Below are 445,809 nucleotides of genomic sequence, written 5' to 3'. Positions count from 1 at the left end.
TCCTTTCTAGGGGATAGCTTATCTTTATGTATATTACTATGGTAGTATGTAATAGATCCCCATGATCTAATATTCTGAATATATGGCTTTTCCTTATGAAATACCTCATAAGGTGTTTTGAATGCTAAGGCACTATGGGGGGTTCTATTATATAGATAGGCACTAGCTAGTAGTGCCTCACCCCATAGATATTTGGGAGCATTTGCCATTATTAGAAGGGATCTTACTTTACTAAGTAAAGTTAAGTTTATCCTTTCTATTAGGCCATTAGGCTCTTTGGTATAGATAGGGGTAGTATTATGAATAATACCATAGTCATTTAATGCCTTTTGAAAGCATTTATTAGTATATTCATGCCCATTATCTGAAAAGAATTCTCTTATTCTTTTCTTATTATTATTATTCTCTGCCTTTTTAGCATAATTTAGAAAGGTCTGAAAAGCCTCATTTTTATGCCTTAGCAGGAATAACCATAGATACCTAGATTTCTTATCTAGGAAGGTTATATAGTACCTATAATTATTATAGGTAGGTGATAAGGGGCCTCCTATATCACTATGGATCCTTTCTAGGATATCATATTCCTTTTTATTAAAGGATTCTTTATTAATATACCTTTTATCCTTAGCAAGGATGCAGGTAGGGCATTTATTTCTTTTATATTCTTCTAGTTCATGACTAGATATAGCTATTCCCATAGTGCTAAGTAGCATTCCTAGGGGTATAGCATTTATATGTCCTAGTCTCATATGCCATTTGCGAAATTCAGATAGTTCTGAGTTATTTAGGCAGGCATTGATATGTTCCTTAGGGTAAAGGATAGTAAATAGAATATGATAGAGGCTATTATTTTTATATCCAGCTATAATAGACTGGTTATTTTTATATAGGGATACTTTATCTTTAGTAAAGATAGTAGTTGTCCCTAGTGCCTCAGATATTCTATCCACACTAATAAGATTAATCCCTAATTCAGGGATATAATAGACATCCTTTATTATATCTATATACCCTGAAGGGTATTTTATAAGGATATCACCCTGATATTTAGCTATTAGGCTTTTAGCCTTGCCCCATGAAATTATTTTGTTTATTTCTTTATATCTAAAGAAATAGTCCATTCTATGGATGGTATTTATAGTGGCAGCACTATCAATAACAAAATCCACTTTTAATCCTTCTTGAGGTAATAAGTGATCATTAGTGACTAGATGATCTAGTTCACTATTATTGATATTAGTGACTGCCCTAGTATTAGGGGTTATAAGAGGTAGGCATACCTCATTCCCAGCTATATCAAATAGCTGGTCATCAGGGATATCATTTATATTTAGCAATGGATCAGGGTCCATAGCCTGAAGGGTATATATTTCAGGATTCTTAGTCATATCTTGATCTAAATGATCATATTCATGACTATTAGATGAATCATGATTCGAATTGGTGTTCGATTGAGGATTTGAATGAAGATTCATATTTGAGGAATCATATAAGACATCAGGATCTAGACTAGATAGGACTGCTGCTAGAGCATCCTTATCCTTTAGTCTAGTCTGATTCTTTTGGTTCTTTTGAACCTTTATATCCTTTTGATTCATCTTATCATTCTTATTCCCCTTTTTCCACCCTTTAGGTGCCTTATTAGGGAATAAGAAATAGCAGTTACTAGTATCATGACTAGTAAGCTTGCAATGTTGGCAGTATCTGCCTAAGGCCTGCCTTTTATAGGATTTACCCTTAGCCTTAATATATAGTAGCCTATGGCTATTATTATGACCATTTTCCCTTCCTCGTGCCTCGTCTGCAAGGCTAGAAAATAGGGATTCAATGGTATAGGCTTTAGGGTCATTCCTAAGGGCCTGGGTTATATTAGATATAAACCCTTCATATTCATTGCCTAGGCTATTTAGCACCCAGGCTATAATAACCTGGTTAGGCAGAATGATATCTTTTCCTTTTAGGTCATCTACTAATGCCTTAACCTTATTAAGGTATTCCTCCATCGATTGGAAATCATCCAATGTGGTATTAAAGAAATCCTTTAAGGTAAGATATTCAGTAGTAAACCCCTTAGGATTATAAAGATCTTGAAGCCTTATCCAGGCCTCTTTAGCCCCAGCTATATCCTTTATATGAAGAAGGGGTCCATCTTCACATAGAAGTTTAATAATAGCTAGTGCCTTATCATTTTTCTTGCCAGAGATATCTTCCTCTATAGTAGAGGATAGATCTTCCTTTATAAGGGTAGCCTTAGTCCTAATAGACCAGGTTATATAGTTATCTGAGCCTCGTAGCTTTGGTAGGCTTATCTTATCCATAGATGCCATATTAAATATGACTTCTATAGGCTCAGAATATCGATTGATAATCAATCGATGCTAGGCATGAGCCTAGTATATGGATATGAAAGGATATCGATCAATAAATGATCAATAGTATAGATGCCTAGGCTAGGCCTAGGTATAATGAATTGCCTTTGAGCAAGGCCGGGCTCATAACCTGTGAATAAAAATGAACAGTATATACTAAATAGTATATAAATGACAAAGGAAATTTCATGAATATAGAGGGGAATAGATGGCTTGCCTAGGTATAAAGGAAGAATAGGAGGAATGGTAGTAGAATAGAATAGAATAGTAGAAGGAAAAATAGCTAAGGATATCTTAGCTTAATGTCTTAATTCCTTAATTAATTATGACTAGCTATAGGGTGATTTTAAGGGTGTATTTATAGATGATTCCTTCTAGCATAGGCCATTCGAATATTGAATGATCTCATAGCTGGGTGATCTCATAGATTAGATCACCATTTGCTAATGGTTGAAATCGATGATGATCAATGATGATCCATGACCATAAGGTTAGAACCATAGATATGATCAACGATCAACCATAGCGGATCAACCCATGGATATGGTCAACAATCAACTATAGCATGGTTTTCACCAACACTGCTGTTCCATTCTTAATGGATGGTTTAGATGAATATCATACTCTTTAACTAACTATCTGAATAATGATGGGATTCAGCCCCTAAATTTCTTTGTGGGCATTGCTTTTTCTATCCACGGGGACTTAAACTATACCAAATCTGGGGGATGGAACATGCCTCACCACACCTGCAAATCATTCATTTTAATACTGAAAATTAGCTGCATAACTCAGGACTAGCAGATTAGTAAACTGGCTAAATTTAAACTGCCTACGACTGCATCTGCAGCCATGGGGTGTTTATGGGTAGTGCTATTCTAATCTATACTATTCTGCGGGAATGAACCACATCAAAATTTGGCACATGAACCACACCCTTACCACATCCGCAAATCATCAAATTCCCCATTGAAATTTGGTCAGATCATGCTGAATTGGCTACCCAGTAAGCTGTCTAAATTTGAAATGCACACAACTCTATCTGGTGCCACGACCCTACCTCCCAATTCAAAAGTCGGACCCTTCTCTGCCAAGCCAGCCACCATCCTGCTTCAGGCCAAACCCTAACTCGGACTCTACTAGGGTCCTCCACCCCCTGTGGGATAGAGAAGAGTGATTTGTAGGTGCATACTGGCAAGCACTTCCGTAGAGAGTACAGGTGAAGAAAACTGTTTTCGCAGAAACTGTATAGGACTTAAGTAATAGTGATATCCAAATGCTTGGCATATGGATTTAATGTTACAATCACAATGGATGAGTCTCTACTGTAAGCTTATTAGAGCCAGCATAAAGCTGAGATTGTGTAATACCTGCAGCTTATTTACTTGTCAGATGACAGACTACATTATGGGTTGGGCATCATATCGTTTAGGTTATAACGTCTTTATTTAGGGCATCATTGTTAAAGTGTCACCTACATCTTAGGGCCCGCCTAGAAAAATAGCAACCATTAGTAAATCTACAGCACCTGTTGATCTCAGTCGAGGTACAGCATGCAAAAAGTCCGGATGCCTTTCTTCATTGTATGTTTGCCAGGATCATACACAACTTTGATTTCTACCTCAGCATTCCCTGGCTGATGTGATAAGGACACGACACCACCAGGACCCACCATGTCAGGCTCGCCCGCAGACTGCAACGAGTGGGCTATCGTCACGGACGGGTTGTCCTGCACGGACCTAGCCTCAGAAGCCGGCATCTCCCTCGAGCAGTTCCTGGCATGAAACCCGGCGGTCTCGTCAGACTGCAAGACCAACTACTGGGTCGACGAAGCCTACTGCGTCGGTATCTCGGGCGACGATGGCGACGACGGCAGCGCAACCACAACAAGCACCGCCAGTCCCACAACCTCAAAACCAACACCGCCCGGCCCAACCATGACCGGCTCGCCCGCCGACTGCAACAAATGGTCGCTCGTCACCGACGGCCTCTCTTGCACAGACCTAGCCACCCAAGCCGGCATCTCCCTCACGCAATTCCTGGCGTGGAACCCGGCTGTTAGCTCCGACTGTTCTACCAACTACTGGCTAGGTGAGGCGTACTGTGTTGGTGTTGCTGGCGGGTCTACCCCGACGACGACTAAACCCACGACGACGGCCAAGCCTACGTCGACGAAACCTACGCCTCCTGGGCCTACCATGTCCGGCTCGCCAGCTAACTGCAACAAGTGGTCCCTTGTGACTGACGGTCTGACCTGCACAGCATTGGCGAGCCAGGCGGGGATTATGCTGAAGCAGTTTTTGGCGTGGAATCCGGCGGTGAGTAGCGATTGTGTGACAAATTATTGGTTAGGGGAGGCGTATTGTGTTGGTGTTAGTGCCTAGTACAGGGAAGGGGGTGAGTAATGCTGCTGATTACTAGCGAGGTAGTAACAAGTTTGACCATACAGGGGGAGTATATGGACAAGAATCAATTGAAGAAGTTGGCTGTGTCTTCTTTTCTGCTTGTTAGTAGCAGTGAGCGCGATTATCAGCCCTTCGTTGATTGAATTTGAGATTCGAGTGTGGTCTACCGGCCAGGATTGTTGATTCTGTACATTAATCTGATGAGAATCAGATATAGTCCTCTGGATCCTGCTCCCTCTCTTCCACAAACTCAAACGCGTTCCACTCCATGTTCCCCCCGTCTCCGCCCACAAGATCCTCAAACGCCTTGATGACTCCGTCCTCCGGCCTCCAGTCCTCATCGACCTGCCAGGTCACTTTTCCTTTCCCATCTCCTCCAACGGCAGGCGCCTCGTATCTCACCCCCCATCGGAACATAACCGTCTCCTCCTCATACGAAGTTGGAGGCACGTCATCACTCCCTTCATACTCCTTCGCCCTCTCCTTGGAGGGCCGCCGCGTAAGCCACGTAAACAGCTCAGCGTCTCGAAGGGCGGGCATCTTTTGCAGTTGCAGAGACAAGGCAAACGCCAAGAGCAAAGGGTTGATGCGTTCCGCGATGGGGCGCAGACGGAACATGTCGGGGTTGCGGAGGTCGTATATGTCCGGTGCGTCGCCCTGGTACTCTTCCTCCTCATCGGACATCAACTCGTGCGTCTCGTCGTCGTCTTCCTGGCCGGGCGGGTAGTGCTCCTCTCTCGTGATGGCGAACCCTGTCGCGTGGGGATCTTCCCCTCGCGGGCCGGAAAAGTACCAGCTGCCGTCGGGCGCGCACGGGTGGAATTCCACATTGAGGTGCCGCATGTGTGGCCATGACAAACCGTCGCCACCGGAAGGGAAAAGATCGGGGGTGATGAGCGCGCAGACGTCTAGTTCCTCCAGGCGACTTCCCAGGTCCCGCAGGCCAAGAGACACAGGGTCCATGCCTTCAAACTCGTTGGTCGAGGACGACGACGACGCGCCAACAAGGTCGGGCATCTGCGCCGCTTGGTCCACCTCGTCCCAATGGGAGCTGGGCCTCCAGAACCAGAGACGGACCTTGGTGAGGGAGGATGGCAACAAGGGCATGGCATGACGCACAGCCCGCGCGAACTCGGCGCGGTCATCGCGCCAAGGACCTGCCCAGACGCGGGAAATTATGCGCAGTGCCTTGGATGTGAAGGCAATGGGAAGGCGCTCCCACAGCCAGGGGCAGTCCAGCTCGCGGAGTTGAGGGAGGCGGGTGGCGAGTTCGAGGGGCGTGCGTAAGGAGACGGGCCGCATGTTGATTGGGTCAAAGGTGGAATCCCGGTCGGGGAGGATGCGCAGTTGAGTGACGCGGTTGAGGAGGGGCAGGCTGTCCGGGTTCTGGACGGTGAGGCGGCGAGTGTGGAAGGCGCGGTGCAAGCAGTCTAGGTGGGGTTCGAAGGACTGGTTGGAAACGCATATGACGGGCCGAAGGCATTCGTCTGGGCGGCAGAGGTCCAGGTCGTCCGAGGACGGTTTGTCTGCCATGTCCTCAAGGTCGTGCAGTGCGTTGAAGAAAGCGTGCATTTGGGCTGAAAAGTGGGCGTTGACGGTCTCGAACTCGGCGGGCGGCTCCCTACACGGGAGGGGCGCGCCAGGCCGGTTGAGAAGCAGCGGCATTTCCGCCTCGAGTTCGCACGCGCCAAAGACGATATTGTCGCGTCCGGGCGGTAGGCGCGCATTGCAGGCGCGGACATTTTCAACAAGGGATTCGAGGATGGCGTCTTTGGAGGGCGGCGTGGCTACCTGAATGTGTTGGGACGCCATCGTGGAGGTATCTTGGAGTGGTACTCGGTACCATCGGGATGGCTGATTGGTGTTGTGTGAGCCTGTGATTCATGTAAAGGGAAGAATCCAAGAAAGAGCCCCGGGTGAGATCAAGCTTTGTACGCCATTTGGAAGTGATCTAAGTGGGGCTCCGGTCCGTTTTCTTGCCTAATTGCCGCCAAAAGTCCCTCTTCCAAGGTAATTCAATTACCTAGGTATTGAAGTGGTCGATATATCATCATATGTCCCGGTTGGAAATGGTCGAAAGATCCTTCTTTAGCGCCTAGGTTTCTCCAGGATTGGGAGAGTCGGAAACATTAGTAACGAGCATGCCTAGGAATGGCACTTAGCAATCAGGGGAAGTACGTGGAGGCTCCGAGGCAGAGACGATGCATTGAGAGACGCTGGCTTAGAGTCAGAAGATAAACGGAATCCCCGTCGATACCAGCCTGAATGTATAAAGTCACTTTTCTACGCACCAGAGTTTATCGGCTGCTTTCAGGATCGGGATATATATCAAGACTCAAGAATGTATGGATCTAGTTTTAAAAGCAACTTACAGCTATAGACCTTGCGCAGAATATCACAAAAGGTTATCCATAAATGAACACGTGGCGGAATAACCCCATCTTAACCATACCTAGGTACGAAGATGCACTTATTACGGGCAATAGGTTGCAGATGGATCCTCAAAAGCAGGTACTGTTCTCTCCCTGAGTTTGGCAATGTCTCCCTACCCAACGTAATACCACCAGTCTCGTACTGTACTCTGTACATAGGTTAGGTAGCCACAACCAGCAGAGCTCTCCGAGGCAAAACCGCTGAACATCCAGAGTTGAGTATCCACCTTCAGAAATGTGTTTGTCAGTGCGTTTGTGGTTCAGGCCGGCGCCTAAGCAGATTTCACCAAGGTTGATTCCACGGACTTGTCCCTTCTGACAAGAGAAATAAGCCGTTTCAAAGTCTCTGGCGTTGCTTGGCACGACTCGTATCAGTGAACTCCTTGGTTACATGTATCATGCTCTTGCCCGTGATTTCCCGTGCCAACTATTCCATGGTCAGGTAGGCGACCTCTCCGTCCCTTCCGCCCCGTGCGACAATCTAGGAGGCGCTCAACGTTCCAAAACTCCTCACCAATCACAGCATAAGGTAAGCCGGCCCGTATGGCGCTGGTTCCATTTTGTAGGTATTCTGCTGGACTGGTGTCAACGATGTCCCCTGAGAGGCTTGCTCCTCCGGATGTACTGCTCATAATGACATGCGACAAGAAAGATCATGGCACCACTGGCGGCTGCCGTAAGTCAATCTCCTTTGTGTACCCCCCCCTTTTTGGCTGCTTCAGGAGTCATCGGGAGTCGTTTTGCTCCCGAGACAGCGCGCTTGCTCCCGGACTGCTCCCGAACTGCTCTCAAAAACACCCACAAGAAGAAGAATGGACCCACTGCCAAGGCTTTAGCGTGGATCATCTATTGGGCTGGACGCATCGAGTTGAGGGCCCCATGTTTTGAATGTCACTGGTTTTGAACGTCACTGTACAAGCTTGGGGGGAACACACCAGACCGCAACTTAATGGGGTGGGCCCAATAGATGATCCGCGCTAAAGGCTTGGCAGCGGGGCCGAGAAAGATAGTCATAGTGTGTACCGGTCAAGGCAATTTCGAGAATGACTGTATATCACCATTATACTGCTGAAACTTTTATGTCTGTCGCACTGAAGTCATCAGTATGACTGCTCTATTCATCGCCGGCCCTTCTTTCATAAGGATTGTCTTGAAGTAACCCAGACTTTAAAACACCAGCTGTAATACAGGGATGGCTTCTGTTCTGGGGGTCTGTCAGTACCACAAAATAGGAGTTTTACTCCGTATGGCTGTATTAATGCTAGTCCAGTACCTTAGAGCACACTGTAACGTGGTTGCAGATGACAAAGCCTCGTTTTTTCGGTCGCGTGTCAAGTTCCTGCTGATTAATGGTCCTGGCAATCATGTGATTGCCACGTAAACAGAAACCACCCTTGGTAAAAGTTTCGATCCACGTCACTAATTTCGACTTCTTTACAACTGCACCTACCATGGCTGCCCTCTCGACCAATGTAAGTTTTTATTGTTTAAAAATCGATAAACAAGTGATTAAAATGCAGAATCTAATTGGTCGATGCAGAAGTGGTACAACTGCTACCTGAGTGAGGTGGCTAATGGACGTGAATGCTGCAAGGATATAAATAAGTGTGACCACTTTATTCTTGAATGTGGTAATATTCACCCAGACCCTGCAGGTAAAGGCAAGGCAAGGCACCCATGAGGTCCCCCCAAACATCTGTATAAGCGGTAAATCGGTCAATAATCGCTTGTAAATCAGATTACAAGCACTTTAGTTGAAATGAATTTGATATAGCTTGTTTTGAAGGAAAAACTAAAAAGAAAAATAAAACAGTTAATGAGTGGTTAGTAAATGATGAATTGTAACAGATTTTTGACTTTTCTTTTCTTCAAAAATCTGATCAATACGTATATATATGTCTTAACTGAACAGGATCAAGCAGGAATTGGTAGGAATCGGAAGGAATTAAGCATCTAATGTCACGGGCTAGAAGCCGGTTCAACCTATAACCTAGGTTTGGACGGTAAGAAATCGCTGAAGAGTTCTAGCTAGGACTGCAATAGCCGAATATAATAAGGGGTGCGCGAATGGCGGTGAGGTCACATGACTACTGGTGTCCTCTCTGGATGGGAGTTCGTTGGTGCCTGAGGCAGATCGCGAGGGCTTGATGAGCATGAGCACTCGGCGGGCCCTGCCCGCTACAAAAAAGTTTATTGTAGATACTGAAGATGGTATAGACAGTAATATCCTTAGTCTTTAAGAGGGTGGTTATGAATGTAAAGAATGGCTAAGTGATTATAAGAAGATAATTAATCTGCTGCCATTCTGTTACAACACCAACACAGCCGCACTAGCCCAAAGGGCGGATGTGACAGGCAGAATCATGAGAAGCAAACATCCAATCGTTGAAGATGATTGGACACATCATGAGACAAGGGCTGATTGGTTAGTCAGACCTACCACGTGATGTGGTATATTGGTATATGACATAAATGGTATACAGGTAACACAAACACCTACCAATATACCAATATACCATCTACTATGCCTACCAGCGGAGGCTGGAGTTATATAAGGACACTCATTACCATTGTATCTAGCACTCTTAGTTTAGTTCCTCACATTCAATATCAATAACTTACTTGAGTACAAGTTCACTAGTCTGATTCATTAGTTACTCTCCTACTATTAAGGATACGTCCTTAATGGGCCCTGCTTCTATCTTTACTGTTCATTGTTCTTGTGTACCTTTGGATTGACCTTGATCCTGCTCGGATCATTGTATCATTGTGTCAGACATATACCTGGTCAGTATATCATTAGGCTACCTGGTCAGTAGGCCTCAGGCAAGTATTGGATATAGTCCAGGGACTATATCACCCCATTCCCAAAGTAGTTGACTAGCAGAAGAACAGCAGAGACGGATCCCAGGGTGTGACACATTCCTCCTAGCTTAGCTATAGATTATGGTGACTGTACTACGCGCAGAACCTATTAAACATAGATTATAGCTATTTAGCGCACTGGAGCATTAGATATGTTGAATTCCAGCAGGTCCTAACATCCTGCATTAGTATAAGCTTTGGTTCTGTTATCTGAAGGTTCTGTAAGGCCTCTTAGTATTAGGGGCTCTTGTTAATATAGACCACAAGCTACTGAACCTAATATATTATAAGTATGAACTAAGGTAATATTAAAGAGGGTAGTGTCACACCCTGGGATCCATCTCTACTGTTCTTCTGCTAGTCAACTACTTTGGGAACGGGGTGATATAGTCCCTGGACTATATCCGATACTTGCCTGAGGCCTACCGACCAGGTAGCCTAACGATATACCGACCAGGTATATGTCTGACACAAGAATACAATGATCCAAACAGGATCAAGGACAATCCAAAGGTAATACAAGAACAATAAACAGTAGAGATAGAAGCAAGGCCTATTAAGGACGTGTCCTTAATAGTAAGAGAGTAGCTGACGAATCAGACTAGTGAACTTGTACTCAAGTGAGTTATTTGTATTGAACACAAGGAACTAAACTAAGATCTCTAGATACAGTGGGAATGAGTGTCCTTATATAGTTCCTTCCTCATCTACCATTTTGTCTACCATTTCATGGTAGTTGCCGTTGGTAGTCCTCTACCATTCCATCTACCATTTCACGGTAGCCGCCGGTGGTAGTTGTCTACCATCTACCTTTGCCAAGCATTGGTATATGGTAGTCCCTCAGGTATTCCATAATCGTCCTGATTGGTTGGGGGTGTTGTTTATGTCATTTGAATTGCAGTCTTTGCTGGTGGTGAATGATTGGTGGTGGTTGCTCCGTAGTTCTGCCTGCTTTTTCCGCTTTACGTGATTGCTGCTGTAGTTGGTGTTTGGTGCCGTAACAGGTAGCTTACCTTATTAAGAGTATATATAATTTCTTAATTCTCTTACTGAGCCCTGTTCTCTTCCTTAGTCTATTCCATCTCTTCTCTCTTATTCCTGGGGTTCACTTCCATCCTACTAAGAAGCTCTTTTAAACCAAGTTAAATAACATATGCTATATATGATATATGAATGATTAGTGTCTGGTTTAGTAGCTTAAGTGACTGAAGAGAGTCCTAGATGCTCTCTACTAACATAGAGTTATTAGACATATTATCAGTGGTAATAGTTAAGACCTGGTCCTCAATCCCATGCTTTTAAAGTAGGTTAAGGAGAACTAAGCTCAGATTAACTCCTGTGTATGTACCATAAAGTAGTTCAAAAGTAGTTCAAAGCTAAGCAAGATCTCATAATAGTTCCAATCCTCATTAATAAAGTAGCCTGTGACAGCTATAAAAGCCTAGTGAAAGGGTGAGGTCCAGTAATCTAATATAATAGAGAGCTTAGCACCTGTAGGAAGCTTGTAAAGAAGATTCTGCTGTTATTCTTTAACCATCTCTTAAAGGTGATGTCAGACCATATATACAGAAGGGATTTTGGGTAAGGATGGTGCAAGCCAGGCCATCTTAATAAGGGCACTAAACTAATGGTGCTTAATGAGTTGAAATGGCAGTTATAAGGTAGTAATAAATGTAATTACCCTCTCCATCCAGGCTTGTGGAGTAAAGGTAGGTTTTTAAGAGGCTAGATGTGCCTAAGATAACTAGAACTTAGTAGAGATAAAATGAATCTGTAGGGATGAATATATTAATATACCCCTTCTTGTATAAGCCTTCTAATATCTTATGAATAAGGTGCTACCCTCTGACAGTTAACCCCTTGCAAGTATTTATTCATAGAGGATGTTCCATAATGGCTGTCTGCTGGATAATTAAGGATTTAGCTGCATATTTTACATATAACCTTCAGAGACCCATCTTAGATAGAGGTAACCTGGTGAAAATGCTTCTAACACTCTGCCTAATACTTATTCTTAAAGATATTCCTTTTTAACTAACTTCCAAACTTAGTCTTCAACCACCACATAATAAATTCATCATTCACCATCTGTGTCCAGAGAAGATAGTTCTTCTTCTTCTTCTCTAGGCCAACGCGTTCAAGAGTGTTAGGGATGGAGGGTGGTACCAGAGGCTAGGTGAATTCAGTATCAGGTATAGAAGTAGGCATCTGCTGGCTATATGAGGCGTCAGGGAAGAATGGCTGTGGACCATCAGATGGAAGGAAGGAAGAGCTATCTAGAGGGGTATCCTCATAGATAGATGAGGGATAATTATTAGAGAACTGAGAGATTTGACTGTGTAATATAGTAAATAATGTCACGGGCTAGAAGCCCTAGAAACCTATGACCTAGGTTTGGACGGTAAGAAATCGCTAAGGGAGAAATCTAGCTAGGGCCGCGGCGGCCGAACATAAAAGGAGTGTGCGAATGGTTCTCGCGGTCACGTGACCGGGCAGATTGCTACATTGATTAGTACGAGGTCACATGGCCAGCAGCTGGTGTCCAGTTTGGATATGACTTCGCAAGGGCCGTATGATTCGATTGAACAGCCCGAGCACCCAGCGGGCCCTGCCTGCTACACAATAGGCTAGAAGAAATTTAGGAGATTATGCCAGGAGAAGGATGTCATTCCATTTTAGCCAACGCATCTCAAATAAGCCTATCTATCTGTCAGCCAGCTAGGCTACCAAATCTAGTAAAGGATTTACGGAACTCTCCAGAATTCGGGTTTGACCAATTAGATCATGAGAAATAGATCATATTGCGATTCAACTCGCCGATTTGATTCCAATTCGCTGGCATCTATCTTTCCTGTCTATAAATTCTAGTATGATATCATAGATTAGAAGAATCAGACCTTCTTCCCTTGATATTGCGCGTGTATGCATTTACCATACAAACATTATTATCTTGGACTGGTTGACAGTTATGAGCCCGGATTGTTCACCTGCTATCGGATTTCCATTGCCCTGACGCTCACCCTTAGTATAAGAAGTTAGATCACGTCTGGGCTAGGCCTCAGCGATTAGGCCGTAGCTCTCGATTGGCTTCTCTATTTGGAAGGCGTGAAGCTATTCGCAAGGGAATCTCAGCACCCATGAGCCAACATGACGGAATATCAAGCGAATCTAATTGATTCCACGTCCACAAAGGTCCCAATCATACTAGATAAGCCCGATGATTGGTGGACATGGATTGGATACATCGAATCGATCGCGAAGAAATGGAATATATGGAAATATCTCGATCCGGAAGATGAGATGAATCAAGATGACGAGCCGAAGGAGCCAGTTAAACCGGTCCCTGCAAAGCAATATGGATCTATGAATCTAATGGAGCAATTTGATTGGACCCAGACGCGGAAAGACTATAAAGACGCCCGACATCTCTATGAGAAGAAATCGGCCGGAATGATGAATATCTGGAATACCATCCAATCAACGGTCAGCCTGAAGCATTGGCATATCTTGAAAGACAAGAAACTATCCGAACGGAAGTGCCTAGTCAAGCTAAAGAAGAAGCTTAAACCATCGCAGCAATCGCGTATTGCAAGCCTCAAGCTCTGATTCACTCACTTAGGCGCGAAGAAGCCGAATGAGAATATAGATAGATGGCTTGAAGAATGGGAGAGTACAATAGGCGAATGTGAAGAGATTGGATTGGCCTAATTGACTAGATATGTTGCCACTTCCGCCTTCCTAGACGCCATTGAACTAATTCTGCCTCACTATGCCGCGATTAGGCAGGAGAAGCTGGAAGAAGATAATAATCTGAATATATATGATGAGATTAACGCCTTCCGGAAGAGGTGGGAGAAGAAATCACACCGAGATAGGCAATTAAACACTTCATTTACAACCTTCCAGGGACAATCAGATCGCCCAAATCAATCATCCACACAATCGTCTAGCCAATCAGGACGCTCAAGGCCTCGGAGATGCCTCTGCGGAGAGGTTCCTTACTTTGATATTCCGCGTGTATGCATTTACCATACAAACGTTATTATCTCGGACTGGTTGACACTAGCTTAGTAGATTATGGGAACTGCGCTAATTTGAGCTTTGTTGGAGACATATCACCCTTCGTCCCCGTGAGTCAGGCTCAAGTTCAGCAAGTCAATGTGGCAAAGCTGTGACTGGAAAGGAGATTGATCACTCTCAACTCCCTTCACCGATGCCACACCCCAGCCCCATTTCGAACCGCGAGGATACTACTCAGTCTCATCCGACTGTCGCCGGCCCGTCCGTGATGTCGCCCTTACCGCAGCGACCCCGACAATCCAGCGAAAACCCGACTTATCGACAACAATCGACGCAAGACCTGGGCCAGCACCAGAAAGCCGGAGGTACAGCATCACATGGGATTTTTCCTCAACCAGATCCCATGACCACAGACGAGCTTATAACGATCTATGTACAGTTGATGAGGGTGGAGAGCAAGTGCAAGGAAATCCGTGAGGCCGAGTCTGACTCCCGTGCGCCCTTCGACAACAAGAAGTGGCAGGGCCTAGTCAACCTTCACCAAATCCTCGTCCAAGAGCATCACGAATTCTTCAGGGCGTCCCAGCACCTTACCACCAGCCACGTGCTGCGACGGCTGCCGGAGATTCACGCCACGCCCATGCGCCTGTGGCGGTACAGCATTCACTCGTTCCTAGAGCTCCTCCGACATCGTCTGCCTGACTCCTGTGAGCATATGCTAAGTTATATCAATTTTGCCTATTTCATGATGACTCTACTTCGGGAGACCGTCCCGAGGTATCAAAGTACGTGGGCGGAGGCGCTGGGGAATTTATCTGAATATTGCATGAAGCTCGAGATATTCGATGTGGAAGAGCGAGAAGTTTGGACTAAGGCTGCGAGGTCTTGGTACACCAACGCTGCGGATATGAATCCGGATGTCGGCCGAATCCAATACCACCTGGCCATCCTTGCCTGACCTCATCTTTTGCAGCAGCTGTTCTATTACACGAAGTCTCTTGTTAGTGTGCGATCGTTTGCTGGAACACGCCAGCGCATTCAGGATCTGTTCCATTCACTGTCGGATAACCGAAGTCCGGATCCTGAGCTCTTACGAGCATTTGTAGCGGCTCATGGCGCTCTCTTCAACCGAAACGCAGACTCTTTTCTTTCATTAAGCGTCAAATTCTTGTCTCTTCTAGACAAGTATATCATGCGAATTGGCCCGCCGTTTCGAATGCAAGGAGTTTATATTGCCTCATGCAATTTTGCCGCCGTGCTGGAATACAACAGTGCCAACGCCCTCCTGAGAAGTGAATGCCATAAAGAATATACACGACCACAGGATTGGACCAGCAATACTCGGGGGATTGTCTTAAATTTTGTTGCTCTTGGCGACTCTCAAGATTCGTCGCGCTTTGTTTTCTACGGATCTTTCTTCGCGTTCCAAACTATGTCGGTATTCCTTGATCAGATTCACGACAAGCACGTAGTCCCCGGAGTGAACGTCTGCTTGTCATTTCTGTGGTATCTGTCGCAAACGGCCACTGGCATGAAGTACGCCGAGGTCGTCGTACCTTGGGGGAAGCTTGTCAGATATTTGAACGGGATTGCTCAATTTCCGTTTGAAGATAAGCTTGTTGAAGGAGACCAGATGCCTTGGTCCAACGATATAGGATGGACACCCGAGGACATTCTGATTCGTGGACAAATCTGGATTCAATCGTTTTATCCGCCTGGTTTCTTCGGAGATTGCCCAACGGAAGAAGATGAATGCAACATACCTCCGGCGACTTTCGAGAAATCCAGAAGACACAGATGTCTCTGGCGAGGAGTGAGACTTTCAAGTGTACGTCCTCCATACAACGTAAACGCTGTGTCTAACACTGTTCACAGTTGGAACGATGGATTGAGTACGACAGAGACTCGCACAAATTCTCAATCACGCCGTTTGCCGAGGAAATAGAAAACGAAGCCGAAGCCGAGCTTCACAGCCCATTTGCTGACTATGGAGAGCATGAGGAGTCTGAGTGAGATATCCGCCGATCTTACTTTGGCACTCTAGCGCCTGCTTGCCCTGGCGTCCGATGAATATCGGTATAGAGACGGCATTATGTCCGAAATGCGAAAGGTGAAGGAGGGAGAGGTTGGACCCGTTTGGATTGATGGCGGGACGTGCGGCTATTTCCTATAATGTTTTCAGCGAGAGGTCATCAGTTCCTTGTACGCCGTCATGCATCCCATACCTTCATTTCTGCGGTCTGGCTGATGTCTCGAACAGCCTTTCCTGTCAGGGTTCCTCGGGGTTCCTTCTTGTTCGGTTCGGCTGTCGGATCAATGTCTTCTCCACATGACACGCCCGAGTTCCTTTTCCTGGAGTAGATCGTGTGAATACACCTCTTGGCCCATACCTGTCCCTCGTATCCTCGACCTCGGCCAATCAACACAGAGCTCAATAATCCCAGACCTGAACCATTTATGGGACAGTCATGAAGGCCCTTCTTCGCGGCTCCTAGATGACCATGTTCCCACGGCCCCTGGTGATGGCTACGTGATCCACCTTGGAAAGGAACCGGAAGGGATGGCCTCACGTGAAGGACATTACTCAGCTAACCCATCTAGTTAACTACCTATAACCATTCGACCAAGCCTTCCGGCTGATTAATAGGATGCAGTTGCCCGAACGGGGTTGGGAGTTGTATGCAGAGAGCAATGCGGGGAAGAATCTGGTTCAACCTCGGTATTCTCTGATGGTCACTAACTGGTACGACGGGATTCAAGGTTGGATCCGTCTCGCTGCACTATCTTTGCTTCAGGTATGTGATGATGGCTCCAAATACAGAAGCCAATGGCTCCCAGGTGTCAGCACATCTTGCGACTCCTGATGGAGATCCAAGAAGCCCTTCACACGATCGATTTGACCTTTCCTCTCCAATATGGGCTGTCGGGGACAGATGGTGGCACTGTTCAAAGTCAGGGAATTCCAACATATATAAGCTCGAGCATACTAAACTATCTCTAGTTATACTGGCGCCTTCCTCTTTAATACGGCTGCATTTATCCTTCCCGCGCTCTACAGCACGCTCGTCAAGATTTGGATCGCGAATATTGATTCCTCCCTGGTCGTGACGACCGATGTCTATACATACATCAACACCGTCGCGGAAGTGATAAACGAGGGGCTCCCGCGTGCAGTCTGGGTCACGATTGCAGATACAGAGGCTCGGTCGTTGAAGGCCCGTTTGGGCCTGGCGCACAGCCTAATAGCCTTCCAAGCACTCCTTGGACTGCTGATGAGTGTCATCTTTGTTGCTGCAGCTCACAGTTCGCATCGGCATTCGTACCTCGTGATGTTCGCGCAGCAAGTATAACCTATATCCGCGTCAGCGCCTTCTCGGCCTTAAGCTCTGCCATTGAAGTCGCTGTATCGAATGCCACGCGAGCCCTGGATAAACCGGACATCCCACTTCTTATCAGTTCTGTCAAAGTCGCAATAAATATTGCCCTTGACCTCTTGATCATATCTACGTTTCATGTCGGCAACTGGAACCCGGACATCAACATCCAGGCTGGCATCCGCCTAACCTGCGACATGGCTGCGGCGATTTCCGGTTTGTTATATTTCATGTTTACCGTCAGTTTCAGGCGAAGTGCCGAGGCCCCGACGCTGCAAGGGTTCATCGTCCTACTCAAGCCGGGATCGATCACATTTATCGAGTCTGCACTGCGGAATGCGCTCTATCTCTGGCTAGTCAGCGGTGTTGTGTCTATGTCAGCGGACTATGCCACGGCGTGGGGCGTGTTTAGCACGATCCGGTGGGGTTTAATAATGGTACCCGTTCAGGCAGCGGAGGCTACGGCGCTCACGTTTGTGGGACATGCCTGGGGCCAGCTCAAGCACGGGGCCGATCCCTCAAGGCGGTCGTGGTCGAGTCTGTACGGTATGACCTGTTTTCCTTCTACATAGCTCTGGGGTGCTCACGTCTGCAGGGACTGTACGACCCGCTCTTCTCTCTGCCGGTATAGTTCTCGCGATCGAGATCCCCTTGCTGATATTCATGTCTTTATACGGATGCGAGTCTTTCGCGTTGTGGCTTAGCAACTCTCCGCATGTCTCGAACATTGTCGGTCACATGTGGCGCACTATAGATTGGTGCGTCTGTCTTCTTTTTTTCACTTACTGGTTGTTAAACCCCCTGACATTGTTGAGTAGGTGCTATATACTTTACGGTATATCAATTCAATTTGCTGCAATCCTTCTCGCAACCCGCATATCATGGTACCTCGCGCAGTCCTTGATCTCCAACATGTTCTATGTGCTTCCGTGGGCAATTGTGTGCCAGGTCATTGATCTCAATCTGGATAACGCGTGGACATATCATGGTCTAGTGTTTGGGGGTAGTCTGGTGTTCTCCTTTGTCGAGGTCTTGGTCGTCGTTGTGATTTGGGCGTGGGGAGTGCTGAACGGGAAGTTGAGATTCGATGCGCTTTGACTCTCCATCTGGGAACAGGGAGGAGCGAATTAAGAGAGGGGGCCGGCTATATTCTGCCAGCTTACTTGATAAGGACAGAGGAATAAGCCTGTCAGTATTATGTGCGGGTTGTAGAATGTAGGTTGTTGGCTATTCTGCAGGATCTCACTCATGAAAAGCTTTCTTCGTTTGTGGTTGTGCTGAATATAGGGTGGGCTCCTGGGTGCGAAATTGACTAGCTCATGAACATCGGGACTCTTGGGATTTATCAGACCATTCTCAAGGAGTGATATCCTCGATCCTAGGAACACAATGGCTGTTCGAGGAAACACCAATGCCCCTGGAACCTTGGCGGTAGTTCTCAGGAGCAATAGGCCTATACTCGTTAACTCTGCTTCTGCAATCCTCTATGAGCTGCCATTTAGTTCGAGGTGGATAGAAGTCATGGTATACAAGCTGTGAGGTTAAGAGCATCAAACCCACTCTATTAAGTGACCGGCCGAATGAGACATACGGAGGCTTCGCATCTCAAGAGGGCAAGTCCAACCAATCATAGCCTCTACCACGGTTCAACAACTATTGGATGAAAACTACTATTTTAGACTAGAAGACGGCAAATGAGCTGCCCAAAACAGCCGCACTCAACACTATTTTTAGCTGTCATTCTATGCGTGTTACAGCTTTGAGTATTCTCCATCGTTCTGGTAATATCATCTACTAAAGATAGAGCTCCTATAATTCTATACCATTAGTTAAGTATTTGGTTGCAACATTGCTCAATCATCTTTGGTATTGCATGGAACATGTACAAAATCAAGCTATCAAACAAAATGAAATAACCGGTCATTTCCCTGCGATGGATTGATTGTTCTTGTTAGGGAACTGCACAAGAAGTTCAAGACTAATAACCAGCAAGAGACTGTCTAAAGCTGATCGTGCGAAATGCCAGTCATGTCCTCACAACCAACAGAGAGGTATTTTGCTTTCCCAGTCTGCTCCACAGGGCCGGCTAATCCGTCATTTCATTCCTTTGGTTTTTGTCAGATGATTTAAGCATGTTAAAGTGATGTGTTCATGATTGAAAAAAGGTCGTGAAAAATGCATGGTTGTACGTCAGAGGCTTTGGTTGATTGTTGGGCCTTGGCCGTCATGGTAAAGGATGGAACGTCCCTAGGAGGAAGTGGAAGCCTCGTCCTTTTTCACAGGTGTAGAGTCGATCGTAATATGGGCGGACTCAGGACTGTAGCTGGAGTGCATAATGACAATATCTTTATCTTTTGCAAAGAGCTGTAAAGTCTCAATATATTCCTGTAACAGACTATCACCAGTCTGCGCTGACTGTTGGATCTCCGCCTTTCTGTTGATATCATAGATGAACAGGGTGGGGTCCATATTGAAGGACTGGAAGGTAGAGAGGGAAAGGAATGGGGTTATCGGAACAATAGTCAGGAGATAATTAACTGAGAAGATATGGAGTGGGATGTAACTAGATCAACTGATGATATTTAGGATTGATTTTGTTGATGAAAGGGATGAAGTCTGAACGAACCTTTATAAGACCATCTGACGGTCACGTGAAAAAATGAGAAACGGGGTCGGTTTTGGGCTGAAGCATTGTAGTGAATTATTCTCTTGAATGATATTTAATACTGTCTGCCTAAGTCGATGCCTGACAATGCCACCTGCAGCTGCCTAAAATGTGGATGATATGCCGAAAATACTAGCGGGTGAAAACAGTGTAGACAGGCAGAGAAGACATATTACACTTCAGCATTGATGTGTGATCTGCTATCCTAACTGCTAAGCATGGAGAACTAAAGGAGAGTCTAGATGCATGCTAAATATTGAATGCCTTTACAAAGCCTGTCTACTGGCAAATATATTCACTGGTGACACGATAGTATATCACTCATACCCATAGATCACCAATACATTTGAGAATTTAGCCAGACACACAGGCAGATCGATTGACAACTCAATTGTAGCGAACGACGGTAGTTAGCTAACATAGAAAATAATAATATCAATAATGGTAATGCGTGGTAACGAGGTTGTACGAGGCCAGATTCCAAAATCCACCAAGACTAAGGACACAATGACCTTTATATCCTTGCCTTGTAAAGTTCCACAAAACGCTAAAAACTGGTCTTCTGTTGAAAGAGACCCCTATAGCCTGGCTAATCACTCCTCAACGAGCCTACTTTTTTGATTAACAAGAATATGAACAGAGCTGGATACTCATTTACTAACCTTAAGCAGTCACATCAAATTCGTCGTGTCCCTCAACTGCCCTTGGCACATCGACAGTTTGTTTTGCATTCGAAAACCTTACTCCACTCTCCGCCTTGTCGGCATCTCTTAGTCTGTTCATTGAATGTACAGGTGCCCCCGCCATTTCTGCAGGAGCTAGCGTTGCAGTCTTTGCCGTTTTTGCTAGTGATGTAACAGCTGGCGCTGACCTCATTTGCCTCCGTCTGGACCGGAGTCGACAGGACTGGGGTCAACAGTGAAGCAAGCAGCATCAGAGCTGTAACTGGAGCGGATAACAGCTTCATCTTTCTTGCCAAAGTGTTGATATATTCTTGTAAAAGACTTTGGGTTCCGATTTGAGCTGATTGCGAGATCCCTAACTTTTATTGATATCACAGATGGAGCATGGAATGGAATTGACAGAGAAGGAGAGGTTGGATTCTTGCTTGGTTCTGTACCGAAATATTCAAGGAGATCAGGGGGGTATTTATATCTTTCTTCTTTGGTTCTACTTGTAGAATTCTACCGCTAGAGGGTCAAAACAATCTGCTGACTATACAACCAGGTATTCAATGATCATGTTGGTGTAGTGGATACTTCTGTTGACGCCCTACTGTGTTACATAGTCCGTAGGTAAGGCCCCCAAGCCCGTAACTCGATACCGAACTGGGCTGGGCTGATAGAAGTCTCATCAATCATGTCGATCTTCTAACTTAGAATACAAAGATGAGTACTAGAGAAAACTCACTGCGATAAAAGCCTTAATTCTCTAGATTAAACTATTTAAATTAATACTGTTTACCAATATCTTAATAATTTCTATTCTATTCATCCTACTCCCTATTATTATACTTTAGGTTGTCGAGAAATCAGGGAGTATGATCTACCAAGCAGCCGCATGCAAAGAAACACAGCAGATTGCTTGTACAACACAAACCTCTGGGAAGCTGACGCGATCCTATCCTCCCATACTAAAATCCCGCATAGGATTTGGAATCAAGCAGCTCCTCCCATCTCACGTCAGCTTGGGGCTGCATGTTCTGTAAGGGATGAAATATCAGTTTTAATCCAATTAGGACTTGTCCTTAGTAGGCCCTGCTTCAATCCTTGTTGTGTTTAGTTGTTCGATTGTTACCCTACCCCCCGACCTATGCTGAGGTCAACACACCATACCGTCGCATCGAGTAGGCAGAGGGCCAACCATTAGGATAAGCGAAGGGCTTATCGTTCGAAAGGTTCAATCACCAATACTAGCACGCAGACGGCTTTGAGAGCACCCCGGGAATTGACAGGTGGGCGATATCCAGAAGCATGCATCCTAGACTTCCTCCGCAAAGCCCTTCTGTGGCTAATCCGAGGTTGTTTTATATCTATACTCCTGTGGATTCCCCTGGAAGCAAGGCGGGTATGTCTTTACACCCGCGTCTTCTATCAACTCACCAGCAAGTCATCCGCTCACCTCTCTGGGACCTGGCGATGACCTAAGTAAAGACATAAGCATGGGACGCCTATGAAGTCGTAACTAAAACCATCTCATAATCGGCCATAATTTGCCTTTCTACCTGGATGCCCCAGGGGTCATGCCAGGCGGATATGTTATTAAAAGGATAAGACCGGCCGACAAGGTAGTCTGACGATCAACCCAGATGGACTTAGCCGGGGTAACCTCCTTATGACCAACGCGACCAACTCCATCTACACGGAGCGCTTTGAAGATTCCCCAAGGAAAATTGTTGAGGGTAGAATGTTCTTGACCCTAGTTTACAACTGATGGATTGTATACGAACATAGATAGAATGACCATTTGGAGCAGAGCCACTGTGATCTGTTTTGGAGTTTTGGACTCTAACATACCTGGGTAGGACCCTTGGTCCTTCCTGGATATTGGTCCGAAAACCGCTTCGTGACATCTGATAAAGGTAGCTCTCGGGGCCTTCTCAACTCCAGAAAAAAGATGCTCCTCGTCTGGTCAGGGTTATATAGATCTTGTTGGGGCGGCAGGCAGGCGGGTAAAAGCGGCGAGACGGGAGGGCAAGTCCAACGCAAAAAAGAGCCTTTCTGGTGCCCCGCTTGCCGTCTGTCAGAATACTCCTTTCTCCGCATAGGAGTAGCAAAAGAGGTTCCAGATGGATTGAGACATTCAGCTATTCAATCACCGCTTTAAACCATGTAGATAGTCATCGGATTTTATCATATCATCAGACTCGGGCCCATGTTTCATCCCTCTGAATCACATAGCTGTCTCCGGGTCCTGGCGGCTGTGCTGAGTATTATGTGATTGTGGAATGTCCTCGGTTGTTCTCCGAATGGGCGTAGGATAATAGTTTTCCTGTAGGGGATTAGTGTCTACATTGCCCACTCGAAGGAAATCCTACCAATTGTGACTCGAAGGAGGACCAAAACCCACTCTGATCAGCTAAGAACGTGTACACCCAACCAGAACCCCTCAATCAGATGCCTAGACAAACATCCGCGTCGCATAACTTGCTATACTCATAGGCCTTTTTAATGATGCCTTCCCTTCGTCGTTCTCTCATTTGCCGGAATGCCTTTTTCAAAGGGACTCCCTTTTTCTTATTCTCCTGGAGAGGGGTCTCTAAGGTCATATCGAAGAAATTATTAGGAGATACAGCAAGATCATATAGAGAATCACAAGTATTTCTTCGTTTGTGTTATCATCTATAGCAGGGTCTATTTGAGAATGGGCCAGATATATGAGTTAGGAGAGCCATGGTTTTTGGATCATACCAAAATCGTGGTGTTCAGCAGAGAGACAATCTATGGGAGTTCAACACCATCAACTATCTGAGGACCTCAGGCTTTGCCCACCCCTTGTCGTTCACCCCACGTTGACCAGCAATTAGGTGAATGGGTTTTCCTGGTCAACTCGCGAAGAGGATGCCCGGTGATCAACAAATGGAATAGCCTGGTTACGTCACACACCAATAGACCTTGTTGACGACCACATAACCTGCTAGGCAACAGGCTCACGGGAACCACCAATAAAAGCGCCCCACATAACAAGCTACGGATGAAAGGTTAGAATTGAACGGTCAAAGGATAAGAAGCGATGCCCTCATCCAGTTAATGACCTGGGCAAATGTCCACGCATATGGGGTTCGTTGTCAAGCGCCCCCATTTGGAGCACGCCAAAGTCCTAGATTCTTTTTCCTGGCTGCATTCTGGGCTTCGGGTCCCTGGCCGTGTAGTTCTAATGTCTCCAGTCATGGAGATAAGGCACCAGAGTGAATCCCAAGGCGGGCTTGAGAGTGAATTGGAGAGTTAAACTATTTATTTTGGGCGCCGCCCTACCTCGGTCCACACAACCGCTCCCACGGGTATGGCCGGGCAGCTGATTTCGGCTGGTTGGAGCTAAGCCGACTGTGTTGCTTGGGCATGGGGCTGCTACACTGCTACACGCGAGCATAGGGCTTGTCAAGAAAGAGCTTCTGCGCAATAATACACCCAACGACATATCATAATAAACTGATGTTGTTTACCGTTGAGCCGTCCTCAGTAAACTTGTGTCCAACATCCTTAGGATGCTGGAGCGCTTCGTGCCGCTTAACCCAGGCCCCGTGACGTCCTTGGCAGCCGTCGGCGGCTTCCATACTGCCTCGACACACCCCGACTATTAATGATGCCTGGTAGATCCTAAGTCAAAGTGTTCAACTTTCTGTGCTTGAGGTTCCCCGACCCGTGAACTACTGATGTGTTCTCAGTCAAGAGGGGAGAATTCAGACGGACAAGGGGAGGGAATGGTTAATGGACTTGAACTGCCTTTTTTTTTGACCGTCGCCCGACACCACGACCCCAGCTTTCGCCCCCAGGGACTTTCCCATCGATATCGGCTGATTAACCGGTCCTGTCCTCTTGATTATTCACCTGGGCAAACACGCATATTGGCTGATGGAGAGGTCATCGAAAACCCGCCGGCCATTGTCCCTTTTACCGGGCATGTCATAGGGCTATGCGAGCCTAGACCAGCGGTCGCCCATTGGGAAAGAGCTTCTGTCGTACGTCATTCTTTTGATAAGCGGAGGGGCTTGAACATCGCTCCGTGGTCGAGACCCATGGTGAATCTTTGTCCACGATTATTGGCTTAGCTTTCTCCTTTCTCCACCTTGGAGTACTGTCTCTAAAACGACTCTATGGAAACCCCTGGAAGATCACGACACTCCATTATAAACCAACCGCGGCGGTACCATGGTAGAGCTGTCCTGTCAGGAACCATGGAGGCAGCAATTCACGCCCTAACAAGCCAAATATTCGACGAGATATTCGCGCTTTTCGGGGTTAAGAAGAGTGAGCGAATAGACCCACTCATCACCGAGCTGTCCGGTATAGGTGAGTAGGTGGCTTGCATTTACAGTGCGGTCTCTAGCTAATATGCATTCTTGTCCATGAAACTCTACTTGAGGCCGGAATAAATGAAAAAGAAACATCCTTCTCGCGTATCATCGGTTCTCTCTCCCAAGAACTTCCTTCTACGTCTCATGGAATTCAAGGATCTTACCGGCTCCTAGATGGCGCAAAGAGGACTTTGCCAGATGTGAAGGGTCTATGCGTACCCACTCGGAAGAAGAGAAGGCACAAAGCGACTTTGAATGGTACGAACATCCACGGTTGGTGAATGAAATCCCAAAGATGCGCGGTTAGGGAGCTTGATCAAACTAACAACTTCATTCATTAGGCGACGGCACCAACGGCAAAAGACGAATATCGGACGAAGCAGCTGGGACAAAGGGCAATCTTGGGAATCGCTTACAAGAGGATGAGGAGGCTGCGGAAGCCAACGAAGAATACAATAATCGGGCGATTACTGCTACGTCCGATAATCTACCCGCAAACGAAGTTACTGTCTCAGCATCATCCCAGGTCGAGGCAGAATCCCAACTGTTATCTGAAAACCCTTTAGCTGTGAGTTCTCTTCCATCGATTGGATGTTGTTCCGGGGAACCATATCACTTTCTAAATGCCATTTCATATAGACATCGGCAAACGTGAAGGGCCCGGGCGATCCTTCTTCAGAGGTGGCTCTCGTTAGCCGCCTTCCGCCATGGTTGGATTCTGGCTATGCATCAAAGGTAGTGGCAACAGTATTAGTGAACTGCGTCAGGCTGAATTCTACGATTGGGCTACACGGCCATCAGACATGGAAGGGCTTGTTAAGCACGGATCCTTCCTGGCTCCAGAACTATGCCGAGTCCATATCTACGCTTGAGTATTGCAAAGCGGTCCGGGCAATAAAAAGAGATAATGCGGTCGCGATAGGCTGGAATCTCCAGTCTCGATTCAACGAAACAGTATATTGGGATATAATTTTAAAGGGCGCAAAACGCATAGATGTGGCTACGTTGCCAAGAGCGAGAGGACCGGATGATGGGTTTACCTCCGCTGAGAAAGCTGCAACCAAGAGACTGATGGAAGATCTCGGGTATGGGCTAAGTCCCGAAAGTCAGCGACAGCACTGCAAGTTGTGGAAAGGTCTATTCGACATGCGACAGGCGGGTATCAACAAATTCCTCATTTATTGCACGCAAGAATTCGACAGTTACTGTAAGACCTATCCTCAGAGCTCGGAAACCTCTCTGATTGATACAGTCGCGAAGTGGGAAAAGGCATATGGATCATATATTGAGCAACTAGAATATCTAGTCTCACACTACATGAAGGGTGACGTTGCGCGCAAATCATATGTGCGATTTCCTCCCGTGGCTGCAAGACTCACCGTCCCAGGACAATCGTGGAATGATGCCGGCAATGCATGGTTCTCCGCTGATGAAGAATCGAGCTTCACGCCGGAGAACGGAGCTATAGCGGTCCCGCCCGACAACCTTGGTGTTGCATTCGGCGGTAGGTCACTTTTCCAAGACGAGAGAGACAAGTCTATCTTCATGCTTCTTGCACCCAGAGATGATGATCAACTCCTTTCTGTGCGCTCTCTCATTCCAGTGTATGAAGGTGACTTTCTTGGGGTGTTTTTGGGGACAATCCGGAGTAAACCGGATTTTGGGCCGAAGTGGGGAGTCCCGGGTCCTCAAGAAAATCTCTGGCTGGATTATTCTCAGGTCACTGGGACCCTAAACCAGATGCGAGATTCGCGAATAGGTGGCCTCGCTAACGTTCGACTTCACTGGGAGCTGTTCAGCGACCAGGATGTATCGCAGCCACGCTTGTTGTGGAGGGTTTCAGTTAAGGCACTGAAGGCCATTGGGCCCATGGAAGAGCTTATCAGAGAAGCCCCTCACGAGGACCAATATCTTCTGCATCAGTCAGCAGATTATGCACAGTGGTGGTTCATTAATAGAGCGCTATAGAATTATACTATTGTTGTGCTGTAAGCAAGTCCTGCGTAGTGTTCGGCAACATGCAAGGCTAGCATATGCTAAATAGAGGGAATTATCCAATAGAATGAGCGGCCTTATATTTTTCCTACTCCTCCTATTGGTCTGATGGTGTAAAAAGATAGATATATGCGCCACTACAGGATGCCATCTACCCAATTGCTCTCACGTCTACAACAAGAACTAGACTCTTCAGAGCATAGCGGTAATATAACCCTTACGGACCAAGGTCTCATTACCTCTTCATCAAGCCTCGTGATCTCCATTTAACCTCTATCCCTGCGCTTGTCCCCACTCTTTACACGACAGTGCAAGTATGAAGTTGGGCAACACACGAACCCGGGTATTTTGATACAACCCGTCAGACTTGCCGTCTACATTATCGTGGTAGTGAGCGTAGCTGTGGTACTACTCGTAGTCGTGATATTGAATATACTTTTAGGACACTCCTGGACGCACTGGAAGTCAACAGGGAGAGCGTAACCATTAGCCGGCTATAATGGATAGGGGTGTCAGGGATCCCATACCATCTGCAAAGGCCAGACTGTAGCCATACTAGTAGGACTGGTATGTGCAGAGGTTAATGAACGCGAGGGAGGCTCGCGGCAGGGTAAAGAGGATGGTAAATTTCACCACCGTGTTAAAGAACGACATCCTCGATGGTGCTTTTTCTCGGCAAACTTGCGGGTTGTCAAGGTGTTGAAGAGCTATTTTCCTTCCTAGGTACGGCGTCCAACCGGTTCCCAAGATTTATAGGCGGTATTGGTCCAAATACCTGAATGTCAATTAAGAGTTCTCTTGACTTCTAGCAGGGTCATACATGAGGGCCATCTTGGTGGACAGCGTTACGGGCTTTGTTCTCACAACGTGTAGAAGATGCTGAGGTAGCTGTAAGGGTAGACTGCATTTCTGATCTTTAATGTGGTTGTCCGTCTTGATAAGCCCATGTGATGGCTTCATTAGCATGATCTGGTTATCAGCTGTAAAGCCCCATCGCGACGTTCGTAGTGTTAGGACATTGGTGGTTGAGATTATAGTGAGGGTGTGGGGTGAAGGATCTTCATGTCACGTACGACGCTGGTCGAAGGACGTAACTCATCTCTGGAACCAGACACCAGGATAAAATAATTCACTTTGATCGGGTCTGGCGTATTAAAAAAAATAAAAGGATTGGGAAGGGCTGGCTGCTCTGAAGCGAAACTCTAGCCAAAGACCAACTCTGCCAGTGCATCTCATCCCAAATTGGGGTAGAAGGCAGCGACACCTCATCAGTCCGAACTTAAAGAAGTTCGTGCCAGATAAAATTTCAGAAAGATTGAAAGCCACAGCCTGCAGAAGTGTTATAGAAATTGACGAGATTGTGATGTCGAGGGGACCAGGAGACGAGTGCATGGGGCCATTCAGCTGAAGAGGGGGAGTTGCGAGCCTCATGAAGCCTTGATTAGCTCTGGGAGAAGACTGCACTATTTACCCTGCATGAGCTGATACGTTGCAAAATAGTAGTAGCTTATTATATCTAGTAAGTACCGGCTTGCCCTCTCAGGTCCTTCCTGCACGTCCCAAGGTGGCTGCAAGGCTGACACTAATTACTGCCTACATGAAAGTCCACCGAGTCATCTTCATAACAGTCAAAGGGTCTCCACCATGTAGATGAAGTGACAGCCGTGTAAATTAGATATATCTGATATATTCTTCAAAATTAGGAATAAGTAAACTTGTGCTATTATCTAAATGGCCCTGCTCTTGGTGGTTTAAAAATCAGTAGTTACATTCTCAACCACCGTCTTATCTGGCGCGTTCCTCTTTACCTCTCCTCACTTAAACGCATGATTATAGTCTTAAGCTGCGTTCATAAAATCCCTTCACTAGAGCCTTCCCTAGAGATAGGGCCCGGTAGGCTGAGTGGCTGACCTACTCTATAGATTACTCAGTATTTTGATCCTCTCCTGGCTGGGCCTCGGAAATAGAGGGATCTGTCTACTGGGCGTATCGATCAGTTCAGACCTCTTCTTCCCTGGCGACTCTTAATACACGCCGTATATATCTTCCAGGGATGTCTATATCGGGTCTGCCGGATCGTGGTAAGCATCAATCGGACCCTCGAATTTCGGGCTGTATTATAATAGAACAAGTCATCTGAGCGGAAGGAATTAAATGCCTGTGGTGTTTTCAAGACTAGATAAGCTTTCAATAAGGTAATTATATTTAACGCACGAGTCAGTTGTCTCTAGGAAGCTAGCCAATGTCTAGTCGATTTGCATCGAGGAATCCTATCGGAACATCCGGAGATATTGACGAGGGCCGAATTAAAACGTCCTGTACGCCCTCGGGAGGGGTTATCCAAATAGTATAGGAGGCTGGAATTTTATTGATATTGTTCCCTTTATTCACCTGCATTGATATACAAGTAGTCTCTTCAGTGCTTCAACATCCCATAGATCCAGGTACTGCTTCACGAAAAGCACAGGCAGCAAAAGTTTAGAATGAGCGTCGACTAATGAAAGACTCGCACCGGAATTCCTTGCTCCTGTGATAACCTCAAGGAAAAGAGTAAATCTTATTCGTAGGTACGATACGGAATTCTAAGCTAGAGAAGGAAAGGATCCAGGGACGGCGCAGGCGCCGTCCAACCTAATATTTACATGGGCGAGTTGTGGAGCAAACAGTGCAAACACATCATGTGAGACATGAGCTGCACTGGGGCGTCACAGCTCCCGGCTCTGCGGCGTACAGAGAACTTGGCTTGATAAAGTTCCTGGTGTCAAAGCTATAAGCTAGTTGTACAAGGACTGTGTGACCCGATTCGAATCGAATCCATAGAATCGGCGAAAGATATCGAACTTTCTGCCAAGCGTGGCAGTGCTGAGTAGAATCGAATACATCCAAATAGGGAAAGCGGTATAGTAATTCAACACACCCCCCCAGCTAAGCCGATAGGCGAAGAGGAAAAGGCTCTCGGATAACCGATCACTGGTGCTGTGATCACCTACACAGGTTTACAGGGGTTGGCAATGGCGGACGCGATGGAAGGGGAATCGACAACAACAACAATGCGTGCAGGACGCGTGATAACACCCTCAACAAGGGCCTGAGAGGCCTTGGGCAGCGACAATACCAGCGCTGTTAGAACGTCCAAGAAATCAATGACCCTGTTAGAGATACTCGTTCGCCTACGCTGCCCGTTTGGGCTTAGCGTCGCACACAGCTCGTCACTTTGCTCATGTAGATAGCTTCGTTCTAGCTAGATATTCATCCATGGCGAATATCAGTCTATTCGTTCGTTCTCACACTTGCCTTTACGGCCCATTTTAGTTGTTGATATCCTAGGGAAGTAATGGATATGTACGCGTTTCGTAGTTTTCTGCCAGCAGAATAGTAGGCGGTAAGGCAGGGGTGGTCGAATACTTTCTGCACCCCACTGTACAACTGCCAAGAGATGGGGCATAAGGCCTTCTCCTGCAAGAAGACCCAGACATGCGCTAAATATGCAGATAAAGGACACCATCACAGCACTTGCCAAGCAGTAGTCTTAAAGTGCATTCCTTATGAAGGACCCCATGAGTTATTTAGCAAAAACTGTTAAGTGTGCCTCATGCAATCTCATACATAAATCACTTCGCGTACTACAACTTAATGTAGGCAAAAGGGACATGACACAACAAAGCTTGATGAATAATAACAAAATTAGAGATTACAGAGTGATAGCAATATCCAAGCCATACACGCGGATGATTGAGAACATGATTGTGACAAGCCCGATGGGACACAGCTACTGGACAAAGATGATACCTACAGAAAGACAAGATGGAAGATGGCCAATCCAGAGCATGCTATGGGTTCAGAGCAACACCAAGGCAGAACAGATCCCAGTGGTGTCACCAGATCTGACAGCCGCGATACTACAACTGCCAGGCCGGGCAGTGTTAGTGGTCTCAGTCTACATGGAGGGGAATAACGAGGAAGCACTGATATCTACGATTAGGCTATTGCATGGCCTAGTAGTAGATATACAGGGAAGAGACGGAATGCGGACAGATGTTTTAATTATGGGGACTTCAACCAGCATGATCAACTCTGGGGCGGAAATCAAATATCTTCTGTGAGACAGGGGGAGGCGGATGCTTTAGTTGACTACATGACTAAGCACTCTCTCCACAGTCTTCTACTGAGAGGCATAAAGACATGGCAATCAGGGGGTATGGAAACAACAATCAACTTGGTATTAGCATCAACAGAACTAGCAGAAGAGATGGTTAGAAGTGGTATACACTATACAAACCATGGATCAGATCATCAAGCAATTGAAACAGAGTTTGATATTTCAGTTCCAGATCGACCTGCTGGTGAGAGGCTGCTCTGGAAGAACACGCCATGGGCTGAAATCAGAGCTAGAGTCACTACAAGCTTGCAAGTAGTCCCTTTGGGGGGCTTGGTCCAGCTGCAGATGGATCGCCTTATGATAGTGGTCACAGAAGCAGTCTTAAAACTTACACCAAAGGCAAAGCCTTCACTATATGCTAAATAATAGTGGACAACAGATCTGACGCAGCTTCGCCGTACATACACTTACTAGAGAAATCAGGCCAGGTCACAGCATAGAGCAGGACATGCAGTCCCTGAGCTCAAATAATGAGCACAAGAAGCAGCAAAGGAGTATCATGACATAATCCAAAAACAGAAGAAAGCTCACTGGGAGGACTTCCTTGCTGATGATACTAATATATGGCAAGCCACGAAATATCTAAAACCAGGGGGCAGCTCATTCAGCGACAAGATACCGCCATTAATAAAGTCAGATGGCTCTTCTACCAAAGATAAAATGGAACAGGCTGAGGAGCTGCTTGCCATGTTCTTCCCACCTCTACTAGCAACAATTAAAGATGAGGGAATCAAGCTACAAAGGGAACCAGTACACATGCCTGAGCTAACTATGGAGGAGATTAAATGGAAAGTCTTTGAAGCCAAGCTATGGAAAGCACCCGGAGAAGATGGCCTTCCAGCAATGGTGTGGAGGCAGCTCTGGCTGGTGGTTAAAGAAAGAGTATTCCTTATCTTTCAGATATCACTTCAAGATAGTGACCTCCCTTCCCAATGGAGGAATGCTAAGATTATACCACTTAAGAAGCCAGCAAAAGATAACTACTCACTAGCCAAAGCATGGAGACCTATATCATTACTCTCCACACTAGGCAAAATACTAGAAGCGGTCATTATAGAAAGAATATCATACACTATTAAAGAGTTTGGCCTACTGCTTACTAACCACTTTGGAGCAAGGAAGAGGCACTTAGCAGAACAAGCACTTCTACTACTTCAGGAAGAAATCTACAAAGCTTAGAGAAATAGAAAGGTTCTTAGCTTGGTCAGCTTTGATATCAAAGGGGCATATAATAGAGTCTTTAAAGAGAGATTGCTACAGAGGCTTAAGGCAAGAGGGATACCTGATATTATGGTATAATAGATTAATGCCTTCTATTCCAAGCGCACAGCAACCATTATAGTTAATGGGTTCATAAGTGAGCAGCAGGAATTACCACAAGCAGGGTTACTGCAAGGGTCACAACTATCCCTAATACTGTTTCTCTTCTTCAATGCGGATCTAGTTCAACACAAGATAAGCACAGCAGGGGGATTAATTGCATTTATGGATGACTACACAGCCTAGGTAACAGGTCATTCAGCTGAAGCAAACCGGGCTGGTATTGAAGCAGTGATCAACAGAGCCCTAAATTGGGGGAAGCATAGTGGAGCTATATTTAAAGGGGAAAAGACAGCTATTATGCACTTCACCCGGAACACAGATTGATTGAGCAGCACGCCATTCATAATCAAAGGAGAAAGAGTCGAGCTAAAGGACAGTGCAAAGATCCTAGGGGTAGTAATGGACTCCCAACTACACTTCAGAGAACACATTGTTAATGCTACCACCAAAGGACTCACAGCAGCGATGGCGCTGAGAAGGCTAAAAATAATATCCCCATGGACGGCAAGATAATTATTCATGGCAACAGTTGCACTAGTGGCAGATTATGCCTCTAATATCTGGATGCATGCCTGTGGAGTAAAAGGAACACAGCTTTTAAACAGAATGCAGAAACAAGGGGCTATTGCAGTTACAGGAGCCTTTTAGATAGTTATAACTGCAGTGGCTGAAGCAGAAGCAGGCATTTAACATTTCCACAACTATTATTCAGAAAAGGCTACAAAGCTATGGATTGACATCCTGACTCTTCCTAAAGCAAACCCACTGGTCAAATTAAGGACAACCATGACCTAAAGATTCAAATCTCCACTACAGAGGATGTCTTGAGCTCTAGAAGCAACAGCAATAACAACTAAGCAGATAGAAACTATCCAAGCATTCACAACACCACCATGGACAGCACAGATCCAAACAATATGCAGAAAAGATAGGGAAAAAGCTAGTGAACTCACCAGCAAGGCAGTAGGCATCCTAATTACCATAAGCACATCTGCCAGATCAGGAATCATGGGTATGGGAGGCTGTATAAGAGACACCTAAACAGACAATAGCGGAAACAACATGTCTAGCTACTCTACCACACTAGGCAAAAGGACAGAGCAGAATCCATACACAGTGGAATTACAAGTGATTATAACTGCCCTGGAACATATCCCATCTGAGACAAACCATAGGTGGATATCTATCCTTAGTAGTAATAGATCCACACTAGCAGCAATCAGTCAACCCTGCCAATAATCTGGCCAAGCAACCATCCAGCAGATATACTTACTTGTTCAGCGCTTACAGCAACAAGAAAATGCAGTTAATGTAATCTAGGTCCCAGCATAAATAGATATGGACTAGAAATAAAGAGCAAAAATAGAAGCATAGAGATCAACAAGGATAGGATGTCAACCAGAAAAGCAGCTGTTCTAAGCCAAAGCAACAGCTATTAGACTTGCCATGGATACAACACATCAGGACTAGACTCTCCCAGAGAGCATAGGAAAATACTCAAAAGCTATTGACATGGCACTCCCAGGAAAGCATGTTAAAGACCTATATGACAGATTAAATCAGAAAGAAGCAAAAACCCTAGCCCAACTTCAGACAGGAATGTCAAGGCTCAACAGCTATCTAAATAAGATAGGAGTAGTAGACTCTGACCTGTGTGCCTGCGGCCAAGCAAGCAAGACAGTGGAACACTTTTTATTTCACTGCACGCAATGGACAGCGATGAGAGAAGGCATGAACCTATGCACAGAGTCAAGATGAGGAAATCTTTCCTTCTTTCTTAGTGGAAAATCACGTTCAGATTCCAATCAATGGCAACCAGATATGAAGGCTGTCCAGGCAGTAATCAAGTACGCAATGGCAACAGGAAGATTGGACCCTGAATCCAAATCCAAATCCGAACCGCCATTGACACAGTGAAAAATGAAGAAATCCACCCCTTTTTTCCCTTCTCAGGTAGATCTTGCTGCGGCCGCCGAAGATAGGACACCGCACACTTGGAGAAGATAACCTTTAAGATCATCTACTAGCCAACACACAGGGAACCCCTAAAAACACCATCCAAAGAACCCTAACACCAAGCAGACACATTACAAGAACAAAATATGGGCTATCGCGAGTTCAGGTCAGATCTGAGAGAAATTGATTATGTAATAAATGCATTAGTGCCCTATAGGGTTAGTTCCTCCGGGCGTAATAAACATCATTCATTCATTCATTCACTGTGTGACCCCAAGTATGCCTGAATAATCCCAGAAGGAGCCATGCTTGATGGTCACTGAGAATAAAATTTTGACCCCACTCTGGAATCCGTGACAACTGGCTTTAATAAATACAAGTTGTGTTGGTGGCGGCTGTGAGGCCGCCGACATGCACGTGGAGCCAGTTAATAAACTTGAATATTCTTACTACATGGTGTATCTAACTACCTATTCTGCAGTATAATGCGCCAGCTGTTTTTGTGTGCGACGGGGGCGCAGGTCCGCAGGTTGGTCCTGGAGCAGTGGGCTGGACTGCTTGGAGACCATGATGTGTGAAGTCCTTTCATAGGGAGTGACGGTACCCATATCAGTGTCCCTATCTCTTTCATCGTCGCCTGGTAGCGCTGATTCACTTGGTAGGGATGTAGCACTGGTTGCAGTCAGCAGCTGGCGGTCTATATCATCCTGATTGTCCTGCAAGCGGCGAGGCCTTTTCGATGCTGTACATTGCTCTACACTAACACTGCTACCAACACCCGGCACGTCGGCCTAATCTGTCATGTACTGGCCGTTTGGTACCGGTTGCAGATTGAGGTGTCTGTGGGGTGGCCGGCATTGATGGTGGACCACCTGGGACTAGACCTCGTAAGGAGTCGCGACTCGTCAGGTTTGATTTGACTTGGAACCGCCAAGACTCAGGTTCAGGTTCTAAGATCTGGAGCCGCGATCCGACTCTAGCATTCTTAGAGTCAAACCTAACAGGTTTGACTCAAACCTTAGGTTCCACAAACAGTGCAAATATAGGAAATCTCATGATATGCATATTTTGTGTAGTTTTTGTCTGTATTTTTAAGTATTTAGATTACAGTTTAGGTGAAAAGGTCAGATTAAAATGATTTTACTATAGGATCAGATGGGAGCTTTCATATTTTACATTCTACTATATTTATGGCTTCTGATATATAAATTAATCTTCATCTTGCTTTGAATGCTTTGGAACCTGCCCTGATGTTTGCCTCTGAGTATTACTTTCGCCATGCAGGTCACTGTTGTTAGGTAGAGGGATTTCATCCTGATAATCCTCATTATCTAGTTTAACCAGTGGCCCCTGGTGCTCTGTGGCTTCAGTCCTTAGTCTTTTACTAAGCACACACTTACTAGGCAGTTATATTAGTGGAGATATAGCTGCTGGGGTATCTTCTTTATTATCACTAATTAGATTAAATTCATCCACTGCCTTGTGAGCATCTTATTCTTCTCTTGCTACTTGAATCTCCTAGGCTATGAGATATTTATTAATAAAGATTAGCTGCTCTGATTTAATGTCAAATCTTGATGTACACATAGACATCATAAGATCCTTAATTATGTTAGACTTCAGAGAGCCTTAACAGTAGTAATATATGTCATAAGCTGAGTTGAATAGTCATTTAACACCAGAACCAGTAACAGGAGTTGTAAGAACATCTTATGCTAGGCTTATAAGGATAGGATATTCATGCTGTTAGTCCTTCCAGAAAAGCCATGGATTAATCAGATAAGTGCCTAGAAATATGATAAGTAAAAGAGACATGAGAGATTAGAGAGGGTAGCATACTGCTTCTAAGATACTGTGTAAGCTCACTGTGGGCATTTGTCTGTGGCTGAAAGGATGTAGCTGATGTAATAAGCATATTAATATCAGAGATCTGATCTGCTGAAGAGTGGCCATTGGATATGGGCTGTGTGTCCGAATATCGCTATTGGTAGGGCATAAGGTAATCCTTAAGACTCTTATGGTATCGTACGCGCCAGCATGGCTCCCATTCCTTAGTAGAAAAGAAGTGAAGCTTATTTTGTGGCGCTAGGATTGTACTAATTGCATATAGATCATCATGGATATCATTAGTCATGCTATAATACTCTAATAGCTTTAACTTAGCTTGCTTTAGGGCAGATAGCATTACTGCCTTCTAGTTAACCTTCTTTTATGCAAGCTGCGCCATAGATCTTTCTAAATGACTGAAAAGTTTGTTATAGATACCAAAGATAGTATAGATAGTAATATCCTTAGTCTTTGAGAGGGTGATTATGAATATAAAGAATGGCTGAGTAATTATAAGAAGATAATTAATCTGCCACCATTCCTCCTAGCTTAGCTGTAGATCATGGTGACTGTACTGTGCACAGAACCTATTAAAAATAGATTATAGCTATTTAGTGCGCTAGAGCATTAGATATGTTGAATTCTAGCAGGTCCTAATATCCTGCATTAGTACAAGCTTTGGTTCTGTTATCTAAAGGTTCTGGAAGGCCTCTCAGTGTTAGGGGCTCTTATTAATATAGACCATGAGCTACCAAACCTAATATATTATGAGTATAAACTGAGGTAATATTAAAGAGGGTAGCTTACCTTATTAAGAGTATATATAATTTCTTAATTCTCTCACTAAGCCCTGTTCTCTTCCTTAGTCTATTCCATCTCTTCTCTCTTATTCCTGGGGTTTGCTTCCATCCTACCAAGAAGCTCTTTCAAACTAAGTTGAATAACATATGCTATACATGGTATATAAATGATTAATGTCTGATTTAGTAGCTTAAGTAACTAAAGAGAGTCCTAGATGCTCTCTACTAATATAGAGTTATTAGATGCATTATTAGTGGTAATAGTTAAGACCTAGTCCTTAATCCTATGATTTTAAAGTAGGTCAAGGAGAACTAAGCTTAGATTAACTCCTGTATGTGTGCCATGAAGTGGTTTAAAGCTAAGCAAGATCTCATGATAGTTCTAATCCTCATTAATAAAGTAGCCTATGACAGCCATAAAAGCCTGGCAAAAGGGCAAGGTCTAGTAATCTAATATAATAGAGAGCTTAGCACCTGTAGGAAGCTTGTAAAGAAGATTCTGCTATTATTCTTTAACCATCTCTTGAAGGTGATGTCAGACCATATATATAGAAGGGATTTTAGGTAAGGATGGCGCAAGCCAGGCCATCTTAATAAGGGCACTAAACTAAGAGTGCTCAACAAGTTGAAATGGCAGTCATAAGGTAGTAATAAATGCAATTACCCTCTCCATCCAGGCTTGTGTTACTGTAAGTTCCTTCACTTCCATTGCACACTAATTAGTTTCTAGATATTTATTATCCATAGGGCTCTCTGCCTTAAGCTCCTATTTAATTTCTTCATTACTTAAGCTAGTACATTCTTTGTATAGCTTCCTGAGTCATTTATTACTTCTTATCATGCTCAACCTGTTGGTTCTCTTGTGTGGTTTGATAATTCTAGTGGTGTTATAAGCTCCTCTATCTATCATAGCACTGAGCTTCTTTGTTATATGTAACTACTTCTTATTTTTACCGTTTTTAAGAGGCCAGATGTGCCTAAGATAACTAGAACTTAGTAGAGATAAAATAAATCTATAGGGATGAATATATTAATATACCCCTTCTTATATAAGCCTTCTGATATCTTATGAATGAGGTGCTACCCTCCAATAGTTAACCCCTTGCAAGTGTTTATTCATAGAGGATATTCTATAATGGCTGTCTACTGGATGATTAAGGATTTAGCTGCATATTTTACACATAACCTTCAGAGACCCATCTTAGATAGAGGTAACCTAGTGAAAATGCTTCCAATACTCTGCCTAGTGCTTATTCTCAAAGATATTCCTTTTCAACCAACTTCTAAACTTAGTCTTCAACCACCACGCAATAAATTCATCATTCACCATCTGTGTCCAGAGAAGATGGTTCTTCTTCTTCTTCTCTGGGCTAACACATTCAAGAGTGTTAGGGATGGAGGGTGGTACTAGAGGCTGGGTGAATTCAGTGTTAGGTATAGAAGTAGGTGTCTGCTGGCTGTATGAGGTGTCAGGGAAGAATGGCTGTGGACCATCAGATAGAAGGAAGGAAGAGCTATCTAGAGGGGTATCCTCATAGATAGATAAGGGATAATTATCAGAGAACTAAGAGATTTGACTGTGTGACATGGTAAATAATAGAGTTAGGATGATAGAGAAGGACTGGAAGAGCCATACTAGAGGTTAAGTGAGCTAGAACTAAGGGAAATAGGAAAAACTATGAGAATTAGCTGCTAATGTGAGCTGAATAAAGGTGTTGATACATCTATTTTAATATAGACTAGGCTATCTACCTGCGTGTGTGATAATTAGTTAGTGAGGTGGCTGAGGCCCCCTATAGACAGGTTCTGTCAGGTTCGAACCTGGGTTGAACCTGATGGAACCGCGACCCGACTCAGGTTCCAAAATATGGAACCTGAGAACCTCAGGTTCAGGTTCGAGGTTCCGACCTTTGGAACCTGAGTCGGACCATTTCGAGGCCTACCCCTCACATATTTGGTAAGCTAATCTACTCTATTCAGCCTCTGGTGAACAGCTCAACAACACAATGAGTTGACACGCAGCAAAGATTCACAGCTTAAGGATGAAGGATAGGTGAAACAAACACAGAGATACAGCCCATTCTCTTTTTTTCCTTTTTTTCCCTAGTGGTTAGGGGAGGGTGAAAGAACCGCCGCGCAGGGCTGACTTCTGGTAACCAAGTCAGTGTGGATGCACCAGGAAGTGCAAGTACACCATGAAGTGTGAGTGCACTAGGGAGTGCAGGTACACCAAGAAGTATAAGTGCATTAGGACGTGCGGGTGCACCAGCATATGTGAGTGCACCAAGAAGTGTAAGGCACTAGGAAGTGTGGGACCAGTCCATCAAACTAACAATAACTAAACAAGGGAGCTAAGCCACATGGCCACGCAGGCCACACCGGATTTCTATCACGTGACTGAGATCCAATTTTGACCTGCCAACCTTGGCAGGTGGCTGGCAGCCAACGTCTCCAAGCTGTCTCATCAGTTAAGAGGCTTGACCCACTTCTAGCTGATCAAACGGAAATTCCAAGGGAAGCCGATAGGGCCACACGACCTTTCGATCCTATCAGAACCTATCCGACTCCTCCTGGGTACCCAGAGAAAGGTCTGTCTGTACACGCTCAGCTGCCTTTAGCTGTAGGATCTCCATAGCAATGAGTGTAGGTACCCAGGGTGACGGGAGCCTGTGTGATGCTCCATTATCAGATGAAGTTGAGGGTGGTACGAAGAGGGCAACTATAAATTTTCGACAGCTCATTCGTAAATGTTTAGTTCTACCTTCTCCAAAGTAAATGTTTATTTAACAGAGGAAATAGGCTAATAAGGCTATCTAGGCAGTAGATGCAGAATAACACCCTTAATGGGCACCCCCATGCTGCAGTGACTGCCATATTATAGGCCATAAGTGATTGCAATATCCGCAGCATAAGAATAACTAGATTTAGTAATATAATCATATTTTAGGGGTTCAAAATAGCCTCTAATTTCGGCCGCGGCCAAAAGGTCTATGGTATGGTGGCCGCTCGGTTACAATGGCCGCTCGCTTACCTACCGATTACATTAACGGAGACTTCCGGTTGGATTCTGGGTTTCTTTCCATCCCGCACTGAGCTGACCTCCCGTCCTCCCCATAACTCGCAAGTGGATTCCGCCTGCCTTAACTATTTTTGAGGTGCGGAAGGGTGCTAGATTCAAATGGCGTCTATCCTGCGAGCTTTAACGAACAACATTCGGCGAACGCGACTGTCTTCCAGACAACGCTCTACCGTTGCGCATATCATTCCTACGGAAACCCCGATCGAGGAAGAATCCTTACCAGATTACAACGCAGCGCATTACTATCCGGTAAGAATTGGCGATGTGTATCACGCCAGATACGAAGTTGCGGGAAAGCTTGGGTAGGGGGCATATTCAACCAGCTGGGTCTGCCGGGATCTTCAGTGCGCCACTCCCAGTTCGATCGATCCTAGAAGGGCTCTGACGAGTTATGAATTAAGAGCCAATAACTACACAGTATTGAAGGTGTCGACCTCTTTGCCAGATTATCCCACTGCAACAGATCGCGAATTGAGAGTTTATGAACACCTTGCAAAAGTTGACTCTTCGCATCCGGGTCAGTCATTGATCCGCGAGCTCTATGATTCATTCGACCTTCAGGGTCCTGGAGGCACGCATCGGTGCCTTGTGCTGCAGCCGATGAATATGACACTCCTCGAAATGATGAGAATGAATCCGCGGCCGTTTGATCTTCCACTACTCAAAATGACTGTCAAGCGACTTCTATTGGCGCTTGATTTCTTGCACGCGGAGGCCGACGTTATTCATACTGGTAGAGACCGACGCTCTGTATATGTTGTATTTGGAACTGATTTCGATTTCTGCTAGATCTGAAGACCAATAATCTGATGCTCAGCCTAGAGGATAGCTCCATGCTGGCGGATTTTGCGGCAGCAGAATCCGAGAATCCAAGTCCTCAGAAAATAATTGACCAGTCGCGTATTATTTATTGCAGTCGAAAGTTTCGGAGACCTACCGGCGGCAGAAACTACGGTCTTCCAGTCCTATGCGACTTTGGCGAGGCAAGAATTGGCGGGACACAGGAATCAGGACCTTTCGTCCAACCACACATATACCGAGCGCCGGAGATCATTTTTGAAATGCCTTGGGGATGCGCTGTTGATATCTGGAATCTTGCTGGTCTTGTAAGTCAGGTGCCAGTACCGTTTCGTGTTACTGCCCTGCTTTGCTGATGATCGTTTAGATTTGGGATCTGTTGGAAGGACAGCGTCTGTTTGGCGATATATTCGACTCCAGAGGTGGCCATGATCCCTTCAAGCATCTAGCGCTTATGGTAGCCTTGGTTGGACCACCGCCGACTGCATTTGTACGGCGTAGTGAGGCAACGGAGCAGTGCTTTGACTTGAACGGTTAGTACCTGTTTTCCATTGCACACCCTTTCTTATTGACTCCGAGTTTGACACAGTTGAAGGTGACTGGATTGCTCATCACGAAGCGCCTGTGCCCTCTGTTTCACTTGAAACCCTAGAAACGCGGCTTACTGGCGAGGAGAAAGAGCTATTTTTGGCATTCATTAGGTCGATGCTGGAATGGATGCCAGAGGAACGCAAGACAGCCAAACAGCTGCTTGAACACCCATTCTTGCTCTAGCCGCCAGTTATTTTCTTTCCTAACTACGTCTAATATCGAATCAAATCCGATTGACGGGCGTTTTAGCCGCCACATTCTTCCAGGTGAGGACATCCCGCACAAATCGTATACTGCGAATAGCATCAGGGGCATCTTCCCGGCTCTAAGACATCATCGGGAAGACATCTTCCTTATTCGCCAGCGCAAAGTAGGGACGGCGCTTACAGTCAAAGTAGGCTATTTGAACACGATCATGTCACGCACCATAGCATACAGGACTCTCACTCCTCCCAGATCTCCTTGTCATTATTATTTGTGGCCTATTCTAATTATCATCTTTCTGCTCTTAACCTATCTTTGGTCCTTGCCAGCATGTCTATAGTTATCTACTGTTTTATCTCTTATGTTAGAAAGTGCTCACTAAGCAAGTCTAAAAACCCAACCCACGCAACCCTTGCTGACACCTATTGTAACAACCAAGAGAAATAAGTAGGTCTCCAGCATCTACCTCTGATTCTCACACTAATTATTCCAGGACCCTCGCATCAAATATGCCAGCATTGAAGGAACAGAGTTCCATCAATCTCACAAAGACCAGACCGATCCTAAGCAGGTGCTCTCCATCAAATTCTTGGATGAGGGAAGAAAGAGAGTTAGAGTGGGATATCTACACAAAGATGGAACCTCCAAATTCCGCTATAAGTAGAAGGCTCCAGCTGAGTCACAGGACGGTGGATTTAAGAAGTCTTAATCTGGCCCTTGTACAAAGTGGCTTAGTATTATCAGAAGGAGCCCTGGAAGTTCCCTCCATGTCGGTGTTATTATACGTCGCTGGTTTCACTGTAAGCCCTTGCTGCGGGTTCATCGTTGAATGTTCGTAGCAGAGAAGCTTGTAGCAGCAGGCTACATTGGAAAAGAAGAATTTCAGCCAGAGTAACAGGAACAGACTAATCACCCATATATAGGCACTTCCAATTTGCCAACAGCTCCAAGAATTAGTTAAGGTGATATTACTACAGAATGTCAAAACTAACAAGGTCACATCTAGCTCCACTATCCAAATCAACATGGTTTAGAACTAAGCTGTTAATGATAGCTGGGACATAGACTCAGTAAATTGTTCCTACAGTTGGCCATGAAGTTAGAGAGATAGGGGTCATTCTGACTCATTCTCTTTTTCCTGTCTTTCTCGCCTTTAATTCCACACTTTGAGCTGCGCTGGAGAAAGACTAGGATCTTTTGACAGTAAGGAAGAATTTGTCTTTGGCTTTTCTTCAAGACATTTAGGCGCATAATGACATTCGTTGTGACGGATATTGCAGTTGTTCTGTTTGCCATCCGGCCCCATAGGGTTAAGACGGGGTTTTGAATCCTTTTCTGATCTCGTGTCATATTTGGTGGGATTAGATCTGTTTTGAGATCTTCCTTTGCCTTTTCGTTGACGAGATTCCTCGGGTTCTTCGTCATCAAGAAAGTTTCGCTTTCTATCATCACGATTCGGCGCTTTATCTTCCAGAAGTGGAGTGCCATTTGCACCATGCTCTCTCGAAAAACTGGAACAATTGGTGAATGAGTGGAGATTTGTCGTGGTGATCGATATGTAGTTAAATAACTCTCTAATATTGCCAATTTGCGGTTGGTATCAATGGGACTCTGTTTCCCCTTTCGAAACCTGGCAACAAGCTGGTTTCCAGTATCTCATTTCCTTTGTTGAGTGTTGAAAATAAGAGCTAGGGTCCATTCTTGGAAGATAGACCAAGTGGAATCGGCCATGTTTCGCTCTTCAATCGTAGACTAATTGTCAACATGTCGAGCCCAATCTTGTCTGCAAGTATTGTTCGTCTCCATAACCACTGCGAGGATCTTTCGCTTGTCATTATAGAACTTGTTGGGTGCCGCTTCAGAGAGATATTTCATATTCTTCAGCCACTCATCTCAGTCTTAGATAGTAAACGCGCGGCTAGAGATTCGAATAGTAGCATCGCTCTAAAATCATGACCTTTATCGTGTTCGGATCCCCATAAGGGCGTGCGGTTTGGTGGCGTCTACCAGCTGAGCCTGAGGGACTTAATCTGGTCTCTGAGTTGCTGCTGATATTCAAGCTGCTTAATCCTCTCTCTCATCGCTTGCAGTTCTGCGCTAAAAGGCGCAGGAGGGACTTGGACGTTTACATGATATTTCGTCGATGATTCGGGTTTGGATCCTAGGTAAAACTCTACTGACTGGCTCAGCAAGCAGAGAAACAGAGCTAAGTTCAATCTCAGAGGTGGTTGGATGGTCGTTCGACCGAGTAGCCCTTCTGCTAACCATCGTTTCAAGGTGGCTAAGAGAATGAGATCCAGGAACTGTGATGTATAAGCTACTGGGGTTGGTCAGGTCAAGAAGATTGTAAACAAAAGAGTAAGATAATGGTGGTGAAGCAGGAGGAAGGCAATTGTAGTATACATGGATGTCAAGACCAAACCTGGAGATTCAGGATAGGACTCCATTTCAAACCCCTTGATCTTCAAGCTCCCTCCTATCAAGTTTCATGACTTCCTTGTCAGTGGATAAACCTTCCATGACGTGCTAGCAAAGCTTTCCGGTCCACCCCAGAATCGGGGGGTTGTCGTCGGGGTCGGATGGATTCCTGTAATGGACCACCTGATTGTCTCCCTCCCTATGTCTTTCACAATGGGTATCCTTATATATATGTTTTCCTACTCCTTGATATACTCCGTGGGCATATTTAGGAGTAGATATATGCGCCATAGAGGTAGCGAGCTATCCTACTAGGTTGTAGGCAATCATCCGCAATACTGTTATGAGGTTTCTGCCATGAAGCTATTTCCAAATGTGGATGCCATATGGTCTTACAGGGGCCCAGCATTTCAGCGGTGAGCCGTCAACCTTCCAGTGGCGTAGCTGAAGCGCCACCCTGCATGGGGACCTCGTCAACAGGTTACACAGCATCGTATGCACTATATGTTCTCATCATCTGGTCCTTGCACCTTCTTCCCGTTTCACTGAGGACTGTATATAAGATTACACATTACATTATGAAGCTACATCGGTACAGTACTAGTAGGTCAAAGTGGATTTTATATCAAGTTTTATTCCAATACAACCATCATTACAATGCAGGTTAACTTGAGAAAGCGCTATGCGGACCACCGAATCTGGCAGTAAGTAGTGCTACTTTTAGTGGTCGCAATAGTGAGGGGTAGAGCCTGCCAAGGACTCTGGGAAATTACACTTGAACTTGACAAAAACAGGGTGAGTCAATCACTGAAGCAAGAGAAAGTACAACAACTTCCATGGCAACTGGCAAGTCTCAGGCTGGGGCGACTCTCTCATCAAGATAAGCGCAGCCTCCGTCTGTCTTCGGGTCTTTCAGATAGCTTAGGATCAAACTACAATCGAGTCCCTCCTTACTGAGCAAACTCGAGGCTAGTATCTGACAGGGGTGCTGGATAAATAGAAAATAGGCTAAATACTAGTATACCACCATGTCTAGCTTATATGCGTAGGTATGTACCCGGACTTTTCGGAGGCTGTGTAACCCCCTGGACTAAGGATATGGTACAAAGCTACCAATCCGCGTGTAAGCATTGTAAGGGGGCCCCTAGTACTTGCTTATTAGCGTAAGTAGAGGTGAGCATGCAATCCCAGCTCGTGACCCTACTTATTTCACAGGAAATTGGCCCATTGTTAGGGGAGTATTTATGTTCGTAGTTGGCTGTCCGGCGTCTTCGGAAACCTCGCCTTTTTATAAGTTACCAGACTTCAAACCCACTGGTTCATCACAACCGTTTTTCACAACGCTTGCTACCACAATAATCTCCAGAACAGCATGATGGAGGTTGCATCGGAGACTGCGCATCCCGCTGGGATAACCACGGACGTAACAGACGCAACTGAAGAGCAGCCTGCAACTGGATATATGCATGGATGGGCTCTTGCTTCGTTGACCCTGGCTTTTATGTCTATTTGCCTCGTGCTTGCCATTGATAATACCATTCTAGGTTCGTGCTTTTCATAATCTGGCGGACGGAGCGTCAGACCTAATTCTCATACTAAGCGACGGCGATACCCAATATCACCAGCGACTTCAAAAGCCTTAACGATATCGGCTGGTATGGCTCTTCTTACTTGATCGCGCAGATGGCACTGCTACCCACCTGCGGCCGCCTCTACGCATTCTATAATATCAAATGGGTGTACTGCATCTCGCTGGCTGTCTTCGAAATCGGCTCCATCATCGCGGCAGTGGCTCCAAATTCGATGACGCTTATCATAGGGCGAGCAATCTCTGGCCTCGGCGCTGCTGGTTTGGTGAGCGGGACGACGACTATCCTGTCATATTGCGTGTCTCTGAAAAAGCAGGCGATGCTGTCGCCTATCGTCCTGGGCATGTACAACATTGGATCTGCCATTGGACCACTCGTGGGCGGTTCGATAACCGATAACAAGGTGCTGACTTGGCGGTTTATTTTCTGGATCAATCTCCGTAAGTCTCTTTCGACGAAGAAGCCCATTTCCCTCTCCCATAACCATTAGCTAAAAATTTCAAGCTTTCGGAGCTGTTGGGCTGGTTCTGGTCTGGTTCACCTTAAAGAAACCTCCACCCGCAGTAAAAGGGGACCTACCCTGGAACCAGAAGCTACGTCAACTTGACCTTCCTGGGGCTACTCTGCTGCTCGGTGCAACCGTGTGTTTGAACTTGGCATTACAGTGGGGTGGCATCGTCTACCCATGGTCTGATGCCGAGGTGTTCGGCTGCCTGATCGGATTCAGTCTACTCCTGATTACCTTCTTGGGCTTGCAATTCCGAGGCAAAGAAAAGTTGGTTTCTTCTCTTTCGATTTAGCCCCTACTCACATAGGGGATACTTACCAAGCATGCTTGCTAACATCAATCCAAGCGCGAATATCCCTCTTCGCATCTTTCGAAGTCGTACCGTATCGGCATCATGCAGCTTCATGATGCTCGTTCAGGTGGCATAGTCGTGCAATCATACTTTTGGCCCATCTACTTCCAGTCGGTCAGGGGCACCAATGCCAGAGACTCCGGGATCAATCTGCTCCCATTGATCGTGTCGAACAGCCTCGGCACGCTCTGCGCGGGCTCTCTAGCGTCGAGATTCGGGCACTATGTGCCGTTCATGTGGGTCGGACCTCTCGTCTTGGCTACCGGAGGGGGTATATATCAACTAGTCCGTGTCGACAGTCCGCTCGGACAGTGGGTAGGGTTCCAAATCCTGTCAGGGCTTGGTTATGGCATCTGTAGCCAGATGCCGATCCTGGCTGTGCAGGTTGTCCTCCACAAGCCAGATATACCAACGGGCCTTGTCATGATCATGTTTTTCCAGATGCTTGGGGGTGCGCTGGCTCCTAGCGTTGGGCAGAACCTCTTCACTGATGCGCTTCTGAAAAATCTCAGCAAGGTGCAGGGAATTGATGGTGCAGCCGTAGTGGCGGCCGGCGCAAGTGGATTCAGGGAGATAGTTCCTCCCGAGCTGATGAATGCCGTCGTGGATGCGTTTAATTCTGCTTTAAGGAATGTGTTCTGGGTGGCGCTTGCTACGCCAGCCCTTGCTTGGATAACAAGCTGGGCAATGGAGTGGCGGCGATTGCATGACTCTAAGAGACAGGTTACCCGAACTCCAGCCGAGGATGCCGGGGAGAAATAGCTTGATAGCAATGAAGAATGGTGTGCCATGAGCCCGGCTTCGACAGTAAATATGCCCGGCTCGTCGCATCGTAATAAATAAAGTACAAATCCAAGCAAGACACAGCCGGCGATCCATCGGGAAAGAAAACGTGAAGCGCCCCAGACCTACGCCAACACTTAACGGGAAACCCGCAATGGGTGCTTGGGCAGATTTGGATGGAGGCGGCACTCTACGCCACGGCGGGCTGGCGCTTATGCCGGCGACCAGAATCGGATGATAGGTAGAGCTTCCGATTCGCTGCTGTGCGCTGACTGTGCATAGCGCTTTGGGCTATCAGGACTTCATATCCGGTGGGTTGTTAAAACCACCTACATAGCACTCGCATTGGGGCCTCCATTGGTTCATACGATGCCCATTCGCAAGTACTCTACAAGCCACTACATCATCGTTTGTAGATAGTGGTAAGGTAGGATGACATTGGTTGGCTCATCTGGCCGAGGTGTTACGGTGCACGCATAGTTAGGTAAGTTGGTATTATGTAACTAGAATAGGACGTCTATCAATCGGACTGTGAGCCAAGCGTCTGGTTTGGACCGTCGGTGGTAGGTTGAAGAGTATGCAGTACCTTCAGAAGTTCCGGATGCGTACCTACTGCCGAATCTACCACCACTTCGGCCTTATTTCATACCCTGTTTAGTTATACGGCTCATTCTTGCTAAAGTATAATTATTATCAACAACGTTGGCCTGAACAGAAGAGGGTGACAATGCAGAATGAGATATAGTTGCATATTTCTATATCTTGCCAACAACACTGAGACCCAACCACATCTTCTATACTCAGGCATGATGACTCAAGGCATGATTAACGTCCTAATTCTCAATATCCTTAGTGTCCGTTGTCCTAGTCAACCGATTGTCGTTGTTCATGGTCATCTAGACGTATACGTCCACGATGGGGCCAATACAATCCATGAGCAGAAACGCCCACACTTGCCGACCACAATAGGGGCACCGTTTGAGAAATTATCGGTATGTTGAAAGATGTCCGTTCCATCCAAGGCTATCCAAGCCATGTATGCGTAGCTGTTGATGAATGGGTGTGAGATAGAGTGACGATGTGTATGCAGCACGGGTGGGTGGGCTACTCACGTGATCCATGGCGCTGTGTACAACATTTGAGGCCAAGCCCAAACATATGCGAACGCCCGGATAGGGTGAGCGAGGCGCTCAACCATCTTGGTCGTTGTATATGGGTGTCTCCTAGAGGTAGAGAGCCAATTAAGCAAACCGGACAGCCCCGTGACGAAGCTCGTCACCGAGACGGGGGACTTCCTGCATCAATTTTCTGTAGCCAGGGAATACGAAGATGTACCCGAGAAACGTGCGAAAGTTTTCCCGGTCCTAACGAAGCTCTTGCCACACAAACCTGTAGTCCCAAGGAATGTTGGTGGTAACTTCGGCTTCGGGATATTCTGGATCGACACCTTCCATCCGCGGTCGAATACCAACCCCGTCAAAACGACATCGTCAGCGGTGTTCACGATCCTGCGTCCAATGACCTCCTGCGTGTATGCATCGGCAAAGCTCTGGTCCTGGAAGGGAGAAGGACGGATGAAGAGTGTCTGTGCCGACAGGCACCAGCAGCCTCCATCCGCAGCGCAGTGCACCTCCCGAGAGCCTTTTCACTGGTTCAAGTCAAACGTCGCAGTTGCTTCCCAGGGAGTAATGACTCGTGCATTTTGGTGATCGGGCGGGACCTCAGCGCTGATAGAAATGTGAGTCAGTCTTATGTTGTACCCAGGGTAGGCATTGAATCTGGCGCCTTTGACCTTTGTATACTGGCAACCGCGCCGACCTCGGCATCCTCAAACGGAGCCAAGAGGTAGGGGACAATGGTGCCGACGCGCCAGTGAACATCTTCATCCACGAAAGCGAAGATTTTCCCCCTTGCCGCTTTGACTTCTCAGACCCCTTTCGACACAAACTTTGACACGTAACCGCTTCCCTGTCAAATTCCCAGATCCGTCAGTGCCATCGTTAAGGCCGGCGCCGACAGTGTATTGACTACTGAAACACTTGGTTCAGGAAGAGCGGGGGGCACAAATTTTGGCCATTCTAAAGTGATGGTCCAGAGGAGGATGGTGATTGGCTACTAACCACGGCTATGTTATTCAACATCTCGTATTCATCACATGCGATAAGGGGCATGAGAGGTATAATCTGTCCCCACCAGCAAGTATAAGAAGTACCACAAACCCACGTCCGCGGGATTCAGACTTCGACACTCCCCTATTCACAAAAATGACCATTCATCTTCCTCTAGAAATCCATACCCAGATCTTCAAGATTTTGCTTGATGACCTGTATGATCCTAAACATCCTCAAGAGGCATTCAAGCTTCGCTTGATTTGCAAGTCAATACAAGGAATCCTTGACCCTGTCTTGTATAGAAACATTAAATCACCATCATACAATGGACTGCATATTCTTTGCCGCACGATAATACCACGGCCCCGACTTGCGGCATGCGTTGAGGAGATTCACCTGGAAGAAGACGAAGAGTCAGAATCTGACGAAGACGAGGAGGATGAAGAGGAAGAAGAAGAGGAGGAAGAGAATACGGATGCAGAATCTGATTCTGGTTCAGAATCGAGTGAATATTCAGACTCAAAGGTTCAACAAGCGCGTATGAGAGAAGAATCAAAGCTCCTAGCCGGAGCAGCAGACCATCTCAAATCCAGATTCACTGCTGATCCTTCACACGCTCTCGCCCTTGAGAAAAACGACCTCTCCTGGCTCGCGCGATCAACCCGGAACACCAGGAAATGGCTTCTGCTCTTCCAGCTCTCCAACCTCAAGTCTCTCACATTAGAGACCCACACCGACACATTCACCAATATGGCCATGTTTCTTCGTCTTCCCCGCCTAGAGGAGCTAAACTTTGCCGTGCTAGCCCCTGGCCCTGATGGCCCATCGTGCCACAACTATGCTCCACCCGAGGACATCCTAGAGAGCTTAATCCGCCACACTGACCAGCTGAAATCTCTCAGGTTCGAAGACATGAGCGGAACGGTCTTCTCCCCTGTTCAGCATGACGCACCTAAACTAAAGCGGATTCTTGAGCAGCACGCCGCGGACACACTTACATACCTCTCCGTCTGCCTCTGCAATAACGACGAGAAGGACTGGCGACAGGAGCAGGAGTTCAGCTACATTAGGGGACATTTCGGATCCATGAAGAAGTTCACGAGGTTGAAAGGGCTCATAATGCAGCTGGAGGTCTTGCTGGGCAAGCCCAATGAGAATGGTGGGCTGAGACTCAAGGACGTACTACCCTTAGAATTGGAGTATTTCACTGGATTAAATCTTCCCGATTACCATGGAGCGGATGATTCGGATAGAATATGGGACGAAGAGCAGTACATACCGCAATTTGAGGATCTGGCTGAAGTTATGATGCGAGATTGTCGAGCATTTCCCTTATTGGGATCCGTCAAGATGCATCTAGATCGGAAGGATTACTTTAGTTCTCATGGGGAATGTCTTATGAAAGGGCAGTATAATGACGGATTGCTGGGTGACTCGCAGATCTACTTTGGTTTCGTGCGTGGTCCGTATGCTTATGACGGGCCTGGACCGGATTAAGTTACTGAAGTTGGAAAGAGGTTTAGATTTGGAACCTTGCATAGACTATAATCCCTCATCTGGGATCAACAGGAGGGGATCACTGGTCTTTTGAACATGCGCACTCCCAACAGAGGGGTTTCTGTTGTAAATTAACACCGATTTTCATCACTGAGGAAAGATCAGCTGTGCACGTAGCCTAAAGACGACTGGACAGTGCCTCTTCTGAAAGTTTTGCCATTGAAAGGAAAATTGTGGTCCTCCACGCCAATATAATGCAGCTTTCGTCTTCTGCGCCAACATAGAATTTGTGCATTTACTACTTATTAAGTTATGAGCCGCTTGTTATTGATTCAAATACACGGCAAAAGCGAGGAACCTTGCTTAATACTAAGACGGGCAAAGTTTGAAAACTGTTCCAGTCTAGCAAGATATGCAGCGCTGATGTTTGTTCGGGTATATGCATAAGGCACACTGGTCAAGAATACACCTTTTCTGCTAATACTTTGCGATTTTGGCCATTTATCAGATCTAATTAGCATACTCCTGTGATAGGCATATACGTCCAAAGGCTAATTTGTTTAGGACTACTATTATCCACCCCCAAGTCAGGTTACTGGCAAGCGGAGACTTACTTTAAAGGATTGAGTTTGCTTGCTTTTTCTGTTCCTTATTTTAGTAAACTTTATCCTATAAGTTTAGAGTGAAGTGCAACCTAGGTTTATGTAAAGCAAAGCCAGAAACCGAAGAGAAAAGCTGAGTGATGGGGTAGATCTTCCGGGTGCTAATACCCTGCCACCACTTACATTATCCCTGGCGGAATTGAAATCATCAACATGAGAAGGAGAGTGGTCAATAGGGGAGCCGTAGGGGATATGTCCATAACAGAGCTTTTTTTACGTCTTTTGGATGGATGGATTCGTCCTTGGAATTGAACATACTTCAGGTAACCGTAGAAGATAAGTATAGGCCATGGCAAGTGCTGCAGCGTTTCATCAACTGCGCCCTTCAACGGTGGTCTGTGGCACAGCATGGGAGTTGCCTCATTGTCTGCTATTGTATAAAGCTCATTTACTAAGCGAATTTCTCATTGCTCGGCTGAATATTCACTGGATATCAATACAACTGTACTTCAAATTACCCGATTGACTCAAAGAACCGAACTCAACAATTCTGGCCGCCGGTCAAAGGCATTCCCCGAGGCCCAAAGTCCTGAAGTCCAGAGTCGACACTGTTGTCTGGGAAAATACCAATAGAGGCATACCCAAACGTAGCATGGTTGGCTTGATCATACATCTGGACGGACAGCACATTACCCTCATTCCACTGTGTGCCTGCAAAACACTCAACTTGCCTTTCAATTTGGCCAAATGCGTCGGCCCCATTGAAGGAAATGTCACCCGGATCGGCACCGGAGGCTTCCGAATCAAACCGACCCTCCATCAGGTGCTCACTAAGCCGCTCATGTTTGTAAAACTCATCACGCTTCGCCTGAGTCGCGTGGTGGGTGGGATGACCTGCATACGAGATGGTAAAGTGCACACCACTTTCACCCGTATCACGAGAAGTGAGCTCCATGGGACCATACTTGGGGTGGTTGAAGCGGAACATTGGCGCAAAGGGATGGACGCTCGAGCCACGACGGGCCAACTTGTGAGAATCAGGCGCGTACCCTACAAAGTCCACATTATCTGTTGACAAGCTGCGCAAAGCGTTGTGAACGAAGTGGTTGTGGGCTTTTTGTGAAGTCATATGCATTGCAGGCAGACTGTCCAGGTCCCGTGCGAATTCGTGCAGGTCAATCCGTTCGAGACCAGACTGCATCCAGGCGTTCGCGGCAACCCCCAAATATCCTTTGGACTGAGCGAACTTCTTGGCTGCGGACACCTCGCCGCCCACGCCAATAATGGTGCTGAGAAGTCCGGTGACGCAATAGAAGATATTATCAGGCTGACCCTCGTTTTGTGCGCAGGTCTTAATTGTACTTGCCAGGCCAGCACCTGTGAGAACAAGGTTGAAGGTATGCCATGCTAGCCCAATGGCCCAAGGGGCCACCAAAACAGTGGCCCCATCCGCCGTTGTCCTCACATCGACACTGGTGGTCACTGCTAGCTCGCGCAAGTGTGCCGCAGTGCCATTGTGGTTCAGATAGAGGCCCTTCCAGTGTTCCCGTGGGCCTGTGTCTAGGGCACTCCAGTTGAAGCTCTTCGGGGTCCATTTATCAACAACGGCAACGGCGCTAGTTGCAAGAGCAAGGGCAAGTATGGGAGACAGAGGCGTCCCAAAAAGACTGAGTCTGACCATTCTGTCAGGGGTTGTGAGACTGCGATAGATGAAAAGAGCTGTGATTTTTCTGATACTTGGGAAAATCCTTCCTCGAGGGAGGATGCCCAATTTATGTCTCGAGCCTGGATTCAACTGCCACTCTGATGACCCACGGCGAAGTCCTCTCTGCTTGCATTCTCAGGCGAAAACAGGAACTGAGCCCAGCGTGCGATTTCGCAGCCTTCAAAATGGCCAAACTGGGATATGCAGCCCGATGTAACGCTCGCGGGGCATAACTGCTTCTTGTCACAATAGCTCATCCGGTCAGGAAGACAGGCCCTGCGTCGACTGTTCTGAAGCCAATGGTATATCATGACGACCTGGAACGAAGTTCTCCAACTCCCCTGTTACTTCCGAACCTGGCGTGTAGACAGGAGTATGCCCGTATATTCTATCATAAGCGTCGGAACTGTTATGATCCATTTTGTTCTAATCACCGCCCCACATGAGCGACAATGTCAACCTGCCATGATCCTTGTGATGGAACCTTTCACATAAAACATGACCTCACAGATGACGATGCGAGTGTTGGGATCGGCGAGGCTGAAAGGAAAAGCAAAGATCATCAATTTAAAGCTGGAAGACATGATAATGGTCAACCTACTAGCGCATACAGTAAATGCATACTGAATAGATGGTGTGAATCAGGATATTTTCTTGGGCGCCTGCATGTAGTGTCTTTCCCAATGTACTGCGTTAGAAATGCAGTGTCCTGGCAATCGGAAGAGGAATACCCGCGCTTGTGGAGTCGGTATACCTTCCTTTACTGGCCCGCAGGCCAATATGGACTCTTTTTTTTGCTTGGTATAGCGGACTCAGTGCGAGCTATCTCCGGCATGAACTCTGTTTAGTCTGAGTGATCTTCGTGTAAATATGTACAATATCATGAGCCTCAACCAGCATACTGTAAAGATTAGATATGGCACCAGAGGTTATGAGATCTAACTGTGATGCCACCCATCACCAGAATCCCTTACTACGCGCTGTTTTGTTTTTCCCCCACTTGTCGATGGAGCAATGTCTCCGAATGTCTGCATAAATTAGCATCATGTATGTAACAGGTAGTGATCCATGCATGTTCAACACGTCTACACGGCTGACAAGATGATTGTTCAAGTGGGCCACTCGGCGCGAGCGACGAGATAGTTATATAACAGCTAGAACGCTTCGCAGCATCACCTTAGGCGTTGTTCAATTACTTAATACATCTACTTGACCAAACAGCTAAGGCCTAAGGCGGTTAGTATAGACGACCCACTCGCACAAGTTGGCAGTGTACTCCACAGAGACTTGAGCTGTTTGATAGACTAGGGCTGAATGATATAATGATATGGTCTCGGAATCGGAACTCGCCTATCCAGTGGAACCGGTAAGCCATGAGCACTGACACATTTCATAAAACTGAACGCCAAAGCGTGGATCAGTTGCGCCGTAGCTGATTAGGCTAGTATGTGATAGAAAGGTGGGTGGCACCAAGCTTGATAGTCGAGATCAGCAAACGTGGGCTGCGGTATTGGACAATAATACTCAGTCTTGATCTCCATTCAAATAGCCTTGTAAGGATGAACCGGCGAGACCTGTAGTTGAATGCATCCTAAAGAGACAGATGTCGTCATAGTACTCTAGTAGCCAGCAGGGCTCATTTACGTGAGCTGTGATAGGCTGATCTCATTGTACTAGAGTCCTGTGGGGAAATGAAATACCAATTTGATGCAACAAAACTGATGGGACATTATCAACCTTGGTTGCGGAGCCTTGTCTTGGGAAATCATTCACACCTTCAAACCCTGCTCTTCTTCCTAGCGACCATAACACAGAGGAATCATGGTGGAAAGGGAGAAACTTGTGGTCGAGGAATCCTCTGAGGCCACGCCATTGCTGCGAAAGGCGGCACCCATCATATCTGCGCAGGAATGCCGGCAACATAAACAACTGCTCCGATGTTTCTGGAGCTTGAAGCAGACGGTCTCAAAAGTGGAAGGTCTATTCAAGGCCGAATATGTCCACGAAATTAAAACTGAATCAGACCCGATAGCCCGACACTCCATGGTGGAGGAACGTCGATGGTCAATCTATGTCTCACGGGCTATCCATCGCTTTTCCGTCTGGTGGGCTCATTTACCAGCCCTGGGCCCGCCAGGGCTTGAATCAAGTCAAGTATCGGAAAAGCCGTACAGGCAGCATGGCGGATGGGCATGGACAAGGGATCAGATGCCTCCATTAGGTAGGCGATTTGCAACTTGCGATCGAAAGAAACTGACTGACTTGTTCGGCACAGATGTTCTGATGGTCCTCCATGCATTGATGCTACATCATAAAACCTTCGGGGAGGATTGTTTTCGACATCAAAAGACGGCACTATGGAACGAAGGATTCCCCCTTCAGCTGGCCTCACGATGTATCGATCAGGATAGCCTCACTTATTCGTGTCCCGAGACCTGCAGGTTACACTTCGAGAATGTGACAAAGCTGGCATGGGACAACCTTGGTGACTCAGAGGATCTTTCTATCGAATGCTTCCGATGTCAAGCACAAACCGTTGTGCCGTGGACGACACGGCGCGGAAAAGGCCTCGCAGATAATGGGTTTGTACAATTGTGCCAATCTTGCAAGTTTATCCTACGAAGAGATGCTCTTCTTGTTCAGAAGCTCCGTCGGGATCTTCACCTACTGTTGGAGAAAAATATTCCACTGCCCGGGACGTGCTGGAGTGTCAAGGACGGTGATGGCAACTTGATTCCCAACAATGCGGCAAATGAGCTCGTGAAACAGTTTTTAGGAAAATTGTTACTCGAGGAGACCCGCCCGACCAATCTTTTCCCAAGTATGACTCAGATAATCGAAGCCAGTATCGAGGCAGTTGGGAGTCAATCTCTACCCATGCTTCACGATATCTTTGAGCACTATCAATATGTGGGAAATTCTTCCTGTGATCTATATGCCGCTGTAATGAGGGTGTCAAAGGCGGCATCAACCATGCAGAATGTGGATTGGTCAGAGTCTCAATTAGACTTGTCATGGATCGAGACTCGATACGTTGATTTCCTGCGAGGACAAAGCAAGGGACTATCATCGCGGCGTCCTGCTGTCGCCAAAACGGATTTCATAGATCCTCCCATATTGCTGTGGAGCACGCATTTGCTGGCGCCGCGTTCTTACTGTGAATTTTTCCAGCGCTTTGGCAATGGCGTGCCAGTGAATTGGGAGCCTCCACACGGTCCTGCGACGTGCAACTTATGCCACACGATGTATCCTCCTTCATTCGCCCGTCGGTTTATTCGAGGCCTTGCTTCTCTATCAGAGTGGAAGGAATGGCTATCCACCGTGTAGGAAGTCCTAACTATCTCCGCTTGCAGTTGGCAGCCACTCTTCCAGGCAGTCATGTAGATAATTGAGCATCTACCATGAATGGCTTTAATCACAATCACTCATATATTAACATCACGCTAGCTAGGCGAGAAAGTTAGACGACTCGAATTAAATGTGGAGAGAATAAATGTCTCTGCATACCGAGGAACTATATATAATGCTCGATCGCGTATACCTATCTATGCTCTATAATTTGCATAGTTAGACATAAATTAATAAGACGAATAGAATAATACTTAGATTATATCTCTTAGATAACTTAGGAGTACTACCCTTGCTAGATGTTATTACTAGATGGGAGGTTGCTGGTAGGGGGCCGCTCTCTCAGGATAAACATGCAGCAGTCACATTCAACCCATGATCTTCCTGAAAGAAGAGAGAGAAACAAGCCAAGTCAATTGTTGCCATGCAGCCATGTCACCTCAGAACAGGCAGCTCTGAGCTGGGCACTGCAACCGACTCCTCGTCTGGATCTCTCAGCTACTTAAAGACAAGAAGCTGACGTCCCTAGAGAGCGGCATAAAGTTAGATCACTCGTTCTCTTTGCCTCTTTAGTCATTGGACGCAGCCATACCTAAGAAATAGTATGTTTGAAGGAAACCTCTGCACTCTCAGTGTGGCTGTAACAACAATCTTCGAGCGGCCGGATATTAGTCGCCCCCAGATACAAACCCTCATTACTCTTCCCTGTGACTAAATTAAACAGGTCCACAGAAGTGTAAGCATAGCTTTATGTAGGGTTCAGGATTTTCCTTCCGGTGGATCATCACCAAACAGGATGGATGAAGCGTTAATGACAGCGTCACTCTATTCCAGTCAGTCTCCCAGCGAACCCAGAGATGCTTCGCGTCGCTCTCCAACCTCTTGCTAGGCTGGATAAAATGAAATGCAATGGCACTCGAGGAAACATGTTATTTATTAATCCACCTTTACGGCTGGTTTTATTATTCCTTTTCGTCCAGAGAAAACCTATAAGACACCTTACCACTATAAAAGGAGATGCAGTGCAGGCAAACCCTACCTGTGGAGAATTAGGTATCTCAAATGACAGAACGAGTTATGAAGTAATAACGCTTAAGGATTCAGATGCTACTTGATCGGAAACTAACTATTCCTTACAGCTTCAAGTGGTCAGGAGCAGTTAGTTTAAAAGTAGGCACGAAACTATTTCTGCACCTATAGTACCTTTTAGACCCAGCTATTCTCTGACTGAGATCTACTGTGCCGACAGGAATATAGTCATCAATATGACACGCAATAGGCGCTTAGGGGTCGGACAGCGTAGCGAATATCACTCTTTCGGGGCAGGCATACTCCTTAACGCCGTCTTAATCTGTTATAGATGTCTTCAATCTCATTGCCCATCTGTTGTTCCACACGCTCATGTGCAAGTCCGTCATTGATCTGATCTCTTTTTGCTGAGTCCCCGCTAGTCCGCGCCAACTCTTCGGTAGCTAGTTCAACTGGGTTTGGTTAGGAATCACATGTCTGCAATCCATGTTTAGAATTCAGTCTCACCATGACAAAACACAGCCGCTGTCTTTCCGCTGGACATTGCGTGGGGAACGTTGGTGCTGTTGTCACTGTTGGCATCGCCAATGCCCCACACTCCTTTAACATTTGTACGCAGACCTCGAGCCGTCGTGTTCATTTTGTTTCCCAGGAAGTTTACACCCAACTGGCGCGGCAGCTCAGACGCCTGTGAGGTTGCGTAGTTTGTAATGAAAGCACCCCGTTCCTCGAAGGTTTCATCCGTGAAATAGACTCGGAACTTGTCGAACTCTTTACGAATAGCCTCATCCTGGACAATACTCCCGTTCTGCACGCGTGTGATATTCAGGATGGGCTTGTTGATGATGGTGATATTGTATGCCTTAAACACTCCTTCCCAGTTTTGATCCTTGCTGGCGATGCGTGTCAGTTGGGCTGTGTTGTTGGTACCGTTAGAATAGACTCGTATGTCCTTGTTGAGCGTCGGATACAGTTCTTTGACGCTATCGTAGGCATCCGATAGGTTACCGAGGACGCCAATTGGCTGGTCACGGTGCTCGAAGCCATCACACCACGGGCACCAGAAAATACCCTTGCCAAAGGCGTCACGGAGCCCGGGGACATTGGGAAGGTCATCCTTCAGTCCGCTCCCCAAGATAACCTTGCGCGCTGTAAAGGTTGTACCATTGGCCACGGTAGCACTGAAGCTGTTGTTGGTAAGCTGCATCTTTGTAACCTTTTGATCTACAAAGGTTGTCACGTTGTAAAAGGATATTTGCTTCCTTGCTGCAGCTCGGAAGGCGGCAGGCACAACATCTGAATAAGTGTGAACCACGGTTGTAGGCAAGCAGGATGTGGTAAGAAAGATACATACGGTCGTTTCCAATGACATCGTGCATATGCCTTGTGGGATTGTTTCGGTACTCTCCGGAATCGAACAATATGACTTTTCTCAGGACACGCGACAGTCCACTGGCTGCACTGAGGCCAGAAGGTCCACCCCCAATTACAATCACATCATACTGCGTCTGATTGGCCTGCCCTAAGCAGACAGTCAAGAAGGTAAATATGGCGAAAAGCACCCTGCAACCAAAGACAAACATTGTCATAGGCCGTGCATCAACCAGACACTGGTGGTTCCGGACAGTATCGAAGAGGAGCGAAAGCAAAAATGATGACAAAGAGAAGCAAGAAAAGACTGAGAAACGGAACAGATATGCCATACATATATTTTAGGAGTACCCTGTTTTGACGTCATTTACTTATCTTCAAACCAACAGTGGTGGAGCAGTATGCAACGAACGTTGCACTGCGAGGTTACAAATCGTAAAATGCAATGCAATTGAAAAATAGTAGCAAGCATATCTTGGCTGCGATTATTATAGTCATCCTAGCATAGGTGTGGCGGCAGAACCAAATCACAACGTCATAGACAGTTGGTGATGAGCTCTACGGACCAGCGTCACCAGCTGCAGTTCAAGTGGAGATACCCAGCTTGAAGGGCTTATGCGAGCCATCTCGCACCACTTCGCAGAGCAGGCATCTAATATCTCTGGGAGTCATTTACCCAGGGCCCAAAGCACTAAAGGCTATGAAAGGCACCTACCTCACTGGAGGATCGGCTTGCCACGGAAGGTTTCCAAGTTCTGCGGGGATTCCCGAATGGTTCACCAATCAAATGCCTATAAAGAAGCCACGGATGCTTCGCCTAAGCTTGTTTTACAATGGTTATATTTTTATTATAGTAACAGCTCTTATCCAGCGTAATTTAACGAGGCATATCAGTACTTGTTTAAAAAAAGCATATTGTGGTAATTTACAGGAAGTTTGGTTGTTAAAAATTCGGAATATCTAGAAGCCTTTTGATATAGTTCTGTGAATGCTAACCTGGCGCTGCAGAAGGTCTCTAAATCTGATATCAGTAAGGCAGGAAAAGAAAACAGTAGGATATAAATAAACAATGGATAGTGTATGGACTATATGGAGCAAGTTATAATGGTGGCTGGGTAAGGCCAATTGTCTTCGAATGGAACCAAGAGACTTGTGAGCATGAGTGGGACGGGCAAAAAGGTGACATATTCCTAGCCGAAGGGCCGAGTGAAGATTGTCAACTGGCAAGAAAAGAACAACGGAAGCTCTCGCAGACAACCGGACATAGGGTGTGATACGTGGTCCCAGGCCCACTTATGATACTCAGGTCAATGGGAGGATTGCATATGCCACTAAAGGCACAATGGATGACTCTTGGCTGCCCCTCCAGTTTGAGGAGAGTCCAGGGATTACTTACCAGGCGATGCCTGCACCTTCATAAAGGGGTGATTGGATATCTTTAAAATTGCCTAATATTCTAAATGGTTACTGTTTCTAGTTGTGCGTATGTTAAATACTGCTATATTTGAAGGAAGGTTATGGTCCATGCAGGGCTCAAACTTGATCTAGATTGCTAGTAATATTGGGTGATATGAGTTCGTCTAGTCCTATTACTTTCTTTTGCACCCAGAAAGGGCAAACCACTTATCAGCTAGATCTCTGCCCGGTCTCATCCTCAAAGGGTGATGCTATGATCTCTAGGTCTTATTAACTTTCCCGGAAAGGGCTGTAGTTAGTAATCCTGCTTCTTATTATAGTCCTAGCACTCTTCTAAGATATATTGCAATCGCAGTGGAATGTGTATATTCGAGTAATAAAGGTTTATTTACTAAGATGGTTTAGCCTCTACCATTAGAACTCGAGAGGGGTCTGCACGACCCTAGCCAACCATCCCACTATACCCCTAACTAACCTTTAGGGATACAGTTCAATCTGCACAGTGCTATCGATTTTGCCAGGACTCAGGCAAAGCCAGTGCTGATCACCCAGCTCACATCGTTGTTGAACGAGGAGGTGGCGTCGAACGTGTGAACACCGCCGTTGCTCGCGGCATAGAGAACGTTGTTGTAGTGGCGGAAATAGCGGGTGGGATAGTTCCAGGACCGAACCGAATTGCCCTGGCCGTTGAGGCCGGCTTGCGGACAGAACGTGGCATCTTCGTGGAACTGTTTCGTGCCGTCGTTGGTGCTGAGTTGGAGCACAAAGTCGTAGTGCCGTAGGAAGCTGCCGGGGGTGTCTTTGGACTCAAACGAGAAGCAGTCGCTATTGGCAAGGCCGGTGCGAACCGTCCAGCTGGCCTGCTGCTTGAGGGTGGTGGAGCTGGATGATGAGACGACCTGGGTGTTGACGGTAGAGCCGGAGTGTGCAATGTAGCGCGTTGTGTAGCCAGGTGTGGTGGCCCGCAGGGAGATCGAGGAACCGACAGTGAGCTCGGGGCCGCTGGTCAGCGATGCGGTGGCGTATTTGGCTGCTACAATGTTGGCCTGCACCGAGTTCTCGGTGGCGTCGGACGGATAGCCGGAGGTCATCACACCCTCATAGAATGTGCCCTGGGCGCCGTTGCTGTTGTCGCCGCCGATGCCAAGAATGATGGCACCTTCTTTGCTCATTGGATTGTAGCCAGACACGCTTGGGCGCGCACCATTGTAGAATGTCGATAGCGAGCCGGACGCAGCGTTGGCGCCGCGGATAGCCCACTGGTTTTCCTTCCCCTTGACAACAGCAGTGAGGAAGCGGTAGGAGATCGACGGGTCGCCAGAGTTGTTGTCAGGGCTGGAGCCAGAGAACAGGCCGTTCTCGAGATCGGCCATGATCCAAGGGCCGCTGCCGGAGCCAGTGCCCCAGATAGTGTTGTCACCAAAGTAGATGGCCTCCATGTGGCCATTGCCTGTATCGAGACTGCTGGTCTCAGCATTGCCATAGTCGAAGCAGCAGGCATCATTGTAATGAGTCCCATCAAGGACCGCGTACATGCCCTCAGGTGCGTCGCCTGTAGCTGTGCCGCTGACGGCGTTGTTGCGGTAGCCGGTGCCGGGCGAGATGAAGACACCATACGCCTTCTGACCGTTCAGCGTGACCGGTGCGCCAGTCGCGCTAGCCAGGTTGTCGTAGCCATTGGATTCCGGGCCACTGAAGCCACCGGGCGGAGCCTGGGTGAGGTGATTACCGCGGCCGGACTGGTCATAAATGATGGTGATGAGGCAGGTAGTGCCATCACAGAAGGAGTCTTGTGCGGCGGCATTCGCGACACCGCCGGCAGAACGAGGCGCAATGTCAGCTGTGGCACCATCGGAGCCGCGCTTTACCTGGTAGAGTGGGCCACTGTAGCTGCTATACAGGGCACGAGTGGTGCTGTGGGCGGCGACGCAGGGCGTGCCACCAGAGGAGTAGATGTCACATGGCCCAGCAACGACAAGTGAGCCTGTGGCAACCAAGCCAAGAGCAAACACGCTGGCACGTTCAATGCTTAGTTGTGGGAACATGTTTGGTCACTTTCAGTGGGGACAGCGGGATAAGCACGCCTGTGTGTCTTGGAAGCAGCAGTGAGGTGCTGAAACAGCCACTGAAGTAGAACAGGTATGTTGTAGGGTTGTAAGGCATGCAGTCTGTCTTTTATAATCTTCATCCAATCCAACAGGCCGTCCATTTCTTAGATTAAGAGACACATGCAGTAGTAGTGTGGCGTGAAATTTCCTCCAATAGTTATAGCTAGACTATACATTATGTACGTGATAGTATAACCTAGTGAATTTAGGTCTTCAGAGCTCGGTTAATATCAGAAGCAGATTTAGCATCAAATTAAGCGACAGTATTTCTAGATTGTATAATACTTCAAGGCAATTCTTATAGACAATCTCGGTCTAACTGATCTGGTATGAGAAGAAGCCTTCTGCTGAATAATGGCGGATTACGGAGTAGTGCAACGATCTTGCCGAAGCTTCTACCGAGTTTTCTTGCAAAGAGGATTATTGTAAGACAGACAGGTCACAGGTTACGGATCAAGTGGAACCAAAGACGGCTTGGAATTATCATTTTTGGTGTCTTCATAAAGCTTCGTAAAGCTTCAAATATCGTGTATGTGGGATGCGCAGAGGAATCTGCCGGCACTAGCCAAGGGGGTCAATTCTAGTTGCGGGGAAATTGATAATCAGACTTTTGGGCCCATGATGATTTAGCTAGATGGAATGTTTTGTTCCACCTCTGGCGCTCGCCAGAAGCAGCCTAATGCGTGTCACGAGGCCCTAATGGCTCCATTTCGACATGTTTATCTGGCCGTGTTGATTGTACCCCGCATAATGGTATGTGGCATTTGTAGGTATAATTCCATATATTATGCGGCTAGGACTAACCATGCAGTTTGTGCCACCGGGATTTTCCCAATTTTCCTCGACAGGAGAAATTAACCGAAGCTACTAACATAGTTGAACATTACGGACTACCCTTTTTTTGGACTGGAAGCTAGCCAGCACAGGAGGGCGTGTCTTGTCCATTTGCTTGGGGATGCGGGGCCCCGGATGAGAGGCAATCAGCCACCAAATTGCGATCTCCATTAGGTTATTTCAACAACGCATAGTGCCACCAATGAGAAATCGAAATTAGACTGAGCAAGAGAAGGGTATCTATGAGTTATCCGCACTATTAAACTTCAATTTTTATCGATCCGTAATCGGAGGATCTGTATCTCTTTCTGTTGTCTCATATCCGTATTCTGCAAGATTTGTTGCCCAGCTTTAATCTCTCGGATCTTTGGATAGGCTTTAGATATATATTCTGGTGGTGTTACTAAGGTGGGTGACCGTTTGGAGATTGTTGGTTAACAACCAGATCATCTGGCTTGTGATCCAAGGATTCTTATTATCTAACATAGTAGAATCCATCTGTAACTGCCTTGGCTTATGTTCATGACTCCTCGACCAGTCCTATGGGCTAATGCGAGCGTTGGTTGGAGGATTTTCAGGTCTAGGGTTGTTGTTAAACTTATGATCCCTTGCGGCTGGGCAACCGGGCCGTGTTTAGCTTCCGCGCGGGACACAACCAGAACCACAATTCAAATGATGAATGATATCAGTTTCCAACCCTTGGAGGTCTACGCAAATTGCTCAACAAAGTTGAAGCTCAGCATGGACCTACTGATCCATACACTGGTAATGGTCTATACGCAGACATAGGCACATGTACGAGGTATTTGATGTTATATCTAGAATTGTCTTGTATAATGAATAACATACAATCAAACCGGAACCATGAGTCATTATCCGGCTCAATATCGATGACCCTGAGAATCGGAATCTAGGGATGGACCTATGGGCTCGGCCAACTCCAAGCTAAGCCGGCATTGCCGATCTCATTCTTTAATTGGATCCGAATATAGTGCCATATAATGGTCACATTATTAAAGAGCCAGTGGTCAGCACTATGAAAACAAAATCACTAATGCCGTACTGGTTAGTGAGATGTGAGCATAATGTAGTTACTGGACTTGAGATATCCGTTTAAGAAGAATGCTATTCTTGTAGCTGTAATCTTGACCATACAATATGAGTCGGTACATAGTCAGACGCGAAGTCAATATGTCAAAACTCGCGTTCGATGTGCAGTAACAGCATATCTGTGTTTTGAGATGCTCCCCTACCTTTTAAGCTCCGAAGTCTGGACTTGAGTATCTGGACACTGTATTACACCTAGACTTTTAAATAGTGCAAAATACTACAGGTGCCGCAAGGATGACATTCGTAACGGGAGAGAATCGTCTGACCTAAAACTACTCGGTGTACCTCACCCAATAGAAAATCTCATTTTATTATTAATTGACAATCAGTTGGAAGCAGGGCAAAGGATGCGCAACCTAATATGAAACCTGTACTTATATACAAGCAGGTTAGCAATGTCTGGATGACCAAAGTCTATTATTCTTCAGAGGGAAATGTGTACTGCACACAGAGAAGCATCACCCAGTATCAGTAGACGAGCGAAGGGTATACAAGACAGATTCCAGAGAGTAATATAATCCTCTGCGCATATTACTCTCGTATTTTGAAAATAAAAACAGGTACAGACAGACAGTCCGGCTTAGAAACACCTGCGCACTCCAGTAGCTAGATGCTACTCTGCATTGACTATTGAGAGGCTGATATCATCCATGCGGTATACTACGCATAAGCTTACTATATATTTTTCTATTCTCCTGCATCTAGCACATACGACCATAGGGTGTGGAAAACAGGGCTTCCCGTCCGCTCAGCCGTACTTAAACCACACGCCGGCCGGTTAGTAGTTGGGTGGGTGACCACCAGTGAATCCTGGCTGTTGTATGTTTTTTTGATTTAACTAGACTTATTTCTCCTAGATGGACTAAATGAATGATTTATGCTGTATGATAAATCACCTATTGCATGGTCCCCTGTTATAAGGATTTTCTAACAGCACCTGGTTGTCCAATCTGCCTGCTGTAGTAACTTGGGCTGTATGTCAGTGGGGCGATGCGCCTCCTTTTTAATTTCTACTGCGACACATCTATACAGACATCTTACTCCCTATCAGGCTGGCAAGCAAGCGAGGAAGAATGGGCGGGAGAGGATCCTCTTCCACCACCGGTTGGATCTACGTGTGACGTTTTCCAGGGAGTGAAGCACAAAACCCTCACATTTTTATCACGACCTTACCCGTATGTCTGGCGGCATACAGATGATCAAAAGCAGCCTGTGAGTCTTTAAAAGAGAAAATCGCCTCGTCTAGAATAGGCTTCAACACAACTTGCTTTTCTGATAGGAAGTTGCACAGGTTTTGTTGATTGATCTTTGAGCCTACAGCAATCCCTCTGAACAGAATAGCAACGGTTAGCATTTGCAGCACAATGTGGACCGAGTATTGAAGGAGGGGGGTACCTTATGGTGGCACTTTTGAGCAGCACGGGGCCCATCATATCAAGGAAGCGATCCACGTTGAATCCTCCTAAGAACCCGACGAGGGAAACCGTACCTCTCCGAGCGAGGGACGAAAGACTCTGGGCTATGGTTATGGGCCCACATTTTCAACCACGACATCGACACCCCGTCCTTGATTGATTCCAGCAGATCGGCGTGCATCCGTTCCCGTTGCCGTCCCGTTCCGTGGCTCCACAGGAAATCTAATAACGAAGTACCGGCCATCGCCCACCCCAGTCGGCCTGCAACTACTTCCTCCAAGAGACTACTTCGCTTGTTCGGCTCTTGGGAACGTCAGGGAGAAGTACATAGTGCCAATCATCTTTAAAATAAAATGGTAAACGATGAGACCTACAGCCTGGAGGAGAAAAAGAAGACACCAAAAACATGAAGTGACGCTGTGAAGAACGCTATCTATAACAGCACCGCTAGCTTCCTGGAATCAGCTCCTGCACTGGCAACCGATTATTCTCAATATCATCTGCATTCAGAAAGTCGGTGCTCGAGATCCGATGCTTAGCTGCCGCGACATCAGGGACGATTCCCGAGGCGACATGGCGCTTCACGAGCCTGTCCCGAGCGATCTCCCGGTCCACTTCAACAAACCAGCATTCGTCCATGAGGGCAGCAGCCGAGCTCCACGGCTCGCGGTTGAGGTTGACGTAAAGACCCTCGAATATCACGACTTTGGATTCCGGCGCGATGCGAATGTCATCCGCCACGGGATCTTTCACCGCATGATCGAAACTGGGCGCGTACACGGTCGGCGAGTTCGCCGTCAGCGGCTCTCGCAGGCGCTGCACAAGCCGATAAAATCCTTCCGCGTCGAACGTGAAGGCGGCTCCCCGGCGATGGATGGCGGTGGCAGCGTCCGGCATCGCTGCGAGCTGCGCTCGGGACAGGTGATACCCATCCATCGGGATGCAGACAGCGAACTTGAACTCGCCGTCGGAGTTCGAGTTCTCCAATTCGTTCACTCGCTTGGCCACAGCCGCCGCAAGTGTGGTTTTCCCTGATCCGGGAATGCCGGACACCCCGATCAGAATTCGGTCGCTCGCATCTCTGCTTCGGCACAGCGCTGGGGGAATGGTTAGCACACGTCTGACTCTTCATTCTTGCTGTCTGCTCGCTCCATTCCCCCCCCTCCCCTCACCTTGAACCTTTCGCGCTAGACGCTCAACGTGTTCTGGGACTGCGGATGTTTGAACGGTCATCGTACCTATCCTTTTTCCCTTCTTTTTTCTTCGGAAGAATGCAGAGATAGTCAAGTATGTTCGTTTCAACGCGGATGTGTACTCCAAGAGGGTAAATATCTCTCCTTCGGCCTTTGCTCCAGCCACGGCATAGTAAGTCCCCGGAATTGGGCCGACAGGGTGGCTTACATGGGTGGCCTGGGGAAACAAGAAAGCTGGGCCATGTAGAACTCTACACCACCGACTACCCGGCGGCTTGACGGCCCGACGTCTTCCACATTCGTCTCGCGGGTGCCAATCTGTCTGTGTCAGAGAGAAAACAAAAATTGAATAGTTTAATACCAAAGACTCTTTCCACCGGAAAGCGGTCCGCAGTCCGACTGCGACTGCTCCAACCCTCCATCGCGCTGGAAACTTGAAGGTTCACTGGTAAAGCCTTCCAACCTTGGCAAATCCGGAGAGAATCCGGGGAACCTCTTTCATGGCGAAGCTCTGACAGGGCTCTCCGACTGGGTCTCGGGAGGTTGAGAACGATTATGAGATTCCACATCTCTCGTCCTCATCTTCTCGCCGTCCAGCAAGCCTTTCGTCCTTTTCTCTCTGGTAGGTAGACTAGCAGGTAATTAGCATCATCGTCATTAGAGTCTTTTCTTTCCCTTTTCTCTTTTTCGTTTTCTTCCCGTCCCTGAGCTTCACACAACCAGGTCGAGTTCTGGGGAAGTGGCTTGCGACGGAGTAAGCTTGGTACGGAGTTCCCAGTTCTATCCAATTCCAAACCTAGGGGGTTCCCCACGATTTCAGTATATAGGAGGAACAGCGGGAAAAGCTCTTCTTATTGGCCGGTCAAGATGGGTAGGCGCCAAATGGTCAAGCGGCAGACGGCCCGCCGTAGCCTTGCCACCAGACCACAGCGGGCCGCCGTCCCGATGAGAACTTTCTGGGGAAATGTAAAAAGTTTACCCCAGAATCCATCTGAGCAAGTCTCCCCACTCGGCCGATGTCCATGCATGCATACGTCTTAAACATTCCCTGTGTATTTGAATGGGCTGTGCCCTCCTTGGGCAGCGTCTATCATCTCATATTCACTGTGAATCAAAGTTCTTTCACTCCAAAATGGCAGACGTTGGCAAAGCGCGAAGCAATCGTCAAGATGATGGGGTTGATTATCAAGTACCCCACGTCTCGGTCTGGAAGGCTCGTCACCTGTGGAAGGCCAGCTTTTGTGTTGTCGGGTTGACGCTGTTCTGTATGTCCAAACCCTTTGCCATCTATCTCATGGACTGCGAACACTGACCTCAACGGCTTAACCTCGATAGCATCTGCCAATGGTTACGACGGCTCGTTACTCAACGGCCTTCAGGCTTTGGACACGTGGCAGTCGTTCATGAACTATCCTACCGGGGCATGGTTGGGCTTCATCAATGCGATCTACTGGGTCGGAACCTTTATCGGCAGCCTGGTCGCTGCCTGGGTATCCAACAAATTCGGTCGCCGCGGAGGAATCTGGTTGGGCATTGGCCTCCTGTCCGTCGGGACTGCGGTGCAAGCTGCGGCTCCGACGGACAGTGCTTTCATCGTTGCGCGGCTGATCGTGGGCATGAGCAGCGGCTTCCTGAACAATGCCGCTCCCTTGCTGTTGAATGAACTGGCTTACCCCACCCATCGGCCGGTGGCCAACGCGCTTTTCATGTGTGGCTACTACCTGGGCGCGTTGATCGCCGCATGGGTGACCTTCGGCACTCGCGTGTTGGACTCCTCGTGGGCCTGGCGCATTCCATCCATCGCCCAACTCGTGTGCCCCGTGCTGGCCCTTCCCGCCCTGTTTCTCGTCCCGGAGAGCCCTCGCTGGCTTGTGTCGGCGAACCGACTCCCCGAGGCCCGCGCCGCCCTGGCGGATCTGCATGCCTCCGGCGATACCAACTCGCCGGTGGTCAACCACCAAATGATCGACATTCAAAATACCCTGGCGATGGAAGAGGAGCACGCCCAAGCGACTGGATACGCGGAGATGATCGCGACCCCCGGGAACCGCCATCGTCTCTTCATCACCATCTCCGTGGGCTTTTACGCGCAGTGGGTCGGCAACGTGGTGGTGTCCTACTATCTCGCTCTGGTGTTGAAGGGGGTCGGGATCACCGAGACCCGCGACCAACTTCTCATCTCGGGCTGTCTTCAGATTTGGAACTTGATTTTCGCCACCATCGGTGCCACCCTCGTCGAGAAAGCCGGTCGTCGGGTCTTGTTCTTACTCTCGGGTGCCATCATGCTCGTCAGCTATGTCACCATTGCCGGTCTTTCCGGAGGATTCTACACCACCCATACCAAGGCGATTGGCACCGCGGTGGTCCCGTTTCTCTTCATTTACTTCGCGGGCTATGATATTGCCCTGTGAGTTGTTACCAACACTCTTTTTATACCCTTCCCGACTTGTGGCTAACAAATTCCCAAAACCACAGGACACCGCTGCTGACGGCCTATCCCTGCGAGGTGTGGCCGTTCCGTCTCCGCTCCCGCGGTCTGAGCGTTGCCTGGGTGTCGGTGGTTTTCGGCAACATGTTCAACACCTTTGTGAACCCCATTGCTCTGGACGCGATTGGGTGGAAGTATTACTTTGTGTTCGTGGCCGTTCTCGTTGCCTACGAGTTCACCGTGTACTTCTACTACCCGGAGACCCGTGGATACTCACTGGAAGAGATGGCGGTCATCTTCGACAAAGAGGCCGCCGAGGCTCACGGGTCCATGCGTGACAGGGATGAGAAGAACGGGAGTACGGAGCTGGTGGAGCGTGTTTGACGGAATGACTGGATCTGGATCAGAGTGAAGATTCATGTGCTGTTGTTGATGTGATGTAGATGGGAAATATTCAACCTTTATACGACGTTCAATGCCAGGATTTCTTTCCTCTCCGAAAGGAACGCTTGTCTTTATTTTACTATGGTAGGTATCACCTCGCAATAAGCGATATACAGGTAGAGTATACGTATCAATTGCGGAAAACGAACTTAGGGCCTCGTCACCCAGTGTCCTCAACATCAAGAGTTTTCGTCTTACTTGTTTCCTGCTCCCGATATCCAGCTCGTGGAAAGTCCTTACTTCTTCCCCACTTGATTGAACACTTGAGCCCACAACGCAATTGTAAAAGGGGTAACAATGGAAAACTTGTCCATGGCCGGGAGGGAAGCATTTCATTCCTGATTTTATACATGTTCAACTAAATGGTATATATAGTCTTTTTCAGAGTCTGTAAGGGGTACTGTTGCACGCATGTTGCTTTTAACAATAATACGTTAGATCCGGGATAACCAACTGGCAGATGTCTAGAGTCTGAACCCAATATCACCACGAGCAGTGTCCGCCATCCACGCGCAAGTCGGCACCCGTCATGAAGCTGCTTCCGTCGCCCAGCATGTACAGCACCGGAGCCCGGAACTCGTCCACGGTGCTCAGTCGGAACAGCATGTTGTCGCCGACCCATTGGCTCTCCATGCCCGGCTTCTGGAGGGCCTCTGCCGTGGCGGCCGTGCGGATATAACCCGGCGAGAGCGTGTTGACCCGAATCAGGGGCATTCCCTTTCGGGACCCCCATTCCGCGGCCAACGAGCGAGCAAGTTGGTGGACGGCCGCCTTGGACGCGTTGTAACCAGCTGTGTCGACACCCTAGAATAGTATAGAATATGTTAGTTATAATAATCAATTAGTCTAATACAATACAGATGAGATGAGGCTCAATCAATCACGTAAATGCATAATTGCATACCTTGTTCGACACGTATCCACTCATGCTCGCAACCAACACCATGCTGCCAGCCGTATTGGTTCTCGCCATCTCGTTCGCCGTCGCCTGTGCGATCAGGAACGTGCCGGTGACGTTGATGTCCAACACGCGCCGGAAGCTCGAAGCCGGGAACTCGGTGGCCGGTCCGTTGCGAGACAATCCGGCGCACGCAACCAGGCCCTTGACCGGATACCGCAGCGTCGGGCAAAAGGTGGCAAAGGTCTCTCGCACGGCGTTTTCGTCGGTGACGTCTAGAGAGTAGTATGAGAGCCGGCCGTGGTACTTGCGGGCGGCGTTTTCGACGTCGCCTATTTTGCTTGCCAAGTCAGTCAGCATCCTGCTCGAATGTCGATATGGATAGGTAGGTAAGGGGAGAACAGAACTAACTGACCCCAGTTCGAGGCGGTGGGGGTGGCAGCGAGGTCCAGGCAAACAACATCACCGCCGCTCTCGAGAACGGCGATGGCGAGGGTGGTTCCCAAAAACCCAGTGGCACCGGTGACTGCATGAGCTCATTTGTCAATTATGATATGATTTCAGTGGCTGCGAAGGAGGTTGGGTGAGGCAATTTTACTTATGACGGTGCGGTTGTCGAGACGAAAGAGGTCGGACACGGGGCGGGACGCATCGCCTTGCGACGGCTTCGCCTCCCGAAACTCGAGGGCATGAACGTTGCAGTCGCTCTTGGAGCTCATGGTGTACGCTATAGGTATATGTGGTCACGGTCTCGGTCTCAGTCTCAGTCTCGGTCTCGTGAGGAAGAAAGAATGTGACAAGCGATGAAGAATAAGCCTCCCATATATACACAAATCGATCCCACCGCGGAGATTGCCACGCACATTGGCTCTTGTCAAGCCGCATGCATAGGTTCCCGTAGACCTGGCGGCAAGGCGGCCCGCTCATACAAACATTGCATCCTGGGCAAATGGAGATATGTGGGGAAACTCGCGTCTGGACTCGGTTCCCGGGAGTGGACCAGGGCCCGAGACATGGTAAACACGGCCCGCCTGGTCTATGTATGCCAAGATGAGGCAAAATCAATGGGCAGGTGTTGTTGAACTCTCTCGACCACTCGACCAAAAGGAAATCTCCAGTTTGGTCACCCCGGATCTCACAGATGTCAAAGTGTCCCAGGGGAGAGTGAACAGAGTATCAGCTCCAAGTGCGAAAGAACTGGTCTATTTTTTTTTCTTCTTTCTTAGAATCATTTCAATTTGTTATGAAATAGATTTGATTTGATTTAATTTCAATTTTTCCTTTTCCCCGTTCTTCTTTTCTGGATACCTATTACCTACATCATAAAACCTGCGCAAACGCACGTCTAATAGGAGACAAGACAGTAGCCCCCTCGTAGAAAGAGACCGTCGCGACCGCGCGCTTCGCCACACCCTCCGGCGTGAGTTCGAACATCCGGAAGAGCTCCTCGGCAGGCCCCGAAGCACCGAACCGGTTGATGCCGAATTGCTGGTGCGCGTACCGGTCCCAGCCCATGGTGGATGCGGCCTCGACCGAGAGGATCGGGACTCCATCCGGCAACACCTGGAGTCGGTACGATTCCTCCTGCGCATCAAAGGCTTCGAAGCACGGGATCGACACGACGCGGGCCGCAAGGCTTTTTTGCTGCTTCTCCAGCTCCGCGGCGGCTTGGAGGCACAGACTGACCTCCGATCCCGTCGAAACGAGCGTGATAACCGCCTGTGAGTTTTCCAGCACCACGTATCCTCCCTTCAGAGCCTTCGCGATCGACGATCCCGGCAGCTGAGGCAGGTTTTGCCGCGTGAGAGCGAGAATACTCGGCGTCTCCTTGCACCCCAGCGCTGCCAGGTAAGCAGCACTGGTCTCGTTGCCGTCGGCGGGGCGCCAGACCATGCAGTTGGGGAGAGCTCGGAAATGGGCGAGCGCTTCGATCGGCTGGTGCGTCGGCCCATCCTGGCCAAGCGCGATCGAGTCATGGGTGGCAATGTGAATCACGCGGAGGCGGCTCAATGCAGCCAGGCGGATGGCGCCGGCAGCGTACGAGGTGAAGTTGAGGAACCCGCCGCCGAGAGGGATGATCAAGCCATATGCCGCGAGGCCGTTCATGATCGCGGCCATGGCGTGCTCGCGAACGCCGTAGCGGAGATACCGACCAGACCAGTCGCCAATCCCATACTCGGGAGGCTGGAAATCAACCGCATCCTTCCAGCGCGTGTTGTTGGAACTCGTCAGGTCGGCCGAACCAGACAGCAACTCAGGCACGAGCTTGTGGATTTTCTCAAGGACGGTCTCGGACAGTTTTCGTGACGCGATGGCACCGTCCTCGACCGTATACGAAGGGAGGCCATTCTCCCATCCTTCGGCAAGCTTGCCTTCCATTCGGCGAGTCAGCTCGGCGTGTTCCGCCGGATATGCTTCGGCGTATCTCGCGAGTGTCGCGTTCCATTCCTGCTCTCGGGCCACACCCTCGTCCGCATGTTGACGATAGAGGTCGTAAACCTGCTGCGGGATCACGAATTTCTGGGCAGGATCAAAGCCGAATCGCTTCTTGACCTGTTCCACGTCATCCTTCGTGAGGGGATTCCCGTGAACGCCAGCTGTGCCTTGAAGCTTCGAGCCAAACCCAATGGTGGTCGCCACCTTGATCACCGAGGGCTTATCCGTGACGTCGAGACACTTCTGGATCGCTGCTTCGATTGCATCCAGATTGGTATCACCGTCCGGCACGACTTCCACGTGCCAGCCATAGGATTCGAACCGCTTCCGAACGTCTTCGGTGAAGGTACACTTGATATCTCCATCTGTCGGAGGGAGATTAGCCAATAGTCAATGGCCACCAAAACGGTTCCGTGACAAGATAGACGGTGTATGTACTTACCGATGGAGATTTTATTGTCATCGTAAAGGCAGACCAGGTTGCCAAGCTTCAAGTGGCCTGCAAGCGAAGCTGCTTCACTGGCGATACCTTCCATGGCACAGCCATCGCCGAAGAAGCAGAATGTGCGATTGTTGATCAGGTTATATCCAGGCTTGTTGAAGACGCCGGCAAGGTGAGCTTGCGCAATCGCGAGACCCACGGCGTTCGCAAAGCCTTGGCCCAAAGGGCCCGTCGTCACTTCGATGCCGGGAGTTTCATGAGACTCCGGGTGGCCAGGGGTGATGCTGTGTAGTTGCTGGGTGGAGAAGTTATTTTGTCAGCATCATTTTTTTCATGGCTTAGTTTCCCCGGGGAAGAAGACTATACCCTGAAGTTCCTCAAATCGGCCATGCTCAGGTTATACCCAAACAAATGGAGGAGAGCGTATTGAAGCATGCATGCATGGCCGTTACTGAACATGTGATGTGATGTCAATCAGAACCATTCCGTTACACAGCAGAGGGGAATAGATGAACCTACGAGAGAACAAAGCGATCACGGTTCACCCAGTGCGGATTTTTGGGGTTGAAGGACATGAACCGGTTGAAGAGAACGTGGGCCGCAGGTGCCATGCCCATTGGGGCTCCCGGGTGACCTGACTTGGCATGAAAGGTCGCATCGACCTACAGAAAGTGTAAGGGGCAATTCTGACGACATAACATTGGAGATGAAGGAGAGAGGATATCAGTGTCGATATACGTACCGCTAGGGTGCGGATCGTGTTGATCGCGAGCCAGTCCTTCTCGGAATAACCCATATTGGAATGCTGATGAGGGCTGATGAAATCCTGACAAGTGGGCAAGGTCTGCAAGTCGGTCGCGGTTTTGTTTATATCGTCAAGTTGGTGCAAATTTTAACATTCTATTCGGGGATTGATGATCTGGCAACCTTTCTCGTCAGCTGTGGATAACTCCGTCCAAACACACCGGGACGCAGTCGAATCGAGCTTCCCGAAAAGGATAAAAGTTGATGGCGGCGGACGCGGCCCGACTCGATCGGGATTCGAGATGACGGGCGGAGATGACGGGCGGAGATAACCCCGGGCGGAACCCCAGTGGGCACGGCGGACGTTTCACGCAAGGCTTCACTTGTGGCGGGCCGCTTTCCGCTTGGTGCCCCGCATAGACCCCAGCGGAGAGCTCAACATGTCACTACAGTCCATTGTCATCCTCCCTCTTTCTCTTTTCGCAATAGAACAGACCGAGGGGCCCATTCGTGGCCAGGGTTTCAAGGGATCCGAAGGCTGGACGCAAACAATGATATAAAGGGGCGAAGTCAAGCAAGATGCATTGTCGATTCTTACCTGCTTCTCTATCTTTCGTGAAATTTGACTCCCCTCCAACATGACGAATGCTCCGCTGAGACCCCTCGAGGGTAAACTGGCCATTGTCACTGGCGCCTCCCGCGGTGAGTAGCCCAGATATCTCTCCGTTTCAATTGAAAACATCGCTAACAGCTTTTCGGCGGAAACACAGGGATCGGTGCCTCGATTGCCCGCCATCTCGGTGCCAAGGGAGCCTCCATCATCGCCGTGTACACCTCCAACTCCTCGACCAAACTTGCCGAGGACTTGTGCTCGGAACTTGCCTCCCAACACGGTGTCAAGGCCATCCCCGTCCAGGCCGACTTGAGCAAACCCGAGACCGCCACATCGGCAGTCATTCAGGCTGCCAAGGACCACTTCAGCACGGACGGCCAGCCGACGATCAACATTCTCATCAACAACGCCGGCGTGGGAGGCGACTACCCGCTCGAGACGGTCCCGGTCGACGAATTCCACCGCATCTATAGCGTGAACGTGCTGGCCCCCATCCTGATCACCCAGGCCGTTCTTCCGTACTTGCCCCACGACCGTTCCGGCCGGATCATCAACATCTCATCCGTTGCCTCTTCCATGGGCTTCGCCACCCACACGCTTTACGGCGGTACCAAGGCCGCCCTGGAGGCGATGACCCGCACCTGGGCTCGCGAACTGGCTGAGCGCGCGACTGTCAATGCGGTCAACCCGGGCCCCGTCGAGGGAGACATGTACTTCGCTGCCGGTGAGAAGTTCTGGAAGCAGATGGAGCCCTTCCAGCTAAACTGCCCCCTGTCCGCCGTCCGGGAGGGCGTGGACAGCCCTTCGCTGGTCAAGCTTGCCCAGGAGAAAATGGGTGGCCGCCGACCCGCGTACTGGTCCGAGGTCGCAGGCGTCGTCGGGATGCTGTGCACCGAGGACTCGGCCTGGTGCACGGGCAGCGTGGTCTGCGCCAACGGTGGTTTCCGGTTCACGACTTGAATCGGTGATAGCAGGTTAATATTTACGGAGCCAGCGTAGCGAGTGTAGCAAATGTATATAGGTCGAAGTTGGTATAAAAGCCTCGCTCATTGGCCGATTGGCTGGAATCACTCCTCACGTGACGGCCTAACCCTTTACGTTTACGTTGCTGAACAGGGTTAGGTCTTGGTAACTCACACGTATTGTAATTTACTGATGCTCTTACTGATGCTCCACCTTTTGCTCCCATCTCCAGTGATTGATTCTCCACATTCCTTGCCTCCTGATCAACATCAAGTAGTCGCTTATTAAGCTTTAATCCAGATCAGCTACCCTTACGTTGGCGGGGACGTCAGTAACGGACTCGCACCAGGCGTTTTTCGACTTGTAGCCTTGCAGGATACGCATGTCGGGTGACACTGACCAACGCACGACTCGCCAGCGGGCGACAGTCGCGTGCAGCTTCTGCCGTCAACGGTAAACTCCTTCGAATCCTTCCGGCCGATTGCCCCGTAGTGATCTCCGCGTCTCCGACTAACTTCCATTCGGTTCAGAAAACGGCGTTGCAACGGGCAGAGACCTGTGTGCTCCAACTGCGCGGCAGCCCATGTGGAATGTCACTATATCGAAGTGGAACAACGCAGGTAGTTGCTCCCTGCCCCCTCTTCCCCCAGCGACGAGGCTCACGTGCTTCACCAGGTTTGATGTTGAAACCTCATTGTCGGCTATCGGGGAGCGCTTGGATCGGCTCGAGACGACCCTCAGAGAGCATGCCGATGCGCTGAACCAGCTCAGTTCGAGGTCGGCTGCGGTGTCGACGCCAGTCTCGCATGTCTCGCAGCCCGCCAATGCCTCATCCGTCGATCCCCCAAGAGGATCACCCCACGGGTCTGGGTTCTCATATACGGCGACTCCCAACGGAAGGTCAAATGTGGCAACGGACACCAGCCCCGATGTTGCTCTCCCTCCGATGACCATTCCACTATGGCATTCCACGACCACGGGGTCCCTCTTATCCTGCCCACAGGTGAAATCGCTACTCGGCGATTACCCCAGTGATGTCTTTCTGCGCATTGAAGAGCGACGAACCCTCCCCCCTGGTTTAAAATTACCATGCTTGCCCGGGACCCGCCCCGAAATGCCGACGCTGGATCGCACCGTCACCGATGCCTTGATGGAATATTATTTCCAATCGGTGAATATGCAACATCCAATCCTCGACTACGATGACATTCTGCCGCAATATCACGCCATGGCCGCGGACGCTTTACAGCCGTCGCTGGAATCGGCTTTGATCCTGCTGATGCTGGCTTTGGCGGAGGCGGCGCGAACAGAACCCTCCGAAAGACTCGAGGCGGACTGGTCACCGGGAGGGGCCTACTTCCTTCCAGCTCTGGGTATCTCCCTGGACGCGTACCTGAACACCCCAAACACCGCCACCCACCTTCCGCAATGTCTCTACCTTGCCGCACTGTACTATAGTTATCTTGCGCGGCCGCTGGATTCCTGGAAACTTGTACATCTTGCATCAACCAGCTTCCAGCGTCAGTGGATAAGGTGAGTTTCGGGCCCCGAGGTTCGAGTGAATCGAGTCCGGTTTACTGACCATGAGGACCACTAGATCCAAACCATGGCTGGAGATGAATGAAGTGCATTATCAATCATTGATCCGATTATGCTGGGCTATTTTCGCCTTGGAATGGTAAAATGTGCACCTTGTTACTTCTTTCCAGAGAGTACTGACAGGCTGTAGCGACCTTATCGCGGAGCATCACTTGCCACGGAGTGGCGTGGAAACCATCGTCGACAGTCTCCCGCTCCCGCTCTGTGGAGATCCGCCGGACTCGTCCCTGCTCGCATGGCTCGCTGAACTGTCGTCCCGCCGGTTATTGAACCGTGTCCACCACGTCATGTATGCAGGTGACCAGGAGTCTTTGTGGCAAGCAAACTATATCAGCAGTCAAACGGGCGTCAACGACGAAGATGCCGTCAAACGGCTTTTGCATTCCACCTTGACGATATCGGTGGAGCTGGACGGACAACTGAACAATTGGTACAACTTGATTCCGCAAACCATCAAGCCCGACTTGGCCCAGGTCCCTACTGAGGTCCAGGACGCTGTGATGGTTCTTCGATACCATTCGGCGAAAGACATCATCTTTCGTCCGTTCGTGCTATTTGCCTGCAGCCTTCCCGCCACGTTACGACCCCCACCGTTTCTGATGGACATATGCCAGACCGCAATCTATAGCTGTCGGCAATATATCCTGGCCGCGGCAATGCGGCTGCACCAGCCATCGGCATCGACCGAGATTGTGATTCACTCGTAAGCATACTCCCTCCCGTCCTCCCCTTTCCTGGACCCATTCCATTCGTTCACCTCGAGGACGGACTTACCATCATGGAAATAGTATTTTTGCATCCACGGTTATTGTCACCATCGCCGCTCTCAATCCGTGGCTGAGCCAGTATGTGTCAGATCTGGACGCTCTCCAAACACTTGCCATCTCGACAATCCAGCGTTGGGCATTCGATGGTTCATGCATGCAAGCCATGGCAATGATGCTCGGTGCTATTCAAGGCAAGACGAAGATGTTACGGGTAGGCCTTGACCAATTGCATCAATGACCTTGAATACACCAAAACCGAGTCCGCTGTCTCCCATGAGGAAGAGAGAGATATCATATATACACATATACAACATACATATTGGGAATATTGGGGATAGACGAGGATGGGCCAGATATTATTTTGACACTCCAGTTGACCCAATTCTGGCGCTGATATTGGCCTTGATTGTTTTGGAGCAAATATCAATGACGATGTGATCGGGTATTCCCGTGGGATCTTGGGGCCTTTGCCGAGCTTCCACCGGCCTCCCACTCACATCTGCTTTAATGTCTCTATTTGGACTATGTCATAATCATAGCATAGTTACTAGTCATGCCGTCCCGGTGGGATGCCGGTGGGAGACCAGCGGGAGGCCGGCCCGCTGTACGCCGTGGTTCATGTTCGCTTTCCTCATGATTATTTCATCGCGTCGTCCTTAGGTCATGCGCTATACTGAAATCCTAGCTTCCAATTGGCCATATGATTCTAAGTCAGCACCTTGATTTATATCCCCAAAAAGGAACAACGCAGCGGTCTCACTTATGTCTTTGTAAATTCTCTCTTGCAAAGCAACAAATTTCGCTTAACTGGGTTGCACCGGCTTCAGGCAGCTCTCGTGATGTTCCCAGAAGTGGGCAGTGACATAGACCGGTTGTTCCTGTAGTGTTGTGTATGTGTCCTAAATGGCAGCACTTAGTAAAAGTTGGATTAAAAGGCTCAGGTCGCCTCTGAACATACAGCAAATCATACAGTGATTTTCTGGACTACACATAATTGTCTTCCATTCTTTGCCCCTGGGCAATTGACTTGAACCGCCCCTGCCTGTGGGGCCGTGGACTGAGTTTTCGTCTATCCTCCCTGATCTCTACTGGAGTTTCGTTCCGCACGGGTCAAGTGATTCAGCTCCATTCGGACACTGTTCAATAGTCCTGATAGTCCTGGAAGGCCATCTCACTTGCACAGTTTGACGACTTGCAGCGGGACAAGCTAACCATAGGAGACGACCTTGATCTCAAACTGGTAACGCATCTATTCACTATACTGATACTCGTGTGTGCTAGTCCTACATAGATTTAGCCACGCGGGACTGAGTCCCTTTCACTTCTTGGTGTATCATTCATTGAAATTAGAATATACTGGCATAATATTAGACGCCGGTTGATGCTTAATAATGTGCGCGCGAAAATTGCCTAGGCTTAATAGTATCCAATATGATTTGAATTGGAACACCATTTCAGTTTCTTCAGTTTCTATCTATGCAGAATGACCCTCCTCTGCACTAGGCGGCTCGCATGTCGAGAGGACCTCATTCATATGCGTCCACCAAAAACCTGTCAGGAAATCAGGTAAGACTAGAGACTGCTCTTTGTACTTTGCGAGAAACTTTTCAAATAATTGCTGCAACAGCCGTATTAAATCCTTCTCCCCATCTTAAATCTCTGCGATCTCGTCGGGCTCGTATGCTCAGTACCTTTCATGGCTGCATGTGTGAGATATTCCCAGGCTTCAAGAGGTGATGAAGCGTAAGACACAAGAGACAGCTTTGCCCGTGATGTATTCCCAAGTATGGAACTCCTCTGGATCGTAAAGTGTCTCCAACATCGTCACAAGTCTCTGTACGAGTTCATCTATGCTTTCGTCTGATCTTGTTGGGAAAAGACCGCCCAAGAGTCCCGTGAACCCAGAGCATCCACTCAAAGAATAGGGGCAGCAGCAATTGTCTCGAATGTGATCGCAAATTATTCTGCGCAATAACCTCTTGCGGTCTTCGCTCATTTGACTCAACTGCGAAGCGAACTCCTCGGTATCCTTTACGGAATAAATAGCCTCGCCCACAGTGTGTCCCAGGATGTGCAACGCGGAAGAGCCAGATATCTTGTGATTGTTGTCGGCGCCTTTGCTGATGAGCCAGTTCGCTTTTCTCAAAAGCCCGTAAATCTCCGTACCAATATACTCCTTTCTATCCTTGTAAGGCAAGCCTGCCAATTTTGTATACTTCGTCAACATCTCGGAAGCCGGCATCCCGAGGTCGATCTGATAGCTCAAGATTATCTCCGGTCGAATCGTAGACTGACCACCATCCACATTGATAATCTCCATGAAACTCGTCAACATTAAAAGAGCTCCGCCTTTGGAGCCTCGTAGGTTCTAAAGGCATCAAATCCCAACAGAGTATCAGGTGTGAGACTCAGCGCATGGCGCAATTCGTCTGACAGGAAGGTCTCTGCTACGACCTTTAGTCGCTTTCTGCGGTCTATGAATCTTTGGACCACTTGTTCCCTGATTCCTGAAGATGATGTCTAGCAGCCACCAGTGTTCGTTGGGCCCGAGGTAGCAGCTTGTGGACCTGATCAATATCTGACGCTGTCCTCGCAGTCCGCTTCACATGCTGCTCTAAGAGTACCAGGACCAGTTGTGTAACCAGATAGAAGGAGTAAAGCAAGACCTGCTGGCCAGTGAGTATAAGAGTCAACCCAGCGCTGTAACCAGAGGCCCTTTCTAGATAGTGCCTGAAGATGTTCTTCTGACCTATTTACCAGAGGAAGAAGCTCTTCTGGGAGGCCGATGTCTAATGGTAATTAGCTTCCACTATCCCAAGACACTTGGGTGAAAACCTCTACCTTCAATTTTTTCTCTTTCAACAAGCCGCCAAACAAGTCGAATACTGTAATCTTAATCTTCAAATAGATGATCATGCCAAGACCCATAATACAAATGATAGTAAGTGTTCGGATGATGCCTCCAGTCAAGGGCCATGTGCGCCAATAGTCTCCCGAGCTCAGAATATCAGAACAGATATCGAGAGTGGCCTGTTGCTGGCCAGGATCTCTTCGCCTTCCATAGATATCGAACTTTAGTAACATTTGGTCGGCAGGAGTTTCCCCACAGTCGTTAGCATGATGTGGTAACAAACCATTCTGTAAGAGGTCTTTGATCAAAGCACACCAGGCTAGCCATGAGGAGGCATCCCACTGATAAGTGTACTGTTGCCAGCCAGTTATCAACTTCTGAAAGAGTTAGACGAATTCCAGGTGTCACGCGTTCATGTAGATATAAGTCCCCTCGCGAGCTAGGGCATAGCTTTCGATTTGGCATGGATAATCCACTCACGTACATGTAATATAGTATCACCATTCGGTACAGTGTCAGAATATGATGCTTTGCCTTCCCAAAATAGCTGGAGCAGCTTTTTGTGGGTACTTCCAATGACAAAATCTGCCTTTGCTAATCCCAAGCCTTTCTCGGCGTCCTCGAGAAGGCTAATACTGGCGAATCTAGTGGTACAACTGATCAGAACGCACGGAGGGGAATAATCACTAGGGAAGCTTCTCAGTCGAAGTTCTACTCCTACCAGTTGCCTTAGATGCTGTTCAGTCGTATCTAATTTTTCATGAAGACCAAGACTGCCTTGGTCCAAACGATCCGCCGCTGCAAGAACCAGCTCTATATTCGACCTGCTAGATGATGAGCTGCTGAGTACCAAATCCATCTGCCTTTTGGTTGACAGTCATCATACAACTATATCCCCGTCTGCGAGAGGCTCATAGTACTCGTTTAGTTGACCCTTACATGTTCAGTATTTGCAAAGACGTACTGAGGTTAGATTGCAACCAGTTCATCGTTTCCATGAGAGTCACCAGCGTGTCACGTCTAAAGGTTTACAACATCCGATTGATTCGAATATTGGATCCCAGTAGGTTGCTGGCTGGTTTCCTGCTTTGACATTTCTTAAGCATCTTCATTAGCCTTTGCAGTCCACTGTGGCAACGTATATGGAATCGATAGCAACAGCTGTAGATTGAGCTGTAGGGGAGTTGGACAATACACGTGCATTAATGAGCACCCTTTGCAGAGCGTTCAAGATTCCGTCTAGGGATGATACTCGAGAGGCGACCTCATCGATCTGCGCATAAAATATTTTGAATGGCCCATAGTAAGCAAGAAGACCTTGACAAACAGTCAGACCTAGAGAAATGACTACTACAGCGCCGCCAGCCGCGGAAAAGGGGTCAGCCATGACAGAAGTCTCATAAAAGTAATAGTGGGTGATAGAGAATTCAAGAAGGCCATACATATCGATATGACAGGTTTTTGAACAGGAAAAACTGATGGGGCTGGGGTGTGCTGCGCTGGATCCTAGCCGCCCAAGGCTGCGCTCCATGTTTGACACAAGCAACCAATGAACTGATTGCTGTATCTTAGCATACCTGAGGAAATTAGTGCAGCAGTTTGCATTATGGAACTTGACCTCAGCCTTAGTAATCATCTCAGTCGACATTTGTTTGTCTCACTAGCCTTGACAATGAACCACGAGTCACAACACCACATAGCCGTGCATTGGGAGGGCCAGTGCACGAGGCTGGTACCATTCTCAATAGCAAATAGAGCGAGGTCATTAAGCCAACATTGGCATTGGGTGTGCACCGGCAGGAAGTGGCATCCAGTTGTTTGGTTTTAAGTCGAAAGTATGCCTTGCTGGGGTAGGTTAGTTAGGAATGTCTATTGCCCAAGTCAGTCTATTGCCTATTATATTCGATGGCTTATCGTTCCACTGACTTTGCTAGAGACCCTTTGTGCTGGTTATAGGTTGGAGTCACTGAGTCAAGTTTGAGCTAAATGGCGTAGGTTTTAACTCCTTTGAAAGGTACAAGGCCTGTTATGACTTAGGTGGCAAAGGCTCGACAGGCCATTCATAGCCTCTAGTGAAGGTCGTCTCGAAGACCCAAGCCCCTTGACCAATAGTCTCCCTCTTCTCCCCATCTCCATCAGGAAGAATAACATCGCAGGTCGTACTATATGGAACCGACACCTCCAACCTCAACCTCTCAGATCCGTTCCCAGTCTTCTCCGTTCTCCATGAACACGACAGCAACCCGAACGGCGTGACATGCTTAGCAGCAGCACTCGAGAGCTCCGCTCCAATTCCTGGAGCAACGCAGGACCTTTTCCAACCAGGCTCAACCCGTTGCAGCCCAGCAACCCGTTCATACATGAACTTCGCAATCGCGCCAAAGGCATAGTGATTAAACGAGGTCATTTCACCAGGGTTAACCGATCCATCAGCAAGCATACTATCCCACCGTTCCCAGACTGTAGTCGCACCCATGGTAACCGGGTATAACCAGGACGGACATTTCTCCTCAAGGAGCATGGCATACGCGACCTGGATATTCCCAGTCAAGGCCAGTGCTTCACAGATGTACGGGGTTCCAGCAAAGCCAGTCCCGATTCTAAACTCGTTCTTCCGAACTAGATATGCTAGTCGGCCGCCAGCGTGATTTCTTTGACTGGGATTCAACAAGTCAAAGCAGATGGCCAAGGCGTATGCAGTCTGGGAGTCGGAGACGATGCGTCCGTTCGCAGTGACGTATTCGTCTTGGAATTCTTCCCGCGCGGACCCGGACCAGCGTACGAAGCGCGATGTATCAGTATCTTGTCCAAGAATGTGGGAGATTTTGCACATCAAGTCCAGGCTATGGATAAGGAAGGCGTTTGCGACCATTTTCGCGTCCGTGGTGCCCTTCCAGGGGGCGTTGGGTGGTGCAGCAGGATCCAGCCAGTCCTACCATATTAGCTTCATATATCACCAGAATTGGGGAAAACTTACTCCAAGGTTGAAAACACTCGTGTCCCACAAGTGCGTAGCTCCAGTGCTATTCAGGGGCACCTTCCGCATCCAAGTCAACATACTGTTATACTGCTGCGCGAGAATACTTCCATCCCCCGTCTCCTCATATAACGCCCAAGGCGCAAGAATTGTAACATCATGCCAGATGGCACAAGGGACGCGTCGACACCAGACTGGGTCGGGAAGCGTTGCATTAGGCGTGACCATCGCCGGCACTCCACCCAGAACACCCTGGTCATATTCTACATCGATCAGCCAGTTCTTTAAGAAGCTGAAACAGTCGTAGATGAGCACCGCCGTAGGGGCAAATAATGCCAGATCACCCGACCAACCGAGTCGTTCATCACGCTGGGGACAGTCCGTGGGCACGGAGAAGAAATTCCCGCGCATGCCCCAGACTATATTCTGGTACAGCTGGTTGAGTAGCGAATATGAACAGGAGAATCCGCCCACGGGCTTCATATCTGTGTGGCAAACGATTGCTTCGGCGGATGCCTCCAGCTGCCCCCCAGGCCAGTTGTCTATCTGCGCGTAGCGGAATCCGTGAAAGGTAAATCTCGGGGCATACTCCTCGCCTTGATCATCGCCCCTGAGCGTGTACTCATCGATAGCCTTGCAAATTCGAAGCGGTCTAGTACAGAGCTCCTCATTTTCGAGCACCTCGGCATGAGATAGAATTACCTTGTGCCCAGTGGGACCCTTGATCTTGGATAGCTTGACGTAACCCACTAAGTTCTGGCCAAAGTCGAGAATGACCTTTCCAGATGGGCTAACCATTTTTGACACTGGCTTCAGTGCTTCAATCCGCCGGACAGGCTCTCCAAACCCGGCCGTGAGCTTGACAGAGTCGGGTAAACGTGGCGTGACAAGAACGGTAGACCAGCCAGAAGCATCTTGAGAGATCCCAGCTGAGGACCAAGCGGGAATTTCCTTAGTAGCATCATACTTTTCCCCATCATAGAGCTCCGCCAGCCGGATAGGCCCTCGCGTGACGCTCCAAGAGCCGTCTGATGTAATAGTCTGCAACCCTCCATCCTTCAATGTCACTTCCATCTGGACCAACAGCGCCGTATGGGAGCCCCAGATATTGCGATGCCCACCTTCAAAGCCAATGCGACCAGAAAACCATCCCTCTGCCAGACGAACACCGATACAGTTGTCCCCAGTCGAGAGATAATCCGTGATGTCGTAGGTTTGGTACTGCAGTCTCCCATCGTATGTTGTCCACCCGGGAGCGAGGAATTGGTCGCCCACGCGGCGACCGTTGACCTCCGCTTCGTATACGCCTTGGGCCGTGATATAAAGACGGGCTTTGACAATGGAATCCACGAGCCTGAATTCCCTGCGATACAACTGCTCCGTGTCAGGCTCGGAGGTACCTGGCCCCCATGGAGCCGCGATGCGCTCGCACTGCCAATCACTCCGATCGAGCAGGCCAACTTCTAGAGACGCGGGCTCACTCCATTCCGTGCCATGGCCATCTGGATCCCAGGCTCTGACCCGGATAGACACCTTCTGGCGGGAGATTAAGGGCCGAGAATGTGGCCAGGGGACGAGATACGATGAGGGCGATGACTGCCTGGTAGAGGAAAGAACAGTGACCTGCGAATTCCAAGCCACTTCTGAGACCTCAATTTCGTATTCATCCTGTTGGAAATGAGATGGGTAATCCTCGAACTGCCAGGATATGCGTGGACATGTCTCCTCCACCCCGATGGTGTTAGGGGGGTGATAGTGCTCAAACTGCACGTTGGTAATGCGCGTCATGATTGAGAGCCAGAGCTTAGCAAGGACCGTCTTTCAGTGGGTCGGCTGCTTATTTCTAGGATTTCGGGACCATTTAACACGAGACCCATGCATAATGTCTCAGAATCGGGGTAAGATGGAAGGAGAATGGTGTATGGTCGGCGCATCTTTATCCCAAGGATCGTTCGGCAATTGATTCTGGGTATGGGTTCCGGGTCTATATGTCCATACATTCGCGACACTTTCAGACTGAGCACAACTTCCAAGTCCAAGACACGATGACCGACAAAATGAACGTCAACATGTTCAAAGCAGAGGATCCCAACTGTCAACCGTCTGCCTCGCCGGAACCCCCCTACGATCCCCTCCCACCCATTGAAGATCTCCCCCTCCCATCAAGTTTCAAATGGGGAACAGCAACAGCAGCCTACCAAATCGAAGGCGCTCCCTCGGTAGACGGAAAGGGCCCGTCAATCTGGGACACCTTCACCCATCTCGTTCCATCGCGGACAAATGGTGAGAACGGTGACATAGCCTGCGACCACTATAACCGCATGCTCGAGGACGTAAACCTCATGTGCTCATACGGCGTCGATGTGTATCGATTCTCCATCGCCTGGACACGAATCATACCCCTCGGTGGACGTGATGATCCTATTAACGAGGCAGGCATAGCCTTCTACAACCGACTCATCGACGCTCTTTTAGCACGCAACATCGAACCGGTGGTAACGCTCTATCACTGGGATGCTCCGCAGAGACTCAGCGACCGATACGGCGCCTTCTTAAACACAGCCGAATTCGTGTCTGATTTCGCACACTTTGCGCGCCTTTGTTTCGCCCGGTTCGGGGATAGGGTCAAGAGATGGATTACGTTTAACGAGCCTTATATCATCGCGATCTTTGGACATCATAGTGGTGTTCTTGCGCCGGGACGGAGCACTGCCACTGGGGGTGATTCCCGTACGGAGCCGTGGAGAGTCGGGCATAGCCTGATCCTCGCTCATGCCGCTGCTGTACAGATCTACTCTGAGGAGTTTCAGTCGCAGGATGGGAGCATCTCAATCGTGCTGAATGGGCACTATTACGAGCCCTGGGACTCGTCTAGCCAGAACGATCAGGAGGCCGCGCAGCGCCGCCTCGAGTTTTACATTGGGTGGTTTGGTGACCCCATCTTCCTAGGGCGGGATTATCCACCGGCCATGCGAAAGCAATTGGGCGATCGATTGCCGTCCTTTACTCCCAGGGAGCTGGACCAGCTAAAGAATCTCGCCCCGCTCAACGCCTTCTACGGAATGAACCACTACTCCACCAAATTCGCCAGGGCTCTCCCCGACCCCCCGGCGGACGACGACTGCACAGGAAACGTGGAAGAACTCACCACAAACTCGAAAGGCAGAGCCATTGGCCCCGTCTCAGGGATGTCCTGGCTGCGGGTTGCGCCTGAGGGGTTCAGGAAACTCTTGAACTGGGTGTGGAATCGGTACAAGCTGCCTATCATTGTTACAGAGAATGGATGTCCCTGTCCGAGGGAGAACCAGATGTCCTTGGAGGAGGCAGTGAATGATGAGTTCCGGATCACATATTTTGGACTGTATCTCGATGCGATTTCGCGAGCCATCTATGAGGATGGGGTCCCGGTTGAGGGGTACTATGCGTGGAGTTTGATGGATAACTTTGGTATGTTCTCGCCTCCACTTACTGATTGCCTCGTCTGACAATTCGTTATCCAGAATGGTCTGCCGGCTATGGCCCTCGCTATGGCATCACGCATGTGGATTATAAGACCTTAGTGCGGACTCCCAAGCGCTCTGCATTGTATTTGATGGAAACATTCCGGGAACGTAGAAAACATGCGCGATAGACTTCTTTTCTGTAGGTAGAGTTAGAGAGTACCAATGGTATCCTGTTCGATTCGCAGCTTTACATCCGACATCAATCTTCGTATCTTTTACCAGGTAAAGCACGCCATTGGCCTGTCGTAATCCAGCCCGTGAGGAGACAGTTTTCGCCCTTCCATAAGAGGGACGCTAAATGCAGCCACGTCGAGTTTCTTCCCCTTTCCGGTATAGTTTTCGAAGTACGACAGCGACTAGTCACAACGGTCACCCTTGGGGACTTTCGGCGTGTCGGTTTATGATTTCAGATCTGGTCTTGTGGACTCCAGTACGTCTCCAGATCCATCCCCAGAACTGCCCCCGCACTGTAGCAACCTGGGGAGGAGAGTCGGCCTCTGATGGCACGAGAATCCGGTTGTCCCGAGTTAGTGCATATTGCTCTGGCTTAGGAAAGTATAGAAGACAAGTCTATAGAATTGTGAGGCACTCACAAGATCGAGCCACTCGGGGGTAATTATGCCATGAGAGGCAAAACAGCATGTTTAAAGAGCCTGATCTCGGCCTCATGACAAAGTAACACCAGACCTTCATGCAAGTTACCTTACTGTCCCGGTGGATTGCCTGTCATTGAGTCATGGAGTCCGCACGCGTCACGGAAAAAACCCCAGCCGTTGAGCATGTCGAAACAAGCGATGACGCGCCCGTCAAGGGGGACGCAGCAGTGGATGCAGCAACGAGAGGGCAGGCCATGACAGGATACGAGCATCTGAGTGTCATGGAAACAATCAAGACATTCAAACTGGCCAGCCTCATATGCGTGGCTATGGCCTTCAGTGCCGCTACCGACGGATATCAAATTGGGTCCGTATCACCCCTGGCTGCAGGAAGCGACACGTTAACATGATACAGTATCAACGCCAGCGTCATCGCCAACAAGGGCTTTGTAGCTCGCTTCGCCACGGAGAAATCGCACAATGGATCTCCCGCACTCGCCTCCTCGATCCTCAGCGCCTGGAGTTCGATCATGTCCTGCGGTCAGATCGTAGGCATGACAAGCTTGCCATTCTTGTCCAGTCGATACGGAAGAAAAATCGCCATGTACACCTACTGGTTTGTCTTGGTCGGTAGCGTGATTGCCGAGTGCACTACACGGTCGTGGCAGGGCTGGTTGGTGGCCAAACTCCTGGCAGGAATCGGAGTGGGATGCGTGCAATCCACCGTGCCAGCATACATATCAGAAGTGGCCCCCACACGCATCCGTGGGGCATTGTTGATGGCATATAGTTTCTGGTGGACTCTGGGCTCCTTCTTCGCCCAGGTTGCGCTGCAGCATCTCTCACGGAGTGACCCGACGGATTACCTCACCCCGGTCTACACCCAGTGGGCTCAGCTCGGCGTCATGTTGCTCATCTATCTCCTGGTTCCGGAGACGCCCGCATGGTGTGTCAGCGCCGGCAAGCTTGACAGAGCCAAAAAGGAGCTGTTGAAGCTCCATCGAGGAGTCAAAGACTACGACGCCGACCATCAGCTACAGGTCCTGGTCCTGGCGATAGAACACGAGCGTGCCGTGGCAATTGAGCAACGCCGCGAGAAGTGGTACGCCATCTTCCGGGGAACCGACGGATTACGAACGGTCATTTCGCTCTGGACGAATCTCTCGCAGCAATTCATTGGTCTCACCCTGTTTGGGTCTTTTGGCACGTATTTCTTCCAGCAGGCCGGGATTGATGACCCGTTCAGAGTCAAGGTCATTACCTCGTCCATTCAGATCGGCACGGTGTTGATACTGGTGGCCGTCGTGGACTTTGTGGGAAGGAGGTATCTCGCATGTGGTGGGACAACCCTCTCGTGGCTGTCCTGCGTCGCCATCGGCATCATAGGGGTCACACCGCGGGTGAAGGCCTCTACATATATCTTCGTCACGTTTGCCTGTTTCTGGAGTAAGTAGCCCCTTTCGATGACACTTTGCAGTAACCAACGGTATCAGATGTCGGTCTGGCCGCAAATGGGGCCACAGGATGGGGATATATCGGCGAGATCTCCTCCCAGCGACTGCGCCCGTATACCGCCGGCTTCGGTGCCGCAACAACCTGCGTGGTGGGAGTTTTGATGAACGTCCTAGTGCCTTACATGACTAATGCCAACGAATGGAATTGGGGCCTCAAGACGGGCTGGTTCTATGCCGGCGTCGGGTTCCCCTTTGCCCTGGGAATGTGGTTTTTGATTCCTGAAACTGCTGGGTATGTTTTCCACCTTCGAGTATTGAAGACACTAGCTGATAAGGCTACCCTAGGCGTTCCTCCGCGGAACTGGATGAGTTGTTTGAGAGAAGAATCAAGCCGTGGAGATTCCATAAGACGCAGACAGCGACTCAGCGCCTTGTTCAGGAGAATAAGGACGAGGAACACTAGGTCGAGAACTGTCAGTTCCAACCGGCACAAGCAGCTTGGGGGACGGTCCATGCGAAGGAGCGCGGAGGAGGATGTCCTTGTATCTAGTAATGGTGGTCAATATAGTGGAGGGGGATTCTCTTTGATACACAGTAGTTTACGGAATATGCCCTACATTAAAGAGGCGCCTTGCTTCACCGTCCACTCCTTTGCCAGTATATTCCTATTGAAGCATAGAGTTCCCGCAGGAGTAGTATGTCGGTGATAATCACAAGACAAGGAGTATCTCACTACTAACCCTTGTTATGTTGTCATGGAGAGGTCACGAGGGCAGTGTATGCTGCACAGTAGTGTTTTCCAAGGCTGCTAATTCCCCATTGATTGGACTTTAAGGGAGAAAAGGAGTAGGAACAGAATATATTGACTTCATTACGTTGGTACATTGATTAGGTTGAGCAGGTCTTTATCCGCCCCTGGTAAATGATCCCTAGCAAGCTTAAGCAAAAGCTCCCCCCAGCCTTCTAGCCACCAATGCCCCGAGAGTATCTGTAAGGAGCACCCGTAAAACGCAAGGGTGAGGAGCGCTATCCGCTCTTTCCGGAGCAGACAGTCAAAATAGGACAGGTCGACCACGACTGGCCAGGCCATGATGGCCCTCGAGTCTCCGCTTTGCAGGTAAAGTTGAAGTAGATTTAAGAGGTTCTTAATCGAGCCGTTCAGGGCCGGGGTAAAAGGCTCCGAGTTCAATGATGGCCCCGCTTGCGGCAGATTGTGGTCCAGTGACTGCAGCTGCTCGTACAGAGCCAGAGCATACCGTTCCGCCGCTGTTGCTATCGGCTTTTGACACTGACCAACCCGCAGCAAGGGCTGCAAGGGTCCTTGTTCGATCCACGATCTGGCCTGGTTCACGACAGAGGCGGCCCCACGAACTAATCTGAACGCTTCGACCACTGCGACCAGACTCTGGATCCTCGGGTTCTTTCTTGGATTCCAGGACGCGAATACAAAGACTGGAACCAGACAAGACAGCGCAAATAGGGCGTGGCAGTTTTGGCGGGTAATGTTCTTGAACAAAGGGGTACACAATGCCAGAGACCGGCTATGATGCATCGTGGCGGCCTGAGCGTACATCTGGCTATGGCTCATGGGTGAACTGTGCGCCCGGTGAAGGGCTGAAACTGCCAGAACGCTGTGCATTAGGAAAGGGTTCGCCAACCCCTCCTGTGGCATGGCGGTGCGTATGAGATCCTGCAGCGGCTTAGCATCCGCTAGGTAGTTCCCTGTCACCGTATGCCAGTGATGCAACAGCTCCAAGTCCAGCAGTGGGAGCACAGAACTGTCCGGGCGCTCTAGAATGACATCGGCAATTGACGGATGCGGGGAGGTCTGGGGCGCAAAGCTCTGAAAATTACATGGGAGCTGTTTCCTGCAGCAGGAACCACAGACCGGACGGGCTTCATCACATTTGATCTGGCGCCGCTTGCACTGCGTGCAGCCGTGATGAGATTTGGAGTGGGATCGACGCGACGGCATTGGTTTCTCACGGGGGGTTGTGGATGAAGGTTGACTCGAATCCGGGGTATGGGGATATTAAACCTGGCCAGGGATTGTGGGGTCCGTATATCTTGCTCCATCAGGCTAAGAATACGATATATGATCTAGTGGGTCCACTGCTAGTGCAAGATTAGCTTGTAAATCGTAATATCCCGGAACATGGAGTCAGGCACTGTCATTATCCCGATGTCAGGGAGTCGTATTTGCTGAGGACCGCATCCAAGTCATGCCTTCGGGCTAATAATATGGCCGATCGACTCTTTATTGTCGAGTCTCGGGGCAAAATGATGAGCGACCTTTATTTCCTCCCCTTGAACCACGCTGCCAGGCAGCGACCTAGTCTCTCAGCGGCATGGTTTACGAGCATCCATCGGGATGCAGGTGAAACAGAGAATACAGTTGTGTCTATAGCCGACCAGACGCCGGTTATGGCAAATGGTACGAACCACCTATATACCGTATAAAGTGCCCGTTCCACAGTGATATGCCCCCTCAGACATGATAGCGAAGCCAAGTTGCGGAAACAACGATGGCTATTCTTTCTTTCCTCATTCTAACCGGCCTCTGCCTGTCCACAGCCTCAGGGCAAGCGCCTCCGCAGCCTGAACCCTTCACAGTCGTCGAACTTCCCCTCCCTCCCGTCGTGTCGAGCAACGCTGTTGGGGCCTGCACCACTGACGTGAATCCACGTCGGACGGGCTGTATTGGTCAGGTATCAGAGGAATTTCAGGCGGGTGATTTCACACCAGACGGAAAGCATGTCATTGTCAATGTGGAGTTCGTAGGCGCTCCAGCTGCTCCTGATCCCGCCGGTATATATACCGGTGAACAGCTTATCCTCGTCAAAGCGGATGGCACCAAGTTTACCAACGGTGACCCATGGAAGTGCCTTAGCTGCGGTGTTCCCGCTGCAAATGCCCGGTCACTAGACCCCCAGAGAGACTATCCGCATGTTGCTCGCAGTGGGAAAAGGGCGCTCTGGGGCCACAACATCGTGGAATGCGGCGGTCTGCTTTTGACCAGCGAGGAATGCACTCGGAATAAGACCTTTATCTACCCCATTTACTGGCCTGTGAACGCAGATGGGTCGGGGCCAGGTGGAGCTCCCCGTGAGATGCGTATGCATCCAGACGATGAGCACATGGGATGGAGCTCATTCACGTCGAATGGAGGGCAGTTTGCTTACTTTGGCCGACTGACATTCAACAAGAACCCATCGACTGGCGACGTCCGAGCCCCTCGCTATGACCTGGTCGACGTCAACGTGCTGATTCAACCCAACGGGCCGGCTGCTATTATGGCAAACGGGGATGAACTAGAGTTACACGATGAGGCCATCACAGTCGGAGAGCTGCGCGGCTTCAGCGGCTCCGGGGATGAGATTCTTTACATTGGCTCCCCTCGGGAGGCAAATAATATCGATGTGTTTGCTGTCCACCTTGTCACTGGCGCCGTTCGCCGTCTAACGAGTCACCCTGAATATACAGACCCTGTCGCGTTCTCTCAGGATAATAAGTGGTTCGTCGCAATGGACACCCGGGGCTCTGATCGCCAGATGTGGATGTCTGGCATGCGCATGGTCCCTCCCCTAATTGACCTTGTCACTGTCACAGCCGCATCTTCAACCCGCAACAATGGCCCGCGTCGCTTCTTTCAACCTATCTTGATCGACCGCTATGGTGACCGTGGTGACTACTTTGGCCAGCAAGTCAATGCCGAAGGCGATGGCAGCAATGGGAGCATAAATGACCCTAACTGGAATGGCCGCGCAGATCCAGCCTTTTCCCCAGATACCACTCTGATTGTCTTCTGGCAAGCCTTGGTGACGTCTCCTGCCTGTGGAGGCGTGAACCCACTGGTATGCCCTAACTCGACGGCGGACGGGGGACGCCGCTACCGTCTCATGGTGGCTCACGGTACCAGTCGCCAACCCACGAAACCTGCCCCTGTTTTCAAAGTCCCTGCCGCGATTCCCTGGGCGACGCCATTTCCCCCTGGCGCTACGATCCCAGAGCAATACAGACTCCCAGCAGGGAACTACACCCTTAAAGGGCGGATTAGCGGCATTGCAGAGGTAGCCATCGTGGCCAACCCAACAACAGGCGGGTATCAGACCATCTCCGTGGAGTACAACAATTACTCCGATGATGGCAAACATATAATAAACGGCCACGAGTCCGTGACTACCAATCCTGATCCCTCCAACCCATGGATGAACCGGCTGAACTGGTTGTCGGATCTTCAACAGAGCGGCATAGTCAATGCGACGAAGAAGACGGGTCCTGGGGGGTTCCAGCTATCTATCGATGCCGTGACGAACATCTTTGAAGCGAATGGGACGCTGACTACAACTATTGACGGGGTCGTGTATCGACAGCCCGCTAATGGGACTTGAGTCGCCGGATGCATCGGGGTTGTCAGAGGTGGTTGAGATCTGGATCTGTATGAAGTGTGAGATCGGCAGATGGAATAAAGGGAGGGTCATTGTATACCGTATAGCGGTCACCTCGGTCGAATGCATTGCGTATAATGATTACATTAGTCAAAGCCGTGAGGTAGAGGTGAACTGGTAGACAATTCGGATTGTCAACATTTCTTGGTACATACCAGTGACACTTTCCCAACTCATGGCAGAAGAGCTCAGCCAGGGTGATGGTCACGGATTCAAATCCTGCCCTTTCAATTAATTACTCTGTTTAATCAAGATTTCACAAACGTCAGTTGCTGGTTCACAACATACCGCACCATCTGGTCACACAGCACCATCGCAATCCCAGCCCAGCTTGTGCTTTGGTACTGTCGTTGAGAAGAACTCTTCCTCGACGTCAGGTGCGAGCTTTGCTCCGGGCTCCGGATAGCATCACTGAACGACATCCACCACCTCTTTCCAGGTACCGCCCTTCCCCGTGAGCAGATACTTCGACCCGTCCGGGATGGCTGGATCCAAGGCCTTCAGGTGTCCTTCGACCGCATCGTCGATATGAACACCGGGAATTTGCGAATCCAACTGCCGACACTCGTCCCACGGCTTCTTCCGCTGATCGATGGTGGCCGCAATGGTATCCTTATAGGTTGGGATGGCCTGAGTGCCTGTGTTGTAGACCCTGGTGAAATCATTGTACCCTGCTGTTTGATCTTTCAAGTACTGCGTGTAAGTTGTCAAACACAGTTTGTACCGTTCCTCCGAGCGTTAACATCGGTGTGACGGCAGAACAGCACAGACAAAAGGACGCGAGAGGGACAAAGTTGGTTGTGTTGCCGAAGAAGTAGAGCCCTCGAGCCAGTCGTGGCAGATAGGTCCCCGCTTGACGGTGCAAGCCGTCCCATTTTGCAGAATCGTCAGCTTTATCCCGGCCAGCTGTGAGCCCGTAGATTCAAGCCAGGACATTCTTAGCCCGCTGAAAGTCACTGTCGAGGCAGTGGACTTTGACTACCTGCATCATCAGCTGGAGGGTGAGCGAGTAACAGACTATCGGCCGCAAGCGTCGCCTGGATATTGTCCATTGGCTGGATCGTCACGGTAGCCTTTTTCCATCCTGGCCAGGGACAACCTGGCCATCCTGGCCGTGCGATCCCTCAGGGCCATCGGGATAGTTGCCGTCAGACAAACTGAACCTCAACCAAGCGCTGTCGCGGATCCACTCATAGGAGGAGATTCGGCTGTTCGTAGCAGGCACACCAGCATCATCCATGAATTTGCTCCTACGCTTGTCCTGGGATTACGCATATCCAGGTCTGATCGCAGTAGTCTACCACTGGGGAAACCTGGAAGACAGGGGGAAGTACATAAGCTAGTGCAACTCCTACAGCGCCAGATTAATCCTGCGGCCCCGGAAAGCCTGCCACACCACAGCAATTGCATGTTACACGGGTAGAGTGGTTGTCGATTGAAGAGTTCGCAGCTCGCACCAGTCACAAAGTGAGAGTCTTATCACTGAAGTGGAATACTTCTTATGTACCTAGAAGGATGTGGGGTGCAGGCATTTCGACTTTCTACCATTGCAATATTCTACATCACCTCCTGGCCTTTCGCGGCTTTCCAGATTCCAAGTGGGTCTGAGGGATCATAGACTGCTACAGCCCTAGAAGTATGTTTTGAACGTCAAGGCTCCACAGCATTTTATCAGCCTAGCTCGAGACTACATGACAGATGGTGTTGGAAAGATCAAGCCCTGAGCGAGATCTTGAAATGAAAAGGGTCATGCCCAGAATGTATCACGGAGGAGGGCATATTGAGTCCTCGTGCAGGGTAACAGCATGATCACGACCAGTTCCATCCATGACCAATCTAACACTGTTCCAAAACCTACTCTTTCTTTTCAATGTGAATAGTGGCCATATCCTTGTCGTCCGATGCTATTATACCCTGCTCCTTCAAATCTGCAGCAGCAACTTGACCGACATCAACAGCGTCCTCGCCGTCGAAATATTTGGCAATTTCCTCCATAGGCGTGTATCGGGTTTCAATGAGGAAAGAGTAAATCACGAACACTTCGAATCCCAGGAACACACAGTACACAATGTAGTACTTCCAAGCCAAGGCATCAAGGGCGATGGCATTAATGTACTGATTGAAGAAGAGAGCAGCAGTGACGCAGAAGTTGAGCCACGTGAAGCCTTTGGCTCGAAGTCCGTAGGGGAGGATCTCCGTTGTATAGTTCGCCATGAGGCCGGACCTATCCATTCGTTAATGAAAGTGCAGAGCATGGCAGGAGGGTACTCACTTGATATCGTAGAAGACTCCGTACAGGAACGTGAGGAACACAAACGCATAGCCGAGCGCTTTGTTTGGTGCAATCTCATACCGCGCTGATACAATGGTCCAGGCGTTGAAAACGACGAATGTACCAATAGTCGAGGTCAGATAGACAGGCCGTCGTCCGAGAATGTCAATGAAAAAGGCAAAGACAAAGTTGACAACCAAGCCCTCAGTCTTCATGCCTGCATTAATACCGAGCTGAGTCTGCGCGTCCTTGATACCGACGCTATCCATGACATATTTGAGGTAGTAGGAGATAAGACCATTCCCACTCCATTGGCTGAAGAGACCGAGAGCCGTGATCAATGCAATCCGCTTGCGATTTCCCTTGGACCTCAAAAAGTCTGCCCAGCCAGTGTGGCCGATTTCTTTGTCGAGGGCGATAGCTGCTTTGATTTCAGAGTACTCAAGCTGAACAAACTCGTCATTGTGATCACCCTCGGCATGATACTTCACCAGGATCTCCAGAGCCTCTTCGTGCCGTCCTTTGTTTATCAGCCAACGTGGGCTCTCGGGCATCCACCAGACGCCGGCAATAATGACTACGGTGCAGATGGCTTGTAGTAAGCTCGGCAATCGCCATGACCAGTCGCTCTATGACAATACCAGCATTAGCATCACATCCTACCAAAAAAAAAAACAATTCCGGAAACTTACCGAGATCTGGAGAGTACCAAGAGTGACCCAGCTGGCTATGAATGCTCCGGAATGATACGATGCTCCGCTGAGGGTGACGAGGATAGCCCGATCTTGCGGATGAGCGATCTCAGCAATCAAGAGAGGCGCACTTCCCAGAACGATACAGTCTCCAAAACCGAGGATAATCCGGGCCGCAAAAAACATGCCGAAATTCCTGGCACCGGACTGCAGACCGACGGCGAGCAGCATAATCACACTCCCGATGACCAACCCAATTTTTCGCCCTGCCCAGTCGATCAGGTATGGGACGATGAAGAGACCTATCAAAGACCCGAGACTCATAGAGGCATTGAAGAGACCGAGGATGGAGCCGCGGGGATGATTGAAGTAATTCTGCCAATAGGACAGGGTCTGGAGTCCGTTCATCATCGAGCCATCGAAGCCGTTTGCCGTATTGGTGAGAATCAGGATGACGATGAAAATGTAGAGGGTGCGCATGTTTCGTCGCTTCCACCAGGGAAGACGAGCGAACTCCCTGCCCGCAAAGAAGAAGTGTCCTTTCGGAGGCTTCACGGGGAGTACCCTTTGGCTCTGCTTTGGAGGTCGAAGTCGGAAGCCCATCTTGGAGGATTGAGATGGCAAACTAGTTCAAGTTCAGATGGCAGACACAGTTAAACAGTATGGAAGAAGAGTAGCCAGACTCAAGAAGCCTGGGAATGGCCTCTTGTATAGCATCAGGAGCATCATAACAACTCTGTGGAGAATCCCATCAAGTGACCGGTTATACAGGTACATTCAGCCGGGATCAACCCCGCATTTTGGAGATCATGCCACGGGGAAATAAACAGCAATCTAGATCAATTATTTATCAGAGAAAGATCCACAGGATTCTGTTGACAATACGAGTAGCTGCTGGGGTCTCCACCGGAAGAATACTCCGTCCAGCTTGGATGGGAGAGAGTCGGCAAGTGGCAAGGGCTCCTTGAGCCGATGCCCAGACCCTAAGGATCTCCAAGAGACGCCAATACTACAAACCTCCATAAAGGATCACAGGTGGACATGTAACAAGACCGCCCAACCAACCAGCGATGCCCTGAGAATAGGCTGAATTCGTATTGTCTCAGTTTGATCCTTGCAATTGTTGGCAAGCCAGTGCCATTCTCCTGAGCGCAAAAGTAACGGAGACAGGTGAACGTGTCTTTGGGCGTTGCAAGGGCTAAATTGATGCATTCAGTTTATAGGCTAATTGAGGTCTCGAGATACAGACGCCATATCTTTTAGCAAATAGTGAGGTTCTTAAACTGCACTGCAGTATCTGTTGACTCTGCCACCGCAAAGACGCCAATGACCGGGCCTGTAAAATCGGGGCCAGTCAGATCCAGAGTGTCAATCGTCGATGCCCACGTCCAATCCGACTGAGAGGCATCTCCAACGTTGTAGAATAGCTGATACTCCTGTTCCGTATATTGCATTCGAAAAGCTATTGACCTGGGTGGGCTCTCGAGTGTCTGCCGCTCCTGTCGACAAATCTTCTTGGGCCTGTTGATTGCCTCAATAACAATAGCAAGCTTTGTAGCGTCATAATATATTCGGAGAAAGCGATGCTCGTCCTTGTAGCAGGCCATTCCAGCCCGCAGCTTCGCCGGCCTCCAAGTCGCCTCCACAACGTCCAGCTCGACACCACTCCACCCGTCTAAGTGGCGCTGCCTCTTGCCGATAAAACTAGGACTGAGCTCAGGATGCGACAGATCAGCGCTTGAAGCAGTCAGAGTCAGACCGTCACTGGTACTGCTGAGTAGGGTGTAATTGCTCAGAATGATATCACGTATGTAGACGTAGTCGAGGCCGGCGTTGGCAATGAGTTTCTTCCCTTCACCGCAGGCTAGAAGACCACTGGGCATCAGTTTAACCTGGTCCAGGGAGAGCCATTCTCCGTCCCAGCTCCCTTGCGTCAGAAACGTCTCCCGGCCCATAACATAGCGGCCATTCTTATCCTTCCGCACGCCGAGGCAGGTACACCACCATTGGTCCCTGTCGTCCTGGAAGACATCGCAGTGCCCGGTGTACTGGATGTACTCGTCGGTGTCTCGCGCAGTGAGTATGGGATTGTCAGGACACCCTTCGTATGGACCCCAGATGTCCGTTGATCGCGCCATCGTCACCATATGCCCTTCATGAGTGCCACCCTCTGCGATGATCACATAGTAATAGCCTTTCCGCTTATACAAGTGTGGACCCTCGGGATATATACCACCGGTACCGCGCCATATCGTTCTCTCCTCTGAGAGCTTTCTGCCGGAGTTGGGATCGATCTCGAACATATTTATCGTGGTGAAAGGTCCAGGTGCTGCTGATCCCTGAATGTATGTCTTGCCGTCGTCGTCAAAGAAGAGGCTCGGGTCGATACCATTGAACTCGAAATAGACTGGATCGCTCCAGCTGTCGGCCCAGATATCCTTGGTTGAGATGATGAAGTTCTGGCTGGAGTCGCCGGTGACTGTACGAACCACATTGGTGCATACGACATAAAAGGTGCCGGCATGGTATCGGATCGTGGGCGCATATAAGCCTCCGGTGGCCACCAGAACTTCACCCGTGGGCAACGGGTGTAGTTCCGTTTTCGATTTGGACAGACTCAGTTGAGATTGGCGATTAATAGCATTTCCTGTGTTGCATTAGTTTTGCACTCGTATTTTATGCCTGTCAGGACGCAAACCTATATGTTGCCACGAAATGAGGCCCTGCGAAGCATAGATGGGCAGACCAGGAAACAGATGGAAGCTGGAGTTGATGAGGAAAAACCATCCGCCTACTTTGACGACGGAAGGATCCGGTGCGAAACCCGGTATGATGGGATTAATTGACGACATGACGCTATAAAACAGTCCTTGGGAGAAGGTAAGACATGTATAGCAGAAACCAAAGGGATGGGTAACAGGACATTATTATTACCCAGGCGGGGTCCGGCTAAAGTCCTTCACGTCGCCCCGCTGGATGAATTTCGGCTTACAGCCATAATGACATAGAATGAGTCTCATGCAAGTCATTCTCATCTGTTTTTACTTCAACCAGGCTTTCTCCTGCCGCTTCCACATCGCTATCTTTCATATCGACCAGCATGTCACTCGATGTGTGCATGCATCTCCCGTGCGGTGTTTGACACATAACATCCTTCAGTCCTTCTATTGCCTTGTACGCGCGGAAAGTAGTAAACAAGAGTAAAAGGCAATAATATAACCGCCAATGGATTTCAATTGATATCTTCGTTTTTCTGGATTTAATGAGGATAGCCCTAATCCAACCCATAGATAAATAATCTAAGGTAACGGATATCGATAACCTATTAGGTGCAAGTAAGTGTAACCTAGGGCGACCTTAAACGAATAAGCTTATCTGCTTATGATGCTTTCTAATTTTATCTAGGGCTAGATATGGCAATAATCATATATATATCGATAGAAAATAGTCCTATCTGTCTATATAAAATAAATTATTAGAGTTATGGTAGATTTTAGATTTTAAATGATGATGATTAGGATGCTATTGGTGACATATATATCTCTGCATTACTTTTTATGCTAATCTTGGGATCACCGCATACCCCTCTATATAAGGCTATTTTAGCCTCGATAAGTGGTAATATATGATGTGCATATAATTACCTATCGGATTATTATATAAATATATAGATATGCTAGTAGTGTGGCTAGAATACTAGGAAAGTAGGTGGTAATTTAATACTAAGGTCACTTGACTAGATAGTATGGATATTTTTATTAACTGTACGGAGGTGAGATACCTTAGCTGGTGGATCAACCCATACTCCGCACAGGTTGGACCGAAGATGGTGTGGATCAATCATATCCAATGATTCCAATCCACGACCAGTCTGAGATGACACTAACCCGATTAGCATTAGATAAATGATTGTACTGCTAGGCAACAATAAGCACAGTCAATGTCAAGCTGACGATCCAAGATTTGGCAAGGTCGGCTGCTGAGAACGAACTTTTTGAAACCACCCACCATCTCAGTGTATAGCAGATCCTCGGGATCTTTCAGCATGACTTCTGAAATTGTCAACTCCGCATGGAAAGTGATTCCCATGTTCGAGTCCCGTTCGATTCCTCTCACAGTCGACTTTTACACCAAGACGCTGGGATTTGAGCTTGGGAGCGTCAAACCCGAGGACAATGAATCTGAGCTATATTTCTGCTCTCTGGCCATTGGCAAGAAGGCGGATGCAAACTTCTATTTCTCGAAAGTGACCCCTGAAACATTCAAGTCATCACACGCGATGATCGGTCTGGGGACTCGCCAGCTCGACGATTACTACGTCTATTTGAAAGGTAAAATTGAAGTGGAATTTTCCGAGGACATCGAAGACAAGCCTTGGGGCTTCCGACAATTTACGATCAAGGACACCGATGGAAATTCGCTCACGTTTTTCAAATTTCTGGAAGGGGGAAACCCAGGCGATGAATAGGAGGGGTAGGCTACGTATGTATTTCCCTCTATTGATGGACTTGCCAGGTTCTAAATATGAGACAGGAAGATACCACTGCGAGTATACGCTGGTGGTATCTGATAGTGTTGGCCCCGCTGAAATGTAGACACTTGCACTGGGGTCAACCTAGTGGCGACAAACCACTATTATATGGTCACCTATTGATTTCGCATGAGAGTTATTGTGGTCTGTTTCTTTTATTCCTAGAAATAACAATAAACAACTATCTGCAGTGACTCCATCCCTGTTTCTGGAAAATCATAATGGGCATTTATCTTACGACTTAGACAAGGGAGAAGCTTGAGAAGAGACTCACGTTATTCATATCAGAAGAGAGGGAAGCCGATGATGCTCTCCAGAAGCAATTAGGACGATCGCGCTCTCCAACAGACAGACGCCATAAATCAAAGTTGTGTCAAGACCCTCCGTCCGTTTCAACAAGCTGTCACGATAATATGATATTGGACGTGTCAGCCAGCTTGGCTGCCGAATCTAGTAAAGGATTTACGGAACTCTCTGGAATTCTGATTCGACCAATCAGATCACGAGAAATAGATCATATTGCGATTCAACTCGCCCATTCAATTTCAATTCGCTGGAATCTATCTTTCCTGTCTATAAATTCTAGTATTAGATCGTAGATTAGAAGAATCAGACCTTCTTCCCTTGATATTCCGTGTATATGCGTTCACCATACAAACGTTATTATCTCGGATTGGCTAACAGGACGCTTCCCACCCTTCGCCTATTTGGTTTAGTTCCACCGTACTTTTACAAATGTATTCCATGCCACCAGCATGGTCGGAAGATATCACTACTAGCTATTGCTTAAGAAGCAACATCATAGTAATGTCTCCACCACAAGCAGCAACGCGGAACGGATGGATTGAGTCCTCACTACCGCCAAGCAGAATTTGATAGGGGACTTGGTGCCAAGTAAGCTCACAGAAGCTCAGTTCCTTCACATGGTATATATCATCTTCTCTAGACCTAGTGGGTTTAACGACTGACAGCCAGCGACTACGACGCGCCTCATGGAATGCACGACGTAGTCTAGGGTGGTGGACTGGTGCCATGAGCTGCAGTAGGAAACTTTTGATCTAGATGACCTTTTACTGAATTGGGTATATCACTTTACCTTCCAATCCCGACTATATAGGTTTCTGTCTCTTACCAGCCTACCTAGCCTGGTTACCCCTATTCTATCTAGACATCGCGAGGCTCACTCACCACTACTATCTGGGTGCCTCATCCTGCAGTCTAAGATCTAGCTGGAGACAATGGCTTAAGAAGATTGATATCTCCACTGCATTGTCATTTGTATGTAAATACTAGCGATTCTAAAGACACATATGCTTCAGCTTTCTAACAAACCATCCGAAAGAGAGCAGTAGAAGTCTGCCGTTATATTGCACCAGTGCCTTAACCTTGTCTCCGACGACGGGCCAAGCAAAAATCCACACAGACGGCCACTGATAGGATGAGCCTTATACCGCTTCTGACGGTCAGCATGCAATGCAATTCGGAGAAAAGACTGAGGAGTCTACCTACAGGCAGGCACAACCGATCCAGACTACGTTCCCTAACCACTCATTTGCCTCATCCACTGCAGGAGGGTGCTTATAACCCCCAGGTGGAGGACTGGACGAGACCCAATTAAGAACCGCAGCTGGGATCAGAAGCAAAAGGTCAATGAGATCCAGGGTTAGCTGTCCTCCGCCAGACAATCGTGGAATAGAGCGGCTCTTGTTAAGCAGTACCACAACTTCTGGCACATCAGCGCAGAGTGCCCAGCCAGCCTAGCGAAGGTGGTTAGTTTCGTGCTTGTGGTAGGGGTAGGAAGGATGAAACAGACGGCCGTATAAGCTACTGGGTATGTTTCACGGTAAATCTCTGTCAAACGAGCAAGAAAGATGAGGAAGACAATATTGATGAGAATGCCTGCTGTGCGCAATACTATGTGCACGATGGCTGATGGAGAAGGATATCTTGGTCGTCGCGGCATTTCTTGGGTATTTGGTGTGTCTTGCTGGACATCCACTTTTCGACTCAGGGTATCAGGCAGATATACATGAGAAACAGGCAGATACTAAGATATATTACAGGGGAATAAATGACATTACTCCCTTGGCATCCTTGGCGTTCGTGGCAGAAGGGCGACCCTGGTCTACTCAAATAAGCGATGTAACCGAGGCTTGGTTATAGCTTCTTTCCAACAGTTAGCTTCGAGACTAGGACTTTCAATTGGAGATGGCATCAAATTGATTGCTTAAGTGGCATGGATTGGATGCAGGGGCTAGTTACAATCTCTGTCTCCTCCAAGATGTCAGTCAGAGGGATACTGAATCGCACTCGATACCTAGCTAAACACAGTTGGTCAAAAAGGTATAACTACAGCGCTTTGCTGTTGGAATGAAGAGCAGTTCTCTAATCAATTCACTCTCTTATTGTCATTCACTCTTTTATCACTATATCTGTTCAATTCTCCTATTAACTCACTGTCTTTAACGTTATGCGTGTTGAAAAGTCCTGGGCCATCACCCTATTGGCCTGGGGACTCCTGATATTCAAGTGCTTGCACAACATGGACATTGACATGGTTCCCATATTCATCTCCATAGGCAACACATGATTAACTCTATAGGCACAGACTGAGCCATGGATGCTCCTCCCAATGCCATTGCAAAAGCCAGGGCACTTGTCAAGGACGCTATTGCGAAAGCAGCAGTGCATAATAAGCCCGCCTTGGAAATCCCTCACGCAACCAATACAAGTTTAAACCAGGAACAAAACTCCGGAATCATCGTGACCAGCCACCTGACATGCAGCCGGCCCCGCCCCTGTTCAACATAACTGAAGAAACCGCTGATGCAGCGGCGCTCCTTGTGGAGTATGATGCAGTGGCTGAATTGAATGCTACAGGGCTGTGAAGCGCGACTATTCCCACATTGATGTCCATCACGGGCGTCAGCAGAAGCAAAAGCGTGCAGGAACCTGGTAGATTGGAAATAAAGAGCACTATAGATCCTGGCCGTGGGGAAAGTACAGTAGCACTAGGTCGTTCGCGGCGTCACTGATGGTAAATGGGCTACGGATGGCGCTGCTAAGTGTGAGCCTAATGGTTTAGTGGTTTGTAAAACTTCCCTGACCTGTTGTGCCCTACTCATTGCATGCCTAGGACTGCACGAAGGCCATCAACAACACCATGAAAGCTGGGGATTGATGTGGTGACAAATGCAACGGTTCCATGACAAAGCAGGCTATTCTTTACTTTCCCTGGATGAGAGTCCTAGTCTGAGTTGCAAGCCGCATGAGGATAATTAGCTAATGTGTAGTGGTTATCCATTGGTAACTGGTTCTCTATGCGTTGTACAGTGGCAGTATATGCAGTTGTTGTGACTACCTTAACTGGGTTCTTATTGAGTAGTTTCATTGTGCTGTGTTTCAGTGCTTGATGTTGCTAGCTTTTCCTTGCTGTATGCTGTCCATCATGGAGCGACAACAATACGACTTTTGTATCACGGCATCTGGCTGAGACTTTGGGTCTAGCTGTTGCTCTGTACGTGCTATTGGGCTTTGTTTTGGACATGTGCGAAAAGCCCATGTCTTCCCGTGGGCTTCCCTCCCAATGTGGAACAGTCTAACAGCACAGTGAGGAGCTAAGCTGCTATGATACATCATACAGCCTTGCGTTGTCTCTCGCAATAAGCGTAGAAAGTGTTGGAGTGTTCCTCACAATGTCCATCCCTCCATGGCCAACTTTAGTTCCAGTAGTGCACACTATTTTTGAGGTACATCAGCAGGTGTATTGAACTCCTTGTTAAGTTCCTATTAAAGCATTTATTTGCGTAGTCAGTGTTCCTGTCGATAATGAAAGCAAGAGGATGTCTCGGAATCTTATGTTATATTCTCCTCCATCCTTTCTTCGACCTCTCTCTGGGTTGCAATGGGCCCAGAACAACGTCCTCATCTTCACGCGCAGGCTCCTGGACGTCAGAGCAGGAATGGTATTCCTGGAATACATGGGCGTGAAGGTTATCATTCATATAAAACCGAATTGTAGTGCTGGTATTCTTTGGTCTGGGCAGTATTGGATTCCTGGCAGTTGCAATATAGTACTGCTGTTAGGTAACTGTTTTTGATCGCGGCACAGCCCAGATGGGCTGACATCATTTATTACTGTACAGAGTAAGCATGTTAGTGCGTTCCCAATCGTCCTCCTCTTGCACACTCTCAGCGTTTACGGGAGTCTGTCACGGTGTCACCTGAAAATTACTGGCTTAGGGATCCCAGACAAAGAAGCGCTGGCAATAAATATCATCCCAGAGGGGTTGCGTCTGGTGTGCGCTAGCAATTGTGTTGAATTTTTTTTGCGGGGCCGCCCTCCGCCTTTCTTAATCGGTTGATGGATTGGTATGTTGCTTAATCCAGGCAAGAGATGTAGTGATATATGAGCAATCCATACATCTGAAGCTGTTGTGCAACTGAAGTCCAGGCAATGGAGGCCCTTCACACATTCGCACGTTGAAGAAAATGCCAGGACCAGGGAAGGTAAGACTTCCCTCCAGCGGATTGACTAGGGAAAGCCTCCTAGCTGACTCTCTAAGGTAGACAACGCGGCTCGATTCTCGAATCCAGAAGGTTCATTGGTGCTTGAGATAGCTAGTAACGCGAGCCAGTGGGATCGCATACGCACACGGCTTGCAGATAACAACTCGATATCCATTAATATATTCGAATTGGTTCATTCTCGAAGGTCAAGCTTTGGGCCCGTAGTGGAGGACAGGGTATGCAGGGTAGGGAGGTGTTGAATAGAAAGTGTTGAATAGAAAGATTAAAATACTGGCTACAAATGTCATCTACTGCCGTGAATCGCGCAATGCATCTCCATAGCCTATTTTGCTTTTCTTGTTGCTGGGGGTCTTCTTGAGCAGGTATCAGGCTGCTGGCAAAGTCTACGATCTGATATTGTTATATTTCTTTCCATTAGTGAGGTCTTCTATAACAGGAGGCGAATAACGAGTTTTGGGCAGGCAGCAGGCAATTCAACTCCTACGTCAACATGAATATGACTTTGCGTTGCTTCTCCTTTTGGTCATGCGGCGCACAGCCCCCTAGATTCCCTATCTAGTGCTTATCCCACAATACTACCTGAGAGTCATTCTTCAAGAAGCGGGAGCAATACATCAGTACCCGTCTCACCCACTGATTTTCCATCAGGGTATAAATGGCTACATATCAGCTGAAAATCAAATAATTCCACTTATTGCGACAGGTCTGTCTTTGACATTAACAAAACAATCTTCAGTCCTTATCTGTTATGCTACTTCTCGGCGTCCTCTCGTTGCTCGCCTTAGCGACCCTTTTCTCAAAAGCAACGGCAGCAAATTCGACTTTATCTGATAATGGGAGACTTGCGCCGCTGAAAAGAGCAATAACTGCTGTCCCTAGCTCACTCATCGTGCAGTATTACGAAGCCGGGCCCTCTAGCGGCGAGACTGTGCTTCTAGTTCACGGATTCCCTTATTCAATCGATGCTTTCGTTTCAGTCATACCACTGCTTGTCAACCAAGGCTATCGAGTCATTGTGCCTTACCTCCGCGGCTTTGGTGGAACCAAGTTTCTCTATCCCCATACCCCACGCAGTGCCGAACAGACTGCTTTGGGGTACGACAGTATGGTGATTTCTAAGGTAATGCGTCCACTTGGAATCCCTCCAAGGTACCAACAGCAACCCATTGTGGTCCTCGCGTGAAACTACACATTCCGGGCTAAGACGTCCAAAGCTTTGACTTCCAGTAACTGGCTATAACCGCAATGGTTCATCAGCTTGCCAGCACAGTCCAATCAATGTGAGAGTGATAGTAAGGCCAATGCAGTAGACATCGGCAAATGTTGCCTTAATAAGGCATGCCGAGCAGCATACTAGCTGAGATGATACAGCCTTAATACATGATTTTCCAGGTCAGTGAGTGTATTATGTACCACTAGCGGATCAGCCGAATTCTGACCGGTAACTTGAATGACAACAACGGCGTAAGATGCGGTGAAACCCGAATTAGTCATGCGAGACAACATCGCTTATCCTGTCTGCAGGTTGTTTGCCACCCAGTAAGAGCTATCGCTTATGAGTTCTGTCAAGAAGATACATTGTCAGTGAGCTGCAGGGCAATAATCGATGTGACTGGCGTCAATTCACCTCGGACCATATCTCGAAGATGCACTTGTTCAGGTGCCCGGATGGGTGGCTTTCTTCATGTCTTAATGCGAACCCAGGGACATTATTTAAAATAAATCACCAAGGTGTCTATGTTCATCGCATTAACCATACCTAGAATAGTTACTGGATAAGCTGATGTCAGCTCCCTTAATATGTAATTCCGGCGCTCATTGTTTCCGAGCTGTGTATATCCATTCGCACGTAGAAATGCAGGTGCGGACTATTCCGCATCTGATGCAGCCAATAACAGCATAATAATCAGTCTGCATCAGATGACACTCACTCACTCGGTCATAACCTGCAGCAGCCAGGAAAACTTATGCAGCGTTCCCAAAGATTAGCAAGCATATCTCCTGAAAGAAGCATCGTCGTTGGTGGATTAAAATCAGCAACCGCGGCAGAGTAGATTTCGGGTTTCTGAGAGCATATAAAGGTGATCAATCCCCTCTGCGCATGTCATGACCGTTTTGCATTGACCCTTTCCAATTGATAGTTAACATTTCTATCTTAATAACAGTTTTCCATGATGAATCCCAAGGCTGCGAACGTAAGTCTTCCGCAGCAAAACCTACTTACACCAAGGAGGACCTGACAATTCTAGGCTGCTCTCCTCGCTCTGTGTGTTATGTCGGTTTCCGCGACCCTCTTTGTTAATTTTACCAATTATGCAGCCGAAGACTGTGTTATTCGCTACGGTTCGTCTACGCTTGTCCCGACTTATTGTGTCAATATCGAGGACTTTCCCATCAAGAGTTACGGGGCGTCGGTGAGCTCTGGAGAGTGTGACGATTCTTCCACGTCTCCGGTCCTGAACGTGTTCACGGAGGCTGGGTGCAATGCTGGACTTTTCAACACTGTTGCCTTGAGTACGGAGCCGATATGCATCAATAATGAGACGACTGTGCTGAGCGTCAGTGTGGCTTGCATCTAAGTCTAAAGCTTTCGGGTGCCAAGCTACAGAGCTCCTTTGGGACTGCAGTATTTCTTCAGGGCCCATGTCTACCAGTTTTCAAATACCATGATGCTGCTCTCTATTAAAACGTTTAAACGATATCGGAAGGGGTTACAGTCCCGTAGCTACCGATCTGGATATGGATGCTGAATTTTAACAAAGGTTGTGATCAATAATATCGCTGCCGCATTCTACCAAATGATGGATATTTAAGCGCCGAAAGGTTCGTCCCATGTCGCAAGGTGCCATGGGCTTTGGAGCCCCACTGAAAATGTTTTAGGAAGTAAAAGGTGACTGATAAGCGGTTGGTTTTAATCCTCTTGTCCACAGAGAGGCATACACAGGGTTTCCTATGTTTGTAGTATGCCCGCTGGGTTCGTTGCGACGGAAGGGCGATCAATAGCCTGTCTCTAGGGCGAATTTCCCAAGTATGTGCCGCCTAAGCCGGAACTCTATAACTGCTGTCTGCCGTGCTTGTATTGACAGAAATATCAGATGATTTCACGACAGTGGCATTTCCAGCATTTTAGAATATATCGGTTTGGGCCCCTTTGGGACAGCAAGCTTGTCAGTAACGTATATGAATCTTTGCTTGTTTGGCTGTGCATACCATGTGAAACCATGTCTGTAGAGTAAGTTGGGGGTCCGTTTCCCGGCAAGGCCGCAATGTTGTTGCCCTCAGCTTGGAAAAAAGCAATGAGCTGCTTAGGTTCTTGAACCCCAGGACCTGGGGGAAGAGAAGGAACCTTCGGTTTCTGACCACCATTGGGGTTGATAATCTTGCACTTATGTGGTGTCTGATCCATGTTTCCCTGTCCGTAGCAACGTCCAGAATAGAATAATTTGCCAAAAGCTCAAATGGTGTATTTGGAGCGATAGAAACAACCACAAAGTCTTCCATGGCAACTTCCCAAATAGAACTCTTATAGGCGGCTGCAAGAGCTGTACCAGCAGCAGTGGACTTGTTGGCACAGTGTAGATTCGGCTTGGCTAGTCCATGAGATGAAGTTACGAGCCCGGCCGCAATCACAGCGGGATTCGTCACCGAGTAAGTGGTCGGGTAAGCATCTTCTGGTACGCAGCTGCCGTAGAAGCCAGTAAATTCTGTCTGGTTGTCCAGCCAGCGGAGACAACAGAGTTCGCCGTGATATTCCAAATGCCAGTTGGTTCAGCGAGCCAGCAGTTTTCCCTTTGGATAGAAACCTGTGAGAACAAGACATAAGTAATCTGTATGATAAATCATCCGTACCTATCATATTTACCAGTCGTCGCCTGACAGTTGATAGAGAGGATCAAATATGTGAAGATTCGGATCGGTGGCGTTTGTGAGGGCTCCCTGATAGGAGCCCTTGCAGATAGTTAGTCAGATTTTTGAAAGTTTATATCCTTGCAATTACCTCTGGACAATATATCCCCTCGGTAAATGCAGCAAGATGCGCAGAAGTTAAAGGAATGGGCAGAAGAACAAAAGTCAATGGCTCGCAGCCCATTTTGAAGAGACTTGACAGAATCGGGCTAAATTTTGATAAAGTGTGTCTGATGGTAAACGGGGAAGGCCGAGAGTCACAAAAGGAAAGTATGACTGCCCAGGGTGTGAGTTAGGCAAAATCATTAACTTTACGTTTCACTCTATTCCGGAGCTTCAGGGGCATGTTAGTTGTAAACATCTTACAGCATGGGGTCCAATCATCTGGATTCCCATGTTCGAGAACCTCGTGGATTTTCAACGGCCCAGGTATTTTTCGGTTTAAGTTCGACGGCCTGGTCTCGGTGTTTCACAATTCGTAAACACTGAACAATGCCAGGACTTTTAGGGCGGTTAGAGAGGGAGTGGATGTTTGCTATTAGTTTAGAAGTAGAAGGACAGCTAGTATGCTTGAAATTCGCCATGACCAGCGGCGTAGCTATAACTGGCCGTACGGTAAACAGAGTCAGCCAAAACGAAAGAGCATTTTGAAGCTTGGCACTTAGGGAGTTCTTGCCTAGAAGACGCCCTTTGAAAGTGACATTTTTACAGTTAAAGTCCTTCTTATCCAGTTCGACCGTAGGTGCTGCATCCGTAAGCGGGAGAGACAGGGGACTGGCAAAATTTGAACTGTAGTCCGAATTGCATCTCATCAGCAACCCTCGATAGCATATCTTCCTCCTGTCGAAAGCATAGCTAAACCCCAGGTATGTAACAATCAGCGGAATTTGCCCCTCCAAGTTCCTATTCTTAATTTCCTAATTTCCGACTATCATGGGATGTCACACCGGGATACGACAGCATGGCCACCTTGTAGAGAGGAATCATTTCATGCCTATCTCCCATGTATGTGTGTGGCTTTTGTTGTATGCAATCTTTGTCTTATTAAGTCTAATTAAGATTGCGGTAACTCTTCATGGCGCCATGGAACGGCAATTGCACGGAATTAGGTTACGCACCAGGGGTAGCCAGACCTTACAAAACTATTCCACGTGAAGTTTTATATTGATAGTGGTCTGGAACGTTGAGCAGATATAGTGGATGGATTGGAAAGCATAGACTGACTTTTATTGGAAGACGTTCCCGCCCCTTGACTGATTTTAGCTCCATCAGTGGTGGTATCGCGTCCGTCGTTACACTTGATTTCCCCGCTTTATAGGCTTAATCTTACGGACTGAGCGAAAGATCTGACAGACTACTACCGTACTACGTATGTGTTGCAAATTGGTTAGGGCAAGCACACTCCAGCTTCCGCTACCACGCCGCAATGTCCAATTCCCGCTCTATAAAATTGCAGGGTATCAACGCTACCGGACGCCACGCTCATTGAACACAGTATCGAATCCTACTTTCCTCAACGGACGACTTGTAAAATCGTGTTCGTCTCAAACTGATGAATCCAACTCTATACGCCAATTGATGGGACATGGTTGATCGTGCTGCGAATCATCCGCCTTGAGTTTTCGGAGTATTCCTATATCGGGCAATTGCCAACCCCTCTGAGAAACGGGACTATGAAACCATGCATTTGTGACAACCAGATGACTAAATGGGGCGTAGGTTTGTACCACACCGGGGACCCGGCCCATAAATGGCTATGTCTCCGTACTCATCATTCACGATCCTGGACCTGAGAATTTGGCCGCCAACATGCCCTAGAACAGCTTCCTGTGACTCTCGTATGCGATCAATTTGGAGACATGCATCACTTGAGTGGGCTTTAATTATTTTTTGCCCCGTTAATGAGAATGCATCTCAAGACTTCACCTTTACGTGTTCATCGGGCATGGCCTGAATACTTTATGCAGCGGCTGCCGGAGAAAGAACCACCAATAAATGTGTCTGACTCTATCGAGCAATTATGAGCTTATGCGAGTCCTAGGCCTCGAATATAGTATCCGAAGCGTGCGCATGTCACCTGTTTGTGGGTGTCAACGGACAAGATACCTGTCAGCGAGGCAGTTGTCGTAGTGGTGTACTAAACAAGTAGTTCTGCGGTACCAATAATTCTCTATGGACTACAATCGCTCCGGTTACAATGCTTCAACGCCACAGCTAAACCTAAACGTTCTTCCCTTGAATGTGGGAATCTAGGACTCCTCGAATTGGACCGGCAGAGACAGGTGAAATAGTATGGTTTTCTGCTCTCTCAAGGCACAGATAGAAAATTTCTCCGCTGCATTACCAGATTAGGAAATTGGTGTCCAAGGAGGTTTCGCGAACAGCAATACTGGAACGAAGCCACGGTTGACAAGACGGATCTCCAATTCACCATGAAACAGATGAGTCAACTAGTACTCCTTTAGAGTGATAATCTACGATCCACTAATTCAAGTAGCTCAATACCGAGCATGAATTGCGAGGTTGCTGCCAATGATCAACTAACCTTAAGCTACCAACCAATGGAAGTAAAGCTTCTAAGTAGTACCTCCGTAGTGACTTAGAAAAGTAAGAGCCACCCGAACTTTTTAGCGTTTGCGCTAAGCATATTTATCAACTTACTACTCCTCCATATGCTCGCGCACAGAGATTCAGTCCTTGCTTGCCCTAGTCTGATAAAACGATGTAACAGCATGAATGGGTCTTAGCTGCTCCTGAATTTTACTAATTCACTGTCACGATACAAGCTTGCGCATGATAGGGACGAGGAGATGGAACGCAGAGATGTTACTTTTCCTCGGCCTACCCGATAGGTAGCAATGTCGTGTTCCAGTCACCATCCAGAGAGTCCAAGGCCTTTTGAGTTCTATATAAACAGCTGCCAGTGTTGCCGGTCTCCTTTGAAGGGTCCCATCTCTTGTATATTCCTCATAAAGAGTACTTATCCTGACTCCTCCATAATTCCTCTGAGATTCTCTATATACTATCCTTAGCCCACGTATTATATACCATCTGCTTCTGTCTTGTACCTCGACCATTCCTTACAAATGTGCTGCCGCTATGCTTCCCTCCTCCCCGTTCTGGCTTCTCTGGCCTTAGCCTGGGCTCCTCCCTCATACTCAGGGTACACGCTGCAGTGGAGTGACAGCTTTGCTGGCTCATCAGCAACGCTCCCTAACTCTAATAACTGGAACATCATCGCCGGGAACCTAGGGGTGAATGGTGAGCTAGAGACATATACTAGTTCAACCGCGAACGTCCAGCTGAGTGGTGGTGGCACGCTGCAGTTGGTGCCTTTGAAGGACAGCTCTGTATCAGGTGGGTGGACTTCAGGCCGTATTGAGAGCAAGTACACCTTCACACCGAGCGCGGGGAAGGTAACACTTGCTGAGGCCAATATCCGGTTTGGCAGCAACCCTACCTCAAACAAACAGGGGATCTGGCCAGCATTCTGGATCCTGGGGAACTCCATCCGATCAGGGACTGGGTGGCCTGGGTGTGGAGAGCTTGACATCCTTGAAAACGTTAATGGCCAGCTGGTGGGCTACGGCACCGCCCACTGTGATGTTAACCCAGGCGGCATCTGCAATGAGCCTAACGGCCTGGGGGGAAGCATCAACATTCCAGATCAGTCATGGCACACATGGCGTGTGGCTTGGGATCGTACCCCATCTAACTGGCAATCTGAGACAATCACTTGGTATATGGACGGCCAGCAGTTCCACCAGCTCACCGGGTCCCAGATCGGCAACTCGGGTGTGTGGGCCACGCTGTGTCACAACCCGCTGTACTTTATCCTCAATGTTGCTGTCGGCGGCTATTGGGTAAGTCCAGAGACTCTTTTGATTTTGCACCTTTCCCAAATGTTCATAAGATGCGAGTGTGCTGACGTGACATGTTTTTTAATATTGAAGCCCGGCTATCCTAACTCGAACACCCTCGGCGGCTATGGCAGCATGATGGAGATCGGTTATGTCGCCGTCTACGTGTCTTAAAGCTCTGTCTGTGGTACCAGTATACTGGTTGCCAATATTGCTTTCGAACCAGCCCGTACATACTCGCTTTTATATAGCCACCCAGTCGTTTCATCATATATTCACTCTTTCTATCATCATATTGGACTTTGGGACGTAAAAGATAACGAGTAAGTGCTGAGCCGTAGGACGCAATCGGGATATATGGCTAGCATGCAAAGGCATACAGTATGATTGGCCGTTCTAATAATCGCGCTGTTCCGCTCGCTACCAAACTACGTTAAGTACAAACTTGACTGGGATTTATTAGTTTTGACTCGGAATGGTTCCTATCGAAAAGACTGTAAGATGAGTCCCCTCCTCAGCAGTCATAGGCTTGGCTCTCCCTGAAAATTGTCGCAATATCCATATGACTGTGCAAGTGGTCGGTTTATGGAAGCAGAGACTAGTTTTGGTCCTTTAGGCTACCGTCCCCTTCGTGCCCCGTCGAAAAAGATGAGACGGCTATGCGAAAAATAGTGGCTCGCCTACAACTGGCCAAATGGATGTGGTCAATACTTCTCTAATCATTGTATTTTCACACTAACTAGGAGCAAAGACGGATGCGAACCCTTTCTTTGTTAACGCTGGTACTGTGAAGGTGGCCACGCAACATCAAGCTTCAAAGGTCCTGATCCCTAGGGAATTATCTCCACGAATCAGCGATGGTTATTGCGGTCTCAGCACACCCGCTGGGCAAAGTATAGGATCGATTAGGGCCGCTTTCCCATATAACACTTCCATCCTGCCCCTTCCTGATGAATTTGTACTGGAAATAGGTACCAGCATACAAGTCCAGCTTCACACTCCACACTGGGTTCGAAGACGTGTATCCGCTAGCAGACAGTGCAACGGCTCTAGAAGTGTCCCAGTTCCCAAGCTGGTCGATTGAACCGGAAATGAAGATATTTTCCCCATACGAGGTGGCCACCCGCTCATTAAAAACAACAGGAAGCGCCGTGGAGGGAGCGCAGGTGCCAGTAGAGGTAGAAGACACTGTCGGGGTGGCCAGGCTAGAGGTGGATGAACCGCCGCATAGTCCGCTTCCAGATACCCAAGGGGATGGAACGAGCACACGAGGGAGGCCAGACGACATTGGGACGGGTAGGTTGCCGTTTGAGTCGACTTGAACGGAAGAGCACGTGTACAATTCAGTCAATCTCGAGCCGGACGAATCCCATGGCTGTCCAAGTTGAGAGTGTACGAGCCGGCGTTGGAGCCGGAATTGGTCAGGACCGTGATGACGTTGGAGCCTCCGGAGCCCTTTTTCATCGCGATAGTGTGGCTATCTGTGTAGAAGGGATTGTTCTTTGAGATTTAGTATGGGGGTTACAATGATAGGCTGCCCGACTTACCTTTGCCGGGAGATAGTTCAGATCCTTTGAGATGGCAAGCCTGCGGATCTTGTTTGTCGTGGCGATGAACTTGTAAAGCTCCGAGTTGGTGGAATATCCAGAAAGCCACAGAGCTTCACGGTTGTATGGATCCGCGCCACCGGAATAATGTTGCTCTTGGCCCGAGTAAATGATAGGAATACCGTCAGTGAGGAATATATAGGCAATCCCGCTCTTGGCTTGGGATATGTCGCTGGTATAACTGTAGTCATTAGCATAAGCATCATAGTGCCCTGGGGCGTAGCTTACCTTGGAAATCGGGGATTGTCATGGTTCTCGATGAAATTTCCAAGGAGAGTTGGATCCTTGCAGGTAGAAGCGACAGAGCTGATCATATATTTGCGAAACTGCTGATGCTACCGCTCGAGGACTTGAAAGCGTTGACGAGTTGGTAGTATCTATGGCGTCAGATGAGGGTGTGCGAGACGGCGGGCAAACTTACATGGGATAGTTCATGACACCGTCCATGTAACCTTGGCAACGACAGGTATATGCAGGGTCTCCATGGAGAATTTCACCAACAGAATAGACTCCAGCAGCCTGCGTGTAGCCACTCCAAAAGTCCTTCTCGACATGCTTGGCGGTGTCGATGCGAAGTCCGTCGACTGTTCTTCTCAGATATTGGCATGACAAACGACGGAACGACAAGACTTACCATGTGGTTGGCCACAACGTCCATCATCAAGTACATTCCCCGGTCATGAAGAGCCTTGGACAATGCCCGAATATCATCGGCGGTTCCGAAATGAGAATTGACATTATATCTACGGAGTATGGGATCAATATTGACCTTGGTCACCTGCAGCCCCGAGGACCTACATATTCCGAGGCCAGTACCCGTGGAACCCTGTTCCCTCAGGTGTTGTCTGCGGGATCTGCTCGACAATTGGCGTGATCCAGATGGCGGTAAATCCCATGCCTTGGATATAGTCAAGCTATTTTGGTCAGAGCTTTCATGGATAAATTGCAGGCTGTTGACCTACGTGATCAATGATGCCTTTCCAAGTTCCGCCGCAATAGCCCTGTCATCGTTAATACCGGACCAAAAACTATGGACGTCAACATACACGTTGTCCAACATCGCAAGGAGTAGTGGTGGAGCCATCTGTCCGGGCAAATCGGTCCGTCATGAGAAAGTAAATCGATTGATTGCGCCATTCGGCTGCATTCAATGCCAGTACACCTTCCCACAGCAGGGGAATTGTCAATGCAATAGTAAGGAGATTCATGTTGATAAAGCCGCAAGAGCCAAAACTGATCAATCTTAATGCTTGCTCGCTGATTAAAGAGAATGTTTGCGACATCTGAGCCCTTTTATCTGCCTAGTTCGGATTTTATATCTGGATTGAGGGACAAGGCCCATCCTGCGGAGATTCGACTTCAGTCTCGGAAAGACAACGGACGGCACTTGATTCTCGTTTGACGGACTTTTCAACCTATCACAAATAACTTTTTCATGGTAAGTGCTCCGTGACGAAGTCAGACATAGATGTGTGTCCTTCCGTGTGCGTATAGGATTCCCTGGCATGAGGGTGCAATAGTTTTCTTCGGATGGTGTCTGTTTAGGATATTCTCCCGGTCATACATGTGCTGATCATCTTCTGCAATAATATGCCTATGCCGAACTTGCAGCAATCCACGCGTGAAAGGGTGCCCTTGGCATTAGACAACGCATTTGAAGGACCCATTGCCAAATCCCCGGCTCCGGAGAGAAGACGCCACTTCGGAACACATACGACATCAAATAATCATTAGAACTGCACTAGCTGCAATGGTTTTAGAAGGATCGATCTCGGACCGAGCACTTCAGAAGAACAGAAAGGTGTCATGCATTGGCCAATTGCGGGGCTTCATTTCTCGTGGAGAACAATGAGGAAACGGGGGTTTCATCCTGCATCATTGTCTCAAATCTTGGCGATTCCAAGTGGCCGGGTATGAAATATCAAAATTATACGAGGACAGCGGCATCGTCAGGGTGGCAGGAAAAGAACGGGACGGAGATTAAAGCGGGTTGGAGGCAAATGGCAGTCCTCTGGCAAAATGATAGTCAGAAGCTGTTGAAGAGTCTTGATCTGAAATTGGAATACTATAAAAGGAGACTGTTAAACAAGACAGAGGAAGGCAACGCTCTTTTGGCTATAATGGGTGAGAGTTTTTCGGGAATAGCCATTCACTTCTGGACTACTGCATTATCTGAAAACAACCAGTACTGATGTACGCTCTTACTTGAAGCACTGATAAAGAAGGTGTTCATCAATAAGGTTGCTCATTGAAAAGGCTCTAAATAACAGTTCTCAAGTTAGTTGTACTAGTCCATTCCTCATATTGAGATCTACTGCCCCAACGATGACTATCCACAGCCACTACGACAGATCAAGACACCATATAGGGAGGACATAATAGTTAGTATGTTAAACTATCGACAGTTGAGCAGCGTCATCTTGTACACCAAATCATTGCAGAAGCTTGAGTCTAGGTTACGTAGATCAAAGGTCAACTTGATAGGGTGAGCGTTTGGCTGATACAGCCAAGAATAGTTCTTGGATGAAATCCTTGATTGCATTAGCTGTTCTGTACACAACGGCCTGGCAGGGTTAATGGTGTAGTTGGTTAACTGACATAACTGTGTCCCTCTTGTTACGTAAACAATAATTATTAGCTCTTTGTCAAAGGCCAAGGTGCAATCTTTCAGGTCTTCTAAGTACTGAAGCTAGAAAGTTTTCTTGACTTCATCTCCATGATGACTTGTCCGTGACTGTCAACCAGGTCGCCACTAGGCGATGAATGCAATAAGCAGCTCGCCGCAGACTATTGACATATCATTTGACCTTTCCTCATCGCGAGTTAGGGCGGAGCGAGCGACATATCGCTGCAATGCGCACTTTGGACGCCGTTACTCAGGGAATCCGCTCTGATAATTTGTTGTACATGAACGACCAAGGAAAGACGTGAGTTTGTGTACCACTCGGTCCGACATGAGAGCTTAACAAGATCATTGGAGAAGATCTCGTTACTCACCGGGTTCAAGATCCTGCCACCATTCTCCTATGGTGGTGATTGGGTCCGGCTGAGCCGAATACGAAGCGCCATATGGGCTTAGCATATTCCCTGACTCAAGAAAAAACTGCCATTAGACCCTGCTGCATGTCTGGAGAAAAACCTCAGTGGATGAGCGATTCATTCAGCGAGGAGGCCTTGGAACCTTGAGAATTAGTAACCGGCCGCACGAGGATAGACTTGGAGGGGAAATTGTAAGCTGTTGAAGCCCAGACTTTCCTGTATCAGCCATCCCGGTACACGAGTCCCAGTTCCCAAATCCAGTGTCAGAACGGGCATTGGGCGGAGAATTGGCGGACACTGTATCCATTTAGCAGCTACACATGTTCTATATTGCGGACAAGGAGGGCTCACGCATCAACTCCAGGTTACCTGCCCGGTCCATCCACATGGTCCCGACGTCGCACGTTGAGGAGGTATAAGGCTGCCGGCTGCTCCAGTCGAAAACAAAACCACAACCATCTCAGAAGATCTAGTTCCAACTGCTCAGGATGGTCGGTCTCTCCAAGCATATGTGCAGCCTCTGGCTGGTTACTGTTGCTCATTGCTTGACCCTTCCTACTGCGACCAAGACCTCCGCGAGTTCTCAGTACGCCATTCCCTCTTCGGCCTCCAACGGCCAGAACGTGCTTGCCAACATTGAGGATCCCGAAGCTGTTGATGCGCAAGGGGTCTGCCCGGGCTACAAGGCGTCGGGTGTCCGCCAAACCAGGTCCGGTCTAACTGCCACTCTCGAGCTGGCTGGGAAGGCATGCAACGTTTACGGAACAGACTTGGATCGTTTGAATTTCACGGTTGAGTACCAGGCGGTCGATCGCGTCAACGTTCAAATTATGCCGGCTAATATTGATACCTCCAACTCCTCTTGGTATATTCTTCCGGAAAGCCTGGTTCCCAAGCCCAAAGCTGCGGGAGGTATGTCACTGGGCAGCAGTGACCTAGAGATTGCCTGGTCTAATGAGCCCACTTTCAATTTTAAAGTGACTCGGATGGCAACCGGTGACGTGCTCTTTAACACTGAGGGCAGCGTCCTGGTGTTTGAGGATCAATTCCTGGAGTTCAAGTCCTCCCTACCGGATGACTACAACCTCTACGGTCTGGGCGAGCACATTACCAGTTTTAGACTGCACAACAACCTGACCTTGACCACCTACGCGGTGGATATTGGTGACCCCTTTAGTACGTGAGTTACCAACGCAGTTAAACGGGCATTTACTGATTGACAAGAAGGAACCTGTATGGCGCCCATCCCTTCTACCTTGAGACTCGATACTATGAAGTTGGCTCGGGTAACCGGACGTATACCCCAGTCTCAAGCAGCACTACCGATCGCTCCAAAAAGTACACTTCATTCTCACACGGAGTGTACCTGTGGAACGCACATGGGCAGGAGGTGAAGCTACAGCCAGACAGCCTGACTTGGCGCGCCATCGGTGGCAGTATTGATCTCTACTTCTATGCCAATCCTTCTCAGGCTGCTGTAACCCAGAATTATCAGGTCAGCACCATTGGATTACCTGCCATGCAACAATACCCCACTCTTGGCTATCATCAGTCTCGCTGGGGATATCGTAATTGGGCGGAGCTCGAAGAAGTTGTGGACAATTTCGAGAAGTTCAAGATTCCGTTGGAGACTATCTGGTATGCTTTTTCCGGCTGCTGTTTCCAGACTGTACTGACGCAATAGCAAGGGCTGATATCGACTATATGAACCAGTACCGCAACTTTGAAAACGACCAGAACACTTTCGGGTACAAAGAGGGTAGGAAATTCTTGAACAAACTGCACAAGAGCGGCCGCCACTATGTGCCTATTCTCGATACCGGTATCTACGTGCCAAACTCTGAGAATGCTTCCGATGCGTGAGTGTGGCGCTATTGTTCAAATTCGAGTATCGCTAACGACGCGTAGTTATGATACCTATATCAGGGGTACAGCGGATGATGTCTGGCTCAAGAACCCGGACAGCAGTCTGTATATCGGCTCTGTGTGGCCTGGATACACCGTTTTCACGGATTTCCTTCATCCCAAAGCGGTGGACTTTTGGGCTAACGAACTGGTCAAATACCATGAGAGGGTAGCCTTTGACGGCGTCTGGATGGATATGAACGAGGCTTCTTCATTCTGCGTGGGCAGCTGCGGGTCTAACCTCAGTACTCACAATCCTGCCCATCCCCCTTTCAAGCTACCCGGTGATCCCGGATATCTTCTGTTCGACTATCCTGAAGGATTCAACATCACAAACGCTACGGAAGCCGCCTCAGCATCGGCAGCTGCTTCAAGCCAGGACGCGGCCAATTCTGCTACTCAAGGCCCTGCCACGTCCACGGCGATCACCTATCTACGTACAACTCCTACTCCTGGTGTCCGCAATATCAACTACCCGCCTTACGCGATAAATAACGTCCAATCCGGCCACGACCTGGCAGCCCATGCCATCTCCCCCAACGCCAGCCACGTCGATGGAACTCTCGAATACGACGTCCACAACCTGTACGGGCACCAAGTCATCAACGCGACTTACCAAGGGCTCCTAGCCATCAGTCCAAACAAACGCCCCTTCATTATCGGCCGCTCAACTTTCGCAGGCTCCGGCCAATGGGCTGGCCACTGGGGCGGCGACAACTACGCCAAATGGGCATATATGTACTCATCCATCCCCCACGCCCTCTCCTTCTCGTTGTACGGAATTCATGTTCGGCGTCGATACATGCGGCTTCGACGGAAACACCGACGAGGAACTCTGCAACCGGTGGATGCAGCTCTCCGCTTTTTTCCCGTTCTACCGCAACCACAACCGGCTGGCTGCTATCCCGCAAGAACCATACCGCTGGGCCTCGGTCATCAAGGCCTCGCAAGACGCAATGAAGATCCGTTATTCTATTCTCCCGTATATGTACACGTTGATGTATCAGGCTCACGCCACGGGTTCGACGGTCATGCGCGCTCTGGCATGGGAGTTCCCAGATGATCCGTCTCTGTCGGCCGTGGAGACGCAGTTCCTGCTCGGTCCGGCCTTAATGATTATTCCCGTTTTAGTGCCACAAGCGAATGCAGTTAAGGGAGTCTTCCCTGGTCTGGCGCACGGCGAGAAGTGGTATGACTGGTACACGCAGCGTGAGGTGCTTTATGCCCAGCCGGGGAAGAACACGACCATCCCGGCGCCGCTGGGGCATATCCCGGTATTTGTTCGGGGCGGGCATGTCATTCCAATGCAGAAGCCGGCGCTGACAACACGCGAGGCGAGGAATACGCCATGGTCTTTGCTGGTTGCGCTGGATGACAAGGGGGATGCGGCAGGCCAGCTTTACCTGGATGATGGGGAGAGTATTAGTCCGGAGGAAACTCTTACTGTCAATTTAGCTGCCTCGTCCGGTACGAAGCTGGTTGCATCTGTCGCTGGTTGTTGGAAAGAACGGAATAATATGGACAAGGTGACAGTTTTGGGCGTCAAGAAGGCGCCATCGCAGATCAGGTTCAATGGCCAGAAGGTCAAATCTGCTGTGTACAATGCCACTTCTCAAGTCCTCTCAATTCACGGTCTGCATGAGATGACCAGGAAGGGAGCATGGGAGAAGGGATGGGTGTTGGCATGGTGATCTGTTGTATTCCAAGCCTGTGTCAATCCTTGTGCTAAATAACTTCTCTCACGGCGCATGTAATTGTAGCCTCATATGCTCTGTCAACTGGTCTCCAAAGCATACCTCGGACTGTCTCTAGGAGAGGCGCTTACGCAAATCTCAAGCTTCAGATTTTCTGTTTCTATGAAGCCTTGGATTGAAGTACTGAAGGTGACGGGTACAGTGCTATCACCTCTTTCGCCCTGTGGGATCAACCTTACGCCTATTCCCATACAGGACTTAAGCATGACTCCCCTGAATATTGTGAAGCATCCTGACTCCTGTAAAGAGACATTCACGAGAAGATTAGCATGGCAGACACTCCTAATTCTCACATAGATGCCCAAGGCGCAGTAGTGACTTTCTCACAATGATTACTAGAATCGCAAGATCATAGTAGAGCCTTTATTTTATCACTGGCTTGTGCGAATGAACAGCAGATATAATGAGGAGGTGGCTTACCTATACGGATGGTCCTTGTTTTGCTTTCTTCCATACTCCAGAGTATATTCCCGACTACCATGGCAGAATGCGAAACCACGTTTCGATTCCCTTCGAAGCAGTCGCTCACTGACCACGTCTGTCTTCGGCATTCTCAGCTCCCTTTCCCTCTGCTCAGGAGGCATGGCACCAGCCAGGCCTACAACGACCGTGCACCATGTTTGTCCGGTTATCATATTGTTCCATCGCCGCACCGGCAGCGGACGATGATCAGTCTCAGTCTCCAGACTATGAAAACTCTATCGCCGTATCGAAGAATTCCTTCGAGTCTGGCCCACGGTGCAGGTAAACATCCAATTCTCATTCGACAGAGGTCCAATAAGATTCCATCTGCAGATCCCGGACAGGATATCGCCCTCTTGGCAGGAAGAATTGCTAGCCTCGCAATAGGGTACCCATTCGAGACGGCCAGTTAGATGCACCGTAAAAAGCCAACTGCTATCTAGCAAGACTTCGTATAGTGTGAGGTGGATCTGCATCTTCGGAAAGGTCTACTTCAGGCTGAACAAGGTCTGTGGCATTGCTGTCTGGCATTGCTGCGGTGTAGTCCCAAAGGGGCTGCGTCTGCTGTCGTCACCGAAGAGGAGTTTCGAATTCGGAATATTCATTGCGACTGCATCATTAAATCAACCCGCATGAAAGACTCGAGAAGCAGGCTGTTTTGGGGTGTTGCAGTTAGAAGACCCTAGCACGCGTTTGCTGAGCCTGTACCAGGAGATAACGAAGTCGTGGCCGAGGAATGAGCGGCGAGTCAACCACGAGAACGCAAACTAACCAATACGGTGCGGCTAGGAAGTCGATAAGGCTGCTTCTCAGTTAGTAGAGGCTGTAGCGACGCTCGTCGCTCGCATTGTGACGTTGGAATTCGGCACTGCGTGGTGACGGTGCGGCCGAGAAGGGTATTCGCACTTTATGCATATCTTTTCATCCATCAGAGTCATAGTGCTCGTCATTCTCTGTAAGCCATTGATTTACCACCTGCGAGAACCACTGGCGGAAAACATCACATCCCATTAAGGCTAGCACTTGGAGAGTATTTACCTGATACGGTTTTGGTCCGCTGGGATACTACCATATCTTACTATCATGGTGATTCCTGAAATAAGTATTATCAGAATATCGAGTGCTAGGAGATCCTCAATTCCACATGGTGCGTCCAAGTGGCACCATCCCCGTTTGCCGTCAAATTAACACCATAAAGGCCTTTCATCAGAGAATACTATGGCGTTATCTAACTACCTTGCTCGGAGCATCGTCAAGCTGCCAACGCCAAAGCCCATTCTAGACGCTTATATTCTAACCGATCCACTCAAATAATTTCCCCTTAAGAGGGTTGTTTCTTGCTCAGACCTAAACCTAAAAAAGGTTACATTATACACCTGCTTTTGGACTCGGATGATATATAAAACTGGAGTATTTAGAGATGAATCGTACATCTGCATGGAATTGCATGGATATACACGAAGTAGGCATCAGAAGGGCAGGAACACGCGGGTCCCTCGTGATATCTGTTCCTAGGTGGAGAGCCCACGGTATCAACAGCCAGCGCGACACTGTATCTAGTCCTTGTTCAAAACCATGCTTCCCAACTTCCTGGCCCGTCCATTCGCCATATTAGTAATTCTCTTATTTGACATGCCGATCCTCCACGCCCCTAGTACAGAGAAGTCGCCATGTACACTGTGATACGTGCCGACTAGTCGGCATCGCTGCACCTTCATTTCCTCATCTAAAAACATCTCTGTTTCTGCCTGATCGATCACTGGCTGTATAACATAAAGTACTCTACTGGGGCTGAGGTCTGCTTCCTGTAAGTCGGCAAGGATCGCCTCCCACTCAGAAACCGCCAGATCTTCCCCATGCTTTACTCCTCCCACTACCTGAGCGGATTGGTTTGATAAAGTATTTTGCATTCCGTCCAATTGGCTTGCCGTACTCGTCAACTATCCCGTTGGGAGTACAGGCTCATCAGCACATTCGACTTGAATAACCTGGTGCTTGATTTCTCCATCGCAACCCGTAATCACAAGCGCGCTTAACCGATGGCCGTATAAACACGCTGAATCCAGTCCGATGGTATACCTTCCCAGTTGCAAACGACGCTTTGCATCGTGTCCGAATATCACAGTAGTCTTGGATGCTAGCTTATCTTGCCATCGGTCCCATTCCATAGCCCAGCCTTCTTCCCCGAAGGTTTCAGCAGGTTTGAATTCGCTCTCCTCACCAGATGTGCGGACGAGGGATCGCATATGCATGATAGCGTGTGGATCCTGCGCTTCAAGTGGGATACCAGGAACGAGGCCCGCATGTACAACAATTAAAGTATCGCCGAAGGAGGATGTCAAGTTAGGAGGTAGCTTGATGCGCAAGATCAACGGCAAAGCGGCAAGCCAGTCGAGCTGACGGGTCGAAAGTGCCGATGCTGTAGTATACGTTGCTGCGCTATGTTTCCTACTTGCCCCGGTGGTAGCTGATGCGTCTTTGTCAGGGACCTCGGGATCTTGGACAGTATTCCCGAGCACATCAGCTTCGGGGGTTTCTGGTAGGGCCGGACTACCCGTCAAGCCTCCAGATTGTAGTAGACTATCCTTTGTGGCTCTGATCTCCGCGGCCGCATTAATAACAGCATTGTCATGGTTGCCTCTCACTGCGGTGGCGCCTAACTTCATAGCCAGATCAACAACACCAGGGCTATCGGGCCCTTTACTGACTAGGTCGCCAGCTAGTATTAGATGATCTCCGTTGCGTTTCTCGAAACCAACTTTGTCTAGGAGTGCCTCCAAGGATTTTCGCATCCCATGCACATCGCCTACAATGACCAAGCGCCGGCTGACAGGGCCATTTTCGGAAGATGATGGGAGGGACTGCGGAACGAAACTGGTCGGTAGCTCCGAAATAAACGTTGTGATTGGAAATATCTCATCGGAAACTTTTGTAGGAGTCATTTTATCAGCTGGTCCTATGGTTCAGGGCCGGGCTCGAGCGATATGTCCCAACATGCTCAGACTGCTCACTCAACAGTTTTCATAGCTCTGGAGGAGGCGGTGAGCAGATGACATGAACAAGCACAACGGAGTCATGGGCTACGGCTAAAAGGAACTTTTGGTTTTCTATAATGATTACATCTCACCACACTCCTTAGTAGTATAATGATCTAATATTAATATTAAATACCATCTAGTATCGATATTGAATGCCAAGTAGCATCAAACCGAATGCCAACCAGTATCGATATTAAGATATCAAATGCCATCTAGTATTGATTCAAATACCATCTAGTATTAATATTGAATGCCATCTAGTATTAATATTAAATATTATCTAGTGCAGCCATAGCAATATTTAAGATTTATGGAGGTAGTGATATTAGGTAATACATGTGGTGAACAGTAAAAGCATCCAAAAGTTCCTTTTGTACAAATAGTCTGCCGTAACGGCGGACTATAGCTACAATGTGGACTTTTGAAGCTTTTGACTTTTTGCCGTATGTACTATCTATAGCCACTACTTCCGCAAAGACGCAATCATAAAATCAATCCTTAATCGTCTCCCGTCCAGTGTTGGACACATAATGGCCTTCAACTCGTCAGGGCTCGAGATGTCTGCATCGGTCTGCACGTACACTTGCTTGAAGTTTCTCTCTTTTAGCAGGCTGACCAGACTTTGCCTGGCATATTCTCCGTTTCCTGACATCCTATGATCACAATCCTTTGCGACGCGATACACACTCCTCCACTTGGTCAAGATTGCTTGTGGCGATCAGAAACACATGGTCCAATTGCAGCGGTCCGGACAACGTCGCAGCCACCAAAGGTGAGTCTCGTATCCCGATGGTAGCAGGCGGGAATTGGCTAACTCTTCGCCCCGGCCAACAAGGCTCGGAGCACCATGTACATATGTATGTATCATGCTTTGGTTGGTGAGGTAGATGGGGTGTCAGATCCGCATGGGCATCGATCAACAGGGCTGCCATCTCCTGGCCGTACATGGACGAGCATCGTGGCCGAGAGTGCCATAGTTGCGAATCAGGTGGTTGCCGTTGTCCTCTGAACCGTCTGTGCTTATGCCACTTTGTCGAGGACGTATACTGATATAGCGAATGTCCTTCGCACAAATTTTTGGATCATCCACGGGGAGCGGGAAAGAGATTGAGAGCCGTGGTAAATCTTGTCATTATCTCCAGAGCCTTCCCATTGAGGTAATGCAGTAGAAGGAGTGGGCTGCTCATTTTTCAAGACTCGTGGGATTGATTCATAACGCCAACCCATGCACCTTCGCTGCCTCTTCTTCGGTTTTACCCCTGTCGTCAATTAGTAAATGTTTCTGGTGACAGCAACAGCGGGAGATGGCACGAACATCAGAAGTTTGCGGACAGGATACGTCTCCGCACAACGGCCAAACGGCCTTCCCCTCTCTCGGCCTCGAGGTCGGATGGTAGGAGTCCAAGCTTGTGGCCAATTGGTCAGCTGCAGTAATGGAGACCTAATGATCCCATACCGAGCCCTATCCAACACGGCAAGCCAGGATCCCATCCTGCTATCAGTCGCAAAACCGCCTCTAGAGGCTCCAAGATGGAACTCTCCGTCTTCAGTCCAACTGCACTGAAACACACTTGGCAAACTGGGTCTTCCTTCCCTGATCAGCTTTGAGCACCACTGTCCGGTAGACAGCGGTCAGCGGCAGGTAGAAATTCCTCTTCGTTGCTGTTGTGGGAGCTCGACCTAATGAGCTCATGAAGAGCCCCAAGAGGTCCGGAAGGGCCCAGTATTCCACTCCATCGTACGTCGACTTTGTAAGGCGAAATCGCGCCAGGGCCGAGGGCCACTTGGGATGACGCTTACGGTCGATGTTCTGGGGTGGAGGTGGGACGAGGTAGCCGGGGCCATCGGGGCGGCTTTCTTCGAAGTTAGCTATATTTGCATATGCGTTCCTGACTAGCAGCTTACCGGAGGCGGGTGATATCTGCATGTATTAATCGCAGGTTGGCGACATTCTGAGGGAGGACTCCGTATGCACCAGGGTTGCTGGCGATATCCGCTAACAGCGCGACACTATCGCTCCAGCTCAAGGTGTACGCCTGCCGAAAATCACCACGGCCGTTCAGCCACAAAAAGCAACTGTTCAGCCATAGTGAATTACTCCAGAATGATGCCGCCTACGATCATCTACAAGGCTACGTTGGACAACAAAGGCTGTGAACTATTTGGATTTGCTCTACTTCTCCAAAGTGGAAGGAACGGACGGGCCTTGCCCTTCAACCATCATTTCCTCCTCCTCCCAGGGCTCCTCATCGACAACCACGGGCCGGAGCACCTTCATCCTCAATTCCCTCTCCCCCTTCGTGGCAAGAGCGCGCAGAATCTCCGGCCAGGTCCTGGACTTGGTGATCTCAAAGATGTGATCAATCATCAGATCACCCCGGAAAAAGCGGCCACCCGACGTGATTATATATGCCATATCCCCAGTATCAGGGCTAGTCATCAACAGAGGTTTAGGGTCATTTATCCCATGGCGTCGGGCCAAGTGGGCCTCTGCAGAGTCATAGTCGAAAAACCCTTCGAAGAGCGCGGGGTCGTTAGTCCAGCCATTTGGGATGGCTTCAGCCTAGACACGATTAGACTCGACGTTGTAGTAACTGGGTTGTGGATTATGATTTACTGGTGTTCCCATGATAAAATTGAAAGAGTTCTTGAAGGGACTGATGCAGTCGTTGAGAAATTAACTCTTGTCTCTAGATACCTAAGGTTAGCACGGGTGTTATCATACGAATAACTTTCTCGAAGGCTTCTTTGAAGTAATTTCGGTTATTGTGTAGTTGTATGGATGAAATGAAGAGAGAGAGAAGTTTGTTATCTGAGTCTGGTTGGGGTCAATCTGGTTGGGTCAGTAATAGGTAATGGGTGAATTACAGCGGACTGTAGCTACATTGTGGGTTTTTGAAGTTTTTTACCGTCCGCCGCATGTATTACCTATTGCCACTACTACCACAGATATTAAATCATCATCTAGTAATGATATCAAATCCATATCGAATCCATAGTATTCAATATCAAATCACCATATAGTAGAGAATCGAATTGCCGTATAGTAGGGATTGGAATCGCTATATAGTAGGGATATAAATCACCATATGGCAATTCGAACCCCTACTATATGATGATTCAAATCCCTACTACATGGCGAAGTGAAAAACAGATTGAGAGCCGTAGTAAATCTTTTCGTCATCTCCAGAGCCTTTGCATTGAGATAATGCAGTGGAAGGAGTGGGCTGCTCATTTTTCAAGACTCAAGAGGCTTCTTGTCGCAAGATGAATGGGAACGTGGAAGGCATGACATCTTGTATTTTTTATAATGGTCGACGAGGAGATGATTCATTTCCAATTATATTTCCATTGTCTTTGATCATCGACGTGAAATACGAGCCGGCGTCGAGAAACGGATATCGCAAAGTCATCTACTGGTAGGTGGAAGCATATCTTTTATATCTAATTATATCAAATATGGTTTCGTCACGATGCAAAGTGGCCGTTCATTCCAACCACCGTCTGGACGGTTTGTTTGATTAGCTGCTTGAACTGCTCGAGGGCCCCTTCGTTTTCTTAGCTATCCAGGAACTAAAATCTTGTATATACTCGCACCAGAAGACGGCATCACACGCAGAAGCGGCGAGGCAACCGTAGTTTGTCAGTCATGGAAGGTTAGACTGTATTCAACCGGATGATGAGCGCGCAATGGATCATCTCGATTTAGGGTAAGCGCCGCCAATCCGAATTTAAAGTAAAATTGCTCAATGGTGACTCAATCCTCAGCCATCAATTGTATACCCCGGAGGGTGAATCGTATCTCTACTGGAGGAGTTACTCTTGATAAATTGGCGGACTACATGTACGAAGCACAGTTATCGTACTCCGTAGACCATGACAACATACACAATCCCGTCTCCATCGTAGAGCCGACAAACAGTCCCGTCCCGACATTTAGGAAGTAACGAACAGATGAGACAGGCCGAGATGCCGTTGACTTGTCGAGAGCAGCCACGACTTTGTTTTTAGGTTTGGAAAAGGGGTCCAATCCCTTAGCTTTCGAGGAATGCAGACCAATGCCGCGTGTCTACTCGCGCCGCTGATTGGTTTAATTTAAAGGAAAGCCTCGTATTCCTCGTGCTGTTCTCCGCAAAGCTAAGTTAGTCTTCATGCTTCCACGGTTGATGCAAATGTCAAAGTTTCCGCCTAGTCGTCTTCCGGTGGCAACTGAAACTTTGAGATGCGGTTATAGGGGATGCCGAGATGGAGGTTACGATATCATCCCAACCCTTGCACCTTTCTTCAGTTATGCGTCCATGGCCTCCTCTTTACGCAGTAGAGGTCAAGATCTCGTTGCAGTGGGATCTTCTCTCTTCTCCTTTACATTTACGATCTAATCTGATTTGGGAAGAACGGAGGTGTAAATCTTCTACCAACACCTAGTCGGTGTTGCATAGTAGCCACACGGAGTCGCTCCAGGGCCCAGGTCACTTAATACGCCAGAGGATGGACCAGCATCGTCCGAGTGGGCAGGGCCGAGCAGCTATGGGCTTAGACTACGTTATTCTTGAAGCCTGGAGCCAAGGGTTTCTTGTCGGAGGACTGATCATACTGATTATGATTACCTTGGCAAACATTCGAAAAGGTGTGCTTTTGCACAAGTTGATCCTATTAGAGGTATGTGCACTGTCTACTACTTGACTAAGTTGCTCAGAGTTGATTGTTTTAGCTCCTCTTTTCTCTAGGCCATGGGACCTTTGTCTTTTTCCCCGATCCAGCATACGGCTGGTGAGTCCCCCGGAGAACTGCTGAATCTGAAAGAAGTCTCGGCTAATCTTTAGATCAGGTATCTCAGCTCTACAGCTTCCTTGCTGTACGTATCTTACGCTATTCACAATGTAGTCTCTTGGATGAAGATAAAGCCGTTCTTATCGCAACTGGGTAGCACCTTGTTCATCGGTACTGTAATACTGGTAACTCCATACTGGGTTGCTGAAATGTACTTGAACTTCGAATACTTTAACGGACTCGGCAATGACTCCTTCACGTTTACTCGTCCCTGGGAAGTTGTTGTAAGGTACGAGTCCTTTGTCCAGAAAAACTATTTTCTTTGCCCACCTTGCACGCATTCTGATAAGCTCCCACAGAGATGGCTGGTGGATTTTCACAGCATGCTGGTTGACTTACAGTATCAAAACGGGCTATAATGTCACTTTGGTAGAGCTGGTCAAAATCAGTTCCAGGTTCGGAATACTGCTCTTATGCATGATTCTCTCGATTGTGTTTATGTTTGTGGATGTTGCTGTGACTGTGGGCCATCTATTCAAAAGTAAAGGAGTTAATCCCTTCTGGAAGGTATGATCTGTTTATATGATATAGAACTTAGCTAACCAATGAGCAGCCGTACATCATATTTAAATGCGCCGCGGATGTGGTTTTTCTTGATGATTTCAAACATGTTATTGATAGGCTTGTTATGCATACAGTTGCCATGAACACTTTCCCTGATGGCGGCGAAATTGGGCTAAGACAGTCAGTGCAGACAGCTCCCATCCGCGACATTGATCTTGAACCTTCACATCAGGCATCGTCATGACCAGCAAGGGCATGGTCCCGGCAGTAGGGGACCTCCGATGCTCTTGGTGCCCACTTCTGCCCCGAGGCGCTTCTGGCGCAGTCGTTTTGTCTCCGCCTCATCCCCCCTCTTTCTTCTTTCTATCATGTGGTGTGGCATTCGGGGTTGGGCGACTATAGCTTGCCATGATGACCTCAGTGAAGCTAGCATATAGTCCTTTGAGACTTCTTGAACAGAAAATTGCTTTTTTTCGCCTCAGACATTAGGCTTGAACCCTCATAAATCGAGAATACCAGCAACAAACGTGGCGAAATCAGTGGCAAGTATGTGCATGAACGTGCTGAAGAAGTATCTGAAGCCAGCAATAAATTTCATGACGTATAGAGGTACAAACATTATACCATGGTCCATTAATTTACATCCGTCTAGTTCAAGTTCCCAGATACAAGACATCTGGTAGAGACACTGACTAGTTCAGCCCTTTGAGAATCTCCGGGAAAAGAAGCTCATCGTACTGCCACAACGTGGTCTGGAAATTGACCGAGAAAGCGCCGCCGGTCCACCAGGTCGACCGTCCTCCCTGCAGCGCGTATAGCTTCTGGTAAAAGCCGTCTTTCAAGTCTGCAACCGACACGCGGGCATGCATGGGCCCATGTGCAGAGAAGTCGACCCAGCTCACCTGCTCCCCTTCCTTAGCATCCAACAGGCGACCGGCTTTGCGGAGAGTATCAAAGTCCCTTTGCACCAGTTGTCTGGCGCCGGCAGAGTCGAGTGCCTCGTCACCGACGATCGTCACTCTGAACACGTTATCGCCGCCGAGGTAGTCAATGCGAGCCGTGAATGAGGGATTCGGCAGAGCAAGATAGTTGTCGGGCGCGGCAGAGGCAGGGAGGTTGAAATAGGAGTGGTTTGTTACGAATGCAGAATTGTTCACCAGACCGGTGTATTCGTTAGTGTAAGTAAACTTGGAGAAGACCGTACGCTCGTTATAGTCCAGGTCAAAGGGCGCCATGTTGTCCTTGGTCGGCTCGATGGCGAGGAGAAGCCTGCGGGCCGTGATCAGGGTGACCTGGCCTGTTTTGCTGTTCTTCACTGTCAGGAAGACGCCATATGGGGTACGCCAGCTGTCAACAACTGTGCTCGAATATAGGACGTCGTCTCCGAGATGATCGGCTACAGCGTCATACAGGTCCTGGTTGCGACCGGATGCAGGGACAAACATTCCTTGCTTGCCCAGCATCGCTCGAGCCATGGAGGGACCGAACGACTGTAGAACAAACAGGGTGGTTTCCCGCGTCATGTTCCCGAGGCCAAGACCGGTACTTTCGTAGATCAGAGGGACGGCAGCTTCGATACCATGCTTGGTGACAAAATCACCAAACGTGATCAGAAGATCTTCAGGAATGGCATTTGGCTGGGGAAATTCGTAGTAGCCAGGCTGCATCAGGTGCTCCCACGGCTCCACCACCTCGAGGAATTTCGCAATGGCCGCAAACTGGTCGGGAAAAGGTGGCAGCTGCATGTTGACCACATCTCCGGTTCGGAAGTCAATGTACTCCGTTGTGACCGTGGGGTTGGACGAGTTGCCCCTGGCGATGCCAAAGCGATCAAAGAAGCCCGTCGCATTGCCGGCGTCGATGAAAATCTTGACGCCGTAGTCAAGAGGGGCGCCGGTCTTGGGGTCGACGTAAGAGTCGACCATACCACCCTGTCGGGGTCAAGAACTGTCCATTTACCGGAGGCAGGGATAAACTTACAAGGATGCTCTGCTTCTCGATGAGAGCAACACTTTTGCCAAAATCATCGCGAAGTCGCACCGCGGCGTAGGCACCAGAAGCACCGCCACCGACAACAACAATGTCCTTAAATAGGGTATTTGGCAACAGATTAGCCGTGGCCAGAGACGCGGCTGCGGCCAGGCCGAGGATAGGAGATACGAGAGAGAGCATCTTGGGAGGTTTATATGAATGATATCTTCAGGAGTAGATTATACCTTTTGGCATCAGGGGCCGCACTTGGTTTATAAATCTGCAGCTGACCCGGTGGGCTTCTATTCTTCGGCATGATATTAAGGGAGTATCAACCTCATCCAATCACTTTGACCACACCATGACTTGACGACCACGGCTATTTCGGCAGTAACCCTACATTGAGCGATTTTGTTGACCTGGACGAAATTGATTGGCCGATAGCACAAATTGAAGTGATAGCTATGTCAGCTATGCCGTGTTTTAGCCTTTATAATCCTTGCGCATGAAATGCCAAGTCCGTGCTAGAGTCGGACGAGAACCGGATACGGAATTCATGTCCTTCTCTGCAGCTAAAGGGTTGTACTCATTCGCCGAGTTTTACACTGGCCAGCGAGTTCACCTTCGAAGGAACAGTGAGTCAGTGACTTCGGGGCACTAAAGTGTGCTAGGTGACATTCTGATGAATCTTGGCAATCGGGAGATGTCAGCTAAACCTGGGCCCGTCTCTGTGCCTGTGTAGAAATTCTGAGAGTGTCTTGCAGTGACTGCATATGCACTAAAAACATCGAGGGGTGGGCTAATTTATCCGATAATCCTGTAGCATTGCTCATGTCGCTAACAATGCATTGTCACAAAGTCAGCCTGCTAACCGTATTCGGCTGAGACGACAGTATTAGCCTCTATTGAGTAAGCAGACACCAGGGTAGTGATGCTTTTGTCGCGTGATTGGAGGATTAATGTTTATATACTCTGACATATGAAGCTATGGTTCGCTGATTTTCATCATATAGAGGTACGCGCATATATACTTGCACAAAGATTGTGTGTATCATAGTACATAAATAATCCTTAGAGCCGAGAAGAATTAGGGACCTAGATAATAAACTATGGTGGTTACAATAAGGCGACAGTAGCATTCCCATCTCCATGGACATCGCAGTCGAAGTGATAGCCATAGATTTCATGTACTGCCGATCATACTCTATCAGAGAGAAATCAGAAAATCAGTTTATAGAGTTGTATAGTAGCAATGAAATACATGTCCCTGTTCTTGTATGCTATTGTTTTGCTTTTGGTCATGGAAAGAGTCTGGAACGTGTAATTGCCGCAGGAGCATCGGGAATATATTCCCAGATGCAACAACTTGAACTGCCGTCACCTTGGGAGTCCAAACTTCCCCAGAGCAGAAGTTTAGAGTGGCAAACCCTGTCCGTGCACATGTCTTATACCAACCCCGCCGGCTTCTGGCAGCATGGAGGGCATAACCCGTCAACAGGCGACACTGATTGATTCTCCACCGATTGTCCCGTAAGCTTATCTGTAGGTAGAACCAGTGGAACCAATCACAACACCTTACCCATCTCGGCGATCCGCATGTAGTCACGTGCCATGGGCACCTATTCTTGGCTCTTTCGTTGATCGGGGTCCAGTGTTGTCTGGAACCTCGAATTGCTTGGATTTCATCTAGAAAGAATTGAGCAGTCAATTGTGAGCTGGAATAAGCGGGGAACAGTTGTACCCCTATTAGATGAAGTAATTTCCGCCGTCTCGGATCCGACCTGCATACAAAATGAGGACGATCCATGGATGGTCTCTTCATGCGCATGTTACGCCTGCAACTTCCACCCAATCGGACTGCATTGATTGAGGCCGTGACCCACTTATTGCCACAAGCCAGCCGAGGCCATCAAAGCGGCCAATCAAACCACTGCACTTAACACGGCGACACAGCACAAATGCACAACTGCCGAACCAGTGTCGACGCTGAAAATGGCCCTTTGATGCTGATCACCGAGGTTTCTCACTTTCGGCCGGCCACTCGCTTCTCGCTTTGTGTTCGGATCCGACCAAATGGGATTATATTTACAGTCTCGGGCTGAAATGTTCAGCATTTCTTCCCAAGCCCATCGCATCATGCCGCGCCGCATCCTGATTGTGGGTGGTGGAATCGCCGGTCTCACGGCCAGCATCGCTCTGGCGAAAGAGCTCACACAAGTCGAATCAGATCTGGACATCACCATCTATGACAGTCGAAATGAACATGAGATGGGAGATGGAGGAGCCATCAGTCTCACCCCGGTCGCTCAGCACCACCTGGATCAGCTGGGCGTCCTGCCTGAACTCTCTCGGATGGGAGAGGACACGGGAATTGAAGTGGATGAAATCAACCTCTACTCTCTCCGCTCCGGGCGATCGTTGGGTCCCTTGCGATTTACCGACGAGACCGGACGCGGTTACGGAGGCTATAAGAGCCGCCGAGTGCTGCGGAGTGCCCTGTTTCGCGCCATGCTGGCTGTGGCGCGCCGGTACGCACAGATTTCGGTGGAGTTTGACAAGAAATTGTCCAGCACCAGCACGACTGGAAAGGTAGTGACTCTCGAGTTCGACGATGGAACGACGACCACGGGGGATCTACTGCTGGGATGCGATGGCGTCCACTCGGCGGTCCGCACGCAACTAGTGGATCCCGGGAACCAATCCGAATATACCGGCATCGCCTTTATTCAGAGTCTGGCTCCGGCCGAGCGGGTATCGCTACCATCTCATTTCGACAAATCGGCCATTCACCTTACAAAGCAAGGATCGCTGCTGGCCAGCTACTGCGACCCCAATCATCAGACCATGTTTGTTGCCGCGATCATGCGTGTGAACGAACACATTATCGAGCGGTACCGCGCGCTGGCCTACACAGACGCCAATATCGCGGCACTCACGTCCGCACAGATGGCCCTTCGCTACCAGGTGCGCAGTAAATTTGGCACGTCGGCCTTCCCGTGGATCCGGGAGTGGATTGACGAGACGCGTGATTGGGAGCTGTATCCCATCTATCAGGTTCGCCAGCGGGGGAAGTGGCATGTTGACCGCGCTCTCCTGCTCGGGGATGCCGCACACGCAGTAAGTCCGAAGGTCTTTTCGCAGGGAGGATAGCAGCGCTAAATGACAACTGCAGATGCCACCACGCGAGGAATCAGCCGCGTACGCCATCGAAGACGCGGTGATATTCGCGCGGATCTTCGCTCGGAGGCGTGATCGTTCTCTACACCATATATTCGTAGAATACGAGAACGCGCGGCGAGGGCTGGTCGATAAAGCGTTTGATGCCACCCGCCGGTTATGGCAAAGCGACCTGGACAAAGGACTTTTTCCTGGGAACTTCCGAGACTGCATGTCGTCAACCCAGCTGCCACCAAATCGTGCAGTAAAGGAAAAAGCCGACGTCCCGCTAAGAGAACCAATCTTCCCGCCACCGACGCATGAAAGCATGTCCGATCTGTCTGTGTATACATTGACAAGCGAATTGGAGGCGGCTCTTGATGCCGATGAGGGGAGGACAAAAGTCCCGTTGTCATTATGAAGCTTCTATGAATGTTACAGCATGGAGCAAGGCGTTTGACGACTCTTGACGACTCATGATTTGATTGTGGTTTGGGTCCGGTTACGGCAAAGGTAACATTAAATATGCATGGTCTCCAATAGACGCGGAATACCTTATGACTTATGAATTAGTGCAATCCACACAAAGTTTACTGTTCAAATGCCCTTGACAGGCTTCAGGGATGAGTGTCTCGCTTTCAATAGCCGCTATGCGTTCAGCAGGAGACTGATCCGGGCCGGGAGCAACTTCGGCAGCCACCGAGAGTGAATAGAGGAATCGGATAGAGGTCTGTACCTCGGCGGACAGTCATCAAAGCAGACCTTATCACATAATTGCAGAATCACTTAAACAGTTCAGTGAATCATTGATTATCCGAATGACATCAGATGTCTGCCCGGTCTTGTCGGGGGCATGACAAGTCTCTGCAAGGGCTGTCATCTTCAGACTCATCATCGACTATCTGTGGGCGATATATCGTAGCAGCTTTCACACATAATAGAACAGGTCTGTGTCAAACGAGACTTTCAGGCCCCAAGGAGAGATGGATACTTCTAGTAGCTCACAGCACCAATGACGACAGACAAATAGAGACATTCAATGGTTATCTGACAGCCCAGGTTCGACAGGTCCTATGTCATATTTTGAACAATTCATCATTACCCTTCCCATAGCCGGCTATTGGTTCATTCTGTCCAACTGCGTCCTGGAACTACAGCCGTCGTACGCACCGGAGCTCAGCATCGCCGGGTCCCTATTGATGACGGCTGCACGACGAAAACCGTCTGACAGGACTGACGGATCCGAGAGCTATACTTGGTTTGGGTACCAATGTGATCCAAATCCTGCTAGCCTTGTTGTCGGCACTAGTTGGAACGGTAGTTGGATAATTTATAGTATCATGGTATAGATTTGCCTGTCAAGAAACAGCCTATTCGGACGAGTAACAGTTCAATCACGCCCGCGAAGCCACCTCAACGTGAACATTCTGCGCCTTCTCATCATGCCCCTGATCAAGCTGCTTGTGAACAGCTGCAGCCACTTCATTTGCCTTTTCTTTGCCCTCGAACACTGTATACGTTAGTTTTGTCTAGCAACCCCAGAGGTGAAACTTACTGAAAGATAACTCCTCGAGAGTTCTGCCGGACGTCTCGGGAAAGAGCAAATAGATAAACGCCACCTCGAAAGCCAACCAGCAGCAATACACCAGCAGCCACTTCCAGCCGATATTCTTCAAGCCGACGGGGTTCACATAGGTTGCAAAGAAGGTGGCGCCTCGTCCGTAGAACTGGAACCACGAGAGACCTCTGGAGCGACCAAAGTAGGGGAAGATTTCAACCAGGTAGGCTGACCAGTCAGTCACTATTTATCATCTTGAAAAGGGGAAGACTTACTATATGTCAACGCGTTGTAGCCGAGGTTATAAGCCGGCGAATAGCAGAAAATGAAGAAAATGGTCAGGATGGCGGCGGCTTTGGCGTGGGTAGCCAGGAAGCGTTCCATGGAGATGGTCCAGGCGACATACACGCAGAGCAACGAACAGGCACAGGTTAGGTACATTGTCCGTCGTTTGAATCGAGGAGCAGTTAGCGCCAGCGTCGTGCCGCAGACGAGACCCCAGCACGCAATGCCGATGTTGATCTTTGACTTGACTACTCCGTCGGTGATGTTGACCATTTCCAGGAGGTCACTCAGGTAGTATCTGACATCATTAGCAAACATATCAAGAAGGCAAAAGCGGTACGTACGAGATCAAGGTATTGCCCGACCACTGGGTGAACAATCCCAAAAACGCCGAAATGAGCAACCGACGACGCATACCAGCGGTGCGGAACATATCCCACCACGTCTGCTTGGCCTCTTCGAGCTCGAGCTTGATGGTGCGTTGGATCTGCGCGATTTCGGCTCGCACGATGACCGAGCTGCGGTCACCCTCGGCATGGTATTTGGTCAGGATGTCAAAGGCCTCCTCGTGGCGATCCTTACTAATTAAATACCGGGGGCTTTCAGGAAGGAGACTGCACACTGTCAGTTCTGTCAGGCACAGTAAGATACAAACTTACAAGACGAAGACAATCTGCACCATCGCCGGTGCAATCTGAAGGAGGGACGGAATTCTCCACGCCCAGTCGGTTTTGATGGTCACCGTCCCCAAGCCGACGGAAGCAGCAATGATCTGGCCGATAAAGTACGAAGAATTGAACAGCGAGGTCAAAATGGGTCGTTCCTTGGGATATCCCAGTTCACCCAGAAGGGAAGACCCGGCAACGATGCAAAAGGGAATGCCGAATCCAAGGACCATCCGCGCGACGACATACATGCCGACTACAGAATTAGCATGTGGATTAGACCCCAGGTGGGTAGCATACCTCCGTTGGCAAAGCCCTGCAGAAGAGCACCCACCAGACTGATGCAGGAACCAAACACGATCGTCCATCGTCGTCCGAATCGCTGGTTTACCCAGGGGACAAACGGGAGGGAGATGATGGCTCCGAGGGAATATGCGGCTCCAAGGAAACCTTTGAGATTTGCTTCGATCTCATACTTGGGTTTGCCGTCGACAACAGCTCCGGTTGGGTGACCGAAATCTAGACATGTCAGCAGTGTCCGATTATAGTATAACGTGTGATGAGGAATACATTTGTTCCACGTGTAGACGATCTGCACAGTATTGATGATTTGCGAGTCGAATCCCGAGGTGATCTCGATTCCCATGCATGCAGGAAACAGAATAAGATACAAGTATCTCAAATTGGGCTTCTTGTACCAAGGAGTGTGATCGTCGGCCAGCAAGTTGGCCAGGACGGGCTCCGCGACATCTTCCTCACGGTGCTTTGGCACTACAACCATGATGATCGGTGTAGTATAATCGATGGTGCTGATGGCTTGATACTGTCAGGAGGAGACGGCCTTCTCTGGCTATATGTAGAATCCCTTCATGGGATGTCTTACGCCAGGGCAACTGGTTTTCAGCCGCGACGACCCTGTTGATAGCTCTGACCGGGGTCTTCGTCCAAGATGCTCCCTGATGGAAAAGGCATCCTGCAACCCCCACGCCCAAAAGACGGGAACTCTGGTTATATCCCCCACCAATGGGGTCTTAATGTGAGCATGGTTGAATGCTGTCAGCATACCTGCCAAGAGCGGCCCAACGCCTCATGCGGGGGGTGGGTGAGACAATCCAACGAGCTCACGGAGGATTTGGGTTACAGTTGGGTTAAACAGTGAAAAGATCATCACATGCCCCATGTTTACCCCAGATTGAGCACGGTAAAGGCCCTAATCGGTAATGGAAGTGGCTCGATTCAGTAATTGATTGACCCCCCACACTGCCCAGCCTGCACCTTGGATAAATGCACGTCTTTACCCGGTGCCAAGCTCGTGAGATTCAAGTGCAGACTAAAAGATGGGACACGGTTGCTACGCTGCTGTCTATACACCACGCCAGTATCTTGTCTGCTCCACCCTAAACTCTCCTCGAGACACAATCTCCTGACTCGAAGTCCCAATGAGCACCTGATAGACGCCCTCTTCGCTCTTCCACATATCCTCGATCTCATCCCAGAAGCTGGTCGCGTATTTGTCGATGTGGATAGCGACTGTTCTCTCTTCTCCAGGCTGTAGGAACACTTTGGTGAATCCGTGCAGCTCCTTGACAGGGCGTGGAGTTGCTGAATTGGGCGCGGCAATATACAGCTGTAGGATCTGCGCTCCTGCTACTGGACCGGTATTCTTGACTAGAACTCTGGCAGTGGGTGGACTGTCCGACGAGAAGACACTCGGAGAGACAGTCGCCTCAGGAGAGACACTGAAGGTCGTGTATGATAAACCATGTCTGCCGGGGTCAGCATGCGTTTAGTGAGCAAGACGATCAACCTACCCAAATGGAAACAAGACCTCGCGGCCGACCTTCTCGTAGAATCGATATCCCATATACACATCCTCGCCATAGAGCATTCTACCCCCCACGCTCATATTGTTCAAATACGCTGGGTTATGCTTCACATCCACTGGCCAGGAAAGAGGCAATTTTCCACACGGGTTGACATCTCCAAACAGGACATCGGCAATGCCATGACCGGTTTCATTGCCCCCATACCATGCCTGAACAACCCCTCTGGCTCGATCCGCCCACGGCAAAGTAACAGGAGTTCCGGATTGGTTAACGATGACAGTCCTGTCAGCCGCCAGGTCAAGCACAGACGAAATCAGGGCGTCGATGCCCGGGGGAAGATCCATATCCGGACGGTCGAATCCTTCCGACTCCCAGTCTCTGTTGAGCCCTGTGCACACGATCGTATAATCCGCCTCTGCAGCGACTTTAACCGCATTGGCAACCATCTGCTCTGGATCCATGTGTAGACATGCACCGAGATGTGCGGCGCCACCACCAAAGTGGACGACACCGATAGCTTTCATAGGACTGGTGTTGGCAGACCCGAACTCGATTCGAATCTTATAGGTTTGTCCAGCAGTGAGCTGCTTCTGCCCAACCTCCTGCACCGTTCCCTTGCCGAAAAATGCCGTTCCGCGGGTTTGGCGGGTGGTGTTATCAATGACCATCTCATCGTCGACGAAAAGCGTGGCAGTTCCGAATACGGTGAGACCAAAGTCCCACAGCCCAGAGACATCTGGTGTAAACTCTCCGATTAGAGTAGCCCAGAACAAGCCTCTGTTGAGACCGGGAGCGTTGTAGTCCATCAACTGGAACGCAGTGTTAACGACCGGTTCTGTCGCCAGTAGCGTGCGTTCCTTTTCGGGCGGTTCATTGTAGAAGTGGATGACAGCATTGCTAAGCATTCGATCAATGACAGGAAGCATCTTGTGAGCATACGCGCCCGCTTCATAGAGAATCTTGGCATCAGGAAGGGCTTCGACCACAGCATCGTATAAAGAGACTGCATAGTATGGTTCAAGAGAAGCACTACCGCCGCCTGAAATAGCCGGAGTCTTCACATGAGACCCGATCAGCGCGATCTTCTTAACTGTCTTGGGAATTGGCAGCAGATTGCCATCATTCTTCAGCAGAACGATACTGTTCGCACACAGGGTCCGGTTCAACGCCCGGTCTTCTGGGAAGTCACGGCCAGTCTCATCGGCCGACACAGGAGCGCGGCTCGCGCGTTGGACAAACTCTAGCACCTTCCGGGCACGCTTGTTGATCGTCGACTGTTTGATCAGTCGCGCCTGCATGGCTGATTCGATGTACTTTCCGCGATAGCGCGTCGGACCCGGCATCTCAAGATCTAGGCCCGCATTCATCGAGTCGATGGTGGTGTATGTTCCTAACCAATCGCTCATGATCAAAGGATCCCAGTTCCAGTCTTTGCGGACAATATCCAGCATGGCAGGATTCTCAACGACATGCTTGCCGTTGATTTTGTTGTACGAAGTCATCAAGGCCCCCGGATGGGCGTCCCGAGCAACAATCTGAAAGGGACGGAGATAGATCTCCCGAAGTGCTCGCGGAGTGACCAGCACATCGACAGCGCGGCGCTCATGTTCCTGGTCATTTCCTACGTAGTGCTTGACCGTTGAGATAACCCCTGTACTCTCGCAGCCCAGGATGATCGACTTGGCCATGATTCCCGAGAGATGTGGATCTTCCGCGAACGATTCAAACCCCCGTCCTCCCAAGGGCGACCGCTGCATGTTGATCGTAGGACCCAACCAGCAATGTGCCCCCTTGGCGAGACATTCTTTGCCAAGCAGGACACCGGCTTGATGCAGCAGATCACGATCCCAGGTGGCGCCTAGGGCCGTGCCACATGGGAGACACGCAGCGGGCACCCCGGCAAAGAATTTGGTGCCACGGATACCATTGGGGCCATCAGTGGTACGAATCGGAGGCACGTTGAATTTGGGGATTGCATGTGTGTGCCAAAAGTCACTCCCTATTAGACTTTAGCAAGTGTTATAGGTAGTGGTTGGGTTAACAATAGGTACCGGAGAGAAGAGCGATCTTGTCGTCCTCGGTGATATTGGCTAAAACATAGTCGACGTCGAATTTGGCCGTCATCTTCAGTTGGTTGTTATTGATGGTTATTTTGTCATGGTCTCAGACCAGCACAGCTACAGTGATCATAAAAGTATGGTGTGGTTAAACAAGACGACGATCTTCACGGCCCTCGAGCCGAATTCCCGACTCTGTGCGGGACTAAATCCGTCGACAGTATCCTGATGGACTTGGCAACCCCCACGCGATGTGGGTTTATCAGATTGGAGCAAAGACTGGTGTCTCAGAAATGAAATGACTGGTTGTATCGGTTAAATTAACTCATCCTGACAGTTGCAGACTCCTCTAAGTTGATATTCTGCTAAGCTCTATTGCTGACATGAGATTTTAGCCTGGTCACTCAAGAACAGTGCTTACTGACTCATTTCACTGCTGTCATCATTACTCAAGTAAAGAATAAGGGTACATTGAAATAGCCATGGTGATCAAGCGCTGTAGCTAATTCCGTACCAGGCATGAGTGTCATATATATATCCCGTTGACGCGGGTGGCGGCAATCACGACCTTGGCAAGAATATGACGCTGTAAAACTACGCTAGGGCTTAATACCTCTGTCCTTAGGGAGAGCATTCCTACGCGTGCGGTGTATGGCAGCCGAATCTTCTCTGTTCAAGCCATACTGCTAGCAATCGGTCTCTTGCGGGCATTGTTGCTGGGTACGTCGAGCTCCATTGCCTATCCAGCAGCGGAGAAAGCGGAAACGAGTTAGGCGACTGAGCTGTGCACCTCATGATAAATATAACCAAGGGATCATATCCATGCGGATGTCGAGAAAAATGTGGTCTCGCAGTCGACAAACGATCCTGATCGAGAGCACCAGATGCCTCAATCCGTCAGCACAACACCATGACAGCTACCACTACTAGGACAATCACTGCAACCGGTGCTTAGTGACAGAGGCAGAGAAACAAACACAGTGTGACGAATATGAACAACAATATGACTCCTCGTCGTCACCCTAATTAAATTAACTTCCCTGGACACTCAAATAATCAGTCACCGCCAAGAGTTTGCACCCGTCGCAGGGCCGGCGCCAACATTGTCTGTATACTGCTTTGCGTTTCAATGTTGTCACGACGATAACGACCAACCTGCGCTGGCTTGGAGATCACCACAAAGCGAGAGACCTTTATCCACTATAACGAGCGCCACTGCCATCCTTGCCACGAGGAACAGACCGATCAGAGAAAGTTCAAGGCGGATGGATTTAATCTCGGTGCGCAGATAAACCAGGAGCATCCTGCGCTAAGAATAGCGTAAGTGGTACGCTCTGAGTGCCATTGAATAAACCTTCTCCCAAACTCTCCCCAGCTCGGTGTTGCACCGCAACTGGGTAGTTCCGTAGGTGTTTGTGTTGGGACTTGCGAACTTGGGGACGATGGGAGATCCCCCGCTTTTTGATCATCAGATTCATCACGTGTCGCCTGACGCATTTGACCCAATCGCAGCTGACTGGGGTACTGTGGGGCCAAAGCCTGTTGTGATTGGTTGGTAGTATTGGCTTAGTGGGTGCTTGTACCTTAAATGTGTTCGCTGTCAATCGGTCAAAGGGTACGTTCTACCACATACTTTGGTCTAGACACGCAAATGCGGACCATGCGGTATATCTGCATGGTTTCTTTGATTCTAGGCCCCAGCTATGATGCCGGACATTTATTTGATCCCATCGAGGACAGCGACTAGTCATTTCCAGGGAATACATTGGTGATAGCCAGCGCTTAGCGAAGTTTGTTGAAAGCGGCTAACTGGGGCTACATGCTCAACCCTGCAGGGTCTGCCAGTCATTGCTTCTTGTTTAGCGACATGTGTTCTAGCTGTATGTTTGCGCCTCAGCCATGCGGCCTATTTAATATGTATGACCCCTGAGTGGACATTTTATGCCAGTTCTCTCCATTTTTCTGCTCGGCCTGTCTCTCGTTTCAAGATACCCGACAATGCCTTGATTGCACCGTCAAATCCTGAGAAAAGACACCATGCCGGGGGTTGGCCCAGCTGTGGCAGCGACTCGCACTGCGACCGCGGACACTACAACCTCCACAACGACAATTGTGACCACCACGGTTCCTATGGTGTCTGTCTATACACCACCTGCATCCTGTTCGTCGCGTTGGACTTATGAGGCCTCCACTTACAATGGCATCACCAGCGGAATCCTGCTCCAGAATGCCTTTTCCGTCGATACCGACTGCTTTCCTCCTGGTTTCCAGCAGAATGGTCGGATTCTTGCCAGTCAGGTCTTCAGCCCTGGCGCATGTCCCGGCCGGTATTCTACTCAGCAGTTTGTCGTCAGCAATGCAATTACCACTGCCACATGCTGTTTGAGGTGGGCATCTGCAGTCAGTCCTTTGTCCTTCCGGCCGCTGACCATAATTCCAGTGACTTTTCTCTATACGCCGATTCCGGTTATGTTGGATGCGTCAGTACTTTCACCGGCGCTACGGAAGTGGCTGCGCGCGCGGGCGGGATTATATTCAACACAAGGGACTACACCACCAGCACCAGCATCTCCGGCACATATACCATGTGGGGGATGCCCATCGTGATTGAGGTCGAATCGACCGATCGGAGCCTGTACACTACTGCCCTCTCGACATCCGCAACAACCACCGCCTCTGCGACCGCTACGCCCTCTGCGTCCTCTACCTCTACCTCTTCATCCCAAATCGCGAGCCAGACCGCCATCTCCTCCTCGTCCAACGGGTTATCAAGTGGTACAAAAGCCGGCATTGGTGTCGGAGTCGGTGTCGGCGTCGCCGCCCTGGCCATCATAGGTTTCCTGGGCTTCTGGCTGCGACAACGGCGGAAATCCCCAGCCCCAGCCCCGTCAGGATTCATACCACAGCACTCTCACGAAGTTCAAGGATTTTCAGTCTCCGAGCTACATGCGGACTCTCGCAAGTCTCGATTTCCAATAACTGAACTGCCATCCTGATCCTCTGCCTCACATATCGACCTTGTAGTTCTGCTTTCCATCACTAGGGCTTGTCGAGCGCAGCTCTGAATCCAGTGAGATGGGATTATTCATGTACTTATGACTGATGATCTTAATGCTTGTACTTCAATCCAATTAAATACCATCGACCGTTATTACTGATGACTACTACTGGGTGTAGGATATTCCACAGGATCTGCACTCCAACTGGACATGTATCAACCCGTGAGGTGTATGCCGCCCTTTTTGGAAAGATTCTAGTCCTGTTGAGCCAATCAAACATGACCTCCTGCTGGAACATCTACAGATGCCTGATACTTAAGGTACCTACGCATAAAGCTCAGCTACGGCTGAATATTAGTTAGTTAACTACTCACAGTTGTCTTACGTCTGTTGTTCTGCAGTGTGCACAATCACGATTAATTGTTTGTGAATTGCTAGAACTTAGTGTGGGTCTCGATCGACTCAGCTTCAGATTGGCGTCAATAGTTCACTTAGTGTTCAATAGTCCAGCTGAGATTGACAAATGACAGCTCATGAATACTTGAGCGCATCCACAGAGATGCATCTGCGGCCCGAAGGAAGGAAGGTTGTTCCCTAATCATAGGACCATTCCCCTAGTCGCATTTTTGGAGTCCATGTCAAATAGTCAATCGCATTCCTGAAGGCTGTTCGTGGTAAGATCAGCCGAATGAACCCCGACGATCTTCATGCAAGGTGATAGACTGCAGCACGCAGGATACACCTGGAGGAAGATAAATAGCAACATGTTCGCTCGAATTTATTCTCCCCAACATTACACGGCGCATCTCCACAATGATCTTCACCAACGCCATCCTGGTGTTTAGCACCTTGCTCCCTGCTACTGTCCTCTCCTTCCAAAACATAGAGGTAAAAGTGAACATTCCACCATTCAATTCTTTAACTAACCATTCAGGACTCTCTCTTCCCCGCCAGATGTTGGCCCGACCCCTGCGCCGGGATCACCTTCCAAAACGACACCTACGTCTGCGGAGACCCTCGCCTCGGGCCCGTCGTCCCACCCCGGAAATTCCCACTCCGTAACGAGCTACGCACCTACGCGCGATTCGGCGCCCTCTGCCCGGCCGAGTTCCTCGACAAATGGGCCTCCGACGTCGCTCCAAACGGGACATACATCTACCCACCCGCCAACGGATTCGTCGTCGACACAGGGAAGCACCCCATCCTGGGCAACGCGACCTTACCGGTTGGCATGAAGCTCGACCGTTTCGGATCAGAATACGGCAGCTTCCTGGCGCCGCTGGGAGCACCGTACATCGAGCGCTCGCTGCCGCCGAGTAATCTCAACACGTTTGACGGGATGTACCCGTACAATTATCACGTGTACCAGGTGATCAAGGAGTTTGTGGTCGGACTGGGGCCCATTGCGCCTTGGTTTGAGCAGCCTGGGATGGGGACGCAGTTCGTGACGTATACCAATGTGCTGGGATTGATCAATGAGGGTTACTTGAGACGGTTGAATGAGAGCGAGTATGATGAGAAGGTGGAATACTCGAATCCGTATACTCCGGGGCCGAATCAGTAGTGGATGCGCTTACGAGAATTATGGATCTTGTATTTAGAATATCTTAATATTGTTAATACATCCGTAGGAATTACGCCTCAGGTCTGACAGATTCGCAACACGCCAAGGTGGTGTCATAGGACGTTGGGAATACCGCGGTGTCTTCCATTCTGCCACGACAGACCACGATGTCCTTGGGGAGGAACAAGAGTGCCACGGAGCTGTCAGTCTAGCCAGTGATTCTATCGTGGTCCCAATAGCAAGAGTCTGCTTTGGGTTGAAGGGATCAGTTTTCGATGATTTCCGGTATTTTGTGCGATGGCCATAAGGGCGGTTGAGGGTGTCCTAGGGCTTTCCAAGAACCACGTAGCTGCATAGCCGCATATCTTTAATGCGTATGTGTTAAGCAGCTACCCAGTTGCTACTGCCTCATTCTTGTTCTGTATCGACATATTTACACGTAAATACGTTTCTCCTTCTCTCACTAGGGCACAAAGATCTGCCAATATCTGTCCGACTCGAGTACACATTCCCCAGCTGAGCCATGTCCTGCTCTTGACTGGCGATAAAGGATTATCTGATACGACAACGTTTGGAGAAGCTCACATGACTGGAAGTTGGACACCCCACGTCAGACCAAGGCTTCTCCGTGACGAGTGGTTAGATGCCGGAACCCTAACTGTGACCTATGTGCAAGTGTAAAGCTTCTCCATTTGGCGTGTTCCTCTTCCTTACAGTACATTCCTTCAAGGCACTCATCAAGGTTCCACTCATGCACCCTATCTCCATCGAGCAACAGCCTGAGGACTCCCACGCGCTCGTAGATCTTCCGGCCATCACGATAGAACAGAAGCAATTGCAAGAGCTCATGAAGAACACAAACCAGATAGTCTGGATGCATCTTATAGTCGACCCCCGTCTCCTTTATCAAGCTGAGTAGTCTACCAATCTCGGGTGGCCTCGGGCGTTGCGTCCTGGGTAGCACAAACGTGCGGTCTTCGGTAGTGATATTCGGTGGACCAAGCAGGTTCCCTGGGATACCTGTCCGAGTACGGACATCCAACTCGAGCGTCTCGATCAGAATATGCGCGTCTGCAGGCACATTGGTTGCGTCAGGAGGCCCGCATTGGAGGAAGCGCTGTAGAACCCCGTAGAAGTCCCAGCAGTCCGTTAGAGCGCCCCCGCTTACTGAGCGATATCTAAAGTACCAGGACTCAATGGGGCGCGTCCCGTCGTCTTTTAGAACATAAAACTTCGCGCGCGCACGCTTGAATCGGGTGGGGAACTGTTGGGTTGGCATGAAGAGAACCAGGCGCTGTGTCTGGAAGAACACAATGTCCGCCTCATATCTGGAAGCAGCGAGTCTGTTCAATACTTCCCAACCTTCAGCTCGAAATTGGTGGTTGACTAGCAAAAGTGGATAGTGCAGTAAACGTTGCCCTTTGGACGCATACTTGGTTCCCTTAAACCGCTTTTCCCGCGGCGGGGACGGGGTGGGGTAATTTGGTAGTTCGATACTAACTGGATCCCGATCTAGGAAGCTGTATTCTATGATAATGTCCCGGAGCTCTCGTGGAAGAGATAGGATAGTTGGTTTTCCAAACGCAGCTGGATTGGAAATCATAATTGATGCGTTGAGAGATGTATGTCAAAGAATAAATCAACATCAAGAGAAGAACCTACTCTATCATGTGATGCTGCTTGGCCCTCTAGCCCTCTCTGGTTGGCGCTGCAAGTGTATAGCAACATGACTTTATATCACCAGAGAAAAGCCAGAGGTAGATTTTTGGAGTTGCAAACTGTTGGAGAACTCCAGCGTATATATATAATGCTCACCCATAAGCTACGCGGCGTCAAGAAATGTCCCTGTTGTTGTTGTTTGGAAGGCGTGTGTTTACTTCCCTGTTTGGACCCCGCTATCGATAAGCCCGCAGTATAAGAGTTACTTGTACCCCTCATCCTCTTCCTCATTCTTCCTTCGTCCATCGTCAATCTTCAGATCTTCTTCATCTTCTACATAGCAAAATGTCAAAACTCTCCGACTACCGTCTGTTGTGCTTCGATGTTTATGGGACCCTAGTCGATTGGGAATCCGGGATCGTGAACGCCTTCCAACCGATCCTCGACAGGAACAATTCGTCTATTTCACGCGAGCACCTCCTGACTGTTTACCATGAGCTGGAGCATGAGCAACAAGCTCTGACACCTGATATGCCATACTCCGAACTGCTAGCCGAGATTCATCCGAAACTTGCCCAGCGCCTCTCGCTCGCCCCGCCGACCGAGGAAGAGAGTATCGCATTTGGCGAATCAGTCGGCACATGGCCCGCCTTCCCCGACACTGTCAATGCTCTCAAGCGTTTATCAAAGCACTACAAGCTGGTGGTCCTGTCAAACGTCGACCGGGAATCATTCGCCAAGACGAACGCGGGGAGTCTGCAGGGCGTCAAGTTCGATCGCATCATCACCGCGCAAGACGTGGGCTCGTACAAGCCTGACCTGCGCAATTTCGATTACATGTTGAAAACTGTACAGGCCGAGCTGGGGATTGACAAGAGTCAGGTCCTGCAGACTGCTCAGAGTCAATTCCATGATCACCAGCCTGCCTCCAAAGTTGGGATCAAGTCGGTGTGGATTGTAAGGCCAGGAGCTATTATGGGCAACACCAAGCATACTATCTACGACTGGAAGTTTGACACTCTGGGGGATATGGCCCATGCTGTAGAAAGCGGCCAATGAATGATAGAAATAAACTCCGTAATGAAAATGTTTCAAGAAGGAATAGATCGAGCGCTTTATATATTTGTCTGGTCGATCATGACTCCATAGCTAGATTTGTCTCTGAAGCCCTAGTCCCGATTTCAGTACTAAAAAGTAATGATGTATGAGTGGGTAATAGGCATGGCCTTAGGCGGTTAGGTCATGCATAGGACAATTCCTTTAGTGCATTCCGCGTCCACCAACAGTATTTCTCCCATCTCTTTTCCCCTTGCTCCACCACCCGCTTTTCCCTCAATTTCCGTCCCCATCATCGTCCAATCAACGAATCAGCTGTGTCACTTCTCATGTCAGATTTACTTTCCGGGGCCTCTGTTATGGAGACCGCGGCGGAGGTAAATCTGCGACCTGTCCCTCCCCTCACCCAGATAAATGGTACGCGTTATGTCTCCGACTCATCTGAGGTTATCTCGTTACGGTTTTTCCATGAATGGAAGACCTTTAAACAGGATGTTCTCGAAGCATCTGCTTCTTTAGATCTTAGCCATCCCGTTCCTTACACGGATGATGTGTCAGAAAGCTACGTTGTTGGAAGCACACTTGGTTTGAACGGAAGGTTCTCCAAGAATGTCTGTGACCCAGTTTCGAAAGTGTTTGCCACTACTTGCCTCTCCTACTTGAAGTTCGGTGATTATCAGTCCTCTGCAGGGCCAACGGACACGAGTCAAGTACCTGATATCACTATGTTCAACACAACGGGACCACCTCGCCCAGCGGCTGTCGGAGAACTCAAGTCTTTCTGGACAGTTGAACTTGAGGACTATTCCATTCGTGAAGGCTACCAACGGTTAATCGGCATCCAGCATCACATTGGTAAGTCCAGTTGAACCTTATTTATGGCCCTGTTAACGGTTCCTCAGCCCAACTCGTCAAGCACATGCGGTCGAGTAAGCTTAAGTTTGGATTTTTGTCGACATACGAGTGGACGGTCTTCATTCGCAGAACGGCTTCTTACCATTTTGACATGTCGTTACCTATTGCAAGAGACGCATTGAACCCCAGTCTCCGGCAGTGCTTGTTGGCGCTAGGTGTACTGGCTTCCAAAGATTGGGAATTCATTGAACCTCCTGACTTCAACATCGCCCAGGTAAGTTTTCCAGTTAATAATAGCGGCAATCTCCTAACATCAGTCCCTAGCTCCGCATTCCGACGGGCCCTTCACACCAAGCGTCCGTCCGTCCGTCCGCTTTCCGGAACCAAGTCGGCACCAAGGAGGAGATATCGGACATGCTTGGCTCGTCGTCAATCCTCTACGGGGCCGATGACGGTCTTGCAACGACGTTCGTAAATTGCAAGAGGATTATCCAGCAATCCTCCGCCAAAGCGATTTATGAAGTCACATGGGATGGAAAACCGGCCATCGCGAAATGCTGGTCCCCATCTCAAATCGAACGGTCTGCTGCTGTGTCCTTGTAGCATAGTATCTCAATCGCTAATCCTTTTGTTCTGTAGGTTTGCTGACGAAGCGAGGACGTATGAGAGCATCCATGCGCAACGTCCAGCCGGTTTCGATTTCTTCCCCTCACTACTAAGTATCGGCAAGATCTGTTGCTCTTCGATCTTTCCGCAGGGTTATATCATTGTGATAACAAAGGTTAATGGGGAACGGCTCGACAAACAATGGGACCAACTTTCTGGAAGCGTCAAGGAGCACATACGTTCAGAGATTTACAAGGCTATCAAGGTCCTCAGGCGAGCCTCAACCATTGTTGTCGATTCCGGGAAACATAATGTCTTGTATGACCCGGAAACCAATGCTGTAACAATGTTGGATTTTGAGTTGATGCAAGCATGTGAGGAGGACACCATGAGTCCTGACGAACCAGAGATGTTTTCCATATTCGGGCATTACCCTTCGCGCGCACGGATTCGTCACGAGGGTGGTTAGACGCCAATCATCGACAATTGCACTCCGGAGTTATCGGAGGAAATTTCCTGCTCTCGAAGCATTTTCATTTGCCACGGTTGGGTTTCTGGTCGGAGAGAGTCTGACGAGGATATTGCTGCTGCTGTCGCTGAAAGAAAGGTTCCTACGCTTTTCAAATGTTCTGTATGTCTTATACCCCTGGTCGACAAACGACTTCATAGCTTCATGGGAAATGTTCAATTGCAGTCATCGTTTCTCACTCAGTCTATCTCGTATAAAGATTGAATTCTAGATAGATCCACCGGACTTGAAGCTCATCGGACATACCTCGGCAGAAAAGCATGTCAAGTCTCCCGATTATTGAATTCAGGCTAAATACACTCCATTTATCCTGCTTTAGGCGCATCCTTACTCCATATACTTGGCTGCTTGGATTCGTCACAGATTCACCGGCAATATCTCTTTCTTTGTCCGTAAGGCTAGATATCCACCAAGACAAAGTGTCCAGTTGCTGCGTAGTGAAGACATCGACACACTCAAGATAGTGGAAAAGAACTTTTACTGGGAACGAGGTATACAAGACTACTGAGAGTATATCCAAGCATACTGGTGTTGTTGAAGTCACAATGGATGATGCCAATGTAGCGGGAGGATTGACAGGGTAGGATGGTATGATTAACATCTGACAATGTCGAATGTTCGTGGACTATTTTCTATTATATTCCAGTGAGCAGAGCATCTTAGCACCCGTTCTACTATAGTATTGTGTAGGTGCAGCCACAATTTCAAGCCAAGGTCGAAACATCAACGTATGATGCTTCTGCTAGAGTAATACAACCACTATGAGCTGGCAGTCTTGGGTATCTCAGTTCGCTCGTGATGATCCATGTGCTCGAGCTTCTCGGACGTCTTCTCGCTCGAGTCGGGGTCGTCGCCCAATAAAGCCAGTAAGCCGATCTCCCGCTCGATGCGACGCTTCAGAGCCTCGTCCTCGACGGCCATGCTTCCAGATCCGAATAACTCGTCCATCTCTTCCAGTGTGCGGCCCTTGGTCTCCGGGACGAGGAACCACACATACAGGACGCCGATGGTGGTCACCAGGCCGAAGAAGATGAAGGTACCGTAATCAGAGGCTTCGATGAAGGGGGAGGTTGACAGGCCGACCGCGAAATTGTTAAGCTAGCATTCTGTCAGAAATGTGTATATGTCGCAAGGGAGTGCACATACCCAGTTGCTACTGCCACCGATACTAACACCTTTGGCGCGCATACTCAAAGGGAAGACTTCAGACACCACAATCCACGCGACGGGGCCTGCACCTGTTAGTCTGTGATATTATATTCCAAGAGAGAAATTGCACTTACCCCATGCGTATGCAAAGTTGATAATGAAGATCCAGACAAAGACCACAGCAGCCCAGCCAGCTCCCTTGTGATTCTCGAACTCGCCCGAGTACGTTCCGATGATGCCGGCAACGATAAAATGGCAGACAGCCATACCGATTCCTCCGGCAATCAGAATCTTCTTACGGCCGATGTTGTCAACCCAAAGAACGGCAGGAATGGTAAAGACAAATTCGAAAATACCGGCGACACCAGTTGCGAGGAGGGAGGTAGTGTTGCCACCTAGTTGGAGACCTTTGAAAATCTGCGGACTTTTTCAAGTCAACACGGTGAATTAACTTCACATGTAATACACTTACGCATAGTAGTTGATACTGTGACTTGTTAGCAAGATCCGTGTAGAACAAAGGTATCTATTGACTTACGCATTGATTCCGTTCCATTGCTGGAAGACCATGATCATACACTGCGGAGTCAGTAATTGCAGCGGACGATGGCAGAATACTTACAGCTACAGTGGTTCGTTTGAATAGGGACTTGTCGGTGATTAGGGAAAGATAGTCATTGAGCCCAATCATGAATCGGCTCTTGAGCGAGCCATCCTGGTACTGAGGATACCTCTTCCGAGCGGCTTCGTCCTCGAACATGCGTAGAGCCTTGATTTCGAGAAACTCGATCCGGACCGAAATGTCATCAACGGAGGTATCACGAAGTCTAGCCAGAGTCTGTAAGCATTCCTCCTCCCGTCCTTGGTTCATTAAGTGTCGCGGGGACTGCGGCATGAACAGGAGCATTCCAGCTGCCAGAACTAGGGCTGGAAGGATCTGGATGCAAACGGGGATCTCCCAGGCAGCAATGGATTGCCCTTCGCCAGTTCCTCCAATGTAGTTTGTCCCGTAACCAATCTAAAACATCAGCATTTCATCGTTCTACAGTTGACCATATACTTACCCAGAAGCTGACCATGATGCCAAAAGTAATGGATAACTGCTGCACAGCGACCAGAGAGCCACGGATTTCCGGCGGTGCCTAACGTGGTCAGACAGAATCGTCATATAAATCCTTTGAACATACCAGTTCCGCATTATACAGAGGCACAATCATACTCAGGTTACCCACGCCCAGACCCGTAACGAACCGCCCAGCGTAGATGTAGTCCGGGCTCTTGGTGCATGCCTGGACAATGACGCCGACACAAAACACAACCACCGCAATGACAACCGTGATGCGACGACCGGTAGCATCGGCCAAATATCCGTTGATGAGGGTTCCGAGCCATGCACCGAGTTCCAGAATCGCGGTCAACATTCCTTGTTTCACTCCAGTGGTCTCTGCATATCCTTGGGTCTAGAAATGTGAGTGACGATCGACGTTAAGTCATCAAGAATCACGTACTGCTTCTATAAATGAGTGCATGGTCAAAATCTGCGCGAACATTCCTTGGTTGTCTGGATACGTCAGACTCTGAAGCATTCCTTATGGAGAGCAGAGTAAAGAAGACGATCATACATCCATAAACTAAGCCACCCAGAGACGCAAACAAGGCAATCCCAAAGGTCTTTTTGCTGCTGAGCAAGCCACGCCAACCGACCTTTCCTCCAGTCAACTCGGCTCTTTTGGCCGAGATGCCTTCGGAAGTCATGCCCCCGGCCATTCTGACTGGTTTGGTGTAGAGAAGTGGATGAACAAGAGTGAAAGACAGAAAATCAAAGCCGTGCTAGCGAGAGACCAGAAAACAAAAGACAGGTTCAGGTGGTCATCAAATATATAGTTGAAACACAGTTGCAATTCGGAACAATCGGCAGCCAAGGCAGTCTTGCGCGAGCTTCTACTGCCAACAAATGCTTGATCTCAACCCGATAGCCGACCAGAACCGGCGCAAGCATCTCCATCAGCCCATGCATTTATCCCCTCCTGCGTACGATACGATTTTCGGCAATGATCGGTATGGATTTATCCTGAACCAATGGCGGTGATAGACTGAATGGGGAGTGATCCACTTTTCCCCGGCCTTTATCCCCGTGGGGCCACAGTTGCCTGGAGTATGTCCGTGTCCTTGTCATGATCGTTCAGAATAGTGTGAATTGTTATTCAGACTATGGGTAAATCTAACTACGCGCAAAAAATGGCGTTGTAACTTGGAAATGTATGTCCTCAATATCTCCAATATTGTTAAGCTTCGTGGCTGCCGGTACGAAACGCCATGCCGGCTACCGGCTCGGCATCGCAATCCTTTCCATGCATTGCCGGTTAGTCGTGAAGCTAAGCAGGGAAACAGTGATGGAGCGGCGCCAGTGTTTTTAGCGCTAGAAGAGAGACTCCAACCTACCAATCATAAACACAAGGAAATTCATTCTGTCTCAATCCGGGGGTGGAACCGACTCAGGTCGTCGGAAGAATCCTCATGAGGGGAATTTCTCGCCTTTCGAATCGAGTGGAGCTGGAACAACCCAACGCTGATTTTAGCCGGAATTCTCCCCCTGTGGACGAACTGTATCATGTTTGATTGGATGTTCTCATCATCCTACCTTTAGCAATCCATGCATTGCAACACGTCATAGCCGTCTGTGCAGCATAAGGACGGCATAATGCGTGGCCTGATTCCCCTGGTTCGACGTATGTCGCTATGTAAACCCAGCACATGGATACTGAAGGGATTGATTCTGTCGAGATATTTGAATGAGAAGGCACAAAATGCTGTGGGATACTCTCAGCTAATAAGATGCCAATAAGTACCGCGCGCTCTTGGTTCGAGTCTGATTTCCATTTCCAGGAAGAAACATTCCGGATAAAAGAAGCGCTTTTCGGTGTCATATGTCCGGTTCTAGAATATGACCTAGAATAATTGATTACGTCTGTGGCCATGCTAGATAGAGGCCTTTGATAGTGGGCTTCAGACATGTACAAGAACGAGAACTGAATCCTAGGGTAGTTTACGGCAAGCCTTTGAACAAAGCCGAAATAAAAACTTTAGGAGTTTAAGTATGTAGACTGCTCTGAGTTCCGCCTAACTAGAATTACATTTTCATACCATTTGGTATTCTTACCATATAGGGATATTGAATGATTCAATTCGTCATATAGTGGGGATTTGAATCGCCATGTAGTAAGGATTTGAATGACCATATAGTACCTGTGGCTGATTGTTTGTAGTAAGCACACAAACTACTCCTTATGACATGGTGGCGCAGAGTGAAAATGGCACACTGAAAGCTGACAATAACCCCTAAAATAGGAAAGAAGCATGAGAGCGCTATTCCATAATCTGTTCCGGTAAGGAGGTCCTTGAGAGTAAGGGCAAATAGACAGACATGATGTGGATAGCTTTGCGAATCATTAGTTAAGCATGGTATTTTCGGTCTTTCTGTTCCTAAACTTTGTCTCCTGCGCGGTTCCCTTTACTTTGGATGTTGTGAAGAAATCTGATAGCCTCCTAAGTTACTCACATAACATATCCAGCCGTGACCATAAGCAATTAAGACAGCACTTCCAGTCAGCAGTAGGCAGATGGATTAGCTCATCATGGAGTAGCACTAATGACGATAAACAGATTGCATACTAATAGTAGATGACTTGGCGGATTAGCCAAGGTGCTGTAAGAAGATAGGTTCCTACTAAGGTTGTTGGTTGACCTGCTGAGCAAGCCTACTTACTAAGCTGATGAATGCAAACCATAGAGATACTAGGTCAAATTGGTTAGGAGACATCGCTTAGGTACTGATGTTTAATGCTCATGCCCTGTGTGTTGACAGGACCTGGGCGTGTGGGCCTAGATCTAGAGAATACTTGGATTAGTATGGGTATATCTTAGCACTACTTAGGCATCCTATTATCCTAGGCACATAAGTTTATAGCTAGCTAATCTATAAGCCACCTTCATATCTCATGTATATGTTTAGGCCCCATATACTCTAGGAAGTAATAGTAAACTTCCTAAGTACTTCTCTTTAGCTGCTCTAATGCATCTCACTCTCTTATGTACCTTATGGATTTGCAAATCATCCCAGAGGGAGCAGGGAATATAGAAGTAACTCTAAAGACATGTGTCTAAGCGGGTAGATGCCTGGGTTTTGCCCTGGAGATTGGGAGCTTAATGGTTCCCTTCCAATATTACCAACTTCAATCATCAATTTGGTCATGGCTGGCAGAAATTGCAAGCTTCACGGGAAGGATCACTGAAACAGGCACACTGTTTGGTCTGATAGATATCATACATGATCAAACACACCCGAGGCGCTGAGAAACAGGACACTGGCGACGTGACTCCGGCGGGTCCAAGTAGAAAACTGCGTTCGGCATCGTGAACTTTTCCCCGAACAGCACGTGATGAAGCTGGCCGGAGGGTAAACGCCGTTGGAACTGAACAATATCTTACTGAAAGCTCCAATGAACCATCCATTTCTGACTGTGTCTGCATCTACTGCCCCGATTCATGCTTGAATTATAGGATTTCTGATAGCGCGCCCCCTATGTCTCCTAGTGATATGTCTTTCCTCCAGGAGCCCAACCTATGGCAGGGCCATGGAGACGCCGAATTCGATCTCAGGAGTAGGTAACACGGGCGCTTCTCCAGGCAAATAACAGGGTTGACAGATACAGGTGACACGATCACAAAGCCCACCCTACAAATGCTAGAAGCTATTGCCAAATGCACTTTATCCGACGACGTCTTCCAGGAGGATAAGACCACCAACTCCCTACAAGAGTACATTGCCCAGCGGACAGGGCATGAAGCCGGCCTACTTGTGATGTCTGGAACCATGGGAAACCAAGTTGCCATCCGATCGCATCTCTCCGACCCACCCTATTCCGTGCTCTGTGATCATCGAGCGCACATCCTTCAATCAGAAGCCGGTGGAGTAAGTGCCTGGACTGGTGCTACAGTAAATGGTATCATGCCCAAGAATGGACAGTACATCACCTTGGAAGAAATACAAAAACACGTTGTACTTGGGAACAACATCCATCGATGCCCCACGAAGCTAATTAGTCTGGAGAACACACTGTACGGGATGGTGATGCCTCTAGCGGAAACGAAACGCATCGTAAATTGGGCTCATGCTCAGGGAATAAAAGTCCATTTGGATGGCGCACGACTGTGGGATGCGGTGGTAACAGGAGCAGGCGGTCTATCTGAGTATGCCAGTTTGTTTGACAGCGTCAGCCTATGCTTTTCGAAAGGACTCGGCGCCCCCATTGGTAGTATTATCGTGGGATCTCAGGAGTTCATTGACAAGGCTCGTTGGTTCCGCAAATCCATTGGAGGCGGTATTCGACAGGCTGGCATCATTTCTGCCGCAGCGAGGTTTGCTGTGGATGAAGTTTTTGGATTGGATGCATGTGGGACGAGCGGAAAGCTGAAAGAAGTCCATACGAAAGCAAGTAGGGTTGCGACTATGTGGACCAAACGTGGAGGAAGGTTACTATATCCTGTTCAGACGAATATGGTATGGATCGATATAGACAGCGCTGGGCTTCAGCCGTCGGATCTTGCGAGGATTGGAAAGCGAAAAGGACTGCGTTTGGGCGAAAAGCGGATCGTGATGCATTATCGTAAGTATTCTCCCAAACACGGTTTCAATATACTCATTATTTGCAGAGACATCAGATGAAACCCTGTGCCGATTGGAGGAGGTGTTCCAAGAGGCCTTGAAGAAGACATGCTCGAGATTATAAAGCTTGACCAACGCCTATCAATTCCCAATCAGACCCACTGAGCTGACAACTGTTATGGAAGTTTTTGGTCATCTTCAGTCAACACCGTGGTGATGGATAGTAATTTAGCATCCCATGGCGGAAGTATAGTAGTCCCATGCATCCCAAGTGTCATAGTACTGTTTTGTGCTGAAAGCAATCAAAGCACTTCTTCCAGTTTTCAGATCCCCGCCTACTTGGCATCAAAATCTCCTGAAGTTGCTGAAGGACTTCCGTTTACCCTCTACAGTAGAACTTCAAATTCCGCAACTAAAGTATCTTAATCACTGCATTTTGATTTCCCTCAGAGAGTTTCAGTCTATCATTGTCGGCACCTGCTTCATAGCCTTCCTTGTCCCCGGAACCGCCGTGAGACAGGCTATATGATGATTCGAATCCCTACTATAGGGTGATTTGAATCATTCAATACACTAAGGGAAGAGAAATTGAAATCTATAATCAGTCAGGTGCTTATTCCTGGCAGAAAACCAATTTATTTCGGTTTTGTCCCAATGGCTCGCCGTAGTCGTTAAGCAGCTGCAGGCAGTCTTAGTAAAAATGATTAGTAAGTGGGTCACAGGAAGACAAACAAACACAAGTCTGGAGTCTCTGGACCTCTTGTCAGTGCTACGCACTTTTCTCTTCCAACTACCCCAGTTAAGTGGACACCTGCCTAGATCTGGACGTTGTTGTCTTTTCCAGTCAATGGTGCCCAACATGGGAATACAAGGACATATACGACACTCTTCGTGCAGCGTCTGCAGATGATGGTGATCCTGCATGCCGTGGACCTACATCATCATCGGAAATCGACGCGAGGATATCAGCTCATCCACAATGGTTAAGATCCGTCTTTGAAACTCTATGCCTGACCAACGAGAATTCAGTCAAACTTGGTCCTACAAATAGCATCGGACTTGTTTGCGGGCTCGATGCAAGTTGCTGACAGCCAAGACTTTCCGCCAGCAGCGAACCCCAGTATTTCCGCCCGCTATTCCATACTGGGACTTTGGTTCACCAGTACCATCCGGCATTGTTGGCCAAGATCAAGTGAAAAAGCAGCATAGCCACTTTATCATTGATGATAAAGCACAGTCTCCGGTTTTTGACTTCATCATCGGTGGGAATCCGTCATCTTTGCTGGCATTAACGCCTTGTCTCCGAGGCATCCGTCAGCTGCTGGGCGGAGTGTAATCGGCAGCCGGTGGCTGTGCATACACCATGTCATGGCCCCGGCCAATGAGCCAGGCCACTCACGATGTCGAATCTCCTGTTCGATTGGATTCTTTTGAGATGACGAGTCCTTATCTTGGCTTTCCCAGTACATCGATTTGACATTGGGAACCACAAAGTATCTTCGATTTATTTGGATGCCTAGCGGAGGCCACAGTGACATGCCCTATCTGCATTATTGTATGCTTCTCTAGCTTGTTCCTATTGAAGTGGCGTGCAATACATATATGGGAATGAGGTTTATCGAGAAGATGTCGTCTGGTTCCTTTCGTGAGAGGCTTCCAGGGAGGTAGCCATGAAGATTCTCAAACTCGTCAGTTTCATTGGTCTGATCGCTGCTGTGAAACGAAATGTTGCAGGTAAGGCGTGAGCACTCTGCCATGCACTATACATACTAACGTTCTTAGCACATTCGGTACAAACCTCCGCCTGGGATAGTGAAACCCGACTCGAGAATATCATTATCCATACCGCGTCTCATGGAGTTGACGCCTACTCACACTTTGATCTGTCCTTTGACCTTCCCGGGCAAGGAGCGCTGAGGCTGAACCTGGAGCCGAACCATGATATCCTCGCACAAGATTCCCGTGTCCATTACATCGGTACGGACGGCATAGTTCGCAGGACGGAAGCCGTGAATAAAGCCCAACACAAGGTGTTCAAAGGAGTCGTGTCTGCTCCGCACGTTGGTTCAGACGCAACTTGGAATCAGGTTGGCTGGGCGCGGATATATATACACCGAGATGGGGATGATCCCTTGTTTGACGGCATTTTCGGCGTGGCCGGTAAGCAGTACCAGGTGACGATAACATCAGGATCCGGGAATACCAGCGAACCGCAGATGGTTGTTCACTATCACTCTTCATATCACACATGGGACCAATTGGCACCTCGGTCGCCGCAGTCCTCGGGGAATCCCTTCATCACAGACGACGATTTACCATGCCCTAGCACCAGAAGAGTCGCCTTGGTAGGTATCGCGACTGATTGCACATACTCGGCCTCGTTCACATCCAGCGATGAGCTCCGGCGAAACATTATCAACATGGTGAATACGGCTTCAGAAGTCTACGAGCGGACCTTCAACATCTCCCTCGCGCTCCACGACCTGACCATTAGCGATCGAGATTGCCCGAGCAGTCCGTCCAGTTCAACGTCGTGGAATGCCGACTGCTCGGCAGGAGATCTAAACTGGAGACTGAGTCGATTCACCTCCTGGCGCGGTTCCCTCAACGATGACAATGCGTACTGGACGTTGATGACCGGGTGTCCGTCGGGTCAGGAGGTCGGTGTCTCTTGGCTCGGTCAATTGTGTACTGCCAACCGGGGCCGGCAAAGCGCAAGTGGTGCGAATGTGGTGGCACGCACTCGCAGTGAATGGCAGGTTTTTGCGTAAGTCTCCTTGCCTTGCACAAGCAATGCTTCAGTTGACTAAACTGCGAGTTTTGTAGCCACGAGTCAGGCCACACCTTTGGAGCCGTCCATGATTGTGATTCAACGCAGTGTGCTTCCGCCCAGAGTCAGTGCTGCCCATTGTCCTCCTCCACCTGCGACGCAAATGGCCAATACATCATGAACCCGGTCTCCTCGGCCTCGCAGACAGCATTCTCTCCATGCAGCATCCGGAATATCTGCTCGCAACTCAGTTCTGGGCGTGTCAGTACCCGCTGCCTGGTCAGCAACAGCAATATAACCACCATTACAGACGGGCAGTGCGGGAATGGCATTGTGGAAGTTGGCGAGGAATGCGACTGCGGCGCCACCTGCGATCAGAACAGTTGCTGTGATGGATCGACCTGCCGGTTGCGAGCGGGGGCTCTCTGCGACGATGCCGCGAGTCCGTGCTGTACCAACTGCCAGTTTGCTTCGGCGGATACAGTTTGTCGTCCGAGCACCGGTCCATGCGATGTTGAGGAGATGTGTACCGGCAATTCGACCATATGTCCCGCGGATCAGGTTTTGTCGGGTGGACAACGCTGCGGGGATGATGAGGGGGGATCCCGTACCCCGTCATGTTCCAACGGACAATGCAGAGGAAATGAGACCTCATGGGTGGACAGTCATCGATCACTCATCATTGGTCTCGCTGCTGGGATTGGCGGTGCGCTGGTCCTTGCCATCTTGGGTTGCATGATCTGCAGCTGTTGTCGCCGGCCGTCGAAGAAGGCATCGCCAGCTGTGCCAGTGGTATCGCAGGTCTACCCTCCGCCGCCTCCCTATCGTTACAGTTAGAATGATTTTGACGAGCTCAAGTTTTGAATGGTAGTAGATGATCTTTCTGCAGCATAGCAATCAACGAGCACAGCTACTTGGTGCTACACCCATGTCCCTTTCTCACTAGCTTTATATTGTACAGAAATTGCAAAGTCCACGAGCTCGAGTACGGCAGATCTTGATTATGCCGTTAAGATACTGTCCTGTCGTAGGTATTAATGCAGTAGTAATTGACTCGCGTCTATTTATGCATTGATAACTGGCAGATTGCGAGTCAGATATCCTCGCCACTCGGGAAGGGTACGTTTCCAAGGAGTATTCGTGGCCTTCTGCAGGTCTTCGATGGCGCTGGCGTATTTGATCAGAGTTGATTCAGCAAAGGCAGTCTGTAATATTGCGAGTCCGTACGGCATCCCTGATTCTTCATTGACACCAGCCGGGATTGTAACGACAGGATACCCCGCCTGTGCTGCAATCTGAATACTTTGGGCCACATCCGGCGGTACCAACAAGCCATCCAGAGTGCGGTTTCCGTGCTTCAACGCCGCATCGATTCCCTCTTCGCGTGTAGTACGTCTGCAGAATTCCAATGCTTGCCAGTAAGTTTCGTTCATGTCCCCTTTCGTAGCCAAAGATGCCTCAAACCCGTCTTGCCCTGAACCGAATGCCGGATGGACACCGGGGTAGCCGCCTTCCGCCCCAAAATTGGCTTTATTGTACTCGACAAAGTCTTCCAGAGATCGCATATTGGTGTTGTTCAGTTCCGAGAGATACGATTTGATGTTGTTGTAAAAGTCGACTTTGACGTAGGTGTACTCAGATTCGTTGGGATATCCACGTCTACTCCCATAGTCCCAGTCCCATCCATCCGGTGACACAATTTGACGGTAATGCGGGAACTCGGTGCCATTGATGATGGTGGCACCGGCATCCTTAATCAGATCCAAGAGCTCCATCAACTGAGATACTTGGTCTGGATCCCCTAAGCGCCACACGGATTCCCATGGAAGGCCGAACACGGCACCCTTGAGAGATGACCGATCGCTCAGGTACTGAGTATACCCGCCAAGGGGTGTCCGGCCACTCTGGGCCAAGGTATAGTTATCGCGCGTATCAACACCATGTATGGCGTCCAGGATATATGTTGCATCGCGCACCGTTTTCCCGAACACTCCCACCGTATCTTGATGCAGCGATTCAGGGATTACGCCGTCGCGTGACGTGAGGCCGACTGTAGGCTTTATACCAACAACAGCATTTCTCTGCGCTGGATTGATCACTATCCGTGATTGTCAGGAATGTTCCGAAGTAGGGAGCTCCATACGAGAAACGCACCACTGCCATCCGTCTCCGTACCGAGAGCAAAAGGCACAAGGTTGGCTCCCACAGCCACGCCTGAGCCAGAACTGCTGCCCCCAGGATTGACTGTGAGGTTATATGCACTGCGACACTGACCTCCCCGAGCAGAATAGCCTTCAGAGTAGTTGTTAGATCGCATGTCAGCCCATTCGCTCAGGGCGGCCTTCCCCAGCAACAGCGCCCCTGCTTCCCGCAACCGCCGGACAACAAACGCGTCGCGTGGCACCACGGACCCCAAGAGAGCCCAACTGCCAGCGGTGGTCTCCATGCGGTCCTTGGTCGCGATATTATCTTTGACAATGAATGGAATACCATGTAGCGGGCCACGCATTTTACCCTGAGCGCGTTCAACATCCAGGGCCTCCGCGATAGCGAACGCGTCGGGATTGTGCTGGAGGATGGCACTGTGCTTGATTCAGCAATATGAACTGTGGTCGACGCCAGACGGTAGAACAGATACTCACTTGAGGTAACTATCCGTTTGGGAGATGCGATCCAGGTAGCAATGAAGCAGTTGAAGGGTTGTCAATTTCACGGAGAATAGGTACTCCTGCAAGTCGTCGATGGTCGCTTCTTCCAACTGTATTCCATGACAAGGTCGCATTGGAAATAAAGAGGAGCCACTGGTACCAAGCAATGGAAAGTCATAGACGGATGGATTCCAATATGTCTGGATCTCCAGGAGATGGTCTTCTGCCGGCCGTGCATTCACCGGTAGAAATAAGGACAGCAAGAGGAGATGGTGGATCATGAAGGCGAATGCTTGTTACAGTATAGGTGATTTGGTCCTGGTTCAATGTTCGGACAACTAATGCTGCCCCAAGTATCTTTGTAATGCTTTTGCAGACCTGGAGCCAATCTGTATGGTGTTAAAGAGATGAAGTGGCTGCAGTGGAGAAGATTGCACAGACTAGGACCGTGTGCTAATAAATCCCTGCCCCTCATCCTGAACCTTTATCCTACAAATGCAGTCTACACTGTATTCATACCGTGTCTGAATGAATGATAATATCCGTAATCATTTAGGGGCTATATACTTGCTTAGTCGTCTACATAGGTAGCTGGTTCCAACTGTAGGTTGTTGCCCGAGTCGCCTAGAAGTTGAAAATCTCTGTCATTATAAAGCGGGCCTTTGAATGCTATTATGCAACTGCTTCTAGATGGGTACTCTCCCCGACCTACAAGCTCCATCCTTTCTGCGAAAGCCTGCTACTTGCCATCACATGGTATTGTAGCAGCCCTCCCTCCGTTGGAGCAGCGGCTCTGCTGGAAGTGCGTAGATTCAGGGGCTCTTTCCGTCTGGAAGCCCCTCATAGCAATACCATCTAGAACGGAAACAGCAACTCAGCATGCTCAGATTGTAGAAAACCTCGCAAAGAGTCATGGTGCTCGTTTCTTATCGCAGCACTGTATCTGGGCAAACTTTCTGACCACGTTGTGGAGCATTCATACTCTTTAAATACCTTGCGAGGTCCGTCACAATAGGAAATGGATTGTCCATGTCCTCTCTTGTGTTTGCTTTAATCATCGAAGCTGAATCAAAAATACATCCGGTCAGCCCTACAGTTTACAGGCTACCTCCTGTTCTGCACCCGTCTAAAGGCTGTTAGCTGACCGTTCTTACAGCCGGAGAAGGCTAAGCTGCAGGTTACACATTCTGGTGTAACCACTCAGCGTAGATTCTTCATTATTTTTGTCGTCTGCGAATTAGGATACGGACTCGGACGGATCACAGAGAGGTTTTATCGATTCAAACTCACATTATGTGCCGGATTGGGACGTTTACACCTTAGCGAGCACCCTGATATCCTGGCCACGGTGATGGGGAATGTATGTGGCCAATCACTGGTGATTCTTAATCTCCAAGTAAGCTTTACCGTCACCATGCACGTCCTCTGCAGACACTGATTGAATACACAAGATTGCCGGCGCCATCGAGGCGCTGTTGTTGGAGACGCAAATCCTCCAGCCTGAACAGGTCGAGGACCCTAAAGACGGAGAATTGCCTGATCCAACCAAGAAAGCCCGCTTTGCGAGATTGCTTGTCGAGAGCCTTGTTTGGTATTTTGTTTGGTCTTTTCTTCCTCCTACTATCTAGAAATTGGTTGGCCCCATTGCAGTCTTCGAGAATTGCCCTCGTCACAGTTTATTGGATAGTCAGCAAGTGGATCTCAAATATAGGAGACCGTGTCGCTGGTGCCACGATTGAATCACTGTTTTCAGCATGATACCAAGAAGGATTTGCTAGTTTGCTCTAACCTTTGTTCTATAATAGTTTGGCTTGACCATAAGATATGAAAGCTCATCATTGTCGCATCTAAGGTTTACCAAGAACTGTGATAATGGCCTGATATGATAATAGGTTCAATTCGCCTGGCACTATATCAACTGTTTGCTTTACTTTCTTCGTAATAGAAATTCAGGCAGTACAACTAACATGGATTAAAAGTTCATTTCTTTTCCCCTCTTCTTCTATTCTAAACAGAACTATATGGCCGATTAGTACTCTGTATACTCTTGCTCATCCCTGAATTACAGATGTTCCTCTTCCGCAGAAGTAGCCTTCAGTAATCTGCTGAGCAGCTGCGCCGGCTTTCCCCACCTCTGTAACAGCCCAATTTGGATAGTTTCAGGCCAGACTGTTAAGGCAAATGAGCCGGATTATCCGAAACGCTGGCCCCCTTACTGAACATGATAGGTGGAGACGATTTTCGTAGTGGTCCATCATGAGACTGCCTGAGTTGTCGCGTTCTTCAACCCTGTCTTCCGATTGACCGGAATATCCTCAGCACGAACCTTTTTAATCTATCTCGGATCCTGCAGGTTCCCCAGGTTGATGGCGTTTCCTTGGCACGGGGTAATTTCTGCAGCAATCATGCTTGGTGCTTTTATTCCTTTCGTGTCTGCAACTCCGGTATATGAACAGAAAATGGCTCCTCTTTCTTTTCAACTTTCGCAGATCATACCGTCAATATGAAGCTGTCTGCACCTCTTCTCGTCAGTTTAGCAGCTTTCTCACAAGCTGTCACGGCGCTGGTCGCATTTCCTGGCGCTGAAGGTTTTGGCGCCGATGCGATCGGCGGCCGCAAAGGCCAAGTCTATGTCGTTACCAACCTGAATGATTCCGGAACAGGTTCGCTACGAGATGCTGTTTCTGCGACTGATCGCATCGTTGTCTTTGCAGTCGGAGGCGTGATTAAGATCTCCGAGCGAATCGTGGTTTCGAAGCGTGTGACCATACTGGGGCAGACCGCGCCTGGAGACGGCATCACAGTCTATGGAAATGGCTGGTCTTTTTCTAATGCGGATGATGCCATTGTGCGATATATTCGGATGTATGTCTACCCTTTCTCCGCCGACCATTTACTTACTGACATGTTCTAGTCGCATGGGTAAGGGCGGCTCCTCAGGCAAGGACGCCATGGGCATCGCCGAAGGAAATAGGATGATCTTCGACCACGTTTCAGTGTCGTGGGGACGCGACGAGACATTCTCCATCAATGGAGATGCTAGCAACATCACGGTGCAAAACAGCATCATTGCACAAGGTCTGGAGACCCATTCCTGCGGAGGATTGATTCAGACCGACGGTGGTGTGTCGTTGTTCCGCAACCTGTACATCGATAACAAGACGCGCAATCCCAAGGTCAAGGGCGTGAACGAGTTTACGAACAATGTCGTGTACAACTGGGGCGGTGGCGGTGGATACATCGCTGGAGATTCTGATGGTCAATCTTGTATGTCCCTCTGCCTTCTGTGTTGGCATCAGCTAATTGGTAGACGCCAATATCATTGGCAATTACTTTATCAGTGGCCCTTCGACATCGGTGACGGCGTTTACTCGTGGCAATGCAAACTTCCACGGATACGTCGACAACAACTACTATGACCCTGATAAGGATGGGCAACTGGACGGCTCTGAACTCGGCGTGTCGTCGTCGAACTACGGCGGCATGGCAATTGTGTCGTCTAAATACAACTATCCAGCGGTGGCCTACACCATGAGCCCAGCTGAGGCCGTGACCTACGTGACCAAATGTGAGTTTCTCCTCGTCCAAGGGAGCATCAGCTAACTGAACTCGACAGATGCCGGAGCATCCAAGGTTAGGGATAGTGTCGACACGCAGCTGATCGCGCAAGTACAGTCCTGGGGCACAAAGGGTGCTCTGATCTCCGATGAAGCGACTATGGGAGGGCCAGGTACTCTGAATGGAGGCACTCCTGCGAAGGATACTGATGGGGATGGAATCCCTGATGAAGCGGAGAAGCAGCTGGGAACAGATCCCAACACCAACGATTCTATGAAACTGCATAGTAGTGGCTATACCTATCTGGAGGTGTGGGCCAACTCGTTGGTTCCGTCCACCTACCATTGACCTGTCATTACTGAAGTCCGTGCATTCTGAGTATATATGCTAAATTTGCCCTTTTTCCACGATCCTTGCAAAATACGATCACAAGATTATGTAGATCATCAATGTAACATAGATATTAGCCTAATCATGTCGGTACTGAAACCTTGTATAGGCTCATCGGCTGAGCGGAAGAATGCCTCTCGAGCATATAAACCGCAGGATAACTGAGGTTATCGAGAAGGTCACCAGCACAGCACGACAACAATGATGCTCCTTTACCCTGTCCTGCTTTCCCTCATCTCCAGTGGAGGTAAGTCACCTTTCTTTCTTTGGTTGCTGTACTGACCATCCAGCCCTGGCTGCCACCTGCCCGAGTCTCCCTTCATCACCCCAGCTCCAGTCCATCACCACACTCCCTGACCCCTTCTCTTGGTATCCACTGCAGCAGACCGGTCGTGTCACCACTCTCTCCGACTGGCAATGCCGCCAGAGCCACATTAGCACCCTCCTCCAGCAGCTCGAACTCGGCACCAAGCCTCCTGCCCCCTCCAGCGCAACCTCCACCTTCAGCCAAAACAAACTCACCATCACCGCCTCCAATGCCGGAAAAACCATCTCCTTCACAGCAACCATCACCTACCCCTCCTCAGGAGAAGGACCCTACCCCGCGATGATCGCCTACGGAGGGTTGAGCATCCCTCTCCCACCGGGAGTCGCAACCATCACCTTCGACAACAGCCAGATCGCGCAGCAAAACGACCAAAGCAGCCGCGGCAAGGGCCTCTTCTACACTCTGTACGGCGCTAACCACCCCGCCGGCGCAATGATGGCCTGGGCTTGGGCCACATCACTCATCATCGACTGTCTCGAAGCCACCCCCGCCGCGAGAATTAACACCTCCCGAATCGGCGTGACGGGATGCTCACGGAACGGCAAGGGCGCACTAGTCGCTGGCGCCTTCGATTCGCGGATTGCACTCACCGTCCCGCAGGAGTCCGGCACGGGGGGGTCAGGATGCTGGCGGCTGGCGGCGGCGTCTGAAGGCGCGCCGCAGAATGTCCAGACGGCGGGGGAGATTGTGCAGGAGAATGTCTGGTTCTCGACTGCGTTCAATGCCTACGCGAATAATGTGGACCGTCTCCCGTTCGACCATCATATGCTGGCTGGGTTGATTGCTCCGCGCGGTCTGCTGTCCATCGACAATGCGGGGTATCAGTGGCTAGGCCCGTGGTCGTCGCTGGGGTGTATGGCGACGGCGAGGCTGGTCTGGCAGGCGATGGGGGTGCCGGATCGTATGGGGTACTCGATGTCGACGAACCATCCGCACTGCTCGTTTCCGGATCAGCAGCGGGGGGATTTGTTTGCGTTTATTAATCGGTTTCTGCTGGGGATGGAGGTCAATACCACGGTGCAGAAGAATTATGCGGGGATTGCGTTTGATAGCAAGCCGTGGGTGAACTGGCAAGTTCCCACTTTGACTTGATTGTTCAACGATTCAGTCTCTGTTCCTTGTTTTGGTTCCTTTCTATGCGAACGTGCTTTAAGTTATCAGTTGTCTATAGCTCGACTATCATGTTTTTCTAGCTAATGATTCTTGTGTTCGGTTGCCCTGGCCGGAACTCAGACATCTTAGGTTTCCTATGACCCCCAGGCCTGAGGACAGGCCCTAGTTAAGGGGAAGGTGGTGTTATAGGGCCCGTGAGAGGCTGGACGTACTGTATAGTATAGTGTAGAAATACATAGATACTAAATAGCTAGAGTTATCAATGGACTATAGTAGCTAGCTTTATAGTATAGCTAGAGTAATAACAGTCTTACTTCAGGAAGAAGGGATATGGATCCACCTGCGCAGATAAATCTATATTATTATCCGCCCTGAGCTCCTTACAGAAGACCCCTTGGGCTGCTCCCACCTCGGGATGGATGTTGATAAAGACGGCGACGTTTATAAGCTATCCAGCTCTGAGTCCAGGAGAAATCGCAGAAGCGTTGAATATTTTTCCTGCTGGATGCGGGAAAAGCTTGAGAAGAAATTAGAGGGAATTGACACGAGGAATGTTGCAGATATAGAGCAACTTATGCGTCCTGGGGAAGATCTTATGCCGAAATTCGAAGATCTAGACATCCATCACCACGTTCACTGACGCAATAAACGCAGGGCTAGCTATCAAGCAATCAGATCGTTCGATCATCGATTAAAGATCAGATATGCATCATCGGATCGGTTCCTGTTTGTAGGTGCAGATGAACGCATCAAGAAATCTACTCCTTACGTCACCATTGCCTCGGCCTGGTCGGCCGAATTTGTCAACAGTCTAGACGCCGTGTATAAGATAAGCCAGAGTCAAGGATGACATCCAATCTCTCACGAGCGCTGAATACTATAAAATGCATCGAGGACTGAGTTTGCTTCGGCGACAATTTGGTATTATTCGCGCAACTCACTCTGGCCTAAACCCAGTGCCCATTCCATCTAGCATCTACTGCAAGAAGTACCCTCACCAAGGCTTCCACCACAGCGTCGGAAAAATGTCCAATTTTGACAAATTCAACGGCAATACGGCTGATAAGCCACCCAAGAACGGAATGGTCTATCTTCCTGGTGTGATGTCGCCCAATCGGAAGTTTGGGGTGTTCCGCAAGGTTCTACATACAGGCTTGTACTCCCAATTTGTTGCTATGGAAGTACCAGTGAAGGGAGAGATCGGGGATGAGGTCCGTCTTTGCATTCAATCTTTGATGGCTCGGTGAAATCTAATGACCATTAGATCCACACTGTCGATCAGACGCTCATCTTCACACACGGCAGGGGAAAGGCCATCGTCGCTGGAAAGGAGCAGGAGATCAAGGAGGGCGATGTGGTCATCGTTCCCGCCGGTACCCAGCATCAATTCCTTAACATCGGCGATGTCCCCTTGGAAGTGGTGACAATCTATGCGCCTGCCGAGCATTATCCGAGTACTATGCATCAAACAAAGGCAGAAGGAGATGCACAGGAAGAAAAGGGCGAGGATGAGGCCCCGGAATGGAGTCAGCGAGGCAAGGCCGAAAATGAGAAGCTGGGGCTGGTGAAGGGGGAATGAGTGTCTATAGAACTACCTCGGGCACGTGTCGCCTGTAGTCTCGTCTTCGTGTTCCAGGCGGCAACTTATTTAATGATGTCTGATCAATTGTTTATTTATTGCATGTGTCAATTTAATGCATTCTAGGAGTAAAGTTAACCAAGATCTCGTATTCTTGCTCTCGAGAGACGGCATCCTGGATGAACACTTCCTCATAGTTGAGAGGACGCAACTAAGATATATTAGTTTGACTTCTGCAAGACTGCCGACTGCGCTTACATCAAACTTCAAGATGATCAGGGCAGCAGCTCGCTTCAATTCTAGCCAAGCCGCTCGAGCTTTTGCAGAATTTGGCATATTCGGTCGCAGAAACAACAATGCTTCCATCTGTTTCCGTTGCCATTGATCCAAGTCTGCCTGTAGCCATCTTTGAGGCCGAAAATCAGAGACGTCTTCTCCGAAGATGGTACGATTATTTCTTAAAGCCTCTGAATGAAACTGAACGACCGTTCCTTCAGGAAGATAATGTCCCAAGACTGCTAGACCACCCGCAGGGACATCTCTTAGATAATCAAATCTCAAGGCAAGTCGCATCGATTCCTTTATGACAGCATCCAGGAATGATAGGGCGTGTAACTCAGTCTCTTGCTGAAGAATATCGGATAAAGTCAGGTTGCGAAATGCGTTGTCTACCTCGTGCTGGAGCTGAGACATAGCCGTAGGGCACTTTAACAAATGGCGAAACACTGAAACAAATGCGGCAACCATGCAGTCCGCTCCTTTTACAATCAGAGAGGCGTACGGACCACCATATTCACGGGTTTCTGCCTGCAAAAATGTTTTTCTGCCCGTCTCCGGCAAGACCTCGAAGATAGACGCATCGTCCCACCGGGAATGGGTGACTGCGCAGGAAACCCATCTTAGGCTCTTGTTGCGTTTCCGCTTTAGCTTAGCAACTGGATTCTTGAACATAATATGGTCCAGGGATGTTGTAAATCGGCATCTATCCATTTGGTTTGACCCAGTACGCATGGGTGCTGCTCGGTCATCCTCAAGGTCGCCCACAAACATGCGTCCAACAATGTCCGTCGCGAAATCTCGGAACACAGTCAGTTTCATGGTACGTTGTTTTCGGATGGCTTTGAGAAAGTCGAGAACCAGGTCCTTTTTATCATTATGTTGAGGTCCATCGTCTGTCTGTTCGTCTAGGTAAACACGATGATTGCTTTTGAGCTGAGAATTGACAGTCGCTCCTTCTGGTTCATCCACATAGCTATCAAGAAACGACTTCTAAATCTCAGCTTGTAATCCATCTGCTTGAAAAGGAAGTGATGAATACCTTCGACCTTTGTGGACAGGCGGCATCCAGCCAGAAAATGTTGGAGGGGTCAGTGACGCTGACCGTCTTCGGCCCTATGCGAACCACCTCGCCATATTTGCGATGAAGACGCTGCAAACGATAAGCATATCGTGGTGACGACTTGAGACACTGCGACCAAATATCAGATAGACCTGCAAGCAACGGGCCGGGGATTGTGTTTAGCCGCGTATAGTTCCACAGGATGCCGCCGAATACGCAGAGAAGCAATAGTAAAGCCGCAAACACAGCCATTTATCTGGGACATATTTCGAAATGGAGCTTGAATTATGCCTGTGAACTTTGTTCTCCTTCGAAGAAATCAGTAGAGAACCGGCTTTGGAGGTCGAAGAAACAACTCACCATGACAGCACACTACATCCCCTTTTTTAACCGCGATGTCCCGAACCGAGAAAAAGAACCGGGGAAAGGCCAGTCGCTCACTTTTTTCCCCAGGCGACCAGTCTCAATTACTGAAATTCCTGAAGCCTTGAAGGTCCCCAGCAGCACTGGTAAGCCTAGGTACTGCGTAATTGGTCAGGTTTTCCTTTTGGTCTTATCTGATTGTTCAGTGGGTTAAGTCATGTCCATCTCAAGGCTCAACTGGATTGGTTGCGCCCCATTCTCCATCGGGCCGACGGCTTATCAACTACCAGCTGCGTGACACCACAAAGCAGCCATCAGGTTAATCCGGGGAATCTGGAGAAGATCTCATTGATTCATGAGAAAAAGAAAATATCTGCAAGGTTTGCCAAATACGAGCAGAATCTCAGCCACAAGGTCAGCAGTGTAAGTGTCCAACGAGATAAAACTGTTGAAAAGAGCCGATCCGGAGAAGGGAGCATCGTGGGGTCGTTAGACGGTGTTCGGCAAACATCGCATAGTCGTCGTCAACCTCAGTCGCATAGATAATCAAGTCCTTGAGCTCACTTACTGGGCTGTTGATGCCCCGTGCTGGGAAGGAAAGGACAATCGAACAGGATCAAGTCTATTGGAAGCCAGTTTTTCCGATCTCCCAACGGCAGGAGGCAGTCAGTATAATTATGTTCTGTCTTTGACCGCCACCAATACTTCCCCATGGCGCACGGCAAAGCTCGAAGCGGATTGCAGAACCGATCAATAGACAGGTCGGGAAATACGCGTTCCGTTATAGCGTGCGTGATGATCACCAGACGGTCTGCAGAGACCTGCTGACGACTATGGCAGATGCAATCGATGTCGGGGCAGAAAGACCCGATGCGCTGGCACCCCACCGTATCCCTGTGCTGCATGTGAGGATGCGGGACAAATATGTGTGTATTCTGAAGCTGAGAAACGTGTGTCGGTATCTGAAAGGTGAGCCAAACTACGCGGACCAGGAGATGAGCGGAGATATAAAGGAGCAATCAGCTGGAAGGCGCAAGGTGCTAACCGCAGTGGTACTGAAACAGCTACCTGCGTCAGCTTCAATCGCAAGCTAGAGCTGCAAGGCAAGGATCGGACCACAGTCTTCCCCCTCTGTCATCGCACTCCACACCAAGCCAGCCCACTCCCTATAGCAACGCGAGTGAGAGCACTCCGCCTAGTCGAGATGACTGGTGGTATAATGGAACGGATAATCTTTTCTTAAACCGATCCGGAGAACATCGTATGTCCAATAGATTGCATCATCCACGATATCAGCTAACCACTCTCAGACTATGTTGGCCCTGCTGCGGCGGTCGCGCTAGCCAAGCGACTGCATCCTTCATCATCCAATCTCGCATGGGACGTACGCCCTCTGTACGATGATCCTCTGTCTCTGCACCGTTCCGTCAATCGGACTCTCCCGCAGATGCCACCATTCGAATTCGCGAAGCGATTGTTCTGGGTGCAGTATGCCTACATTGGAACTATCTTTTCCCTGATACAGCCTGAGGACTTCGAAGAACGACTCAATGCCGTCTATCATCACCCTCCTGACTTCTCGAACCGAGAGTCATGTCTCGTTTATTGCCAAGTCCTGCTTGTCATTGCCTACGGGCTGATGTATTCAGTGAACCAGTGGTCAGGAGACGATGGCCCACCTGGCTTCAAGTACTTTAAGCATGCCTTGCGTTTTCTGCCAGACATTCATGAGGAAGGCTCGATATTCTTTGTCGAGGTCCTGTGCTATGTCGCTTATTACATGCAGAATCTGAACCGGCGGGATGCTGCTTTTCTATACGTAAGCATCCATTTTATAATGACCTTTGATGGCCCGCTGACATGAATTGCAGATTGGCCTCGCGCTTCGCATGGCTATCTCTTTAGGGCTTCACCAGGAGGTATCGCATCCGGATGTCAGTGATGCAGATCGCTATCGACGACGACGAGCCTGGTGGTCTGTGTACAGTCTAGACAGGTACTGCGACATGCATCTTCTCGGAACGGCATGCTAACATGGTGCAGGTTACTTTCTGTCAAGTCCGGGAATCCAATCACTATCCAGGATGAAGATATTGGGACATTGTGGCCGATACCTGAAGTATGACTCCTCAAACTTTATTCTTTAAGTTGTTTTGTTTTTCATCATTCAATCAATCACTCTTTGCTAATTATTGGCAGGGCGGTTCTGCATCAGCTCCGTGGCCGTCCGTCGTTCTCACTCATTACACCAGACTGTCTCGCATTCTAGGCAGAATTGGAGAAGGCGAGTTCCTCAAACTAGACTCTTCAATACCATGCTGACATGCGATATAGAGATCTACCGCAAGAAACCACGATCCGGGTCTAATCTGCTGGCATCCGTACAGAGCATTACAAATGACCTCTCTGACTGGCTCCGACAAGTGCCAGATCGCTTACGCATTGATTTTACAACACTAGATACGCATATCAATCGCGAATCAGTCTCCATATTTCTTCACTTTTATTCGTGCATCAACATGACTGCCAGACCTCTGGTGTTCTATGTAATCCAGAGACGCCTGGACGCAGAGACTGGAGGGCCTGCCGCAAATGACTGGAAAGAAGGCTTGTCGCAAAATACAGTTGCCGTCATTGAGAGCTGCATCACCGCAGCTCGAGCCACGACGCTCATCATGGATGCTGCAGCCAGGCATAATCTAGTCGGTACGTTCTATCTTCCTTCTCGACCCGAACTTGATGCTCATTGTGAACCATAGCAACCTACGGCTACTTGGATGGCGAATACATCTTCTCTGCCGCTCTACTGCTGGTCATGGTCAATGCGGCCTTTCCGCACAATGAGACAAATGCCAGAACAATGGATATGGCACTGAATCTGTTGCGTAGTATGGCTGATCGCGGGAATACCTACCTGGGGTCTCGCCACTCCTTGCTGCTAGAACTTCAGGCCTCCATTGGATCCAACCAAGTGGCTCAGGGACGGGTTGATTTCAATGCTCCCGTGACACCTACCAGCAGTCAGCAGCGTAGTCCCCCTCAGACCATCGGTATAGGGGAAGATACAAGGGTCGGTCCCTCAGACTGGCCATCCCAGCAGCATATCACCTTCAATCTTGATATCAATGACGACCCAGGATTGTGGGAAGAGGTCCTTGGTCAGATCGATATTGATATGGACACTGACTGGATTGAGAATACTCTAAGAAGGCAAGAGTGATCAATCGTTCGGCAACTAGGACTGCTCTATCGAGATATCGCGCAATAAATATTCGGCGATTTTGGTGATGGCTCTTTCAAATATACGTATCAAGTCTTGGCATAGGATCAGCCCCCAACACAGCACAAATAAGTGGAGATCGTTGATAAGTACCTTACCAGTACTCCGTACTAATGCAAAATATCAGCGCACTGTGCACTGGTTCCTGACCTATCCTATCTAATCATAGTACTAGTGCACAAAAGTCATTAGGGTGTTTACGGATTAGTGTTTATAATGATCAACAACACGAGTCGATACCCACATGGCTAGCCATCAAGATACTGAGGACTAGTTTAGCCTACTTGCATTCAAGCGATAATTTCTCTGTCTGATGAGGTTACTGCTATCGTAGTACTATTATCTCATGTCATTCCTGCACTAACAGGCTCATGCTTCTGATCCTTCATATCCTCGTTTCTGCTAACTGGGGGATTCTAGGTGTAATTCCTAGTGGGCCCTGGGGGAAAGCTAAGCCCGTTCCCATTTAGCTTATGGGGATCTTCAGTACTAGTCATCTAGTTAGTCAGGAGCTTAAGAGCTAGACATGCACATCCTGCGCAACCCGACTGCAGGTACAAAAAGGGGCCCAGTAGCGCGTGGGACCATGGGTCTTTTTCGCAATGCCGTGCAGTACGACTTTGACTCCGGCCTTGCATCATGGGCAATACCACCAGTATTGCCGCTGGGCGTGACTGTTTACTATCCGCCGTTGGAGGGAATCATGCTCATGTCGCTTTCCAAGATCAGCTGTTGTACCAGGCTACCGCAGTCGAGCCATACAACTTGAATATCCCGGTCACTCCGGCGGCAGTCACATATCCTCAATCAGCGGATGAGATAGCTGCGGTGGTGAAATGCGCCGCTGAATATGGCTACAAGGTGCAGGCTCGCAGTGGAGGACACAGTTTCGGCAATTATGGTATGTATGACATGAGTGATTACAATAGTAGTTTTCAGCCTCCGACATCAAGTCCGCTAACTCGTCTCTGTTCTAGGCCTTGGAGGAGAAGACGGGGCCATCGTGGTCGAAATGAAGCACTTCAACCAATTCTCCATGGATGAGTCGACCTATACCGCGACCATCGGACCCGGAATCACGCTAGGCGACCTCGACACCGGGCTGTACAATGCGGGCCATCGAGCAATGGCGCACGGTATCTGTCCGACCATTCGGACAGGCGGCCACCTGACAATGGGCGGATTGGGTCCGACGGCGCGCCAGTGGGGTCTGGCGCTGGACCACGTTGAGGAAGTCGAGGTCGTGCTAGCAAACTCGAGTATTGTGCGTGCGTCGGATACTCAGAACCAGGATATTTTCTTCGCCGTCAAAGGTGCTGCTGCCAGCTTTGGGATAGTCACGGAATTCAAAGTGCGCACAGAAGAGGCGCCCGGCTTAGCCGTCCAATATTCGTTTACGTTCAATCTGGGGACCGCTGCTGAGAAGGCAAAGCTCGTCAAAGATTGGCAGGCATTCATAGCTCAGGAAGACCTCACCTGGAAGTTCTACTCCAACATGAACATCTTTGACGGCCAGATCATACTCGAAGGTATTTACTTTGGCTCGAAAGAGGAGTACGACGCCTTGGGCCTGGAGGAAAGGTTTCCGACCAGCGAGCCCGGCACTGTGCTAGTTCTGACGGATTGGTTGGGAATGGTCGGTCACGGACTGGAAGATGTCATTCTAAGACTGGTTGGAAACACCCCGACCTGGTTTTATGCCAAGTCCCTAGGATTTGCACCTCGCGCACTGATCCCTGATTCCGCAATTGACGACTTCTTCAGTTATATCCACGAGAACAACCCCGGAACCGTGTCCTGGTTTGTTACCCTCAGCCTGGAGGGTGGAGCTATCAACAAGGTGCCTGAAGATGCCACAGCATACGGCCACCGCGATGTGCTTTTCTGGGTTCAAATCTTCATGATTAACCCGCTTGGTCCAGTCTCGCAGACCACATATGGTTTCGCGGATGGTCTGTACGATGTTCTGGCTAAGGCAGTGCCAGAGAGCGCAGGTCACGCATATCTTGGATGTCCCGATCCCAGAATGCCCAACGCCCAGCAGGCGTACTGGCGTAGCAACCTTCCAAGATTGGAAGAGCTGAAGGGTGAATTGGATCCAAAAGACATCTTCCACAATCCACAGGGCGTTATGGTTGTCTCCTGAGATGGCACAGGTTGCATTTTGTATAGTGTTATATGCTTCATACCAGTGTGGGCGCCAGTTGATGGTCCCCCTCTTCTTACAGCACGTCCTGGGTCCTATCCTTCCCACTAGGTCTTAGGTAGCCATCCATCTTCCTAATATGGAAATATTGAATACTTTAATGAGGTGAGCAACTTAGATACTCTTATAGTTATAAGCTAGAGATATATTAGGCTATTACTAGATTACTACATCAGGCATTCAATATATATTTACCTACAAACTCCATCATATAAGACATCATCTGAGCATTGATCCCACACCGCAAGTTTGTGCAAGATACGCCTTCAGCAGGACAATAGAACCTCCCCACTAAATCACTGGCATCTTTTTAATCTCGTCGATCGCCATAATCTTCAAAGTGAATCTCAATATCCTCAATATTCTTCTCCTATTGCCAATGACCGGCAGCATCGGACCGCTGCTCCCGACGCGCCGACCATCGGGCCGACACGTGATCTCGTCGAATGCGCCCGCATCGCCGGCACGGACAATACAGTGCGAAGAATGGGGCCCAGCAGGCGGAGAACCAGTCAGATCGGCGCTTGAACCACCAGTGATGTGATGTCGTTATCAGTGATGGTCTCTTTCGGCCCTTTAAGTCGGAGAGCGAACGAGCTTAGTGTTATCCAGACTCTGGAGTGGCATATTATAAATTGGTGATACCCCTCGTTCACGTAGCATACTATACTTATTTCCCCCTCCATCCTCTCCACGTTCTTACATCATCTCCGCACACATACACAAACAAGATGGAGGAAGAATCAGGGAAGATCACTATTTCCATCGACCGTGGTGGTACTTTCACCGATGTCCATGCCATCGTACCTGGTCGTCCAGATATCATTCTCAAGCTGCTTTCGGTTGATCCCGGTCACTATGAGGATGCCCCCACGGAAGGTGTCCGTCAGATCCTCGAGCTTGTAACTGGCGAGCCTCACCCTCGAGGACAGCCATTGAAGCTAGACCGCATCCGCAGTTTACGAATGGGGACGACAGTTGCCACAAATGCCTTGCTCGAAAGGAAAGGTGCGCGATCCGTGCTCTTCACAACGAAAGGCTTCCGAGATCTCCTGAAGATTGGCGATCAATCGCGTCCCAACATTTTTGACTTGACGATGGCCAGGCCTGGCGTCTTGCCAGAAAGCGTGGTAGAGGTTAATGAGCGTGTCGTGCCCTGCCACCCGTCTGCTGACAAGGACTGCTTCCCCGGCGCCCGCATTGTCGAAGGTGTTACCGGCGAGAAGTTTCGTGTGGTCCAGGAGTTGGATCTCGAGGCCGTTCGAGTGGAGCTGCAGAGACTGAAGGAGCAAGGGTATCAGTCATTGTCCGTGGCGCTCGTTCATTCATACGCATATCCAGAGCATGAGCGCCTGATCGGCGAGCTGGCCGAGAGCATGGGCTTCTCCGTCACACTGTCTTCCAAGTTACAACCCATGATCAAGGTCGTGCCTCGAGGGATGTCGGCCGCAGCCGATGCCTACCTCACCCCCGTCATCAAAACGTACATCGATTCCATCTCTGCCGCCTTCGAAGGGGGTCTGGAACAGCAGCGAGAGTGTCGATTCGAATTTATGCAATCCGACGGTGGCCTGGTTGACTTTCGTCGCTTCAGCGGGCTGAAGGCGATTCTGTCTGGTCCGGCGGCTGGTGTGGTCGGTTTCGCAGCCACCAGCTATGATCCCACTGAGAAGATTCCCGTCATTGGTTTCGACATGGGCGGGACATCCACAGACGTTTCGCGCTTTGCCGGCCATCTGGAGCATGTGTTCGGATCCAAGGTTGCTGGCGTTCTGATTCAATCTCCTCAACTCGACATCAACACCGTGGCAGCCGGTGGAGGCTCCATCCTCACCTGGCGGAACGGCCTGTTCTACGTCGGTCCCGAATCTGCTTCGGCCCACCCCGGTCCCGCTTGTTATCGCAAGGGTGGCCCTCTGACTGTGACCGACGCCAATCTGTTCCTCGGTCGCCTGCTGCCGGAATACTTCCCACACATCTTTGGTCCGAACGAGGACCAACCACTCGACCTTGAAGTTACTACGAAGCTGTTCAACGAACTGACGGACAAGATCAACGCCGAAAGGAGAGAAAAGGGCCAGTCCGAGTACACGGCGGAAGAGATCGCGTTGGGTTTCTTGAAGGTGGCGGATGAGTCCATGGCTCGCCCTATTCGCAATCTGACCGAGGCTCGCGGATACGAAACTGCTTCCCATCATCTGGCTTGCTTTGGTGGTGCCGGTGGTCAGCACGCCTGTTCCGTTGCCGCATCCCTTGGAATCTCCCGCATCATCATTCACAAATACTCCTCCGTCCTGTCCGCTTACGGTCTGGCCTTGGCTGAAGTCGTCAAGGAGTCTCAGGAGCCGGTCTCTGCTGACTACCACGCCTCGCAGTCGACGCTGCAGAGACGATTTGACGCCATGACCCAAGCTGCTACCGAGGAGATGGTGACACAAGGCTTCCGTGACGATCAGGTCCATCATGAACTGTACCTCAACATGCGATATGAAGGGTCGGACACCAGCCTGATGATCTTGAAGCCGGAGGAAGACTCTGGTTTCCTCGACCAATTCCGAGAGCGTCATCGCCGAGAATTCGGCTTCAACTCGGAGCGAGCAGTCCTCGTTGATGACATCCGCGTGCGTACGACCGCCTCTTCCAAAGTACGCACGGAAAAGAGTCCACTCGTCCAGCTGAAGGAGGCGTCTCTGAAAGACGTCAGTCGCCCGCCTGATAATGCCACCAAGGCGTACTTTGATGGCCACTCTAGCCGCATCGATACCCCAGTTTATCTGCTCGATAAGCTCGAGAAGAGCACTCGCGTGCATGGACCTGCCATCATCATCGACAAGACACAGACCATTGTTGTCGTACCCAGCGCTGTTGCAAGCGTCCTGGAGACGTGCGTCGTGATTGATCTCAAGGATACCAAGACCGACGCGTCTGCTGCCAGCGACGAGTCCTCTAACATCGATCCCATCCGGCTCAGCATTTTCGGTCATCGTTTCATGTCCATTGCGGAGCAGATGGGCCGGACACTTCAGAAGACCTCGGTGTCGACCAACATCAAGGAGCGTCTGGACTTTTCCTGCGCTCTGTTCTCCCCTGATGGAGGGCTAGTAGCGAATGCGCCTCATGTCCCTGTTCATCTCGGCTCAATGCAGTTTGCTGTCCGGTACCAGCACCAGAAGTGGTTGGGAAATCTGAAAGACGGCGACGTCCTCGTTGCCAACCACCCTAGCTGTGGTGGAACTCACTTGCCAGACATCACGGTACGCTCTACTATCCATTTGCTATTTTATTTACTGACACCATTAGGTTATTACGCCCGTCTTTGACCGCCCCGGTGGCACTGAGATCATGTTCTACGTGGCGTCTCGCGGCCATCACGCGGACATTGGAGGCATACTTCCTGGATCGATGCCTCCCAAATCCACCGAGTTGTGGCAAGAAGGAGCTGCTATTGAGGGCGACAAGATCGTCAGCAACGGCGTCTTCGACGAAAAACGCATCATGGAGCTTCTGGTTGACGGCCCCGCTCAGTACGAAGGATGCTCGGGCGCACGGTGTGTCAGCGACAACATCTCGGATCTGAAAGCGCAGATTGCTGCCAACGCGCGCGGTATCTCTCTGATCCAGGCTCTTTTCGCCGAGTACGGCGTCGAGACCGTCCAGAAGTACATGTACGCCATCCAGCACACGGCCGAGAGGGCCGTCCGCGACCTCCTCAAGGGACTCCACAAGAAGTTCGGCGGTCAACCCCTGGAAGCAATCGACTACATGGACGACGGCACCCCGATCAAGCTGAAGGTCACCATCGATGGCTCGGACGGCTCGGCCGTCTTCGACTTCGCCGGCACCGGCCCGGAGGTCTACGGCGGCTGGAACGCCCCGATCGCCATCACCCACTCGGCAATTATCTATTGCCTGCGCTGCATGATCAACGCCGACGTGCCGCTCAACCAAGGCTGTCTGGCCCCGATCGACATCCACGTCCCATCGCCCAGCATCCTCTCCCCGACCAAGACCGCCGCCGTCGTCGGCGGCAACGTCGTCACCTCGCAGCGCATCACCGACGTCGTGCTCAAGGCGTTCCGCGCCTGCGCCGCCTCCCAGGGCTGCTGCAACAACCTCACGTTCGGCACGAATGCGCGCACCGACCCGACTACCGGCGAGACCCTCCCAGGCTTCGGGTACTACGAGACCATCGCGGGAGGCAGCGGCGCGGGGCCAACCTGGGACGGCGAGTCCGGGGTGCACGTGCACATGACCAACACGCGTATCACGGACCCAGAGATCCTGGAGAAGCGGTACCCGACGCTGCTGAGGCAGTTTAGCCTGCGGCCGGGATCGGGCGGCAAGGGGCTGCATCCCGGTGGGGACGGCGTGGTTCGCGAGATTGAGTTCCTCGCGCCGATGCAGTGCTCGATCCTCTCGGAGCGACGGGTGCATCGTCCGTATGGTCTGGAGGGCGGAGAGGATGCGCAGCCGGGAATGAATCTGTGGGTTACCACAGATAAGGAGACGGGGGTGGAGCGCCAGGTGAATATTGGGGGAAAGAATACCGTGTCTGTGGACACCCATGACCGATTTGTAATTATGACTGCTGGTGGTGGTGGATGGGGGGCTGCACAAGCATGAGCATGAGCATTTCTTGTATATGGCGCAGGTACTGTTATATTGTTTACGACGAATATAGGAATGTATGATTTCAATTGAGGCTATTCGTCTATCCTTCTCCATCTATTACAGACTAGTCATACCAAATCCGAGAATCTTCCTCCAGCAAACGATGGAACTCCTGCTAAGACTAACAGTGGTGAAGCATCACATCTACAAGGATGTATCCCATCAGACAGCCACAACACCCGAAGGATTATGAAACAAAGCCAAAGCACAACGTGATCAGGTGGGTTAATAACTAAAGGAACGTGCTCCTCTGTCAAAGGGATAAACACTAGTTCAGTTTGGAAATAATAATAATAGCGAGCCTCGAGGAGATTTGAACTCGGAACTGTCGCTAAGGATTCCTCGCATGACCCTAAACAAGTATGCTGCAAGGCGTTCGTAAGTGCCGAATACGGAGTACTAGTGGAAGCTAGTGTGGTCTGTTAATATGGTGTATTCTTATCTGATTTGTTCCATATTGCGACATTTTATAGCCCCTGCCCCCTGGTGGAGAAAGAATAATTGATGACTCGATGGGTGCCTGAGGCAGCACAAAGGATCTACTCCGTACTGAGTAGTGTTCCTTAACCCCAGTTGTACAATGGTTATTGATATTCGTTGGATCTGTTTCACTTCATTGAGAGGAAGTAGAACAGAACATACACCATAGATAGATAGTCTACCTTTCTAATAGTCAGACATATTCGGCAAGGTCACAGACACACAGTTCTCCTCTTCTACAGACTGTTACTCCTTAAATCGGCGATTTCATTCCTGTTTTACATAAGCAGAATCACATGTTCGTGATCGTGGTGGCTTATGGCTTATGGCTTATGGCTACCCCCGGAGATGGCACCTTTTCTGCAAGAAGATCCCATCCTGTCTGAGCATCTGCCTGTGACCTGTCATGCAAAATGACACAAATTAGTTAGATGAATTATTGACTAATTAATGTTAGTTTGTTTTTGATAAAGCTGGGGTAAGGTAAAAAAAAAAATGGAAAAAGAAATAGAGGTTTTCCACGACATCTGCTATTACTAGGTACAGGGTACTAGCACCTTATGGATGACGGTCGGATAAACTAATATTGCTCTTCATTCTATAGCTATATCCTCATGATCATGTTGTCTTACATCTGCAACAGAAAACAAAAGCAATGCTCTGATCTGATGGCTTGACCAGGCATCACCAGTCACATTTACCCCGCCGGACCTTCACACGAACAACTGGAGAGCTCCCCCTCCCTTGACTGGTATTTTGACAACCAGAAGAACTCTCTTTCTCTGTTTTCCCCTCTTCTTCATCCGTCTTATTATTATCTGAAAGTTCCCTTGAACGTCTTGCCTGCCATGGGGAAACTCCCCGCAGCCATCGTTATAGCCAGGTATGGTCGAACTTCATGAGCTTCTGATGTAGCAACGATCGGCTGACAGCTTGACTCCAGGCATGGCGCTCGACTAGATGCTGCCGACAAAAATTGGCATCTCACCTCTCCGACTCCCTATGATCCTCCCCTTTCCTATGGCGGATGGCTCCAGTCCCGCGCGCTCGGAGCTCGAATCATCAACCTACTGCAATCCTTCGACGACCATCCCCCCGTTTCGTCCATCGTACTATCAGACGAGCCGAAATTTCCCTCATCGCTCCCGAATCCCAAAAAGAAGCGCAGATTCATAATCCATACTTCTCCATATCTTCGTTGCGTGCAGACGGCCATCGCTGTCAGCTCGGGGATCAGCCAGCACTATACGGACAGCGAGATTGTTCACCCCGCCGTCGCTTCCAACTCCACTCAGGCCAATGGATATTCTATGGGATCAGCTGCAGACTCACGAAGAGGGTCTATCTCGAGTCCGATCACACCTTCCCCTTCGATGTCTGGTCCCCACAATCATCGGTGTCTTCTGCGCGTGGACGCATTTCTTGGAGAGTGGTTGAGTCCAGACTACTTTGACCAGATCACCCCTCCCCCCAAGTCGGAAAGGCTTGTGGCTGCGGCCAAAGCCGAATTACTTCGGCGCGGGGACGACGTCGTTCCTGAAGCAGACACGGCCAACAAGCCGAGTACAGGCAACTTCCCTGGTGGCTGGGGTGGTTTCACGAACCCCGACACAGCTCGCGTGGATGGAACGGTAAACAGTGTTGGCCCTTCCTCGGGTGTCACCTATACTCCGGGCCAACGCACCCGTGCAGGGAGCTACGACAGTCTCAAGTCCGCCGAAACCCCTCGCGCTAGAAGAATCCTCGGCAAAATCAACACTGATCTTCCACCGATTCCAGACGGCGCGTACATGCCTCCCACGCCGAGCTACGCCATCTCGCCCTCCGACCCGATCCCTGTAGGATATGTTACGCACGCCCGCAACGCCTGTGTCAAGATTGACTACCAGTGGGACAGCATGCGTGAGCCCCAGAACTGGGGCAATGGAGGGGAGTACGGCGAAGAGTGGAGTGCCATGCATTCGCGCTTCCGTGCTGGCTTTGAGCGAATGCTTGCCTGGTACCGCGATAACGATCAAGGTGCTGGGACGGGCCGACCGCGGCGACATTCGCAACAGCCTGGAATTCACGGGGATCTACACCAGCCAGCTGATGAGGATGACGCGACCGACATCATTCTCATCGTGATTACTCACGGGGCAGGATGCAATGCCCTAGTTGGGGCGCTGACTGGAGAGCCTGTGCTGTTGGATTTCAAAACAGCCTCCCTGACTCTGTCTGTCCGCAAGGACAATGCGGACGAACAAGCCGAGGCAGACACTGCTCGGGAGCGATTCTTGTCCCCTGGGCCAGCAGAAGACGCTCCACTCACGAAAGATTACAGCTTACGACTTGTGGCCTCGACTGATCATCTACGTCCTACCGTGAATCCAATCCAATCCACCTCCAGCTTGCCGTCACCTAACAGCGCGGTCACTCCCTCGATCTCCTCTTATCGTCATCGGCCTGCGTCGCGTCCCTCGCTTTCACAGGGACAATTCATGATCGGTCCATCCCCGAATTCGGGTGTCGGGTCACGTTCTTGGTCCCTCTTGCGCCCCTCTACAGCGCCAAAGGGCTCCACTGGTCTATGGGGCTCCGCCTCTGTTATACACGAATCGGCCGACGATATACTACCCAACTTTGGCGACCGGAGATCGACTTCTTCTGACGCCGTCGGTCCAGGTCAGGCAAACGGTTCTGCATCGAAGCCTGAGGATTCAACCGCATGGTCCAACCTGCCTCAGAGAACCTTTTCCCAGCGTGGTCTCTGGGGTAGCACACCGGCATCTAAGGACCGGGAAGCTGCTACCAGAAGACGTTGGACGGTTACTGAAAGGAGGATATAATCGGCTTTGTTTCGACACTTATTTTGGGTTCTACTTTTCTTACTTTGAATTTCTATCAGGATACCTCGGGACGTTGGTTTGTCACTATTTATGTGTTTATTTGATTTGTATCAGGCGAGGCGTTCAGGAAATCATGGTATGACATCAGCCATGTAATACTCCCATTCACAATGCTGTACAAAATCGATGGCCATCGCCGCTTCCATCAATTGCCATAGTCAGCTTCGCTCTCTACAGTATACTTGACTCGCTTCTCGATATATACATCATCCTCGTGTAGTACGTCATTTGTTTACTCTGCAAATTGCACTGTGGAGATCCGCCCGCGGATCCAGCTGCTGTAATTGGTGGTGGCAAGCTAGTCCCGGAGGTGCCTTGCAGCTGTGATGCCTCAGGCAGCACAAGCTGGACCCGTCTTGCCTTTGAGCTCATTCAGCTAGCTGTCTGGTCCTCTTCCACTCCTCTTCTCCCCGCCTCTTGTCCTTGACATTGCTATATTCTATAAATGATGACTCCAATCGAACTAGATGGCCTCACCATCACACATTCCTCCAACAGAACAGGCCCGCCTGATTTGCGTCTGATTCACTACAACGATGTCTACCACGTGGAGTACGCTTGACCCCTCACCGACAGGCTATCTCGTGAATACTAACCGTGTCCCAGAGCTGGTTCCGCTGAACCCGTTGGCGGTGTCTCCAGATTCCAATCTGTGATTAACTACTATCGTTCTCACCCGCAGTTTACTGGACTCCCCGATGTCCTCACCTTCTTTTCCGGCGATGCCTTTAACCCCAGTCTCGAGAGCACAGTCACCAAAGGGCGACATATGGTACCGTTCCTGAACAAAGCAGGGACGGATGTAGCTTGTGTTGGGGTATGTGAACATGTTTCACAAGGAGTCGATGGAGACCAGGAATGTGGCTAACATGCTGGCGGGGTTGGACAGAATCACGATCTTGATTTCGGTGTCGCACAGTTTCGCCATCTGCGTAGCCAGTGCAGGTTTCCCTGGCTGCTTGCCAATGTTCTAGACCCGGCGCTGGGCTCAGACGTCTCGATCGCCAACTGCGAGAAGACGGTCATGCTGACATCGTCGAACGGACTCAAGGTTGGCGTTATTGGGCTGGGAGAGCGAGAATGGTAGGTTCTTGAGCGATAATATGGTACTATGGTGTCAGGAGATAATTGACAATCTTCAGGCTAGGAACCATCAACTCCCTCCCTCCGGACCTGATTTATAAATCCGCCACACAGACCGCGTTAGAGCTAGCACCGAAGCTGCGCCAACAGGGCGCGGATCTCATCGTTGCCGTCACCCACCAACGAGAACCGAACGACTATAAACTGGCGCAGAACCTTCCCCCTGGCACGATAGATCTCATCTTAGGAGGCCATGATCATTTCTACGGACATGCGGTGATCAACAACACCCATATCTTGCGGTCCGGCACCGACTTCAAACAGCTGAGCTATATCGAGGCGTGGCGCAAGACCGACGGACCGGGATGGGACTTCAACATCGTCCGTCGCGATATGGTTCGAACGATTCCCGAAGATCCCGCCACCGTAGCCCTGGTCGGTCGGTTGACCTCGAGTCTCAAGGCGAAGCTGGAAAAGCCGGTCGGATACACTGTCCGTCCGCTCGACGGTCGCTTCTCCACGGTTCGTCAGAAGGAGTCCAATCTCGGCAACTTCGTCTGCGATCTCATGCGATTCTACTATGCCGCCGACTGCGCTATGATGGCCGGCGGGACGATCCGCGGTGACCAGATCTACCCACCCGGTCTGCTACGGCTCAAGGATTTGTTAAACTGCTTCCCCTTCGAGGACCCTGTGGTCTTGCTCCGTATCAAGGGCTCCGCACTTATGGACGCTCTAGAAAACGGAGTGAGCCAGCTTCCCGCCCTCGAGGGACGCTTCCCACAGGTATCGAACATCTCCTTTAGCTACAACCCGTCCGCACCCCCTGGCTCGCGCCTCAACTGGGCCAAGGTAGGCGGACAACCGATCGAGTTCGAACGGAGCTATGTCCTCGCAACCAGAGGCTACATGGCCCGCGGAAAGGACGGGTTCACATCCCTTCTCGTGCAGTCCGCCGGAGGCGAGGTGGAAGAGATCATCGACGAAGAGAACGGCGTGATGATCAGCACCATCCTCCGCCAGTACTTCCTCAGCCTCCGGATCCTGGGCAAGTGGCAGCGCTGGAGCAAGAGTCTATCACGGCACTGGGCAAAAGTCCACCAGAACCTCCACTGCGAGGGCTGGCTGAAGCCCGCCTCCGCGCAGCCCTCCCCCGTCTCCGAGAAGGTGCCCAGCCGGCCTTTCTTCTCGCGACCGAATCTCAAACGCACAAAGCACTATTACTACGGCCGGTTCGCCGAGATCGAAGGCAACGGGACTGCCAACGGCCGCGAGGAGGAGGAGGGCACGAGCATGGACTCGGACTCGGATTCGGACCCGGAGATCTTGACCTCCCCGCAGCCGACCACGAACTACGTCACCCTGCCTGCCCGCTCCGCCGCCGAGGAAGAACATCGGCTGCGGCTTGCGCGCCGGGCGGTCCGGAAATGGATGCGGGCCGCTGGATTCGAGCCCACGACGCTCAACACGGCCGATGATGCTCAGGGGTTCACGCCGGCGTGGACGCCTGGCATTGCGCCCAGACTTGAGGGGCGCATTGTTATCGAGAAGTAGTGCCGACTGCGTAGTCGCGATACGTGAGTTAAGTTGGATTTTTTTGGAGCTCTGCGAGCAATGGCTGCATCTTGTCTACGCACAATAGAGTACGACTTACGATATATGACCAATGGATGATATACTTGGTATTGGCACTTGTTCATTGACATTATATCTTTTCCATTTCCCCCATAGCCATATTCATGAACGACGTCACATGAGAACATGAAACGTAGCAGCCACCGCTCGATGACTCAAGTCTTACTCTTTTGCTTCGTCTTGAGCAGGTAATCCCCTCCCCTCCAGGCTTTGTAGACACCGTACAAACCACTCACAGGCCAGAGGTTCCACACAAGGTCCCGGATAGACCCCCAACCCTTCCTGCCATTACCATCCTCGGACGCCGCAAGCCTAACACGAACCTTTTGATACAGATCCGGCAGATAAGATGCATGATATCTCTCCCTCAGCTGGTCGTATTTCCTCTTGTCGTATATAGACCAGAATTCATCTTCGGTGTAGTACGCATGTGCATACAACCACTTCTTTCCGCCGAGTTCGCGCACCTTGCCCTCCAGCCGGCGATTCTGTGCGATGAATTGATCGGTGTTTCTGTGGAAGGGAGACGGGGCCCACAGACCAAAGTTCATGAGGTACCCATCGTCCTCTGGATCGGTAGATGGCGGGATTGAATTCTTCGAATCAGAACGTGCCATCAGCCCCTCCGAATGCCGCAGGGGACACAGCCAGATCGGGTATGCGCCAAAGTTCTGTTTCTGGTCCAGCCAGTCGAGGAACTCGGTTGTTGCAGCATATGGTACCGCCACGTCTTGGATGATGTACCGCTTCGAGTGTCCGCTCTCGTGGAGAGCGTGGTACATCACCCGTGTATGCATAAAATAGTCCAGAATATAACGTGTGATGCGGTTGAATGGAACTAGGAAGTACGAATAGGCGTACCGGGCAACCCAGAACCCGCCCCGATCATAGCGGAAATGGTAGTCAGTCAACGGGATGTAGTCTGGGTTTCTGGAAAATGACTTGGTACGTTTCTGTGCATGAAGATAAAACCACGGATCCCGAGCGCCGGTGAAGCGTTGTGGTTTGGCATTTGCAGGCAAAGAATCGGTCAGTCGCCCTATACACACAACAATCTGATCCCTGGCGAAGACGATTCCATCGAGATAATCGATCTGAGGATCTGAAGCCGCTGTGCGGAAGATGTCCATGGCATGAGCCATGGACGATGTGGACTGGTACTGCAGCTCGACAAAAGGTTTGGCCTGTTGACACTGTACCTCCAGCAATGTGACGACACCCAGAGTGCCGAATGCCGACGCAGCGCCCCAGAAGAGGTCGGGGTCCGAGATCTTCGACGCAATCCGTACCTCACCGTTTGGCAGGACTATCTCAATCCAATTTACTGTGGCATCAAAGAAGCCGTGTCGAAAAGAGCTGCTTTCGCCGGATGTCCCGGAAAATCCTCCCCCGACGGTGATACCAGGGAACTCCATCACGACAAGAGGGACCAGGCCAGCAGCCAGAGTGGACTGAACAAGGTGGTCCATAGGAACATTGGGTTCGACCAGCACGGTTTGAGCTTCGCAGTCGGTGCGTATAACATGATTTAGATGAGCGGTATTGATGGTGTTGTCGTGCTCATGTTGAGACTGCCGCGTACTATTCGTCGAGCCATGATAGATGCGAAAAGGTTGTTGGCGACTATGGAATTTTCTGACCTGCCCTGCAATGGTCGCTACGGCCTTGTTGTGATCGTCCATGCTGTTATGACCAGGGGCTTTTGCAGGAATCGGGGAGAGCGGGTTGTGACGTAGAGGAATAGTACAGTGTCCTAGCTTGTACCCACACCAACTAGGCTACCGAATTACTCCGTAGTGGCTCGACTAACGCATGGTAGGTCGGCGACAGTCGCATTCCGCGGCCGACCGGTTGTTTCAAACATTGCGAGTTTCAAAAAATATAATGATTTTGGAATGCAGGCGCAATACACACGCGATCATTGAACCTTCCGACAGAGGCTATCACAACGACCGCGCACACTGGGCTCTGCAGCAATTCTCCAGTGTTTCGGCTCCTTGCTTGGTGTTTCTCGTAGCCATCCTTATCAAATCGTCATTGAACTCCAACTGGGCGCGCACCGGACAGGTTCACGACTCTTCCACCGCCGCCGGCAGCAGCAGCAGCAAACTGAGATGCCATCGCTGATGGGGGCTGCACCCATCCAGGCACAGTATCATCTTCTCCTTCGCGTGCAGAGATGGTTTGCCAGACATTTGGAAAGCCAGTAGGCAAGGCACCACGAAGGCGGGCACCGGGAATCGCAAACCGAGGATTCCGGTGCGTAAGGTATCCGCGCATCAGACCTTGAGTCAGGAGCGATGCAAGAATGGACTCGAGCTCGCGCATCATAGGTGTTGGCTTTTCATGTCCTTGATCTAGATGGTGAGCGTACGGATCTAGCTCAAATTGACTGTAGTCTGCATCTATTTCGCCGTCGATCAGGGCGCCCGTCGGATTCTCCTGCCATCGGCCCAGAGCATCAAAGTATCCGTCTGGAGCAAGATAATCCCCATACTTGGATTGCAAGGTAGCGGCAGACTCCAGCTCAGCGGCGTCCACGCCACTCACTCCAGTGAAGTCCGGATCCAATACTTTGAAGACGATCTGTGACCCGGAGCTATTGCTACCAGCCTTTGCGTCCTGCGCTCTGCTGGGTTGTATAACTCCGATAGCTCCGAGGGATGCCTGAGTATGTTGCGATTGCAGCCATCGCACAGCTGTTTCCAGCTTGCTCAAGTAAAGATAGGGCGGTGGTCCGCGCTGGGATTGCCCTTGAGGATCCCCATGGAAGCCAGCATGAATAAACACCTTACGTGCTAATGACCGCCATACTAGGATCTCACATCGATTCCGCAAAGGAAGCAAGATGCCTCGCTTTGCATACCATTCAGTCGTCGGCGAGTCCACTGCCAGATGCTCTCGGAAGGCAATGTAGTCCCCACGAACGATCAATTGGCAAATCGGAATGAATCGCTCGGCGAGTCCTTCGCATTCTGCTTTTTGCAAGAGCTGCAGGGAAGGGAAGCGGCCCATGATAATGTTGCATGGGATAAGGTACGTGAGAATCATGCGTTTCTGGCTGATAGCCTGGCGGTGACACTGGTCGTAGGCAGCTTGCAGCGCAATCTGCGCCGGATAGAAAAGATTGTTGGAGAACAAATATCGCCCGAGGTAGTAGAGATAAGTGACTCGCTGAGAAGCCGGGAAGTACTTCAGAGGCGGTGACTGGGCACTGATGCTGGCAAACATTTGTTCCGCATTTCGCAGCTTGCCGCACTGTATGATTGTTTCAGTCGATACGTAATTGATAACGACGAACTGTATGCCGGGGATCAATGCATACCTGAAAGAGTAGTTTCAAGCACAGATTGGCCATAAGATAGATGCCCACTCGCTTGCCCTCAGGCTTTCCATGAATCCCTGGAGTGCCGCTACGATCGGTAAGGCACTTGATGAAGGCTTCACGGACGACGTTTGCAGACCGCTCCACGAGGGTGACTTTCTCAACGCTCTCTTCCTGGTTCGAACTACCCTCCTGCCTCAACAAGTGTGCAATCAATTCCGGCCGACGGTCCAGACCCATTGCTAACTTTGCAAGGACTTTGGACAAATAGAGGACGGTCGGTAGCACTATGACACCCATCTGACTGTCGCCGAGAGCTATGACGCATTGGCTGTTTGGTTCAGAAAGGTACGAATCAGTTATCGCGTCACCAAAGCGGAAATATCGGTCAGAAACTCGATGTTGATCGAGCCCGAGACAAGAAGATCGTGTAGGCGGGAAATAAACGGCGGCGACTTACTTGAGAAGTCCCTTGAGTAGGTTATACGTCTCGAGGAGGTTGTCGACGTTGACATCGCGAAGGAAGCTGAAATATAGCTTCATGAATGTAGGGAAGGCCGCCCACGAGCTAGCTCCTCTAGTGCGTGGCACAACCTCTTCGCATCGTCGTAACAAGTTGCCTTCTTTTGGCGATCCGCTGGGGTATTGTTGTCGCAGCTCGTCCACCATCTGTCGGTACACGTCGGGGAGAGGAGGCTCGATCTGCAAGAAATCCTGGAGCTTGGCTCCATCGCGCTCTTTCACGATATCAGCAATTCCTGCTAGGAAGCGATCTAATACAGGAGTGCCCTGGCCCGTCATAGTTGGTAGTCACGAGAAGCGGCAATAGGAGGAATAGTTTACGTCGGAAAGGTGGTGGATAGCTTCAAGTTGTTGGCGGTCATGGGAGCTCAGCGGTCGTATGAACTGTGAGAAAAGTAGATAATTATCGGTAAGAGTGCATTATTCTCATTATACAAGAATAGAATTGAGATCGTAAGCAGCGCAAAGAATGCGGTTGAGCGTGTCTTCGTGGGCGGAGAGAGACTTGACAACCGCGAAAGAAGCGGAAGAAGCTCCGGCGTTTAAGCTCTTTGTGGCGGGCGGAAGACACAATAACTGACCGCAGACCAATAATCCCTTTTGTGTTTAGCTTTATTCTTTGTTTTGGGAAACGACAGCACACTGTCGAGTGACATCTGCTACACCTATTCCGATAATAATGACCACGCTCACCACTTCGGAAAGCCGAAGATGGACAATATTCAATTCGCTATATACAGCGTGACGAAGTCCAAATACCTGGATTACATTCATGAAAGACTAATCCTAGAAGGGAATTGGAGAATCAAGCCTCCATAACACAATATACAATTTCGGAAATCATACATACTCGGGACGCGGCAGTTCTAGTTACAGCGGTGACTATTAAGCAGAGCACAGAAGGATAGATTAAAGTTAACTGTATATTGGACTTCAAGATCCACCAAGACCTATTGATACTCGTGGTGCGTCCACTCATCATCTGTACCTCTCTGCCAAAGGTCGCCCTCGTACTACTCGGAACTCGCAACAGTTCTTGCATTTTGAGTGGTTCTGGTTCATAGCTGCACATATCCATATGACGAGGATGGCGATCGATTTAGCTCGAGATAGCGAACGTATGAGCCGAGCCTGGACGTTTAAGGATTGAGCACAACATCTTGAAGACTAGTACGAGATACAAGGTCTTCTGTAGCTTCCCCTGGGGGTATCTGCGTCGGTTAAACATGTCACACCGATTATACAGCCGTCGGCACAGAAGCGAAAGGGAAGCCACATCAGCGGCGATTGACAGATGGGAGAGAATTCAATCGAGTATTCTGTCTGTCAGTGTTTGGAGAGGGACTTTTTTGGCTGCGATGTTTACGCTTTCGATTCGCTCTGGGAATGGTGGCTTAAGCCAATGTTCAGAGATGTTGGAATTTGCGAGGGGCACATCAATTCCACATCATATAATGGAAACGACGGCTCGCTACAGGGTACTTTTGTCCGATATATTTTGAGGGCTGAAAGGCTCTATTGATGTATTCGTATGGAGAATAAAGGAAGATAGGGGAAGCTTAAACTAGATATGCCTGCCAATCACCTCCAGTGTTTGCGCTAGACCCCGGGGATCACTCCTGCAAATACAAGGGACTGCCTTATCATAAGCGTATGGCGCTAGGAGGCTTGCTATGCTACGGAATGACTTTATAACCTACAGGTGGAGCATTGGAGTTCCGACCGTATACACAACAGTCTGATCACATGTGTCTCCCTGGGCAATACTTATGAAATATAGGTATCTCACGTTTGATGCCTGCTCTCTCGAAGCGAGGCTCGCCAATGATCTATTGCTTGCCATATTTCAGAATATCGCCATTTTAGGATTGCATTTATGTAGTAAGAAACAAGCTTTAGGTCATTTGAGTTGGGTGCTTAGGTGCTTAGGCGCTATTATAATCTGGTGATCTGGTGAGTGAACTCGTTATAATGGTGAGTCGTCCACGGTATCCAAGAGATAGACATTCATTGTTCGCCTACCTCGGGTGAGTATCTTCGAAATGTTGTCAAACTGGATAAAAATAACGCACCCCTGCAATATCTTGCGAAATGATGATGCTGGGCGTCGTGGGACGAGAACAATCACAGGGAAGCAGCAAACACTTCTTTCCCTCGTCCACTTTCACATGAATGTGGTCCACTCGCCTACGTCATGCTTGAACCACACCACCACCAACCTTGGAGCATACCAGGAAAAGACCTATCTCAGATACAATTGAAAAGAAGCCTGATTCCCTGCTTATTTTCCTTCCTGTAAACGATTCTTTTAATATTACCTTCGCTTTTCATACCTCCTCTTGTCTGCGGTTCCCCGATCCATCGCTCAACTGGGCAATTCGGTGTTAGCCTACTATAATTTGTCTGTCGTACAAAGTCGCAATATCCCTCCTAGGATAAACTGAGTGTTCATCCTCTATGGCTCAATCAAAAGCCAAGTCCACGGTTGTGGACTTCTTCACGCATCCTTTTCTCGTGGTGTTCAGTTTAGTCTATATGCTATTCCAGAATATCCTCACCTGGATTTTCTCTCCTGCGCCTCCGCCTCCAGCATCAACTGCCAATGGTCTTCCCAAGAAAAGAGTGGCTGTCATTGGTGCCGGTTTGACTGGCGTATCGTCCGCGGCGCATTGCATTGGACATGGATTCGATGTGCAACTATTTGAAGCCCGTCCCAAGGATAAAGGCCTCGGAGGAATCTGGAGCGTACGTTGTTCTCTCCATGAAGTTGATTCGAAGTCTGCTAATGCAATCGCATTTAGCGCGTCAACTCTACCTCATCCTTGCAGGTTCATAGTATAATGTACCGATTCCACCCATCGGTGAAATACACCACCGCCTATCCTTCTCAGCAGGAAATTCGCGAGCAGATCATTGACGTGTGGAAACGCTACGGCCTCCAGAAGCGTACCGTTTTTGACACACCGGTTACGTCTGTCAAACAGACAAAGGACGGAAAATGGATCATTAACGACAACGAGGAAGAGTATGGTCGCTTCGATGGCGTGATCGCGTCTGTTGGTGTTTGCGGCGATCCAAAGATGCCGCGTCTTCCAGATCAAGACCGCTTCAAAGGCAAGATTTTCCACTCTTCTGAGCTCGATGGGAAAGACGTGGAGGGCAAGAAGGTGCTCATCATTGGCGGCGGCGCCAGTGCCATCGAGGCGCTGGAATTTGCCGTCAAGTCTAAGGCGCGTGAAATTGACGTGCTGTCGCGGTCCGATAAGTGGATTATCCCGCGCAACGTATTCGTCCAATCGCTGCTAGCCATGAACATCTTTGGACAGGAGACATTTTTGTCATGGATTCCGGAGTGGTTGCTACACAAGCTTTTCTATCGCGATCTCCAGGACATTGCCCCATCAAGCGGTCTCTACACCGAAACTCCCATGGCCAACTCGGAGCTCTTTGACCAGATCCGCCAGGGTAAAGCACGCTGGCTACGCGGAGACATTGTCTCTCTCACAGAGGACGGTGTCATGTTCAATCATCGCTCACATGGAGTCCCCAAGGGTGGTCCCGGACATGAATCGGTTGTTCCTGGAGATGTGATCATCATGGCAACGGGCTTCAAGCGTCCATCGCTGAACTTCCTGCCAAACGATTGTTTTGAAGACCCATACGGCCCACCCAGCTGGTATCTCCAGGTCTTCCCGCCAAAGTACACGAGCATCTGCGCCAACAACAGCACCTACATCAATGCCATCGGCACTGTGGGAAACATGCACATTGGTATATACACACGCTTCCTATTGATGTTCCTGGTTGATCCTCTATCGCGGCCGACGGAAGGTAGGATGAAGACATGGATCGACTTTACGCGCTTGATGAAACGACTGGCTCCGACAGGCGCTTTTGACTTCTTCACTTACGCCGAATTGATCTACTGGTACATCTTCGTAATTCTTGTCAACCCGTTTCGCTGGAAGTGGGCACCATTCGTGCTCTTTGGCATTGGCCGTACGCTTCCGCTAGAGGTAGTCAGGCAAGAAGAATCGTTCCGACAACAGTTGAGGAAGCAACATTAAAACCACTGTGTGGTTTTGAATGCACCACGCAGCAAAGCATAAGTCTTGAACTGGACGGTGCCCCGGAAGATGTTCTATCACGATACATATGACTTCTCTTTCTTTGTCTTATCCAAAAATATGTTTGATATTCCTGTAGACGGCGCTTATAAAAAATTGCACTTACTTTTCTATGTCAATGTCTCCCTTTTCATCTCCTCAAGATTGCGAGATGAATCAAGGGTCGAAGCGGAGTCATGGAGCCTCAAGGGCGTAAACACCTTCCAAATATTGATTGAAGACTAGCTAGTCTCATGTCCGATGAGTCGTGATTGTCAGCTCCAAGATTCGTTTAAGATACACTCAACGCAGCCCATATTGTCCCAACTAAAACCCTTGGTCACCCTCGAACACATTGTCGCCGACCAATCACTCTCCGCTCATGTCGTGTCTTTCCTCCAAGCTTCATCTTACCGGATTTATAGCATTTGGTAGTCTAAATAACAGGATAACGACGTCATCGTTCTACCAGCAAAACTGTGCCCTATTGGAGCACATGTGTGGACTCGAATTCAGTAGGATTTCGCCTTACCTGACAAGAGAACTCAAATCCACTGAATAGTCAGAGGTGAGGTATAGAATGAAAGGTGTTGACAGAATCTGGAGAAGCCGGGCATCTACAAAGCTTGTGAGGAAGAGGAAACCCTAGGTCTTCAGGCTCTTCATAAAGCAGATCAGGTGGTGAGAGAGTAATGTAGACGACAGGCTGACTTTCTGAACGATATTGATGCTCGCGGAGGAAACAGAGTAGAGACCTCAAGAAGGTGGTACCCAAACAACGCCAACATAACACATCAGTTAAACTTGACGACCTCCTCTGAGAGTCTCGCCTCATTCTTTCTTAATCTCTGGTATCTTTCTCTCAATATTATACACAAGGTTTCCCTTGCGCAACATCTTGTAAGGAATAACCCGTCTCTCCTCCAGCCACATGATAGGATAGAAGATGACAACACCAAGCATACAGAAGAGAGTCGCAAATGATTGAAAAGCAAGAACAAAGAGATGCCCAACATGGGGAACCATAAACTTGATCCACTCCGATACCTGGTACAGATCTTCTTGCTTGGCGATGTAGTAGAGAGTATGATCCCCGTTCACCATTGACGGCTTCTGGACTCCAGAATCCGTGGTAAGGTTGATGACCGTGGTGAGTCTGACTGGAGAGACGTGGAATGGGACCAACCATATTGAGAATATCTGCGACATGGTAATATAGAGAGTGAGATGGCTTTCATCATAGGCTGGGGACTGTTAGCAACCCGCAAGATCAGTGACTTAACTATGAACACCTGCCTATGGAATGAATCTGGTGCTCTATTCGAGGCGACATGATCTTGTACCACTGGAAGATCTTGATGATGGACCAACGGCTGCCATCATAACTTGGAACCCGGCAGAATGGATGTACAAATGCTGCTGATGGCGTGAAGTATTTCTCTATTGTTTCCTGCTGAACTGATGGTGGTGACTCTATCAGCTGCTTGATAACAGTCGATATCTCTGACACTGCATTGTCACATTAGATCAGATTGGCCATTATTGTAGGATTTGGGCGCTCACCTGGGTTTTCCATCTTCCTATGTTCTTCCTTCGAAGTATGATATTTGCGACTTGAAGTGAAAGGCAACTAAGGATAAAGTGAATGGCGAATGGGCTTCTGATTGATTAACTTGGTCCTGTTCCTGAGGCCGAAATGGCGATGATGTCATTCGCTTTCCGGCGCATGTGAAAATGCAATTCGGACATGGTGACATTTCAGCATGTGTTTATCATCGCTAAATATAGCCTACATAATCATTTATACAGATCATTAGATCAATGATTAGCGCTGGACAAGAGATTGAGGTAGTCTTAAGAGATTGCTTTGGTTAGAGTTCGCAGGCGGCAAAATATATAATCGATCAACTTTTGATGGTATCGGTGAAATGCCAGGTGCCTCACATATAAACAAAACTCCGGGACCATATCCATAATGCCAAAGTATGTACATCTAAGCCCGTTTCCAGCTCTCGACCTTCTTCCGACGCTTCTCAAAGATCTGACCCACTGCCACGCCATCACTGCGTGGTCCATCGTCATTAAGTTTTCGCTTCCGACTCTTCTCCAGCGCGCTACCGCTTCCTTTGGCCCTACGCGTGAGCTTTGCGATCCGGTCTGCACCCTCGGTAAGACCTTTCCATTCTTCACCACCAAAAGTGCTCTCCTTGCCCTGACCGCGTCGCTTGGCTCTCTCCTTCTTGCTCTCCTTAGCCAATCGCACGAAGTTGGTTTCTTCATACGTAGTACGTTCGGCCTCGTGCTCTCTTTCCTTCCTGGTCTTCGAATGTCGTCCTCCTTGGACAATTGTGCTACCAATGCTGGGCTCTGCCATGGGCGCGGCCGACATTTCAGCACTGACAAACTCGTCAATGACATTTGATCTGCGTGGACGGCGGTCCCTCTGCTCTTTGCGTTCGGTTGTGGGAAGTGCAGTTGGCATGATTCTCGGAGGCCGATAGATACCGTCGCCTGACATTTTCTTGTCTGCCTTCTCTTCTGTCTGAGCCTCCGGCTTTATTCCCTTCGAGAAGGCAGAAATATTCGGCCGGTAAGCCATCTCATCAATGTCCTCCTCCTCTTCGTCTTCTCCTTCACTATCGCTCTCACTGTCGCCGGAGCTCTCTTCAGAGCCGGATTCGTTGTTGCTACCAGATTTCGCATTCTTTGCCTTGCTCTTTGTCGTGGCCTGGGCACCGCGCTCGGCCCTGTCGGCATCCTCTGCAGCCTTGATGACTTTGTCAACCTGGTACTTCAGTCGACCCTCCAAAGGCCGTACGCCGCGGTCCAAATACACGCGGAGCTCGGTAAGCTTTTTAACGATTTCTTCGCGCAGTGACAAGTTTCCATTATCGACATCGCTGTTCTCCTCTGCCTTCGACTCCGCAGAGGCTACCTCTCTCAGCTGGAAAATAACAAGGAAAACCAAGTTGTGTAGGTAAGACAGTAACAGGTCGCTTTTGGTGTCAAGAAGCGATATGCCGTCGTGAGGAGGTTCGATGGAGACGTCGGTTGGTGATTCTCGATTTGCTTTCGGAAGGGACGACCCAGTGCTCAACAAACAGCTGGTGAGATTCTCCAGTAATGTAGAAATATTCTCTAGGCCCGAAGGCTCTGTTTGAGCCGCCGCCGTCGCCATTGTAATGTGAACAGTTATATAACCTGCGTATTCCTCTAGACTGCGGTAAAAGATCTTGAGGGAAATTTTTCGATCACCCCAAATCTTATCGGCACGTGATGATTAACCGGTTGCTTGGGGATCGGACAACTATCACGTGTGCCAAGACTGCGGATTAGCTGGCGCTGCGGAAAGTCCAGGTAACCAAAGCTCGTACGGAGTAACCACTGCTTGTTACCTATTCTCCAGCTTTCCCAACAATTGTAATCCTTTCAGCCTGTTGGCCTCATCTGTTGCCCACTCTCCCATACATGATCTTCTGAGTAGGGCCTCATCTTCACGGTGCGCGAGTTGTTCGATCTATGGTTCAGTTCAAGTACTTTATGAGCCATCGTTATCCGCTTTAGGCTTCGCCCGTTTATTCTAGACCGACACCTGAGCTGATTGTCCCCTTTTACCTCCGGAAACGCCCAATATGCGGCTCGACAAACGGTTAACGATATCTACTTTTCTCCTCACAGCTCCTTCATTATCCGCAGCCTTTTACCTTCCTGGTGTAGCACCAACTTCATACGATGAAGGCCAAGCTGTGCCGCTCTACGTCAACCATCTTACCCCGGGACTAGCGCAACAAGACGAACAACTGCATTCCGTCTTCGCTTACGACTACTATCATACCGCATTTCACTTTTGTCGTCCGGCAGATGGACCGAAATATGTTCGCGAGTCATTAGGTAGCATTCTTTTCGGTGATCGAATCCAGACATCGCCGTTTGAGTTGTTCATGGGCAAGAATGAATCATGCAAGGCTGTTTGTGGAGAAGTCAAGTTCGATTCGCGAAGCGCCAAATTTGTCAACAGAAGGATAGCTCAGGGCTATAATATGAACTGGTTGGTGGATGGGCTTCCCGGTGCTCAGTTGAATCTGGACGCAGTGACCCAGTCCAAGTTCTACAGTCCCGGTTTTGCGCTCGGCACTCTGAATGATGATGGACAGGCAATGCTGAACAACCACTATGATATCGTCATTGACTATCACCGTGTAGGGTTCGGCAGCAAGGACAAGTACCGGGTTGTCGGTGTGCTCGTTCAACCGGCGTCCCGGCGTGATTCCAGAGTCCTTGAAGATGGAACAGTGGAGTGCGGCTCCGACGACGCCGCTGTAATTCTGAGCGAAGATGGCGAGACTCCAGTCACTTGGACGTATGGCGTGTACTGGCGCGAATCGCCCACTCCTTGGGCTACTCGCTGGGACAAGTACTTGCACGTTTACGATCCGAAGATCCATTGGTTTTCACTCATCAACTCTGCCGTATTTGTGGTTTTCTTGGTCGGTATGGTGAGTATGATCCTTCTGAGGGCTCTCAGGAAAGACATCGCTCGTTACAACCGCCTGGACATGATCAATCTCGAAGACTTGGATGGCACGTCAGCTGCTATTGAGGACGGAATTCAAGAGGATTCCGGTTGGAAGCTGGTTCACGGCGATGTATTCCGATGCCCCAGGTCTCCTCTGCTCCTCAGTGTGCTTGTCGGCAACGGGGCTCAACTTTTCATGATGACTGGTGTGACAGTTGGTAGGTTTACCTAAGGTTCCCCGATGTGCGAAGGGAATGCTGACTCTGTCAAAGTCTTCGCGCTTTTTGGTCTTCTTTCACCAGCCAACCGCGGTTTCTTGGCCACTGCCATCCTCCTCATTTACACCCTTTTTGGCTTCGTCGGAGGCTATGTCTCGGCTCGGGTATACAAGTCATTCGGTGGCGAAGCTTGGAAGCGCAACATCATCCTGACTCCGGTCTTGATTCCTGGGCTTATCTTTGGTACCTTTTTCCTGCTGAACCTGTTTGTCTGGGCCAAGGGTTCTAGTGGAGCCGTACCTTTCACAACCATGCTTGCCCTGGTCCTCATTTGGTTCGTCATCAGTGTGCCATTAAGTGTGGCAGGCAGCTGGCTTGGTTTCAAGCAACGAGTATGTTCTTCCTCAGCCCTCTGACGAGCATCTGCTGACTTGTGTTTTCAGGCAATCGAAGGTCCAACGAAGACCAACCAAATTCCGAGACAAATTCCTCCCATGACTGGAAGCCTTCGGACAATCCCTTCTTTGCTACTTACGGGCATCTTGCCGTTTGGCGCTATCTTTGTCGAGCTGTACTTTATCATGACTTCTTTGTGGACGAGCAAGATTTACTACATGTTCGGATTCCTCTTCCTCTGTTATGGACTCATGATCATGACCACTGCGGCCACCACGGTCCTGTTGGTTTACTTTTTGTTGTGCGCTGAAAACTACCGGTGGCATTGGAGGGCTTTCGCTGGAGCCGGAATGACGGGCTTCTACGTTTTCATCAATGCCTTTATTTTCTGGATCACTCGAGTGAGCTTCGGTGGACTCACAGGGGCAGTCCTCTATGTCGGTTACTCTGCCTTGATTGGTTTCCTGGTCTTCATCTTAACAGGTATGTTTTTCGTCCATGAAACAGGCTGGGGGGTTTTGAGGTGGTCTCTGACTCATTCTGCACAGGTTCGATTGGATTCTTCGCCAGCTGGGCGTTTGTGCAACGCATCTACGGCTCGATCAAGGTCGACTAAACTTCGTACATTATTCATGCCATTCGAAGTCATAATTAGCAGGTAGTCCGCGCTTCCAATCGATGAATCAGCACAACATGCATTTCTTCTCGGTCTTCGGACGGGAGATCCCGTTGCCGAACAGTTGAATACACGTACAATGGAACGGTCCAGACGCGATGATCGGACTCCAAAGTATAAAAAGTCTGTCTGATCATTACGCTTACTACCGATATCTTCGTGCTTCAATTGTTCTTACACATTCATATTCCACTACTATCATGTTCTTCTAAGCCGATGACGTCAACCAGGACTTTGTACATATCTTTGGGTCAGCTTCAAGCTACTTAGTCACCGAGGCAATGGCGGAGGAACGACAACGGGGCGTTGGTGCGATTATTGATTTGAGTCGAGATGAGCAGGCGATGTACGATAACGAAATGTAGATATATATTATAGACTGTTCAAGGCGCACAGGGTCTGAGCTTGGAGGGGATTCTTCTCCGCATCAAGGTGTTATCGATAGAAAGTCAATCTGATCGGGAGCTATAATAGGTACGGAAGCCATCAAGACCCGAGTTCGAGAATCGGAACTAGAATAATACTAGATATCTTCTGATGATAAAAATGATAATACCCTGCATGAATTATCCATGATGCATAGTGGAGCTTCCTCCCATCCTGCCGTCTGCGCGCCAAGCCGACGACCTGTTCTGGACCGATGGACTGCCCACGCTTGACGGCTTGACTGACTCCATCACAATCGGGAAGAATTACAGCCAGTTACGACACTACGACAGTCTGTTTCTCCGACTGGAACCCGAACCATTCAACTATCAAGTTTATTACTGCACTAGGTTTTTGTTCCTATATCATCCGTTATTAGCCTCTCTGTCAGTCGTCTATACTTCCTTAGCTCTCACCCTCTCTTGGCCAAGCAGCACACGATCTTATCAAAGCAAACCTCGCTTTACCCCGCGTCTTCCGTGCTTCCGTCTTTCCACCGCCGTCGCATAAGATTTCGGAGCGCTGAGCCTCGCTTGTCCTTGTAAAGGCCAAGAGCTACTTTTTTATCCTTGATAGTGTGTGTGGCAAGTTTGTTTGATCATGGGTAAATCGTGAGTACTGCGCTTGTTTGTCGTTCCGCGCATCAGGGGAGTGGTGAGACGGGGTTACAACCCGCCAGGCTATGGACTTTGCTTTCCCCACGGGGTCGAGGACTATATGGTTTAGAAACTAGGGTCTATCGTCTCGACGGACCTACATTAATGTTTTCTTCTTGATTATCGTTATAGTTGGGGAAAGCATCCCCGCTTAGGGATATAAGCTAACGACAACTGGCCACATAGACAGTCGAAGCTCTCCCCCTCCCAGCTCGAAGAGCTCCAGAGGGCGACACATTTCGATAAAAAAGAGCTGCAACAATGGTATAAAGGTGTGTGAAGAGTGAGCAGCGGCGATCCCAAGCCGGAGGGGATTCAAGTGCGCTGACCGTGGCATGGCGGGGTAGGTTTCTTGAAGGACTGCCCCTCGGGGACCCTGACAAAGGAGGAATTCCAGAAGATCTACCGACAATTCTTTCCCTTTGGCGATCCTTCCTCGTTCGCAAATTATGTATTCCGAGTATTCGACTCGGATAATAGCGGCATGATCGATTTCAAGGAGTTCATCTGTGCGTTGTCGGTGACCTCGCGGGGTAAGATGGAGGACAAGCTGGACTGGGCATTCCAACTATACGACATCGACGGTGACGGAAAGATTACCTACGACGAGATGCTGGCTATTGTTGAAGCGATTTACAAAATGGTGCGATCTCACAGTGACTGGCTCTCTCGCGGACGGACTCCAGCTAACGGCGCGAGTACAGGTCGGCTCCATGGTCAAGTTACCCGAGGACGAAGACACACCGGAGAAACGAGTGAAGAAGATCTTCCGCATGATGGACAAGGATGAGAATGGCAGCCTGGATATGGAGGAATTCAAGGAGGGCAGCAAACGCGACGAGACCATTGTCAGCGCCTTGTCCCTCTATGATGGATTGGTATAAGTGCGCGCGGACGACGTGTCCTCCCGCACATAGTGTCGTGCATCCTCTTACCTTTGGCGAATGCGGCGCAAATTCGAGGTTCTCCTCATCAAGCATGGCTCACTCCCATCTGCTTTTTATCTTCTTGGTCTTCTGCCGGTATTTGTTGCTTATATTTCTTTTTTAGGATTCCCACAGCCCGTGATCACTTACTTGCATCTGCCAACGTACTCTTATACGAGGGCTTGGTAGACAAGGCTTCAGTTTTTGTAACTTTCCTTTTTTCCTTGCTTCTGCTCTTCTGTACATGGAAAAAAACAAAAAGTCAAAATCACGGTGGATATACCTCTCTTCTCTTTCGGGTTGCTTGCTACGTCTTCCTTTCGGTGGTTGGATCATGCGTCTTCCCTGAAACAAGGGCGGATTTCGTGGCATAATTCTTCGTTTCATGTACAGGATTTTAGCAGAGCCGTTGGTCTCTCCGACTGTTTTGACGACTGTTTATTGCCGTGGATGTGGGTTGTGCTTTTAGCGTGCGAGCCTAGAATAGTGAACTATGCCATATGCTTTTGAAGCGGATATAACTATCGAGTGTACTTCGTTTACAACCGAATTCATCCCAAGTGTTCTGATTGCAACAGTAATTTCGACTTGAATTTAGGCCTTTTGTTTATTTGCCTCGATCGTCTTATTTTATTAACCTCTTACGGCGAACGCGCTTGGCTCCGAGTTGACCACTAGTGTCTCATTGGTGGCCATCTCCACCGCTCCTAAATGGCGCTCTAGCCTGTTTCTTACTATTCCTCCTTACGGAGTAGAGTGCTGGGCGTCTTGGACCACACTGGCACACTGACACCCCCCGTACGACCATTCCAAGACCGATAATCAAGCATTCGCGCAGAGCAGCTCCTCATGCCGAGTGTTCCGAATACGAAGCCTGCGGAAATTGGTTTGATGTCCTAGTGACGAGCATGGCCGCGGTGCCACATGGCTGTCATAATTGTATTGATGCTCGAGCCCAGGTTAGTCAGGTCCTTGTCAGCTTGGACTCCATTCCAACCACACTGCCTTATGACCTTCATTATTATGATTGCTTGATCCTATATGTGTTCTTGTGCATTCTTGTGCAATTCTGCCTATCATGCCTCCCCCATGGCCCATTTCTGTTCAAAGCGTAACCGGGCGCTAGGTACTCCCATATCGCGCTGTCCATGTTCATGCAGTCTTCGATGATCCTCATCTTCTGGAAGTTGTTTTTATGGTCACTGGCTTGACTTTGTCCTAATCCTGCTCCAGTGCGCCGGTCAATCACCGTGCTCGCGCTGCAGAGACCTCAATCTCCTCTGTACCGGTCATGCGACGACTCTGGGGTTTCACGAACTGCCAGCCTTGCAGACAGGCCACCAGTTGACATCCTCGTCCTCGTCCTCCTCGACACTCCACCCTCGCAACAAACCCAAAGGCCTCACCAAGGCTGTCTCCCGCATCTCCAATGCCTCGCAAACGACCTCTTGTCCTTCGATCGACGAGCTTGCATCGCCCTCATTGATCGCCGTGGCCGCGTCCTCCCAGCAGACCGAAGTCTTCACGAACTACGTGCTCACTGCGTTCCCCTGCTACTTCATGTGCACCGTGAATCGCGTCCCGATAAACTGGGTTGCCTATGTCCACAGCCGGCGCGGATCAATGAACACCCCCTTCGACTGGGCTCTCCGCGCCAGCACCACTGCATACACCGGCGCTCTGCACAACGACCCGTGGTACACGGACGCCGCAAGGGCGATGTACACACGGTCTCTCCGCGGCCTAGCAGCTATGCTATCGAACGCCTCGAGAGCCACCTCCGACGAGGCGCTAGCCACCGCAATTTGTTTGGCCTGCTTCGAGGTACAAAACTGCACAAACCCCGACGCGTGGCTGCGACATGCTGCGGGGATCAAGACGATGATGCGACTGCGCGGTCCGCAGGCGCACCTCCACGGATTCGGGCGGGCCATGTACATCGTCTACCGGAACCTGATGGTGACAGCTGCTCTGCTGTCCGGCGAGGAATGTCTTCTCCAGGCACCAGAATGGCAGGACCTGAACAGACAGATTGCCGCCGACAATGCGCGACGGCCCGACTCATCCGCCTACACCGACGTCGCGGAGCGCGGTTTCAGCGAGATCTCCAAGGTACCTGGGTACGTAAAACGGGTCCGGGAGCTGCTCGCCCTGCCATCGAGAAAGAGAGCTTCGCTACAACCAGCTCTGCTGCGGGATGTTCTGGCCGCGCGGGCCGCACTGCGCGGCATCCACACCGAGTTCGGCGTCGCCATTTCGACGGTTCGAGCCGGGCAGAACGAGCAGCAGGGATTCATCGGCCCGCTCCCCTTCGTTTTCTTCGATGGCTTCTCCGGCCTCTATGTCCGGGGCATTCGCTCCGCGCTCGTCATCCTTAACAATCTAATTCTCGCTATGGATGAGAAACAGCGCGCGGCTATCGAGGAGGAAAACCGCACCCTGTCTGATGGAATTCCTGATCGTGTCTCTGAACCGAAAAGCGAAGAGTACGAATCGCCGCTTACACCGCCCAAATCGCCGGGCATGTCACGCAAGCCGACTCTGGTCGTACGGTCTTTGATCTCCCCCCAAACCCGTGAGCCGCCAACATCGAACATGATGGACCGGCTTGTGACGACCATGGGCATGGACGGCGTGAGGGTCACACTATTGGAATAGACACCATCGTTTTGTCTTTGCCTTGCAAGCTTGGCAAATTTGATCTTATTGATACCCATTTTGTTCATTAATGTTCTATTTATATATATTCATGCATTTGTTGCATTCCTTATTGGCATAGATCCTGCTTAGATACTATAGGCCTGAGAAACAGCCGGATTGGATACACAGAATTCTCCTCGCGAAGTAATAATCTACTGAGACCGTATCTTCTATCAGCATCCGGTGAAATTCGTCTACTTACTATGTATTCATCTCCAAACCGTCCCTTCCCCCTCCCGAGGTGCTTTCTATCTGTCTGGTATACAAGGGTATCAGGAGAACCGGAGGCCTCTCCTCGCATGGGCTCGCCGGTGGCTCGGAATCTAAGTGTAACCAGCGATGCAAGAACGAGACAGAACAGAAAAAGAGCAACGTCATGAGCACAGTGGAACAGACTTCGTCATCGGCCAAATCACAGAGATAGGAGAGCAGAACAAGCGGCAGGATATCTAGACACCAAGAAAGATGATAAGAACGGGTTCTCAACAAAGGCTGCTGGATTGTTTGCACAAAACAAAAAAGAAAAGACAATCAGATATGTTCGGAGGAAGGGTAGAACAAACAGCAAAAGAGAAATCGTGGATCATCGTCGATCGAAAAACCAGCTCGTGCGCTTTCCGCTCTCCTGCGACTGGACTCCTGCGACCGGAGCACTGCTCTCTGGCCCTCCACCACCACCACCCCGGAGCGGCTTCGCGATTCTCGAGCCGCCAAAACTGAAACCGCCGCTGCCATCCATAGACGGAAGACCCCTAGTCGAACCCTGCTTCGCAGCCTCCAGTCTCTCTTTAACAGCAGTGAGTTGAGCCTCAAACCTGTGGGTGGGGATATGGATATTAGCCAACCTTATCTTTCCTATCGCCGAGCAATTCAATGGGGGAGGACTTACCGATGATTTGCCTGAGTAAGTTTTTCTTGGCTCTCTTGCAAGAGGCCTTCAAGACTCGCAATCCGTTCGTTTCTGGCAATCAGCTTCCTCTCCGCAATGGCGACCTCCTTCTTTAGGCTGCTGTTCTGTTCCACCAGCTGCCGCTGTACATGAGTCAGTTGCTCCAGGTTGCGTTCCAAGAAAGCCATCTTCTTCTGCTGGGCACGGTTGTTAGATGAGCGCAGCACGTTATTATATTGTTCTCGAGCGTCGTCCAGCGAGATCTCAAGCTCCACCACTCGCTCGCAACGGTTCTGCAGGTCGCGCATCAGGGACTTCTTCATCGCATCGAATTCGGCGATCTGCTGCTGCAGGTTCTTGCCGGTGGCGCCATTAGTCGACGCCTTAGACTGGGAATCTGCAAGGGACTGCTGCAGCTTGGCCAGCTCCTCATCCTTGCGTGCAATCTCGCTACGGAGTTCCGCCGCTGCCTGCATCTCGGTCTCCTTCCGGGTCACATAAATCTTTTCCAGCCGCTCGCGGATCTCTTCGACATCACCTTCGCCAAGGTTGCGCTCCAGAAGGCTCTCATAGTCCCGCTCGAGGTCGGCCAGCTTCTGCTCCAACTCAAGTCTGCGGCTGTCCTGCAGCTCGCTCAATTCACCCCGATCATTCATGGTAAGCTCAGCCTGCCGAATGAATCCCTGAGTCTCCATCAGGCTGGTCCGTAACTCCAGGAGGTCATCAGGGGCAACTGGCTCGCCAGCCTCGCTGACCTTGTGCAATGCATCCACCCGCTGTATAAGGTCCTGAAGTTTCCGCTCATTGTCAGAGAAAACGTCGCCTCCCAGGTCAAAACCAGCCATCATCTTCGCCATCTTCTCCGCCTTCTTCTTCTCCTTCTCATCGAGCGCCGCGCTGGTCTCCTTGGCCTTCATTCGCACGTCAAGGAGTTGCTGCTTGACATCGTCCAGCTCCGCGGTTAGCTCAGCATTAGCTTCCCGGAGGCTGTCCATTGTGATCGAGGCTTCCTTGCCCTCGTAGGAAACCTTCTCCAGCTGCATCCGAAGCTCGTTGACCTCCGCACTGAGTTTCTCATTGTCCTTGCCAGAGCGTGCTGAGTTCTCCTTGAGGTTCTTGAGTTCCTCTCGAGCTTCGCGCAAGCTCCTCTCCACATTCGCAATGTGGGATTCTCTCTCGGCGATTTGATCCTGGAGCTCATTCTCCCGCCGTAGGAATTCCTCCCGTTCATCTTTCTCGAGCACAAGGCTGGGGGTGCTAGATCGGTCGCCGAATCTTGAATCAGGTCGTGGTGTCTCTGATCGGGGGGTGTCTTGCAGTCGAGAAGGAGTGCCAGGCCGCGTAACACTTGCACGAGCTTCAGCCTTGGCCGCGCTGACGGCTTCTGAGCCCCTGGCTGGTGTCCAACGGTCCTTGGGAACTGTTTCGCCGCTTCTCCACACTTGAACTTCGCTCTCCAAGGCTGAAATGTAGTTCTCAAAGTTGATGACCTGGGTCTGCGCTTTGCGAAGTAGTTGCTTAAGTTCAGCTGGACTCAACTCAGCATTGACCTTCGCCTTGTTCTTGATTGCCTTCGCGCGCACACCGAATCGCAGCGTTGAGATCGTTTCCGCATCGTTATAGCTACTGGGAGAGCAATTGATGATCAGGGTCGTCCTAGAGTTACCACCCAAACTCTCCTGTAGAATTCGAGTGAGCTTTGAGTCACGGTAAGGGATGTGTGTCGATTTGCCATCTGTCAGCGCGTTGATGACCATACCAAGAGCACTCAAACTCTTGTTAATCTTCTTGGCCTCCTCAAGGGTTTGACCACTGGCGCCAGTCTTGCCGACTTTTTCACTACCAGCGAGATCCACTAGGAAAAGCTGGCCGCTCTTTGCGGAGCCCGTCTCTAGATTCTTCTGGGTGACAGTGACGACGAAGATGGAATGGGATCGAGAGGATTCTTGATTCATGTTGGTCGCAGCCACCGCTCTTGCCGCACCACCGCGTCGCATCACTTCGTAGACTTCCTGCACACTGGAGACATAAACCTCGAGCAGACCTTTGACGTAGACACCTCGCGACTTCTCTTCGTGGACAGGCAGGTTGTCATTCTGTGGCACCAGGAGATCGCGGATCCGTTCCATGTAAATTTCCATATAGCTGACTCGGACCGTATATTCGATGTTGCTCGGGCTGGTGAGAATGCTTGCGAAGATCTGCTCGACAATACGCGGAATGATACCCTTGCCCTCCGGGTCATCGATATCGGAGCCCATCATTGTATAAGACTTTCCCGCACCTGTTTGACCATAAGCAAAGACCGTACCGTTGTAACCGTTCAGAATATCGTCGACTGTAGGGCGGATCGAGTAGTCGAAAATGTCCGTTTGTTTCGAGTCCATGGGAAAAACTCGATCGAAGGTGAAGGCTCCTGAGCCTTCCCTGGACTATCGCTCGCTGGTCAATATCTTCAAGCGCCACCAAACCTTGCCTTCCTTCAGCCTTGAAAGGAGACTCACGTTGATTTTACATGACTGCTCATTTTCAAACTCAACAATCGGTTCTCCTCCAGACGCTAATTCGACTTTGTTTTGCGGTCGGAATCTCGCAACGACTATGCACTACCGGTGAGTATCTTCGAACATATGTATTCGGACGGAGCATACAAACCCTTGATGGTGTTGGAGCCGGGCCCAGATGATCTGTCATGCCAGGCTATCATCAGACTTCTCCGCACTGTTTCAAGCGACAGTTGATAGAATACTCACGCCATGTTTGCTCCGACTCAAACCTCAAGAACCACCAGAAAGAGAACCTAGAGGTGAGGGACAGCCCCGAGGGGAGGCGGGTAATTCCTAGGCTTTCGTTCAGAGCCGAATTTCGATCTGTTGACCAGCTGCGTAGAGTCGGTGGGATGTTTGGGTCAGGGGTCCACGTGCGAGACGGCAGCCAGGAACACGCGATGTCCTCACCCCAAAACAGTGACAGAAGGATGGGTTGAGGAAAGCAAGTCCGCACGCACACACCACCACGAGCTTGTGATGCGGGTTAGGACTCACTGCTGATCGAGCAAGGAAGAGTAGCGTGAGGATCAATATGTTAGAGTCGCAGGAATGCTTCGACACCAGTCGTTTGAGGATGTGGCTTGGCGCCGGCCTAAGAACATTAGAGAAACACTCGTCCCGCTACCACCAAAAGGCCGCCAGTCGACCACACATGCTCGACGCTTTTCTTTCAGCTCTATCTATCTAGACCTACATTTTCCTGTACGGAGAGAAGAATGACTACGCTCACTTTAAGACGGAAGAGCAGGCAGCAGAATCGGAGGACTTCAAAGACAAGAAAGGCTCATGCATTATGCAGGCAGAAATAAACGATGCAGCTACCCACACAACCAGCAAAAATAAATGATTCACCAGGCGCCAAAAACCCCGCGCTGTGCATATCGTCAACAAAACGTGGAAGTCAAATACGAACATGGCCAGAACATTCAGATCAACAACCCGACAGAGTCGTAAACGTCCCCTTGTGACTCCCGGGTGAACGACATTGTTCCTGTTGACCGATCCAAAACAAGGAACAATAACTACCGGCTTGAGAGAACTGAGCTCAACAACTCCTCTGCTAAGAGTAAACTAGTCTTCCCAGCTCTTCTCGACTGTCTCACGCACGCGCTTGATATATTCCTTTCGGTTATCTTTGTAGAGGTTCGATGCTTCCACATTCGCCGGAGATGACGTATTGGGGTCGTTTAGTAGACTTCATAAGGTATGACATCAGAATCACTGTGCCTAGTATGTTGTGGAATAACATTCAACATACCTTTGAATACTAGTCAAGATGGCCGCCACGTCATAGGTTGGGCTCCAGCGGTTCTGCAAGATATCAAGGCAAAGCTCCCCCGTACCATAGACATTAGGATGGAACATCTGGCTGATAAACTTGACACCTGGCGGCTTGTTGGGGTATTGTTCCTCGAAATGCATGACCAAGCGGAATGTACCATCTTCGAACGGGGTATCGGCGGGGCCAATGATGACGGCATTCCTACAGACGGATATGTCAGTCACTCCATCACCACATTCTTCAGATGTACGGATGAATCGAGAAGAATGAAGAACTCACCAAGTCATGACATTGTCAGCTACTGGAGATGCCGAGACGCCGGCAGGAGGGTCAGTCTGCATGCGCTGTGATCATAAATCAGAGTTAGCTCACGAGACATAGCCTGGTAGCTGAGTTACAGGGTAGAACAAGCAAAAAATGTGCAAGGACGAAATAGAAATACATGGAGAAAAGAGGTGACAACGAACTGAGTCAGAGTCAATGGCCTTCAATAATCACGTACCTTGAAGTCACGCATGAGACGACGGCGGGCAGAAGTAGACATGGCGGCGGGTGCTACGACCGGTAGGAGCTATCAGAATAGGCTTTACAGACTGCAAGTAAACCACACGTCTTGGAGCTGTTGAGATTGGAGAGTAAGAGACGTGATTGTATACAAAAAGGTCGAGAGGGATATGCCACAAGAGAAGTTGAGATAGCAGTGGGATATGGATCCTTCTGGATGAGAAGCGCTCACAAGAGCGGGAGGAGAAGCGTTGATCCAATACCGTTCGGTCTTCGTAGGGTCGGGATTCCCCTCTTGCTTAGCTGGACGTGCCGTTTGTTCCCTCTTTGCCATCCGGGTCCCAGAACGGTAAAACTTTCCGTATGGAGAAACTAGCTTTTCACGTATAGCTTGAAACGCCACTGCTGAGTAAGCACATCAGGGACATCATGTGAAATTCAGGTCATGTGAGGCATGGTCATGTGATTACGGACAGTGTCCAAACAGCCTCGGTTGCGGGAGCGCGGCTATATGCGGAATATCTTGCGGAGATCGGGGGAGGACACCAGAGGCGAGTTGCAGTAAGCCAGCAGAACATTTCCGCTTCATCCACCTCCATCTCCTCATACTGTACTCCTTCTCTCATTCTCCTGTTTCTGAAGCACCCTCATAATCACCTTATAGTACCTCTACTCCCTCACCATGACGATTCAAACAACAACTGGGTTGGCAGCCCGTCTGGTCGCCAAACGCGCCACATTCCCCGCATCTCGACGAAACTTCAGTGCTTCTCGTTCAGCTCTGAAAGAGATTCAGGAGGCTTACATTCTCAGTGGTGCTCGAACACCTACTGCTAAGGTGAAGCTTTTTACAGATCACCCCTCGCCGTCTTCTTTATCAACTAACGACTCAAATCAGTTCAACGGATCGTTCGTCTCGGTATCCGCTCCCGAATTGGGTGCAGTTGCCATCAAGTCCGCCGTGAGCAAATCTGGCGTTCCTGTTGAGAAGATTACCGATGTGTACATGGGCAATGTTCTTCAGGGTGCAGTTGGTCAAGCGCCAGCTCGCCAGGCTTCCATGTTCGCCGGACTCTCTCCTACGGTGGAATCCATGACGGTAAACAAAGTGTGCGCATCCGGCCTCAAAGCCGTGGCCCTCGCCGCTCAAAACATTCAACTCGGTCTGGCCGAGGCCCAGGTTGCAGGTGGTATGGAGAACATGTCCCGCGTGCCCTACTATTTGCCTCGATCCACCCAGTTGCCACCCTTCGGAGAAATCAAGTTACAGGATGGTCTGATCCAGGACGGCTTGTGGGATGTCTACAACCAGTTCCACATGGGCATATGCGCTGAAAAAACAGCTAAGAAGTATGAGATTTCGCGCGAGGAACAAGATCAGTACGCCATTCAGTCGTATCAGCGAGCGCAAGCAGCTTGGAAGGAGAATAAATTCGCCGAGGAGATCGCCCCTGTTACCGTCAAAGGCAAGAAGGGAGAGACAGTCATTGAACGTGATGAGGGCTACGAGAACCTTCGAATTGATAAGATGACCACACTGAAACCAGCCTTCTTGAGGGATGGCACCGGCACAGTGACCGCTGGCAATGCTTCCACCATGAATGATGGTGCCTCGGCGCTCGTCCTGGGCAGCAAAGCTATTGCACGTGAGTTCGCTCAGGGTAACCGGGCTCTTGCGCGCATCGTCTCTACCGCAGATGCCGCCATCGATCCAGTGGATTTCCCCGTTGCCCCAGCCAAGGCCGTTCCCGTCGCCCTCGAGCGGGCAGGTATCACTAAGGATCAGGTCGCGGTTTGGGAGTTCAACGAGGCCTTTGCTGCTGTCATCAAGGCTAACGAGAAGGTGAGTCTGAATACATTTATAGACCCCTGTCTGATCCTGTCTTTTTGCTAACTATTCATTAGATTCTCGGTCTGCAGAATGCTAGGGTCAACCCTCTTGGAGGAGCCATTTCCCTGGGACACGCCCTGGGAAGCTCTGGCTCTCGTATTTTGGTCACTCTTCTCCATCAATTGCAGCCTGGAGAGTACGGTGTGGCTGCTATCTGTAACGGCGGTGGTGCTGCAACTGCAATGGTTGTTCAGAAGCTGGATCGGGTCGACTGAGCCAGAGGCCGTTGATTAACGTTCTATTGGTCCTTCTGTTCACAAAGTTCTTGGTCACCTCAAAAGCGACACGCCATGATTATACCCACGCTCTGACCAGTATTTCTTAGCATGCTATGATTGTATATATATATGGATGAGAATTGAAAATTGATGAATCATGTTGCAGTTTTGTATGCATGATTGTATAAGCATCATCACGTGAGATGCTAATATAACGCTTACCGAAAGCAGTAAGGCACACCGTCCAGATGGGGGCTAAATTGAGAATAGTTGAAACGATGACATCCCAGCTATTGTTCAGACTTTACTACAGTGACCAATTGCTTTAAAAATAGTGAGAGTAACTGCACTAATTAGGTCCGTCAAGAGCTCGCTTTGCTATCCATATAGTCTCTTGACGGACAGCGCTCTCGGTCCGGATCCCGATAGCGATGTTCGATCAAGTCGAGCTAACCGTCTCGCCTTCCTGCTATAATTGCCTTGCCTGGTCAGCAGATGGTGAGATCGCTCTGGCCGCGGGTGAATATGTTCAGATTCTAGTATGCTCCGTCACCACCTTGACTACGTACTCCTTGAATAAAACTCACGTCAAATAGACGCCGAAGAAACCAACGCATAGGAAAGAAGAAAATAACTCTGATCACCCAAAATGTGAACCAGAATGGCATATCACCCGTTTTCGCGCCAATCTGTTCACTAACAGGGAGTGGCCTACAGTTTTCCCTCAGAACAGGGATGATTTCTCAATTGGGGTCGAACTCTCGCCGAGCTCAGTTGTCAGTCTGTCCTGGTCACCACCAGGACTCGCCAGACACAGGCGGTGCACTCTTGCAGTGCTGACTTCTAATTTGGTACTATCATTCTATCAACTCGTTGATGGAAAATGGATGCGAGTTGCCATCGTCAACAATGCCTTAGCAGCACATTTCAACTCGTTCATCCACGATGAGGGTCCGCAAATGAGGAAGACTAACATTAGGGATTTCGCGTGGTGTCCGCCTTTAAAGGTACCGCAGGGCCAAAACGATTCCGTCCCTCCAGCGGAAAGCAGATGGGGGTTTCAAATACTTACAGTTGCTAATGACGACAATGACCTGATTTTCCTGCACGTTCAGAGAGCAGAAGCTGGTTCGGCTCCCTCTTCTTATTCTTTTGATATAATCTCGATCATCTCAGTGCATGATCCTGCGGCAAAGTATCCTATAGTCCAGTCCGGATCGATCCTGGCTACGTCCTTGAAGTCAAAAATGAGGATCACGGGCCTGTCATGTGGTCCCTGGCTCCTCAAGCAAATTGAGACAGCACCGGACGTTTGTCATGCGATAGGAAATGCAGCCGCCACTTATGGTACCAAAATCAAGCTGATCAGGCTCGATATAAACCTACGACGAGATGGCGAAGACTCAGAGACTCCTTCTCGCTGGGATTTGCAGGCAACCGCATCGGAAAACCCAGATCTATCTAGCAAAGATGCTGGCGAACGCGTCTACCGCGGCCCTCTTGAGTGGCTTCAAGCAGTAAGTCTCCGAGTAACACTAGTTGATACCTCGAACTCACGTATATCTAGGCAGAGTCTGGGGAAATTGGCCTAGCTGTGACTACAATAGGAGCTCTGATGGTGATGAGCCTCCCTCGCGCCGTATATGAGGGCAGAGAGACATCATCTGGAAGAGTTCGAACAAGAGAATATCCCCTGCTTGAAAACACCGACACCACCTTCGAGGAACCGGAAGCAAGGCATTGGGAATCTATCAGTGGTACGCGACACATTAATACAATCTGATCTGCTTTACTAATAGAACATAGCCATGACAGTCGCAAGTGATGACGAGTCCAACCTATCCTCACTTCATTTGGGCACCTCCGGGGGACATGCTGCAACCAAGGAATTAATTGAATTCACTGATGCTCAGGATGACGGCCTTCTCTCGCCGCCACCTTGGAAAAGCCAGTTTGATGCTATGCGGGAGAGCTTCGATATTGACCATGATCTCGGAGGACTAGCGATCGGGAGGATCTGGGGACTGGCAGCATACGGTGGACTCATTGCTGTCGCATTTACTCTCCACCCCGGAGACATGATTGAGTACCGCACTGGCTCGCAGGAGCGTACCATCATTGTTTTCTCCAAAGCAAACCTACATCAGCAACAACACACACCGTCAATCCTTCGCGAGTTGCCGGTATTCACGTCAGACTTCTTGCGCCTGAGACGCGAGGTGGTGCTGCGCTTCACATTGAGTTCTCTGGACTATGATAACAGGAACCCTTGGTACCAGAAACTTGTGTATACGGCTGCCTGTTGTGCTCTTGTGGAATCCCAGGATGAGTCTTTACTCCTACAAGCTAAAGAGGTCTTCGAGTGGCTTGCGACTGCTACCGGAGTTGATTTGCTTGAGGAGCTAACAAAATGTTCCTCGCCTGAGAATAAACTCGAAGCAAAGTCCGTAGAGCAGCTCAACGGCGCTGGCGGGCACATCTTTGAAAAGTGCGATATATGCGAAGCTGGAATAGCTTGGTATTCAGCACGGGAAGCACAGTGTGCAGGCGGCCATCTATTCGGTAAGCCCATGAATACTTCCTGCCAAACGTGAAGCACAATTGAACTGAATGTCTTGCATAGTTCGTTGCAGTCTCTCATTCTTCTCTATTCAAGAGCCGGGAGTATCCAAGTTCTGCTCCGACTGCAGCACAGAATACCTCAATGAGGATGCCCTCTCTCAGCTCCACGAGAGTGAACTCCAAAGCGCTTATAAGAAACTCTCTAACGTTTTTGACACGTGCATATACTGTGGGGGCAAGTTTCGTGCCTAAGGCCTACATTCAGATAAAACTCAAGCTGCCCAGAAGGGGAAGAAAGCTGGCTTAAGTGAATACCGATGGAAATAATGGGCGCTTTATGCGAGGCCTAATAGTTTTCCAGCTATGGGATCCCACTCGTCATTCCAGCGACGATTACTCTCTTTGCGAGCACCAGTACGGATCTTCTCCAGCTTACTTGGGTTCTCAAACAGATCAACAAGGTGGTCGAGGAGCTCACCAGAACTTCCAAACCCCATACCGTTCACACCTTCGGTAACTAGCTCAGGCCAGGCTTGAAAACGATCCCAGCCAAGCACCGGTAATCCAGCCCCGAACATGTCAACAACTTTCATGGGAAGATCGACACCGCTGCTACTGGTATGTAAGCTGATTCCCAGGGAAGCAGAGGCCAGAAGGCGCGCATAGTCATCTGTGGTTAACCATGTGGTGCGAATTGTGACCTTGCTGAGCTTGCCCGCTTCTTGAAGCTTTGATATTTGCTTCAGGTACATCTCCTTCTGAGGTCCTTTCCCAGTAATGATAGCCAGAACAGCGGGTAACGCAGGCTTGCTGGTGTTTGCCAGGTTCGAGTACCGGCAGAGTGCGTCAATGAGTAACGAGAAGTCTTCGTCAGCTGTCCAGGACGTCGAACTGACTATTACACGAAGGGAACCGGCCTGGAGCAGGTCCTTCACCGGGGCTGTTTCTGGCAAAGACTCAAGAAAACTCTTCTGCTCGCTTTGATCGAAGATGGGCTGAAAATGGCTTGCTGGCCGGTCATGCAAGGGCAGTATGGGGGCTGTGAGGCCAAAATGATTCTTCAAAATTGAAGCCATGGCTTCTGTAACACAGAAGTGCGCTGTGGCGTATCTACAGAAGCTCTTCTCATACCACTTGGAAAATCGCACAAGTGGGTGTCGATCCCCGAGTTTCAGCGCCAAAATGGTGTACCCAAAGTTATGCCAGTCGATTATCAACTTGGTGTGCCGGAGGAATGATGCCATGGATGCGATTGCCAACGTAGGTATGGAAGGCGGGTTCTGCATTGGACCAACTTTAGCAAGACGACATGATACCAGCGAGTCAATTTGGGCGGGTCAGGGTCTTACCTGAACGAGCAGCCATTGAGCAGGCTCTGTGCGGTAAGCTAGAGCCCACCAGAGACATACAATCTGGAAGGCTACTTTCAGCGGACCAAATAGCAGAAAGAGGAGCTTATTACTTGTTTGCAGGAAGGTCGGGTGCGGCGCAAGAGCGGTTATCGATATTCTAGGATTGGACGAAATGTCGGGATGCACTTCTGATTCTGTGTTATAAAGAGCATCAGTCATAAGCTCATTCGCGAATCGGAAACCTGATCGAGCTGTACCATTGTAACCGATAAGGTCTACCTGGCCTCCTCCCCTCGCAATGCTCAAAGCATGGTACTGCATGCGCGGGCTGCGGCCGATATCGCCCAGGACGAGAATCTGCGTCGTCGTTTTGGGCGCAATGGAAGCATCCTTTTTTAACCTGTCGAACCGTCTCGGGTCGTATCTTGAAGGAAGTAAGAACAGTAATAGTGTCACCGCTGTGGAGATGTAGAAGGCGACGCTGATCAGGGATTCAATCATGGTGTGCTGTTGGCGAAGAAATCCAGTCTAACGCGCAATCATTGTGTTTTAATGAGTTGAATAAACAAATTGATAACCACTTATCGCATATTGCTGACGGCAAAGGATCCTCGTCGTGAGTACAAAGGCGAATGACAGAGGGCCCAAACTGTGAAGCTGTTACGTTGCGCTACCAGCTGTGCGGAGTACCACAATAACAATCCGATCCCCCTCGTGGATACCTCAGGCTGATACATGGGCTCCGGGGAGATAAGGGAATCTTGGCGCGCATCACGTGTGCCCCTGACCCATGCGTTACCACCTGCAGCTGATGAAACGCAAAGATCACTCAATCCAAGATTGGTTTTCTATAAAACGTCCCCTACAGGCAACTATTGCTCCTCTCCTTTGAGCAGTGACTGTGCACGTTCTTTTGGCGCGATGCCGCGTTTTTTATCCCACTTTCCTGACCGACTGTCCCCTGAGAGCTGCTAGGCTCCCTATTCCGCCCCGATCTTGGCCGCGACGACCCCGTCGAACGTCTTGGCCTCTTCGCCTTCTCTCTCGTTGCTCTTACATTCAATTGCGAATTGACAAGAAGGCCGTATTGGAAAATCAGATACCATGTCAACGGGGCCTCCCATGTCCAGCCTGGATACACAGTTCCCCGCAACTCATGGACATGGATTCGGACACTCCCGCGGCCATGGCCACTCTCGCTCAAAGCGTTGGACACAACCTCCAGTAGGCCAGTCGCTGTCTTCTTTGAATGGTTCTGCGACTTCAGTGCAATCGAGTCTGCCTTCTGTAGACGCAGTTTCACTCAATGGGTCTGCGTTAGGGTCGACATCGCACAATCATCACCACTCTCACTCGCACGGTGCAGCCAACCACACAGGGAGCTGCGACCACGGACATTCAGGGCATTATCATGCAACCGAAAAGACAGAAGATGCTACAGAATTGCGCGCGCGTGATGTTCCTGTCATCTCTACCGATTCTACACCCAGCACCAAGTGAGTGATTCAAGAAAAGAAACGACGGATCAGATGACTGATTTATTCTTTTAGTCGCGAACTCTTCTCAGGACTGCTAACCACTCTACCCTGGATCGCCTTGTCGTGGTACTACAATCAATATGCCAATTGGAACTCAGATATCGATATCGCCAATAAGGACAAAGCTGACCCGAAAAAGTTGGCCGGAGGGAGTCTGGATCAGGCAGTTCTAAGGACCTGCAGTCTGACAGCTGTCACTATGGTCATGACGGGTGTCGGACAGCTTCAATGGTCTTCACGGGCTGAGAACAAATCCGTGGTCAAAGTTCCAAATCTGAGGGCAGATATCGCAGGTGTAGCGTTTGCTCGCATATTCTCGATTGCACTGCCTATATACGCAGCGCTCGAAGTTAGTGGGTTTCTTGTCGCGTTGGGTTTGCTTCTTGCAGCGGCATCAGGGTTGCCCGCTCTTGCCAAAGGCCGCGCTGCTGGCAGCGACGCTCGCGAAAAGTTGGGCCACAAGAAGTTCACAGTTGCGCTGATACTTACAATTCTGGTGTTGAGCTTTTCCGGCTGGATTGGCTCCCATGAGTCGAAGTCGTACTTCGGATATATCTCCCTGTTACTGTCAGTCTTCGTCATTCCTCCCCCATTCGCAGATGTCGGCCAGTCTTCGTCTCAGGGGGCGGGTTTTGGTGTCTCCGCTTCCTCGAAATCAGACGCTTCAGTAAGCCGGAATTCGGGCTCACTATCTGTCGTCTCACCGGACGATGGTATGTTGACCTTGATACTCGGGCTCGTTGTTGGGCTACTCAGCTTCGTTCTCTTCGGTATTCCTTCCCTGTCGGCATTGGATGCGATGTACCTACTGGTGACAGCCGGTAGCTACGCAACATCCTTACTCTTTTCAAACCCGCCCAATCTGCGTTCACCGCACAAATGGGGTCTCGCTACAGGTATTGCGGCAGCGGGAATTTTATGTTCGCCACCAGTAGCTGCTGATAAGTGGGTGGTCTACGCATCGCGGTGCACGCTGGCAGCGGTGTCGTTCTTTGCCTCTCGATTTGATGACCGCCGGCTACGCCTTGAGCGCCATTCTCATCACCATCATCATCATGGGCACTCAGTGGCTCCAGCCTCTCGGGTGACCAAGGTCCTTCTTCGCTACAGCGAACCTTACCCTCTGTTGTACAGTATCCTCAAAGAAAGGGATTCTCGCCGTATATTCTACTTCATGACGTATGCAATTACACTCTTGCATTTTATGACCGACGACTAATGACATTTCATAGCTTGAATTTCACCTTTATGTTGGTTCAATTATCTTACGGATTCATCACCGGGTCCTTGGGACTGCTCAGTGACAGCATACACATGTTCTTCGATTGCCTTGCACTCGTTGTCGGCCTTTGTGCTGCCGTTATGAGCAAGTGGCCGCCAAGTGCTCGGTTCCCTTATGGCTATGGAAAGGTTGATACTCTTTCCGGATTCGCCAACGGAATTTTTCTCATGTACGATTTGAACCCACCTTTCACTGAGTTTAAACCTAACAATTACCCAGGATCATAAGTATTGAGATCATCTACGAAGCTGTGGAGCGACTTTCCTCTGGAAGTCAGATGCATCGACTGGGCGAATTGTTGGCTGTCAGCGTTGCTGGTCTGGTAGTGAATCTTGTCGGTATCATGGCATTTGACCATGGCCACGCACACCACGGTCACGACCATGGTCATTCACACTCACATGGAAATGAGAATATGCACGGTATCTTCCTCCATATACTAGCCGACACCCTTGGCTCCGTGGCGGTTGTGATATCCACCGTTCTTGTGCACTTCTCAGGCTGGGCAGGATACGACCCTATCGCCTCCTGTTTGATTGCCATTTTGATTTTTGCCTCGGCAGTCCCACTAGTCACCAGTACTGCTAAGACCCTATTGCTCGCCCTTCCCGCCGACATTGAATACAATGTTCGTGAAACGTTGGCCGGTGTCAGCTCTCTACGAGGAGTTGCGGGGTACACGGTGCCCAAGTTTTGGTTAGACGATACAGGAACGACCTCGGGACATGACCACCATCATGGCCATGGCCATTCCCATAGTCACAGTCACAGTCACAGTCACGGCCATAGTCATTCTCATAGTCACAATCACGGGCATGGCCACCAACACAATCACGACCACGACCACGACCACCATCACCATCATGACCACGACCACGACCATTCCCACGAGAAAAACAAAGCAAACGTCCTCGGGGTGATTCATGTCATTGCGTCTCGCGGCGCCGACCTTGAGGATGTACGACAACGGACGGTCAACTACCTCCGCGAAAAGGACATGGACATCCTTGTCCAGGTGGAGCGAGAGGGCGATGGACGCTGCTGGTGCGGAGGGGGTAACAAAAGCCCCTGATTGCAGCCCTCATTTCTGTATATTTTGACATGACATACAGCTCACTGAAGAGTTTTGAACACATGCAAATACATTTTGTACTATTTATGACTTGCGTACACGGAGGCGGTTGGAATGCACACGCCATGTATACCCATTTTAACCAAGTGACCGTGTAACGACCTCAATGATTATAACGTTCAGGTTTGACTGAACATTTTCCATGAGTGAAGTCTCGAAGTGAGAAAAGTATATCCGCCTCGGTGTCAGCGTCGTAAGGGACGTCTCACCACCACAATGTCACCATGTGTGACATCTGTACCACTAGTTTCGTCGTCGTAGCCAAAGAGCGTATTGAAGAAATCACCACGACTCTATGCTGCAGAGAACTACACTACGGACGTTAAGCACGCGCTCGACGCGGGAAGTTCATAAAGGTCGTACAAAAGCATACCCTCGGCTGCACATGTTGACATACTGAGAAAGGGACTGAGTTTGATATCCAACATATCCCCTCCAGGAGCCAATTGACTCAAGAGGCAGTCCGAATCCTTGGTATTGGATGTCTCCATTGGCCACAAGAAAAACATGAAGGTGACAACTGTCTAGGCTGTGTTACAGCACCGACTCAAACTCAGAGGAATTACGCATGGAATCATATGTGAACTGCACATAGAGGAAGTGCCGAACCGCGGTGTAAGGTCGTCCTGATCAACTTAGCCGCCTTATATTTGTAGCTTGTAGCCTCATAATATGACGTTCCAGGACTCGGCGGATGGCAATCGCTTCAGACATCATCTGTACAAGTTTTGCAAGGAGAGCACGTCAGCTACAATGGTAGACGAGATCCTGAGGAACGGATATGCGAAGACTTTCACGAGGCACTCTGTGTTCCTTACGGGCAGTACTGGATCACTGGGAGGATGTCTTCTTTACAAGTTGGCACTGCAGCTTCCTACCCAGAAGATCTTCGTTTTGATCCGCGGGTCGGCGGACTCCGCCATTGAAAAATGGCGGAGGCTAATGCCAAACCAGACTCAGTCGATTCTCAACACCGGCAAGGTGCATTTTGTCGTTGGTGACATCAAGGAGACGGACTTTGGTATCGAAGAGTCTGAGTTGAGGCGACTGCGTGAAGAGGTCACTCTTGTTATTCATACGGCAGCCACGATCACGCTTGACGCAGGCATTGTCGAATCGATCGAGAACAATTGTCTCCCTTCTCTTGAGCTTGCAAAGATAGTGTCACACTTCAGACGATTGAAGCTATTCGTTCAGATCTCGACGGCGTATGTGAGCAGCTTCTTACCCGACGGTTATGTCGGAGAGCGACTTTATTCCATCTCCGACGCAGATCCAGAGGATGAGCTTGCGGCCATACTGTCAGCAGGCAACTCTCCTGACACCGCTCGGTTTTCATCGTCGTATACCCATGCAAAATACCTCATGGAACGGTTGTTGTTGAAGAGGTACCCTTTTCTGCCTCTGCTGCTTGTCCGTCCCACCATTTTCGGCGCTGCAATCCGGGATCCGTATCCTCTATACGGGCCCATCAATTCAACACCGATGAATAAATTCGCCAGCCTGTTCTTTGCGGACCGCGGGGGAACACACATCTGGCACGCCACCGAGGGTTACGAGACAGGTGCAAACATCGTAGACGAGATCCCCGTCGATTTTGTCGCGAACGGTTGTCTCCTGCACGCGGCCGCGAGGACTCAGGGAATTGTTCACCTCGGAGCTCAACTCTATGTGCCGTTCACTTTCGACGACTTCTTGCGTCTCGCAGAGGCCAGCGCCCCTCCGTCGATTCAGAAAGAGTTGCCCACTCTCATATTCACCCAAAACCGAAACGCCCCACAATCGCTCCTGGCTGATCTGGTTAAAGTCAGTACACGTAACTGGGTGTTTGACTGTGGCAGATCGTATTGGCTAAAGCAGATGGCTGGACCATTGAGCTTGGCTGCCTGTAAGCATGACGTTGACAGGCTTAATTCAGCGAGGATCAAGGAGATATACGAGAACACAGCAAAGAAGTTGGCGAAGCTTTAGTGTCCTGAATGTTGATCCAAGCTATCTTGTTCCAAAGGAGTGCAGATAGAGTGGCTTGTCCAAGACCATTTGAAATCTTGTTTATGATGCCGCGTGTTAATCCAATTGATCATGGTTAGACAATCATTCGTGCTGTGGACCGGCTCCATTGATCGGTCAAATGGACGAGCTTCGATAGGCCCAGAAGTATTGAATCCAATCAACACTGGAGCAGATCATAGACCCATTTTATGCTTGGGCCATAGCCGAGCCTCCTCCCAACGGATATCTCCAGGTTGCAGAGCGGCCAGGAGTTCAGAAACCAGAACCCTACCCGAGTTTTTCGCCCACCACCATTTCCCATCGAGTTCGCCAAGTAGTACGCCCCAGTACATAAGCACCATTAATGGGAATGGTTTTCGACATCTTAGGGCGTGGGCAAATTCCTTGCTCGCTACTGCGAGCCACCTGAGTACGGATGCCGCATCCCCGTTGGTAGCATGTCGCGTAAAGCATTCATGGAGGCGACAGATAGCGTCCTTCACTATGAGGTACTGATCAGGGTCGACAGTAGCCACAATATCATCGTTCAATGCGGCTAGTCGGTTCAACGCGCGCTCCGTTTCGCTGTCTAGTTTCGACGTCGTCACTTTGTCCAAGTCATCTTGTGAGGTGAATAGCTGCATTGTGAGCCATGGGCGGCTGATTTTGAAAATTTTGCTTACGCCTTGCAATAACTCGAAGACCACAACGATATTTTCAGTGATACCTGAACTCTCGTTGCGCTCCGCAGTCAGCCGTGGTAATGCTATACCAATGACCGTAGTGAGCACGGAGTGGGCGAATACAGCATCGCAGTTCATAGGGGTTAGGTTATCTATAGCTTGTCGGTATGGGGCAAAAGCACGATTGTGGTATTCCAGGGCCGTGTCAATATAGGTCAGTGCATCTGGCGGCTTCAGGGTTGAAGCTATATGCAAAGCAGCAACCGCAAGAACTCCGTTCAGGAGAAAATCATGTTCAAGAGCTTTGCGGGGAATGACCATTTGCCAGACATGGTAGTCTGATGGTCTATTAGAGAGACTCATGTAAGTTTCGGTGGAGTATTTGTGCATGAGCTCCAGCTCTCGCAAGTTGGAACCTTTGGTCAGGGTCGAGGTTCTGGTGTTGAAGGACCGGCCGAACGTTTCAGCAATGCGCCCCTCGCCAGAAGAAGTAATGGACACGGGGCTAGCAGATGCCCCATTCGCTAAACTACGTGGTTTGGGGGTGTTGTAGTAGGAGCAGCTCAACTCTCTAGAAATGCAGTTTGTACATGGTGGTCCAGTCTCATCACACTATGTTGCTGTCAGAACAGAATTAGGATAACAAAATATCGATGCAGAAGACGTAAAAAAGGTGATTGGCTCACCTTGACCCTTCTCTTCTTGCACTGGTCGCAGCCCATGCGGGACTTTGTATGAGATCGACGGGGCGGCATCTCCAAGGTTAATCAGGTCAAGAAGCCGATTCATCCCATATGAGGACTGCCGCTGACGGTGGGAACTAGGAACTGCTGTCACCTGCGGTGGTGTTGTGCATGGCCGGTGGATGATGTTGATTTGACCGTCATAACAGATGGAAAACCACGTGGGATTCTCATGGGATCACGTGATATGTATCGCATGTCAACAGCACCACCCAACAACATCATTTTTGTGCTCGGACAAACCTCAGTGATGCACTGCTTTTGACCCACGACTACGATACTACCTTCTTCCATATCAACCAAGCACTATGACCTGATGTACAGCATATGAGGCTTATTCGAATACTTCCTCAGTGTTGTCCCTGTTGCGACGGTGGGGTCTCAGCGTACCCACTACTCCAACTAGCGGCCCATGAATCATGGATGATGGCGGACTAAGCCCGGTGGGATTCGAATCTGGCCGTTTATAACTTTATGCTCGGAAAGAACCTTATTGATCTCCCTCGAACAGGTACCTGATCGTGCTTTGTGGTTAAGATACGGAGTACTCTACTGTGTATATTGCATCTGAGATTAAGGACCAACGGACCCAGGAGAGGCCGAAATCCGAGCGGCTTAGCAGGCAGCACAGGCGTGTGTCGGTTATGATAAAGCCCTGGTACTGTCAGTGGGGCAAAACGAAGACGAAAACGAGAGCGAGAGCGAACGCGAGGACGACAAGCGCCAATCAAATGAGATAGCGAGGTGTTTCGATATTTGTTCTCGATCCACCTGGACATTGGCATCATCATCCTACCAGGCTCGGGTATCTTGGTGCCGTCAGCGCTAACATAAATGATGAATGTCAATGGACGGTTTACTGATTCAACTGTTACTAAAATATTACAGAGTACATCCACCCAAACCCTCATTATGGATCGTTCTGGGTCTGGGTTCATCCTCTCCTTTCTCTTTCTCTTTCTCAGCATAATATAGACAAATACATTTCGTCCTTCCTTTTTTTCATCTAACGTCTTTCCCTTTGCTTGTACAACCCCTGGTCACACCAAACATGGCCAGCTACAGTACCTGCACAGAAGTCAGCCCGCTTTGTCCGGTCGAGGCCACGACATACGGCTACTACCCCAACCTAGCCGGCAACATCTTCTTCACCGTCTTCTTCGGCATCCTCGCTCTCCTCCAGCTCGGCATCGGCATCTACTACCGCACATGGACCTTCATGGTGGCAGTCGCCGTAGGCGCCATCCTCGAACTGGCGGGCTACATCGGCCGCGTGCTCATGCACAGTAACCCATGGGACTCCTCAGCCTTCAAGCTCCAGATCGTCTGTCTAGTCCTTGCACCCACCTTCGTCGCGGCAGGCATCTACCTCACCCTGAAACACATCATCCTCGCCCTGGGCCCCGAGCACTCCCGCCTCAAACCCGCCCTCTTCACCTGGATCTTCATCGGCTGCGACGTGGGCTCGCTCATCCTTCAGGCAGCGGGAGGCGGCGTCGCAGCCGCAGCGGGGAATACGAACGTCAGCCTGCTGAAGGCAGGAGACGACATCATCATCGCGGGTATCGCGTTCCAGGTTGCGACGATGTCCGTGTGTGGGTTCCTTGGGCTGGAGTTCTTCATCCGGTATTCGAAACGGGGGCCTGGGTTGTCCGGTGAGAAGACCTCCGTCGGGAGGAACATTAAATGGGTCATTGTCGGTGAGGTCCTCGCTTACTTTACCGTTCTGATCCGTTGTATCTACCGGTATGTATATACCCTCGCCGTCCACCTACCCGATCATCTCGCAGGACACTAACAAGGAGACCAGTATCCCCGAAATGGCCGGCGGATGGGGCAACCCCCTGATGCAGAAGGAAAACGAGTTTCTCGTCCTCGACGGGATGTAAGTCCAGTAACACCACCCTGCAGGTATACAACCACTAACAACAGCAGGATGATCGCACTGGCGGTTCTTGCCCTCACGGTCCTGCACCCGGGGTTCTTCTTCGGGTCTATCCGAAAGGGTCCCAAGAACCAGCCCTAGCATTGAATGTATACCATTCTTGTCCATTTCAACATGCTTCTTTTAGCCGGCGTTTGGGTTCTGGTACATGGCTGCACCATATACACATGAGTCACTTATAGAGATATTCTTATTGATACTACTCTCAAGAGGTAATATTAGAATCATTTACAAAAGTACTGCATAAACAGTGGCCGAGGACACCGTGAATACACAGCAACCAAGCATATATGTGCAGCGCGCTGATCTCAAGCTATGATGCCATAATGCGAATGAATCAATTCAACTCCAGACCCTTAGAGCGCAGTAAACTCCATACCAACAAGAAAATAGCCGAGAGATGATGTATAGACCATAGAAACGTATAAGACTGAACCGCCCATTGACCGGTTCCTCATGCACATGAGACAGAATAAATGAGCACCGAAAACCGCACCCGCTTATCGCGCTGGTCAAATCAACAGTAGAAAAAAGCCTTCAGAAAGAATTCAAGCGTATTGTATGCAGTCGACTCCAGTTAATGCGCTCAGTCCTCCCCTAGACTCTCGCGTACGCACTTGCGGACACGTTTCTTGAACTCGGCCGGGTCTTCCCTCCATAGCCGGGCGGCCTCCACGTTGGCCGGGCTTTCGTCGTTCGGACTCGAGAGCATAGAGATCACGGACAGCAGGATGGTTTCCGGCGTTTGAACGGGAGACCAGCGCTCGGCGGCGGACTCGTAGCCGTACTTGTCTTCTTCCGGGGGGTGTAGGATGGAAATGCAGACTTCACCGTTGGGATAGACTAACAGAAAGAGATTGTCTCAGTATCATATCACGCATCAACCGACCACAAAGAGGCAAAGACGCAGGCTTACTGTTTGGGTGAAAAACGGGACTTTCAAACTTCATTTTCGGCGGCATATGCGGATATTCCGGAGGGAAAGACAGTCGAGCACGGAAGAAACCCCCTGTCAAACATCGTCAGAATATCTTCAAACTGCCGACTATAGTTCCTCGTCATCTATTCGGTAACTGAGGTGAGAAAAAGTGCACATACCGCCGTATAACTTGACATCGTCCGAGATCATGAGCATAACCTCCCACTCGAATACATTGTTATCCACCAGCCCACAGCTAATTCCCGGAATGTCCTTGTCCTGTTGCATCTGCTGCAACTGGCGTGCCAGCATACGACCGGCTGGTGTTGTGGCCATGGTAGAAGAGGGTTCGGTCTCGACTGAGCACCCCAGGAGCTAAGAAGAGAAGTTGGATTGAAGAATCGGTAGACTTTGGGTCTCAGTAACAAAAGGTAGAGGAGGGAAATAAGAAAGATGTGTCTGAAAGGTGCCCAAAGACGGAGAGGAGAAAGAAACTGAATCGGAAAATAATGAACGGTGTACAGAGAGTGAAGATTGGTTGAGTGGGGAAGCGGGGCTACCTATCACTAACAGATAGATACCTTGGAAGACAGGCGGATGTGGTATGACAAGAGCGATAAGAGGGATCAGAGAGATCGGAGATCGTCAGGGACTCCAAGCGCGATGATGCGCAAGAATAATGATAGGCTAGAAATGTGAGAACAGCGGATGTTCCTTTCGAAGACTAGGGGTAATGCCTAAGAATAACCAACAGCAAGAGAAGAAGAGGAGAGAACAGAATGGCAAGTGGCTGTTCTGGTGAGGGGCAGCCCAAGGCGTGACATTCGGCTGCATGAAGTCAGCGTTGGAAGTCTCCGCGCCGCCACAGTCATGGCAAGATGATTTGCCACTATGCTTCAAGTACAGAGGCCACATTTGGCGGAGGATAATAATATGAATATGGCTTTACGAGGAAAATATGAATCCAAATTATAAATATTCAGCGGAGGGACATGCAAAATGCAGCTGATAGATTGACATTAAATAGGAAAGATAATCGTATAGACCTGAGATGATAAATGAGAAAAGTGTAGATGTCCAATCTGTGCAGCCGAGTCAGACTGACACAAATCCAGAATGAGATATACTTAAGCGCCGCCGCCGCTGCGAGCGATCATGTCCGCAATGATCTTCATGAAAGACTCCGCTCCCATATAAACTTCGCCGGCGAGCGCCAGCGAGAAGAAGGCAAACACGCCGAATTCAAGAGCCATGACTTTTCCGACCACCTTGAGGAAACGAATCCGAGCAGCCCGGTCGAAGGTCTTCCAAGCATCGGTGATGCTGAGCTTACCGCTGCCCCCAAGAATAGCGGGAGCCACCTTTCCGCCGAAAGAGCGATCGAAAGGCACGATAGACTCGTCCTCCTCGGGCAGCATCGAAGCGGCGACACGGATGAAGACCACGCGAGCAGGAATGGACGCGATCAGTGAAAGCAGAGAAGGAAGAGCGACAACGGTGAGCGCCTGGCGAACGGCCTCGGCGGGAGGAACACCATCCTCGGGAGCGGAGGCCAATCCATCCAGGGCCCCACAAGCATTCATCACAACGAGAGGAACATAGAATGCAAGACCAGCAACAGCATGCTCAAAGGCCACAACGGGTGCGATCTTCAACCAGGCCTTGTAGCCAGGAATACGCTGGTAGAAGCGCTTAGGGGAAGGCTCCGAGATGACAATGTGGACCCAAGCCAACTGCAAGTTCGCCAGGAGAACCCCAACAACCATTTGGAAGATGAACTGGGGAATAAACTGGTCCATTCTAAAGGGCATCATACCAAGCAGGAAGCCCCGAGCGAAAAGGTATGTCAGGAACATGCTCATGCCGCGGAATCGAGACCAGGGACCGGCACGGGCGCGAAGGTGCTTAACGGTGGTACGGAGCTTGCTGGTGATGGGCTTGGGAGGCACAGCTGCCAACTCGGGTTCGACTTCATCCCCGGGCTTGGTGGGATCCATGTCACCGTCGATGCGGACATAGATGTCGGGGTTGCTGTCTTCAACCGCAGCCAGGGTGGTGACTACCATGCCATAGGTGTACTCGATCTAAATCACGGCTCATTTAGCATGTTCCTTTTAAGCAGTGGCATATTGACGGAAATCATCACTCACCGACCAAGAAATGAGAACAAAAGCAATCAACGTAGCGAAAAAGAGAGCGACGAGCCATCCCGACAGATGGATCTCAGGCGGTTGCTTGGAAGGCTGCTTTGGGTGCTTCTGCAAATGCTCGGAGGCAAGCTCCACACCTCGACGGACGAGGGAGCTGACAACCATGATGGATCGTGTCAAAATGAGAATCAAATGTTATCGAAGAATATGAATAAGAATATGTGATAGATAGCTTTGATGGATAGAGAGAGACAAGTAGTTGGGTGGCAATAAGAATCAAACAAAGGAAAGGTGATGGGAGCGTCGGCGATTTTATTTGCTTGGAACGGGGGGCGGCAGGCGGGTCAGCCAGTCCAGGCAGGCGAGTGGGCTAGAAGGCAGCAACGAGGCTGAGCCTCAGATCGGGGTTTACGGATGTATCGACGCCAATGAAATTCTACGAGGGCGCAATATCTTGCACCATTCGGTCCTATCAGATCCATCTCTCATCCTTCCCTGACGCAGCAAACTTAGGGGCAGAGCAACACGATTCCGTCAGCAGGCTTCCCCTATCAACCATGCAAAATTCATAGCATCAGTACGAGTATCCAGGTTGAATTACTGGATAAGAGGCCTGACAGCGTCGCAATCGATGCTTATTCCCCTACCTATTTGTCTACTGACTCTGCTAGCTGAGTTTTAGCCCATCGTGCACCTTAAATATCAGGTACACCAAGAGTGAGCTTGGACTCCAGACAAATGTTTCTTCGGGAAGGTAAGAAACGATTGGTTCGGATCACCATTACTGTCAGCATGGCGCCAAATGTTTCAGAAATCAAACAGTCTTGTTCGACGGTCGCATAATGGAGCTGATTGCGAATAGACCAATAGAAAATCATCATCAAGTCTATAAAACCTAGTAAACAGGATATCCAGGCTTTCTATGCTCCCGTACATAGCAGAGAAAAACTGGCAAGAAACGCGGAATATGCACTCTCGGGGCCACGAACAACGGAAAGTGGTATATATACAATATCTCAACGGACGATCCACCCTACACGATCGAATCTCATTCCTATTTTTGGTTCCATCAAGTCTCGACATCTAGTCGAAGAGCTTCTTCATAAACTGGTGCGCGAGTTCGACACCGGCACTGTTCGAGTCATTAGTAAACCGTATTCAATGTAACACGTCAGGAAATCACATACAATGTAGCCGCGTTTGCAGGCACAGCTCTGGCCAAGGCAGGACCGAAACCAGGGAAGAACGCCTTAAAGCCACCGCTGGCGTAGACCGACCGGATGGTGCCGCCGATTGTGGGCTTGCCGGGGGCACTCTGGAGACGCGACTTGATGGTGTCGACAGGGAAGACGGGGATCCACATGGCAATACCGGCAGCACCACCGGCAGCCAGGACGGCGGGCATGGACAGGGCACCGGTGACATTGCCGTGCTCGTCCTTGGGGGTCAGTTTGCGCTTGATGTACTCGTACGCAGCGAAGTAGGCGGCGGAACCAGGCCCATCACGAGCCAGAGTCATGGCGCTTCCGCGGAAGACACTCCGAATCCCACCTTCCTTGTATAGTTGCCGGACAACGTCCAGACCACCAGAGTACTTGGGCTTCTGTCCCGGAGGCGGAGGGTTCTGGCCCTGAATCTGCAGAAGCACCTTCACGCGCTCAAAGGGAGCCGTGATCAGTGTCATAGGAATGGCGGAGAAGAAACCAGCAGCGGAGATCTGGGCGATTGTGTACTGGGGGGTGTTGTTCTCCATGCGCACGTTCGAGAACCGGCTGACAAGCGTTTTACCGACGTCGTAACCCTATGGATTGTTAATGGTTTCAACCCAGACACCCACTTTTACCACCAAACACATACCCAGAAGCTAACGGCGACTACAAACGTCAATTAGCTCAATACTCTGGTTTCCGAAGAATGCGACGAAACTTACACATAGGGGTGACTCCAACCAGCGGAGCCGAAACACCAGCGTACAACCCCTACAGGTGATTAATACCAAGCACCACACTCAACTGACCGCGCGACTTACCCGAGCCAAACCCTCACGGGCAATAGTCTTCTTGACAACATCAATGGCGCCCGAGTAGACACCCTTCTCCGCCGTCTGCAACCGCACCTTCACCAGATCGAAGGGATGGCCGACAACCACCGCACAGATACCACCCGCCGCACCTGCGACGAGGGAGCGGATCTGAGCAATGGTCTGGTTGACAGCCTTTGTCTCGACGGCCTTCAGCTCATCACTGAGGTTTTCAGGAGTAGACGAACCGGGGGTCGACATTGTGGAAGGTGTGCAGGGAGACGGGGGAAAACGACTCAGTTAGTTCGTGGCGGGGAAGAGGAGGAAGATAAGCAGGGACACAAAGAGGCCAATGTGTGAGGCGATCCCGAGAGCAGAGCCAAGGGTGAGAGGAACGGAGGACGCCAAACGGTCGCGAAAAGGAAGAACGAAGAAACGAAGCTGAAGTGAGGAGAAATTTGATCAGGGATGATATTCTACAACAGAATAGAAGGAGAAAAGACAGTCGAATGGGAAAAAATAGCTTCCAATCCCGCAACAAAAGCGGCCGAGGCCGAGCAGGAGGATACCGACAAATACAGTCCCGCTACAGAGGTACAACCACTGCTCGGCGAATGCGCGTGATTGGACCTCGGCTCGGTCCGGATCAATATATCTCCTCCGATCGCAGACGGTCGAAATATCGATAAGACAGATTCTGATCTTGTCAGCTGCACTTTATCATCGAAGGCACATCCTAAGAGTGATCTTGTGTGCTCCATATTCTGTCCTACATCCCTGAATTTGTACCGTTTCTGCGACCATCGGATACTCGACCGCGCGCAATGGACGGTCCGGGTGAACGGGCACTAAACCACGGCTTGACTTTTAGGTCTTTACCCCCTCCACGGATCCCTGCCCCGGATTCCATTACTCCAGGTATTCTGGCCAGTCACACCAGCCCAACAGCAGAGAGCTCTCTACGGACGACAGGAAGCTTGGCTCTCGTGGACATCCCTATCTTCCAGTATTTGATTTTTGGCTCAAGCGACTGACCTTCTTGACTGACAACACGGAGAGTATCTCGATACCAGCTGATGTCATCAGAGACCTTCTGGGAATGCCAAGGATCACATGCGACAGACCGCTCGAAGTGAAGTGACGGTACAGAGTAGGACTAGGATAGTCAACTTTCGCATCCACGTGCGTGCTCGAGCTTGCAGTATATGCTGGCGCCTGATACTACTACTTATATACTTGGTTAGCTATATCTACGGCGCCCTGAGAGTCTATTTGAATATGAGAAAGATATAGACAGTTCAGAAATATTAATCTATTAGGAGAGCACGACATATGCCGTGGCATCAGACAAGGTCAAAACATTATTTACCCATCAGACCAGAATCCACCAATTCCCATGTACAAGCCGGCTTTCAACGGCAGGTATCATCAACCGTTATTCATCAACGTAAGACATACACTGACATCAACAAACATAGTCCCATCAACTCAATCTTTGAGAGGTTTAGAGGATAACCAAGGCAGCGAGGGCCAGGGCTCCGACGGCACCGGAACCAACGACAGCGCCGCGAGGGGCAACATTGCCAGTGGACGAGCTGTTGGGGGCAGTAGTGGAAGCGGAGCCGGAGTCGGAGCCGGAGCCTGAACCGGTAGAGGTGGAAGTGCCGCTACCAGCTCCAGTCTCGGAGGAACTGCTGCCAGTGGAGGAGCCGTTCTCAGAGCTGGTGGTAGTAGTAGTCATTGTCGTATCTGTGGTAGTGGCGCCAGTGTTGGAGGGGTTCGCCCCAGAGGTAGTAGCGCCAGTTCCCGAAGCGTTGGTGCCAGTGGAGGCGCCAGCGCCAGCACCAGCACCACCAGTCGTGCCGTTCTCGCTGCCGGTAGCGGTGCTAGTAGCGGTGGAAGAGGCAGAGCCAGAGCCAGAGTTAGAGCCAGAATTAGAGCCAGAGCCAGAACCAGAGCCGGAGCCTGAGCCTGAGCCAGAGCCACCAGCTCCTGTGGCAGTGACCGCTGCAGAGTCACCTAACGATTGCAGTCAGCACCCAGCTCAATCGCGTTGGGGCAGCGCAGAATCTCGTGAGTACTTACTAGGGCAAGAGGAAAGGGCGCTGGATAGGACAGCGGCGGTATCGTCGCCAGGGCAGGCCTCGGTAGTGCAATCACGGATACCATATCCGTAGTTGACTTTTGAGCAGAGACAGTTATCGTCGCCGGCGGAGCAGCCCAGCTCGCCAGCCTTGGCTTTCATGTTGTTGAGGCACATTTGCTGCGAAAGGGGGAGTCAGTCAAGGGAGACTTTGACGTAGTTTCAGGGCAACTGAACAACGTACTGCGCACTGGGAGACAGATATGGCAGCGCTCGCCATGCTGGCAGCCGACAGCAAAAGAAGAGACACAGAGGCCTTCATGATGAGGTATAGGATATCGAAAATCAAGTGAGAATCAGAAGATTGATATTGAATTAATTAAATCAATTAAAGATTAAATCAATTAAAGCAATCTTGAGGCCTTGAACAGGATCAGGTCGATGATGTAAGTTGAAAGAATGCAAAGGAGCGGCAGTGGAAGACGGGGCTTTTTATAAGGTAACTACGGCCCAAGCGGAAAGTAAACCAAACATCACACTTGAGTTCAAAGCAATTGAAGCTTTGAGTCCCCCAATGGCCCTAATGACCCATTCTCTCAATGAAAGTGCGATCGCCGGTGGACCTTGTCCACAGTGAGTCCGTGACCGCGTCTCCGGCTGAATGCTGCCCAGCAACGTGGCTAGTCTAGTACAGAGTAGTTGCAAGGTAGGTACCCACTACTAGGGAGTAGGGATGGAGGCACGGGGCATGTTTTGCTGCTCGGTGAAGTCATTGATAGAATCATGGACTGATCAACTTTACAAGCGTGGGTCGTGGCAGGAATCTTGATTCTGTATGCGGGCAGGTGGCTGACTGAGAATACGGCATAGAGTCGGTATGATCCCAGCCGCTGTGGCTTGAGCCGAAGCATATCTGGTCTATCATTGGCTGCACCATTAGATTTCAGGGTTTAGCGTGCGATAGTCCGATCAAAGATTTGAGATTTTGCTCATCATTACGGAGTACGGAGTGCAGAATTCGAAGCGGTCACCAGCCACACTCTTAGATCTGTTAGTCTCTGTTAGTTCTGTTGCTAAGTTCCTAGCTTCAAGCATAGGGATAGAAGCGCATTTCTAGACACATGCTGGCCAATTTGGAGTAATTTGCATCGACAAAATGAGCTGCATAACAGGATTAACGCAATGTCTACTCAGATTAAGGATGGCTCCCTCACGTTGTGCTTTGTACCACTACTTCAAGTATTTCTGTATCACACTTAGGCGGTGGGATTTACTTGAGCTTCTGGCCAATCATCAGAGAGGGAATTGCCTGAAAATGAACATGAAAACTCAATTGCTCAGATCCGCAGTCGATCATCCACATCGCAAACTCCAACTTGCCAGCCCCTCTCGGCTCCGACCTCTCCAGAGGGAGACTCGTATGATCATAAAAGCCGCCACCTATTGTCTTCTTGCTCTGCGCTGGCAAAATGAGCTTTTTAGTGCGCTTCTGGGAGCCAATTGGTATATGACGTTATCATTGACGTATACTAGCTCACTAGCCACGATTTCAGCTACAGCTAGGTAAGCAACAAGTAAAAGGCTAAAATCTCCAATAGATTAAAGTCGGTGGCAAATTGGCCTTGGACGTTAACCTGGAGCTATGAATTATGCACCTCTGGTAACCATGGGTGAAACACAAAGGCAAGTGTAATTTGATGCTACCTGAGATCCCTCGCTACTAGGTAGCTTAACTTGTGTTAATTTCGAATATGCTGTGCAATAAAAGCAATTTGCTTGTTGAAGTTTGAAGATAAGAATCACCTTGCTGTCAAGGAGCATTAAGGTGCCTGCTAATACATTTCCTGCCCCTCGGAAGCATGGCATTTCCATTAAAATCACCCGTGATGGCATTGCTCATTTCCCGCAGGTAAGAGAATTGGCCTTCCCTCAGCAAGGCATAGTCTATCTACCTGTACATTTGAGGACAATTCAGATTTGACTGCGAGATGTCTCATTCTCGCGAAACACAATAATAATAATAAAGGGTTACCTCGACGAAAAGCGTGTTTGACTTTTGACCTTCGCAATAATGTCCTAGGCAGGCGGCCGCTTTCAGGCATCTTCGCTCTACTTGATCAAAGTTAAAAGGATTCCAGTGGCGCCGCGCTTTCCTAACTGGGAATGTCTTCGCACCGAGCTGAAGCAACTCAGAAAGGCTGTCTTGCAGCCCAGGACAGCGCCCTTCATTTCGCATCTGCTCTCCGTCCTCGTTAATTGCACTGTCTTCAACTTTCATCCACCAACCGAAATTCTGAACCGCTGGGGAAATATTTCAGGCTCACCTGACCTAGTTTCGCGTCAAACACCCAACGAGTACTTGGTTCATCGATGAACCAAGGAATGTGGTCAACAGCCAGCTGGCATATGGGAAAGGCCTGGTGATTTGGAACGTGGAATCTTCGCAGGTGAGGATACGATCAGACTCCTTGACCAGACCCTGCATTCCATTCCATTCCATCGCCAGACCACCCCACGTTCTGTTCCTCGTGTCTGAGCTCAACACCAGACAAGGAGGGATACAATCGTAAATCATTTCTACATTCTCCGGATGAATGAACCATGAAGTGAAGAGAAGATCGTCATTTGCAGTAAGAGTTGATATATCGTAGCGTTCGATCTTCTTCTCACTAGGCCAGCATTGTTGACACCATGATCGCGTCCAGATGCGGTCGCATTCCAACCAGTCGGGATTCTCACCTGTTTGCATGAAGCTGCAACAGGAAGGCAAGAAACCATAAGCATCAACACACAAGCCACGAAGGTCCAAGCACCGATGCTTAGCTTACTCAAGTTGCTTGGTAGAGTTGAACAAGATCGCCCAGGCTTGCCAACCATGTTCACACCATTTGATAGAACCATCCCTTTCCAGGGGCATTTCATTGTCTGTACACTCGTCTATTCTGATACTGGGGGTATTCGGTGTTCGTCACAACCAGCACAAGCAGCACCTGGAGCCCGGTTCAACTTGAAGACCTAGCTTCTTAGAGATCCGGAGTCAGACAGAGGACTGTCAGGCGGAGACGTGCCTGTCACTCTCACATGTCAATCAACGGCCCGCTTCTGGACTCAATCAGGCTTTTGGAAAACCAGGTGCTCGACGTGTTCCCGAAGCGTATCACCCGTCGCGATGCAACCTGAATCCACCTTGGGGGCTACTGATTTCCTTCGTTCTCTCGCCCTATACCATTGATCCCGCGCCTGAACCAAGCGTTCGGCGAGCTCTAGTGCTCGAACCAAGATTAAGGTAGGAGCTGTTCTCCAGTTGTGGTCCGCTCACAGAAACGGCCGTGGTTTTGCTTGACCTTAATGTAACCAATTGTTTTGTGGCGTCGACGGATTGAGCTCATGATGCTCAAGACTCCTAATGATTAAGTCTCGGCCGTTCGAAGCTTAGGATATAGTAACAGTTAAAAAGCGTGACAGACTCCCAACGTCTGTGGACATTCCCAGACACGAAGACTCGGCGAATGCAGTTCTTCTTGATCTGATTGTTGTAATTCTCCACTTGACTCAATCAAAACATCGCTGAGATATCGCTACTATGGCTACACTACGGAGGGCCAAGACCAGCTTACTGGCTTTGATCTTCTTGATCGATATGGTCTCATTTTCTGGTCTTGTCGGAGCTAGACCTATTGCCATGGACCAGTTAGATTTCGTGAGTCCTCTATGAATTCATATCTTGTTCATTACTGACATCCGGCACAGGAAGGTTACCACGGCAGACTTGGGCAGGAGGGAGCCGCTGGCCTCGCCGAGGAGCTCGACTGGCACAAAGCCTCTGGCGTGGACAGCAGCACGCACATCCAGTCCAGACAATACTCTGATTTTGACGGCACCGCCACTGGCGACATGACCACCGGAAATGCCGCCGCAGGTAATGGTCAGCCTCAGCCCGGAAGTACGACAACGGGAAACACTTGGGCCGGTAATAGCTCTGGTGGAACAGCTCCTTCCGGTATCGCGGTCACACCATCCGGAGACGAAGATGAAGGCACTCCTGCCTCGCCGTGGACCCCTGGCTCTAGCGCTCCAGGTACCGGGGCGAGCGGGTCTGCCACCGCAGGCAGCGATCCCGGTAGCGGCTCTAAGGGTGGCGGTGCTCCGACCACCACTTCAGGCAGCTCTGGCACTTCCGCATCTTGGGGTGGTAGTGGAGGCTCTAGCTCTGCTTCCGCGAGTCCGGGAACCAAGGCCAGCGGATCTTGGGTCTCTGGTAATGCTGGCGAGGCCAGCGGCACAGGTACCAAGCCTAACAGCAGCGGTTCCTCCCCCAGCAGCTCCGGGAGCAGCGCCATGGCAGGCTTTGGCTTAGGTTCTGGAGATGCAGCATCTAAAGGGGGCGAATCTGTTTCCAGCGCTCTCGGTGCGTCTGGAACCGCGAGCCCTGGAATGCCAGCATCTTGGGGTGGCAGTAGCAGTTCTAGCGACGGCACTGCGGGCAGCTGGGGCTCTGGCGCTGGCGCTGGCGCTGACGCTGGAACTGGCGCTGGAACTGGCTCTGGAACTGGCTCTGGAACTGGCTCTGGAACTGGCTCTGGAACTGGCTCTGGAACTGGCTCTGGAACTGGCTCTGGAACTGGCTCTGGAACTGGCTCTGGAACTGGCTCTGGAACTGGCTCTGGAACTGGCTCTGGAACTGGCTCTGGAACTGGCTCTGGAACTGGAACTGGCTCTGGAACTGGCGACGCAGTCTATGGAAAGGACAGTCCTTCGACGCTTGCAAACGGTGCTAGAGCATCTACCCCCAACGAGCCTGCAGAATCCGGAACGGCTACAAAGGGTTCTGAAGCTGTAGACTCTACTCTCAGTCGGGCTTCAGCCAGCATGGAAGCGCCAGACTCCGCCAGCACCAAGGTATCTGAACATACCAAGAGATCGACTGAAACAGACCCGGTCAATGGGGGCGGAAACACCAGCAATGGAGTCAACGGTGGAGCGACCAACACCGGCGGCGGCACAAATGTCAATGTCATCACGAGCCCACCCAACGGGGGTGAAAGAGACAAAGGGACCATCAATACGCTACTTGACAAGCTGAGTTCGATTATAAAGACTTTGCGCTGAACTTGCTGTCGGAGTCAATTCAGGATGCGCGTTTCAATTCTACTTGGAGGTAATGGTTTTTATGAGTGTGCTTATAATTTTATGTTTAATGGGAATATCTGCACCATTCTAGATACGTATAAGCTGATAGCTCATCACCGATCTATTAGTCAATGTACCACATAAGCAGCCTTGTCAAAGAACCCCTCAGGCTTCAACTGACATCTCAATTAAAGGTTAGCATGCTGATAATGACTGTCACTTGCAATGGTCCGCAGCGGTCCGTTGTGGAGAATCAGGCAATGTACCTTGCCATCAAATCCACAGTAGTATCACTCATGGAAGACGGTATTCTAGAATGCAACATCACGCAGAGCCGCTGGTCTAAGGCCAGAGCCCAATGCAGTTACTTGAGATTCTAGACTGGCTGCTTGCAGCCATACCTATATAGGCCAGGGGACGGAGCAAATTCATATGACTGACTACCTAATGAATATAGATAGTGAGGTAGAATCGTCTATGTATATAGAATGAATGGAGATGCTTACTATGAGCACAACCACAAGATGAGGCTTGTACTCTGGTCCCATTGTAGTCTTGAGGTCCATGATGCGCGGGTAGGTTCCATTAAGAACTGGATATTAGGGTATGGATTATACAACTGTATCGTCGCGTCATGAGCAACTCCTGCTCATTTAGCTGTACTGCATTAGTTGCTGTCTTCCGCCGTTCCTGTCCTGTTTATTCGCTAGAGTTCCCTCAGCATACCGGAGAGGTATCCCGTTGGAAGCCTGCCCAGTCTAGAGATAGTTCCCTTGGTATATTCCACTGCCGCTAGATGTCACTTTGTCCTAGTTAGCTGGACCCTATAGCCCGTTGTCGTTCTGGCTGCGCATCTTTCCTTGGAAGTGGCAATTCTGAATGATTGCCCACTTGCTCACAATTGTTCAGCAAAACTGACCGAAGGAGCAGATATCTTACTATGTTGCTTGGCTCGAAGCTCGGCCGAGTGGAGACATCCATTTCCGAATACGGAATGTGGTCCTAGTGGATCTCTCCATATGATCCAGACTTGGCAGCAAAAAAATTTGACAGCCAAAATATTCACAACGGAAATTTGCAAAAATTTGCAAAGCAAAAAGAATGACCTACGCAGGATTCGAACCTGCAATCTCTTGATCCGTAGTCAAGCGCCTTACCATTGGGCCAGCAGGCCTTGTTGATGCAGATGAGGGATATATCAACTTAAGAAAGGGCGCAGTTCGGCAATGATTCATGAGCGTGCGCTATAGTATACAAACAGAAATCTATGGTTCATACAGGGTCATACATCCAGCCACCGTGACGATCGACTCAAGCTCTCCTTTTCCGAGAGGACACCCTCCTCCACCTCCACCGAGTCGATGGTAATAGCCGGAACCTCGCGATACCCCCTTCCGCTGCGGACATACCAACACCGACACAGCGAGATCATCATCTTCCCGACCACAAACCCAACCAGGCACGCACACAGCCCCGCCGCAACACCCAGCAACGCAGGCAGGATCACCGGCCGCACGAGCCTCATGAAGCTGCGATCGCGGCTGCTCCACGGCATGGTATTGTGGTAGTGGGACGCAGGGTCCCTGAATCGGTAGATGTCCGCATGTAGCGGCCGGCGATGATGGCGCGGTCCTTCAGGGGCCGCACCCCCAGCCAACTGATCGAGGTAAGGCCTGATGTGCGATTTGAGAAGGCGCCACGGCGACGTCATGTGGCCGTGTCTGTGGAACGGGGACCGCTCGACCTTGCTGATGCGGAGGGAGCCGTCTTTGTGCCGGGACACGGCTACGGCGATCAGGTCCGGTGTGACGGGCCGGCCGTGGAGATCGAACAGGCGCAGTTTGAGGAGGAATGTCTCGCCTAGGAGGGCGCCGGGCTGGGCGGGGAGCGGTCGTGCGTCGAGGCTGTATGCGACCTGGACGGATTGGTCGCCGGAGGCCGAGTGCTTGACTGCGGAGAATTGCATGGGTAGTGACGGTGGGAAGACGGATTCGTGGTTGGCGTATAGGGTGCCATTGTCGGAGGAGAAGGTAATAGTCTGTGACGTTAGTTTAGCATCGTTGTATTGGAGATTTGATGATTGACGTACCACGTGTGATTTTGCCTCGGGGTTCTGAGAGCATTCGGCGTCTGAGAATGCACAGTGAGAGCAGGGAATGTCGATTTTGTAGAAATGGCGAGTATGTTGGATGTTTGATGTTTGTATATTGGAGGGGAGACCGTGGCCCTGAGGGGCGAGGGCAGCGACACCACGGCCCAGGCAGAGACCGGCCAGTGCCAGAAATCGTAGCAGCATGGTGATAATAAAAGTCGTAAGGAATGGTGGTGAGGACTATGTTTGTATATAAGAGCGCAACAAGCGCTTAGCAACCTCGAATATCCGTATGCAGATGGTAAACAAGAGAAGAAGGAAAAAGCTGGGTCTATAGAGTCAAAGAGATTGTAATGAATGAAGCTGCACTAGTGGCAAAAGTGGCTTTTCTGGATGGAAAACGTGCTCATCTCATAATGAGCTGATTTGACGCGGTGAAGGCATAACAGAACCTAAAATGGGCGGATTCATGGACGGGCAGGAAAAAGGAAAACTGCGGGCAGGCAGGCAGTCTTATATCTACCTAGTCTACAGGCTACTTCTGGAACACGGCTACAATTATGAACTAGTCAAGCTAGGAGATTATCGGTTTGGGGTCCGGAAGATCAGCAGCGCGAGACGGCGAGGCAGATCGATAAGTTAAGGGCCTTAATGTATCGCTTGGACTGAGACCCAAGGGCCAAGGCCAAGGCTGGCGTTGTACAGCCTCAATGACACGAGCCGATCGTTTCGTGCGGTCCTTGGCTTGGAAATACATACGAGAAGGCTGCCTTGACTCATTGCTGCACTTGAATAATATTAAGACTTGGTTTTCTCTATTGCAATGCATAACGCAATTAAGAAAAATTAAGATTCCTGTTGCCTGGATGTTGCGGTGGAGTGTGATGGCACATTAAATGAGCTTGTAGAACTTAAGACACAACCCACTCGCCTATCGATTTACTAGGTAGGAATCTTGGTCCGTACGACAATAATAGTCAGATACTCCGTACTCAGGTAGTTCCTAGGTCCAATTATCTAATAAGCCGTTGCCAACAGCTCAGCCTCCTATTGGTGTTGGTGTTGGGCTCACACGGATCCTCAACTCATCCTCTTCAAAGCATTGCGTTCAACAGTCTCATCTACCTAATGGTTGTTGTAAATACTAGTCTGAAAGTGTCCAAATCAATAGGGGGCAGATGTCTCGGAGAACGCAGTGATACCCTGGTTCAACTAAGACACCGGCTCTCCGCTAGCCTACTATGAGTAGTCTACGCCATCTATTGTTAGCAACGGCTCAAACACTCAAAGTTACCACCCCATGTGACTCGTCTCATAGGTCAGAAACGTTTATCGTCCTTCCCACTTGAGATGGAAGAATTTGGTCAACAACACTGAGGGATTAAAGGGGCCCAATCAAATCGGGCCAAAAGAAAGCTTAGCAGTATTCCTCACCACCCATTTCTGCCTTGTTAGCTGCCTGATTCTGTTTTCTCCTTCAAATACAGATAGAATTCTACATCCTCTGCCCTACCAGGAAACTAGCAGCCTGTGAGGCGTGGAAAAAACTGCTACATGGGACCTCGATAGTTGCCTCGTCCCTACATTTGCTATTCTACAACAAACGAGTGCAATACGTGCCGCCTTAAATACTGCACGCACTCTTCAGATATGCCAGTCCAGAAGGCCAGAGAACTGCATGGTCTCAAGGAGGTCCTGGTTGTCCACCGTCGCTACATTAGGTTTCATGATGAATCATTAACGGAAGAGAAAAAAGAACAGAACCGAATATGGGAACGCGATGCCAACATAGGTGAAGAACTTAACTCTATTCAACTGAATTTTTGCTGTCTCTTGACGATGAAGTCTTCATAGCTGAAAGTCTGAACTATGTAGCATCAAGAGCAACTAGTATTAGAGTTCAGAGCGCGAGGCCTAAGCTCGAATACACAGAGACCGAGGAGGAATTAACGTTGAGTGAAAAGATCAGGATTGCTAAGACCAGGCTTCGGGATGCTAGCTTGGGCTATCAAAATGATATAGGAATGCTAGGGATGCTCGACAGATTTCTCATCGACCGAGCGATTGGCAGGCCGAAGGATTATCCGGAATTAGATACACCAGAGTTCTTGTGTCGCGCCTTCAAAGGTGGATGTCATGGCCGCCATAGCCCAGAGCTAGGCTTCCGTTCTTCCAACCAGCCTCTGACGTCTCCTTCTTATTGCGATGGCACTCTTCTCGACAGCTTGCTGGTGGACAAAGATGCCTCGAGAAATCAATGCGAGGGAAGTCAGCCGTCGGACCTCATTGCACTATCCGACAGTCCGTCAAGGGCTTGAAGATAATTCAAAAATGGAACTATGGTGGCTGTAATCAATATCTTAGTTTCATCGAGAAACAACTCCAAGCATGAGGCAACTTGCAGAGAGTAGTTACATTATGTTGGATACACTCTTGGCTATCTAAGCTAAAATCTGACGTGATCTCCTGGTAGTAGACGAGGGGGAAGGACGTAACTGACGTGTCCGTTAGGATGACACGGCAATTGTGGTATCAGTAATCCACCGTGACCAGGACCCTCTTGCGAGGTTTTCTAATGATGCTGCTAGGCGATGGAGACGCCTCGAAACCTGCTCCATGGGAAATGGTGGGAAAGTGATAATGAGAGCGCAAGCAGTCACTAGACAGCTCAAGTAGTTAGATTGCCGTCGATTCAATAATCCACTACGAATCTTCTTATGTTCATTAACTGTCGCATGCTGAGTCTTGGCAGATATTTTCCATGAACTATCAATAAGCTTCATGATACGTGCGACAACAGCACCAGTAAATCCACCGTGTAGTAATTGGCACCGATGCGATCAGTGTCCGTCTCCATCTGTTTGTCCAACAAGTCCAGTCCTTGGCGCCGTTTCCACGAACTAAGGAGGATGCACTGCCCCAGTAAGCGGGTGAGATTCAAAATCGCCGCCTCTCCCATGGGATCCTTGCAGCTAACGGATTCCATACAGCATTACCCTTCCGGTTGCCTCTCGGGTAAGACACCATGGCCACTTTTTTGAATTCCCTGGGCATTGCGACGGCCGTATTTGCGGTTGTTTGGTTCCTACGAAGGACAAAGTCTCTACCCCAAGCGCGACCGCAGCTAGAAGTTCCAACGAATTCGGGTCTGGTAAGCAAGCTCGCAAAGGCGCTGCCACACATTGTGCTTTTGCATCGCGATGAAGACGCCTTTCGCAAATCGATAAACACCTACTGGGCCCAACAGGAGCGCGAGGTCGTGCAAGCCTGCATCGTCCAGCCACGTGATGTTGGTGAGTTGGCCAAGGCCATCGACATCCTTAAACGGGAATATGACGAGCGGAGGACGCTGCCGAGGAAAGAATCTGATGGTGTTTTGTTCGCTGTCCGGGGCGGTGGCCAATCTCCTGTACCAGGCGGTGCAAGCGCCAAAGGAGGCGTGTTGATCGACCTCTCTCTGTTTCGGGAAGTGACGATCTCTGATGACAGAGAAAGTGTAACCCTGGGAGCAGGGGTTCGTTGGGCTGAAGCATCGCGGATCCTGGATGAGAAGGGTCTCGGCGTTGTAGGAGGCAGAAGCTCTGATGTCGGTGTGGCTGGGTATACATTGGGGGGTGAGTATAACTGTTTCTGTCTTAACATATTCTCTGACTAACTCTATAGGCGGTATATCCTTCTTCACACCACGCTTCGGTCTGGCCTGCTCGAATGTCCTAGCCTACGAAGTCGTTCTCGCCTCAGGTAAGATTGTTACGGCCACTGCCTTGTCGCACCCCGATCTTTGGCGTGCCCTTAAAGGCGGCTCGAACAATTTCGGCATCGTCACCCGCTTTACAGTGCGCTGCTTCCCGTCCACGCAAATCTGGAGTGGGTTCATGTACGCTCCCAATTCCCAGTCCACCAAGGCGCTCATGGCCTTACATGAGAGTGCAAAACACGCCGATCCCAGAATACGCGGAGGGGCTGTCGATACACACGCCGCGGCGCCTATCGCCTGTTTCACCTACATACAGGGGTTAGGCATGCAAACAGTCACGGTCCATCTGGCCTACACAAAGCCACCGGAAGAGCCCAATAAATGGCCGGGTTACTGGAAGAACTCGGGGTTCGCAACTCTCTGGCGCTTCTGGAGCACCTTAAAGTCCACACAGTGACGTCCGCTGTGATAGAGATGAGCGGCACCTGTCCACCAGGCCAAAGATGGTCCTTCGGTACTACGACCATCAAGAACGATTTGCCCACGATGTTGGCTGCACGTGCCGCCCATGAGGAGGCCATTACCTCCTTGCGGAAGGTCAAGGGGTTGATCTGGACGATTGCCATGCAACCGTTCCTGCCCTCGTGGGCAGCGAAAGGCGACGCAAATGTGCTCGGCATTCATGAGGGAACGGATGATGCGCTCCTCATCCTCAGTTTCTCCGTGTATTGGCGGAGTGCGGGGGATGACAAGCGTGTCTACGCTTCTATACGCGAAACCATTGAGAAAATCGACGCGTTCGCCACGGCCAATGGGACAGACCATCCATTCCGCTACCTGAACTACTGTGCGCAGTGGCAGAGACCGTTGGAAGGATACGGCGAGGAGAATCTACGCTTCCTGACGGAGGTCAGCAGAAAGTATGACCCAGACGGGCTGTTTCAGAAAGGCTGCACAGGGGGCTTCAAGCTCCATCCTCAAATCTAAACTAGTATGCATTCCCACGTGTGTACTATACATTTCCTCCATGGTGCAATTAAACTGAACAGATGCCCGGAAATTCCGTTCTATATACATGTCGTAGATACAGGACATGAAAATTTCAAGATTAACAAAATTGCCTTCATTATTATGCGGGGGATAATATAGAACATGTGTTCTCTGCACAACAGGGCAATGTCCATAAGTGGTCAGTGAAGTCCTGGTTATTAAGGCCTCCCATGAGGGCTTCAGGAAGTTTAAGGAGTGTGAAGTTAGCGAGGAAAATACTATACAAGGCGATCGCAATGACGATGGCGTGGCCATAGAGTCTTGATGCTTCCGTAACGAACCCCAAAGCTTGAGAGACAGCATAGCATCATGGATGGCAATGACTATGTGACCTCCATTTTCATGGGAGTGAAACCCCATCTATAACTCACAGGCTACCTCCTTCATGGAACCTTGACTTTCGTGAACAACCAGCTACAGGGTTAAATAATCGTCAACGATGGCTTAAACTTATATCTATAATAGATCATCAAATTTCTAAGAGAAGAAGAAGAAGAAGAAGAAAAAGGAACGAACGACTAGAGAAAGTTGAAGAGAATGTCCAATGCATCAAAAACCGCCAAAAGCGGGCTGCGGCGGCGGTTCCATCCTCTTCAACGCTTCCCCTATCGCCTGAAATGTGGCAATCTGCCGCTCCTGCTCTTCCTGAGGCAGGGCAGCAAAAGCAGTTGTTTCTTCGTCCCACTTTCTCACACAGTCCACGTTCCAATTGCACTTCTCAACCTCCCCAAAGATGGGGTGATTGAATCGGGGGTGACGTTTTGGCCACTCCGAGGCATGGTAATGATGCTTGACCAACGCGTTGCGCGAATTATGGGTTCCCGAGTCGGAATGACCTTGTCCAGCGGCAAACGCTTCAACCGTCAGGACCAGAAACCCTCCAACAACTTTGGACTCGGGGATATCATGGAACGTATGCCATGTCACGGTCTTGCCAGTGATGCGGCTCATTTCAGATAGGATGGCACCCGTAAAGGCAGAAGGCCCGGTGCCTGTGATCACATCGTCAAAGTCCAGCTGAAGCTCTGAGATTGGCTTTCCTTGCTTGAGGGAGAGCTCATTGAGCCAGTGGAGGATATTCTCGACTAGTCGCATCATCACGGGCTGTCGGGGCTTGCACATGAAGGTCCATTGGCAGAAGGATTGCGATTTCTGACCCAATATAGGATGGTCGCTGAATTCTGGCTCATCAATTTCGACGCCGATGACCATGCCGATATCTCTTTCGTTATGAGTGCTTGGGATAAACCGCTCCACGGGTCTCAATGCTTCCACGTCTATATCAGCATAGACCCCTCCTTCTATGTACATCACAAGGTACCGAAGCAGGTCAGCCTTGATAATCGGCGCAGTCAAAGATCGATACGTTTCAACGATATCTGGTCGATTCTCGCCAAGAGGTCCGAAATTCGTCTCGACATATTCGAGGTCATTCTGGTCGGTCAGAACTTCGTACCGATAGCCCGGGTTTTTCGCAGTCCAGCTGCGGGCAACCTCGATATCACGGCCGTCAAATTCCAATGGGCTCACTTTCCAAATCTGCCAGATTTTCCGGGGAAATGTTTCACCAACATCGGCCGTCACCTGGGTAGAGTATGATCGAGTCTCGCCAATGTGATGTGATGTCCTGGTAACACAGAAGTAGATCAACAGGAATAATGCCACCAGGCTGCTATGCGTGAATCGACGTGCCCTCTTTGGAAAGAGACTGATCGGTACGAATTTCTTCTCCACCATGACTGGCCTCTCATCTGGGGAAAGCATGGAAGTCGAAAAAGGTAAAAGATTGTAAGTCTAGGAAAACATAGCCTTATTTCACCGCTGTGTAGATTACATACAGTACATAGCTGTCTATTTCACATGTGGTCTTCACTAAATCTAGAATGTATTGCCTCGGATTGCGTTGGTCCCTGACACCTTTGAGAGCTTATGTCTCATTTGCTGGGCTGTCTTGTTGGTAACCCCGCGAGCGCAGTTGTAGCCACTGGTACAGGAATGTGTAAAGTTCATGATCCACTAGATCATTTGCCGGCATCTGGGCGCTTTTAGTTAATCCGCCGGACTAATCGGAGGGATGTGGCGTGGGGCAGTCAATCATGGCATTTAGTGAAAAACGCCATTGCAGACTTCTGTAAACCTTATCCGCATGATACAATGACGCGTCAAAGGCTTAATCCAGTGGTATTACCGCTAGCTTGACTAGGAACTTCCCTGTAAGTCTGTAAGGACGGAGTATACGACTGTAGATCCTCTCCAAATTAACAACATCACCATGGCGCGCCTCACTGAAAGTAATCACTGTGGAGGTTCTATAGCATTGGCTAGAATCATTATAAGCTATATAGAAATCAGCATAATATCCATCATGGGACTATTATGACTGCCAGTTGTTGGGAATCTATCCATTAAACAAGCTAGCGGTAAATACATCGGATTCAAACATTTGACATGCCACTGTACCTATGCAATCCACTCAAATACGAGCCCAAACCCTGTCGAAGTGCGGGGCGAGATTGTACCTGCACAGCTTCAGCCACTTGGTCATGTTCCCCGGGGGGTATGCGTTCAGACCCCGACATGTGGAGGTAGGAAAGATTTTCCGCAGAGACCTGGCATAATCTCTACGAAACGCAATCTTGCGGCAGCCTCGGCACCAGTGGGTAGTGGCACTGGCACGGCCTGCCCACACAATTCACGTGTTATCGAGTTACCAGGAGCTGTAATAGTTCTCAAGCAGTGAGACTTGGGTTTTTATTGATCGTCTTCTTCGACCTTTCAAAAGACTCTGGCAACTTCAACTCTTGGCCCCGATGCCCATCCTACCCACCTCAATCGAGGGCTTCTCGCCTCACTTGAACTTGAGTCCCGAACGAGCCATCGAGGATGGACAGTGGAAACCACAGTTAGCCCAGAGGACACACGCTCGACATGGAATGTCGTCTTTTCCATGGATGGCTCCTTTCCTGCCCACTTTGTTCACTGGGCGGACAAATAGCGATACAAATACGAATGAAAAGCAACGACAGCGTACCAGGCCGACCGCATACCTAGATGGATTGCGAGGGTTTGCGGCTCTCGTGGTCTACTGGGGACATCATCAACTTTGGGCCCACGATGGCGCAGGAGCTGGAATGGCCTTCGAGCTAGCCTACGGTTACGACAACAAGTACTATTTCGCATGCCTTCCTGGTGTTCGAACAATCTTCGCCGGGGGTCATTTTGCCGTCAGCGTCTTCTTCGTGCTATCTGGGTATGTTCTCTCAATGAAGCCACTGGGATGCATCCAGGATGGCGACTACGCTGAACTAGGTAAAAATCTTTCCTCTGCGGTATTCCGCCGATGGTTTCGTCTCTATATACCCGTCATTTGCACAACATTTTGCTACATGACGTTTTTGCATTTCTTTAAAATTCGCACTATCCCAGAGCTTCAAGGAAGCTACCTCTCGGAGCTATGGAACTGGTACGCCGAATTCAAGAATTTCAGCTTCGTTCTGCGAACAGGCGGGGAGCCTTGGTTCACGTACAATTTCCATGCTTGGTCTATACCCGTCGAATATCGAGGCTCTCTGGCTGTTTACACCGCCGCGATCGCTTTTGCAAGGTTTCGCCGCAACGCCCGGCTGATCGGCGAAGTCGCATTGGTGGTATACTTTTTGTACATTGCGGATGGGGCGCACTTTGCCATGTTTATTGCTGGCATGCTTCTGAGAGATCTCGATCTCCTCGCCATGCGCAATGACTTGCCCGCCTTTTTTCACAGACTGGAGCCCTTCAAGTCAGCCATTATGACTTTACTCTTCTATGCCAGCCTCTACCTCGGCGGGGTCCCATCGCATACAGATAACTTGCAACAGCTACGTGACTCACCCGGGTGGTATCTCTTATCATTCCTCAAGCCACAGGCAGTGTTCGACTACAAGTGGTTCTACCTGTTCTGGGCCGCTGTCTTCCTTGTCTCGTGCACATCTCACCTTCAGTGGCTCAAGGCATTTTTTGCAGCCCCGTTCAACCAGTACTTGGGCCGCATTTCATTTGCCTTCTATCTAGTCCACGGACCGGTTCTGTGGATTTTGGGAGACAGGCTCTACGCTGCAGTGGGATTCGTGCACGATTCACATGCCCAAAATTGTCCCTGGTGGATTAATCGTTTGCCCCTGCCTACCCTTGGTCCTTTTGGGCTTGAGGTCAACTTTCTCATCCCACAGCTGGTTCTGTTGCCCTTGACCCTCTGGCTTGCAGAGGTCACGACTAGACTAGTTGATGAGCCTGCTGTAAGGCTCTCTCAACGGATGTATCAAGAGGCGCTGGTCGACAAAACTTGACAAATCTCCGTTTGTGTTCATGATCTACGTATTTGTTTTTGAGCCTCTCATGCAAAGCCTACCCTGCCTTATAAATTGTTGTATGATAAAGTCTAGCAATGCTTGGAGTCCCTAAGTCCGGATACATCTCAATCATGAAGACTTGTTATGAAAGTACGTACGCCATGTGTCTGAGACCATAGTGGAAAGCTTGCCAGATCATTGATTTCGGCATGTGTTCTTCGTAGCTCTAGCTCAATTCTCACGGTCAATGTATTGCCAGTCTCAGAAGTTGTATCTAGCGAGGAATTAACTTGATGCTCTGAGGATACGCCGATTACCATACACAGAATTAAGAGTTGCGGATGTGGCCACTCCCCATCGATGGACCCCTCAATTCAGCCACTACCCGCGTCCGTCGGGGCCTTTTTAGTCAATGTATCAGTAACCAACCTTAGCAGCCCGTTTTCTATTATGGCTCATTACCTCTTACTGTTACATTCCAATGCTCTACTCTACACACGCCAGACTGAACATGGCCAAAAAACCAGCCACACGCCTGATGCTTACTGCAGGGCTATTGTCCGCAGTGATCCTCGTCGCTAAACTTCAATCCAACCATCTCGACTTGCAAACGAGTTTTTTGTCCTCGTATCACTCCACGGTTGGTCCATATGGGCAATCACACATTAATGCCGGTGAATCCAAGACAGGTTGCTCAGGCGTCCCCGGCAGCGAAGCCTGGTCTCACTGCCAGGATGGACAATCCGCAGAGGACGGAAGACGTCCTGAATCCGAAAAAGAAATGTCTCGAATGCACCATATATTATACTCAGTATCGAGTGCCGATCGAAAGTACTTCAAGATCGATTTTGGGAGTAGATCCGTGATGAATCCCAGTATCATACCCCATCCTGAGTTGCTTGACACCTGGATCATCACTGCGCAACTTCATAAACCTCCTTCGGCTCGAATGGCATCAGTCTGGTTTGCTGAAGTCGTCTGCAATGCGGCGTTCTCAGAAGATAAGCGAGTTCTGCGCTGTCTGGAACCACCACTGCAATTGCCCATACCAGCGACGTTTGGCGACTCCAGCAAGTGCGTCGGCGACCTTTCGTACTTTAGTCTCAGCGTTGGGCCGCATGATGCGAGGGTATTCTACGGTCCCGAGATTCCGTACACCATTTATGGCTCCAATTCTTTCTTTACGTGCTTTGGACAATGGATCTCCGATTTTCGAATCTTGGTGGACTGGGGCATCGACACGATACATGAGCACGAGTTCCGCCAGTATCGCGAGCTCCAACGTCCAATGCCATGGAATGCTGTTGAGAAGAATTGGTTCCTTTTCTGGGACGACTCTGGACAAATGTTCATACACCATGATATTGCACCGGTGCGAGTATTTGCGAAACTCGAGCTCGATGGCTCCGTTGGGCCCAACTTGGCTCTGGCGACGGCGACTTCTGACCAAGCGTGTCTCAAGAGATTCTTGCCTCAGAGTACGGGCCCAACGGAGAGCATTCATCAAGCGACAAACTCGCTAGCTATCACTCTATGTGCACGATCTGACCAATCGTGCCAACCTGATACGACCAATACCTTTGTGCTTTTCATCGTCCAACGAAAGATCTTACATGTTCTGCACCCCGTGTATGAGCCATATGTCGTGCTTACTCGGCGTTCTATGCCGTATGAGATTTATGCGGTCTCATCAAAACCAATTTGGATTTTTGGTCGCAATACTGCTGCGAAAAAGTCAGATGTATCTTCTTCACCATTGTTCTCAGAAGACTCCGAGATGCTCTACATGACCAGCATCAGCTGGAAAAGCCACGGCCAGAAGTATCATGGGTACATTGATGACACACTGTTCCTGGCATTTGGCAGGGAGGACTCGGCCGCTGGCGGTATCGACGTTACCGCGAGAGACCTCCTAGCAGAGCTGGGTATGTGTGCAGGATCTTGATTTAATTCTTTACTAGGAGTTCTGGTGGCTTGCATGTCTCGTTTTTCAATTACCTTGAGGGTGAATGCGATCTTGTTACGATGTATAATACGTAGATATGCTTGAATATTGGGAATTTAATCCAGCACCGAACAGTCCACTATCGATACACGGAAATTACAGAAGAACAAAAGGATCCCTTTGAGAGTCAGTGGCGGTCCAAAACCCTTGTCAGTCTCCATTTCTCATCCTGTCATCCTATCTTCCTATCTATTTGTTGGCGTAGAACCTGGTCAGTGGGCGGGGTGGCTTACGCGGCGCTGTGTAGCGTGCTCTCCCACAGGATCAGTCCTTTTGACATGAAAAGTGTTGGTGTTGGCCTTGCTATCAAGCGTTATGCGTCCTTTCACATGTTTTTGCCACCATTTTGTCCAGACATTGATCGACCGAGGTGAGTCTGGAGATACCCCATTAACTTTCGAGCATGTGCCCGAAAGTCAAGATGTTTAGTGACTGGGTCACTGCGTGGTGGGGCCAGTCCTCAAGCTAAGAACCCTAATTCCCCGCGTTGGGCGTATGCTTCAATTGGTCAATGGAGACTTTCAACCTCACTCCTACCTGGGAATGTCCCTTAGCTATCAATCTCGATTCGGTTAGATATTAGATATCCGGTCGATGGCTGCTTTAGTCGCACCTGGCCTCCGGTTTTTACGAGGTAATCATGACAGAAATTGTTCAATGCGGGCAATATCATGCATCACTACGAAGGTGGGGATGAGGATCGTGTGCGGTCTCGTATCTGCTATCGTCAGATCAGGCATTGGGCGGACTTTCGCGCAAATTAGTTCCAACTGGGGAAATGAGACTCCAGCTAGGGGCGCAGTGACGAGGTCCGAGGAGAACTGACTGCCAGACCTGAGGATTTAGACAAAGTCTCTTCGCTCTAGTATTTCCCCCCTTAGTTTGGGCACCGTTGTTCTTGCTGTCTTGGGTTTCGTACCTTACAGAGTCGGAACGAAGTCAATCCCATGTAAAATTTCCTCACACATGGCCATGAAGAATAATCTAAAAGCCTAGAACCAAGGATGTGTTTAAGGTTCTTTTTCTATTTTTGGTTAGTTTGCCGGTGCATCCAATGTTACAAATACGATGCCTCTCGATGGGAATTCTGTTTTCCGCATACCCGGTTTTTAGAGGTGTGCATATTATAGGCAGGGTTGCCGGAGAGTACCTTGCTTCGAACCGCCATGACGCCATTTCAATGAGACTTCGTGTATTCACATGTGAGCAAGTCAGCCCAATATTTTGACCATGAGAATGCCTTTCTTTCATGTCAAGGCGTTCCTCTTTTGAGGACTCCGTTCGTTGTTATTCTTTCCATGGATCATAACAATCGAATTTGAGAAGGCTCTAGGCCCTAGGGTTAATTGAGACAGACAATTAGTGAAGAAATGCACCTGCAGTCAGGTTTTCCACAGTGTCATAACTGTATATGGTATTCTAGAATAGTAGATATTATTAATGATTGTAGCTTGAAGCAAGAAGCTACCAGCGTCAAATTCAGTATATCAGCCAACAGTGGAAAGAACCTCCGAGCTTCTCCACGCCATTCTTTAGACCAGAAACATGACGCTGGCTAGCAGGATGGCAGTACCAGCCACCTCAGCAACTCCGGATCCAATACCAGAGGCCCCGTTGGATAGGGAGGTGCTCGAAGGCGAAGCAGTGCTGACGGTGGACGAAGTCGTGGAACCCATAGTCGAAGTCATGGAGGCCGCAAACGAAGTCCGAGAGCTTCCGCCCAAACCACTGACCGTGGTAGAATTGGAGCTGCTTGATGTGGTCGGAACTCTTGCTGCAGCAGTCGATGTGGGAGTTGATGAGTCCACTGGTGGGATAGACACCGGGTGGCCAACGCCAGAGCACAAAGATACGACGACTTTGGAAACGGCTAAGGGGCATGGGTTAGAGAGGATCATACGGAGGGGAATGTGACTTCTCATACCTTGTTGGTCCGCGACATCACAAGCTTGTTTGACGCAGGGCACAACCTGTTCCACAAGGCCCGTCTTTTGGCAATGGCATGCGAAATCCGTCAGCTCAGAGCAGCCGTCCGCACCAAGGGCCGAAGTGAGACAGTTAAGCTTCAAGAGGAAGAAGGAGAGGAGAGCAGCGGTTAGTTTTGAAACGAGATATGGAGCCGGGGCATTGAGCGGACAAGTCTTACAGAGCATTGTGGGATGTTGGATAGTTGGGCACTGGTGATGGCACCGGCGCCGAGCACAACAGCAGCAGCAGCGAGACGCATTTTGGCTATGATGCGGAAACGAAGGGATGGATAGCCTGGAGGTTGTCTGGCGTGAAGGGGCTCTCGACGCAACAAAGCACAATAAATCTCGAATGTATGCACCCGACTAGTCTTAAATGATCCGGCACTCCAGGCCTCGTATCTAGCTAGCGGAGTATACCGGCTACGAGCACATCATTCAGGTCACGTTATTGGTCATAGAGTTATTTTCAGACTTGGTCTGCTGGATTTATATGCACAGTAATCCTGTTACTATGATACGGTTGGTCCTGTAATGGAATGAACAAATCAAATCGGGTTGAGCGAGGCGGAGTCCCAAACCCCAGACAAAGATAACCGGTTTAGTGTGATCCTTTGGTTCTGTTGCTGGACTGTTTGTACCCCCCGCAGTACTGTCGGACAGAATTGTGGAGAAAACAGTGGTACGGGGGGCTGGCCGCAGTCATAACACCCTGATTCCATGCCCAGTTAACTATCATTGGGCAGTACCTGCTACCCTCATTGTGGTCCACCAGCATGTGAACCCCGTCAACTCCATCATGACTGCAAAAGCCCCAACCCGCCAAATGCAACAACCATGGCCCCTCCAATTAGTCCCCAAACCCCCTTATCCCATCCTCTCGGGCCCTGGGTCGTAACCCATGTATCCACTAGACAGACCCCAGTCCAGGCCGTCAGTAGCACTCCCATCTCCTTCTCCTTGCCTTCACGGTAGAACCAAAACAACGCCGTCGCAACAGCCAAGTCCCGTATGCCAAGGAACACCATTGCTTTTTCGGCTATGCTGTGGCCTTCTACCGTGGTCGGGACGACCCCAAGAGTATCGGCAGCCGTAGAGGGTGCGATGATGGCCAAGGCTCCCAGAGAGAACACAGTCGTGGTGAGGCCAAGCCCGACCAGCCGCCATGTTGAGCGGGTGAGGAGGCAGCTGGGGAACGACATGGCGGTATCAGCTCGAGGGATTGGTAAAAATTGAGGAAATTTGAGGATTGCGAGAATGTGAGTGTTTGAAATGTAAGCTAGAGATGTTGCAGTTACACAATATATATCCCATCAATGCGATGCCTGGCTTTTATACAGAGTGAGCTTCCTCTATTTGTTATTAGCCATCCGCGATGAGTTACGGCAGGAGTAAACATTCGCGGACTTATATATAGTAGAACCCCGATCTACTCCCTCAGTCATCACCGCGGAGAGTTTAGAAGTAGCCAAGACGGAGATGATGAGAAATCAAAATGATCTGCAGGTGCAAACTTGCCCAGAGATATGAAAGGTGGAGTCGAGAGTCTTTTATCATATCTATGTGTTAACAGAATATGCACTATCTTTCCTACTACACTGGAAATAGAAGTCTAGACACCTTTTTAGCTGAGTGGTTTGATGGTCGACACTATGCCACTCCTTCGAGTCATTTCAAGGTAGGAATTCCTTCGCTGTCTTGAAACCCTCACTCCGGCTATCTAGTCTCCGTGTGCTACACAATATCCAAGATGACAGTGTCGGCCGGAAGAGACCTCTCAGGCGCCTTCTTTACAGCCACACATCACTCGACGACATACGATTATATCTCGCCCATACAACTAGACCTACACGGCAGAAACGTCCTGATCACCGGCGCAGCATGGGAGGACGGAATCGGACATGCCACAGCCCTGGCCTTCGCGCGTGCCGGAGCATCTGCAATAGCAGTAGCCGACCTACACGGCGTGTCCAACGAAGTGGCCACGAAGCTAAAGTTGGCCGCAGTGCAGGCCGGACGCCCAGAGCCCATCGTCCTACGCTGTGCGGTCGACATTGCAAATCTGGACAGTGTACGCGGGATGCACGAGACTGTGTTCCGGGAATTCGATGGACGGCTAGATATTGTCATCAACAACGCGGCCTATATGGAGCCGGACAAGCCACTGCTTGATTCAGACCCGGATATGTACTGGCGGACTTGGGAGGTCAATGTCCGCGGCCTGTTTAATATGGCTCGTACTTTCCTTCCTATGCAGCTCTCTACCCGTACCAAGAGCAACGGGCTATGCATAATGATTAATGTGTCCTCTTCGGGTGCATTAACCGCTCGTCCCAGGAACGGGGGTTATCGCTGTTCGAAGCTTGCAATATTAAGGTGGACCGAGTCGATCCAGTTGGAATACGGTGGTGAGGGACTTGTGGCTTTTTGTGTGAATCCTGGTGCGATCAAAACAAAGATTACAGAGAATGCGCCTGAGACTGTACGAAATGCATTGCCTGATCGGCCGGACGTAGCTGGGGATACAATTGCATGGTTGGCGGCTGAACGCAGGGAGTGGCTCGCGGGAAGGTACGTAAGCTGTCAATGGGATATGGAGGAGCTCATGAAAAAGAAAGATGAGATCATTGAGAACGATAAGCTTAAGATGAGGATGATGTTCTGAGTCTATTGCTCCACGGTTTCTGTACCTTTGGTGCTCAGGCGGGCCCATCAAAGTCGCCACAAATCTCCGCACTTATTCACAGTGCAGATTCGGAAGATGTATGACAAAGATTCTTTTTCTTGAATTATATGCTTTTCATCGTCTAGAGTACCCGGAACAATCAATGATAGACGCTGCTTTGTCCTAAGACGTGGGACATATCATTACTCTTAGTAGGAAGAAAGCGGATACCCCGGAATGTTTGATAAAAGTGGAATCTCCACTCCGATGATATCGCTAATCATTACTCATCATTGATAATCATCGTTAAGCCGGGAAAATACAGTGAATCGAAGGTGTTCCAAATGACTAAGGTGATGAAAGGAGGGCGCAATGCCTGGGCTGAAACACATCTCTCCGCGACGTCAGCCTGCTCTTTTAAGGAGTTGAAAAGGCGTCGTAGTCCCCTTTTTTTGTTTTTTAAGGCTGCTCGTTATTCTCCAGCAGTGTCTTTTCTTCAACATTGGTCAACTGCTGACCTTATGGCCGCCCCGTCCTAGACGTTTGGCAAATTGCCCTGGAAAGCTACACTACAATCTTTCCTTTTCGGTTATCTGATGTGCGAGATCTTTGATGAACCAGTTGTCGGAGCAGGCAGCCAGGTGATCCATAAGATGCAGATTTACGCAAGCTGTCAAAGGCAATTCATAGACATGCTAAGGGTAGTAGACGGGCTCTTGTGAGGCCGATGGGCTAACCGTCGAACTTTTTGCGGCCCTTGAATTGTCCCTCAAGTAGAGCATTAGATACCTGGGGCAAGTGATTGAGATGCGCTCATGAACATTACTCGTCAGACGTCGAAATAGAGGGCTATTTGCATGACCATTTTCGCGAAGGAATCTGGAAAGTTTGATGGATGATCTCTAATTCCATTGGTTAGGGAGACTGTATGACGGGAATTTCTCTATCTATCTCCATGAAACATCCCTTTCTATCAGAATTCGGATTCTAAAAGTTTCATGTGCACTGAAGAACGCGTCTACCAAGATCAGTGGGGATCCGTCTCTTGCGAGCGATATTTCATTTGGATCATCTGAGACGCCGAGGCATCAGATAGATCTGGATGTGATGAGCAGATTAGGTTTTGATAAACAGGCTGGCCACCACTTGCTGTAGCACTAAGACAAGTATCACATGCTGCCTGCATATGCTCAGGATGGTATTATGCTCTCTCACATCTTTCTTGGCTAACAGATGCGTCCGTTTTTAAGAACTTCATTGACCATCTTCTTTGACATTGCGGAAGATGGTTGGAGCTGAAGTCTGTTCTAGGTATGGATAATACATTGTCCCACTAGTCTGAGCGGGTTACAGAGATGTGCGTCAATGTGGGGGTTAGTTTATCTGCCTCTGTACTCGCCGTACCTGAATCCAATATGTAATTGGAACTACTACACAGACAACCCTGACCAGGAATTTGGCTCCTTTCTCGAATGGTGTATTAACAGGGTTGGGCCAAAAGCAGACAGTGCTAGAGGCCATTTCCGGCAGGCAAGTCTAATATTCACAGCTGGAGAACTTGTACTAGATTGATGCTGGCCTTATTCGAGGTTTTGACAGTAGCATCTTGAACAAGGACTACGGGCCTCTTCCTGGGCATAGTAGGTAGATCTCTGTTGAAATCAATAGTACTAGTTCAATTCGCCAACTACTAGTAATTTATATGGCCAATTGAAAACCAATGAAGGTCTGATTCTTCTAAACGAATGACTATCTAGCTACTATTTATGCCTCCCACTAGAGGCAGGGGTTCGGCTTATTAATGAACGAATATATGCCGAATATTGGGCGAATACCGCCGAATATTATCGCCAAGGGACGGCTCGGTGGAATCAAATCACTTCCAAATCGGGCAAGCGGTCATATAATTCAATAATCTCATTGTATTGATTTTTTGAGGTATGAGTATCTGACTCTGTTCAGCCACACAATCTCCAGCCATCAAATTTATGATGAGATGGCTTGGTCCTTGCACCAGATTATGTGACAAATATCTACTCTGTAATCTTGTTAGTGTTGGGCTTTTGGTCATTCCTATGTGAAGAGCTAGTCTTAACCCAAAATCATAGATGTAGATCACCCTCCAACCTTCAGACGCAACCCCATTGGCTGCTGGTATGACAATAACCTGTCGCTCACTAGCCAAATTAGTTAGATTTGGCTTTTCCTTGTCCTAGATGTTGCTTGAATATCGACAGTACTCTGTCCCTTAGGCTTGTCTTTGAATGTGTATTCAGCTGTAAGGAAGTCCCCAATTAATATTATTAGAGACCATTACCAACAATCAGATCTGCAACTATTTTCTTAAGATCTGCAACTATTTTTTTAAGATTAGCCCTGACTCAATAGGGCCAGCTGATAACATCCTAACTAATACTCTGCCTTGCTTTTCTTCCATTTGCTTTCTCCTGCTTTGCCATCGAGGATTGTCTTAAATAACCACAGCTCGCCCAGTCTCATTCTAAATCTTCAAACCCACCGTGTTCCAATTCTAAACTCCTTCGTCAAGATGCGCTTCCAAATCTCACTTCTCACACTGATCTATGTGGCTCTGTTTGGAAGTCTCAGCCATGCATTTATCGGTCCAACCTGTATGAAAATTTCAGACGCGCTTGGCGACAGACCTGCCGAAGTCTACAAGCTGTTCTATAAGGAGGTCTGCCAGGAAGGATGTCAGCCGGATATAACCCATATTGATAGATGGGCACGCCAAAATGTCATCAAACCTCTCGTTGCAGAGACCACGAAAAAATTAGGAGTACCGCAGCAGAGGAAGACAATTGAGAACCTGGTACAAGCTGTTGTGCAGGCAACCAAGCAAGACTGTGTCAAAAAACTGGGCAGTTCGCACCTTTGCCAGAGTCCAGAGAAACTCGAAGCATTCGGTCAATGCCTCAAGGGCAGCCTTACAACAGTTCTCATGTCTAGAGTGGGGGAGTTAGGACCCCTGCTAACAGAACCAATGTGCCAGAAGGCATATGATTACCTTCGGAAACATGACTTGTGGGTAGAAGTTATACCTAGGTACTTCAAGAAGTACGCCAAGGTATGCAACAAGCTATAGAGCTATATACGGTTATACCTGAGATTCTCCAAGAAGTTCTGTCTCGACCCTAGCAGAATCCTTGATCAGACTGGCGCGAACTATTGCAGGGAGAGAAATCTTACCGTTTTGAGCGAGTGGCCACCTGCTGCTACCTTGCGAGAGGTTGGTGGGTTGGAATAACTGTCAGACGATGGTCAGATAATGAAATCCCATGTTACTAGACCCTTTCAACAGTTATTCAAAAATAAATGGTATAAGGCTATTTAAATTATGATATATTTTAGTATATAATGTATCATAAATCTAGAACATTATCACTTTTTTTGTAAAATAGCATAATAGGTCAAGGAACTATAGTTATCTAAAACTATATAATTGCACGGATAATACGCGTTAATTAATCAACAACATTTTAACCACCATCTATTAGTTGACGATTCGATATCCCTACTATATGATGACTCGATATCTTGACTAGACAATGATTCGATTTCTCCTCTGTAGAGATACTGAATCATCAACTAGTAGGGACACTGGGACGCAGATGGGCTGTTCGGCACTGCTTTGGCGCATCTTCGACGCCGCTAAGGAAAATGATGAGAGAGCAGATGATGGTGATTGTAAAATACTATTGATGAAGGAATGGCCAGACTTTCCAACTTGTAGAAATGATCTTGAGTTTGAATTTGTTGCCAGTGTTTGTGGCTACAGTGGGGATGGTTATTACCATGATTTTCAGCGTCAATTTCACAGGTTGATTCTAGTTGCAATCATTACATCTTCTTTTTTCATTCACTACTGTTAAACTAGTTACTAGTATCACTAGACACTCATTCACTGCTTGCCTTTTGCTAACACTCATTATTGCCCCTGCTACTAATGCTCACTTCTCTTCTGCAATCTACGACAATGTCAACTCCTTCCCCTGATCACTCCCATTCCTGGGACAAGCGCCAGCAGAGTCACGTTTCAGACGTCGAAGTTTCATCTTCCGAGTCAAGAATGACATTCTCTGCAAGGGAACCAGTATTTCTGAAATATGAGGGCATAGGACCCAGCATTGGGAGTCGTGCTGCATTCAGTCTCGACTCGGATGGGGAGATCGAGGCAAGGTCAGTCCTCATCAATTACCATTCAGTCACCCGATCTTCACAGTCGACATGCCCACAGCTACTCCCAGCTGTCATCAAGCCTGGATTATCGATAAGTTCATCCAGGCAGGGGTGTCAGGGTACTTGACTTGCGCTGAAAATGAGGATATCAGCATGGCTTCAAACACTCGTATGTTACCTCCTTTTTACTTCTTGCACATCTAATCGAGTCCTGTACAGAGTAGGCTTCAATACATTTGCAGCCCCATATCAGATGTCATTTACGGAGTCAAATCTCCACTTGAAGCCGAGTGGCTTTCTCCTGCCCACGATTGTGTTTGTATTGAGTTTTCCCAGTTATATCCATATCTCCTTATGCAGAAAAATGTTTGGCTGATTGGAGGGGCCGCGCACGTTAACATCGTTTTCATTGTAAAATGGTCCATAATGAGTCAATCGCGAGTAGAAGGTAGACTCGAGATATGGCGTAAAAACCAGCAAGGACCTGAGAGCTTTGTAAGCATTTCCCCCAGAAGCAGCATTTCTTTAGATGCTCAAATTAACAGCTCCTCTCCAGAACATTTTCCCGCGTCCCTCTCTGGGAACTCCTCCACAGGAAATCACTATCAGAAGGGATAAGCTGTGTGGCAATGCGATCCCCACCCGCAGAAAACCCAGGGACGTCTGGAGGCTTTCTCTTGAGCGACTTCGGTATAGAGCTGAGCAAACCATACGCAACCAAGGTTATGTCCCAGCGTGAATGCAGATGACCAAATAATCCGAGTTTGCATATCTAACCAAATCCTGACTCTGATTCATTTGCAGTGTCATTGCTGCCTACTGCCTTAGAGATCACCATTAAAAGAAGCGAACTATATGGCATGCCACTCGCGCTGCAGTTGTCTAATTTACGCCGCATTTGCTAACCTCGACAAAATTGAATTCAATATACTCTCGCATATAGTGTTAATTATCATCAACCTCTCGGATCTTATACTCAAACATCTGATTCGAGGGGATCTTGTGTTCGTTCTCCAACTTCTCCGCGGTTTCCACCCCGGCCGCAGGGACTCGGTACTCGAATCTCTTCCCCGGGCCTGGGAGCCTGCCGTCGGGCAAAGCATAAGGGTACGGGAGGTATTCTGGCATTAGGCCCAGCTGCACGAGAACCGTCGCCTGATCCCATGCTATGTGCTCGTGGTATAGACGATCCCCGCGGATATTCACCACTGATGTGAATGGTATGCGGAGAGGCTTTCCAGTGGGTGGGATGCCGGGGATACTATAAGACGTTAGGTTTCGCTCATAGAGTAGATGCAAATGAAACTCACAGCCAGTCAATCTCCTTGTTATGCGTGAGAGAGAAGATAAACTCGTCTACTACGCGATCGATACCAACCGTGCGACTGATAAGCTCCAGGGCTGTGTCATCGGGATTATTGAAGATGAAATGATTCAGGTAGAAATTGCTCAGTTGCACACGGCCAATTCCACCGGTCATCTTTCCAGCGTCAGTTTCTTCAAGAGCGGCAGGAATGGGGCCCTCTCACAGTCGGAACATGATTCACATATGGCTCCTGGACCATTGTCGCCATGGTCTTCTCTACCGATCTGTCTCCAAATTCGTAATAGGTATGCTCCTCCCAGATTTTCTCGAGATTAAAGTAAGGCCCGTCTAAGTGTTTCTTCAAGAAGCTCAATGACCGGGTATGGGCTACTCCTGCCGTCGAGTACTTGAAATCCGCATGACCGGGGACAATGAAGCCGGCGGACGAGACGTCAGGATAGGTGTACACAGTTCGGCTTTCCGTTTCTTGGCTTTCATTGCTAGCTCCAGGTATATGTACCAAGGCCGGAATCTGAGCGAGCGTCTCCCAACGACCGAAATATACCAACGCTGCTATACGAGCAGCTACGATTGCATCCAGAATCCTCGCAAATTCCGGCGCATAATCAGCTTCGGAACCGTAGACTAAGCCCATTAGTATCCAAACGGCTCTTAAGACATACTGTGCATACCTAGCAAACCAAATTGATCCTTCTTATCACACTCCGGGAGTGAATCCAGGCCCTCGATCGCTGTCTTGACAGCGTCAAGTACACGATCCTTGTCGCCACTTGATTCCGCATCAAGACTAATCTGGACTATTGCGTAGCTCTCCTCAGCCCATTTCTGCAATGGCTCTGGATCTAAACTTTTGTTCTTCTCCTGACATTCTGCGAAACGACTCGGCCGGATAAGTATCAGTCCCGGGCCATGGCCACAGCGGGAAAGCGGGGGTTGTAAAACAACGCGGGGGTCCAGGGAAGCAGAGGGAAGCGAAGTAGAGCTGGAAGTCATTTCGTGCAAGTAGTGATTTGGCGGCTAGATGCTCTCAATATACATGTAATAATTCATCCAGTATCTTGTGTCGAAATGCGCATAAGTTATAGGTGTTCTGGGGAGTGATGGACCCTCTTCCTGCGATTATCCAACAACACATAAGTCGGAATCTTAAATGATTGTTACAAATCAGCGAGTAATGTCTGGGAGGATTGTCTGTTGAATATTAGAGGACAAACATGGCCTGACTCGTTCAGTCGGATTTCGTCCGCATTTATTTTGCGGCTTCGCCGCGTCTCCGCAATGTGACCCCGATATCAATATAGGCCAACACTGGCTATTGACTGATAGTATGTGCATTCAAGTTGTGAAAGACATGTCCCCTCATTACCAGATAGCCATTTTCAGATATTCACCCGTTTGGAGAAACTGCACCTCGAGGAGAGAATGGTTAGATGATAGACACGTGATGCGGAGCTGCAGTATCACGTGATTAATTCGTTACTTGTTTAGGCTGTGCTTCAACGTTCCTTTGGATCAGTCACCATTCAAGCTCCAGTCGCATGACAACCAGTCAATGCAGATAAATCTCCCGATTACTCCTTTCTTCTAGCCTGATATTTTACGGCATTCTCAACTCCGCATTGCCGTAGTCGATACCTCCCGCGACGCGTGCGACCAACTGAAACCCAGGCAACTCACATAACGTGCAGAAAGGGACCTAGGATACACTCAGAATGAACGTCGAGTTTCAAAAGACTCTTTCGAATCTGGAAGATAAACTCAATGCCCTCATAACGAGCCTTACAACCTCGCCGACCGCCTCAGGAGCTCCTGCAGCAGCCCTTGCACTTCTCGACGCGGACGACTCGCTCACATCTGCCATTGAGACGCTTCGCCGGCACCAGGAGAACTACGCCAGAATTCTGCAACTTCGCGCGGAGGCTGAGAGTCTGGAGGAGAAGGTCAAGGGCATTGTGAGAGACGTTGTGGGTTACGAGAAGGAGATTCGGAGGATCTGCGGCGACGACGAGCCGAGCGATTCGGATGCGGAGGACCTTTCCGACGATGATGATCTGGATTATGGCGGCGATCAAATGCAGACCAAGCCAGGCGGCCTGCGGAAAACAAAGGAAATTGATTACAAATTGCTGCTGGACTTTGCGCGACGGATTAGCAAGTATAACCACCAAGCTGCCGCGGATGCAGCTGCCAATGCCACGCAGGCCGCCAAAGCACGGGGGAGAAGTCTACAACCTGGTGACCAGGACATGGCGATGACAGGTGTCAATGGCGGCCCTGGTGCTGAGGAAGGCGCCGAACCGGTCTCATCCGTCACGAAGGAAGCGACATCCTGGCTCGATGAGTCAGCGAAGATGACTCGCCAGGTTTACATGATCCCATATCCGATGGAAGACCGTATTCGAATGGGTCTGATGGGTCAGATACAGCTGACCGCTGCCGAAGGTCGACCGGGGTTCGATCCCGATCAAGAGGTGGAACGATTGATACGCGAGGCCGAGGGTCTGGGGTCTACAGAGCCGGTGGTTCCTGCACCACAGCCTATGGGAGAGGAGAGAAGACATGCGAACGAGGCCGCCAAGGCTGCAGCTCAAGCAGGCGCGGCGAGCAGCGGAACTACGGCCGCACCAGCGCCTGCACCCAAGCCCAAGGCAACTCTGGATCTTGATCTCTACGACCCTGACGACGACGAAATGATATGATTAAATTACAGTGCCCCGGTACATTCACACGTAATTCGAACACTCCTACTACCACCGCTGCGCGCTGAAGATTATGGATCACAGTATTCATTGCATGAACTCATTTGAATTGAGAATCGGAAAGCATCCAGCGCTACCTCCATCAGCGAAATGGGACTACATACTGTGAACTGACGACTTGGCAGTCCACTTGCGGAAACGCTTTCCGTAGAAATAGACCGGAATGGCGCAAAGACACCAGAGGGTGGTCAAAGACATGTTCATCATGATTGGCCTAATGAAACCACTTTTGATCACCCACGGGGTGATGAATTCAGCGAATCCATAACCCCACAGGTTCTTGTTGACTGTGATCGCCACAAAGACTAAGCCGGCAACGGGCTTATAGCTGTCAACCGCGTAGGTGCTGGTAATGGCTGGAAGAGCGCAGACCTGAATGCCAGCGCAAGTGTAGCCGATTATCACAATAATCTAAAGGCAGTTAGCTTGGGTCGCTTTTCAACAGAAGGCTGTGAACTGACCTTCCAATCCCATTTGTTTTCGTAGCCGAATGCCACGACGAAATTGCCGATTATCATGATGATCACATAGGGTATCATAGCTGGCAATCTCATCTCCGGCTCCCGAATACCTCTGTTCTTCTTTGTGGCCCTCATCGAAATCCAGTCAGACAAAGGCCCGTTGGTAGCCAAGCCTATGGCCGCCCCAACGATAATGGCAAAGTTGAAGAACCCGATGGTCTGGCTGTTGAAGTTGTAGGGAGGAGCGGCAAAGGCCTGACTCTGGGTGAGGTTCAAGGTCAACATGCAGCTGGCGGACCACGAGACGGTGAACGCAGCAAGTTCGACTATGGGGAACGCGAGCAGTTTCCACGGAATCCAGAAACAGGTCCACAAGGTCTTCAGATAGTTGTCTGACGGCTGCCAGAGCATGAACTGCTGTTTGGAGGGATAGCCCTTTCCCAGCCAGGGGTCTTGGTCTGCTCCGCTCTCAGATGCGACGTTTTCCTGCTGTAGGATGACCTCCGCCGGCTTCTCCGGCTCAGAGGCCGACGAGGGCGTCTTCACCTGTTCCTGACCATTCTGTACCTCGGAGGGGTGGGCGCGGTGCCATTTTGTTTCGGGGAACAGGAAGACGAGGGCTACGAGGACGATGCCGAGGACGCCGGTGTTGAGCCAGAAGAAGCTGCGCCAGCCGACGTGTTCTGCCATGGGACCGGCGATGACTGGGCCGACCTATTGAGAAGTCAGTGAGTTGGAGACCATGAGAGCATCATGCTTACCATGAGAGAACCAAAATAGGCGGTGAAGTATAGGGTGTTGTATGCTCCTCGCTCGTGAAGGAACATGATGTCGGTAATGATCTCAGGTTGGGCTGACTATCATCCTGATTAACACGAAGCCTTGTGTCGTTGCGAGTGTTCCTACCTCGGCAGGCCCAGCTCCGAAACCGTTCAGGATGCATGCTCCCATGTAACTTCCATAGGAAGTAGCGAGCGCTCGCCATACGTTACTGACCAGACAGATAAGGGTGGAAAAGATGAGGACCGGCCGTCGACCGAAAGCTGCCTGGACGGGAACCCTTCAACTCGTCAGCCACATGTCACTTTCGAGAGTCTCGAGGACGCACCAGAAGAAATTACTGAAACCAAGAACGAGAATGCAAATGCCGGTAAATTTGACCACGGACGCCAGATCGGTATCGAACGATTCCATCAGTTGCGGAAACATCGGCGCGAGTGCCAATGGTCCCAGGCCCTGGCTGAACGACACTGCCGTCGACATGCAGATGGCACTCATCTTCCAGAACCGGTTCCAATTCTGCGGACGTCAGCGTTCGTCTCACAAATTCATGCGGATGGGCCATATACCAAAGGATCATGAGGGCTTTGGGAGGGCTGTGGCACCAGCACTCGGTCGGAGGATTTGACAAAGTGGACGGAGCCCACATCAGCCATGATCTCCGTTCCGGGATAGATCTTGGTATTGAGCTGTTGCTCGATCTGATGGATCGTCTGTATGCTTCATATCAGCTCTGCTTGCCATTCGCGAGCCAGTGCGGTTAGTTACAGTCTCATCATGATTCATCTCCATCTTGGCCAATTTCACTCTTCATTAGCAGTAATGCGTAGTCGAGTGCTAGACCAGTAGTCTGGCACTGTAGGGTCTGATCTTCCTTATAACTTCGACGAGAGACAAGTCTCCCATAGTGCGGAATTCCCCCGGCAGTCGAGACTACCGAAAGGCGATGTTTATACTTTACGAGACCTCGGTCTACCCTATGTATCGACGTGGCGTTTCAGTCTTTTTAAGTTTACGACTGTTGAAATCCACAAACAGGACTGTCACACTGTCACTGACAGGCTAAAAGCGGGGAATGAATGATGCCCAGAGAAAAAACGCAGGGGAGCTACTCCACAAATCCACAGCAACCCCGGATTTCCCCATCGGGAACTCCACTTCCCCAGCTCATCCACCAGGACGATGGACCACTGCCTCCTGCGCCTGACTAGTGCCAGCATTGGCTATGACATCTTCGATCTACCCCAAACGGCGGACCACGGATTCTGCCCGCTCTCGTGCATCCTGGCAAATCGACAACCGAGCTCGAACCGGAGTCAGCAGCCTAGAGCCCTAACCCAGACGCAAGCACGGCCGGTTCCTTCCCAAACGAGTTCAACTGTCCGTTGTGCCACTTTGGGAAGATCAGCTACGCTACTGGCTAGTTCGTTCATGACACTGGTTCATCAACCGAGCTGCATTTCCGATGTCCTTGAAAACAGCCTTGGGGGAGGTTTAAGGTTTGGGGTGTATTCCTATCGGCAGATGGAACTGCCGATGGAGCTGCTAGCTTAGGTAGCCTAGCTTGAGGAGACGGAAATTTTCCTGGCGTTTCATTCTGAATGGTCTAGAGCTGTTAAAGCATGGTAATTCGAGGTAGTTGAGGATGGCATGGCCACCACAGAGCCTAGTCTATCCCTGGTAAGAAAGCTAGAGTGGATGTTATCCTGTAGTATATTCAACTCTTTGGTCTGGTTTCCGACAAGGATGTCATTGTTATCTGCGAATAGCTATTCCCCAATCATGCCAGCCTTACCTGAGCGAAACGATTCTCACATCTAACGGCATGAGCCTATTCCCTATACCAATGACAGGCCGGCCGTTACGGTAGCGATCACCAGATAACCAGCAGTATACTCATTTATCCAATTAAGATGGGGCAAAAAAGCCGAAGAGACCACAAGTAAACCGGCACAGTCCTGCAACCCAACCCAAGTCTCCATATGCAACCGTACCGAACAATGCCATCAGAGATCAACTGACTTGACTCACTCCTTCAGCGCATCATGCCCCCAGTTCTTCAACGACCTGTAACTCCTACTCCCGGTATCCCGCTTCGCATGCTCCTCCTGCGCCAGATGCCGCTTACAGTACGAGACCACCCTCCGCATATGCTCTAGATCCTCGTCCGAGTACCCGGACGGGTCCTTGGAGGGGTTATGTTCGAGGATATCCACGATTCTGCGGCCGCTTTTTCGGTCATCAAGGTCAGTTTTCTTCAGGCACTGTCCGAATAGGTAAAATACAGGAGGACGACGGATAGATTACCTCTCGTGACCGACCGTCTCGCCGGACGCGGACGCGCCCGTCCAGCCTGAGGACTGGGATTGTTCTTCCGCGAGCCAGGCGCGGAGTTCGGTGGGGGTCATGTTGACCAGGTCGTTGAATTCTCTTGGAGCAGTGGTTAGATGGGATTGGTGGAGAGGGAGGGGGACGTACTCGATGACGGTGGTTTTGTCTTTTACCATTTTGGCTATATTTTGTTTTAATTGCTGATAGTGAAAGTAACTGCTGAATTGACCAGTCTTGTCATATATATGTCTTGCGTAAAGAAGTGGTACTCGTGGAGAGCTGCTTGATTGACGTCATGGATTCCTGGCAATCGAGATGATCGATTGTTTGGCATATCTGATCGATCGGTATACACAAGTCTCCATGACCTAAGATGATCAAGATTATTGAACGCATCGGCTTTGGCGATACTTGTTGGTCTTGAGTCATCCTGGCTTTTTACATACAAGAGCAATTCAATTCGTGTCAGAGACTGAGGGAACACCATATATACTTGCAGTTCTCTAGTTTAGCTCATTCAATAATATTTTCAAACAATTGCGAAAAGAGAATGTTCCAACTCGCTCCTCAAGTCCGCCCAGGATCAACTGCACCAGGTACCTAAAATCGATCAAAGTAGCTCCTATACCGCAAGGAGTAGAGTCATAGAATTTCCGCATTCTGTCAGAGAATGGACATATTAGGGACCACGTGACTGAATAAAACTGGCATGTCACCCCTTGGGAGCCTTGATGTTCTGCTCCTGGCCTTTGTTGTCATAAGAAGTCGCTAGGAACTCCAGCTCGGTGATACGCCCCGCACATATGCGACTTTCAAACTCAGCTTCCGTAGAAGTCATGGAATCGTGCAGTTGGAGTGTGGGATGGAGCAGATGACACTGGTGCAGTGCTGGGCGGGTCAATGGACATCTCAGTGTCTTCTTCCGTGGCCGGCTTCACACGAGGATAGTAGTAAGGTAATTCATCTCCCTCGTCTCCATCGTAGTCTAGATCGAGAACCCATCCATCTTCGAACTCTGGCTTCAAAGAACATGTTTTATTAGCCATTTTTGAAGGAGGACAGACTTGTTGTGCTTGCCCAATGACATATTGAAGTGGCGGACACTGTTTGATTGCGAGCAGACGGCGACCACTGGTGCCTGCGGCTAGGTCGTGCTGTGACATGAGACCAGCTGGCCAGGTCGCTTCATATTCATTGCAGCCAAATTCATCATCGTCGTCGTCGTGGCCATCGTTAACGGCCGGGCCTTGGTCAGGGACACTTCCAAACACAGGTTCCTCAGGTTTTGGAGTCGGACCCGACTAGACTGAATTCCCGGGAAAGACTTCGGTGTTCGTGTTGCAGACCACGACTCCGCTCCTCGCCAGGTATACCCGGTACATTTTGTCGGGATTGCAACCTCACACATTGAATGCCAACCATTTGGGTTCGACAATACTGTTCGAAAGCTCGGATCTGACGATCAACAACCTTGTAACCTCTCCAAGTCTCGTCGAATAACACAAAGAGGTGGCAAGCGCTCGAAATGCTGATATTCAAGGGGTCCGCGCAGGACCTCTCCGTTTAACAAGGATTTCTTCGAGGGGGCAATGATATGGATATCACGGGCGAGCCCAACATGCGGCGGGGACAATCCTTCGCATGCCTCTGGATGATCTCGGCCTCCGCTCTCCAACTCTTTCCGATGGCCGTAGTCATCGTGTCCGTCTCATCATCGGCCCGGCGGTAGTAATCATCCAGCAGTGGGGCAAAGGAAAGGTGGCAGAGGAGACGCATGACGCGCCAGTCAAGGTGCCCCTAGCTGTCACCGCCAAGGGCACCCGCGTTATCTGAGGCATATATTCGGTTCTTTAATCATGCTGGAGCCCCAGCTAACCTTGCAGACGTTGCCTTGCAATCCGGCACAGGGCAGGGCGCAACTGAAGGCAAAACGACAACCATGAGCTTCTTCCGACTACAGGAATGCTCCCCAAGCCCCCCGCAGCCCCGGAACTGACCGTCCAAGGCCAAACTATCACTGTAACCTGGTCTCAGGAGCGCGAGGAAGCCGAGGAGAGAGCCATTCCAATGAAAGGCTTCAACGTCAAATACTGCCGTCGACTCAACCTCCCTTAAGGACGGTGCTTTCGCTTGGGCAAGCGAGAATGAGCACACCTCCGACGTCAACTGCCCTGCTTCCGAAACAAAGGCAGTACTGGAATTGCTGTTGAATGACTGTGACTATAAAGTAGCACTTAGTGTGCAAACAATTATAGGAGCGTCGCTATGGAGCACCCGTGTCACGGGCCACACGGCGTGTCCATTGAACGCATCCGCGGTGACCTGGAGTTCGGTTACCACTGGCGCCTGACCGAACGCAGCACGGGCAATCTGTGTAGCCTGGGCCACTACACACTGGTAGCTCATGCCAGTGTGGTGAAAAGCCTCCACCCAGAATGGATTGTGGTTGAGGTTTGGATCAGTGGTTATGTTATGAAAAGCAACTTCAATAAGTCAGTACGGTGGACAACGGCAGGCTCGATTCGTCCTATTCATCTTCAATGGCCTCGGCGGGGAGATCCTTAAAGTGCGGGACCCTTATCCGTAACGTCCCTATCCACATTGACGTGGTCGCGCCGCTCACCAGCCAGAGATCTTTGTCTCAGATGAGACGGGGATAAGATTCAGAATACCCAACTTCAAATGGGGCTTGATACAATAGTGAGGATCTTCAAAGGAGAGAGTGTACGAGCGATTGATGGAGGTAAACGCCCGGTCAGCTGCGCTGGGGCGCTGTCGGTCAAATAAGCCTGTCCTGCTTCGCATATCACTGTCCATAGCGAGCAGATAAATGGAGGTAAAGATTCCTATTTTTTGCTGACGCTGCCTTCAGTTGCCGGCGATTTCTTGTCGGGTGAAGATGCGTTGTTCAAATTCCATGAACCGAATGCAGTTGTCTGGGGTCCTCGCGACAGGGCCGAGGGCCAGTTGGGATGACGCTTACGGTCGATGTTCTAGGGTGGCGGTGGGACAAGGTAGTCAGCGCCGCCTGGGCGGCTTTTATCAAAGTTAGCTATATTTTAAGTGTGCTTGCTTGATAGATAGTGGCTTACTGAAGGCAAGTAATATCCTGGTGTATCAACACCAGGTCAGCAACACTCTTAGGGGGGACTCTGTATGCACCAGGGTTGCTGGCGATATCCGCTAAAGGCGCGATAATATCACTCCAGCTCAAGGTGTACGCCTGTTTAAAATCACCACGGCCGTTCAGCCACGAAAGCAACTGTTTAGCATGGCTTCAGTGACCCGAGCGAGTCCACATTCCGCGGTGATCATCCACCGTGAACCCAAGGTCTGACATCTCGCCGGTGCCGAGATGACCCCGACCATAGATGACAAGCTTCGACTCCTTGCCCTGCATGGAATGCGTGGTGGCCACTTTGGAGATATCCTCTGCCTTGGGTATACCCAGCTGCTCGAATTTGAAACCCGACCAGCGAAGGTCCGGAGGCCATCAAGATCCAATGTCCAACGATATTAATAGACCACTGTTGACGGCGTCATGCAGTTCTGGTGAGCAAGATCCAGAAGTCCTGGGAAGCTGGTGACGATCGGGAGCTGTGTGAGCTTCCGGGGACCTGCTGCGTTCTACCTCAGCCTCCGCCTCCACCCTAGAGGTCAGCGAGATCTGCGAGTTGATCGTCGCGGATGACCAGGAGTTTTTCGAGATCTTCGAAGTCAACGATCGAAACGGGCCAGGAAAGGACGTTACCATCCAGAGGATTCTGGAGCACCCTGCCCTCATCCAGAGCTTGCTATAAGGCGGCTCGGACCCTATCCAGTTCACTGGATCTGCGGAATCCAATTGTCTGATATCATTAAGGTATCGCTCTGGGATTGGGCATGACACATCAATCCTTTCATCCGGAGACAGGTCGATAATCGTGTGACGCAACCATCTGGGATCAACGGTTCGGCTTAGTAACAAGAATTCCCTCGGTATGAGAAGATTACCTACCCATATAGCCAAGCAACTGATGTGTTTCCCCCAGCCCGGCCCCGTCCCCTTTGCCATATCCGGGTAAAAGAATCCTATGTCCGCAGGGCGCCAGCTGCCTCCGTTTGGCTTGTCTTGGCTGTCTGTCTCGTGAGAATGCCTATGGCTACCGGTCGTTTGACGGCGACGTCGATGGTAATCGTCGTCACTAGAACTGCTGCTTGAGTCGTAGTCGTCGTCCCGATTTCGCCTGGACCTGGAATGACGAGGATTCCGATGTCTAGGCCTGTTCTCTGTCTCTTCTGGGCGAAGCCCATTGGGATTTTCATCAGCAGGTTTATCAGCTCCCTGAATTTCGCCTCACAGACCACCAAATTCGTACTGATATCGCTCGGATTACCATACCAGAACGAGTAGTCTGCGTCGCCGGTGATCACGAGATCCTCGTCTTCTCGGGATAGAGTGACTTTAAGTCGTGTCTCCATTGTAAGATAGATGCTCTTCATTATCGGACGCAAGGTTCTGTAGCTCTTTCCGAACTTCTCTCATTGCGGCCGAAAGGATCTGGTCTATGATTGACCGTGCCATAGCTTTAGGATCCGTTCGGCATGACTTTGCCTTTCCTTGAGGTGTTCCATATTCCAAAGGATTGATCCATGTTGGGCCTCGGAGTAGACTCTGGGTTCAAACCCCCGAAGCCTATGGTCGACCTCACTCTGATGTTGATCGCGAGTTGGATGATTCCTGTTTATGACGAGGAGGATGCAACAAACTTGAGCAGTGCGTTCGAGGATAGTCAAACCAGAGGCGCAGGAGCAGGAGGAATAGGGGCCGGTGCAGGCGCGGCAGGGATCGCAAGAGGTTCCTCTGCTAGAGGTGACCTATACGACGTTGGGCATGCATTCATCAATTGAAAAATTTATTATTGGGGCCAGCTCAATGTATGTACTCACAGTATTATGCATGTAGTTTGTGAAAAAAATGCTAAGATTTTTGAAGGCAGACATTGTGAATGTGAATTGTCACACGAGCTATCAAGGGAACTTGGAGGTGGGTACTGGGGATAAGAGAGAAAGGAAAAACAGGATTGCTAGAAGCAGGTTAGAGTGTTGATGTTGATTGTAGAAGGAGAGTAGACATAGTATTCGACTCACAGAAAACAGTTCTTATGACCTTGATGTGCTGGGCTCCCATACAGAAGGAACAAGCCAGGCATGGGAGTTCCGTTTGGCAATTGCGACTTGCTCGGACCGTATCCGCATGCTGGTATGTTCGTCGAGGAAGATTTTAACTTCACTTGGAGTGTGTACCCACTGCCCAGGGTCCGAGTGCGCTTGATTGACTGGGTCTTTGGCCATTCCAATAGCCTTGTTGCGTACCGGACTCATCCCAGCCAACTGCCGGTTGTGCGAAGTCCATTACCGTAACTGCTCGGCGCTCGGTGCGAGGAGCGATTCTCTGAGTTCCACCGCCCTTGGTCCTTCTGAGTCTGATCCATCATATCTGTTCTTGGGGGAGAATCATATTCGAAGATGGCCCCCTCCTGTCGACGGATAGTGTAGGGTACAGGTTGCTCATTGTCCGAGTTGGCGAAATGCCGCCTTGGTTTCAGAGATGTAGAATACCGGGAGAAGTTATACAGAACAGAGGCCTGGGTCGTTCATCTGGGGTAGGTACTGGGCTTCGCATATCTTGGATATGGGACAGTCGTCAAGGGGCACGACCCGGAGCGCCCTCATATGATCTCTGTTCCAGGCTGATCTCCGGACATGGAGCTTAGGTGCTCGCTCATAGAAGTCGGTGCGTTCGTCTGGCAGGTTGAGGCTCAGTTGAACCTGTTTATTCTGCCTACTCGGTTGGTAAGCCATGGTGATGCGAGTAAGCGAAAATCGATCGAATCAACCAACGAAGGTGGTAACAATTTTCCGACGAAAGTTGGCCGGGGAATTCAACCGCAGATGCCGCGGAGAATGATCAACAAATGATACCGCTGGCTTCACCAGTCGGCAGGGGCTGAGAGATTCGGGCTGGCTTATGTAGGCGTCGAGCAACCATGAAACAGACATCATCTGCCACTGCTGCCAGGCTTAGGCAGGTGCCAGATATCCTCCATCTTTGATGTTGTCAAACAACTCGTTGAACCCGCCAGGGCAGTAACCATAGTTGCAAGTCCCTGCTGGGGTCATCATATGTTGTAAGAAAGCTGCGTCAAAGATAATAGTGTGCAGTCGCATACGGGGTTGTGATCTGTTAGGACATAGGCTGAATCGAAGAAATGACTGTGGCTTTTTGCGGTGGTTTTTGATCTTGCCACAGAGACGAACCGAGCTGGCGTTCATAGCAATGTCTTTTCTTGCCAGTTTTGTTGGTCTTCTGCGATCTTGGTGCGAATAGACGCGGCCCGATGCTGAACTCAAGATATGGCAGTGACCATAGACATGGCCCGGTGTGAGCCAGGAATCGGTCTTATTGAGTGGTCTATAAATGTCGGTGGAGAACCTCAAAATGTACCGACCATGATCCGTCAACGTACCTTGCGTCTTCTTGTTTCCAGTGTGCCATCGTGAGGCAGAGGTGTTAAACTGTCCTTCCGCTGGAGGTATTTGCTCACCACGAATGGCGCCTGATACAATATTCGAAGCAGTTCGGGGCTGCATGTTCAGTCGCTGCGTCAGAGCTACTGGATCACAAAGTCAGTACAGTCATGATAGCTTACTGTCGACAACTCACTTCCGGCCAAGGAATAAGACCCCCAATCAACAGACATTGACCGGGATCTTCTGTAGCACGAGACAAGTGCAATATGATGAGTCGAAAACTGTTTAATCTAGGAGATGAATTATGTGAAAAATCTGCTCTTCATGCAGAGATGGAAAGTTGGAAGAGTTGGAAAAGGGCGAAAGGAGAGGAATGAGCTGGTATATATACAGCAAGAGTGAATAAGCTATTGCCCATTTTGCTTGAAGCAGTGAATGCAGATGAGAATGGTTCTTTGATGTAAAGTGAATATCAATAAAGAAGTTACCATCCCAGGTAATGAATAGAGCCCTAAGCAAACAAGCTGCCAAAAAACCAACAGTCAGCTTATACGAGCACCAATCAGCCACCATCTGCAGCCGCATCGGGCAGTCCGAAACCCAGGTAACACGAGGCTGGGATCTAACAGCTCATTTCAGCCCAACCGTTTATGGTTACACAGTCATCAATGCTGACACCTCTTGCAGCTACACTCACCAACCCGCTTACGCCTAATCGTACCATTTCTCCGACAAAGCCGTATAAATACCCCTATTCAACCAGTCAAACAGATCCTGTGGCACATTTCTCAGCCAGCCCAGTCAAAATGGAAACTCTCAAGGAAAGCCTCAAGGAGACCCTCTACAACCTCCCGAAGCCACCGGCTCGCACCCGCACCAAGCCCATGCAGGTGATCTGCGTGGGTCTCCCGCGGTCCGCCACAGAGAGCCTGGCCGTCGCGCTGCGGAAGCTTGGTCTAACCCCATACCACGGGTGGGACATCTCCTTCGAAGAGAACGCGGGGTACATCGAGGGATGGGCGAAACTGGCGCGGGCGAAATGGAACGGGAAGGAGGACGGCGAGTTCCGCGTGTCGCGTGGGGAGTTTGACGCGCTGCTGGGACACTGCGATGCGGTGGTGGACACGGCGGCGTCGTTCTTCGCGGCGGAACTGGTGGAGGCGTATCCCGAGGCGTTGGTGATCTTGAACACGAGGAAGGATATGGATGCGTGGCATCGCAGTGCGATCAAGACTCTGCTGGAGGAGATTGCGGACCGCTGGTTCCTGTGGATGATGCGGGTGTTTTGTGCGGATCTGTTCTGGCTGTGGGAGCTGTATGTCACGCATGGCTATCCGGGGCTGTTTCGCGGGAAGTCGGCGCGCACGGCCATCGCGAAGAACGGGAGGTGGGTGTATCGCGAGTATTGTGCCATGATCCGGGGGCTGGTGGCTCCCCAGCGATTGCTGGAATGGAGTGTTGAGGATGGATGGGAGCCATTGTGCGAGGTAAGTTCATTTGCTCATTGTACACTGACGACGCTGATGGTTGTAGTTTCTACAAAAAGATGTGCCTATGGAAGCATTCCCCAAAACCAATGATCCGACTAAATTCGCGGGTAATGTTGAACGAGTGCTCAAGCCACGGTACATGAGGGCATTCCGCAACCTGGTGCTGACGGTCAGTTCGACGGCGGTCTTGACCACGGCGATTGTGATGGGAGTGCGCGGGGGAGGACTGAGTCTGAGCTCGATTCGAGACTCTGGTCTGTTTGGTCTATAGGATATGTCTGACTCTTAGCGCTTAAGTAGACCTAAGACCCACTGTCTACGGACTAGTGAGTGGAGATGTGATCCCATTTGAGCACATTATCTTCTTCTTTGCTTGGCATTGTCATTTCGTCACATCTCGTGGTTTATACGGAGTACATCAACATCTTATACATATCTATCTACATGATGACACTGAGGCTATACGTGAAACAATTCTACCATTCTACCAGAATTTATCCACCCCATGAAGCATCCAAAGAGACAGATTGCTGAGCTGACTGACGACTCCAGCAGCAAAAGTGGAAATCTCCACCAGCGGAAAACTTGGCAACGCCTTTGAGCAGATTTCCTTCTTGGCAGCCCACTCTCTTGTCGCATCTAGATTTGCTGTCTGTGTCGGTCGAGTATAAGATCTCTCATGGCTTCCATCTGTCTGTCATGTCGTTTGCCTCGCAGCAGCAGCAGCAGGCAAGATGCTCTCCTCACGCGCCCATCATATGGACATCCCCGATTCCGGCCCCGGTGTCGAGCATCACTGGGGCTACTATAACCGCCAACTCCCATGCACCACCGACAAGGGCAAATGCGACTATCTCGACACGGTGTATCATTCGCACGATCTGTCCATTCTCTACAGTGCCATTCTCTGGGGTGTAATTCTCGGGGTTTTGGTGGTCTGCGCGTTGAGACGGCTCATCCGCATCCGTCGCACATCGCATCCTTGCCCTCAAGATGCAGAGACGGAAAAGAGTCAGCCTCAGAGCTTCTCCTATCGCTTCCAACAATCCCTCAAATCAGTCTACCACCGTCATCTTCTTCGAGGATGGCTCCCCGGCATATTCGGCCACACAACCGGCTTCAACATCCTCGTCCTGCTCATCCTAACCTCCTACCTCACCATCTTCTCCTTTGTCGGCATCGTCTACAAAACCTGGTACAGCCCCGTCAAAGGCTATCCCAACCTGCATCAGACCCGCGTGGGACTCGGGCCCTGGGCCGACCGGCTCGGCGTGCTGGCCTACGCCCTCACCCCGCTGGCCGTCCTCCTGTCCACGCGCGAGTCCCTCCTCTCGCTGCTGACAGGCATCCCGCACCACCACTTCCTCTTCCTCCACCGCTGGCTCGGATACATTATTTACATTCAGTCCGTCCTGCACACCATCGGCTGGACCGTTATCGAGGGCAAGCTCTACCAGCCCCAGCCCTCCACGTGGAACGAGTTCATCGCACAAGAGTACATGATCTGGGGCGTCGTCGCCATGATTTTGCTTTCGTTTTTGGTTTTCTGCTCCGCGAAATGGTGCATCCGATTGACGGGGTACGAATTCTTCCGCAAATCGCACTACGTCGTGGCCATGGTCTACGTCGGCGCCTGCTGGGGCCACTGGGCCATGCTGTCCTGCTGGATGATCGCCTCCTTGACAGTCTGGCTGTTAGACCGGGGTGTGCGTCTCCTGCGGACTGTCTTGCTACATACCACCGCCTCTGGCAACCTGCGCATGCACATCCCCTCAGCGCAAATAACCTCCTTCCCCAACGACACAGACAGCGACGTCATCAGACTAGATTTTACCCTCCCGCACCACCCCTGGTCCATCGGGCAGCACTTCTACCTCTGCTTCCCAGACCTAACTATCTGGCAATCCCACCCCATGACGCCCTGCAGCGTCCCTACGCCCGGCCGCGAGCAAACACACACATACATCATCCGCGCAAAGGCCGGCCTCACGCGCCAACTCGCTCTACTGGCCCGAAGCAACCAGTCCTCAACATCCATTGTGCTGGCCGGACCATACGGCCAGTCCATCCTAAGCACTGAACTCCTGCAAGAGGACATCAACATCCTCTGCATCGCAGGCGGCACAGGCGTGACTTTCGTCCTGCCCGTCCTCCTTCAACTATCCCGCCAGACAGGCTTCGCGTGCCGAAGTGCACTGATCGAATTCATCTGGGTCATCCGCCGCAAGGCAGATATGGAGTGGCTCAAGTCCGAGATGGACGCGCTGGTAGCTGCCGCGGAGGTGTGCGCCAATTTCCGGATTAGGGTGTTTGTCACGCGTGAGGGCGACGCGGACGCCGACGCCCAGTCCCAGGTGCAAGACTTCAAGAAAGTGCTAGTAAAGGATGCCATCCAGCGGACTGAGTCTACTACCTCCCGAGACGGGGAGGCGCAATTTACTGTGCAATACATGGGCTCCAACTCCGGTGACGTCGGCTTTGCCGGGGTGGATCGACATCCTGATGTTGCCTCGCATGTTACTGATTTCGTGGCGAGGACGGTACACGGCCCGACGCGCGTGCTTGCTAGTGGTCCGACGGGACTGATAACCGATCTGCGGAGGGCGATTGCGGCTTGTAATGATCCTGGCCGGGTATGGAGGGGTGAGGAGGGGTACGATGTGCAGCTGGTGCATGATGACCGGCTGGAGTGGTAGACTGAGGAAGACAATGACCACGCGGGTCGTGGTCTGGTCTGGTCTGGTCTTATGATTTGAATACGAACGCAATGTTATATACCCATTTAATGCATGGTTACTGCACTGCTACATCTACATCCCGTAGCCGCTCATACTCGGAGGTAAATCCTCCACGCGCGTGCCCCATGCACTCTCAGCCGCCCCCAGCTCAAGTTCCAGAACGCCCCCTTCCACAAAAAAATCATGCGAGATCCAGTTCTTCGTCCATGGCTTGCCGTCGCGTTTCGCACTTTGGATGTATATCGCCTTGTAGCTGGGGTCGAAATTGGTGTTTCGCACGGTTGCCACCTTGCCCGTCACCTGGTTGCGGATGCTGACCTCCTTGAAGAATGGCGGAGTGATCAGGTAGACGTCCTGTCCGTGTACCGGAAAGAGACCCACCATGCTCAGCACGGCGAATGCGCCCATGGCGCCGCCGTCGTCGTTCCCCGGGATTCCTGGGATGGTTGCGTTGAACTGGGATGGGATGTAGAAGTGTGCTCGCGAGGCGGAGAGGCCTGGTCGGCCGGAATAGTGGAATTGGAAAACCGGCAAGAAAGCTTGTTCGTCGCCCACGTAGAGAATCCCCGAATCATGCAGGTACGACAGCCGCGACGTGAATGTCTCTGGACCGCCGAGACGGGTGATGAGAGAGGCCATATCTTGCGGCACGTAGCTGAGGGCAGCGGTCAGCGGTCAGCTTTGCTTTTTGCTTCACAAACGAAGGACGGAAACTCACAATGTGTAGAGCCAGCAGCTCCCCTCGTAGGTCTCGTGTCCAGCGGGATTGAGGTAGCACGACGTAAAGTTGTACAGCGGACTACAAAAGATCGGATCCTGGAATCCCCATGTTCCGTTCAGGTAGCGCGGCTGCAGGAACCCGGCAAAGCCTGTGTCCACCCCGTTGATGTACGACCTCTGATCCGCCTTGAACATGTTCTGCCAGTTCGACGAGCGTTGAATGTACTTTTCATAGTCGGCGTCGTGGCCCAGCCGCTTGGCCAGCTCCGCAATGCAAAAGTCGTTGTATGCGTACTCCACCGTCCGCGAGATACTGCGCGTATGCGTGCCAATCCCATACGGATCATAGTCATCCGTCGGGATATACCCGAGAGTCTTCCAGCTGTCGAGGCCTCCTCGGCCTTCTACATTCCAGTTGGATGGCTCAACTTCTGCGTCCTTGACCACGGCTTCATAGGCAGTAGCCCAGTCTACATCGCTGACATTCTTCAGGTATGCGTCGGCGATGAGAACGTCGGCGTTGGAGCCTCCCTGAGTGAACCCCTTGCACAGCGACATGCGGCAGTCTGGGAGATATCCCTCGTGGCGGTAAATGTCTACCAGACTCCGGATCATCCGTGACTGCGAGAGAGGGTCGAGCAGTGTGAGCAACTGATGCACCCCGCGATACGAGTCCCAGATGCAATAGTAGCTGTCGTAGTACGGCTCCTCACTCTGCCACAGCGGGTTCTCTCCCGTGTAATCCTGGGGACTGATCATGGTACGGTACACTCCGCTCCAAAACACTTTCTGAAGATCAGCAGAGACACCCTCTGCGTCAACCTCAATCACCTCCAACTTCTCTCTCCATGCTTTCTCTGCCGCAGATACCGTGCTGTCAAAGTCAAAGTCCGGCTGCTCTCTTTCCGCATTAGAACATGCTTGTTCGACGCTGATGAAGCTCACCCCAACCCTGGCCAAAAGAGTATTGTCGGCCGGAGCATGGAATCGGGCAAAGGTCCCAGCAGAAAGAGTCGACGCGGTGTTTGTCCCATCCGGAGTCACCGAGACTGTCGTTTGATTCGTACCCGCCCGGGTCTTCATCCACACGCCCGTGTCACGAAGCTCGGCGCCTTTGAAATCAGCGCAAAAGTGAAGAACGTAGCTGCCTATCCCAAAGCTCGGATTGAAAGTGCCGTTACCGGTCAATCGCCCTGTCGATGGGTCCACCGAGGCGGTACCGTTCGTGCGGGACAGGGGCAGATCTATCAAATCGACTAGGATCACCGGGCTGAGCGGTCCGGAGGCGCCGCGGAATTTGAACCGATACAAAGCTGAACGGTTCGTCACCGTCATCTCGGCATTCACGCCATTCTCCAATGCGATGCTAAAATAGCCTGGTCGGGCTTTGGGGGAGTTTGGCACCCACGCAACCGCCCGATCAGGCTGCTGCCACTTGCATTGATTGAGGTCATCCCCCGGACAGCTCGCATGAGCAAAGAGGGGGAAATTGCCCAAGGATGGTGATCCACCAGTTCCGCTGTCGTGCATATGGCTAAAGCCGGTCACGACTTGGGTGTCGTATGCGAAGCCAGCTTGATTCTCGCCTTGCGTGTCTGCTACTGCTTTGGCCATGCCAAAGGGCAGTGTCGCTCCGGCGAAGGAATGGCCGCCATTTGACGTGCCGATGAACGGATTAACATAGTCCAACACGTCAAAGTTCGAATCTCTCTTCTGGTGACCATGCACGAATGTAGATGCAACAAGTGCACTGAGCACGGCCAGCGGAACTCCCTTCGACCAGGCAGCTGCCATTTTGGAATAGTCTAGCTCTCAAAATGCAATCAACACTGAGGCATCCTCTGTTTTGGTGAAGGAAAAAAAACCAACTCAGGTTCAATGTGCGCGGTGTAGGCCAAAGGATCCAAGCATTCCAGGGGCTGGTGGCTGGGAAGGTACGTTTAAACCCCTTCCCCGCGTCAAAACCCTCATTTTCCATGTCACATTGTAGTAACCTTACAGCGTAGCAATCACATCGAGATCATCATCGGTCCAGATGCACCCCTCATACTAATGCTAGAAAGCATGCAACGGAGTGGCTCCGGCCGCCGGGATTTGCAGGGTGAACTTCCCAAAGGGGTTTTCGGGAAGATGCAGTGGCATAAATAATCCAACTAGTAGTCACTAGTAGCTGCAATGCGGAGAAATCATTTCAAGAACCCAGCCGAAGCCAGTGTAGAACCTGTTTGCTCTCCCGATGCTAAATTAACCCCCGCATTGCATGATTGTTCAAGCAGATAATGCTGATAACCTGGCTATCTACAGGAGAAAGACGGAGGAATGCAACAGTACTGCATCTGGCATGTGTCCGGTCTCGCTTTAACGAGATTAATCTTTTCGTTCAGAGTGAGTTCTTTAATCTTGGAAGAGGACGCCAACGGATCAACAGGTCGTAGTTCTGGACAAGCAAGCTTGAGCGTGGAGTCTGGACTGTCGACAGAGGGTGCGGCATCAATAATTGTGGCTCTTGTGGCTCTGGTAATTGCAGTTTCCCAACCATGCGTGACGTGACTCTTCAGGACACGGCCAAATGTCTCCACGATATCGACCAAAAACTTGTCGAGCACAACGGTGGGTGTATGGCTTGCAGATGGGCATTGTTCTGCAACGGACCAGTTCCATTTCACTTCCCATCAAGTTCGCATGCATACTATGCTGACGCAACCTGGTGTAGCTCCCGAGGGTACACAAAGCCTAGCGACAGGCAAGCAACGATAAACATATGGTTTCGTGAGCGAGGTTGCCAACAGATCAAATCAAATCCATAACAATTCTGTCCCATGACTTTCCAGCTGTGTCGGGAGATGGAGTCTGGATCCTAGGCGCTAGATAAAAAGGGGAATTGAGGACAGACTCATTTATCGGCATTCGAGAGGGATAGTGGTGCTTGGTTTTCAAAGCCTCTCTTCTCAAGCTGGCGTTTTCCTCTCGCAAGTCCTGGATTTCCTGGAGCAACAACTGTTGGGACTCTAGCTCCAACATCATTGTCCCCAAATTCGACAAGAGCTCGGGATGAAACTCCTGAGATGTAGGAAACTTCCCACGCTGGATCAGAAAGTGTCGCGCTCGAGACATGATGTCAGAGTTTGATGCCGTACTGGGCACATTCTGGGCGCCCTGCTGCTGACTATCAACCGGCGAAGAATGGACAGGCGGACTTTGCAGACTTGTCTGTGTGGTCAGGATGTCTGCCGGACCTGTGCGACTATGCATTATAGCTGGATGTGGAACAGGTGTGCTGCTCCGAGAGACGTCCGGTGAAGCCGCCAATGAGTTGATTGGAGGCGGCGTCAGATCCCATCGCTTATCTCTGCAAGAAGGACAATAAAAATTGCCTGTAGAAGCAGCTCTAGCAGGATCTGACAGACATCGTGCATGGTATGACCTACAACAAGTCTCGCAAAGCATCAAATCATCTGGACTTCGACACTCTGAGCAGACCAAATTGTGAGGTTTCCCTGCTTCTGCAATCACGTGTACACGTTAGTGATTCTATAAGCCTGTAGACTAGAATGGAGAACTAACTGATCCAGTCCGTGTAAATACGGCTCTTCTCATTATCTGTAAACACATGAGAATCAACTTTCGAGGGCACCGGATGGCCCAGCTCTACTGCGATCTTATCGTTCGGCGACCTGTCAAGACCTGCACGGCCTTGACCAGGGTAGTTTTGACTAGCCAGACTTCTCAGCATCTCAGCGACCAGGACCGCGCTTCTTTCGAAAAGGAACGCTCATATAAGAGTCAATTCTACAAAATAATACGAAACAGTAGGACCAAACCTCTCGCAGCCAAAAAACGGATACTGCCAGGCGGTGAGACGATACCGAAGAACTTGCCGACTTTTATCCGAACGAGCGCCGATGCACGTCACTCGACTTGCCCCAATCCATAATCCATCAAGAATTCAAGATCCCTTGACGATTAAGCTTTTCCTTACTTCTTGGCCGAGCGCGCACTTTCCTTGATCTACGATCTAAAACCTTCTCGTCATCTTCGTCGTGTGAATTGAGATGAGACCCTCAGTCGCGCTTAGAAGAAGAGATCATCTCCCGCATAATTGAATGCCGCAGAGCAAAGATCGACAATGCCAGGGGTACCATCCAACAAGGCTTGCGAACGTTGTAAAAAGAGACATCTCAAGGTGTGTTTCACGAGCTCAGTTGGACAATTTGACGCATTTCCTGACCTTTCAGTGCGACGAAACACGGCCAAGCTGTCAGCGTTGTACCAATGCTGGCGTAGAATGCCCTGGTTATGTCCAAACCCGCAAGTTCATAGACCAAGGTGCTTCTGTAAGGCGTCGATATGCACCTTACAATGAAGTTCACTCAAAGCCACATGCAGCCAAATCGAAGGAGGGTGTAAGTCTGTGCACTTCCCTTATGCTTGTTTATGATTACATCTCATACCAAGACAGGTAGCCGGCATTCACACAACAGATTTTGAGCAAAATGTGATGCAAAGTACCGCTGACCAAGGTCTGTCTCACGCCAACTCTGGCTTGGGAACTGCCGAGATCACTCAGTTAGCGGTCCGTTCAACGCCAAATGAGCTAGTGTCAACCGTGCAAGACCCACCCGTGCAAACAGACGGCATGGCCGAGGTTGTGAATCAATCCGCAGTACAGGCTGGGCCAACCGAAATTGCAGGTTCTGATCAGCAGAGTGCTTCCAGTCGGAGCAACGCACAGAGCCCATTTTCGCCAAATAAGACGGCAGCTGGAGGCTTCGCCGTGCCAAATAACGTCTACGGCGAGCTCAAGAAAACCACTGCCGCTACGCATTTGAACTCTCCAAGAAGTCCTTCGCAGCGTGGTGAGGAAGAGAAGTTTCAGGATATATTCTCGGAGCTAATGACTGGTACTGAGCACGAGCTTGCATTTCTTACGAGGCACTTCTCAGCGACTCTGGGACCTTGGTTCGTAAAGTCTCTCTTAGGCTGCTACCTTTTGTGCTCATTCATCTCAGGCTAGACATCTCGGACTCTGGAAAGTTCTTTTCAGCATACGTTCCAGTTCGCGCGATTGATGATCCCTGTCTCAAGTATGCAATCGCAGCTCTGGCAGCGAAGCACCTGGGCAGAGTCAAAGGCGTAATATCTCCGGCCGGTGGAGGACTGTTTACCAGTCCGCCGACAATGGAGGTGTACCCGAATTCGGCTCAGGTGGACTGGTTTCTAAAAGCTGCTAATTACTACTATCTTGCCGCTTCTCATATCAACACCTCTGTCTCCGATGCCTATTCAGCTGTCTCCAGCACAGCCGTCCTGGAGTCGCCAGTGGAGACCGTCAGTCGATGGCTGAACCTCCAAGTACAGCAAACTGGACATGGACCTCCTACGGAGCAACCAGTCATAGGGACCTTTTGGAGAAAAGTGGAAGACTTACTCGCCGCGGCGGTCATCCTCACAACGTACAAGCTCTTGGATGAAGCTGGAGAAATGTGGCAATCGTATGTTGCATTATTAAGCGCATCCCCGGTTGCGTGCTTCGCTAACCTCTGAACAGTCATCTCAATGGCGCCAAATCTGCTTTTGATAGTATGTTGCAAATTTACAGCAATTATGCAGAGCCTCCACAATTTTCACATGGGATTGCGGCCTGCTTTTTTGACTTTGCTCGCTTTGACTATCTAGGAGCCTATTTCAATCGGTCTTTGACACACTTTGATCCGGACAGCCTCGCACTATGGAGAGCCGCCGGCATCCCCATTGACGAACAAGGAAACCTCCGGTTAGAGAGTGGACTGACTCGAAACCCAATGATGCTCCAACGAGAAGACTTGGCAGCAAACAGTCTGATCTGGCTTCTGAACAAGGTTCTCAACTTCTTGGCTGCTTCGAAAAGGTCCCAGGTAGAGCAGTGGGTTGGCCAGCCACCGACCAATTCACCTTCTCCAACCGTCACATCTCCACGTTCTCAGCCGACGACATCCACCTGGCTGAGACTCTGCTTCGAGTTCCAAACGTGGGTCGAGAAGATCCCCGAGACATTTCGCCCCTGCCTGCGTCTTGCTCGCCCCAAGGATCTATCCAAACTACCTGAGATCGCCGAGATGCCGTTCCCCGAGATCTTCTATGGCATGACATCCTGCGCCGCGGCGATGCAGCAGTATCAATTTGGCCGTCTTGCACTGTTACTCAACCGTCCGCCGGATGTGATCAGCGCACCGAGCACCGCCTTTGACCGGCTACAGGGCTACCGAGAGCTGACGAAAGAAGTCGACTACCGCTGCAAGGAGATTTGCGGCATCGCTCTCGGCAGACCGCAAGGTGGTGTCCGTATCTACATGATACCCCTGCTCTTTGCCGTGGGGCAGTGTCTCGAGAGCCCCGAGGAACGCCAGATTATTGGAGACCTGCTACGCGGCGTCGAAGCTGATCTAGGATGGGCGACTGGTTCGCAAATTCGGAAACTTCAGAATCTGTGGGATCAATGATAGATCGATGCTGCAAAGTTGCTTGCGCCATCGGCCACCATAGAAATCCACAACATGACAGCGCTTGTCTGCGAGATTGATTCGGCATTCGTGCAACAAACTGAAGTCAACCTAGTTACTTGTCGAGCCCTACGTCATTGACGTTATAGGAATCCTTTCGCAGTCTCGGAGGTGAATCGATCAACCACGGCTCTCAGAACGCCTATCCGCTACAGATACAGACATGAATCTGCATTAAGATCTGGAACAGATGCGGATACTGGTTCTAAATGACCATAACGACTTGGATGTGGCCAAGATACAAATATACCTACGCCATAGCACGACACAACTATATCAAACAGCATCACTATCGTGTTCATACTCTTAATCTAATCGCAGTCTGCGTGTCCTACAAGATGGTCTACGAATCAGCGCAGTACAACTTGGCTAACAACAATGAAGCGTTGCAGAAATGGGTGATACCATCAGAACCTCGAGTACCGGAAGTTCATTCCGGGTTCATACCCGGCAACCAATTATTTCGGACCTCGGAAATTGATGCCGAGTCTATGTGACGCGTCAGAATAGCGTCAGGTTCTACCAGAAGAAGAAAAGTCGAAAGCTCGATTGATAGCCATACCAGGTGCCTAGAAACAAATTCGCTCCAATTATCATAGTGTCACCAATTCGCCAAGCTGATGCGAATACCATGCAGTGTAATCGAATGAAGAAGACAGGAAAAGCAAAGATCAAGCATTCAAATGCACCAGCTTGTTAGTCCCATTTGGCACCATTTTCGCCAATCTCACTTACTGGGATTCTCCCTTCAGCTGTCATATAACAAAATCGCACGAAGAGAACTTCTGAGTGTCAAACTGAGAGGTCAAATTCCAAACTGCTAAACGGTTCAGTCTCATGGATCAAAGTAGTACTCCTCGGGACCGGCATCGCCAGAGCCGCATTGAGAGACCCGGCGTCCGGCCTTCTTCCTGTCGGACGCGAGAATCTGGGCGAATTTGGACCTTTCACGGATCTTAGGTCCGTTCCAATAGAAGATGTAGATCGGGGTGATGAAGATGATGGATAGGAAGCCGAGGAGGGTGGAAGGCCATTCCAGGGGGAGTGATTTGCTCATGTATTTGTACACTTGGCATTTATTAGCACAGCACCTGAGTATCTTTCAAAAATTGTGCTGGTCTTACTTGGAACGGAATACATGGCTGCGATGCCTGCCAGGAAGTCTCGTGCTAGGGCATTGCCCCCGGTTGCTGAGGCGGAATAGGGTCCGTAGGAGGCAATCATGTAGTCGATTGTGGCCATATAGATGGAATACTGTCTCCGCGTTAAGGCAAGTCCAGCAGTCCTGAGGAGAACTTACATTCGCTATCGCAATGCAGGCGGAAAATATCATCGGCGCTATCCAGTGGACGTTGTGCTTCGGACCTAGACTGGTCCATGCGAAGCCAAAAAGACCAATCGTCAAGAGTGGAGCAACTAATACTATTATGAGTTTGACAGGCAAATGGAGAAGAGAGAAGAGACCTACCCCATAGTAGCCAGTATAGACGGACTTCGGGCTGGAGCGCGTCAGGATCTCGTTCAAGCACACGGCAGTGGCGATGAATCCAGGGCAGAAAGGAGAACCAAGCCAGAAAGTATCCAATCATGATCCTTTATAATTAGCAAGCACTTGCTTCGCGGTTATCGTCGAGAGAGACTTACGGAATGAAGGCCAACCCGATTGTGATGGTATTGAAATTCCACTGCTTGTAGACAGGTTCGTAGGATTGCAGGAAAGTGAAGATCAAGGCGTCACTGAACCCACTGAGGAGGGAAAGCCATAGCACAATCGGCTCCCGGACGAACATGACGAACGGACGAGCCCAGAGAGTCGCAAAGTACTTGAGGTCAACCCGTTTGCCTTTGAGCTCGTCACCACTGTACACCTCCTCTCCCTGCTTGCGTCTCTTTCTAGCTTCTCTCGTCACGAGAATGCTGCAGCGCGTTTCCGGCACCCAAAAGTGCACGGCTTGGACGAAGCCACCCAGGATGAGCTGGAGCCAGAAGTTCCAATGCCAGCTCAGAAAAGTCGTTACGAAGCCTCCGACAATGGGTGCCACGACTGATCCTGCTACCGATGCAAAGACAATGTACGCCACAGCGTACTGTTGCCGATCTGGTTCCCACATATCCGCAACCATACCGAGTGTCACAGAGCCACCGGCAGATGACAGACCACCCAACGCACGACAGACCACGATGGTGCCAAAATTAGGAGCCAGGGCACATGGTATCTGCCATATGTTCACAAAGAGCAAACTGAGTTGCATGACGGGCCATCTCCCATACTCTTCACTCCAGGGAGCCCAGAACTCGCTACCGAATCCGTACGCAATGAGGAAGTCCATTTGACCCACTCTTGCGGCTTGTTTTGCAATGCGAAAGTGTTTAGCAATCGGAGTGATACCGCTGGCGTAGAAACTGGCATTGAAGTTCATGGAAATCTGAACCATGACAACGGCCGTCAAGATTGTCCATTTCTTCCACGATGGATAGGAGAACCCCAATTTATCATAACAGTCACTCTCCTTCAACTCTACCTTGCCATCGGCCCGTCCATCAGCCGCCCCATCGGCTCCCTCTTCCTTCCGCCGTTCCTCTCCATGGCAGGCTCTAGACTGAGACGCAGGCGAATGCGCTGCGGTACCATCGGGAGCCTCTTGCTTCTCCCCATCAGACAAGCCAAGCTCCTGGGAAATGTTGAACTCGGGATGGGAGTCATGGGAGGCAGACATGGTGCATTGAGTTTGAATTGATGAAATGGTTCAATAGAAGGTTGCGAGCGGTGCTCATGATGAGTCCTGCCTCAATCAGAATGGGGAGTTTTCTCCATTAAATGCGTCTAGCTCTGCCATACGAGAATCGCCTCTCGCGGCCGGCCTAGACTACGATTATCACCTTCTTGCCTCCGATTGGTTTGACGTCACGCTACCATAGGCCAGGGTAGGCTCTACCAAGCTTCACCGAGCGTTTGGATGTGGAGGAAACATCCGGGGAGGGTAATGCAGTCGACTGCCAATAGTTCTCCGCATTTGCCTCCGCGATTAAGAAAAGGATAGGGCGCAATTGTACCCCGGGGACAATGGAACGTGGACTCCTCAAACCTAGCAGTCGGCCGCCCCGAGCTTGTGAACTGCGGCGTGGCCAATATGGGCCGGATCTGCATTCCGAGGCTGATTGAAATGGACTCCCTCAGACAAAGGTGAGTCTCTGGGGAACCCGGGATGCTCTGGAGTCCTTCGAAATCTCAAGAGTAGATTGTGGAGAGGCTAGAGTTTCTCCATATTCCTGGTGATGATGGAATTCGTCGTCAAGACATTACATCATTACGCGACTGTTTCATCCTGCCAACGGTAGTCGGGCTTGAGGATTATGATGGTGGAGAAGATAAACCTGAAGGAAAGGCAAAAGATAGTAGCAATAGGGCGATCTGGACGCTCTCTGAGAAGGAAAAGACCAGACCGGCAAGACGGTGGAGGAGGGTAAGAAACGAGGAAAGCCCGAGAGCAAGAGCGTCACACGGCAAGGGATGTGCCTTTGGCAGCCTCCAACCTTTTGAGCAAGCCGGCTGTAAAATGTTGCCTTGAAGTAATTACTAGGAAACCCTGACTTTAATCTTCTGTATGAGCAATTGAATGGTAGACATAGGGGCATGGTACAGTCGGGATGCTCTTCTTCGGTGATCACATTCAACCGGTGGTCTCGTAGTATCATCTTCAAGGCACATACTTGGACGAGCCCAGTTAAGCATACTCATCAATATTTTCGTTTCCCATCTCAGAAGAGTGTACTCGTTGTACAGTCTACTTCAGATAAAACGCCAGATCCGCTCCGTCCCCTCGCTCCCAAGCCAGCTCCCCATTTCCAAGATACCGGAACGGATTGGTCGTGTTGTACCGGATATCAAAATGTTCGCCGTGGATAGTTCTCAGGACAGCTACGCCATGTTTAGTACATTCTGGTAAATAGCCAGCAGTAACTCACCCTTGTAGTGCAAGACACTTCCCGGATACATTGCCGTCACCGTGACGCCCTCTCCCTTGTTCTTCTTGCTGTACCAGGCATGGCAGCCCTTGGACCAGACCGCGCGTTTAAGATTCTCCTGCGCGTAGATGTTGTAATCACGGACGACGGAGTCTTTGACGGCAACCGATCTGGATACGTCAGTAGATGCCCTGGTATCTGACTAAGGACAGACATACTTGATATCTTCGCTTGCGAACTTTTGGACCCAATCTAACATATAATCCGCTGTCCAGGCGAGCATCTGCGGTACCGAGCCATGTCCAATTGGGCAGTTCGGGCCAGCAAACATGAAGTAGTTGGGGATACCAGCCGCGCAGACAGAAAAATACGCCTCAGGCTTTTCCTTCCACTCCTCGTCGAGACGGCGTCCGTCTCGGCCGACGAGCTCCCAGGCAGGAATGAAAGAGGTGTTGAATCCGGTAGCACAGACGACCAGGTCAAACTCCTCGACGCCTTTGTCTGTCTGAATACCGGTCTCGGTAATGCGTTGGATGCTGTCGAAGCAAATGTCCGCGTTGTCTGCCTGCAGGGCTTCGAGGTAGCCGTCTCCGGGGCTGAGACGGCGGCATCCAATTTCATACTTTGGGATGAGCTTGTCGGCTAACTCTGGGTCCTTGGACAGCCGGGCTCGCATAACGCTGTCGATGAGCTTGAACAGGAACCTGTTCTCTTCGGAGCCGGAGAGCATGAGTCGGAAAACGGAGTTGACCCTGAGGGGATATTAGCACAATTCTGATATTGGCAGAGACGAACCTACGAGTCCTCGACTGTCTTGCGGTATTTGAGAAACTCCTCAGGGTCATCTCTAAAACGCTGCTTTTCCTCTTCCGTGAATTCAAAGTTCGTCCCCATGCCATCTTTGGTCAGATTCCCGCAGAGATTCGTCGACACCCAGGTCGCGCGGCGGATGTAGTTGACAATCTTTGCAGCTTTTGGCTGGAGCGCTGGAACGATCTGCAGAGCAGAAGATCCGTTGCCAATGACGGCAATTCTCTTGCCTGTCCAGTCATAGTCCGGATCCCTATATCGTTAGTTACAGAGCACCAGCGAATTACCTTAGCGCTTACCATCGGGCACTATGAAGGAGTTTTCCTTGAAATAAATCCATTCCCTCGACATCGGGCCATTTCCATTGACTGTCCCAAGTCAGTCTCATACGTGACGCCCGGAGTGAGAGTTGCGTACTTTAGGATGCCACTGCCGTCCACTACGATATCGGCTACGTCCTCGATGAGCGAACCTGCCTGCTCCAGCGTGAGTTTCCACTTTCCGTCTCTTTCGTCCCAAGCCGCTTGTAGAAGCTTCGTGTTGAATGTGATTTTGTCTCTGAGACCGTATTTGTCCGTCGTGTTGACGATGTAGTCCTGGATCTCTGGTCCGCTGGCATAGAACTTGGACCAGTTAGGATTTGGTTCGAATGGGAAGACATAGCTATCTATTTGGTATTAGAACAAGCAGCAGTGAATGTGAATAAAGCTTACGGGCCGGAATGTCACTACCAGAATCATCAGCGGATACTCTTACGTAGAGAAAGCTAAGAACTAACCATCCAACCCCGGGATAGACATTCTCGTACCACGTCCCTCCAACCTCTGGATTCTTCTCGTAGATAGTATAATCCACAAAGTCCATTGGTCTCTCGTGCTTCAACTTGTACGCCAGTATCAACCCCGAGAAGCCCGCGCCTATGCAAACCACTCGGAGCTTTCGAGGGGTAAACGCAAATTGACTTGGGTCAACAGACCAGTCATCCTGGATGTGGCCGTTTGAAACTGAGAATGATTCATTTGAAGGCATTTTGCTGGTACTTGTCACTTTTCACCGACCGCGATCGAGCACAGGGTAGATTAAGGGGATATATGTCGGTTATCGACCCCTTTCGAGACCAGTCACGCCAGGAAGCTCAGTTGCTGGGCCCTGTCCATTTCTGTTCTGGACCGTCGGATATAACTCCGGTCAGTACGAAGTAGCTTGTGAGGAGAAATAGAGCCGTTTGGCTAGTTGCATGATTAGTAGGTTTAGTGGATGGGATGATCGTTCGACGGTTTGCTTGACGGGGAGTACTCTAGATAGTGTTACATATTAGAATGGGTCAGTGCAACGTAGCGTATGCACTCCACAGCCTATATTGTCAGATTATATGCGCCCTTGGTGGCTCCATTTAATAGCCGTTTACCTGTCGAGGCGGAAACGCTGAACAGCTGCTGGGCTACGGGTTGCCAATGCCCTTTCCACTTTCCAGGGGTATGGGCCAAAAGACCAAGATACCTCCCTCCTATTTTCGAGTTGGCATTCTGTCCTGTACGTTGAGCCGGTTTATCCTTGTCACCGCAGGGATGTATATGAGCCGTTTTTGGGGCTAATGGTGCCATGGCGCCCTAAAGCGTGCTAAATGCCCCGTCCTGTCGGAGACATCGTTGTATTGGAGCGGCGTGCGCGTTGACAGGAGGACATTATGTGGGCTGACTCTTATCCCTGCAAATTAATCATTGAAATGGAGAGTATACAAGGATATTAGATATGAGACATTATTGATCCAGACTCACTAGAGGCTGAGATTTCTGGTGATGCCTGTTTTCCGCCTTGGAGATCTTCTCAGTCTCACGGGAGACGTCATGTCCCTCGCTCATCCATCGCAATTGGAAAATGTGCTTCTCAGTCTCTCAGAAGATTCGTGACTTCTGACTGTCAGACACTTTCAATTGCGATGTCAAGCCCGTTCGGCGAGCCTTCCCCAGGCATAGACCTCAAAGAAAACCACACGCCCAGGAACAATGCCACGGTCATGGCACTGTACATTCTCGCCATTATTGCGATTGCCTTACGAATCACCGCCAGGCTAAAGGTGCAGCATGCCAATGTCCTGGCGGATGACTGGTTGATTGGTGTAGCACTTGTACGTCTCTGTCAATGAACAGGTCATTTGGGGCATACTGAGCGAAAACAGATCCCCGTCACGGCGAATCTCGTCTGCACCATTGTGGGTATGCAACCCTATACTGACCCCGCTACAGGTGCTCGAAGGTTAACGTATCTCAGGGGGCTACTATGGCCTTGGGAAACATGTCTGGGTGGTCGACATGGACAATGTGATCGTCGTGATGCAGGTATGGCCAACCAAACCTATGTGATAGATGAGACGGATGGGCTGATTCAACAGCTTCTGTTTGCATATGTTCTCATCTATGTCGTTGCTATTCCACTGATCAAGCTCTCTATCATCCTGTTCTATCGCCGCATCTTTGGCATGAACTGGGTGATGTGGATTTGTGCATTCTTGACCGTCGGCTACTGGTTCTCATGCACTATTGCGTTCCTCGTCTGTTGCCGACCATTATCATATTACTGGACACAGTATCGGGACCCCAGCGGGGGCAAATGTATCTTCAACCTCTACCCTTTCTACATTGGCAACGCGGCGGCCAACGTGGCAACGGACGGTATAATCCTAATGGTTCCCATCCCTCTGGTCTGGAAACTCCAGATGCGAACGGCACAGAAGATCCTGGTGTCCGGTATCTTCTTATTGGGAGGATTGTAGGTTGCCCTGTCCCTGATGAATGCATAGTGGAAGAGGCTAACAATTGCAGCGTGTGCGTCGCGAGCATCGTCCGCATCTATTTCATGACCTTCCTCAGCAGATCTCTCGACATTACCTGGATTATGGGCGACGTATTCATCTGGTCCAGCGTGGAACCGTGTATCGGCATTGTCTGCGCCTGTCTTCCAACCTTGCAGCCTCTTCTCAAATCAACTCTCAAGCACATCCTCGGATCCTCTCGGATAGCGGGCAAATTTGGCGCGAGTTCGTCGCAAGAGGTTGAGCTCCAGCGTAAAGCACGAATCCAGCGTGTCTCAGGTGGCCATGATAAACATCGTCTCTTACGCTCCCTTGACGACAGCCAGCACAGAAACAATGATGAACGTTTGATTCTCCGGCCTAAAGAGGACGAAGCAATCTTGACGACAAACTCGGAGCCTGCCGAAGGCACCCAATTCGTGGGAGACGAAGGCAGCGACAGTGAAAGAAATGAAAAGAATTCCATGTCGATCCGAGTGCATCGGGACTTTCAGCGGCAAGAAGAGCATGCTGGCCGGTGAGCAAGGCTTTAGAAGCAAAGCAATGCTGTTGCCTCCGCGATATGAGAAATCCACCTCCTCTACCTTAACATCAGATCCTATAACGGCGTCAGCATTAGAGTCAAGAAGGCATGGACAGAATGGTTTCTCTTTTCGTCTACCTGCGGAAATTCTCGGCGTCATCCTCAAATCTGCCTTCACCTCCATTTCTAACCAAGGCACAATTGCATTCTACGCTGTTCTTGAGCGCTTTCTATTGCGTGGTGTTATACCGCATCGGCCTGAGAAGGAAAGAGCACAGAGAGGAGTTTTGTTTCACCAGGGATCAGGCCATCGGTTTCGTTTCAGATCATGACGGAAACGCGGATGTAAAAGCGTCGGCTAGATGACGCTGGAGGATTGGATGTGGGAGGGGTGAGTACTTCCCTGCAGGGATCGAGACTTACGCGGGCGGGTATGTTAGCTGGGTTTGTAGAGAGCTATCTTCGACCTTCGTTAGAGAATTTGAAGAGAGTAGTACGTTGAGATGCTAGTGGTGGCGTTGGGACGATTCAGATCATTGTCAATAAAAGGTTGATGAAATGTTGAAGGTATGATCTCTGGTACGGGTAAGCTGCAGGCTTACTTGTGAGAGCAATCTAAGCGATACTTTTCCCATTTCCATCAAGTGATGAATATAAAAAGGACCTCTTAGCAGATGAGGTGAAAGCAAATTGGATATGATACGAACAATCAATTAAAGGGAGCCCCCAGGTACCATCATCAGTGTTTATACTTACTACACAACTGCAGACCACTAGACAGGCATCTTCCTCGAGGTCGCCTTCATACTTAAAGCTACTGCCGAGACCATTGATCTTCTATTTTATCCTTTGCCTCCCAGCTTGAAAGATCTTTCCCTTTTGTCTATAGTATCTAGAAGCAGATCTCAAAGCGCCTACATCACAATGGAGGAGGAAACTCATACTATCGACCCGGAAGGCGAAGTGATCATCATCGTGCATAAGCCCAATGCACATTTCGCCGTCTGGAATGATGAGAATGCTCCAGCTGAAGAGTCTGCTAATTCCCGTGAGTCACTAAGTATTACCTACTCGTCATATATTGACTAACAGTCTGCAGAAAAGCCAGACGGGATAGCTGATGAGCCCATGCTGTCGTCTGGTAGCGACTCTGATGCTTCGAATGACGAGCCAGCCAATGGGTCTGTCGAAAAGTTGGCCAGTATACCGTCTGAAGCCGACGTCCGTATTCAAGTGTCGGCGAAGCACTTGATGCTGGCCTCTCCCGTATTCAAGAAAGCCCTGACTGGCAAATGGAAGGAAGGTTCAACTTTTGTTGGTACTGGATCAGTCGAGATTACCACTGAGGGCTGATGTTGAGGCTTTCTTGATTCTCCTTCGAATTCTTCATTGCCAGCACCACAAACTCCCAAAGAGGGTGAGCCTCGAGCTCGCTGCTAAGATCGCTGTTCTCGCAGACTACTATGAATGCAACGATCTCGTGGGGTTCATCCGCGATGCGTGGATTATCTGTCTGCGGGAAGAACTTCCAGATACGTACTCACGGAACTTGATCTTGTGGCTGTGGATTTCTTGGTACTTCAATATGCCCATGAAGTTCAAGAAAGCGACCTCGATTGCCATGTCGCAGAGCAAGGATAAGATCGATGCACTGGAGCTGCCGATTCCAGCGCGCATCATTTGTAAGTCTGTACCAATCCTCTCAATAAAAGAGATTGCTGACCACGAATCTAGACGAGATGAACCAGAAAAGGCAACAGGCTATATGCAAGGTCATTCTTCAACTTCAGCAAGAACGTGATGCGTTCATGATAGGAATTAAAGGTTGCAACTTCGAGTGCAGGTCCATCATGCTTGGTTCTCTCACGGAGCAAATGCACAAAAAGGGTCTACTTGAGTCAGAGGTCAAATTTTATTACAAGGGTTGCAATGTCAAAGACTTGATCAAATCTGTCCAGTCATTTGTTGCCCCGAAGTGGAGGGCTTCAATCTACAGCTACGAGCCACGGTATGCCGATCACAAGTGCCCCTACAGTTCGTTTTCTCTATTGGAGGGTTCACGCGACACGGTGGCAGGTCTCCAACTGAAACAATTTCTTGTCAATTGATTTTTGGGCGATCGTTGTTCATACACTCATAGCTATCGTTCAATTCCAAGTTAATACACACGTAAGTAGACACATCATCATAGGTGACGTTGATACAAATCAAAAATGCAAATTCTGGACAGGAAACGGCTGTACCCTACTCAAACCTGCGTCTGTTTCAATTATGCAGCACATAGCGCAATCTCCTGGCGAACAGCGTCATTGACGATCTTAACGCCGAGTCAACACACACATGCACTCACACATCTCCTCATCTGCTTGCGAACCAGCTCAGTGGTCAAAAAGTCATTCGTAACCTCCACAACCAATTCCATCTGTTTCATCTCATCGACCTTGATATCCCCTAGACCATCAGGGACATTGAACCTGTACAACCGACCTGCATCATCCAACTCCGTATGCGTCTGGAGGAACGCATTCGCCTCCTTTTCAGGATCATGAACATCAAGCTGCGACAGCATACGCTCGAGCCCCATCTCCTCATGCATACCCTTGCCCTTGATGGAAGCAGTGCCCGCACCAATAGATACAACGCAGCCCAGCTGACTTGCCAGTACTCCCGGCCATAACCCGTTTGCCTCGGCCCACACCTGGCGCACGGGATTGACAATGTTCCGACTGCTATCGCAGTACTTCTTTCCGTCAGGGCCGATGGTGACAGGTTTGTAGCCAGCAAGGGACGCTAGGCAAGCTTGTCCTGCTTGAACTATTGTCGCAGTCATTGATAGCTCAGACGGACAGCGTTTGCTTTCGTAAGAGGTCAGGGGGAAGCTCTTCTGGGTCTTCCAATCGGTGAGGTAGATAACACTGATATGGGTCAGACAGATCACGCAATACTAAGTATGATGGACATACACTCTGCACGAGGGCTCTGACTCTCCGAACAGCGCATTCTCCTCATAACCCGATTGCACGAGGATGCTTCTGAGCTCAGACGCACATCTCTGGGGGTCGAACTTGGCATGGCCCAAGTGCAATGATCTCTGGGGTTCGGACTTGCCATGGCGCAAGTGCAGTGATCTCTGCTGGAAAGAGCACTCCAATAAATTCTGATATGCATTTATGCATTGCTCCACGTCCATTTTGAGACGACCAAGCATAATAGCGATTAACCTAGTACTCTTATTATGATGGTCACAAGAGCCTTAGAGGCGTACATACCCTCCTGACCCAACCCCGCCAATGACATCAAAGACTTCGCATGGTCTTGGTGGTTGACGTGGATCGATTGCTTGCATCATATATTTGAGCATATGGAGGGAGGAGAGACCGCGGATGCCTCCGCCGTCGAGGGATAAGATATTCAATTGCTTCCTTTGCTGATGCATTGTGTAAAAAATGTTGATATTGGACATGGCTACAAGCAATGATATTCGAGTACCAGCAGTTCTGACCTTTTTATATGTTGTTCTACGTCCTTATGTATCTGCTAAATAGGGATTGTTGTCTTTAGCAGACCTCTCAAGCGCCGAGCGACGACGAGCACTCTTAGCCAGTCATTTGGTTCAGCAAAGATGGATTGTTTTATAAAATGCTTGGGAAATGTCTGCGCTCGATCTAAGCCTATCAAATCTATCGAAGTAAGGCTGGATGCTGACCGTGGTCATCAGCAAGTGACGGCGCTTACTGGAGTGCAGATTGTTTCAACTGGGCTGGCGGTTATGTTCCCGGTGCTCGGGCCTTATGCAGGAATCTTGCTAAATCTGTCTTCATGTCGGTCCATGGTATATTATCGAGGTTATTGTATCCTGTATGCCCATGAGTTGAGACCTGCACATCTTGAACGACGAGATTATCCCAGCGCTACAGACACAAACCATTATTGGTCTTTCGACACTCACTCTTCTACTAGTGATTCTTTCCGGATTTCTTTGGGCTTTGACTGCTCAAATCTCCGGTTTAGTTCCAGTAGGGACAGCTTCTATCAGATAATGTCGCCAACGGCATCTGGGCTGCCAACAAAAAACAGGTCTGTTCGATTGTTTCCTGACGGCGCTACAACATCAGGACTATACAGCTGCCATTAACTCTCGCTTGATAGGTCATACCATCTTGGTTATTACCTGAATTATACAATTGACGTTGCAGCCCACTCTACATCATTTTGACAGGTTCCTCCGCTCTATCGGTTGCTTCATGGACTGGTCCAACAGATGAGATGTGACACTGTTGGTCCTCATTATTATGACGCAGCTCGACGCTTATGTGCTTCATATTATCAATCACTGCCGATTGAAAAACAATGAATTCTGTCATACATCAGAGACACAAACGTCATGGAAGAGTATATCCCCCATCAATCACAATATTAGCCCCCGTCATATAACTCGACGCATCCGAGGCACAAAACACATACGCCTGTGATCAAATCAGCACTGCTGTACTTCACCTGAAAGAAAAACTCACCCCTTTCAGCTCGTATGTATCCGCAAAACGCTGCGCAGGAACCATACTATACCACTTCTCCCTCCACTCCTTGGGATGGATATCCAGGATATCAGTCTCGATGAAACCAGGGGAGATGCAATTCACCCGGCAGAAATCCACCCATTCGACAGACAGGCATTTGGCCAGCTGCACAACCCCCGCTTTCGAGGCATTATACTACTCCCGTCAGCAATCACGCTGCAGTTGCTTAGCAAGAGAAAAGCATACCGCAGCTTGCTTCTGCGGAACATTCACCAGCGTCGCGCTCACAGACGCCGTGAAGATGACGTTGCCGCGTCCCTGGGCCTTGAAGATATTCGCGGCAGCCTGAGCAGTGTAGAACGCGCCGTCCAGGTTCACCTGCATGATCTCCTTCCATTGCTCGGCCGTGTAGTCCTCCGCCGCGACGTTCGAGGTGATCCCCGAGTTGACGACGATGATATCGAGTCCTCCAAAGTCGGAGGCAATCTGCTGGATGGTCCTCTCAATTTCGGCCTTGTTGCTGACGTTCGCTTGGTAAGCTGCGGCCTTGACGTTGTTCGCGGAGGCGATTTCTGCGGCGGTTGTGTCGGCCGTTTTGGACGAGTTGTAGATCAACGCGACCTGATCGTGAGCTTTTTCGCTATCATACATGGAAAGATGAGGCTGAGACATACATTGGCACCTGCTTCGGCCAGAGCACGACAAACTTCCAGGCCGATGCCACGAGCGCCGCCTGTCCGATCAGCGTTGTCGCCATGCGTATATTGGCAACTTACCAGTTATAGCGGCCACTTTGCCCGTGAGGTCAAAAGCCTTGAGCACGTGCTTGTTCTCTGGTTTCGCGAGGACCATTTTGAATCTGTTTGAATCTGAAGAGATGCTGATTTTGCACAACGGATGTATCTCCCCGCGATCAATACGTCAACCCCGCATCGGAGGCCCTCCGACGGTAAACCAGGAAACGATCAGCTCTTATCAACAGGGGCGTTAACTCCAGAGGCTACAGTCCTCTATACAAAGGTCCTCTATCCACAGCAGCTAATATCGCTATCATACTTGAAAGAATGATAGAATAATAGAATCCGCGGCAGACAGAGCGTCTGGAGGTGGGTCCAGAAGGGAGTACAATAGCACAGAGGTCTATATAGATTTAAGAAGGGGTTATACAGAGCGATCACCACCAGATAATCGAGTCTACAGGGTCCGCAGCCTAGAGCATAAATATCCCTAAACCGAAAATAGTCGACTTCTCCACGATCATGAATCATGACCATCCTGAGCCGAGGAACTCGGTCTTGGCATCATCACCACCTCCATCTCAAACTGAACACCATCTCGAGATCTCCATCCTTCACATCATCAAACCACATCAATCACACTCAAAAGGAAGAAAACAGCATAACCAAAATGTCCCTCTCAACCACCTCCACCCCCCTAAAAGCCACCTCCATCGGCTGGCTCCTCATCTCCGTAGGCCATACTGTAAGACTCCCCCATCCCATCCCATCCCATCTGCATCTGCAGAGTCCATACATACATATTTACTGAATGCCGCAGATCTCAGCACGGGACTGGCAATCCCTCCCTCAATTCAACAAACTGCCTAATCTAGCCTACACCTGCGCCAAGGCAGGCTGGTACCAGGGTAGTGCCTTTTTCCTCATGACTGGTTTGTCCTTATCCCCTCCCTGGGAAGTAAAGACGAGGATGCTGAGCTAGGCTGCAGCAATGATCAACTACAACTGGGCGCAGAATCCCGCGCTGCTGGTAGAGCCAATTAACAAGGGGATTGCGGCGTTGATGACGGCGATTGTGTGGGTGAGTGCTGGGTGGTATTTGAAGAAGGGGGTCAAGGCCAATGGGGTGGTTGTTGCGGCTATGGGGGCGTTGCAGGCTTGGGCTGCTTTTCGGTAAGGTAGTTACTTCTCTGGATGATTGGACAGTGGATATATGTATCTATTTAGTACAATCTGTGAGGTATATACAAGGTATCATATACTTGAAAGATGAAAAACAAAACGCCTATCCAACATGCCAGACACTAATGCAAGAGACCGAAGTTCACCTGGCTTCTGCGTACGAATCGTTGGAAGACACGGCTCGGCGCCCCCAGCCACTGAAGAATCCTCCTCCACTATTGACTGGCTCCGTGGCTGATTTAGCGAGATTCGTCGAGGACCGGCCGATAAAAGAATTGCGCGAATCGCTTCGTGGCAATGATCCTTGCCCTCCGATCATCTTCCTCAACGAGTCCAGCTTTGCCTTGACTTCTTCCAGCTCCTGTTTGGCCACCGCCTCCGCCGTCTTAGCGTTCACCAGCTCCAGCAGCAGCGTCTCCTCCGCTGCGGGTTTGTGGTTCTCCGTCGACAGGACCGACTGCAGTCCGAGACTGCTCGACCTCTTATTGAACGTCGTGCTCTTCTGGGAATTCGACCGCCCCAGCTTGAGCTCGCGGAGCCCGCTGGGCGACCGGCTCTCTCCCGCGTCACTGGTCGGCGAGCCAAACGTCTCTGGTGGCGAGTCGGGGGTCGACGTCTTGATGGTCCGCAGCTCCCGGATGGTTCTCTCCAGGCGTTGGCGATCTCGATAACCATCCTGGATGCGACTGCGAGCCTCGCGCAACTGCTCTCTCAGCGACGAGTTCTCTTGTTCATGTTCGTCAATGCGACGCGTCAGATCGAGACACCGGCCCGCTTCGACCTCGTGCATCTCCTTCCACCGGTTGAGATCCTCACGGAGTTGCTGCTTCGTCTGGGGGATCGAAACGCGCTTCGCGCTGGCCGAGTCCACGAATCTCTCTTCCGCTTTGCTAATCAACTCAGCGGGCGGATCATCTGCCTCGATCTCCTTGATGTAGTTCAGCATGGACTTCGCCAGTTCCTGGTCCTCTTCCCGTTCCTCGCGCTCCTGCTGCAGCTCCCGTGTAAGATCCGCATGCTGTCGCTGGAGATCGCTTAGCGCCATCAGCAGATCCTCGATCTGTGAGTGCAGATCACGGTCTTTGTTGTGCGACATGGCGGACTTGGCCCGTGGCTTGGGCGGTTCTGCTGAGAGCTCCGTCGGAGCTGTACTCGCATCGGATGTTGATTCTATCGAATTGAGCGTGGAGGTCATGCTCTGTTTGGATGCAGACCGGCGGACACTGGCGCGAGCTGACATACTGCCATTGTTGGGATTGAGATTGAAGGACTTCGCCTGAGAGCCGGATCCCGCCCAGAATCGGCCCAGGAATCTCGACGCCGCAGCCTGCATCTGAGGGAAAGTGATGCCGGTTGGCACCCCTTGCGACTGATTGTAGCTGGCTTCCAACGCCTGCAAACTTTCCTTAGTGACCAGCGACGTCAGCGAGACAAAGTCATTGACAAAGTCGTCGGCGTGGCAAGCGTATCTGCGAAAATCAGTCAGGTCGCGCATGAATCTCGAAGCTCGAGCAGACTCACGTATCCCACAGACTCCTCGACAGCAAGAATTGCATCACGTCCTCAAACTCAGTATAGGCCATGATCTTCTTCTCGTTCCTCTGCATCAGCGACAAGGCGACACGCATTAAGGTCTCACACGCCCCTTCCAAGAAAATGACATCGTAAATGCGAAGAAGCATGGGAAGAGGACAGGATACTGCGAAAAAGGACAGGAACCATTGAGACACATAGATCGGCTCCACATTCAAGGATTCCAGGTGAGCGAACAAAGCGGGACGGTGGCGGGCAAGGAGGTTCTGGAACTGATAGACGCGCAAATGGAGACCGGATAGATCAGGCTGGTAGCATGTCCGCAGATCATAGTGATCCATCAACCTGTTACAATCAGCTCGGGCCTCGAGAAACAGTATGTGAGTGGAAACCCACCGTACTAATACGCAGAACGCTTCCGCATCGGTCATGTGCATCAGCAAGGGTCCAACGACAAATCCCAGCCCCTGACAGTAGCCGATCTTAGTATCGTAGAGACTGAAGCACTTTAAAACTCTAGCCAGCATCTGCTGCCCCTCGCCGTGGGGGTCACGGAACATTTCCACGTTAGGAAAACTGCGACCAATGTCTTTCCCGATCAATCCTTCGTACGGACTTGATTCGCCGCACAGCCTCTCATATTCGACTAGTAATGAAGAATCTCGAGCCCCAGCCAAGCTAGGCCATACTACGCCTCGAAGCGGCGGGGGGATACCCCCGCGGATTTTGTTGGAGGTCAAAGTCGGCAATCGCTGGGCAGTCTGAGGGTAATCCGCGACCAAGGCAGCCCAGAACTCGAGCTCAGTCATGGGAGGAGGCGGCAGCTGAGAGTATCGCAGAGACGATCGAGGGTCCTCGTTAATCAACCGCTTGATTTGGTGCAGTGACTGCGCTCGCGACGCCCTTGTCTGCAGTCGGTGCTGGCTCACAGACTTGGGATTCGTCGCTAGAGCATTGTTCTCCTGCTCCAACCGAGCCAAAAGAAGAGCAGTCGATTCATCAGATCCCTCACCACGGGGCTCTTGCTCTTCCGTTTTATCCAATTCTTCCCAGTTCACTGCATCGCCTCGTTCATATTCTTCGCTGCTACGGGACCGAACAGATGGAGCAATCGAGGTACAATCCGTCGCAAGTTCTGTTTTCACACAGCCCTGGGTCGGCGTTGTCTCCCTTTCCACATTAGCTTCATCATATATCTCTTCCTCCCCAGGCAAAGTCGACTCGACGGGTGTCTGAGGAATATCAAGCGTCCGCCAATCGGGCTGCGAATGCTCGGAATTGGACTGTACGTCGGATAAAGGGACCGTCACCATCGAATCGGTATGGTTCGGATGCGTTGGCTCATTGTTATCGGGAACGCTGTCCGCGGGATGCGCGCGAGACGCGATCGGGTCGGAGCTCTCCATTGTCGATGTGCTGTTTATTAGGATTCGATCGTGGATGTTCCACCGCAGATCAATCACAGTTCGTCGACAATTAATCGGTCAAAAAAGGCATCAATTGCAGATCGCAGCCAGTATCTATGTGAAATTCGAACACCCGCAGAGGATTAACCCAAAACCAGAGGGCGATAAGGAGAGATGAGCTGAACGAGAGGTCGATAAACCGCCAATAACGGCAGCATCGCTTCTAAAAACGAGAGCAGAAAGAACGTGGTGAACACTGACTTCGTGTCACCTTAAGCCAACTGAGAGGGAAAAAAACAGTACAGCAGGAGTCGAGGGAAGTGGGAGAAGTAGCGGTGGTGTTTCAAGGCTCCTCCCTAAGCTAATGTCAAGGACACTACTAGAGTCTATGGACTCCTAGTCTAGACGGTGGATCCTCAGGGTGTTAGAATAATGAATTAGACCGGTTTAGTGGACAGCGCTGTTTGGCTAGCAGCAATGCTAGGACGGCCTTAGACTCAGAAGTGGGATATGACAGGATGAATCGATGAAATAGGGGCAGCCCGAGCCCACTTTGGTGTGTTCGAGAAACGCGAAAACCACGAATCATCCGTCTTGTTCGGTTCAAGGCCTCGCCCATGTCGATCCCTGGTCAATAATCATTCTTGATGATTTTTGCTGGTGTCAATATCAACGGAGATGATTGTCTTGGCTTCGTGAGTGGAAGAATCCAAGTATGTCTGTCTACTGTTGTCCCTGAATTTGGAGTAAAGACTGATCTGCAATGCAAGGCACTCAGAGTCAGGCCCATAAGACCAGTCATTTCTCCGCACGGGGGATATTTGACCCATGGATTGACTTTTGGAGCCCCTGAATGGGTATGAATTACTGAGTTAAAAGAACTAAGGATCAGGATTAGGTATCTACCCCGTACTGGTGATCAATTCGATATCCAGCGGTCGGGATGATGCCCGCGACATTGTCCATGCGCTCCGGAAGGCGCACAGTCGAATTGGGATAGGATATGGATGGTCCTTCTGGTTTTCTGTTTCTGATGATTTCAAGATCTTGAAAATTGGGGCTATGATTAGATAAATGGCAAGGCTGCTCAGGCGCATTAGTGTACTGATAGTGAAAAATGTCCCATCAGAGGGCCAACAAGTACAGAGTACTGCCCTACGCATAACTTGCTAATCCATGAATTCGGCTCGCGTCTCCAGGTGTCAAAGTCCCGAACTTCGTATCACTCCTGGTGTATTTGCTACTCTTAAGCTACTTCCTAACACTATTACGCTGCTGATACTAGCTATCCTGTCTTCTTAGATGTTGCTATTCAGCACTAGAAACTCAGTATTGAGTCCCTGCGGCGGGTGGCAGCGACGTTGGAGGATAATGAACACAAAATACTCTCAAATCAGATGTTTGAGTATAATGTCCACGAGGTTGATGATCATTGAACAATATATGGGAAAGTATATTCGATCTCAACCTTGTCGAGGTTTAGCAGATGCGGAGACGTAGACAGCGGCAGGCGGCTTGTGTTTCCATGGGGAAGCATGATCTCATTATACTGTCTATGCTGGTGACTATTTTATATCATCGTAACTTCATTTTTCATTCACTACTTCAATAGCCTCACTTTACATACACTACTTGAGCGCCCTAAGAACTAGATATCATTTGCTTTCTCTCTCACTACTTTCACTTTTTCCTTTATTCATCTTATTACCTATCACTCTATCATATTTGTTACTCTGCTCTCACTTTGGCGCTTCGATTTACTTTCCCTCAGACACTAACACAATGTCGAGTGATTCTATGCACTCACGACCGCGGCGCGGCCGCACTCCAACTGACCCTACTCAGTTTCCTCAAAGGTTCTTCTTGAAGGTGAAGAATGACATTCTCTCCGTAAATGGGCCAGGTTTCCTGTCATACACCAACATCGAGCCTGAGATTGGCAGTCAGGTCGCAATCAGTCTTGATTGCGATAAGGAGATCGAAGAGAGGTCTGTTTATATTAACTTCAACTCCGTTAGCAAGGAGTTCCATGTCACGATGCCAACTGGGTTGCATATGTCCGTGCTGCCTTGGTTGAAAAATGAGTTCGCTCTAGCTGGCCAGTCGGGGTTTTTCAGTGTCCGCGAGAATTCCTCCCTTCCTATGAGTTCAGGTACCAGTATGTTACGTCCTCTTTTGCTTCTTCAATATCTAACCAAGTATAGGGTTTGATTCCTTCGCCCCTCCCTACGCGATGTCATTTAAAGAACCGGACGCCTACATACAGCCAAAGCGCTTGCCTTTGCCCACAGTTGTGTTCGAAGTCGGTTACTCCGAATCATACCCTCGACTCTTAAGAGACAAGGATCTCTGGGTTAATGTAGTCATCCTCATCAAATGGTCCTTGTTAGCTCAATCTCGAATAAAGGGCCGTGTCGAAGCCTGGAGGAAGAATCAGCCAGCGCCACTTACCTTTGTAAGGGGCTTTCCCCTCCAATTCTTGTAGTCATTAAATAACAGTGTCATTGCAGGAGATTTTTCCCCGCCCTCCTCCGCACAGTCCTCCTCAACTGATTCCCATCAGCATAGGGGAGCTATTTGGCAGCCAAACTCCCGCTGGGAGAAACCCCAATGACCTGTGGAGATTATCCGTTGATGTACTCCGAGAAGAAGCTGAGGAAGAGATACGAAACCAAGGTTTTGTCCCAGCATAGGTCAGTATTTATTTCCCCTCCCCGCCGCCGCTCCTGGAATTGTTTGGGTCCCGCCTTCCTCTTTTGGGCCAGCTTGTTTGTGAATTTCCCTTTTAGGCTGCTGTTGCGCCACATCCGGCTGGGGAAAACAATGTTCCGCGTGGCTCGTGACAATTTCTGGAAACAACTAACAAGGAGTCGGCCGCAGCGCGCGTCAACAACAGGGTAAACAGGACTTACAGAACACAACAACGAGCAGTGAGCATATCTCACTCACCTTTTTTCTACGAGCATGCCGGAGGTTTAGACCTAGTCTCTGGCATCTCTTCAGTCCTATTACCCTTTTGTCGCTCGTTGACCTTCCAGATTTGCCTCTTCTTTTTTTCATATTCTCCGCCCGTGTCTTTCAAGTCTTCCCATAACATTCCCTCATCATGGATGACTCTATCATGGAGGGCTCCGTCTTTGAGGACGACGGTAGCTCCGACTTCGTCCCTGAGCCTGCAGCGGTATGAATTTCAAAAATCTGGCAATTTCTCAATCCAACCAGCTCGTGCTGACACCTGTCTTCTCGTAGAAACCCAAGGCAAAGGCCGCCCCCAAGAAAGCGGCACCAAAGAAAATGACCCAAACAAAACTCACAGCTAAGCCAGCGGCGAAGGCGACCGCGTCAAAAAAGCGATCCAAGCCCGATAGTGAGGATGATCTGTCTGACGACATGGGAATGTCCGACGACGACTCCTCTCTTTCCCAGACACCTCCCAAGAAGGTCAAAAAGGCTCCCGCTAGCAAGAAAGGAGGCTCGAAGCCTCTTGCAGACGTGGAGAATGAATCATTTGGAGGGGATGTTGGCGATCAACCTGCAAAGTCCACCAATGCGTCAGAGAAGTACCAGAAGGTGAGTCTGCTGTTGACTTTGCACCACTCTTTTGCACTCCACTATGTAGAGGAAGCATGCTAATTGGTGCTATCTACCAGCTTACACAACTTGAACACATTATCAAACGTCCTGATACGTATATCGGGTCCGTCGAACGAACTACTCAGTTTATGTGGGTGTACGATTCGGAAATGGAGGGAATGAAATACAGGGAGGTCTCTTATGTGCCCGGTCTCTACAAGATCTTTGATGAAATCGTCGTCAACGCTGCTGATAACAAGCAAAATGATGCGAACATGGATGAGATTCGTGTGACCATCGACCGCGAGTCGGGCGAGATCAGCGTTTGGAACAATGGTCGCGGTATTCCTATCGAGATTCATGCAAAAGAAGGCATTTACGTTCCCGAGTTGATCTTCGGCCATCTTCTCACCTCATCCAACTACGATGACACCCAGCAGAAGGTGACCGGTGGTCGTAACGGTTTCGGTGCTAAGCTTTGCAACGTCTTCTCCACCGAATTCACCATCGAAACTCAAGACTCGCGTCAAAAGAAAAAGTACAAGCAGACCTGGACCAACAACATGTCCAAGATGGGCAAGGCCAAGATCACCGATGCCAAGGGCGACGATTACACAAAAGTTACCTTCAAGCCCGACTACGCCAAATTCGGAATGGAGGGTATGGACGATGATTTTGAAGCTCTCGTCAAACGTCGTGTGTACGATTTGGCAGGAACTGCCAAGGTCGCTGTCAAGCTGAATGGTAGCCGCATCCCAGTTCGCAACTTCAAGAAGTACATGGAGATGTACACCAAGGCCATCCGCCGAGAACGGGGCGAAGAGGACACCAACGCCAAGGACGAAATTATCACCTGCAGTCCAGACCCTCACTGGGAGATCGGATTTACAGTCTCGGACGGCTCGTTCCATCAGGTGTCCTTTGTTAACTCCATTGCTACCACCTCGGGAGGAACTCACGTTAACTACATTGCTGATCAAATCTGCGCCAGGTTGGCCGACCAAGTCAAGAAGAAGAACAAGAACGGAGCGACACTGAAGCCTGCCCAAATTCGAAACCATATCTTCATTTTTGTGAACGCTCTGATTGTGAACCCGGCCTTCACCTCCCAGACCAAGGAGCAGCTGACAACAAAGTCGAGCCAGTTCGGCAGCAAATGTACTCTTGAAGAAGACTTCTATAAGAAGATCCTCAAGACCGAAGTCATGAACAACATCCTGCACTTCGCTCAAGCCAAGGCGGATCAGTTGTTGAAGAAAACGGATGGTGGGCGTCGCACCCGAATGAACAACCCGAAGTTGGTCGATGCCAACAAGGCTGGTACCAAGGATGGTCACCACTGCACTCTCATCTTGACCGAAGGTGACTCGGCCAAGGGTCTTGCCATGGCTGGGCGAGCCGTCGTCGGACCCGACCTTTTCGGTGTCTTCCCCTTGCGAGGAAAATTGCTCAATGTCCGCGATGCCTCTTTTGAGCAGATTTCGAAGAACCAGGAAATCCAAAATATCAAGAACTTCCTTGGTCTACAGCACAAGAAGGAATACACCGATACCCGCGGGCTGCGCTACGGTCATTTGATGATCATGACCGATCAGGATCATGACGGCAGTCATATCAAGGGCTTGCTCATCAACTTCCTTCAGGCTCAATTTCCTAGTCTGCTGAAGATCCCGGAGTTCCTGATTGAGTTCATCACTCCTATTGTAAAGGTTTGGAAGGGAGATCCCAAGAACCCTACCAAACAACGCTCGTTCTTCACCATGCCCGAGTATGAAGCCTGGAAAGAGGAGCACAAGCATGAACGTGGCTGGGAACACAAGTACTACAAGGGTCTGGGTACGAGCACGACCGAAGATGCCCAGGTCTACTTCCGTGACCTCGACCGCCATCTGAAGGAGTTCCATACCATGCAGGATCACGAGACGGAGCTCATTGAGCTTGCCTTTTCGAAAAAGAAGGCCGACGAGCGAAAGGAATGGCTGCGCCAGTTCAAGCCTGGAACCTTTCTGGATCATTCCGTCGAGAAGATCACGTATACCGACTTCATCAACAAAGAGCTCATCCTGTTCAGTATGGCGGACAATCAGCGGTCGATCCCTTCTGTTGTCGATGGTTTGAAACCCGGTCAACGTAAAGTCCTGTACACGTGTTTCCGTCGCAATCTTAAGAAGGATATGAAAGTAGTTGAACTGGCGGGGCATGTGTCCGGTATGACCGCGTACCAGCATGGTGATGCCTCCCTGCAGCAGACTATCGTCGGTCTCGCACAGACCTTTGTCGGATCAAACAACATCAATTGCCTCGAGCCCAGTGGTAATTTTGGAAGTCGTCTCCAAGGTGGTCAAGATTGTGCTAGTGCTCGTTATATCTATACCCGACTGTCGCCCTTTGCGCGTCGTATGTTCCACGCTGCGGATGATCCTCTTCTCACCTACAACGAGGATGACGGCAAAAAGATTGAGCCAGAGGTCTACGTTCCCGTTGTGCCTCTGATTCTGATCAACGGTGCTGACGGTATCGGCACTGGTTGGAGTTCGTCAATTCCTAACTACAATCCGGAAGACATTGTGGACAATCTGAAGCGGCTGATGGACAGCCAGCCCGTCAAGCCCATGCAGCCGTGGTTCCGCGGATTCACCGGCGAAGTCACTGCTCTTGGAGGTGACCGCTTCAAGTTCAGCGGTATTATTAAGGAGACCGGCGACAAGGAGGTGGAGATTACTGAACTTCCCATTCGCACCTGGACACAGGACTTCAAGGATAAACTCGAGGAAATTATCAAGGCCGAGAAAACGCCATCTTTCATCAAGGACTACAAGGATTACAACACGCACACCAAGGTGCACTTTGTCATCCAAATGGACGAGAAGAACATCAAGTCCGCCGTGGCGGAAGGATTGGAGGAGAAGTTCAAGCTGTCCAAGACCATCGCAACCACCAATCTGGTTGCTTTTGACCCTGAAGGCCGGATCACCAAGTACGCTTCTGTCGACGACATCTTGAAGGAATTCTACGCAGTTCGTCTCAAGTTTTACGAACGTCGTAAGGTATGTGGCTCTGACGCCTTGCATATTTGAAGGCATGCTAACTTGGACGTCATCTAGCAATATCAACTCAGTGAACTTCAGAAGGAGCTGGACAAGCTCACCAACCAGGCTCGTTTCGTGCAGATGATTATAGACGGTGATCTTGTCATCTCAAAGAAGAAGAAACCTGTTCTTGTTGCCGAGTTGAAGAAACATGGCTTCAAGGCCTTTCCCAAGGTGATTGATGCTGTGAAGGCGGGCGAGGATGCGCCGGTAGTGGAGGAAGAAGAAGACGAGTCTGGCAACGACGAGACTGAGGTCCTATCGAGCGCTTACGATTATCTTCTTGGCATGCCACTGTGGTCTCTGACCCACGAGCGCGTGGAAAAGCTACGACGACAGATCGGAGAGAAGGAGGTTGAGATGGACGCCTTAATCAAGCTTTCCAAGGAAGATATCTGGAAGCGCGATCTTGATGACTTTATCAACGAATGGCGATTCCAGCTTGAGGATGAAGCTCGCCGCCAGCGCAAGGTCGCTAATATGGGCCGCCGTACATCGGCGAAGCTCATGACTGCCGCCGGTCGGGGGAAAGCAACCAAGAAGCGCAAGGCGGCGCTGGACGACGATTCGGACGACGAAGACTTTGCGGCTCCAAAGACTAAGAAATCAGCGGCAGCAAAGAAGACAGAACCTAAAGGTGGTCTCCTCAGCTACTTGGGCAAGCCATCCGCGAAGCCTGCTCCCGCTTCTGCTCCCTCTGGCGATGGAGGCGATTCTGATGATGATTTCGAGGTAGAAGTGCTACCGAAGAAAAACAGGGGGGCAGCAACCAAGGCAGCTACCAAGGTAAAGGATGAGGATGAAGTCATGGACGACCTGGGCGAAGAAATACTCCCGAAAAAGAGCCGCGGACCTGCCAAACCAGCACCTAAGCCGAAGGAAGAGGACGATGGTGATTCTGAAGACATCGCTCCCAAAAAGGGCAGAGCCGCGGCCAAGGCGAAACCCAAGCCGAAGGACGAGGATGACGACGAACTTGATGACGACGAGTTCATGGAGATTGCCAAAGCCGAGGCAGCCAAGTCAGCCAAGTCCCAGCCGACTCGGACAAGCCGGAAAATCACAAACTATACGGCTCTGGACGACTCCGACAGCGATAACGGCGACGATCTTCTTGGCGATGTGAGCAAGATGGTCAAGGGCATTGGAGGCACTACTGGTGACTCCACGACCGATTCACGCCAGCTCTTCTCCGAGCGATCCAGGCCGAGCAGCAGCTCCTCTGGCTTAAAGGTCAGCAGCTCCAAGCCCTCGAAGCTATCCACCGATTTCGATGCGGATGAGACGGACTACAGCAAATTAATCCCTCAGAACTCTCCCCGCCGATCGCTGCAGGTCAAGCCCAAGGAGACCAAAGTCAATGATGATTTCGACATGGACGATGATGATGACGAGGAGCCCGTGAAGCCAGCTGCCAAGGCCAAGCCAGTTGCCAAGGGGAAGTCGGCGACCACGGCTGCGGCCTCGAAGCCCGCAGCTGCCCCCAAGCCGCGTGGCCGCCCAAAGAAGGATGCGCCTAAGCCGGCTGCTCCTGCGCCTAGTCTCAAGCAGACGACTCTATCCCCTGCCGCCAAGGCATATGCATCCAAGCAGGCCAAGGCGACAGCCACCAAGAAGAAGCAGCTTGTCGACGATTTGTCAGATGACGACATCGATGCCATGGCCAACGACATCCTGGACTCCCCGGCAGGCAAGATGGACGTTTCGGAGGACGATGAGCCCCCTAAGCGGAAGACTACGGCCCGACCAGCTCGCCGGACTGCGGCCGCCAAGAAGACGTACGTGATTGAGGATGACAGCGAGGACGACGATGGAGGAGATTCGGGCGATGACTTTGATGAGGAGGACAGTGATTAGATGGAGAGAATGTCCATAGGCGTTGATCGTCTGGATACCCGCTCTTTGTTGTCTTTGTTCCTTTTCTCATGCAATTCTTCTTCTACTTGGATTCTATGGTTACATCTCGTTGGTGTCGTCTTGTCTATGGGATCTTTTCATTTAGATCAGCTTCATACATACATACTGAGTTACTATTATGCCTGGGACATAATATGACTCGCGTTACCATGCAAATACCTCTGAATGCTCAAAGCACCTTGAATTTAATCCATTAGTCTCTGAAAGTGGAACAGTGGCAATAAAACCCGATCCCAGCTCGATTCCTGTAGACACAGACTCTTTTGGGATCACCAATGATGCTACGCATCCCCACAAGTCCCTCAAGGCCCCCAGGCACTGACCATCCGATATGACCACACTCTCAAAGCCAAGTCTTGTTTCGGTCGGTCAAGGATGCGCTGCTGTCAATCTTGTGCTGACCTCCAAGGCCGAAGCTTTTCCTTTCAGGTCTTCTGCTGATCCACTGTTTGATACCTTTTAAGGCATACTAGCCCCCCCTTTATCTTATCCACCTAGGCCGAGCCCGAACCTGACAGTAGACAGTAGACGAGGAATACTCTCTGAGAGCCACGCACATTAATCAGTAGTTACAATATTGACAGAACTTGAACGTAGAAGACCCTCCTCTTTCGTATGCATTGGCCTCGATCAATTTCGATGTGCTGACTCTGCTGAGCATGTGTCACGTAAACTGAAGCGAAAGTAAACCAACCCGGACAAATACACCAAGTAGAAATGAAACAAGGCCAACCCCGTCCTTCTAACCTGACCTAGTCGTCATCATCACTCATCAAGACCGAAGCATCAAGCAGATGCCCTTCGTCTCTTCCTACTATTCGAGCACCGCGACGCTATCAGCAGGGGCTCTTCATCACCGTCACTGCCCGTGGCTTCTTGCATGTGCAGACTCAACAAGGCATGCGCGGCCTTGACTTCTCGGGCGAAGAGCGCAGAGCTATGTTTCCGCTTGGACCGGGTCTCGATCTTCCGGTTATGGTCAAAGCTCGACGACTTGACGGAACCCTTATCGCTTCGGTCGCTTTTCTCGCGGTAATCTTCGTCGTCATCATCGTCGTCGGCATCGAGATTCATGGAGAGGATCTCGGTCGCGGTACTGGTACTCTCCGTATACATGGTCGAGGAGCCCGTCTCGTCCGACCCGGAATCCTCCTCGCTTCCTGCTGTGTGTTCTCTGTCGGTTGTCGGCGCGATGGTAGCGAGCATCGCTCGCGGCGAGGGTAATTCGGAGCAGAGCAACTCGGAGCTTCGTGGGGTGTTGACGGGGGTGAAGCTATTCCGGAACGGGCTCACTGGGGAGACGCAGTATACGTCGCCATGATACTCCGGCGAGGACGACCCGTAGCCGCTCCTACTATCTGGGTATCGGTGCTCATGAGATCGGGGTATGAGTCGCTTCACGAACCCAGAGCTCGGTGCTGAGTTCGGACGGAAATTGCTTCCTGTGCGGACAAGGCGAAGGGAACTATAGGACGGAGACTGGAGTTCAAGCATGCGGTAGTAGTTTGCCGTCTCGGTGGCCTTTCTTACAATAGCCGGGTCAATGACCATACGGCCAAACCGTCCTCGGTCCTGAGGGTGAATGCACATCGATGGGAAATCCAGGCCGAATAATGGTGTCAAGGCGTGTCGGATCTTCCAGCAGAATGTCGCTGCCACTGCTTTTGCTGCCTCATATGGCATCCAGTAGCCTCAGAAGGTAAAGAGTCAGCAGGAGAACGGAGAAATAAACGACGGTCAAATACCTTGGGCGGCAAGTGCTCCCCCAGTGATACTGTGGCAAATCTCACGAAGGCCAGGGTTGGCATTCAACATCTTGGCCGGTGTCGTCTTGATCTCAGTCAGTCAGGAACTAGCAGCCGAAGTCGTGCTGTATACCTTTGAATAGTCATTGCACTTGAAGAGATGTGTCGTCCGCACAATACCAATGTTGTAGTCCCACATCACGATCCATTCTTTCTCGTCGCCAGGAAGCTTAAACGTATACTGAAAGACTAGAGCTTGTAAGCATATGCACCCCTCGGGTACGTGGTATGGTGTTCGCTGTGTGACTCACCCTCAAAACTCTCCCGACCAGTGCGCTCCTGGAACGATTTCTTGTCACTGTTATATGGTATGTGTCTTGCGTACTCTGCAATATCGCCCATGGGATGGATGCGAAATTCGCGGTGCTTTCGAGCCAACTCTTCGTCTCGCTCTTCGCAAGGGGGATACCGAACCTCTCCCCTGGGCTTGGCCTTTGTGAAGATCGCGGCATCTTTGGCAACCTTGGGCCGTTTAGGACGGGGCATATTAGAAGCCATACTGGCTGCAGAGCTTGCCAGTGTTTGGGTTGGTAATGATAGTTGGCTCGGGCCGGGAAGGGGATTCAACAAGGATGCTATCGACGCCATGTAAACAGTGTTCGAAACGAAGGTGGAGATCGAAGTACAGTCGACGGATCTCCAGTGAGCTCTCTGGAGATAACCTTCTCTTCGAAGCTGGAGATTAAGAGAGACACTGAAGAAGACAAAAAAAGGTCACGGTTGGAAGAGGATTTATCTGACTGGAGGAACAACAGAGGATGAGGCTAAAGTCAATCCTTCTTTCGATTTCATCCCTAAGACACCGAGAATGAAAGGATTCTAGAAGGTCTTGCCCAGTGCCAAAGGAAAATATAAGAGACAATGGAAACAAAAGGATGGGAGATGCAGAGACGGGTACGAAGGGTACGCAAATGTGTGGTAACCGTACTGCTTTGGGCGATCACCGGACTAGCCCAAAGAGTCAAATTAGAAAATAGAATGCTGGAGACCACACAAGAGACAAGTGGGCGGCACCCTTTTCACTTCTTTGTTAGGAGGCTTGTTCTGAATTGGATCCCCTTCTAAGAGTGGATACAAGTGATGGCGTCTTAGGAAAGCTGCCCAAATGGCTATACTCTGTTTGTCCGGCCAGCCAGACTGAGCAGTCACCTCAGCAAGGGCAATCCTCTCTTTCGAGGCAATGTTCCATAACGGGGAGGCAGCGGTGAACCCAGGCCTACGACTGGATTCCGGATCTAGACGTCTGGGTTGAGCGGATGTCTTGGATTGAGGTGAGGTAGGAAAGTCTTCGGCATGAGAACAACCTCACCGTACTTGGACCCAGGATTCATCACGAGGTACACGTTCAGATTGGCCAGGCTGCGATGGCGAGTCCAGACTTGCCCTACCTCAAGCACCTTTAGAGTATAGCAGGTACTCCCAAGGTATAACCAGACAACGGTTCGGTTGCAACAGAGCTTTAATTAGCGCCAGCTCGGCAATGACAGAAAGCTTGCTCCCCTTCCTCCCTCTTCCTCCGCCTCCCGTTCCCCTCTCAGTGCCAGGCCATAACCTGTGACCCCTACTAGCCCGATCAAAAGTAACGCATGCCCTCCAATTTCTCGAGGCTTCACTTGTTCCACTCCTGATCTGCAGCTACCCAAGACAAAAGATGACGCAGGCCTAATGAAGAGACATGGTAGATCACGTTTCAGGAACGGCTGCCACCATGTGGAGGTCTTGCATAGATGGACCATGTCTATTGCTGCTCTTGCTCCAGATCCCCACCATGCAAACAGATGGAGACAGCGGTCTGATGAGCGTAGACCCCAAAAGGCACTAGATAGCCATGGAAACAAAAAAGGGTATCGACAGACTTTCGTACCGCAATAGTAAAATTCTTTTGGTGTTGACCATCTATGGTCGTTCCCGTTCCTGGTTGGTGAAATAGTGTTTTTGGCCACTATTTTTGCCCTCGCAACTTGATATCAACCATCCATGTCGATGACCTCGACCTTAGAAGATGGTATCAACCGCTAGATCATCCGGAAGATTAGACCTGACCGGACGACAGTGGCCAATGAACGAACGGGCTCAACAGCGATGGCTCGACGAGGCGGGCAGTAGGGAGGTCTGAGACCGCGGATAGCTGCATGGCGCTTTCTTCCTGTACTACGGGAAGCTGCTGTTGCTCCCAACCAACGAGTCCCCGCTAAATCAGCCACTTGAGCCAGGTGAGACCAAGTATTGCCCGTAAATTTGTCCGTAAGGGCGAGCTTGACTCCATCCGAGTCGGATACGGTCAGAAACAACCTAAAAATTGAACAAAAAATTGAGCTGCCGTGGTAGATAGTCAGAAAGGGACAATTCATTTCAGAACCAGACAGCTCTTGAGCGAAACCGAGCTGGCCTTCGAAGAAAGAGGACAAGCCCAATAACAGTGGTTACACCAACATAGCTCCCAAAATTATGTAGTCAAGCCTATTTCCACTCCCCTGCTTCCCCCCGTCAGGCGACATCGCGATAACATGGAGCATGCCATACTAGCCTCGCTCACTGGAAGTGACACCCGTTGGTCGACTTGACGGCTTTAGTTCCGACAGACCGCTATGACCGAACATAGCTCTCACTGGGCAGTTATCCCATCAGAGGCGCAGGTTATGCAGACTCTGCTTATATGACCACAGACTTCAAAGGAACCTTCCATGCAGCTTCGGTGCAGTAGGTCCACAACGTCTGTGGCGTACCAGCCGTCATTCCTGCTTAATGGCCTGTCTATTGGAAGACCCGCTTGTTTCGTTGATGTCTGTCTTTGCCACCCTTTCAAACTTCTTCTTTGAAGGCTATGCATTGGTTTGTCAACGGTTCTTCAGAGCCGCAGCTAAGCCTGGGGACAATAGGTGGATGGCTACTGGCGATGAGGACTTTCAGCCTCATCCTGATCCACAGAGTGAGATGTCTTGCTTGAGCCAAAGACAATATCAAATATTCTTATCCGTCACCAGCAAAGTCAGTGGCCGTATCCCGTAGGTATCGAGCAGTCCTGCGCTTGCCATTCCCAGAGCCTCTCAAGTGTGAGACAAGGGGGATCTAGAAGGTAAGAGAGGCTCAACGTCGCAAACATGAACTACATCTGTCAGGAACCATTCGCATTTTTCGCCGTGGAATGGACATCCCATCTATACTTTTGCTTCAAAGCAAAATCAGAAAAATCAAAACATGGCTTCAAGGCTGTTACTCGTATGCGACAGACGGCGTAGGATGCGTCATCGAGCAATGCCATCTTCTGCGAGTCAGACCGCAACAGGATCAAAATAGATACTATTCAATGACTTCAGTTAGCCTGCCGACAGATCATCAGTCCCATTTGCTCTCAAGCTGATGGGAGACTCGGTGCCAACAGATCAGGCAGCTCCAGGTCCTTGTCTAGTGATGGTGCAAACAGCACAAACAAACCCGAGTCCCGTGACCTCGAGGTACAGAGTACGATGCATCGACGTCTCCTTCCCCAACCTCCGAACCCCATGTGTCAGGGACTCCATGTTACATTGGACTATACCTACATACAACCTGGGGGTTGTACTGGAGCCTAGATAACTCCTTGATTAATCAATCTGCATTATACACGGCATGACATGACATGCAGCACGCAGTCAAGCACGCCCGTTGCGAAATGCAACATTACCGGGTGTCCCCCGTCAGACTCAGGACGGGATGATCCCTGTCGACTGCGGCATCATAAAACAGCTCAGGCAACACTTGTGTGACGTCTCTCAATCTGGGGTAAAGGGGTGGAAAGGAGCGAGGTCATGCCGCCTACTACAGAACACAGAGAACGTTATGATGTGTTTGGATGTATTAGGAACAAAGTACCACACTTTGTGGACTTGGTCCGGATTGAGATGCAGGATTTCTGGGAAGAGGCGAGTCGGAGTCATTGTGCTGATTGGACCTTGAGGCTGCTATGGGTTGAAAATGGATGGTTGAAACCGTTACTTCATATTGGCATTGTTGGAACCAGAACAGGAGAGGTTGACCGATGGATCAGACCTTCGCAGTCAAGGAAGAAACGGCACAAGTAGACATGATGCAGACAATTCAACAAATTTGAGGCGGATCGTAGCGTATGTTTTTAGCACGCTGATGCGCTTCTTGGATACAACGATACCAGAAAAACATGAAAACGGGGAAAAAGGAAAAAAGAAAATGAAGAGAGAAAAAAAAGAATTACAAATGAGTCACAAGATACTGATGGTGAAGCTTTTATGCAATAGATAAACTTTGAGGGTCAACGCAGACTCGATTGCACACAGACGGAAAGGAAGACCCTTGTAAAGGGAATAAGAAAACAGAAACCCTGAGAAATCATACCATCTTAACATCATGCACGCCGAACCATCCGTCCCGAGTCACAATGTACAATCCAATTCTACCCAAACTCAATTCGCAGGAGCAATACTAGATCGCTTGCCCGTTAGCATAATTCATGTCCGATGTCATCATTCTTTGACCGACTAGCAGGTCAATAGACGAGCAATGAGACAAAATTGCGCACTTAAGCAGCCAGCAGAGGCTCCCTGGTCTCCAGAGGCTGGCGGTTGTGCTCAATCGGTTCTGCTACCGGCTCCTGCTTTGGGGCCTCCGGGAAGTCCGTTGTCTTGATGACGGGTTCGGGGATGGGCTCCTGCTTGACAATGGCTTCGGCGCTAGGCTCCTTCTTGACAACAGGACCGGCGGCCTTGGTAGCTTCTGGTGAAGTACTGCGGCGGTGGCCAATGTACTCCTGAGCCTTGGCGCTGTAGTCACCAACGTATTGCTTCACGAGACCGGTGGCATGATGGGTACGCTCCTCAGCGAGGTCCTTCAACTGGTGCGCTTGGGAGTTGATCATTGCATGGACATTCTCAATTTGAGCATCAATGACTTCGCGGTTGTTGATGTAGACAAGAGGCCCCAGATAGGCGATGGTGACTGCAATCAGAGACAATCCCCAGAACGGGAGGAACTTGATCAGCCAGTAGGCAGTAAAGGCGGCAGAGAAGGCCTGCAATTGCCGTCAGCGTTGAGCCCGTCCTTCAAAGGACAATATGAGGAGCAGATTCGAGTCTAAACATACAGCAACAGTGTGGACAACATTCTCGGCGAACAGAATACGCTGGAACTCAAGAAGAAGGAAGTCGACGAGCTGTTCGAGGTCCTCCAAGACTGCCTCAACGGTCTCCTTGGGGACGGTGTAGTATTTGCGAGGACGAAATGAGCTGGCGAGGCCCTGTGACAGCACGAGACGACCACCGATTTCGGCCGCAGCAGTGACTACCATCTCAATCAGCCAGCGATCGCAATATATGCACCAACCAGTATCAACTCACATCCCAAAGCCAAATACGTAAACTTGAAGAACCAGCGAAGAAGGGGCAGGTAACGGGCGGCAAAGATAAAGGCGATGACGCTCACGAAGGAAACGGCAGTAGCTCTGGGTTGCTCCCACTGGTGCATGTCAGCACATATATAAAATTGAGACCAGACCAGGAGATAACTCACGCTCAGGAGTCTGTAAAGCAAGGAATGATAGTCTATGCAACCATTAGCTCTGTCTTCTGAGATTGCTGGCTTGACTTGAAATTGCATGACATACATGTCAGGGGCTGGCCGGTCGCAGTGGTCGTTGACGGAGTCGAGCTCGAATATCTCAGGTCGCGCAATTCCTCTTGGGTACGCGAGGCCTCGGACTTGATGTTGTCAATAACAGGACCTGCAAAGCAAATTAGTTAGAACTTTGATTCCTCCGCTATCGATTGAGTTCATTCTGTACCGTTCGTCACAGCATCTCTGATGCCTGGATTGTAAGGTCAGTCTGTGTAACGCTAGGCCGTAGGGAAATGACAAACTATAGATAGCAGACGTAGTTAGCATTCCTGTCTCCAAGGAAGTCGCCAATGTCTGCTCCAAACGTACCTTACTGCCGTTAGGGTTGGGATAGCTCACGTCACCTTCGGCCATGGTGGAAGTTTGTGTGGAAAGCTCTAGAACTTGGGTCTCAGAGTATGAGGATGATTGTGTTGTCAGGGGTTCCGTGAGAAAACAAAGTTCCGGATTTGACAGATAAGAGACGATGAGATTAGGAGGAGTGTTTGAAAAAGAAAATGATGAGAGAGGAATGAACGGATGTGGATGGGGGCAGCAGCAGAAAAAAGATAAGGAGAGGGTCGTGCTTTAGTCTAGTCTGGTTCGATCCGGTCTGTTTTGGTGGTGATGCAATACAAGCGAGCCCGGACAGGTTCGGGCTTGTCTGGTCGTGTGCTTCACTGCCTTTTCTCTCTTGTCAAGTTAAGGGGATGATCCACTTGAGAATTATTCTGCAGTAATGAACGTCATTTATCATTCACTAATTATTTCTCGTCTCGAAGCATCAAAAGACTGCTACCTACTCCGTACATGGCGGGAGGATTGTCTGACAGAGCTACTATTAATATTTCTGGGCTCCTTCGACATGTGATAGCGGCCCTCATTTCCTAGTGATGGCATACGCAGTATCAACATCATAGGGGCACTCTATCGCCACACTCTGCAAACTTGGCAAGCAGCGTATCCATGAAAGTAAAGTTCCAGTGCTACTGCTGTACTACTACATACGAAAGTCATTGTTCATTTGTATCCAGACTTTATTCTAATGTCCCAGGTTGAGATCTCTCGAGAATTGTGGCTGGAAATCCAGTCACCCCCGCGCAGATGGGCGAATGGTGGAAGGGGTCAAGTTACCTATGATCTCACAATGATCTCTCGATTCTGACAGGCTGATTTGAAAGACCATGTTTGCACTGCTGTTGATTGCAGGAACAGAACGCCCATTAACGAGCCCGCTGTTCGATCTTCTGCTCGATTCTTCAAGTTTGTTAGTGGATTGCGGCTTATAATAGAGAGGTAGCTATACTCTTAAATACAGCTCGGAGTTCTGGCCGAAAGCTTAGATCTATGTTCTCAACCCATTTGACTCTTCTCAGTTCTGGCAGTGTTTCCCCCTGGAGGAGGCAGTAGTGAAGGCTGAGAGGCTCACCGACACCAGTGGATTCCACTGCTGGAAGCAAGGGATCAAACGACTGCAGAACAAGAGAGTCTGGTGCAGGCTTTGCCCATCATGTATGACCCCACTAGCGAGCTGCTGGCTATTTGAGAAGGGGCGAATATAAAAGTCATTGCGTCGAGGAATCGCAGCGTAGAATTAGAATGGATCTATGTAGATGCCACCAAAATCAGGCATACTTCATGATGTAGTGTATCACGTGATCTGGCGGGACTCACGCGTCCGGTGTTTTGATGCTCGACTTCCGCCGACGACGAGCGACCGCAGCACATTGTTCGCCAACAAACATTAGCCGCACCACGCCATAAATCGATGATTACCTCGCCTGGTCCTGACTCCTCAGAACGGGCATTTTGGCCCTTTACGTGATTACACCGATTCATCCCGCACCCGCCCAGTAAATCCTTCCTATCGCATTTGTTTACATCGCCATGGCGCCTGCCGGACCGAGGGTGCAGAAGCCTGTGGGCTCTGCAGCATGGATTTCAACCGAGAAGGAGAACTTTGCGCAGCTGGTTGATCAGGAGATGGAAGAGATTGAGTATCCTGTGCGCCATGAAATGGATTGGTTGAATGAGCATATGGCAGAGGTGTTCGCCAGCAATCAATTGTGCGTTCTGATCAACATCTAAATCAAACCGTCAACCCTTGCTGACTGCAAGATAGCAATCTTACAGACGTGTTCAAAACCCCCGGAAAGCTCCGAGGTAAGACACCTCGAACAGCACGGAAGCGGAATGTAAATGAGAACAGAATTGTACGTTGGCCGCACCCATTGCTATGTTTGATGATCGTTGATTATTCGTACTGACCGATGACAGCCTTTGAGTGAGATCTTCACAACATCTCATAATCAAGGAGACCGCAGTCGTAATGTCAGCCCCGCCCGTTCACCCGTCAAACCCACCGCTGCGACTATCACAACTGCGCCGTCGGAGCCAAAAGTCTCTCCAGCCAAGACGAGGGACGCCGCAGAGAATACCTTGCAGCCTCAATACCCTGATTTAACCCAGAACTTGAACTCGTTCCCCCAGTATAACACTGATTCAGGCTACCATGGCATGCCAGACGATGAAGGGGAGGATCAGGACGATGATGTGGTTCTCACCCAAGTGCAGTCGGAGACGCAGACATCCACACAGCCTCTCGAAGACGAGCCCGTAACCGCCAACGAAAACCAAAGCCAACCGCAGCGACAGTCTGTTGATCGTCGTACAACAGCTGCTTCATTCCATTCAGCTCAGGAAGACGTACGCCAACGCGGAGAGACGGTCGAGCCTATGGAGAAGCCTGTGCAAGCTATCAACAATGAGACAACACCAAGACAGGAAAAGGCGGCTTCTTCCACGCCTCAGCCAGAGGAGAAGCAACCGGAACCATTCGTCGTGGCAGATCCGGCACCAGAGGAGGAACCAAAGGCCGAGTCGGAGTCCGAGTCCAAGCCACGGGCGGAACCACAAACATCGCCAACCAAGTCTTCTCCAATGAAACAGCCAGCAGCTCCGGTGGAAGAAGAGATCCATGAAAAGGACGACACGCCTCTTGACTCCCTGGATGACATCGGCACGCCTTCGGACAACTCCACTCCGGAAAGACCTCCCATCCGCAAGAGCAGTCTGAGCTTTGCGTCGCTCCCTGCACGGGAGCCACTGTTGAAGAAGAGCTTGGGTGGCTCGAGACTCTCTCGCACAAGCCACGTTGATATTGCTAGAGTGAACAATGCTGCAGGTCCTAGTTCATTTGGTCGGCAGACCGGTGGACACAAAAATACCGCTGTGGATGAGGAGCCAGCGCTGGATGACGATATGGACATTGATGAAGGTAGAAGAGGTGCTCAGCTGCAAGATGATATTGAGGCAGAAGCAGACGCCACAGCTAGCAAGGCCCATACCAAGTCTTCCACTCAGAGACTTCACGAAAAGATTAGCATGCTTGGCAAACTTCAACCCTCACGGCCCACGAAGTCCATCCCATCCGTTACAGGCCTATCCTCCGCTCACGTTGCTTATCCCGAGCTCCCAGCAGCCAGTGCAAAGTCAGAGGTACTCCATCAGGAATCTCGCGAGCCGGCTGCACCGGAGCCTATGGCAATCGACGGGGACGACTGGATCAAGCCAATAGAGTCTCCACAGAAAACACATGCTTCCAGAAGCCCGACAACGGAAGTGAAGGTGAAAGAATCCACGAATGAAACGAGTCGCGCATACAGTGAGAAGGTTTCGCTACCACGAGCTCAGAATCGGAGTGACGCGGACGCGGCGAGAGCCAGCAACCGAAACGTCGCAGAACCGATCCGTGAAAAGTCCTCAACACCAGCTTATTCTTCACCCCAACGGCCTTCCCATCAGAAGAGTGCGTCAGTGTCCAATGCGGGCCACCACGCTTCCACAACACCAGTGGGATCTCCCGCCGCCGAGCGTCATGATGGCCCTCTGAGCGCATCCAAGTTGAAACTTCAATCCATCATGAGATCTGCCAAAGGTCTGTTTACGAACACTGGCAGCGTGACAGCTGCAGCAAGATTGGAAGCGTCCTCGCCTGATGAACTAGGGTTGCATTCCCACAATCGTGCAAGTGGCAATGCTGCTCGTGAAACACAAGACCGTCGGCCAGTCCAGATATCTAGTCCTCTCCCTCGACAAGAAGGGCGCAGAACGCGAAGCTCGACGGAGAGGGAAGAAAAACGCAAGCAAAAAGAGCTTGAAGATCGTCGTCGAGAAGAGGAGGAGGCGGAGAAAGCACGGGTAGAGGAACGCCAGAAAGCCCTTCAGTTGAAGATAGCTCAAGAAAGGGCGCGGATGGAAGAAGAAGAACGTAACGCTTTTCCTTCGGCAGCCGCCGCTCCAGCCAGCTCGAAGAAGGCACAGCCACTGCAGAGACATCAATCCAGAGAGCCCGAGCCCAGCCATGAAACTGTTTCTCGAGCACCCAGCCGAATGTCCGTCTCCCAGCAGCAGTCAAAACAGAACGATCGGCGCCCTGTTAAGCCCACTCGCGAAGTTCTCCAGAAACCCAAGCCTCAGCCCGTCTCCATTCGTGTTGGTAGCGCGCTTTCGCGCCAGATCCCACTGGCATCCACTTCTGTGGCGTCTAGCGGTCCGGAACCCAGTGCTTCTGTCGCTGCACCGCTCTCGGCTTCCAAGCCGCCAACTCTCAAGAAGAAGGCCAGCAATTCTTCTTTACATACCGCCTCTTCAAATAGCAGTTTCAAGAGCTCAGTCTCCAGCCAATCGCAGCGCAAGGTTCAGCTCGCGAATGAGAGGAAGAGGGAGCAGGAAGAAAGAGAGGCGCGCCGCAGGGAGGAGCAGAGACGTGAGGTGGAACGCAAGCGAGTTGCTCAGCAGCAAGAAGAAGTGCGGCGTCAGGAAATGCGCAGCCGAGCAGAGGCCGAACGCCGGGAAAGGCTTGCTGCTGAGGACGCGAAGAAGGCCGCCCAGATACAGGCGATCGAGAAGCGGAGACAGGAAAATGCACGGAGATTGGAAAGACAGGGCAGTCAACAACCTACTAGCGAACGGGTAAGTGAGTTCCGTGAGTGGCTTCGAATCCATGCTGATGCTTCATCTACTTTAGGCTTCAATTGTCCAGCCAGAGAGACCTATTTCACAGGCCGCCAGACCCGCGTCACGGCTTGGATCGATTCAACCTTTCAGTCGGACGATCAACCCACCTCAGCCCAATCCGGCCAAACCACCAAAGAGAGGGCTGGACGAGGAAGCCAGCTACCGTCCGGCGGCTATGAAATCCAATACTGTCCAACCTTCCGGGGAATCTAAGCGCAGGAAGACGGAAGACGAACACAACCCTATGTCCGCCATTCGACCCACAATGGCCCCGCCCATCAGACAGTCGGGGATCCGCAAGGTAGCCTTCCGCCATTTTCAAATCACTCTGGTCGTGTATGCTCATCTCGTATTCTAGGAATCCATGAAACCTCCCATGTATGGCCACGGACAAACTTCTACGCATCAACAAGGCTCTTCGATCTTCAAAACCGCCCAGCCCCAAAGACCGGCTCACCCCATGGATATGGCAAAGTACGCAAGCGGCAAAATACCCTTTGCAGAGCCAAGCAATGCCGCGTCTCAGCTGCCTGGGCATAAGACTCCAGGTGCCAGCTCGTCTCAAAGGGCACCGGCGAAACCATCTCCCAACTATCCCAACGGCGAGAGCATTCATCTTCCCGAAATTGCTACCGACAGTGAGGACGAGGACTCTGATGCGGAGATGCTCCCCGTTCCCAAGTGGGCTCAACCTAAAGAGCTCGAGAACATCCTTCGCCAGCAGGAAGGCATGGAGGCGGACTCGATCTTTGGTCCCATCGCTCCGTTCTCACTGGAGGAGACATTCAAGGCGGACAAGAAGATCAAGAAATTCCGTGAGCGTACCAGCAGCGCCAACTGGTCTGGTGCCGATGGACTGACCCAAGAGGAAATCCGGCGTGACCTCGCGGAGCGTCAACGGCTGAGGCTCAACGGCGGCTGGACCTTTAACTCATAATTTGCCTCCAATCTTATTTTGGTCGGGTTTTCTTCAATATTTATGTTAGAGGGTTTGCGTTGGTAGCGACAGCTGAAGTCTGGAAGAAATTGGGTGATTGGCATACCTGGCGGCGTTTGCGGGTCGTTGATATGCTATTAGCTTTGTAGTCGCATTATTGGGAACATAATTCAAGCATTTAGATTTACACGATCATGGATGAGTTTAGATATCTTAGTGTAGTCGGAGGCATTAGTTTGCAGTCCAACACGATAGACTCGTATTGTATGGATGTTCATAATCCGTCCAGTCCATTTGATTGAGAGATATATTGTATCTGCCACACGCAACATCGTTCAAATAACTACTAGAAATGGCAGACGGGTAAACAAGTCAGAGAAATAATAATAAGAAAAGAAGGGGAAAAGATTATGAGGACAAAAAAGGAAGAGACAGAGAGAGGAAGGAAAAGTATCTCAAGGTGGAGATTGTTAGAGGGTGAAAAACAATGCATCATCCGTGAATCGAACACGGGCCTCGTCGATGGCAACGACGAATTCTACCACTAGACCAATGATGCTAGTTGTTGAAATTACTTCTTTACTTTGCTATATAGCTAAATACGCACCATAGTCCCTCCATATTGCAAGAGGGGGAGAGTCCAGCACAGTGAGGGAAAATATCCACGAGATTTGAGAACCAATAGTTATTTAGGTAGCCCAGCGACGCCTACAGATATTCTATATGAGTGTTTAGGGGTTCGGCAGAAATATCGAGTAATATGTAGTTGGTTCCACTGGAGAGTCTGGAAATATATAGATTCTTCGTGAAGCCCTAAAAAGGTTAGAGATTCGATGAATAGCAGATGGTCTCAAACCTCGGATTTCTGTACCGTCAGGCCTCTGATATCAGTAAAAGGCATTCACGATTTCAAGCCGCTACGTTTTACCAACAAAGCACAAATCAAGCGACCTTGCTATGAGATATTCGGATATAATTCTGAGTTGTCATACTCTGGTACATACGGCCACAGGATGTGGAAAACAGGGCTTCCTATATGATACAATGCGTTTATTGCCACTGAAGGGCAGAGGTTGTGCCTGCCAATATCTGTCAATCGATGTCTGGTCCTTAGAAGGATACGGTGAGAGGGTGGTCGTCCGTCTCTTCACAGATATCTGAAGGAAATGGTGATCACGCTTTGAGTAGAAATCCTTCTCAAAGCTGTCCGTATATTCGATGTCAGCGAGAGCCATTGCTCGTTATCGGTATCTTCACTGTCGTCTTCTTGATCAGAGTCATAGACCTATTCGTCTCTCATCATGGCGGCTGATCATCAGTTTAGCATCAGCTTGGTCACTATGGACGCTCATCATCTTTGACTATACAACCACTTTCTTCATCCTGATCTTGGATATCCTCGCATAATACCCTAGATTCGCTGGAGACTGTGCTGAATTGGCTCTCAATCTCGGCGATTGCTTCATTGGCATTGCCGCCGCAGCCTTCAAGAATCACTTTCAAGGCTTCCACTTCATAAGTCGGCAACCGAGCGACGGCATTGACCAGGAACTCGAGCAGGTCAACATCATAATTGCAGGCAGGGAAGTACAGTGCACGATCCCTGTCTCTCCCAGTTTTCGTATGGCCCAAACCTCCAGACCCTTCCAGCTCCGTACGCCAATAAATATGCTGCAGCGTGCTTAAAAAGAAATAGGTATTTGGAGCGCTGGCGTCGGGCTCATGAATCCCTTGCTCACACCAGCGGTGCCTTTCAAGGTTCGGTTGGACATGAACATAGTGAACCCTGGTTGATCAGTGCTCCGGACGACAGACTGACTGGCAGAGACAAGGTCCACTCTTCGCTGTAGGAAGTTGTCTCGCTGATCCATTGCCGGATTCCCCGGCTTGGGAAGTAATCCATGACTTTCTTCCCTGCGTTATACTTTGCTTTCGAGAACCATACGTTTTCGCCTGAACAGGGACTGGGTAGTAATGTGCAGATGTGATCTTTCGTTGCTCTTTGATGTTATAAGAAAGTTCGTGTGGTGGGAACCGCTCGCCATGTTCATTTATAAAGCCCTCTGGATCGTATATCTTCGTCCCCATTTGACGTTATAAGAGAGTTTGCGTGAAATGGATCTTGCCTCCCGTCGGCCTTATTTGTAGCATGCGGTTTTTGCCTATTGCTATGTTAGCAAAGCACACACCCACGAACGGTGCAATCTATACTTCATTTTTCATCTTGGCTGCTTCTCCGACAGGGGAAAGGCATAATCTCTGCTGTGTTGGTACCAGCAGTCTTCATTTGTGAGAATGTTTATAAATAAGCTCCGCGCAAGTTGGTGTAACTTGCTGTGTACCAGGCCGAATGACATCACGGCAAGGTAAGTCGACCATCTGGTGGGAGGTATTCGTATGTTTCGCGAAGGATATCCATGGTGTTGCCATTCTCGTCTAGTGGCAAGTTAAAGAGGACGTAACATACTGGTACTTGAACTCATAAGAACGGAGGAATTCTCATGGACACCGAAAAACCCTGACTTGGACAGCTAGAGCGAACTCTTTTTTTAACCAAGGAAGCACGGATATAGATAACCCAGTTAGCATTGTGACATGGAACTCCTTGCCTACGGAGTTGAAGTTAATATAAACAGACCTCTCTTTGAGGTCACTCTTCACCTTCAAGAAGTACCTTTGAGGAAACTGAGTAGGGTCAGTCGGAGTGCGGCTGTGCCGTGGTCGTGAGTGCGTAGAATCAGTTGACATTGTGTTAGTGTCTGAGGGAAAGTAAATTAAAGCGCCAAAGAGAGAGCAGAGTAAACAATATGGTAGGAGTGATAGGGAATATCAGATGAATAAAGGGAAGGTGGAAGTAGTGAGATTCAGTGTGGCCTGTACATCACCGGCATCTCCACGAGTCGCAGGCCGGTTAGTAGTTGGACGTGCCACGCTCGTTGGCAGATTCGGAGTCCGGGAATCCATCCTGGTTAGGAGGTGTTGTATCAATAAGTTTGATGAGATGTCAGAACAATCATTGCCAATGCCAGCATCCCATGCACGTCGCCATGTTCGAATCGAGACTGACTTCCAAAATAGGAAATGGCTCGACATGTCCAGTTAAGTAACTAGATACCACACGCACTATTAGAATCCATAAGTCCAAATCAACATTAGCAATGATCACGTTACCTTTTTCTTGTCCTACTGATGGTCCAGTATGACAATCTCTGGTACCAACGACCTGATATAGTCCCGATATCGCAGGTCGGGTCGTATCAAGGTCCAATCCCAGCCTTGACACCAATCCACAATATCTGGGACATCGTGTACTACGCCGTAAATCGCAGATCCCAGTCCACGAATTGCGTTGCTCCTAGCCCTTCTTCTCCTTCCCCCCGCCCCCCCCCCCCACAAGGCCATCTGAGGAGCTCCTGGGCCTTGGTGCGCTTGCCCGCAACTTCCGCTTCTTCGGCCGCGGCGGCCTTCCTTCTCCAGCCGATCGACTTCGGCCCGCTAGTATGATAATATCATATATCAGCATCACCCCTGGCTCACTACTATGCGTACGGAGTGGCAATGACAAACTTACCAGCGTTTCGATGGACGGATCCATCTGACAATATGGGCCTTCTTGCAAGGGACTTGTAACTGTAACTCTGGAGCCGGAAGTCAAACAGGTCATTTGAGAAAGTAAAAAGTCGTAGCTGGTATTTCAATGTAATGGCTATTAGTAGTCAACGAGTAGCTGGAGAAGTGATAATGTTTCATAGAAAAGCAAGGGAGGAGGCCAAAGATAGTAGCTTGAGCATGTTGGTAGGAATGGTCGGAATATTCACTGTTCATCCACTGGCTTTAAATTCTGCTAGTGAATTGCCTGCTTTAGATCCATGTTGTGTGAATACCTCTAGGGCTGAATAAGTGGATAATCAAAAGAACACAGCCCAAGGGTTGACCTGAGTATCGAGAATCCCGAATTCCTGATTCATTCACGATATGGTAGACATAATTTCAAGTCACAGGAGACGTCTATATCGAATTTGCGTCCGTTGATGGTATTGTATTTTACCATGATATCTGCAAGGAGTATACAAGGGTCGGGACCCTATCTACATACATACATTGCGTTCAGCAGGACTCAGTCCTACTATGCATTGATAGTTACAAGCCTGTCCAGACCACTTCAATCAACCTCCGGTTCAACGTCGCTGACCTCTTCGTACACCTCGTCCATGGCGTCTGGATTGAGATTGGCTGCGTCGGGGGTGATGCCATCCTTGTGCCTGTCTCTGTCGTGGGATACCGTGCGCCATCCAAGTGGCTGCGACGGGTCTTTGACGTATTCGGACATGGGAAACTGTCCCGGAGTCAGCTAATATCCAAAAGAGGAAAAGAGATAACCTACGTAATGATCGTTCTTCTTCATCGTTACAACCCATGGCACGTTGTCGAAGGTCACAGCACGCAATCGGAAGTATGTATTGTCTGGAATTTTGCTGACTTCCCTGACGAAGCTGTCAAGGTTCGGCGTCGGAACGCCATTCACGGCGGTGATGAAATTTGTCGGTGCGAGGCCATACTGATAAGCTGGCGAACCGCGACTCTGGAGAAAGTTAGTACCACGACTACATTAAACTCTCAAGTACAACGTTGAACATACCCTTGCACTGACATACACCTCGCTGTGCAGCTTGGAAATTTGCTGACGTACGGCGTGGTGTGGCTTCTGCAGCACAGCACCGCAGAATACAACAGCACGGTCGGTCTCCAGGTCCTCGGTAGGTACCGTCGGTAACTTGAGATGCATCTCCTGTCCGTTGCGCACGATAAGAGCGTCAAGGACCTCCTTCTCATACATTTTGTCCAACTCAGAGACGCGAGTGATCAGTTGACCGTCCAAGGTTAAGATGATGTCCCCTTCTTGTAATGAGTCCGCGTTGTCCGTAAACTGCGGCGGAGGACAGTCGACTTTGCGCACCATGAAGAGCTGGTGCCGCGATGGATTCGCCTGTGCTACCTTCTGGATCCACTCTTCCGAGACACCCATGATGCGGGCCTGACTCATTTGAACCACATAGCTCTCCATGTTGAGGATTCGCAGCTTGGGAATGATCCCCTGCTGAATCTTGGATGTAACGGGCAGGAGCGCCGGCGTGGCGAAACCGAGATGGTATTCCACATCCTTGTGAGAGCTCGGGGTGCGCTCTCCGAGATAGTTGAGCCACAGAGCCTGGACGACTCCATCTTCCCCAATCAGCACACCGTTCGTGCACTGCCCACTCAGGCCCGTGTCAACCGTGATGGCATCCAGGTTGATCGCCCGGTAGCGCGGCGCCGAGGCATTCGCGGGAATCGAGACGGTGGTGATGTCGGTGACCGCTGTCTTGGCCACCACGATGCGGAAGTTCTGATTGAAGCCCACGAAGATGGTCTCCTGGCCCTGCTTGATGTACTCGGTGCTCAACTTGGCACTCTGGACAGGAGCCTGCACCAGACTGGGGTCATATTGGATGATGGTATAGTTCTGTAGAGGATGCAAGAAGATAACCTTGGCCGCGACAATGATTGAATCGGCCACAGTGATGTTGATGTCACATAGATTGTAGGGAACAATAGCTCTGGACACCACAACCAGACCTTTTTCGGCATCGATCACCAACCCGAAACCGGTTTTCTTGGCTTGCGGGTACCCATCGAGCTTCAAGGGCATGGTGCAGGAGACACGTACAAAGCTGCGCACGATATCCGCAACCGCAGGCTGACTGACTCCGTCGAGTTGAATGAAATCAGCTTTCCTAGGAACCGGCGTTTCAGCTGGCACGGGGTCAGCGAGATCAGAGAAGTCCCATAGCCCCGTCTCGTCGTTACGAATGGCCATTCGCATCTTGGGATGCCAGTGGCGGTCTATGTACACGATGCTGGTACCACGGGTGTGAAGATCTCGAATATGACGATACGAGATGACCACCCGAGCTCGATCCGGGATCGTCTTCATTACTTCAGTGAACTCGTCTAGATTTCGGGTCGGGCGTTTGTCCACAGCATCAATAATCCACCCGGACAGGGTATTCTCCAACTTGAAAGAGCCTGCTGCTTCGCAAACATACACTCCTCGAGCGGCAATGGCATAAAGCCGGGCCTGCTGATAGGACAAATTGTGGAAAGTGCCACCGGCTACCGTGACAAAACGGTCTGGCGTGATGGCATGCAGATCGCCCACCTCACATTCCACCTCGACATTCTGACCGCCTCTCTGAACCAGCAAACGCACGGTCTTCCCGACGCTTGAATCGAGGATATCGTCCAATCGGATGAACTGCGTTAGAAGCTCCCCGTTAACCTGCAGCAGGACATCTCCTTCTTCGAGCTTTCCATCTGCAGGCCCTTCGGGTAATATGATCTCAGCCACCAACATACTGGTCTCATGCGGCGAGGCTTTGCGCACAGCAGCCTCCCACTCGGGCGTCAATCCCAAGCGACGACACTCGTCGAAAGGTTTGAGGATCCACTGTGTCTGAATCGTACCCCGGGCGACAGGCTCACCGCGTCGGATGCACTCCAACGCTCGGAGGGGGCGGTCTAGGGGAAGGAAATAGTCCGTGGCCGCACCATCCGCGCGACCTCCAGCCTGTAAAGCAATTGCATGACCGTCGATATTAACGACAGGACTGCCGGAACTGCCACCACTGGCGGCTGCCGCGGCCTGGATGTAGTTCGTATTAAAATCACAGTAACCGTCACCATACTCCGGCGCATTTCTGTCGAGCCGACTGATGACACCAGACAGAATGCTCAGCTTCTCCCCAGCATCGTTACCCACGACTCGAATCTCACATCCCACACGGGCCGCCTCCGGTCGAAGCTTGAGCTCAGTCAATTCCATGTATCGAATGGCCTTGGGGTCGAACTTCAGAATACCAAAGTCGTGCACGGGATCTCGATAAACAGGACGCACGTCGCACTAAATAACCCATGTCAGCACTGCATATTCAACCCTAGAGACCAGACCCTACTCACCTCCTCATGATTATCAAATATACAATAACCCCAGAACGGCCCCGCGCAAACCACATGGCGATTCGTCAGGATATACCCGCGCTCAGCATCGACCACAAACCCCGTCGCCTGACTACTCATCGACAAGTCCGTATCAAACGAACAGGTCTGGCAGAAATGGATCGACACCACGCTCTTGACCACCTTTTCAATGGTAGCCTGCCACTCGGGCGAATCCGCCTGCGCGGGGCCGATAGGCATCACCCGGCCTGTATCCTCCTCATCCTCGACATCGTAGACGGTGCCGTTCGCGGGCGTCGCGTCCCCGGGCGTTAATGTCGAGCTCTCGGGTTTCAGGTGTTTGGCTGGACGCTCGGCGGGGGCCGCGACGGAGCTGCGCTTGCGCTTTGTGCTGGTTTCGCCATTCAGATCCATGCTCTTTCGAGAAGCGGACTGAGGTAGGGATGGACGGGAGCGAGTGAAGGGCGCGAGGGAGGAAAGCAATCGGTTGTTTGTCCCAAGCTTGCTGTGTATGACAGGTGTTGCGACGCTAGTCCACCGCGAGAGAAGATGTCGATGCGGTAGTAGACGAGCAAACTGCTTATGCGGCGATACAGACGTAACACTGTAGACACTAGGCGATCGTGAACCGCTCCAGGAGAATCGAACAGACTGTGTAGAAATTCGAAATGTAGAGGTGTATAGCGATGGGGGCGGCGCGGAGGCGGAAGTAGCAGTAAGATCAGCGATAGTAGTAGCGACCGGCGGGCTCCTTCTGTACAAAGGGAGCAAGACGCAAGACATTCACAAGACACCCCCTCCAAGTCAGCTACTACCTTAGGAATAGGAGAGGGAAAAGAACCAAAGAATGAAAGAAAGAGGAGGGTGAGACGAAGGTTAGTAGGGAGAGGAAGCGTCAGGCACTCAAAACTCCAGAGCTTCCCAAGGTTCTTTTTTTTTGCAGGGCGGACAGCCGCAGCGCAGACCACTGATTGGGCAAGACCCTGGCCCGACAGTGGCTGGAAGGGGGGATCAAGTGATGATGCGCAGTCATTGTAGTCCTGTCTTCTGACCGTTTCTACTGCATAGCTTAAGGTAGATATTGAAGAGAGAGCGACCGAGACAAATTGCAATCAAAGCGGATCGTCGTCCGAATTGAATTGTTGTTCTACCCTGGTCGTCTACATGTGAAGCAGCACAAATCCCACGATTACTGTCATGGCAACGTCACATCCGGAACAGACCCCAAGCCGCCTCCTCTTATGGAGCCTTGTAATATACATCACTTCCTAGTATACAAGTAGATACAAGTCAAGAGAATATATGTCACTTCCTTATCCTCGCAAATCACCTACAATACCCGGAGACAGTACATCAGTCCCAAGTCCTGCTCCCATATACACAGGACAGGGAAAAGACAGTGCCGATAGCGCCAGAGAAATCCCTGAGGCCTTTCCAGCGCGCGTGGTGTTGAACACTGCAGGTTCAGAGCGTGGCCCGGCTAGAGCCATTTTGTTGTAGATAAAGAAGGTTAGATGAAAGAGATCTCTTGTACTGCTTCTTGGTGGAGACCGAAGAATGGAAGAGTTGGTGATGGTTATGAAGAGATTCCTGGGTTTCTGTCCTCCAGTTAATAAACGGCCGAGTGATTATTCGTAGTCTGTCGTCTATCACTGAGAAGGTTGGACCCGAATCGCATGTTCGCAGTGTTATCGAGTGTCGCCTGGCGCACCGTTTCTGCGTAAATGCGTAATCCCAGCCCAGCAATGACCGCTCATGCCGACCCCGGGTCTGTAATCAGCGTAGCGCCGAGCGGATGAACGCCGAGAACAGCGCAGGTAACCTCGAAACGAGGGGCGTTGACTTTTCTGTTGCCTTTCGTGTGCTGGCCGATTGCTATTCCAAATCTGATTTCAGGCGCGAATGAACCCTACAAGTGCTCGTACTCAAACCGCCGACTCGGCCGCGGGCGACGGGCTGGGTTTGGTGTTGCCAGGCGTACCTTGCGGGCTAGGTTGGGGTGTACCCACGGCACCTTTCGACGGCCGGAACAGCTCATTCAACTTGTTGTAGAGCTCGTTGGCCGCTGGCATATTGGGAGGCGACGTCATGATGGCCGGGGCGGCGGGAGCCACACCACCCGACTTCTTCGCTCGATCGGCAATAGTCGCCAGATACGCCAAATTGGCCTGGAGACGGCGCATACACTCAACATACTCGAGACTGGGCTTTTGCGTCGGACCCTTGGCTGCATCGGTCGCCTGGTCGGAAGTTGGGGATGGATTGTTGTCTTGCGATGCTTGTTGATTGGGAGGCCCTCCAGCCTTACCAGCCGCCTGCAGATTGATGACCTCTTGCAACAAGATGGAGTTGATATCCAGGAGGGTTGAGACACGAGCCTTCTCTCGCGCTGCCGCAGCCGGACTCTGCCCTGCTGTCGGAACGGATCCTTGCTGTTGATTTGGCTGCTGGGAAGGGCGTTGTTGCTGTTGTTGTTGTTGCTGTTGCTGCGGCTGCTGTTGTTGCTGTTGTGCCGGAAGCATGCTATTCGCAGAGACCGAAGCCATGTTCTGTGTAAAGTTTTGCGCCGCACTCGGGGACATGTTCGAAGTCGGGGTGCCCTGATGCGGCACGAACTGGCTAAGAGTGGCTGGAACAGGAGGTTGGGTGAAAGCAGCAGAGAAATTCCCGTGGGGACCTGCAAAGCGGGAAATTGCACATCATGTTAGCGGCTTGCCTAAGAGCCTAATCATCCAGGGCGTCCATCCGAAGAAGTAGTGCGACTGGATACTCCGCAGATACTCTCTAGATATGAAACGGGGCAAGGGAGGTGTTCCGGAACGATGTTAGGCTAATGGCCCGCACAAGTAGGACAGGAAATTCATGGCATCAGGGATTTGGAATGAGGAAGACAGCTGAATCAAAGTTCATTCAAAAACAAAAGAAGCTTAAGATAGCAAGTGCAAGTACTCGATCGACAAGACGACAGAGGGACCAGGCCAAGGGGACAATGCACCCTACGCAGAAGAAGGACGGCCGGTGAATGGCTGGACGACACGAAAAGGAAAAGCAGAAAAAGAAAAGATAAACTAGAAAAAACGACCATGGAGATCACAAGTCAACGTACCAGACGGCTGCTGAGGGAAACCAGACGGCATCATAGCTCCACCGGGACCGCCAGATTGCAGAGGGACGGGACCGAAAGAATGCTGCTGATGCGGTTGTTGGACCGGCGTCTTGGATTGGGGAAAGGAGGAGGTGGGCATAGCATTCGGATAGAAAGGGAACTGCTGTCCGTGTGGACTCTGTGTGGTGACAGGATAGCCCGCGTTGAGCTGCTGCTGCTGCTGTTGCTGCAGAGCAGGATAGCCGGTAGCGTTGGGATCCATTTTTCCTTATTCACAGTTGTTCTGGTCCGAACGTAGTACCTTAGTGATTCGACTCCTGGAGAAAATTTGCCCCCAGTGTTACGCTCGGCGGTCTTTCTTCCCGCTCGACCTATATTAATTTGCTGGACGAAGGGGGATGCGCAAAAAAAAGACTTGAAATAAGGCACCGCACGGACGATAGGCAAGACCCCAGTTAGAGCGTCAGAATAATCTGCGAAGAAAAAAGACCAGCTTAGCTAATGTACGACCCGTAGACAGCTGTTTGACACACTGACTCGTCGGGGAATCCAGGGATGAGTCGTTAGTCTACGGAGTCAAAGAACGAAAGGGCCAAGGCCAAAGATGATTGGCTCAAAGAAACGGGTGCTTTCAGGAGTCGGAATAAACCAAGTTAAGGGGTGGAACAGTTAGTTCATTTGGCTAAGAGACAAGATCGACTCCGGAGCAGTCTTCTTTTGCTGGGACAAATCAATTTCATCGACCACTGTGCCTCGGAACGGGATTATTCGTCCGCCGAACACAAGTAACGGACTACCCAAGGTAATGCAGCGGCTTGGTATGGAGTAGACAGTGGAATCTTAACAACCCGGTAGTTGCAACTGAATCTATGATGCCTCTGACTCGATACGGATGATAAGAATCTCTGTCTGATATAGCGAACTGGACGATGGAAGGATGAAAGAGGGAGATTGCGGCAGCGTTACGATACGTAAGTCTCATACGGGTAAAATATCAGATTACCAGCGGGATTTGCTCTGTATTCTACAAAGGACACGGTTATACTCCGTACGTACTGTTACGGCTTCCCTAAAAGAGTCAAACTGAGACATCATAGGTCAATCATCGACTGCAACTATCGAAGATGCAACTTTATAATCATAAATGTAGACAGGTGGACACAAAGTATCTGACAAGTACCTATCACTTCAAATCTACTGCAAGATTCTTCCCCTTACCTCTCCGAAGAACAGTTGGAATAATGAAAGGCTCTATCGATGCTGAAACCCTTCCAGAACGTCATCAATCACAGGCCTGAGCCCAATCCGCTGTGGCAGGCCTCGGCGACACTGACAGTGACAGCTGATATATGATGGATCACATATTTCATGCTTCATCAATCATCATTCCCCAGCGATGGCACATAGCCATTATGAGCTTGACAAAACACACAGGGTCTCTCCTCTCTCCTGTCTCTATTTCCTGGACATGATTTCCGACTTCCGGGATGTCCAAATCAGGTAACGATACCCTGGTCTGATCGATTTTATTGATCTGTCATTCGAGAAGTCTTGGCTGGCTGACTGGGCCGATGGACGGGTTTGCCATCCATGGTCTCCGTTTCTCAACATATGTCGAGTCTAGGACAGCTCATTCACGGATTGTGCTGCGGCTCGTCAACTGAAGCAATCTTGATTCAGTCTCCTCAAATAAGAAGCATATGATGTTCATGTGATGGGAGAGGTGTACTCACCTGATAGAGTTACGGCATCAGGGCATCTTGACTGAAGAGTCATGCTTCCATCTGAAGTACTTTTTTTCGTGAACATAGGCCACGTAGCGCCCGAACATCTTGACTCCTACAGCGCCATTACGCGTTAACTGCGGATTCCACCGGCTCATGCAAGGGAGCATTGATCCATGGTTTCGGGATTAGACAGCCATTAATATGGAAGGAGGTCGAGGATTGGACCGTGGAGGCCCGGATATATAACTCCGGGACCATCACAGGTGAGTAGTTCCGCCACTAATTTTTGCTGTCGATCAATAGTTGATACACCCATCTTTGCCCCATTGGAAAAGAAGCTGTTCACCAATTCACACCTATGAATGGATATCGTGGATTGAACAGGGCCGTATTGGTAAGTTCATTATTATTGCAGATCAGCCGCGTCTTCTGCCAGTCGAATGCTTGATCTCCTTGTTCCTGTGATGCAGTCCGGCGAGGGCAGACTGATAACTACCAATCTTGTGGGAGCGATCAATGGCACTATTGGTCTCAACGATTCGTACTTACTCTAAGGAGGTGAAGTCAGTATGAGCAATAGGTGATTGTGCTTCTGTGAGGTTCGCTGTCTAGTGTCTAGACAGTTGGCCTCTCGAGATCGTCAGACGCAGAAGAGCGTTAGTTCGTAAGCCCAATGCAGGTAGGGGGGAGGGGAGAGGCGGCTCCTGGGCGCCGCTGTGCGCATAGATGTATGCATGGCAATGAGGCAGCCTTGGCCGGGGTAGAGTCATGAATGCAATTGATTACAGTTTTGGCCTGAGAGTGCAGGTTGCTTTTTCGTAGGATATTGTCAGGCGCTCTTTAAACGAAGTTGTTTCGCGTGTATAAAGCACGGTGGAGCATCGCAAGACAGTTTCAAAGCCCAGTCAAACCTTGTGGACTCCAGTTCGTGGATCTTGTCCTTGCTACGATCTCTTTTGTGCCCGGTTTTCTTGTTGTTCCATAAGACATGTCTTCGGAAAGTAGGTATCACCGGCTCTCTTGCACCTTATCAGCATTGGAAACCTGGATCGTTAACTAGTCTTCTCATGTTAGACGACTCGAAGTTACCATCCTCGACTGGTGACAAATTTGATTATTTGCAACAGCTGGTACAAATACCGAACATCCGAGAGACTAGTTGCTTGTTTAAAAAAAGCTGATTCAAGCGGGTGCAGACGCCAGGGTCAACGGATGTCCAGCTCGGCAGCCTCACGTATGGTCATTATGCCATCATTTATATTGATCGCAATGGCAAAGTTCGGGTTCAAACTTCTCCTTCAATTGCGAATAGCTGCTGGACCATCCTGTCTCCCATTGTTATGGAGAACTTTCTGGAAGCAGTGGCATTATCGAACAAAGACAGCGTGTTCCCCGGTCCAAGTAAGTCCTTCAGATGTCCACAACAGAAATAGACTGACGACTGAGGGGTAGACTCCACCCACGCATCGCCTTTGGCAAGAGGAAGAAGCCCGCTGTCGCCACAGTCGCTTGGGACAGGAGAGGTCAACGACGTGACGGACCAGGACGATGTAAAGGCGTCAGAGCAAAGAGGCACAGCTGAACAGGTGCCTACTGATTATGGCCGTCAGGCAAAAAGGAGGAAAGTGTCTCATGAATGTGTAGTGTCGCTGAACATCACTTGCCATCAGAAAGCCATGTTGCCGCTCCGAGACAGAAGGCTTCTGCGAAGATACTATCAAAAAGCGTTCGAAAGCCTGCAGCAAATCAACTGTCGAACCATCGCTAAAGCATATGTCAAACTTGTCGAGCCCCGAAAGCAAGTCAATTATCCTTATAACGGGCGAAAGCTTATCGCTGGTATCTCTCGACAGCTCGACCCAGAGATGACAAAGCCAGCCTGGTGGCCACATGGTGTCACACATAGAGAGCCCGACCATCTTCCCAAAGCGGGTAAGATATAACGGAGGCTTTCTCAAGTTTCCAGAAGCTGACCATATCAGAGAGAGTTCGATTGCTTGTGCACATTCTCTGCGAGCTCCGCGACAGCCGTGGCATCACCGTCGCGAAGCTTAGAGAGGCCGATCAATCCATCCGCCGTCAGATTTCACCACCGGACCGTCTGGAGGTCCTGGACGAGATCTATCGTGTACGAGAAGAAGAGGAGAGTTACCTGGACGACCATCTCCGTACGTAGCCCCTGAGGTTTCTATCAACATCAAAAGAGGCACACTCATCTCTTGACAGACGAACAAGCAGTTGTGTATATCTCTCGAGCACACTTGCCGGATGAGATAGACCCGAAGAATGCTGGTTCTCCCATGGCAGAAGTGATGAACGCAGACGTGAACTCAGTTTACAAGCGAGAGGGTTATGGCATGGAGTCCCATACATCGGTCTTTCCGTCAACAGGAGCTTTTTTCACCAGTCATACTGATACAGCAAGCGGGAAGGGCGATCATGGGATCATGCACGCCAACCAGGATCCCTGCCCCTCCGCAGCATTACCGACTCCCAGGATACTGAAGGACGTCCACGAAGGGGACCATCCGTTCTCTGTAAGCATTCCATCGGCCCATGCCTTCCACCATGCTCTCCCACCTGTCCCGTTAAACTTTCACGCCTTTCCTCTGCGATTTGATCATGAACCGAATGTCAGTCATGGGCAGCAAGATCAGCATGGGCCGGACACGGGCGTTGCTGGCCATGGTATGGAAAGTTGCCCAAACCCGTACTATTTTAACTTTTGACGTCCGATTCTTGGGAGGCTGATAAAGCTGTCTTCAATTTGTCTTTGGGGAGGATTCTCTGGTTGCTTGATTTCGGTTCTTGTGGATCATTTGGCGGGTGATTTGATACGAGTCAAAGCGCATATTCTTGTTCATCGTCGTACTTCATATAGAAAATTTAATAGTAGTTGAAGGTAGTCAAGTGTTAGGAACTGGTTCGAGAAGCTGAAGACAGGAAAGGGAGTTTCGGTTTGGAAGGGGGCCGACAGAAGCAAACACCTACCTAATTGGCTGTGCACCTGACCTTCCAGAAGTGGTATCCAAGGCTGCCGTTGAGCGCCGCCCTAAGATGCTTTGAAGCAAACTTCATCAATTGAGATTCTTCCATCGATGACCTCTCTTGTCTGCAAAAGTTGTGTATAAGAGGTATGAACGTTACATGGACAAGCCCCGTTTGAGTTACAGGAGTGAAGCTAATCCAGATTAGATGGAAGTCCAAATGAATTCATCTTGCAAGTGCTGCACTTATTTCAGCTAGTTACAAGAAAGAAGAGGAAAAAGCAGAAGGATGAATATGTTAGGGCAGTGATCCATTTACAGGCACTGTGAGTACCAGTCATTCACCTTCTGGCAAATGCTTCCACTGACACAAGTCGTTGGCCCGTTCCAGCCGATACCGCCGCACTGTCCCCATTTCTGAGCGACTCCAGTAGGTTCTGCACCTCCTGTAGTAGTAGTGGTCGTTGTGGTGCCGGAGCCGGTTGCTCCAAGACCCGCCATCAGGCCATTGTATGCTGGCTTCTTAACATAGTTCTCATCCCAAGGCAATGGGGCGCCGTAGCCTTGGAACACGCTGGGGACCCAGGAGTACTTGTCGGTCCAGTCCCAGATGGTGACACCCACACAGCCAGTGGTGCTAACGCATGCTGCGGCCACGCCCTGGAAGTCAGTGGACTGCTGGGCCAACTTTGCGGCGGTCGAGGGCATCTGCATGCGGATGTCAAGTTCGGTATAGGCCACCTCAACGCCGAGAGCAGTGTAGCCCTTTAAGACGGTCGTCAGATCCGATTGGCTCGGAGTGCTGCCGACAATAAAGTGTGCCTGGAGACCGACGCCGTCGATCTTCGCGCCGTAGGCCTTGATCATCTTGACGATATTCTGCGCAGCAGTCGCTTTGGCGCCGGAGTATTCAATGTTGTAGTCGTTGTAGTAGAGTTTCACGTCGGGATCTGCTGCGGCAGCAGTCGCGAACGCAATAGGAATGTATGCTGGGCCGATTATCTGGTAGAAGACGGAGTTACGGAAAGTACCGTCCTCGTTCAGGGCTAGATTGACAGGCTTGTCAGTTTCAGAAGTACTATTAAAGGATAGATGGAGCAGCAAACCTTCATTGACAACATCCCAGGCGTAGCACTTCCCCTTGTAGTGAGTGACCACGTTGGTGATATGGTTCTTCATGGCCGCCAAAAGGGTTGCATTGGTCCATGACCCGCTAGAGACTGTCAACTGTCAGAGAGTATTTGAGAATAAACAAGATGTCCACCTACCCCAGTTAGGTAGCTGACTGTGCCAGACCAGAGTATGGCATCGCATCAGCTGGCCATTCTTGTTCGCCAGATTGACAACGGCGTCTCCATTTGCGAACGAGAAAGAATTCTGAGAAGGCTCGGTGGCATCCCACTGTCCACCAAAACAAGCAATTAGCTCCTGACGCAATGCTCCAGGGAAAAGACATAAACAAACCTTCATGGAGTTTCCGGGAGTGATTTGACCAAAATCATCGGTGTTGCTTAGTTGCGCGACATACGCAGAGTCCGTGAGCTCTGGGTTGTCAGTAGCGGAACCAAAGTACTTTAGTCCTTTGGCTTTGGCTGCGGTGTTCAGGCCAGCTCCATATACTCTAGAGCGATGTCAGAGATGTTTCTCCTCTCATGAGTGGGTAACATACAGAGGCAGAGCAGCCAGGGCTGCTGCGAATGAAGATAGATGAACCATCTTGGAAAGTACTTTGAGATACGAGTTCAAGAAGGATAGTTATCTAGTTTAGTCAATCGCAAAAATTCCATTGCGCAGGTCTGGATGCCCGTTCTTATACGGACGAAGGCTATTATGATCTAGTGAAAGGACCAGGCTAATAAGACATGGTTCTCAATACTCCTTGTCCAGATTGATCCAGATCACTTCAACCGGCGCTAACGTCGTCGACGCTCGACGGCCGGCATAATTTCCTTGATATATTCTTCAGGTCAAGGATAATGCGAGGGCCGTGTGGCCTCTTCGGGGCATGGCACCGTGGCAGATTGGTGCAGGAAGGCATTGCCCACACTGACTTCATCGTTTTGGGCAGCATGACCGGTTCATATTCGGCCAAGAACAGTAAAAACCCCTATTTGTCGAATAGTCTATGAAGCAGATCAAGCAATGATAGCTTTTAGCCTGAAAATAGACACGAACGCTCGTAGGAGAGACGGCTGACGAATGAATGTGAGTTTCCAAGGAGTAGGAAGGTGGTCCAGGGAAAATTGTGGAGGGAGTGTGATTAATCTATCTTCAACACTAGAGTGACCAGACGAGTTAGTATTGTTGACGAGGGATTTAGGGTGTTTCAGGTCACTTCAAGTGCCACAAGCGATGTTTTGGCTCCCCATTTTAATGAGAGACTTCGCTACAAATGTCCTTTGAGTTAAAGAGGTAATCTGTCAAACGCGAAAGCGAACCATGATCAGCATTGTAAGAGGACCAGGTACCAACGGCAAATGCCGACTTCTACTCTTTCAGCTTCAGTACGCCAAACGAGGGAGCGAGATCCAGTAACCTCCATGTTTCCAAAAGTGGAGTTCTTCAGGGGATGAAGGAACAGAACTTCCCCGCATTTTGTCCGGATAAATTGGAGCAAAGGAGTGGCTGGCCATCATTCCATTTACTCCAGAGACTTCAAGAGGCATGACTTTCGTTAATAGCGAACTAACGTAAGCGGAATTCATCTAAGTTATTTCATCCTATACAGTCATAAAAGTTCGTTACGTAGGATATTCGGCCCACGATTCCGGCGCCATTCGGCAGTTTGTCCTTACAGCCTGAAGAAATACAGCCTGCAGAACAGCCTATGGCTGTATGTACATCATTGAAATTATAGGTTATCCCAAGGGATTTCAGGGATCGAAGATCCGGGAAATACACGAATCCCTGTGGAGTGCAGAAACGCCCAGAGCGATGCCTCTTTTCTGTGGTAGACAGATACAGGCATATTGCCCAACGTTGTCCGCCAGGCCGCGGTGTAGTGAGCTCAGAAGCATTCAGTCTGACAGACTACTGCACATGCAATAGCCAGTGCATCCCTGAAGTAAACGCGCCGGTCGACGAAAATCCTAACCGGTATGTACTCCTAAGGATCAGCCCTCTTTTCTGGCCTTCATCTCGTCAATGAATTTTGCGCTCTTGGAGGTCGGTATCACGTAGATCCTGACAAGCTCGTCGACTACTTCAACCTTGCCCCCACTAAGGATCTGCAGAAGTGGTAGTTTCTTGCCGGCCTTGATCAGCCCCCCTGTCACGGTTTCCATGAAGCAATCAACGCCGTTGATCGTATACTCCTGCTTGGTGTCCCATGGCAATGGGAAGATGTACTCCAGGTGATCTTGAATAGATGTCGCCTCAGAGAACGTTTTAATAAAGTCTGATTGGGCGTCCATGTGGTACAGCAGCACGGCCGGGAACTCAAGGGTACTTTCGGGAGACAAAGGATCGGGAGTCAGCCGAATATGCGCATCCTCCATGTCCGGCGGTTGGGCTGTCTTGCGGGTCCTGATTTGTCTGGCACGTAGTGCAGTACTGAGAAGCTGCTTTTCCTTCTGTATCCTTTCCTCCTCCGCCTTCTTTCGCGCCGCAATACGCTCCAGAGTGGCCTTGCGATCGGCAATCTTGGCGGCCACTTGTTGTAGCGACTTGTTGCTGGGGTCAAGGGTGAGACCCCGCGAGGCGGCATCTTCGGCCTCCGGAAGCTTGTCGAGGGAATAAAGCGCCATCGCGGAACGGTAATAAGCTTTGATATTGTTCGGGTTGAGCTTGAGGACAGAGGCGCAGTCGAGGGTGGTAGAACGGTAATTTTCTAAACCAAATTAGCAATTTGTGCCAGGTGTGGCCATAACGCAGTGACATACTCAGTTCCAGATTGCACAGAGCGCGGTTGATGTATGAAGCCTCCTCGACCTGCCGCAGGAGCTTCTCCTCCTCCTTTGGATCCTCTGGTTTGTCCCACTTATCGAGTTTCGTTGTCACTACCGCAAGAGCCTTGGTATAGAACTCCTTCGCATCGATCCATCTCTTTTCTCTCGCTGCCTCGTTGCCTTGCTCGCGGTAGCTCTGGGCGACTTCGCCACGGGTACCTTCGTTCTGGAGTGCTTGGATGGCATCAAGCATGGGATTTTCGCCATCTATGCGGCGAGAGCATCGTCAGTCTTCGGTCATGATATTGCATCTACTGAGCGGGGAGGATAAGCATACTTTCGTCCCCCGCCTGATTAATATCCGTCATGAACAGTGGGGTCTTATTCATCATGCTCAAAAGCTCCTCCGAGGTATGTGACTTGACCGACGCCATGGTCGGCGGCAGCTTGGGTGCATTGGGGTCATTTTCAAGCTCCCTCAATCTCTCTTCGTTGATCGGAAAGGGAGTTTCTTCCACGGCGGGAGAAGGGCCGTCATTGTAGATTGTGGCGGGAGGCACCTCGGTAGCCGGAGGCTGTTCGTTGAGATTGAGGCGCTCGTCAAAGTCGTCTGGAAGCTCTTCTATTTGACCCATCTTGCTATCTGTGGTTGAATAAACAAATGTTTGATGTCCTATTCAAAAAAGTCTCACGAAACTAGTACCTAACAAATGCGATCAGAACAAACATTGCAAACAAGAGGGGATAGGGTTTGCCCTTTTGCCTTATTACCTTGGATATGGAAGGCGGTGAGTTGTCCCTTCCGGAAGGTGTCCGCAACAGAAGGGTAAGTCCCTATGTAGATAACTCTCTACTCCGTACATCAAGGGCAGCGGCAGGTAGCTAGGTAGATGATAAATCTTGCTGGAAGATGATTGGAAATTTCATAGACGGGTTGGAGGTATCAAGATATGGGCGTTTCAAATTTCATCTACCGTCCGCCCATCCCCCGGTACCGGACATTTGCGAGGGATCCAGAGAGATACAGCTGTATCAAGTTCACATCGCCATCATCCATGCCCATAGACAGTTGTTTTATGAGATGTCCACTGGGGTTACGAAAAACATACAGTTCCATTTTAATCTGCTGAGCACCGGGCCCTTGAATAAACACCCTATCCGTGGTTCACTGCAACGTTTATAAGATCCACTGCGTTCCTGGCTGGAGCCACGGTTGACTGTGCAATTAGCAAAGCCACATCACTCCTCCAGCGTCCAGTTTTTTGTGGTCTCCTAGCCTTCCGATGCGTCATTTAAGATAATGAATGTCATACAACTCAGGTCGTATCTGTATGAATGGATTGCATCGGACGAACCCCGCGGTCTCGTCAACCCCGCAGCATCGGTTGGAGACCGATGGCCGATACAGGAGCTACGGCTATGCTTATATAGTTCTTTGTCAACAGGATACAGCCTTTCCATGATCTCATAAGGCTTTGAATCCAGTCTGTGATATTGCATTGGATATTGATCAATTCCTGCACTTGTCTGACATCATTCAATCAAAGAGATGGCAACTGCTTACAATATCCTCGTCCTCCCCGGCGATGGGATCGGTCCCGAGGTCATGACCGAAGCGGTCAAGGTGCTAAAGGTCTTTGAGAACGAGCACCGAAAGTTCAACCTTCGGCAAGAGCTCATCGGCGGCTGCAGCATCGATGCGCACGGGAAATCCGTCACAGAAGAAGTCAAAACGGCCGCTCTGGAATCCGACGCCGTGCTCTTCGCAGCAGTCGGAGGTCCCAAATGGGACCATATCCGTCGTGGTCTTGACGGGCCGGAGGGAGGCCTGCTGCAGCTCCGCAAGGCGATGGACATCTACGCGAATCTCAGACCGTGCTCGGCCAGTTCGCCGAGTGCGTCGATCGCGAAGGAGTTTAGCCCGTTCCGCCAGGAAGTGATCGAGGGTGTGGATTTCGTCGTGGTGCGAGAGAACTGCGGGGGAGCGTATTTCGGGAAGAAGATCGAAGAAGAAGATTATGGTACGTCGTCTTTTACAAGCAGTATGCTTTCGAGACTGACTCTGTTATTTCAGCGATGGACGAATGGGGCTATAGCGAACGCGAGATCCAGCGCATCACCCGCCTCTCGGCGGAAATTGCCCTCCGCCATAACCCCCCATGGCCGGTCATCTCCCTGGATAAAGCCAATGTGCTCGCCTCGTCGCGGCTCTGGCGGCGCGTCGTTGAAAAGACGATGACCACCGAGTATCCCCAGGTGAAGCTCGTGCACCAGCTGGCGGACTCGGCGTCGCTGATTCTAGCGACCAACCCGCGCGCCTTGAACGGCGTCATCCTAGCCGACAATACATTCGGCGACATGATTTCCGACCAGGCCGGTTCGATTGTCGGGACATTGGGCGTGCTTCCCAGCGCCAGTCTCGATGGGTTACCAAGTGAGACGAGAAAGAGAACGAATGGTCTGTACGAGCCGACACATGGGTCTGCACCGACGTACGTTCCTTCCTTTGTTTCCCGATTTTCATGTTTCACTCTGAAGCAAGCTGACAATCATCTGCAGAATCGCGGGCCAGAACATCGCCAACCCCGTCGCCATGATCCTCTGCGTGGCACTCATGTTCCGCTATTCGCTAGACATGGAGGCCGAGGCGCAACAGATCGAAAAAGCAGTTCAGGGTGTTCTGGATGCTGGGATCCGCACCCCTGATCTGGGTGGGAAGTCGGGGACGAACGAAGTTGGGGATGCAATTGTTGCTGCGCTGCAGGGTAGTTCATAAGCTTTGATGGACGTGTCAGCCAGACTGAGATCAGATTAAGACAGATTCAAAGAAAGAATCTTCATGAGTCTAGACTGTTTTCGTCAATAGTGAGACGAAGCTTGAGCCTCATTTCTGGTTCACCAGAACAATGGGCGCAATCAAGTGACGGGAGTGAACAAAGACACCTCCAAAGTTCAACCATCGCGTATATTGTTTTGCATGGCATATATCTCTCTACATATTGAATTATGAGGACGAAATAAAGACGCTGGAAGTAAACAACCTGTTAAGAAATAATATAAGGCGTAACTATACTACATACCACTCGCCTACCTTCTACAATCTAGCAGTCCTCTACAGTTCAACGATTCAATCACTACGAAATGACCAAAGACATCAGACACACATCCTACATCTCCCGCCTCCAAACCCTCCCGGACCTAGACAGCTCCTCCAAACGCACCCTCCTCTGCTCCATCGCCACCGACATCACCGCCACCTTCATCTGCATCTCCAAACACATCGAAAACGGCACTCTGAGCGATGAACACACAGCCTCCATCGAGAGCGTCATCGACATCATCAAAGGAACAGAGGTGTCGCACCGCCGGATGCTAGAGCGGAAGGTGAAGCGGTATACGCGGCTGGCGCGACGGTTGAAGAGTGAGAGGGAATGGATGCGGAGGGAGTTTGGCGACTTCGTGAAGCGCGCGGATGCAGTGAATTTGCGGTGGAGGAAGAGAGTGCGGGATCTGGAGGTGGTGAATAAGGCGATGAGGAGGGAGTTGATGGTGAAGGGCCGCAGTGAGAGATTTCAAAATGGGGATAGGGGCAGCAGATGCGACCGAGGATGAGTGTGAGTGTCCTGGCAACATCAATGCAATATTTTTGTTGTTTTCATGCTTTCATCGCTGGGATTTGGGGGCTTCAATTTCACGTGGCAATGTTCTCCTGATGTCCGTAAATTGGCCGATAAATCTTGGTGGTGGATGGCTTTGTGGCAAATTCAGCCATGGGGTGAATATTCCATTTGAGATTATCACATCTCAGTAAATGAGATATTGACCATCAGAAGTCAATTGCTGAATTGTATTAAATTCAATCGTTATATCCACAGCAGGTACTCCGTAGATAGATAGCAGTGATGTGCGTTCTCAAGGCGGAATCAAAGTTCCGAGGTTGAATTGCGCAGAAGTTTCGGATCGGGACCCTCAGACACCCTGGCAGTACTCTCAGGCATCATCCGACCATGATGATATCAAACGAATCATCAAAGGAATTTCTATTCTGTAGTCTCATTCTGGTCATTTTCGCAGTAGTCCTGATCTTTCAATACTGACGCAATAGAGTACAGCACTACAGCGTATCCGTACAGCCGGACGATCAGCTGCGCGAGGAAAATGTCGCGATGCTTCCCCAGATGTTTCCAGAATCCGGTCCAGATCCCGCGAAGGGAAAGCCAGTAATCGAGCAGATATATCAGATCATTCCTGCTGGGACCAAATGAAATGGACCTCGGCATCTGAACACTTATCGGCCAGAATCTTTGCACTGATTCGGCCCGCGGATCCACTCCCTTTTGTCCTTCATGTGCGACAACTGACAAGAAAAAGAGTCGACGCCTCCCAGGCTCAGTGACCTTGACCTTCTTTTCTCTTCTTCATTGTACATTCTTGTCCTTTTGACTAACGATACCCGTCGTGTTCTGTCTGTCTTTTTTTTGGATTTTGCATTCGACCTGAAAAGGCTATTAGTGTTGACCCACCTATTGATACCCCAGAAAAACCGACAGAATGAGCAAACCCGGGGATTATGGCGCCGTCCGCAAGGACATCATTGCTCAGTTGAAGAAACCCGACTATGACGACGGCAGCGCAGGTCCCGTATTCGTACGACTCGCATGGTTCGTTTTCTTTCCCTCCTTTCCGGCACATTCGCCACTGACACTTCTCTTCTATCAGGCACTCCGCAGGTACATATGACCTCGAAACCGACACCGGCGGCTCCAACGGCGCAGGCATGCGCTACGAAGCCGAAGGCGGCGACCCCGCCAACGCCGGCCTCCAGCACGGCCGCGCCTTCCTCGAGCCCGTCAAGGAGAAACACCCCTGGATCACATACGCCGACCTGTGGACACTAGCCGGCGTGGTCGCCATCGAGGCGCTGGGCGGCCCCAAGATTGTCTGGAAGCCCGGCCGGACGGACCTCGTCGACGACTCCAAGGTTCCCCCGCGCGGCCGGCTGCCCGACGCCGCACAGGGCGCCGAGCACCTCCGCGCCGTGTTCTACCGGATGGGCTTCAACGACCAGGAGATCGTGGCGCTAGCGGGCGGACATACCCTCGGCCGATGCCACATCGACCGCAGCGGGTTCCAGGGTCCGTGGGTGAACAACCCGACACGGTTCTCGAACCAGTTCTTCAATCTGCTGCTGAAGTTGGACTGGAAGCCGAAGACGCTGCCGAACGGGATCAGCCAGTTTGTGTATGTGGATCCGGACGCGGAGGAGGGCGACGAGCCGCTCATGATGCTGCCGACGGATATCGCGCTCAAGACGGACCCGGCGTTCCGCGTGTGGGTGGAGAAGTACGCCGCCGACAAGGACCTGTTCTTTGATCATTTCGCCAAGGCCTTTGCCAAGTTGATGGAGCTGGGAATCAAGCGTGATGAGAACGACCGTGTCATCAACGCCGATAACGTCAAGGGCGGGTACATCTCTGCGCCGAAGAAGAGCAATCACCCCACTGGGCCGACCAAGGGGGCTCAGGGTGGATGTCCTGTGGCAGCGTCGCAGGGCGGATGCCCTCGGGCTAAGCTGTAATCACTTCCCTTTCTCTGCCTGTGAATATGTTAGAATCTTCCTTTTGTTGATACAGGATCGGACTAGATAACTAGATCGCGGGTGCATGTACATGTATAGATTAGACGCATACAATACCATGTTTGATTTTATTTGCTGCATACCAATCGACTTTTCTTCATAAGAAGATGGAACTGTTCAAGTAGGAAGAAGGTATTTTACTAGTGATATAGCCGGGGAAAGGGAGAGGAAATGCGGGGAAGAAAGTATCCCTGCAGCCGCACAGACAAACGCCATCAACCCCAACCTTCGTTTCGCTAGCTTTATAATTCATTGGTTGTCGAGTGTTTTTATTACTCATAGTATTTTTGTCATTGTGATGATGGGTTTGATCTACTTACGATTGTTCCTCGGTCGAGAGATGGGTGTCGATTGTTGACAGTTGACTTGGTGGCTCGGGTGCAGTGTAGCCACAGTATGCATGTACAACCTTGTTGAATCCGCTACAGATGTATTGTCTATTGACTATCATCGCAGATGAAACTCGACTAAGAAACTCAAGAACTCAATATGACAAATAACAGATTGTTGACCAAACACCATCAATGATGTAAGCAAGCTACAACAAGCTAGGAACTCCAACAAGCAAAATAGAACAAGCGAAACCTCACCTAAATCATCTACTGAGCCTTGCGCTTCTCCTGGTACCGACTCGTTCGGTCCGTTCAGCCCGAGTTCGTGCTCTTTTCCTAGGGGGCGGGTCCATCGTAGTGTCTGCCGCGACACCATTGTCACCATCGCCATCCCCCGTAGTACAGTTGACATCGTTGCTTTCGCCGCGATTGTTGTTGTCGCTATTGTCCTGCACTTCTTCGATGGCTCGCTTTGGCGACACCCGCATATAAATTGGTTGCACGGCACCACATACCGCGAATCCCGCCATCATCTCCGGTGATGGCTGACCTGTCTGCCCTGTTCTCTGTTTCTCGGGGCTGTTCGACGCAGATGGGATCCAGAAGAATTGCTGCGTGGGCGAAATTGACATTGCGCTGGGGTCGCCGGTCGGCTGCATTATGAGCGTGTTTGTGAAATTGGCAAAATTGCCGAAGGCGTTCTGCGGGCTGTTGCTTCGACGATTGAAACCGCTGAAAAGGCTAGTTGTGTTCATTGGCGGGTTGATCTCGAACGGGTTCACGCCTACAGGCTGCGCCGTCGCAAAAGTCGAGACAAACGGCCCGACGGTGGCTGGTATCGCAGAAGTGTATGTGGTGGGAGCCTGCGCGTATGCAGCCTGCTTCATTCCTGTTGGAACCGGCGATACTCGCATTGAAGATCGGACTGATGTTGGAGCGGAGGGTAGATCAGGGCCGGACGAGCGGCCTGACGAGTGGCCAGCCGAGCTGACGGAAGTCTGACTGCGCACAGTGACACTCTGTTGCTGTTCCTCAGTCTCACCATCTGCTGCAAGCTTGAAGCGGTCTGCGTTGGGCAAAATTCGGTCCCAGGGAGGTGACTGCGTGGGAGGAGTAGGTTCGGCTCTGGTCCAGGGCGTATGCTCCTGAGCAACCAGTTTGCCCTCCATTTTCACCTTCATCATGTCAAGCAACGAGTGATACGCAAGACTGAATACTTCCGGTTCCGGGTCCATGACTCGTTCGTAAACGAGGAATGGCACCGAGGTGTTTCTCCACCATTCCGGAGGTAGCCTCTCATCCTTATGGGCTGGTGGAATATCGCCGATGATCAGGCCCGAGTTCATCGTGCTGTCATACATCTTGAGGAAGCCATGGTCGGTCTCGCCTCTCTTAGTGTCCGTCCAGAACACGCGATACCGGTAATCCTTATAGTAAATGCCTCCCAGCCAACGGTACGTGGCCTTTTGCAACTGACCATCACCGTCACAAAAGTCGAACGTGATGTCCTTGGTGTGATTTTTGATTGAGACCTGTTCGTCAAGGCCAACCACCATACGCAGAGGAAGAGTGTCAAACCTTCTCTCGATGGTCACAGATTGTGGTGCGTTGCATGCCGTACAATCCGCATGAAGAAGAGGTGCGAACGGACGGGCCATCACCTCGCTCATGCACACCCCATGCATGTCCACAGGATGCCGGTCGGGGGCGACGAAGGTTTTGGTATGTGCTTGCACAGTGGCAGCCTGCCCGGTACATTGACAAGGCGCAACTGCTTCTCGGTACGTGAAATGGAACTGGTCAAAGTGCCCCGCGCAATCAGACCAGACAGTCCACAAAGGGCTGAGCATTCCAGGCTGGACGCCTGCTACATGTTCCTGAACGACATCCCAAAAGTGGTCTCTCATTTCTGAATTTTCGTCCAGAGAGAGCACATCCCAATTGACATCAGTCGCCTCGATAAAGGCTCGTTCTAGTGCACTAAAGCGGGTCTCCCATCCAGCCCTCTTACGATCAATGACCGTGGACCCAGCATCGAGCAATTTGCCTACAACAATCAGACTGTCGATGGTGCTTGAGTTGTTTTTCCAGATAGGGCCTCTGCCTCGGCAGGGATAGTCATTGCCGGTGGGATCGATGATCGTCCTGGTAGGGTCGTGCGGGTCCAACGAGAGCCGCACTTGGGCATTTGCATGGTACAGTCCAACAATGGCTTTTGACATGTCTCCTTCATGCAAAGCGGTAAGATATGGCCGGGCGACGGTCTGAGGAGCAGCGCTGGCGTCTCGCTCAAGCTCCATGTAGGCATATTTCATGACGACTTTTTCAACGTCCTCGATGATTGCTCGAGCCATGTGAGCAGGCACAAGGACGACCGCAGAAGGAGCGGGTGCAGGTATAAAGACGCCCGTTGGGTTCGCAGGGGCTGTAAGGGTTGGGTTTGCGAACGACCCAGCTGCTGCACTAACCACGGCCGTTGTCTGGTTGTTGCTCTGAAATGCAGCAGTATTGTCATTACCTCCAAGGTTCAACGTGCCCACCGCGGGCGGGCTTGACCCTAGTGCTTCTGCTTCGGACATGTCCAAGTCACGACTAGGCTTGTTCATCCGTTCAAGGTAGATATCGGGGATATTCGCTGCAGCATTCTCTGGTCTGACAAAGTCAGACTGCGTGGTGCCGTCCAGCGCCGGGGGATCAGGGTAGTATCTGCTGATGGGCAGGAGAGAGGGATGGTCGATCTCGTAAGACAACAGTCTCGGGCCACCATCTTTGCCTTCAAAGTCTAGAAGGTCCCTGAAAGATCGAGGTCGGTGATAGTCTGCCGTGTAATAAAAGATCTTCCACAGAGCTTGCAGAATTCTCAAATTGGTCAACCGCGATGGCATTCCCGTGTCGATTCCCCAGCTGTAAAAGTCGAGCATAGCTACCATTTGCTCGCGTACGTACTTGCGCGTACGGAGGACAACGTCCGCAGACTCCCCAAGGAACTTCCAGCTTGGGGGTGGATCAGGCATCTCGGCGAGATTGAACCTGGCGTGGCGAAGGGCAGGGTTCGGCCAGTTGTGGCCATGCGAAGATTCGCCGGACGAATGCTCCGCCGGTGAGCTCATTTTGGTTGTAAGTAGAGTGAACTGTTGAAGATGAGTGCTAGGATCCTACGTAGGGGCGGATTGCGCAAAGTAAACAATTGTCTGGCAGGGAACAGGGAGGTAGGGATGAAACGATACAAGTTGGAACAAACAGGAGCAGGTCGAGGAAAATGAGACGATTAAGTACGCAGTAGAGACTCGTCTTTCGAGACATATTGTCATTCATTCAGAGACTGGAGACAAAGGACTTCAGGGGACTTGATTGTAGACAAAGATGGAGCAAAGAACAAGTCAGACATCGAAACAGTACCGTTCTCTCGACAATGAGGACCAAATACTTGGCTAGCAGCCATGGTAGCAGTGCTCTCCACGTTTGTTTCTCCAACAATTGAGCAGAAAGCAACCTCTGCTGAAAGAATACGTGCCGAATTGCCAGGCTGTCATGGCCAAACAAGCGACGGGGAAGGAGGATCGAGTCAAAGGACTGTTTGACTGTTTCAAATCAATCACCACCCTGTTGATAGGCCTCTATGTGCAGGCTTCGAAGGACTTGATTGTGTCTAGAACAGACATTCCAGCAAACTCAACAAAGATTGGAGAACATAGTGGCTGTTGCGGCAATCCGCGCTATACTTTAACCCAGCGGGGTGGGCGATCAAGCAGCGAACATGCTACATGATTGTGAATGTCAGTTATATAGTGGATGAAAGGGCCTGCAACAATTGAGATCAGTCGATTAGTAGGGCGATATGAGTTCAAAGAGTAACTGCTGTTCTACGAGGAAATCTCGCTTCCGTCGTGAAGTGCCTTTGGAGACATCTCTTTCATCAAGATCGATACACATTTTCATCGAGAAACAAATGAGCAAGGGTAGGACTTCAACAAGACTAGGACCATCACTCAGAATAGATAAAGAAGGTCTCAAAACATACGACAATCCTCTAAATGGCAGACCATAGAATTTCTGCATGAAGACAAAGAGCAGTACACCTGATACAATACGCATACATCAATAGTCACGTGCCCGAATCAATGCGAAGAACAGGTAATTTATCCCTGTTAAGTTTAGCGGCTTCGACAAGCGAGCCCTTAAGCCCACCTTACCCGATCAGGCTAGACCACTGCTTACCCGATCCCACAACGGGAGCGAGCAAAGTCATGGAAGGCGCCCTCGATTTCACCTCTCCTTCATCCCTCTTGCTGTCGACAATCAATCGCGAGTCCCGTCGCGCCATCGCCCATCATGTGTACGTTCATCCCATATTCCCGGACTCCCTTTGTTCGCACATTGCTATTTCCTCGATTATTTGGTTGGGAAAAGTGGTTGCAAATGATGGAAATGAGAGACGGGTTTCAAGACCGTTGAATTGCTCCATCGGAGGAAGCTTTTCGGAGATGATAAAAATTCAGAAATGACGGAGAGAACAAAAGGCTGACTTGATTTTTTTTCTCGATTCTACAGCGCTCGTGTCCGGCGAGAAGACGAACTTCCAGTACATCTTGCGTCTGCTCAACACCAATGTTGACGGCAAGCAGAAGATCATGTACGCCTTGACCCAGATCAAGGGTGTCGGCCGTCGTTACTCCAACTTGGTTTGCAAGAAGGCCGATGTTGATCTGAGCAAGCGGTACGTTGAATCTATTTCTGGTTTCCTACGAATTGTACAAGTCGGTGGTGTTGGTGTGGAGACAACGAGAAGAGCGAATGGCGTCGATTGAATGAAATCTATGGAAGCAGAAGTTGACTTGAATCACAGCGCTGGTGAGCTCACCACCGAAGAACTCGAGCGTATCGTCACCATCCTCCAGAACCCCACCCAGTACAAGATCCCCTCCTGGTTCCTCAACAGACAGCGCGACATCGTCGATGGCAAGGACTCCCAGGTTCTGTCCAACGGTCTGGACAGCAAGCTCCGTGAGGATCTTGAGCGCCTGAAGAAGATCCGCTCCCACCGTGGTCTGCGTCACTACTGGGGTCTCCGTGTCCGTGGTCAGCACACCAAGACTACCGGCCGCCGTGGACGCACCGTCGGTGTCAGCAAGAAGAAGGGCTAAACCATTACGGATGTCTTTTTTGTTTTCCGCTGGAGTGGATTTGGTGGGACTATGTTGGTGTGTTTACGAATCCTCGTGGGACTCTGGACTTGATCTGGTGTTGATATAAAAACGACACGGGCCCCAACAAAAGCGAAAGAAATCATACCAATATGAAATGAACAGATCAAAATCACTCCTTCCCTTTTCGTTATGACTCGGCATAGCTGGTATTCTATGGACCTATCCACGATGTGGTAATGATTTCGCCGTACCGTTCCATTGTACGTTCGTAGTTCCTCGAGTAGGCGTCGGTCACCTAACGGGACTCACATACTTAATAGGTAAATCTTTAACGGGTCCGAGGAAAACTGCCATCTTTCTATAAAGTATAATATATATATATCGCCTTACCAACTGAGCCAAAATCCCGAGCACCACTCGTTTATAATAAAGTCGGATTATGCAATATCCGCAAAGACAACACTATCCAAGAAAGACTGCGATGTAATCATAAAGCCAACGTGTATACAGTATAGCAACGAAAACGATGTCTAGAACCATTCACCACCAAGCCAGCGGTTGAAGAATTCGAGACTGGCCTCGGGCTGGTCCATGGGCACCATGTGTCCAGCACCGTAGAGACGCATAAAGGTAAAGTTGCCGTGAGACTTGATCTGGCCAATCTTCTTGCCCTTGTGTTCATTCTCCTCGATTACCAGGTCCTTCAATGGAAGAGGCGCGTACTCCTTCTGTCCAGGCCACTCGAGAGCCTCGGTCCAGGCCTTGTTACCAAGCCAGTTGCAGATGAAGTCCGCGTCACCGGCGTAAATCAGGACGGGAATCTGCTCAAGGAGGCCAGGAACCAGGCGGTGGTAGGGCTTCATCCAGTCACCGTGGAAGAGGAAGTTGCGGTTGATGTCAAAGTTGCAGGATTCGTAGCCATCGACCTCGGCACCGACAGCTTCGCGGACCTCACGCTTGTTCAGGTACTCGCTAACATAGCCCATACCCTTGTAGCACAGGTTACTCGTATCCTCACACTTGCCACGAATATCGTAGACGTTCTGGCCGGTTCTCTGGTAAGGCCCAAGGAGCGCGTTGTTGCAGTAGATCGAAGCAGGGACGCAAATCCAGGAGCTCTCTGTGTTGTAGCAAGACTCGATCATCGACTTGCAACGAGGCAGAGCGTTATCCATGGACTGGCAGCTGGCTTCGTCCAGGACAGCAGGATAACCACCCTCACCGCAAGCCATGGGGCGGTAGTAGTCATACTGAGTCAAACCGTCGGTGAGACCATTGCCAATGAGGACGGACTTCAGGTTGATGTTGCGCTTCTTGTGAGACAGAATCTCAGAGGCAAATACAGGGATGTAGTGACCAGCGTACGACTCTCCAGCAATGTGGAAGTCCTGCTTGGCATATTCGGGGAATTGCTTGAAGAAAAGGGTAAGGAGGGCATATACATCCTTGCCTGCAGCAACGGTGTCGCTAACAGCGGCGCCACTGTAAGAATAGCCGACATTGACGGGCTGATCGAGGAAGATGACGGAGGCATTGGAGTTCCAGGCAAAGTCATTGTAGATGGGCTTGATCTTCTCGTTGATGCTGCTGGGACCAAGCTCCAGGAACAATCCAGTAAGGGAAGAACAGCCAGGACCACCGTTGAGCCACAGAACAACGGGGTCGTTCTTGGGGTCATTACGAGACTCGAAGAACCCTTTCCAAATCAGTATTCAGCTACGCAGACCAGGAAATCAATGTAGAACTCACAGTAAAACAGATGCTTGTCATTCTCGTTATCGTCAAGGTAACCAGTGTACTGCTTCACACCAGGATCGATACCGAGAGCACTAGGATCGGTCTTCTTGACTCTCAGATCATAGGCCTCCAACTTGCCATCGATCTCCCGCTCCTTCTCGCCGCTGGCTCCAGTGACCCAGACACTCTGGACATCAGCACCACGGACGATGTGATCCCAGTGGGAGTCAGGACGACGGGTGTGTTTCTTAGGCAGCGAGAAGACCGGGTTATGATCCATGTTGTTGGGGAAGTGGTTAGCAACCTCATCCCATAGATGACGAGCCTCACCAGACAAGGTCTTGAGCTGCTCTTGGAGGTCATGAAGAGGCTTGGCCAGTGTGTCGGCTCCCTTCTTGGGCAAACCGAGGATCTGCTGGAAGGGAGGAGCAGCCGCAGTGGCCGCTCCGACCAGCAATGTAGCTGGAAGAACTCTCATGGTGGCTTAGATCGTTTCCAGAACGACCTGGAATGCGTATTGTTGATGGATAGGAGGATGGGAGGATAGAGTACCCTGGGGATGGGGGATGACTGGGACAGCGAGCTTATCAGTACCGTATCAGAGACAGCGAGAGAGCACAGTGATGGTTGCCAACGTACGATTCACAGATAAACAAAGCACAAATTGCTAAGACAGTTGATGAACTGAATACTCAACAGGCTTAATGATAGATGAAGAGAAGAGAAGAGGAGATGGCGGATGGATGGATGAAGGCTGAAGCTTGATGGGCAGGGCCAATGACGACTGAATCAGCAGCACTGGATAGCGAGGCAAGGAGGCAGCCACTCAGAGCGCAGTGCCTGGTGCGGAGAACCAGTCACATGTTGGGTCACCTGCCGCTGAGTCACGAGGGCGGCACGAGACCAGCGTCATCGCAATTTATCAGGTACATTGGGGATAGCCGCATTTTTGGGAGGGGCTGCATGACTTTTTTCTTTCATCACGAACAACCACATATATTTCGATCTCATACATTAGAATATTGTTTAAACTTTGATCGCAAAGAGCCCAGGAGGCTCAGAGAACATAGACAGAATGCCTATCAACCAACCCTCAAATCAGATAAAATTCACCAATGTATCAATCGTCCGATTAAAAAAAGGTCCATTTCATCTCCCCGTCAGATAAAAGAATACTGAACCATTTCTAATCCTACCTACAGGCAAGAAGAGATTTGAACTCGCCTGCTACAAAAACAAACTCCTAGAATACCGCTCCGGCGCCGAAAAAGACCTCGACAATGTCCTCCAAGTCCCCACAATCTTCCTCTCCGTCTCCAAAGCCCAAACCGCCCCCTCCGCCGAACTAACAAAAGCCTTCGGCCCGAACGTATCAACCGACGAAATCCGCCAGGAGATCCTCCGCAAAGGCGAAGTGCAGGTCGGCGAGCGCGAGCGCAAGGAGATGCTGGAGCGGGTGGAGAAGGAAGTCCTCGACATCGTCTCCGGGCGGTTAATCGACCCCAACACGAAACGGGTGTACACACCGGGGATGATTTCCAAGGCGCTGGACCAGTTGAGCTCGGCGAGCGGGCAGCAGCAGATGCAGCAGGAGGGGAATGGGAATGGGAACGGGGCAGGGGATGAGAACGGGCCGGCGCAGCCGCGGAAGCCGCTTTGGACGGGCGTGACGCCAAATAAGTCGGCGAAGAGTCAGGCGCTGGAGGCGATGAAGGCGTTGATTGCGTGGCAGCCTATCCCTGTGATGCGGGCTCGGATGCGACTCCGTGTCACTTGTCCTGTGGCGCTGCTGAAGCAGTCTGTTAAGGCTGCCGCGGCGCCTGGGGCGAACAAGGAGAAGGAGGCGCCGTCTGGCGGGGCGAAGAATAATAAGAAGGGTGGAAAGGGTGGTAAGGGGAAGGCTGCGCGGCAGCAGGACTCGGATGTGGAAGCTGGTGGCTCAGACGCGGAGACGGCGCCTGCTGTGAAAGCCCCTACCAATGTCAAGGACAAGATCATGAGCTACATTGAGTCGGTGGAGAGTCAAGAAGTGGTTGGCGGTGATGAATGGGAAGTGGTTGGGTTTGCTGAGCCAGGCGCCTTCAAGGGGTTGAACGACTTCATTGGCACCGAGACCCGCGGAAGAGGTCGAGTCGAGGTGTTGGATATGGCGGTTACCCATGAGGATTAAAGGTTACGTTCTCCGTAACATCCCTCATCCCTTTCATTGGTTATTCTGTTTAGAGTCTACTAAAAGTATATATCCTGCATGTTTCACTTGATGTCTGTTACGAGCGATGATAGGGAATGTAATGGCTAGTCAAGAATAGCATTATAGAGATTGAACAGTCAGTGCATCTGGTAGTAAATGACTACGGTAAAATATGACTGACAGTGATATCTGCCTGCGCATCGACTTGGATTAACCGTCATACTCAATCTAGGAATAGTACAGTAACACCACAGCGCCAGAGGGACGAAACCACAACAGACTACAAGAAAGAACAGATCATCCCGCCACAAGCAAGACAACATCCTTCCCCGGCCCTAGTTCCCTCGCAAGCCGAATTGTCCTCTCAACCGCATACCCCGTCATCGCTCCCGAGACAATCCCCTCCTGACTTCGAAGAATGTCCACGCCCCGCAAGGCCTCAGCATCCGTCGCAGTAACATATTCCACCCTGGCCGTCTCCTTCCAGTGCGCCAGTTCAGGCCCAACGCTGGGAAAGTCCAGATCGGGGGATATCGAGCCTGAATCGAGGATCTGGCCATGCTCGTCCTGGAGGAGATAGGTGCGGCATCCATGCAGGACGCCGATGTCACCGTGGGATAGAGGAGCGGCGTCTGCCGCCTCGATGCCGAGCAGTTTCACCGACGGATGCTCAATGAACGGGTAGAACATGCCGACGGCTGCACTGCCTGGTCCGACGGGGGAGACGAGGGCGTCCGGGAGCCGGTCACCGCTGGTGCCGCCGAACTGCGTTTTGATCTCCTCGCCGAGAATGGATTGGAAGGTGCGTGTGATTGTTGGAAGCGGGTGGGGACCGATTGGTCCGCTCATGATGTGGTATGTGGTGCTGAGATGGGCGACTGAGTACCGAAGGGCCTCGTTGACTGCAGCTCGGAGGGTCCCACGGCCCGACGACGCCCCCATGTCTGCGGTGAGGACTGTCGCTCCGAGTTTCCTGATCATGTCCACGCTGTCCTTCTGGTCGGTTGCGTCCCGGCTCCCCATGAGGATGGTGCACTTCATATTCAAGCGTGTGCAGGTCGCCGCGCAGACGATACCGTGCCTGGCTGAGCCGCACTCCATCACGACTTCGGCCTTTCCTAGCCGCCGTGCGAGCAGGGCTTGACCGACAATGCTGCGGATATTGTGACTACCATGCTGGTTGAGATCCTCCCGCTTGAGCCAGATATTCGCGCCGCCAGCGATGCGCGTGAGGTTTTCTGCGAACCGAAGTGGGCTAGGACGGATACCGGGGGAGCTTAGGAACTCTTTCCAGAAGCCGTAGTCGGAGATGAGACGATCGAACGTCAATGTGAGCTCCTGCAAGGCGTCCATCTGGGACTCGGGAGCAAAGCAGCCGCCAAAGGTGCCGAATCTGGTTGGAGACAAGAGGATTGGCAGGGGGGGAAGAGGGCTCGTTTCCCATGCTGGAGCTTCGTTAAGTGTCTCTCCGTTGATCGGACGATTTGACTCTGAGGGTGTGTCGAGCTGTATATGATGGAAAAGTAGCGTGGAAGGGACGGTCGTCCTCCCTTGTATAATGCTGAGATGATAGAGACATGCTGGACACATCGAGTGAGTATCTCCATTCTTGACCCCCTTGTTGCGTCTCTTGCTTCTGATTCTTGTCAGAGAAGGCTTGAAGGTGGCCGGAATAATCATGGTCAACAGATGTGCAATATCAGGGATGCAACCAGGAATAAACAAGACGATAGAGAAGAGAATGAGATGTTAGAACTCAAGCAAGTGTTGAGAGAGACTCATTGCCGTCCAGGCATTTATACCCAGGGCACCTCAGACCTAAGTACCCCCATTAGGCAGACAAACGGGCAAAAGTCGTCAGCTGGTCAAGAGGATGTCCATCGAGCTCGGGTACTTTTGAAAGACCCAGCGAGACCATAGACATATCGAACCCGACTCCACCAGGCCCGCAGGCTCGTCGCACACCGTCACGACCCAGGAGCCAACATGCTGAAGGAGACCCAGGAATCCTGTCCATGCGTTCCTCTTGAAAACCACGAAACAGGGACACTCCTAGCAAGGATCTGCACAGGGTGCTCGCGTTGTCCAATCCATCACAATCCACAAGTATTTCATGGAGGAAGCTCCGATTAAAATGTCCTCACTGGCCACATTCGCCTGAGCAGGGCGACGCACCACGCGCAAACTGACCAGGGTATGACATCCGGAACCTGGAAGCTGGGACCGATGAACGCAGACTGGATCACTAGTACTATGGCAACTTGCGGTGTGATTCGCCTGTGGTCCTTGACAGCTCAATGCTGCAGCCATGTAGCAGCTGCGGAAGCGCTTCGTCTTCAACCTTCGCACGACGAAAGTACGAGACCCAGGCGGTTGGGTACGACATTATCATTGTGTTGAGGGTTGACCAGGTTGTCGGAGTCGGGGGAACGAGGAAAATCGACCCGATCGTCAAAAAATCATATCTTGTGTGTGGTTAGATCGGTGTGATTCCCAGCGATGTGGGTACTGGGTTGTCGAGGAGTAGCTGTGAAGCCTGTGATTGCTTCAAAAGCTCGTTGCTTTTTCGACGGAGATGTGACGGATCAACTCAAAGTTACTTCCGTACTTGGGCAACAACTCCTTAAATCACAAGTGATTCTAGAACCGCAACGATGAGTGACCCCTTCAAACAATCCAATATTGTCTTCTGCACCTGTCAATGTTGATGGGTCCCGGGTTAGTACAGGAGTACTGACGCCCGATAGTCTGGCCGCTCTGGCGTACCAAATATAGATGGAGGGAATCTCGCGACAGAATTAATGATCGGCATGGAATTTCGATCTATCCATCATCATCAACAACACCGAGACCAGGTCGAGGGCGATCTTCCGTCACCGACACGAGGTGGCCTGTGAAGCTGCGAACCCAAGATCCGGACGCATCATCCGTCATCCCCGTCTGCGTAGACAGCCGGCGCCAGCAAGAAGCATCCGGATCTTTGATCCAGCAAAGTTAACAGCGACTTTAGATTTCAAATCCCAAAGTTTATCTACCACGATCAGCCCAGTCAGGTTCTCCGTTGGAATATTTGGCTAAAACCTCTTGTTCACCTCATGTTCCTCCTGCTGTGACAGATAGACTTGACTCTTGGTCTCGAATCCACTCGATATTCTGTGACGCTAGTTGGACGAGATGGGTTTCATTCGTGGCACTATTGTCTTGGCAGGTGATAAGGCGCGGATACTAACCGAATCGACAATTGAAGGTATGAGATAGATAGTTAGGGAGTCCAGCAGTCGGTTCAAAACAGCGGTGGATGGAGGTGGCGATGGAGATGGTCAGATGGTGTTCCGGAGGTGCTTTCCCCGTACCATTTGCTACCCGAAAGAGGATTTGTTTTAAGACAGTACTTTTGGTGTTCAGCGCACTTGGAAAAATAGCATTATCTACTCTAGGCAGATATAAAGAAGATCTCTTTGTTTTGAATAAGTACGCATTTGATTCATCTAACGTCTCACATACAATACAATCTCGCATCTGGCCGTTAAACCGCGAAGAAAGTCAGTCAATCCCAGCTCGGCAAATGAAACGGGGTCGAAAATGTCCATTACGGGTATTCGCTCAATCGCAATGACTAAAAAGATCGCTCCAACCGTACGCCTACAAGGCGTGAAAAGGTTGGGAGCATGCAAGGTAAACGCCGTTCCTCTTTGAAAGCACACCGTGCATAGTTGCATCATTCCGAATTTTGAAGAACAAGACCTGGAAAACGGCCTGGCATTCGAGGTCTCCGGTGAAAGGAAGGTAGGTTGAAGGGAATTCGCACACCAGTGCGGGTGGAGAAAAGTCGTCGAACATAAGGACAGTCGACAATGGACAAGAGGATCCGTCCTCTGGACAGAGAAGAATGGCAGTTGGTGGAAGGTACATTATGAGCAGATCTGAACGGCGTTCAACGCTCGAGTCAGATCATCTGGTGAAAAGGGCATCAAGGTTCCCTTTGTGGATATTGGCGGCGGTGGTGACACGGCGCGAAGGATCGGTGAGGTGTACCGTACCGATTCCTTGATTTGCGCAATGGAATCCATTCGAGCATCGTCAGAGTACAAAGTCATCGTCGAATCACTATAACTGCTCGATTCGACGGCAGTAGAAGACGACGATCCCGAAGATTCTTCCTGTCGACCCGGAGCGTACTCGTGGTGGGAAACAGTGGCGGAGGCTGGTCGTTGGTCAGAACATCGTTACGTGTATGCTTGCGGATTGCACCAGCATGAACAGAGGGCACGTGTGGAAAGGAGGTAATAGCCACTTACAGTCAAGCAATCCCACCTCCGGGGGTGCTGTCTCGCAGATCTGGTCTGGAGCCACGCCTTCGTCCTCGCTCTCGCCATGACGCGGGTTCAAGTACTGCGATAATGTTGTACAAGGAGACAGTGGGGGGTCTAACGCGCGGGGGCGCTCAGCCTGCGCAGCCTCGAATGACCAGGCGGCCAATCTCTTTTGGTGTTCAGGATCGAATGGGCCGCGGAATTTGGACGGCGGGATTTCACCGCGTTTGTAGTACTCGATCTTGATCCCATTGCCATTGCCCTTTCCGTTCGATTTCGATCTGGAGTTGCTATTGGAATTCGAACTCGAGTGGCCATTGGAGTTTCGGTGGAACACCTTTCTGAACTTGTCTTTGAAGTTCATTGTGACAGAAAGTGCCAGGAATTGTAGAGTATGTCGTAAGGTATGGGTGTAGTGAGGTGTTGCAAATAGGTGTTGAGAATAGTAGTAGTTGCTCTATAGCGCCTCAATGCAGACCAGTCCCGGTGAGGGCACGGATGCGGGGGAGGGTGTGCAAGCACAAACTACGATCGACTGTAGTAAGAGACCTTTGGTTCATCGTTTGATTATATGAGGCTGGGCTAGGGCAGGAGAGGCAAACTCCAGGAAGGAGAAGAAAAAATGATCATTGAGGGGAAGAAGAGGGAGAGAGAGGGAAAAAGACGGATGGAGGAGAGATTATGGAGATGTACTATGTAGATGGAGAGGCGGGTACGATGCACCGGATAGGGTACTATGGAATCATAGATACTAGACTAAGGTAAGTTGAGTAACATACGGGCACTGAGCAGATTAATTAAATAGAGATTGACTGTGAACATTATTTAAATATGTAATAGTTACCATCAGTTATGGCGCAGATAAGCCATGGGACTGAAGGCGTAACATCTCGGGACCTAATCCGGTGAGGGCAGGAGAGAAAGGCACACCGGCCGTAGGTAGTCCGCATTTCCGTACGGAGTTATCTACGGAGTAGTAGATTACAGAATTACCAGAAAATGTGGGGAGGCAAAACCAGGAGCACAGAGGACAAATATACATATGCAATTAGTCTGTGCTTCTTATTTGTTCTCGCAATCTTACTGCAGCTGGAAACTTCCTGGAAGTCGGGGCGTTGAAATTGTGCTGTTCTGAGAGGGTGGGGGAAAACAGCGAAACCCACTTGGCCATGGCTCTGTGCGTCTGACGGGTTAGGTCATAAAACGCCCCAAGCGATGGAATTGTTTGAGTACCTACGAGTATGTACCTTAGGTTTAAAGAGATCAGAGCCCGTCAACCTTCTTGACAACCTTCATGATAACTATCTATGGTAGACTAGGTAGGTGACTACAGTGACACCTTAAAGATGCAACCCCAACTTCCAGTTCTCTGAGTTTTGTTGAAATTGCGAGGTGAGAAATGATTACTCCATTCGGTGGTCGGCCGATCGAAGCCGATGTCAATCCGAGCTCTTCCATGGGTGGCCAAAAACCAAGCGTGCCGTGTGTTCCTATCTCGCACGAATCTCGCACGAAGTTTACCTTTTTGAGAGTACCGCATTTCACCTCAACCAGTCAACCAGTCTTGGACCACGGGTTAACTTGTCCTCGGGTCAGTCCATATAAGTCAATTCATGGTACAAACATGGCCACTTCTCGCCAAGCATTCCAGTGTTCCTCTGTGCCAGGGAGGTAACATTAGTATGTGACCCTGTGCGAGAGTGGTGGCAAGCGCAGTGATTTATGACGGCCATCTACTCCGTATTCTCTCTGCACAGACGTTATACTCGATAATGATACATATTAATTGTCATAGAAAATACCTCACACATGATAATAGATAGGTACTGTAGCGCCCAGTACGTAAGAGAACCTCTGTAGGACTGGATACTTCCGCGGGCCCTGAGGAGGCCTGTAATAGGCTGGCGCACTCCTTGTAGTCGCCCGTCCTGCAGCGAACAATTCCAGAATTACGGCCAAGACGACTGGTCTGAGAGCCACCACCAACCAACCTAGCATCTTAATCTAAAGGATCCTGATTGCCACCGGGATCAAAATGCGACATACATCATCTCGCTGTCCTCTGTACTCTGGGCATCATTTCTGGATTCAGAACCCCCAGACATGTGCTGTGCCATCGTGACTCGCTTGTACAACGTCAGCGAAGAAAGACGGGGCAAAAGGTCTCGTCCAGGATAACCCCTTCACGTAAATTATGTAGATACCGGGCGTAACTTACTCCGTCGACCGTTCCGTCATAGTTGGCGGAGGTGATTCAGAATCAGCGAATCAGTTGGGTGGGAGGTGGGAGGGCAGTAATGTCCTCCACCGGAGTGAGCGATTTCATGCCTGCCGAGTGCCCCACTCGGCACGGTGTTTCCGGCGAGACTGTCTCTGCTGATTGATGTAGCTAAAAGAGGACAATTCTTCCATCAGCTAGGCCTGCTGGCCCAATGGTAAGGCGCTTGACTACGGATCAAGAGATTGCAGGTTCGAATCCTGCGTAGGTCAATATTTTTGCTTTTTACGGTGTACGTTTTTTACTTTTTCTTTAAAAAGCTTATAATTCGCTCCCTCTGATCAAGCTTGTCAACGTGCAGGAGGGATTCTGAAGTGTGAATTTTACTACTGATGTTGAATTCCTTTGACGAAGAAGGCTTGCATTCAGCCTTAGCACAGGCCAGACCAGGAATGACTTACGTTGCTGATTGCTACGCATGATGTCAGCCCAGCATTGCTGAACTGCCTTGTAGAGAGGTACTTATGGGGTACAGTACGGGCCACGACATTTGCCTTTCTAGAAGTCTCGGAAACCTCCTTGTAATTGCTTCTTCTGCTCTGGATGCCTTATTTCGGGCATTCATACATCAAGATGGCAGAGCCAGTACTGTCTTCAGCCGGCATGCGTGAATTGACTTTATAGGATGGCATTTATAGAAGGGCGTCTTTCTCCAGTCCACGTCGCACTTATCCTTTGGGGATGCTTTAAATGAAGTTGACCATGTGGCAAGCCATCCTTTGATGGCAGGATAGTTTATCCAGCCATGTATTTGAGTTCTAGATCCCCATGGATGGTTTCTATGTTTGTTGTGTTCACTAGGACGGCTGTACATATTCTTCCATTTGTATGTCCCCAATTATATATCTCACGTGGACAAGTCATATTCATCCAGGTTTCCCGCACGACTACTCGGACAAAGACCGAAAGCATACTCACCCATCTCCAGTGTTAAAAGTCCAGAAGAAGACTTCATTGCAAATATGTGCGACCTCCGGAAGCAGCCAGTGGCTGGCACGTCTCTACGGTTTGCGTTCTACTCAGTAGGAGGTAGATTCTTTTCAAGCTATACATGCACCTATAAGCAATGACACAGTTCTCACCTTTCTAGCTAGTCGTCAAGCATATCAGGTTTAATGTTGATACTAATACTTCATCTCAATAACACAACATGTCCATCCGAAATAGGCAGTTGATCAGGCGTCCGGAACAAGGTTGATCCGCTGCTAGGGCTGGGAGTGAAACCGCCCTAAACCCCCTTGAGCAGCTGCAGGCACACGACCCGCGATCGCCGGAAACGGCTTGGCTGTCGTCCTTTTGATCCTGTCGAACACAGCAAGCATGGACTGCATAGCTCATAGATACTCATAGTTCATGATTTACTAATCAGAAACAAGAAGGAATAATGACATTGATCATGCCCACTATGATCAGCAGGCAATTGACTAAGCTGTTTCTATAATAGTTAGTTAATCTTAAATGGTTCAAATGCGTCACCAGCAGGGAGAGCTGTTTCGGACCCAGATTGAACCGTGGCTGAGACCGGCCATCCCCTCGCTGATACGGTAGCCAGAATAAGCAAGATTATCATCATTACTGCAAGGACCTACGAATAATATAGGGACCTACGAATAAAAGTCCTCGGCCCATGGGTAGTGGGTGCTTGCGACGCAGCTCATGTGACTGTTGCCTTTGAACAATTCTCTCATCTTCCAGCACAGTGAACTCCGATCCAGTACAAGACCATCTCTGCTACTAGTAGTTCAATTGAATCCGACACTGACATAGACACAGCTAACTCTCGAGGTGGACTAATTCTGAGTGAGTACCTAACCATTGTAATGCGCGACTGCCTCAGCACCCGGATTAACCTTCCCCGATGTCGATTAGCATCCCGAAGAGAAGAACCAAACATACCAGAATTGCCGTCGCCTTCCTAACTGTTTTTAACAACTCCCTACCTTAACTCGCGCCATCTATCTCTCGATTTACGTCTCTTATCGCGCCGCACAAGACAGTAAGTACCCGCTGTCTTTTCTCGACTCCGACTGCACTCCTAGCTCCGCCCTTGGGTGGCATATTTTTCTGACATTGCTCCCCCAAGGTCCCACAGGACTCAAATCATCATGCCTAAGAAAGGTGGAAAGGGAAAGAAGGGCAAGGGTAAGGGCGGTGGCGGCACAGCAAAGAAGGCACCCACCGTCCAAGAGCCTGTGTAAGTTGCGCAAATCTCCGTCCGTTACGCAAATCCCTCGGTTCGTCTCAGGACTCGCCGCAGGACTGACCGCAGTCAATTATTGACAGAACCACCGGACACCAAGTCGAAGATATTGTCAAGGGCGAAGGCGAAGGCGAAACCACCGAAAGCCTCGCCCCCGGCACTGCTACCAATGTCCCCTCCGCTGCCCCGCCTCAGGCCGCCGAGACAGTCGCCGCGAGCACAGGCGCAGAAGGCACGTCAACCGCAGAGACAACTGAGAATGGCGACTCGTCCAACGAGGAAGTAGAGCAGGTTTCGGGCCCCGGCACCGCCAAGAGGTTCTCGTTGGCGGAGCATCCGGGTGACGCAGAGGGGCGTGAACTCCGCATGCCGTCTTCCTTGCCGGATACAGGAGCAGCTGCCGAATCCGAAGCGAATGAGAACACCCTGCAGGGCGCTGTCGGCAAGACCCAGGCTTCGAAGGCGGGCCTGGTCGGATCGTTGGACGCAGGAGATGGTGAGGGACAAGGTAGGTGTTTCTTGGTCTTTGGAAGAGAGGCACCTAGGCTCACGCACATCTCCAGCTGTATTGCCTGACACGGTCGCCAAAGAATCCCAGTTGACGGCTCCTACGACAGCCCCCGAAACCACCGTTCCCGAAGCGACTGCTACCGAGGCCGCCGCTCCCGTACCCGCCGTCACTGACGCCAACGCCCCAGTGTCGAAGGCGCCGGCCGAAACAGCACTGCCGGAGAGACTCAAGGAGAAGGAAACCGCTACGGCCGAACCGACAGCCACATCTCCGTCCGAGAGTGTGGATTTGACTGGCCATGCAAAGCGCCCATACGAGAGCAGCCTCTTCCACAAGGACGAGGACCACAAGCCTCCCAAGATGGCCAAGGTCGAGGACTCCGAAGCCGCGCCCGCCGCCACAGAAACCAAAGCTGCGGACTTGCAAACCGAGGTGCCAAGCAAGTCTACAGTGCAACCCCTGGTTGTCCCAGGGCTTGGTGCCGAATCCGCAGACAAGCCTCAGAAGGTGGAGTCCGCAGAAGCTGTTGCCCCGACCACCGCTCCTTCGGCTGCCCAGGCTGCTGCCTCCACCACATCCCCTGTCGTTCCCGCTGCAGTTGCTGCCGCAGGTGCAGGAAGCGAAGCCGACGCGGAGGCCAGGCAGAAGCAGGAGGTTAAAGAGAGCATCCGAGCTTTCACCGGCGAGGGACAGGTCCCCGCGGCCAAGGAGCCCCAGCAAGAGCCTGAGGAGAAGGCCAAGGAAACGGCCCAGGAGACCGCACCCGTCAAGACGACCCCGGAGACTCCCACAAAGGCCAAACCCAACGTCGCTGCCGTTGCCGCGGCCGCAGCCATGAGAGGAAAGTCGGCTGCTTCGCCGACACCTGCCACTGAAGCCGCCGATAAGACAGAAGCTGAACCCAAGGAGACTCAGCCCGAGGCTCAGGATCAGGTCCTCACCGAGACTCCACGGGGAGAAGAGGCGGCTGCAAAGGAGACCCAGCAGCCCGAGACCGCCGAGGGCAAGAAGTCGCACGAGGAGGCACAAACGGCCGTGGACAAAGCTCAAGAGGCAGCTAAAGCCGAAGCCGCCAAGGCGGACAAGCGCAAGAGTGGCTTCTGGTCATGGATCAAGCGCAAGGTCAAGGGTACTTGATCGCTTACCTTGCCTGGTCAACTATTCTTATACACCTATATACAAGTATACAGGACGCGACAGAAGACTGCCGAAGAAATAAAGAGAAAAAAAAAGACAAAAGACAACGGAAAATAAAGGATACAGATCCGAATTTTTGTTTGTACGAAAACGGATGATGATTGATGCATTGAGTCGGGCCAGGGGCATCAGGCTGTGTATGATATGGATGGGACAAGATACCAACGGGTCTGGGCTGGAGGCATTGGTCTGAGTTGCTTTGACTGATTGATTACTGCTGGGGGTCTTTACACCCTCGGCTGTTTTGAGATTGATACAAGTTAATGTTAATGGAATAAGTTCTCACCGTACGTCTCCTATAGATATACCGCTCATTGCGAAATGGATGAAGTCAGTGGAGGAAGTTGATATGAATAGCAATAAACTGGGTAACATTGGATACTCGCACAATGGTCTCAGTGGGACTATCCTATGGAGTAGTTATCTACTATGAGCTCTGCAGCCTCTGCTACCTAGAGAGGTGCTTAGTGTAATAATATTGATGCCACTGTCATCATTGCAATCACAGTACCCACTTGGTGGCTGGAAATGAGCAGCGAACACGATCCCCTCCATACTGACGTGGATCGACTCACCATCTTCGTCTGGCTCTCTCGATCATCCCTATTCTGTGAATTCTCAGCAATTGCATCTAGACAGGGTAGTACTATTAATTACAGTGCCTTTGAGATTCAGTTCCCCTCCCCCAACCGGTTTTGTCTGCTCCGTCATGGCTGTGGCTGAGATGAGACCCAGTTTATCCGCTTGTTCCTTGCCCCTCTCTCCTGGCCAAGCTTTTCTAAGCTTTGGATACTCTGCCCTGCTATTTTGGTCATCGATCAGGATGCACTTATAATTGACTGTGGAGGGGTGGATCCAATGAGACATGCTCAGCTCTCCATCTCGGACGGATGCCGTGTTGACTGGCTGAGAATATCTTCTCACTCATTAGCAGGTTAAAGGGCTTCTCTAGTATCCAATCTCAGGATGCTATTATCCGATCCACTGATGCTGTGGTGCCACTTTCCATAGCACTCGTACAGAGGAGCAACACTACTGACAGCCACCCCCTCTTCCCCCCTGTTGATAATGATGACGGTCCTCAATCAGAGAGTGACCCATCTCTGGTTCCCGCCCTGTTTTGCTTACTCTGATGATCCATGTTGATCTCTCAAATTATTCCGATTTAACAATAGGCAGCTAAATATTAATACGTTGCTTTCCTCTACAGCTCCTGCATCTGACCTACTTCCTCTTGCATCCTTCATCTGTCAACGTACCTGCATCTGCATCCGCATACCACCGCCAATATGGTCCACCTTGCTACGGTCAAGCGCGACAGCGAAAATTTTGAACCCCTCGTTAAACGCGTTGATTCTATCAAGCTCGAAACCACCGATGATGACGATTTCTACTCCACTGTATACGGGACTCGGTTTGCGGCGGAGCAGCTGCCCCAGAATGAGATGCCCGAGAGGGAGATGCCCCGTGAAGTCGCTTACCGCATGATCAAGGATGAGCTTAGTTTGGATGGAAATCCTATGCTCAAGTAGGTTGACTTCTCGAATGATTCTGTGGCGCATAGCTGACTTTGCGATAGTTTGGCTAGTTTTGTCACGACGTACATGGTATGCGGGTTACACCTATTTGTAGCTGCAGCTAATTTGAGCAGGAAGAGGAAGCCGAGAAGCTCATGACCGACTCTTTCAGCAAGAACTTTATCGATTACGAAGAATATCCCCAGTCCGCCGAGATCCAGAACCGGTGTGTCAACATGATCGCTCGGCTGTTCAATGCCCCTATTGACAGCGACAACGAGCACCCCGTCGGCACCTCAACCGTTGGCTCGTCCGAGGCCATCATGCTGGGCACGCTGGCCATGAAGCGACGGTGGCAGAACAAGCGCAAGGCCGAGGGCAAAGACACCACACGCCCTAACATCATTATGAACAGCGCCGTGCAGGTCTGCTGGGAGAAAGCCGCGCGGTACTTTGACGTGGAGGAGCGCTACGTCTATTGTACCGAGGACCGCTACGTCATTGACCCCAAGCAGGCCGTCGATCTGGTCGACGAGAATACCATCGGCATCTGCGCCATCCTGGGAACCACATACACCGGCGAGTACGAAGACGTCAAGGCGATTAATGATCTTCTGGTCGAGCGCGGCCTCGACATCCCTATCCACGTGGACGCCGCCAGCGGTGGCTTTGTCGTCCCGTTCATCAACCCCAACCTGCTGTGGGACTTTCGCCTGGAGAAGGTCGTTTCAATCAACGTGTCCGGCCACAAGTACGGCCTTGTCTACCCCGGCGTGGGCTGGGTCGTCTGGCGCTCACCCGAATACCTACCCAAGGAGCTGATCTTCAACATCAACTACCTGGGCGCCGAGCAGGCCAGTTTCACCCTCAATTTCTCCAAGGGCGCTTCGCAGGTCATCGGCCAGTACTACCAGATGATCCGGCTGGGCAAGCGCGGCTACCGCTCGATTATGGTCAACATCACGCGCATTGCCGACTACCTGGCACAGCAACTCGAACAGCTAGGCTTCATCATCATGAGCCAGCAGCGCGGCCGCGGACTGCCCCTCGTGGCGTTCCGCCTGCCTTCAGACCGCAACGAGCAGTTCGACGAGTTCGCCCTGGCGCACCAACTGCGCGAGCGGGGGTGGATCGTGCCCGCGTACACGATGGCGCCGCACAGCAACGAGCTGAAGCTGATGCGGGTGGTTGTGCGCGAGGACTTTAGCATGAACCGGTGCGATGCTCTGCTGACGGATATCAAGCTGGCGCTGAAGACGTTGAGCGATATGGACAAGGCCATGCTGGAGAAGTATACTCTGTAAGTACTGACTCGGACGGATTAACGGGCTATACTGACGAGGTGTGTCTAGACATGTTCAAAAGCACGCGGTTAACTCGCACAAGTCCAAGCATAACCATTCGCACTACAAGAACGAGAAGCATTCCTTGCAGGGCAAGACTGGGAAGACGCACGGAGTTTGCTAGTGATTGAACTCGGATCGCGCAGAAGCGGTAGATAGGATATGATACTTCCACTCACTTCTTGACAAATCATTTGTCTACTCCATAAACTAAGCTCTAGTTTCATATCGCTCCTGGGCTAATGGGTATGACCCACCCTGATGCAACCATGCCCAGGATGCATAACTAGTGCGCGGCGAACTACCCATGTACTAACAACGAGTCATTAGCTGTAGACCAAATGGAGACGGGCATGTCTTATATTCCCCCTTCCCATCTACCTGCCATCAGCCAAGTAAACCAGAACTTCTCATGAAAATGACCTCCCAATCCCCATCCGACCCCCTCATCGCCGCCCTCTGCGGCCTCCTAACCCTAAACATCTACACCCTCCTCCCGCTCTTCATCTCCATCCCCCCATTCCTGGATCTTCGCCTGTCGACACTATATGTCCTCGCGCTACAGGGCCTGATCTCGCTAGTCGTCGTCCGACTCTTCTATGTGGCTACGCGCCGCCCATTCCAGCTGCGATGCAGGAAGACTCTCGTCCTGATGCTCCTGTATGCGGTGTTTCCTGTCCCGAGGATTGCTATCTGGGTGCTTGATACGGTTGTTCCGGGTATTTGTGTGCGGAAGGGGTTTTGTCAGGTTTGTTGTGGTGATGCCTGCTAGGTGGTGAGAGATGCTTATAACAATCGATAAATAGAAATAGTGCGCCGGACTACAGTGCGATTGCTTTCTATAGTCCGGTGCGCGCTGGCCAGGATCTGTCGAGCTATAGTAATGAGCTCAATAGATGTTGATGACCGCTTAAGTTCTTTAAAGGGAGTGATGAAGGGTGGAAATGAAGGAGTTGAGAAGAGGATGAGATGTTACTCGATTTCTACAGTATAGCAGATGGCATAGAAGATAGGGTTCAGTACTGGGATAAGCTATCTACTGAGGTAATCTGCCAATGCTACCATGGAAGTCTTGCCAAGGGCTTCCCTTTTGTATCCTTGGATATCCTTGGAAGAGAGCAGTTGTACATCCTCAAAGAGATGGTGATGCTGCTGTTGGGTGACGTCATGTATACGAGACTCTCTCGAGATGACTGTCGGTAATAACCCTCAGCTGTAGCTTTAGATTCTCCATCAATTGCCTCTCTAAATAGTACTCAGCTCAATAGTCAGTATGAAGCGTCTATCCATTGATCCCCGTCAGAACATCCCCCCAATTCGGGATTCGCCTGCTACTGCACTCCCAGCAAGTCTTCCGGAGGCGAAAAACATCAAGACTAACCCTGCCCGAGCCGGAGAAGGAAATGCATCGGTTTACTTTGTTGGAAATGCTACGACGATCTTGTCAGTAGCTTCTTGCCTCGTATCAATGGGATGCTAATCTGGATAGTGAATGGGAGGGAATGAGGTTGATGACCGATGTTGGTTCATGCTCTGTTAGTTCACTGGCACAAACTGACAAGATAGCCAAACTTCCTTCATGCGGGAGATCATGTCCATCTTGGTCCTGGAGTGACTTCTACGCGTCTAAGAAACCCCGCAGTTGACTTGCACGAACTGCCTCGCATCGACTTGGTTCTTTTATCTCACTATCATGGGTATACTATACTCCCTCCAGCGACCACTGCATCAGACTGACCATTGCAGAGATCATTTTGATGAAAAAGTCGAGGCATCTCTTCGGCGAGACCTGCCCATCATCACCACCAGCCATGCCAAGTCCATATTGACGTCCAAGGGAGCAGACTCCTTTCAGCAAGTGTTCGATCTCGAGCCATTCGAGCAGATGATGGTCAATATCAAAGGCGACAGCTCGCGAACCAAACACCCGCACATCCGAGTCACTGGAATGCCAGGCAAACACATCCCGACCAACAAGGTCGTGGAGAAATTGAACGAGTTCGCGGCGGCAGTAAGCATTTCCTTGACACTGCGATGACATATGGCAATGAACTGACGATCAAGATTCCCCCCACCAACGGATGGATGGTTGAATTAGGCTATGGCAGCACTCAGACTATGCAAACCGATTTCGAGGTCGGCTATCGCATCTACATCTCCGGCGACACGCTGATGGTGGATGAACTCAAGGAGATTCCGCGGCGGTTCGAGGGCCAGAAGATCGACCTGATGCTTATCCATCTTGGAGGCACGACGGTACCTCATCCGAAGATGTGGCCGCTGACCATGATGGTGACGATGGATGCGAAACAGGGCGTGGAGCTGGTGCGCCTGATCAAGCCTGATCTGACCATTCCGATCCACTTTGATGATTACGATGTGTTTGCGAGCTCGCTGGAGGACTTCAAGATTGAGATGCAGAAGGCGGGATTGGGAGGACAAGTGGTGTATTTGGATCGCAAAGAGGCTTATCGCTTCCAAGTGAGAGCGACCTGAGCTTTACCTTGAGATGATCTCGTATTGTTGATCCTGGATCTTATTGGATATCGTCGGATGGATTTAGCCTTGTTCTTTGTGAGCATCGCCTCGTGTTCGGTTGGATTATTTATAGCATCAACAACCAACAACAACAAATCTAGTCATGATTATTCTTCCATCGATTCTTATCCAAATTCCTGTCATCGTCTCCATCAGAACTACTGTTTCCTGTACGTGGCTGCAGTTGTGTTGTTGTTGATTGCTTCATCGCCCCTCTCCTCTCCTCTCCTCTCCTCCCCGCCTCCTTTTCGTCCTCTTTGGACGATCATCGCGTCCATCCCACTCCTCATGCCTTTGTTTCGCAAAAAGCACAAATCCTCGTCGCCTGCTGCATCTCCCGCCTTTCGTTCGGTCGAGCAACTGACCGTACCCCCTCCGTCCACCGGTTCGCCGCCTCGTGTTCCTCCTGAAGATCTTGCGTTTTACCAGCGCTTCTCCGACGTGCGCCTCCCCACTTCTCCTGCGGACCCGCCAGACAACTCGTATTGTCAACAACCCCAACACCAACAACAACAACACCATCCCCATCCCCATCAGCTATATCATCAAACTCATCCCGATCATCAGAACCATTCGGAACATCCACCTCCGTATCAACCTACAATCACTCGGTCGCAAAGCCATCACTCTCCCACTCTGCTCAACTCGGTACTTGCGACCCCCGCTTTACCAGCTGCTACTCACTTCATCGATGCTGACCCTGCCGACCAGTCCAGCGTGGACAGGGCGTCTGAGCAACCGGCTTTGGCCCCCAACGCTCACAATAGCAATAAACAGGATCCGCCGCAAAAGTCCCGCAGGAAGCTATTCGGCCTACATTCCTCGTCCTCGTCCTCATCGACAGGCTTCTTGGAACGCAGCCTATCCGTCAAAGGTACTTCCTCGTCGCAGTCGTCCCGCCAGCGACGGCATCAGCAACAACTGTCGCTAGACACCCATCGAACGCATCGCGATCGAGATCACCAGAAGAGTACCCGAAATATCAATTACCATTCCTCGTCCGAGACAGTGCCCGAGGACCATGTGGTAGACCCGAACCGGGGTAGCTCACAGTCTCTCCTCATGCAGCAGGACACGACAACAGCTCATCAGCGACCTCCCCGTTCCCCGCAGCACCCGCCTTGCATTCAGCGATCCAACACCGATCCGAGCCTTCTCGAGAATTTATACAATTCCTCACCTGTGGACTCGGCTTCTAGGCAACCTGTCGACCCTTCCCACGTCATCTCTAATCAGTCACAGACGCATTTACAGCAGCAGCAGCAGCAACAATCGCCTGTTTCCCAACTTCAAGTGGAGCCGCCGTTGAGTGCACGACCTCCATCGCGACAGTCCGTGGGGCCGCCCTCTCCGTTGCCCCCATTCTCCCATCAACCGGATCCGCACCCATCCTGCGCCCACCAGAGCGGCATGGCTTCATCGTCGGACCGACCGGCCGGTCCCCCGCAGACGCAGCCCCAAGGTCACCCGGCCTTCCAAGGTGGTAGCCAGCAGAATGCCACAGAGTCAGGGCGCAGCACGCCCCCCGTCAATTCGAGCAGAAGAGATGATCTGGGCGAGATCGATGTGCGAGCTTTGCTGCAAAAGCATGATGAACTCCGTAAGATACGCACAAGCGCCCCAGTCGGCAGACATACTGACAGGTTGCAGAGGCCAAATACTCCAAAGTGAAGCGGTACTATTTCGAGAAAGATGCTCAGGTGCAGCAACTGCAGAATACCGTGGCTCATCAGCGCATGGCCGTGTCCCGAACGGTCCTCGACGATAATGAATATGTAAACCGGTTCGCGCGGCTTGATGGCGCCATCAAGGATCTGGCCTTTTCCATTCGGAGAGACTGGAAGAGCTTACCCACCTGGTTGGCTGGCCATGTCAATGAGGACGCACACGCAACCGGCATGAAGGAAATGACGGCCATTGGCCGCGCGACGATGAGCCGATGGCTGGTGGAAGAGATCTTTGAGCGGCATTTCCATCCAGCTCTGGAACCGAACTTGAGCATGCAGCTGAAGAGCATCGAGATGAACCTGCGCCGGCAACAGACCATGGCCTACACGGAGGAGGATCGCGAGAACGCGATCGCGCGGATCTCCAACTGGCGCCGAACCACATTCGACGGCCTCACGGACTCGCTGCAGGGCAAAGCCGCGGAGGAAAACCGGGCGCAGCTCATTGATCATCTCGTGGAGAAATTTGTCGCGTGTCTGGAGATGAACCTGTGTGAGCCTCCGCCAGCGGGGCTCGAGAACGGTGCACGGATGATCGTGGAGAACGCCGTGGGCATCTCGGAGAAGATCCCGCTGGAGTCGCGCGACATCTGCGTCGAGTACTTTATGCCAGGGACGCTGGTCAACGAGGCCGTCATGAAGATCGAGGGGGGCCTGCCGCCGCTGACGAACGTGAAACAGCCCCCCGAGGTGCCCCCTACGCGAGGCTCTATCGAGCACGAGGGCGCTCACGAAGGGTTTGTCGAGGATGGCGACGGCGAGTCCGTGCCTCCATCGGGCGGGAGCAACTCGATGGATGGGGCAACGGCGGGATCCACCCCCGGGCGCGAACAGCGCATGAGATCGGTTTTCAACACGTTGATGGGCAAGCGGCAGGTTCCGGCCGTCGAGGCGAGCCACAGCGGCAAGGAGCTGAAAGAGCCGGTGGAGGAACGAAGCGGCGGCCGGATCCGATTTGCCTCGTTCCTAAGCGCAGAGGTACGCGGGAGAGGGCCTACGAATGTATTGGTCAAGGCGCCTGTATATTTGATATGACGTATGAATTTACGACCTAAATGATAATCCGAAGTCTCTTCAAACTAGTCCGTACCCCCTCCACAGGTCCATTGTAGCTGCCCTGTTAGAACGGAGGAGGACTCAGGTCCAACCCGTCAACCGTCAACTTGAACGCATCGTTGCGCGAATAGCTCCCCGCGACGTCCATATCCAGGCGTCCGCGCTCACAGTCCTCGAGATCGATCTCGGCCACAAGCAGCCCATCCCCGACCGCATTCCCATCGGCATCGGTTCCAGCCGCGCGAGCCGTCGCCGCCGAGTCGGGCGCATCATCCGCAGAGACCTCCCATATGGGGCCGGCCAGCACCTCACCCTGGCAGCCGACAATGCACGATCCCCCGCGGCTGACAAAATCATCGCCATCTATCTCATATCAGCTAGGATCAATATAAAGCAGAGCAGTAGTGACATAGACATACGAGGAACACCATCAGCAGCAGGAGCAGCAGCCGCAGCCGGAGGAGCCGCCACCGGCGCCTCCGTCCCCGTCTCCACCTTCTTCTCTCCCTCGGCCTCGGGCCAAACGATCTCATGCGGCCCCTCGGCCGTAATAGAATGCTTCTTGCGATGCGCCGGCCTGGTCTGCGTCTGCGTCTGCACCTGCGTCTGCAGCTGTTGCGTCGCAGGCACAGGGCCAGGGGGACAGGTCACCCACTCGGGCAACTCATTATACCGCACGCACTGATTCGCCGAGAGCACAAACGCGCGGCCCTCGCAGGCAACCGTCCGCATAAGCGGCAGCCAGGTGTCTCGGGCGTCAGCCGTGGGGGCAAGATAGATATTGACGTTCTGGGCGTAGAGGCTCTGTCTCAGGAGGGGCATATAGTTCTCCCAGCAGATCGCTGCGGCGAGAGTCACGGGGACGCCGTTGAGGTGGGTGGTGACGGCTTTGAGGGTGGAGGGGGAGCCTTGGGCCCAGATAAGGCGTTCTGTTCCTGTCTACACAATCACCATCACCATTAGCGCATCATCTCACCCAATTCAACCTGGAAAAAAAAAAGAAAAGGGAGGGTACAGGCATAACCTTCCTCCTCTTCCCGAGACACCCACGCAGGGGATCCACATAAACAACAGCGCAATACAAACTGCCCCCCGCGCGCTCAATAACCCCCACAACAAGAAACACGCCCGTCTCTCTCGCGACCCGCTCCATCTCCTCCCTCGTCCCATCACCGCGCTCGCTCCGCCCCTCGGCTACAGGCAAGCGTCGATGAACCCAGTCATCCCCGGCCCCCGCAGGCGTATCGCCTAGATCAACCGCCGAGCGGAAATAGGCCAGGAACTGGTCGCGGCCGTGCGGGGCGCGCGAGCCCACCGCGCATCCGAAGGAGCAGGTACGTGGGTATCCGCCTAGATAGGCCTCGGGGAAGAGGAGGAGGTGCACGCCGCGGGTGCGGGCGTGGTGGGCGATGCGGGAGAGGGCGGAGAGGGTGGCTTGTGTTGTTTTGTGGGTGCGGGCTTGGGCGACTGCCACGGTGATTTTGGAGGGCATTTTGTTGCACTTGTTTGCTCCTTGACTTCTGTCCTGGTTGCGGTGTTCTTGGCTGAGCTGGGCTGTTTGATGGAGGTTGGTGAGGAGAAGGTTTTTTAGAGGTAACTAAGCGGGGTACTCTGTAGCGGAGCGGAGCGAAAGCCGAGTCCAGGTGCCGATCAATCTCAGTCTTGAGGAATTGGAATACCCCAGTTAGTCTGCAGTTTTTCTCTCTAGTCAGTTGAACATGAAGATACTCGTATACAGAGGTGACGAAGAGATAGTAGAGAGGTAGTCAGTTGGGGAAGTTGGTGATGTAACGTGATGTCATGTTTCTAGGGTAGCATTGGATGTATGTAGATTCCTTAAATCTATACTACAGTCTGAGTACTCTAAATACACTGATGATCCTATGTACCAAATTCTGGATCAAATGAAACAAAACGATCAACCCGACGCATTCAAATCGCTAGCAAACCATGAATGCAACAAGCCCGGGTATACGCGCGCTAGAACAAGCAGCAACAATAAACCGAAATCAGATGCCGAGATAAATCTTGCATGAAATCATTCTTTTCAATCAAGCACGAGTCGGACGTGTCGCCGTCGTATGCTAGGTTGCATGCCGGCTAAACCTTCGCACCCATGGCGTTGGCGGCCTGCTGCAACACACGAGGCCAGCGCGAGATGAACTCGACATCGTCCAAAGCCCCCTTGCCCTGGTTGCGCACATACTGCGTGCTAGGGTCAATGCGAGGCTCATAGTCCCAGACGGTCGGAGTGCCCTGGATCAGAGCCGAGTACACCAGGCGACGCCGGCGCTGCGACCGCAGCACGTCCTCTCGGATCGCCTTCAGATCCCAGCGGGCATGCACTTCTTCAGTAAAGTGCGCCAACAGCGTGGCCGGATCGGTGGTCGCAGGCAGCGCAGCGGGAAACTTGGCGGGACTGGGGGTGCGTGGGGGAGTCGGGAACGGGAAGGATGAATTGGCGCGCTGGGGTACTGGGGACACACGAGGAGTTCCCGACGGCGTATCGGCCGGTGTAGGAAGAGCTGTAGGCCTGACCTGATCAAGCACGGTACCCTTAACGGCGAGTGATTGCGATGGTACAGCAAGACCCGCAACCAAGTTCACCCGTTCCTCCGGGTCGTTCTCGAGGTCGTAAAGCATGGGGGGGTCGATCAGCGAATAGACGAACTTCCACCGGCCGCGACGGATCATGACAGTTGGAGACTGAGTGCCCTCGGCCATGTACTCGCCCAGCACCGTGTCGGTCTTGACACCCTCCTCGCCAGTGAGGTACGGCATCAGCGACACACCGTCCAGCGGAAGCTCTTTGACCAACGGGGCTCCAGCCATTGCGGCAAAGGTAGGCAACAGATCCATGGTCGAGACGTTCTCCGGAACGCGCTTAGGAGCAAAGCGGTTAGGGGCATGCACGATCATGGGCACACGTGCCGAGTTCTCGTACCAGACCATCTTGTACCACAAGCCTCGCTCACCCAGCATGTCGCCGTGATCCCCCGTGAAAATGACGATGGTGTCGTCGCGCAGACCACAGTTCTCCAACACCTTCAGCAGCTTCCCGACATTGGTGTCGACGTAGGTGCAGGCGGCGTAGTAGGCGCGGCGCGCAGCCTTGATGCGCTCCTCGGGTATCTCCTTGCCCCACAAGTCAATGCACTTGAGGACCCGCTGCGAGTGGGGATCCTGCTGGTCCTGGGGAATGGCAGGCGTCTTTGGCAACGGAATGTCCACGTCTTCGTACATGTCCCAGAATTCCTTGGTCATCGCGTAGGGGTCATGCGGATGGGTCATAGAGACCGTCAAGCAGAAGGGCTGGTCGGTACGGTGGCGGACATGATCATAAAGATACTGCGTAGACTTGTAGATGACTTCTTCGTCATAGTCGAGCTGGTTGGTGCGCACGACAGGACCTGCCTCCATCACAGACGACATATTGTGATACCAGTCCGGACGAATATCCTGTTCAATTAGCGCTGTGTACTACGATCATGGCGCAAGGCAACTCACCGGCTCGTCCCAATTGACGGACCAACCATAGTCCCCGGGGTAAATGTCGCTGGTCAGTCGCTGCTCATAGCCATGCAGCTGATCAGGTCCACAAAAGTGCATTTTACCAGCCAGAGCAGTATGATAGCCTTCGCGGCGCAAATAATGGGCATATGTGGGGATGTCGGCGGGCAAGTCTGAGGCGTTGTCGTAGGCGCCAATCTTGGACGGGAGCTGACCGGTCACCATGACGAAGCGCGAGGGAGCACACAGCGGAGAGTTGCAGTATGCGGAATCAAACACCACACCTTCCCGAGCCAAACGGTCCAAATTGGGAGTCTTGATAGGAGAGTTTTTGTCATGGAAGGCCAGAAGGGGAGCTGCCATCTGGTCCGCCATAATGTAGAGGATATTGGGCTTCTTGGCCGCCATGGTGGTGTCGTTGCCGTCACAATCGCTAAGAAGGATAGTAGTCTAGGCAGACTAGACGAGACTTGAAGGATGAATTAATCTAGAATCAAAATATACACAGGAATTACCAGGACAGAAAGGGAGTGGGAAAATGGGAGAAAAACCCGGGGATGGAGGGAAGAGGAAGAGGACAAGACGAAGAGGAAGAGGAACGGGGAAGATGGATAGATATAGGGAAACGAGTCCAATGGTCCCGAGAGCAAGTGGAGCAAAAGATGACAATCAACAATCAAACAATTTATTGACAAAGATACGGAGTGAAGAGGAAGAGGACGAGAGAAACAAATGGAAGGGAAAAAAGAAAAGGGAAAAAAAAATAGAGAGCCCAAAAAAGGCAAGAAAAAAAAGCAAATGAAGGGATTAAGCAGTAGGAGGCTTCCCCGTTAATTGTTAGATTGCATATCCCCGTGAAATGTGTCTGTTGGTGTCCAATCAGAATGCAGGGTTTATAGTAATTCTGATAAAGTTGCTGGACTAGCTGGAGAATATTTCGCGCTAGTAATTAATACGCCGCAATACAGTACACTAACTGCCACTAGAACATCTACAGAGACAATAGCCCCAGGATTCAGATGGAGGATAGTGATCTACAGGCAATACAGAGTAGATAGAGATACATCATTCACAAACCATTTCGCAAGATGAAACCAGGATTGATCGAGGCTGAGCGCTGGAGGATTTCACCGCCAGTCCGCAGCAATGGAATCATCGGCGGGGACGATGGTGTGATATCCGCTGCTTCTGACTCGAGCGTCGGGGGTTGGTTCCAGCGTCGGATTCCGGGCTTCCAGTCCTCTGGAGTTTCAAGGAGTCTCCTGAAGATCATTTGGACTCTATGATGCTCTATGTCCTTTCTCCATGACCGATACTCGCAAACAAAGGTCTCTTGTGATGAATCAATCTCTTCTCAAAGGAATTGATGCGTTGTTCATGGGAGTCATATAGGTCGCGTGAGTCTAGAGTGAATGGACTCGATTACCCAGCATAGAAAAGTATTCCGGAAAACCAATGACCGTTATGACTAACTGGGTCTTGTATGATTTGCCACGCAAGCACTATCACATTTGTCCCCAAGAATTTTGTCAGTGTTGGGATAATCTTGCGTCTTCCATACCTGATATCCTGGTTTATAGCTCATTTCTTACTCTCATAGTCACTTCCAAAAGGCTCCCATTGAGGGTCTGTTTTTGAGTGGACTATCTAGAGCAAACCGGCTTCGAAGCTAGAACCCCCTTTCAAGGGAATTAACTTAGATGGGTATAGTGGCTGTTTGTCTTTCAAGGCTGAACCAGAAGCAAAATCTCATTGGTCGTGTGATGTAGTGATTGCCGGATCCCGATGGACCCACTTGCTTATCACACGAGCAGAACTTCTCAATTCGGAGGTCAGCTGATGACTTGTTACGAGTATATTACAGTGATACACAAATGATACACTTCTACCAAGGTCTCCATGGTCTCCAAGAAGATTAAGTGATCGACTGACAAGACAACTAGAGAGTGTAGTTAGTAGAACTAGACGGTGGACAGTGGAAATCAAAACCAAACACGCAAGCTCCAATCCCATACCGCATTCTATCTAGCTTCCATGGCAAAAGTCAAGCTAACAGTACATCCAGCAACCTTACGTATGTACCATCCTAGTCCGGGGTCCAAGACAAAATTCCCCATCCCGAGCAACAATGGCATCATCGTCCCCTTCCTCCTATCACATACCTCTCTCCGCGGCTTCTCCTGAAGATCGCTGTTTCACGGATATGCAAGGTTTCTGGAAGATCTACGGAAACGGACTTGTTTTTATCGGACTCCGATTCGCTTTTGCGGGGACAATAGTACATACAAATTCTCTTCCAGAGTTAGTACTACCATAGTACGGAGTATGGGGTATGACATCGTCCAAGACACGCAGCCAAATCTAAGGTAGTAAATACCAAATACGGAGTACTCATCAGCAAATGCACTCTCAGCAGGAGTGAACGTGCCTTGGACAACGGCGAGTCCTATGAGCAATCTTCTCACCTGAGCACGCAATCGGCAATCAACGAGCGGCTGGCTGACGTAGTCCTTTGCGTTGCGTTTGCATCGACGATCTGACTACGGAGTTACGGGGTACAAGCGGCGACTTTCCCAGTTGGGTCGATAGCGGCTGCGATGTACGTAAGACGCTGAGAGTGCTTCATATCCTTGTAGCTTGTTCTCGAATGTATTACCCTACTCCTCCTCCTTCTAGGCAGCATTAAGCTTGGCGTCGAGGGCAGTACTTTCATTCTGCCAAGATGAGCGGAATGCTTGCTGTATAAACTTGAGGTCTTGGCATAGGGCTACAGAGCTAACTTTCTACTGCAGTGAGGGAGGAACTTGGACTACGGACTACATCTGAATAGGACTTGTCATGCTGGTCTGCAATGTAAGGGATATGGATTAGATTGGTGATTGTACCACAGGTGACGGTCCGATGACTGGACAATGTCGGGGCGCAACGGCATGCGAAATGGACAGACGGTCAATCGAGGGATCGCTACACTGGCAACGCCGATAGTGACAGTGATTTAGCTCTTATGAAGGCATTCTGACATGACTTTTCAATCATTCTTGAACTATATACGTCTCGACTCGTGGTTATACTGACGAGTACGAACGGAAAACAGCGGAACAGTCGCTGACTGGAGACAACACTACAACAGTGAAGAATGCGCTATATTTGTTCATGTACTAAGAGCTGATAATGGACTGCATGCAGTTGAACGCTAATCAAAATATACTTATTCAATGCTGTTCAGAGAAACCAAGGGCGCAGTGCAAGATGTTACACGCTTATTCTGCAAGAAAGCACCTGCAGATTGACTGTGGACTGTATGATGTCAAATCAATCGATCTTGATCGAACTGTATCGCGGTCAGCCTATTCTAATATACTTGAAGGGCCATCATACCTGTAGATACGCCGGACGAAGGCATATGCCGTCAGGAATCCAACGGTCCCTGTCAGCAAGCCATACACCGCACAAGCCAGGAAGCTGTAGCTGAAGAAGAGCAGACTCGATACGAAGCCTGTGATGTGCAGATGGAAGAAGTAGTACCAAATGCAGTAAGCAAACACCCAGAAGGCGCTGCTTCCACCGGTCAGGAAGCTCTGCCACCACCAGTGGTAATTCTACTTTGGTTAGTCTTCATAATACACACAATAAAGGTGGACACTTACCTCAGCACACAACTGGCTGTGCGTAGCGATGATGGTCACTTCGCTCACCGTGATAATCACAATCGTCGATACAGCGCTGAGGAAGCCGAAAACATAGTAATAGCCACTCTTGTCCTGCCACAAATTCTTGAACACAAAGAGTAGTTCAATGAACAGGACAGCAAATGGAGGTAACCCGGTGAGGGCAGCTCCCTGAATGCTATGCAAATACCACGGTTGGGGCGGAATTTGGCGCGCGATCGAGTTCGTCTTGGTCGGGTGTTCCCACGGTTTGGCTCGCACGAAGCCGTACCAGCTGCCAAGGTATACCAGAGGAACTTGAATGAGAAGCCATAACGCAAGCATGCCGACCAATGTGCCGAAAGGAATGGCCGTACTCGATGCTTGTGCCCAGACAAACAGATTCAGTATGAAGACGAGGCAAAAGATCAGCCCGGGGAAGAAAAGAGCGGTCTATGCGATTGTCAGTCAGAGTCAGAAGGAAACAGCAGACCAACTTACGATGAGCGTATTCTTTCGCCAATGGACACCTCCGAAAGTCTTGTACAACCTCCCGGAGAAATATCCGGAGAAAAGGCCTGCAAAGACGAACAAACCCATGCCCACACTAACAAATCCACCTCGGAAACTGGGATTCAAGACACCCAGGCAACTGAGGATCAACAGCCCAGAGACCATGAAGAAGAGCTGCATGCCTGAGCCCACCAATGGCGCTAGCAGACCGCTAAACTCGGGCACCCGGAAAACGTCTCCATGGAGGAGCTTCCATCCGCTCACATCTTCCAGAGCTTCGTCATCAGACGATCCGTCGGCATCCCGCTCAACATCCATGCCTTGATCCAGGAGGCCTTCCCCTTTCTTCTCGGCTGACTTGGAGCGCAATTTGATCTTACCGTCCTCCATAGCGCCGTCTCCGCGACCCTTGATATCTCCTTGCACCGTCCGACCCCAAATCACGTAGACCGCCACACCGAGGACACCCGATATAATCAAAGAGTTCAGAACCGCCAGCCAATGTGTCATCGAGCTTTCGCCTTGATTATTGAAGTAGAGGTCCCAGCGGTTCGACCACTCGATACCAGGCTCTTCTTTGAAGTAGACCGAGTAACTGTATGGGATCTTCAGCTTGGCACCATCGTCTATCTCATCATCCTCCTTGGGGAGATACGACGATTCAGGATACATCTCCTTCAGCCTCGACAGATTAGGAGGAATGTATAGTTCCAGGCCCTCGTGTTTGCCATGCACTTGTTTCGGACATCCGTCTTCCTCGTAATCGCTGGCCTTGATGCTCTTCGGATAGATCTCAAAACCGACCACCACCTTGCCTCCTTCTGGAGCACTCTGCCAGCGAAGGACTATATTGAAATGATTATTGATGAAATAACGTGGCTTGCCGGTGCCAGGTGAGAAGTCCAGGTCCCCAATCTTGAATCCGGTGGCATAGTATTTGCGACTACGGTCGACGGTGACGAAACTCGTTGCTCCAGGCAAATTGTCCGCAATCCATTCCGCCACATATCCTTCCCTGATGAGTTGCCGGCCCCATTTTACGTCTTTCCGTCCCACCTCCACTGTACAGAGTTTCTGGCATTCCACATTCCTGCCCATATGAAGCTCGAAATCCGAGGTCATGATGCGATCGCCGCGGAGGATCTCTCCCAGGTTTAGTGAGACACTCTTTCCTGAGCCGAACGGCGAGCCACCATGACTCTTCCCACTTGGCGGACACACGAACGGAAGATCAAAGTAGGCATACTGTAGCTGCGTGTGGTCCGAAAAGATCTTGTTGACGAGGAGGGGAATGGGTTCGTCGTCGTTATAGCGCGTGACAGAGTAACCTACGGAGTAAGACGGGACATAAGCTCATGTACAAAGTTACTTCCGTCAATGGCAAGCCTACCTGGTATGTAGAACGCGCAAGCGTGGGAGACGAATAACAGCCATATCGTCCATTGGCGCGGAAACAACCCCGATTGAAGTTTCATCATCTACGCAGCGGCAAAACGACTCTCTCCAAGGCGAAGACAGCAGCTAGATATCTCACAAACACGCACAAGTAATCTTTTGAATGATATCGGTCGTGCGGGACAAGTCCGAAGGTTGAAAAGGGCAGGTGGGCGAGCCGGCCGCCCTTAACGCACTCCGAATCCAGCAACAAGCGTTGTCCAAGAGTAGATCAAACAGTATATGTCCTGTATCAATATGTGCAGTCTCTGATGGGCGTATCGCAACGGAAAACAAAATATGGACGATGGGAAGAAGGCGATTGTCAATGTGAGAGACGTGGCACCGAGTGGTCGGAATGCCACTGAGTAGCGACGGGAATTGCGCGATTTCACAGTCCAGCTTATTATAACGAATGGAATGGCCGATAACGCCTTGCGTAAGAAAGATCAAGCATGAGGACGGGGAAGGGATGACTCGATTGTTGGAGAGAAAGTAACGATAACAACAAGCTAATGACAGATATGGCCAGAACATGGGAGTAGAAGAGCCCATTGTAAGGGACAATCGGAGCATCCAGAATAGGCTTAGCTTCCATTTCTTCAAGTGGATATCTATGTCCTCTTTATTATAAAGAAATAGTTAGTTAACGTAATCCACAACCGAGCGGGCCACACAACCGAGCGGGCCACCTCACGCGTTTCTACGTACTCTCAAGAGAGTAAGGCAGTTCAAACATCAATCATGCCACCAAAATCATCTACAAAGTTACAAAATTCAGTTGAGCAAGAAGGACGGATAATTCTTGCTATATCAGCCCTTAAAAAGCAAGAAATTCGCACTGTTCGTGAAGCAGCACGTGTTTTTAATGTACCCCGTACAACTCTCCAGCGGCGATGGAATGGGCATGGTTTTCGGGCTGAGACACGCGCCAATGGGCATAAAATGACTCAGAATGAAGAGGAATCGCTTATTAGATGGATTTTATCTATGGATCAACGTGGAGCGGCTCCCCGACCGTCTCATGTGCGAGAAATGGCAAATATCCTCCTTGCAAAGCGTGGTTTACCTACTATCCAAACTGTTGGAGAGAATTGGGTATATAACTTCATTAAACGGCATGATGAGATCAAAACCCGATTCTCTAGGCGCTATAATCACCAGCGTGCCAAATGTGAAGACCCAAAGATCATCCAAGAATGGTTCAATCGTGTCCAGATCACAATGATGCAGCATGGGATTGCGCTAGAAGATATCTACAACTTTGATGAAACTGGCTTTGCAATGGGCTTAGTAGCTACTGCTAAGGTAGTTACAAGAGCTGAGATGCTTGGTCGGCCCTTCCTTATCCAGCCAGGGAACCGCGAATGGGTTACATCTATAGAGTGTATTAACTCTACTGGATGGGTACTTCCACCATGCATTATCTTCAAAGGAAAGGTCCATATTGAGGGATGGTATCAAGATCCAGCCTTACCAGCAGACTGGCGGATCGAGGTCAGTGAGAATGGATGGACGACTGATCAGATTGGATTACGGTGGCTTCAGAAAGTCTTTATTCCTGCTACTACTAGTCGTACGACTGGAAGATACCGACTCTTGATTCTTGATGGCCATGGAAGCCATCTAACACCTCAATTTGATCAGATCTGCAGTGAGAATGATATTATTTCAATCTGCATGCCTGCGCATTCATCACATCTCCTTCAACCTCTGGATGTTGGCTGTTTCTCTCCGCTAAAACGTGCATATGGCCGCCTGATTGAGGATAAGATGCGACTTGGTTTCAACCATATTGATAAGTTGACTTCCTCGAGGCCTATCCACAAGCTCGTACGGCAATCTTTTCAGCAGACAATATTAGAAGTGGTTTTTCAGCAACTGGATTAATACCACTAAATCCAGATCGGGTGCTCAGTCAGCTTAATATTCAACTTAAAACCCCTACACCACCAGGCAGCCGATCAACAGATTCTATCCCAAAAACGCCTTACAATCTTGAGCAGTTGAAAAAGCAGGAAAGTACGCTTAAGAAGCTACTTAGGGAGCGTACATACAGCCCTCCTACCCCTACTAAGGCTGTGCTAGATCAGATTATCAAGGGGTGTGAGATGGCAATGAATAATGCTGTCCTTCTTGCAAAGGAAAATCAGGATCTACGTGCTGCACATGAGAAGCAGCTTCAAAATAGGAAGCGATCTAGGAGGCAGATAGAAGCTGCAGAGGGATTCTCTATCCAGGAAGGCCAGGAGTTCATTCAACAGCGGAATCAGGCTGCTGAAGCTATTCCAACTATCCCTCCAGAGCAGGTAGTAGATACAGAACAACGCCCTCAACGGGCACCCCCCCGCTGCAGTGACTGCCATATTCTAGGCCATAGGCGATTGCAATGTCCGCAGCGCAAGAATAGCTAGTTTTAGTAATGCAAAGTTATTTTAGGGGTTGAAAATAGCCTTTGATTTCTACTCCGGCCAAAAAAAGCATGTAAGGTGGCCCGCTCGGTTGTGTGGCCCGCTCGGTTGTGGATTACGTTAACTAACGGTGGAGAATGCTGAATAATCGGCTTCATGAGAGATTATAACCATACACAAACAAATAGAAAGTCTGTCGTGCCTACCGTCTTATCTGGGAACTGAAGTTGAAAAGTTACACTAAGCTGTCCAAACGGTCGCCTACCAGGCTATTTCACATTTGAGGAAACTAATACGCCGAGGGGTAATCGTAAGATAATGTTTCGAGAATAAGAAGACAGAAGATGAAGCCGCCAACAGGATTGGATTGTGCTGGCAAATGAAAGACATCCAGCCGATGCACCGCGAACCGACCAGACGGAAGGGAAAGAGGAGAGAATCGCGCACCGCAAGAAGTCCCAGAGATTACGAAGGATGACTCAGGAGATACTCTACAGCACCCTGAACGCTGCCACCTGAGCGTCGCAGAGCTTCCACATTTCTCTCGAACTCAAAGAAGCCCATATCGTTGAGTTGTCGCAGCTGGTCCGCGTATCTTTCCTCAGGCGGCCGATTGTCCTGCGGCGGAGGGCTTCCAAGGCCGGCCCCTCCAAGCAGAGCCGCCAAAGGATTAGCACCGGTCGCACCTCCTTGGGCTCCCATGGCCTGCATCATCTGCGACAGCAGTGCGGGGTCTCGAAGGAAGGGGTTCTGCTGCGGATTGAAAGGATTTAAGCCGGCCTGTCCACCCTGAGAACCTGTAGCTCCGAACATGGCGGGGTTCATCAAGAAACTGAATGGATTCTGAAGATTCTGCTGGTTCTGGCCCTCACCGGTAGTTGTGCTACCAGGAGCGGCGCTGCCAGTTGCTCCTTGCGTGCCTTGGGATTGATCGCCACCTGCAGCTGTCGAGGTACTTGACGGGTTGGCGCCGAAAGCTGGTGGGGCTCCACCGAAAAGAGCAGCGAAAGGATTGCCGGCTCCTAGCGCAGGAGGAGCGAAAGGGTTGAAAGGAGGTGCGCCCGCTGCAGCCGCATTCCCATCGTTGTTGTTCTGGTTGTTTCTGTTCTCCTCGGGCGTCGTGTTGGTCACTCCAGGCGCTGGGAACGCACTACCTCCGCCCAATCCGCCGGCACCAAAGGCCCTCTGCATCTGTAACATATGACGGATAGAATTGGGATCGGTGAGCATGCGGCGAAATTCAGGGCTCTGCATCATTTGCCGCACTCCAGGACCCATATCACGCAACATGGGATTTTGTTGGATCATCATGTCGATCATGGCTGGGTTCTGCAGGGCTTCATTGATGGTGGACTGAAACTGGGGGTTTTCAAGCATGTTGAGCATACTCTCGGCGTCGGGAGGAGGTCCCATCTAGACGCATCAGTCAGCCGTCGAACTCGAAAAGCAAGCAAAACTTCTCAATCGACAATAACAAACACTTACCCCGCCATCTGGACCGAACATGCCAGCACCCGGAAGCTGCGCAAATCCAGCATATCTTGCACCTGTAAGGCCCGCGAGCGGGTTGTTTCCAGTACCGGCAGCGAGATTGGTGGGCACAGCACCAGCTGCAGGAGCAGCCGAGGTACCAGTAGGTGCAGATGTAGCCGTACTCTGCGTAGCCCCACCCTGTCTCTGATTGCTAGCAGCGCTCTTTACCAAATGGACAGTGTGGCCATCTTTGATCTTATAAGTGGCTAGAGTCTCATTATCCTTGAGCACTCTCCCAGAGTAGATCAAACGCTGACGCTCAGCTGGAGTATCGGCATATTCGGAAGATGAGAGCTTCTGTTTCAACTCTGAGACTTGAGTAGAAAGAGGAAGAGTGAGGGTATATTTGGCGTCATTGGAGGATTTGATTGTGAAGGTGATGGGCGAATCTTCGGTCGTGGCGGTATCGTCGGCCATGATACGTAATGCAGGTGCGGGAATGAGTATGAGGAGGGTAGAGCTGATGCGCTGCAGAGAGGGATTACACTCAAAGGAAAAGGGGTACTTGGTATGAATTCAGAGTGTGACTGAGAATATGACACAACACAGGTAAAATGATGAAATTGAGAACAGATGAGCCGACTGCCTATCTGTAAGCTGGATATGGGGAGAGACCCCTCTAGGCTGTAAGTGGTTGGTAAGGTGGAAGCAGGCAGAATCCCATCGACCGCCTTTCTTTTGGCCGGTGAATTGATACACTGAGCTCATACTGTAACAGCGTGGATCTTGACAATAACGTCACGTGCATGGGGAAAGCAAACGGTATAAACCCACGTGACTGGAGCTTCTTTCTCCCTTCAGAGCTGAATTTTCACTTCTGGCTCCTCAGGACGCAGTTGGGAAATACTCGCTCTTCTCGTGCAAGTATTTCCAACCCCGCTGCCAATCCCTTCTCTGAGGACACTCGGAAACTGAGAGTCCTCTTTTCCAATCTCTCACGCTGCAGCAATGGGATTGATTCTATTCTGAAGTCAAATTGACTGCATTTGCGTCGTAAAACACTAGCAAACCTCAACCCTCGGTTCGGGCTTTGAAAAGCCTAATCGTTCACCATGGCTACCACTTCGAACATGTTCATGTATTCCCTGACGATCCAGCCTCCGACTGCGATCACGCAAGCTATTCTGGGCCAGTTTGCAGGGACTAAGGAGCAACAGATCGTGACGGCGTCAGGGTCGAAGCTCACGATTCATCGTCCCGATCCGACTCAGGGCAAGATTACACCAATCTATTCCCAGGATGTCTTCGGTATCATCCGTTCTCTGGCAGCCTTTCGGCTGGCTGGAAGCAGTAAAGGTATGTTTGACATTATCCCTCCTCGCCCCCATCGCAAGACCAACTTAGTGATTCGTCAAGCTTCCCGGGCAGCACGATCCTTATCTGCCGAGCCGACCTTATTGGAAGCGGGACGTGCTCCGGTCGGCGTTGCTGACACTGGATGCTGTTTCTGAATTGTGCTGAAAGAATATTGCTTATAGATTATATAATCATTGGTTCCGACTCGGGACGTATCACGATCATTGAATACGTTCCCTCCCAGAATCGGTTCAACCGTATCCATCTTGAGACCTTCGGCAAGTCCGGCGTCCGTCGTGTCGTTCCTGGTCAATACCTTGCGGTCGATCCAAAAGGTAGAGCTTGTTTAATTGCCTCTGTGGAGAAGAATAAGCTCGTTTACGTTCTGAATCGGAACTCGCAGGCCGAGCTCACGATTTCGTCCCCTCTGGAGGCCCACAAGCCGCAGACAGTGGTCTTTGCGATGACGGCTCTGGATGTCGGCTACGAGAATCCCATCTTTGCGGCCCTCGAGGTTGACTATTCGGAGGCGGATCAGGATCCAACTGGTCGAGCGTACGAAGAGTCTGAAAAACTGCTTGTGTATTATGAACTTGATCTCGGTCTGAATCATGTTGTTCGCAAGTGGGCCGATCCTGTTGACCGCACGGCATCTATGCTGTTCCAGGTGCCGGGAGGTGCCGATGGTCCCAGTGGTGTCTTGGTATGTGCAGAGGATAGCATTACCTACCGGCACTCAAACCAAGATGCATTCAGAGTCCCGATTCCTCGACGCATCGGTGCAACCGAAAACCCCGAGCGCAAGCGCTCTATCGTCGCCGGTGTCATGCACAAGATGAGGGGTGCTTTCTTCTTCCTTCTGCAGACTGAAGATGGCGATCTGTTCAAGGTTACCATCGATATGGTGGAGGATGACAGCGGACAACTGACTGGCGAGGTTAAAAGGTTGAAGATCAAATATTTTGATACAGTCCCTATCGCATCCAATCTGTTGATTCTAAAGAGTGGTTTCCTTTACGTTGCCAGTGAAGCAGGAAACCATCACTTCTACCAATTCGAGAAGCTGGGAGACGACGACGAAGAGACTGAATTCAGCAGTGAAAACTTTCCTGCGGATCCCTCTGTTCCCTATGAGCCGGTGTTCTTCCGACCGAGAGGAGCGGAGAACCTCAACCTCGTCGAGACACTCAACTCTCTCAACCCTTTGATCGATAGTAAGATTGTGAATCTTAACGAGGACGATGCTCCTCAAATTTACACTGTGTCCGGCACTGGCGCCCGGAGCAGCTTCAGGACCCTCAAGCACGGTCTGGAAGTGTCTGAGATCGTGGAATCGGAGCTCCCCAGTGTACCTTCTGCTGTTTGGACTACCAAGTTGACTCGTGCCGATGAGTTTGACGCTTACATTATTCTTTCTTTCGCAAACGGTACTTTGGTTCTCAGCATCGGTGAGACAGTCGAAGAAGTTACCGATACCGGCTTTCTTTCCACTGCACCTACTTTGGCTGTTCAGCAGCTCGGTGAGGATTCGCTGATTCAGGTTCACCCGAGGGGCATTCGCCATATCCTTGCAGACCGGCGTGTCAATGAGTGGCCTGCTCCTCAACATCGTTCGATCGTCGCCGCTGCGACAAATGAGCGTCAGGTAGCGGTTGCCCTCAGCTCAGGTGAAATCGTGTACTTCGAGATGGATGCCGATGGAACGCTCGCTGAATACGATGAGAGACGCCAGATGTCTGGTACAGTAACATGCCTCAGTTTAGGCGAGGTGCCTGAAGGGCGTGTGAGAAGTTCTTTCTTGGCTGTCGGATGTGACGACTCTACTGTCCGCATTCTGAGCTTGGATCCCGACTCGACCTTGGAGAATAAGTCAGTCCAGGCTCTTACCTCGGCTCCATCAGCGTTGAACATCATGTCAATGGCCGATTCAAGCTCAGGAGGTACGACACTGTACTTGCACATTGGCCTCTACTCCGGTGTTTACCTCCGAACTGTTCTCGACGAGGTGACTGGTGAGCTTTCCGATACTCGTACCCGTTTCCTGGGAGCCAAGCAAGTCAAGCTATTCCGTGTTTCTGTGAAGGGACAAACGGCCGTTCTCGCGCTCAGCTCCCGACCATGGCTGGGCTACTCCGACATCCAGACAAAAGGTTTCATGCTCACCCCGTTGGATTACGTGGGCTTGGAATGGGGCTGGAATTTCTCCAGTGAGCAGTGTGTTGAAGGCATGGTTGGTATCCAGGCACAGAATCTTCGGTATGTTCATCCCTCTTCACTCCCTTGCTCACTTCTCCTTCGTGATCGTATGATGAGAACTTTAATCCGAAAAGTTCATGTGGATCATCTCTTCTAAAGTTTATATCTCCAATTGTTCCTACTGAGATCACTGCAACATACACATTCCGAAAGTCAAACAATGTCTTACTTGATACATTTGACTAACTCGTTCACGCGACGACAGGATTTTCTCTATCGAGAAGTTGGACAACAACATACTGCAGGAGTCAATTCCTCTTTCAAACACGCCCCGTCGTATGCTTAAGCATCCAGAACAGCCATTGTTCTATGTTATTGAGTCCGACAACAATGTCCTATCGCCGGCTACGAGAGCCAGGTTGATCGAAGATTCCAAGGCGCGTAATGGCGAGACAAACGTTCTTCCGCCCGAAGATTTCGGCTATCCACGGGCTACAGGTCACTGGGCGTCTTGCATTCAAATCGTCGATCCACTGGATGCCAAAGCCGTGATTTCGACGATTGAACTCGAGGAGAACGAGGCCGCCGTCAGCATGGCAGCGGTACCCTTCTCTAGCCAGGACGATGAAACCTTCCTGGTGGTGGGAACAGCCAAGGATATGATTGTCAATCCTCCCTCATCAGCGGGAGGTTTCATCCACATTTACAGGTTCCAAGAAGATGGGAAGGAGCTGGAGTTCATTCACAAGACGAAGGTTGAAGAGCCACCTCTTGCTCTCCTCGGATTCCAGGGACGTCTTCTTGCCGGCATCGGCTCTACCCTTCGGGTCTATGACCTGGGAATGAAACAGCTGCTCCGGAAATGTCAGGCTCCCGTGGTGTCGAAGACGATTGTTGGGCTCCAGACACAAGGTAGCCGGATTATTGTCAGCGACGTTCGCGAAAGCGTGACGTATGTCGTATACAAGTACCAGGAGAACGTCTTGATTCCTTTCGTTGATGATTCCGTCTCTCGCTGGACGACGAGCACCACCATGGTAGACTACGAGACTGTTGCCGGTGGTGACAAATTTGGTAACCTCTGGCTCGTGCGCTGTCCTAAGAAGGTCTCGGAGGAGGCGGATGAGGATGGATCGGGAGCCCATCTGATTCATGAGCGCGGTTACCTGCATGGCACACCGAATCGCCTGGACCTGATGATCCACACCTACACACAGGATATTCCGACCAGCTTGCACAAGACACAACTCGTGGCAGGTGGACGGGACATCCTTGTGTGGACCGGGTTTCAGGGTACAATTGGCATGCTTGTGCCTTTTGTGAGCCGCGAGGATGTGGACTTTTTCCAGAACCTAGAGATGCAACTAGCATCACAGTGCCCACCCCTCGCTGGACGGGATCATCTCATCTATCGCAGCTATTATGCACCAGTCAAAGGTGTGATTGATGGAGATTTGTGCGAAATGTATTTCTTACTGCCTAATGACACGAAGATGATGATTGCAGCGGAACTGGATCGTTCCGTTAGGGAGATTGAGCGGAAGATCTCGGTAAGTCAACCATTCCCCACGTTATCTCTGGGATTGTGCCACTAACGATATACATAGGATATGCGAACGAGGGTGGCGTACTAATAATTCTGATGGCAATTCCGGCGTCTGTGTGCGAGGGTCTATAGATACCCAATGACGATCATGCTAGATAAGCATATGTACAGGTTTTATATCAGTCTTCCGGTTCCCAAGCATACATGCAATCTGTAGGCGGATGTCTCTTGCCTCGCTCGGTCTTCTGCTTCACTCGGTTGATCTTGAGCTGGATGCAGGCTGCGCTCTCATGTGCAGGTCTGTATGAGACAAGAATGAGGTTCTGCCCTCGACGATCTTTGAGTACGGTTTTATCCGGTATGCACCACGGATATTGAATCGTAATTTATCAGTCGGGACACTCGTAGCTCTTATTCATAATGACAATAACATCTTTGCCATATTCGATATCTGTCTCATCCCGTAGTATCCTATAATCCGGCGCTGTGCAATCTTAAAGCAGCAAAATAGATGAATGTAGCTCGCGCACGCTGATTGGCTGCTGCCCCTCATACTCTCCTCAATGCTTCTCTATCACTCGGGCATGGCTTGAGCTGTTCCATACTTGGTCATCCTCTCCTCTTCTTTCCAGCAAAGTAAATCACCGCTGATTTAAACATCGTCCGATAGAATCAAACATACATCATGTCTGCCCAACCATCCACCGAACAGCCCTGGCACGCCGCCTTCCCAGCACCCCGCAACACGGCCCGCAGCATCTCCCGAGAAGAAATGCTCCAGTGGATGCGCGAGGGCAAGCAGGCGGGAAAGGACTACGTACTTGTTGATCTGCGTCGGAATGACCACGAAGTCAGTGCTTGCCGTCTTTGCCACTGGAGCTGTAATTGTAATTGTACTGACCATAACTCAGGGAGGAACAATCAAGGGCTCGCTGAACCTGCCGGCTCAGAGCTTGTATTATTCTCTGCCGACGGTGTATAATCTTCTCCGGGCGGGAGGGGTGAAGTACATTATTTGGTATTGCGGTATGTGGTTTTGGTTTGGTCTTTGCAGGACCTGACGTGCTGTGCTTGGCTCTTGTGGATTGATTGATTGCTCATGCTGATATAGGCTCTTCGGCCGGGAGGGGAACTCGAGCTGCGAATTGGTTTGCGGATTACCTTGAAGATCAGCAAGATGGGTCGATTGAGAGCTTGGTGCTGCAGGGTGGGATTAAGGGGTGGGTTGGGGCAGGGGAGGAGTATAGGGAGTTGATGGAGGGGTTTGATGCACAGGTTTGGCAGAACAATGGGATTGAGTTGAAGTGAGGCAGAGGTAAGCTTGTGGAATTCAGATGGGTATATATGTATGTAGATAGAACGATACTATGGGATACCTTGGTCCATAATGCGGGCGGCCCAGAGACAGTTTTCATCCTGGGAACGGGGCGCGATGACTTGGGAATCTCTTCCTTGGTCATGGTCATGTTTTCAAGACATTAGAGGGAGCCAGGCCTGGTCATCGCACTGGAGCTATGAAGGTAGTAGGCATTACCGGAGAATCAGCAAACTGGACGACCATTATGAGATCGAATGTAGTCAAGTGAGAGACGAGTCAATGGCTCTGCGACGATGCCCGAATTGTATTTCTGACCCGTCATTTTAAGTAGCACCTCAGAACGAGCTGCAATTTCACACCTTAGTCTTCGTAAGGCCACCAGATACAAGAGACATTATATAAGAAGACAACTCGACCGTTGGTGTCTGTTTCTGGCGCACGATATCTTATCCGAGATGGTTGCGATGTGGGGTCAAGAGCTTGCTGCCATAAAAGGCAGGTCGACCCTCGATAATCAAGCATCAGCCAGGATGCTCAGCTCTAGTACAGAGACATACAAGGACTCAAATCCATCCGTTCTAATTAGCTGAAACGTCCGAGTCGCCGAGATTGAACATGCAGCAGCATCAAATGGCCTGATAGGATTGCCCTCGCTAGTTGCATGCTTGAACCGCAGCTACTTCGACTTGACAGCCTGATAAACTGCGTGTTTCCGCTGCAATCTAGTTCCGCCCCTAGCACCGACCCAATATCAGCTCTCATCATGGCGTTCGCTCAAGCTATACTCTCCAACCCTGCTATTCCGATTGAAGATCGGCAACAAGCGCTCGACCGTGCTTTTTCCGACCCCGGTCTACCTTCAGCTCACCCGACTTCTTCTTTCTGGCTCAGAACTCCACATCCCGAAATTGCCCAGGCGCAGTCGGCTGAGCTGCCATCTGAAGCAGAAGTAGTCATCATCGGTTCTGGAGTGACTGGGACTTCGATTGCAAGAACTCTGTTGAAGTACCGCAAGCCTGGGAAGGAGACCAAGCCCCGACCGGCTGTTGTTATCTTGGAAGCGCGTGATGTCTGTAGTGGTGCCACCGGCCGCAACGGCGGTCATATCATTGAAACAGCGGAAGAATTTGCAGAGATCGAAGCATCACATGGCCTTGAAGCGGCCATGAAGATCGTGAAGTTTCGAATGGCTCATCTGCAGGAGATCCTGAAGACCGCTGATGAGTATGGACTGACGGAGGAGACTCAAGTGAGAAAAGTTCAGTTTCTATGTGTATTTTTTGATGAGAGAGGCTGGAAGGGGGCTTTATCTCGCCTGCAGCGTTTGAAAGAGTGTTTGCCCGATGAAACCGTCGAGTGGAGAGCATATGAGAGAAATGAGATTCCAAAGGTGAGTTGCAGATTGTCTTTCACTCAGTAGGCTCATCTGAATTTGTATTTCCTGAAATGTGCAGGAATTCTGCCTCCCTCATGCTCGAGGTATCGTGGCTGGTCCGGCTGGTGCTATCTGGCCTTACCGACTTATCACTGGCATCTACTCGCGGCGCGAATTCCCCCGGGATCTGCTAATTGAATCCAATACACCGGTGACAGCTATCCGTGATGCTACATCTGAAGAGGCTACTTCGTTGCGGTATGCGATTGAAACAACCAGAGGCACGATCCGCGCTCGTCACGTCATACACTGTACCAACGCTCACGTTGGCCATCTTGTTCCCGGATTGAGAGGCCGTATTTACCCAGTCCGAGGTCAAATGTCTGCGCAGGCACCGGGAAGCAAGTTCCGCAATCAGGGAACCGAGCATTCTTGGATCTTTGTTTATGAACGGGGATTCGACTACCTAACTCAGCTACCACCGTCCGAGGCAGGCGAGATGATGATGTTCGGAGGCGGATTGGCTCAAGGCGAGCTCGCTGGTGTTGGTGATTTTGGGGTTTCCACCGACTCAGAGCTGAGCCTGTACGCTGATATCCATCTCTCTGGCGCGTTGAGTGCGATCTTCGGTCGCGAGAACTGGGGCAGCGTCCCGGGTTCCAGTGTGGAGGAGATGTGGACAGGAAATATGGGTTTCAGCGCAGACGGCTTCCCATGGGTAGGGCAACTTCCCGTGTCTCTGACGGGAAGGGAACAGAAAGAGAAAGGCCAAGGAGCTGAATGGGTCTCTGCAGGATTTTCAGGGGAGGGAATGGTGAATGCATGGCTGTGCGGAAAAGCTCTGGGAATAATGTTGCTGGCTCATGACGATGAACTGCTCGAGACAGAATCCGCAGACCTCTCCTGGTTTCCAGAGCAGATGCTGGTGACGGAGAAGAGGATCAGGGACTCTGTTCTACCTCGTGATATCAATGGGATATCGTCTTATTTGTAGTTAACCAGGTAGTGCAAAGATATGGCTGTCTAAGAATAGAGAGAGGTGAGAGGTAGTTACAGTCAGTCATGTCCTGCAAGCTATTTTTCTGTTTATGGGACAACTTGCATTCCTTTGCCATGTCAATCTCTTATTTACCAATGCATCCACCCAGTAAGCCATCTTTTCCAGTTCTTCCTGTCTCCCATGGCGAGCAATCACCGCATTCGTGCGTACAATCGGACTTTCCCATCTTCTTCGCTTCTTGTGATCTGAGGCTATCCTAAACCCAATCGTCCAAAAGAACAATGCTCTTATGAGCTTTTCTGCAACGGCAGGTCGTAAGGTTTATCCTTCCCGCGTCCCGGTCAGCGGTTTTTTAAACTACTGTGGGGGACCAGCGCTTCAGCACCTATCATCTATGCACCCTTCGCGCTCACGAGTGCATGCTAACTCCAAATCGCCGAACTCATCTGGGATGGTGAGAAGATTACATCTCTATTCATGTCAATGCAAACTAATATTGTTGGTCTTGCAGTTGGACCTGCAAATCTAAACGTCGCAAATGTGATCAGGCCCGCCCTACATGTCATGCTTGCAACAAGCGGGGCCTTGTATGCGAGGGTTACAAGGTACGAGTGCGCTGGGAAACGGGCATTGCATCGCGAGGCCGTTTCGCCGGCGCAGATACGCCAGCAGAATTCTCCGTGCCAGCTCGAGCAAAGGGCCGACGGCGAGATCGAAGTCGAGAAAGACGACAACAATGGACGATACTAACAAGCTCTTCCTTTAAAGAAGCTTCTCCCTTACTTACGGACGAAAGTGCAAAGTGTACTTGATTTTCTTTCCATTGGCGGCATGTGTACCTGTAACACCCTTATGATAGATTCTGAGTCCTGTAAGGTGCCCCCTTGTCTCGGATCCCTGGTAAGAGATCTGATGACGAGCAACTATTTCAAGAACGTGAGGGCAACCTTAAGGACTCCCTTTGATCCCTTCTCTATGCGCCACTGATATGCAAACAGTCCTTTCCTCGGGGGTCAACATTTTGCACTCGACGACACTTCATGATGAGAGTAACCTTTTGAAAACACATCCTTCAAGACTGCCAGGAATCAGAAGCGAAACGTACCTCGAAGACGGCACCATGACTGCTGGTCTACTCTTATGCATCATTGAAGTAAGTTTGCAGAGCGTTTACTTTCCTCGATATAAGACATTGACAAATGCAGGTAATGCATCTACGAGGGATGCACGGCATCCTTCAGCTGGATGATGTTGACAATGCGCGGGATGAAAAGACCCGTTCCGTGCGCATCTCTTTGAGGTCATGGGAATTATGGACCTTCCTACTTTTGCTATTGGCCGCCAGCACCCGCATCTGGTTGCTGGAGACGGCATTGCCGTAACCGGGACTCCTCGGGAGGGTCATCCAGACGGAATGAAGTTGAGGTCGTGAGCGGCTTGCCAAATATTTGATTGACATCTTCTCCTGCATTGGCGAGGGTGGTACGACAGAGGAGAACTTTTGGGATTGGCCTGGTGCCCAAGGAAGCTTCCTCTCTCCCATGGCGGCTGGGACTCAAGCAATACAACAAGGACGGCGGGCATCTTATCGGACACTGGGGACCCGCAATGTCATCCTTGTCGTTCTCTTCTTGTTTCTCTACGAGGAGACCAAGTACTCCAAGGTCGTTGAAGGCGTGAGCGCTTCCGTGGGACTTGCTGGGCATGCTCAGCAGGTCTCCGTGGACAACCTCAAGGCGGATTGCAAGCCCGATCTCGAATATCCTGCGAGTAGGGTGCAGACGAATACGGCAGGCCACCACGAACTCGATCACAAGCACTGGATCTAGCCGAGCATCGGCGGCGCCTTATTTGCCTTCACAGGGGCTACTTTTCGACGCAACGCCATCAGCATCGGAGTTCCCTTTGCTGCCTCGCCTTGGATGCAGCGGAGCGGCCTGGTCAAAATGTTCATCACCTGCCGGTTTATCAGTCTGGCAATCACCATGACCATCATCCCGATGGGATTCGGGTGAGAACCGCAGGTTGGTATCGAAATGGAATTTATTATTTTAAGCCTCTCGTCCTTCCAAACCCAGGTTCGGGGGATCCACCGGACAGAAAGCATGGGGAGACGGGGCCCAACTCCGCCGAGCTGGAAGTCGGCACCTAGCGTGATCGGAAAACCGTCAAGTCTCAGACTCTTATATGGCAGGTGCTTAATCGGAGACGCAGTCGGTGGTCTATACTTCGGCTAAGCGCGGATATAACTGGAGTAGCTCCATAGAGCCAATTCTAGAATTTCGCTCGGTTATCCTCGTCTTTGATCATAGAAAGATAAGAGGTAAAACAGTTCAATTGTTGAAAAGCAGTCAGGAATTGATCCAAGTTATCTAATATTTTCATGTTATTATCAGACGGGAGACAAGAATTAACGTCAATGCGTATTTGACATTTTTATTTAGCCGGTCCCGTGTACCAAGCTAGCTAGTCCGGAAGGCGCATCAAAGGGCGTGCACTGGCAGCCACAAGTCTTGCAAGATGTCAATGAAAGGCGTGCGAACCAAGCAGGAAAAATCTTGGTATTGTATTTGATACTAGTATCAAGGTCCTCATTACAGAGTACAGTCCTATTGAGAAACTTGGGAAAATCATGCGGATGTGAAACAAATAGTGAAGCAAATAATGGAAGACAATCATTGTTGCATGATCATCATACTATATGCTGAACAGACCAGGTTGATCACCATTCTATAGATTCTCTTCTTCTTCTTCAGGTGTCGTCATCCTCTGATGAATTTGTAATCTTCTCCTTCTTTAAGTGAACTTAACTCTTTCAGCAGTACATCAGTGTATCAAGGTATGATAGAATACGAGCAGAGGCGTGTCATTGCAAGGGCGCAGACTGAGCATTAGTCATTGCCTCCAAACTGACCAATCAGGACTGCTTCCCAGTGCAGGTGGATAATGCTTCTTTTTTCTCCCAACTTCTTCTTTTTCCTTCATCAACATGATCCAAGTATAGTTTCGTACTATCTCATCGGCCATCCATCAATCGGGAAGTTGTCTTGAGATCACACGTGCTTTGTGGCTTTCTCTGGCTTATGTTCTCATGATCCAATCATTCTCCTATGGAGTCGGTCAGCCAGATGTCGCAATCCATGGCTGATCGTTTCCCCGTATTGCTGCAGTTCCATACTTCTTCACCTCCAAAGCTAGGTGGGAATTCAAACTTTCTTGATGCAAATGACTCACGAGCTTTCGTCTATGCTTAGCAATCTATGTTATTCTCTATTTGAGTATGCAGATTGGGGGTTTCTCTTCGCTTTTATAAACATGCGTTGTTTCCCTTGCTCCCCGTTGTAATTCCATCTCATCTATTTTCTATACTACGTCTTGTATAGAACTATCAAAGACCCTCAGGGCTCCACTACTGCTCTTTTCCATTACTCAACAGCAATACTTCTGTCACCCCATCCCTGGATTCTCCAGTCATAGCTTCCGCGGGAATTTCCGTCGCTTTCCTTTTTTATTATTTTTGATCGGAGTAAATATAACTTGCGTGATCCCTTGACTGCTGCGTCTGCACTGTTCTTTCACATACAAACCGATCGAACTGCGCTGAGGCGCTGCGTCTCTATACTTCGTCCGCTCGATAGATCAGTTCTCGCAATGGCGGCTTCGATTATCACTCGGGGATCTAGCTCCCTGGAGTCGCTGACGGGACGCTCTCGTCCCAAGATCCAGATCGACCTTGCCAATCAGACAGAAGGACTGGTCAGCTCGTATACCACCAAGGACCAGATCGAAGGGACCGCGACCATCAGAGTAGACCATGACACGCGCTTTGAGGACGTCGAAATCACATTCGAAGGTGCGACTTCCCTGTCAGCTGCCAGGGTTGTGTGCATTGCTAACAGCCGAGAATAGGAACAGCAAGAACATCGGTCGAGCGGGCAGCCTACCCCGGCCGCACAGGGGCTTATCAGACATTCCTCAAGCTGCGCCAGCCCATCGATGACGCCGCATACCCAACTCCTCGCATTCTTGAGAGTGGACGCTCCTACCAGTTCCCCTTCACCTTTGTCGTCCCCGATCGTCTGCTCCCCCATGTCTGCACCCACTCCAAGACCAACGCCCATGTGGAGCGGTCCCACACCTTGCTGCCCCCAACCCTGGGGGACCCCATGCTTGCCAGTAACGGAAAGACCCTGCTGGACGACATGGTGCCCGAGATGTGCCAGATCTCGTACATGATCCGGGTTGTCGTGAACAGCAAGCCCGCCGGTGAGAGCGGCGCGCGCAAGCCCCTCGCCTCGGCGGGAAAGAAAGTGCGCATCATCCCTACCGTCGACGAGGAACCGCCCCTTAACGTCTTCGAGGGCGATGACGTCTACTGCATCCGCAAGGAGAAGGACGTCAAGCGCGGACTCATGCGCGGCAAGCTGGGCCGCTTGGTTGTGGCTGCCTCGCAACCGAAGCCAGTCCAACTGACTGCGCCCCAGTACGAGACAAAGGAGTCTGTCGGGACAGTGGCAACCATCCACCTGCGCTTCGATCCTGTCGGCAACGAAGCGCCGCCCCGGCTCGGCAGCGTCTGGAGTAGACTGCGCGTATCGACATACTACGCCGCTGTCCCCTGGGAAGACTACCCCTCCGCCCTGTCGGCGACCATGTGGGCGCAGGCCGGGAAGAGTGTCTACACTGAGACCGTGCCTCTGTCCACCCTCTGCGTCGCCTCGGCCCAATGGACTAAGCACTCGGTCTCGAGCCCGGTCCGCCGGAGCTCATTGGAGTCTACCTCCTCGTCCGAGTCGCTCACCGGACCCTCTGCCTCTTTCTCGGGGAGCACCTACTACACCGCCTCGGTGGTGGTGCCGGTCTCCCTTCCCGCGTCCAAGGCCTTTGTTCCGACCTTCTACTCCTGCCTCATCTCCCGCATGTACACCCTCGACCTGAGTATCTCGTACCACACTCCCAACGCCAATATCCTGACTCCCACCGCCTCCCTTCGCGTTCCACTTCAGCTCACCTGCCAGCCCAAGGCCGATACGCGCCCCAAGTACGGGGTCCACGAAATCACCCTGGAAGAGGTGGACGCCGAGTTCTTCAGCCCTCGCAACGTTGCGCCCCCGTCCATCACCTCCTACGAGTCGTTTCCTCTGGCGCAGTCGAACCACATCGCGCCCCCGCCGGAGTATACCGCCATCCGGGCGCCGTTGCTGGCGAGCGAGCAACCCCGGCGAGTTGCCGCTGGTTGATGATTGGAAAGCTGTGATATGATGAACATTACTAATTGCATGGCGTTTTTGATTGCTTGTATGATATACCCATTGACATCTTGATACCATAGATTGGTGTTTCTTTCAAAAGTTTGGGCGCTCCCATGGCATTGTTATCAGATTGGTTTATGTCGGATATTTTGCTTTGTATTCTTATAATAATATAATCTCATATCATATTATCTGACAATCCTGTCGTCCTTGGAGTAAGTAGGGAGCCTGTTAGCTTCGACAGAACGCTACCAAACTTTTCTACATTGTCACATCGTCAACAGTAACCACCATATATCGCCTGTAATAATGCCATAAAGAAGCAAAGGAATATATTGACAGTAGTTCTTCGAAGCAAAAAGAAGAATATGACAAGGGTGGGATTCGAACCCACGCCCCTTGCGAGACACGGAAACCGATGAATCAGTTTATAGGTCCAGTTCCTGAACCGTGCTCCTTAGACCACTCGGACACCTTGCCATTAGGTAATTGAATCTTCCATTTTATGCTATATTAGCCTGCATCGTGGTCTTATTCCTCCTGACCCTTAATGCTCATACTTCGTAGAGTATTTCCACTTGGGAACAATAACGCTCAGGAGTTAGGACGCATCTAGTCTCTATTCTGAAAGATCAACCTGGTCACGCACAATTTCTTGCCTGTCAAATTCTGACATGTTCTTTCTATTGTGTGTAGCCTTACACTGTGCGCGTGCTCCTGGTTGAATATACACATCCGGAGTGAGCTAAGTGCTATTGTTCATCAAAAACCCCTGGTGCTCAGCTCTTCTCCTCCCGTTTGGAAAAATAGCTTCGACGTTCTCGCTTCAAGAATCTAGTTATGAATGCTGAGATGGTCATCTCATCTATTTAAATGCTGCTGTCCACTTCGTGGTTAGTCCTTACGGTGGGAGAAGTGAGAGACTCTGTGAGCCATGCTGAAACCAATTAGGCCAGGAACAGCATGTCGGTGGCAGGGAGGCTGAATCTTCGTCATAATTGACGCCCTTTTATCTCATCATCTATCTACAGAGATGAGGGAGATATCTTGCATCGTGGGGTGGATGCTCCTCTGCGTGACCCATGCCCGGATCTTGGGCCATCGAGCGCACCACAGCTGTGCATATGCATGTAAGATAGAGGATTGCAGCAACATGACCTGATTCTCACAGCCCATATAAACGGCTCATTTCCCTGGCTTTGATGCCGACTCACCCGACTCAATGCCATGACGGACACCGCCCAGTTAACCGCTCTGGAGTCCTTCCTCCAGGAGCATTCAACTATCATATATATTCCACCCTCCTCTGCTGACTATCTACCCGCTCGTAAGGTCTGGAACGGCTCCCGCCGCGACAAACCGCTGGCCATTGTCCAGCTGCAGTCCCCTTCGGATGTGGCGTCTCTGATCAGATTCGCCACATCCCAGTCTCTCCTCTTCACACTCCGCTCGGGCGGCCATAACCTGGAAGGCCGATCCATTGTCGACGGGCGCCCTGCTCATCGACCTGCGCGCTCTGAATGCCGTCACCAGCGCACCGGATCGCAAGATGCTGCGGAAAGTATATGGAGATAACGCTGAGGGGGTTTGATCCGGGGAGTGTGTTTGGGGTGACGGTGCCGTTGTTGTAGATGGTAGATAGATATATGCATGCGGCATGGGAGGTAGTCAACTGACATTTCTATCAATCTATCCTTTGATCATGGCGGTGATTCTAGTAAAGACCGACAAACAACCTGAAGCTCTATCCCAACCAGGAATCTTCTTAGGGCAAGCAAGCCCAGGTTGTAGCTATAGCGAGAAATGTCTCTTATATTACGGAAAATAATGTAACCATGGCAAGGTGTCCGAGCGGTCCAAGGAGCACGGTTCAGGAACTGGACCTATAAACTGAATCATCAGTTTCCGTGTCTCGCAAGAGGCGTGGGTTCGAATCCCACCCTTGTCATTATCTTTTTCTCTTTTTGCCGGTCATTCAACGACTTAAGTACAACAGCCTGCCGGCACTCAATCTACTAGGCTATCCAAACAAGACTGCAACACCGCAAAACCAAATGAAATGGTATAGACAACTTTTCGCATATATACACCAAAGACCATTTTGAACGCCAGATATGCTATCCTCCAATAAACAATCTTGGCTACGTCAACATATCATCCAACTTCTCACCCAGAACGTTTTCAATCTGCTTAACCCATTTACGGACTTCGCGCTCGACGTTCTCGTCCTCATCCTCCATCAGCTCACTGATATACGGCAGCATCTCAGGCAGAAGGGCAAGCCACTCCTCGCCCAGCTGCTCGGTGAGCGATTGCTCGGCCTTGAGGGCTGCGAGGCGCGTGTGCGGGTTTTCGCCTCCGGCGGGTTTGCCGTTCGGCCCGGCGGATGGACGGAGGAACTTCATCAGTGCTGTGTTGAGTTCCTTGTGGTTGTCTGTTGAGTCGGCGGCCACGGCCAGCTCGGTGATGGCGGGGACGGCCTCGGCGATTACGGTGGCTGCCGTGGAGGAATTCGTGGCGTGTGCGAGTTGGTTGATGAGAGGGGTGGAGATTTGGTTCAGGTGTGATGGGGATTGCCAGAATTCTGTGATGGTTAGCTTGAGGCAGGGATTGATGGGGAGGACAGGCATACCGTCTTGATCGTGCTCAAAGGCATTGCGGAGCAAACGCATCGTGGCCAACCACAGAGCCTTGGTGCTCTTGTCGGCCGGACTGGCCTTTCCGAGGACGGAAACCACGCTTTCGATGATATAGCTGGCATAACCAGTAACGATAGACTATCTTTGTTAGTGATGATGCAACTTTTGGTGAGAGTGCTAACATACCTGAAGAGTTCCAAAGAAGACCTGCAAGAACTTGTAGAACGTCGTAAGTCTGGCCCAGCTGCCCTGGGTATCTTTCTTTGGTAGACCGGACGTGGCCCAATCCAGCATCTTCGTGAAGATCGGACGGAAAGTGGTGTCGTTCAGCTTGTAGATCATCTTGATCGTGACGTCGTTGAGCGCGTCTTCAATTTCATCCACGTCGGCCGCGTCAAAGGTGGCGTTCGCTCCCAGTGCAAGCTGCTCCCGGCGTAGATCGAATGCCTTGAACAGGATGCTCGACAAGACCCCGATATTCTTGCCAGTCGCGGATTTGGGATGCTTCTCCACAGCAAGGCTGACCACCTCCAGCGTCTCCTTTGTGGCGACCGGCCCGGCCTGCACCGCGTACTGCCAGTTGCGATCAACCGCTCCCAGCGTCGCAGCCATGTCAACCTTCCGGGCCATCATCTTCAACGCTTCTTGTCGGCTATCGTCTTCGCAGTCTTCAGCGTTGGCTGACTTGAAAGACAGCAGAAGGATCTTATCAAGATGAGGGCCAGAGATCATATACGGAATATGAACAAAGAGCGCCGAGAACAACGAGAAGACGGCATCGTGTAACCGGGAGTTCTCCTTGCCCTCCTCCAAGCTCAGTTCAAGCAGAGCCAGCGAGCGGCTGAGGGCCTCTGGAAGTGCTGGAATCATGACTTGGCCAAGGGTCTCAGCCATGGATGCAAGACACAAGACACCCATGATACGAATGCGGTCGTCCGTCTGGCCAATGCAGGCCTCGCTAGCCACGACCTGGGCAGCACTGACAACTCTCGACGGGTCTTTCTTGCCGTATTTCTCAGCGATGCGATCGATACAGGCAACCGCGGCGTGCTTGAGCAGGATATCTGCCGAGTTGCGGATAATGTCAACAAGGGTAGGCAAGAAGTCAAGCACCCGGATCTGAGAGGCGCTGTCGCGTTCTGGGTTCTGGCGAAGGCGTCCCTCGAGGAGCCGGAGAACTTTCCGACGGAGCTCATCGTTGGGCCGCTCAAGCAGCACTTCGATGGTGTCGAGGAAGTCGACCAGTGTCAGCGTGCCGAACAACGCGGCCAGAACGTCACCGTTCGCCTGGCTGACGAGCTTCATGCTCTGCACGGAATCACCAATGGTCAGGACCTGTTCCAGGATCTGAGAGAAAATGGTACGGAGCTGTCTGATAGCCTCTTCGTCCTCTGAGGCAAAGGTCTTGGCCATCTTGACCTTGAGAGACGAATGCTTGAAGAGATATGCCAAGTCACGAAGCAGGTCAACCGCAACCTTCTGAGGCTCGCGCCCATCATCACTACCAATTCCAAGGAGAACTTGCGAGATGCCAGGCTTTGGCTTGAGCGAGTCGCTGACCAATCCGAGGAATTTGCTATATGTCTGTCTAGAGTCAGTAAATAGTCCAGACACGCGGGATGACAACACGTACGGTAAGCTCGACAGGAGCACTGGCATCAGAAACGAGACCTGTCATCAGGACGAGAACATCCTTGTCCATGGCATATCTGTTGGCGAGCATTGCCAAAACAGCAAACAAGAAGTCCTGCGTTCCTAGCTTCGTGATCAGAGCATGGAAGAGGCGCAGACGACGGTGCGAAGGGATGTGCTCAAATGCAGCTGTAAAGCTTAGCAGCAGCTCGGATGTTCCCGATACCACGTCACGCTTCTGATCACGCAAGGACTGGATAAGAGCGGGCACAACTTGGTCGATGGTCTGGTCAATAACAGAAACCGAGTACTCATCGTCTTTTCTGAGAACACTGGAGCCCATGAACGTGAAAATGGGCATCACGCTGTGAAGAACCAACTCTGGGGCGATGACGGAAAGCCCGGCCACGAGAAGCAAAGCTGCATTCTGCACTTGAGGGCTCTCTGTGGTCCGCACGCAATCTACGACCAGGTCGGCGCGAATGACCGAGGTATCGAACTGTGCCTTTGCGCTCTCCTTTGACCGGTTGACAATGGCCAGCAGACTACCCAGAGTCAAGCTGAGCAAATAGCTCATTCCAGACTGAATCTGAGACTTGAAGTGGTGGAGAGCAGCCAGCGCCTGGAAGAGACCGTCGGCGAGCTCAGGGTGAGTCTCCGGTGATGAGCTGTCAACAAGTTCCAGGATGAAAGTCATCTTCTCCATGACCTTGCCAAACTCCGCCTCATCCTTCACAGTCATCGCAATCATGTTGTTCTGACTAGTGCGTCTTCTCTTTGGCGCAGGCCCAAGAGCTTCCATGTCAGTAAGAGAGACAGGTATTCTTTCCAAAAATTGGGCGAGTACAGAGCCTGGGAGCTGAACGCTGCGGAGAAGATCTCTGCAATTATTTACAAGAGGCAAGTTGGAAACGCCAAGCGAGATTTCAAACAGCTGCTCCGCAGCCACAACCTGACGATCCTCCGCCACTCGAGCCCAGATGCCCTTTATGCGGCCAAAGACGGCTGCAATGAAAGAAGGCCGCAGAGACTCCGAGTGAGGGCTCACATTCGACAAAAGAATCATAATGGCGTCCTTCTCCTTGGGCGTGACAATCGTGACCATCTGACGCTCCACATCAGAAACAGGAACCCGCTCTTTCTCGCAGATATCCTGGACTTCACGCTCACTAAATCCACGCCAAGTCTTCAGTAGAGGCTCAAGCTCCTTCGTACGAGTGGTTCCACCAGCCTTGTCGATACGGTTGAGAATGTTGAGCAAGCCAAGTTTAGGTGTGAACAACGGAAGCTCGATGGCATTGGAGCACAGGAAGGTGAAAAATGCCAGTCGCAGAGGCTTCTTGAGCTCGGACGCATTCGCATCGACCGACACTCCCCGAAGAGTGTTCTCCAAAACTCTGCCAATGTGAGCCGCATCGATGATGCATTCCTCCAAACTGGGAAGCACTGCACGTTCGAAAATCTTCTGTGCGTCGCGAGTGGGGAGCCATTTGATGTCCTTCAGTTGGCCATAGAGGTTGCTGCGAGCCCAAACGTCTTCTCCCTTCTTATTCTTCTTGTAGAGACTACCGACAGCAGCAAGAGCTGCAGCTGCCTCACGGCGAACACGTTCCGACGCATCTGTGAGAGCAACTAGCAGGAATGGCAAAAGCGCCTGGAAGTCTAGATTCGTGTTCTCGGTGGATGTGAGGAAAGAGGTGATCATATTCAAAGCCGTGGCCCGTGTGCCCATTGGATATGGACCGGAGAAGACTCTGATGAAAAAGGAAAGATATTGAGGAGACTTTGTGGCCTCGCTCTTCCCAAGAGCCGCCAGGTCGGAGAAGGTCTGACATTTCTCGTTCGAGCCAACCGCCAGTGTAAAGGCTTGGGCAAGCCTCTCGAACAAGGGGATGGATTGTGTGCTGAGGAAAGAGCCCTTGAATAACTTCTCCCCGCTCAAGGACTCCACAGCCGATGAGAAGTTGTCTTGCTCTTCTTCCTTCTCCACATCTTCCATCTCGACATCTTCCACAGTACGAGGCGCAGGCGCGGTATCAATCACTGTCTGGAGGTTGTGTTCCAGCGCAGCAATGTCGAAAGATGACTCCGCGATTGTCTTCTGGAAAGTAGGCTGCAGAGACTCGGACTGGCTGAATACTTGAACTAGATCTGCAAGACGTGCCTGAGCATCCAAGGACATGGCACCATCCTTGTGGACACTGCTCGTGGCTTCCAGGACCAAGGTCATAGCCTTGCTCATTTCCGGCTCACCCAAGAGCTGGTTCTGGAAAATCCGCGACAAGAGATCAAGGCGTGCTGTGTCCTTTTGTCTCGGAAGATCGTCAAGGCAGCCGGCAACTACCCCGAGAAGAAGGTGAGAGGTCTTGTACTGTGTCGCTATTTCGGTCAACCGCTTGAGAACATCGTCCAATCGCAAGATTGCCTTCAAAGCACGTCTTGGTAATTTTGTTTCGGGCTTTTGCTGTGCCAGAACAGCCAGGCACACCAGCCCCGATTCGATAGTCTCTTCCGTCCACGATCCGGCAACGGCCTCCATCAAACCGTCAAGAACCTTGTCCTGAAGAGACGCCTTTTGTGCAAGCACCACGGAAACCATGTAGCAGCCAATGACCAGTTCCGAGACGTTCTTCATAGCGAAACCATCGTTCAGAATCGGGAGAACACGTATGACGATATCTTCGTGCTTCTGTTTCTCGACTTCTCGGCGTCCGGAGCGCGATGCATCCAGCATTCCCGCAACGGCCTCGGTGTAGATGCCGGCCCAGAATGCCAGAAGCGCATGATGATGCGCTTGCTGCCGGCTCACCTGGAGAACATAGCTGTTCAATGCCGCCAAGAAGGGCTTATTCGTAGTAGCACTGTGCACGAGCGGATGGCGAGGTGGATTGATCGAGCCTTTTTTGTAGGGAATCAGGACTTTGAAGGTCGGCGTCAGGTCTTCGGGAAGGATGGCCAGGAGATTCAAGAATAACGGGGTGGTATAGTACGGTAGGAATGTGAGAATCGTAAATGACGTGTTATATTCGTGAATTCTGCGTGCTTTGTTAGCCCAACACGTCCGAGGAACCGAGTACTTGAACTTTTGAGATTGCCGCTTTCGCACCTGAAACGTCTGACAAGCCACTCGACGGCCTTAACAGCAGGATTCAACAGTAATCGTCCTCCAACGAGAGCAAGAAAAGCCTCCAAGGCCACGTCGAGTTCCTTATTCTGAGCTGCAGTCAGCTGTGTGCGATCCTCGGCCTTGCTCTGCTCGCTGAAAATTGTGCGCTCGAATGCTGTGAATCGTGAATCCAGCTGGCATAACTCCTGGAAACCCTCGTAGCATATTTGGTAGACCGTGTCGAAATCCTGAGTGCTAGCAACTTTCCTGTCAAAAATCAGGGATTGCGAATGCGCTGTTCTCTGAGCCTTGAGATCGAGCTGGTTTGTCGACTTTGCCGCAATCTGCGACAGCTGCGCGGCGAGGGACGAAGCCATTGTTGATAGAATTTTGTACTTTGTCGGGAATTTAGATTAGACACCCATCGCTCAACGAGCTCCTCCTTCGCTTGTCCAAGTGAAAGCCCTGTTGTTTTCTTGGGCAGTTTCTTTCCGTCAAGATCGACTGATGGTCGGAGCAACTTTTTTTTGGAGTCTTTTTTCTCCAACCAAAAAAAGGCAGCGGGAAGCGGGAGCGGAGTTTTTCCAGCCAACGCCAACTCCGCAACACTTGGAGTCTCCCGATGATGTCTCACGTCCAGGAGCATGGATTCCTCGGGCTCCCAGGTAAGATAGTTCTTCTCTTGAAATTCAAACTGTATCTCGCGCCTATACTAATGATTGCCGAAGGAGAAAAAGTCCATCCCGCGGTTTGCCAGTTTCAAGCCTCCACCAGCACCTCCGCCCAAAGCTGATCGGCCCTCCGATCGCCGAAGTCACGAGCCCGCCCATCGCGACGAAAAGTCCAAGCACCACTCGAGACATAGAAGCCACCGGGATCGTTCGCGGTCCCGAGAGCGTCGAAGAGAACGGAAGGAGCATCACCCGACCCTAAGAGATGCCCAACAACGAGATGTGGAACCTACCCGCGAACCTGCGCGCGCACCGAAACCCATCGTGAGAGAGGGAGAAGACGAGGCGTCTGACCTGTATGTTATCGATCGCAAATGCGACAAATACAACCTGATTTACGGGACTTTACATCGCTATAATGTTCCCCTTTATCACCGAGTCGGCCGAGGAAACGTGCTTGGTCTTCCCACGAGCTACCGAATCGACCGTGACACGGCGGAAGGAGATGCGTTGATCTTGAAGACGGGCATTTCGCGTACAGACGCGAAGAGAATCAAGTCAAAGAGTGCCTTTGCTGGACTGGCGAAGCAACGCACGAAGCTTCTCCGGGTGCGAAAAGACCCTTCGTTGGATGCCGCAGCCGAGGCCTCGAGAGACTTCCTTCCTCTTGATGCTTCAGCCAGCCGGAGGCGCAAAGGAACGCCAGAAGATATAGCTACGGAAGATGAGCGATATGCCTACAGGTCGATTCATGGTAAAGCGAAACCCAAAGATGACATTCCCAGCGACTTGGAGGCCGTGTCGGACACGGACTCCAGTGACGGCGGCCTTCGAGTGGATCCCGACGAGGAAATCAGATCTCGCAACGCAGAACTCTTGAGGGACGTTGATCGAAATCCTAGAGATATTGAAGCATGGCTTCGCCTCATAGAACATCAGGAATTGCTTCTTAGAGGTTCAGAAAGGGATTCTCGCGCCTTGACCGCCGCGGAAAGAAAGAGCTTGGCCGACATCAAACTGTCGTTGTACGAGAAAGCGCTGAAAAAGGTCGGGGACAGTCCGTTCAAAGACGTCCTGCTGCTGGGTTTATTAGAGGAAGGTGCAAAGCTATGGGACACGAAAGAGCTCTCGTCGCAATGGCAGGCAGTGCTGAAAGCGAATTCACAATTCATTAGCCTTTGGGTCAAATACCTTGATTTCCGTCAGACGGAATTTCTCGACTTTACCTACGAAAGGTGCTTCAACACCTACCTCGAATGCTTGAAACTGAATAAACTCGGCCCTGGAGAGCCAGGAAAAGGGCATGTGCAGGTCTACTTGTTTTTGCGATTTACTTGTTTTATCAGGGAAGCTGGATTTACAGAGCATGCGGCGGGTCTTTGGCAGGGCATTCTTGAAACAGTGTTCTTTCGTCCCGAGGAACTAAGTCTCGCAAAAGACCAAGAAACACTCTCAGCATTCCTTGAATTTTGGGAATCAGAAGTTGCTCGGATCGGAGAGTTGGGCGCAAAGGGTTGGAGATCGGGAGAAAATGCTCTCATGGAACCCAAGGCCTTCGCACCTCAGTACAAAGTCAACCCACGATCAATTTTTGCATCCTGGACCTCCTGCGAAAGAGAACGGATGTCCAATGCTCAATTGCCCGGGCGAAGTCTGGATGAGACCGACGAAGATGATCCGTACCGTGTGGTAATTGCATCTGATCTTCGAGGGGTTCTACCCCTTGTCTGGGACATGGACTCGGCCGACGTGTTGATCGATAGCTTCATGTATTACTGCCAATTGCCTCCACTCAAGTCACCCGAGAACCTGGAATCGACCAGTCGTTGGGTTGGAGACAATTTCCTACGAAATGAGTCGATAAGCAACACAGGGATCACAATGGACGATTTTCTTCAGAATCAGACCGACGGTGCCGAGCCATCTGCTATCTCCCCATTGTCTTTTCCTCATACAAATTTCATCCAAACCACGGATACGCTGTTTGCAGACCAAGAGGCCTGGTTTTCATCTCTACGGTCGTGGGCGAAGACTACGATGGACTCACGATCCGATATCAACCCCGATTGGGCTCGGAGGACCCTCAGGTTATTGGTAGAAGCAAATCCGCGAAATGATGATCTGGCTGAGTATGCACTTGCCGTGGAATTGGCGTGCAATAGCAAAGAAGCCAGGAAGTACGCCAAGTCACTTCTAAAGAAGAGGAGCTCGAATCTGCGCCTTTACAACTCGTACGCTCTCATAGAATGTCGCTCTGGCAATCACACGGCTGCTGAACATGTCTGGGCAACCACTCTCTCCATGAGCAAGACATTTTCCGATCACGACAGGGTCGATTGTGCCCTGTTGTGGCAGAGCTGGACCTGGGAATCGCTTAATGCTCGGAATATAGCCCAAGCCTCCCACCTACTGCTTTCAATACCGCAGAACAGTGTTGACCTCAAGGCTGTCCCAGGTGCTTTTAGCGAAACCATGTTTAGCGCAACAGCTCTTCTGAAAGCACAGAATGTGAGTTTTAGCCCCCTGTTTTATTGCACTACTAGCTAACGCCTTTTAGTCTCTTTCAGAAGCCCAAGAAAGCGCCCTGGTCACCAGAAAAGCCAGGATTTTTGTTGCCTGCACAGATTGTCTGGCTCTTCTTGCATACCTGTCCCATTCCTTCGATGTGACCAAGGCCTTGGAGTCACATAGCCGTGCAATGGCCAGTCTCAGCACGCTACCTGAGCAATTTCACAATTTCCGGACCTTCACAACCGAGCTACTACACCAAGCCCGGGCGAAACTGATTCATTATCATGTCCGCACCAGCAGCCTATACAAACCGTCTCAGATCCGCTCGCTCCTAACCGAGAGCATCTCCCTCTTCCCCCACAACACCATGTTCCTATCCCTCTTCGCGTGGAACGAATCCCGGTTCCGCATCGAAGAACGTGTCCGCGACGTCGTCCGGGACGTCACCACAGAGACCAAACAGCGCCCAAGCCACGACCGCACAACCGCGCAACAAATCCCCATAACTTCCCACTTGTTCTCAATCTACACCGAACTCGTCCGCCCAGTCTACGCAGGCTCAACTCTCCACTCCGTCCGCGCAGCCTTCGAAAAGGCCATCGGCGACCCCGCTCACCTGCCACACACAGGCACAGGCGCACTCACAAATGGCGCCAGCAGCAGCACATCAACCGCGCGCTCAAGCCTCACCCTCTGGAAACTGTACATCCTGTTCGAACTCTCCCGGCATGAGATCAACCGCGCCAAAGAAGTCTTCTACCGCGCTATTCGCGCCTGTCCCTGGTCCAAGGAACTCGTTATGCTGGCGTTTACGCACCTGCGTGCGGACGTCGTCCGTGACCGATACAAAGATTCCCCCAGAAAGGGGGAGGGGATGGGCTTCGATGAGCTTCGTCGCGTGTATAATGTTCTTGTGGAGAAAGAGTTGCGGATTCATATCGATATTGAGGAGGAGTTGGATCGACTCGCGGCGAGGAGGCTCGAGGATGCTGCTATGTCTCTGGGGCCGATTCAGATGCCCGACGATGCGGAGAGTGAGGATGAGCGGATGCAATTATAGAAGAGCAACGGCGCTTCCTGGTCCTTTGTCAGTATTGGGACGAACTATCATATTCATAAGATACTAGTGGTGTATAAGAAGCAATCAATTAACGATGGATATACGGCTAGATTCTGTACTATGATACATGCAGGCCCAGATACCTTGTATAATCCAACAAAACCAAATAAAAGAGAGTCGTAACTCATAACACGTTAAACTCAGTCATGATACTCTGTTTTGATATCCCCTGCAGCTGATGGTTCTCTAACCAGCGCAGCAAGTCATCAGCAACCTAACGCCTAGAGACTAGAAATGTTCCTTCCAGAACTTGAACCTGACGTCCCTGGTGGACGCCGTCTTGGCCGCTTCACGGATCTGTCGGGCTGCCGCATTCGGGCCGCAAAAGTACACTCCGATCTCCGTCGTCATGGCCGCATGGAAGCCAGGCATGTACGTCTGGTCATGCAGCCCGTCTCGCATCGCCGTGAAGAGCCGGTTGAAGTCGGGCCGGCCAAAGTTCGTGCGACTGCGGAGCTCAGTGAGCGGGTCGACCTCCTGACCGACGGAGTTGAGATAGATGTTGGCGGCAGTGTCCTCATCGAGCCGCTGCGTGAGGTAGGTGTGGATGCGCAGGAACTCGGCGCTGCCCTGGCTGGCGGCGGCGCTGGCGGACTGGGACTCGAGCGAGGACAGGAGGGCCTGAAACCATTCGAAGGAGGAGGTGTCTTTGCAGACCCAGATGAACTCGACCCGACGTAGACGGCGGGGCGGGTTCGGCCCTGTGCGGAGGTGCCAGATGTTCTTGAGGATGGAGGCCCAGGGTGTGACACCGATGCCGGTGCCGATGAGGACGGCAATTTCGTTTTCGAAGACGTCCTCGGCGGGGGCGCCGTAGGGTCCGTCGATGAGCAGCTTGGGCATTTTCTGGCCGTTCTGGAGGGCGACTTCGTACATCCCCAGCGGGTCTAAGCCTTCCATATCTCTGGCCTGTGCGGGACCGCATCCGAGAGCGTCACCGAGCGCTCGAGTGAAGTCGCCCACTTGGCGAACGTGGATACTGATATACGGATCAAAGGGACAGGATGTGATGGTGAAGGGGTGCCACTGAGTGTTAGACACCTCGGGAACTTGGATGAAGAGCCATTGTCCGGCTTTGTACTTCATGCTGTCCTTGCGAAACTGGATTTCCATCGCATCTGACGAATTGTGAGCCAACATCAAGCGCTGTAACAGCGGAGGTGTCGCTTACCATATGGATGACGGATCACCTTTGTGATGACGGTGGCCCGTCTGGACCGAATCTCGCGGTAGAGCCTCTCCATGAGGTAGAGACTGCCCCCTACCAGTTCCCACCTCCAACCTTGGTAACCAATGCAATGGTTCCAAAACCTCTTCCCCGCAAATGGGGAAGTTGGTTCTGGAGTGTCCCGCACGAAGCAACCAGTTGCATGCGTGTAGAGGGCCAGCAGGAAAGGAATGAACAGGTGGTGCGTGTACCAGAACGTCTCGAAAGACTGCTGTCGGATGCGATGGTGGGAAGTTGTATACATAAGCATCATGCACAGGAGCATGACATGGCCGGTGATTCCACCTGCCTGGGTATAATGAAGCTGGGTAGCAGTTACGGGGCGGATTTTGTCTTTCTCGATGTTGTAGAAACTTCGGCGGATTAGCAATCTCCACATAGTATTTCAACCGCGTCTGACTTACTTGACATAATGGGAAGCAACGTGTATGATAGTGAAGATGAGCAGCGCATACGCTACCTGGCGATGGAACCATATAGATTCGTCAAGAGGCAGCCATCGAATTCGGGGTCTGGCGAGAGTAATGAGGTTCCGGCACATGGGTAGCAGGATAAGAGTCCCATCAACGGTCAAGACCAGACCTGCCGCTCTGGAGAACCACACAGACCACTTCAATGCATTGAGAGCGTCCAGTTTGTGGTTTGATGCTTGTATGTACCTGAACGCATATCAGTCAGTGTCATCCGGTCCCTCAAGCTATATCCGAACGTACCATCCTGCGGCGAAGATGCCAATATGTACACCCCAGAACAGAACGTAAAACAAAATCTTAGATCCTGTGAATTGTGAGGACAGTGGATGCCGCATGTTGATGGGCCAGAGTTGGAGGATGTGAATATCCGGATAGAGAATTGGGAATCATCGACCGGCGATGATCGATTACTCCTGGAGGGTTCCCGGCTGGATTAATAACAATGTTGGAACAGTCGACTACTTCTAAATTCTTTCAAATAAAGATTGAAATCATGAACCCAAGGGTCGGCAGCCGGCTCGGGAGTTCGTGATGGATGTCGAACGCAGTCGCTTCAGGGGTGATAACCGAGACAAGGTCATATACTGATATTTCTTGTCAATGTCAGATCTACCAGGGCTAAGAGCCTCCATATAGGACCTTTCGCGGTTAGTATGGCCAAGAGAAGATCGCAATGCGGCGCGTAAGTGTTGCGCTGCTGGACAGGTTAACGGCCAACGCTACAGGGTGAGTGACTGTCAAAAACAGAAGCCGAGACGAACAGAATCATGATCAAGAAAGTCTAATGGCATCAAAAGAAAGAAAAAGGGATAGCATCTAGGACGGATGAACAGACAGATCGAACTCGTCAGATAGGATAGGATGACGTTGAGAAGGTTTTTTTTTTTTTGCAGGAAGTTCGCTTAGGTCGCTTGTTTGGTTTCCCAGCGTTGTGGTTTGGCTGCAGGGAGGAAGAAAGAGGGGGAAGGGGTCAAAGAAGCCACCAGCACAGGGCATAATACTAAATTAAATCTTCCCTTGGCTAATGATCTTTCTAAGTATTCTATATTTAATCATTTACTGGACAGTGCTGTATTTTGAGTTTTTAGCACAAGTCAATAGTAGTTATCCTGGCAAACGTCCATGCCCATACACTTGGGCGTTTATTTACTTCTTTAAATGATGCCTCCCTTCCAATCTTTCTGTGGCTGGCCAGTATCGTCACAAATCCCATCCATCTATCTACTCCATATAGATACTCATTTACACATTGAGCTTTGACGATCCACTGCCAATTACAATCATACGATGAATGCGTAAACTGACTGACCTGTGTCACTCTTCGGATATGATCTCTTCTGGGTCAATAGCATGCCGAGATCGTCAGAGTATGATAGATATCATGCCTATTACGAGTCCTCGTTCGAACTTGCCGGTTATTATGGAGAATTGCCAAGGGCTGTCTTTTCTCCTCGTCCTCTCGCTGTCTTTTTCCTGCTTCTCCCAAGTTCCACTGGCGTTCTCAAATCCTGGGGGCTCCAGCAGCGAACCATGTGGTACCAGGATCAATCATGAACCATCCTGGCTAGTAGATACACTGGTCAATATCTGCGTTGATTTATTTTTAACTCTTGTGGGCCCGAATGAAGGCACCTGGATAGTCTCTATCCTGGTCTCTATCTAGGCACTCTGTAGTCAGTCCATCAGCGAAGGGAACAGCCGACTGACCAATCAGAGCCATTCTGCAGGCGCTCATCTCCGTCACATTTATTCTGGCCAATCAGAGGACAAACTCCTGCATCTCAATCAGAACGCCTCCCCCAGATAAGTATGTCAATGCTCTTGGTGCCTTCATGTTGTTCGTATTAAATTGATGCCAAATATAGTCATCGAGGCCTGTTGATGCCAGGTATCTAAATACCTTATGTCTATTCATAGATATTCACCACCAATCCAAAGTCGACAATATCCCCGACTTTTCGCCGCTCTCTAGGGCCTGAAGAATCGTTCCTGAAAAGGAATACAAAACGAGGGGTAGGATTATCATAAGATATGCACGTGGGCTCAGAGGTATAGACTCCGTCACTTTAGATATCTACCTTGTTCTAGCTAAAAACGAAGAACAATGAGCTGAAAAGACGGTGAGACGAACTCTGTTCTTTGACATATCCCGAAGTATAAGCTTGAATGGATCATCCCGAACGTTTCTCGACTGTCTCATATACAATAAGTCCATGCGCATATCAGTTTCTTAAATTCTCCTCAGCGCCCTTAGAGAACTATACTGTACTTTCTGTAGAAGTGTCACAGTCGACTCATCGGAAGAAGATGTTCATGAGAATAAGGGACATCTTGTTCTCGGTCGAGTCTTTGCGGTGCCGTAACTCTACAATCCACTACTATTTTCCTTTTCCAGTAACTGAAGTCCGATATTCGCAAGATGATAGACAGCTCGACTCGGTCTTTGGAGGATTGTTATCACACAGCTGCATCGGCCGCTAAAGCGTGTTCCCGCTAATCTCCTGCAGTCTGTCACACTCTGTCTCTTCTCCCATTCGTCCTCTTACTCGCTCAACCTGCACTTCGCATAGCGCCTGACCAGGGACTGCCAACCTACCAGCTTCGACATCTCCAGGATTTGCCAGCTCGAATTCATTTAGTCTATTCGCTAGTGTCCATGCTCTCGCCCAATCGTTCATGCTTTTTCACTCTCTGCATGAAGAAGCCAAGAGGGGCTTCGACGGCCTCGAGCGGCCTGTCGCTTCAATTGGTTCTCAGCTTCTAAGGCGATTGATCAGACACTGCGCGTGTCACAGTTGCTCTGACAATCCCAGAACGAGGAATCCCCAACAGTGCCAAGTACTTATTTTTATGATTCTGCACTACTGCGTGGAGAAATCCTCGCTAGTGATCATGTGGTCTCCCTCGCGTTGCTGATTTGGCACTGTGAGCTATCTATGTAACTAATCGCTTCCCTTCCCACTCATCATGCCATCACGCTATCTTCACCTTTCTTCGCAAGCCTTTGTCGTCTGAGTTCGACGCATTGATCGTCTCGGTTGATGTGATATCCGTGATACAAACCTTAATTTTTACAATCCGACTCGACTCATGGGAAGATAAGAGTAACCGTACCATTGTTCAACTGCCATGTTACTGTCACCGATCATTCCATATGCGAGACCAACTGGCAAAGCGGGTGTCTGATTTCGGTCCACGACAACGCTGATCGATACTGAGCCCTCGATCTCTGCATGGAAGTCTTTCGCTGGACGAAAGCCTGCTTGTCAAATATACAGCATCTTAGCCCTCGATCACCTGTCGTATTTCGTCGCAATGGGAAGACTGATCAAAAACCACTGGGCCCGTTTGATCATCCTCACCGCTGCAGCTTGTATGCGATTCCTCAATCTTCAAACTACAGCAGGACCAGCTGACACATAGTCATCCTAGATCAAGTAGGCAGCGCTGTGGAGTGCTTCATCTGGCCCAAGATATTCTGGGACTTCACCACAAGAAATCTTAACGGCGCTGTAAAACCTACCCCGATACTCCAAATCCTCAACCTCATAATGGGCCTGCTCGGCATCGCATGGGAATGGCCGTTGAACCTCCTCGCTGGAACCCTGCCACACCGCAGCATCGAAGTGCGACTCATCATGTACCCTCTGAGCGCTCTCCTCGCTGCCCTTCTCTACCAGGGGACGGATCCTGCCATCTACTATCTGATCGGAATTGCGGTCTACTTCTGGGCGTACACCGAAGGCGAGGTGAGACTTGTGTTCGATTTCCTCGCATACATTATCTGACGAATGACAGGTTGTATGTCCGGAGCCGTGGACTTTGCCGAAACGGCACTTTCTCAAAGTGTAGCAGTTCAATATCATTTTACCGAAACACCCTACATGCCACGAAGCGAATATACGACGTAACGAATTATGAACAGAAGGAAAGGCGTTGAAACCTGAAGAATTAATACTCCGCCCCCAGAAGACCTGGAGCGATTATGGGACTGTAACATATGCCACCGGTGTAGTGGCCGGTCTAGAAGTCGAAGCTGCAAGAGGCCAGTGGTACTTGCTGATGTATATATAACATTTACCTGGACATATAATCAGAGTTACTGATCAAGAAATCTGTGCCTCGCCCAGCTTAATGCCAAACCTTGGAATAGTCACATGACCGCCAGCAACTGTGCCTGAGTGGCAAGGTCGTCATGATTGGATCCCAGTACAGGATTTCCCAGGGTAGATATCTCGCAGAATAATCAAATGCAGACTTCACAAAATCATTCGAGTCAATAGTATCAGGATCGAAGGGTTTATGAGCTCCTTGCTGGCCGTCTCCTGACATCTTGCGAGAAACACTGACTCCACCACTAATCCCTTCCAGCAAGGTCTTCACCAACAGCAGATATGTCGCCACCTGCTTCTGTTGCTGAGGATATTTCTCAAGCATATCAAGATGAAGCCGGCATCGACGACGAAAATGATGTTCCCGTGAACAAAAAGACCACTTTCAACGGCAGACTGAACCAATACTTTCATGCATCCAAGAACTTCGCACCGATAAGAGAGTCGCTGTCAAAGGTTGCCTCAGCGCCGAATCTCCCAACCGCAACGATCAAGCGCAAACCCGAGTCTCACTCAGAACCACCCAGTGATCCATCCAGCAACGCCTCGACACTTCAACTGCCCATCAAACGACCACGAACCCTCCGTTCAAGCCGATCCTCACCCGTAACCACCAGCCTCACACCTCGCATCACCCGTTCTCGCTCCGCTTCTTCCACCACCTCTCTACCTCCATCAACGCCCAACTCCCCTCTCACACCGTCCACAACACCCGACGAGACCTCCCGCTCTAGATCCCGCCGCCGACAACCCTCTACACCAGCTACATCCTCCACCTGCCTCCTCCGCGACACCATCCCGCCGAATCTCACCCTACTCCTGGTCGGCGTAAACCCAGGCATCATGACCGGCACCACAGGCTTCGCCTACGCGCACCCCTCCAACCTCTTCTGGAAACTCCTGCACTGGTCCGGCATCACCCCCATCCGCCACCCGCCCTCAGACACCTACCGCCTGCCGGAGCTCTACAACATCGGGAACACGAATATCGTCGAGCGTCCAACGCGAGACGCCAGCATGCTCAGTAAGGCCGAGATGAACGCGGGTGTCCCCGTCCTCGAGGCCAAGGTCGCGAAGCAGCGGCCCGAGGCGGTCTGTCTCGTGGGCAAGAGTATCTGGGAGGCTGTGTGGCGGGTGCGCAAGGGGAGACCGATCCGCAAGGAGGAGTTCCGGTATGGCTGGCAAGATGAGGCGGAGAATATGGGGCGATGTGATGGCCCTGATGGATGGGAAGGGGCGCGGGTGTTTGTCGCGACGACGACGAGCGGCCTGGCTGCTGGGATGAGTATCGCGGAGAAACAGGCCGTGTGGAACGAATTGGGGAGCTGGGTTGTCCAGCGCCGTGAGGCTCTTGCGGGCAAGCTGCCTAGCCAATGATGCATATAGCATATAGACTACTGCCATAAGTATATAGACACACGATAATGATCTACGAAATTTCAACGCAGTTAAACCGAAGTCTGAACTCATGTATTGATATCAGGATAGCAAGCTCAGTACGCTATCCATTATTCATTGAATGGCTATCATAAGGTACATATCCCCAGATCCCTTCCACCGGGTGAAGGAAACCCATAAATCATCATCGCTCATAGAATGTAGTGCAGCATAGCCCACGAAGAACAACCACAACCACGACCCCAATCTACCGGAAAGCAGGCCCATTGGTCATGTTCGTATCGGCCTGGTGCTCAGTTTGCTGCTCCAGAATCAGCTTCCGCCATAGCTATCCCTGCAGATTAGAAAGAAAACTTACAGTATAAGTCTGGAAAGTCCCCCTCTCCAGAATTTTCACAATGCAATCGTCGATATTGTGAGTCCCGAACTCATTGTCCAGACTGGCGTTGCTGGCGCCGTCGAGCACACCCTGGGATCCGTGTCTAGTCCGCCATGGTTAGCATATGGTTGCATCTGCACTTGCACTGACGGGGGTATAGCTGGATTCATATCAAATTAATTGTGTAAAACATACCTGTGAGTAACGAAAATCTTGAATCCGTTTACCACATCGGACAGGGGGATTGAGCGGTCGTTCTTCCAGTTCTTGAGGGCCGCGGGGTCATCGACGAAGACGATGAAGTCGTCGGAGTTGCCCTTGTAGAAGACCTTGGAGCTGGGATCGTTGGCACGCATTTTGTTTGGTTTCTTGTAATGTTTAAGGTATGAAGTCGACGTATGAAGAATCGATTGAAGATGGCTTTCTGAAGGAAAAGTCACGCTTCTGGGAAGTTCGAGAGGGTGTCAGGACTGACCGCGTGAGGTGATGGTTGATGACGTCACGAAGGTGCTATGCGGAGAGGAAGCTCACAGTATGAGAACCAAGTGTCTAGCAAAGAGGGGAAAATGATATAAACGATGCGTGTCAGACAGGAATTGGATGTTGTTTTAGCTGAAGTCAATTATTGATTACTGCTGCAGACAGTGTCCTCCTTATATAAGGTCGTCTGTTGAGGAACCTGCACAGCCGTCGACCCCTCCGACGTCATCGGTCTCTCCCAGTTACAACTTCATCCTCCATTTACAGAGTACTGTTGATGGATCCGCTTTGCCTAGAGCAACCCAGCCGATTGACTGCTACAGGGAAGACTGGTGGGGAGATCTTTCATCATGTAATTCACACACTTGTCACCGTTATTCGACTTTGAGCTTAGGCTAATCTAATCCGTGGCCTCCTATGCTATTCTATTACGTCTCGCCAAGGGTGCAGCAATGCCAGCCATGCCTATCCCCAGTCCTTTACCCACACTAACCCGGCGACCCCACTGCCTATCGAAGCAAAGAGAACAAAAAGTGATCATAATAATAATAGTATACCATTTCTGTATCCCTGACAGTGATCCATGGCGTGTCTGTCGTACTTTCAATGTGCATTGCATCATTATGCTCCACCATCCATGCTCAAAGCTAAATGCAAAGCCCTCTTTGAGCCCCTCCGAGATACAGAGTTGAAGATCCCTCGTACTGACACCTTGGGAAAAGGTTGGTCTGATTGCCCCTTATACTGCAAAGGCAGATCAGCATGAGAAGCAGACTTGTGTCTGGCCTGAAACCTCACAGTTAGAGCTCGTCGAACCGTTCCCATGCGACTCATAGGCGAGGCAGCCTTCTTCTTGTCCTCGATAACAGGCGATTCGTCAGTTCTACCCTCACCCCGGCCGCTTTGCTCGTTTTTGCTGGTTTTTGCAGGAGCAAGTACAATGGCAGGACGCCTAGCGGTTGGAAGACCCCCGGAGCTAGAACGCCTGTACACCCCTTCCCGGATAGCTACCATGAGCTTACTTGGCTTGAGCAAGTCCTTGCCTTTGGCAGGAGGCATTCCAGGATAAGGCAGTGAGCTCTTTGTATATATGTTGAAGATGAATCGTTCCAGATCAACTCTATCTTGTCTTCTTGCTGTCAGGACCAGCGCCGAGGCCCAAGGGGGAATCTTTGGGCGTTCGATTACTCCATCCGCCTCAGGCGATGCCTCTCCAGGCTTGTGCGTTTTCCTGATCACAATATGCTGCAAATTCGCCTTACGCGCAGAAGTGGCCAATGAGTGGATTGAAGTTTTTCGGGACAAGAGAGTTGTTAAACCCGTCGAGCATTCAAGCGGGAGTAGACCTAGCACCTCAAAGGAGTATAGATTTGATTCCGACTGTCCTGTTGTCGAAACTTCGGTCAATGCCGCCGCCGCCCTAAGTATCTCAGTTTTCCATTGCTTCTCTTCAATAGCCGATGACGCGCTCAAGACGAGCTCGTACTGATTATTTCGATGTTCAAATATCACCTTCCACGAGAATAAGCATCCGTAGCAACATAGCCCTGTACCGAGATTAAGCGTGAGCCACGGACAGGGGAAGAGGTTAAAAGGGTCGGGATGTATGCCGCTTACCTCTCCCGTTTCTCAAGGTGTCGATCTTGAGATGACGGACGTACAGGCATGCCACAGCCTGGAGTCTTGAACAGCCGTCTCTCGAAGCAGCCAGAACAAGATAGCTCTCAAACAGAGCGCAGACGACGTATTCACCCACAATATCTGCCGGTAACTGGTAGGTCGCATGAAGGACGCCACATAGTTTGATGGGTCCCAATTGTAGGTAGATATCGTGAACAATGTCCTGCATACCGGATCCCTGTTTGTCAGTGATCTCTGCGATTAAGGAAGGTTACTATGTTGCTCACCGGCTCTGGCAAATCCAGCTTTTCTCTCAGCAAGAGGGTTTTTGCAATGAGTTCCCTTTGCTTGAGAGTTTCATTGGCTTGATTGACGCGCTCGATCGTTGGGCGAAGACCATCCAGTACTTCCTTGATTTTGTCATGCGATAACGGGTCATCTTGGATTGGCGTGCACTTTAGTAGTTCCCTCAAGAACAGCTCATACTTACAAAGGCGCTGAACTGGCTGAGGCTAGTTAGCACAGAGATGGCGGTCTTGGAAGCTGGGTTTGGAAAAACCTTGACGACGAGGTCACTCAAAGACATTGATCTATTATCTGTCAAGAGCTTGTTCTCTAAGGACGTCACAGACTTCGAAAGAGATTCTATGCCTCCTTCGAAGGTTTCCCAATTCGGGATTGACCCGCGCAGGAGGCTCACGTCTTGCAAGAGTAGTTCAAAATTGCTACAGAAGTCTTCATAAAGCTTGAAGGACTTTGACTGCACAGAAAAGAGTTAGCACAATAAAGAGTGAGCCTGGATTCCAACACGTACCAGTTCAGCAATCTCATACGCGATGTCATAGGCTTCCGAACCTTGCGCAGCCAATGAGTTGAGGTGGGCAATTATCGACGTCTTCAGGCTGTGCTTCCTCAAGGATCTGCTTTGAAGGTTATTAAGGCGTTTCAAGTCAATCGCCCTCAAGCCTTTAGCAACGCCCTGAGGGAACAGCTTATCGACCTCGGATGCAGCCGAAACGGACTTGGGGCTCACGGCACGAGCCCTTGCCAAGAAGGTCTGGTGTAGTTCTCGAATGCGTTGCACGTTGCGATATATCCGGGGTCTGACGGAACAAATGAGAAGTACCTGGTCGATTGACGGGAAAAAGTCAGTTTCAAGATCAATTGCACCAGATACTACTTTCGGGCATACATCAGCAAGGGCCTTCAACCCGAACACGTAGTCAGTTTCAGTAGTGATGATCTCCCGAAGTATTTGACGCCTCTCAAGAGAGTGAAGTAGCACTGCATGGGATATCGAAGGGCTGACACTGGGCCTCAAACTCTCGATTGAACCACGACCGCCCGAATGTATGCTAGGGTTGAAGGTGCTCTGTGTTGCCGCCCTTGATCTCCCTACGCTTTGGTCAGTGAAGCTTGCTGTTTTGACGATCCCCAGATGTGACGAATGGGCCGATAATTGTTCCCATTGCTGATCTTGAAGGCCGCAGTGAGGTGACCAGTCGTCGTTGAAGCACTTGGTCAAGAGGATCTCGGGCCAACCGTCAACGTGTTTCTGGGCTGGAGAAGGAGGACTCCTCTTCAGCCAGAACTCTTCAAACCATCTCCTGAACGATCCTGAATCAGTTGTTCGTCCTCCAGAGTCGTGAACTGTATCACTCGCATCCACTACTTTCACATCTGAGTTCGGAGGTTCCACGGGAAGAAGCGGTGTTTCGGATGGGGTATCCTCTTTTGACTCTTCCATGTTACGTGAGCATGCGAGTCTGATTCCAGAAGAACTGGAGTATGAACTGTCTGAATAGCAAGTTCGAGAAGTTCGTTTCAAAGATCATAGTGCAGGCGTGCAGAAACCAGTAGGCGCGGCAGGAGTCAAGTCAATCAACTTTATGGAAGCTGCGACCGGCGCGGAGGAAGCAATGACAAACAGAACATGACTCTAGACGCCTGCTGTAGGATCTGGGGGACCTGAAATTTGACCATCTGCAATGCTATACTGTCCATCCACCTTCTGTTTGCCTTGCGTTTCTGCATCTTTCTGCTTGTCATGTTCTCTAGAGAGGTATAGCAGGAGAACACTGCGACAACACGTTCATAGCATCCTTCCTGGTTGATAAAATACACGAAAGGAATACAAACACAGGAGTAATTGAAAACGTCTATTCCATTCTTTGGTGGCTTGAATCTACCCATACTCTCCACTCTCCAGTGTAGATAAGTTAGTGGAAAATGGAAGCTGGATGTGCCAAGAACAGCAAAGGAGCCTTTCCGACCCCACAGGTTATCGACTTATCTTCAAGGTGGGCCCGCCACTATTGCCCATCAGTTAGCTCTCTTCGACTACAACCAACAACTCACCAAACAGCACTACGATGGTCTAACTATACCTCGTCATCAAGGGATGGGAATACCCATGAACGATAATATTCACGCCCCCACTGTACCCTCTGGACCTACGTCCGGAGGGGTTCCCCTCGACCTGTCCAAGTTGACCATGGTGGACCTGATGCAAGACAAGGAACGCATCGAAGCAGAACTGTCGGCCCTTAGCGCCGTGCTGACATCTGTGAGTCGATCGGATTTACCCAGACGTCTCCGGATGTTACGACTGACAATGTGTTTACAGCATGGCGTGAATATGAACACGTCCCTCACGACCTTTGATGGTTTTCCGCGAGACGATATCGACGTTGCGCAGAGTAAGGTTCATCGGATTTCCATATGCGGTACGGAAACTAAATCTGAAGCATAGTCCGCACGACACGAGCACGGATAATTCACCTGCGAACCGACCACAAAGAAGTAATGAGACATCTCGAAAAGGGTCTCCATGAGCATTTTGCCAGTCTTCAACGTGCACAAGCCGCCGTTGCCGCTGGCGGTATGAACGGGACTGCAGTTCAACGAAGCAACTTGGGTGAGAACAGTTTATCAGATGCTGAAATGATTGGAACGCCATTTGCCAAGGTGAACAGCGTGGTGCCCGGTAGCCCTGCGGATCAGGCTGGGTTGAAGGCCGGGGACACCATACGAAGCTTCGGAAATGTGAACTGGATCAATCACGAACGTCTATCTAAGGTAGCACAAACAGTGCAACAGAACGAAGGAGTAAGTGGTCGCATCATCTTCTCAAGCTACACCTGGCTGACTTTACGCAGCGCACAATCGTCGTCAAGATCGTAAGAAAGGACGGACCTGCGTCCAATAATACTACTGAGCTGAGTTTAGAACTCATACCACGCCGTGATTGGGGAGGTCGTGGTTTGTTAGGTTGTCACCTTGTTCCACTGTGACAGGAGAACCGCAGGCCGGATTGACACTGGCTCAATGGCGCAGCAGGAGGAAATGTATTTCGTCATGACGTCTGATCGTGCCTTGCTCCTCTTCTTGTGCTCTGACGAGAAATGTGGTATGGCTTTTATGATCGTGTCGAAGGTAGGATCAAGCATAAATTGGCGTTACTGTTTGTTTAGGCTGCAAGCGGAGACCTGAAGTCCGAGGGAGAATGTATTAATAATCGATGCATGGAACTCCGAGGTACCTTCGTGCCTAATCTGTAAAAGATGTAGAACATGGACAAATCAAGAGAGATATTTGGGAAAATCGTACTCTGCACAGCGTTGTTTTTCGTAGATCTACTGGCTGCACGTGCCCTCAGGCGTCCTTGGACTGCTAGTTAACTATCTCGTGGGGCACTGTCATCCTCAGGCAACAACACGTGACTTCAACCTGTTGTGACCGACTCGGGGCAAAAATTCCATCACCAGAATAGTCTTTCGCTCTGCTTCTCCCTGGCTTCAGCCGTTCTGTTGAACACACTTCTCTCCATCAACTGTCGCATATTTTTTGACGACTTTCCATATTATAAATACAGCGTGATTTTTTTCGCGACTTGACTTTATTTCATTTGCAAACGTCACAGAATCATCGCCATGGCTGCTCCTACTACACCAACCTTCAAGCTCGTCCTTGTTGGTGACGGTGGTACTGGTAAGGCAAGTAAAATCACCCTCATATTGCTTTTTCCTCTTGACCTGCAGTATCTTGCTCTGCCTGCATTCTACGAAGGGTCGACGCTCATTGACCTACTTGCGTGGGCTTGATTTCTTCATCGCCCCCGCCCGCCGACGAGAAAAAAATTCACCCAGTGTCGAAGTTCCTGCGAGGTTGCTAACATTCTTACATTGTAGACCACCTTCGTCAAGCGCCACCTTACTGGTGAATTCGAAAAGAAGTACATCGCAACCCTCGGTGTCGAAGTGCACCCTCTGACCTTCACCACCGTATGCCCCGCCAACAACCCCGCTCTATCGTTCCACTTTGCTTCTCCGAGCCGACTAACTTTTTCGCGATAGAACCTGGGAACGATTCAGTTCGATGTATGGGACACAGCCGGTCAGGAGAAGTTCGGCGGCCTGAGAGATGGATACTACATCAACGGCCAGTGCGGTATCATTATGTTCGATGTCACCTCCCGTATCACGTACAAGAACGTCCCCAACTGGCACCGTAAGTGATTGTCGACTTAATGGAGAGTGATGGCCATACTGATCATCACGAAACAGGTGATCTCGTCCGTGTCTGCGAGAACATCCCCATCGTTCTCTGCGGTAACAAGGTCGATGTTAAGGAGCGCAAGGTGAAGGCCAAGACCATTACTTTCCACCGCAAGAAGAACCTCCAGTACTACGATATCTCGGCCAAGTCCAACTACAACTTCGAGAAGCCCTTCCTGTGGCTCGCCCGCAAGCTGGTCGGCAACGCCGCCCTGGTGAGTTTTCGTGCCTATATAGCCTTGTGATTGTACTTTCAACTAACACGCCGACTCAGGAATTCGTTGCTGCCCCTGCTCTTGCTCCTCCTGAGGTCGCTGTCAACCCACAGCTCATGGCTGAGTACGAGAAGGAGATGGAGAGCGCTGCTGCCATGCCTCTGCCCGACGAGGAGGATGCTGATCTGTAAGCGTATCGCGCAGATCGGATCGGGGGAATTGCAGTCATCCATCCATGCCTGCGGTTTCCTCCGGTCATTTGGATTCGTTACGCCATGCCTCAAGTTACGATACAACGATAGCGGTCGGTGGAAATAGCCTGAAGGGAAAGGTCGGCACTGTCATGCATTGGAATCTTACACAACTAGTAGTTTAGACGCTTATCACAATTTTTCTCCCTTTTTCCTTTTCTTTTTCGCAAACGATAACTTTATTTACGACAAACAAAAAGCAAATCTGTTGACAAGATTGGGCTGTCTACGGATGGTCGAAAAGTTTCCATACCGTCTCTCTGCTTCGAGGGGGTTACTCCTTACTCCCATACATAGCCTTACAGCGTAAGCCACTGCAGGGCAAATAGACATATCTACTACCTAGGTAGACTAATCTATGGCATCCATAAGGTAGCAAACGTTCGCCCCATATGGTATCTTGTTGATTCCCTGGAATTCCAAGAAGCAACCTCTTCAATTAATCGCTTATTGTGGGTGATGTCATAGGCTTTTCTTTTATTGGATTAGGTCAAAAGAACAGCACTTTGTCTCAATCACTTGTATTACAACGTCCATGAACTACCTCACTTGATCACTACTTAGGCAGATTGGCGTAGTCATTATGGATGTATGTGAGCAGTGTTTGTGACATAGTATGAAATTCTATGATTAAGGTCAAGACTGCAACCTATCTGCTGCTCTGAGTCTATAATGATACAGCTTGTCCGGAATGTAGATAGGAAAGAAGTCAAATACAAAATAAGAAGGGGAAAGGTAGCGATGTAGGGTATCGTATCTGAAGTAACGTTGAATCCGAGCGTAGAATGCCGCCAACGCCATACCGCGCATATCGAAAGATAAGGAGCCGTTACCGAACGCCCTGTAGAAAAAATTCAGTTAGTCTCTTGTACAAAGGATTGGGGGATGGACTCGCATACGAATAAATAGGCCAGTTCCTGAGTTCCCAGGCGAGACACCTTCTTCTGGGCCTTCTCGTCCAGAGCACCATCAATGACCTCGCGCTTTTTCTCCTGAAGTTCGAGGATACGGTCCTCGACTGTCTTTTGTACAAGGATTCGATGGATATGAACCTGGCGCATCTGTCCAATGCGATGAGCACGGTCGATGGCCTGGTCCTCAATGTAGGGGTTCCAGAAGGGGTCGAAGATGATGACCTGAGATGCAGCGACGAGGTTCAGGCCCGCGTTGCCGGCTTTCAGGGAAACCAGCATAATCTTGCAGTCTGGGTTGTCGGTGAATTCCAGGACGGCGGCATTTCGATCACCAGGTCTCATGCTGCCGTCATAGCGGCGATAGCCCCAGCCTCGACGCACGATTGGGACCTCGAGGAGATCCAGCAGCGACGTGAACTGGCTAAAGATGATGGTCTTCTCGCTATCCTCGCGATCCTGAATCTCCTGAAGGATTTCGAGAGTCTTCTCAATCTTTGCACTGGTGACCCAGGTTTTCTCCAATCGGCGAAGGTACTTCTGTTTCGACTTGATATTCTTCGATGCCTCCTTCTTGAGTTCCGCAAGGCTCTTCTTGGTCTTCTTGGCTTTCTTTCCCTTCTTTGTCTTGGGCTTTCTGACTGATGCTGGGTCATCCTCGTCATCAACGATGAATCGAGACAAACTGTCATCGTCGTCGTCGTCGTCGTCGTCGTCGTCGTCGTCGTCGTCGTCGTCGTCATCGCTATCGTCATCATCTTCTTCGTCACGAAGAGGCTTAAGGGACCCCACTTGATCGGGATCATCCGCATCCGGAGAATGGACCTTCTTGAACGTCAGATGGTCGGTGACCTTCTTCGGATCGACACGACCGCGACAGTTCGGACATTTGATCTCCGCTGCACCATCTTCACCACGCTGCACGGCAAGTGAGGGATCGGTCATCCTTGAGAAACACTCGGCACAAGCGCTATGACCGCATGGAAAAAATATAATGGGATTGTCAACTGCGTCGATACAAATGGGGCACTCAAGATTTTCGTTCTCCTTGAGACGGACCACAACCTCGTCTCCGAAAGCTTTCGCATTGGCAACAAGGTCCAACTCGTCAGTAGCAGCATTGACCTCGACACTAAAATCAGTCATCAAGTGTGGGTGGCAGCAAGCCTGACGAAGCCGAAGAAGCAGAACGAGGATGTTGGAGTAGTTTCTTCCAATAGCGTTAGCCCTGAGATACTTGTTGAACTGAACCTGAGTTTTGCTCTCAAGCGCATCATAGATGGCCTGTTCATCCTCGCTGAACACAGCATGAACCTTCTCTAAAACCCTGGGTGGAAGCCGTAGGATCGGCTGGCCGTCAATCTTCGATGTCTTGGTCCGTCTAAGCAGAACAGCCTTCACCAGAACCTGCAGTTGTTGCATAGCTTTATCGCGAGGCTCGCCAGGCGGACCCTTGAGTGGTCGGGTGAAGTCCTAAAAAGATTGGTCAATCTTCAATTGGCCGAACACGACGTGATCATCGACACTTACCTTGTTGAAACGATCGATGCTGGAATAAGGTCTGATCCGGAGGAATTTCAACAACGACTGTAGTTCTTCGACAGTGTTCATCATTGGAGTTCCGCTCATACACCAACGATAGGTGGAATTGAGACGGCAACATGCTTGCGCGGATCTCGTATTTCGATTCTTGATGCACTGAGCTTCGTCTATGATGATTCGGTGCCACAGACTGCTCGGGCCGAGGCATGGCAGGTTCTTCAGCAAAGTTCGGGATAGAGCCTCCTCATTCGCGCCAGCCGACTGTAGTTCGTCATACTTTTCCCTGCGCTTCAGTTCCGAGGACAAGGTTCCGAACGTGGTGAGGACCACGTCGTAGTCTTTCAGGTCTCTGTAGCTGACCGCTCGCTTGTCACCGTGTAGAACATAGACTGAAAGTTGATGCCTACCCGGCTTGACAGCCTTCTGAATCTCTCGCTTCCACTGCTGCATTAAAGAGACCGGAGCAACAATCAGTGTGGGTTTCCGCTCTGGATCCGTAGACGGGCGGGACACCATGAGAGCAATGGCTTGTATGGTCTTTCCCAAACCCATGTCGTCAGCCAGGATACCACCTTTCTTTTCGCTCTCTTCCATGGTCTTCATCCAGGTAAGCCCCAGTTTCTGATGCTCCAGCAAAGTGTACCTAAGCGCCTCTGGGGTGCCTTCCCGCTTTTCCTTGGCAATTTCGGTGTCTGGTCTGATCGTTTCGAGCAATTGTTTGATTTCTTCCTGGACTTGCTTGGGATCCACACCAGGCTCAGAGAAATCACTAGATCGAGAAAATATTGTTAGCATAATGATGCAGTTGCAATATCAAGGCGCAGGGCAGCATACCTGTAACCCTTCAACGAAGCATAGTAATCATCAGCAGAAAGTCCAGTGGGCAAGCCGGAAGAGCCTGAGGGTGAGAAGTACGACGAAAATCCTTCAAAGACCGATCTTCCCGCCTGCTGTAACATCTGCCGGCTTGCTTGAAGCCTTGCCATAGTATTCTGCAGGACATTGGGCCCGTACACAGAACCTTGAGGCGCACTGTATCCCGGTGGAATCGAAGGCTGAGTAACTGGGACGTATCTTGCCAGCTCGGTTGCCACGCTCCGACGGTTTGAAGAATGACCCGGACGGGTATTGTAGCTCGGATACAGTCTGTGATGGCTTTGGGGTCTGGCCTGACCACTGTGGAAATCTCGGGGTGAGATCTCTGCTATATCGCTGTCATCACTATCGCGCAAGGTAATAAGTGGTAGATGCTGTACTTCTGAATGTCCCGATTCAGGCGTTGACGGAATGCTGTAGGATGAGCGCGAACGATCCACGAGACGATCCACAAGTGGCGTATTGATGGAACGATGCTCAGGAATGGAAGATGGTCCGGCTTCGCCGCGATATACCAGGGGAGCTTCAGAAGGAAACTGGATGGACGACCGTAAATAATTCGTAGAGGCGGTGCTGCGAGCTGAGGCTGGACGAGGAGGTTCATACAGCCCGTTCATGAGCATACGGGCATACTCTTCGTCACGACGCTCCTGCTCCTTTCGCTCTTCGAGCCATTGCTCTGCTTTTCTCTGCTCTTCCTGGAGTGCGCGCAGAGTATCGTCATTGTCTAAGCCCAAAAGTCGCTTCAGTTCCTCAGACTCATCGTTCAATTGGCTCTGATGAGTGTGAGACGACGCTGTGCTAGAGTTAGAAGGACGTCTGTCGTCTGTCGCTCGCTTCTGTGGCCGTAAAAAGTTAAGGTCTCCGCTAGAACTCTGACGCCGACGCTTCCGACTGGATTCAGCTTCCAGAGGAAGACCTGCAGGTTCCCTCGAAGCGGACATCGCAGAGCTAGAGGAAACACGTGTGTGCGTCGATCCTCCTCGAAGTGGCCGATCTAGGTCATCATCGTCATAACCATATGAGCTCGATCTCTTGTTACTGTTAGCATTATCTGCTGACGCACTTGATATTCTCCCTGAGGGACGACCTACGCTTATGGGAAGTCCAGGTCGATATGGGCTTATGTCAAGTGCAGGCTGATATGGCCGTATCGGAGGAGACAGAGCAGAGCTCCCCCACTGAGGAGGACTCAAAGCACCGTTTGAACGTGGAAGAGCGGCGCCATCTAGCTGTGCCTGAGACAATGGCGACCCAGGCGTACCTGAACGGGAAACCGGAGAACGTGTTTTAGTAGCTTGGCCACCCCGACGCAGCCGCGCAAGGCGCGTCTCCAAGTCTCTGATAATGTCGAGTATTTCTTGTCTTTCTTCGACAGCACTTGGCCTTTGCTCGTTTAAGCTTTGCAAAATGACTTGATGCAGTTGAAGATCGTCCTCGAGATCGTCAATGGACGCATCCTCCGCGATATTTGTCATGCTTGCGTGGAGGCTCCCAGCCTGTCGAGAACAGCTTGTCGCCTAGAGTGTAAGAGATTCGCCAGCCAAGTGGCGAAAAAAGTTCAATCAACTGTCTACTAATCTCGATAGACGTCAAATGAGTGACATTGGAAAGAACTGAAGAAGATGGTAAACAGTTGAAGAGACTCTAAGGAGTTGATGGGTTAAGGATTCTGGTGTTCCTTCTTGGCAGAAAAAAGCAACAGAGATAAAACAACACGAGAGATGTCGAGACAAAGAGTGAGGGAAGGCTGAGCAATCCTGGAGTCACAGACAGAGGATCTGACTTCCTCTGTTGCTTTCTCTGACCAGCGCAATTCAAGATTCAAAGAGTGTGTGACTTTAAAATCAGAGTAGTGAGCTGGAAGAAGATGTATCCAACACGGTGGCGACAGCGCGGATACTTCACTGGATCAATTTTTTCACTTCATTGATTTCTCTTTCAATCACTCAGGTTATTGTTGACAGGTCGACGCATTGAGGGTGATTCTGGTCATAATGACTCCAGAAGTTTCAATGACTGACAATATCCATGGTTCCATTGAGAAATGTCGATTTTTTGCTAGTTATCTCTCATTCTGACGACGCCTTAAAATGGAACAAGCTCATCAAGGACGAATACCTCTTAGAACAACTCACAATAATGACGTTCAGATTCACTTCATAATTTGAATAGAAATGGTCGCCTTCTACGATCTTGAAGCAAAGTGGTCGTACGGAGCAGTCTGCAGAGACTTGTCTAGGTCGGGCCATACAATATGGCTTTCGCAAAACGTGGTCTCACCCCTGTTGAGGATTTAACAAATTCCTCAATCACAGAGTCGATTCGCAGCCGTAATTCCCATCTAACCCATCGACTGCTACAAGGGTAGATCCTCTTTATGTCGATATCGAGCAGACATTGTACTTGATTTTACAGGCTAGGATTATCCTAGCAAGAACTTCCTAAGAGGACCACTATGCGATCAATTATGCTGGCTGGTAGCGCGTCATTATATATGTATAGGATCTCGAGCACACGATCATTTTCCTATATCCATTTTCGCATCGACCACATTGGCGTCAAGGACGTTCTTTGGTGCCGTCATTGCCATGTCTGGAAGAACAATCTAACCGTGTAACGAGGAAGCATCGGCAAATAAGCCGGCCCATGTGGATTTCTCAAATGCTTGTGCTGGTCGTTGAGACTAGGTTGAGTAAGTTCTCGCATCGCTTTCTGTTCTGAGTATGGTCGAAGCCACTCAGATAGGCATGGAGTGGGGAGGATTCATCAGTATTGTGCCGTAGCCAATCTATTGCTGGTCTGTTCCTGGATTCAAGTACTGTTCTGAGTGCTGCCAGATTGTAATGGAACAAGTCCCTTAGTCTGACGATATATATATTGTTCTGTAGAGATGCATATCTACACCCTCCATCCATACTCCGTCTTCGAGAGTCTCAATTTGAAAAGATCATCTGCATGAATAAATGATAGAATGTCAGAATGCATCATCCGAAATTGAAGGTTACCCCCATTCCATGGAATCTCAGCGATCAATCACAGGGAGCCTCCAGCCTCGGCAAGTTCGAAAGCTGACAGCGCCAATGCTATGGAGATCCCCGACCGCCCCAGCGGAATTCACATGCCTGCCCCGAACTCTCCGGGGAAAGCTGATCGTAATCCCAGCTAAATAACGACCTAATAAGAAGAACAATATCCCCAGGCTCCTTCTCCTTCTATCGTAACTGACCTCGTACTACCAACTATTCATCACTCCTTCATCCAACCCTCAACACCCCAAAAGACATACAATCCATCACCATGTCTCTCAAGAACGGTACGTCATCTCCATACCACCCAACCACCACGAGTGCAAGCCCAACTAACAAGACCTCGACGAAAACAACAGACGCCTTCCCCTCCTCCGCCGCCTTCGACGTGATCAACTCCGCCCTCCAGTCCGACGAAGCCGAGCGCAAAGACGCCATCAAGAACGCCAAGGCAATCGTCGCGTTTAACCTCAAGAACGCCTCCGGCCAGGAGGAGAGCTGGTACCTCGATCTCAAGGACAAGGGCGTCGTCGGCAAGGGTGCTGCCCCCGCCGGTGGAAAGGCTGATGGTTCGTTTACATCCCTCACTTCAAAAATCAGTGGAGTGGGTTGGATGGGTTTCAGGCTGACCAGTGAATTGAATGAATAGTGACTCTTTCCCTCTCCGACGCCGACTTCGCTTCCCTGGTTAGCGGCAAGGCGAATGCGCAGCGGCTGTTCATGGGCGGCAAGCTCAAGATCAAGGGGAATATCATGAAGGCGACGAAGATGGAGCCTGTGCTGAAGAAGGCGCAAAGCAAGGCTAAGCTATAGATACCCCTTCGTGCTCGCTTTTTCGGATCGCTTTTTTCTCGACGATGTATTTATTTGCTATATAACGAATACACATGTCCTATCATTTTATTTGTATTCACATGAAGTTCAAGTGTCTGGAAGATGGACAATTGAAGGAAACGACAGTGTCGATATGCAAGAAGAGAAAGCAGCCGAAGCTAAGAATAGAAAGAATAGTAAGCTGCGGGATGGTACAGCTACAAGGTGAAATAGGCGATCGTGTCCGCGTATGTAGCAAGATTATCGCTGTACACCGCCAGTGAGACCCCGTCCTTCACAATCATGTTCGTCGTTCCCACGGTGCTTAGAGCGTAGACGACCAGCCCGCTGGTGCTACCCTCGATGCTAAAGATTTCACTCTGGCATTTCCCGCCCGGGTAGTCGGAGCAGGAGGTGCTATAGGAGTTGAAGAAACTGTAGAGCCCTGCACCGTAGATCAGCGTGTTCTGGCTGTTCAAGACCCGGAGACCGAGCGCATCGCAGTTCCCGGGTAGGCAGCTACTGTAGTCTGGGTCGTTCAGAGCGGTGTTCCTGGGATATGGGCCATTGGCTGCGTTGGGGTTAGGTTGGTAGTATCTGATTTGGTCAGTAAGATAATTCTTATTGAAACGGCAATTATAACTCACGGTGTTTCTGTCTGGATGAAGCTGGTAACAACAGACTGAGAGCCCGAGAACTGATACTGATACAGCGAGTGGTGCTCAACTCCGGTACCGTACCTGAAGCTGAAGTCAGTTTGAAGACAAAAACCTGCGAGCGGACCTATGACTTACAGCCAAATATTCTTTCCTTCTACCAGAAAGCCACGGCCAGTGTAGACGGAGATCCGGGTATCGCCACCGTTGTCGAGGTCATGATCGGCCGTCCACAGCCAAACATTCTCGAGGTAGACGTTACTGGCACTGCTCGTGATATGCATCGACATGTAAGCCGCTTCGCAGGCTGCCGAGACGGCTGCTGAGGTCGGGCACTGTACGGCTTGTAGGTTTGAACCCGCAAATCCCCCGATTCGTGTGTGAACATCCCACATGCCTGAGCCTTGACTTGCCGCCAAATTCCACTCAATAAGCACGGCACCGGGCGTCGAGCCTTGCGTGCTGACGATCATATCTGACCATTCGATGCTTCCAGACTCGCCTGCCTTACCAACTTGGATCACCGGCACAGGCTGGTTGATGTTGGACCACTGACTTCCGCTAGCCATGATGACCGGATATGCTTCTCCTACAATCCGCGAGCCAGGGGGGATGTAGAGTGTGCCAGTCACCTTGTACACACCCTGGTCGAAGTAGACAATTCGTCCTGAACCCACTGCTGTGGTAAGAGCAGATTGAATTGCGGCAGTGTCATCAGTAGAGCCATCGCCCTTAGCTCCAGCACTTCGTACGCTCAGGAACGAAGAAGTCGAAGAAGCTTCATACTGCGGCTTTGACTTGGTGTAATATCTTCCACCAGACAGTAGAGCGCTGGGCCTTGTTGGCGCAGTAATTGCACCCTGAAAGTTGGTCGGCCCGGAAGGAGTATACTTGTGCCCCTGACCCCACGCGCTGATGGTCATGGCCCCCCCTGACCCGGCAAGGACTGTTCCACTTGGGCCCTTGACAGCCACGGGAACGTTGTTGAGGGCCACGTTCTCCAGAATCAAGCTACCATTGCTCTGGCTCGAGCTCTGCCAGGCTGTCTCAACGAATACAGGACAGTCCTCAATCGTACTGTCAAGTACAATGGCAGATCCAACCAGCTGAGCTCCGGGACCGCCGTTGGCAATCGAAAAGGCCGTGGTGCAGTTTGTCAGAGTGAGTCCTTGGTATGTCCAGCCCCAGTTCCAAATTTGGGAAATACCAACAACGGCGTCTGAAATGTGCAGATTACGCATGGTAAATTGCTGGTTTCCGATGTTGAACCCATACAAACCGCCTACGGTCGTAACGTCGGTTACAAAACCGCCAGATCCTTTAGGAAATAATCAGCTGTGCCTCGCTTCGTACAGAACAGATTTACGGCTTACCGTTCTCAATGAAAAGACCTTGATGCTGCGTCCCGGCGCCAGAACTCATCCTGATCTGGACATTTTGAATGCTCGTAGCTTGCCCGGTAGGCCAATGAATACCGGTGGCAGCAGTGCCCGCAGGTATAGCAGTCAGGTCGAGGACCAAATTGCGAATTTGCCTGAAGAAAACATTCGTCGATATCCAACCCTGGTTACCATCGCTCTGATATTGATCGCCGTCTATCAGACCTAGTCCTGTGAATCCTGGCGTCGCCTTGATGACAGGAAGCGAGTTTGGATTGCCAATAATCTGGGTAAAGTAGTAGTCAATGATCGACGAAGAGATTATATAAGTGCCGGCTGGGAAGTAGACAATCGCAGGGGTTGTAGTTGAAGAGTCGCGACTCGCCGGGGAGAAACGGCCGCCATCGCTCATAGCTGCGTTGATCGCAGCAGTATCATCCGTTACGCCATCACCTGGGAATTACGATAAGAACACAGACTGCCAGTATCGTTACGCGTGGACACACCTTTAGCACCATAGTCCTTCACATTGCGAAAGACCTTGTATGAAGAAGGGTTTGGATTGAAGGCCGCGATACCCTGATGAGCGATGTCCGCAAGCCAGTATGCCGGATCATCAACCGCTGCAGCTGCGGCTGCAGCAAGGTTAGAAGAGTGCCCTACAGCTGCCGCAACTGTCGGGGAGGCGCTGATCACTCCCGACGCACTCGAGGATGGTGCAGCCGAGGGGCTCCGAATAGGGCTGCTGAAAAGCTGGGCGCGCGCTCCGGCAAAGAGCCAAACAGAAGCAGCAAGCCAATTGACATGCATTTTGGAGTTTCCTGAAGCAACTCAGGTTGGTCGAGAGTAGGATGATGAAGAAGGGGCCATTCATCACAATAGTCGGGGCATTTGCGCATTCTTATATGCAACGTACTGCATATGAAGTGTCACACTCTCAAATTCGACCGCTTCAGCACGACATAAAGTGGACGTGTCTTCAGGATAACCCCCCTAGCCAACCAAAGCATTCATATTCATTTAGGTGTCAGCGGGCCTACCCTAAATCTCCACATCAGGCATGACACGATGGAGGGCTAGGGAAAAGCCGAACGCCACAGGCGGCGTTTACATGGACAAGAGAAAATGGCATTGCCGTATTGGGAAATACCTCCTTTTCAAAGCGGCATTCTTGCTGGAGAAAGCTGGGGAAGACGGCTGAAGAACAGGGCGGAGTGGACGGTGTGACATGGTTTGAACCCCGTCATCATGAGTGATTAGTCGAAGACACGTCTCCGAGGAAGCAACGCAATCAATTCGAGAAGCAAAATTGGGCATACGGTGTGACGGTGTGATATGCCATGGTGGTGACTGAGTCGTCGTAGAGATTCCTTCAGCCACTGAGGTGAGAGCGCGCTCCGATCAGGGGGTTGATCCATCTCGAATTCTCAAATAGTCCTCCGTAGGTTGGCTGATCGGCATGAATCTTTGGTCCTGAATGAAAGAAATATTATTTTAAAGTAAATGTTAAACCGACTCGATTTGCTTTGATTCGCCGTGCCATTCCTTTTTTGAACCAAGCGGCAAGCCTCCGACACTATTCAAAAGCCACGTCCACCCCGTGCAGGAGATGTCAATGTGACTGAGACGCCAGATGACTCGGCGAATGTGACTTGAAGTCGGCTCCTGACCGGGATAGAGCAGCATTGTAGTATGCAGGAGGTCATCAGCCTAACTCGTTTAAGAGGAAGGCTTGAATGCCGGAGTTTCAAACAGAGTAATAGCTAAATATTCAGAAGTGTCTTCGCTGCAGGTCCAGGGAGTCAGGGACAGTCGACTCACCGAAATGCGGAGTACGGAGACTATGGGGCAAGGAAGAGATGATCCACTCCACTCTGCAGTCTGCGAACGTCGTGCAGAGTAGATATCTGCTCAGCATGCTCCGTAGGTTCAATCTATTGAGCCTGAGAATTGAGACGAACATTTAAGTAAATACTACACCGTAGATAGATGGTACATTCATCTACTCAGGCGTCAGAACTGATTACTGTGCACAGCAAGTCTATAACAAAGCCGTCATACTAAAGACTTTATACCAGTGCCGTTATGCCGTTATAGCAAAGCCGTTATATCAGAACCGGTATATTAGTCTTCGGCATAAGGTTACCCCACGCAAGGTATATCATGGCAGGCAGATCCACACATCTTAGACGGCTCGTCAAATGTAACTTCTGTCAACTAAGAAATGTAACCACAGACCACACTTGTATGGTACGATCATCGTTTCGGATCAAGCTTGAGGGCGCCAAAATGGTCTCTCCTCCGTCGGCAAGTGTTCTTCAACTCCGAAGACTGTGGTCTTGAGCATCTAAAAGAAATCCAACGGTCAATAATCGGATTCCGAAAGTCGCTCGGTACGCCAGAAAACCTGCTTCAGCAAACGATGTCTACTGAGATCACAGAACAACCCAGGCACTTCCCCCGCATTATGATTATGCACTTATTGGAGCCGGCAAGCCACTGCTGGCAGGTTGACTTCACTGTTGCAGCTATCAGACTCCACAGTTTCAATCTGACGGCGGGTAGTTTCCCTCTTCACCGAAGGTTGAATCAGGATATCCCTGTCCTCCGTAGGAGACGCGACGGTAATGACGACTCGATATCATATCCCCAAAACAGTTGGTATGGAAGGAGGAATCCCCGCTGCGTGGATAATTTGGACTCAGCAACGATGGATAGTCTCTTTTTTGCAAGGGAGAGGATATCCCGTTGCTTGCATCAGCTTGCTCGACTAGTAAGGCCGAGTCGAAACTGAGTGACTATAGGGAAATGCTTCGCGCTAGAGAATATTATGACCTAAGAATCGTTCATGTCAAGAGAGCTTCCGAAGTCAATAACATTCAAACAATCTTGACTATATATTCAGCATTTCGAGGTTCCATAATATTGCATTCTCAACCTCAATGTACGGCCATAGAAGCTTTCAAGACCCGAACTCAAGGACGGGCAATGTGTATCAGATGAATTTCTACCTGACCTAGACTAGCAAGCAACTCTTTGGCAAA

General features: G+C 50.2%; 153 protein-coding genes and 5 non-coding genes across 158 annotated transcripts, besides 38 other annotated features; 86 read left to right on the top strand and 72 right to left on the bottom strand.

Annotated features, from left to right (window-relative positions):
- Window positions 1-5: 5 nt before the first annotated feature.
- Window positions 6-1,181: a mobile genetic element.
- Window positions 96-653: a mobile genetic element.
- A 624-nt stretch (window positions 1,182-1,805) lies between the features above and the next one.
- Window positions 1,806-2,300: a mobile genetic element.
- A 1,476-nt stretch (window positions 2,301-3,776) lies between these two features.
- On the top strand, window positions 3,777-4,917 carry NFIA_060760 (uncharacterized protein; the record flags this gene model as incomplete). Its single annotated transcript, XM_001258616.1, has 3 exons — window positions 3,777-3,801; window positions 4,173-4,687; window positions 4,819-4,917. 3 exons carry the CDS (start codon window positions 3,777-3,779, stop codon window positions 4,915-4,917), a joined length of 639 nt encoding a protein of 212 aa, XP_001258617.1.
- A 64-nt stretch (window positions 4,918-4,981) lies between these two features.
- On the bottom strand, window positions 4,982-6,586 carry NFIA_060750 (uncharacterized protein; the record flags this gene model as incomplete). The annotated part of the gene is made up of 1 exon (XM_001258615.1): window positions 4,982-6,586. The coding sequence occupies one exon, from the start codon at window positions 6,584-6,586 to the stop codon at window positions 4,982-4,984; it is 1,605 nt and encodes a 534-aa protein (XP_001258616.1).
- A 1,502-nt stretch (window positions 6,587-8,088) lies between these two features.
- Window positions 8,089-8,119: a microsatellite.
- Window positions 8,120-10,790: 2,671 nt separating this feature from the next.
- Window positions 10,791-10,877: a microsatellite.
- A 2,341-nt stretch (window positions 10,878-13,218) lies between these two features.
- NFIA_060740 (uncharacterized protein) lies at window positions 13,219-13,677 on the top strand (the record flags this gene model as incomplete). Its single annotated transcript, XM_001258614.1, has 1 exon — window positions 13,219-13,677. The coding sequence occupies one exon, from the start codon at window positions 13,219-13,221 to the stop codon at window positions 13,675-13,677; it is 459 nt and encodes a 152-aa protein (XP_001258615.1).
- Window positions 13,678-14,284: 607 nt separating this feature from the next.
- On the top strand, window positions 14,285-15,049 carry NFIA_060730 (uncharacterized protein; the record flags this gene model as incomplete). Its single annotated transcript, XM_001258613.1, has 1 exon — window positions 14,285-15,049. The coding sequence occupies one exon, from the start codon at window positions 14,285-14,287 to the stop codon at window positions 15,047-15,049; it is 765 nt and encodes a 254-aa protein (XP_001258614.1).
- Window positions 15,050-15,523: 474 nt separating this feature from the next.
- Window positions 15,524-16,104, top strand: NFIA_060720 (uncharacterized protein; the record flags this gene model as incomplete). The annotated part of the gene is made up of 2 exons (XM_001258612.1): window positions 15,524-15,919; window positions 15,967-16,104. The coding sequence occupies 2 exons, from the start codon at window positions 15,524-15,526 to the stop codon at window positions 16,102-16,104; spliced, it is 534 nt and encodes a 177-aa protein (XP_001258613.1).
- A 635-nt stretch (window positions 16,105-16,739) lies between these two features.
- On the top strand, window positions 16,740-18,037 carry NFIA_060710 (uncharacterized protein; the record flags this gene model as incomplete). Its single annotated transcript, XM_001258611.1, is given in 3 exon segments — window positions 16,740-16,810; window positions 17,093-17,378; window positions 17,396-18,037. 3 exon segments carry the CDS (start codon window positions 16,740-16,742, stop codon window positions 18,035-18,037), a joined length of 999 nt encoding a protein of 332 aa, XP_001258612.1.
- A 6,987-nt stretch (window positions 18,038-25,024) lies between these two features.
- On the top strand, window positions 25,025-27,112 carry NFIA_060700 (uncharacterized protein; the record flags this gene model as incomplete). Its single annotated transcript, XM_001258610.1, has 4 exons — window positions 25,025-25,143; window positions 25,319-25,446; window positions 25,486-25,712; window positions 25,784-27,112. The coding sequence occupies 4 exons, from the start codon at window positions 25,025-25,027 to the stop codon at window positions 27,110-27,112; spliced, it is 1,803 nt and encodes a 600-aa protein (XP_001258611.1).
- A 4,075-nt stretch (window positions 27,113-31,187) lies between these two features.
- Window positions 31,188-34,346: a mobile genetic element.
- Window positions 34,347-36,405: 2,059 nt separating this feature from the next.
- Window positions 36,406-37,143: a mobile genetic element.
- A 140-nt stretch (window positions 37,144-37,283) lies between these two features.
- Window positions 37,284-37,841: a mobile genetic element.
- A 1,555-nt stretch (window positions 37,842-39,396) lies between these two features.
- Window positions 39,397-39,472: a microsatellite.
- Window positions 39,473-40,883: 1,411 nt separating this feature from the next.
- Window positions 40,884-41,619, top strand: NFIA_060690 (putative protein kinase; the record flags this gene model as incomplete). Its single annotated transcript, XM_001258609.1, has 3 exons — window positions 40,884-41,016; window positions 41,073-41,389; window positions 41,449-41,619. 3 exons carry the CDS (start codon window positions 40,884-40,886, stop codon window positions 41,617-41,619), a joined length of 621 nt encoding a protein of 206 aa, XP_001258610.1.
- A 4,050-nt stretch (window positions 41,620-45,669) lies between these two features.
- NFIA_060680 (MDR family MFS transporter) lies at window positions 45,670-47,505 on the top strand (the record flags this gene model as incomplete). Its single annotated transcript, XM_001258608.1, has 4 exons — window positions 45,670-45,838; window positions 45,895-46,323; window positions 46,388-46,662; window positions 46,738-47,505. The coding sequence occupies 4 exons, from the start codon at window positions 45,670-45,672 to the stop codon at window positions 47,503-47,505; spliced, it is 1,641 nt and encodes a 546-aa protein (XP_001258609.1).
- Window positions 47,506-49,790: 2,285 nt separating this feature from the next.
- On the top strand, window positions 49,791-51,134 carry NFIA_060670 (uncharacterized protein; the record flags this gene model as incomplete). Its single annotated transcript, XM_001258607.1, has 1 exon — window positions 49,791-51,134. The coding sequence occupies one exon, from the start codon at window positions 49,791-49,793 to the stop codon at window positions 51,132-51,134; it is 1,344 nt and encodes a 447-aa protein (XP_001258608.1).
- Window positions 51,135-52,277: 1,143 nt separating this feature from the next.
- NFIA_060660 (uncharacterized protein) lies at window positions 52,278-53,417 on the bottom strand (the record flags this gene model as incomplete). The annotated part of the gene is made up of 1 exon (XM_001258606.1): window positions 52,278-53,417. One exon carries the CDS (start codon window positions 53,415-53,417, stop codon window positions 52,278-52,280), a length of 1,140 nt encoding a protein of 379 aa, XP_001258607.1.
- A 1,845-nt stretch (window positions 53,418-55,262) lies between these two features.
- On the top strand, window positions 55,263-57,692 carry NFIA_060650 (uncharacterized protein; the record flags this gene model as incomplete). The annotated part of the gene is made up of 3 exons (XM_001258605.1): window positions 55,263-55,662; window positions 55,717-56,140; window positions 57,647-57,692. 3 exons carry the CDS (start codon window positions 55,263-55,265, stop codon window positions 57,690-57,692), a joined length of 870 nt encoding a protein of 289 aa, XP_001258606.1.
- A 432-nt stretch (window positions 57,693-58,124) lies between these two features.
- On the bottom strand, window positions 58,125-59,401 carry NFIA_060640 (NAD(P)/FAD-dependent oxidoreductase; the record flags this gene model as incomplete). The annotated part of the gene is made up of 3 exons (XM_001258604.1): window positions 58,125-58,270; window positions 58,326-59,114; window positions 59,173-59,401. 3 exons carry the CDS (start codon window positions 59,399-59,401, stop codon window positions 58,125-58,127), a joined length of 1,164 nt encoding a protein of 387 aa, XP_001258605.1.
- Window positions 59,402-61,129: 1,728 nt separating this feature from the next.
- NFIA_060630 (alpha-L-arabinofuranosidase B) lies at window positions 61,130-62,650 on the bottom strand (the record flags this gene model as incomplete). Its single annotated transcript, XM_001258603.1, has 1 exon — window positions 61,130-62,650. One exon carries the CDS (start codon window positions 62,648-62,650, stop codon window positions 61,130-61,132), a length of 1,521 nt encoding a protein of 506 aa, XP_001258604.1.
- Window positions 62,651-66,519: 3,869 nt separating this feature from the next.
- NFIA_060620 (uncharacterized protein) lies at window positions 66,520-67,305 on the bottom strand (the record flags this gene model as incomplete). The annotated part of the gene is made up of 2 exons (XM_001258602.1): window positions 66,520-67,169; window positions 67,245-67,305. 2 exons carry the CDS (start codon window positions 67,303-67,305, stop codon window positions 66,520-66,522), a joined length of 711 nt encoding a protein of 236 aa, XP_001258603.1.
- A 1,092-nt stretch (window positions 67,306-68,397) lies between these two features.
- On the top strand, window positions 68,398-70,077 carry NFIA_060610 (the record flags this gene model as incomplete). The annotated part of the gene is made up of 3 exons (XM_001258601.1): window positions 68,398-68,530; window positions 68,601-69,672; window positions 69,741-70,077. 3 exons carry the CDS (start codon window positions 68,398-68,400, stop codon window positions 70,075-70,077), a joined length of 1,542 nt encoding a protein of 513 aa, XP_001258602.1.
- A 543-nt stretch (window positions 70,078-70,620) lies between these two features.
- On the bottom strand, window positions 70,621-71,754 carry NFIA_060600 (short-chain dehydrogenase; the record flags this gene model as incomplete). The annotated part of the gene is made up of 4 exons (XM_001258600.1): window positions 70,621-70,941; window positions 71,042-71,367; window positions 71,451-71,561; window positions 71,634-71,754. 4 exons carry the CDS (start codon window positions 71,752-71,754, stop codon window positions 70,621-70,623), a joined length of 879 nt encoding a protein of 292 aa, XP_001258601.1.
- A 601-nt stretch (window positions 71,755-72,355) lies between these two features.
- Window positions 72,356-74,709, bottom strand: NFIA_060590 (transketolase family protein; the record flags this gene model as incomplete). Its single annotated transcript, XM_001258599.1, has 5 exons — window positions 72,356-73,836; window positions 73,914-74,208; window positions 74,280-74,364; window positions 74,433-74,575; window positions 74,656-74,709. 5 exons carry the CDS (start codon window positions 74,707-74,709, stop codon window positions 72,356-72,358), a joined length of 2,058 nt encoding a protein of 685 aa, XP_001258600.1.
- A 248-nt stretch (window positions 74,710-74,957) lies between these two features.
- Window positions 74,958-74,987: a microsatellite.
- A 308-nt stretch (window positions 74,988-75,295) lies between these two features.
- NFIA_060580 (SDR family NAD(P)-dependent oxidoreductase) lies at window positions 75,296-76,230 on the top strand (the record flags this gene model as incomplete). The annotated part of the gene is made up of 2 exons (XM_001258598.1): window positions 75,296-75,359; window positions 75,428-76,230. 2 exons carry the CDS (start codon window positions 75,296-75,298, stop codon window positions 76,228-76,230), a joined length of 867 nt encoding a protein of 288 aa, XP_001258599.1.
- Window positions 76,231-76,816: 586 nt separating this feature from the next.
- NFIA_060570 (fungal specific transcription factor domain-containing protein) lies at window positions 76,817-78,539 on the top strand (the record flags this gene model as incomplete). The annotated part of the gene is made up of 2 exons (XM_001258597.1): window positions 76,817-77,766; window positions 77,963-78,539. The coding sequence occupies 2 exons, from the start codon at window positions 76,817-76,819 to the stop codon at window positions 78,537-78,539; spliced, it is 1,527 nt and encodes a 508-aa protein (XP_001258598.1).
- Window positions 78,540-83,476: 4,937 nt separating this feature from the next.
- NFIA_060560 (alpha-L-rhamnosidase) lies at window positions 83,477-86,215 on the bottom strand (the record flags this gene model as incomplete). The annotated part of the gene is made up of 2 exons (XM_001258596.1): window positions 83,477-84,382; window positions 84,428-86,215. 2 exons carry the CDS (start codon window positions 86,213-86,215, stop codon window positions 83,477-83,479), a joined length of 2,694 nt encoding a protein of 897 aa, XP_001258597.1.
- Window positions 86,216-86,415: 200 nt separating this feature from the next.
- On the top strand, window positions 86,416-88,058 carry NFIA_060550 (glycoside hydrolase family 1 protein; the record flags this gene model as incomplete). The annotated part of the gene is made up of 2 exons (XM_001258595.1): window positions 86,416-87,874; window positions 87,928-88,058. The coding sequence occupies 2 exons, from the start codon at window positions 86,416-86,418 to the stop codon at window positions 88,056-88,058; spliced, it is 1,590 nt and encodes a 529-aa protein (XP_001258596.1).
- A 608-nt stretch (window positions 88,059-88,666) lies between these two features.
- On the top strand, window positions 88,667-90,443 carry NFIA_060540 (putative MFS alpha-glucoside transporter; the record flags this gene model as incomplete). The annotated part of the gene is made up of 4 exons (XM_001258594.1): window positions 88,667-88,893; window positions 88,942-89,972; window positions 90,020-90,272; window positions 90,326-90,443. The coding sequence occupies 4 exons, from the start codon at window positions 88,667-88,669 to the stop codon at window positions 90,441-90,443; spliced, it is 1,629 nt and encodes a 542-aa protein (XP_001258595.1).
- Window positions 90,444-90,851: 408 nt separating this feature from the next.
- Window positions 90,852-91,955, bottom strand: NFIA_060530 (Zn(II)2Cys6 transcription factor domain-containing protein; the record flags this gene model as incomplete). Its single annotated transcript, XM_001258593.1, has 1 exon — window positions 90,852-91,955. One exon carries the CDS (start codon window positions 91,953-91,955, stop codon window positions 90,852-90,854), a length of 1,104 nt encoding a protein of 367 aa, XP_001258594.1.
- A 550-nt stretch (window positions 91,956-92,505) lies between these two features.
- Window positions 92,506-94,371, top strand: NFIA_060520 (uncharacterized protein; the record flags this gene model as incomplete). Its single annotated transcript, XM_001258592.1, has 1 exon — window positions 92,506-94,371. The coding sequence occupies one exon, from the start codon at window positions 92,506-92,508 to the stop codon at window positions 94,369-94,371; it is 1,866 nt and encodes a 621-aa protein (XP_001258593.1).
- A 465-nt stretch (window positions 94,372-94,836) lies between these two features.
- NFIA_060510 (uncharacterized protein) lies at window positions 94,837-95,668 on the bottom strand (the record flags this gene model as incomplete). Its single annotated transcript, XM_001258591.1, has 2 exons — window positions 94,837-95,080; window positions 95,496-95,668. The coding sequence occupies 2 exons, from the start codon at window positions 95,666-95,668 to the stop codon at window positions 94,837-94,839; spliced, it is 417 nt and encodes a 138-aa protein (XP_001258592.1).
- Window positions 95,669-96,282: 614 nt separating this feature from the next.
- NFIA_060500 (putative hexose transporter) lies at window positions 96,283-97,995 on the bottom strand (the record flags this gene model as incomplete). Its single annotated transcript, XM_001258590.1, has 3 exons — window positions 96,283-96,652; window positions 96,701-97,329; window positions 97,393-97,995. The coding sequence occupies 3 exons, from the start codon at window positions 97,993-97,995 to the stop codon at window positions 96,283-96,285; spliced, it is 1,602 nt and encodes a 533-aa protein (XP_001258591.1).
- Window positions 97,996-98,651: 656 nt separating this feature from the next.
- Window positions 98,652-100,244, bottom strand: NFIA_060490 (putative xylosidase/arabinosidase; the record flags this gene model as incomplete). The annotated part of the gene is made up of 2 exons (XM_001258589.1): window positions 98,652-100,039; window positions 100,091-100,244. 2 exons carry the CDS (start codon window positions 100,242-100,244, stop codon window positions 98,652-98,654), a joined length of 1,542 nt encoding a protein of 513 aa, XP_001258590.1.
- A 1,193-nt stretch (window positions 100,245-101,437) lies between these two features.
- NFIA_060480 (glyoxalase family protein) lies at window positions 101,438-101,860 on the top strand (the record flags this gene model as incomplete). The annotated part of the gene is made up of 1 exon (XM_001258588.1): window positions 101,438-101,860. One exon carries the CDS (start codon window positions 101,438-101,440, stop codon window positions 101,858-101,860), a length of 423 nt encoding a protein of 140 aa, XP_001258589.1.
- A 4,826-nt stretch (window positions 101,861-106,686) lies between these two features.
- Window positions 106,687-106,714: a microsatellite.
- A 487-nt stretch (window positions 106,715-107,201) lies between these two features.
- Window positions 107,202-109,032, top strand: NFIA_060470 (alpha/beta fold hydrolase; the record flags this gene model as incomplete). The annotated part of the gene is made up of 3 exons (XM_001258587.1): window positions 107,202-107,573; window positions 108,619-108,648; window positions 108,703-109,032. 3 exons carry the CDS (start codon window positions 107,202-107,204, stop codon window positions 109,030-109,032), a joined length of 732 nt encoding a protein of 243 aa, XP_001258588.1.
- A 4,413-nt stretch (window positions 109,033-113,445) lies between these two features.
- Window positions 113,446-114,393, top strand: NFIA_060460 (glycoside hydrolase family 16 protein; the record flags this gene model as incomplete). The annotated part of the gene is made up of 2 exons (XM_001258586.1): window positions 113,446-114,222; window positions 114,313-114,393. The coding sequence occupies 2 exons, from the start codon at window positions 113,446-113,448 to the stop codon at window positions 114,391-114,393; spliced, it is 858 nt and encodes a 285-aa protein (XP_001258587.1).
- Window positions 114,394-115,057: 664 nt separating this feature from the next.
- NFIA_060450 (starch binding domain protein) lies at window positions 115,058-117,034 on the bottom strand (the record flags this gene model as incomplete). Its single annotated transcript, XM_001258585.1, has 9 exons — window positions 115,058-115,536; window positions 115,584-115,719; window positions 115,767-116,007; window positions 116,055-116,132; window positions 116,248-116,381; window positions 116,461-116,569; window positions 116,625-116,740; window positions 116,789-116,827; window positions 116,873-117,034. The coding sequence occupies 9 exons, from the start codon at window positions 117,032-117,034 to the stop codon at window positions 115,058-115,060; spliced, it is 1,494 nt and encodes a 497-aa protein (XP_001258586.1).
- Window positions 117,035-119,353: 2,319 nt separating this feature from the next.
- On the top strand, window positions 119,354-122,461 carry NFIA_060440 (alpha-glucosidase; the record flags this gene model as incomplete). Its single annotated transcript, XM_001258584.1, has 5 exons — window positions 119,354-120,045; window positions 120,093-120,503; window positions 120,554-120,724; window positions 120,774-121,557; window positions 121,601-122,461. 5 exons carry the CDS (start codon window positions 119,354-119,356, stop codon window positions 122,459-122,461), a joined length of 2,919 nt encoding a protein of 972 aa, XP_001258585.1.
- Window positions 122,462-124,542: 2,081 nt separating this feature from the next.
- NFIA_060430 (metallophosphoesterase family protein) lies at window positions 124,543-125,928 on the bottom strand (the record flags this gene model as incomplete). The annotated part of the gene is made up of 2 exons (XM_001258583.1): window positions 124,543-124,863; window positions 124,945-125,928. The coding sequence occupies 2 exons, from the start codon at window positions 125,926-125,928 to the stop codon at window positions 124,543-124,545; spliced, it is 1,305 nt and encodes a 434-aa protein (XP_001258584.1).
- A 294-nt stretch (window positions 125,929-126,222) lies between these two features.
- Window positions 126,223-126,299: a microsatellite.
- Window positions 126,300-127,570: 1,271 nt separating this feature from the next.
- Window positions 127,571-128,464, bottom strand: NFIA_060420 (uncharacterized protein; the record flags this gene model as incomplete). The annotated part of the gene is made up of 3 exons (XM_001258582.1): window positions 127,571-127,877; window positions 127,930-128,100; window positions 128,226-128,464. The coding sequence occupies 3 exons, from the start codon at window positions 128,462-128,464 to the stop codon at window positions 127,571-127,573; spliced, it is 717 nt and encodes a 238-aa protein (XP_001258583.1).
- A 2,159-nt stretch (window positions 128,465-130,623) lies between these two features.
- On the top strand, window positions 130,624-130,847 carry NFIA_060410 (uncharacterized protein; the record flags this gene model as incomplete). Its single annotated transcript, XM_001258581.1, has 2 exons — window positions 130,624-130,683; window positions 130,752-130,847. The coding sequence occupies 2 exons, from the start codon at window positions 130,624-130,626 to the stop codon at window positions 130,845-130,847; spliced, it is 156 nt and encodes a 51-aa protein (XP_001258582.1).
- A 1,203-nt stretch (window positions 130,848-132,050) lies between these two features.
- NFIA_060400 (NAD(P)-binding protein) lies at window positions 132,051-133,530 on the bottom strand (the record flags this gene model as incomplete). Its single annotated transcript, XM_001258580.1, has 2 exons — window positions 132,051-133,289; window positions 133,339-133,530. The coding sequence occupies 2 exons, from the start codon at window positions 133,528-133,530 to the stop codon at window positions 132,051-132,053; spliced, it is 1,431 nt and encodes a 476-aa protein (XP_001258581.1).
- A 1,935-nt stretch (window positions 133,531-135,465) lies between these two features.
- NFIA_060390 (FAD-dependent oxidoreductase) lies at window positions 135,466-136,906 on the top strand (the record flags this gene model as incomplete). Its single annotated transcript, XM_001258579.1, has 2 exons — window positions 135,466-136,446; window positions 136,502-136,906. 2 exons carry the CDS (start codon window positions 135,466-135,468, stop codon window positions 136,904-136,906), a joined length of 1,386 nt encoding a protein of 461 aa, XP_001258580.1.
- A 973-nt stretch (window positions 136,907-137,879) lies between these two features.
- NFIA_060380 (putative MFS sugar transporter) lies at window positions 137,880-139,774 on the bottom strand (the record flags this gene model as incomplete). Its single annotated transcript, XM_001258578.1, has 7 exons — window positions 137,880-137,995; window positions 138,041-138,271; window positions 138,319-138,626; window positions 138,673-138,942; window positions 138,988-139,249; window positions 139,294-139,512; window positions 139,564-139,774. 7 exons carry the CDS (start codon window positions 139,772-139,774, stop codon window positions 137,880-137,882), a joined length of 1,617 nt encoding a protein of 538 aa, XP_001258579.1.
- A 582-nt stretch (window positions 139,775-140,356) lies between these two features.
- Window positions 140,357-142,943, bottom strand: NFIA_060370 (beta-glucosidase H; the record flags this gene model as incomplete). The annotated part of the gene is made up of 3 exons (XM_001258577.1): window positions 140,357-140,759; window positions 140,805-142,818; window positions 142,871-142,943. The coding sequence occupies 3 exons, from the start codon at window positions 142,941-142,943 to the stop codon at window positions 140,357-140,359; spliced, it is 2,490 nt and encodes an 829-aa protein (XP_001258578.1).
- Window positions 142,944-144,913: 1,970 nt separating this feature from the next.
- NFIA_060360 (uncharacterized protein) lies at window positions 144,914-145,872 on the top strand (the record flags this gene model as incomplete). Its single annotated transcript, XM_001258576.1, has 2 exons — window positions 144,914-145,263; window positions 145,317-145,872. 2 exons carry the CDS (start codon window positions 144,914-144,916, stop codon window positions 145,870-145,872), a joined length of 906 nt encoding a protein of 301 aa, XP_001258577.1.
- An 816-nt stretch (window positions 145,873-146,688) lies between these two features.
- NFIA_060350 (TNT domain-containing protein) lies at window positions 146,689-147,439 on the top strand (the record flags this gene model as incomplete). The annotated part of the gene is made up of 2 exons (XM_001258575.1): window positions 146,689-146,763; window positions 146,810-147,439. 2 exons carry the CDS (start codon window positions 146,689-146,691, stop codon window positions 147,437-147,439), a joined length of 705 nt encoding a protein of 234 aa, XP_001258576.1.
- A 581-nt stretch (window positions 147,440-148,020) lies between these two features.
- Window positions 148,021-148,718, bottom strand: NFIA_060340 (uncharacterized protein; the record flags this gene model as incomplete). Its single annotated transcript, XM_001258574.1, has 2 exons — window positions 148,021-148,097; window positions 148,154-148,718. The coding sequence occupies 2 exons, from the start codon at window positions 148,716-148,718 to the stop codon at window positions 148,021-148,023; spliced, it is 642 nt and encodes a 213-aa protein (XP_001258575.1).
- Window positions 148,719-149,443: 725 nt separating this feature from the next.
- NFIA_060330 (putative haloalkanoic acid dehalogenase) lies at window positions 149,444-150,157 on the top strand (the record flags this gene model as incomplete). The annotated part of the gene is made up of 1 exon (XM_001258573.1): window positions 149,444-150,157. One exon carries the CDS (start codon window positions 149,444-149,446, stop codon window positions 150,155-150,157), a length of 714 nt encoding a protein of 237 aa, XP_001258574.1.
- A 326-nt stretch (window positions 150,158-150,483) lies between these two features.
- On the top strand, window positions 150,484-152,084 carry NFIA_060320 (uncharacterized protein; the record flags this gene model as incomplete). Its single annotated transcript, XM_001258572.1, has 4 exons — window positions 150,484-151,009; window positions 151,057-151,283; window positions 151,334-151,590; window positions 151,649-152,084. The coding sequence occupies 4 exons, from the start codon at window positions 150,484-150,486 to the stop codon at window positions 152,082-152,084; spliced, it is 1,446 nt and encodes a 481-aa protein (XP_001258573.1).
- Window positions 152,085-152,903: 819 nt separating this feature from the next.
- On the bottom strand, window positions 152,904-155,060 carry NFIA_060310 (putative MFS monosaccharide transporter; the record flags this gene model as incomplete). The annotated part of the gene is made up of 10 exons (XM_001258571.1): window positions 152,904-153,242; window positions 153,291-153,376; window positions 153,428-153,717; window positions 153,766-153,780; window positions 153,832-153,872; window positions 153,916-154,311; window positions 154,358-154,435; window positions 154,481-154,753; window positions 154,802-154,854; window positions 154,916-155,060. The coding sequence occupies 10 exons, from the start codon at window positions 155,058-155,060 to the stop codon at window positions 152,904-152,906; spliced, it is 1,716 nt and encodes a 571-aa protein (XP_001258572.1).
- A 1,424-nt stretch (window positions 155,061-156,484) lies between these two features.
- Window positions 156,485-156,538: a microsatellite.
- A 1,337-nt stretch (window positions 156,539-157,875) lies between these two features.
- Window positions 157,876-159,082, top strand: NFIA_060300 (threonine aldolase family protein; the record flags this gene model as incomplete). Its single annotated transcript, XM_001258570.1, has 3 exons — window positions 157,876-157,954; window positions 158,006-158,959; window positions 159,006-159,082. The coding sequence occupies 3 exons, from the start codon at window positions 157,876-157,878 to the stop codon at window positions 159,080-159,082; spliced, it is 1,110 nt and encodes a 369-aa protein (XP_001258571.1).
- Window positions 159,083-160,628: 1,546 nt separating this feature from the next.
- Window positions 160,629-162,565, top strand: admA (ADAM family of metalloprotease ADM-A; the record flags this gene model as incomplete). Its single annotated transcript, XM_001258569.1, has 3 exons — window positions 160,629-160,692; window positions 160,741-161,725; window positions 161,785-162,565. The coding sequence occupies 3 exons, from the start codon at window positions 160,629-160,631 to the stop codon at window positions 162,563-162,565; spliced, it is 1,830 nt and encodes a 609-aa protein (XP_001258570.1).
- Window positions 162,566-162,792: 227 nt separating this feature from the next.
- On the bottom strand, window positions 162,793-164,510 carry NFIA_060280 (amidase family protein; the record flags this gene model as incomplete). Its single annotated transcript, XM_001258568.1, has 3 exons — window positions 162,793-163,826; window positions 163,883-164,310; window positions 164,371-164,510. 3 exons carry the CDS (start codon window positions 164,508-164,510, stop codon window positions 162,793-162,795), a joined length of 1,602 nt encoding a protein of 533 aa, XP_001258569.1.
- A 2,369-nt stretch (window positions 164,511-166,879) lies between these two features.
- plyC (polysaccharide lyase family 1 protein) lies at window positions 166,880-168,282 on the top strand (the record flags this gene model as incomplete). Its single annotated transcript, XM_001258567.1, has 4 exons — window positions 166,880-167,241; window positions 167,291-167,643; window positions 167,687-167,944; window positions 167,993-168,282. The coding sequence occupies 4 exons, from the start codon at window positions 166,880-166,882 to the stop codon at window positions 168,280-168,282; spliced, it is 1,263 nt and encodes a 420-aa protein (XP_001258568.1).
- A 243-nt stretch (window positions 168,283-168,525) lies between these two features.
- On the top strand, window positions 168,526-169,744 carry NFIA_060260 (putative extracelular cellulose binding protein (Cip2); the record flags this gene model as incomplete). Its single annotated transcript, XM_001258566.1, has 2 exons — window positions 168,526-168,571; window positions 168,615-169,744. 2 exons carry the CDS (start codon window positions 168,526-168,528, stop codon window positions 169,742-169,744), a joined length of 1,176 nt encoding a protein of 391 aa, XP_001258567.1.
- A 905-nt stretch (window positions 169,745-170,649) lies between these two features.
- On the top strand, window positions 170,650-171,344 carry NFIA_060250 (cupin domain-containing protein; the record flags this gene model as incomplete). Its single annotated transcript, XM_001258565.1, has 2 exons — window positions 170,650-170,976; window positions 171,030-171,344. 2 exons carry the CDS (start codon window positions 170,650-170,652, stop codon window positions 171,342-171,344), a joined length of 642 nt encoding a protein of 213 aa, XP_001258566.1.
- Window positions 171,345-171,456: 112 nt separating this feature from the next.
- On the bottom strand, window positions 171,457-172,935 carry NFIA_060240 (putative cytochrome P450 monooxygenase; the record flags this gene model as incomplete). The annotated part of the gene is made up of 3 exons (XM_001258564.1): window positions 171,457-171,555; window positions 171,603-172,596; window positions 172,670-172,935. The coding sequence occupies 3 exons, from the start codon at window positions 172,933-172,935 to the stop codon at window positions 171,457-171,459; spliced, it is 1,359 nt and encodes a 452-aa protein (XP_001258565.1).
- A 944-nt stretch (window positions 172,936-173,879) lies between these two features.
- NFIA_060230 (transcription factor domain-containing protein) lies at window positions 173,880-176,266 on the top strand (the record flags this gene model as incomplete). Its single annotated transcript, XM_001258563.1, has 8 exons — window positions 173,880-174,083; window positions 174,124-174,307; window positions 174,357-174,865; window positions 174,918-175,042; window positions 175,090-175,165; window positions 175,246-175,330; window positions 175,381-175,752; window positions 175,806-176,266. The coding sequence occupies 8 exons, from the start codon at window positions 173,880-173,882 to the stop codon at window positions 176,264-176,266; spliced, it is 2,016 nt and encodes a 671-aa protein (XP_001258564.1).
- Window positions 176,267-176,965: 699 nt separating this feature from the next.
- Window positions 176,966-178,472, top strand: NFIA_060220 (FAD-binding oxidoreductase; the record flags this gene model as incomplete). Its single annotated transcript, XM_001258562.1, has 2 exons — window positions 176,966-177,227; window positions 177,304-178,472. The coding sequence occupies 2 exons, from the start codon at window positions 176,966-176,968 to the stop codon at window positions 178,470-178,472; spliced, it is 1,431 nt and encodes a 476-aa protein (XP_001258563.1).
- A 791-nt stretch (window positions 178,473-179,263) lies between these two features.
- On the top strand, window positions 179,264-183,155 carry NFIA_060210 (5-oxoprolinase; the record flags this gene model as incomplete). The annotated part of the gene is made up of 2 exons (XM_001258561.1): window positions 179,264-181,786; window positions 181,833-183,155. 2 exons carry the CDS (start codon window positions 179,264-179,266, stop codon window positions 183,153-183,155), a joined length of 3,846 nt encoding a protein of 1,281 aa, XP_001258562.1.
- Window positions 183,156-183,996: 841 nt separating this feature from the next.
- Window positions 183,997-184,021: a microsatellite.
- Window positions 184,022-184,531: 510 nt separating this feature from the next.
- Window positions 184,532-186,511, top strand: NFIA_060200 (uncharacterized protein; the record flags this gene model as incomplete). The annotated part of the gene is made up of 2 exons (XM_001258560.1): window positions 184,532-184,566; window positions 184,627-186,511. The coding sequence occupies 2 exons, from the start codon at window positions 184,532-184,534 to the stop codon at window positions 186,509-186,511; spliced, it is 1,920 nt and encodes a 639-aa protein (XP_001258561.1).
- Window positions 186,512-187,019: 508 nt separating this feature from the next.
- On the top strand, window positions 187,020-189,208 carry NFIA_060190 (putative 5'-nucleotidase; the record flags this gene model as incomplete). The annotated part of the gene is made up of 4 exons (XM_001258559.1): window positions 187,020-187,123; window positions 187,178-187,388; window positions 187,461-187,654; window positions 187,714-189,208. 4 exons carry the CDS (start codon window positions 187,020-187,022, stop codon window positions 189,206-189,208), a joined length of 2,004 nt encoding a protein of 667 aa, XP_001258560.1.
- Window positions 189,209-189,444: 236 nt separating this feature from the next.
- Window positions 189,445-190,971, bottom strand: NFIA_060180 (FAD-binding oxidoreductase; the record flags this gene model as incomplete). Its single annotated transcript, XM_001258558.1, has 1 exon — window positions 189,445-190,971. One exon carries the CDS (start codon window positions 190,969-190,971, stop codon window positions 189,445-189,447), a length of 1,527 nt encoding a protein of 508 aa, XP_001258559.1.
- Window positions 190,972-191,323: 352 nt separating this feature from the next.
- On the bottom strand, window positions 191,324-193,415 carry NFIA_060170 (uncharacterized protein; the record flags this gene model as incomplete). Its single annotated transcript, XM_001258557.1, has 3 exons — window positions 191,324-192,547; window positions 192,615-192,945; window positions 193,075-193,415. 3 exons carry the CDS (start codon window positions 193,413-193,415, stop codon window positions 191,324-191,326), a joined length of 1,896 nt encoding a protein of 631 aa, XP_001258558.1.
- A 2,178-nt stretch (window positions 193,416-195,593) lies between these two features.
- NFIA_060160 (flavin-containing monooxygenase) lies at window positions 195,594-197,203 on the top strand (the record flags this gene model as incomplete). Its single annotated transcript, XM_001258556.1, has 2 exons — window positions 195,594-195,881; window positions 195,938-197,203. The coding sequence occupies 2 exons, from the start codon at window positions 195,594-195,596 to the stop codon at window positions 197,201-197,203; spliced, it is 1,554 nt and encodes a 517-aa protein (XP_001258557.1).
- Window positions 197,204-198,073: 870 nt separating this feature from the next.
- On the bottom strand, window positions 198,074-198,575 carry NFIA_060150 (uncharacterized protein; the record flags this gene model as incomplete). The annotated part of the gene is made up of 2 exons (XM_001258555.1): window positions 198,074-198,486; window positions 198,539-198,575. 2 exons carry the CDS (start codon window positions 198,573-198,575, stop codon window positions 198,074-198,076), a joined length of 450 nt encoding a protein of 149 aa, XP_001258556.1.
- A 660-nt stretch (window positions 198,576-199,235) lies between these two features.
- Window positions 199,236-200,420, bottom strand: lcp5 (small subunit rRNA maturation protein LCP5; the record flags this gene model as incomplete). Its single annotated transcript, XM_001258554.1, has 1 exon — window positions 199,236-200,420. The coding sequence occupies one exon, from the start codon at window positions 200,418-200,420 to the stop codon at window positions 199,236-199,238; it is 1,185 nt and encodes a 394-aa protein (XP_001258555.1).
- Window positions 200,421-200,874: 454 nt separating this feature from the next.
- On the top strand, window positions 200,875-202,988 carry NFIA_060130 (transmembrane 9 family protein; the record flags this gene model as incomplete). The annotated part of the gene is made up of 4 exons (XM_001258553.1): window positions 200,875-201,976; window positions 202,031-202,368; window positions 202,420-202,855; window positions 202,921-202,988. The coding sequence occupies 4 exons, from the start codon at window positions 200,875-200,877 to the stop codon at window positions 202,986-202,988; spliced, it is 1,944 nt and encodes a 647-aa protein (XP_001258554.1).
- Window positions 202,989-204,614: 1,626 nt separating this feature from the next.
- Window positions 204,615-205,014, top strand: NFIA_060120 (EF-hand domain-containing protein; the record flags this gene model as incomplete). Its single annotated transcript, XM_001258552.1, has 2 exons — window positions 204,615-204,773; window positions 204,835-205,014. The coding sequence occupies 2 exons, from the start codon at window positions 204,615-204,617 to the stop codon at window positions 205,012-205,014; spliced, it is 339 nt and encodes a 112-aa protein (XP_001258553.1).
- Window positions 205,015-205,964: 950 nt separating this feature from the next.
- NFIA_060110 (uncharacterized protein) lies at window positions 205,965-207,714 on the top strand (the record flags this gene model as incomplete). Its single annotated transcript, XM_001258551.1, has 2 exons — window positions 205,965-206,015; window positions 206,290-207,714. 2 exons carry the CDS (start codon window positions 205,965-205,967, stop codon window positions 207,712-207,714), a joined length of 1,476 nt encoding a protein of 491 aa, XP_001258552.1.
- A 625-nt stretch (window positions 207,715-208,339) lies between these two features.
- NFIA_060100 (putative kinesin family protein (KinA)) lies at window positions 208,340-211,032 on the bottom strand (the record flags this gene model as incomplete). The annotated part of the gene is made up of 2 exons (XM_001258550.1): window positions 208,340-208,571; window positions 208,646-211,032. The coding sequence occupies 2 exons, from the start codon at window positions 211,030-211,032 to the stop codon at window positions 208,340-208,342; spliced, it is 2,619 nt and encodes an 872-aa protein (XP_001258551.1).
- A 1,233-nt stretch (window positions 211,033-212,265) lies between these two features.
- Window positions 212,266-213,020, bottom strand: ubc2 (E2 ubiquitin-conjugating protein RAD6; the record flags this gene model as incomplete). The annotated part of the gene is made up of 4 exons (XM_001258549.1): window positions 212,266-212,389; window positions 212,453-212,677; window positions 212,756-212,820; window positions 212,979-213,020. 4 exons carry the CDS (start codon window positions 213,018-213,020, stop codon window positions 212,266-212,268), a joined length of 456 nt encoding a protein of 151 aa, XP_001258550.1.
- A 642-nt stretch (window positions 213,021-213,662) lies between these two features.
- On the top strand, window positions 213,663-215,086 carry NFIA_060080 (thiolase family protein; the record flags this gene model as incomplete). The annotated part of the gene is made up of 2 exons (XM_001258548.1): window positions 213,663-214,823; window positions 214,886-215,086. 2 exons carry the CDS (start codon window positions 213,663-213,665, stop codon window positions 215,084-215,086), a joined length of 1,362 nt encoding a protein of 453 aa, XP_001258549.1.
- Window positions 215,087-216,336: 1,250 nt separating this feature from the next.
- Window positions 216,337-217,683, top strand: NFIA_060070 (uncharacterized protein; the record flags this gene model as incomplete). Its single annotated transcript, XM_001258547.1, has 3 exons — window positions 216,337-216,606; window positions 216,657-216,846; window positions 216,896-217,683. The coding sequence occupies 3 exons, from the start codon at window positions 216,337-216,339 to the stop codon at window positions 217,681-217,683; spliced, it is 1,248 nt and encodes a 415-aa protein (XP_001258548.1).
- Window positions 217,684-217,986: 303 nt separating this feature from the next.
- NFIA_060060 (chitobiosyldiphosphodolichol beta-1,4 mannosyltransferase) lies at window positions 217,987-219,504 on the bottom strand (the record flags this gene model as incomplete). Its single annotated transcript, XM_001258546.1, has 3 exons — window positions 217,987-218,931; window positions 219,001-219,197; window positions 219,261-219,504. 3 exons carry the CDS (start codon window positions 219,502-219,504, stop codon window positions 217,987-217,989), a joined length of 1,386 nt encoding a protein of 461 aa, XP_001258547.1.
- A 661-nt stretch (window positions 219,505-220,165) lies between these two features.
- Window positions 220,166-222,895, top strand: NFIA_060050 (metal cation transporter MSC2; the record flags this gene model as incomplete). Its single annotated transcript, XM_001258545.1, has 4 exons — window positions 220,166-220,227; window positions 220,554-221,720; window positions 221,774-221,992; window positions 222,043-222,895. 4 exons carry the CDS (start codon window positions 220,166-220,168, stop codon window positions 222,893-222,895), a joined length of 2,301 nt encoding a protein of 766 aa, XP_001258546.1.
- Window positions 222,548-222,711: a microsatellite.
- Window positions 222,657-222,705: a microsatellite.
- Window positions 222,896-223,627: 732 nt separating the features above from the next.
- NFIA_060040 (fatty acyl-CoA reductase) lies at window positions 223,628-224,926 on the top strand (the record flags this gene model as incomplete). Its single annotated transcript, XM_001258544.1, has 1 exon — window positions 223,628-224,926. The coding sequence occupies one exon, from the start codon at window positions 223,628-223,630 to the stop codon at window positions 224,924-224,926; it is 1,299 nt and encodes a 432-aa protein (XP_001258545.1).
- A 215-nt stretch (window positions 224,927-225,141) lies between these two features.
- On the bottom strand, window positions 225,142-226,419 carry NFIA_060030 (putative C6 transcription factor; the record flags this gene model as incomplete). The annotated part of the gene is made up of 2 exons (XM_001258543.1): window positions 225,142-226,199; window positions 226,317-226,419. 2 exons carry the CDS (start codon window positions 226,417-226,419, stop codon window positions 225,142-225,144), a joined length of 1,161 nt encoding a protein of 386 aa, XP_001258544.1.
- A 1,005-nt stretch (window positions 226,420-227,424) lies between these two features.
- Window positions 227,425-228,399, top strand: NFIA_060020 (RTA1 domain-containing protein; the record flags this gene model as incomplete). Its single annotated transcript, XM_001258542.1, has 3 exons — window positions 227,425-228,119; window positions 228,184-228,258; window positions 228,309-228,399. The coding sequence occupies 3 exons, from the start codon at window positions 227,425-227,427 to the stop codon at window positions 228,397-228,399; spliced, it is 861 nt and encodes a 286-aa protein (XP_001258543.1).
- A 505-nt stretch (window positions 228,400-228,904) lies between these two features.
- On the bottom strand, window positions 228,905-229,573 carry NFIA_060010 (putative ubiquitin conjugating enzyme; the record flags this gene model as incomplete). The annotated part of the gene is made up of 3 exons (XM_001258541.1): window positions 228,905-229,161; window positions 229,235-229,327; window positions 229,417-229,573. The coding sequence occupies 3 exons, from the start codon at window positions 229,571-229,573 to the stop codon at window positions 228,905-228,907; spliced, it is 507 nt and encodes a 168-aa protein (XP_001258542.1).
- A 791-nt stretch (window positions 229,574-230,364) lies between these two features.
- Window positions 230,365-231,552, bottom strand: NFIA_060000 (uncharacterized protein; the record flags this gene model as incomplete). The annotated part of the gene is made up of 2 exons (XM_001258540.1): window positions 230,365-231,321; window positions 231,388-231,552. The coding sequence occupies 2 exons, from the start codon at window positions 231,550-231,552 to the stop codon at window positions 230,365-230,367; spliced, it is 1,122 nt and encodes a 373-aa protein (XP_001258541.1).
- A 918-nt stretch (window positions 231,553-232,470) lies between these two features.
- Window positions 232,471-233,668, bottom strand: NFIA_059990 (carnitine:acyl carnitine antiporter; the record flags this gene model as incomplete). Its single annotated transcript, XM_001258539.1, has 5 exons — window positions 232,471-232,519; window positions 232,575-233,188; window positions 233,245-233,261; window positions 233,318-233,366; window positions 233,417-233,668. The coding sequence occupies 5 exons, from the start codon at window positions 233,666-233,668 to the stop codon at window positions 232,471-232,473; spliced, it is 981 nt and encodes a 326-aa protein (XP_001258540.1).
- Window positions 233,669-234,911: 1,243 nt separating this feature from the next.
- NFIA_059980 (CFEM domain-containing protein) lies at window positions 234,912-235,812 on the bottom strand (the record flags this gene model as incomplete). The annotated part of the gene is made up of 3 exons (XM_001258538.1): window positions 234,912-235,426; window positions 235,493-235,670; window positions 235,735-235,812. The coding sequence occupies 3 exons, from the start codon at window positions 235,810-235,812 to the stop codon at window positions 234,912-234,914; spliced, it is 771 nt and encodes a 256-aa protein (XP_001258539.1).
- Window positions 235,309-235,392: a microsatellite.
- A 57-nt stretch (window positions 235,813-235,869) lies between the features above and the next one.
- Window positions 235,870-235,900: a microsatellite.
- Window positions 235,901-239,073: 3,173 nt separating this feature from the next.
- NFIA_059970 (putative extracellular glycine/serine-rich protein) lies at window positions 239,074-240,599 on the top strand (the record flags this gene model as incomplete). The annotated part of the gene is made up of 2 exons (XM_001258537.1): window positions 239,074-239,190; window positions 239,241-240,599. 2 exons carry the CDS (start codon window positions 239,074-239,076, stop codon window positions 240,597-240,599), a joined length of 1,476 nt encoding a protein of 491 aa, XP_001258538.1.
- Window positions 239,977-240,151: a microsatellite.
- Window positions 239,987-240,025: a microsatellite.
- Window positions 240,011-240,218: a microsatellite.
- Window positions 240,600-241,722: 1,123 nt separating the features above from the next.
- NFIA_059960 lies at window positions 241,723-241,794 on the bottom strand. Its single transcript has one exon. It is a non-coding gene; the product is annotated as a tRNA-Arg (tRNA).
- Window positions 241,795-241,902: 108 nt separating this feature from the next.
- Window positions 241,903-242,916, bottom strand: NFIA_059950 (uncharacterized protein; the record flags this gene model as incomplete). The annotated part of the gene is made up of 2 exons (XM_001258536.1): window positions 241,903-242,658; window positions 242,710-242,916. 2 exons carry the CDS (start codon window positions 242,914-242,916, stop codon window positions 241,903-241,905), a joined length of 963 nt encoding a protein of 320 aa, XP_001258537.1.
- Window positions 242,917-245,737: 2,821 nt separating this feature from the next.
- On the top strand, window positions 245,738-247,396 carry NFIA_059940 (FAD-binding oxidoreductase; the record flags this gene model as incomplete). Its single annotated transcript, XM_001258535.1, has 3 exons — window positions 245,738-246,326; window positions 246,376-246,853; window positions 246,913-247,396. 3 exons carry the CDS (start codon window positions 245,738-245,740, stop codon window positions 247,394-247,396), a joined length of 1,551 nt encoding a protein of 516 aa, XP_001258536.1.
- A 545-nt stretch (window positions 247,397-247,941) lies between these two features.
- Window positions 247,942-247,967: a microsatellite.
- Window positions 247,968-248,008: 41 nt separating this feature from the next.
- On the bottom strand, window positions 248,009-249,223 carry NFIA_059930 (glycosyltransferase family 32 protein; the record flags this gene model as incomplete). Its single annotated transcript, XM_001258534.1, has 1 exon — window positions 248,009-249,223. The coding sequence occupies one exon, from the start codon at window positions 249,221-249,223 to the stop codon at window positions 248,009-248,011; it is 1,215 nt and encodes a 404-aa protein (XP_001258535.1).
- A 1,046-nt stretch (window positions 249,224-250,269) lies between these two features.
- On the top strand, window positions 250,270-251,784 carry NFIA_059920 (acyltransferase family protein; the record flags this gene model as incomplete). Its single annotated transcript, XM_001258533.1, has 1 exon — window positions 250,270-251,784. The coding sequence occupies one exon, from the start codon at window positions 250,270-250,272 to the stop codon at window positions 251,782-251,784; it is 1,515 nt and encodes a 504-aa protein (XP_001258534.1).
- Window positions 251,785-252,298: 514 nt separating this feature from the next.
- On the top strand, window positions 252,299-253,732 carry NFIA_059910 (uncharacterized protein; the record flags this gene model as incomplete). Its single annotated transcript, XM_001258532.1, has 1 exon — window positions 252,299-253,732. One exon carries the CDS (start codon window positions 252,299-252,301, stop codon window positions 253,730-253,732), a length of 1,434 nt encoding a protein of 477 aa, XP_001258533.1.
- Window positions 253,733-255,324: 1,592 nt separating this feature from the next.
- NFIA_059900 (putative GPI anchored protein) lies at window positions 255,325-256,019 on the bottom strand (the record flags this gene model as incomplete). The annotated part of the gene is made up of 3 exons (XM_001258531.1): window positions 255,325-255,662; window positions 255,717-255,855; window positions 255,939-256,019. 3 exons carry the CDS (start codon window positions 256,017-256,019, stop codon window positions 255,325-255,327), a joined length of 558 nt encoding a protein of 185 aa, XP_001258532.1.
- A 1,490-nt stretch (window positions 256,020-257,509) lies between these two features.
- NFIA_059890 (SDR family NAD(P)-dependent oxidoreductase) lies at window positions 257,510-258,424 on the top strand (the record flags this gene model as incomplete). The annotated part of the gene is made up of 1 exon (XM_001258530.1): window positions 257,510-258,424. The coding sequence occupies one exon, from the start codon at window positions 257,510-257,512 to the stop codon at window positions 258,422-258,424; it is 915 nt and encodes a 304-aa protein (XP_001258531.1).
- Window positions 258,425-259,515: 1,091 nt separating this feature from the next.
- Window positions 259,516-259,806: a mobile genetic element.
- Window positions 259,589-259,963: a mobile genetic element.
- A 787-nt stretch (window positions 259,964-260,750) lies between these two features.
- Window positions 260,751-260,795: a microsatellite.
- A 177-nt stretch (window positions 260,796-260,972) lies between these two features.
- On the top strand, window positions 260,973-261,776 carry NFIA_059880 (uncharacterized protein; the record flags this gene model as incomplete). Its single annotated transcript, XM_001258529.1, has 2 exons — window positions 260,973-261,509; window positions 261,744-261,776. The coding sequence occupies 2 exons, from the start codon at window positions 260,973-260,975 to the stop codon at window positions 261,774-261,776; spliced, it is 570 nt and encodes a 189-aa protein (XP_001258530.1).
- Window positions 261,777-263,566: 1,790 nt separating this feature from the next.
- Window positions 263,567-264,941, bottom strand: NFIA_059870 (uncharacterized protein; the record flags this gene model as incomplete). Its single annotated transcript, XM_001258528.1, has 4 exons — window positions 263,567-263,882; window positions 263,932-264,101; window positions 264,151-264,572; window positions 264,620-264,941. 4 exons carry the CDS (start codon window positions 264,939-264,941, stop codon window positions 263,567-263,569), a joined length of 1,230 nt encoding a protein of 409 aa, XP_001258529.1.
- A 719-nt stretch (window positions 264,942-265,660) lies between these two features.
- Window positions 265,661-266,647, top strand: NFIA_059860 (uncharacterized protein; the record flags this gene model as incomplete). Its single annotated transcript, XM_001258527.1, has 1 exon — window positions 265,661-266,647. The coding sequence occupies one exon, from the start codon at window positions 265,661-265,663 to the stop codon at window positions 266,645-266,647; it is 987 nt and encodes a 328-aa protein (XP_001258528.1).
- Window positions 266,648-266,803: 156 nt separating this feature from the next.
- On the bottom strand, window positions 266,804-268,604 carry NFIA_059850 (putative MFS transporter; the record flags this gene model as incomplete). The annotated part of the gene is made up of 6 exons (XM_001258526.1): window positions 266,804-267,118; window positions 267,169-267,882; window positions 267,930-268,025; window positions 268,075-268,228; window positions 268,277-268,467; window positions 268,518-268,604. The coding sequence occupies 6 exons, from the start codon at window positions 268,602-268,604 to the stop codon at window positions 266,804-266,806; spliced, it is 1,557 nt and encodes a 518-aa protein (XP_001258527.1).
- Window positions 268,605-269,975: 1,371 nt separating this feature from the next.
- Window positions 269,976-270,455, bottom strand: NFIA_059840 (DUF3140 domain-containing protein; the record flags this gene model as incomplete). Its single annotated transcript, XM_001258525.1, has 2 exons — window positions 269,976-270,177; window positions 270,256-270,455. The coding sequence occupies 2 exons, from the start codon at window positions 270,453-270,455 to the stop codon at window positions 269,976-269,978; spliced, it is 402 nt and encodes a 133-aa protein (XP_001258526.1).
- A 1,786-nt stretch (window positions 270,456-272,241) lies between these two features.
- On the top strand, window positions 272,242-272,844 carry NFIA_059830 (uncharacterized protein; the record flags this gene model as incomplete). The annotated part of the gene is made up of 2 exons (XM_001258524.1): window positions 272,242-272,361; window positions 272,518-272,844. 2 exons carry the CDS (start codon window positions 272,242-272,244, stop codon window positions 272,842-272,844), a joined length of 447 nt encoding a protein of 148 aa, XP_001258525.1.
- Window positions 272,845-274,350: 1,506 nt separating this feature from the next.
- Window positions 274,351-274,740, bottom strand: NFIA_059820 (uncharacterized protein; the record flags this gene model as incomplete). Its single annotated transcript, XM_001258523.1, has 1 exon — window positions 274,351-274,740. One exon carries the CDS (start codon window positions 274,738-274,740, stop codon window positions 274,351-274,353), a length of 390 nt encoding a protein of 129 aa, XP_001258524.1.
- Window positions 274,741-276,342: 1,602 nt separating this feature from the next.
- NFIA_059810 (uncharacterized protein) lies at window positions 276,343-276,817 on the bottom strand (the record flags this gene model as incomplete). Its single annotated transcript, XM_001258522.1, has 3 exons — window positions 276,343-276,428; window positions 276,492-276,733; window positions 276,789-276,817. The coding sequence occupies 3 exons, from the start codon at window positions 276,815-276,817 to the stop codon at window positions 276,343-276,345; spliced, it is 357 nt and encodes a 118-aa protein (XP_001258523.1).
- A 781-nt stretch (window positions 276,818-277,598) lies between these two features.
- Window positions 277,599-278,553, top strand: NFIA_059800 (sulfotransferase family protein; the record flags this gene model as incomplete). The annotated part of the gene is made up of 2 exons (XM_001258521.1): window positions 277,599-278,279; window positions 278,326-278,553. 2 exons carry the CDS (start codon window positions 277,599-277,601, stop codon window positions 278,551-278,553), a joined length of 909 nt encoding a protein of 302 aa, XP_001258522.1.
- A 463-nt stretch (window positions 278,554-279,016) lies between these two features.
- NFIA_059790 (ferric reductase family protein) lies at window positions 279,017-280,978 on the top strand (the record flags this gene model as incomplete). The annotated part of the gene is made up of 1 exon (XM_001258520.1): window positions 279,017-280,978. The coding sequence occupies one exon, from the start codon at window positions 279,017-279,019 to the stop codon at window positions 280,976-280,978; it is 1,962 nt and encodes a 653-aa protein (XP_001258521.1).
- Window positions 280,979-281,007: 29 nt separating this feature from the next.
- Window positions 281,008-281,028: a microsatellite.
- Window positions 281,029-281,092: 64 nt separating this feature from the next.
- Window positions 281,093-283,534, bottom strand: NFIA_059780 (glycoside hydrolase family 92 protein; the record flags this gene model as incomplete). Its single annotated transcript, XM_001258519.1, has 2 exons — window positions 281,093-281,675; window positions 281,739-283,534. The coding sequence occupies 2 exons, from the start codon at window positions 283,532-283,534 to the stop codon at window positions 281,093-281,095; spliced, it is 2,379 nt and encodes a 792-aa protein (XP_001258520.1).
- Window positions 283,535-285,843: 2,309 nt separating this feature from the next.
- NFIA_059770 (Zn(II)2Cys6 transcription factor domain-containing protein) lies at window positions 285,844-288,219 on the top strand (the record flags this gene model as incomplete). Its single annotated transcript, XM_001258518.1, has 4 exons — window positions 285,844-286,143; window positions 286,200-286,699; window positions 286,750-287,232; window positions 287,289-288,219. 4 exons carry the CDS (start codon window positions 285,844-285,846, stop codon window positions 288,217-288,219), a joined length of 2,214 nt encoding a protein of 737 aa, XP_001258519.1.
- Window positions 288,220-289,114: 895 nt separating this feature from the next.
- NFIA_059760 (putative MFS multidrug transporter) lies at window positions 289,115-290,996 on the bottom strand (the record flags this gene model as incomplete). Its single annotated transcript, XM_001258517.1, has 5 exons — window positions 289,115-289,347; window positions 289,404-289,533; window positions 289,580-289,695; window positions 289,748-289,872; window positions 289,924-290,996. 5 exons carry the CDS (start codon window positions 290,994-290,996, stop codon window positions 289,115-289,117), a joined length of 1,677 nt encoding a protein of 558 aa, XP_001258518.1.
- A 1,068-nt stretch (window positions 290,997-292,064) lies between these two features.
- On the bottom strand, window positions 292,065-294,084 carry NFIA_059750 (flavin-containing monooxygenase; the record flags this gene model as incomplete). Its single annotated transcript, XM_001258516.1, has 8 exons — window positions 292,065-292,198; window positions 292,246-292,415; window positions 292,464-292,997; window positions 293,045-293,308; window positions 293,355-293,423; window positions 293,473-293,722; window positions 293,769-293,782; window positions 293,834-294,084. The coding sequence occupies 8 exons, from the start codon at window positions 294,082-294,084 to the stop codon at window positions 292,065-292,067; spliced, it is 1,686 nt and encodes a 561-aa protein (XP_001258517.1).
- A 910-nt stretch (window positions 294,085-294,994) lies between these two features.
- On the top strand, window positions 294,995-296,388 carry NFIA_059740 (putative integral membrane protein Pth11-like; the record flags this gene model as incomplete). Its single annotated transcript, XM_001258515.1, has 5 exons — window positions 294,995-295,183; window positions 295,235-295,271; window positions 295,327-295,394; window positions 295,448-295,824; window positions 295,878-296,388. The coding sequence occupies 5 exons, from the start codon at window positions 294,995-294,997 to the stop codon at window positions 296,386-296,388; spliced, it is 1,182 nt and encodes a 393-aa protein (XP_001258516.1).
- A 926-nt stretch (window positions 296,389-297,314) lies between these two features.
- NFIA_059730 (uncharacterized protein) lies at window positions 297,315-297,743 on the top strand (the record flags this gene model as incomplete). Its single annotated transcript, XM_001258514.1, has 2 exons — window positions 297,315-297,438; window positions 297,490-297,743. The coding sequence occupies 2 exons, from the start codon at window positions 297,315-297,317 to the stop codon at window positions 297,741-297,743; spliced, it is 378 nt and encodes a 125-aa protein (XP_001258515.1).
- A 232-nt stretch (window positions 297,744-297,975) lies between these two features.
- On the top strand, window positions 297,976-298,498 carry NFIA_059720 (uncharacterized protein; the record flags this gene model as incomplete). Its single annotated transcript, XM_001258513.1, has 2 exons — window positions 297,976-298,072; window positions 298,125-298,498. 2 exons carry the CDS (start codon window positions 297,976-297,978, stop codon window positions 298,496-298,498), a joined length of 471 nt encoding a protein of 156 aa, XP_001258514.1.
- Window positions 298,499-298,719: 221 nt separating this feature from the next.
- NFIA_059710 (uncharacterized protein) lies at window positions 298,720-299,853 on the bottom strand (the record flags this gene model as incomplete). Its single annotated transcript, XM_001258512.1, has 3 exons — window positions 298,720-299,305; window positions 299,354-299,611; window positions 299,660-299,853. 3 exons carry the CDS (start codon window positions 299,851-299,853, stop codon window positions 298,720-298,722), a joined length of 1,038 nt encoding a protein of 345 aa, XP_001258513.1.
- Window positions 299,440-299,523: a microsatellite.
- A 919-nt stretch (window positions 299,854-300,772) lies between the features above and the next one.
- On the bottom strand, window positions 300,773-301,759 carry NFIA_059700 (SDR family oxidoreductase; the record flags this gene model as incomplete). Its single annotated transcript, XM_001258511.1, has 5 exons — window positions 300,773-300,856; window positions 300,905-301,102; window positions 301,154-301,528; window positions 301,582-301,640; window positions 301,684-301,759. 5 exons carry the CDS (start codon window positions 301,757-301,759, stop codon window positions 300,773-300,775), a joined length of 792 nt encoding a protein of 263 aa, XP_001258512.1.
- A 555-nt stretch (window positions 301,760-302,314) lies between these two features.
- On the top strand, window positions 302,315-302,821 carry NFIA_059690 (uncharacterized protein; the record flags this gene model as incomplete). Its single annotated transcript, XM_001258510.1, has 3 exons — window positions 302,315-302,389; window positions 302,465-302,576; window positions 302,634-302,821. The coding sequence occupies 3 exons, from the start codon at window positions 302,315-302,317 to the stop codon at window positions 302,819-302,821; spliced, it is 375 nt and encodes a 124-aa protein (XP_001258511.1).
- Window positions 302,400-302,420: a microsatellite.
- A 147-nt stretch (window positions 302,822-302,968) lies between the features above and the next one.
- Window positions 302,969-305,765, bottom strand: NFIA_059680 (putative GTPase activating protein (Evi5); the record flags this gene model as incomplete). Its single annotated transcript, XM_001258509.1, has 3 exons — window positions 302,969-304,295; window positions 304,348-304,704; window positions 304,756-305,765. 3 exons carry the CDS (start codon window positions 305,763-305,765, stop codon window positions 302,969-302,971), a joined length of 2,694 nt encoding a protein of 897 aa, XP_001258510.1.
- A 1,782-nt stretch (window positions 305,766-307,547) lies between these two features.
- Window positions 307,548-308,250, top strand: NFIA_059670 (uncharacterized protein; the record flags this gene model as incomplete). The annotated part of the gene is made up of 2 exons (XM_001258508.1): window positions 307,548-307,923; window positions 307,970-308,250. The coding sequence occupies 2 exons, from the start codon at window positions 307,548-307,550 to the stop codon at window positions 308,248-308,250; spliced, it is 657 nt and encodes a 218-aa protein (XP_001258509.1).
- Window positions 308,251-308,871: 621 nt separating this feature from the next.
- Window positions 308,872-314,284, top strand: NFIA_059660 (DNA topoisomerase 2; the record flags this gene model as incomplete). The annotated part of the gene is made up of 4 exons (XM_001258507.1): window positions 308,872-308,946; window positions 309,015-309,335; window positions 309,416-312,385; window positions 312,443-314,284. The coding sequence occupies 4 exons, from the start codon at window positions 308,872-308,874 to the stop codon at window positions 314,282-314,284; spliced, it is 5,208 nt and encodes a 1,735-aa protein (XP_001258508.1).
- An 846-nt stretch (window positions 314,285-315,130) lies between these two features.
- Window positions 315,131-316,737, bottom strand: NFIA_059650 (putative APSES transcription factor Xbp1; the record flags this gene model as incomplete). The annotated part of the gene is made up of 4 exons (XM_001258506.1): window positions 315,131-316,035; window positions 316,090-316,174; window positions 316,223-316,338; window positions 316,401-316,737. The coding sequence occupies 4 exons, from the start codon at window positions 316,735-316,737 to the stop codon at window positions 315,131-315,133; spliced, it is 1,443 nt and encodes a 480-aa protein (XP_001258507.1).
- Window positions 316,738-320,683: 3,946 nt separating this feature from the next.
- Window positions 320,684-322,128, bottom strand: NFIA_059640 (uncharacterized protein; the record flags this gene model as incomplete). The annotated part of the gene is made up of 6 exons (XM_001258505.1): window positions 320,684-321,172; window positions 321,245-321,441; window positions 321,498-321,615; window positions 321,670-321,701; window positions 321,764-321,880; window positions 322,017-322,128. 6 exons carry the CDS (start codon window positions 322,126-322,128, stop codon window positions 320,684-320,686), a joined length of 1,065 nt encoding a protein of 354 aa, XP_001258506.1.
- A 1,512-nt stretch (window positions 322,129-323,640) lies between these two features.
- Window positions 323,641-327,709, top strand: NFIA_059630 (uncharacterized protein; the record flags this gene model as incomplete). The annotated part of the gene is made up of 5 exons (XM_001258504.1): window positions 323,641-323,819; window positions 323,876-323,966; window positions 324,031-326,727; window positions 326,783-327,073; window positions 327,131-327,709. 5 exons carry the CDS (start codon window positions 323,641-323,643, stop codon window positions 327,707-327,709), a joined length of 3,837 nt encoding a protein of 1,278 aa, XP_001258505.1.
- A 488-nt stretch (window positions 327,710-328,197) lies between these two features.
- NFIA_059620 lies at window positions 328,198-328,268 on the bottom strand. The gene has a single exon. It is a non-coding gene; the product is annotated as a tRNA-Gly (tRNA).
- Window positions 328,269-329,047: 779 nt separating this feature from the next.
- NFIA_059610 (uncharacterized protein) lies at window positions 329,048-329,580 on the bottom strand (the record flags this gene model as incomplete). The annotated part of the gene is given in 2 exon segments (XM_001258503.1): window positions 329,048-329,439; window positions 329,451-329,580. 2 exon segments carry the CDS (start codon window positions 329,578-329,580, stop codon window positions 329,048-329,050), a joined length of 522 nt encoding a protein of 173 aa, XP_001258504.1.
- Window positions 329,581-331,871: 2,291 nt separating this feature from the next.
- Window positions 331,872-335,488, bottom strand: NFIA_059600 (putative nuclear serine protease HtrA2/Nma111; the record flags this gene model as incomplete). Its single annotated transcript, XM_001258502.1, has 4 exons — window positions 331,872-332,045; window positions 332,094-332,291; window positions 332,349-334,649; window positions 334,706-335,488. The coding sequence occupies 4 exons, from the start codon at window positions 335,486-335,488 to the stop codon at window positions 331,872-331,874; spliced, it is 3,456 nt and encodes a 1,151-aa protein (XP_001258503.1).
- Window positions 335,489-336,630: 1,142 nt separating this feature from the next.
- On the bottom strand, window positions 336,631-338,073 carry NFIA_059590 (uncharacterized protein; the record flags this gene model as incomplete). The annotated part of the gene is made up of 2 exons (XM_001258501.1): window positions 336,631-337,382; window positions 337,812-338,073. The coding sequence occupies 2 exons, from the start codon at window positions 338,071-338,073 to the stop codon at window positions 336,631-336,633; spliced, it is 1,014 nt and encodes a 337-aa protein (XP_001258502.1).
- Window positions 337,164-337,216: a microsatellite.
- Window positions 338,019-338,041: a microsatellite.
- A 2,805-nt stretch (window positions 338,074-340,878) lies between the features above and the next one.
- On the top strand, window positions 340,879-342,267 carry NFIA_059580 (DUF2841 domain-containing protein; the record flags this gene model as incomplete). Its single annotated transcript, XM_001258500.1, has 4 exons — window positions 340,879-340,939; window positions 340,991-341,470; window positions 341,521-341,706; window positions 341,765-342,267. The coding sequence occupies 4 exons, from the start codon at window positions 340,879-340,881 to the stop codon at window positions 342,265-342,267; spliced, it is 1,230 nt and encodes a 409-aa protein (XP_001258501.1).
- Window positions 342,268-342,840: 573 nt separating this feature from the next.
- On the bottom strand, window positions 342,841-344,241 carry NFIA_059570 (putative endo-1,4-beta-xylanase; the record flags this gene model as incomplete). The annotated part of the gene is made up of 5 exons (XM_001258499.1): window positions 342,841-343,571; window positions 343,632-343,745; window positions 343,794-343,926; window positions 343,990-344,146; window positions 344,195-344,241. 5 exons carry the CDS (start codon window positions 344,239-344,241, stop codon window positions 342,841-342,843), a joined length of 1,182 nt encoding a protein of 393 aa, XP_001258500.1.
- Window positions 344,242-345,638: 1,397 nt separating this feature from the next.
- Window positions 345,639-347,047, bottom strand: NFIA_059560 (HSP70/90 family co-chaperone CNS1; the record flags this gene model as incomplete). Its single annotated transcript, XM_001258498.1, has 3 exons — window positions 345,639-346,354; window positions 346,407-346,679; window positions 346,750-347,047. 3 exons carry the CDS (start codon window positions 347,045-347,047, stop codon window positions 345,639-345,641), a joined length of 1,287 nt encoding a protein of 428 aa, XP_001258499.1.
- Window positions 347,048-347,961: 914 nt separating this feature from the next.
- On the top strand, window positions 347,962-349,188 carry NFIA_059550 (3-isopropylmalate dehydrogenase; the record flags this gene model as incomplete). Its single annotated transcript, XM_001258497.1, has 3 exons — window positions 347,962-348,433; window positions 348,487-348,904; window positions 348,972-349,188. The coding sequence occupies 3 exons, from the start codon at window positions 347,962-347,964 to the stop codon at window positions 349,186-349,188; spliced, it is 1,107 nt and encodes a 368-aa protein (XP_001258498.1).
- Window positions 349,189-349,553: 365 nt separating this feature from the next.
- NFIA_059540 (uncharacterized protein) lies at window positions 349,554-350,024 on the top strand (the record flags this gene model as incomplete). Its single annotated transcript, XM_001258496.1, has 1 exon — window positions 349,554-350,024. The coding sequence occupies one exon, from the start codon at window positions 349,554-349,556 to the stop codon at window positions 350,022-350,024; it is 471 nt and encodes a 156-aa protein (XP_001258497.1).
- A 939-nt stretch (window positions 350,025-350,963) lies between these two features.
- On the top strand, window positions 350,964-351,990 carry NFIA_059530 (peroxidase; the record flags this gene model as incomplete). Its single annotated transcript, XM_001258495.1, has 2 exons — window positions 350,964-351,073; window positions 351,132-351,990. The coding sequence occupies 2 exons, from the start codon at window positions 350,964-350,966 to the stop codon at window positions 351,988-351,990; spliced, it is 969 nt and encodes a 322-aa protein (XP_001258496.1).
- A 655-nt stretch (window positions 351,991-352,645) lies between these two features.
- NFIA_059520 (uncharacterized protein) lies at window positions 352,646-355,492 on the bottom strand (the record flags this gene model as incomplete). The annotated part of the gene is made up of 1 exon (XM_001258494.1): window positions 352,646-355,492. One exon carries the CDS (start codon window positions 355,490-355,492, stop codon window positions 352,646-352,648), a length of 2,847 nt encoding a protein of 948 aa, XP_001258495.1.
- A 1,222-nt stretch (window positions 355,493-356,714) lies between these two features.
- On the top strand, window positions 356,715-357,526 carry NFIA_059510 (40S ribosomal protein uS13; the record flags this gene model as incomplete). Its single annotated transcript, XM_001258493.1, has 3 exons — window positions 356,715-356,718; window positions 356,934-357,099; window positions 357,229-357,526. 3 exons carry the CDS (start codon window positions 356,715-356,717, stop codon window positions 357,524-357,526), a joined length of 468 nt encoding a protein of 155 aa, XP_001258494.1.
- Window positions 357,527-358,059: 533 nt separating this feature from the next.
- On the bottom strand, window positions 358,060-359,744 carry cp3 (carboxypeptidase C PRC1; the record flags this gene model as incomplete). Its single annotated transcript, XM_001258492.1, has 2 exons — window positions 358,060-359,225; window positions 359,279-359,744. 2 exons carry the CDS (start codon window positions 359,742-359,744, stop codon window positions 358,060-358,062), a joined length of 1,632 nt encoding a protein of 543 aa, XP_001258493.1.
- Window positions 359,745-360,341: 597 nt separating this feature from the next.
- Window positions 360,342-361,436, top strand: NFIA_059490 (guanine nucleotide exchange factor SDO1; the record flags this gene model as incomplete). The annotated part of the gene is made up of 2 exons (XM_001258491.1): window positions 360,342-360,408; window positions 360,469-361,436. The coding sequence occupies 2 exons, from the start codon at window positions 360,342-360,344 to the stop codon at window positions 361,434-361,436; spliced, it is 1,035 nt and encodes a 344-aa protein (XP_001258492.1).
- A 318-nt stretch (window positions 361,437-361,754) lies between these two features.
- NFIA_059480 (tryptophan synthase) lies at window positions 361,755-363,137 on the bottom strand (the record flags this gene model as incomplete). Its single annotated transcript, XM_001258490.1, has 1 exon — window positions 361,755-363,137. One exon carries the CDS (start codon window positions 363,135-363,137, stop codon window positions 361,755-361,757), a length of 1,383 nt encoding a protein of 460 aa, XP_001258491.1.
- A 2,231-nt stretch (window positions 363,138-365,368) lies between these two features.
- NFIA_059470 (uncharacterized protein) lies at window positions 365,369-366,134 on the bottom strand (the record flags this gene model as incomplete). The annotated part of the gene is made up of 2 exons (XM_001258489.1): window positions 365,369-365,661; window positions 365,756-366,134. The coding sequence occupies 2 exons, from the start codon at window positions 366,132-366,134 to the stop codon at window positions 365,369-365,371; spliced, it is 672 nt and encodes a 223-aa protein (XP_001258490.1).
- A 2,054-nt stretch (window positions 366,135-368,188) lies between these two features.
- NFIA_059460 lies at window positions 368,189-368,260 on the top strand. The gene has a single exon. It is a non-coding gene; the product is annotated as a tRNA-Arg (tRNA).
- A 1,893-nt stretch (window positions 368,261-370,153) lies between these two features.
- On the top strand, window positions 370,154-371,896 carry NFIA_059450 (uncharacterized protein; the record flags this gene model as incomplete). The annotated part of the gene is made up of 3 exons (XM_001258488.1): window positions 370,154-370,242; window positions 370,332-370,756; window positions 370,812-371,896. The coding sequence occupies 3 exons, from the start codon at window positions 370,154-370,156 to the stop codon at window positions 371,894-371,896; spliced, it is 1,599 nt and encodes a 532-aa protein (XP_001258489.1).
- A 1,349-nt stretch (window positions 371,897-373,245) lies between these two features.
- NFIA_059440 (glutamate decarboxylase) lies at window positions 373,246-374,940 on the top strand (the record flags this gene model as incomplete). The annotated part of the gene is made up of 4 exons (XM_001258487.1): window positions 373,246-373,484; window positions 373,536-373,563; window positions 373,608-374,773; window positions 374,826-374,940. The coding sequence occupies 4 exons, from the start codon at window positions 373,246-373,248 to the stop codon at window positions 374,938-374,940; spliced, it is 1,548 nt and encodes a 515-aa protein (XP_001258488.1).
- Window positions 374,941-376,089: 1,149 nt separating this feature from the next.
- NFIA_059430 (MBL fold metallo-hydrolase) lies at window positions 376,090-377,312 on the top strand (the record flags this gene model as incomplete). Its single annotated transcript, XM_001258486.1, has 3 exons — window positions 376,090-376,259; window positions 376,563-376,827; window positions 376,881-377,312. The coding sequence occupies 3 exons, from the start codon at window positions 376,090-376,092 to the stop codon at window positions 377,310-377,312; spliced, it is 867 nt and encodes a 288-aa protein (XP_001258487.1).
- A 254-nt stretch (window positions 377,313-377,566) lies between these two features.
- Window positions 377,567-377,593: a microsatellite.
- Window positions 377,594-377,642: 49 nt separating this feature from the next.
- On the top strand, window positions 377,643-380,116 carry NFIA_059420 (uncharacterized protein; the record flags this gene model as incomplete). Its single annotated transcript, XM_001258485.1, has 2 exons — window positions 377,643-378,954; window positions 379,005-380,116. 2 exons carry the CDS (start codon window positions 377,643-377,645, stop codon window positions 380,114-380,116), a joined length of 2,424 nt encoding a protein of 807 aa, XP_001258486.1.
- An 85-nt stretch (window positions 380,117-380,201) lies between these two features.
- On the bottom strand, window positions 380,202-381,629 carry NFIA_059410 (nitrilase; the record flags this gene model as incomplete). Its single annotated transcript, XM_001258484.1, has 3 exons — window positions 380,202-380,500; window positions 380,557-381,076; window positions 381,153-381,629. The coding sequence occupies 3 exons, from the start codon at window positions 381,627-381,629 to the stop codon at window positions 380,202-380,204; spliced, it is 1,296 nt and encodes a 431-aa protein (XP_001258485.1).
- A 608-nt stretch (window positions 381,630-382,237) lies between these two features.
- On the bottom strand, window positions 382,238-384,055 carry NFIA_059400 (putative choline sulfatase; the record flags this gene model as incomplete). The annotated part of the gene is made up of 2 exons (XM_001258483.1): window positions 382,238-383,596; window positions 383,645-384,055. 2 exons carry the CDS (start codon window positions 384,053-384,055, stop codon window positions 382,238-382,240), a joined length of 1,770 nt encoding a protein of 589 aa, XP_001258484.1.
- A 2,904-nt stretch (window positions 384,056-386,959) lies between these two features.
- NFIA_059390 (transmembrane 9 family protein) lies at window positions 386,960-388,929 on the bottom strand (the record flags this gene model as incomplete). Its single annotated transcript, XM_001258482.1, has 4 exons — window positions 386,960-386,978; window positions 387,026-387,246; window positions 387,295-387,747; window positions 387,796-388,929. The coding sequence occupies 4 exons, from the start codon at window positions 388,927-388,929 to the stop codon at window positions 386,960-386,962; spliced, it is 1,827 nt and encodes a 608-aa protein (XP_001258483.1).
- Window positions 388,930-389,899: 970 nt separating this feature from the next.
- Window positions 389,900-389,933: a microsatellite.
- A 97-nt stretch (window positions 389,934-390,030) lies between these two features.
- Window positions 390,031-391,050: a mobile genetic element.
- Window positions 391,044-391,571: a mobile genetic element.
- A 160-nt stretch (window positions 391,572-391,731) lies between these two features.
- Window positions 391,732-391,765: a microsatellite.
- A 352-nt stretch (window positions 391,766-392,117) lies between these two features.
- Window positions 392,118-393,602, bottom strand: NFIA_059380 (ubiquitin domain-containing protein DSK2; the record flags this gene model as incomplete). Its single annotated transcript, XM_001258481.1, has 2 exons — window positions 392,118-393,065; window positions 393,138-393,602. The coding sequence occupies 2 exons, from the start codon at window positions 393,600-393,602 to the stop codon at window positions 392,118-392,120; spliced, it is 1,413 nt and encodes a 470-aa protein (XP_001258482.1).
- A 635-nt stretch (window positions 393,603-394,237) lies between these two features.
- On the top strand, window positions 394,238-398,311 carry NFIA_059370 (DDB1/RSE1 family protein; the record flags this gene model as incomplete). The annotated part of the gene is made up of 4 exons (XM_001258480.1): window positions 394,238-394,481; window positions 394,664-396,737; window positions 396,943-398,227; window positions 398,285-398,311. 4 exons carry the CDS (start codon window positions 394,238-394,240, stop codon window positions 398,309-398,311), a joined length of 3,630 nt encoding a protein of 1,209 aa, XP_001258481.1.
- Window positions 398,312-398,908: 597 nt separating this feature from the next.
- Window positions 398,909-399,531, top strand: NFIA_059360 (putative arsenate reductase (Arc2); the record flags this gene model as incomplete). The annotated part of the gene is made up of 3 exons (XM_001258479.1): window positions 398,909-399,073; window positions 399,135-399,249; window positions 399,335-399,531. 3 exons carry the CDS (start codon window positions 398,909-398,911, stop codon window positions 399,529-399,531), a joined length of 477 nt encoding a protein of 158 aa, XP_001258480.1.
- A 773-nt stretch (window positions 399,532-400,304) lies between these two features.
- NFIA_059350 (NAD(P)/FAD-dependent oxidoreductase) lies at window positions 400,305-401,910 on the top strand (the record flags this gene model as incomplete). The annotated part of the gene is made up of 2 exons (XM_001258478.1): window positions 400,305-400,931; window positions 400,996-401,910. The coding sequence occupies 2 exons, from the start codon at window positions 400,305-400,307 to the stop codon at window positions 401,908-401,910; spliced, it is 1,542 nt and encodes a 513-aa protein (XP_001258479.1).
- A 1,229-nt stretch (window positions 401,911-403,139) lies between these two features.
- NFIA_059340 (uncharacterized protein) lies at window positions 403,140-403,745 on the top strand (the record flags this gene model as incomplete). Its single annotated transcript, XM_001258477.1, has 2 exons — window positions 403,140-403,194; window positions 403,408-403,745. The coding sequence occupies 2 exons, from the start codon at window positions 403,140-403,142 to the stop codon at window positions 403,743-403,745; spliced, it is 393 nt and encodes a 130-aa protein (XP_001258478.1).
- A 1,822-nt stretch (window positions 403,746-405,567) lies between these two features.
- On the top strand, window positions 405,568-407,156 carry NFIA_059330 (arrestin (or S-antigen), N-terminal domain protein; the record flags this gene model as incomplete). The annotated part of the gene is made up of 2 exons (XM_001258476.1): window positions 405,568-405,769; window positions 405,826-407,156. 2 exons carry the CDS (start codon window positions 405,568-405,570, stop codon window positions 407,154-407,156), a joined length of 1,533 nt encoding a protein of 510 aa, XP_001258477.1.
- A 381-nt stretch (window positions 407,157-407,537) lies between these two features.
- NFIA_059320 lies at window positions 407,538-407,648 on the bottom strand. Its single transcript has one exon. It is a non-coding gene; the product is annotated as a tRNA-Leu (tRNA).
- Window positions 407,649-409,005: 1,357 nt separating this feature from the next.
- Window positions 409,006-409,116, top strand: NFIA_059310. Its single transcript has one exon. It is a non-coding gene; the product is annotated as a tRNA-Leu (tRNA).
- A 193-nt stretch (window positions 409,117-409,309) lies between these two features.
- Window positions 409,310-414,922, bottom strand: utp10 (snoRNA-binding rRNA-processing protein UTP10; the record flags this gene model as incomplete). Its single annotated transcript, XM_001258475.1, has 4 exons — window positions 409,310-409,945; window positions 409,994-411,391; window positions 411,441-414,474; window positions 414,546-414,922. The coding sequence occupies 4 exons, from the start codon at window positions 414,920-414,922 to the stop codon at window positions 409,310-409,312; spliced, it is 5,445 nt and encodes a 1,814-aa protein (XP_001258476.1).
- Window positions 413,417-413,452: a microsatellite.
- A 267-nt stretch (window positions 414,923-415,189) lies between the features above and the next one.
- NFIA_059290 (uncharacterized protein) lies at window positions 415,190-418,787 on the top strand (the record flags this gene model as incomplete). Its single annotated transcript, XM_001258474.1, has 3 exons — window positions 415,190-415,210; window positions 415,274-417,724; window positions 417,774-418,787. 3 exons carry the CDS (start codon window positions 415,190-415,192, stop codon window positions 418,785-418,787), a joined length of 3,486 nt encoding a protein of 1,161 aa, XP_001258475.1.
- A 288-nt stretch (window positions 418,788-419,075) lies between these two features.
- NFIA_059280 (putative NADPH oxidase (NoxA)) lies at window positions 419,076-420,883 on the bottom strand (the record flags this gene model as incomplete). Its single annotated transcript, XM_001258473.1, has 4 exons — window positions 419,076-419,965; window positions 420,019-420,428; window positions 420,480-420,734; window positions 420,789-420,883. The coding sequence occupies 4 exons, from the start codon at window positions 420,881-420,883 to the stop codon at window positions 419,076-419,078; spliced, it is 1,650 nt and encodes a 549-aa protein (XP_001258474.1).
- Window positions 420,884-423,863: 2,980 nt separating this feature from the next.
- NFIA_059270 (uncharacterized protein) lies at window positions 423,864-424,400 on the top strand (the record flags this gene model as incomplete). Its single annotated transcript, XM_001258472.1, has 3 exons — window positions 423,864-423,921; window positions 423,981-424,297; window positions 424,347-424,400. 3 exons carry the CDS (start codon window positions 423,864-423,866, stop codon window positions 424,398-424,400), a joined length of 429 nt encoding a protein of 142 aa, XP_001258473.1.
- Window positions 424,401-424,942: 542 nt separating this feature from the next.
- On the top strand, window positions 424,943-426,037 carry NFIA_059260 (mismatch-specific DNA-glycosylase; the record flags this gene model as incomplete). The annotated part of the gene is made up of 1 exon (XM_001258471.1): window positions 424,943-426,037. One exon carries the CDS (start codon window positions 424,943-424,945, stop codon window positions 426,035-426,037), a length of 1,095 nt encoding a protein of 364 aa, XP_001258472.1.
- A 268-nt stretch (window positions 426,038-426,305) lies between these two features.
- On the bottom strand, window positions 426,306-426,793 carry NFIA_059250 (SBDS family protein; the record flags this gene model as incomplete). The annotated part of the gene is made up of 3 exons (XM_001258470.1): window positions 426,306-426,359; window positions 426,417-426,540; window positions 426,633-426,793. 3 exons carry the CDS (start codon window positions 426,791-426,793, stop codon window positions 426,306-426,308), a joined length of 339 nt encoding a protein of 112 aa, XP_001258471.1.
- Window positions 426,794-427,538: 745 nt separating this feature from the next.
- NFIA_059240 (putative Rho guanyl nucleotide exchange factor) lies at window positions 427,539-430,284 on the bottom strand (the record flags this gene model as incomplete). Its single annotated transcript, XM_001258469.1, has 5 exons — window positions 427,539-428,464; window positions 428,535-428,775; window positions 428,825-428,992; window positions 429,028-429,297; window positions 429,352-430,284. 5 exons carry the CDS (start codon window positions 430,282-430,284, stop codon window positions 427,539-427,541), a joined length of 2,538 nt encoding a protein of 845 aa, XP_001258470.1.
- A 654-nt stretch (window positions 430,285-430,938) lies between these two features.
- On the top strand, window positions 430,939-431,807 carry NFIA_059230 (putative 26S proteasome non-ATPase regulatory subunit Nas2; the record flags this gene model as incomplete). Its single annotated transcript, XM_001258468.1, has 5 exons — window positions 430,939-431,103; window positions 431,164-431,236; window positions 431,290-431,645; window positions 431,696-431,716; window positions 431,766-431,807. The coding sequence occupies 5 exons, from the start codon at window positions 430,939-430,941 to the stop codon at window positions 431,805-431,807; spliced, it is 657 nt and encodes a 218-aa protein (XP_001258469.1).
- Window positions 431,808-432,469: 662 nt separating this feature from the next.
- Window positions 432,470-433,499, top strand: NFIA_059220 (Ran family GTP-binding nuclear protein; the record flags this gene model as incomplete). The annotated part of the gene is made up of 5 exons (XM_001258467.1): window positions 432,470-432,508; window positions 432,728-432,820; window positions 432,893-433,046; window positions 433,103-433,308; window positions 433,368-433,499. The coding sequence occupies 5 exons, from the start codon at window positions 432,470-432,472 to the stop codon at window positions 433,497-433,499; spliced, it is 624 nt and encodes a 207-aa protein (XP_001258468.1).
- A 914-nt stretch (window positions 433,500-434,413) lies between these two features.
- NFIA_059210 (DEAD/DEAH box helicase) lies at window positions 434,414-438,366 on the bottom strand (the record flags this gene model as incomplete). The annotated part of the gene is made up of 3 exons (XM_001258466.1): window positions 434,414-435,943; window positions 436,001-436,781; window positions 436,847-438,366. 3 exons carry the CDS (start codon window positions 438,364-438,366, stop codon window positions 434,414-434,416), a joined length of 3,831 nt encoding a protein of 1,276 aa, XP_001258467.1.
- Window positions 435,158-435,238: a microsatellite.
- Window positions 435,163-435,211: a microsatellite.
- A 1,822-nt stretch (window positions 438,367-440,188) lies between the features above and the next one.
- NFIA_059200 (SCP2 sterol-binding domain-containing protein) lies at window positions 440,189-440,730 on the top strand (the record flags this gene model as incomplete). Its single annotated transcript, XM_001258465.1, has 2 exons — window positions 440,189-440,486; window positions 440,567-440,730. The coding sequence occupies 2 exons, from the start codon at window positions 440,189-440,191 to the stop codon at window positions 440,728-440,730; spliced, it is 462 nt and encodes a 153-aa protein (XP_001258466.1).
- Window positions 440,731-440,948: 218 nt separating this feature from the next.
- On the bottom strand, window positions 440,949-443,575 carry NFIA_059190 (glycoside hydrolase family 55 protein; the record flags this gene model as incomplete). Its single annotated transcript, XM_001258464.1, has 5 exons — window positions 440,949-441,327; window positions 441,378-441,470; window positions 441,525-442,704; window positions 442,760-443,218; window positions 443,272-443,575. 5 exons carry the CDS (start codon window positions 443,573-443,575, stop codon window positions 440,949-440,951), a joined length of 2,415 nt encoding a protein of 804 aa, XP_001258465.1.
- Window positions 443,576-445,809: the final 2,234 nt, after the last annotated feature.

This window comes from Aspergillus fischeri, genomic scaffold, assembly GCF_000149645.3.
Source record: "Aspergillus fischeri NRRL 181 1099437636266 genomic scaffold, whole genome shotgun sequence".
NCBI lineage: Eukaryota > Fungi > Ascomycota > Eurotiomycetes > Eurotiales > Aspergillaceae > Aspergillus > Aspergillus fischeri.
This window is presented reverse-complemented; position numbering and strand designations above follow the sequence as displayed.